A 576,716-nucleotide genomic window follows, 5' to 3' on the forward strand; every position below is an offset into this window, starting at 1 on the left:
ACTTTGGGAGGCCGAGGCGGGCGGATCACGAGGTCAGGAGATCGAGACCACGGTGAAACCCCGTCTCTACTAAAAATACAAAAAATTAGCCGGGCGTGGTGGCGGGCGCCTGTAGTCCCAGCTACTCGGAGAGGCTGAGGCAGGAGAATGGCGTGAACCCGGGAGGCGGAGCTTGCAGTGAGCCCAGATTGCGCCACTGCACTCCAGCCTGGGCGACAGAGACAGACTCCGTCTCAAAAAAAAAAAAAAAAAAAAAAAAAAAATCCAAAAATTAGCTGGGCATGGTGGTGAGTGCCTGTAGTCCCAGCGACTTGGAAGGCTGAGGCAGGAGAATTGCTTGAGCCTGGGAGGCAGAGGATGTAGCAAGTCAAGATCACACCATGGCACTCCAGCCTGGGCAACAGAGTGAGACTGTTTCAAAAAAATAATAATAAAAAATAAATAACCTTGAATTATTTTGCCACACTGTCCCAGAATTTGGAAAATTCTGCTTCTGGAAGAGGGACAAACTCCTATGATGATCTGCAAGGCCCTGCTTGATCTGGGGCCATCCCATCTCTGGATGAATCGTGCATCACCCTCTGGCCACATGGACCTGCTTTTTGTTCCTCATACTTCCACAGCCTTCACAGCCACATGGCCTTTGGATATGCCGTGACCTCCTGAAGATCTTTCAGCTTCCTTGCTCACCTAGTGAAGCCAGCTCAGCTCAAGGGGCAAATCCACAGGGATGTGTTCCCTGTCTAACCCTCTTTTGGCCTAAGGACCGCTTTATTTTATTTTTAATTTTTATTTTTTGAGATGGAGTCTCTCTGTCACCCAGGCTGGAGTGCAGTGGCACGATCTCAGCTCACTGCAACCTCCACCTCCCGGGTTCATTCTCCTGCCTCAGCCTCCCGAGTAGCTGGGATTACAGGCGCCAACCATCACACCTAGCTAGTTTTTGTATTTTTAGTAGAAATGGGGTTTCACCATGTTGTCCAGGATGGTCTCGATCTCCTGATCCACCCGCCTTGGCCTCCCAAAGTGCTGAGATTACAAGCATGAGCCACCGTACCTGGCCTATTTTATTTTAATTAATTTATTTTTGAGACAGGGTCTTGCTTTGTCACCCAGGCTGGAGTGTAGTGGCATGATCCAAGGCTCACTGCAGCCTCAAAGTCTAGTGCTTAAGGGATCCTCCCATCTCAGCTTCCAGCATAGCTAAGACCCCAGGCACACACCATGATGCCTGGCTAGTTTTTTAATTTTTTTGTAGAGATGGAATTTCCATGTTGCCCAGGCTGGTATTTTTTATTTGTTTATTTATTTAACCAGTCTCTGATGGGAGGCAAGACCCCTATATTTGACACTCAGATCAAGAGCTACTTTATTTAAAACATTTGGCCAGGCATGGTGGTTCACGCCTGTAATGCCAACACTTTGGGAGACCGAGGCAGGAGGATCACAAGGTCAGGAGTTCAAGACTAATTTGGCCAATAAGGTGAAACCCCATCTCTACTAAAAATACAAAAATTAGCCAGGCATGGTAACACACGCCTGTAGTCCCAGCTACTCCAGAGGCTGAGGCAGGAGAATTGCTGAAACCCTGGAGGAGAAGGTTTCAGTGAGCCGAGATGGTGCCACTGGCACTCCAGCTGGGCGACAGAGCAAGACTCCGTCTCAAGAAAAATAAAGAGACCAGGCACAGTGGCTCACACCTGTAATTCCAGCACTTTGGGAGGCCAAGGTGGGCGGATCACAAGTTCAGGAGTTCGAGACCAGCCTGGCCAATATGGTGAAACTTCGTCTCTACTAAAAATACAAAAATTAGCCGGGCGTGGTGGCAGGAGCCTGTATCTCACCTACTTGGGAGGCTGAGGCAGGAGAATCGCTTGAACCCGGGAGGCGGAGGTTGCAGTGAGCCGAGGTCACGCCACTTCACTTTAGCCTGGGCGACAGAGCAAGACTTCATTTCAAACAATTATAATAAATTTTTGGGGGGCTGGGAGTGGTGGTTCATGCCTGTAATACCAGCATTTTTGGAGGCTGAGGCGGGTGGATCACTTGAGGTCAGGAGTTTGAGACCAGCCTGGCCAACATAGTGAAACCCCATCTCTACTAAAAATACAAAAATTAGCCAGGCATGGTGGCGTGCACCTGTAGTTTCAGCTGCTCGGAAGGCTGCGATGGGAGAATCGTTTGAACCCGGGGCCGGGGGGCTGAGGTTGCAATGAGCTGAGATAGCGCCAATGCACTCCAGCTTGGGTGACAGAGCAAGACTCAGTCTCAAAAAAAAAAAATTTTTTTTTTTTTTGTTAATACTTATCACAAGTGCAATTTTACCTTTGTAGAATTAAACCGTTGTTTCTGAGTTCGTTTCCTCTTGAAGCCTACGGCCTCCAAGTCTAGCAGATGGTTAAGTGGTTTTTGTGAATGAATGATGCCTTTGCAACCTTCGTTTGAGATCTGTCCTCTTAAAGTCCACTGTGTACAGATGAGGAAACAGGCCCACAGAGTTTCGCTCTGCAAGATAGCAAGTAAAGGACAGCTCTAGTCGGGTCCTCTATCCCGAAGCCTCCTCCCCACTCTGCCCTGCCCTGCCGTGCAGGACCCAAGGGAAGGGCGCCCCAGTTCAGCCTCTGTAGATCTGGGAAAGGGCCGGGCCACAGGTCGGGACCAATCCAGAAGCAGCACCCAGACCGGTTTACCCGGTTCCAGGACCTTGGGCGAAGTCCACCCGCCCGAGGGCAGGGACGACGCAGGCCACGCCGCGGCCCAGTTGCTAGCCAGGCAGGGCGGGATTTGATCTTGCCAAGGAAATGTGAGCCGGAGGCCGAGCGTTGGAGGTGGGTAGGTCGTCACTACGCAGGGCGGAGCCATCCTATGTCTATCACGCCCAAGGGCGGTGCATGCAAATTGACTCCCGCCTTTGGCTTTTCCGCGGGCTCCGCCCCCGCGCGCTGCAACCCGCGACTTCCAAGAACTCCCCGCGTAGTCAGTTGCCCGGGCCACGCCCCCTTCCCGGACCCACCCTGCCCGCACCAGGGAGGCGGGGGCGGAGCTTGCGGCCCAGCGGGAAGGCGGAGGCGGGGGCCGCGCCCAAGTCCCGGGGGCGTCAGAGGCGTGGGGAAGTCGTGGTTTCTGCACCGCCCTCGGGGGTTCGGCTCCCAATCCGGGAAAAAGGGCCGAGAGAATGAAAGAGTAATGAGACTTGGGAGTTTGAGGCTCACACTACTCTCTTGGGTTGGGGGTTGCTGAAGCCTTCACGTGTATTCAGGGAGCCCCGAACCTCACATCTCCGTCCAGGGGAGCTCAGAACCCGCTGTGTTCAGGAAAGCCTACACTTTCCCCAGTTTTTTAGTGTCTAGGGGAGCCCACAACCCTCATAGCCGTGTCTAGTGGAGCTCAGATCCACACACCTGTGTTTGGGGGAGCCCAGATCTTCTCCACCTGTGTCCAGAGGAGTTCGGAGCCCCCACGTTTGTCCAGGGAAGCCCAGACCTCCTCCACCTGTCTCCAGAAGCGCTCTGACTAGGACCTTTCCTGTTTCCTGAGGCTCAGCCTAGGGGGTCATCCCACCCACGTCTGTGTTAAGGGGAGCTTGTGTCTCCCCAAACATGTCCAAGAGAGCTGAGGCCTCCCCTTGTCGTGCTCCCCGCCTGGCCCTTTGGTGAATCCCTTTCTCAGAAGAAACCCTCAGGGGCCCCAGCCCTGCTGCCCTTCCCTGCACTGTCTTCGAGCCTCCTGGCCCAATCGGCCCCTCCCCCAGTACATTGTTGAGTCTTAGTTAAAACATAATCCCAGCATTCACTGTTCCCCCATCCCCCAGCTCTCCCGCACCTCGGCGGCTGGCCGGGCCCCCGGGGGTGCCGTCATCCCAGCCGGCTGGCCAACCGACTGGCACCAATTAATTTCCTCCTCGGCCTGTCCACCCAGGGCCTCGGCCTGTCTGGTTGCCAGCTGCTCACCCTCAGCCAGCCCGCCCCCTCGGGCTCCCAGGGAATTGCCAGCAGTTCTCCTCCTTCCTGCAACCCCCCCACCCCCAATCCAGGCCACCCCACCCAGCACAGTTAATCAGAAAAAGCTGACAGTTAGGACCTGGAGGAGTGATCTGAAATTAGATGGAGGAGGGGTGGGATGTTAAACTTTCGGACCCGGGGATGCTTGGGGTGGGGTGGGGTGGGGTGGGGTGGGGTGGGGTGGGGCGGGGGCATGGCTGGAGGGAGGCAGGGGATCCAGTTTCACCTAAGAACCCCAAATCAAAGGCTTTTAGCTTCCAGATGGGGACTGCAGGGAGGGCTGACCGCCTCCTAGATACACCAGGCGGGCAAGGTGGAGCGCCCCTCCTCGGAAATTGCCCCCCGCCCAAGATGCGTCAGTGACAGCTGTGCCTCCCCAGCCCGCACCCAGCTGGTTTCCTTTTCCTGTGCACACTCTCCCGATGGGCTGGACTCCACGGCCCCTTGGAAGGGGCTCCCCAGAGGGTCTTCCTGGACGAGGGGGAGGGGACAGGCTGGAGAACAATGAGGCTTCTGTGGCTGCAGGACGCCAGGCACTTCCTGTTAACCCTTTCCTCGGGGTGCAGCTGCAGGGAGCACCTCCCAGGTCCAGCCTTAAGGGGAGGGGCAGAGGCAGCCCGAGGTGAAATCTTGTTGCGGGAATTAACTGTTGTGTTAATTGAGGCTTTTGTGAGTGTGATTAGGAGGGGTGAGGTGAATCACACCTTTTCTCACTTGATGGAGTTACACGGCTTTCTCCTCTATTGCTGAGGGCTGTGCAGTCAGGGACGGGGCAGGGCTAGCCTGGGAGAAGCCTGTGCACTGAGCTTAGAGACGTTCAAGGCTTTTCCCCAGATAGGTTACACCAGGATCTCCAGGGCATGGACAGAGATGGGGTGGGGGAACCCAGGCATCCTAGGGAAATCCAAGGAACAGCCATGTCTGCAAATCACTGTTCTAGCTGCCTTGCTGGGCTTACCTAGGGGCCACGATCCCTGAGTCAATTCCCTTGGCAGCCTAGGTCTCAGTTTCCCTTGGCTTGTAGAAGTTTTCCCAAGGGCCTACCAAGAGGACATGGCAGTCTAGGAACTCCCTAAGGGGCAGGAGTGGGCTGGGAGCCTTGGAAATGGTTTGTTCCTCCTGGGAGCCCTGAGAAGTCATGTTGGGGGAATTAACTGCTGTGTTAATTGAGGCTTCAAGCCAAGTCCCCTCTGTTTACACAGAGAGTCTGAGAAATGCCCTCGGAAGATTCCGAGAGCCTCCAAAGGCCCCAGAGACTTTGCTTCTGCCCTGGAGGCTTCCGGTTTTTTAGAGATAAGATAACCTCCCCCATAGTCAAGAGAGAGACTTACTGATGCTTACGGCAGCCCCAGGCCCTGAAGGTATGCTGCACTTGGTTACTTTCATGCATTCGCTTAATCCTCAACACAAGCCTGGGTCAGGATAAAAAGTAGGCACTCTTTTTTTTTTAGGGGTCTTGCTATGTTGCCCAGGATGGTCTTTAACTCCTGGGCTCAAGTGATCCTCCCGCCTTCGACCTTACAAAGTGCTGAGGTTACAGGAATGAGCCACCGTGCCCAGCCCAGCCCTAAAGTAGGCCTTTTCTTTTCCCCCGCGACGGAGTTTCACTCTTGTTGCCCAGGCTGGAGTGCAATGGCATGGTCTCAGCTCACCACAACCTCCGCCTCCGGGTTCAAGTGATTCTCCTGCCTCAGCCTCCTGAGTAGCTGGGATTACAGGCATGGGCACCACGCCCGGCTGATTTTATATTTTTAGTAGAGAGGGGGTTTCGCCACATTGGTCTCGAACTCCCAACCTCAGATGATCCGCCCACCTTGGCCTCCCAAAGTTCTGGGATTACAGGCGTGAGCCACTGCGCTCGGCCTTTTTTTTCTTCTGAAGTGGAGTCTTGTTCTGTTGCCCAGGCTGGAGTGCAGTGACGCAATATCAGCTCACTGAACCCTCTGCCTCCCGGGTTCAAGCAATTCTCCTGCCTCAGCCTCCCAAGTGGATGGAATTACAGGCATGCAGCGCCACACCCAGCTAATTTTTGTATTTTTAGCAGAGACGGGGTTTCGCCATGTTGGCCAGGCTGGTCTTGGAACTCCTGACCTCAGGTGATCTGCCTGCCTCAGCCTCCCAAAGTGCTGAGATTACAGGTGTGAGCCACTGTGCCCCGCCAGGTAGGCACTTTCATTAGCCCTATTTTACAGATGAGGGAACTGAGGCACAGAGTGGTTAAGCAAAGTGTCCAGGGTTACCCTGTCCAGTAAAGCAAAGCCCATTGACATTCTTCCTCTCCTGGATTTTTTTTTTTTTTTTTTTTTTGAGATGGAGTCTTGCTCTGCCGCCCAGGCGGGAGTGCAATGGCCCAATCTGGGCTCACTGAAAGCTCCGCCTCCCAGGTTCAAGCGATTCTCCTGCCTCAGCCTCCTGAGTAGCTGGGATTACAGGTGTGCACCACCATGCCCGGCTAATTTTTGTATTTTTTTTTTTTTTTTTTTTAGTAGTGACAGGGTTTCACCATGTTGGTCAGGCTGGTCTCCAACTCCTGACCTCGTGATCCGCCTGCCTCGGCCTCCCAAAGTGCTGGGATTACAGGTGTGAGCCACCACGCCCGGCTGGATTTCTTTTCTTTTCTTTTCTTTTCTTTTCTTTTGGGTGGGGAGGAGGAGAGTGTGAGGACCTTTGTCCTGGTTGGTGAACTTTTGCTTAAACCCAGCTTCTATCTCTGGTTCTCAGATAAGGAACCAGCTCCTTCTGGGAGCTGAGAGCCGCACCCCAGGTCTCCTTGCCACTCCTGGGCTACCTGTTTTCTCTTTCCTCATATCCAGGGCTGATCACTCACCAGGTTCCCTCTTAGAATCATTTGCCAGATCACTTCATTTTCCTCTCTTCTACCCTTTCTGCAGGATGAACACTCCCCCAGGGGTCAATCTGTGCATGCTTAGTCCAGGGGCTGGATAAAGACACAGTTGTTTGTTTGCTGTTGTTCACTTGTTGATTTAAATTTATTTATTTATTTATTTTGAGATGGAGTCTCGCTCTGTCACCCAGGCTGGAGTGCAAGGCGCGATCTCGGCTCACTGCAACCTCCGCCTCCCGGGTTCAAGCAATTCTCTGTCTCAGCCTCCTGAGGAGCTGGGATTACAGGCGTGCACCACCACGCCCGGCTAATTTTTGTATTTTTAGTAGAGATGTGGTTTCACCATCTTGGCCAGGCTGATCTTGAACTTCTGACCTCGTGATCCACCTGTCTCAGCCTCCTAAAGTGCTGGAATTACAGGTGTGAGCCACTGCGCCCCACACTCACTTGTTTATTTACTTGTTTTGTAAACATTATTTACTGAGCATGATCAAACTGCTAGACTGGAGAGGCTGCTGCAATCTCCTCCCTCTGCCCCCGCCATTCCCCCCTACCCGTCCTTGCTGGTGGTGTCTGGAATCAGCGGGGCCCTGGCTGAGTTCACAGGAAAGGAAATGGCTCATTGCTTTAGACTTTAGACCGGGGGGCAGGGAGGGCCTGTCGGGAGGCCGCCTAGTCAGGGGCGTGTCAGAGGTCAGAGGGGCCGGGGGGCCCAGCAGCTGGGGCTTGGTAAGCTCTGGAGCCTGGGCTCCAGGCCAGCTCACTGCCAACCTCCACCTGAGACCACCCCACCCCCAACCCCCTTCCTTCTCTCCCCTGCTGCCTAGGCGCGCCCTTCCGGAGTGAAACTTTGGTTTCTCACGACCCGGAAGGCTTGAAGCAAACCTGCAATTACTCACCGCCTGGTCTGTGCGGGCTGCAGCTCTCAGACTCAGGATGAGGTGGCGGTAAGTGGGGTGGGGCCCTTGGGACCCTTTTACCCCTTCGTGCTGCTGGCTGGGGGAGGCCGCTGAAGTCTGTGCGCTGCCTTCCACGCATTCTCCAGACACCTTCCAAATCCCTGCGTACACTACCTTATAAACATGTACTGGAATTTTCAAAGTGCTGTCATGCTGTTTGGGACCAGAAATTTCCACCCATGAGGGTTGGATATAAAGCCAGTTTGGAGGGGGAAGCTGAGGGTGCATGCCCCTGGGGCTGCCAAAGCCTTCTCTTCAGTCTGGGAGGTTTTTTTTTCTTTTTCTTTTTCTTTTTTGAGATGGAGTCTCACTCTGTCGCCCAGACTGGAGTGCAATGGCGCGATCTCAGCTCACTACAACCTCCACCTCCCAGGTTCGAATGATTCTCCTGCCTCAGCCTCCCAAGTAGCTGGGACGACAGGCGTGCGCCACCACACCTGGCTACTTTTTGTATTTTTAGTAGAGACGGGGTTTCACCATGGGTTTCAGAGGGTGCAGTGGCTCACGCCTGTAATCTCAACATTTTGGGAGGTCGAGGCAGGCGGATCACTTGAGGTCAGGAGTTTGAGACCAGCCTGGACAACATGGTGAAACCCTGTCTCTACTAGAAATACAAAAATTAGCTAGTGGTGGTGGCATGCACCTGTAGCCCCAGCTACTCAGGAGGCTGACTCAGGAGAATCACTGGAACCTGGGAGGAGGCTGTTTCAGTGAGCCAAGTTGCTCCAGACTTTGAGACTCCATCTGAAAAAAAAAAAAAAAAAGAAAATTAAGCCAGGCAAAGTGGCTGATGCCTGTAATTCCAAAGCTTTGAGTGGCTGAGGTGGGAGGATCACTTGAGGCTAGGAGTTTGAGACCAACCTATGCAACATGGCAAGACCACCACCCCACCATCTCTGCAAAAAATTAGCCAGGCGTGGTGGCGCACACCTGTAGTCCCACCTGCTCTAGAGGCTGAGGCGGGAGGGTGGCTTGAGCCCAGGAGGCTGCAGTGAGCTATGATCATGTCACTGCACTCCAGCCTGGGTAACAGAGCAAGGCCCTCTCTCAAGAAAATCAGTTATTTTTGCATGTATATGGTGTACATGAGAACATTTGTTACATGTCTGTAATGTAACCTCTCTGCTTTGCTTTGCAGCTCTGGCAGGAGCAGGGCGGCAGGTGCTGTAATGAGGCCACTTGTAATTGGGGGTGTTCATGGGAGGGCCTTTGTTCTCTGAGCACTGAGTGGGCACTGCTCTATCTCCACATGCAGCCTGGGATCCTCATTGGTTCCCCTCCTTTCTCCCAGGCTTGTGCCTCTTTCTTTTTCTTGACTTTTTTTTTTTTTTTTTCCCCACCTAGGCTGCTGTATAGTGGTGCCATCTCGGTTCACTGCAACCTCCACCTCCCGGGTTCAAGCAATTCTCCTGCCTCAGCCTCCCAGGCTTGTGCCTCTTTCTTTTTCTTGACTTTTTTTTTTTTTTTTTTTTCCCCACCTAGGCTGCTGTATAGTGGTGCCATCTCGGTTCACTGCAACCTCCACCTCCCGGGTTCAAGCAATTCTCCTGCCTCAGCCTCCCCAGTACCTGGGACTACAGGCATGTGCCACCACACCTGGCTGATTTTTGTATTTTTAGTAGAGACAGGGTTTCACCATGTTGGCCAGGCTGGTCTCAAACTCCTGGCCTCAAGTGATCCATTAGCCTCAGCCTCTGAAAATGCTAGGATTACAGGCGTGAGCCACTGTGCCCGGCCTTTCTTCTTTTTCTTTTTTCTTTTGTTTGTTTTTTAAGAGACAGGGTCTCACTCTGTCACCCAGGTTGCGGTGCAGTGGCGTGATCATAGCTTACTGCAGCCCTGAACTCCTGTGCTCAAGTGACCCTCCCACCTCAGCCTCCCAAGTACCTGGGACTATAGGTGCACATCACCATGCCTGGCTAATTTTTTAAAATTTTTTTGCAGATATGGGGTCTTGCTATGTTGCTGAGGCTGGTCTCCAATTCCTGATTTCAAGTGAGCCTCCTGCCTCTGCCTCCCAAAGTGCTGTGATGAGCTACCATGCCTAGTCATTGTCCCTCTTTCTCATGACTCTCTGGACATCCCTGGGGTGGAGGGTGGGGCAGGCACACACATACCTCAACCTCCCAGTGGTTCCACGATGACTAAGCCAGCCCTGTCCCTGAGGCTGGGAGGCTGGAGCTAGGATCCACCCCCATGGCCTCATATCCCAAGCTTGAGCCTGGGTTTCTGGTCAGACTGGACGGGCTAGCTCGGTCTCCTTAATGCTCAAAGCTGCCTTGTCCAGGCCCAGCGGGTCCCACACAGCCAGGTACACCCCACCCCACAGGGCTCCTGGGAAATTCTCTGCCCCACTCTCAGGCTGCCTCAGACAGACTGAGGTTACCTGTGATTGTCCCAGATAACCCAAGTGAGCCCATCCCCTGCTGTGGGTGACTCCCTCCCTGGCAGCTGACCTGTAAATTTTGAAAAGCTGGGGACAATCCTCAGCTAGGAGGGATGCTCCTGCTGTCTTCCCTGCTGGCCTGGCCACTCCCCAGACTGGACAGGCCCCTTGGCAGCTCTTCCCAGGAACCCAGGCAGCCCCAAGCCCCCTCTTGCTTGGTGTTCCAGGCCAGTGAGAATCTCACTTCTTCTCCAAAACTTTGTTTTCCAACTCCTGTTTTGTTTTGTTTTATTGAGACAGAGTCTCATTCTGTTACCCAAGCTGGAGCTCAGTGGCACGATCGTAGCTCACTGCAGCCTCAAACTCCTAGGCTCAAGCAATTCTTCCCACCTCACCCTCCTGAGTAACAGGGACTACAGATGTGTGCCACCATGGCCAGCTAATTTAAAAAGTTTTTTTCTTAGGCCGGGCATGGTGGCTCACGCTTCTAATCCCAGCACTTTGGGAAGCTGAGGCAGGCGCATCACCTGAGGTCAGGAGTTTGAGACCAGCCTGACCAACATGGTGAAACCCCGTCTCTACTAAAACTACAAAAATTAGCCAGATGTGATAGTTGTATGCCTGTAATCCTAGCTACTCAGGAGTCTGAGGCAGGAGAATTGCTGGAACCCAGGAGGCAGAGGTTGCAATGAGCTGAGATCCCACCACTGCACTCCACCCTGGGTGACAAGAGCGAAACTCTGTCTGGGAAAAAATAAAAATAAAAATTAAAAAAGTTTTTTTTGTAGAGACAGGGATCTCGATACGTTGCCAAGGCCGATCTAGAACTCCAGGCCTCAAGCAATCCACCCACCTCACCCTAAATGTATCCCTCTTTATCTAAAATGTATACAAGCGTCTTGGTTTGGCCAGTTCTTCAGATTTCACTCTGTTGTGAAGATCTAATGAACACATAAAACTAATAAAATTTATATGTTTTCCTCATGAATTTGTCTGGTGTCAATTTGGATTCTTGATCCTGGCAAAGGGCTCACTTAAGAGCTAAAAGGGGACTGGACGTGATCTCTGGAGCCCCTACAATAATAATAGCTGCTATTTATTTTCTTTTTTTCTTTCTTTTTTTGAGATGGAATCTTGCTCTGTCGCCCAGGCTGTTATTTTAGAGACAGGGTCTCTAAAAAGATCTCGGCGCGATCTCAGCTCACTGCAACCTCCGCCTCCCAGGTTCAAGGGTTTCTCCTGCCTCAGCCTCCTGGGTAGCTGGGATTACAGGTGCCCGCCACCACGCCTGGCTAATTTTTGTATTTTTAGTAGAGACAGGGTTTCACCATGTTGGTCAGACTGGTCTCGAACTCCTGACCTCAGGTGATCCACCCACCTTGGCCTCCCAAAGTGCTGGGATTACAAGTGTGAGCCATCACACCCAGCCTCTTTCTTTTTTTGAGACAGGGTTTCCCTCTGTTACCCAAGCTGGAGTGCAGTGGTGCCATCATAGCTCACCGTAGCCTTGAACTCCTGGTCTCAAGTGATCCTTTTGCCTCAGCCCCCACATAGCTGGGACTATAGGTGTGTACCACCACCCCCTGGCTAATTAAAAAAAAAAAAAAACAAAACCTGGGGGGGCGTCAAGCCTGGCCAACATGGTGAAACGCTTATCTCTACAAAAATATAAAAATTAAGCCGGGCGCAGTGGCACACGCTTGTAATCTCAGCACTTTGAGGGGCTGAGGCAGGTGGATAACGAGGTCAGGAGTACGAGACCAGCCTGGCCAACATGGTGAAACCCTTGTCTTTACTAAAAATACAAAAATTAGCCGGGTGTGGTGACAGGCACCTGTAGTCCCAGCTGCTCGGGAGGCTGAGGCAGAGAATTGCTTGAACCCGGGAGATGGAGGTTGCAGTGAGCCGAGATCACTCCACAGCACTCTAGCCTGGGCGACAGACCGAGACTCTGTCTCAAGAGAAAAAAAAATTACATATATATATAAATTAGTCACCGGGCGCAGTGGCTCACGGTTGTAATCCCAGCACTTTGGGAGGCCGAGGCGGGCGGATCACGAGGTCAGGAGATCGAGACCACGGTGGAACCCCGTCTCTACTAAAAATACAAAAAATTAGCCGGGCGTGCTGGCGGGCACCTGTAGTCCCAGCTACTCGGAGAGGCTGAGGCAGGAGAATGGCGTGAACCCGGGAGGCGGAGCTTGCAGTGAGCCGAGATTGCGCCACTGCACTCCAGCCTGGGCGACAGAGCGAGACTCCGTCTTGAAAAAAAAATAATAAAAATAAAATAAAATAAAATAAAATAAAATAAATTAGTCAGGCATGATGGTGAGTGCCTGTAATTCCAGCTCCTTGGGAGGCTGAGGTGGGAGAATCGCTTGAACCTGGGAGGCAGAGATTGCAGTGAGCCAAGATTGCTCCACTGCACACCAGCCTGGGTAACAGGGTGAAACTCTGTCTCAAAAAAAAAAAAAAATTTTTTTTTTTTTCAGAGATGGGGATCTCTCTGTGTTGCCCAGGCTGGCCTCAAGCAATCCTCCTGCCTCAGCCTCCCAAAGTGTTGGGATGACAGGCATGAGCCACTGCGCCCAGCCTATGGTGTCTCCAAATGGGTCCGGATCATTCTTTGTGTAGGGAGCTACCCTGTGTGTCTTAGATGTTGAGTAGTAGCCCTGGCCTCAACCCTGGGCCAATGAAAGATGTCTCCAGATGTTGCCAAATGTTGGGGTGGGGTGGGGCGCAGCCTTGCCACCTGCTTCACTTGTTCTACCTGTCCACACTCATGCCAATCTGCAAAGTAACTTGGACCGTGTGTTTTCTTTTTCTTTCTTTTTTTTTTCTGAGACAAGGTCTTGCTTTCTCCCAGGCTAAAGTGCAGTGGCGCGATCTCAGCTCACTACAACCTCTGCCTCCCAGGTTCAAGCGATTCTCCTGCCTCAGCCTCTCGAGTAGCTGGGATTACAGGCACCCACCACCATGCGCAGCTAATTTTTGTATTTTTAGTAGAGATGGGATTTCATCATGTTGGCCAGGCTGGTCTCAAACTCCTGACCTGACCTCAGGTGATCCACCTGTCTTGGCCTCCGAAAGTGCTGGGATTACAGGTGTGAGCCACCGCGCCTAGCCAGAGCACATGTTTTTGGTTTTTTTTTTTTTTTTTCTTTCTTTCTTTCGTTCTTTCTTTTTTTGAGACGGAGTCTTGCTCTGTCACCCAGGCTGGAGTGCAGTGGCGCGATCTCGGCTCACTGCAAGCTCCGCCTCCTCGGTTCATGCCATTCTCCTGCCTCAGCCTCCTGAGTAGCTGGGACTACAGGTACCCGCCACCACGCCTGGCTAATTTTTTTGTATTTTTAGTAGAGACAGGGTTTCACCATGTTAGCCAGGATGGTCTCGATCTCTTGACCTCTAGATCTGCCTGCCTCGGCCTCCCAAAATGCTGGGATTACAGGCATGAGCCACTGCGCCTGGCCAGGAGCATGTGTTTTCTCATCTTGGGCCTGGATCGAGTACTTACGGTGGAGGTGATCTGCGGGTTCCAGAATCTTGGGAAGGGATTGGTGAGACCATAGCATGGCCCATCGCACTGTGCCTCTACCTGGAGTGAGGGGTGCCAGCCTCCCATTTCCTGGCGGGTGGGCTTGCTGGACGGCAGCCTGAGGTGGGTGGAGTCGGGCTGCCTTGTTCTATTTCCTGGTTCCCAGGGGTAGGTGGTGGCAGTGGTGGCCCCGGAGCCAGAGGGCGTGGGGTACCCTGACCCTGCCTCCGGATTTACTGGGTGGGTGCTAGGGTGTGTGCTCCAAGACCGATGGCCTCTGTGGGTGTGGAGGAGAAACCAGAGACTCAAGCAGATCTCCCTGCCTGCCTTCTGCCCTCACGTCCCACTCCACCTTGGCTCTAAGCCAGGGGCTGCCGGAATGGTGACTCAGAGCAACTGAGAAGAGGAGAGAAACAGAATGGAGGTCCTCTTCATCCTCCAATCTCCGCCATCCCAGCATCCCCATAAAGTCAGGACCCTTGAGGCCACATCTCAAGACCGGCCACACTGCCCTTTCCTGCTTCCTCCTCCTCTACCCACCCTCTTTCAGTGGGATTTTTTTTTCCTGGTACCACGCTAGGGCAGGAAGGCGGAAGTAAGCATGGGGCGTGGCATGTCTCTGAGGTTGGAATATATTTAGGCCAGGAGGAGAGTGTGTGTGTGGTGCTGGCCAGGCCCTGGCGCCAGCCCGGCGGGCTTGAGGAGTGATGCTGGGGGGCCCTGAGCCAGTGTGGGGAGGCTCCTGCCTTCTCCCTTTTTTTTTTGTTTTGAGACATAGTCTCAGTCTGTTGCCCAGGCAGGAGTGCAGTGGCGCCGTCTCGGCTCCCTGCAACCTCTGCCTCTTTGGTTCAAATGATTCTCTTGCCTCAGCCTCTCAAGTAGCTGGGATTACAGGTATCTGCCACCACGCCCGGCTAATTTTTTCTATTTTTAGTAGAGACAGGGTTTCACCATGTTGGCCAGGCTGGTCTCAAACTTCTGACCTCATGATCCGCCTGCCTCGGCCTCCCGAAGTGCTGGGATTACAGGCGTGAGCCACCGTGCCTGGCCACCTTCTCCCTTTTAAAGACAGCCTCTCAGCTTTGGGGAGGAGGAGTGGGAATCTCTAGGCCCCCACCAAGGTTGAGGCAGGCCCTGTGCGGGCCAGATACATTTAGCGTCTTCAAAACAAACCAGCAAGACTAACATCAGGATCACCTACAGCTGTAAACACAAAGCCCAGAGAGGTTAAGCGGCTTTCCCAAGGCTGTTCAGGAAAGAGGTGATGATGGAAGGGTTCTCTTGCTGGCCTGGCTGGCTGCCACCATTCATGCACGCTGTGTTCATTCATGCAACACCTTTGTGGGCACAGCCTAGCATGTGCCAGCCCCCAACAACGTGCGGGAGAACAAGAAGCCAACTGGACCCAGGTCGGCAAACCGCAGCCCATAGGCGGCATTCGTCTGTTGTCTCTGCACAGCCCTTGGGCTAAGAATGGTTTCTACATTTTTAAGTGATTGAAAACAAAAGAAGAAGAGTATTCCATGATACATAACAATTATACGAAATTGCAATTTCAGCCTTCATGAATTCAGGGTACACAGGTCACACCCATTTGAGTCCACATTATCTGTGGTTGTCTTTTCGCTACTGTGGCAGAGTGGAGCTGTTTTGACAGAGACCCTGCAAAGCTGAACAGCTTTCCTATTTGTCTTCTCCTCTCCTGTCCCCCTCACACTTTTTTTGACAGAGTTTTGCTCTTGTTGCCCAGGCTGGAGTGCAATGGCGCAATCTTGGGTCACTGTAATCTCCGCCTCCTTGGTTCAAGCGATTCTCCTGCCTCAGCCTCCTGAGTAGCTGGGATTATAGGCGCCTGCAACTATGCCCGGCTAATTTTTATATTTTAAGTGGAGACAGGATTTCACCATGTTGGCCAGGCTGGACTGGAACTCCTGACCTGAGGTAATTCAGCTGCCTCGGCCTCCCAAAGTGCTAGGATTACAGGCGTGAGCCACCACGCTTGGTTTTTTTTTCTCTCTCTCTTTTTTGAGATGGTGTCTCACTCTGTCGCCCAGGCTGGAGTGCAGTGGCATGATTTCGGCTCACTGCAACCTCTGCCTCCCGGGTTCAAGCGATTCTCCTGCCTCAGCCTCCTGCAACTTCTGCCACCCGGGTTCAAGCGATTCTCCTGCCTCAGCCTCCTGAGTAGCTGGGATTACAGGCGCGTGCCACCATGTCCGGCTAATTTTTTGTATTTTTAGTAGAGATGAGGTTTCACCACGTTGGTCAGGCTGGTCTGGAACTCCCGACCTCAAGTGATCCGCCCGTTTTGGCCTCCCAAAATGCTGGCATTACAAGCCAGAGCCACCACACCTGGCCATGCCCAGCTAATTCTTTTGTTTGTTTGTTTGTTTGAGGTAGAGTTTCACTCTTGTTGCCAAGGCTGGAGTGCAGTGGCACAATCTCGACTCACTGCAACCTCCACCTCCCAGGTTCAAGTGATTCTCCTGCCTCAGTCTCCCTAGTAGCTGGGATTACAGGTGCCTGCCACCATGCCCGGCTAATTTTTTTGTATTTTTAGTAGAGACGGGGGTTCACTATATTGGCCAGGCTGGTCGCCAACTCCTGACTGCAGGTGATCCACCCACCTCGGCCTCCCAAAGTGCTGGGATTACAGGCATGAGCCACCGGGCCCGGCTGGAGCATGTGTTTTCTTTTCTTTTTCTTTTTTTTTTTTTTAAGAGACGGAGTCTCACTCTGTCGCCCAGGCTGGAGTGCAGTGGCGTGATCTTGGCTCACTGCAAGCTCCGCCTCCCGAGTTCATGCCATTCTCCTGCATCAGCCTCCTGACTACCTGGGACTACAAGCGCCCACCACCACGCCCAGCTAATTTTTTTGTATTTTTAGTAGAGACGGGGTTTCACCGTGTTAGCCAGCATGATCTCGATCTCCTGACCTCGTGATCCGCCTGTCTTGGCCTCCTAAAGTGCTGGGATTACAGGCGTGAGCTACCGTGCCCGGCCTTAATTTTTAAAGATAGGGGTCTCACTATGTTGCCCAGACTGGACTCAAACATCTGAGCTCAAGTGGTCCTCCAGTGTTAGCCTCCCAAGTAGCTGGACTCAGGTTTTCATTTTAACAATGTAAGAATATATTATCCTTATAAGAATACTTTTAAAAAAATGGATAATCCTCCCAGACTCCCTGATATGGGAGTTGAAGGGGCAGATGTGGGGCGGAGGGAGAGAGGAGCTGGTGTTGGAACCATCTAAACCAGGGCTTGCTAAATCCAGCCTGCCACCTGTTTCTGCACAGCCTGTGAGTTAAGAATGGCTTTTTCATTTTTAAATGGTTGGGGAAAAAAAATCAAAAGGGAAATTTCACGACATGGGGAAAAGTATATGCAATTCAAATTTTAGTGTCCATAAATAAAGTTTTATTGGCACGGAGTTGTGCTCATTCATTTACCCTGTATCCGTGGCTGCTTTTACGCTCCACCGCAGAATTGAGTCATTCAACAGACTGTCTGGCCCTCGAAGCTGAAAATATTTACTGTCTGGCCCATTGGAGAAAAAGCTTGTAGACCCCTCTTCTAAGGGGCCTGAGACCCTCACGTCAATCTGTCCCTGATTCAGGCTGTCCCAGGATCATTTCTTCATTGGCATGGAAAAGACGTTGGTGTGATTTGGAGGCAGGAGGACTCGCTGAGGACTGATCCTTAACACTGGATGCCCCCTGGAGAGGAGGGGCATTGGGGTCTTCAAGGTGAAGCAGGATTGAGGACTGAGGTGGGCAGGCTGGCTATGGGCACGGCAGGAGCAAAGGCCAGGAGGCCAGACCTCTGCCTCAACTCAAGCTGCCCCGCTCAGTTCGAGTCCAACTTCGGCAACATAGCAAAACCGCATCTGTACAAAAAAAATTAGCCGTAGGCCGGGCGCGGTGGCTCATGCCTGTAATCCCAGCACTTTGGGAGGCCGAGATGGGAGGATCATGAGGTCAGGAGATCGAGACCATCCTGGCTAACACGGTGAAACCCCGTCTCTACTAAAAATAGAAAAAAAATTAGCCGGGCGTGGTGGCAGGTGCCTGTAGTCCCAGCTACTCAGGAGGCTGAGGCAGGAGAATCACTTGAACCCAGGAGGTGGAGGCTGCAGTGAGCCAAGATCGCGCCACTGCACTCCAGCCTAGGCGACAGAACGGGACTGTCTCAAAAAAGAAAAAGAGAGAGAAAGAAAGAAAAAAAATAAGCAAGCAAGCTCCCCCCCATCCCATCTCCTGGTGGATGGGACAGATCTATTCCTATGGGTCACCTCCCCCTAACCAGTCCCCCAGGCCCATCTGCTGTCTCTGCATTTCTCTGCCCCCATCCACTATCACTGTTTGCACCAGGCTCCATCTCTTTTTTTTTTTTTTTTTTTTTTTTTTTTGAGACGGAGTCTTGCTCTCTCCCCCAGGCTGGAGTGCAGTGGCGCAATCTCGGCTCACTGCAAGCTCTGCCTCCCGGGTTCACGCCATTCTCCTGCCTCAGCCTCCCGAGTAGCTGGGACTACAGGCACCCGCCACCGCACCCGGCTAATTTTTTGTATTTTTTTTTAGTAGAGACGGGGTTTCACCGTGTTAGCCAGGATGGTCTCGATCTCCTGACCTTGTGATCCACCCGCCTCAGCCTCCCAAAGTGCTGGGATTACAGGCGTGAGCCACTTCGCCCGGCTGCCAGGCTCCATCTCTTTCATTGTCTTGGGTCTGGAGATGCGCCCTTAGCTCCCTTAGTTGGTTCCCCACCTCTCTTATCTCCTTTTCTGAGCACGACCAGTGCACTTTTCTTTCTGTTTTTTTTGTTGTTGTTGTTTATTTTTTGAGACGGAGTCTCGCTCTGTTGCCCAGGCTGGAGTGCAGTGGCGTGATCTCCACTCACTGCAAGCTCTGCCTCTGGGTTCAAGTGATTCTCCTGCCTCCTCAGCCTTCCGAGTAGCTGGGATACAGGCTCCTGCCACTACGCCCAGCTAACTTTTGTAGTTTTAGTAGAGACAAGGTTTCTCTGTATTGGCCATGCTGGTCTCAAACTCCTGACCTTGTGATCCACCCACTTCGGCCTTCCAAAGTGCTGGGATTTCAGGGGTGAGCCACCGCGCCTGGCCTTTTTTTTTTTTTTTTTTTGAGACAGAGTCTCACTCTGTCGCCAGGCTGGAGTTCAGTGGCACAATCTTGGCTCACTGCAAACTCTGACTCCCAGATTCGAGTGATTCTCCTGCCTCAGCCTACCAAGTAGCTGGAACTACAGGTGCCCACCACCATGCTCGGCTATTTTTTGGATTTTTAGTAGAGACCGGTTTTGCCATGTTGGCCAGGCCAGTCTCGAACTCCTGACTGCAGGTGATCCGCCTGCCTCGGCCTCCCAAAATGCTGGGATTACAGGCGTGAGCCACTGTGCTCGGCTTTTTTTTTTACTTAAAAAAAAAAAACTTTTTTCCTCATTCCATGCTTCATTTCAAAATTAACCATTTTAAAGAGAACATTTCGATGACATTTAGAACATTCATATTGTTGTGCAGCCGTCACCACCATCCATCTCCAGAACTCTTTTCATCTTGGAAAACTGAAACACTGTCCTCATTAAATACTCACTCCCCATTCCCCCTCCCAGCAGCCCCTGGCACCCAGCAATCTACTTCCTGTCTCTGTGGATTTGACTATTCTGAACATTTCATATCAATGGAATCATCTACTGTGTGGCCTTTTGTGTCTGGCGTCTTTCACTCAGCATGATTTTTTAAAAATTTTATTTTTAGAAACAGTCTCACTCGGTTGCCTGGGCTGGGGTGCAGTGGTGTGAAAATATCTCACTGCAGTCTCGACCTCCTGGGCTCAAGCTATCCTCCTGCCTCAGCCTCCTGAGCAGCTGGGACTATAGGTGTGTACCACAATGCCTGGCTAATAAATTTTTTTTTTTTTTTTTTTGGCTGGGCACTGTGGCTCACGCCTGTAATCCCAGCACTTTGGGAGGCCGAGGCGGGCAGATCACAAGGTCAGGATATCGAGACAATGCTGGCTAATACGGTGAAACCCCGTCTCTACTAAAAATACAAAAAAATTAGCCGGGCGTGGTGGCGGGCACCTGTAGTCCCAGCTACTCAGGAAGCTGACGCAGGAGAATGGCATGAACCGGGAGGCAGAGCTTGCAGTGAGCCGAGATTGTGCCACTGCACTCCAGCCTGGGTGACAGAGCAAGACTGTCTCAAAAAAAAAGACAGAGTCTTGCTTTGTTGCCCAGGCTGGTGTTGAACTGGCTTCAAGCCACGTTCCTACCTTGGCTTCTCAAAGTGCTGGGATTACAGGCATGAGCCACTGCATCCAGCCTAGCATCATGTTTTTTTTTTGTTGAGGGGGAGCGTTCATGCATGTTGCAGCATGGATCAGTGCTTTATTATTATTATTATTATTATTATTATTATATATTTTTATGAGACAGAGTTTTGCTCTATCTCCCAGGCTGGAGTGCAGTGATGCTATCTTGGCTCACTGCAACCTCTGCCTCCCGGGTTCAAGCGATGTTCGAGCCTCAGCCTCCCGAGTAGCTGGGTATGGAGGCACCTATCACCACGCCTGGCTAATTTTTGTATTTTTAGTAGAGATGGGGTTTCCCCATGTTGGCCAGGCTGGTCTCGAACTCCCAACCTCAGGTGATCTACCCGCCTTGGCATCCCAAAATGCCGGGATTACAGGAGTGAGCCACCATGCCTGGCCCAGAATACTTTCATCATCCCAAACTGAAACTCTATCTCTGTTAAACATCAGATCAATATTCTCTGCACCTCCAGCCCCTTCTACTGTTCTACTTCCTGTCTCTAAGCCAGTGAGCTTTCTCTTTTTTTTGGGGGGGGGACAGAGTCTCGCTGTGTCGTCCAGGCTGGAGTGCAGTGGTGTGATCTCGGCTCACTCCAGCCTCTGTTTCTCGGGTTCAAGCGAATGTCCTGCCTCAGCCTCCCGAGCAGCTGGGATTAAAGGCCCCTACCACCATGCCTGGCTCATTTTTGTATTTTTAGTAGAGATGGGGTTTCACCACGTTGGCCAGGCTGGTCTCAAACTCCTGACCTCAGGTGATCCGCCCGCCTTGGCCTCCCAAAGTGCTGGGATTACAGATGTGAGCCACCGCACCTGGTGTCTTTTTGGTTTGTTGATGTAGGCTGGGCTGATTGATCCTTCCCCAACTGATGGTGAGCCCTTGAGGGCTGGGACAGGATCCTTCTTCCTCAGCAGTGTGCACTCCCAGCTCCCAGGCCTGTGCTTGATCCTCAGCTGATGCTCAAAATATAGTTGAAGGAACGGCAGAAGATTCCAGATGGGTGGGCAAAGGATGCAGTCCGCTGCTGGGGAGGATAGATGGGCTGAGGCAGGAGATGAATGCCTTATGGCTCTGGGTGGGTGTAGGGAGCTCTCGGGCTACAGGTGGGGTTGGGTGCATGAGCCGAGATCTCAGGGGGCTGGCTGGGTAGGGGCTGCAGATACCGAGAGAGAAGAAGAAGGGTCTTTGGAGGCAGAGCGGTGGGCACAGAGAGATGTGCTCCCCAGGCAGAAGTGCAGCCATGTGGCCAGGTGAAGGTGGGACCGAGGGACGGGAGGTGTGGAGGCTCCATGGTCACATTCTTGGCCATCCTGCATGTGCGTTCAAAGCCTGGGAAGGGCCCGGTGCGGTGGCTCATGCCTGTAATCCCAGCACTTTTGGAGGCCAAGGCGGGCAGATCACCTGAGGTCAGGGGTTCAAGACAAGCCTGGCCAACATGGTGAAACCCTGTCTCTACTAAAAATACAAAAATTAGCTGGGCATGGTGGCAGGTGCCTGTAATCCCAGCTACTCAGGAGGCTGAGGCAGGAGAATCGCTTGAACCCAGAAGGCGGAGGTTGCAGTGAGCTGAGATGGTGCCACTGTCTGTCTGGGAGACAGAACGAGACTTAAAAAAATAATAATAATAAAAATAAAAAATAACAAAGCCTGGGAAGGCCTGGGGAAGGGGGCTCTCAATCCCAGCACTTTGGGAGGCCAAGGCAGGAGGATCGCTTGATCCCAGGAGGTCAAGGCTGCAGCTGCAGTGAGCTATGATCGTGCCACTGCTCTCCAGCCTGGATGACAGAGCAAGGCCCTGTCTGTTAAAAAAAAAAAAAAAGTCCAGAAAGGCCAGTCTTGGGCTGAGTCCTGCCAGGGCCTGGTAGCCAGGGCCTGACAGTGTCCTTGTGTCCTTGCTAGGAGGTGAATTCCTAGTGTAGGCTTGACCCACTTTAGCTGGGGAAGCCACAGGATTTACCATTTCCAGGGGCCAGCTCTGCCCGAGGAGAGAGGCCTTCCTCATAAAGTCAGGCTTGGCTTCCTCCCAGCTGGCTGGCCTCCTTCTCCCTGATTCTAAATGCGGGCTTGTCACCGTGTGTCTGCATGTAGGCGTACGAGCACACATCTGTGTGTGTGGAGGTGTTTGTGGTGGTGTGGGCAGTGTGGGGGTGGCATGTGTTAGCAAGCTGGGGGCCATTTCTACCCCACGGTTCTTTTTATATCTCACATTTACAGAAAGCCTGGACCTCTGAGCCTGGGCCTGTCAGTGGGCTGTTTGAGGCTTTGAAGGAAGGGACCAAGAGGCGGAGGCGTCTGAAACCCCGGCGTGGAGGGAGGATAGTTGGGTCAGGGGTGGCTGTTAGCTTCCTTCCATTGGCACTGACGGCACGCAGCCCGGGGCCACAGCCCTGCAGTGTCAGATGGTGCAAAGCTATATTTTAAGACACTGGCACCATGGTTCACACCTATAATCTCAGCACTGAGGTTGGGGGAGGCTGAGGTTGGAAGGCTGAGGTGGGAGGGTCACTGGAGCTCAGGGATTCAAGACCAGCCTAGGCAACATAGTGAGACCCCATTTTTACATATATATAGACAGCGAATTTATATATATATATAGCGATTGTGTATATATATATATATATATATATATAGCGATTGTATATATATATATATATATATATATATATTTTTTTTTTTTTTCTCTTGCTTCAGTCACCTGAGTAGCTGGGATTACAGGCTTGTGCCATCACACCCAGCTAATTTTGTATTTTTAGTAGAGATGAGGTTTCACCATGTTGGTCAGGCTAGTCTTGAACTCCTGACCTTAGGTCATACGCCGGCCTTGGCCTCCCAAGGTGCTGGGATTACAAGCGGGAGGCACTGTGCCTGGCCCTACAAATATATATATATACATATTTTTTTTTACTTAGCTGGGTGCAGTGGGTGATACCTGTAGTCCCACCTACTTGGGAGGCTGAGGCGGGAGGATTGCTTGAGCCCAGAAGATCGAAGTTGCAGTGAGCTATGCTTGTGCCACTGCACTCCAGCCTGGGTGACAGAGAGAGATCCTGACTAAAAAATAAGTAAATAGGCCGGGTGCGGTGGAGCACGCCTGTAATCTCAGCACTTTGGGAAGCGGAGGCGCACAGATCATGAGGTCAGGAGATTGAGACCGTCCTGGCTAACACGGTGAAACCCCATCTCTACTAAAAATACAAAAAATTAGCTGGGCGTGGTGGCCGGCGCCTGTAGTCCCAGCTACTCGGGAGGCTGAGGCAGGAGAATGGCATGAACCCGGGAGGCGGAGCTTGCAGTGAGCCGAGATCGCACCACTGCACTCCAGGCTGGGCGACCAAGCGAGACTCCAGCTCAAAAAATAAATAAATTAAATAAATAAATAAATAAATAAATAAATAAATAAAGCCGGGTGTGGTGGCTCACGCTTGTAATCTCAGCACTTTGGGAGGCTGAGGTGGGCAGATCAGTTGAGGTCAGGAGTTGGAGACCAGCCTGGCCAACATGGTGAAACCCTGTCTCTACTAAAAATACAAAAATTAGCCGGGCATGATGTTGGGGGGTCCCTGTAGTCCCAGCTACTCAGGAGGCTGAGGCAGGAGAATCGCTGGAACCTGGGAGGCAGAGGTTGCAGTGAGCCAAGATCCCACCACTACACTCCAGCCTGGGCAACAGAGCTAGACTCCATCTTAAAAAAATCAAAGTAAATATAATAAATAACGGGCATTCTCTCCGCCTCCACTGCTGGGTCCTCACCAGGATGAATGGTTCAGAGCAAGGCCTGAAGGGGTCCTCCCTGAGATGCTGGAAGCGTCTCCCTGAGAAGCCCTGTTGGGCTGGTCCCTGTGGACCCTGGGTGTCTCGCTGCCTAAGCTGTCCTCCCCCATCCCTGCCCAGCTCTGCACCCCATGAGAAGCCCTGTGGGTGGCCCCCAACTCAGGAGTTCCCACAGGGAGCTGAGGGCTGGTGATAGCCCCCCGGGCTTATGCAGTGACCTCTCTAACAGCTGGTAACTCCTGCAGGATTCTGAGGCACCCACCTCCTCCCAGAGGGACACATTCATGGCCTTTTCCTATTTATTTATTTATTAGAGATGGGGTCTTTCTCTGTCTCCCAGGCTGGAGTCCGGTGGCATGACTATCGCTCAATGCAGCCTCAAACTCCTGGGCTCAAGCAATCCTCCCACTTCAGCCTCCGGATCAGCTGGGACTACAGGCATGCACCATGCTGGGCTAATTTATTTTTATGTGTATTATTTTTTCTTTTCTTTTTTTCTTTTTTTTTTTGAGACGGAGTCTCGCTCTGTCGCCCAGGCTGGAGTGCAGTGGCGCAATCTCGGCTCACTGTAAGCTCCGCCTCCCGGGTTCACGCCATTCTCCTGCTTCAGCCTCTCCGAGTAGCTGGGACTACAGGCGTCCGCCACCACGCCCGGCTAACTTTTTTGTGTTTTGTAGTAGAGACGGGGTTTCACCGTGGTCTCGATCTCCTGACCTCGTGATCCGCCCGCCTCGGCCTCCCAAAGTGCTGGGATTACAAGCGTGAGCCACTGCGCCCGGCATCTTTTCTTTTTTTTCTATTTTTTTTTTTTTTAGACGGAGTCTTGCTCTGTCGCCCAGGCTGGAGTGCAGTGGCGCGATCTCGGCTCACTGCAAGCTCCGCCTCCCGGGTTCACGCCATTCTCCTGCCTCAGCCTCCGGAGTAGCTGGGACTACAGGCGCCCGCCACCGCGCCCGCCACCGCGCCCGCCACCACGCCCGGCTAATTTTTTTATATTTTTAGTAGAGACGGGGTTTCACCGTGTTAGCCAGGATGGTCTCGATCTCCTGACCTCGTGATCCACCCGCCTTGGCCTCCCAAAGTGCTGGGATTACAGGCGTGAGCCACCGCACCCAGCCTGTATTTTTAATAGAGACGGGGTTTCACCATCTTGGCCAGGCTGGTCTTGAACTCCTGACCTCAGATGATCTGCCCACCTTGGCCTCCCAAAATGCTGGAATTACAGTCGTGAGCCACTGCGCCCGGCTCTTTTTACTTTCTTTAATGTGACTACTAGAACATTTTTGTTTGTTTGTTTATTTATTTATTTATTGAGACAGTGTCTGGCTCTGTTACGCAGGCTAGAGTTCAGTGGCACCATCTCAGCTCACTGCAATCTCCACTTCCCACACTCAAGCGATCCTCCCACTTCAGCCTCCTGAGAAGCTGCGACTAAAAGCACACACCACTATGCCTGGCTAAATTTTGTATTTTTTATAGAGATGAGGTTTCTTTTTTTTTTTTGAGATGGAGTTTCGCTCGTCGCCCAGGCTGGAGTGCAATGGCGCAATCTCGGCTCACCGCAACTTCCACCTCCCGGGTTCAAACGATTCTCTTGCCTCAGCCTCCCAAGTAGCTGGGATTACAGGCATGTGCCACCACACGTGGCTAATTTTGTATTTTTAGTAGAGACGGGGTTTCTCCATGTTGGTCAGGCTGGTCTCGAACTCCCGACCTCGGGTGATCTGCCTGCCTCGGTATACCAAAGCGCTGGGATTACAGGCGTAATCCACTGTGCCCGGCAGAGTTGGGGGTTTCACTTTTTTGTCCAGGCTGGTCTCGAACTCCTGAGTTCAAGCAATCTGCTCACCTCGGCCTCTCAAAATGTTGGGATTACAGTTGTGACCCACCGCATCAGGCTAGAAATTTTAAATGTGGCATACATTGGATTTCTGTTGGGGGGCTCTGGTTTAACACTACTGTGCCTCCAGAGACAACACATCACACCTATTTCCTCTGCCCAGCAGGTGGAAACCCCCAGGGCCACTGCGGACCCACAGCAAGGCAGAGAGGAGTCTTAGAAGAGCCGAGGTGGGGAGGAGAGCTGTAGCTGTCCACCCACTAACTGGAATTTTCTTTTCTTTTTTTTTTTTTTTTGAGATAAGGGCTCGCTTTGTGGGCCAGCTGGAGTGCAGTGGTGCAATCTTGGCTCACTGCAACCTCTGCCTCCTGGGTTCAAGCGATTCTCCTACCTCAGCCTCCCTAGTAGCTTGGATTACAGGCACCTGCCACCACGCTCAGCTAATTTTTTTTGTTTTGTTTTGGTTTTTTTTTTTTTTTTTTTTTTTTGAGACAGAGTCTCGCTCTGTCGCCCGGGCTGGAGTGCAGTGGCGCAATCTCGGCTCACTGCAAGCTCCGCCTCCCGGGTTCACGCCATTCTCCTGCCTCAGCCTCCGAGTAGCTGGGACTACAGGCGCCCGCCACCGCGCCCGGCTAATTTTTTGTATATTTTAGTAGAGACGGGGTTTCACCGTGGTCTCGATCTCCTGACCTCGTGATCCGTCCGCCTCGGCCTCCCAAAGTGCTGGGATTACAAGCGTGAGCCACCGCGCCCGGCCTTGTTTTGTTTTTTTGAGAAGGAGTTTTGCTCTTGTTGCCCAGGCTGGAAAGTAATGGCGCGATCTCAGCTCACCGCAAACTCTGCCTCCCAGGTTCAAGCAATTCTCCTGCCTCAGCCTCCCGAGTAGCTGGGATTACAGGCATGCACTACGACGCCTGGCTAATTTTGTATTTTTAGTAGAGACGGGGTTTCTCCATGTTGAGGCTGGTCTCGAACTCCTGACCTCAGATGGTCCGCCCGCCTCGGCCTCCCAAAGTGCTGGGATTACAGGCATGAGCCACTGCGCCTGGCCAACGCTTGGCTAATTTTTGTATTTTTAGTAGAGACAGGGTTTCACCATGTTGGCCAGGCTGGTCAAGAACTCCTGTCCTCAAGAGAGCCGCCCGCCTCGGCCTCCCAGAATACTGAGATTGCAGGTGTGAGCCACTGTGCCTGGCCTGGACTTTTCTTTTTAATTAATTAATTATTTTTTCTTCTAAATTTAATTTAGTTTTTTTTTTTGCAATGGAGTTTCACTTTTGTTGTGCAGGCTGGAGTGCAGTGGTATGATCTTGGCTCACTGCAACCTCTACCTCCTGGGTTCAAGCAATTCTCCTGCCTCAGCTTCCTGAGTAGCTGGGACTACAGGTGCCTGCCACCACACTCAGCTAATTTTTGTATATTTAGTAGAGGCGGGGTTTCACCATGTTGGCCAGGCTGGTCTCGAACTCCCGACGTCAAATTATCTACGCACCTTGGCCTCCTAAAGTGTTGGGATTACAGGCGTGAGCCACCGTGCCTGGTCTAATTTTTTTTTTTTTTTTTTTTTGCCAGTCTTAACTCTGTCACACAGGCTGGAATGCAGTGGTGTGGTCATAGCTCACTGCAGTCTCCACCTCCTGGGTTCAAGTGATCCTCCTGCCTCAGCCTCCCAAGTAGCCGGGACTACAGGCATGAGGCACCATGCCTAGCTAATTTTTGTAAAGATGGGGTCTTGACATGTTGCCCAGGGTGGTCTTGAACTTCTGGCCTCAGGCGATCTGCCCCCCTCAGCCTCCGAAAGTGCTAGGATTACAAGAAGCATGGGCCACCGCACCCAGCCACTGACTGGACTTTGGATTCATGCTTTGGTTCCAGAGGTAGCAGGACCTAACTCTCCCTGGCTGGCTGGGAGGGGTAGGGGAAAGAGATGGTTTCAATACCTTGAACCACCCTGAACTTTGGACCTCCTGAAGTTCAAGGACCTGGAGATTGTTGTTCGGGATCACGATTTAGGAGGGGGCAGAGGCGGGGGTGGGGTGGATGTGGCAGAAGTTAACTAGGTCTCAACCAGCAGGGGCGTGTCCTCACCTCAGGGAAATGGCAAGTGTGACTGGACGGAAACCAGAAACCAACCGGTTACAGATTCAAGTCTCATCCTTTTTACAATTGTATGACATTGGACAAGTAATTGAGCCTTTTTGAGCCTTTCTGACTCTTTATTTTCTTTTCTTTTGAGACGGAGTCTTGCTCTGTCGCCCAGATTGGAGTGCCAGAGTGGGATCACGGCTCACTGCAACCTCTACCTTCTGGGTTCAAGCAATTCTCCTGTCTCAGCCTCCTGAGTAAGCTGGGATTACAAGTGCCCACCACCATGTCCAGCCAATTTTTGTATTTTTAATAGAGATAGGGTTTCACTATGTTGGCCAGGCTGATCTTGAACTCCTGACCGCAAGTGACCCACCTGCCTCGGCTTCCCAAAGTGCTGGGATTACAGGCATGAGCCACTGCGCCCAGCCTGACTCTTACTTTTCTGATGAGAAACTTTCTCCCTTGGATCCTTTGAGGCCAGGAGTTTAGACCAGGTTGGGCAACATAGCAAAACCCTGTCTCTTTTTTTCTGAGACAGAGTTTCACTTTTGTTGCCCAGGCTGGAGTGCAATGGCGTGATCTCGGCTCACCACAACCTCCGCCTCCTGGATTCAAGCGATTCTCCTGCCTCAGCCTCCCCAGTAGCTGGGATTACAGGCATGCACCACCACGCCCAGCTAATTTTGTATTTTTTAGTAGAGATGGAGTTTCTCCATGTTGGTCAGGCTGGTCTCAAACTCCCGACCACAGGTGATCCACCTGCTTTGGCCTCCCAAAGTGCTGGGATTACAGCTGTGAGCCACCACGCCTGGCTTTTCTTTCTTTTTTTTTTTTTTGAGCCAGAGTTTTGCTATTGTCACACAGGCTGGAGTACAATGGCGTGATCTTGGCTCACTGTAACCTCTGCCTCCCTGGTTCAAGCAATTCTCCTGCCTCAGCCCCACTGAGTAACTGGGATTACAGGTGCCCACCACTACCCCTGGCTATTTTTTTTTTTTTTTTGTATTTTTAGTAGAGACGGGGTTTCACCGTGGTCTGGATCTCCTGACCTTGTGATCCGCCCGCCTCGGCCTCCCAAAGTGCTGGGATTGCAAGCATGAGCCACCGCGCCCGGCCGACCCCCGGCTAATTTTTGTATTTTTAGTAGAGATGGGGGTCTCACCACATTGGCCAGGCTGGTCTCGAACTCCTGACTTCAGATGATCTACCTGCCTTGGCCTCCCAAAGTGTTGGGATTACAGGCATGAGCCACGGTGCCTGGCCAAAACCCTGTCTCTTAAACAAACAAAAAAGGTTAGGTGCGGTGGCTCACGCCTGTAATGCCAGCACTTTTGGAGGCCAAGGTGGGCGGATCACTTGAGGTCAGGAGTTTGAGACCAGTCTGGCCAACCTGGTGAGACCCCATCTCTACTAAAAACACAAAAATTAGTGAGGCATGGTGGCGGGCGCCTGTAGTCCCAGCTACTCGGGAGGCTGACACAAGAGAATTGCTTCAACCCGGGAGGCGGAGGTTGCAGTGAGGTGCGATTGTGCCACTGTACTCTAGCCTGGGTGACAGAGCAAGACTGTATCTCAAAAAAATAAATAAATAAAAAGTAAAAAATAAAAATTAGTTGGGTGCAGTGGCACCCACCTGTGGTCCTAGCTACTAAGTAGGCCCAGGTGGGAGAACTGCTTGAAGTCTGGACTTTAAGGCCAGCGTAGGCAACAGTGAGATCCATCTCTATTTTATTTACTTATTTATTTGAGAGAGGGTCTGGCTCTGTCACCCAGGCTGGAGTGCAGTGGTGTGTTCATAGCTCACTGCAGCCTCGACCTCCTGGGCTCAAGTGATCCTCCCATCCCAACCTCCCAAGTAGCTGGGACCACAGGAGTGTGGCAGGCCGGGCACGGTGGCTCACACCTATAATCCCAGCACTTTGGGAGGCCAAGGCAGGTGGATCATTTGAGGTCAGGAGTTTAAGACCAGCCTGACCAACATGGAGAAAGCCTGTCTCTGCTAAAAATACAAAATTAGCCAGGCGTGGTGGCACATGCCTATAATCTCAGCTACCCAGGAGGCTGAGGCAGGAGAATCGCTTGAATCCAGGAGGCGGAGGTTGCAGTGAGCCGAGATCACACCATTGCACAGAGCGAAACCCTGTCTCAAAAAAAAAAAAAAAAAAAAAAAAAGAAAAAGGAAAAAAAGAAGTGAGGTCTCACTATGTTGCCCAGCCTCGTCTCAAACTCCTGGACTCAAGTGATCCTCCCGTCTTGGCCTCCCAAAGTGCTGGGATTTAAAAAAAAAAAGTAGCCAGGTGTGGTGGCACTCACCTGTGGTCCCAGCTACTTGGGAGGCTGAGGTGGGAGGTTCAATTGAGCCTAGGAGGTCGAGGGTGCAGTGAGCTATAATGGGACCACTGTACACCAGCCTTGGAAACAGAGTGAGACACTGTCTCAACAACAACAACAACAGAAAAACAAAACAAAACAAAAAAGAAGAAAAAGAAAAAAGAGACTGCCTCTGTCTTTCCAGTTTCGGTTTTCTTTTTCTTTTTTTTTTTCTTGAGACAGTGTCTCGCTCTGTTGCCCAGGCTGGAGTGCAGTGGTGCAATCTTGGCTCACTGCAATCTCTGCCTCCCGGGTTCAAGCAATTCTCCTGCTTTAGCCTTCCGAGTAGCTGGGACTACAGACATGTGCCACCATGTCCGGCTAATTTTTGTATTTTTAGTAGAGGTGGGGTTTCACCATGTTGGCCAGGCTGGTCTCAAACCCCTGACCTCAAATGATCCACCTACCTTGGCTTCCCAAAATGCTGGGATTACAGGCGTGAGCCACCGTGCCTGGCCTGCTGCTTTCTCTACCTCTCCTAAGCAGCCACTCCTCTCACACAAGAGAATTGCTTCAACCCGGGAGGCAGAGGTTGCAGTGAGGTGAGATAGTGCCGCTGTACTCCAGCCTGGGCGACAGAGCAAGACCGTATCTCAAAAAAAATAATAATAATAAATAAATAAAAATTAAAAATTAGTTGGGCGCTGTGGCACCCACCTATAGTGGCCCACCGCGCCCAGCCACCCAGTTAGAATTAAGAGTGTTCTCTCCGGGCGTGGTGGCTCACGCCTATAATCCCAGCACTTTGGGAGGCTGGGGTGGGAGGATCACTTGCTGTCAGGAGTTCGAGACCAGCCTGACCAACATGGTGAAACCCCATCTCTACAAAATATACAAAATTAGGCGGGCATGGTGGCGCATGCCTGTAATCCCAGCTACTCGGGAGGCTGAGGCAGATGAATCGCTTGAATCTGGGAGGCGGAGGTTGCGGTGAGCCAAAATCGCACCACTGCACTCCTGCCTGGGCAACAAGAGCAAAACTCCGTAAAAAAAAAAAAAAAAAAAAAAAAAAAAGAGTGGTCTCATCTTTGGCTGTTTTCCATCTGACCTCCAGGTGGCGCTGTCGACGGACTCCTCAGCTTGTTCAGGCTGTGAAACCTCAGGTAAACCAAGGCTCCCCGGAGCCTGGAGCTTGGGACACTACCTTGAGCAAGCAAGGCCCTGGACCTAACCTAATTTTGTGGAGTTCCGAATCTAATTTGATTGTCCAATTGATTTACTTTTTTTTTTTTTTTTTGAGACAGGGTCTCACTCTGTCGCACAGGCTGGAGTGCAGTGGTGGTGCGATCTCGGCTCACTGCAACTTCTGCCTTCCCCGTTCAAGGAATTCTTATGCCTCAGCGTCCTGAGTAGCTGGGGTTACAGGCATGCACTACCACGTCTGGCTAACTTTTGTATTTTTCGTAGAGACAGGGTTTCACCATGTTGGCCAGGCTGGTCCCAAACTCCTGACCTCAAGTGATCCACCTGCCTTGGGCTCCCAAAGTGCTGGGATTACAGGTGTGAATCACGGCTCCTGGACTTTTTTCAAAAATTATTATTTTTTTGAGATAGAGTCTCACTCTGTTGCCCAGGCTGGAGTGCAGTGGGGTGGTCTCGGCTCACTGCAACCTCCGACCCGCGGGTTGAAGGGGTTCTCAAGCCTCTCAGGCTCCTGAGTAGCTGGGATTACAGGTGTGAGCCACTGCACCCGGACGAAGTTCTAGATTCTTTTTGTTTGTTTGTTTGTTTTGAGACGAAGTCTTTTTTTTTTTTTTTTTTGAGACGGAGTCTCGCTCTGTCGCCCAGGCTGGAGTGCAGTGGCACCATCTCGGCTCACTGCAAGCTCCGCCTCCCGGGTTCACGCCATTCTCCTGCCTCAGCCTCTCCGAGTAGCTGGGACTACAGGCGCCCGCCACCACGCCCGGCTAATTTTTTTTGTATTTTTAGTAGAGGCGGGGTTTCACCGTGGTCTCGATCTCCTGACCTCGTGATCCGCCCGCCTCGGCCTCCCAAAGTGCTGGGATTACAAGCGTGAGCCACCGCGCCCGGCCGAGACGAAGTCTTGCTCTGTCGAGATCTCGGCTCATTGCAACCTCCGCCTCCCAGGTTCAAGCAATCCTGCTGCCTCAGCCTCCTGAGTAGCCGGACTACAGGCACGCGCCACCACGCCCAATTTGTATTTTTAGTAGAGACAGGTTTTCACCATGTTGGCCAGGATGGTCTCGATCTCTTTGTGTTTTTTTTGAGACGGTATCTCGCTCTGTGGCTCACTGCAACCTCTGCCCAGGTTGAAGCGATTTTCCCAGTAGCTCAATTACTACAATGGTGGGGATTACAGAAAACAACCATTATGCCCAGCTAATTTTTGTATTTTTGTAGAGACTGCGTTTCACCATTTTGGCCAGGCTGGTCGTGAACTCCTGACACCTCAAGTGATCCCCCCGCCTCGGCCTCCCAAAGCGGTGGAATTACAGGCACGAGCCACCGCGCCCAGCCTCAAGTTCTAGGTTCGTTAATCAGTTACAGGTAAGTGTTCTCACCTTTGGCTGTTTGCCATCTGGCCTCCAGGTGACGCTGTCGACCTGCCTCCTCCTCGACTTGTACAGACTGCCACCTCAGGTCAACCAAGGGCCCCCAGGCCGTCCCTGGAGCCTGGAGCTTGGGACACCCCCTCGAACAAGGCCCGGGACTTAATCTTGTGGAGTTTTGAATCTAATTTGATTGTCCAATTGATTATTATACTGTGGTCTTTGATTGAACAAGGCGGTCCTTGAGACTCAGGAAACACTTTTTGGAGAAGGTACCTGGGCACCCTTAAAACATTTTTCCAAGCTGGGCATGGTGGCATGTGCTTGTAGTCCTGGCTACTTGGGAGTCTGAGGCAGGAGGATCCCTTGAGTCTACAAATTTCAGGCCAGCCTGGGTAATATAGCAATACCCTGACTTAAAAAAAAAAGTGCTTGATGTAATCCCATTTGTTGATTTTTCCTTTTGTTGCCTGTGCTTTTGGGGCCTCGCACAAAAAATCTTTGCCCAGACCAACATCTGAGCATTTTCCCAATGTTTTCTTATTTTCCTTCTTTCTTTTTTCTTTTTTTTGAAACAGAGTCTTGCTTTGTCACCAGGCTGGAGTGCAGTGGTACGATCTCGGCTCACTGCAGCCTCTGCCTCCCGGGTTCAAGCAATTCCACTGTCTCAGCCTCCAGAGTAGCTGGGACTACAGGCGCACGCCACCACGCTGGGCTAATTTTTTGTATTTTAGTAGAGATGGAGTTTTACCACGTTGGCCAGGATGGTCTTGAACTCCTGACCTCGTGATCCGCCCGCCTGGGCCTCCCAAGTGCTGGGATTACAGGCCTCTTTTTTGTTTGTTTGTTTCTTTTGTTTTTTTTTTTTGAGGCAGAGTCTCACTCTGTCACCCAGGCTGGAGTGCAATGGTGCAATCTCAGCACACTGCAGCCTCTGCCTCCCCGGCTCAAGTGATTCTCCTGCCTCAGCCTCCTCAGTAGCTGGAATTACAGGCACCCACTACTCTGCCTGGCTAATTTTTGTGTTCTTGGTAGAAAAGGGCTTTCGCCATGTTGGCCAGGCTGGTTTTTTTTTTTTTTTTTTGAGACGGAGTCTTGCCCTGTTGCCCAGGCTGGAGTGCAGTGGTGCAATCTCGGCTCACTGCAAGCTCTGCCTCCCGAGTTCATGCCATTCTCCTGCCTCAGCCTCCCGAGTAGCTGGGACTACAGGCGCCTGCCACCACGCCTGGCTAATTTTTTTTTTTGTATTTTTAGTAGAGACGGGGTTTCACCGTGTTAGCCAGGATGGTCTCCATCTCCTGACCTCGTGATCCGCCCGCCTTGGCCTCCTTTCAAAGTGCTGGGATTACAGGCGTGAGCCACTGTGCCCAGCCTCTTTGTTTTTGTTTGTTTGTTTGCTTGTTTGTTTGTGTTTTTGCGACAGGGTCTCGCTCTGTCATCCAGGCTGTAGTGCAGTGGCACAATCTGGGCTCACTGCAAGCTCTGCCTAGCAGGCTCAAGTGATTCTTGTGCCTCAGCCTCCCGAGTAGCTAGGACTACAGACACGAGCCACCACACCCAGCTAATTTTTGTATTTTTGTAGATATGGGGTTTTACCATGTTGCCTAGGCTAGTCTCAAATTCCTGGACTCAAATAGTCTGCCTGCCTCAACCTTCCAAAGTGCTGGGATTACAAGCATGAGCCATTGCGCCCGGCCTCCAAAGTTTCCTTCTAGGAGTTTCATAGTTTCAAATCTTAGATTTAGGTTTGTAATCCATTTTGATTTGATTTTTGTGTGTGGTGAGAGATAGGGGTCTAGTTTCATTCTTCTGCACATAGCCAGCCAGTTTTCCAAGCACCATTTTATTGAAGAAACTGTCCTTTCCCCAGTATATATTCTTTTTTTTTTTTTTTTTGAGAGACAGTCTTGCTCTATTGCCCAGGCTGGAGTGCAGTGGCACGGTCTCAGTGCAACCTCTGCCTCCCGGATTCAAGTGATTCTCCTGCCTCAGCCTCCCGAGTAGCTGGGATTACAGGTGCCCACCGCCACATCCAGCTAGTTTTTGTATTTTTAGTAGAGACCGGGTTTCACCATCTTGGCCAGGCTGGTCTTGAACTCCTGACCTCAGGTGATGAACCCGCCTCAGCCTCCCAAAGTGCTGGGATTACTGACGTGAGCCACGGCACCCAGCCTAAATATTTATATTTAAGATGATGCATATCCCAAGTACACTTGATTTGATCTTTACAAATTATATGAATGTATTAAATCATCACATGTACCCCCAAAACTATGTACATCTATGATGCATCAATAAAAAAACTATTGAGTGTAGTGGCTCATGCTTGTAATTCCAGCTACTCAAGAGGCTGGAGGATCATTTGAGGCCAGGAGTTGGAGACCAGCCTGGGCAACATAGCAAGATGCAGTTTGCACAAAAAATTGCTGGATGTGGTAGTGTGCACCTGTAGTCCCAGATACTTGGGAGACTGAGGAGGGAGGATTGGTTGAGCCCAGGAGCTCCAGGCTGCAGTGAACCATGATCGCGCCACTGCACTGCAGCTTTGGTGACAGAGCAAGACCCTGTTCATATATATATATATATATATACATATATGTCCAAATATATATATATCAGAGTGGGCAGGAGGGAGGTTGCCTTTTGCAGGGCTGCAGGGGCAGGTATGAGAGAACCAGGGGTGGGTGAGAGGGGCTGGGCCTGATGTAAAAGTGTGTAGGGCTCGTAGGGGCCTGGGGCTGGGGGAAGCTCACAGGCGGAAAGGCGGTAGGCGTGACGGGTGTGACAGGAGACCGCAGCGTGGGACCGGCCATCATTCCAGGCAGGGCAGGGGCGGCAGAGACAGGAACCCAGATGGAACGTAGGCACCCTGTATAGCGGACGCGGCTGTCATCAGCAATTCAGGACATGGGTGGGATGACATTGGTTTCCATGTCTGTCCCCTCTGCAGAGTCTCACCTCCGCGATGGCTGCCCTCGTCTGCTCATCCTCACCTGGCCTTCAGCAGGTGCTCAGCTGACATCGGTGAGGGAATAGGAGTGATTCGTCATCACAGTAACTGTGTACTTGAGATAAACGCTCAGGAGGAAACCAGTTCCCATAGGACTCACAGTGGGAGACAGAGCGGAGCATCCAGTGCTTCCTCGGCTAGCCGTGTCCCGCGATGCCCGGTCGTTTGCGGACACCGTCTGCACCTCCTTTATCACTTGTGTTACTGCTGTGGGTTGAATAGCATCTGCCTTAGTCTGCTTGGACTGCCATAACAAAATATTGTAGACTGGGGGATTCATAAATGACAGAGACATGTAGCTCACATTTCTGGAGGCAGGGAAGTCCAAGAATAGGACTTTTTTTTTTTTTTTTTGAGACAGAGTTTTGCTCTTATTGCCCAGGCTAGAGTGCAGTGGCGCAATCTTGGCTCACTGCAACCTCCACCTTCCGGTTTCAAGCAATTCTCCTGCCTCAGCCTCCCAAGTCGCTGGGATTACAGGCGCCCACCACCATGCTCAGGTATTTTTTTTTTTTGTATTTTTAGTAGAGACAGGGTTTCACCATGTTGGTCAGGCTGGTCTCAAACTGCTGACCTTGTGATCCACCTGCCTTGGCCTCCCAAAGTGCTGGGATTATAGGCGTGAGCCACCGCGCCCAGCCCGGACTTTTTTTTTTTTTTTTTTTTTTTTTTGAGACAGAGGTTCGCTCTTGTTGCCCAGGCTGCAGGGCAATGATGTGATCTTGGTTCACTGCAGCCTCCGTCTCTCAGGTTCAAGCGATTCTCTTGTCTCAGTCTCCTGAGTAGCTGGGACTACAGGTGTCTGCCACCATGCCTGGTTATTTATTTATTTATTTTTGTATTTTTAGTAGAGAAGGGGTTTCACCATGTTAGCCAGGCTGGTCTCGAACTCCTGACCTCAGGTGATCTGCCTGCCTTGGCCTCCCAGAGTGCTGGGATTACATGTGTAAGCCACTGTGCCCAGCCAAAATATCTGCTACTGTAAGCCACCCAGCCTGTGATAATTTATTACAGCAGCCATAGGAAGAGACTAATACAACTCCTATTTCTTTCATTTTTTATTTTATTTTATTTTTTTGAGACGGAGTTTCCCTCTCTCTCCCAGGCTGGAGTGCAGTGGCGCAATCTCGGCTCACTATGACCTCCGCTTCCCAGGTTCAAGCCAATTCTCCTGCCTCAGCCTCCTGAGTAGCTGGGACTACAGGTGCCCACTACCACACCTGCCTGATTTTTGTATTTTTAGTAGAGATGGGATTTCATCATGTTGTCCAGGCTGGTCTTGAACTCCTGACCTCAGGTGATGCACCCACCTCGGCCTCCCAAAGTGCTGGGATTACAGGCATGAACCACTGTGCCTGGTCCAACTCCTATTTCTTTAATTTTTTTTGAGATGGGGTCTTGCTAGGTTGCCCAGTCTGCTCTCAAACTCCTGGGCTCAAGTGATCCTCTTGCCTTAGCCTTAGCTGGGACTACAGGTGCATGCTACCGCACCTGACTTCTTTAATTTTTTTTTTTTTTTTTTTTTTTTTTGAGATGATGTCTTGCTCTGTCACCCAGGCTAGAGGCTCTGTCTCCCAGGCTGGAGTGCAGTGGTGCGATCTTGGCTCACTGCAACCTCTGCCTCCTGGGTTCAAGCGATTCTCCTGCCTCAGTCTCCTGAGTAGGTGGGATTATAGGCACCCACCACCACACCTGGCTAATTTTTGTATTTTTAGTAGAGATGGGGTTTCACCATGTTGGCTAGGCTGGTCTTGAACTCCTGACCTTGTAATCTACCTGCCTTGGCCTCCCAAAGTGCTGGGATTACAGGCATCAGCCACTGCGCCTGGCCACTTTTTTTTTTTTTTTTTTAACTTGAAACATTTTATCTTTTTTTTTTTTTTGAGGTAGGGTTTCACTCTGTCACCCAGGCTGGAGTACAGTGGTGTGATGACAGCTCACTGCAGCTTCAACCTCCTGGGCTCAGGCGATCCTCCCACCTCAGCCTCCCAAAATATTGGATTATAGGCATGAGCCACTGTACCTGGCCTGTTTTATCACTTTTTAAAAATTTTTTTTTTAGACAGAGCCTTGCTCTGTCACCCAGGCTGGAGTGCAGTGGTGCGATCTCGGTTCACCGCAACCTCCGCCTCCCGGTTTCAAGCGATTCTCCTGCCTCAGCCTCCCGAGTAGCTGGGATTACAGGCATGCACTACCACACCAGCTAACTTTGTGTTTTTAGTAAAGACCGGGTTTCTCCACGTTGGTCAGGCTGGTCTGGAACTCCCAACCTCAGGTGACCTGCCTGCCTTGGCCTTCCAAAGTGCTGGGATTATAGGTGCGAGCCTCTGCGCCTGGCCCAGTTTTTTTAATTTATTTTTTTTTGAGACAGAGCCTTTCTCCATCGCCCAGGCTGCAGTGCAGTGGTGTGATCTTGGCTCACTGCAACCTCCAAGGTTCAAGTGATTCTCCTGCCTTGGCCTCCTGAGTAGCTGGGACTACAGGTGCACGCCACCTCGCCTGGCTAATTTTTGTACAGTACAGATGGGGTTTCGCCATGTTGGCCAGGCTGTTCTCAAACTCCTGACCTCCATGATCTGCCTGCCTCAGGCTTCCAAAGTGCTGGGATTACAGGCGTGAGCCACCGTGCCCGGCCCTGTTTTATCACTTTAATCATTGGTATCTGTAAGAGACTGGCTTTGCTGGGCTGGTGAGGCTTTTTCCAATGCACAGTTAAATAAATGCAGCTTCCTGGCTGGGTGTCCTGACCCCATCCTCTCTGCTTCTGGGTATTTCCCTAAAGTTGAGCCTTCACCCCAGCGTTGCCCTGAGTTCCTGAGGAGCCAGCAGTCCTGGAAGCTGGGGTGCTCTGGCTGGGTCCCCTGCACAGTCCTGGCTCTCTCACTGTGATGTGACCCTTCCATGTCCCCACCCCAGTTCTCTGATGGCAGCTGAAGGGGATCAGGATATGTTACTCTTAAAAATATATCACTTAGAGCGCCAGGCGCGGTGGCTCACGCCTGTAATCCCAGCACTTTGGGAGGCCGAGGCGGGCGGATCACGAGTTCAGGAGATCGAGACCATCCTGGCTAACATGGTGAAACCCCGTCTCTACGAAAAATACAAAAAATTAGCCGGGCGCGGTGGCGGGCGCCTGTAGTCCCAGCTACTCAGGAGGCTGAGGCAGGAGAATGGCACAAACCCAGGAGGCGGAGCTTGCAGTGAGCCGAGACTGCGCCACTGCACTCCAGCCTGGGCGAAAGAGCAAGACTCCATCTCAAAAAAAAAAAAAAAAAAAAAAAAAAAATATATATATATATATATATATATATATATATATATCACTTAGAGGCCAGGCACAGTGGCTCACGCCTATAATCCAGCACTCTGGGAGGCCGAGGTGTGTGGATCGTTTGAGCTCGGGAGTTCAAGACCAGCGTGGGCAACATGGCAAAACTCCATCTCTACCAAAAATACAAAAAATTCACCAGGCATATGGTGGCATCCACCTGTGGTCCCAGCTACTTGGAAGGCTGAGGTGGGAGCATAGCTTGAGTCTGCGAGGCTAAGGTTGCAGTGAGCCGAGATTGCACCACTGCGCTCCAGCCTGGGTGACAGAGCAAGACCCTGTCTCAAAAAAAAAAAACAAAAAACCCCACAAAACTATATCTATCTACCTATCTATCTATCTATCTATCTATCTATCTATCTATCTATCTATCATCTATCTATCATCTATCTATCTAATCTATCTATCTATCTATCTATCTATCATCTATCATCTATCTATCTATCTAATCTATCTATCTATCTATCTATCATCTATCTATCTAATCTATCTATCTATTTATCTATCTATCACTTTAGCATAAGAATTATTCTGAGCTGAATGCAATAGAAAATCAGTAGATGGCCAGGCACAGTGGCTCACGCCTGTAATCCCAGCACTTTGAGAGGCCAAGGTGGGTGGATCACCTGAGGTCAGGAGTTGGAGACCATCCTGGCCAACACGGTGAAACCTCGTCTCTACTGAAAATATAAAAAATTAGCTGGGCATGGTGGTGGGAACATATAGTCCCAGCTACTCAGGAGGCTGAGGCACAAGAATCCCTTGAACTTGGGAGGTGGAGGTTGCAGTGAGTCGAGATCCTGACACTGCAATTCAGCCTGGGCAACAGAGCAAGACTCTGTCTCAAAAAAAAAAAAAAAAATCAGTAGAGGCAGAAAGAATTCTCTGCTCTCTCCTTTTCTGCCTCAAAGCCAGGCATAAACTTCTCTTTAAGAAGGTGACGTAAGGCCGGGCGTGGTGGCTCACTCCTGTAATCCCAGCACTTTGGGAGGCCGAGGCGGGTGAATCACGAGGTCAGGAGATCAAGACCATCCTGGCTAACATGGTGAAACCCCGTCTCTACTAAAAATACAAAAAAATTAGCTGGGCATGGTGGCAGGCACCTGTAGTTCCAGCTACTCAGGAGGCTGAGGCAGGAGAATGGCGTGATCCCAGGAGTCAGAGCTTGCAGCGAGCCGAAATTGCACCACTGCACTCCAGCCTGGGCAACAGAGCGAGACTCCGTCTCAGAAAAAAAAAAAAAAAAGAAAGTGACATAAATTTCCCTTTGTGGAGGTGTCCCCCCATCTCCTTACCAGGGAGAGCAGAATGACTCCTATCACTGCAGATAGTCAGTCCCAAGATGAGTCTACATAAACAAACTTTACTAAAATAACTCTCTGTCTCCCTCTCTTTTTTTTTTGGAATAGGGTTTTGCTCTGTCACCCAGGCTGAAGTGCAGTGGTGTGATCATAGGTCACTGCCGCCTTGACCTCCTGGGTTCAAGTGATCCTCCCACCTCAGCCTCCCAAATAGCTGAGACCACAGGCATGTACCACGATGCCAGGCTAACTTTTATATTATTTATTTATCAATTTATTTATTTATTTTTTGAGATGGAGTTTCACTTTTGTTGCCCAGGCTGGAGCGCAATGGCATGATCTCGGCTCACCAAAACCTCCACCTCCGGGGTTCAAGTGATTCTCCTGCCTCAGCCTCCCGAGTAGCTGGGATTATAGGCATGCGCCACTATGCCTGACTAATTTTGTATTTTTAGTAGAGACGGGGTTTTTCCATGTTGGCCAGGCTGTTCTTGAACTCCCGACCTCAGGTGATCCACCCACCTCAGGGTCCCAAAAGTGCTGGGATTACAGGTGTGAGCCACCATGCCAGGCCAATTTTTATATTTTTTGTAGGGATGGGGTTTCACCATGTTGCCCAGGCTGGTCTCGAACTCTTGGGCTCAAGTGATCCTCCTGCCTCAGCCTCTCGAGTAGCTGGGACCACAGGCATGTACCACTACACTCCACTGTTTTTTATTTTTAGTAGAGACAGGGTCTTGCCATGTTGCCCAGGCTGGTCTCGAACTCCTGAGCTCAAGCAGTCCACCCACCTCGGCCTCCTAAAGTGCTGGGGTTACAGGCATGAGACACTGCGCCCGGCCGATGCTTGGGCTTTTGCACCTCAGGGCATTTCTTTTTTTTTTTTTTTTCTTGAGACAGAGTCTCGCTCTGTTGCCCAGGCTGGAGTGCAGATCTCGCTGGAGTGCAGTGGCGCGATCTCGGCTCACTGCAGGCTCCGCCTCCTGGGTTCACGCCATTCTCCTGCCTCAGCCTCCTGAGTAGCTGGGACTACAGGCGTGTACCACCATGCCTGGCTATTTTTTGTATTTTTAGTAGAGACAGGGTTTCATAATGTTAGACAAGATGGTCTCAATCTCCTGACCTCGTGATCTGCCCACCTTGGCCTCCCAAAGTGCTGGGATTACAGGCGTGAGCCACCGCGCCCGGCCACCTCAGGGCATTTCTATGACAATCATGACCTTCCAGCCTTCCAGGTGATGACGCTCAAGCAGTGGCCTGAGAGGATGTGAGAGCGGGGACTAGGCCAAGCTCCGCCCCTCTTCCTCATCCCCTGATCTTCCCACCCTGTGTCTCCTGGGCAACTAACCCTCTAGCCTGATGATGTGGATTGTGGAGGCCTCAGGTCCACCTCTTGGCACTCGGGCATAGACTTGGCCTTTGAGTTCAGGGCTCATGGGGGGCTTCGGTAGTGAACTTCATTCCTGGGAGGACAGATGGCTGCAGCCTCATTGACAGCAGAGGGAATTGCACAAACCCCGGCTTACTCCAGTGGCTCCTGGACACACTCAACCCCAGCACCGCCGGGCGCGGTGGCTCACGCTTGTAATCCCAGCACTTTGGGAGGCCGAGGCGGGCGGATCACGAGGTCAGGAGATCGAGACCGCGGTGAAACCCCGTCTCTACTAAAAATACAAAAAATTAGCCGGGCGTGGTGGCGGGCGCCTGTAGTCCCAGCTACTCGGAGAGGCTGAGGCAGGAGAATGGCGTGAACCCGGGAGGCGGAGCTTGCAGTGAGCCGAGACTGCGCCACTGCACTCCAGCCTGGGTGACAGAGCGAGACTCCGTCTCAAAAAAAAAAAACCCCAGCACCATGGGAGGGGGACCAGAGGCCAGCTCTGCCGTGGATGGACAGCTTGTTTAGAAACCTGTGGTGGTTGCCAGACCGCCTGGTTAGAAAGTTAAACCCCTCCCTCTCTCCCTCCCTTCCATTCCATTTTTTTTTTTTTTTTTTTTTTTTTGAGACGTAGTCTCACTCTGTCACCCAGGCTGCAGTGCAGTGATGCAATCTCAGCTCACTGCAACCTCTGCCTCCCAGGTTCAAGCGATTTTCCTGCCTCAGCCTGCCAAGTATCTGGGAATATAGGCATGCACCACCACACCTAGCTAATTTTTGTATTTTTAGTAGAGACAGGGTTTCGCTATGTTGGCCAGGCTGGTCTCAAACTCCTGACTTGGTGATCCGCCCACCTTGGGCTCCCAAAGTGCTGGGATTACAGGCGTGAGCCTTTGTACCTGGCCTTAAAAAAAACATTTTTTTAGAGACAGGGTCTTGCTATGTTGCCCAGGCTGGTCTTGAACTACTGGCCTCAAGCGATTCTCCCAAAGTGTTGAGATTACAAGAGTCAGACACTGCACCCGACCTCAAAACTTTGACTTCTCGTTGGACTGATATTTTCCTAGATGCCATTATTTTATTTATTTATTTTTAATTTTAATTTTTTTAGAGATGGGATGTTTCTACGTCACCCAGGCTGGAATGCAATGGTTATTCACAGATGTGATCATAGCTGGTCTTGACCTCATGGGCTCAAGTGATCCTCCTGCCTCAGCCTCCTGAACAGCTGGGACTACAGGTGCTTGCCACCACGCTTGGCTTACCATTATTTTAGAAGAACTTACACCTGTCGTGCCATTATTTTAGAAGGACTTACACCTCTCTTGCCATTATTTTAGAAGGACTTACACCTCTCTTGCCATTATTTTAGAAGGACTTACACCTGTCTTGCCATTATTTTAGAAGGACTTACACCTCTCTTGCCATTATTTTAGAAGGACTTACACCTCTCTTGCCATTATTTTAGAAGGACTTACACCTCTCTTGCCATTATTTTAGAAGGACTTACACCTGTCTTGCCGTCTGGAGTCTGCAGATTTCTTGCCCGAGGTAAGCTCAAGCAGGGCCTGTTGTCTGGAACAAGACCTGTTCAAAATGTTTGCCTTAATGCTACAGTAGTAATGGTGATAGTCAATAGTAGCTTGCTATGGGTCAGGTACCGTTCTGAGAACAGAAGCTCTCAAAGGGGTATTGGACTCTGGGGATGGCTGAAACACTTCGTGGGGGCGGGGGTTGGTGTCCACAAGACCAAATTATTATTAATTATCTGAGATGGAGTCTTGCTCTGTCACCCAGATTGGAGTGCAGTGGCACGATCTTGGCTCACTGCAACCTCCGTCTCCTGGGTTCAAGCAATTCTCCTGCCTCAGCTTCCCGAGTAGCTGGGATTACAGGCACCCGCCACCATGCCTGGCTAATTTTCGTATTTTTAGTAAAGACAGGGTTTCACTATGTTGGCCAGGCTGGTTGTGAACTCCTGACCTCATGTGATCCACCCACCTTGGCCTCCCAACGTGCTGGGATTATAGGCATGAGCCACCGCGCCCGGCCTTTTTTTTTTTTTTTTTTTTTTTTGAGATAGAGTCTCATTCTGTCAGGCTGGAGTGCAGTGGTGGGATCTCGGCTCACTGCTAACCTCCGCCTCTCAGGCTCAGGTGATTCTCGTGCCTCAGCCTCCGGAGTAGCTGGGATTACAGGCATGTGCAACCACGCGTGGCTAATTTTTTTTGTATTTTTAGTAGAGATGGGGTTTTGCCATGTTGGTCGGGCTGGTCTCGAACTCCTGACCTCAAGTCCTCGAGTGATCCATCTGCCTCAGCCTCCCAAAGTGCTGGAATTACAGGCGTGCACAACGATGCCTGGCCTCCTTGTCGCTTTCAAACACTGCTTCTAGGAGCTAACAAAGTGCCTCTTTGTATGATTCCCCAAGAGAGACCCACCCAGGCAGCACCTAGCCAAGGGACAAAGACCACTCCCATCCAAAAGCCCTTTGATTCAACTTTTTTTTATTTTTTTTTTCTTTTTGAATGTCATGCAATAATTCACAGTCCCAAGCCCACGGTTTTCAAACAAGGTAGGAAAAAAGGAAAAAAGCAAAGGAATCGGTGGTGATGGTGGGTTTTTTTTCTTCTTTTGTTGTTTCAAGCAGGACCAAATGTCAGAAAAAAATGCCTCTTTTCTCAATCATTAATTTTTTTGTCCTTTTTAAAATTGTTTATTGTTATTTTTTTTTTAATTGATTTCTGCAGGCAGTAATAGTAGGGTTTGGTATAACCGGCAAGCACTCTTGTGTGTGTCTGAGAACGTGTGTGGATGTGAGTGTGTCTGGTGGTGGGTATAGGGCACTGGGGTTCTGGTTCCTTCTGGCTTCTTTGCCGCACTCGGCCACCAGCTCTCTTCATCAGGGAAAGGAAAGATTCAATTGAGATGATAAAACTCATCAATAGAAGCTATTTTTTTCTCCCCGTTTTTTCTTTTAAAAATGTTTTTTTTTTTTTTTCCGTGTTCCCCAAAGTTCTCCAAAAATGGCTGAGTTAATTCAAATCCCTTGGCTGTGTGGTTTGTCTGCCCCCTGCCTCCCACCCGAGAGCCCCTGTCGTGGGTGGGGGGATCGGGGCTGGGTGGGGGGCGCCGTGGCTGCCCAGGAGGGTCTCTTTTGGCTGAGGGTCTCTGCGGGACACCCTTGTGGCCCAGCCCCGGCCTCTCCAGAGTCTGGGGTCTCCCGGCTGGCCCTCTCCCGGGCCCTCTGTGCTGGGCCCCCGCGGCCTCTGCGCGGCTCCTCGGGTGGGGTGTGTGCGTGGGGTGCGTGGGGGGCCGGGCGGGCGCCACCTCGCCCGGGCTTAGCACCAATCATCGTCGCTCTCGCTGTAGGGTTCGTGCAGGCCCTTCCTGGAGCCCGGCCCCCGGGGCCTGGCCAGTCCGTGCGCCGGGTAGTAGCCGTTGGGGAGTCGCCGGCCGTGCCGAGAAGGCGAGGCGCAGGCCGGGCCCGAGGCCCGGGGAGTCCTGGGCGAGCGCCCGGTGGCGCCCGAGGACGCATGTCGTGCGGGGGGTGGCGCGTCGTAGGCCCCGGCCATGGCCTCCTCGCCGCCCCCGCTGCCCGGGCCATCAGCCTCGTCGTAGTCGGAGCCCCGGTAGTAGCCGTGGTGCCGGGGACCCGGGGGCCCCTCGGACGCGTGCGGGCCAGATGCCGGCCACCGGGCCCCGCTGTGGCGACAGGCCCTGGGGGACTCGCTCCGGGCCGGGCCTGGGACCCGCCGCTCCATCCTGGGCGAGCGGCCGCTGCTGTGGCCCCCCGTGGGCGGCCGATCTCCGGCCAGAGGCTCGGCCGTGGGGCCTGGGTACCTCCGAGGGCCGCTGGTGGCCGCCCGGCCCGGCCTGGCCACCGCCTGCTGCTGCTGCTGCTGCTGCTGCTGCTGCGGGGGCCCCGAGCCGCCGGCCTTACGGATCACAGGGGAATAGGACACGTGTGGCCGGGGGGTGGAGGGGGTCTGGGGGAGCTGGCGGCGGCCCCGCCGCGGAGTGCTGGTACCAGATGTTGAGGGGGCTGGGCTTCCACTTACGGAACTACTGCCCTACACGAAAATTGAAACAAAGGAAATCAAAAAAAAAGATACAACAAAATCAAAGGAGACACGGGATTGGGAGGAAGAGAGGGGAGCAAAGGGAGAGGGGCCAGGAGGAGAGGGAGGAGGAGAGAGAGGAGGAGGGGGAGGAGGAGGAAGAGAGGGGGGACACAGGACATTTTAATGGAAAAAAGCAACAGCCACAAGGAGGAGGGAGGGGAGGAGGGGGAGTGAGACAAGGAGGGAGGGGAGGAGTCGAAAACCAACACAACAAAGTGAAAAGAGAAATGAGAAATGGAGTTTTGTAAGTTTCGGGGTTAAAAATAGCAGAAGTTTCAAAAATTACTCACAGGCGTCCAGAGGACAGAAATCATAATTGAAACAAAAACAAGCCGGGTTAAAGGAAAGCGAAAGGTCGGGCTGCGCGGCCCAGAACTCAAATGTGATCCACAACCGAGGAGGAAGCAGCTGCGGGCGGCGAGGAGGGGGCGGCAGGTGGGCAGGGGAGCTGGGGGGACAGCATGGGCAGCTGGTGTGGTGGGGAGCCGTGTCCCCTCCGGCTGCCGGGCACCCCCGTGGCTTGGGGGCAGGACGGGAGGTGGTCACAGCCGGGATCGGGGGACCTTTGCCCAGAGTGGCTGTCGGATGGGGGATCCCCTTCTCTCCTCCCCACCTCTCGGCCCGTGAGCCCAGCCTGGGGTCACTTGCAGCCGCACCCACCTGCCGGTGCGCCATGTGCTCTCGGCCCTCGCTGGGCGAGCGGGACCAGCGCTGGTCCCGAGCCCGTGCCCGGCCGTGGTCCGGCCGTTCCTGGGCGTAGCGGTCCTTGTCGGGGGGCGGGGGGTGGTGGTGGTGGTGGTGGTGGTGGTGGTGCTGTCGATGCTTCCGATCCTTGGGCCGGCCCCGCTCCTGGTCCCTCTCCTTCGACGGCAGGTCCCCGGATTGGGTGGTCATGCTCAGGTCTGTCCCCAAGCCTGGGCCGGGCGAGGGTCAGACAGACAGACACGTGGTCGTGAGGGAGAGGTGGGGCAGATGCACACACAGGAGGCCACCCGGAAGGTGTGGGGGCCCTAGAGATCCCCTGGACTGAGGCAGGTCAGGGGGTTGGGGGGAGGGGGTAGTACCCAGGTTCCTGCAGCCGCTGCCTGGCCCCCTCTGTCCCCTCTCCATGGAGGCCTCTCCCTTTCTTCTTCCTCAGCGTCTCCACCCTGCCTTCTCCTCCCCTCTCCTCTCCTCTGTTCTGCTTGTCCCTGGGCACCACAGGGCTGCCCACCTGTGTCCACGTCGGTGTAGCGGCCCAGGGAGCGCTCAGAGGCGCGGTGGCTGCGGTCGCGGCGCCGCTGGTGGTGCCGCTGGTTCTCCTCCGGCGGGACCCGCTCCAGCGAGTAATCATCCAGGCGTCGGGCCTTGGGGCCCAGCACAGAGGCTGAACGCTTCATGGGGCTGGTGTCTGAGATGGTCTGGGAGGGGACAGGCCGGTGGGTTGGGGTCAGCACCTAGCACCAAGTGGTCCCGGTCCTTCCTGCCTCATTGTGGCAGCCTGGTGGTGGCCTTTGGTGACTGGGGTGTGACCATCCTGGGGCAGGGGCCAGGGGGTGCCATGGGGCCTTGGCTCCCCCGATCAATCAGGGCTCTGAGTGTGGCCAGGCCTCTGAGGGTGGAGCCTGAGGACTCCTCTGTCCCTCAGAGACAGGACTGCTCCTTTTGAGCCCATCCTGGGTTCTGACCAGAAAGATCTGATCCTCACTCTCCAGCCCTGGGGGCCCAGCCACGGTTGGGCAGGCTCAGACTGGCCAGAGGGAAGCCCTCCCCACATCCAGGGTGCAAACCTGGGAGCCCTGGACTGCCGCACTCATCCCTGCCCCAGCTTGCTCTCCTGGGAGGGTGAGAAGCCTCCGACTGTGGCTGGCTGACCTATGGGCTCAGGACCAGGTGCCCAGCATGGCAGCTTCGGGTCTTCCCCGCTAACAGGGCTGTGCTCGCTGCCCCCACAAGTCTGAGTCCTTCTGGTGAGGCCCAAGCTAGGGATCTCTGGGTGGGGGTGGGGGATACCCAGGCACCGGAGGCTCTGGGGGCCCACTCTTTTCCCCGGTGCTTCACCCCTGGGTCAAGCCCTGTCACAGAGGTTTCTCTGCAGCAGGCAGAGGACGGAAGGAGGGAGATGGGGCAGACACCCGCCTCCCAGGGTCCAGCCCAGCTGAGTGCTGGTGGCCCTGCTCCAGGTAGGAGCTGCAGGACCAGGGGTCGGTGGTGGTGTCAGGGGAAGAAGCCCCCCAGAAAGAGGTGCAGAGTGGGCCAGGCTCTTGGAGAGCCAGTGTCCTCCGGCATGGGGGGCCCTGAAGAAAAGGGGGTAGGGGTGAGGATGGGGATGGCCCCGCCTACCAGGGCTTATGGGTGAGGGGCACACACAGGACACCACACACAAGGATTGGGCTCCATGGAGGGGAGAGGGTGCGATCGGCAAAGAAAGGGTGGGGTCCGGGGACGGTGAGAGATGACAGGACTCCCTGGAGGGGGGGTGGGGAGGAAGAGGGGGCCGGATCCCTGCTGGGCGCTGGGCAGGCGCGGTACATACACTGAGGTTATTCCCACGTGGCCGGCCCCTTCTCCTCTGTCACAGCCCCATGGGATGGTGCACACAGAAAAAACAGAAAGAAGAAAATAAATATAAAAGGCAAGAGGGAGAGTGAGGAGGTGGTGCATGGAGAAGAAGCCGGGGAGGGGGGTGGCACTGGCATCAAGAGAAATCGGAGGGAGAAGGCAGGGAGGAAAAGAAAAGTTAAAGTCCTGGCAGGTGGGTGTCCCAGGCCCCTGGGGCTGGGCGTCCTCTATTCCCATGGGTACAGAGGAGACAGACAGGAGACGCAGACAAATGGCAGAGGCGTGGGACCGAAAGACAGGACGGCGCAGCCTCGAGCCCCTGGCCCTGGGCTCTGCCTCATGCGATGCACACCCCAACCCCTGGCTCCAGCCGATGCTCAAAGCTTCCAGGTGGTGGCCGTCAGCTGGGCTTGTCCCAACCCTCTCCTGGGGGCCCAGCAGCTTGGTCCTGAGGGGGCAGCAGCATGCAGGCTGGGTGCTCCCCAACCCACGTTCCCAGCAGCCAGAGGCCAGGCCCTCAGGTGACCCTGGTCCAGCCAGGCACAGCACAGCCTCCTGCCCCGTGCAGACACCACACACGGCACACGGAAAGCTCGCCACAGCCACACATGCCACGCACCCGAGCCAGGCTCTCACAGCCACGCCCTGTTCTCCTCCAGAGGCGGGCTGCGTGCATGGGCCCCCGCTGCCCAGGCCGGATGGGCAGCCAGCTATGCCTCTGGGCTCTCTATCCCGTGAGTCCAAGGCAACGGGATCACCTGCAGGTGGGCTTGGCAGCTGGGTGAAGCGGCCACACACAGACACACACCAAGCACACACCCCTGTCCCCCCCAATGACCCCCACAGAGACCAGACAGAAAATACGAACCCAGCTGCCCCCAGACCCACCCCAGACTCTGCTACTGCATCCTAGGACCTGCCAAGTTCCCATATGCAGACACGTGTGCACGTACATGTGTGCATGTGTGAGTACATGTGCAGTGTGTATATGCCCACGTGCACACACGTGTGTGTGTATGCAAGCATCTGAGTAGGCGTACAGCTGTACATGTGTGTGCATGTATGTTGAGCATGTGTGTGTGTGTGTGTGTGTGTGTGTGTAGGGGTGATCTTTGTGGCAGGTCTCACCTGGCCCTGTTGAACTCTGCTGTACCCACAAATCTTCCACAACCTCCCCTGTCTGCAACCTCCAACCAGGGCAGCCAGAGACCATTTTGCAGTGGCCACTGCCCTCTGCCCTGGGGGAGCACTTTCCTGTCTCTCCTCTCTGAGGGAGGAGGGTCTGCAGGTGCTCCAGGTATGACCAGGTAGTGGGTGGGGCCTGCAGACTGCTTCAGAGACCGAAGGAGTCCCTACCCAGGCCTGAGTCCGGCAGGGAGGGGATGCACTGGGCTGCTTGTGGGGGGGGTGCCCGGCCCCACCCAGTGCAGAGTGAGGGGTCCAGCCCCAGGGCAGTGGTGAAAGCCCTCACCTGGTTCTCTGCAGGGAGGCGGGGCATGGAGGCAGCCCGGCCCTGGCCTTCCATGGGGAGGTAGTGCTCGCTGTCGGAGTAGCCATCTCTGCCCATCTCTCGCATCTCCACGGACTGTGGAGCAGATGGCAAAGCCAGATGAGCTCTGGGGCCTGACCTCCAGATCCCTGGTGTCTGCAGAGGGAGGGAGCTGCAGGTGTGTGTGTGTGTGGGGGGGCCCAGATCCCTTCCACCTGAACCACCCGGGCCCTGGGAGCTGTTGGGGAATCGGGGGACAGAGGCACCTGAGAGTTAGGCTGGCTGTTGGGCATGTCGGTAGGGGGGCCTCGTTCCGGACTCCACGTGCCTGTCTTCTGGAACATCTCCTGGGCACGCTGGGTCACCCAGGAGGGGCTCTCCTTGAGGCCGCTTTCGTGAGCCATCCTGCATGGGGGACAGAGGCCGGGGTAGCAGTGGGCGCTTGGGCAGCTTCCAGAATGTGGGGACCACGGCACCCCCACACTCCACCTCCCTGGCAGGGGTGACACTCACAAGGCTCCTCCTGGGTCCAGCTGGGTGGAGGGGAGGGCGTTCTGGCCAGGTCCCCCTTCCTGCGTTGGGGACGGAGGCTCCATGCGCTGGAACATGAGGGGTGTCCGGTCCTGGGGAAGGGGGCAGAGAGAAGTGTGTGGACAAGGGTGGGGTGGTGGGATGGTGGTACCCAGAAGGCACTGCGACATCCCCAGTACACACACACACACACACACACACACGCACGCACACTCAGGTCTCATCCATCTAGACCCTTCCTTCCGATTCCACGCAGAACTGCACCACTTCTCACTCCTTTACCCAAGTCATAGCCCTAACCTGGTCCCGCCTCCTCATCTCCCACTGCAGACGCCTTCTCCCAGGTCTCCCGCTCCTACCTTCAACCCCACTGTTCCACAAGAGCCACCAGAGGGCGCCCGTGAGCACTTGAGTCAGGTCCTGTCCCTCCTTTGCTTAGAACCCTCCATGGCTCCCACTTCACTTGGGGTAAAAGCCAGAGTGCTTCTTGCAGCTCCCATGGCCCTGAAGGATCTGCCCTGTCACCTCCTTGCCCTTGTCTCCTCCCTGCACACTGGTCTCTTCGCTGTTCCCCAAACAACCCAGGCATGGTCCAGCCTCAGAACCTTTGCACTGGCTGTTCCCTCTGCCTGGTACACGCTTCCAGGTATTGCTTAGCTCACTCCCTCTCCCCTTTTCCTTCAAGCCTTTGCTCACATGTCACCTTCTCAGGGAGGCTCCCCAACTACCCATTTCCCATTGCACCCCTTCCTCCCCTGGATACTCCTATCTTCTGGATTCTTCTCCTCTTTCCCCCATGACACTTTCTTTCTCTTTGCTGGATGATGCAGGATTCAGCCATTTGCTACCATCGGCATTTCCCCACTTGGAATGTCTGCTCCTCGAGGGCAGGGATTCTGGCCTGTTTTCCCCATGGGTGGTGCATCCCCGAGGACTGAGAACAGCACCCTGCACACAGTAGCTACTCAGTAAGTGTTGGTGGAGCAGCTGAATGAAGAATGAATCCACATTATGTGTCCTTGGCAAGGACTTTTTTTTTTTTTTTGAGATAAGAGTCCTGCTCTGTCACCTGGGCTGGAGTGCAGTGGCTTGATCTTGGCTTGCTGCAACCTCCACCTCCCAGGTTCAAGTGATTCTCCTGCCTCAGCCTCCCAAGTAGCTGGGACCACAGGTGCATGGTGCTACATGCAGCTAATTTTTATTTTTGTAGAGATATGGGTCTTTCTATGTTGCCTAGACTGGTCTCCCACTCCTGGCCTCAAGTGATCCTCCCATCTTGGCCTCCTAAATAGCTGGGACTACAGGTGTGCACCACCATGCCTGGCTAATGTTTTATTTTGTAGAGATGGAGTCTCACTGTGTTGTCCAGGGTGGTCTCAAACTCCTGGTCTCAAACGATCCTTCTGCCCTGGCCTCTCAAAGCACTGAGATTACAGGTGTGAGCTGCTGTGCCCAGCCCCTACTTTTGAGGGACCTGCCCTGGGGCTCAGCCACCCTCATATTCCAGTTGGTTCCCATGGTGACATGCAAGCCACTGTCCCCAGCCCAGATATCCCCAGAGCGGCGAACTGCACACCTGCTCCTCGCGCATGGCCTGCAGCTTCTTGGCCTTGCTCTGCCGGTAGTACTCCATGATCATCATGGCTGCGTAGATCTTCCCCACGGTGAGGTCCGTGGCTGGGGGCACACACAGGGCGAGCTCACCAAGGGCAGGCCTCCTTGGGGCCCTTATCCTGGGTCCCTGTGTATACCAGCCCAGGCCAACACTCTCCGCAGGCCTCCTCTTTCCCTCCCCCTCCATCTGTTCTGGTGGATTGGATCCCAGGGCTGGGCTCGGCTCTTACACTTGTGAGGTGTGACCAGCAGGTCTAGCGTCTTCTGGGACAGGTTGGGCCAAATCGCCATCATCTCCTTCCGCAGCTCAGCGTCCATCTGCTGCTTGTCGGCTCCTCCTGCAATGGGAGTGCAGACAGAATCCTGACTGCCTGCCTGGGTGTCAGCTGGACTCTGGGTCAGCTGCAAAGCCAGAGGCTCCCCAGAATAAGACCCCAATCTTTCTGGTCCCCCTGGGGTCTCCAGTTCCCCAAGGGCCTGGCCCAGAGGAGGCCCTGGGCAGTGCTGCTGGAATGACCTTGTGGGCTCTGGTTCTTGGTGGGGCCAGGACCATAGAGCAGCTTTGCGGGAGACAGCCCAGCATGGAGAACAGCTGGGTGACCCGGGTCCCAATCTTGTCTCCCAGTTATCGGCTGCATGACTCAGGTTACTCAACCACTTAGTGCCTCAGTTTCTCCATTTGTGAAATGGAGATGATAGCAAGAGTACTTGCCTCACCTGGTTGTTATTGTTTTTTGTTTTTGGTTGGTTTTTTTTTTTTTTTTTGAGATGGAGTTTCACTCTTGTTGCCCAGGCTGGAGTGCAATGGCGCGATCTCAGCTCACTGCAACCTCTGCCTCCCGGGTTCAAGTGATTCTCCTGCCTCAGCCTCCCAATTAGCTGGGATTACAGGTGTGTGCCACCACGCCCGGCTAATTTTGTATTTTTAGTAGAGACGGGGTTTCACCATGTTGGCCAGGCTGGTCTCAAACTCCTGACCTCAGGTGATCCACCCTCCTCAGCCTCCCAAAGTGCTGGGATTACAGGTGTGAGCCACCGCGCCTGGCCTGGTGGTTTTTTTTTTTTTTTTTTTTTTTTTTTTGACAGAGTCTCTCTCTGTTCCCAGGCTGGAGTGCAGTGACGTGATCTCAGCTCTCTGCAACCTCCCACTCCCAGGTTCAAGAGATTCTCCCGCTTCAGCCTCCTGAGCAGCTGGGTCTGCAGGCATGCACCACCATGCCCGGCTATCACCTGGTTGTTTGATGATCAAAGTAACGTGCGTGCAGCCTTGGGACAGTGTCTGCCATAGGATTATTACTGCAGTGACCCATCTGTTCAAGGCTGGGACGCCCTGGAGCATCCCCAACAGAGGAGGTTTTGATTTTGGTTTTATTTTGATTTTTGAGACAGAGTTTTGCTCTGTCACCCAGGCTGGAGTGCCATGGCGCAAACATAGCTCACTGCAGTCTCGACCTCCTGGGTTCAAGCGATCCTCCCACCTCAGCCTCCCAAAGTGCTGGAATTACAGATGAGAGTCACCGTACGTGGCTCAGAGGAGGTCTTTTCCCCTTTCCCAAGTCTCCACTGCCATGGACATGCCCTTGGCCTGTGGCCAGTCCCTGGTCCCTCACCCCAGTCATGGTGGTCATTAAAGCTCTCTAATGGTGTTTCCTGGCCCTCCTACCTGAGTACATGGGGGGGTTCCTCCTGTGGTTGGCAGGGCCATGTGATGAGTTCTTGCTAAGGGAGTGTGTGCCATGTAATGTGCCACTTTTGGGCCAGAGAATTTATTATTGTTGTTGTTATTATTTTTGAGATGGAGTCTCGCTCTGTCACTCAGGCTGGAGTGCAATGGCACGATCTCGGCTCACTGCAACCTCCACCTTCAGGGTTCAAGTGATTCTCCCACCTCAGCCTCCCGAGTAGCTGGGATTACAGACATCTGCCATCATGCCTGGTTATTTTTATATTTTTGTAGAGACAGGGTTTCACCATGTTGGCCAGGCTGGTCTCGAACTCCTGACCTCAGGTGATCTGCCTGCCTTGGCCTCCCAAAGTGCTGGGATTACAGGCATGAGCCACTGTGCCTGGCCTATTATTTTAAAAAAATTTATCTATCTATCTATCTGTCTGTCTATCTATCTATCTATCTATCTATCTGTCTATCTATCTATCTATCTATCATCTATCTATCGATTGACAGGGTCTTACTCTGTTGCCCAGGCTGTGGCACGATCTTTGTTCACCGAAGCCTTGAGCTCCTGGGCTCAAGCAATCCACCCACCTCAGCCTCTTGAGTAGCTGGCTCTATGGGTACACACCACCACGCCTGGCTCATATTTTTTTGTTTTTGTTTTTGTAGAGACTGGGTCTCACTGTGTTACCCAGGGTGATCTCAAACTCCTGACCTCAAGTGATCCTCCTGCTTCAGCCTCCCAAAGCACTGGGATTACAGGTATGAGCCACTGCACCAGGGGCCAGGCTATTTAACTGTCACAGTGGGACCCTTCGAAGTTCTCTCTCTGTCACATGGCTGGTGATGTCATGGACAGTGACCCTCAGGCCTTTCTCTAAGTGACTCTGAAGAACTGAGCTCCGTGTCAGTCCATGAAGGACATCTAACAAGAGTGGATGAATCTTAAATTCATCTGAGAAAAAAAAAAAAGGAAATTAAAAAAAACCAAGAGTGGGAGAAGAACCTTTATTGGTTTGTGCCAGCGAGGTCTTGGGGCTGTTTGTTTCACAGCTCGGCCCCATCTGTCCTGACTGATACATCACACTGGCTCCCACTTCTACTAAGGTTTCAGGGCCCTGAATCTTGGGCACAGGGGTGCTGCTTGAGACATTGGTCAGTAGGTTTGGAAGGAACATTAACCCACAGCCACTGTGGGATACGTGCAGAGTGTGAAGACTTTTGGGGCCAAACATTAACCCTGTAGTTGCTGGATTGTGAGGGGAGGTCCAGGAGGTCTGCGGGAAGGGCAGGGGCTAGCTACCAGCTGCTAGAGAGGTAGTTCAATAGTATTCTATTTTATTATTATTTATTTATTTGAGACAGAGTCTCGCACTGTCACCCGGGCTGGAGTGCAATGGCGCGATCTTGGCTCACTGCAAGCTCCGCCTCCCGGGTTCGAGCAATTCTCTTGCCTTGGCCTCCGGAGTAGCTGGGATTACAGGCACCCGCCACCATGGCCAGCTAATTTTTTGTATTTTTATTAGAGACGGGGTTTCACTATGTTGGCCAGGCTGGTCTCGAACTCCTGACCTCGGGATCTGCCCGCCTTGGCCTCCCAAAGTGCTGGGATTACAGGTGTGAGCCACTGCACCCGGGCTATTTTCATTTTTTTTTTTTTTTTTTTTTTAGAGACAGGCTCTTGCTGTGTCGCCCAGGCTGGGGTGCAGTGATGGGATCCTAGCTCACTGCAGCTTTGAACTCCTGGGCTCCAGATATCTGGCCTCAGCCTCTTTCTTTCTCCTTTCTCCTTTCTCCTTTTTCCTTCCTTCCTTCCTTCCTTCCTTCCTTCCTTCCTTCCTTCCTTCCTTCCTTCCTTCCCTCCCTCCCTCCCTCCCTCCTTCGTTCCTTCCTTCCTGAGAGTCTCGCTCTGTCTCTCCCAGGATGGAGTGCAGTGGCACGATCTTGCCTCACTGCAGCCTCCGCCTCCTGGGTTCGAGCGATTCTCCTGTGTCAGCCTCCCGAGTAGCTGGGATTACACAGGCGTGTGCCACTACACCCAGCTAATTTTGTATTTTTAGTAGAGCTAGGGTTTCACCACATTGGCCAGGCTAGTCTCAAACTCCTGACCTCAGGTGTTCCACCTGCCTCGGCCTCCCAAAGTGCTGGGATTACAGGCGTGATCTACCACGCCTGGACTCCTCAGCCTCTTGTGTAGCTGAGACTACAAGAGTGTGCCAGCACATTTGGCTAATCTTAAAAAACTTTTTTTTTTTTTTGTCTTGCTATGTTGCCCAGGCTGGTCTTAAATTCCTGGCTTCAAATGATCCTCATGCCTTGGCCTCCCAAAGTTCTGGGATTACAGGCATGAGCCACTGAATCTCTGTAGCTGGGCTCTTGACATCAACCGATAACAGTTTTCCTTCCCTCATGGGGAGCAGCTGGAATTCGTGGCTATGTTTACTGTCTACTACAGCCAAGTGAGGTGCCCTCGGTCTCTGTGGCCCCTTATCAGAGACAGAGAAAGAAGAAAACATGACATTTCCTATTAAAAGTCACTTTCTCAGCCTGGGCAACATAGGGAGACCCTGTCTTTACCAAAAAAAAAAAAAAAAAAAATTAGCTGGGTGTGATGAGTGTGCACCTGTAGTCCTAGCTACTCGGGAGGCTGAAGTGGGAGGATCACTTAGCTTGGGAGGTGGAGGCTGTAGTGAGCTGTGATTCTGCCGTTGTACTCCAGTCTGCGCGACAGAGTGAGACCCTATCTCAAAAAAAAAAAAAAAAAAAAAAGCAAAGGAAAGAAGAGAAAGAACTTACTTTCTCCTTACGGCTTATATGTTTCCTGTTTCTTGTGGAGAAAAAGAAAATGCCTGCTATGATAACTGAATTGAGTCCCACCCCAAATTCACATGTTGAAGCCTTAACCTCCAGCGTAACTGTATTTGGAGATAGAGCCTTGAAGGAGATAATGAAGGTTAAATGAGGTCCCTAGGATCCTAATCCAATATGGCTGGTGTCTCCCCGTTTTTGAGAGACAGGGTTTGCTCTGTTGCCCAGGCTGGAGTGCAGTATGATCATAGCTCACTGCAGCCTCCAACTCCTGGGCTCGAGTGATCCTCCTGCCTCAGCCTCCTGAGTGGCTAGGACTACAGGCACATATACCATCATGCCTGGCTAATGAAAATTATTTATTAATTAATTTATTTATTTATTGGACAGAATCTCACTCTATTGCCCAGGCTGGAGTGCAGTGGCACGATCTCGGCTCATAGCAACCTCTGCCTCCCAGGTTCAAGTGATTTTCCTGCCTCAGCCTCCTGAGTAGCTGGGATTACAGGCACGTGGCACTGTGCCTGGCTAATTTTTTGCATTTTTAGTAGAGATGGGGTTTCACTATGTTGGCCAGGCTAGTCTCAAACTCCTGACCTCAAGTGATCTGCCCACCTCGACCTCCCAAAGTGCTGGGATTACAGGCGTGAGCCACTGTGCCCGGCCAAAAAATTTTTTTGTAGACCTGGGGTCTCATTATGTTTCCCAGGCTGATCTCAAACTCGTGGCCTCAAGCAATCCTCCTGCTTTGGCCTTCCAAAGCGCTAGGATTACAGGTGTGAGCCACTGCACCCAGCCTGAAGTGCAGAATTATATTAACACTGGGGGTGTCAGGAATAGGAGGTGTCTCTGCAAGTGGGCAATAGTCACCCACAAACTGTTCATGTTCCCGGGTGGGCTGCCCAAGGCTGTCTCACTCCCCGCTCTCATCCTTATCCCTTTGGTAAACATTCTCTGTGGCAGGGTCTGTCCTGTGCACTGTAGGGCAATTCAGCGCCATCCCCAGCCTCCACACATAATCTCTTCTCACCTTGCAATCCCGGAGTACACAGCTTAGCATGTGGGCAGCCTAGTGTATTTTTATTAGAGACGAGGTTTCACCGTGTTAGCCAGGATGGTCTCGATCACCTGACCTTGTGATCTGCCTGCCTCGGCCTCCCAAAGTGCTGGGATTACAGGCGTGAGCCACCACGCCCAGCCCACGGGCAGCCCAGTGTAGATTGCCCTTGCTGTGAGCTCTCGGCAGAAGTCAGAATGTCACTGTGGGCTGCTATTTGGATATGCTAACTAGGTTTATGTTTAATATGCTAATTGGTTCAGGCAGGTGGTTGGTTCTGCCCTCAATGCCTGGGGTAGGGGGCGTGAAAGAGCGTAGGGTCCAGCCTGGCCAAACATGGTGAAACCCGTCTCTAGTAAAAATGCGAAAATTAGCTAGGCGTGGTGGCGTGCGCCTGTAATCCCAACCACTCGGGAGGCTGAGGCATGAGAATCGCTTGAACCCGGGAGGTGGAGGCTGCAGTGGTGAGTTGAGACTGCGCCACTGCACTCCAGCCTGGGCGACAGAACGAGACTCCATCTCAAAACAAAACAAAACAAAACCAAAACCAAAACAGAGATTCTTCTGGGCAGAGAGAACAGAGGGGTGGGTGGGAGAAACAGATGGACAGGGAAGAGAGAGAGAGACAGAGACAGAGAGAATGAGATGGACTTGCCCCCTTTCTCCCAGTCTCCAGCAATGAATGGTGAAACCATTTTTGAGAATCTGAACAATGAGGTTAATCTGTACCCCCTTTGCGGCCCCTTAGCCTACTGGAAAGGAAGCTCAGTGTGCTTAGAAAGTGAACTGAGCTATGAAAAGGAAGCGTGTTATGCTCTCCTGAGACTCGCATCTGCTCAAAGGGCTGCCACTGTCATCACTCTTCCGTTGTTGTCCCCACACCCTCTTGACCTTCCTTAACCCCGAGAGCCTGGCTCAGCTGTGGAACTCCAGGATGAGGCCTGGCACCCACTGAGGACAAGAGATGGAGGGGCCCCTGGCTGAGAAATCTGGGGGATCACTTCTTCAGGGAACTGAGTGGCATCTGGGGTACAAGTAACAACTGTGACAGCCAAACGCAGAGACATCTCCAGGAGTCTTTGAAACCCTCAGGAAGGGAATCCAGTAGGTGTCATCAAGGCTGGGGTTCTAAGCAGTAAGGACTAGCTCAGCAGGCTGGTGTTGTCCAAACCCTGCACATTCCAACGAAAGGACTGGCCCATTGACTTGCTCCTGGGGGGTCATCTCTAAGCCTTTGAAATGTCCTGCCTGAAAAGAGTGTCCTCATTTAGCAGAGGGCCTTGGGCCACACTGTATAGTTCATTCTTTTTTTTTTTTTTTAAAAAAAAGAGAAATAGGGTCTCACTATGTTGCCTAGGCTGGTCTCGAACTCCTGGCCTCAAACGATCCTCCAGCCTCAGCCTCCCAAAGTGCTGGAATTATAGGCATGAGTCACTGTACCCGGCCAATACAGTTCATTCTATTTATTTATTTAGAGATGGTGTTTTTGCTCTATCGCCCAGGCTGGAGTGCAATGGCACGATCTTGGCTCACTGCAACCTCTGCCTCCTAGTTTCAAGTGATTCTCCTGCCTCAGCTTCCCGAGTAGCTGGGATTACAGGCGCCCGCCACCACACCTGGATAATTTTCCATACAGTTCATTCTAACAATGCGATTTATCGTTGGGGTCTTGGGCCACGTGGTATCAGTTTGACCTCTGGAGGGACTGGAGACTGAGTACGTCAACCCTGCCTATATGACAAACCCTCAATAAAAACCCTGGGGCACCAAGGCTCAGGTGAGCTTCCCTGGTTGGCAGTACACGGTGCGTGTTGTCACACACTGCAGGGAGAATTAAGCGTTGTCTGTGCAGCTCCACTGGAGGCAGACAACTGGAAGCTTGTGCCTGGTGTCTCCTGGACCCTTCCCCAGATGCCCTTCCTTTGTGCATTTTATGTTTTTGGATTTTGTTTGTTTGAGACAGTCTTGCTCTGTTGCCCAGGCTGGAGTGCAGTGGCATGATCTTGGCTTAATGTAGCTCCCTCTCCTGGGTTGAAGGGATTCTCGTGCCTCAGCCTCTGGAGTAGCTGGGACTACAGGCATATGCCACCACACCTGGCTAATTTTTTTTTTTTGGACAGAGTTTTGCTCTTGTCACCCAGGCTGGAGTGCGATGGTGCGGTCTCAGCTCACTGCAACCTCTGCCTCCCAGGTTCAAGCAATTCTCCTGCCTCAGCCTCCTGAGTAGCTAGGATTACAGGGGTCTGGCATCATGCCTAATTTTATATTTTTGGTAGAGATGGGGTTTCGCCATGTTGGCCAGGCTGGTCTCAAACTTGTGACCTCAAGTGATCTGCCCGCCTTGCCCTCCCAAAGTGCCAGGATTACAGGCATGAGCCACCATGCCTGGCCCTTTGCAGATTTTTTTTTTTTTTTTTCTAATAGAGTCTCACTCTGTCCAGCCTGGAGTGAAGTGGCGGGATTTCAGCTCACTGCAACCTCTGCCTCCTGGGTTCAAGTGATTCTCCTACCTTAGCCTTCCAAGTAGCTGGGATTACTGGCGCCAGCCACCACGCCTGGCTAATTTTTGTATTTTTAGTAGAGACGGGGTTTCACCATGTTGGTCAGGCTGGTCTCGAACTCGTGACCTCAAGTGATCTGCCTACCTCGCCCTCCCAAAGTGTTGGGATTACAGGCGTGAGCCACCGTGCCCGGCCCTTTGCAGATTTTAATCTATATTCTTTCACTGTAATAAACTGTGAGTATAAAAACTTTTCTCAGTTCTGAGTTCTCCCAGGGAATCACTGAACCTGTGGGTGGTTTTGGGACCCCTGAACACAGATTCCCAGAGTGCCACAGCAGCTGAGTTACGATGGCATTACACACGAAGAGTGGGGGTGTTGTTAGACCCGTTGTACAGACGAAGGAACTGTGGTAGGCAGAATTCAAAAGCTGCCCTTCCGCCAAGATTCTGTTTATTCAAACACTAATCTAGGGACCACTGCCCAGGCTATGAAGGGACTTTGCAGATATAATTAAAATACCAGAGGCCCGGCGCGGTGGCTCACGCCTGTAATCCCAGCACTTTGGGAGGCCGAGGTGGGCAGATCACGAGGTCGGGAGATTGAGACCATCCTGCTATCATGGTGAAACCCCGTTTCTACTAAAAAATACAAAAAATTAGCTGGGCGTGGTGGCACACATCTGTAGTCCCAGCTACTCGGGAGGCTGAGGCAGAAGAATCACTTGAACCCGGGAGGTGGAGGTTGCAGTGAGCCGAGATTGCGCCACTGCACTCCAGCCTGGGCGACAGAACAAGACTCCATTTCAAAAAAAAAAAAAAAAAAAAGAAAATGCTGGGCATGGTGGCTCACACCTGTAATCCCAGCACTTTGGGAGGCTGAGGCGGGTGGATCACCTGATCAGGAGTTCAAAACCAGCCTGGCCAACCTTGTGAAACCCCATCTCTACTAAAAATACAAAAAAATTTAGCTGGGCATGGTGGTGGGCACCTGTAATCTCAGCTACTCGGGAGGCTGAGGCAGGAGAATTGCTTGAACCTGGGAGGCGGAGATTGCAGTGAACTAAAATCACACCATTACACTCCAGCCTTGGCAACAAGAGTGAAATTCTGTCTCAAGAAAAAAAAAATTAAAATATCAAGTCAGCTGACCTCAAAATACAGAGATGATCAGGGTAGGCCTGCCCCAATCAGGTGAGCCCTTGAAAAGCACAATATTCTCTCTGCTTGGTGGCAGATGGGGAAGTCAGAGAGAATGGGAGCACATGGAGGATTACATGCACTTCCAGGAGCAAAAAGCTAAAAAGCCAGTGATAAAACAAGACCTCAGTCCTACAACCACAAGGACTTCAATTCTGCCAACACCTGAATGAACCTGGAAGTAGATTCTCCCCCAGATCCTCCAGAGAGGAGCACAGCTTGGCTGACACCTTGATTTCAGCCTCGTGAGACCCTCAGCAGACAGCCCAGTCCAGCTTCTTGGACTTCTGACCTACGGGACTGTGAGCCGACAAATAGGTGTGTCTTAAGCTGCTACGTCTGTGGTCATTATATAGCTCACTGCAGCCTTGACATCCCGGTCCCCAGTGATCCTCCCGCTCCAGCCTCCCAAGTAGCTGGGACTACAGGTGCACATCACCACACCTGGCTAATTTTAAAATTTTCTGTAGAGATGGGGTCTCTCTGTTTTGGCCAGGCTGATCTTGAACTCCTGGCCTCAAGTGATCCTCCTGCCTCGGCCTCCCACAGTGCTGGGATTACAGGTGTGAGCCACTGTGCCCAACTTCCTTGTGCTCTCTTTACCTTCACTTTGTTCCTGGCATTAACAATATCTGTCCTCCGACCCTCCAGTCCCCCACCTTCCCTGCCACTTCCTCCTTGAGTCTTGCCATGTGGCCTTGGCTCTTCCTCCCTTCTTTCCCTCAAGACCCTGGAAGGCACATGTGTCCCGAGGCTCAGTCTTCCCTCCTCCTGACTTCCTAGTGGTTTCAGCTGGGCTGAAACCTTCCCATCTGTCGGACTATCCACCTGCTCCTCTCCCACCCACTGCTTCTCTCTGGTCCCATTTGTTTTTTTTGGTTTTTTCTTCTCTTTCTTTCTTTCTTTCTCTTTCTTTCTTTCTTTCTTTCTTTCTTTCTTTCTTTCTTTCTTTCTTTCTTTCTTTCTTCTTTCTCTTTCTTTCCTTTCTTTCTTTCTTTCTTTCTCTTTCTTTCTTTTCTTTTTCTTTCTCTTTCTTTTCTCTTTCTTTTTTCTTTCTTTCTTTCTTTCTTTCTTTTTTTTTTTTTTTAGACGGAGTCTCGCTCTGTCACCCAGGCTGGAGTGCGGTGGCACGATCTTGGCTCACTGCAAGCTCCGCCTCCCAGGTTCACGCCATTCTCCTGCCTCAGCCTCTCCGAGTAGCTGGGACTACAGGCGCCCGCCACCACGCCCGGCTAATTTTTTGTATTTTTAGTAGAGACGGGGTTTCACCATGGTCTCGATCTCCTGACCTCGTGATCCGCCCGCCTCGGCCTCCCAAAGTGCTGGGATTACAAGCGTGAGCCACCACGCCCGGCCTTTCTTTCTTTCTTTCTTTCTTTCTTTCTTTCTTTCTTTCTTTCTTTCTTTCTTTCTTTCTTTCTTTCTCTTTCTTTCTTTCTTTCTTTCGTCTCTCTCTCTTTCTTTTCTTTCTTTCTTTTTTTTTTTTTTTTTTTTTTTTGAGGCAGACTCTTGCTCTGTCCCCCAGGCTGGAGTGCAATGGTTTGATCTCGGCTCACTGCAACCTCTGCCCCTGGTTTCAAGCAATTCTTGTCCTTAGCTTCCTGAGTTGCTGGGATTATAGGTGTGCACCACCACGCCTGGCTAATTTTTGTATTTTTAGTGGAGATGGGGTTTTGCCATGTTGGCCAGGCTGGTCTCAAACTCCTGGCCTCAAGTGATCCACCTTCCTCAGCATCCCAAAGTGCTGGGATTACAGGCGTGAGCCTCAGGTCCCCGTTTCTTCTGGTGATTGTGCGCCTCTCTCTCTGCCCTGATGTCCTTAATCAGCTGCCAAATCACATCACATCCCCTTTCAGGCCTCCGAAATGCACTCCAGACAGGGGACCCCTGACCCCTCTGCCAAAGCTGCCCTGGTCAAAGTGACCATGATGACCAGTCACTTGTGATCCTCGTCATCCTTGGTCTCTGGGCAGTGCCTGACGTGGTTGGTCCCCTTCCTCCTGAAGCCGCCGTTCTAAACATAGAAGCTGCCTCCAGGAGCCCACACTGCCCTGGTCTCTGCCCGCCTCCCCGGCCTCCTCTTCTTCTTTCCTCCTAATGATGGAGAGTGAGCCCTGAGCTAGGTCTTTCGGGGAATCTCTCTGTATTTTTTATTTTTATTTTTATTTTTGAGACGGAGTCTTGCTCTGTCACCCAGGCTAAAGCACAGTGATGTGATCTCAGCTCACTGCAACCTCTGCCTCCTGGGTTCAAGTGATTCTTCTGCCTCAGCCTCCCTAGTAACTGGGATTACAGGTGCCCACCACCACACCCGGCTAATTTTTGTATTTTTAGTAGAGACAGGGTTTTGCCATGTTGGCCAGGCTAGTCTTGAACTCCTGACCTCAAGAGATCCACCCACTTCAGCCTCCCAAAGTGCTGGGATTACAGGCATATGCCACGACACCCGGCTAATTTTTGTATTTTTAGTAGAGACAGGGTTTTGCCATGTTGGCCAGGCTGATCCTCGAACACCTGACCTTAAATGATCCACCCACCTCGGCCTCCCAACGTGCTCAGATTACAGGCGTGAACCACTGTGCCTGGCCTCAACAAAATGCTGAGATTACAGGTGTGAGCCACCATGTCCAGCCTTCTCAGCTTTTTTTTTTTTTTTTAGACGAAGTCTCACTCTGTCACCCAGGCTGGAGTGCAGTGGCACAATCTCGGCTTGCTGCAACTTCTGCCTCTCGGGTTCAAGCAATTCTCCTGCCTCAGCCTTCTGAGTAGCTGGGACTACAGGTGCGTGCCACCACACCCAGCTAATTTTTTGTATTTTTAGTAGAGACGGGGTTTCATCATATTAACCAGGATGGTCTCGATCTCTTGACCTCATGATCTGCCCGCCTCGGCCTCCTAAAGTGCTGGGATTACAGGCGTGAGCCAGGGCGCCCGGCCTCAGCTTTTTTTTTTTTTTTTTTTGAGACAGAGTCTTGCTCTGTCACCCAGGCTGGAGTTCAGTGGCGCGATCTTGGCTCACTGCAACCTCTGTCTCCCAGGTTCAAGTGATTCTCCTGCCTCAGCCTCTGGAGTAGCTGGGGTTACAGGCGCCCACCATGACACCCGGCTAATTTTTGTATTTTTGGTAGAGATGGGGGTTTCACCATGTTGGCCAGGCTGGTCTTGAACTCCTGACCTCGTGATCCACCCACCTTGGCCTCCCAAAGTGCTGGGATTACAGGCCTAAGCCACCACGCCCAGCCCCTTCTCAGCTTTAAAAAAAATTTTTTTTTTCTTTTTCTTTCTATTGTTTTGAGCTAGGATCTTGTTCTGTCGCCCAGGCTGGAGTGCAGTGGTACGATCATGACTCACTGCAGCCTCAGACTTCTGGCTTCAAGCAATCCTCTCATCTCTGCCTCCTGAGTAGCTGGGACCACAGGCATATGCCACCATGTCCAGTTAATTTAATTGAATTTAATTTTTGAGACAGTCTTGCTCTGTCTCCCAGGCTGTAGTGCAGTGGCGTGGTGATCTTGGCTCACTGCAACCTCCGCCTCCCAGGTTCAAGCGATTCTTCTGCCTCATCCTCCCAAGTAGCTGGGACTACAGCGCCCACCACCACGTCTGGCTAAATTTTGTATTTTTAGTAGAGACGGGGGTTTCACCATATTGGCCAGGCTGGTGATCCTGACCTCAATTGATCCACCCACCTTGGCCTCCCAAAGTGCTGAGATTACAGGTGTGAGCCACCACGCCGGGCCTACTCCTAGATCTAAGCTGCCGTCCTGTCTCCACTTGGATGATATCAGCAGCCCCCACACTGGCCTCCTTCCGGTCTCCCATCCCCTCAGTGGCCGGAGGGAACCTGTTCAAATGTGAGTTGGGTCAGGTTCCTCTTCTGTTCTGAACCTGTGTGGCGTGCCCTCACTCAGAAGGTGAGTCAGCTCAATGCCCCAGGTGCCCTGTGTTCACCCCTCTGTCAGGGCCTTTGTCAGTCCTTCTGCCTGGAGCACCTTCCCCCTAGGGATCCATGAGACACTGCCTTACCTCCTCAGTGGTGGCCTCCCCATCCACCTAAAGTGTAAGCTGCTGGGTCCTCCCCTGCTTGGACGAGTCTCTGGCACATTGAAGGGGTGCACTAAATATCTGCCAAATGGGCCGGGTGTGGTGGCTTATGCCTGTAATACCAGCATTTTGGGAGACCAAGGTGGGAGGACTGCTTGAGCCCAGGAGTTTGAGACCAGCCTGGGCAACCTGATGAAACCCCATCTCTATAAAAAATATAAAAAACTAGGCTGGGCATGGTGGCTCATGCCTGTAATCCAGCACTTTGGGAGGTTGAGGCAGGTGGATCACTTGAGGTCAGGAGTTTGAGACCAGAGGTCAGGAGTTCGAGACCAGCCTGGCCAACATGGTGAAACCCCGTCTCTACCCAAAATATAAAAAATTAGCTGGGTGTGGTGGTGGGCACCTATAATCCCAGCTACTTGGGAGGCTGAGGCAGGAGAATCGCTTGAACCCAGGAGGCAGAGGTAGCAACGAGCCAAGATTGCACCACTGCACTTCAGCCTGGGTGACAGAGGGAAACTGTCAAAAGAAAAAAAGCCGAGTGTGGTGGTGTGTGCCTGTAGTCCCAGCTACTGGGGAGGCTGAGGTGGAAGGATCACTTGAGCCTGGGAGGTCAAGGCTGTGGTGACTTGCGATCATGTCACTGTCACTGCACTGCAGCCTGGGCAACAGAGCAAGACTGTCTCAAAAAAAAAAAAAAAAAAAAGAAAAAACCCAAAACCCCAAAAAACCCTGTGGAACGAATGAATGGAAGAGTGAATGAAGATCTGGGCGGTGACAGCCGCTACTCTAGTTTGGGGTAGGGAGGGAGATTTCCGGTTCCACCCTGTCCCGCCTGTCTGCGCCCGCCCCTGTCCCTTCCTTACCCTTGGCAATCTTGATGTCCAGGGCTGTGCGGATCAGAGCCATGAGGGTGGAATTGAAGTGGACGGTGTTGTCATCTGCGACGGGCAGGTCCATCCGCAGAAGCCGCTACAGAAAACCCAAGGCAAGCGCAGTCATTCCCAGGCATCCCTCCTGGGTCTCCCGTGAGCCACGCCCGCCCCTACCCAGGGAGTCCCAGGAAGAACTCTGAAAGCTGTGGCGGCTGAGGTGTGCCTTACTTAGGTTACCTGTCCCAGTACTCGGTTTCTCTTGGTGGCCCGCAGGGAGGGCACAAAAGGCTCTCTTGTACTTCCGGTCCCCTGCCCTCTCCTTTTTTCCCCCACCTGCTTGACCTGAGAGCCGGCATTTCCAGGGTTAGCCTCAATCCTTGTCCCACCCCCGCCCTGCCCCAGAGTTCTTCTGGGCGGCCCCGTTTCGGTCTCACCCCAAAGAAAAAGAGCACAAGCTGGATTTGAGCAGTGCGTGCAACAGCCAAGGCTAAGGGGGCCAGGACCACAGCCGCTGGTGGGGGGCGCCGCCGGCTCCCCACACCCAACCCCCGGCTTGGCCCAGACCAGGACAGAGCAGATGGGCACAGACCACATCATTCCTCTGAGAAGCAGCAGGCAGGCAGCCCCCCACTGACGGGGCAGGCCCCTCGCAGGCATGCAGCGAGGCTGTGACACAGAACAGCACAGACAGGGGCACATGCAGACGGAATCTCGAGACTCATTCATAGCTCCGTGGGAAGTGTATCTCAGGGGCATGTCCGGATCTTGGCTCTCTGTGCAATGGCAGGGGGAAGGGGTGAGGGGCATTCCTTTCCAGCCCAGGGAAGAAAAGATTCCCCATGTCCCAGGCAGGGGCTCTGTCCACCATGCTTGGTGGCATGGGAGAGGATGCTGGGCTGGTGTGCACCAGCCCAGGCTGAGGTGGCACAGAGAAGGGGGGTGAGGGCGACTTGGGTGGGGATTCAGACACACGTGGGCAGGAAACAGAGTTGAAGATGGGGAGGGGTATGGTAAATCCAGAGCAGGACACTGGAGGGGACACTGGGGGCAGGGTGGGGAAGGAGGTGGGAAATACAGAAACACACATAGACTGGGCCACTGTGCACAGTTGTGCAGGTTGTACACTGCACAAAGGGCTCCCGTCTTGGAAATGATAGATTTATGTACTTATTTATTATTTAAAATATTTTTTCTTTTTGTAGAGATGGGGTCTTGCTATGTTGCCCAGGCTAGTCTTGAACTGGGCTCAAGTGATCCTCCCATCTCAGCCTCCCAAAGCACTAGGATTACAGGCATGAGCCACCACGCCCAGCCCCCGATTTGTGTATTAAATATAACAGCTTCCCAGCTGATCGAAAAAAAGTGTCTTGTTCTCACCACATTGGTGGGTTCCAACAATTTTCCAACAGACATGTTCTGTGGAAAGGGTGCCTTTTTCAAATTTGCACAAAGTTGTCTTATGGACCCATGGTGGTCCTGCACAAAGACCAGGAGAGGAAGGGCTCGCCCTCCCTCTCTTGCACATGCGCACACATTCATCTAAGCAGAGACTGAGAGAAGCAACTTGAGGAAAACTGTCGGGGGGGGGGCGGGGGGCGCAGAGCGACAGGTGCCAGGAGAGGCTCATTGTCTGAGATGCTAGTGGGACAACCTTGTCCCCGGCTTTGATTGAGAAATGAGGGGAGACATATAGGTTAGGTGAGGAGGGGTGCACAGAGGAAGGAAAGGAATGAGGTGGGGAGGCGGCAACACGGGGCGGGTACAAGTGGCGTTGATGGAATAGGGACGCAGGGAAGATCAAGGTGGATGGAGAATAGGATGATGGGGTAATATTTTTTGGGTGGGGAGAATCTTTAAAGGCCATCCCTGAACTTCTTGTGGATGAATGGAGGGAACAGAGCATCTGTCCTTGGGCACCAAGGGAGATTCCAGGACAGGGATCTGGAGGGGTGGCCCGGCCCAGCCGCTTGGCGGCAGGACGCTCGCTCTCTCAGCCAGCATGCACCACCCCCCGTCGGCCATGGTGCCTGCCCGCCCCAGGCCCCGCCAAGGCAGCGTGCATGGCCTGCATCAGTGTGCCACCGTCCAGGGGTCCAGCTGCGGCCGCCTGCCCACTCTGGAACAATGGAGAGGCATGTTGGGGTGTCTTGGGGGGATTAGGGACGGGAGCTGGGGACGAAACTCCAGGGGAGGGAAGGGAGGGGAAGAGAGGTTCCTGGTGCTCCTTGGAAGGTCTCGAATCCCCAAGGCCCTAGGTCAGAGATCAGCTTCAGGTGTGCGTGGCAGGGGCGGGGACCTGGGGACTTGAGGCACAAAAGATGGGACCGGGACCTCGCCTGCTTTTGGGGGCTAAAGCCCCTCTCTGCAAGGCGCCTGCCCCAGCCTGGGCATGGGGGCCGCTCTGGGTGGGCAGAAGTGGGAAGCGTGGGTTTTGACTCCCTGAAGAAGGGTGTTTGTTTCCAATTTGGTACCTGGGAGACCAGGTGCAAGGGGACCTGGGCGCTCCCCTCCCCCTCCCCCCGGCGTATCGGCCATAATGGAGTCTCAAAACACGAAGACACTCATCAGAAAGGACGGACACAGTGTGCTGCTTAGAATCAAGGGATGGTCATGATCAGTTTACTCGAGAAAAGAAAAAAAAGAATCAAAAACAAAAAAGGAGAGAAATGCTGGAAAAAGAGAGTCGGCCGGGTGTTTCTGGTCAGCACTAAAAAAAAAGAAGAAAAAAAAACCCCAGTGCCTGGACGTCGGTGGTCGGCAAGGGTAGTCTACCTTGTAAGCCACTCTGGCCGGACACTTCTTCCCCAGACCCAGGGGCGGAGACATGTGTCTCAGCATCTGATACATGTCCAGGTAAGGCATGCGGCCCCTGGCAGCACCGAAAATGAAAAAAACAAAAAGAAAAACAAAAAAACAAAACGGGAATGGGAACAGAGAACCAAAGGAAGAGGGGTGGGGAGGAACAGAAGAAAGAAAAAAGAAATCCACACGAGCCGAAAAAATAGAGAGAGAAAGATGCAGAGAATGATAAAATAGATATTTCAAATCAATGGAAAAGAGGAGGAAAAAAAATGGAAGAAAAGGTCATTAAAAAAAGATTACTTCACTGCTCGGGAGCAGGGAGAGAGAGAGAAAAGAGAAAAGTCAGATTCAGCGTGGGCTCTGAGCTATAGTTCTGGAGGGTTGCAGAGGGGAGGGGGGAATTCTCACTTTGGAAGACGTAGAGCCATGCTTTTGTTCATTGCCTTTTTTTTTTTTTTTTTTTTTTTTTTTTTTTTTTTTTTTTAAAGAGACAGGGTCTCTCTCTGTCGCCTGGGTTGGAGTGCAGTGGTGTGATCATAGCTCACTGCAGCCTCCACCTCCTGGGCTCAAGCAATCCTTCTGCCTCAGCCTCCCAAATAGCTGGGACTACAGGCATGCGCCACAATGCCTGGCTCATTTTTTATAGAGAAGGGGGTTCTTGCTATGTTGCCCAGGCTGGTGTCAAACTCCTGGGCACAAGCGATCCTCCTGCTTTGGCCTCCCAAAGTGCTGGGATTACAGGCATGAGCCGCTGCGCCCGGCCGTCACTGTCATTTCTACAGTTGGGTCACGTTCTCTGGTTTGGCTGAGGCTGGTCTCTGAGGGGGCCTAAGTGGGGAGCAGGGGCCAGTGCCAGGGAGGGGAGGAGGGCTAGGGGCTTTGGGAGGTGAGGGGTGGAGGGGGAGAGAGTGGAGGTGATGGTTGGGGGAGAAATGCAAAGTTACAATCCCCCAGGGGATGTGTCTGATTTGGGGTGCCGTGGAGACCCCAGGATGGGCAGCTTCAGCTAAGAGCAAGCAAAGATGGCTGAAGGCTGCAGGGAAGGAGGAAATAATGTTCCATGCTTTATCGAGTCTGCATGACTGCATTCTGTTGGCTAAGAGAGTTTTCTAGTTTAATGCAAGAAAGAGAGATGGCTCTGTTTTTTTAGAGAGAAAGATATATATATATATATGAAATATATATATTGAAGAACCCCAAGCCACACTCATTCCATGGATGCTAGCAGGTTTTAGTGGAAGTCAAACCTTGCAAGCAACCCTATGAGGACATTTCTTGCCTAAGCCGAGAGGGGGAGATATTACTCGTAATAAACTGTACATATCCTTATAATGAATCCGACCGCTGAAAGGAGAAGAAAGGGGGTTAGTGCAGGCAATGGGTTCACACAGGCTCCCTGGGCACACGGTGAGGTCATGATGCCCGAGGCTGGGGTCTCCCTGGCTTGAAGGAGTGGGAGAGACATGGGACAAGTGAAGGTCCCCAGTACATTCCCAGACACTGGGGAGACCCAGGGGTGTAGGATTTCAGTCGAGTTCTGGACTGCAGGGCACCTCCCCTGGGGCTCTCTCTGCATCTGCCTCCTCCACAGTCTACATGGGCTACAGGGGTAGGGGGGCTTGTGAAATAGAGGCCTTGGGGACAGCATCCAACTGCTGTGACCTAAAATCAAAAGAGGAAGAGTTAGGAACCAGCCAAAGCCCAGCCCCAGACCCACGGCTCTCCCCAGCCTCTCGGTCTCATGGAGGACTTGTTTGAGGCTATGAGAATAGCCAAGACCACCTCCTGCCCACCTTCCTCGTGGGGGCCTCCTCGCTGGTGCTGAGGCCAGAGGAAGATGGGGCTTAGGCTGCCGAGGGCCCCCCAGTAATGCTTCTTCAGGCCCCAAGCCCAGCCTGAACTAAATCCTCAGTTAGTGGCTGGTGGGCTCCAGGTATTCGGATAAAGCCTCTGAGTGTCCTTCAAGGCTTGGTGTTGGGTGGGCACTCAATACACGTGCACAAGGTGGAACCCACCCTCTGAGACCATTGCCCATCAGTGGAGAGGGACCCCTCTGGTGTCTACCCAGATGGGAGCACCCACTCCCTTTGTGGCCACAAAGATGCAAGGGCCCCTGAGGCTCTGCGTCCTCCCCTGGCCTGTATGTCCTCTCACTCCAAGGTTCACGGGTCCCAGTGGGAGCTGAGTTCTGCTACTCTGATGTTGCTGCCAATCCTGTCTGCCAAGGGTAGGCCAGCCCTCCTCCCCACACTCTCAAGAGAACTGAGGCTGGGATGCTGTTGGTTTTCTCCCTGGAGCCTGGCTAATGCATCCTCACCATCTGGAGACTTCACAGTGAGAGACAGGAGAGACTCGTAGGAGGAGAGGGCACTTCAGGACATCTCATGGTTGACGCCCTCCCTCATTTCCCAGAAAGTCCAGGGTTTGGGCAGGGTTGGCACCCTATGTGTTTAATCTGGGGTATGCAAGGGTGATGATTCTTATATCTTCTCTCCTGACTGAACTTGTGAGACCCCCGCTAGGACCCCAGGAGCTCAGTGCTCCAGAGTCTGGGGCCTGACCTAGCCCATGTTCCAGTTCCAGGGAGAGGTGAGTATTGTGGCTGGAGGATTCGGGGTGACTTCTTACCAAGCTGCGGGGTCATACTCGGCCCAGACACGCACGTACTCATCCAGGTGGTGGGGGCCCAGGATGGAGGAGTCTCGGGTGAGGTACTCAAAGTTGTCCATGATGACGGCGACAAAGAGATTCAGCATCTGTGGGGACCCCGGGGACCAAGAGAGAGTGGGGGCAGAGACCGAGGGAATGAACGAGTAAGTGAGAAGGATACAGACAGACAGACAGACCCAAAGACGTACACAGAGGCCCAGATGGAGAGAGGGATAGAGAGAAGATGGGGAAAGAAAATGAGACAGAGACAGAAAGAGATTGGGGAATGGAGAGGTGATGCTCACTCACACGAGGTCCAGTGAGAGAGAGATCAAGTGGAGCGATGGGGAAGAGGAAGAGACAGATGGAGAGAGAGAGATACAAAGAGACAAAGACTGGCTGGGCGCGGTGGATCACGCCTGTAATCCCAGCACTTTGGGAGGCCGAGGTGGGCGGATCACTTGAGGTCAGGAGTTTGAGACCAGCCTGGCCAACATAGTGAAACCCTGTCTCTACTAAAAATAAAAAAATTAGCTGGGTGTGGTGGCATGTGCACCTGTAATCCCAGCTACTTGGGAGGTTGCAGCTGAAGAATCGGTTGAACCTGGGAGGTGGAGGCTGCAGTGAGCTGAGATCTCGCCACTGCACTTTAGCCTGGGCAACAGAGCGAGACTCCATTTCAAAGAAAAAAAAAAGACAAAGACCAAGAATGATGGAAAGAAACAGAGTCAGTGAGAGGGAGGGGAGGCTTCTGAAACGGGGACCAACACCAAGAGAACCACCACGACCCCAAATCCTCCCACATCTGCCCCCAACAAGGCCAAAGTGGGGTATTTCTTCCCCCGCAATTTTTTTTTTTTTTTTTTTTGAGACAGGATCTCATTCTGTCACCCCGGCTGGAGTGCAGTGGTGTGATCATGGCTCACTGCAGCCTAGACCTCCAGGGCTCAAGTGACCCTCCCACCTCAGCCTCCCAAAGTGTTGGGATTACAGGCATCAGCCACTACGCCCAGCTGAAATATTCCATTGTGACTCAAATGGGGGAATTCTGTCCCCCAACTCCCAACCCCACCCCCACCCCCTGGGGGCACCTGGCAATGTCCGGAGACATTTTTGGTTGTCACAACAGAAGGAACAGGTGGCGTGTGCTGCTAGCATCTGGTGGGGGGAGGACAGGGATGCTGCCATACACTGCAGTGCACATCATGACCCCACCCCAAAGAATCAGCCACCCCCAAATGTCAACAGTGCTGAGTTTGAGACGCTCAGGGTCACCTGATCCCAGGCTGGTTCAGAGAAGCCTTGGAGGGAACAAGCCTTCGACACAGCCACATTCCAGAGAAACCCACTCCCCTGAAAGGAAGCCAGGCTTAGGGAGCCAAGAGGGCCCTCACGGTGTCCACAGACTCACCAGAAACGAGCAGAGGAAGATGAAGGAAACGAAGTAAAAATAAGCAAATTCATTGCCACACTCTCGAGTCAGGATGCCAGAGTTCTTATCACACGGTTTCCCGCTGAGGCAGGAAAGCATGATGTTGTGCCAAGCTTCCCCGGTGGCACTCCTGAGGACAGGGAGAAATCAGAGACTTGGGCACCCAGCCCTGACTGGGCACCAATGCCTCCCCAGGAGGTGGAGCACACACGTTAAGCACTTAGGCTCTGGAGCTGGCCAGGCAAGCCCCAGGTGGACCACCTCCTTTTACTGGGAGCTGAGAGAAGGGAATTCACGTTCTTGGCTGTGCACTGAAGTCCACAGAGAGCTTTGAAAAAATACCAGTGCCCGTGCCCCACCCCAGCAGACTTGGATGCAAATGGCCTAGGGTGTGATTCGAGGACACTGATATGTTTTCTTCTTTTCTTTTCCTTCTTTCTCTCTTTCTTTTCTTTTCCTTTCTTTTTTTCTCTCTCTTTCTTTTGACAGGGTCTTGCTCTGTTACCCAGGCTGGAGTGCAGTGGCACAATCACTGCTCACTGCAGCCTCAACTTCCCAGGCTCGGGTGATCCTCCCCCCTCAGCCTCCTGAGTAGCTGGGACTACAGGCACACGCCACCACTCCTGGCTAATTTTTAAACTTTTTTTTTGTAGAGATAGGGTTTCACTGCATTGCTCAGGCTGGTCACTGGTATGCTTTAAAAGCTCCCCTCTTGGCTGGGAGTGCTAGCTCACGCCTGGAATCCCAGCACTTTGGGAGGCCGACGTGGGTGGATCACGAGGTCAGGAGATTGAGACCATCCTGGCTAACATGGTGAAACCCCGTCTCTACTAAAAATACAAAAAATTTGCTCGGCGTGGTGGCGGGCGCCTGTAGTCTCAGCTACTTGGGAGGCTGAGGCAGGAGAATCACTTAAACCCAGGAGGTGGAGGTTGCAGTGAGCTGAGATCACGCCACTGCACTCCAGCCTGGGTGACAAAAAGGGAGATTCTGTCTCAAAAAAAAAAAAAAAGCTCCCTTCAGGCCGGGCGCAGTGGCTCATGCCTGTAATCCCAGCACTTTGGGAGGCTGAGGTGGGTGGATCACCTGAGGTCGGGAGTTCGAGAACGGCCTGACCAACATGGTGAAACCCCATCTCTACTAAAAATACAAAAATTAGCTGGACGTGGTGACGGGCACCTATAATCTCAGCTACTCGGGAGGCTGAGGCAGGAAAATCGCTTGAACCCGGGAGGCAGAGGTTGTGGTGAGCCGAGATCGCACCACTGCACTCCAGCCTGGGTAACAAGACCGAAACTCTGTCTCAGAGAAAAAAAAACAAAGCTCCCCTCTATGCAGGTGACAGTCATCTCATACTATATTCTCCCTAGATCACTCTGTTCTAGGTATGCTGGGCTCCTCACAGTCCTCAAACCTGCCAGCCATACTCTTGCCTCAGGGCCTTTACACAGGCAGTCCCCTCGGCTTGGACTGCCCTTCCCCATATACCCACTGACTCTGTCCCTTGCCAATTTCTCTCAAATGTCACACTTTCAGAGAGGCATAACCTGCCGGCCTTCTATTCTTTTTTTGTTGTTAGATTAAAAACATTATTATTATTTATTATTTTTTACTGTGGCAAAATACACACAGCATGAAGTTTATCAACTTAACCATTTTGAAGTGTACAATTCAGTAGCATTAAATAAACTCATATTATTATGCAACTGTCACCACTATCTGCCTCTATAACTTTTTTTAAAAATTAAAAATGTATTTTTCTTTTTAGAGACAGAGTCTTGCTCTGTTGCCCAGGCTGGAGTGCAGTGGCACAATCATAGCTTACTGTAGCGTGGAACTCCTGGGCTCAAGCAATCCTCCCACCTCAGCCTCCCAAGTAACTGGGACTACAGGTGTGTGGCACTATGCCCAGTTAAATAAAAACAATTTTTTTGTACAGACGGGGTCTCACTATGTTGCCCAGGCTGGTCTCAAACTCCTGGGCTAAAGTGATCCTCCCACCTCGGCCTCCCAAAATGCTAGGATTACAGGCAGGAGTCACTGCACCTGGTCCTATTCCCCTTTATTCTTGAATTTTATCTTTTTCCAGCATCCTCTATAATTTGTTTCCTGATTATTCGTCTTCCCCATGGGGATGTTAGCTTCCAAAGTGCGTAAAATGTCTCTTTTCTTTATTTCCTGGTGCATCCTCCTTTTCCAGCAGTGCCTGGCATGCTGTAGGTACTCAATAAACCTCCACTAGCGGAGCTTGCAGTGAGCCGAGATCGCGACACTGCACTCCAGCCTGGGCAACAGAGTGAGACTCCATCTAAAAAAAAAGGGCCGGGCACGGTGGCTCACGCCTGTAATCCCAGCACTTTGGGAGGCCGAGGCGGGTGGATCATGAGGTCAGGAGATCAAGACCATCCTGGCTAACATGGTGAAACCCCGTCTCTACTAAAAACACAAAAAAATTATCTGGGCATGGTGGTGGGCGCCTGTAGTCCCAGCTACTTGGGAGGCTGAGGCAGGAGAATGGCGTGAACCCGGGAGGTGGAGTTTGCAGTGAGCCAAGATCGCGCCACTGCACTCCAGCCTGGGCGACAGAGCGAGATTCTGTCTCAAAAAAAAAAAAAAACCAAAAAAAACCGCGACACTGAACGAGTGAAGGAACTTTTGTGTGCAGCCAAGATGACGAACCAAAGAATCAAGCCTCACAGTCTGTAAGCCTGTTTTCTCATTTGTCAGATAGGGCTGCCAAGAATCCCTTCCTCACAGGGTGGGCAGGAAGATTCAGAGATAATGCCTGGAAAATGACCTTCATGACTATGTCCCAGGGCCCTCTGCTTCTGCCTTGCTAGGCTTCCTGGGCCCCCAGACACCCATTTCCAGCCTCATGGGAAAAGAAGGATAAGAGCACATCCGGCCACCCCCACACCAGAAAAGAAGGAGGAGGGCACGCCCCCTACCGGAAAAGAAGGGTGAGGGCGTGCCCCTGCCAGAAGAGAAGGAGGAGGGCATATCTTCCATTGGAAGAGGAGGGTACATCTTCTATGGGAACAGAAGGATGAAGGCAGGCACCCCACCCCACGGAAACAGAATTATCAGAGCAGGCCCCCTTCTCACCGGAAGAGAAGCATGAGGGCCTGGAAGAAGGTCCGGAAGTTATTGTGCTCAGTGATTTGGAACTCATCTTCATCACTGTCCTCGTCCTCCACGTCGATGCCAATGTTACCAAAAACCTGCAGAATTGGAGGGTGATGACCAGGGGCTGCCATTCCTCCAGTGGCTTCTGGGAAACCCAGTTCAACCTCCATGGCTGCTTCTGTGGACCAGGCTCCTCTGACCCGCCCCTTTCTAAGGGTGGCTGCCCTCTTTGGGAGGCTCTGGGAACCTTAGGGGCACGGCACTCACCTGCATCCCAATGATGGCATAGATGAAGAAGAGCATGGCGATCAGCAGACAGACATAAGGCAGGGCCTGGTGGGAAAAAAGACAATGAAGAAGAGTGCTGGGGGTCCCTCAGCCGCACTGTCTTCCTCCCTTGTCCCAGTGCTCTGCCCCACTGGGTTGGGTGGCCACACGCCATGCCAGAGTCCTGCCGGGGCTGGTGGGCATCTCTGAGGGCTCTAGGATGAGGCCCTTACAGCTCTGAAGACACACCAGGGGCAGGAAGTTTGACAAGAGCCCTGGAGATAACAGATTCTCTGCACGACTACATCACAGAGGCACTTCCAATCTGACTTCCACATTCAGCCAGAGCATGGGGGTCACCTGTCTTCTCAGCCCTGGGACAGCAGCAGGGACGAGGACTCACCTTGAAGGACTGCACAAAGGTCCAGAGAAGAATGCGGATGGTGTAACCCTGACGGAGAAGTTTGATGAGCCGGGCAGCTCGGAAGAGGCGGAGAAAGCTCAGGTTGATGAAGTTATTCTGGGGAGATGGAGGAAGAGGGGTGACCATCCACCCACCCCAAAGGGCTCAGAGCTGTCACCACTCACAGAGGCCCCTACATGAAGCCAACCAACAGGAAAAAAGCAAGCCAGACCCCAAATAAGGAGGGAGAGAGAAAGCACTATTAATGCAATGATGCGGAGGAAAAACTCGAAAAAGGAATAATGTTGGGAGAGAGAGGGTGGGAGGGAGGAAAAGGCATCAACTCAAAAGCATAAGCCCTCCCTGCCAGCCCCACCCGCAATGGGGAAAAGGAAAGAAAAAGAAAGGAGGAAAAAGGGACGGGGATGGGGAAGAAATAACAAAAGAACAAGAAAAAGAAAATATATCCGAATCATCCAATCAGGAAAAAAATCGAGATGGTTTTTGTTTCTCCCAACAACCAAATGCACTGAGACGAAAGGACACAAGCCGGTCAAGTTGCAGAATCTATCACACGTGTACGATGCACAAACACCAGGGCGGGGGTGGGGGTGGAGGTCGCCAGCACGCTCAGGCCTGGTGGACATGTGCGGGTTCCGAGGGCATGTTACGCTCCGGGCCAGAAATGCATCTGTCACGGGACTCACTGGGCACCCTGCCCTGCCCTGCCCTGCCGAGCTGCCCACCCGCTCCTGCCCGCCCTGACCTCACCCCACGGCCAAGAGGAGCAGCGGCTCGAGCCAATTGGGAGAAGCGGAAGAGCATCTTTTCTTACCCCCTTGGCGAGCGGGAATGGGGAGGACGGGAGGGAGCTGGGACTGTTCGGCTGCAGGGTGAGTCCTCGCTGCCCGCTGAGTCGGAGAAGATGCATTTGGGGCCCTTTTCCCCCCTCTCAGGGATGGCTTCTCAGCTTCTGGGGCTGGGTGGAGTAGCACGGGACCAGGCCTGCAGGAAGCAGGAAGCACTCAGCTCCCATGGGTGGGTGAGCTCAGAAATCAGCCCGGGCCCACCAAGGGGCGGGTACTGGGGGCTGGGAGGTGGGGCCATCCCTGCCCCCAGGACCTCCCTGGGTGGCCACTGCCTCTGCTCAAAAACCCCCTGTCTAGTCACTGCTTCTGTCTCCTCCCACCCAAGCTAGAAGAACCAGGGGGCCAGAGAGTTGGAGAGTCAGGGAGGAGACCAGCTGGAGATGGTGGACATGGACTGCTGGTGTTAAGTGGCCATCATGGGGCTTCAAGGGACCTTGGTGGGGGGAGTGGGAGTCTCGAAGTCACGAGTGGGCCAAATCTAGCTAATAAAACTGTTTTGTTGGGCCCGAGCAGTGTTTTTTCATTTGTCCTTGTTTTTAATTAAAAATTATTGCCATTGTTTAAAAATCAAGAGATTTTGCCCACCAATCTGGCTTTCTGGAAACCCCAGGCCTGCTGCGATTGCTCCCTGGAAGCAGGCCACATGCTCTCCAGTTTTCCAGGGTCCTCAGGTTCTAGAAATGGCACTTGCTTTCCTGGTTGACTGGTGTCTGCCTGGCCTCCAGAGGCATTTGAGTTTGAGACCCCAGCCTCAGGCAGACATGGAAACCCTCCTTCACTGGCCAGTACCCAGCAGGGTGAAGGCAGGAGGAGTAGAGGGTCTCTCCACACTAAGGGAAGGGGCTTAATCAGACTTGTTCTATGGGATTTGTAGGATTTGCTACAGGCCACGTAGCAAGATTTAACTTGGTCTAACCTTCACCCCCCATGGCACAGGGTGACCATACAGTCACAGCCTCCCTCCCGTTTCAAAAGTGTCCTAGTTTGGGTGATGAATTATATGGGCATCCTACTTGGTGGCTTCCAGAGGGCTTTCTGGCTGCCAGATCTGTGTCTTGTGCTAGCTTTGGCCTGGGAGCTGAGAGGCAAGGACTGGAGTTCAAGGAATTTCTGAGGCCTCTGGGTTTGATGGCAATGTCTAGGATGCTCTCTGGGACACATCAGTGCGTCCTTAGGCCTCTAGGATGGGGAAGGGGGCTGGGGGATCCTACCCTGACCACACTGGGCTCAATTGCTGTGAGAATGTCTCCAGTGCCTCGAACAAGCCCCAAACCCAGCTTGGCTAACAGAGTCACTCTCTGTGCCCTGCTGCCCTGACCCCCATCCCTGCCTGGCCACCCAGCTCCACCTGGGGATGGGGCCGATGGCTCAGGTATCCCCAGCCCCCTCCCGTTCAACCCCAGAGTACAAGCCATCCCTTTCATGGGGCGGATCATAACATGTGGACTCGGCCAGGCATGCGAAGGCAGGCGGACCCTGGAAGCAGCCTCAGGAGGGGGGTCTGGGGAAGAGCAGGGGAAGCTTGCAACCATGCAAAAAAGCCAGGGATCTGGCAGGGAGATGCGTGCAGAAAACATGCTTCCCTTCTTGGAGCCAAGTGGGGGAGGAGACACATGAGGGAGGTAGGGGTGGAGACGGGAAGGGTTCGGGGCAGTGGGGGAAGGGTACTAGCCTGCCCTCATCCACCCTCCATCTCTTCCTGCATCAGTACCAATTCTTTCCACTGCCCCCAGAACTTCTGACAAGTTCCCTCTTCCTGCCTTCTGCATTTCAATCCATGGCTTGGGAGGTGCAGCTTCCTCTCCTCAACACCTCCCCTGAACTTCCTGGCTAGAATGCGATGGGGGTGGGACACAGCCCCTGGAAGGCATGAGGACAGCATCCTTGTGGTCTTTTCTTTTCCAGTGCTGTGCTCAGGTGTTCCTCAAGCGCTCAGAAGGATATGGAGACCACCCACCTAAGGGCTCCAGAAAAGTCCTACTACTTGTAGACCTCAGCTCCAAGCTCCAGCCCCCACAACACCTGCCTATCTGACTTATTTCAGGATGTCCTAAAGGCACCTCAAACTTGCTATGCCCACACCTATTCTCTTCCCCCAACCTGGTCCTTTCCTTGCACCCGCTCACCTCTATTGCCCAGTATTTTTTTTTTTAAGAGAGTCTCACTCTGTTGCCCAGGCTGGAGTGCAATGGCACGACCTCGGCTCACTGCAACCTCCACCTCCCAGGTTTAAGTGATTCTCCTGTCTCAGCCTCCCAAGGATCTGGGATTACAGGCGCCTGCCACCACGCCTGGCTAATTTTTGTATTTTTTAGTAGAGATGGGGTTTCACCATGTTGGTCAGGCTGGTCTTGAACTCCTGACCTCAGGTGATCCTCCTGCCTCGGCCTCCCAAAGTGCTGGGATTAGAGGCTTGAGTCACTGTGCCCAGCCTATCTCCCAGTTTTAAGCCAGACCCGCCTGCTCCCAGGCACTCCTCAGTTCAGACCTGATCTTTCCCTGGGTCCTGCAGAGATACGTCCGAGAGGGACAACCTTCCCACTGTTCTCTCTCCCCCACTGTCATCTCTTGCTGCGATTCCTGGTGCCCACCTCCAGCCCAGCCTCCTGTCAAGCTGTTCCCTGCCGTGCAACCAGAGTGAGCTTGTCTAGTCACACAACCAGTCATGCCTCCCCTGCTTCCTATCCTCCCAGGCCTTTCCTGGTGCTTAGGAGAAAGCCCAAATTCCACAATATAGCCCCGCCCTCCCCAGCCCCGAGTCCTGTCCCCTTCTGCCTTCTTCGGCTGTCTCCAGGCCAGCCTTTCTCTGCTGTCTTTGCATCAGCCACATTCCCTCACTAGCAGATCCTGACCCCTCACAGGCTCCGTCCCACCACAGGGCCTTTGCATGTGCTGTCCTGGGCCTGGAATGCTCTGTGCATCTCTCTCTGCCTTGTTAATGCTGCTCATCCTTCAGCTCATAGTGCAGGCATAATTTTAAGTGGAGTCAAGGGGTTATTTGACCAATGCCTGCCTCCCCCACCTGACTGTATGTGGCAAGAGGGGACAGTAATGCTGTATGCTTCTGCCCATAATTCCATCTGTGGCACCAAATAGGGGCTCATTAAATGGTGGGTGAATGCATGTGTATTGCCAGCAGGGAAGGGATGATCCCAGGGCAAAGATGCCATTGGGGCATCCCTCTAAGGGCCTCATTGGTGGGTAGGGGAGGGGCAGAGGCAGTTGAGATTTAACAGAACGAGGGGTGTGCAAGGGGCTGAGAAGTGGGGGAGGGAGAGAGATGTGTGCAGTATGTACTGGAATGGGGGTACAGGGTGGGTAGATGTAGCAGAGAGGGCCAGTGTGTGTGTGCATGTGTGCATGACTGTATGTGAGAGACAGAGAGGAACAGTGAATGAGGATTAGAGGCCAGGTGTAGCAGCTCACACCTGTAATCCCAACACTTTGGGAGGCTGAGGCGGGTGCATCACTTGAGGTCAGGAGTTCAAGACCAGCCTGGCCAACATGGTGAAACCCCGTCTCTACTAAAAATACAAAAAGTGGCCTGGCGTGGTGGCACATGCCTGTAATCCCAGCTACTCAGGAGGCTGAGGCACGATAATCGCTTGAAACTGGGAGGTGGAGGTTGCAGTTAGCTGAGATTGTGCCACTGCACGCCAGCCTGGGTGACAAGAGCAAGAATCTGTCTAAAAAAAAAAAAAAAAAAAGAGCGCGCGAGAGAGAATTAGAGAATGAGCGAGAAAAAGAAGAGGTCATGACTATGCGCAGTATCTGTACCTGCAGTGACTGTGTGTGCAGTGTATGGATGCATAGTGACTGTGTGTGCATAGACTGCACAGTGACTGTATGTGTGCATGGACTGTGTGTGCAGTGTCTGTGTGCGGTGACTGTGTGTGTGCATGGACTGTGTGTGCAGTGTCTGTGTGCGGTGACTGTGTGTGTGCATGGACTGTGTGTGCAGTGACTGTGTGCACGGTGACTGTGTGTGTGCATGGACTGTGTGTTCAGTATGTGAGTGCATAGACTGTGTGTGCAGTGTGTGGATGCATAGTGGCTCTGTGTGCAGTGACTGTGTGCAGTGACTGTGTGTGTGCATAGTGACTGTGTGTGCAGTGTCTGTGCAGTGACTGTGTTTGCATAGTGACAGTGCATGCAGTGTATGTGTGCATAGTGACTGTGTGTGCAGTGACTGTGTGTGTGTGCAGTGACTGTGTGTGTGTGCAGTGACTGTGTGTGCAGTGTCTGTGCAGTGACTGTGTGTGCAGTGTCTGTGCAGTGACTGTGTGGGCAGTGTGTGTGCATAGTGACTGTGTGTGCAGTGTGTGTGCACAGTGACTGTGTGTACAGTGTCTGTGTGTGGTGACTGTGTGTGCACAGTGACTGTGTGTGCAGTGTCTGTGTGGGCAGTGACTGTGTGTGTGCATAGTGACTGCGTAGTGACTGTGTGTGGTGACTGTGTGTGCAGTGACTGTGTGTGCAGTGTCTGTGTGGGGTGACTGTGTGTGCAGTGTCTGTGTGCAGTGACTGTGTGTGCATAGTGACTGTGTGCAGTGTCTGTGCAGTGACTGTGTGTGCACAGTGACTGTGTGCAGTGTCTGTGCAGTGACTGTGTGTGCATAGTGACTGTGTGCAGTGACTGTGTGTGCACAGTGACTGTGTGCAGTGTCTGTGCAGTGACTGTGTGTGCACAGTGACTGTGTGCAGTGTCTGTGCAGTGACTGTGTGTGCATAGTGACTGTGTGCAGTGACTGTGTGTGCGCAGTGACTGTGTGACTGTGTGTGCACGTGCAGTTCAAGGCTCCAGGCGAGGGCCTGAGTGGGCCGGCCCCACATGAAGCTACCAGATCCGAGTCTGACACTTCTGAGTTCCTCTGCCTGAGCGTCTTTGCCGGCACACGGCCTGGCCTTCAGGTCTCCTTTATCAGACTTGGAGAGTCAAGTCTCTGCTGGTCAAGGTCAAAGATCTCGTGGGCTTGAGATGGAGGACTGGGGACAGCAGGATGGAGAGAGCTGGAGGGGTGAGGAGACAGTTGGCAGCTTTCCTGGGGCCTGGGGTCCATGGAGCTGAATGGGGGACAGGAGTGGTGAGAGGTGGCTGGGAGTGGATTTGCCTCCATTGTTTCTGAGTGCAGGGGATGTGTGTGAGGGATGGGGCAAGAGAGAGGTGCTGCGCTGGGAAAACCCATCCCTTTCTCTGCAAAAGACGCAAACCACCCCAAACAGAAAACCCCCATTCAGAACCCGATAAAAACAGAGAGACAGAGTCTGCAGGAAATGGGAGGCACAGGGGCTGGGGGCGGGAGGACAGACAGACAGAGGGGAGCGGAGGGTTGAGGAGAGCGTCAGGCATCCCACGTTGGAGAGGCAGGGTGTGGCATGCAATGCCGATGCGAGGAGATGCGTTCACAGTTAATGTAAGGCATTTAGACTTCAGAAAGAAGTAAGACCAACCGGATTCTAGATGCAGATGTTGAAGATGAGGGGGAGCGGGCGGGCGGGGGCAGTTGGGGAGGCGTGTTCAGCATTTTTTAGGTTGATTTGTAACCAGTGCCAAAAAACCAATGGGTTTCGGTTCCCGGGCGGGGAGTGGGGGTGGTGGTGGCGGTGGGTTGGGAGATAAGTCATTGGTGTATGAACACACAGACCATGTCATGGATGAACAAATGAATTTCATAGTGCATTTTGATTGGATGAGTTTTTCAGACGGCGTTGCGCCAATATACAGTTTTAAGAGCAGGCATGAAAAGAGACAAGACAAGAAACACAGTCATTATCCATTGCACACAGGGCAAACCCACGTCACCCCGGCCACTTGGGGGCAGCAGCTGAGGCAGCATTGGTTAGTACTGCCGCATGCCCTCTGCCCCCTAAACCCCAGGGACCTGCCCTCCCAAGCATCTGGCATTTTCTGTCTCAGCCTGGCCAAGCCCTGGCCTCAGAACTAGTGGGCTTACCTGGGAGGCAGAAAGGGGCAACTGAGACCTCCTTGCCTGCCAGGACATGCCTCTCCCTACTCCAGGTTGGGAGTTAATTGTCCCAGAAGGACCCAAACACCCACCCACTATCTTTCCCTCAAATTGATTGTAACTCAGGGCTGGCTAACAAAGCTACACACCCGTTCACAATAATAATAACAATAGCAATAATAATAACAACCACCATTCTCAAACTCCTGGTTTCCTGGCAGGTTCTGTGCCAAGCACTTCACGTTTCTTTCTTTCTTTTTCTTCCCTCTTTTCTTTTCTTTTTGAGACAGAGTTTCACTCTGTCACCCAGGCTGGAGTGCAGTGGCACAATCTTGGCTCACTACAACCTCTCGCCTCCTGAGAATCAAGTGATTCTCCTGCCTCAGCCTCCTGAGTAGCTGGGATTACAGGCACCTGCCACCATGCCCGGCTAATTTTTGTATTTTTAGTAGAGACAGGGTTTCACCATGTTGGCCATGCTGGTCTCGAACTCCTGACCTCAAGTGATCCACCTGCCTTGGTCTCCCAAAGTGCTGAGATTACAGGCGTGAGCCACCACGCCTGGCCTGTTGATGCTTTTACTTGTAAAAAGTTCCCGTCTCTCTCCTTAGAATGTCAGTTCTATGGGAGCAGACATTCTGTATTCTTGGTCTGTTTTGTTTGGCATCCCTCCTTCTCGCTCTGTCTCCAGTACCTATAATCACACCTGGCACACATTAGGTGCTCAATGAATGAATGTCTTTTGAGTGCATGCATCACTGTGAATCTTGCAAGTGTCTGAGGTTGGATGCAATGGTTAGCCCCACTCTACATGAGAAGAGATAGCACAAGTTGTCCAAGATCAAACAGCTGGTAGGGAGAGCTGGGGACTGTTTGGCTACTGCAACAGTCCTGATGTCCCATGAACACCCCATGCCCCGTCTTCCTGTCAGCCAGGAGAACAGGCTGTTGGAGCCTGTCCCTACAGCTCTCTTACTGGTGACTGAAGGTTTCAACTAACTTCCTCCACCCCACCTGCCCTTCTGGGGAGCTGGACCATCCCTCCAACCTCTTGACCCAAAGGGACATTGGTTCAAGGCTGTCTTGTGTGTAGCTGGATAGCAGGATATTTTGATTGCCAGCTGGAGCTCCAGCCCTCTCTAGAAACTCAGGACAGGGGAGAATGGCCAGGTGGGGGCACCCCAGTGGAGAGAGCCCCCATGTGGGCAAGAACCCTCTAGAGGAAGGTTTCAGGGATAGGGTGAGGGGAAGGGGAAAATTCTGGCTCACTGAAGCTGAAGGCAAATAAGTGTGTATCACTTGGGTGCAGGTGCCGTGGGACACATCAAAGAATGGCCCCCTCTTTTACGTAGTTCCCCAGCCCCTCCTGGCCTTCTAGGATGGAAGAGCAGGCAAACGGATCCTTTTCTGTAGGGGGATCTGACTGAGACACCCCAGGAGCTGTCAGTGTACTCTCAGGAGTCACCCAGGCCTGGCTTTGTGACCTTGGGAGTGTCTCTCACTTCCCCAGGCTTTGAAGATCAGTTTTCTTTTCTTTTCTTTCTTTTTTTTTTTGAGATGGAGTTTTTGCTCTTGTCACCCAGGCTGGAGTGCAATGGTGTGATCTTGGCTCACTGCAACCTCCGCCTTCCGGGTCCAAGCAATTCTCCTGCCTCAGCCTCCCGAATAGCTGGGATTACAGGCATGCACCACCACACCTGGCTAATTTTTTTGTATTATCAGTAGAGACGGGGTTTCACCATGTTGGCCAGGCTGGTCTTGAACTCCTGGCCTCAGGTGATCCGCTGGCTTCGGCCTCCCAAAGTGCTGGGATTACAGGCGTGAGCCACCATGCCCGGCTGAGGGTCAGTTTTCCCATCTGTGAAATGAGGCAACACCCTCTTCCTCAGGCCCAACCACACCCAGATCTATTCTCCTGACTTCTCTGCCTGCTCTGAGCATCATATTCAGCTTGCTTCCGGTTTACCTTGGGCAATGGGAGGCTCTGGCAGGAGATAAGGGATGAGGGGAGAGAAAGGTTGGGGTGTTTCTCCCCCATTGCTCTCTGCCTGCTTTGGCCCTGGTCTCTGTCTCTACACATTGACAGGACAGCTCCCACTTGGTGGCTTCTCCTGGCCTCCTGCTCAGGTTCCCTCCCCACTTCAGCACCTGGGCAGGTAACGGCTCCCCATGGTGCCTGGTCGCTGGGCACCTTGTCACCCTTGTGGGTACCCTTCCCTTCCCCTCCACCAGTGATCTCCGCATTTGGGTGCCTTCAGTTGAACCCTCCGAGGGAATTCTCTTACAAGCCGAGACCGAGACCTCTACCCTGAGCCAATCCACGTAAACTACTTGGCACAGTTCCCTGGCACACAGCAAGGCTGCGATTCTTGTGAGCTATTGTTATTTTTATTGTTATTAAGACGACATTGATATCACCCTTGACCCTTGGCTTTGACGCCCTTTGACCATTGCTTCCCCCTGCAAGGATCTTCTACCCTCCCCCCAATCTCCTAAGGGACCCCGAGCCTGGGCTCACTGGCAGATGGCCAAGGAGAGGGTCTGGGACAGGAACTCTGGGGCCCTGAGTCTTCCAGAAAAGAAGAAGGGCAATGTGGCCTGCGGGGCCACCACAGAGAGGTCCAGAGACCCCCTCGGTTGACAGTCTCCCAGGCCTAGGGCTAGAGGAGGGAAGACACCCTGGGGACCCCTCTATGGCCCTGGGAGTGGTGTCCCCACACTGGCCTGAGGGCTGTCGCTCTCTCCTGCCCACGAACCAGGAGAGGGTTGGTTCAAACAGAATTGACTTGAAACTCATTCTTTCTGGGCTCCTGACATAGGGTGGTGTTTGGGAGCCAGTTCAGCTTTAGGAGCTTTTGAGTGTCTCAGTTCCCTCGATGTACTCATCTGCATTATTAATTCCTAGGCCAGGATGCAGGAAAGCCCACCCCTCAGTGCTGGCCCTACAGCCAAGCTTTGGTCACCCCCATCTCCCCACGATGCCCTCCTGAGGGGCTGCCCTTGTCCCCGGGGCCCCAGTTCTCCCTCTCTGGTCATGGCCAAGTGCTGGCTCAAGCAGCTATGGCTGTTGGGACACACTGCCTCTGGGACCGCTCCCCCGCCCCCTGCCACCTGCCTCATCCAGCCCAGAGTCACCCAGAGAGAAGCTGGCGGGAGACTTACCCCAAACTCAGTCACGAGGATATCGGTGATGCTGCCCAGAACAGTCACAAAGTCGAAGATGTTCCAGGCATCGCGGAAATAATTCTAGAATGGGGACCCACAAGACAGAGATGCCAACAGGGGGCTTGGTTCCTGGCCCCCTAGGCTGGCCAGGGGCATGTTAGAGGCACAGCTGCCAATCAGCAGAGTGCCCGGGACAGTTGTGGTTGTTTGAAGGGCTGCGGTAAAGACTGTTCAACATCATCTGCGCTGAGACTCCCTCCCTGGGAACCTCTGGGGGCCTTCCCATGATTGGCCTGGCTCCAGAGGGGGCCTCCAGACCCTGCTTCAGCTCCATGGGGCTTGGGCTACTCTTCAGAGCTGTGGCCTGTCTCTCCAGCACTTTTGAGGGCTCCCGAGACCCCAGGGGCTTTATAAATGACATCACTGAGATCCTAATGAAGATCCTGGGGGGAAGGGTTATTGCCCATTTTCTTTCTCTTTCTTTCTTTTTCTCTTTCTTTTTCTCTTTCTTTCTTTTTCTCTTTCTTTCTTTCTTTCTTTCATTTATTTATTTATTTTTGAGATGCAGTCTCGCTCAGTCGTCCAGGCTGGAGTGCAGTGGCGCGATCTCGGCTCACTGTAACCTCTGCCTCCTGGGTTCAAGCGATTCTCCTGCCTCAGCCTCCCAAGTAGCTGGGACCACAGGTGCATGCCACCACACCCAGCTAATTTTTGTATTTTTAGTAGAGACGGGGTTTAACCATGTTGGTCAGGCTGGTCTCGAACTCCTGACCTCAAGTGATCTGCTCACCTTGGCCTTCCAAAGTGTTGGGATTACAAGCGTGAGCCACCACTCCCGGCTATACCCATTTTCTAGGAGGTAACCGAGCCAGTCATCTGCCCGAGGCTAGCAGCACAGAGATGTACAGCCAGGATTTGAACCCAGGCCTCAGAGAGCCCACAGTCTGTGTTCAGGTCCCCACCAGGTTGGCAGCATACTCGCGAAGAAAGGAGACTCTGGGTTCAAATCCTAGCTCTGCTACCAGAGCTGTGTGGCTATGGGCAAGTGGCTTAACCTCTCTGGGCCTCCATTTCCTGATCTGGAGGAGGACAGTAACAGGGTGCAGAACAGGCACTGGACAGGGGGCTTTGGGGCCTTTCAGGCACACACACTTCCTGGTCCGCTTGTGTTTAGATGGGGCCATGTGTGTCTCGGTGCAGTGATGTGCTGTGAGTGGAAGCAGCGTGGTCACTTTCTGGTCAGCGTTGGATTCTCTAGCCTCTCAACCCTGGGCTTGGCGACCAGTAACATTTCGAATGGCAGCTACTCTGTGAGCCCGGGTCCCTGAGTAACTATGAGGCCAAACAGCTTCCCTGCTGAATGTAAAAAACCCTTCCCATCAATTTAAGTCACTGAGATGTGAGGGCTGTTTGTTACTGCAGCTTCACTTGATCTATCCTGACTGCTACATTCCTGGGCTGGGTGCTGGCTCAAGGGGAAACACAAGCATAGCCTGGCCTCTCTTTTGTTAAGATATGGAAATACTCCACATTGTTTGGAGAACAGTCACGGCCTCAAGTCCCACAAGGTCTCCTGCTATCTCTGACTCCTCTCAACCGGGTACTGACATGGTGATGGGTGGCACCCCAGTTTGGAACCAAGAGTCTGGGTCAAAGAGATGGCCCTACCCTCTGGGGTCAGTGGGACTCAAAACACAAAACATAGGGCCTTCTCAGCATCTTCGCAGAAGCAGACGCCAGGTCAGGGGTTGGGGTGGTCAGTGTGACCCTGAAGTAGCCCCTCTACCTTACAGAGAAGGAGCCTGACTTTAGAGCTGTGCTTCCCTCGTAGGTGAAGTGCCTGGGGCCTCTGCGCCCTTCTCTGGAAGGCAGCGGTAACACAGCAATCAGACAATGAATGTGGGTCGCTGAGCATGGAATATACAGTAGGTGCTCAACAGATGGGATGTTGGTGTTTCACAACTGCCCAAAAAAGGAATTCAGGGGGCCGGGTGTGGTGGCTCACACCTGTAATCCCAACACTTTGGGAGGCTGAGGCGGGTGGATCACGAGGTCAGGAGATCAAGACCATTCTGGCTAACATGGTGAATCCCCATCTCTACTAAAAATACACACACAAAAAAATTAGCTGGGCGTGGTGGCGGGCGCCTGCAGTCGCAGCTACTCCGGAGGCTGAGGCAGGAGAATGGCGTGAACCCGGGAGGCTGAGCTTGCAGTGAGCAGAGACCACACCACTGCATTCCAGCCTGGGCCACAGAGCGAGACTCCGTCAATAAATAAATAAATAAATAAATAGGAATTCAGGTCCCACTGGCACTTTTGGCATTTTGGCAGATGTTGCTGGGGCCCTGCCCATATCCCAACTGCACACCTACGGTACATTACTTTGCCCAGGGTCTCTCTCTGGCTGCACATGTGTTAGGGAATTACTAGCTCCCCTGGGAGTGGCCTTTGATTATGTCTGATGGGCACTGGAGGATAAATACTCCAACTCCCTCCCCGTGAGGTGGGATGACTCTGTGGTATGTGCTCTCTGTTGCCTCCTGGAAGTCCCCACTGAAACTGAGCCCCATTTGTTCACAGTAGGAACTGGCTTAATAATACACTCTTTCCTGGTTGCCTTTCTGTCCCTGTGTCACTTCCTGTCTCCCTTACTGCCCTGCATCCCAGATAAATTCCTTGCACTCAATCCTTGTATCAGGCTCTGCTTCTGGGGGAGTCCAAACAAAGACAACTTTATAGGCATTTGGTCACAGACCTCAACCCCTAGGCTAGAGAGCTCCCCTCTATCTCCCGAATGTTACACGGGGAACTTGTGGCTTCATTTAAAACTGAAAGGGGAGACCAGGCATGGTGGCTCATGCCTATAATTCCAGCACTTTGGGAGGCCAAGGAGGGAGAACTGCTTGAGGCCACGAGTTCAAGAACAGGCTGGGCAACAGAGTAAGACTCCATCTCAAAAAAAAAAAAAAAAAAAAAGAGAAAGCAGAGGGGAAGCTCAGTGCTGGCTCTTGCAGGATTGGCAGGGTGAGGGAGATGCAGCTTCAATCCCCAGTGGAAGAATCACTTCACCAGCAGAAGATCAACTCAGAATAAAATAACTGCAGGCTGGGTATGGTGGCTCATGCCTGTAATCCCAGCACTTTGGAAGGCCGAGGCAGGCGGATCACCTGAGGTCAGGAGTTGGAGACCAACCTGGCTGACGTGGTGAATCCCCATCTCTGCTGAAAATACAAAAATTAGCCGGGCGTGATGGTGGGCGCCTGTAATCCCAACTAGTTGGAAGGCTGAGGCAGGACAATTGCTTGAACCCGGGAGGCAGAGGTTGCAGTGAGCCAAGATTGCACCACTGCACTCCAGCCTGGATGACAGAGTGAGAATCCATCTCAAAAAAAAAAAAAAAAAAAATTACAGATTCAGTGATTCCCCCCCACCTCATCAAACCAAATGAATCAGAACATCTAGGGGTTTGCTCAGTGTATCACTTAATTTTAAGAAATTTCCCTAAGTGCTTCCCTTTTGATTTTTGGAGTCTGGGTCTTGTGTTGTTGCTCAGGCTGGAGGGCAGTGATGTGATCACAGTTCACTGCAACCTTGAACTCCTGAGCTCAAGTAATCCTCCTGCCTTAGCCTAAGTAGTTAGGACAACAGTCATGTGCCACAATGCTGGCTAATTTTTCAATTTTTTGTAGAGATGAGGTCTTGCTATGTTGCTCAGGCTGGTCTAAAACGCCTGGGTTCAAGCAATTCTTCTGCCTTGGCAGGAGTCCCAAAGTGCTGGGACTATAGGCATGAGCCACCACATCTGGCCTCAAGTGCTTCTAATAAGTAGCCTCTCCACCAAAGCCAAGCCACTGTTTTGGAGGAAAAAGGTCCATTATTAGGACCCCTTTCATAGCATTTATTTATTTATTTATTTATTTTGATTATTTATTTATTTTGATATTTTTTGATATTTGACTATTTATTTTGATATTTGACTATTTTGATATTTGACTATTTATTTATTTTGATACAAGGTCTTGCTCTGTCACCCAGGGTGGGGTGCAGTGGCTCAATCACGACTCACTGCAGCCTTGACATCCTGGGCTGAATCCATCCTCTCACCTCAGCCTCCTGAGTAGATGGGACTGCAGGTGCACGCCACCACACCAGGCTAATTTTGTACTTTTTGTAGAGACAGAATCTCACTATGTTGTCCAGGTTGGTCTCAGACTCCTGGGCTCAGGCGATCCACCTGCCTCAGCCTCCCAAAGTGCTGAGATTATAGGTGTCAGCCACTGTGCCTGGCCCCTAGCATTTATTGAGTGCCCACTCCAGGCCAGGCTTCATCCTCAACCCTCTAGATGCACATTAGTCCATTTGCTGTTTACCAAGGCTCTGCTGAGATGGAGGGGGAAGATGGCCCCTTTTAATGATGGGGAGGTGACAAAGCTTATATAGGATGAGGCAAGATCTGAACCTAGAACTCTGGTGCTAAAGCTGATGCCCCTAACCACCTCTGTGAGCCAAGGTGGGAACTTGGTTTCCTGAGACCCTGGCTGAGACCCAGGCTGTAGGTCATTCTCTTCAAAGGGATGGACTAAGCTGGTAGTCAAGAGAACAGATGCCCTAGTTCAAGTCCCAACTTGGCCATTCACTGGGGATCTTCAAGAATTCACTTCACTTCAAGTTCCAGCCCATTAGCATAAGCCTTCTTCACCTTAATCTTTTTTTTTTTTTTTTTTTTTTTTTAGACAGAGTCTCACTCTGTCACCCAGGCTGGAGTGCAATGGCGCCATCTTGGCTCACTGCAACCTCTGCCTCATGGGTTCAAGCGATGCTCGTGCCTCAGCCTCCTGAGTAGCTGGGATTACAGGCATGTGCCACAATGCCCGGCGAATTTTTATATTTTTAGTAGAGATGGGGTTTCACCATGTTGTCCAGGCTGGTCTTGAACTCCTGACCTCAAGGGATCTGCCTGCCTCAAGCTCCCAAAGTGCTGGGATTACAGGTGTGAGCCATCGCACTCAGCTCCCCAATTTAAAAAAAAAAATTTATTTTATTTTAATTAATTAATTAATTAATTTATTGAGATGAAGTCTCACTCTGTTGCCCAGGCTGGAGTGCAGTGGTACGATCTTGGTTCACTGCAACCTCTGCCTGCCGGGTTCAAGCGATTCTCCTGCCTCAGCCTCCTGAGTAGCTGGGACTACAGGCGCGTACCACCACACCTGGCTATTTTTTGTATTTTTAGTAGAGACGGGGTTTCATCATGTTAGACAAGATGGTCTCAATCTCTTGACCTCGTAATCCACCTGCCTCGGCCTCCCAAAGTGCTGGGATTACAGGCATGAGCCATCATGCTCAGCCTATTTTTATTCTTTTAGAGATGGGGTCTCACTCTGTCACTCAGGCTGAAACGTAATGGTGCAATTGTAGCTCATTGCAACTCTGACCAACTGGATTCGAGCAATCCTCTCACTTCAGCCTCCTGAGTAGCTAGGACTATCGATGTATGTACCATGCCTGTCTGATTTTTAATTTTTAATTTTTTTTTTTTTTTTTGAGACAGAGTCTTCCTTCATTGCCCAGGCTGGAGTGCAGTGGTGCAGTCCTGGCTCCCTCCACCTCTCGAGTTGAAACTATTGTCATGCCTCAGCCTCCCGAGTAGCTGGGATTATAGGCGTGTGCCACCATGCCCAGCTAATTTTTGTATTTTTAGTAGAGACAGGGTTTCACTATGTTGGCCAGGCTGGTCTCGAACTCCTGGCCTCAACAGATCCACCCACTTAGGCCTCCCAAAGTGCTGGGATTACAGGCATGAGCCACTGTGTCCAGCCTTTAATTTTTTTTTTTTTTTATAGAGATGGAGTCTTGCTATGTTGTCCAGCCTGGTCTTGAACTCCTGGCTTCAAGTGATCCTCCCACTTTAGCCACCCAAACTGCTGGGCTTACAGGTGTGAACTATAATACTTTTTTGTTTTTTTGAGACAGAGTCTCCCTCTGTTGCCAGGCTGGAGTGCAGTGGCGCGATCTCGGCTCACTGCAACCTCCGCCTCCTGCATTCAAATGATTCTCCTGCCTCAGCCTACCAAGTAGCTGAGACTACAGGCATGCACCACCACACCCTGCTAATTTTTGTATTTTTTAGTAGAGATGGGGTTTCACCATGTTGGCAAGGGTGGTCTGGGTCTCTTGACCTCGTGATCTACCCACCTCTGCTTCCCAAAGTGCTGAGATTACAGGTGTGAGCCACTGCGCCCAGCCAACTGTACTTTTGTGTGTGTGCTGTGAACCTTGGCCATGTGAGAATAGTGCTGGCTATTTTATTTTATGCATAAAGACTTGTAAATGCATAACAAAATAGCAAGGGCTGCAAGGTTACCTTTTGTAATAAAATAGCTATCAAAATATTTTTTAAGGCTAGGCACAGTGTCTCATGCCTGTAATCCCAGCATTTCGGGAGGCCGAGGCAGGCAGATTGCTTGATGCCAGGAGTTTGAGACCAGCTTGGCCAACATGGTGAAACCCCGTCTCTACTAAAAATACAAAAATTAGCCTGGCATGCTGGTGCTCATCTGTAGTCCCAGCTACTCAGAAGGCTAAGATGGGAGAATTGCTTGAACCCAGGAGGTGGAGGTTTCAGTGAGCCAAGATTGTGCCGCTGTACTCCAGCTTGGGCAACAGAGCAGGACTGTGTCTCAAAAAAAAAAAAAAAAAGTTTTAAAAATGGCGATCTAACAATGAATATACTTCTCCATTAACACACTGAGTAGGCAGGGTGTGGTGGCTCCCGCCTGTAATCCCAGCACTTCGGGAGGCCGAGGCAGGCGGATCACAAGGTCAGGAGATCAAGACCATCCTGGCCAACATGGTGAAACCCCATCTCTACTAAAAATACAAACAATTAGCCAGGCGTGGTGGCAGGCGCCTGTAGTCCCAGCTACTCGGGAGGCTGAGGCAGGAGAATAGCGTGAACCCGGGAGGTGGAGCTTTCAGTGAGCTGAGATTGCGCCACTGCACTCCAGCCTGGGTGACAGCGAGACTGTCTCAAACAAAACAAAACAAAACAAAACAAAAAAACCACTGAGCAACAAAGTCTAGCTGTAGGTTTAATCACAAGCAACATTTTAAAGCAATGATGAGTGCAAATTAAATGTTAAGGTATCTGCAGCCCTTATAATGCAGTATGAAAATATCTGATGTTTATAAGTGACACAGGTCATGTTGATAATATTAAGGGTTGATAATACTAATACTAAGGGTTTGTTGTCTCCCTTTAAGATGGAAGGAAATGTTAGTGGCTGGTGAAAAATAAAGACGTATTTATTTTTATTCTTATTATTTTTTTGAGACTCGCTCTGTTGCTCAGGCTGGAGTGCAGTGGTGTCATCTCAGCTCACTGCAACCTCCATTTCCCGGGTTCAAGCGATTCTCCTGCCTCAGCCTCCTGAGTAGCTGGGATTACAGGCACCCACAAGCATGCCAGGCTAATTTTTTGTAGTTTTAGTAGAGATGGGGTTTTGCCATGTTGGCCAGAGTGGTCTCGAACTCCTAGGCTCAAGTGATTTGCCTGCCTCTGCCTCCCACAGTGCTGGGATTACAGGTGTGAGTCACCGTGCCTGACCTCTGTGTTTCTTTTTTAAACATGGAGTCTTGCTGTTGCCCAGGTTGGGGTGCAGTGGCATCATCATAGTTTACTGCAACCTCCACCTCCTGGGCTCCAAATATCTTTCCACCTCAGCCTCCCTAGTAGCTGGGACTACAGGCATGAGTTACCATGCCTGGCTAATTTAAATTTTTTTTTTTTTTTTTTTTTTGTAGGGACAGGGGCTTGCTTTTCTGCCCAGGCTGGTTGAGAACTCCTTGCTTCAAGCGATCCTCCTGCCTTGGCCTCCTGAAGTGCTAGGATTACAGGCATGAGCCACTGTGCTCAGCCTGATTTCAGTTTTCTTTCTTTCTCCCTTCCTTCCTTCCTTCCTTCCTTCCTTCCTTCCTTCCTTCCTTCCTTCCTTCCTTTCTTTCTTTCTTTCTTTCTTTCTTTCTTTTTTGAGACAGAGTTTCACTCTTGTTGCCCAGGCTGGAGTGCACTGGCGTGATCTCGGCTCACCGCAACCTCTGCCTCCCAGATTCAAGCGATTCTCCTGCCTCAGCCTCCCGAGTAGCTGGGATTACAGGCATGCACCACTACACCCGGCTAATTTTATATTTTTAGTAGAGACAGAGTTTCTCCATGTTGGTCAGGATGGTCTCGAACTCCCGACCTCAGGTGATCCGCCCACCTTGGCCTCCAAAGCGTTGGAATTACAGCCATGAGCCACCTCGCCCAGCCTGATTTCAGTTCTCTTATCTCTAAAATGGATGCTAATGACTCCCAGCCATGATGACTCCCATCATTTTGAGGAATTGGACACATAAGCAGCCATATGGTAACACTCACAGGTTGGGTCTCCCTGGGACTCCTTGGCAAACACAAGAATGCCTAAGTAGGATCTGTGGCCACTGGCAGGATGCTGAAGCCACCCTTGGGGGTCTTGGGGCCACGTGGGGAGACCAGCATCCAGGACCCATTGTTCCCCCTTGGCCTTCTCCCAAGCCTATAGCTGTAGCCCCAAGGTGGTACTTACCAGAATCCCAAAAGCCATGACTTTCAGCACACATTCCAGAGAGAAGAGAGAGGTGAAGACGATGTTGAACACCCTCAGGGCGTTTTCATAAGCAACAGAAGCCCCATAGAACTAGGGGAAAGAAGCAGGAGTTAGCAGGGGTCAGCGAGCAGGGGTGGGAAGTGGGAAGTGGGGAGGCAGCTTCATGGCTGTTCTCCAGACAACACTCCATGTTAGCCAGGATGGTCTTGATCTCCTGATCTCTTGATCCGCCCGCCTCGGCCTCCCAAAGTTCTGGGATTACAGGCATGAGCCACCGTGCCCAGCCCCCTCATTTCATTAATCAAACATTTATAGAGAGCTTCTTGTTCTGTCCTAGCCAGATCCTTGTTGGACTCCAGGAATTCAGGGGTGAGGTCCTCACAAGTGGGTGGGGGACACCGTCATGCAACCTGATGCGGATTTTTGTGGCAGGTGACATAAAGATAGGATGCCTGCTAAGATGGGCACCTCAAGCAGTCTTGGGTGGTCAGGGAAGGCTTTCTGGAGGAAGAGGTCTGCAGGTACAGCTGGGAAGAAGAAGCTGGCCGGGTGAGTGGTGGGAACAGTGTGTCAGGTAGAGGGAACAGCAGGAACAAAATCTCAGAGGTGACCCAGAGTGTGGTCTGCCTGGGAAACTGCAGATGGTTTCATTCTACCAGGGTAGAGGCAGGCACAAGGTGGGGGTTAAGCAGTGCTGGGGGCTGGTGTGGGGCGCTTACCTTCATCATAAGCACGATGGTGTTGAGGGCGATCATGGCCATGATCGTGTACTCGAAAGGCGGAGACACCACGAACTGCCACATGCGGTACTGGAAGCTCTGCTTGTTCTGAGGCATGTGTCGGGTCAGCGGCTTGGCGCTGATGGCGAAATCGATGCAGGCCCTCTGCGGGAGAGAGGCCAGTGGTGAGAGCGGCAGAGGCAGGAGGAAGGGGGCTGCACACCGGGCACCCTCTGTCTAACTCGTCGCTGCTCTCAAGTGCTTCTGCTTGAGTCTCTGCCTCTCTTGCCCCCAGCCAGGATTCTTGGGCTCCCTCTTGCTTCTCACCATTGCTTTCTTATCCCAATAGCTACAGTTGCTTGAGATGTCACCATTTGCCAAAACTTACACTGACATTTCTCCATTATTGCATGGCTAATGCAAACATGGGAAGTGGGTACTATCAATGGCCTCACTTTGCAGATGACCAAAATAGAGGCTTAGAGAGGTTAAACCACTTGCCTGAGGTGACACAGCTACCAAGTGAGCCAAATCAAATTGAAGCCTAATCCTTCTTTCCCTCCCTCCCTTCCTCCCTTCCTTCCTTTTCTTCCTTCCCTCCCTCCCTCCTTCCTTCCTCCCTCCCTCCCTTTCCTTTTTCCTTCCTTTCCTTCATTCCTTCCTCCCTTTCCCCTTTCTCCTTTCCTTTCTCTCTTCTTCCTTCTTTCCCTCCCTCCCTTCCCTCCCTTTCTCCTTCCTTCCTTTTCTTCCCTCCCTTCCTATCTCCTTCCCTCCCTCCCCTTTCTCTCTCTCCTTCTTTCCTTCTTCCTTCCCTTCCCTTCCTTCCTTCTTTCCCTCCCTCCTTCCTTTTTTTTTTTTTTTTCTTTGACACGGGCTTGCTTTGTCACCCAGGCTGGAGTGCAATGCAATCACAGCTCACTGCAGCCTTGACCTCCTGGGCTCAAGTGATCCTCCCGCTTCAGCCTCCTGAGTAGCTGGGACTACAGGCGTGCACCACTACACCCAGCTAATTAAAACTTTTTTTTTTTTTAATAATAGAGATGGGGTCTCACTATGTTGCTCAGGCTGGTCTTGAACTTCTGGGCTCAAGCAATCCTCCTGCCTTGGCCTCCTAAAGTATTAAGATTACAGGCATGAGCCACTGCGCCCAGACCATTCTTTCTTACTGAGTACTTTGCTGCTGCTTCTCCTTCTCTTCGAGGGAGAGAGAAGGAGGAATAGTGGTTATTAAGTCTTAAGGGTCAAGAGAGCAGAGGATACATTCTAGGTCCTGTATTTAGCTTGGATGATGCAGAGAGGCAGAGAGTCATGTCTATACTCTCTGGTAGACTGGGGACTGGATTTTCTTTCCTTTTCTTTTTTTGAGACAGGGTCTTGCTCTGTTGCCCAGGCTGGAGTGCAGTGGCATAATGATAGCTCACTGCAGGCTTGAACTCCCAAGCTCAAGTGTCCTCCCACCTCAGCCTCCCATGTTACTGGGACTAACGGTGTGCACCATCATGCCTGGCTAATGTTTTTGATTTGTGGTAGAGATGGAGTCTTGCTATGTTGGCCAGGCTGGTCTCAAACTCCTGAGCTCAAGTAATCCTCCTGCCTCAGCTTCCCAAAATGTTGGGATTACAGGTGTGAGCCACCACACCTGGCTTGGCTTTTCATTCATAAATATTCACCACCCTTCACTAGCGGAGGTTGTATTTGCCCACTCCACTGACGTCAGAATGGATGTGTGACTTGCTTTGGCTGATGAAATGTGAACAGAAATGACGTGTCATTTTTGAGCCCAAGCCTGAAGAACTGAACCTCAGTCTGACATACTCTCTTTTTCACCTGGAGCATCTCAGAGGGAGGCTGCTCTGCTGCCCTGCCAGCCTGGGAACCAGAATAAAGATGGCAAGATCCACAACTGATGTCGACATGCAGTGTGAACAAAAAATAAGTCCTTTTGTGGATATTTGGCAATGAAATCTGGGGTTGCTTGTTACTGCGGCATAACCTAGTCTAAACTGACTGATACATACGCTATATGATGTGTTTCCTCTGGAAACTCCATGAAGGGCTGCCCTGAAGACTGGATTCGGTTTGGAGGATGCTTCTGTTCCCTCCCCCAGGTACCCCTAGAAACGGGTTCCTGGGTGTTGTGTGTGTGTTTTAAAGTTTGTGTGTGTCCCCAGTTTTTAAAGGACAGATGGAATTGGAAGTGGCACCTCATTTTTCTCCAGGCTGTATTCCTCCATCATCTTGTCCCCTTGCTCCTGGAAGGTGATGATGATCAAGGCCACAAAGATATTGACAAAGAAGAAGGGGAACACCACAAAGTAGACGACGTAGAAAATGGACATCTCCATGCGGTAGCCGGGGCTGGGGCCCTGGTTCTCGAAGGTGGCGTCCACTGAGTGCTTGAGGACCCTGCAAGGAATGGGGCAGGGAGAGGGAAGGGGCAGGAAGTAGAGAGACAGGGACCCAAGGGGTGATGAGGAAGGTGGAGAGAGGGTGGAAGTGAGATGGCGGAATAGGAACAGAGGGAAATGAAAAAGAAATTTAAGTAGTCACTGTTTTTTGAAAGGCTGACAACAATGTCAGTTATTTCTTAATTTTAATTTTAATTTTTTGAGATGGAGTTTCGCTCTCGTTGCCCAGGCTGGAGTGCAATGGCGCTATCTCAGGTCACTACAACCTCCGCCTCCTGGGTTCAAATGATTCTCCTGCCTCAGCCTCCCAAGTAGCTGGGATTACAGACATGCGCCACCAAGCCTGGCTAATTTTTTTTTTTTTTTTTTTTTTTTTTTTTTTTTGAGACGGAGTCTCGCTCTGTCGCCCAGGCTGGAGTGCAGTGGCGCAATCTCGGCTCACTGCAAGCTCCGCCTCCCGGGTTCACGCCATTCTCCTGCCTCAGCCTCTCCGAGTAGCTGGGACTACAGGCGCCCGCCACCACGCCCGGCTAATTTTTTTGTATTTTTTTTGTATTTTTAGTAGAGACGGGGTTTCACCATGTTGGCCAGGCTGGTCTTGAGCTCCTGACCTCAGGTGATCCACCTGCCTTGGCCTCCCAAACTGTTGAGATTACAGGTGCGAGCCACCATGCCTGGCCAATGTCAGTTATTTCTACTGCTGTGCATGAAGGGCTTGCTGTGTGCTGGAAACAATATTCAATGATTCATCCTCACCTGCTCAGCAACCCTCCCAGGGAGGTTATTACTGGCTGCAGTTTGCACGTGAGGAAATTGAGGTTCAGCAATTTAAAGGGACGTGCTGAAGATCACCCACTTATAAGTGGCCAAGTTGGGATTTAAAGACAGGTTGTGGCAATGGAGGGAGTAGAGGTGGGTGTATGCATGTAGAGTGGGTATTTGAGCACAGGTGGTGCTGGGTGCTCGGGAGGTACAATGGGGGATATGTATGAGAGTGGGTAAGTGCATAGCAGCTCTGTACAGTAGTGCAGGTTGTACACTGCTCAAAGGCTCTGTGTCTAAGTGATACCTTCACATGATAGGCATGATAGATTTGTGTATTCATGATGACAATTTTTTGGCAGGTGGCCCTCCAGTGCCTTGTTTGAACAAAATCATTTAAGTCTATTGCGATGATTTTCAGACAGATGGAAATGAAGCCTGTTGAGAAAAGGGTGTTTAAAAAAACTTTGCTCAAAGGTGCCTTGTGGGTTAGCACTATTCCCACGTGTGAGTACTGGATGTGTGTGAGAGTGGGTAGAAGGGCATGTTCAGGTTGGCATATTTGCTGAGAGAGGGAGGGAGGTGAGGATGCTGAGGGCACATGCTGGAATCTACCAAGCTTCCAGCCTGGCATTTCCAAGACCTCTGGGAGAAAGACCACGACTTGGACGAGGTGAGGGAGGGAGGCATTTGTTTTGGGTGCAAATTAAGGGGGTACTGAAAATCTCGGTAATCAAGATAATCTTTTGCTCCAATGTTTTTAAAAATCAAAATTAATGCAAAAAGTCCATGATGAACAAATATCAATTTCTTCTTTTTTTTTTTTTTTTTTCAGGGATGGGGGTCTCCTTCTGTTGTCTAGGCTGGAGTACAATGGCACAATCACAGCTCACTGCAGCCTTGAACTCCTGAGCTCAAGCGATCCTCCCACCTCAGCCTCCTGAGTAGCTGGGATAACAGGTATGAGCCACCACAAGTGGCTCAAAATTTTAAATAAAGACTGAGTCCATGATTCAGCGTCACCTATGTTTTTTTGAAGGTGGGGAGGCCATAGTCTTGCTCTGTCACTCAGGATGAAGTGCAGTGGCGCAATCTCGGCACACTGCAACCTCTGCCTCCTGGGTTCAAGTGATTCTCGTGTCTCAGCCTCCCGAGTAGCTGGGACCACAGGTGTGAGCCACCATGCCTGGCAGTTTTTTTTTTTTTTTTTGTATTTTTAGTAGAGATGGAGTTTTGCCATGTTGGCCAGGCTGATCTCAAACTCCTGGCCTCAAGTGATACACCTGCCTTGGCATCCTAAATTGTTGGGATTATAGGCGTGAGCCACCATGCCCAGCCTGCAAGACCTTTCTTTCTTTCTTTTTTTTTCTTTTTTTTTTTTTGAGACAGAGTCTGGCTCTGTCCCCCAGGCTGGAGTGCAGTGGCACTATCGCGGCTCACTGCAAGCTCCGCCTCCCGGGTTCACGCCATTCTCCTGCCTCAGCCTCCTGAGTAGCTGGGACTACAGGCGCCCGCCACCAAGCCCTGCTAATTTTTTTTTTTTTTGTATTTTTAGTAGAGACAGGGTTTCACTATGTTGGCCAGGATGGTCTCGAACTCCTGACCTCATGATCCGCCCACCTCGGCCTCCCAAAGTAGCTGGGACCACAGGCTTGAGCCACCGTGCCCGGCCAAGACCTTTCTTATCGCTAAACTCTCAGGCCCTTTATCCTCCTGCTCCCCGGGGCTCCTCCTGGGTAGATTTGCACTCGGGCCACTTACTGTGGCCAGCCTTCTCCTGTGGACACGGTGAAGAGGGTCAGCAGAGCCCACAGCACATTGTCGTAATGGAATTCATACTTCTTCCACTCCCGATCTCGCGCCTTCACCTCATTCTTCTCGTAGAGGAGGTATTTGCCTCTGCCACAGAGAGTGGGGACTGTTAGTAAACGGGAAAGAGGGGCTGTCTTGCATTTGTCTTTGGTTATCAGAGACGGGGGAGGGAAAGGAAGAGGGGTCCACCAGCCTAGACTGTCTGGGAAGCAGTGACTCCCCATCCTGCCACCATGTGTCCCTGTGCTTCATGGGGGATTACGTGTGCATCTACTTCGAGATAAATCCATGGGTGATGGCACAACCTTACTCCTGGTGGGAGAGCTGACCCAGGGTCCAGCACTCTCTTCCAACGTGATAACTTCTAGTCCTCAGGGTGAGAGCCTCAGGCTTGCTGGGGGTGGGGTGGAGGGAGTTTAGGAGGAGGCAGAGAGACATAGGGGACATTTACAGGTTCATCAGGCTAAGGGAGGTTGCTACTTGTTTTCAAGGCAGGAAACAAGGGTTAGTTCCAGACTCCTATCTAGACATCTGGCATCCTCCTAATTTCAATAAATAGCCATCAAGATAACAACAGGCTACCACGTGTTGCAAAATGCCACTTTACACTGGTAACAATATCACTATACACACACACACACACACACACATAGATAGATAGATAGATTTTTTTTTTTTTTTTTGAGACAGAGTCTGGCTCTGTTGCCCAGGTGGAAGTACAGTGGCCCAATCTGGGCTCACTGCAAGCTCCGCCTCCTGGGTTCACGCCATTCTCCTGCCTCAGCCTCCCAAGTAGCTGGGACTACAGGCATCTGCCACCATGCCCAGCTAGTTTTTTGTATTTTTAGTAGAGACAGGGTTTCGCCGTGTTAGCCAGGATGGTCTCGATCTCCTGACCTCGTGATCCGCCTGCCTCGGCCTCCCAAAGTGCTGAGATTACAAGCAGGAGCCACTGCACCCGGTCTATATGTATATATTTTTGAGAGGCAGGGTCTCACTCTGTCATGCAGGCTGGAGTGCAGTGGTACCATCATAATGCATTGCAGCCTTGGACTCCTGTGTTTAAACAATCCCCCTGCCTCAGCCTCCTGGGTAGCTGGGACTACAGGTGTGTGCTACCATGCCCTGCTAACTTTTAAAATTTATTTTGTAGGGATGAGCTCTCATTATGTTGCCCAACCTGGTCTCCAACTCCTGGCCTCAAGTGATCCTCCCACCTCAGCCTCCCAAAGTGTTGGAATTACAGGTGTGAGCCACTGCACCTGGCCTCTTACCTAACTTATTTGGTAATGAAACCTGATCTGATTGGACATGAAGCTCTTTATACTTGTTATTTACCCCATTTGATGTAAATAGTTACACATTTTATGGCAGAAATATTGTGTTTGATTAGAGGGCTGCCTTAGACCCAGCTGAGGGTGTCATGACCGACATGGGATGTACACAGTCCAACCTTTCTAAAATCTCAAAATATTCTCAACTTTGAAACACATCTGCCTGTAACGATTTCAAGTAAGGAACTGTGGATGTGTATTAATATCCCTCACATGACAAAGGTGGTGGCTGAAAGGTCAAGCAATTTGCTTATGACTCATTCTGTGGCTATGGGTGGTGACTCAAATTCTAAAACCGGTTTTCTTTCTACCCAAGATCCAAGCTGGTTGCAACTGAGTCACTCCCAAGGCTCATCACTTCTCCAGTCTCTGAGCCCAAGTGGCCAATGCCTCTAGCCACTTCCCCCCTGCCCACCTGCCAGTTTCAATGGGAATGTGCTGGAAAGTGGAGACCCACCGACAATCTTTCTCAAACTCCTTGGACTCGTCAGTGCAGTGGAAGAATTTCCCCTTGAAGAGCTGCACAGCCACCACGGCGAAGATGAACATGAATAGCATGTAGACGATGAGGATGTTGAAGACGTTTTTAAGCGAGTTCACCACACAGTCAAACACAGCCTGTGGGGTGGGGTTGACAGACAGCATGAGGGGCTGGGGACCTGCCCAACCTTCTGCCTCCAGTGGCCCATAATACCAAAATACTGCCATGATCATTCCCGTTTTACAGGCAAGGTCATAAGTCAAGTCACTAGGGTAAGGTCCCCCCAGCTTTCAGAAATAAGTGTTGGAGGAGTTGGGCTCAATGCTGGCATTCTATGGATCTAAAACTCCCAAATGGGATACCAGAGATGCTTTTAGGTGATACAGGAGCCCAACACAGAAAAACAACGTAACAAAGTTACTTCTTTCCCAACTCTCTCAATCGTTTTGAGTGAAGGAGAAATTTTTACTTAGTTGCTACTATGTTAACACTTACCATTGACACTTTCCCTCTTTAACCAAGAAAGAGCAGTTGTCAATGCGCAAAGCCCTGGGCAGGCAGCCATATTTGGTTAGATTTCCATAACAGTATCTGTTTTCTGTCTTTAATTTTTAGTAGAGACAGAGTCTAACTATGTTGCCCAGGCTGGTCTCATTCTCCTGGGCTCAAGCAACACTCCTGCCGCGGTCTTCCAAAATGCGGGGATTACAGGTGTGACTTGATTTAAAGAAATGTATTACATAAGAGATAATTCTGGGGACCCCCAGGTGAAGCATACACTGAAAGTGGGTGCTCTAATGACTGGATTTCCTTCAATTTTTTTTTTTGAATGACAGGCTTTTGGGAAATGCTGGTTCATGCTATTTTGGAATGGGAGATATTAGAGCCTAGAATAGGTAGATGAAAAGTCAAAATTTTATGGAACAAGAAATCTAGTTCCTGCTTCCCAGATCATGGTTATACCCTTTTAAATCCATATGATGCCTTCATGCGAATTAGGAAAAGGGATCTTAACCCTGAGACATTTCATCTAAAGAAAAATTGCCATAATACACAGATTATTTTAGGTCAACTCACTTTACTGCCATCTGCTGGGAAGTTGTAATAATACAAATACCCATATATGATGGCTAGGATGTTATCAGCACCTCCTTTAATGTGTTGTCCTTGAGCAGTGTGCAACGTGCTCAACTGTACATGATAACCCTGACAGTCCCCCCCACCCCACCCCACCATCTCCCAATCTCACCTTGAGCTTTGGCAGCCGCTTGATGGTTTTAAGAGGTCGTAGCACCCGGAGGACTCGGAGGGATTTAATCGTGTTGATGTCTTTTCCTTTGCTATTGCCACTGTGGAGGAATGTTAGGGTGGGGAGAAGGGAAGAGAGGAAGCAGAGGTCAGGTTGGGTAGGGGGCAGCCCACAGCTCCATGGGACCCTACCCTCCCAGGCCTGGAAGTCTGGGGTGAGCTTGGCACAGCTCTGCCCTTCCTGGTGAACAGTGGTCCATTTCACCTGTTAAGCTTGGGCTCAGGAGCCAGTAAGTAGGTAGCTTTTTGTGGTTCTGGTCCCAGGGTTGGTTGAGGGCCCTTTGCCATCTGGCTGGGCCTGAGCAGCTGTATTGGGTGTCCCTGAGACCCAGCACAAGGGGGTTGGCTGATTCCCCACCCCCATTTCTGCACAGCTTTTCTTTTCTTTTCTTTCTTTCTTTTTTTTTTTTTTGAGACAGGGTCTGGCTCTGTCACCAAGGCTGGAGTGCAGTGGCACGATCTCGGCTCACTGCAACCTCCGCCTCCTGGGCTAAAGCCATCCTCTCACCTCAGCCTCCCAAGTAGCTGGGACTACAGGCACACGCCACTGTGCCTGGCTAATTGTTTTGTCTTTTTTGTAGAGATGAGGTTTCACCATGTTGCCCAGGCTGGTTTCAAACTCCTGAGCTCAAGTGATCTGCCCTCCTCACCCTCCCAAAGTGCTGGGATTACAGGTGTGAACCACTGCACCTGGTCACAGCTATTTTCAAAAAAGCCCTTGGTCTAGAAGTTTAGTGGTCCCCTATGTATTCTTTTTTTTTTTTTTTTTTTTTGAGATGGAGTTTCACTCTTGTTGCCCAGGCTGGAGTGCAATGGCATGATCTTGGCTCACTGCAACCTCCACCTCCCAGGTTCAAGTGATTCTCTTGCCTCAGCCTCTCCAAGTAGCTGGGACTACAGGTGCACGCCACCATGCCCAGCTAACTTCTGTATTTTTAGTAGAGATGGGGCTTCACCACGTTGGCCAGGCTGGTCTTGAACTCCTGACCTCAGGTGACCCACCCACGTTGGCCTCCCAAAGTGTTGGGATTACAGGCCCACTGCACCTGGCCCCCTGTGTATTCTTTTTAAAGGTGGTATCAGTGGGCTCTTAAAAATATGGGATTTTCTCCCCCTTCCAATAAGATTCTGGAAGATGCTTAAAGTGGCCCTTATACCAAATCTCCCCTCCCCCACCACATTCCCTGAGCCTGCAGGAGGGAAAATAACCGGGTGCCGCTCCTTTCAGATGCTGATGTGGCTGCTGCCATGGTCTCTGCTGCATTGCTCCAAGGGTCTCTGAGCCCATCTTTGCCAGAGAGGATGCACAGAAGTTCAGTCCAAGGTCTGTTGGAACTGAGCTTAGCAATGCAGACCCCAGAGATGCCATGACACCCTTGGCCAACCATGACTCAGGCCCCACAAGAGGAGGGTATTGAGTGGGACCATGAATAGCTTGTGGTTCATGGCACTCATGACCCATCCAGTTGTCCACACCAGAAACCTGAGAGTCATGTTCAACTGCCTGCCCTCTATCCCCATCCCCAGTGGGTCATCTTCCTTAACATCCCGCCATCCGTTCCTGGGTGCCATCCCCCCTCACCTGTCTCCCAACTTGCTCCTCATTCCCTGCCTCTTCTTCCATGTTTTATGCACACAGTGGCCAAAGCCAATGACCATGTCACCCTTTCTCTTGCTCAGAATTCTTCCGGAGCACCTGAATTCTCAGAAGAGCAAGTGCAAACTTCTAGGCATGGCATTCAAGGCTCTTGAAAATCTAGTCCAACTTACCTTCATCTTTGCATTCCCATTTATGGCTACATAGCTCAAGCCCCAGCCACATTCTTTTGCCTCCATCCGCTTACGCATATACTGTTCCCACTGCTAGAAATGCCCTTCCTCCACTTCTCCAGTCACAGAACTACCCGGTCCTCAAAGCCCAAATTACATGTTGCTCCCTCTGACAGCACTTCCTGATTGCCTACGTGCTGTTTCAGAGTTAATCTTTGTTTGTTTCTTCGGTCTCTGGTTTTAGACAGAAAACTCTTCAAAGGCTTACAGTGTAATCTACTCTTCTCTGTGTTCATTTTCCCTTTAATCTTTTTTTTTTTTTTTTTTTTTTTTTGAGATGGAGTCTTGCTCTATTGCCCAGGCTGGAGTGCAGTGGCATGATCTCGGCTTACTGCAACCTCTGCCTCCCAGGTTCAAGCGACTCTCCTGCCTCAGCCTCCCGAATAGCTGGGACTACAGGCGTGAGTCACCACACCTGGCTAATTTTTGTATTTTCAGTAGAGACAGGGTTTCACCGTGTTGGCCAGGCTGGTCTCGAACTCCTGACCTCAAGTAATCCACCGGCCTTGACTCCCAAAGTGCTGGGATTACAGGCATGAGCCACCATGCCTGGTCATTTCCCCTTTAATCTTGATTCTTGTCCCAGCCCCTAGCCTGAGCCTGGCGTGTGGTCTCAGGACATGTGAATGCCTCCGGCTGAAGTCTTTGGGTGGGGAGGACACCTAGAAAACATCTCCCTACAGTGACCTCCCAGGTCACGAGCAGAGCTGCCCCAGAGACCCCCATCACGATGTGTCTCAGTATCCAATGCAAAAACATTCTTCACACCATTTGCTTTTTAAAGGACTCCATTTTTTCGTTTTTCAGGGAACAAAGAAGATAATTGTATTTTAGCCTGCTAGGCAGAGATAGACTCCAGGATTCAGCACTCTGAACATTTTTTTTCTTTTTAAAACCAACATCATCATTATCATCTCAAGGCTGTGCCCCCAAGTGTGAGACACACGTTGGACAGTCACTGAGATAATTTTAGGCAGAACAGGGGCACAGATTAAATAATTGGATCTCAGAGGGACATAATCATTCCTTTTTCTTTCTTTTTTTTTTTATTATACTTTAAGTTTCTTTTCCACGTATCTTTCAGACGTTCCGCTTTTGTGAGAAAGCCTCAGGTAGATGCTAATAGGCCCTTTAACACCTCCCTAACACTTAGTCATTTTCCTTTTAACAAAGAGCCCAGCTTGAAGGCAACAACATTGTCTGATTTCTGTTAGATTTACTTTTTTTTTTTTTTTTTGAGATGGCATTTCTCTCTTGTTGCCCAGGCTGGAGTGAATGGCGTGATCTCAGCTCACGGCAGCCTCTGCCTCCCGGGTTCAAGCGATTCTTTTGCCTCAGCCTCCCGAATAGCTGGGATTACAGGCATGCGCCATCATGTCCGGCTAATTTTGTATTTTTAGTAGAGACGGGGTTTCTCCATGTTGGTCAGGCCGGTCTCGAACTCCCGACCTCAAGTGATCCACCCGCCTCAGCCTTCCAAAGTGCTGGGATTATAGGTGTGAGCCACCACGTCTGGACTACATTTACTTTTGCAGTTGCAGATTTATCTTAGGTTAGCAATGCTGGTTGTAAGTGGATAATATAGTTTCCTTTTTTTTTTTTTTTTTTTAAATTAAAGAGATGGAGTCTCAGGGTGGAGTGCAGTGGTGCGATCATAGCTCACCGCAGCCTCCAACTCCTGGGCTCAAGTGATCCTTCAGTCTCAGCCTCCCAAATGGCTGGGACTGCAGGCATGCACCACTGCACCTGGCTAAAGTTTCCTTTTGAAATTGAAGTTTAGAATACATGTTGATAGAAACAAAATGTCAAGGAACTGTACATCCAGGTTGCACATGGAACTGGCTAAAATCTTGATGTCCCAAACAAGTGACATTTGGGAGCATGTCTCCATGGGCGTTCTGCATCTCCTCATCTGAAAACGATTCCATGGCCATTTTATTTTTTTATCATTTAATTTATTTTATATATTTTTTTGAGACAGAGTCTCACTCTGTCGCCCAGGCTGGAGTGCAGCAGTGCGATCTCAGCTCATTGCAACCTCCGCCTCCCAGTTTTAAGTGATTCTCCTGCCTCAGCTTCCTATGTAGCTGGGATTACAGGTGTGCACCACCATGCCCAGATAATTTTTTGTATTTTTAGTAGAGATGGGGTTTCACCATGTTGGACAGGCTGGTCTCAAACTCCTGACCTCAAGTGATCTACCCGCCTCGGCCTCCCAAAATGCTGGGATTAGAGGCGTGAGCCACCATGTCTGGCCCACTTTCATTGCTTCCGATAACTGCTCCACCCAGCTTGCCTATTGAAACTGAACCTCTGCCCCTTCTGTTCTCTGCAAGAACTGGTGGGGCATGGGCGGAGGCATTGGCAAGACCCTTTGGGATACTTCCTTCCCGGGGAGTGATTTCTGGTCATTTGAAGCGACAGGACAGCGGCGGCAAGGACACAAGGCCACAGAAACAGGCCCAGAACTAACGAGGCTGCACCAGGGGACAGATCACGAGAGACAGAATATGTGAGAGAGAGAGAGAGAGAGAGAGAGAGACTTTACCGTGTACTGCTCCTGGTGATGTGGCATCGGAGGGAGAGACAGATCGTAAGTGGCCTCAGAAAAAAGAACACAGAACACGCACGTACACATACGCACTCCTGAAAACCCCCGAGTCCCACCCAGGCACCAGTTGGGGGAGCCTCAGGCTCACGGTGCTGGTTAATGTCCATCCTTCCGTCGGGAAGCCGCCCCCACCTCCATTCAGTCCCCCGCCCTTGGCAGGTACCTGGCACTGCCCAAGAAAGCACCTAAGAAAGCCAAGTTTCCAGGTAGCAGGACAGCTGCAAAGCTGTCAGTTACCGAAGGTGAATTCACCACGGAAAGTCACTGCCAAGAGCCGGAGAAACCCCTCTTCTCCAGGCGTTGTGGAGCTGCAAGGATTTAGAATGTCTAACAGGTTGTGAGCTTTGAAGGTGAGGGGACCTGGGTTTGAATCCTGACTCTGCCTCTCGTTATCCTCATCTGCAAAACAGGCCCAGACTGGGTGCAGTGACTCACAGCTATAATCCCAGCACTTTGGGAGGACAAGTTGGGAAGATTGCTTGAGGCCAGAAGTTCGAGACCAGCCTGGGCAACATAGGGAGACCCTGTCTCTCTCTTTCTCTCCTTTTATTTTGAGGCAGGGTCTCCCTCTGTTGCCCAGGCTGGAGTGCAGTAGCGAGATCTTGGCTCACTGTAGCCTCAACCTCCGGGGCTCAGGTGATTCTCCCACCTTAGCCTCTCAAGTAGCTGGAAATACAGGCACATTTTTCCATTTTTTGTAGAGACGGGGGTCTCGTTATGTTGCCCAGGCTGGTCTCAAACTCCTGGGCTCAAGTGATCCTTCTGCCTAGGCCTCCCAGAGCGCTGGGATTACAAGTGTGAGCCACTACATCCTGGGCAAGACTCTGTCTCTTAAAACAAACAACCAACCAAGCAACCAACCAACCCACCAACCAACCAACCCAGGTCTGTGGAATTCTGATGTTTGATTAACAATAGCTATGGCCTTGGCTTTGCTCTTTATGAAGGAGGGGTCAGCAAAGAGTTCTGACTTGGGATGGAATTAGAAGCAACTCTGAAACCCTCTAAGCAAATGCGGGCCTGGAGAAAGCTATGAGCACCTAGCAGCTGGTCCTCTCATGATTCGCTGGAATCAGCCTTAGGGCTCATAGGAGCCTTCAACAATGACTGGAGATCCAGGTTAGAAAGACTTGACCACCATTAGAATGGCGGAAACCCTGTCGCCAAGCACTCTATGGAATTTTCATCCACGACCCCTTTGGAAGTTAGTGATTTTTTTTTTTTTTTTGAGACGGAGTCTCGCTCTATCGCCTAGGCTGGAGTGCAGTGGCAAGATCTCGGCTCACTGCAAGCTCCGCCTCCCAGGTTCATGCCATTCTCCTTCCTCAGCCTCCCGAGTGCTGGGACTACAGGCGCCCGCCACCACGCCCAGCTAATTTTTTTTGTATTTTTAGTAGAGATGGGGTTTCACCGTGTTAGCCAGGATGGTCTCTATCTCTTGACCTCGTGATCCGCCCACCTTGGCCTCCCAAAGTGCTGGGATTACAGGCGTGAGCCACCGTGCCCGGCCGTGATATTTTTTAAAACACAGAATGGTTTAAATGTCTACAAATATTCCCAGTGGATTCTCCTCTACACCCCCTCATCTCCTTTTCCTGTAGTCTGACTTGGGGTTCTCAAACTCAGTGTATCTAGGAATTATTGCATACGTAGAATCATATAGATTCTACTTTTTTTTTTTTTGATGGATTCTCACTTTGTTGCCAGGCTGGAGTTCAGTGGTGCAATCTCGGCTCACTGCAACCTCCGGCTCCCAGGTTCAAGTGATTCTCCTGCCTCAGCCTCCCAAGTAGCTGGGACTACAGGTGCGTGCCGCCATGCCCAGCTAATTTTTGTATTTTTAGTAAAGACGGGGTTTCACCGTGTTGGCCAGGATGGTCTCGGTCTCTTGACCTTGTGATCCACCTGCCTCAGCCTTCCAAGTGCTGGGATTACAGGTGTGAGCCACTGCACCCGGCCTTAAAAATAATTTTAGAGATGTGGTCTTGCTCTGTCGCCCAGGCTGGAGTGCAGTAGCACAATCATAGCTTACTGCACCCTTGAACTCCCTGGCTCAAGTGATTCTCCCACCTTAGCCTCCCAAGTAGCTGGGACTACAGGTGACAGCCACCACACCCAGCTTCTTTATGGATGATTGAGGGAGTTTTCAGTGACAGTGATTTTTGCCTAATCTGCTGACTTTAGGTTTAATATGGGAGTCTTCCGAACATCACTGCATTTGCCTATGGGAAGACAGCACCATTATGCCCATTTTCTGGATGAGGAAGCTGAGGCCTAGAGAAAAAGAGTGACCTGCCCAAGGGCAGGCACACAGCTGGGAAGACAGACTGAGATTCAAACCCAGGTGTGGGTATCTTGCACTCTAATCTTCTTTCCATTTCATCATACACAAGAAAAATAATGCCTTCAGGGGTGGGGGCTGTTTTGAAGATGAGGATCAAAAGATAGCAGCCTGAGGGCTCCATCTTTGGCTTCCTGACAGTTTGGCTCCTGGGTATGCAGGAGCAGCTTGATCAAGGTGCTCTGCCAGCTGCAGTCCTGCCTTTGGGGGAAGAACAGCCACGCCAGATGGACTCTTGGCAGTGAGGGCAGGATCATGATCCGCCAGCTGCTGAGAAATGTCAGTTGGCTGCCCCGATGCATGGGCACAGAGCGTGATACCATGTGTGATGGCTCATGAAATGGGGTGTTTATGGTGGACGCATGGATACAAGGGACACAGTCAGTGAATTCAGCAGGACACACACACACACACACACACACACAGATATTTGGGTGAGGTGCAGGAGGGGTGGACACCTTCAGGAGAGCTTCAACACATCCCTTGGTGGGACCACAGGGATAGTTTTTTCCCATATTGGAGACGGGGCCACAATCACAGCACTGGGGGAGGAATTCTTGCTTTGATCCCAACAGGCTAGAACAGCAAGGTTCCTTTCAACAAGGAAGGGAATAACCTTATGCTCCCTTCCCCTACTCCCTTCCCCTGGATCTTGCAGCCCTGCCAGGCCTCAAAGAACCCAGGTTGGCCAGGCTGCTGAGCATCATTCTGCTCACTGTGAGCCTCCGTATTCAGGGCTGGGAGATGGGCAGCATCTGACAGCCGAACCCAACCTCAGTGATCCCGTCGGACTTACTTCCCTCCACAGTCCCTGTGGGCTGCAGTTTCCTCATTTAGATGGGAAAAACTGAGGCACAGAGAGGCTAAAGGGCTTGCACATCTAAAGAGAAATCAAACAGACCCGGAGGGACAATTTCTTAAAACAATAAGGTCAATCTAATACTTGTGGGGCTCTCAGCCTTGTCTGTGAGGGGATATGCACACAGGACAGACAGAGCAAGTTAAAAGACCAGAAAGGAAAGAAGCAGAGGACTTGGGGCGGGGGTGGAGGTAGGGAGTTCAGCACTCAGGCTGAGAACCTCAGAGCATCCCATGCTCCTCCCAATGTGCCAACCATCCGATAACACGGAAAGACAATAATTAGCAAAGTCCTCATAGGGTGAGAGACCTTCTCAGGCAAAAGAGGCCAGAAACCTGTAACCGGGAGAAGATTCCAAAACCTTTTGGGGAAAAAAGCAGTAACTCGAGTAGCAGCTCCTATTCTGCTTTTCTAGCAGTTTGGCTCTTAGGTGTGCAGGAATGGCTTGATCAAGGCACCTGGCCAGCTGTGCTGGGCCTGCAGCCCTGCCCTGGGGGAGGAACGGCAGCACCAGATGGACTCTTGACAGTGGGGTGGGGAGGGTGTGGTAGGGGTGAGGTTTGAGGGTCTCCTCTCTCATCCCTCCGGCCATGATATAAAGATGCTCCCTGTTGGACTCATGTCCGTCGGCTCGTCCAAACCCTGGGAGAGTCCCAGGCACTTGCCAGGATCCCACTGGCAAAATCTCACACCTCCCAGTTCCTGCATGATCTACAAGCCTGCCAGGGTTGACAGGATGGCCTGAAATCCCTATCCAGATCCTTTTCTTTCATAAGAATTAAAACAACAACAACAACATTCAAAATGGATTTTCAAGAGTGAAGGGTGGCTTTATGCCTGTACCAATTTCATGAGAACAATGTAAAAGCTTGACTCTGCAAACAGGCTGCCAAATTCCTGTGAGTTGTAGGCCAATTTTGAATGCCCTTGTATAACTTGATATTTAAAAAGAAAACTCAGAAATTAAAAAAAAAATCAACTCCCCAAAAGAATCATTCTGCTATTTTTTTTTTTTTTTTTGGAGATGGAATCTCGCTCTGTCACCCAGGCTGGAGTGCAGTGGCACAATCTTGGCTCACTGCAACCTCCACCTCCTGGGTTCAAGCAATTCTCCTGCCTCACCCTCCCAAGTAGCTGGGACTACAAGCCCTCCCCATCACACTCAGCTAGTTTTTGTATTTTTAGTAGAGATGGGGTTTCACCATGTTGGCCACGCTGGTCTTGAACCCCTGACCTCAAGTGATCCACCTGCCTTGGCCTCCTTAAGTGCTGGGATTACAGGTGTGAGCCACTGCACCCGGCTCATTCTGCTAATTGATCTCTGGTGGAAAAGAATTTTTGGTTCGCTCTTGCAGATTAGCTTTGTTTAAAAGAGGAGGCTAATTGTACCTCCAGAGAACCTAGAAACAGCATGTTGTACCTTGAAAGGCTTGCCCCTGGGCCCCGTGTAGGTCATTCCCCTCCCTAAATTGTGACAGTCAACTTGGAGGATGGAGGTGGGACAGTCACCTCCTCAGCATTTTTTTTTTTTTTGAGACGGAATCTTGCTCTGTTGCCCCGGCTGGAGTGCAGTGGTGCAGTCTTGGCTCACTGCGACCTCCACTTCCCAGGTTCAAGCAATTCTTCTGCCTCAGCCAAACGAGTAGCGGGATTACAGGCACCTGCTATCACACTTGGCTAATTTTTGTATTTTTAGTAGAGATGGGGTTTCACCATGTTGCCCAGGCTAGTCTTGAATTCCTGATCCCAGGTGATCCATCTGCCTTGGCCCCCCCAAAGTGCTGGGATTACAGGCATGAACCACTGTGCCCGGCCCTCCTCAGCATTAAAGTATGTCAGCTACAACAGAGGTCTGAGAGGAAAGTGACATTGGAGACCTGAACAGCTTGGGCTTGGTACCATTTATCTGTGCCACACTCAGTGGTGGTCACTGGGAGGATTCACAGGATAAGACCCACTCCCCTGGGCACAGGTGGCCAAGGTAATCATTGTGTGTGGACAGGTGGATATGACTGACATATTCACCCCACTACCTGCCCTCGTCCCCTGAGCTACCTGCCACCTCTTGAGCCCTAGGAATCTTGGAGGCTGCTGGGCAGACCCTGCCCCAGAGGAAAGGGGCAGGGGTGCCTGCCTGAGCATGTCCTCCTGTGTCCTGGGATCGGCCCGTGTCTGAATACCATTCCTCATCAGAATGCAGGGGAGGGGGGCCAAGTCCCTGTTGCCAGACCGATGACAGAGGGTCAGCTTTCTCCAAGCTACATGGTCCAGGGGAGGCTCACATCACCCAAGGACATAGGCCAGGGTCATCAACAGTGCAGGGAGTGAGAGAGAAAGAGAGGATGAGAGAGAGAGCGAAAGAGGAAAATAAAAAGATAGAAACTGAGAGGGGGTAAAAGGAGAAAGCAAGCAGAGGGAAAAAGGAGAGAGACACACAGAAAGAGACAGAGAGAGGGAAGAAGAGAGAGGGAAGAGAGGGGAAAGGAGGAAGAGAAGGAGGGAGAAAGAAAAGCAGGGGAGAGGGAGGGAAGGGGGTGAGAGGCAGAGAGGGGTGGAGAAACCCTTAGGTTATTTCCATAGGAGAAGGATTCATTCCAGGCTGAGGGTGGTAAAACATTTTGGCTTTTCAGGATTTAAATTTTCTCATAGTTTGATGTCTACCTGATACCTTGAAGGACCTGCTTAAATAGGTGATGGAGGGGGAGAAAAGTATATTTTATTATAATACATTCCTGTTTTTTTGTTTTTTTTTTTTTTTTTTGAGACAAAATCTTGCTCTCTCACCCAGGCTGGAGTGCAGTGGCACGATCTCAGGTCACTGCAGTCTCTGTCTCCTGGGTCCAAGCAATTCTCCTGCCTTAGCCACCTGGGTAGCTGGGATTACAGGCGTCCATCACCATGCCTGGCTAATTTTTGTATTTTTAGTAGAGACAGGGTTTCGTCATGTTGGCCAGGCTGGTCTCGAACTCCTGACCTCAGATGATCCCCCTCCCTTGGCCTCCCAAAATGCTAGGGTTACAGGCATGAGCCACTGTGCCCAGCCTATTATAATACATTCTTATATATGCTGTTTATTAGCTAAAAAAATCATTTTTTGTGGAGGGGGGGCGGTGGCAGGAACAGTGATAGGGAACAAATTGTATCTGGTTTTTATTTTACATTTCTCTGAATTCCACGGGTTGATTTCCCTCCATTTTTACTAGTTGCCAGCATTCTATCAGATTTCTGTTTATGTCTTTTGCCCATTTATCTATTGAGGAGTAGTGTTTCTTATTGATTTGTAACTGCTTTTCATATTTTAAAGACATGGACTCCTTGTTTTATTTGTCACAATCTTTGTCCCCTCATTTGATGTGCATTGTATTTTGTTTTATTTATTTATTTATTTATTTATTTACTTTTTAACCTACAGAACAGCTTGCTAAACCTGTTTTTTTTGTACTCATCACTATTAAAATTATTCAGTAACCATATAAAGCATAATATTCTAAATAGCAAATTCATTGATTTTTAATTTTTTAAACTTTTTATTTTTTTGAGACAAGTTCTTCCTGTGTTCCCCAGACTGGGGTGCAGTGGTGTGATTTCGGCTCACTGCAGCCGTGAACCTCCTGGGCTCAAGCAATTCTCCCACCTCAGCCTCCCGTGTCGCTGCTACTACAGGCATACTACCATGCCTGGCTAATTGTTTTTTTTTTAGAGATGGGGTCTCCCTATGTTACCCAGGCTGGTCTTGGTCTCCTGGGCTCAAGCAATCTGCCTGTCTCAGCCTCCCAAAGTGCTGGGATTGCAGGTGTAAGCCACCGTGCATTGCTCTAGCAGTCAAATAGACACTGAAAAGCTTTGGGGAGAGGGAAGGAGGTGGGGAGGGAGAGGAGGAAAGAGAAAAAGAAAAGAAGAGTAAGTGAACAAAAAGAGAGAAGAAAGAAAGAGGAGGAAGGAGTGAAAGAGAAAGAGAAAGAAGTATAATCAGCCTCCCAACCTTCATGACACATCTCCAGCTCTGAGGCATCCAGAAACTCTGGAGATTTTTTGTTCTAACACGACTTGACCTCATTGTGTTCCCAGAGAAGAATCTAAGTGTGGCCTACTTTATAGCCCTTCAACTGGAAATGGGCCACCATTTTGGCCCTCCTGACAAACCAAGTCTTCATTGTTTGGTGAGGGAGACCATTCAAGGGCCCCTCCAGATCGGCTGAGGAAGGAGACTGGAGGCGGAGGCACAGGAGGAAGCCCCTGATTTTCTCACTATGGGAGTGAGTGGGTCAAGATCCTTTCAAAACCTTTCAGGGAATGATTCACCATGATGGGCACAGCCAGAGTCCCCAAGATTTGTTTCTAGATTAAAGACTGATTAGATATTTTTCATTCTGCTCCAAATGTCTACAACTTCAGGAATGTACTGCTAAGTCTGCTATCAGGGCCCTGAGGGCTAATGGCCACTCACCTGTTGGGTACCATCTTGAAATAGTCACCCAGAACTTGGGGGCCATTTTGAAATGGTTGCCCTAGAAATTGGATGCCATTTTGGAATGGTTACCCAGAACTAGGATGCCACCTTGAGATGGCTGCCCAGAACTTGGGGGTCATCTTGGAATAGCCATCTAGGACTTGGGGACCATCTTGGAATGGCTACCCAGAACTTGAAGGCCACCTTGGAACTCAGGGACCATGTAAGAATGGCCACCAAGAATCCAGAGGCCATCTTAGCATGGTAGCCCAGAACTCAGAGGCCATCTTGGAATAGTCACCCAGAACTTGGATGCCACCTGGGAATGGTTGCCCAGAACTTGGGGGCCACCCTGGAACTCAGGGGCCATTTTGCAATGGTTGCCTAGAACTTGGGGCCATCTTGGAATAGCCACCCAGAGCTTGGGGGCCATCCTGGAATGGCTACCCAGAACTTGAAGGTCACCTTGGAACTCAGGGACCATCTAAGAATGACCACCCCAAATTCAGAGGCCATCTTGGAATGATAGCTCAGAACTCAGGGGCCATCTTGGAATGGCCACCCAGAACTTGGATGCCATCTTGGGATGACTACTAAGTGCTTGGGTGCCACCCTGAGATGACTGCCTACAACTGGGGCGCCATCTTGGAGCTGCATGATGACATATGGCCTTTCAGAGGGCAGAGAATCCTAGGACTGCCAGGAAAAGTGAAAGACACACAAAGGAAGTCACCAGGTCTACAACTACGGGGCCTTCAGGCATAGGGAGGGGGTCAGAATTCTCATGCACATTCATTTCCTGATTGTCTCTTTAGGGACTTTCCAAAGAGACAACGGTTTGGGCGGCGCTTGTGGAGCAGTAGGGGGATGAGATGTTCCGGCGAGGCTAGTCTACGGGAAGCCACACAGCAAAGGGTCAGTGATGTGGCTGAGGCCCGTTGCTGTGTGAGGAGGTAGAAGGTTGGCAGGAGGGGGGTCCCTTCTCCTTCTTCCTCCATGGACATCATGCAAAAAGCCAATCAAAGCTCTTCCTGGTGGCATGCTGATATCTCCCACGTCCCCAGAGCCCACACACCCCATCCCTAGACCCTGAGAACACGTCCTGTAATCCGATGGGTGGCCCCAGGCTGGGGGTTGGGGGAAAAGAGGCAAGAGGAGGCCTCGCGAGGAGACTTACGTGAAGGCAAAGGCTACCAGGGCCCCACTGACCACTATGAAGTCAAGAATATTCCAGAGGTCACGGAAGTAGGCACCCTGATGCAGGACGAGCCCCAGGTCAATCATCTGTGGGGGAGAAGAGACGGTGCTCAGAACCCCCACCTGATCCCCACCCTGGGGTGCTGCCACCCACTCTCTAGCCTCTTGGGGAGAGGCAGGGAAGCCAATGAGGCCACCTCATCTTGCAGGGATGGGCAGTGGCCAGACGACTCCGGGGAGGAGTGGGGAGCCCCTGCCCCATGAGGCGGCCCCCCCTTTGCCTGATGGAAGCCAGCTCTGGCTTGACGGCTCTTAGATCCAAACTTTGGGATCCCCTTTGATGCCTCTTTGTCCCAAATCCCTCATTGGTGGCTCTATCAGCAAAACTCACTGGCTCTATTTCCAGAACCTTCCAAGAATCTGTCCACTTCTCACCTCTTCTTTGGTCACCAGCCTGATCCTGTCCCCATCATCGCCCATGGGGACCAGTGTGATCACCTGCTTACAGGTCCTCTGGCTTCCCACAGATGCCAGAGGGCACCTGTGAACACCTGGGTCAAGTCCCTCCTCTGCTCAGAACCCTCTCTGGCCCTCACCTCACTCAAAGTAAGAGCCGAAGAGCCCTCTCTGTGATCCCCTGCACCAGGTGCCCCCTCACCTCCCCACTCATCTCTCTGTCCTTCGTTTCCCCGCTCTTCTCTCACTCCACCCAGCCACACCAGCTTCCCTGCTGCTCTTCAGACACACCAGGCATTTCTAATCCTCTGGGAGACTCATCCTCTTGAGGGGGGCATTCTTGCAGGCTCAGGATCTCCTGGAACCCCGGCTCTTTTTTTTTTTTTGACAGAGTCTCACTGTGTCACCCAGGCTGGAATGCAGTGGCATGATCTCGGCTCACTGCAGCCTCCACATCGGCTCATTGCAGCCTAGGGTTCAAGTGATTCTCCTGCCTCAGCCTCCTGAGTAGCTGGGACTACAGGCGTGAGCCACAATGCCTGGCTAATTTTTGTATTTTTAGTAGAGATGGGGTTTCACTACGTTGGCCAGGCTGGCCTGAAACTCCTGATCTCAAGTAATCTGCCCGCCTTGGCCTCCCAAAGTGCTGGGATTACAGGCACAATCCACTGTGCCCAGCCCTGCACTTGCTTTAAAAAAAAAATTACCGTGTGTTCTCACTTATAATCTGCACGCACCTTGATCACCATCTCAAAGGTAAAGACGCCTGTAAAAACGTAGTCGAAATATCGCAGCACCTGTAGGGGATAAAAGCAAGAGAGCAGTGGATCACTGGCCTTTTCCAGCAGAGCCCCAGTAAAACTAACGATCGCCTCGCAGAGTCTCTACCCAGAAGAGGAAACACAGCTGCTATATACAGTTGGGCAGGGCGTGCACTGCACAAGGGCCCCTCCCATCTCTTTTCATACTGCAGATGTGTATGTTGTGAATAAAATTGTCCAGCAGATGGCAGCAAATCCTAACAAAAAAATCACTGTACTAGGCCGGTTCGCTAACCCACGGGACGGGTGCCTTTTAAAATTTGCCCCAAGCCCTATAGTGGATTAGAAGCGGCCCCAGAGAAGTTCAGGGCTGACTGTATCCCTCTTGGTGATGGATCTAATCCCCCAGTACCCTTGCTTTCCTGGGCATCCTGGGCGAGAAATAGTTGCTACACGGTTTTTTAAACACGGGCCAACCTCCTGCCACGGCATCTCTTCCTGTTTCAAGGCCAGGCCCCTGCCAGGGTAGGTTGATTCTTCCTGTCCCTCTCCCCAGGCCCAATGTTTCCACCTGGACGAGCAACGTCCTCTGGCCCAGCCCCTCTCCAGGACACACCATAGCACACCTCTGGTGTCACCCAGGCCTGAAGATGAAGGTGTGCTGGCACAGTGTCTGGCTGGTACTAGGTACAGGGGGTGGACACTGGCTGGGCATGGTGGCTCCAGCCTGTAATCCCAGCACTTTGGGAGGCTGAGGCAGGCAGATCACTTGAGATCAGGAGTTCGAGACCAGCCTAACTAAATGGCAGAACCCCGTGTCTACTAAAAATATAAATACTAAAAATATAAAAATACTAGAAATATAAAAAATTAGCTGGGCATGGTGGCATGTGCCTGTAATTCCAGCTACTTGGGAGGCCAAGGCGTGACAATCACTTGAACGTGGGAGGCGGAGGTTGCAGTGAGCCGAGATCGTGCCACTGCACTCCAGCCTGGGAGACAGAGACTGTCTAAAAAAAAAAAAAAAAAAAAAAAAATCAGATCCACCCAGAAGCTGCAAGGGCCGAGCATTACTGAACATGGCCACCAGAGGGCGCTGTGAACACCCAAGAAGTCAGGCACATCCTTCCTCTGCTTACAACCCTCCGTGGCTCCCACCTCATTCAGGGATAAAAGTCAAAGTCCTCCCCGAGGCCCTCAAGCCCCTGCACGATCTGACCATTCAGCTCCCTGCCCTCACTTCCTCTCATTCTCTCCCTTGCTCACTTGCTCTTGTCCCCCAAGATGCTCCCACCTCAGGGCCTTTGCATGGGCTGTTCTGTCTCTCTGGAATGCTTTTCCCCACATCCCATTTGATTCCCTCTTTCTCCTCCTTTATGACTTAGCTCAAATAACACTTTCCCAGTGAGGACTCCCCTGACCGGCTGTTTAAATTCCATCTCCTGGTGCTTGAGATCCCCTTTACGAAGTCTCTCTTTCCCTCTGCCCGCCACGCCTTCGGCCACTTATCACTCCCTGAACATTTGTTGTAGTTACTGATAATCTCATTGTCCATCTCTGCCACCCAAATGTCAGCCCCACAAGGACAGGGATGTCTGTCTGTCACCATGGCGTCTCCAGCTTATAATATAGGGTCAGGAATACAGTAGGTGCTCAAGAAATGTTTGTTGAATGAATGCATAAACAGTTGGGGCTGTACTGGGTCCTGGAGGAGCTGGGCTCTGTGATCTGTGTGGTTATAACTTATATTCCTGTTATATGTGGTGCTTGAAGAGGAATCAGAGACCAGAGTGCCCGGGGTCAGGGTGAGGTGACTTCCTGGAGGGAGGGGCTGGTGCAAGGGGATTGGCTTGAAAGACCTGGGTGGGCAGAGGGGATGGTGGTGGGAGAGCATTTCAGGTGCACGAGGCAGTGGGTACAGCCTGGTCAAAGGCCTGGTGGTTTGTGGGCTCTGGGAGTGCAGGGACTGTCTTGTACCCTGTAATCCTCCCTGGCTAGCTCAGTACCTGGCACATAGTAGTTGCTTATTAAATACTTACTAAAGGAATGAATGGAAGGAAAGAAGGAAGAGAGGGAGTTGGGAAAGGGCAAGCCATGGGGGTCAGGTGAATTTAATTCTAGAGCTCTTAATTAGGTGTGCAAGAGGAAATCAAAAGACCAATAAATTAGGTTCAAGTATTCCTAATATTTAGATCTTTTTCATCTATTTGCAAATGTTATTTCCTGTGGTTCAGTCTAATCCAAGAAAGTGCTTGATCTCATTCATTACAGGGAAATGCCAAGCACAACCCCAGTAAGATCTCACTCCACACCCAGCAGATCGGCCAAATGAAACAGTCAACAGTACCAAGTGTTGACAAGGATGTGGAAGAACAGGAGTTCCCACGAGCTACTGGTGCAAGGGCCACTGCGTTCATTTATTTTTTAATTTTTTTTTGAGATAGTGTCTCGCTCTGTCACCCAGGCTCGAGTGCAGTGGCACAATCTTGGCTTACTGGAACCTCTGCCTCCCGGGTTCAAGCAATTCTTCTGCCTCAGCCTCCCAAGTATCTGGGATTACAGGCGCATGCTACCATGCCCAGCTAATTTTTGTATTTTTAGTAGAGACCAGGTTTTACCATATTGGCCAGTCTGGTCTCGAACTCCTGACCTCACGTGATCTACCCACCTTGGCCTCCCAAAGTGCTGGGATTACAGGTGTGAGCCACGGTGCCCAGCCCACTATGTTTATTTTTATTTACTTATATATATTTTTGAGACAGGGTCTCGCTCTGTCACCAAGGCTGGAGTGCAGTGACGCCATCTTGGCTCACTGCAACCTCTACCTCCTGGGTTCAAGCGATTCTTGTGTCTCAGCCTCCCGAGTAGCTGGGATTACAGTTGTGTGTCACCACGCCCAGCTAATTTTTGTATTTTTGGTAGAGACGGGGTTTCACCATGTTGGCCAGGCTGGTCTCAAACTCCTGACCTCAGGTGATCCACCCGCCTTGGCCTCCCAAAGGGTCACTGTGTTTATTGTTCAATAAACATTCAAGCTGCATTTACTGAGGCCAACCACTTGCAAATTATATGCTCTAGAAACTTCGCTTTTGGTTTATACCCTGGAGGAATTCTTATTTATTGAGACAGGGTCTCGCTCTGTCACCCAGGTTGGAGTGCAGTGGTATGAACATGGATCACTACATCCTCGACCTTCCAGACCCAAGTGATCCTCCCACCTCAGCCTCCCAAGTGGCTTGGACCACAGGTGCGCACCACCATGCTCGGTTAATTAAAAAAAAAAATTATTTTTTTTTGGTAGAGGTGGGGGATCTCATTATGTTGCCCAAGCTGGTCTCGAACTCCTGGCCTCAAGCAATGCTCCCACCTTGGCCTCTCAAAATGCTGGGATTATAGGCGTGAGCTACTGCATCTGGCCTCCTGGAGAAATTCTTGTCCAGGTGACTCAGGAAACATGTTGAGGGGTGTGGCACGGGGACAGTATTCACACTTAGAAACAACCCAAACATCTGTCAACAGGGGATGGATAATACATCCCATTCCACACAGTAAATCTGAAAACAGCATCATAAAGAACTCCCATTGGCCGGGCGTGGTGGCTCATGCCTGTAATCCCAGCACTTTGGGAGGCCAAGGCGGGCGGATCACTTGAGGTCAGGAGTTTGAGACCAGCCTGGCCAACATGGTGAAACCCCGTCTCTACTAAAAATACAAAAATTAGCCAGGCGTGGTGGCACCTGCCTGTAGTCCCAGCTACTCCGGAGGCTGAGGCGGGAGAATTGCTTAAACCCGGGAGACGGAGGTTGTGGTGAGCCAAGATTGCACCACTGCACTCCGGCCTGGGTGACAGAGCAAGACTCCATCTCAAAAAAAAAAAAAAAAAAAAAAAAAAAAGCCGTCAATCCTGCAACACCAACATGTACTCATTTAGTGCAAATACAATGTTGGGTGACAAAGGGATGCATAGAAGTGTCTCATTTATTGAATGTTACAGAAGAGCAAACATAAATTCTAGTTTTTAAGAACTGGCCAGTGCGGTGGCTCATGCCTGTAATTCCAGAGCTCTGGGAATCTGAGGAGGGAGGACTGCTTGATGTCAAGAGTTTGAGACCAGCCTGGCAACATAGCGAGGCCCCGTTTCTACAAGAATTTAAAAATTAGCTGGGTATGGTGGTGCATGCCTGTGGTCCTAGCTACCTGGGGGGCTGAGGTGGGAGGATTGCTTGAGCCCGGGACGTTGAGGCTGCAGTGAGCCATGATCACGTTACTGCACTCCAACCTGGGCGACAGAGAGAGACACTGTCTCTTAAAAAAAATAAAAAATAAAAAAAAGCCTGTGCAGGTGGGAAAAAGAGAGAAGCCGAAAACGCTCATTCCAGAAGCTGGGGTCGTGGTTACCTGTAAGGCAGGGTTTCTCAAGCTGGGCTCTGTGGACATTTGGGGCTGGATCATTCTCTAGAGTGGGGCCCATCCTGTGCATCGGCGGGTGCTGAGCAGCATCCCTGGCCTCCACCCACCAGATGCCAGGAGCACCTCCCCCCTCCTGTCGTGACAACCAAAAATGTCTCCAGACAGTGTCCCCAGCAGCTCTAGAGGGAAAGAAGGCGGTGGGGGTGGGGGACCGAGGAGGCACATGCCGTGTGGGGCGTTTTTGTTCTATTTCTTGCCCTGGATGGTGGTTGCGTGGTGTGAACGTTATGGGGCCACAGTGTTCTTGTAGAGAAGTTTCGACTGCGAGATGGACGAGGGAGGGGGCCGGGGAGCTGAACGCTCTTTGCAAACACTCCCTGGGGCCTGGTCTGAGTGCTGCCTAGATTCCCTTCAGCCCTGGGAGCTGCCGTGCCCCCTGGATCATCCATGCCTGTGCCCTCCCTGCCAAAGGCAACGCCTTCTCCAGCCTCCTCGAGTCAGTAGGGGGTTTGTGGACCCCTCCTGGGACACCCACTCCCTACGCCTGGCTGCTGGAGGCCTCTGGGGAAAACCAGGCTGCGGGAAGCAACTAAGCGGACTCTGAGGAGGCTGGGCACTGGCTCTAGCTTCCTCCGGGAGCTGCGTTCTAATTATTTCCTTCCATCTCCCCCATCGGGTCCCCAGGGGGGCCTGCCAGGCCTGGGAAGGAAGGGAAAGTGCATGGTAAGCTGTGGGCGGGCTTGAGGGATGGGGCTCGCCAGCTTTGCCTGGGTCCTAACCTCCTTAGCCAGGGTAGCAGAGCCTTGGACCAGCAGAAAACACACTTTTTTGGCTCTGGGCTGGGAGATAAGGGATGAGGGAGGGAGCTGGGGAGGGAAACAGGAGCCACCATTCCACCATCTACCAGGCCCTGGGGTCAAGCCTCTGCCCGCAGCCCATGGCTGAGGCACGCCCTTGCCTGTTGGTGCCTCAGTTTCCCCATCTCAACCACAAGCATGCACTCATTCCTGCTTGTCAGGACTCAAAGGGGCTATGCACACCCATATGTGGCATACAGTAGGTGATTAGTAAATGCAGACAGTTGGGGCAAGCAGTGGGAGCTTAGGGGGATGCAGAGTTGGAATTCTGCTGTGTGACCCTGGACAGGCCACTTACCACTCTCTCATTCCCCTGAGCCTCAGTTTTCCCATCTGTCAAATGGGGATGCCTGGGCAGGGGGTTGTGGGGGCGCATTGTGAGGATTAAATGAGATACTGCATGCTGAATTTCTTCCTGGGACACAGCAAGTGCTCAATTAACAGGGGTTGTCAAGAGACCCACTATCCGCAAAGGGGCTTGCTTTCATAAAAACCAAAAGCTTAGGCTGTGTTTCTGAGCCAAACAGTTGTTTCTTTCAAAGCTTCGTGTCCAAAGGGAAACGTCTACTGCGGAGGGGACCACCTCTGAGCACCGCCCCTGCCCCAGTAACCCCCCTATTCCATGTAGAGAATGTGCAACATCCATATCCTGCTAGTCTCACGCCTCCATTAGAGAATCCAGCAATTTTCAGCCCTAGTCACTCTGGGTCACCTCCTCCCCACCAGGCTCACAGAGAAACTGCCTCAAGGAATGTCTTGCTCCCAAGAGCATCCGCAAGGAAACAGAGTTTCCCCTCTCAACCAGCAGCCATAAGGGCTATGCCTAGGGGTGATGCCAACATCCCACCCTACCTATGAGCATTTTGGATGCAGGAGAAAGTGGCCTGAGGCAGAACAGCCAGGCTAGGAAGGGGCGTGCTCTGTGGGACTCACGTTGTTCCGAGGTGCGTTGGGCTGCACAGGGTCCTCGGCGGCCAGGGCGATGCTGCTCATGGCAATGACCATGAGGATGCACATCTCAAAGTAGCGCAGGTTCAGGATGTAATGGCACAGGCGGCGAAGGCTGTTGGAGACAGGTGGGCGTGCAGAGGTCCACTCAGACCACATGCTCACAAACCCTTTTCTTCCATAATCTCATGTTACCTACCACTACCTGAGATCTCCAACCCCCAAGGCCTCATACACGACAAACTATTAAGCTCCTCCCGGTGGGGGCCCTCTCTGGGTCCTGGAACCCCAAGAAGGCAGAGGGGACCTCGGTGAGAGAAGACATTCACATGCCCTGTTTAGCAAAGTTCCTATCACTCCCAAACGACCCTCTTGAAGTATCTTGATCCCCAAGCTAGGTTGAAGAAATACGGTCCTTAATTCTGTAGGAGATAAAAAGGCTTTTCGATATTAAATGTCCCAGGGTCAAACAATATTGTGAATCTATGGGTTAAGTAGATTTCTTTCTTTCTTTTTAAAAATTAGCTGTGTGACCTTGGGCAAGTTACTTGTCCCCTCTGTGCCTTGGTGCCCTCATCTGTAAAATAGCCATAATACTAGTGCTTACTTCACAAAACTGTGAGACCCAAGAGTTAATTTATGCCAGGCTCATGATGGGGGCTCCAAAAAGTTAGTTATTGAAATTATGAATTGCAGGCCTTATCAGAGCCTTGAATGTGCCAATGGGATGTGCCAGTTAACCTCTTAATAAGTGAAGCCAATAATAAATAGTTCATAAGGTTGTGTGAAGGGCAGCAGAGCTGAGTGGTTAAGAACAAGGAGGCTAGAGCCAGTGTCTGGGCTCAAACTCCAGCTCTCCCACTGGCTTGCTGTGTGACCTTGGGCAGGTGAATTCACGTCTCTGGACCTCAGTTTTTTCATCTGTCTAATGGAGCTAAGCATAGTAACAACCTCAGAGAAATTAAAAAAACAAATTTAAGGCACTCAGAACAGTGCCTGGCACTGAGTAAATACCACATAAGTGTTTCCTTAGTAAAATCGATAAGTCAACTAAATAAAAAAGTATTTTAAAAGTACCTTTATTTATTACTACCCAGGCTGAGTTGCCAAGAGGCAGATTATAGAAAGCAGCTTCTCCCCCATCTTATCTGACATGATCCTTCATTGTCAAGAAGCATTTTGAGGGGTCAGGCTTTCAAGAAATATCCTTGGGAGACATTCAATTCTAAAACAACCTCCGAGCCACTACCACATTCACGGGATAAATTTCTCCCCTAAATAATCTATCCGTTTCAAAGATGCCCAAGACAGAAGGCCATGGAACTCAGAGGCTATCCGCCCAGAATCTAAACCCTTACAGAGTCTAGGTTAGGAACAGAGTTCAGGTCCTAGGGCTGCCATGTGCAGTTGTTCAGGCTGTGTACTGCACAAGGCAGCCATTTCTAAGGGGGTGCCTCTTACATCACAGACAGTGAAGATTTGTTTATTTATGACAATGATTTTCTAGTGGATGGCAGGACAGGGGTCTCTTCCAACAAAGTATATTGCGATAAATCATCTTACTTGACTTACGGAAGGAGCATCCGTTTTCAACTTGTTCAAGGGTATCCCTGGACTCATGGTGGTCAACACTCACTCACTGCCCTCTATCTGGCCTGACTTCCGCCACCCGGGTGGGAGCCCCAGGCCCCCCTGCCCTTGCTGGGGGCCATACTCACGGGTTGGTCGTGGACAGGATGAACATGGAGCTATAGGGAGGCATTGGCTTAGGGCCGTCTTCCCCACGGTCGTCTTCCTCCTCCTCCTTCTTCTCTTCCTCTTTTTTTGGCAGTGGGTCTGGGTTGGCGTTTTTGTTCACTGTTGGGACAAGAACCAACACAGGGCTCCCTCCACAACTTCCCACAAGTCTCTGGGAACTCCTGTGTACTCCCAGGGCAGGCAAGAAGCGGCTGACATTTATAAAGGGCCTGCTGTATATACCAGGCATCCTATGACATCACTGAACCCTTGTATGGCCCTGAGGTTGATATATTCTGATCCCCTGTTTACAGATGAGGACATTGAGGCACAGAGAAGTAAAGTGACTTGTCTAAGGTCACACAGCAGGAAGTGGCAGAGCTGGCATTTGGAACCCAGGCGGCCTGGCCCCCGAGAGCCTGCTCTCAACCACTCTATAGCCTTGAGTGCGGTGGGGCCCTCACGGGATATTAACACAGACCTGCCCCTATCCTTGTTGGACCTTCATACCCTCACTTGCAGGCAGGTAGGGAGAGTGCCAAGAGACCCATTGAATAGATAGAAATACTGGGACCTCCCATAAACTGCACGGCGTGCCCCCATTTGCACACCTCTCTTGACTCAGGGGGAGGAGCCATCAGCCTCTGGAGCTTCCATTCTGCAGCCCAGCCTGCTTATGTGCCCACGGGCAGGCTGAGCCTCTCTGAGCCTCAGTCCCTACATCTATAAAATGGGCACAGTGACAAGACCTTAGGATCTTAGGTCTCAGGACCATGGAAAGCCTTTATCCAGCAAACTCATGAAAATCTCTCACACAGAACTGACACTAGAGGAACTTAGCACATAATCCACTCAGCAGTTCACCTTTTTTTTTTTTTTTTGAGGCGGAGTCTCGCTTTGTCACCCAGGCTGCAGTGCAGAGGTGCCATCTTGGCTCACTCTACCTCGGCCTCCTGAAGTGCTGGGATTACAGGCATGAGCCAGTACATCTGGCCCCTTTTTTAATGTGGCGAGTTTAAACTAGAGAGTTTAAACTGACATTTGCATGTGGCCTGTGTTACATTTTTTTTGGACAGTGCTGGGCCGAGAGAATCAATCATCTGACCCCCTCAAGCTTCCATCAGAGGACCCTATTACTCCTCAAATGGGGTGGCTTCCTGGCTCCCCTTGGGAAGGAAGGACATAGGAGATATTGCAAACCTGACTGGACACATCCCCGTGCCAGGCACTGTGCACAAATTATCTCACTGAACGCTCCGCAGCCCTGTGGGGTAGGAAACTACGCCTATGCCCATTTTCCAGGGGAGGAAACTGAGGCCAGAGAGATGGGGTCACAGTCCAGGGTCACTCAGCAGAGCCTCTGGCTCCAGGGGCGCCAGGTCCCCTGCCCAGTGATGTGAGGGCAGAGGGTCTCACCTTGCACAACAGTGTGGTTGAGGGGGGGCGGGCAGGCTGGGGGGATGTCCACTGTGGTGTGGTCGGGTTTCCTGGCAGTCTTAGCTGAATTGGTCTGGGTGCCGCTGGGGTTGGTGACGATAAGGCTGTTCTCGGGGGTCTTAGGGGGGCCGGGATTGGACGGGTTCCCCGGGTTGTTGGGCGTCCGGCGGCTGGCGGCGTTCTGGGGGTTGGTGGCCATGGCAGGGATGGCCGGCGTGGGGCCGGGGTCGGTGCTGTTTCCCATCTTGGCTGGGCTCTGGGGCAGGCCGGCGTGGCCGAGGCTGTCGTGAGGACCGGCCGACTCCGCGGTGGCCAGCTTGTTGTTCTTCATGTTGTCAATGTCCTCTGCCAGGGGTGGGTCTTGGCGGCCCAGGTCCTGCTGGATTGGCCGGGTGGTTGACAGGTTGGGGCCCGACACAGGGACCCCGGAGCCCTGGTTCTCTCTGAGGAAGGCAAGTGAATGAAAAAATACCAACAACTGAGTTAGGATAAAAGGCAACAGTTCAGGATTCTAGCTAAGATTCCATCTTTCAAGAGTACAATTTGGGCTGGGTGCAGTGGCTCACACCTGTAATCCTAGCACTTTGAGAAGCTGAGGCAGGAGGATTGCTTAAGGCCAGGAGTTCAAGACCAGCTTGGGCAACACAGTGAGACCCCATTTCTACAAAAAATGTATAAATTGATAGGCGTGGTGCTGTGTGCCTGTAGTTCTAGCTACTTGGGAGGCTGAAGTGGGAGGATTGCTTGAGCCTGGGAGGTTGAGGCTGAGGCTGCAGTGAGCCGTGATCGTCCCACTGCACTCCAGTCTGGGTGACAGAGTGAGACCCTGTCACCAAAAAACCAAAAAAGAAAAGGAAAGGGTACAGTCTGGTCACGGAGAAGTCGTGTTCCAGATCCCTGCAGCGCCTGGAATTGAGAGGGGCCTGTTCAATTCTTGGTCAGAGGTCAAGACCTTCACATGCCCACTGACAGGTTTCCACAGCTCCCCATCATCTTATTTCTTTTCCTTCTTTCTTTCTTTTTTCTGAGATAGAGTCTCGCTCTGTCGTACAGTGGCATGATCTTGGCTCACTGCAACCTCTGGCTCCCAGGTTCAAGCGATTCTCTTGCCTCAGCCTCCTGAGTAGCTGGGATTACAGGTGCCCACCACTACGACTGGCTAATTTTTTGTTTTTCAGTAGAGACGGGGTTTCACCATTTTGGCCAGGCTGGTCTCGAATTCCTGACCTTAAGTGATCCACCCACCTCAGCCTCCCAGAGTGCTGAGATTACAGGTGTGAGCCACCGCACTTGGCCTCTTTTTTTTTTTTTTTTTTTCAGACAGGGTCTCACTCTGTTGCCCAGGCCGGAGTGCAGTGGCAGGATCATAGCTTACTGCAGCCTTGAACTTCTGGGCTCCAGTGATCCTCCCATCTCAGCCTCCAGGTAGCTGAGGCTACAGACTCACGCCACCATGCCTGGCTAATTTTAAAATTTTTGGTAGAGACTGGCATCTCACTATGTTGCCCAGGCTGGTCTCAAACTCCTGGGCTCAAGTGATTCTTCCTCCTTGGCCTCCTAAAATGTTGGGATTACAGGTGTAAATCACAATGCCCAGCTTGTTTTTAACTTTCTTATTCATAGCTGAGTTTTCACTGCCTAGTACAGGGCCTCTCACACAGTCAATGCTGGGTAACTTACAGTCAAATGATAAACAAATACCCCAATTTTCTTTTTCTTTCTTTCCTTTTCTTTTTCTTTTTTTTTTTAACTGAGACAGAGCCTCACTCTGTTGCCCGGGCTGGAGTGCAGTGGCGGGATCTTGGCTCACTGCAATCTCTGCCTCGTGAATTCAAGTGATCCTTGTGCCTCAGCCTCCCGAATAGCTGGGATTACTAGCGTGCACCACCACACCCAGCTAGTTTTTCTATTTTCAGTAGAGACAGGGCTTCACCATGTTGCCCAGGCTGCTTGAACTCCTGGCCTAAAGTGATCCACCCACCTCGGCCTCCCAAAGTGCTGGGATTATGGGCCTCCCAAAGTACTGGGATTATAGGCCTCCCAAAGTGCTGGATATATAGAGCCGCCGTGCATGGCCAGAATGTCCCCATTATCCAGATGAGGATACTGAGGCCACAGGAGAGATCCCACAGCCTCAGACCTCCCATCAACCCCTGCCTCTCCAAGTCATGGACATCTGGGCCCTGCCTCCTGCCATCTGCAGGTGGACAAAGACTCACTTAGTAGCCCATCTGATGCCTTCCGGACTACAGACCCCCGGACAACACAGCCCTGGTTTCCCACAAATCTATCTAGAAAGAATAAATAAATAAATAAGTAATAAATAAAAGGCTGGCTTTCCCCAGAGGGCTTCCCACTGGCTAAACTACCAGCACCATTCTCCTCATTTTATTTTTGCATTTTAACTTGCAAAAACCCCTGGTGTTTTTAGTAAGCAGAAGAGAGACAAGCTAATTTATTTTCAGACCAAAGTAGGTAAGTGGGATGCTTCTATGAATACTTCCCGGAAGGAGAAACCGAGGCAGTTCCACTGTTTCTCTGAGACTGCACAGGGGAAATGGGCAGGCCCAAGCAACTTTCTGCCTTCTCAGTTTCGTGAGTGGGTCATAGAGTGACATTTCAGAAGACAGGCTGACCTGGATTTGAATCTCGGCAATGTCTTTCTTTTTTTTTTTCTTTTTTTTCTTTGAGACAGGGTCTCTCTCACTCTGTTGCCCAGGTTGTAGTGCAGTGGCGCGATCTCAGCTCACTGTAATCTCCACCTCCCAGGCTCAGGCAATCCTCCCACCTCAGCCTTCCCAGTAGCTGGGACTACAGGTGCCTGCCACCACGACTGGCTAACTTTTTAATTTTTCTTTTTGTAGAGATGAGGTCTCACTATATTGCCCAGGCTGGTCTCAAACTCCTGGGCTCAAGTGATCCTCTTGCCTCAGCCTCCCAAAATGCTGGGATTATAGGCATGAGCCACTACACACGGGTAAATCTCGGCAACATCATTAGCTGTACAACCCTGTGTGATTTGCTTAACCTCTCTGAGCCTTAGTTCCCACATTTTAAAATTTGAGATAACAGGAGTAGAACCTTCCCCATATCCTGGAGACTGAAGCAATGATCCTGGACCTTCTTTACCACATAATCTCCAGTGAGTTACTTAGCCTCAGTTCCTGACCCATAACATGCAGGCCGTAACCTCATTGAGTCTGGCTCTGAGAACTAAGTATGTTAATGAGCTGAGAGTCACCGAGGATTATTCTCAGGCCTTGAAACCTAATGGGATTTGTCTTGCTGGATTTAGCACTTGCCTAGGACTGGTGACCTCTTTATCCCTTCCAATTTCTCCCTTTTGCAAAGGGAACGTCTATCCTATGCCTGTCCCACTGTTATATTTTGGAAACATACAAAGATCACTTGTTCTGTAGTTTCTATATTATATATACTACATATATATTGTATATATTTATCTTATCTATCTTATTTTTTGAGATGGAGTCTTGCTCTGTCACCCAGGCTGAAGTGTAATGCACGATCTCGGCTCACTGCAACCTCCGCCTCCCAGGTTCAAGTGATTCTCCTGCCTCAGCCTCCAGTGTGGCTGGGACTACAGGCGTGTGCCACCACACCCAGCTAATTTTTTTTTTTTTTCTGTAGTTTTAGTAGAGACAGGATTTTGCCATGTTGGCCAGGCTAAAACTCCTGGCTTCAAGAGATCCATTGGCCTTGGCCTCCCAAAGTGTTAGGATTACAGGTGTGAGCCACCATTTCTGGCCTAAGTGAGGTAAATTCTTTTTTTTTTTTTTTTTTTTTTTGAGACGGAGTCTCGCTCTGCCGCCCAGGCTGGAGTGCAGTGGCGCAATCTCGGCTCACTGCAAGCTCTGCCTCCCGGGTTCACGCCATTCTCCTGCCTCAGCCTCTCCGAGTAGCTGGGACTACAGGCGCCCGCCACCACGCCCGGCTAATTTTTTGTATTTTTAGTAGAGACGGGGTTTCACCGTGGTCTCGATCTCCTGACCTTGTGATCCGCCCGCCTCGGCCTCCCAAAGTGCTGGGATTACAAGCGTGAGGCACCGCGCCAGGCCTGTGAGGTAAATTCTAAACCAGTATTTCCTCAACATCTTGGACAGTCCACAAAGAAATCGCTAATTCTAACCTGCTTGTGATGCTTTTTGAGAAGTTGTGTATCATATGAAAACCTGGCTGAGAGTATGTTCTCATCATCTGTAATGTATGTGTGCGTGCGTGTGTGTGTGTGTGCGTGTGTGTGTATAATAATAATAATCTATTTTTAAGAGACAGGGTCTGGCTCTGTTGCCCAGGCTGAAGTGCAGTGGTGTGACCATAGCTCACTGCAACCTTTAACTCCTGGGCTCAAGCGATCCTCCCACCCCGGGTAGCTGGGATTGCAGGCACACACTGCCATGCCTGGTTATTTTTTATTAATTTTTGTAGAGACAGGGTCTCACTAGGTTGTTCAGGCTGGTATTGAACTCCTGGGGCTCAAGCGATCCACCTGCCTTGGCCTCCCAAAGTGCTGGGATTATAGGTGTGAGCCACCATGCCTGGCCCTGTATATATATACACACATTTAAGAGAGTGATATCCCTGCCATAAAGCAGGCCCAGTTAAGTTATAATTTCAAAGAGAACCTAAATCCTTTGGCCACCAGCTCAAGAGGCCCTGGAGAAACTCGTGGTGGCATTTTCTTAGAGGAATACCATCTACCAAGAGCGGATGGAAAAGGGTCTGCCAATGTTTGTTTTGTCTTGTTTTTGCTTCCTTGTAGAGCTTCTGTTGGCTCTGTTTGTTGGGAAATTTTAACAAGCTCAGCCTGCAGAGGCCTAATATCAGTTTCCAGGAGGTTTCATTCCCAAAGTGTCTCCAAGGAGAACAAAAAAAGGGGCAGAAAACTTTGAAGCTGTGCCCCTTCCCCCTTCCCCCTTCCCCCTGGGGATTTGGCATCCTCTGCCTGGAATAGGTGGCCAGTTGCATAACACCTGCTGTGCATGGCGTTCTTGTGCCAGCTAATCACTTGGGCATCCTTCTGCGGAGGGCTGCGGACACCTTGCCTGGGGCACACTCAGACCCCGGGATCAGATTATGTGGGGGTGATAATAACAGCAGTCCCTGTTTATTGCTCATCTCCTTGTGTCCCCACCCCCTGTCCTAAGGACCTCACGTATTAACTCATTTAATCCCTGCAACCACCACCATCCGAGGTGGGTATAGTGATCGGCCCCATTTCACAGAGGAGGAGACTGAGGTTCAGAGAGGCAAAGTCATTTGCCCGGTGTTACCCAGCTGGAAAACAGCTGAGCTGGGCTCTCTGGTGTTCGAAGCTTTAATGGGGCAGCTTGGTACAGTGGCTCACGCCTGTAATCCTAGCACTTTGGGAGGCTGAGGAAGGAAGATCGCTTGAGCCCAGGAGTTTGAGATCAGTCTGGGCAACATAGTGAGACCCTATCTCTTAAAAAAAAAAAATAGCTGGGCGTAGTTGCACGAGACTGTTGTTTCAGCTATTTGGGAGGCTGAGGTGGGAAGATCATTTGAGTCCAGGAGTTCGAGGCTACAGTGAGCTATGATTGTGCCACTGCACTCCAGCCTGGGTAACAGAGCAAGACTGTTTTTTTAAAAAAAAGCAACTTGGGCCCATTGGGGGTACCGTAAGAATTAGAGTGCTAAATAATCAACCACCCCCTGCCCCCATGCAGGATAAACTGTGGAGCTCAAAAGTCCAGCATCTCTCTTCCTGTTCCTTTTGGGGAGCAGGTTGTCATGGTGACAGATGCAGGTGGAATTAGGATGCGAACAGCAAAGATAAGAATTCTAGAGTGGAGCAGGTCTTGGCAAAAGTTCCCTTTGCACCCAGGCAGGCCTGGGAGGAGGCACTGCCTGGCTGCAAGAGAGAGGCAGAAGCTCTGTCCTCCATAGATTTTTACTGACAGTCTGGGAAAGTTCCACCCTCATTTTGTCCACCCTGCGGGGCCACTGGGCTCGGCCACCTGGTATGGGGGATCTGGGGCCAGCAGCCATTGAATTATATGAAATAGAATGTGCGTCAGTCCACTTTTCACTGGAGTGAGCCACTGAAAGACAGATGAAGGTAGGAATGAGGAGAAGACAAAGTGAATAAAAAGGAAAAACATATCATCAGCCTGGCAAGGTAGCTCACTCCTATAATCCCAGCACTTTGGGAGGCTGAAGTGGGAGGATTGCTTGAACCCAGGAGTTGGAGACCAGCCTTGGCAACGTGGCAAAACCCTGTGTCTACAAAAAATACAAAAGATTAGCCAGGTATGGTCGTGCACACCTGTAGTCCCTGCTACTCGGGAGGCTGAGGTGGGAGAATCACCTGAGCCCAGGAAGTTGAGGCTGCAGTGAGCCGTGATTGTACCACTGTACTCCGGGGCTTGGGTGACAAAGCGAGACCACGTCTCAAAAAAAAAAAAAAAAATTATCAATATGCTGAAGAATGAAAAACACAGGGTACATTTGCAAAAACCTCAAGGAATGACTGAAGAAGAGGAAAAATGCACAAGGCAGATCTCTGAAGGCCACTGGCTTTGTCACAACAGAGAACTAAAATGTCTTTTTATTATTTTATATTCTCAAATAAAGTTTTATCTTTGCCACTTTCTTTAAAGCAGATGAATGACTGATCTTGGATTTTTTTTTCTCTTAAAGTGCATGAATCTTCATGAAGTTTTATTTCCAAAGAGCCTTAGAACCTCTTTATCAGCCAAATGAATAATGTCTCTCCTGGCCAGGTTGTTTGACGTGTCTATTAATAATGGAATTAGCAGTACTCTCCTGGTTCAGAATGGGGGTCTGGCCAGCTGAGGCTATGGGGGTGAAAGTGGGAAGATATTTTCTTCCTCTGAAGAAGAGAGGGAGCAGGAACCATCTGTGGGATTTGGGCAAGCTGGGTCCTTATTGTTTTTTATGTTTATTGATGAGAGTATTAATAACAGCATTAGCTGACACTTACTGAGTGCTTACTATTACTGCTAAAAATAGCATTGAGTACTTAATAATATTCATATTAATAACAGCTAACATGGCCAGGCATGGTGTCTTATGTCTGTAAATCCAGCACTTTGGGATGCCAAAGTGGGAGAATTTCTTGAGGCCAGGAGTTTGACACCAGCCTGGGCAACATAGTGAGACCCCAAAACGCTACAAAAAAATTGCTAACATTTATTGAGCTCTTGTTATAAGCCAGGAACTACTCAAAGCATTTTACATGTACTAACTCAGTTAAATCTTTTTTTTTTTTTTTTTTTGAGAGGGAGTCTCACTCTGTCTCCCAGGCTGGAGTGCAGTGGAGCGATCTCGGCTCACTGCAAGCTCCGCCTCCCGGGTTTTATGCCATTCTCCTGCCTCAGCCTCCCGAGTAGCTGGGACTATAGGCGTGCACCACCTACACCCGGCTAATATTTTTTTTTGTATTTTTAGTAGAGATGGGGTTTCACCGTATTAGCCAGGATGGTCTCGAACTCCTGACCTTGTGATCCACCCGCCTCGGCCTCCCAAAGTGCTGGGATTACAAGCGTGAGCCACCACGCCCAGCTCAGTTAAATCTTATACCCAGAGTAGGAGGTAGCTACTATTCTTATCCCCATTTTATAGATGAGGAAATGGAGGCCCAGAGAGGAGGAGTGAAATTCTGAAAGTCACACAGCCTGGAAGTGATAGGGCAGGAATGTGACTGCCTGCCCCAAAGTCCTTGCCTTTCACACCTAGGCTTTGCTGCTCTTGTAATTTCCAATGTTTGCTGCTGTCTTTCAAAAACTCTTCCTGGCATATTGTTAGGGAGAGACATTCTGTCCCTGTCACTCTGCCTCCTTCAATAATAGCAAATCTGTTAATAAGGCTGATAATAGTAATATTAGTAATAATAGCAAGAGTAATTAATAATCATTGGTCTTTCTTTTTTTTTTAGAGATGAGGTCTTGCTCATCTCTAAAATGAGCAATGCCACTGCAATCCAACCTGGGCAACAGAGCAGGATCCTGCCTCAAAAAAAAAAAAAACCCTAAATAAACCAACAAACCAAAGGCATAGATAATTACAAGCAAGATTTTTCACCTGTGTGAGGAGCAATAGAAAGTCATGAAGAGAGGAAAGGATAATTCTTTTCCATATGAGACTGTCTTGTACATGGTAAGGTATTTAGTATACCGGCCTCCCATTCTCTAAATGCTCAGGCTGCTCTCGAACTCCTGTGCTCAAGCAGTCCTTTGCCTCAGCCTCTTGAATAGCTGGGATTACAGGTGCATACCACTGTACCAGGCTTTTTTTTTTTTTTTTTTTTTGAGACAGAGTCTTGTTCTGTTGCCCAGGCTGGAGTGCAGTGGTGTGATCTCAGCTCACTGTAACCTCTGCCTCCCGGGATGATTCTTGTGTCTCAGCCTCCTGAGTAGCTCGGATTACAGGCGTCCACCACCATGCCTGGCTAATTTTTTGTATTTTTAGTAGAGACAGGGTTTCGCCATGTTGGCCAGGCTGGTTCCGAACCCCTGACCTCAGGTGATCCACCTGCCTCTGCCTCCCAAAGTGCTGGGATTACAGCCGTGAACCATCACACTGGCCTGTACCTGGCTCTTCATTGGTCTTTACTATATAGAGAGTGCTGTGGTAAACACTTTATTCCACCTAAGTTCCCGTTTTGACCTCTCATTCCCCTGAGTGACTGACAGCCTCAGAGTCTCATCAATGCACCTTCAATTTCTTTGTCTGTCACTTTCTCGTCACTATTCATGTCCTGCAAACTGGCCTCCTTCTGGTCCACCCCAGGGCCTTTGCACATGCTGTTGTTAGACTGAAACACTCTACTCCCTTCTCAGATTGCTCCTCTGGAAACCTGCCCTGAGACCCTGGGAACAGTTTCTTGGTCGTATTTATTAGAATGCCTCAGACCACTTCACTTGTAGTTGTGTGACTGAACTCACAGCATGAGCTTAGAATATAGTAGGCACTTAGTAAATACTAACTGAATGAACGCATAAACCTATAGGAGAAGATTGAAGTGAAAGAATGACCTAGAACAATGGTTTTCAGGAAAGTGTTGTAGAACTATGTGGAAACCTAATAACGTAATGATTGAGGGGCACTGCAGGCACTTAGAGAATGGTAGGCAGTTATACTAAATACCCTACCATGTACACGACAGTCCCATATGGGAAAGACTTATCTTTTCCTCTTCATGACTTTGTAATGTCCCTTAAAGAGGTGAAAAATCTTGCTTGTAATTACCTGTGCTTTTAGTTTGTTTGTTTGGGTTTCTTTCTTTCTTTCTTTCTTTTTTTTTTTTTTTTTTTTTTTGAGACAAGGACTTGTTCTGTTGCCCAGGTTGGAATCCAATGGCATAATCATAGCTCACTGTAATCTTGAACTCCTGGGCTCAAGCAATCCTCCTGCTTCAGCCTTCCAAGTAGCTAGAACTACAGGCACCTGCCGCCACACCTGCCTAATTAAAAAAAAATTCTTTTGTAGAGATGGAGGTCTCCTTATGTTGCCCAGGTTGGTCTCGAACTCCTGGCCTCAAGCGATTCTCCTTCCTCAGCCTCCCAATGCAGTGGGATTACAGGTGGGAGCCACTGCACCTGATCCGGTGCCTTTAGTTTAAACCTAACTTTGTTTTACATAAGAACACAACATATTTTTTGTATGTTTTTAATATACATTGCATTTTCCTGCAATGCAACTATTAAATAAATGGAAGAAAGACTAGCCTCTTTTGTATATGAACTTTGCCAAGAGGTGTTCCACATTGTGGAACATCTTGACACTGCTGGCAACTCCCCTCATGTGGTTTGAATTGTCCACATAACCCAGAGTCAGCCATCATTTGTGCCTGTCACTTCATGGTGATTTTGTGTATGGGTGTACATATCAGAATTACTTCACTATGTCCTTCAGAGTCTCATTACTCAAAATGTGGTCCCTGGACCATTAGTATCAGCCTCATCTGGGAGCTCGTTGCAAATGCAGAATCTCAGGCTCCACTGAGTCCTTAGCCCTACCGAATTACAATTTGTGTTTTAACAAGATCCCTGGGGATTCACATACACATTAGATTTTGAGAAGTGCTGGCCTAGTTCATATGTCATACAACAGGATCACTTAAACCCATCATTAAAAAAATCAATATTGTGCCCTGATGGTAATATAAAAGAGGACTAAGAGCAGGTTAATTTGTAATAGGACAATGTCTACGATGTCTATTTTAATGGGTAAGTTGTTGAGTCTCTATATGCAGAATCACTACAGCACCTTCTAGAAAGTAATACAAAATATCATTATGAAAAAGAGGATGCTGGTTCTGAATGGATAAGGTGCTGGCCTGGAAGATGCCTCAAAAGCTTTCTAACATTTTTATTTATTTTTAAAAGGTGAGGTCTCACTATGTTGTGCAGGCTGGTCTAGAACTCCAGGGCTCAAGTGGATCCTCCCACCTTGGCCTCCCAAAGTGCTGGGACTACAGGCATGAGCCACTACATCCCGCTGCGTCCAAAGCTTTGAAATTCTGCTCTCCCTTTAATTCTTAGGGCCCAGAGTGGCTTTTCTTTTTCTTTATTTTTATTTTTTTGAGACAAAGCCTTGCTCTGTCGCCCAGGCTGGAGTGCAGTGGTGCGATCATAGCTCATCACAGCCTAGAAATCCTGGGCTCCAGTGACCCTCCTGCCTCAGCCTCCCAAGTAGTTGGGACTGCAGGTGCATGCCACCACATCTGTTTAATTTTTTATATTTTATAGAGATGGGGTCTGCCTCTATTGCCCAGACTGGTCTCCAACTCCTGGTATCAAGTGATCCTCCCACCTTGGCCTCCCAACAGAGTGGCTTTTCAAACTTCCAAAGAATAGCATTAGGTAAATAGAATTGGCTGAAAATGGCCAAAAATGCTCTAAATTTACCGAGCACTTATTATGTGTCAGCTGCTCTTCCAGGCCCTTTGCATACATTACCTCATTCAATCCTGGCAATGACTCAATTAGATCCCACTATTTCCATCGTGTGAGGCCCAGAGATATGAAGTCACTTTCCAAAAGTCACACAGCAAGAACACGGAAGACTATATAATTCTGGACGACAGTGGGGCTTCTCTTAATAGTTTCCCTGAAATGCTCAAGCCCTCTGGTGCCAGATAGCCTGGGTTCAAGGACACTGGTTAGATGCGTGACCTTGAGAAGCTCACTCAATCTCTCAGTTTCCCCATCTGTGAAGCCTCTAATCTGAACACTTTAGGAGACTGAGGTGGGATGATTGCTTGAGGCCAGGAGTTGGAGACCAGCCTGGGCAACAGAGCCAGACCTCATTTCTACTAAAGGTAAAAAAATTAGGCTGGGTGCGGTGGCTCAAACCTGTAGTCCCAGCACTTTAAGGAGGCTAAAGCAGGTGGAATATTTGAGTTCAGGAGTTTGAGACCAGCCTGGGAAACATTGTGAAACCCTGTCTCTACAAAACACTGTCTCTACAAAAATTAGCCAGGCATGTGGCACATGCCTGTGGTCCCAGCTACTTGTAAGGCTGAGGCGGATGGCTTGAGCCTGGGAGGTAGAGGCTGCAGTGAGCTATGACTGTGCCACTGCACTCCAGCCTGGGCAACAAGGTGAGACCCTGTGTCAAAAAAACAAAAACATACAGCGTTTTTTGTTTTTTTTTTGAGACAGGGTCTTGCTCTGTTGCCCAGGCTGGAGTGTGATGGCACGATCTCAGCTCACTGCAACCTACCTCCACCTCCCAGGTTCAAGCGATTCTCCCGCCTCAGCCTCCTGAGTAGTGGGAATACAGGTGGGAACCATCACTAATTTTTGTATTTTTAGTAGGGACGGGGTTTTACCATATTGGCCAGCCTGTTCTCCAACTCCTGACCTCAAGTGATCCGCCCGCCTCGGCCTCTCAAAGTGCTGGGATTACAGGCATGAGCCACTGCTCCTGGCCAAATACAGCATTTTTTTTTTTTTTCTGAGATGGAGTCTCACTCTGTCGCCCAGGCTGGAGTGCGGTGGTATGATCTCAGCTCGTTGCAACCTCCGCCCCCCGTTTTCAAGCAATTCTCATGCCTCAGCCTCCCCAGTGGCTGGGACTACAGGCGCCTGCCACCGTGCCCGGCTAATTTTTGTATTTTTATTAGAGATGGGGTTTCACCATCTTGGTCAGGCTGGTCTTGAACTCCTGACCTCGTGATCCACCCTCCTCGGCCTCCCAAAGTGCTGGGATTACAGGCGTGAGCCACTGCACCTGGCCAAATACAGCATTTTATAATATATTTTTATAAAAAAAATACACAGCACGTGCTACTTTGGCTGTTGTCATTATTGTTACTGTCATTTCTCCGGATTCGAGGTCACCTCCACTTACTTCCTCCTCCGATGCCTCCGCTCCTTGTCCTCCCTCCGCGCGTCCCCCTCGTAAGTGGCTGGAGCGCCGTGCCGGTGCCGCCTCCTGCGCTCGCAGCCGTCGGGAACCTCGCCCTCGCCCTCGCCGCCCCGGGCCGGCCGGCTGCCCTCGCGGTGCCGTGCCCTCCGCTCTGCCTTGTCCTCCGGGCCCTCCTCCCCGGGCCTGCGGTGCGCGCGATGACGTCGGGGCTCTCCGTCCGCGCCCGTGCGCGGGGACCCGCTGCGGCTCTCCCTGCTGCCTCCCTGCCGGTGCACGTGCCTCCGGTGGGGGTCCCCGGCCTTGCCTCTCTCGGCCTCGCCCTCCCAGAACCCGGGCTGCTCCAGGCTGCCCTCCCGGGCGTGGTGGTCCGACTCGCGGCCGTAGGGTCCCTCCCGGCTCAGCTCGGCCTCCTGGCTGCCCGCCCAGGGCCTCCGTGCGTCCAGGCCCGCCGAGCCGCTGGGGTCCCGGGCCCGATCGTGGTAGCGGGCCTGTTTCCTGAGGAAGTCCTCGGCGCGCTGCTGGCCGAGGCGCTGGTCCACGGTGGGCTCGGCCGCCCGGCTCTTGTTGGTGTTGTTGTTGCGGTTCTCCTGCGGGTCCACCACCAGCGGCCGGTCCAAGTGCGTCTTCATGTCTGGCCGCAGGTGCCGGGTGTAGGCAGCCTTCCAGCGCTCGTCCGGGTCCAATTCGTTATACAGGGCCTCCCGGCTGGCCAGCAAGTTCTGCTTTCGCATCTCACTGGTCCTCTGCTCCCACACGGACTTGGCTGGCTTTTGATTCTTCTGTTGCTCTTTCCTGCAGTGGCGTGGTCACAGGACTTAGAGCATTGCTAGGCACTGTAGCTTGGATGGATGACCCAGGCTAACCAACCCACATCTCAGCCTCCCACCCCTGCTCTCCACCCTCTACTCCCCACTGAATGCTAGAAGGAGTCTGTGAGCATCTGAGTCAGGTCCAAGCCTCCTCTGCTCAAGAACCCTCCATGGCTCCCACCTGGCTAGGGGCAAAAGCCCAAGTCCTCCCCCTGACCCAGAAGGCCCTGTGTAATCTGCTTGTCATCTCCTTGCCTTCACTTCCTCACACTTACTATTTGATTCCAGTCACACAGGCCTCCTTCACATCAGGCATGTTCCTGCCTCAGGGCCATTGCTTATGCTGTTCCCTCTGCCTGGGATGCTCTTCCCCAGGCCCCCCAATGGCTCCTCCCTCACCTCCTTCCGGCCATGTAACCTTCTAGATGAGCAGTCCCCAAGCTTTTTGGCACCAGGGGCCAGTTTTGTGGAAGACAGTTTTTCCACAGACCTAGGTGGGGGGGTGGTTTTGGGATGAAACTGTTTCACCTGAGATCATCAGGCATTAGATTCTTAAAAGGAGCACGCAACCTAGATCCCTCAGATGCACCGTTCACAATAGTGTTTGTGTTCCTATGAGAATCTAATGCCTGCTGATCTGACAGCAGGCGGAGCTCAGGCAGTAATGCTTGCTTGCCAACTGTTCACCTCCTGCTGTGCAGCCCCGTTCCTAATAGGCCTCGGACTGGTACCAGTCCACAGCCCAGGGACTGGGGACCCCTATCGTAGGTGATGTCTTCCCTGACAACTTTGTTTAAATCACTTCCAGCATTTTCTATTTCCCTCCCTTACTTTCTCTGTAGTTCCATCGCCTTCTAACACAATATATAATTTACTTATTTATCTAATTTATTGACTCCTTCCCTTGCTAGAATGGCTACACACAGGTGGGATTTTTTTTTCTCCTTGTTAATGCTGTATCCCCAGAAGTTAGAACAGTGCTGGGTACATAATAGCTGCTAACTAAATATTTATTGAGTGAAAGTGGGTGGAAGGACAGGAAGTGTCTCTTCCTAAAGCTCAATTCTGCCAAGGACCACCCCCACTGCTTCCCAAATCTGTGCCTGGGATAGTGTGGACGTTGAGGAGCCGGGGTAGCATCCCAGGGATTAGGGGCACTTACACAGCTATGGACATGTTGGCCGCGGACAGAGGACTCACTTCTGCCACCTCCTTGGCTTTCTGTAGGGCAAGTTTCTGGTTGGCTGCTTCTTCTTCCTCTTGCTCGTCCTAAAAGGCACATGGAATCTTTGTTCACAAAACATGAACTAGGCCTTGGGGACTCACTTCTGACCCTGTTGCTGACCAGAGGCAACATTTGAAATATTTCGACCAATCAGAACCAAGGCTCCCCAATTGGAATGGGTACCTGCTATTGGTTAAGTGTATTGCTATCCCCTCTGTGTATAAGTTTGACATCTAACTCATTATGAAGCCTATTTTAACACACAGCCAGATAACAAAAAATAAAAATGTTCCTTCTCTTCCTACAAGGAAGACTTTCCTGCAGCCTGGTTTTTTTCTTTTTTCTTTTGTTTGTTTTCAGAGACAGAGTCTCCCTTAGTTGCCCAGCCTGGAGTGCAGTGGCACAATCATAGCTTACTGTAACCTTGAACTCCTGGGCTCAAGCAATCCTCCCACCTCAGCCTCCCAAGCAACTGGGACTACAGGTGCATGCCACTATGCCTGTATACATTTAATTTTTTTTTTTTTTTGTAGAGACAGGGTCTATGTTGCCCACGCTGGTCTTGAACTTCTGGCCTCAAATGATCCTCCCGCTTCGGCCTCCCAAAGTGCTGGGATTACAGGCATGTGCCAACGTGCCTGGCCCCTGCATCCTGTCTTAATGAGCTGGAAAGCAATGCAAAGATTTTCCTCTCACTAGGCTTTCTGAGCCATGTGAACTCTCTGAACCAACTTTCAAAAAACACCAACTACCCTCACACGCAGAAGAGCCTGGCATCCGATGGCCCATGCCATGCACTGTCAACAGCCCCCAGAAGGAGAATCAGGAGAGGAATTTATAGTCCCAGCCCCCATGACAGGAAGGCGGTGGGGAGAGGAGAGCAGGGCACTTGGGCTACAGCCAACTGCCCAGGGTGCTGCTGCTCACTGGTGGTTAGGTTCAGAGAGGAGGAGAATGGGGGAAGAGGTTTTAAAAATACATACAGAAAAAGACGTTTTTGGACTTTAAATCCTTCTTCAGCCTTCATGCAGGGCCTCATTCGTAAAACAGAAAAGCCAACAAAGAAAAAGCAAAGAAAAGGCAACGAGAAAGAAATGGCCAGAAATGAACCCGCCCATAAGAAAAGTCATGCCATTGCAGGCAGCTCTCCCGCTGTGCTCTGAATCACTGGAACAGGGAGCAACCTTACCACCTCGGAAATGGTCAGATCAGGACACTGTCAGAGACAACATGGAGATGGGATCTGGCTGGCCACCCTGTTCTCATAGGGCCACCCCCACCCCTCCTGGCACCATTCCCAGCATTTTTCAGAGCCAGGTCTCTGGACCATCTGCCTCAGAAACACCTACAATGCAGATCCTCAGACTCCCCAAATAATCTATAGAACCAGTGTTGGGCCCTGGAATCTGCATTTCCCACAGGTTCCCAAGTGAGCATAAAACATGCTCAAATTCAAGCAACTGGTACACAGCAGTTAAGGGCACAAGCTGCAGACCCAGACGGCCTGCTTTCAAATCCCAGCTCCACAATTTACTGCTGTGTGGCCTTGGGCAAGTCTCTCAACCTCTCTGCATGACACATATCTCATTTAAAATTCCAACTCTCCCCGACTTTCCCTACTGAATTTTTCTCTGTCACATTTATCACCAACTGACAAGCTACGTATGTTTACAAATTTATCTTGTTTCTTGTCTGTCTCCCCTCTTGAATCCCTGCTCCACGAAGGCAGGGATTTTTGCCTTTTTTTTGTTCACTGCTTAATCCCTAAGTCCTCGACCAGGGCCTTGGTCACACAGTAGGTGCTCATTAAGTGCTTACTGAATGAGGAAATCTGTAAAATGGGGCTCAGAGAACTTGGCTCCTAAGGTTTCCATGAGGATTGAATAGGATTAAAAACACGTATTAAATGACCAAGAAATGCTTGTAGGATCAATGAAAGAAAGAATGTGGGTCTGGAGAGGCATGTCCACACCTCCCAGGAGATAAATGAACTGGCCTTTCTCCCTCCCCTTCTCCTACCCTCCTGCACCAGCCCCTGAGGATAGACTCTTGGAACTTGGATGAGCTCATGGCTGGATCAGCCCTCGGCTCAGCCATGCCAGCCAGCTCCACGGTGGCCAGGCTTGTGGCCGTGTGCTTGGGATGGCAGAGACTTCCGCTTCCCTCCAGTGGGAGCTGGGGCCGGGAAACTCTCTCTCCCTCCTGCCAGGGCCGGCAGATGGAGCGTTGGCAATGTCTGCTTAGTTCGGTTCAATTTCACAAACATGTCCTGAACACCTCGAGGCACTGGAGGTGGGGCTGCAATGCTGAGGGAGACCCCAGGGCTGAGAGGAAGACCCTGTACCTGTTACATGTAATCTTAACTTAATAGGGTCCTTGGGGAGAGGCTTGGGCTGGACCGAGGCTAGCTCTTAACACGCTGCGTTTGGCTAAGGGGAGGCTCCAGCAGGAAGCCAGAGGAAGGGAGAAGGTGGGGACATTTATTGGCCACTCCATCTGTGCCCTGCCATGGTTCTGGGTCCTCTAAGGTCCCAGGGCTGGTGGCAGCCGTTTTTCCTTGGCCCCAGCTCTGACTGGGTCCCCATAACAGCACTCCCTCTCCCATCCACTAGCCTGGGGGCTACACCATTCCTTGGAAACCCTGCTTACTCCCTGTAAACGGCCTTTTGGTTTAGTTTGCCATCTGTTTCCTGCAGCGACCTCACTGCCTTCCCCCTTCCCACCCTCTTGGCTGTTTAATTTGCTTGATGAGGGACAGTCTGTTTCTGGGAGTGGGGGGAGAGGTGCCTTCTCTTTGCACGGTGCATCCCCGGCAAAAGTTCTGACCCTGTTCCCATGCCCCCACCCCCACCCCCACCCCCACCCCCGTCCTGATCTGCCATGGGCAGGCGGTAACTTTGCCAGAGAAACATTCTCCCACCGCCTCCACCTTGGTGAGCTCCTGGGCGTTGGCCAGATTGTCCACAGCGATGGCCAAGAACACATTCAGGAGGGTGTCTGCAAATGTCTGAGTCAGGAAAAGCAACCATTGGTGGGACACCACTTGGGCCCTGGGTATCTGGGTCTCTCAGTACCCTCCCTTGAGCCCCTGCCACCTCTCCTCTGCCAGAGGTCCAGGCCTGTCCCCTTATCTCCTTCCATGAAGGATACAGTTCCCGAAGAGCGTCAGTACAATGAAATAGATGGAGAATACCATGCCGCCTTGCACGCCCCCCTGAGACTTGATCCCGTCGTACATGACCTCGTTCCAGTCTTCGCCGGTCAGGATCTGAAAGGGGAGGAAGAAACACACAGCCAACCCCCCTCTCAGCCACGGGCCCCTTGGAGACGCAGCTGTGGAGCCGGAATCCGCCTACCCCATCCCCAAGCCCAGGAGGTCTTTAACAATCCTGCCTGGTTTGCGGAGCCAGACTCTGTGTTGGCTTCTCCTTGGCTTTTCTCTTTGTTTGCGAGTAGAAAGGGCCGTTCCTGCGTCGAGGGGCTCTTAGCCTGGCTTCTAGGAAAATGGGACCCTGGAGGAGTCACAAACCCTCCTGTAACTCTGTCTTACTTGATGTGATTAAGGGGATTTGCTATGGATTAAATTGCGTCCGCCTCCAAATTCATGAGTTGAAGCCCTAACCTATAATGGGATGGTATTTGGAGATGGGGCCTTTAAGAGGTAACTAGGGTTAGATGAGGTCATGGGGGACTTCATGATGGTATTAGTGCCCTTATAAGAACAGGAAGAGACCCATGCCATGGCTCATGCCTGTAATCCCAGTACTTTGGGAGGCCGAGGTGGGAAGATCACTTGAGCCCAGGAGTTCAAGATTAGCCTGGGCAATATAGCACGACCCCATCTTTACAAAAAATTAAAAAAAAAATAGCTGATGCACATTTGTAGTCCCAGCTACTCAAGGGGCTGAGGTGGGAGGATCGTTTGAACCTAGGAGTTTGAGGCTGCAGTGAGCTATGATTGCGCCACTGTACTCCAGCCTGGGTGACAAAAAAATGTGATTTGCCTAAAAAAAATATTTTTTTTTGAGATTTTTGTCTCAAAAAAAAAAAAAAAAGAACAGGAGGAAACATCAGAACTCTCTCTCTCTGACATATGAGGACACAGAAAGAAGGTGGCTAATCTGCAAGCTAGGAAGAGAGCCCTCACCAGGAACAAACCCTGCTAACACTTTGCTCTTAGACTTCCCGGCTTCCAGAACTGTGAGAGAATAAATGTTTCCTGTATAAGCCACCCAGTCTGTGGTATTTTGTTATGGCTGCCTGAGCAGACTAAGACAGGATTTTAATATTTACCTGTGTTCCTCATGTGGTCATGGTGATGATTAAATAAGCTACTACGTGGATAGCACAAATGTAGCACAAGGACATGTTTGGGGTCCCCCTGCCTGAGGCAGACCCTGGAACAAGGGTTCGGGTGCAAGTGGTTTATCTGGGAGGTGATATCAGGAAGCACCAGTAGGGGAGAGGAGAAGTGAGAAAGGGAAAAGAGGGTGGAACGTAAACAGTATGTGATCAAGCAAGTTTCCACTGTAGGTAACCAGGGCTTGGTCTTGCTAGGGAGCTCTGGGGGTCATCCCACCTGAGGGTGAGGGAGCTGGGGTATTTATCCACCACCAGCTGCTCCTTTTAGGGTGTGGTGCAAAAAATTCACAGTACTACTGGACTGCAGTTCCTTGGGGGCAGAGCAGGGGACCAGAGAAAGACCAAGGCAAAGGATTAGGTGTTGACAGATAAAAGTTTTGCTGATGCATATTGAAAGAACCAAGGGGATAGTAAAACAGCACCTACATGCTCCTTTAAAAAAAATCCAACTTCCTTCCTTCTATCCATATTTCCATGAGGATAAAGTAAATGTTAAAGAACTCCAGAAACATTAATCTGCTAAAACAGGGTTTCTAAGCCTCAGCACTGCTGATATTTGGGGCCAGATTATTCTATTTGGGGCTGTCCTGTGCATTGTAGGATGTTGAGCAGCATTCCTAGTCTCCACCCACCAGATGCCAGTAGCACCCTCTCCCTAGGTGTGACAACCAACAATGCTTACAGACATTGCTACATGTCCTTGGAGGACAGACTTGTCCTTGGGTAAGAACCTCTGAGCTAAAGATACATGACTAGTGATCAGTGCTATTAATAATCGCTTATGGGCTGGGCACGGTGGCTCATGCTCGTAATCCCAGCACTTTGGGAGGCCGAGGCAGATGGATCACGAGGTCAGGAGTTCGAGACCAGCCTGGCCAACATAGTGAAACCTTGTCTCTACTAAAAATACAAAAATTAGCCAGGCTTGGTTGGGCGCACCTGTAGTCTCAGCTACTCGGGAGGCTGAGGCAGGAGAATCGCTTGAACCCAGGAGGCAGAGGTTGTGGTGAGCCAAGAATGCGCCATTGCACTCCAGCCTGGGCAACAGAGCGAGACTCCGTCTCAAAAAAAAAATCGCTTATGTGGGGGCTCAGAACTTCCCTTCATGGAAGGTTTCCTCTTCAACTCCCTGTCTAGGGGTCTCATTTAGAAACTACCTCCCCAGAAGAAGGAGAGAGTGAAGTCACATTTTCTATACACTCTCAGTCCCCCAAAGAGAAAGAATCCACCAGAGATGCTCTGAAGGTCCCGGCTGGGCCAGTCCCAAGCCTCAGGGAATGCACCCACATGGGTGCAGAAGTTGCTTTGGGTTGATCACCCTGGAATATGAGACCAAGGTATCTTCAGATTTGGTGGGTGTACTAGCCATTTTTTTTCTCTGCCTTTTTTTTTAAGAGACAGGGTCTTGCTCTGTGGCCCAGGCTGGAGCTCACTGCAGCCTCGAACTCCTGGGCTCAAGCAATCCTCCCGCCTTGGTCTCCCAAAGTGCTGAGATTACAGGCATGAACCACTTCATTGGCCTGGCCATGCATTTTATTTTCTTTATTCTGATGCATCTGGGGTCTTGCTGACTCTGGAGGGACTGCCCCGTCCAGCACTAGCCAGTCCCTAGAGGTAGTAAATAATTCAGCCCTGAGCAGGCTTTTCAAATGTAAACCAAACAATATCCCAACCAGCCCATATCCCAGCCACCTCCTTTATCTTCCCAACACTATCCACCTGCCCTAATCACCCCAAGGCCAGGTCCTAGACAAGTAGGAACAGCTCCTCTGCCTCAGAGCCCACTGAAATGATCCAAATTAGCCAGTCTCGAGCTGTTTACTCTGCCTCACCCATTCCGTCCCATGGAAACCACAATCAAGCCTCTTGCCCACATTTTCCTTCTCTGCCTGCTTGACCCTGTTGCTTCCCTGCTTGGTCCTGCATGGTGTGCCCCTTCTCTGAGGATCTGTGAGTATAACAAACTTTCTTTTCGTTTTTGAGACAGGGCTTTGCTCTCTCGCCCAGGCTGGAGTATAGTGGTGTGATTGTGGCTTACTGCAGCCTCCACCTCCTGGGCTCAAGCAATCCTTCCACTTCAGCTGCCCTAGTAGCTAGGGGGTATGCATCACCACGCCCAGCTAATTATTATTATTATTTTTTTTTTTTGTAGAGATGTCGTCTCACTATGTTGCCCAGACTCGTCGCAAACTCCTGGCCTCAAGTAGTCCTCCCATCTTGACCTCCCAAAGTGGTTTTTTTTTCTTTTTTTTTTTTGAGATGGAATCTCACTCTGTTGCCCAGGCTGGAGTGCAGCGGCATGATCTTGGCTCACCGCAACCTCTGCCTCCCAGGTTCAAGCAATTCTTGTGCTTCATCTCCCGAGTAGCTGGGATTACAGGCACGTGCCACCACATCCGGCTAATTTTTGTATTTTTAGTAGAGATGGGGTTTCACCATGTTGGCCAGGCTGGTCTCGAATTCCTGATCTCAAGCGATCTGCCCACCTGGGCTTCCCAAAGTGTTGGGATTACAGGGGTGAGCCACTGCACCTGGCCAAAGTGCTGGGATTATAGGCATGAGCCACCGTGCCCAGCCACAAACTATCTTTCCAATGACATTCATCTCCTGATCTGTTGGCCTCACCATATTTGAATAATGATAATCATAAAATCGGTATTTTAAGGTGGTATGAAAAGGCAAGGTAGAGAAGGAGGAGTTCAGGGAAGCCCCTTGGATGTGGAGCAGGCACTTTCATCTGTGACACTGAGAGGTATTGGCCCGTGGGGCCAGGTGGAGGCCGTACCTGAAACACCGTCATTATTGCTGCTGGAAAAGTATCGAAGTTGGTGGGAGGAGTCCCTTCATCAAAATTAAACCTGCAGGGAGGACACAGACATTTCACGTTGGCCCCACCCCAGGTGCTCTGAGGGTGTGGCTCAGTATCTCATCTCCAAGGAAACAAATGTCTCCATTATCTCTGTCCCCAGGAAACCCTGAGTGGTACCCAGGGCCCTGCCCATTTGGGTGACCGCAATGGGTGTCTGGGCTACGATGAAGGCAGCCTGCACGGTGGAGGGGAGTGTGGGCCTCTGGATGCCCTGAGACTGACCCCAGGGAACCAGGAGTTGGAATTCCTGTGAAGGACTTACTGGCCGCCGAAGAGTTGCATTCCCAAAAGGGCGAAGACGACAATGAACAGGAAAAGGAGAAACAACAGGCTGATGATGGACTTCATGGAGTTGAGGAGAGAGACGACCAGGTTTCTGAGAGATGCCCAGTACCTGCCGACAGAGGCCGGGCGAGGACTCAGGCCAGGCGGGGAGGCACGGCCCCGGAGTCAGCCCTCGAAGCACGAGGCTCACTTTCTTAACTTTCTGGAGGCGGCCCCGCCATGTCCCTCATCCCCACCCCCTGTACAAATGTCCAGGAACCCCAAAGACTTACTTTGTGACTTTGAAAATACGCAATAACCTGAGGGCTCGTAACACGCTGATTCCAAAGGATGTGCCAGGTTTTATGACGGCCCAGATAACCTCGAAGATGCTCCCAATGATAACCTAGGGCAGAGGACCTGGTCTCATGTCCAGGGACAGTGTCTGGGCTCCAGAACTGGCAAGCATTTCCTAGGTACCAACCTTGCAAGAGCCCAACCAAACTCCTCCCTCCTAATGGACGCCGGGTGAGGATCCTTGACCCCCTCATTCATCCATTCATTTATCTACAGAGACCAGGTCTCACTGTGTCACCCAGGCTGGAGTGCAGTGGCGCAATCATAGCTCACTGCAGCACTGTCCTCCTGGGCTCAAGTGATCCTCCCACCTCAGCCTCTTGAGTAGCTGGGATTACAGGTGTGCATCACCACATCTGGCTAATTTTAAAACATTTTTACACAGATAGTGTCTTGCTAGTATTGCCCAGGCTGGCCTCAAACTTCTGGGCTGAAGCCATCCTCCTGCTTTGGTCTCTCCAACTGTTGGCCTCCACTTTCCAAAGCATTGAGCCACTGCATCTGGCCTCTTATTTATTTATTAATTTATTTTTATTTATTCATTTATTTTGAGATGGAGTCTTGCTCTTGTCACCCGGGCTGGAGTACAGTGGCGCGATCTCGGCTTACTGCAACCTCCGCCTCCCAGGTTCAAGCGATTCTCCTGCCTCAGCCTCCCGAGTAGCTGGGATTACAGGCATCCGCCACCACACCCAGCTAATTTTTTGTATTTTTAGTAGAGACGGGGTTTCACTATGTTGGCCAGGCTAGTCTTGAACTCCTGACCTCATGATCCGCCTGCCTCGGCCTCCCAAAGTGCTGGGATTACAGGTGTGAGCCACCACATCCGGCCTCTTTTTTATTTATTAAGAGCTCACACAGGCCTGAGAATTCCTGAAACACATAATTACAAAGTGAATGTCATGCAACTACTACCTATGTCAACAATTAGGAGAAGGCTGGGGCAGTGGCTCATGCCTGTAATTCTGGAACTTTGGGAGGCCGAGGTGGGCAGATCACTTGAGCCCAGGAGTTCAAGACCAGCCTGGGTAACACAGGGAAACCCTGATTTTACAAAAAAAAAAAAAAAAAAAAAAAATAGTCAAGCATGGTGGCATGTGCCTGTAGTCCCAGCTACTTAGGAGGCTGAGGAGGGAGGATAGCTTGAGCCCAGGAATTTGAGACAGGAGACAGCCATGATCCTGCCACTGCACTCCAGCCTGGGCAACAGAGCAAGACCCTATCTCAAATAAAATAAAAAATAAAATAAAATAAGAAGGGACATGTGGATACCCTGGAAGTTTCCAGAGACACTGTGATATAACTACCATCCTGAATTTTGTAATAACCATTTTCTTATCTTAAAAAAAAATTGAGGTGAAATTCACATAACATAAAGTTTACACTTTGAATTACACAATTCAGTGCCTTTAGGTACATGCACAATATTCTGCAACTATCACCTCTATTAAGTTCCAAAACATTTTCATCACCCCCAAAGGAGGCACTGTCCCCATTAGCAGTCACTCCCCACTCTCCCTCACCCAGACGCTAGCAGCCACTAATCTACTTTCTGTCTCTATGGATTTGCCTGCTCTGGACATGTCATACAAATGGGATTATGCAATACTTGACCTTTTGTGTTTGGTTTCTTTTACTGAGCACTGTGTTTTTGAGGTCCTTGCCTTTTTAAAGTATTCAGGTATCATCCTTGAATAATACAGTTTATTTTTTTTTATTTTTTTTTATTTTTTTTTTTTTTGAGACGGAGTCTCGCTCTGTCGCCCAGGCTGGAGTGCAGTGGCGCAATCTCGGCTCACTGCAAGCTCCGCCTCCAGGGTTCACACCATTCTCCTGCCTCAGCCTCTCCGTGTAGCTGGGACTACAGGCGCCCGCCACCACGCCCGGCTAATTTTTTGTATTTTTGGTAGAGACAGGGTTTCACCGTGGTCTCCATCTCCTGACCTCGTGATCCGCCCACCTCGGCCTCCCAAAGTGCTGGGATTACAAGCGTGAGCCACCGCGCCCGGCCAATAATACAGTTTAAGGTGGGGCGTGGTGGCTCACGCCTGTAATCCCAGCACTTTGGGAGGCCAAGGCGGGTGGATCACCTGAGGTCAGGAGTTCGAGACCAGCCTGGGCAAATTGCTGAATCCCCGTCTCTACGAAAAATACAAAATTAGCCAGGGGTGGTGGTGCATGCCTGTAATCCCAGCTACTTGGGAGGCTGAGGCGGGAGAATGGCTTGAACCCGGGAGGTGGAGGTTGTGGTGAGTCAAGATTGTGCCACTGCACTCCAGCCTGGGCAATAGAGTGAGACTCTGACTCAAAAAAAAAAAAAAAAAAAAAATATATATATATATATATATAGAGAGAGAGAGAGAGAGAGAGTTTAATTTTGTCCACTTGAACTTTGCATGAACTGTATGGACTTATGTTGCTAGCTCCTGCCTCCTTCTGTGCCATGTTACATGGGTGAGATTCATTCCTGTTGTTGGGCATGTGGCTGTTGTTGGTGGACTTTCATTGTTGCAGAGTATTTCATTATATAGATATGTCACAAAATATTTATCTGTTCTACAGCAAAGAGATACATGGATATTGAGACTTGGAACTATTACAAACAACGTTGCCCAGGACATTTTTACATTTTTCTTTTCTTTTTTTTTTTTTTTGAGACGGAGTCTCATTCTGTCGCCCAGGCTGGAGTGCAATGGTGCAATCTCAGCTTACTGCAACCTCTGCCTCCCCGGTTCAAGTGATTCTCCTTCCTCAGCCTCCCAAGTAGCTGGGATTACAGGCATGTACCACGACACTTGGCTAATTTTTGTATTTTTTTAGTATAGATGGGGTTTTGCCATGTTGGCCAGGCTGGTCTCGAACTCCTGACTTCAGGTGATCCACCTGCCTCTGCCTCTCAAAGTGCTGGGATTATAGGTGTGAGCCACTGCACCTGGCCTACTTTTATTTCTTAGAGATGGGGTCTCACTGTCTTGTCCAGGCTGGAGTGCAGTAGTGTGATCCTAGCTCACTGCAGGCTCAAACTGCTGGGCTCAAGCAATCCTCCCACCTCAGCCTTCTGAGTAGCTGGGGCTACAGGTGTGCATCACCACACCTGGCTAATTATTATTATTATCATTATTTTTTGTAGAGACAGGGTCTTGCTATGTTGCCTGGGCTAGTTTTCAACTCCTGGGCTCAAGCAATTCTGCTGCTTCAGCCTCCTGAATAGCTGAGGCTACAGGCATGAGGCATCACACCCGGCTTTCTTTTCTTTTTAATGGAAAGAAATTGGTTTTATTCTTTAAATACTTGGATCGTTTATGTAGGGAAGGTTTGTTTGTTTGTACGTATTTTGTTTTCTCCAACAACATAATTTTCTATAATGGCAGAAAACAGTACAACATTCAGTTATTATAAATTATTAAGCCAGCTGGGTGTGGTGGCTCACACCTGTAATCCCAGCACTTTGGGAGGCCAAGGTGGGTGGATCATGAGGTCAGGAGATCGAGACCATCCTGGCTAACACGGTGAAACCCCGTCTCTACTAAAAATACACAAAATTAGCTGGGTATGGTGGCGGGCGCCTGTAGTCCCAGCTACTCGGGAGGCTGAGGCAGGAGAATGGCATGAACCCAGGAGGCGGAGCTTGCTGTGAACCAAGATTGTGCCACTGCACTCCAGCCTGGGCAACAGAGCAAGACTCCATCTCAAAAATAAATAAATAAATAAATAAAAATAAAAATAAATTATTAAGCCTTTCTGAAACCAACAGGACTGTGGTAAATGATTAGGGCTGCCCTGGGCCAGGCATTCTCCACTTATTTGTGAACAACCTTAATTTCACTTCCAGCTGCAGGGACATTCTGGCCTGTGTCTCCTAGGTATCTGGGTGAGATTTTCTAGGATGAATTTCTAGCAATGGAATGCTGGGTCATATCTTCATCTTGTAGTTTTTGCCCTGGTTCGATGAGAAGGATTAGATGTAGATTATTCTCAAGGACTTAGGTTTTGTGTTGACTAGTGGGTTCCTGGGTGTTCATCACATTTAAAAAATAAACTAATTAACTGAGTAATTCACAAAATAACAATGGACCATAATGGCTCCATAATGCCAGGGTGTTGTAATCTAACAATTATACTTCATCTACTTCCACATGACTGAGCTCCAAAGGAAAAAAAGAAATAGAAATCATAATGATGTCCTATTTGTAATCCTGAAGTTGGGTACTTAGTTGGAGTGACACAGGAAACCCACCTAAGGCATGGCTTTTCTCCCAACTTGGAAAACTTGTCTTATGTCCCCCACTTAGCTTTCCAAAGGGTGTCTATACATTTTCCTCCCACTGGCAGTGGTTGAGGGTTCTGGGTACCCTGTATCCTTGCCAGTGTTTGGGATTGTTTTCTCATTCCTTCTGCATCCATCTGAGTCTCTCATATTAAGGGGTGACTTAACCTTTCTGCCTTTAATGTTTCTAGGTATCTGTCATTCCAGGCAAGAGCTGGAGAAATGAACTTCTTAGAAATAAGAGCACTTACCCCACAGTCAAAGCAGTTGAAGGAAGAGTGGAAGTAAGGCCGCGTCCCAAGCCCGTACATTTTTATAAACATTTCGGACATAAAGAGTCCTAAGAAAATGAATTCTGCATAGTCTAGAAGGGAGAAGGAGGAAACAGAGAGGAGGTTAGGCTTGCTGAGGGTAGGGGGTCCAGGTGGCTCTGACTTTCCTTTTATTATCATTTTTTAACTTTTTATTTTTTGTAGAGACAAGGTCTTGCTATGCTGTTAGGCTGGTTTCAAACTCCTGGCCTCAAACAGTTTCCCCGATTTGGCCTCCAACATGCTAGAACTACAGGCATGTGTCACCACACCCAACTTCTGACTTATCTTTTTTCTTTTTAAAACTTTTATGTGGAGATGGGGGTCTCACTATGTTGCCCAGGCTGGTCTTGAACCCCTGGCCTCAAGTGATCCTCCCAGCACAGCCTCCCAAAGTGCTGAGATTATATACATGATCCACTGTGGCCATGCCCTGTCCAAGGTGTCCTTCCCATGAGCCTCAGTTTCCCCTCTGTTAAAAAGGAAGAGCTTGCTGGGCATGGTGGCTCACATCTGTAATCCTAGCACTTTGGGAGGCCTAGGCAGGCAGATCAACTGAGGTCAGGAGTTTGAGACCAGCCTGGCTAACATGGCAAACCCCGTCTCTACTAAAAATATAAAAATTAGCCAGTGTGGTGACACATGCCTGTAAACCCAGCTACTTGGGAGGCTGAGGCATGAGAATCACTTGAACCTGGGAGGTGGAGGTTGCAGTGAGCCAAGATTGGGCCACTGTACTGTAGTCTGGGTGACAGAGCAAGACTTTGTCTAAAAAAAAAAAAAAAAAAAAAAAAAAAGAAGAGCAATGCCCTACCCTCCAACCAACAAGCCAACCAACCTTAGGCCAATTTTAAAAGGAATGAAAAAAATATCAGTGGGTCTCCATCTTGTAGTTTTTGCCCTGGTTTGATGAGAAGGATTGGATGTAGATTATTGCCAAGGACTTAACTTTTGTGTTGACTGGTGGGTTCCTGGGCGTTTATCATATTTAAAAAATAAACTAATTAACTGAATAATTCACATAATAACAATGGACCATAACAGCCCCATAATGCCAGGGTGCTGTGATGTAACAATTATACTTAATCTACTTCTACGTGACTGAGCTCCAAAGGAAAAAAGGAAATAGAAATCATAATGATATCCTATTTGTAATCCTGAAGCTAAGTACTTAGTTGGAGCGACAGAGGCAACCCACCTAAGGCATGGCTTTTCTCCTAACTCGGAAAACTTGTCTTATGTCCCCTAGAAATCCTGTGTTGTGAGTGAGCTAAAAAGTCTTGAGTAAGACAAAGCCTTTTGTTCTTTGATGAGCAAGCATAAAAGTGCAAATGCCTCAGGGAGGGGTAAAACATGGATATGCATTTGCTCCAGCAAATAAATGGCTGACATCAGATCCTTTTCTGAGAGGGCTTTCTTGGTGGAGTAGGAAGATGAGGAGTTAGGAAGGGCATGGGTACTTACTTAATGGATAGAAAGGACAGACGAGAAGGGTTTCTGAGGAGCAGAAAGCATACAGAAAGGAAAGAGACAGAGCACTGAAACTAACTTCCATGAATTTCATATAGCTAATTAAGGCCACAAAGCTTATTGTGTTTGGTGGTTGTGATGGTTTAAATGTTTGTGTTCCCTCCAAAATTCACGCTGAAACTTAATTGCCAATGTAACAGTATTAAGATGCGGGGCCTTCAGGAGGTGATTAAGTCATGACGGTTGACGGTAGAGCTCTCATGAATGGGATTAGGTGCCCTTATAAAAGAGGTTGACAGAGGAAATTTGTCCCTCTTGCTCCTCCACCTTCTGCCATGTGAGGACCCAGTGTTCCTCCCTTCCAGAGGACACAGTGTTCAAGGTGCAATCTTGGAAGCAGAGAGCAGCTTTCACCAGACAAGGAAACCTGCCAATGCCTGGATCTTGGGCTTCCCAGCCTCCAGAACTGTGAGAAAATACATTTCTGTTCTTATCAAATTACCCAGTCTCAGGTAATTTGTTATAGCAGCACAAATGAACTAAGACATTTGTCAAGGGTGTTTGCTATGTCATGCTTTTAAAAGGTGTTTTGAACTGACTGTCAAAGTCCTTCACACTATTTATCACCAAAATTTCTCCTTATTTATAGGATGCTAAGGAGATCTTAGTGTCTCTAGGGTTCCTAAAACCAAAATATCAGCAAAGAAAGTCTGTTTGTAACATCTGATACATTCCAAGACCCACCAGAAGTAACTCTGGGAGGACTGAAGAGTTTCTGAGATATTGTTCCTCAGTTACCATGGAAACATGATAGCAAGTGATGCACAAGACTTGAAAGAATTACTTATCCTTAGCATTGTTGGATCTGGAAGAACTTTCAGGACCATCAAATCCAGTTTCCACCACATAGATGTGGAGTCTGAGACCCAGAGAAACAACTACACTTCATTGATACCAAGACATACATTTTTGTTTATATTTTGACATCTCTGAAATTAATGTGTATCTTTTTTTTTTGAGATGGTGTCTAGCTCTGTTGCCCAGGCTAGAGTGCAGTGGTGTGATCTCAGCTCACTGCAACCTCTGCCTCCCAGGTTCAAGCAATTCTCCTGCCTTAGCCTCCCAAGAAGCTGGGATTACAGGTGCCTGCCATCATGTCCAGCTGATGTGTGACCTTGGGCAATCTACTTAACCTCTCTGTGTCTCAGTTTTCTCAAATGGAAAGTGGGAATGAGTAAAGGACCTTTATAGACACTGAGGACCCAGGCAGGCAGTCTCAGTCCCTTGTTCCTGAACCAGGACAGACTGTACAAGATGATTAGTAGAGAGAATATAGGAGATTAAAAATAGAGTATTAGAGGAAGTTAAAACACGAAGTACAGTCCTCATTTATAAGAGACTCCAGAGGGACTAAAAACAATTACCAAGTTTGAAACTAGGTCAGGGCCCTGGGAAGGAGAACTGGTTCCTAAGGGGTGTCCTGGGGGGTCAGCCAACGTGACTGGGAACAAGGAGGGTTATAAGAAGACAATGGCCTGGTCTAGGCTCATGGGCCTTTCTAGGTCAAAGACTAGACTGTCTCTTCTTGCTGTCCTAAGTCAATTCTGAACCAGGTCAGAAGGGCAGTGAATAAATTAGACAGCCAGTAGGCAAAAGACATTTTGGGAAGTCCTTACTTGGGGACTGCAAGCCAAAGCCAGGACATCCACCTGCCCCCCTCACTGCCCAATCACTACTCATTGTATTGTATTGTATTGTATTGTATTGTATTGTATTGTATTGTATTGTATTGTATTGTATTTTTTGAGACAGAGTCTCTCTTTGTTGCTCAGGCTGTAGTGCAGTGGCATGATCTTGGCTCACCGCAACCTCCGCCTCCTGGGTTCAAGCAATTCTAGTGCCTCAGCCTCCCGAGTAGCTGGGATTATAGGTGTGCACCATCACACCTGGCTAATTTTTGTATTTTTTGTAAAGACAGGGTTTCACCATATTGGCCAGGCTAGTTTTGAACTCCTGGCCTCAAGTGATCCACCCACCTCAGCCTCCCAAAATGCTGGGATTATAGGTGTGAGCCACTGTGCCTGGCCCAAATCACTGGTCTTGTTGATTCCTCAGAGTTCTTTACTTTTAAAATCCTGCTCAGACATCTCCCCATCTTTTGCTGCTTTTCCTCACCCTCACTTGGCCCTCAATTTTGATACTATATCATGCTAACTCACATAGAATCTGGGAATAGGCCCAGAGGGCAAAGCCTTGGTGGTCCTTGTACTCTGAGGGTGCAAGATGCTCTCGCGGGTACTGGAGGGGATGTTCTATGAATGAATAAGGAAGCCAAAAAGGGCAGGGGAGGAAGCTAGGCTGGTGCAAAAGTAATTACGGTTAAAAAAATGGCAAAAAATGCTATTAATTTTGCACCAACCTAACAGGAAAGAAGCAGAAGGTTTGAAAGAAGAGAGAAGCGGAGTCAGAAATAAGTAGAGAAAATGAGGGCAACATATAAGCCACTCCTTATTTCTAAGGCATCCTCTATCTCTTAATCATAAGTTATGAACATTTCCAGAGATGTACATAAAAATTATTAATACATGTATGTTTCTGTTTCTATCTGTCTATCTTATGAGCTCCATCTTTCTCTGTCTCTCTTCCAACATCCCCTTCACCAGCACCCCTCTGTCTCTCTCTTAGAAAGGAATCACAGGAGCATTTGTCGGTCTGAATTCCAGCTTCCAGCTCTCAGGCCTAAGGGAGATGGGTTCCATTGTAATAGCAACAGCAACATTGGACCCAGTGACAGTTATAGAAATGGCTAAAGGAAAGGGCAGATTCAATGAGGACCAAAGAAGATACACATACTATCAGAGAAAGAGAAGTGGAAAAAGGGCGTGAGGGAGGGATCAGGCAGTTGGCAGGGGTGGGGCTGGGTGATACTCACAAAGGAAGTCGGAGAGCCACTCGGGCTGGTTGTAGTGAACAATAGCAACACACAGCGTGTTGAGAGCTACCAAACTGAGTACAGTCCAGTAGAAGGCCTGAGTTTTGACCATGCGGCGGATGTAGAAACGCATCCTCCTCTCCTTTTTGTGAAAAAAGGTTGAGTTCTCCAGCTTGGCACTTTTAATGCTGGCTCGGGCGAAGGGAGAACCTGCCAGGGAAAAGATGGAGAATGTCAGGCTCAGGCTGTTCCTGAGGAAGAAATTAACCAATGTGCAGCCGAAGCACGGATTTTAGCAAGGGGATCCATTAGTCTCTCCAGCAAGCCTCTGGCCTGAGGGAACCATCATGACCCATAGGCTTAGTTTTGCATAGATGGAGCTTATGAGAAGACAATGTCCCTGAAAATAACAGAATTAGAAGTAACCAATTAGAAAGCAGGATGTTGATGGGGAGGCTGATAGCTCTCTGTTGCAGGAGCCAATTTTCCATGTCTCCCACTCCCAGCCACATCTGATGCCTCTGGGAGTCACACCACAGGGCAGGATAAAGCAGAGCCTCCATTCCCTGATGCAGGGGGGGCAACAGAGCTGCATGGAGCATGCTTGGAAGGCCTCCAGAAAGAGATATGGATAAGACTCTAGTTTTCCGTGGACATTTCACTTTAGAAGTGATCACTGAGGAATGAGCTGGGTATGTCTGCATATAGTTTTGCTCCTATGCATTTATTGAGTACCTATTTTGTGCCAGGCTCTGTTCCAGGGGCTCAGGATACATTAGGCAACAAAGCCTGGACTTCTGGGGTCTGACCCTTTAAGGGGAGGAGACAGACAGTGGACATAATAAGTAAATTAACAGTGGGATGGAAAATGAAAAGCGCTATGGAAAAAAAAAAAGTTGGGCTGGGTGCAGTGGCACATACCTGTAAGCCCAGTACTTTGGGAAGCTGGAGTGGGAGGACTGTTTGAGGCCAGGAGTTTGACACCAGCCTGGGCAACATAGCGAGACAAGATTTTTTAAATAACAATTTTTTAAAAGATAAAAAGTAAAGCATCACAGAGGGACTGGGAGCCCTAGGAGAGTCCACAGGGTAGGCTGCAGCATTAAATTGCGTGGTCAATGTGAGTGTGTTGACTTGTCACTTTAGTATCTTAGGTAGAGGAAACAGCAAATTTAAGGTCCTGAAGCATGAATGTGCCTGCCTGACATTTTTGGGGAACAGCACAAGGAAGTCAGTGTGGCTGGAGTGGAGTGGTTGAGGGGAAAAGAGGAAGGAGGTGAAGGCAGGGAGGTGATTGGCAGATCATGCAGGGCCTGGTGGACCACAAGGAGGACTTTGGCTTTTACCCTGAGTGAGGTGGGAGCCGTGGAGGGTTCTGAGTAGAGGAGAGATAGAACCTGACTTGGGTGTTCACAGGCACCCTCTGGCTGCCGTGGGGGAGAGTAGACAGGGAGAGGTGAGGACAGGAGCTGGGAGACCAGGCTGGAGGTGACTGAACCCATCTAGGCAAGTGATGATGATGATGGATGGGGGCTGGAGTTGGGTGGTAGTTAAGCAGGGAGGATTTGGGATGAATCATTTAAGATAGATTCAACATTTGCTGATGGAACGGTGTGGATGTAAGAGAGAGGGATGAGCTGAATGATGTACACACAAAGGAATGGATGAATTGGTGAACCCCTTAAGGGATGGAGCTCTCATCCACTGAATAGGCAAAGGTTTAGGGGAAGGTCAGAGCTCAGTTTTGGACAGATTGAATTTGCCTTCTAAAATACATCTTTTTGTTTGTTTGGTTGTTTGTTTGTTTGGAGACAGGATCTTGCTTTGTTGCCCAGGCTGGAATGCAGTGGCTTGATCATAGCTCACTGCAGCCTTGAACTCCTGGGTTCAAGCGATCTTCCCACCTCAACCTCCCAAGTAGCTGTGACTACAGGCATGTACCACCATGCCCGCTTGATTAAAACAATTTTGTTTTTGGTAGCAATGAGGTCTCCCTATGTTGCCCAGGCTGGTTTTGAACTCCTGGGTTCAAGCGATCCTCCCGCCTCAGCCTCCCTAAGCATTGGGATTACAGCATGAACTACCATGCCCAGCCTTAAGATACCTTTTCTTATAAACACTCAGTTGCATTCATTTTTAAATGGTTCTTCATTGATTCATTAGTACATTCATTCATTCTCTCATCCATCCATTTGTTCATTTATTCATTCTTTCTTTCATCATTCTTAAATTCATTAGCACATTCATCATTTATCCATTCCTTTGTGTATACATCATTCATTTGCTCATCCATTCATGTATCCATTCATTATTCATTTGCTCATTTGTTTCTCCGTTCATTTCTCCATTTATCCATTCACTCATTCATCTGTCCAGCATGTTTATCAAAACCACCCCACTTGCCAGACACAGGACACAGCAAACACCTCCAAGGAGGCCACTTCCTATCAGCAAAATTCTCAACAGAGATTTTGAGTTGGCACCCTAGGGGCCATACCGACTCATACTGGGTTTGTGAAAGCTGAAATTATTGGTCCACATTTAAAAACTGGGAGATTTTCCATGAAAATATGGATTTCAGCTTCCCCTGAATGAAAATAACAGCTGACGTTTATGGAACATTTAGCAGGCACTAGGCACTGCAGGGAACATGTTTTACACGACAAGCTACTTACTCCTCCTCAGAGCCCTAGGAAGTAGGGACCAGCGTTATTCCCATTTTACAGCCAAGGAAACAGGCTGAGAGGGGTCTAGTAACCGGTGAAGATGTGTCAAGATGGTTCAGAGTGTGTGCTCTGGGCCACCACATTGCACACCTGGGGCATATGGTCATGGGGCAGGGGCACATTCCACTCAGCTGCAGTTGGCCAGGCCCGGTGGCTGTGACCTCCTTACAGGGACGCCTCTCCTTTCTGCAAAGACCCTTCCCCTCATGTCCATCACCTTCTCGACCCCAGGGGCAGCTCCTCATGACCCTGCCCAGCATTTCTGGCCCTAGTCCCTGAAACTCTCAAAGATGTGTCCAGATATGCAGGTCTCCAAAGGGCTTGGCCAAAAGAAATAAGACCCTTGGGACCTTGGGGTCAGGGGGGATGTACCACAGATTGAGAGAGAGAGAGAGAGAGAGAGAAACCACAGCAGGCAGAAGGTCCCCAGCCCCCACTCCTGCTGGAGCCACACTGAAAACCTGGCTTAATCACCAACCAGCAGATGACCTTGGGCAAGCCACCTTGGTAAACTGGAGACAACCACACTTCCTACCTCAAAGGGCCATCCAAAGGCATAAATGAATTAATACAATTTAGCATGATGCTAAGTGGTACCTTATGATTATTGGATATAAATCTTCTAGTACAACCTCAAGAGCTGAAATCATGACTAGGTTCACGTGCCAGCCATTGAGAAAGTCTTTCCTGATCACCCAGCCTGGAGACACATCCCCACAACAGGGATACCCTTCACTGGGAAGGGAGAGGGAAATGAATATTAATTGAACACCTACGAAGTGCTGGACCCCATGCTAGGTACTGTCACTTCTATTAGTTGAATTTCATACACACTTTGACCCACTTTCTGTTTTTCTATACATTCCTGTCTCCCGTTTTTCTCTGTGGTCTGGAATTATAATTGCAGACAATTTCTAGATTTTTAAAAATCATTTTCATGAGATGTTTTATTCAACCCAATACATCCAAAATATTACCATTTCAACATGGAATCAATATCAAGATGGATTCAAAAGATATTTTATACTCTTTCTTTTGTACTAAGTATTCCCAGCCTGACGTGTTATTATGAAGTACATCCTAGTTCAGGGTCAGCTACATTCAAGGGATCAAGAGCCAGTGTAACTGGTACCAGTCTGAAATGTTCTTTTCCTTTTTTTTTTTTTTTCTTTTTTTTTTTTTGAGATAGAGTCTCATTCTGTCACCCAGGCTGGAGTGCAGTGGCACGATCTTGGCTCATTGCAACTTCCGCCTCCCGAGTTCAAGTGACTCTCCTGCCTCAGCCTCCCAAGTAGCTGGAACTACAGGTGCCCACCACCACGCCCGACTAAGTTTTGTATTTTTAGTAAAGATGGTGTTTTGCCATGTTGGCCAGGCTGGTCTTGAACTCCTAACCTCAAGTGATCTGCCCGCTGCAGCTTCCCAAAGTGCTGGCATTACAGGCATGAGATACTGGGCTTCCGGGCCAGTCTGCAATGTTCTATGGTGGGGGAAGGGGTATGTCACCGCCAAGGATTCATCTGGTGATTTCTGGCAATTTATATATCCTTAAAATTATATATAAATTGTAATACAGCCATGTGTGGCTTAATGAGGGAGACATGTTCTGAGAAAAGCATTGTTAGGCAATTTTGTCCTTGTGTGAGCATCTTAAAGTGAACTTACATACACCTAGATGTTGTAGCCTACTCCACACCCAGGCTACATGGTTTGTAGCTCCTCAGCTACAAACCTGCCCAGCATGTTACTGTACTTAATACTGTAGGCAACTGTAACATCATAGTATTTGTGTGTCTGAACATATCTGAACATAGAAAAGGTACAGTAAAAACACAGTATAAAAGAGAAAAGGTGGTTCAGCTGCATAAGGTACTTAGAATGAATGGAGCTTGCAGGACTGGAAGTTCCTCTTGGTGAGGGAGTGAGTGAGTGGTGAGTGAATGTGAAGGCCTAGGATATTATTGTACACTCCTGTATATATTATAAACACTGTACACTCAGGCTACATGAAATTTACAAAAAAAATTTACAAAAAAATAAAGTAATTAGGGCCAGGTGCGGTGGGCTAATGCCTGTAATCCCAGCACTTTCGGAGGCCAAGATGGGTGGATCATGAGGTCAGGAGCTCGAGACCAGCCTGGCCAACATGGTGAAACCCCGTATCTACTAAAAATACAAAAATTAGCCGGGTGTGGTGGCGCACGCCTGTAATCCCAGCTACTCGGGAGGCTGAGGTGGGAGGACTGCATGAGCCCGTGAGGTTGAAGTTGTAGTGAGCTGTGATCGTGCCATTGCACTCCAGCCTGGGTGATGGAGTGAGACTTGTCTCAGAAAAAAAAAAAAAAGAAATGGCATAAAAAACACAGAAAGAAGACCATATGACAACAGAGGCAGAGACTGGAATTATACATCTATGAACTGAGGAATACCAAGGATTGCTGGCAGCACCAGAAACTAAGAAAATACCATGGAACAGATTCTCCCCTAAAACTTTCTCAGGGAAAGTGGTGGCTCTGCTGACACCTTGATTTCAGTTTGGACTTCTGGCCTCCAGAACTGTGAGAGAAGAAATTTCTGTTGTTTTAAGCCACTGGGTTTGTAACACTTTGTAATGGCAACTCTAGGAACTCAATACCACCTATATAGAGCCTGTATTATTAAAACCACATAAATGGATCCCCTTTTCCCCACATCCTTGCCAGCACTTGTTATGATTTTTCTTTTTCTTTTTTTTTTTTTTTGTGAGATGGAGTCTCACTCTGTCACCCAGGCTGGAGTGCAATGGCATGACGTCTGCTCACTGCAACCTCCACCTCCTGGGTTTAAGTGATTCTCCTGCCTCAGCCTCCTGAGTAGCTGGGACTACAGGTGTGCACTACTGCACCCAGCTAATTTTTGTATTTTTAGTAGAGACGGGGTTTCACCATGTTGGTCAGCCTGCTTCTCCTCTTATAAAGACAGCAGTCGTTGGATTTAGGACCCACTCTAATTAAGTTTGATCTCATCTTAACTTGATTACCACCTGCAAAGACCCTATTTTCATGTAAGGCCACATTTGCAGGTACCAGGGGTTAGAACTTCAACAAACCTCATTTGTCTTTTTGATAATAGCTACTCTAGGCTGGGCACAGTATCTCACACCTGTAATCCCAGCACTTTGGGAGGCCAAGGAGGGCAGATCATTTGAGGTCAGGAACTCAAGACCAGCCTGACCAACATAGTGAAACTCCGTCTCCACTAAAATACAAAAGTTAGCTGGGCATGGTGGCGTGTGCCTGTAATTTCAGTTACTCAGGAGGCTGAGACAGGAGAATCCCTTGAACCCAGGAGGCAGAGGTTGCAGTGAGCTGAGATCATGCCACTGCGCTCCAGCTTGGGCGACAGAGTGAGACTCCCTCTCAAAAACAAAACAAAAAACAAAAAACAAACAAACAAACAAAAAGATAATAGCTACTCTAACAGGTGTGAGGTGATACCTGATGGTGGTTTTGATTTGCATTTCCCTGATGACGAGTGATGTTCAGCATTTATTCATATACCTGTTGGCCACTTGTATGTCTTTTCTTTTGGGATATGTATGTTCAGATCCTTTGCACATTTTTATTTTTTATTTCGAGACAGGGTCTTGGTCTCATTCTGTCACCCAGGGTGGAGTGCAGTGATGCAATGTCAGCTCACTGCAACCTCCTCCTCCCGGGCCCAAGGGATCCTCACATCTTAGCCTCCCGAGTAGCTGTCTTTGCCCATTTTTAATTGGGTTATTTGTTTTCTTGCTGTTGAGTTGTTTGAGTTCCTTACATATTTTGGATATTAGCTCCTTATCAGACGTATTGTTTGCAAACATTTTCTCACATTCCTTAGGTTGTCTCTTTCCTCTGCTGAATGCTTCCTTTGCTGTGCACAAACTTTTTAGTTTGATATGATCCTATTCGTCCACTTTTGCTTCTGTTGCCTGTGCTTTTGAGGTCCTGTCCAAAAAATCATTCCTGAGACCAATGCCATGGAGCTTTCTCCTTATGTTTTCTTAGAGCATCTTTACCATTTCAGGTCTGACATTTAAGTCTTTTCAGAACATCTGCACTCCCACGTTCACTTCAGCATTATTCACAATAGCCAAAATATGGAAGCAAACTAAGTGTCCCACAATGGATGAATGGATAAAGAAAATGTGGTATATATACAAATAGAATATTATACAGCCCTAAAAGAAGGAAATTCTGTAATGTGTGACAACATGGATAGAACTGGAGGACATTATACTGAGTAAAATAAGCTGGCACAGAAAGACAGTTACAGTATGATCTCACATGTGGGAGCTTAAAACTAAAAAAAATTGATCTCATAGAAAGAGCAGGAAGGTGGTTCCTGGAGGCTGCAGGGGAGGAGGAGGGATTGAGAAAGAGAAGATGTTGATCAAAGGGTTTAAGTTGCAGTTAGACTGGAGGAGTAAGTTTTAGTGATCTATTGCATTGCATTGCATCGCATTTAGTGATGCATTAATACATTATTGTGTATTTATATTGCATTACTAATAAATAGTAATGTGTTGTGTATTTCAAAATTGCTAAGAGATTTTTAATGCCTTCCCCCCACACAAAAAATGGTGAGGTGGTGAGGCGATGGATGTGTTAATTAGCATGATTGAATCATTCTATGATGTATACATAGATTAAAACATCACACTATACCCCATAAACATACACAATTACCATTTGTCAGCTGCAAATAAATTAATAAAAAATCATGCCTGTAATCCCAGCACTTTGGGAAGCCAGGGCAGGAGGATCACTTGAGGCCAGGAGTTTGAGACCAGCCTGGGCAACATAGCCAGACCCCATCTCAACAACGACATCAACAACAACAACAAATTAGCGGGGTGTGGTGGTGCCTGTAGCCCCAGCTACTTGGGAGGCTAAGTTGGGAGGATCGCTTGAGCCCAGGAGCTCCAGGCTGCAGAGAGCTATGATCATATCACTGCACTCCAGCTTCAGTGACAGAGCAAGAACCTGCCTCTAAAAACAAATAAACAAAATCATCTAAATGGGATCTGGTTTTCCTAAAAAAGCAGTTACAATGGCAGCTTCCATTCATAATGGATCAACTTTTTTTTGTTTTGTTTTCACATGCTCCACATTTTACTTATTTATCATTGTGCTTCTTCTCCTTCTTCTTCTTCTTCTTCTTCTTCTTCTTCTTCTTCTTCTTCTTCCTCTTCCCCTTCCCCTTCCTCCTCTTCCTCCTCTTCTTCTTCCCCTTCCCCTTCCTCCTCCTCCTCCTCTTCTTCTTCTTTCTTTCTTTCTTCTTCTTTTTTTTTTTTTAATACAGGCCAGGTACAGTGGCTCACACCTGTAATCATAACACTCCGGGGGACCAAGGTGGGAGGCTTGTTTGAAGCCAGGGGTTTGAGACCAGCCTGGGCAACATAGCGAGACCCTGTCTCTATCAAGTATTAGCTGGGCACTGTGGCATGCGCCTGTTGCCTCAAATGATCCTCTCACCTTGGCCTTCCAAAACGTTGGGATTACAGGCATGAGCCACCACACCAGGCTTGTATTATTGCATTCTTTACAGAGATAAATAAAGGCTCACTCTATCACCCAGACTGGAGTGCAGATCTTGGCTCACTGCAACCTCCATCTCCCAGGTTAAGTGATGCCTCTGCCTCCCAAGTAGCTGGGATTACAGGCTCCCGCCTTCACGCCCAGCCGATTTTTGTATATTTATTAGAGACAAAGTTTTGCCATGTTGGCCAGGCTGGTCTTGAACTCCTGGCCTCAAGCCCGTCTTGGCATCCCAAAGTGCTGGCATTACAGGCGTGAGCCACTGTGCCCAGCCATACTGTTATTTTTCTTTTTAAAGTTATTATTCATTTATTTTAAATTGACAGATACAGGCTGTATCTATTTATAGTGCATAACATGCTATTTTGACCATATGTGTACACTATGGAATGGCTCAGTTGAGCTAGTTAACATATGCATTATCACATGTGCTTATCACTTTTCTCATGGTGAGAATGCTTAAAATCTACTCTCTGAGCAATTTTCAAGTATATAATACATTGTTATTAATACAGTCGCCAGGCTGTACAAAATAGATCTCTTGAACGTATTCCTGCAGTCTAAATGAAATTTGATATCATGTCAGGCGCGGTGACTCACACCTGTAATCCCAGCACTTTTGGAGGCTGAGGTGGGCAGATCACTTGAGGTCAGGAGTTTGAGACCAGCCTGGCCAACATGGTGAAACCCCTTCTCTACTAACAATACAAAAATTGGCCGGGCGTGGTGGTGTGCACCTGTAGTCCCAGCTACTTGGAGGCTGAAGTGGGAGAATCACTTGAACCTGGAAGGCGGAGGTTGCAGTGAGCCGAGACTGCACCACTGCACTCCCACCTGGGCGACAGAGTAAGACTCCATCTCAAAAAAAAAGAAAAAAAATTGATATCCTTTCAGCAACATGGCTCAACTTTTCATGTAAATGATTCAAGTTCCTTATTTCAGCAGGAAGTTCATCAATTAGAAATGAACCTGCTTTATAGTGCGTTTATCAACTGATTCAACAGCACAGTAGAATCACCAATTATATAAGACTGCATGTGGGCCAGGTGTGGTGGCTCACACCTGTAATCCCACTGCTTTGGGAGGTGGAGGTAGGAGGATTGTTTGAGGCCAGTAGTTTGAGACCAGCCTAGGCAACATATTGAGATCCCATTTCTATTAAAAAATATAAAAAACTTAGCTGAGTGTAGCAGTGTACACCTGTAGTCCCAGCTACTTGGGAGGCTGAGGTGGGAGGATCACGTGAGTCCAGGGGTTTGAGGCTGCAGTGAGCTATGACTGCGCCACTGCACTCCAGCCTGAACAACAGGGAAAGACACTGTCTCAAAAAAAAAAAAAAAAAAAAAAAAAAAGGACTGTGCATACTGTGGTAGAATGTGAATGTGAATGCAAACACCACATAGCTCCCACCTTACTTTGAAATATGCATTACTGTGTTATTACTTTTTTTTGTTTTTTTTTTTGAGATGAATGCTGGAGTGCAGGGGCATGCTGCGGCTCACTGCAGCCTTGACCTCCTGGGCTCAGCTGATCCACCTCAGCCTCATGAGTAGCTGGGACTACAGGCGTGTGCCACAATGCCCAGCTAATATTTGATAGAGACAGGGTCTCACTATGTTGCCCAGGCTGGTCTGAAACTCCTGACCTCAAACGATCCTCCCACCTTGGCTTCCCAAAATATTGGGATTACAGGCGTGAGCCACCACACCCAGCCTGTATTGTTGCATTCTTTACATAAATAAATAAAGGTAAATGTGATTCCTTGCCAGAATCCTGGAATTCCAGAGATCTCTTTTGGGGTGGTCTAGAAAACCACTGACTAGATTGGGGGCTCCTTTCTTTGTCTTTTTGAGTAATCAGGCTGATGAGGTGGGTTTTGGTGGATTTGCCTGTAGCAAACATGGCTATGAAAGAACAAGCCACAAAAAAAAAAAAAAAAAAAAAGAACAAGCCACTGGCCTGGGTTTTGGGTCTGTTTAGAAAGCTGCAATGTCACCTGCTTTGTTAACAGAGGCGGAGGCTGCAGTGAGCCGAGATGGCACCATTGCTCTCCAGCCTGGGTGCTAGAGCAAGACTCCATCTCAAAAAAAAAAAAAAATTAAAAAAATATATATACATATATATATGTTTATGAAGATTTTTTATTTTTTTGATGGAGTTTCACTCTTGTTGCCCAGGCTGGAGGGCAATGGCACCATCTCGGCTCACTGCAGCCATCGCCTCCTGGGTTCAAGCGATTTTGTGCCTCAGCCTCCTGAGTAGCTGGGATTACAGGCTCACGCCATCACACCCAGCCAGTTGTTGAATTTTTAGTACAGGCACGGTTTCACCATGTTGGCCAGGCTGGTCTCCTACTCCTGACCTTAAGCGATCTACCCGCCTCAGCCTCCCAAAGTGCTGGGATTACAGGCGTGAGCCACCACGCCCGGCCAACAAAGCAGATTTTTAAGAATTTATGTTATTTTATTTTTTTGAGACAGGTTCTCACTCTGTTGCCCAGGTTGCAGTGCAGTGGCACAATCATAGCTCACCGCAACCTTGAATTCCTGGGTTCAAGAAATCCTCCTGCCTTAGCTTCCCAAATAGGTGGGACTATAGGTGTGTGCCATAATGCCTGGCTAAGTTTTTAAACATTTTGTTTTTCAGAGATGGAGCCTTGTTATGTTGCCCAGGCTGGTCTTGAACTCCTGGTCTTAAGAGATCCTCCTGCACTGGCCTCCCAAAACAGTGGGATTACAGGTGTGAGCCACTGTGCCTGGTCATAAAACAGATTTTAAACAATGGAGGTAATGCAACACGTGAGACAGACATAATTGATCAAATACGCAAGACACCGACTAAGCGCTCCAATTCCTGACATTTGCTTACAGGAGATTAAACAGATGCACACACAAATGGAAGTAGAATGAATTCTCCATTACAAAGAAAAGCGTGTTTTGGCTGGAAATTAAAAATGCAAATGAAAACAAGCTTTAAGGTTTCATTACAAACCCACTTAACTGGGAAAGGAAATTAAACTGGTAATATTCGATGGCCTGGGTGGGGAATCCATGAATATATGCATACTTGGCAGGTTTATAAATGGGTTCCATGTTTTTGAAACTCAGAATGGCTCTTTGAATAATGAGTTGAAAAGCTGTTAATATCTTTGATCCTATAATTATCCCCAAGGAAATACGCCCAAAGGGTGGGGGGAGTCATTATACGTAAATGTGCACAGCAGTGCTCTTCGTAAGAGAAATTATTGGAAACAACTCAGACACCTATAAAAGAGCTGTGGCTAAACAAACCATAGTGTATCCACGCTACGAGATATGTGATCGCAATGGAAATTATGCCTAAACTCAGCAATAAGGTTATAAACTAGCGGCAAGCGATAAAAGGGGAACATGAAATAGTGGATCAGAAACTATGGATCAGAAACACATGGATGTACTAACTTCTCTCCTTCCTTCACTTCTCTCCCTCCCTGTCTTCCTCCCTTCCTCTTTCTCTTGCCATCCTTTCTTCCTCTAAACTGCGGCCACACAGTTTCCCAAGCAGACTAAATTCCTTCTCCCCTCAATCTTATTCCAGTCTTATTTCCTCTGCCTGGATGCTCTTCCTTCCATTAAAAACAAAAACCCATTAAAGAACAACAACAACAACAACAACAACAACAACGATACATCCTCACTTTAGAAGGTCAAGATCAACATAGTCACAGTCAATGAATCAATAGGACAGAGGAGTGAGAAGGGAAAGAATAAATGTTCCCTCCTCCCTCAAACTCTGGCCTTTGTGGTGGCAAAGGTCTGGGCCCTGCCTCTCACACTGTTTGTTCTGCTATCACCATCATGGTGATCTACCCATCCTTCAGTTCCCAGCTTAAACATCACTTCCTCCAGGTAGCCTTCCCTGACTGCTCCCCATCCTCCTAGAGCAAGCTAAGCCCAGAGCCTCTCCCTGAAGTGCCATTACCATTAGAGGTTTATTTGTGTAATTCTCTGTTTAATTTCTATTTCCTGCACTGGACTGCGAGCTCCATGTAGGTAGGGATTTGGTTTGTGTCTTTTTTTTTTTTTTTTTTTAAGACAAGAACTTGCTCTATTGCCCAGGCTGGAGTGCAGTGATGAGATCTCAGCTCACTGCAACCTCTGCTTCCCAGGTTCAAGTGATGCTCCTGCCTCAGCCTCCTGAGTGGCTGGGACTGCAGGCTAATTTTTTGTATTTTTAGTAGAGCCAGGGTTTCACCATGTTGGCCAGGCTGGTCTTGAACTCCTGACATCAGGTGATCCGCTCATCTCAGCTTCCCAAAGTGTTGGGATTACAGGTGTGAGCCACCGCGCCTGGCCCAGTTTGTGTCTTTTCTTTTTTTTTTTCTGTGGCCAGGCTGGAGGGCAGTAACACAATAATGGCTCATTGCAGCCTCCACTTCCCAGGCTCAAGCGATCCTCCCAGCTCAGCCTCGCGACTGCCTGTGTCTTATCTGCAACCAGGCACCTAATATAAGCAGGTCCCCCATGAATACTTCCCGAGTGAGTCACAAACATTCACCAACTTGCCTGGGAGCTTCGTGCCTGCCAGGTGCTGGTTCGCCATGCTTCATGGGGATCGTTTAGTTGAATTCCCACAAAATAATGAGAAGCTAGGCATGGATGTCATTCCCATAATGATATAATCTGCCCAGGACACACGCCCAGGTGGGAAGGGATGGAGCTGAGACCCAAATCCAGGCAGCACAGTTTGCAAGCCCTCTGCCCCCACCCCACCCTGTCTCTTGGGTGACAGATGATGAACAACTGATTGGTGGCAGATGAAGGGACTCACCCACAGAGGCTATATCAGCCAGCTGATCCTCAGCCTCTTCGGGGTTGAGCAAATCTGTCTTGCTTTTCTTTATGGTGGTTCTCCGCAGAGCTCCAACAATGGAAACATGGCAAGAGAAAAAGACGTTACCCTTTTTGCAGCACAGACCATATGGACACAGTGTGTCCTTGGATTTAACTCTCACGGCAACTGTTCTCACGGGAACTAATAGCATACTCATTTTTCAGATGTGTAAACTGAGGTTCAAAGTGGCACTATCACTTTGCTTAAAGGGGTAAAGACAAGAATCAAGTCGGGTTCAGTCTGACTCCAGGTCTGGGCCCTCAGCCACTATTTTCCCGCTGGTTTGTTTATTTATTTATTTATTTATTTTGAGACAGAATCTTGCTCTGTCACCCAGACAGTGGTGTGATCTTGGCTCACTGCAACCTCTGCCTCCTGAGTTCAAGCGATTCTCCTGCCTCAGCCTCCTGAGTAGCTGAGACTACAGGCGTGCACCACCATGCCCAGCTAATTTTTGTATTATTAGTAGAGATGGGGTTTTGTCATGTTGGCCAGGCTGGTCAAACTCTTGACCTCAAGTGATTTGCCTGCCTTGGCCTCTGAAAGTGCTAGGATTACAGGCGTGAGCCACCGCACTCAGCCTCTATTTTTAAATTCTAAGAAACCTCACTTTCTTATGAAAACAGTCTACCCCTTGACCTGTAGCATACTTGCTAGGCAGGCTGCAATTTTGGGATTCTGCCCCAGTATTCAAGCTATACACCCCAGGGGCTCCACAGCAGACAATAAGTTCAGGTGTAGACTTCCAATAAAAAGATTTAGGTACCCTAAATGAGTTAGATTAACTAACTCATTTAGGGGAGTTAGGTAATCTCCCCTCCCCAACTAAAATAATAAAATTCATTTTATAACCTTCTGGGACGCAGTGCCAGTTCTTTTATTTCCCTCAAATCTCTCAGATTTTTAATCAAAAGTCATCACCCTGTCTAACCAGCTTTCTTTGTTTTTTTTTGAGACACAGTCTTGCTCTGTCGCGTAGGCTGGAGTGCAGTGGTGTGATCTTGGCTCACTGCAACTTCTGTCTCCCAGGTTCAAGCAATTCTCGTAGTTTAGCCTACCGAGTAGCTGGGATTACAGGCATGTGCCATGACACCTAGCTAATTTTTGTATTTTTAATAGAGATGGGGTTTCATCATGATGGCCAGGCTGGTCTTGAACTCCTGGCCTCAAGTAATCCAGCCGCCTTGGCCTCCCAAAGTGCTGAGATTACAGGTGTGAGCCACCACGCCCAGCTCCTGTCTAACCAGCTTTCTAAAGTGTGAGAAGATAAATCTCGAGCAAGAAGTTGCATTTTTCAGGGAGTACTATTATTTTTCTTATTGCTGTTACTATCATATTGCAGACATATTCTTCTGGCCTATCTCTAAATTCTTTTTTTTTTCTTTTGAAACAGGGTCTCAGTCTGTCACCCAGGCTGGAGTGGAGTGGTGCCCACTGCAACCTTGACCTCTTGGGCTCAAGTGATCCTCCCGCTTCAGCCTCCTGAGTAACTGGGACCATAGGTGGGTGTGCCACCACATCTGGTTAAGTTTTTATTTTCTGTAGAGACGGAACCTCACTATGTTGTCCAGGCTGGTCTTGAACTCCCAGGCTCAAGTGTTCCTCCTGTCTTGGCCTCCCAAAGTGTTGGGATTACAGATGGGAGCCATGGACAGATCGCATCCGGCCCTATCTCTAAATTCTAGGAAACTTTACTTCCACGAAGCCTCAGGTTGGATACACAGTGACTCTTACAGTCTGTCCCCTGACTCCGAGCTCTGCTGGGGAGGTTGGGCTTTTGGACACCTTTTTAATGGTCCCTCCTTTCACATTCAGGTTTCCAGGGGACTATGAATTGACGTCTACACTCCCAGCACTTTGGGAGGCCGAAGTGGGCAGATCATTTGAGGCAAGGAGTTCAAGACCAGCCTGGCCAACATGGCGAAACCCCATCTCTATCAACAATATAAAAATTAGCCAGGCATGGTGGCTCATGCTTGTAATCTCAGCTACTCATGAGGCTGAGGCAGAGAATTGCTTGAACCTGGGAGGCAGAGGTTGCAGTGAGGTGAGATCGTGTGACTGCACCCCAGCCTGGGTGACAGAGCAAGACTCTGTCACAATTAAAAAAAAAGTCATGGTTCTGTCTGGTTAAGTTTCTAACATGGGAGACAGCAGCCCTTCACAGTAAACTGGATTATTTGTGGAATTATTACTTATTTAGCAAACAGAAACATGCTGACCCCATGCCAGGCACTATCCCAGGTGTTCTATTTGCCATAATGAATATCATTCTGAGAAACAATCTCATAAGCTAGGGTATTGTTTATATCATACCCATTTTGCAGATGAGAAAAACCAGGCCACAAGGCAGAAAAAACCAGGTTCGTGGTTAAAACAAAAAAGCGGAGGCCAGAATAGGGAAACTCTACATGGAAGTCCTAAAATTCCTCCAAGAGGAACGTCCACCCTCTGGAGGATCCTTAGAGCCAAGTCACCTGCTCTCCCCCCACCCCCCACCACAGCTTCTCCCTTGTCCCCTGGGACCCACCCCCCGAGGTGGGTTCAGAGCAGTTACCATCAAAGGGATGCCTCTGCTCCCCGTCAGTTTCATCCTCCGCGAGGATCACCTCTTCTGAAGAGGAAGAGCACAGAGTTAAGCTCCTACATTTGGAGGATGAGTTCTCTCTTGGACCGGGAAGGAGAAAGGTCTGCCCAGCCAGCCCCATTCTCCCCTGGCTGATGGTGACAGCTCAACCGGCCAAAAAACATGCTGCTGGGTGGTTTCTGACTTCAAGCCCCACCTCCGCAACAGTAGCAATAGCCAACATTCTCCCCACCTCGCGCAAAATAAAAACCAACATCCACACCACAGCCTATAAGCCCCTGCTTGATCTGATCTTCATCACCTTCCTGTCTTCCTCTCCTCCAACTCTCCCCACCTCTCACTCTGTTTCAGCTGCACTGGCTTCCTTGCTGTGTCTCAAATACGTTCCCAGCTCAGGGCCTTTGCACTTGCTGTCTCTGCCTGGAATGTCCCTTCCCTTGACATCCCCACGGCTTCCTTCTTCACGTCCTTCAGGTCTCTCTGCTCAGAGGGTACTTCCTTAGAGAAGCCTTCCCTGATCACCCTGCCTCTAACTTCCTACTCTTTTTTTTCTCTGACACGGAGTCTCACTCTGTCGCCCAGGCTGGAGTGCAGTGGTGCGATCTCGGCTCACTGTAACCTCTGCCTCCTGGGTTCAAGCAATTCTCCTGCCTCAGCCTCCCGAGTAGCTGGGATTACAGGCATGCACCACCATGCCCGGCTAATTTTTGTATTTTTAGTAGAGACGGGGTTTCACCATGTTGGCCAGGCTGGTCTCGAATGCCTGACCTCAGGAAATCTGCCTGCCTTAGCCTCCCAAAGTGCTGGGATTACAGGCGTGAGCCACCGCGCCCGGCCAACTTCCTACTCTGTTTTATCTTCCTAGTCTGTTTTATCTTCCTTCTCTGAATTTGGGAGTTCCCCACATGACATGTATTTGTTTGCTTTATCTCTCTCACTAGAATATCAGAGCTCTGAGGGCAGGGATTTGGTGTGTATTGTTTACTCCCATATCCTCAGTGCTTAGATCAGTGCCTGGCACACAGCAGGTGCTCCCTAAATGTTTGTTAAATGGCTGAACAAATAAATATGTGCCTACTGTGTATCAGGCACTGCTCTCCCCAAGTGACTTAGCTGAGATTATTTTACTAAATACTCCAATAGTACTATGACGTAGGCACTATCATTGCCTCCATGTAACAGCCGAGGAAACGGAGGTACAGGGAATGTGTGGTGCATGGGTAAAAAGTGGCAGGGCGGGGATGTAAACCAGCGTCTGATTTCAGAATTCAAGTTATATGATGTCAGATCCTGGCTTCATCCTAGACTTTTTCATATCAGACTCTGGATTCTTGTTGATAAAATTTGGGACTACCAATTCAGGTTCTCTTTCTCCTCCCATCATGGCCCTCCCAGCTTAGCCTTCTCCAAACTGCATGACTCTCTTTGTGCTCCGTGGCCTGGGATCTCCATCCCTGGGCCCCAGGATGAAAGGGCCTCACCTGCTTTTGAGATCCACTCCATGTACCCATTGAGCTCACGTTCAATCTGTTGTTGCCGCCTCAGCTTCAGAAAAGCCCGCCGGTTCTCCACCCGTTCCCTTTCTTTGGCAAACTCCCTGGAGAAGCATAGAAAAGCCAGAGTATGGCTGTTTTGAAAATGTTAGGAAACGTTTGTGTTTGTGTGTGTGTGTGTGTGTGTGTGTGTGTGTTTGGGGATTCAGAAGTCCCTGGAGGTCAGGAGTTTTCAACAGGAGGAGTCAGGTCTTCTGGGAAAAGATGGATATTATAGTGATGGGTGCTTCTGCCAGCTTCACACATTTCCCAACAACTGTGCCTAGGTAAAGAAAAAGGCCAGGCACAGTGGCTCATGTCTGTAATCCCAGCACTTTGTGAGGCTGAGATGGGAGTATCATTTAAGGCCAGGAATTTGAGACCAGCCTGGACAACACAGTGGGCCCCATCTCTATGAAAAATAAAAATTTTAGCTGGGCATGGTGGCATACACCTGTTGCCCTAGCTACTCAGGAGGCTGAGGCAGGAGGATCGCTTGTGCCTAGGAGTTCTAGGTTACAGTGAGCTATGATCACCCCACTACACTCCAGTCTGGGTAATAAAGCTAGACACCATCTCAAAAAAAACAATAAAAAAGAAAAAAAAAGGATAGGGTAAGGATAAAACCATGCCATGCCAACCACCACTGGCTGCATACCTCATTCTCATTCTCTTCATACTTTTGGCTAATAATTATTTCAGCCCTCTTTTAAGTTAGACCAATGAGCCATAAACGAAAGATTTCTGCAGCAGGTTGGCTTCTCTGCCATAGGTCCCACCTCTTCCTGTTTCCCTTCTTCCTTTTCCTGTTTGGAACATGAAGTGGCCATCTGGAGGGCGTGAGGCAGCCATCTTAAGACCATGAGGTATCCACGAGATTGGAAGCCTCTGGTAAAGATGTCAGAATGGAAAGCTGGAAGAATCTGGGGTTGCTGATGGTGCCATAGAGCCACCATACAAGTGCCCAGACTTCTTATGGTAAGAAAAATGAAGCCCATTTATGATTAAGCCAAAAAAATCTTGGGGATAGAGGACAATATGGGTCAGGAAAATACACTGTTAGAGCATATGCTATGATTTTATATTTGGAAAATGGGGGAGAAGTAAACCCAAACTATTGGTTTTTTAAAAAAATGTAAAGAAAGTAAAGCCCATATGAGCCCCCTCACTGGGTACCCCTAGCAGTACACAACCTCTGCACCTCTACGTGGCTTGCTAATAACAGTCTGGTAGCCCAAACAAGGGAAGAAGCCTCTTCTCTGTCTAGTGAATGAAAACAAAGCTTCAACGGCCTCTACTTGGGAAGAAGTTGGCAAAGAGGAGTGAGTGGGATGGGGTGGGGAGTAGCAGAGACTTACCCTGACAGCACACCCAGCACAAGGTTCAGCATAAAAAAGGAGCCGATGATGATGAGGGGGATGAAGTACAACCAGTTCCAAGTGTTCCCTGAGGCATCGTTGCTCTGTAGGGTGTGAGGAGGGAAAGCAGGTGAGAGTTGACTGGGACTCAGAGAGAACCTGACAGGTGAGGGAAGGGGAAGCTCGGTTCTCTTGTGGCTCTGTCTTAAATGTTCTTGGCTTGTGGAGTTCTTGGTCTCTGGCATCCCAGAGGGGGAAATGGAGGAAGGTTTTCTGAAGAAAACATCCAAAGGGAAAAGCTCTCTCTTAATTATGTTATCCTCACATAACATAATTGACCTGGGAACGAGTAAGAAACACAAGAGGACTTCCCAGACCAGAGTCCAGAAGGAGAAGGAAAAAGTAAACCAAACAAAACACACAACCTACTAAAATGGCTTAATTAATCCCTGGTTCCTTCCCTTCTCCCAACACAGTCACAGACTCCCCTTAGAGGAGATGCATGACCACAGAGTCTGATGGCCTGGTGAAATCACCAAGCCAGACAGATGGGCCATGAGCCCTTTCCTCAAGTGTCTCCCTGCTCCATTCCCTGCAGTCTTAATGCCAATCACAAAAAATTCTCAGAAGTTTCAGCTCAATTTTCAAGAGGAAAAAAGTCCACAAACAGAATACTCTCTGAAATAGAAAATAGAACACTATAGCAAGAAGGAAGTAAGATGAGGGGAAGAAAATCAAGGAGAGGAGGTGGTGGGGGGCAGAGAGACAGAGAGGGAGAGAGAGAAAAGAATGATAAAAGCCAGCACTTACAGAGTATTTATGGTATGCTGGAACCTTCCTAAGCACATTATGTATGTTAGCTCACTTAATCATTTAATCCTCACAATGCCTCTATTTTATAATGCCCATGTTACTACTGAGGAAACTGAGGCTCAGAATGACAAAATCATCATCAGCCCGAGGTCACAGAGTTATTCACTAGTGGACATGGCATTTGCAGTAACCACCTGGGCCCCAGAGTCCATGGGCTTAACCTCTGTGCTGGGAAGCCTTTCCTCCAGCTGTCAGGGCAGGGGTAGCCTTTCAATGGTTGATCACCCTGTGACACCTGCAGAATGCAGGGCTCTCAAGCGTGGCTTTAAAAGCCCACCTTTGAAAGCATGTATGACACTGCTGCTGCCTAGAAGAAAGGCTAAAATGAGACAGAAGTTAAGATGAGGTCATTACTACCAGGTGTCTGTGAAGCTGTGGAGCAACTGGAACCCTCATAATCTGCCAATGGGAGGGTACCATGCTGTATTCATCTCCTGTGGCTGCTGTAACAAGGAACCACAGTCTAGGTGGCTTAAACAACAAAGATTTATTGTCTTACAGTTATAGAGGCCAGAAATCCAAGATCAAGGTGTCAAAAGGGCTGGTTCCTTCTGAGGGCTGTGAGAGAGAATCTGCTTTATCCCTCTCTCTTAGCTTCTGGTGGTTTGCTGGCAATCTTTGCTGATTCTTGGCTTGTAGAGGCATCATCCTGAGCTCTGCCTTTGTTTAAACATGGCATTCTTCCTCTGTGTGTGCCTGTCTCTGTGCCAAAATCTCCCCTTTTTATATGGACACCAACGTATTGGATTAGGACCCACCCTAATGATCTCACCTTAGCTGCTATGGTTGGTGCAAAAGTAACTGCAGTTTTGCCAATGGCAAAACCTTTACATGTGCAATGAATCTATTTCCAAATAAGGTCACATTCTGAGGTACTGGGGGTTAGGACTTCAACATATGAATTTTGGGGTGAGACAATAAAACCCATAACACATGGTACAACTACTTGAAAAATTGGTTGAGAGTTTCTATACTAAAATTAATTAAGTCATGCTTAACAATGGGCATACATTTTGAGAAATGTGTCACTAGGTATTTTGTTGTACAAACATCATGGAGTGTATTACACAAACCTAGATGGTATAGCCCACTACACACCTAGGCTGCATGGTCTAGCCTATTGCTCCTAGGCTATAAACATGTACAGCATGTTACTCTATGGAATACTGTAGGCAATTGTTACTCAATAGTGTATCTAAAAATATCTAAAAGCAGGTCGGGTGCGGTGGCTCACGCCTGTAATCCCAGCACTTTGGGAGGCTGAGGCGGGTGGATCATGAGGTCAGGAGATTGAGACCATCCTGGCTAACACGGTGAGACCCCGTCTCTACTAAAAATACAAAAAAAATTAGCCGGGCGTGGTGGCGGGCGCCTGTAGTCCCAGCTACTTGGGAGGCTGAGGCAGGAGAATGGCGTGAATCCAGGAGGCAGAGCTTGCAGTGAGCAGAGATCGCGCCACTGCACTCCAGCCTGGGCAACAGAGTGAGACTCTGTCTCAAAAAAAAAAAAATCTAAAAACAGAAAAGCTATAGTAAAAATACTGTGTGATAACCACTGTTATATATTCGGTCCATTATGGGACCACTGTTACATATTTGATCTGTTGTTGACCAAAATGCCATTATGCAGTATATGACTGTATGTACCTTTACCAAGACCCAGTAATTCTTGGATAGTTACCTATCCAAGATCACTACAATTAGATAGTAATTCTGAGATAGTAATTCTGAATAGTTACACAACAGAAAGCACACACAAGAACATTCATAGCAGTGGTATTCATCATAGCTCCAAACTGCAAACAGTCCACATTGTTATCAATGGGAGAGAGAGGATACATGCAATGAACAATGCCACAGGTCACATGAGATCTTAAAAAGTTAATGTCAAGCAAAAGAAGCCAGACAGAAAACAGCATACATGTAAGATTTCATTTATGCAAAATACAAAACAGGCTAAACTAGTGAATGATGCTCAAAGTCCTGGTAGGGGTACCCTTGTGGGGAGGTAGTGACTAGGAACAGGATATGAGGGGGGCTTCTGGGGCTGAGAAGGTTCTGTATCCTCATTTGTGTGCTGGTTACATGGGCGTGTTTAGTTTGTGACAATTAATCAAGCTCTTCACTTATAATCCGCAGATTTTTCTGTTTGATTATTCTACTTCAATTCTTCAAAAGTTGTTTTTCTTTTTGAGACGGAGTCTCACTCTGTCGCCCAGGCTGGAGTGCAGTGGCATGATCTCAGCTCCCTGAAACCTCTGCCTCCCAGGTTCAAGCAATTCTCCTGCCTCAGCCTCCTGAGTAGTTAGGATTACAGGCGCCTGCCACCACGCCTGGCTAATTTTTTTATTTTTAATAGAGATGAGGTTTCACCACGTTGGTCAGGCTTGTCTTGAACTCCTGACCTCCTGATCCACCTGCCTTGGCCTCCCAAAGTGCTGGGATTACAGGCGTGAGCCACTGATCCCGGCAAAAGTTTTTTTTTAATAGTCAACTTTACCTTAAAAAGAAAGAAAATGCTGATACATGCTGCAACATGGGTGAACCTTGAGGGCATTATGCTATGTGAAATAAACCAGTCATAAAAGGGAAAATCCTGTATGATTCCATTTATAGGAGGTCCCTAGAGTCGTCAGATTCATAAAAACAGAAAGTAGCATGGTGGGTGCCAAGGGCTGGGGGAGGGGGAACAGGGAGTTCGTGTTTAGTGGGGACAGAGTTACATTTGCAGGATGGAAAAGTTTGGGAGATGGATGGTGGTGACAGTTGCACAACAATGTGAATGTATTATACTTAATGTCACAAAATTGTATCCTTAAAAGTGGTTAGGATGGCAACAATATATTAATGGTTTCAAATAGCTTCGAAGGAGGAGCTTGAATATTCCTAACAGGAAGAAACAATAAAGGTCTGAGAAGATGGATATGCTAATTGCCCTGATCTGAGCACTATGCATTATATGCATTGAAACATCACTATGTACGCCATGAATAAGTACAATTATTACTTGTCAATTAAAAAATATTACAAAGTTAAAAAATAATTAGGATGGTAAATTTTATGTCATGTGTGTTTTGCCATGGATAAAAAAAAAAAAAAAGCACTGAAAAAACTAACAAAGTCAGCTTTAATCATGGACACAGACAGGTTCTGGGGACAATGAACGTGCCAGCCACCAGCCCACATCCTTGTTTTAACAAGCCCAGAAATGCCAATGCTTTGCTTCTGGAAGGTTCTGGAAGAAAGAACCGAGTCAGTGGAACATTGCTGGACAGAAGGCAGCACTGGCTTTGTGCTCCTCTCTCCATCACTTTGGCGGCTGCGGGTTCTCGTTCCCATTTCTCAGGGCTAAATATAGCCCAGGGAACGAAACTCTACACTGGCCGCCAGTAGGGAGACTCTGAGCCATCACGAGGAGCAGGCTCAGATGACAGGGACAGGGTGGAGGATGGGGGAGAGGGACAGGACTGAACAGGGAAAAACAGCCAAGGCCCTTCCATGCCAAGGCAGCCCGTCCATCTCAGATGCTGCCAACAAGACCTGAATCTGCCTTTGCCCAGGTCCCCCACAGGCTTGGGGACCTCTGGCCACAGCACATGCTACACAGCACCACAACAGACACACATGGAGGCTTGGACAGTTTGAGCTCATTTAATCCTCTCATGAACCCCAGGAGTGGGTACATAATTATCCCCATCCTCCCGGGTGAGAAAACTGAGGCACAGAGAGGTCTATTTGTTTTTTTTTTTTTTTTTTTTTTTGAGATGGAGTCTCACTCTGTCACCCAGGCTGGAGTGCAATGGCACTATCTTGGCTCACTGCAACCTCCACATCCTGGGTTCAAGCAATTCTCCTGCCTCACCCTCCCAAGTAGCTGGGATTACAGGTGCTTGCCACCATGCCCAGCTAATTTTTCTATTTTTAGTAGAGGCGGGGTTTCACCATGTTGGCCAGGCTGGTCTCGAACTCCCGACCTCAGGCGATCCGCTCACCTCGACCTCCCAAAGTGCTGGGATTACAGGTGTGAGCCATCGTGCCTGGCTGAGAGGTCAAGTTACATGCCCACAGTTCTGTTGTGGGTTGCAATGGGTCCCCCCAAAAAGGTGCATTGAAGAAGTCCTAACCCCTGGTACCTATGAATCGGAAATAGGGTCTTTGCAGATGGAATCAAGTTAAGATCAGGTCATTAGGGTGGACCCTCATCCTACATGATGGGTTTCTTTATAAAAAGGGGACATCTGGGCAGAGTGCAGTGGCTCACATCTGCAGTCCCAGCTCCTCGAGAGGCTGAGGTAGGAGGATTGCTTGAGGCCAGGAGTTTGAGGCTGCAGTGAACTATGATCATGCCACTGCACTCCAGCCTGGGAGACAGAGCAAGACCCTGTCTCTAAAATAAAGAAACAAACAAATAAATAATAAGAAAAGGAGAAACCTGGGCACAGAGACAGCCTTGCACAAACCGAGAAGGCCATGTGAAATGGAGATGAAGGCAGGATCAGGGCGATGTGTCTACAAGGCAAGGACCACCAAGCATTGTTGGCAAACCACCAGAAGCTAGGAAGGAGGCAAGAAGGGATTTCAGACCAAGTCTCAAGAGGCACCATGGCCCAGCTGACATCTTGATGTCTGTGGCCCAGCTGACCTTGATGGTCTGTGGACTCCTGGCCTCCTGAACTGGGAGAGAATAAATAAATTTCTGTTGTTTTCAGCTACTCTATTTGTGGTTCTTTGTTATGTAAGCTACAGGAAATAAATGAAGTTACTCAGCTACTAAATGGCAAAGGGGGCCTCCAACCCTCCCACCTCCCTGCTTTTATCTCCTCCCCTTTTCCCTCGCTCATTCGGTTCCAGCCACCTGGCTCACTTGCAGTTCCTCAACCATGCCAAGCACAGTCCTACCTCGGCTCTTGCACAGGCTGTCCCTGCCTGCCTGGAATGCTCTTCCCTGAAATTGCTACATGGTTCCCCCTCACCTCCTTCAGGTTTTTTACTCAAATGCCACCTTTTGAGGGAGGTCTCCCTGATGGCCCTTTACAATTGCATCCCTCATTTCTGGTCCCCACTTTCTGTTTCTTTTTTCCCTTTTGCATTTCACTGCCTATATATTTCACTTATTTCTCTTGTTCTCTCATCTTCCTGGCTGGAATGTCCATTCAACAAGGGGGAGGGGCTTTGTCCTTTTTGTTCCCTGCTGTATTCTCGTATTCCCAGCCCCCTAGAACAACATCTGGCACACAGTTGGTGCTCAATAAGTGGTGTCTGTTGAATGACTGATTGAGAGGTGTGTCCAAGTTCCCCACATAGCTCAGATCGTTAACCCCAAGCCAAGCTCCCTCCTGAACTCTCATCTGCACCATCCTCTCTGGGGAGTGGGCTTCTGCTGCCTGATTTTAGAGACACTTTCTCTCTTCCAGACTCATTCAATTATTCAGTTCCATACTCTGGAATCAATAATTCCCAGGGAAGAAGGTTGTGGAAGCTTGGGTGCAGTTTTGGATTAGGAGATGGGTTTTCCCTGGTTTGGGGGTGGGGGTGGGTGGATTTTGTTCAGGAGCAAAATGAAAAGTACATTTTACAAGCACAAAGACTGGAGATGCCATGGCTGTTCTGTGGTAGTTCATCAGCAAAGATGGGGTCACAGGTCTCTTCTCCTGGTTCTTATCTCTTCTTTGGCAGTTCAAGTTAAGGGAGGGATATGCACAAGTCTGGATTCGGGAAAGAGAGTAGGGGAGGATGGCTTGCTCATTTGTTAAATTCATTAATAATACCAGGAAGGATGTGCTCTAGAGATCGCCTTGTCTTTCTTCCAAGGGCTCAAAGACTTCCACTGCCGGGAACACTATTCCCCATTAATGCCACCATCAAATATTTCCAGCAATATGGTGGGATGGTCCTTCCTGGTCCCTTTGGGGTTGGCTGAGGGCCACATGCTAAGTGCTGGCCAATGAGGAGTGAGTGGAAATAGCTGTCATTTTGGAGCCAGAGCATTGAACTTTCAGTGTGGGACCTTCTAGCATTCCTTTTTTCCTTCTGGAATAGCAAGTGGCAATGTTCTAGGTGATTAGCTAGGTCTCAAGTGACTACACTGGACAGAGCCGCCTTCTTCCCCACTGCCAACCTGCACTGGACATGTAGCATGAGCAGGAAACACATCTGTTGTTAAAAGTCATGGAGGCTTTGGGGATGTTTGCTACTGCAGCATAACTTGGCTGCCCTGACCAATACATCTTTTTAATTAAATTTTTATATTTTGTAGAGAGGGGGGTCTCTATGTTACCCAGGCTGGTCTTGAACTCCTGGGCTCAAGTGATCCTCCTGCTTCAGCCTCCCAAAGTGCTGGGATTACAGGCATGAGCCACCACACCCAGCCAGATTGATACAGTTTGATATCTCTATAGCTTGCTCCTTCACCTCTTTCTGGTCTTTCTTTTTTTTCTTTATTTTTTTTTCAGATGGAGTCTTGCTCTGTTGCCCAGGCTGGAGTGCAATGGTGTGATCTCAGCTCACTGCAACCTCCACCTCCTGGGTCCAAGTGACTCTCTGCCTCAGCCTCCAGAGTAGCTGGGATTACAGGTGCCCGCCACCACACCTAGTTAATTTTTGTATTTTTTAAAATAGAGACAAGATTTCACCATGTTGGTCAGGCTGCTCTTGAACTCCTGACCTCAGGTGATCCACCCGCTTCAGCCTCCCAAAGTGCTGGGATTACAGGCATGAGCCACTGCACCCGGCCTCCTTCTGGTCTTTCTTAAATGCCAACTTCTGATTGACTCTTTCATGGATCCCATGAGGCAGGTGAGAAAGTGTCTGTCTCCTGCATGTCTGATGGAGAACATACATTCTTCTCATCAGCACATGGACATTCTCCAAGACAGACCACATGTTAGGCCACAAAACAAGTCTCAACAAATTTTAAAATATTGGAATTCTGTCAAGCATCTTCTCAGACTACCGTGGGATAAAACTAGAAATCAATACCAAGAAGAATTTCAGAAATGATGCAAATATATGGATATTAAACAACATGCTCCTGTACAACCATTGGGTCAACGAAGAAATTAAGATGGAAATTTAAAAAATTTTTGGAATGAATGAAAATAGAGACACAACACACCAACACCTGTGAGATGCAGCAGAAGCAGTGCTGAGGGAAACCTTAGCTAAAGGACCAAGAAGCAATTAAGAGGGAAGTTTATAGCATCAAATACCCACATCACAAAAAATAGAGGCCAGATATGGTGGCTCACTCCTCTCATCCCAGCAGTTTGGGGGGCTGAGGCAGGAGGATCACTTGAGCTAGGGGTTTGAGACCAGCCTGGGCAACACAGTGAGACCCCATCTCTAAAAAATAAAAATAAAAAAATTAGCTGGGTGTGGTGCTGTGCACCAGTAGTCGCAGCTACTGGGGATGCTGAAGTGGGAGGTTCACTTGAGCCCAGGAGGCAGAGGTTGCAGTGAGCCAAGATCATGCTGCTGTACTCCAACCTGGGCACCACAGTGAGACTCTGTCTCAAAAAAGTAAAAAAAAAAAAAAAAAAAAAGATTACAAATTAAGAACCAAACACGTACCTCAAGGAGCCAGAAAAGCAAGAACAAACCAAACCCAAAGTTAGCAGAAGAAAAGAAAGGTCAAGTTCAAGATCACAATTAGTCAATTATTTCCATTCTCTGAACATCTGCCTGGAGCAACTCTGCCTTTAGGTCTTTGCTTGGCCAATTTCTTCTTATCACTCAACCTTAGATCCACTGTGCCCCCATCAGAGAAGCCTTCTTGGACCTCTCAATCAAAAGGACTTGCCCCTTCCTGCACCTCAGCCAGACATCTCATTCTCTTCCCAGCACGTTCCACTGTCTGAATCATCTTGTCAACTTACGCATTTCAAGACTGTCATCTTCATCATCAGCTCCTCGAGGGTAGAGATTTTTCCTGTCTAAATCCCAGTGTCCAGATCAGCACCAGGGACATAGTAGGTGCTCACTAAGCATTAGTCGCATAGCCAATACAAATGTACCTGGGGTTCCTGCTGGGGGATCATTTTATTTATTTATTTATTTATTTATTTATTTATTTATTTATTTATTTTGAGACAGAGTCTCACTCTGTCACCCAGACTGGAGTGTGGTGGTGCAATCTAGGCTCACTGCAACCTCCATCTCCCGGGTTCAAGTGATGCTCGTGCCTCGGCCTCCCAAGTAGTTGGGATTACAGGCACGCACCACCACGCCCAGCTAATTTTTTTGTATTTTTAAAGTAAAGATGGGGCTTCGCCACGTTGGCCAGGCTGGTCTCGAACTCCTGGGCTCAAGCGATCTGCCCTCCTCAGCCTCCCAAAGTGTTGGGATTACAGGGGTGAGCCACCATGCCCAGCTTGGTGGATCATTTAAATAATAAACACAGACAGGAAATGTGTTTATCCCAAATCCAAATGATTAAGCTATTTTTCTGGGAAAGGAGAGGCAGAAGGCAGAATTATGGTCACATTAGCCAAGTCTTTTTGGGCTGATGAAATACTCCCCACATCTTCCTCGATTCCCGCCATCTCTGTGCCTGGTGGATGGAGAAACTGAGGCTGAGAGAGGCAACATGATGTGCCTGGATCACACAGGGTGCAGACTGCATGGGTGGGACTAGACCTGTCATTCTGGCTTACAACCGACTGATTTTTTCCCACTTCACCCCTTCTCCGTACTTGCATAGTATTTTAAGTATATAACAATGGGCCCAAGAGAGCTTCAAGGGTGAGGGATGTTACTGATTCATCCCAGTATTGCTGGTGGCGCCTGGTGCTTAGAAAGCGCTCCATAAATACTCATCAAACAAACTAATGGCTGGGTCCCAGCAAAATCCTTAAGTGCCTTCTGTTTTATGGTTTATTTTCCTGTAATTTTTTTGAGCATGGTTCATGGAGAAAAAGTATACAGGATGTTAAAAAAACAAAAACAAAACAAAACAAAACAAAACGAAAAAACCCAAAAACTCAGCTCAGGAGAACACCCGATTCTCCAGTATATGGGATAAACATGGGGGTGGATTTGACCGTGAAAAAGCTGAAGTCTGATAGTGACCGTGAGAGAGGCTGTGTGTCCCACTTTACACCCGTTATAGATCATGCCAGGCCTGTTAATTATTTTTTCAGCGCTCTTTTTCCCCTTTCACTCTCAAAACTGTCCTGGTTTGGATCATAAATTATATAGGCTGTCTGTTCATGAAGTCTTATTTTTATTTTTTATTTTTTTGAGACGGAGTCTCGCTCTGTCACCCAGGCTGGAGTGCAGTGGGGTGATCTCGACTCACTGCAACCTCCACCTCATGGGTTCAAGCAATTCTCGAGTGTCAGTCTCCCAAGTAGCTGAGATTACAGGCATGCACGACCACGCCTGGCCAACTCTTTTGTATTTTTTAGTAGAGACAGGGTTTCACCATGTTGGCCAGGCTGGTCTGGAACTCCTGACCTCGTGATCCACCCGCCTTGGCCTCCCAAAGTGATGGGATTACAGGCGGGAGCCACCATGCCTGACTGATCCATGAAGTATTTTATCATCTTCCTTCATCAGCTCCCTCCTTCATCCCCACTCACTCCCCTCTGGACACCTGGGCAGCCACATGTCCTCACAAATGCCAGGAACATCCTGCCTCAGGACCTTTGTGCTGCCTGTTCCATCTACCTGGGCTGCTCTTCCCTGAGATATCTCCATGGCTCCCTTCATCTCCTTCATGTCTTTCAAAAAGCCCCAAGCAATTGCTGGCCTCAAACTATCCTCTCCGGCCTCAGCCTCCCAAAGTGCTGGGATTACAAGTGTGAGCCATCGCACCCAGCCAGGGACTTGCATTTATGATCACTAACTAAACATAGTTTTGCTGCTTTATTAATTGACATTCACCAAGGGAGAGAAGGAGAGAAATGTTTATTTATTAAGGAAAATTTTAAATTGATTATATATATATATATATATACACACGCATATATATACACACACACACATATATATATACACATACATATATATACAAAAATACACATATATGTATGTGTGTATATATATATATATATATATATATATATATATTTTTTTTTTTTTTTTTTTTTTGAGACAGAGTCTTGCTCTGTTGTCCAGACTGAAATGCAGTGGTACAATCTCGGCTCACTGCAACCTCTGTCTCCTGGGTTCAAGCAATTCTCGTGCCTCAGCCTCCCAAGTAGCTGGGACTACAGGTGCCTGCCACCATGCCCAGCTAATTTTTTTGTATTTTAGTAGAAACGGGGTTTCACCATGTTAGCCAGGGTGGTCTCGAACTCCTGAGCTCAGGCAATCTGCCTGCCTTGGCCTCCTGAAGTGCTAGGATTACAGGCATGAGCCACCGTGCCAGGCTGATGGATGTGTATATTTTTTGGATACATGTGATACTTTAATGCATTCATATGATTTGTTCCTTCAGGTCTGGTTTTTTTGTTTTGTTTTGTTTTTTTGAGACAGTTCTTGCTCTGTCGTCCAGGCTGGAGTGCAGTGGCATGATTGGCTCACTGCAGCCCCAACCTCCCAGGCTCCAGCAGTCCTCCCATCTCATCCTCCCAAGTAGCTGGGCCTACAGGCATGCTCCACCATGTCCAGGTAATGTTTAAATTTTTTTTGTAGAGATGGGGTCTCCCTATGTGCCTAGGCTGGTCTTAAACTCTTGGGCGGGCTCGAGGGATCCTCCTGCCTCAGCCTCCCAAAGTGTTGGAATTATAGATCGTAATGGCCACAGTGCCCGGCCATTCAGGGTGTATAAGAAGAATTGCAACCTCTCATCTTGACAACGCACAAACTCTCTACTGTTTTATTCCATTCCTGACCTCTCATCACCCTCTAACACTATCTCTAAGGCAGCGATCCACAAACTAGAGCCCACGGGCCAGCCACCTGTTTTTACAGGTTAAAGTTTAATTGGCCAACAGCCACGCTCATTCACTTACGTGTTTTATCTGTGGTTACTTCTACGCTACAGAAGCAGATTGAGTCATTGCAATGGAGATTGTCTGGCCCACAAAGCCTAAACTATTTAATGTCTGCTATCTGCCCTTTTTATCTCAATTGATCACTGGCTTTCCCCACTAACACGTCAACTCCTCTGTGTCCAGAAGAGTGTCGGCATACAGTAGGCATTCAATGATGGTTGTTGAATGAACCAGTGATTTACAGCCCAAAGTTTAATGCTTTGATTTTGGTCAAGACAAACTTCTATGAATGAAAAAGGGCATGGGTCAAAGGTCATTCCAAATATTAGCAACCACTTGCCAAGGGACATGCATTTATTTTTTCTTTTTCTTTGTCTTTTTTTTTTTTTTTGAGATGGAGTCTCGCTCTGTCGCCCAGGCTGGAGTGCAGTGGCGCGATCTTGGGTCACTGCAACCTCCGCCTCCTGGGTTCAAGCGATTCTTGTGTCTCAGCCTCCTGAGTAGCTGGGATTACAGGCGTGTGCCACCTAACCCAGCTTATTTTTGTATTTTGGTAGAGATGGGGTTTCACCAGGTTGGCCAGGATTGTCTCAAACTCCTGACCTCGTGATCCGCCCGCCTCGGCTTTCCAAAGTGCTGGGATTACAGGCATGAGCCACCACGTCCGGCCTTAGGCATGCATTTATTTATTTATTTTTAATTATTAGTTTTTTTTTGAGACAGGGTCTGGTTCTGTCACCCAGGCTGGAGTACAGTGGTGCAATCACAGCTCGCTGCAGCTTCAAACCCTTGGGCTCAGGCAATCCTCCCGCCTCAGCCTCCCGAGTAGCTGGGACTACAGGTACACATCACCATGCCCAGCTAATGAACTTTTTTTCTTTTTTAAAGACAGGGTCTTGCTTTTTGACCAGGCTGGGTTTGAACTCCTGGTCTCAAGCAATCTTCCTACCTCAGCCTCTCAAAATGCTGGGATTCCAAGCGTGAGCCACCATGCCTGGCCAGAGACATGCATTTATAATCACAAATTGAACACAGTTTTTCTGCTTTTCTAATTGACATTCACCAAGGGAGACAAATAGAGAAGAAGAGAAACTTACAGAGAAAAGCACAAAGAAGGGTGAAGAAAAGGGAGAGAAGGAGAAGGAGGTGGAGAAAGAGAAGAAAGGGAAGAGAGAGAGAGAGAGAGAGAGAGAACACAAGAATAAAAGAGACAAAGGCTGGGCACAGTGGCTCATGCCTGTAATCCCAGCACTTTGGGAGGCCAAGGCAGGCAGATCACTTGAGGTCAGGAGCTCAAGACCAGCCTGGCCAACATGGCGAAACTCCGTCTCTGTTAAAAATACAAAAAATTGGCTGGCACGGTGGCTCACGCCTGTAATCCCGGCACTTTGGGAGGCCAAGGTATGCGAATCAAGAGCTCAGGAGATTGAGACCATCCTGGCCAACATGGTGAAACCTTGTCTTTACCAAAATACAAAAAATTAGCTGGGTGTGGTGGTACGCACCTGTAGTCCCAGCTACTCAGGAGGCTGAGGCAGGGGAATCACTTGAACCTGGGAGTCAGAGGCTGCAGTGAGCCAAGATCGCGCCGCTGTACTCCAGCCTGGTGACAGAGCAAGACTCCATCTCAAAACAAAACAAAACAAAACCCCCCAAAATTACTTGGGTGTGGTGGCACGCGCCTGTAATCCCAGCTACTTGGGAGGTTGCGGCACAAGAATCGCTTGAACCCAGGAGGTGAAGGTTGTAGTGAGCCGAGATTGTGCCACCGCACTCTAGCCTGGGTAACAGAGTGAGACTCTGTCTTAAAAAAAAAAAAAAAGAGAGAGAGAGACGAAGAGAGACACAGGCAAAAAGAAAGAGTCAGAGAGAGACGGATGAGGGGTAATGAATTGTGTCCAGAGCTGTGTGTGAACCCTGGCTTTGTCACTCTTGGCTAGGGAACCTTGGCAGGTTACATCACCCCTGTGGGCCTCCGTTTCCTCATCTGGAAGATGGGGTTAAAAATATCTTTCCTCACAGGGCTGTTTTACCGATCAAGACACAATAAAAAGCTGATGCCAGGTACACAGAAGCCCTCAGCTAAAGGCAGCCCCAAATTAACTCAAGACACCCTGGTCCTGCCAGGTCCCCAGCCCCTCCACATCCCCTCCTTGGGGAACCAAGAGAGGGTAGGTCCTGTTCCCCATGAAGTGACCCCAATTTGCCTTGGCCCAGCTGGCAAAGAGGGGGTCGGGGACCTTCCCCGGTAAGGGTGGAGACAATTTCTGGCTTTTCTGAGCCACATGGGGCACATATGGTGAGGGGGTCCCTGTGAAATGAGGCCACCTGTTGCTAGAGCAACACAGAGCCACCAGCTCTTGCCTTTAGCAAACAGTTTTGTTGCGGTACTCATGGGGTTTCCCATTCCATCCCCTTGAGCTCAGAGAAGCAGCCCTCAATCCTGTTTGCTGTGGGAGGCTATAAATGGCAGAATCTGAGGATGTTGACACTGAGTGAGATAGAGCTGAATTCTGACTCTCAATCGCTGTGCACAGCTCTGGGACTCAGTTTCTTCACCTGTAAAATGGGGATATTAAAGGCCCTAGCTCAGAGGGTTTTATATTTTTACCATCAAGGAATCCCAGGCTGATGCCTAGGGAAGTAGCCAGAACAGGGTGGCACAGAGGAAGTGGCCAATCACCCATCTTGATTCCACAAGGCTACCCAGAGGCTGCTCTGGCCCAGGAAGGTCCAGGGAAGAGGCCTGTCTAGTGCGCATGGGAGCCATGTGGATACCTTGGAGCCTCCAGGTCAAGAGCAGAGATGGGCTGTGTTGATGGAGGTTTGTTTTGTAGCAGTTATAAGTGAGTTGGACCTCACTTTTGGCACAGAATTTCCAGTAAACCTGCATTTGTAGTCCTTGGGTATGGACAGAAACTCACATCCAAAGCTCTTAGGGGGTAGGTTCACCTTGATGCCCAGCCAGTACCCCAATCATCCTTCCTCTGAGAGGCTTGGCCTCCTAGAGCAGAGCCTCTCAACCTCAGTACTACTGACATTTTGAGCTGGGTAACTGGTTGTGATGGGGGCTGAGCCAGACTCGGATGGTGAGAACTTCAGTTACCTGCTAAACTATCACCTCTTCTGAGGGGTTTTCTAGCCACAGTGACTGCAGAAGCCACTGGCAAGATTCTCTGAGTCTCAGCTTGGGGAGGAAATGCTTGGGGGTCTGTGGATAGAATTCAAGGAGTCTGTGAATTTAGATAGAAAATAATTACCCCTTTACTTCCTCTCACTTTCACTGGAAGTGGAACATTTTCTTCCATGATGATTGGAGGTGGCAAACCACAGAATCAGTGACCCCCATCACCAACAGAAATCACATATAGTTCACAGATATCATGCAAAGTCTTTTAAGCTTAATACTCCCATGAAATCACAAGACTTACCCAACCCATCGCTGGGACTTGTTGTTGATGTGTTATAAAGAACCCCATCTCTTAAATGACATCACAACTCCTTAAAAAAAAATTCTGGGCTGGTCACAGTGGCTCATGCCTGTAATCCCAGTGACTTTGGAGGCTGAGGTGGGAGGATCACTAGAGGCCAGAAGCTCGAGGCCAGCCTGGGCAACGTAGTGAGACCACGTCTCTACCAAAAAAATACAATTAGCTGGGCATGATGGTGTGTGCCTATAGCCCTAGCTATTCAGGAGGTTGAGGTGGGAGGATCGCTGAGACCAGGAGTTTGAGGCTGCAGTGAGCTATGATTGCATCATTGCACTCCAGCTTAGGAGACAAAGCAAAACCCCAAAAAACTGGGATTATGAGTTTTTGGGAAGAACACTATATAGGCATAAAATCAAAGGTTACATAATATCCACATCCCCAGGGGATACTAATCTTCATCATTTGGTTAAAGCGGTATCTATCTGTTCCTCCAGTATAAAACTTCTATTTTCCCCTTTACCTACTCTATTCTTCGGAAATGAGTCACTAAGTCCAGCCCACTCTCAAAGTAGAGGAGATTAGTCTCCACCTCCTGGGGCAGTGGAGAGTGAAGTTTACATACTTTAAATGGAATTCTTTTGTAAGAAAGATTTGCCTGTTTTTCATTTATCTTGTGTATTTAATAATAAAATAACAACGATCACTTATTTACTTATGTGTTTATTTAAGAGATGGGGTCTTGCTGTTGCCCAGGCTGGAGTGCAGTGGTGGGATCATAGCTCACTGCAGCCTTGAACTGCTGGGCTCAAGCATCCCCCTGCCTCAGCCTCCCAAGTAGCTGGAACTACAGACATGTGCCACCACACCTGGCTAATTAAAAAACTTTTTTTTTTGAGATGTAATTTTGCTCTTGTTGCCCAGGCTGGAGTGCAATGGCGTGATCCCAGCTCACTGCAACCTCCGTTTCCCAGGTTCATGTGATTCTTCTGCCTCAGCCTCCTGAGTAGCTGGGACTACAGGCGCGTGCCACCACGCCTGGCTAATTTTAGTATTTTTAGTAGAGACGGGGTTTCACCATGTTGGCCAGGCTGGTCTCGAACTCCTGACCTCGTGATCCACCCGCCTTGGCCTCCCAAAGTGCTGGGATTACAGGCGTGAACCACCACATCCGGCTAATTAAAAACAAAAAATTTTTTTAAGACGAGTCTTGCTGTTTCCCAAGCTGGTCTCGAACTCCTTGTCTCAAATAATCCTCCCATCTCAGCTTCCTAAGTAGCTGGGATTACAGATGTGAGCCACCAAGCCTGGCTATTTATTACTGATGTATCAATCAATCAATTATTTATTTATTTTAGTGTGACTCTCTGGACAGATTATGTAAGATAAGGACACCTAGGACAATGTTTGCCCAAGAAAGATTCATTCTCCTCCCTTTTTTCCTGCCTCCCGGTCTAGGAATGACCTGAGACCTTCTTTTTTCTCCCCCCTAACCATTTAGCAAGACAAGTTTAATTGGCTCACTCCAATTTGGGAGGCTGAGGTTGGTGGATCACTTGAGCCTATGAGTTCGAGACCAGCCTGGCCAACATGATGAAACCCCGTTTTTACTAAAAATACAAAAAATTAGCTGGCCATGGTGGTGCATGCCTGTAGTCCCAGCTACTTGGGAGGATGAAGCAGGAGAATTGCTTGAACTCGAGAGGTGAGCCGAGTGGGCCGAGGTCGCGCCACTGCACTCTAGCCTGGGCAACACAGAGAGACTCTATCTCAAAAAAAAAAAAAAAAAAAAAAGAAACTGTGATCATCATAGAGAAATCTAAAGATACAAAGAAGTATTGAGAAAATCAAGATTCCCAAATCCCACCACCCGAAGGTCAGCTTGGTACAGTGTCTTCCAGTTTTTCTTTACTTACATTTTCATATTTGTACCTTTGAGATCATAAGGTTTACCTCCCCTTGATTCCTTTCTAAAAACTCATTTTCCCCTCTCGTCATTTTTTCTTTTCTAGACGGGGTGAGCTGCCACTGCTCTCCATGCTGGGAATGCTCTTTCCAAAACATCTGCCTGGCTTCCTCCTTCTCTGCTCAAACATCACCTCCTCTGAGGAGCCCTCCCTGATTGCCTGACCTAGACTAGGGAACCATGCCACTTATTCTCTTGTGCAGCTTCCGCTCTGTTGCCCAGGCTGGAGTGCAGTGGCATGATCACAGCTCACTGCAACCTCCACCTCCTGGGCTCAATCGATTTTCCTGCCTCAGCCCCCCAAGTAGCCGGGATTATAGGCGCCCGCCACCATGCCTGGCTAATTTTTGTATTTTTAGTAGAGATGAGGTTTCGCCATGTTGGCCAGGCTGGTCTCAAACTCCTGACCTCAGGTGATCTGCCTACCTCGGCCTCCCAAAGTGCTGGGATTATAAGTGTGAGCCACCATGCCTGGCCTCCTTGATCCCTGTTTAAAAACTCGTTTCTCCCACTCATCATTTTTTTTTGTGTTTTTTGGCAGGGTCTCACTCTGTTGCCCAGGCTGGAGTGCAGTGGCGTGATCACAGCTTATTGCCACCTCTGATTCCAGGGCTCAAGTGATCCTATCCTCCTGTCTCAGCCTCCTGAGTAGCTGGACTACAGATGTACGCCACTATGATTGGGTTTCACTGTGTTGCCCAGGCTGGCCTCAAACTCTTGGGCTCAAGTGATCCACCCATCTCGGACTCCCAAATTGCTGGGATTACAGGCATGAACCACTGCGCCCAGCACCCCCCACTCATCATTATATGGTGAGCCTTTTCCCTGTATCCTTAATATTCTCCCAGCAGACGATTTTTAATGATGACATAATATGCCATCATACGGAAGGACCATACGGTATTTAACCGATCTCCTATTGTCAGGCTTTCAATTGCTTCCAGTTTTGTTCTAATTTTGTAAATAACTCTGGGATGCATATCCTGATATAAACCTTCAACAGCATCGCTGATTAGTTGAGCTTAGATTTCTTCAAAAGGCATTTAAACCAGGAAGCCAAGGGAGAAAAACAAGAAACGAATACAAAATCTGGAAGGGAATCAAACACGTCCTGTAGGTGAGCTGCCACTGTTCTCCATGCTGGGAATGCTCTTTCCAAAACATCTGCCTGGCTCCCTCCTTCTCTGCTCAAACATCACCTCCTCTGAGGAGCCCTCCCTGATTGCCTGACCTAGACTAGGGAACCACCCATCACTTGTTCTCTTGTGTAGCTTTCGTTCCTATTGGGCTTCCCATAGTACATACACATTTGCTTGGTGTCTCCTGTTTTCTGGGTGATTGATTATTTATCATGTTTACCATTTGCATCTGTCTCTCCTACCAGGGTGGAGATTTTAGTCTGTCTTCTTCCTTGCAGTGTCTCCAATTACCTAGTCATTGCTCAGCACACAGTAGGTGCTCAATAAATAATTACTGGATAACTGAAAGGACGTTAAGAGAATAAATATGGTACTAGAATCTCACAAAGGGCTGCCTGCCCAGGTGGGCAGCCTCTGCGGTACATCCGTGTCCACAGATTCCAAGATGCTTGGAGTGACTGTGTCTGGACTCTCCATCGATCTCAACTACTAGCTTGTTCAGAGCTGGGTAAATGGAGTTGGCTGGCAAGGCCACACCCACTGGCTTCGGCTCCAGCACCAGTCATGGAGGACAAAGATTTCCAGACACTATGTTTGCCTATGGCCAAACAGATCGAGGCGAAATTCTAGGACAGACCCAGGGCAGGGCTAGCCCAAGGGAGACGGCTGGGCACGAAGGCAGAACCCAAGAGTGCTCCAACGCAGCAGCTGTGTCCTCCTCAGCAGAAACTCAAAGATGGGCACCTTAGCCCCTGCACCCTGGCATTGACAGACGCTACTGGTTGTTTTAGGGGTGGAGAGAGGGGTTATCTCACTTTGGGAAGCCCCAGACAAGAGTTCACATGCAAGTCGTTTTATTTAGGAGGAGTTATAAATGGAATTGTGTCCTCCTGCTACACACACAAAAATGTTTAAGTCCTAACCCCCTGGTACCTCAGAATGTGATCTTATTTGGAAATAGGGTAATTGCAGACGTAATTAGTTAAAATTAGGTTGGACTGGAGTAGGGTAGGTTCTGATCCAATACAACTGATGTCCTTCTAAGAAGAGGAGAAGACACACAGGCACACCAAGGGAGGATGCTAGTTTTTTTTTTTTTTTTTTTTTTTTTTTTTTTTTTTTGAGACGGAGTCTTGCTCTGTCGCCCAGGCTGGAGTGCAGTGGCGCAATCTCGGCTCACTGCAAGCTCCGCCTCCCGGGTTCACGCCATTCTCCTGCCTCAGCCTCTCCGAGTAGCTGGGACTACAGGCGCCCGCCACCACGCCCGGCTAATTTTTTGTATTTTTAGTAGAGACGGGGTTTCACCGTGGTCTCGATCTCCTGACCTCGTGATCCGCCCGCCTCGGCCTCTCATTCTGTCGCCCAGGCTGGAGTGCAGTGGCATGATCTTGGCTCACTGCAACCTCCACCTCCCGGGTTCAAGTGATTCTCCTGCCTCAACCTCCCAAGTGGCTGGGATTACAGGCACCCGCCCACCATGCCTGGTTAATTTTTGTATATTTAGTAGAGATGGGGTTTCACCATGTTGGCCAGGCTGGTCCCAAACTCTTGACCTCAAGTGACCTGCCTGCCTTGGCCTCCCAAAGTGCTAGGATTACAGTTGTGAGCCATTGTGCCCAGGCTGGGAGGACGCTATTAGATGACAGAAGACTGGAATGGAGAATGAAGGCTCTAAGAGAAGCCAAGGAATCCCAAAGATTGTGGGAAACCAGCAAAAGCCAGGAAGAAGCAAAGAAGGATCCTCCCCCGGAGGCTTTTGAGGGGCGTGTTGTCAGCGCTGCTAACATCTTGAGGTTGGACTTCTGGCTTCCAAAACTGTCAGACCATAAATTCCTGTTGTTTTAAGCTACCCAGTCTGTGGTGCTTCATTATAGCAGCCCCAGGAAATAAATCTAAAAGTTCATCCCAGGAAATACCAGACGGGGAAGGGAAGGTGGCAAGTGGAGGGTGTGTATGTGACCAGGTGAACCCTGTGGGCAACCAGAGCCTGATCCCACTGGAGAGATGCAGGGCAGAGCAAAACACCTGACGGGGAGGGAGCTGGGGTATTTATCCACTGAATTCTCCAGGCACTGGCTGGGGGCTGCTCCTAGGGGTTGTGCGTGCAGGCCAGGTGATCACAGCAGCCCCAGAGAGAGGCAGAGAGTGATAGGTGATTGCAATATAAGGCATCCCCATCCTCAAGGAACCTTGGTCTTCTGGCCCAGGGTTTCCTGACAGAAACCTTACTGACATTTGGGCCTGGATCATTCTCTATGGTGGGGTGGAGGTGGGGGATGCTGTGCCTTGTAGAATGTTGAGTAGCATCCATGGCCTTCACCCACTTGAGGCCAATAGCATCCTCCTTCTTCCCATCCAGTTGTGACAACCAAAAATGTCTGCAGCCACTGCCAAGTGTCCCCTGGGGGCAGAAATCATCCCTGGGAGAGAAGCGGTGTTCTAGGTTCACATTAGGGCCAAATCATTGCATGGGCTGCTAACCAAAGGATGGGGGTGGGATATAAATGTGTGGAAAGTGCCAGAAAGCTACTCCGAGTTAGTGGTTAATAGCAGGGCCAGGGAGGGGAATAAAGTAAGACCTCTCACACCTCACTCCACTTCCTCAGGTGCTGCTGGAGCTGTTAAGATGAAAAATTCATGCACATTTCTAAAAGGAACACCATTCAGGGTAGAGAATTTGACTTACACGGAGGTCACCCAGGGCCAGGATCAGTTCTAAATACTTCATGCGAATCCACCTTACTTAGTCCTCACGCCTTGTGAAGTGGGACTAAGATTCTCTTCGTTTTGCACATGTGGAAATAGGGGCACAGAGAGGCCAAGCACCTCGCCGAAGGCTGCACAGCAAGGAAGTGGAAGAGTCGGAAGGAACCCAGACAGGCTGACACCTGAGTCTCTGCTCTTAACCACTCAGTTTGTCCCCAGAGGTGGCTTAGCTCTAAGCTTAGAGGCTTCCAGGGCAAACACCCGTTGGACACTGATGTTTATAACCGAGCCCTCTGGAAATTCACTCTTCCTGTCCCACCACTGGGCACGCCCCCAGCGTCTTAATCTGAACCCCTACATGCTTTCTCTGGTCATCCAACCCTGTGACATATCCCTTTTTTATGCTCACAATTTTTTTCAGCTCCCATTCCCCACTCCCATTCTCTCCCTGAGTTCCCTAGCCTTCTCCATTTCCCAGTCTCTTTCCCTCTCAGGAGGGTTCATTTCCTGCTGGAACCTCTTCTCACACCAGCCTTGCAAAGTAAAAACCTAGAACCCACAGAAATTCCCCAGCGAGTTTTGGCCAATTGGTTCTGACCCTTTGTCCAAGCTGTTTGCAGGTGAGGGCCAAGAGAGGGCCTGAACTCGGATCTGCCTCCTGTTCCCAGATATGCTACACTCAGATGAGGTTTTCATGCAAATTGGAACACCATGTCCCTTCCCCACATCCTTTTTTCTGTCAATAAATTATCATGGTAACAGTAGAAATCGTATGTTGTCTATGATATGAATGACATTCTTGTGCAGTGCGTGACAGGCGCAACTGTTCATGTGGCTCCTTTTGCTGCCTACTCCCAACTAAAACGGGCCTTTGTTGATCAGGATTACAAGGATGAGTTTTTGCAAATCTCCCTCCACCCACAAGTGGGGAAATTCCTTAACCCATTTATGCCGGAGGTTGCGATTTTTGTGTGTGTGAAAAATCAGACCTTAGCAATGACCTTGAGCAGCAGGATGTAAATAACTCCCACAGGATTAGCATTCCAATAATGGAACGCTAGGCATAAATGGGTTGTTAAGGAACATACACTAGGACCAAGAGGAAAGTTCAGCTTCTCTGTGTGCAGGAGGAAGCCAGGTATTGCTCCCTGGGCAGGCCAACCCCTGGCCTAACCTTAAATGGTAATTTCAGCTCTTAGGGCAGGTGAAGAGGAGACCTCCATTGGTCAACAGAGCTGTGTGTATGGAGCAGCCCCAGGGTGCTCTATGGGGTCACTACACTTGTGGCATCCTTGTGTTTGATCCTGAATCCTTGGCTCTGCCCCACTCCAGCTGCTGACAGGTGGCCTGCCTGGGGACTGCTTACCCGCATAGTAGGTGAGGGAAGGTGAACTGTGGTGAGGACAGAGCGGGGTTTAAAACTTGCACACCTAAATATCTATCAAAATTATAAATGCATTTACGCTGGGTGTGGTGGCTCACACCTGTAATCCTAGCACTTCGGGAGGCTGAGGCAGGAGGATTGCTTGAGGCCAGGAGTCTGAGAGCAGCCTGGGAAACATAGTGAGACCCCATCTCTAGAAAATTTTTTTAAAAAATTAGCTAGCCATGATGGTGTGTGCCTGTGGTCCCAGCTACTCAGCAGGCTGGGGTGGGAGGATCCCCTGAGCCCAAGAGTTCAAGGCTGCAGTGAGCTATGATTACACCACTGCACTCCAGCCTGGGCGACAGAGGGAGACCTTATCTCTAAAAAAACCAAACAAAAATCTTCCCCCAAAATAAAATTATAAATGCATTTAGTCTTTGATCCTGCAATCCCACTTCTGGGAATGGAGACCCTCCAACCCCCTAGCTATATCTGCAAAAGTATGAAGAGGTAAGTGCAACATCGCTCCTGGCAGAGCAGCATCATGATCGATGTCAGTGGACAGGAAGCCAGTCAAGCATTTCTCTTAATGGCAAACAAATAAACTATGGGCAGCCACACAATAGAATGCTATGCAGCTGTGCAAAAGAATAAAGAAGGCCAGGCGTGGTGGTGGCTCATGCCTGTAATCCCAGCACTTTGGGAGGCGGAGGCGGGAGGATCGCTTGAGCCCAGGAGTTCCAGACCAGCCTGGGCAACATGGAAGAACACCGTCTCTACAAAAATTAGCTGGGCATCCTAGTGTGCACCTGTGAAGAGACTGTCCATGTCCTGCAATGGAAAGATCTCTAGAACGTGTGGTTATGAGGAAAAAAATCACAGAATCGAACAGCATGTATAGAATGCTACTCCTTGGGATAAGAAAGAGGGGGGAGGATATAGATTTGATTATGCTTGTAATTATAATTGCATAAATAAACATTGGAAGGATATTCTGAGGAACTAAAGGGGTTGCATATTGTGGGGAGAGGAAATAGCATGCAAGTGGGGGCAGGGATATATCTTTCCAGAAACATCTCTAACATTTTTAAGATCTAGGGCAAGAGTACAAAAGCAGACCACATACTACGGGGAAATATTTAAAAGGTAACTAAATAAAACATGCTGTGTGCTTCTACTTTGCAAATATACCTTCCTTTACACTGGAAGGTCAGGGTGGAATTTAGAATCCAGATATCTGCACTGGGTCAGGGTGTGGGGAGAGCCAGCCCTGTCCCGTTCTCTTCCTAGTCACGGCTCTGTCCTGCCAAAGGGGCTGCACACATGTGTGTGGGCATTCTAGCTTGTATATCCGAGCTCTGGCCACATTTGTGTCAACAGCCACCCCTTGGATGTCCTTGGCCCTCAGGTGGGTTACGAACAGATCCATATGAGAATCTCATGCAAGTTCTCGGAATCTGGGCATGAGCAGGAATTCCGGAATCCTGGTAACTCAATACATGGTCTAGAAAGTGGGGCACAAGCTCTTGGTAGACACGTCCCCTTGGCTCCGGGAACTTCTCACCCCACGGGGAGTGGTATGGCTGGAGGAGGGCTGGGTGAGCCTCAGGGCAGGGCCTCCTTGCCTACGTCCAAAGATATTACTCTATCTTTTATCTGAGTTGGTCTTTGGATCACATAACCTTTCCATATTCAAAAATCTAAAATTATATCTAAACACTTGCGCAATGAAAAATGATGTTGCATCTGGGGGCCCTCCAGACTTCTACGCCCTATAGTTAGAGTTCTGCTCATGAGTCCCTGTAATCTTTAAAAGCCTGAGCCTCAGACCAGCTTCACTGGGGCTGTGTTGTCCTTGGGCTGCCTTCCCCAGCTCAGGGTCCCTCCATTGCAGCCTCGGAGTCTCACTGGTCCCAGGAGGCCACCTCCCTGAGACTCTGACTGTCCACACACACCGTCCCAGCATCACTTACATTGTAGAGGAGATCAGTCCACCCTTCCATGGTTATGCACTGGAAAACGGTCAGCACTGCAAACAGGATGTTGTCGAACTGAGTGATCCCATTGTTGGGCCCTTCCCAGTAGGGCTGACATTTGGTCCCATTGGGGCAGGTGCGGGCGGGCTCTTCTGTCCCACATGGAGCCGGAGACTCACCCTGAATGTCATCTACAAAAGGGAAGGGGAGAAAAGTCAGGCGAAGGAGCAGGGAAAACCAGCTCTGAGAAATAGGGACCAGTGACTCTACAATGCTGTTGGAACGAATAACGATTGGGACAAACGTGGTCAGTCTTCAAAGAGATCAATGTTTGGCTTTGTGGGTCTATTATTTGTTTTCTATTGATTAATTTCTTCTCTGAGCTTTACTACTTCTCTCTTTCTGTTTTCCATGAGTTTTTTTTTTTTTCTATTCTTTTCCTAAACTTTTGAGATGGATGGATTAACTGCCTTTAAGGCTATAAACTGCCTTTAAGTGTGGCTTTACCTGCATCTCAAAATTTTGTCATGCATTATCATTATTGTTCAAGTAAAATATTTTCTAATTTCCATTATTATTTCTTCTTTGACCTATGGGTAATTCAGATGTATTCGTTTTTTGAAAAAACTTATTAGGTGTATATATATATATATATATATATATATACACATATATACACACACACACACATATATATACACACACACACACACACACACACACACATATATATATGAAGACAGAGGGGAGAGGGAGACAGGGAGAGAAGGGGGGGAGAGAGAGAGCGAGAGAGAAGTACAGAACAGTATGATTCACCATGTACCTATCACCAATTTAGACACTTACCTACTTACTTCTGGCCAATTTTGTTTCATCTATTCATCTGTATCCCCTCCAAACACTTTGCCTTGCCACTAGAATTTTTTTTTTTTTTTTGAGATGGAGTCTCATTCTGTCACCCAGGCTGGAGTGCAATGGCATGATCTCGGCTCACTACAATCTCCGACTCCCAGGTTCAAGGGATTTTCCTGCCTCAGGCTCCCAAGTAGCTGGGATTACAGGTGGCCACCACCACACCTGGATAATTTTTGTATTTTTAGTGGAGATGGGGTTTCACCATGGTGGCCAGGCTGGTCTCGAACTCCTGACCTCAAGTGATCCGCCCGCCTCGGCCTCCCAAAGTGCTGGGATTACAGGCGTGAGCCACCGCGCCCGGCCTAGAATATTTTTAAAGCAAAGCTCAGACATCATATCATTTCATCCGTAAATGAGAGGCATGTCTCTTAATCTGCAAACACTTTTAGAGTTCTCTTTTTGTTACTGATTTCCAGCTTAATTGCATTACGATCAGAAAATATGTTTTGTATTTGTATTTTTTTTCAGCTTTTTGACCTCTGTTGAGACAAACTTTATGGTCCATAATATAGTCAGTTTTAGTAAATGTGCCATGTGCATGCTGCAGCTGGTAAGTGCAGCCTTCTTCCAACATCCATTAGGACACATTTGTCAAGCGCGTTGTGTTACTCTCCTATAAGCCTTGCTGATTTTCTTCTTCTTGGGATGTACTGGGCTCAGGGAGCTGTTCCGGGGGTGAGGGACACCAGTACACACAGTTCCTACCCTTGCCTAAGGGTAAGGAACAGGAGCTGAGCTTTCTCCTCAAATAGCAGGAGGCAGGCTGTGAAAATGCCACAAGGAGAGAGAAACGTGCCAATAGACGCCCCTTTTGTTGGAAACCAAAGACAGCTTCCTGGGGAGGTGGCAGTCAGGCTGAACGCTAAAGGTCAGTCCAAATCTTAAGGTATTGATGGGGTAGGGAGGCAGGAAAGCTCACATCCTGGGAGTGTCCTCATTTTACCAGCATAGAGGGTCTGAGAGGACCTTATTCTGTGAGCGATGCTTTTGAAGATTTTCAAAGATGACCGTGGCATTGTTGGACAAGAAAACAAACAGCTGAGTGTGTGTAAACTCAAGCTTCCTACTCAACAAAAATATCTCTCAATGTATGTGCTACAGACTTTGCGGCACCAATTCTCTGCTCCCTTGACTGAGCACACAGCAGAGGGAAATAAACCACTGCTGAATGAATGAATCTTGTTGGCCTTTCAAGCTCTGGCTGAATAGAAACTCCAAGTCTAGCCTCGCCATGAACTCAAGTTGTTGGAAACGCCTTCCTCACTTATGCTGGACTTGATTCATGAACTATTATTCGATAAATACAGGTTGGAAGGCAAAAATCTTTTAAACATAAGGCTCAGGGCAGAGAACAAAATAAATCCATGGGTTCCTATAATAAATGAGAACTATCGTTTGGCATGGCACCTGTGCCTGGAATCTTCTCTGTCTCTACCCCATGTCCAAGTCTGGCTCAATTCCCACACTCCATGTAGCCTCTTTGTGTAGCCCAGTTTAACACAGCCCCAGTCCCTCCCTCCCTCCCTCCCTCCCTCCCTCCCTCCCTCCCTCCCTTCTTTCCTCTCTCTTTCTCTCTTTTTTTTTTTTTTTTGAGACAGGGTCTCACTTTGTCACCCAGGCTGGAGTGCAGGCACCATCATAGCTTACTGCAGCCTCGCAGCCTCCAATTCCTGGGCTCAAGTGATCCTTCTTCCTCAGCCTCCTGAGTAGCTAGGACTACAGGCATGTACCACCACTCATGGCTAATTTTTAAATTTTTTTATTTTGAGATGAAATCTCACTCTGTTGCCCAAGCTGGAGTGCAGTAGCGTGATCTCGGCTCACTGTAACCTCTACCTCCCAGGTTCAAGTGATTCTCCTGCCTCAGCCTCTCAAGTATGTGGGACTACAGGCACACGCCACCATGCCTGGCTAATTTTTTTTTTTTTTTTTTTTTTTTAGTAGAGACGTGGTTTCACTATGTTGGCCAGGCTGGCCTTGAACTCCTGACCTCGTGATCCGCCTGCCTCAGCCTCTCAAAGTGCTGGGATTACAGGCGTGAGCCACTGTGCCCAGCCAATTTTTAGATTTTTATTTTAGTGGAGACAGGGTCTTGCTATGTTGCCTAGGCTGGTCTCAAACTAACGGCCTCAAGGGATACTCCCACCTCAGCCTCTCAAAGTGCTGGGATTACAGGTGTGAGCCACCGCACCTGGCCCCTTTGAGGCATACAATAGCTACTGAATTTTCATATTTAGGGGGGCGTGGGTATAATCACACGTTAGCCTTCACTGTTAAAAATGGCTGCAAATGAGGGGTCTTGTTTCCTCTAACTATTTTAGAAGCTCTTAGAAAGCAGGAAGCCTTCCACTTTATCTTTGCTTCCTTCTAAGCGATTGGCACGGTGCTGGGCGCACAGGAACTGGGCTCCCGACACTGAGGAATGCTACTGAAAACGGGTCTATCTTTAGCAGCTTTGCAATCCCCCTCAACCCCCCAACCACCGACACGAAACACTCTGAGCGTTGCTTCTAGAAAAACAAGCGTCCAGAGTGTCTGAGGAATTCGGTTATAAATACATTTTAAAATTAACCCACTGCCTGGGTGTCTGTATATATCTGTCTCTTACTCACACGTCTTATATTTTTAATCGTGAGCTAGCTTTTCAGTCTTTCTCCTAAATCGAGGCTTCCTCCCCTCTGGTGGCACCACCCACATCTGTCCCCTCAAAACCCCACTCGGACCCAAGCCAACCCCGTGGCCTCTTCTCCTTTAGCTAGTCTAGGGTAGAAAAAAATAAAATAAAACCTCACAGAAACCTAGGATCCAGGAGTCCTGGTTTCTCTGCTCACGGCTGATTTTTCCAAGAGGCCCTGCCCCATATTCATTCTCTCTCTCTTTCTCTGTTTCTCTCTCTCTCTCTCTCTCTCTCTCTCTCTCTCTCTCGCATTTCCGCCTGGGTGACGAGGCCAGGAGCAGAAATAGCTCTGCCTCAATTAACACCTTCTTCATCGGGGAAAGAAATAATTAGGACATTCCATATTGAGCAAACTTCACAAGCCCAGGAGAGAAGGAGACAGGAGGAGCAAGAGAAAAAGAGGAAAAAAAAAAAAACCCACAAAAAAACCAAAACCTCCAACCACTGCAAATAAACCTTCCCCAATGGGTTTTCCCTCCCCCTGGGGAGGAATGGGGAGGGAGGGCTCAGGGGCTGCCTCTGCAGATCCACTTGGGGGTCACTGGGTGGAGAGGGTGGGTGGAAATCCACTCCTGGACAGAATCTTCTGTGGCTGCCTTTCCCAAATAAGGGGCCTGAAACCTTTCTCTGCCCACCTGGGTTCCCCTTTGGGCTTCTTGATTCCTTCTATCCACTCCTTCAATTCACAGCTCCCTTGACCCAAATCATCAGAACCAGCACTGCCATTCAGTCTGTTTGCACCCAGACGGCCAGTGGTCCAAATATTGAAATACTGAAGGCATCCCTTCCTACTTGATTCCATTTCATTCTGCAGCTTTAGAGAGCAAGCAGCTAGAGTTTGGACGGGCAAAGATTTAACTGAAAACGTATCCAAGGGCTGTTTGGTTCCTGAGTGTGGATCACGGCGGACACACTGCTTCCACACTGCTTCCACACTGCTGGTTCAGAGCTGAGACCTGGGAGAGTGTCTCTGGGCTGCCTGGCTTTTCCGGGGCTCACCCCACCCCCAGACCCAGCCACTGAAGGGTTAATGTGGGCATAGTCAGGGAGGGGCAGAACGCTGCTGAGTGCAAGGTTCTGATTGGTTTGTGCCAGGACTCCCAATTGGGGTATCTCTGGCACATCCTGGGGGTTGGGGGAGACCAGGAGGACTCATCCAGTACTCTCACCTTCTACAAGGTACCACTCACAATGCATTTAGGCAGTAACCCTTTTCTGGCCCAACTCTCCCCACTTCTTGCTTGCTTTAGAAGTCAGGACTGGTTGAGGTCTGAAAGCACCCAGAATATCTGTTTCACTCAGCCAGATGTGCCAGGCATTAATTCCCACTCTAGAAGCAGTCCTCACCAATGTCAGAAAGAAGCCAGTGTATAAATACCCCAGATACCTTGCCCCTTGGCTGGGACAGCTCTGAGGTGTGTATTCTTTTTTTATTTATATTTTTATTTATTTATTTGAGATGGAGTCTCGCTCTTTTGCCAGGCTGGAGCGCAGTGGTGTGATCTTGGCTCACTGCAACCTCTGCCTCCCGGGTTCAAGTGATTCTCCTGCCTCAGCCTCCTGAGTAACTGGGACTACAGGTGCCTGCCACCACATCCAGCTAATTTTTTTATTTTTAGTACAGATGGTGTTTCACCATGTTGGCCAGGATGGTCTCTGACTCCTGATCTCAGGTGATCCACCCGCCTTGGCCCCCCAAAGTGCTAGGATTACAGGCATGAGCCACCGTGCCCAGCTGAGTTGTGTGTTCTTTGCTGTCTCCCAGAGGTGCCCAGGGGGATCCAGTCCTAGTTGTAAGTGATAACTCGCTTGATAGCACACCCTTTAACAGATCCCTTCCTTTCTCTGCTCACTTCCTCATTCTCCTGATGGTGCTTCCTGGGATCATTCCCAAATAAACTCTTTCTCTGCTGCGTCACCTTCTGTGGAACCCCAACCCTTTCAACAGCTAAGATCTCAGAGGCTATTTCACCTGCTGCCTCTCCTGCAGTGCTCTCTGAAGGAGACAGTCCTCCCAGCTGCCAGGAGAAAGAAGCACACCCCTGCCTAATCCTCTCAACAGCTTGTCCCTGAAGGAGAAAACTGGAAAGACGCATCATGCTCCGTGGACCTACCTGTCCCCTCTTCAAAGCAGGTGGTATGAAATTTTCCCATATAAAATTCTAACCCTATGATTGCAAAAATAAGGATTGCAAAAAATAGGAGGAGGCCGATCTGCAGCAAAGGGATCATCGCCTTCATGATCGACTTCAGGACGACTTGTAAACCTGGGGGGACACAGAGAGAGGCCCCATAAGCCCATGAGCAAGTACCCCCAAACCCCGCCACCAAGACGCCAAGGTCTCTCCCAAACAAAGCAGGTGTGTTCCTGAGGGAACCTCAAGCACCCAGGAGCCTGGGGATTGGGCAGTGGTGAAGGAAGCACCGCACGGAGGCTGATCCTTATCATAGGAACAACCCTTCCTAGGTTTTTTTTTTTTTTTCTTTGAGACAGGGTCTTGCTCTGCTGCTCAGGCTGGAGTGCAGTGGCACAATCATAGCTCACTGCAGCCTCACCCTCCTGGGCTCAGGCGATCCTCCTGCCTCAGTCCCTGGAATAGCTAGGACTACAGGCGTGCACCACCATGCCTGGCTAAGTTTTAAAACTTGTTTGTAGAGATAGGGTCTTGCTATGTTGCCCAGGCTGGCCTGAAACCCCTGGCCTCCAAGCACTCAAACTCCTCAGCCTCCTAAAGTGCTAGGATTATAGGTGTGAGCCACCATACCTGGCCCCTATTATTAAGTTTTTGTTTTTTATTTTTATTTATTTATTTTTTGAGACAGAGTCTCGTTCTGTCACCCAGGCTGGAGTGCGGTGGTGCCATTTCAGCTCACTGCAAGCTCCGCCTCCCAGGTTCACACCATTCTCCTGCCTCTCCCGCCACCACGCCCAGCTAATTTTTCGTATTTTTAGTGGAGACAGGGTTTCACCGTGTTAGCCAGGATGGTCTCGATCTCCTGACCTCGTGATCTGCCCACCTCGGTCTTCCAAAGTGCTGGGATTACAGGCGTGAGCCACCACGCCTGGCCTTATTATTTTTTAAAAAGCACTTTTAACTTTAAAGTATTTATTTATTTATTTAAATTAGCCAGGCATGATGGTGCATGCCTGTAGTCCTAGCTACTCTGGGGACTGAGGCAGGAGGATCACTTGAGCCCAGGAGGTTAAGGCTGCAGTGAGCTATGATTGTGCCACTGCACTCCAGCCTGAGCAGCAGGGCAAGACGCTGTCTCAAATATATATATATATTTTATAGAGACAGGGTCTCACTATGTTATCCAGGCTGGTCTCAAACTCCTGACCTCAAGCAATCTTCCCACCTCTGCCTCCCAAAGTTCTGGGATTATAGGCGTGAGCCACCGAGCCCAGCCAACTTTAAAGTATTTAATAAAGGTATTTGACATGCTGTTCCATTTGATGATCTTTTGGGCAAGAAAGGGGTGGGAGTCCATTGCTTTTGGAGCCATATTCGTGGGTGTTGGGCAACTTGCACCCAGAAGAGGGAGCCATTTTCTTAATTTTTTTTTCTGCCAAGAGGCGGCGTCTTTTCCTCATTCATAAAAGGCCGCCATATAGTCTGGTTGCTGCTCTGGGTAGGAAAGCGGTTGGCGGTCCCAATTTCAACCCCAAGGAACCAGACTCAACATTATTTCACTGGCTTCTAGCGACAAACCCCTGAGGTGGCCATATATATAAAGTCACTCCCATTTTACAGAAGTGGGAAGCAAGGCTAACAGAGATGCTGTGATTCACCCAGAGAATGCATGAGAAATGGCAGAACTAGGCAGGGCGCGGTGGCTCACGCCTGTAATCCCAGCACTTTGGGAAGCTGAAGCCAGTGGATTACGTGAGGTCAGGAGTTCAAGACCAGCCTGGCCAACAAGATGAAACCCCATCTCTACTAAAAATACAAAAAATTATCTGGGCATGGTGGCCAACGCCTGTAATCCCAGCTACTTGGGAGGCTGGGGAAGGAGAATTGCTTGAACTTGGGAGGCAGAGGTTGCAGTGAGCCAAGATCACGCCACTGTACTCCAATCTGGGTGACACAGTGAGACTCTGTCTCAAAAAAAAAAAAAAAAAGGCAGAACTAGGATTTGAACCCAGGTCCATCTGACACGAAGCCCCATGTTCACCCATGTGCTGATGTTGCTTTCTCTGTTCTGAGCACCCCAATTCAGAGAGATGGTGGTGAATAAGAAGGCAGGGGGCCGGGCGCGGTGGCTCATGCCTGTAATCCCAGCACTTTGGGAGGCCGAGGCGGGCGGATCACAAGGTCAGGAGATTGAGACCGTCCTAGCTAATATGGTGAAACCCCGTCTCTACTAAAAATACAAAAAAATTAGCTGAGCTATAGTCCCAGCTACTTGGGAGGCTGAGGCAGGAGAATGGCGTGAACCCGGGAGGCGGAGCTTGCAGTGAGCCGAGATCGCGCCACTGCACTCCAGCCTGGGTGACAGTGCGAGACTCCAGCTCAAAAAAAAAAAGAAGGCAAGGAACAGTTCCCGAAGGGACACAGTGGAACAGAAGACACACCCAACTGGACATCTGAAGACCTGAATCTGGGGGTATTGTCATCAATCAGGGACCCCATGCAAGCTCTTATCCTACCAAGCTTAGCCTCCAGTAGCCTCTCAATGGTTCATTCATGGTGGTTGCATGACTCTGGGCTTCAAATCCTTTTGGGAGAGGAAGGGGTTAATACTGAAATTTGTATCCTACACTAAAAGTTCCACTGTTGTAAGACTCAAAGAATGTTCATAATAATAATAGCTGGCAAGGCGTGGTGGTTCACACCTGTAATCCCAGCACTTTGGGAGGCTGAGGCGGGTGGATCACGAGCCCAGGAGTTTGAGACCACTCTGAGCAGCATGGTGAAACCCTGTCTCTACAAAATACAAAAAAGTTAACTGGGCATGGTGCTGTGTGCCTGGAGTCCCAGCTATCTGGGAGGCTGAGATGGTAGAATTGCTTGAGCCTGGGGAGGTTGAAGCTGTACTGAGCTGTGATTGTGCAACTGCACTCCAGCCTGGCGACAGAGCAAGAGCCTTAGTTAGTATTTCTTTGCCCATCATTGGCTTTTTTTTTTTGAGATGAGCTTGCTCTGTCACCCAGGCTGGAGTACAGTGGCATGATCACGGCTCACTGCAGCCTCGACCTCCTGGGCACAAGCAAGCCTCCTGCCTCAGCCTCCCAAGTAGGTGGGACTACAGGCACACTTCACCATGCCTGGTTCCACTACCATTTTTTTTTGAGGCTATTAACTCAGGTCTGAACGATGACAACATCCTATGTTTGTAACCACTGTGGTATCTACTAGGAAAGTCTGTGGTCAAAATGAAGGTTCAAACCTATAGCTTGAGACTTTGCTTCTTGATTGGAGGAACTTCCCATAGCTCTTGATGGGTGGAGACCACAGTAAGAGAGGGAAACTGTCAGGATAGCTCGAGGGCCATGCCACTTCCAAGGGCTTAAAAATGTAATGTGGGTGCTAACAGATGCAGTGTGGTGCAGTGGTTAAGGTGCTAGATACTCTTGGTGTCCTGCCAAGATCCCATTTTCTTTCTGGTGTACCTGCCCTCCAGCTGCTATGGATGTTGGTTGCTAATGCCTCCCAGCTGCCCCTCTTCTTAGTAGAATTGCCCTTGGTGATCAAAAGCTATCTCACCTGGGAGCTACTGCGTCTCTACCTCCCATCCGCAGTGACTGACCACAGAAGTACAAAAGGCCAGCATCCTTGCCACGCGTTGGAGGACAACTCTGGTGTCACACACACTCCAGCTGAAATTGCATCCCTGCTCTATCCATTCCACAGCCCCACCCTGCTGACCTCGTGCTGTGTCTCCCAAGAGCCATCCCCCAATAAAGCAGGTGCGTCTGAACACCCACCTAAGTATCCACTTCAAGGGAACCTGACCTAGTCATCCACTTACTAGTGAATTCCAAACCTCAGCTTCTCCATCTGTAAATGGGGACTGGAATACTACCTCCCTCACACGATTAAATGAGAGAGTTCACACACAGTGAAGTACCTGGTAAGTCATAGGTGGTCATTAAACAGAGACTCTTGTTACTATTGCTATTATAATATATATATATATTTTTGAGACAGGGTCTCACTTTATTGCCCAGGCTGAGTGCAGTGGCACCGTCATATCTCACTGCAGCTTCAAACTCCCAAGCTCAAGCGATCCTCCCATCTCAGTCTCCCTCTGTAGCTGAGACTACTGGTACACACCACCACACCTGGCTAGTTTTTGTATATTTTTTTTAGAGACAGGATCTCGCTTTGTTGCCCAGGCTGGTCTTGAACTCCTGGCCTCAGGCAATCGTCCCGCCTTGGCCTCCCAAAGTGCTGGGATTACAGGTGTGAGCCACTGCACCTGGCTCTTTTGACTATTAGATTTGGGATGGCCCTTAATTTAATATGATGCAGGCATCTGCTGGGATCTTGCAGAGACCTTGGATAGAAGTGTCTTCTTTCTACAAAAAGACCCTGCTGGTGATCCTCTGGGAAATCTTACTCTTTAAACCTGGGTAGCAATGAGCCTGAAGAACGGAGCCAATAAAATATAAATGGTGATAATAACAGAGACTGCTTCACAGGCTTGTTGGGAGGATAAAGGACTTTAAAAAAATGGAAATACTTAGAATAATGTCTGGCACATAGTAAGTGCTTTTTAATTTTTTTTTTTTTTAGACGGAGTTTCACTCATTCATCCAGGCTGGAGTGCAGTGGCGTGATCTCAGCTCACTGTAACCTCTGCCCACCAGGTTCAAGTGATTCTCCTGCCTCAGCCTCCCGAGTAGCTGGGATTATAGATGCCCGCAACCATGCCCGGCTAATTTTTGTATTTTTAGTAGAGACGGGGTTTCGCCATTTTGGCCAGGCAGGTCTCTAACTCCTGACCTCAGGTGATCCACCCACCCGCCTTGGCCTCCCAAAGTGCTAGGATTACAGGCGTGAGCCACTGCACCCAGCCTATAAATTGTTTGTTTTTAAACTTTTTGTCGTCTATTTTTTTGAGACAAGTTTTCACTCTGTTGCCCAGGCTGGAGTGCAGCGGTGCTATCACAGCTCACTGCAGCCTTGACCTCCTGGGCTCAGATCCTCCTGCCTCAGCCTTTTAAGTAGCTAGTACTACAGGTGTGAACCATCATGCCTGCTAATTTTTTTGTTTTTTTTGAGATGGGGTTTTGCCATGTTGCCCAGGCTGGTCTTAAACTCCTGAGCTCAAGCTATCTGCCCGCTTCAGTCTCCCAAAGTGCTGGGATTCCGGGTGTGAGCCACTGTTCCCAGCCAACCTGGCTAATTTCTATTAAAAAAAAAATTGTAGATATAGGGTCTTACAATGTTGCCCAGGCTAGTCTTGAACTTGTGGCCTCAAGTGATCCTCCCAAAGTGCTGAAATTACAGGCATGAGCCACCATGCCTGGCTAAATTATTATTATTAACCAAGGCAAGAAGATAGAAAAAGGACAGCCCTGTTTTATTTTTGCTTTTTACATTTTTTTTGGCTCAACCTATACTTAATCTTGACCCTGCATATGGCAGCCACCCTTAAATGGGGACTAGATGTATCTGTGGAGAATGAGAAAGCAGCAAGGAATGAGTATGAATTTTAGAGCTTGTTACTGTCCACTCTAAGAATTCAGGTGAGTAATTTAACCTCCTTGAGCCTCGACCTTCTCATCTGTAAAATGGGTGTTCGCTGGGTGGCTGTGAGGATGAAGTAAGGTAATTCATGTAAAGTCCTTCTGTAGTGCCCTGTAAGCAGCAGGCACGCAGTAAATGGGATTGGTCATTGCCACCAGTGGTACAGCCCAGGCTTGGAGTCACACTTGCTCACTCCTAGTTCTGCCACTTCTCAGCCACAAAACCCTGCTCCAATGTTTCAGCCACTCTGAGCCTCAGTTTCCCCCTCCATAAAATAGAGACATCAGTCCTATCGACTTCATAGGGCTGTGAGTACTGAATGAGATCACATGTGGTGCTTAGCATGGCTCCCAATAGTAGGTGCTCAATAAATGGGTGTGGCTCCTAGTTTGCTTTCAGGAGCTCATGGGGAGCTACAGTCATATTCCTAGGGGGTCCCCTACAGGGAGTCCCAAAGAAGAGACTGCCCTCACACAGGCTGGTGGCGGTATGTCGCCTCCTGAGATGCTCTGCATAGGGGAAACTGAGGGCTCCTGGGGGTCCCTGAGCAAACCCCTTGTCATGGTCGGAAACTCACGCACTTGGGATTCCAGACACCAGCTTGAGCGGTCGCAGCACTCGAACTGCCCTCAGCGTCCGTAGGTCAAACTCCGTCCCAACTGTCGCCAAGATGCTGAAAGAAAGCCAGAATGGAGAACAGAGGGTGGGTTTTGGGGGGTCAGGCAGCAGGGCGGGGGAGCTTGGGATTCCAAGCCATCCTGTATTGGCTGGGTGACCACAGGGAGGGGACTTGACACCACTGGCCTCAATTTTGTCACCTGTAAAATGGTCTTAACAGTACCTGCCTCACGGGATAAAAGGTGATTTACGAAGACCCCCAACAGATGGTCCATGTCGCACAAATGTTGCAATGAGAGAAATGGAATCTTCCCCATGGCTAATGGTTGGGGTGACATTCAGTATATTTCACAACCTACAATGACAATAGATTGTGGGATGGCCTGGGACCCTGGGGGAATGGCAGACCTTTCGGGGTTTGTGGCTCTTTGTTTTATTTTATTTTATTTTTTTGAGACAGAGTCTCACTCTGTTGCCCAGGCTGGCGTGCTATCTCCAATGGCACGATCTCAGCTCACTGCAACCTCTGCCTCCCGGATTCAAGGGATTCTCCTGCCTCAGCCTCCTGAGTAGCTGGGATTACTAGGCACCCGCCATCATGCCCGGATACTTTTTTTTGTATTTTTGTAGAGACAGGGTTTCACTGTGGTGGCCAGGCTGGTCTTGAACTCCTGACCTCAGGTGATCCACCCGCCTTGGCCTCCCAAAGTGCTGGGATTACAGGCGTGAGCCATGGTGCCTGGCCTGGTTTGTGGCTCTTTAACAAATGGCAGGAAAGTAGTTCAGTGTTGAGAGCCCAGCCTGCATGGGTTCAAATCCCAGATCTGCCACTTTCCAGTTGGGTGACCTTGGGCAAGGGACTTCCCTGCTCTGTGCCTCAGTTTCCCCCTTTTGTATAACTTGGATAACAATAGTATAAATACCTCCAAGGGTTGTGAGGATTCAGTAAGTTGACAAAAAGTGGTCAGCACAATGCCAGGCACACAGGCGGTATGCTAAGCTATTCAGAAATAAATAAGAAAACAAAAAAATGGGTGTGATCCCACCTGTGTGGATCAGCCGGCATCAGCTGGCTAGAAGGCAGCTACAGACTCCAAGCCTCTGGTCAAAAAGAGTCCCTTTTGTAAATGCAAGTTGCTAAGGATGATAGCAGTAGGTGGCATGAGGCTTCCACAGAAACCCTCCAAGCAAGACCCTGTCATGAGACCTCATTTGTAAAAGTATTGCTGTTGAAACACAGGGTCCCTCCTGGCCCTGTGTCCTGAACATTTCCATTTCAGAGCTAAGTGCATGGTCAAGGCACAATACAATAAAAGAGACTGTCATCAGAACTTCATATAATGGACAAGAAATGCCGAATACCAGAGGGTCTGTGGTTAACAGAAGGTTGGCTACAGCAAATAACTTCGGGATTTTTCAGTTTATTTTTATTTTTATAGAAGAGCAAAGAAAGTGATTTCTTGAGATGGATTCTACTCCTGGTGAAAATTCTGTGAACACCGTTAAAATGACAACATGAGATTTAGAATATGACATAAACTTAGTTGACAAAGCAGTGGCAGGGTTTGAGAGAACTGACTCCAATTCTGAAAGAAGTTCTACTGTGGGTAAAATGCTGTCAACAAGCATCTCATGCTAGAGAAATCTTTCGTGAAAGGAAGAGTTGATGGATGCAGAAAACTTTCTTATTTTAAGAAAATGTCACAGGCACTCCAATCTTCAGCAACCACCCCCACGATCAGTCAGCACCCATCAACATTGAGCCAGTGACCCTTCACCAGCAAGATGAGGACTCACTGAAGGCCCAGATGATTAACTTTTTTAGTAATAAAACTTATTTATTTATTTATTTATTTATTTATTTATTTATTTTTTGAGACAGAGTCTCAGTCTGTCACCCAGGCTGGAGTGCAGTGCTGCAATCTTGGCTCACGGCAACCTCCCTCCACCTCCCAGGTTCAAGCAATTCTCGTGCCTCAGCCTCCCGAGTAGCTGGGCTTATAGGTGTGCACCACCACACCCGGCTATTTTTTGTATTTTTCATAGAGACGGGGTTTCACCATGTTGGCTGGGCTGGTTTTGAATTCCTGACCTCAAGTGGTCCACCCACCTTGGCCTCACAAACTGTTGGGATTACAGGCATGTGCCACTGTGCCCAGCCTTTTTTAAATTTTATTTTTTATTTTTGTTGAGAGATATGGTCTCACTCTGTCCCCCAGGCTAGAGTGCAGTGGCGTGATCATAGCTCACTGCAGTCTCAATCTCTCGGGCTCAAGTGAACCTCCCACCTCAGCCTCTCATGTAGCTGGGACCACAGGCATGCGTCCCCATACCCAGCTATTTTTAAAAAGAATTTTTGTGTAGAAACGGGATCTCACTTTGTTGCCTGGTTTCAAATCCCTGGGCTCAAGCAATCCTCCTGCCTTGGCCTCCCAAAGTGTTGGGATTACAAGCGTGAGCCACTGTGCCCAGCCTTGATGCATTTTAAAATTAAGGTATGTACATTTTTTTTTTAGACATAATGTTATCATGCACTTAATAGACTATAGTGTAAGCATAACTTTTATGTGCACTGGGAAACCAAAAAGGCACATGACTCACTTTATTGCAATATTCACTTTATTATGGTGACCTGGAACCAAACCAGCAGTGTCTCTGAGGTATACCTGTATGACAGATGTTAGGGTGATGAGTGCTTAGGAGAAAGTTACCATAGAGCAAGGGGAAAGGATGCGTCAGTGACATGGGGCTGGGGGGATGAGGGGAGTGGTGACATTTCTATCAGTAAAGGCACCTGCTCTTTACCACCTGGAAGGCAAACAGTTCAGTGTTAAAAGTGTTACAAGGCCGGGCACGGTAGCTCACGCCTGTAATCCCAACACTTTGGGAGGCCGAGGCTGGCAGATTACAAGGTAAGGAGTTTGAGACCAGCCTGGCCAATATGGTGAAACCCTGTCTCTACTAAAAATACAAAAATTAGCTGGGCATGGTGGTGGGCGTCTGTAGTCCCAGCCACTTGGGAGGCTAAGGCAGGAGAATCGCTTGAACTTGGGTGACAGAGGATGCAGTGAGCCGAGATCGCGCCACTGCACTCCAGCCTGGGTGACAGAGCAAGACACCGTCTCAAAAAAAAAAAAAAAAAAAAAAAAAAAGTATTCAGACCAGCACTGCCCAGGAGAAATCTATTAAGAGCTATTTATGAAATTTTATAGCCAGGCGTGGTGGCTCATGCCTGTAATCCCAGCACTTTGGGAGGCCGAGGCAGGCAGATCACTTGAGGCCAGGAGTTCGAGACCAGCCTGGCCAACATGGCGAAACTCCATGCCTACTAAAAATGCAAAAAAATTAGCCGGGCATGGTGGTGGGCATCTGTAATCCCAGGTACTCAGAGGCAGAGGCGGGCGAACTGCTTGAACCCGTGAGGTGGAGGTTGCAGTGAGCCAAGATCACATCACTGCACTCCAGCCTGGGTGACAGAGCATGATTCCATCTCAAAAAAAAAAAAAAAAAAAAATTAAAATTTGCTAGTAGCCACATTAAAAAAGTAAAAAGAAACAGGTAAAATTGGTTTATTGGTTTCTTTATTTATTTACTTATTTATATATTTATTTTTTGAGACAGGGTCTCCCTGTTGTCTAGGTTTGATCTTGGCTCACTGCAACCTCCGCCTCCTGGGCTCAGGTGATCTTCCTGCCTCAGCCTCCTAAGTAGCTGGGACTACAGGTGGCAGCCCCCAGGCCCAGCTAATTTTTGCATTTTTTTTTGGAGAGACAGGGTTTTACCATATTGCCTAGGCTGGTCTCGAACTCCTGAGCTCAAGCAATCTGCCTGCTTTGGCCTCCCAAAGTGCTGGTATTTGAGGCATGAGCCACTATGCCCAGCCTGAAGCATTCTAACAAGATGCTTCTAGACCTGCTGGGAACAAAAGCTCCTGCCTGTAATCTCAGCTACTTGGGAGGCTGAGGCAGGAGGATCGCTTGAGGCCAGGAGTTCCAGACCAGCCTGAGCAACATGGCAAGACCTTGTCGCTATTAAAAAAAATAATAACAATTAAAAAAATTGGCAGGGCGTCGTGGTGTGTGCCTGTAATCCCAGCTACTCGGGAGGCTGTTGGTGGGAGGATCACTTGAGTTTGGGAGTTTGAGGCTGCAGTGAGCTGTGATCGTGCCACTGCATTCTAGGCTGGGAGACAGCGCGAGACGCTGTATCTTAAGAAATAAAAGACATTTTGCACATGGTTTTCCTTGGAATCTGGTCAATATTCTACACTTTAATGTGTTTCAATTGAAGTACTCAAAGGCCACATGTGGCCGGCAGTGACTGTATCAAACAGCACAAATGCAGAGAAATAGACATTTGAATAAAGACTGGGAGAAAGCAAAGGAGGCAAGAGAGTGAGCCATATGAATATGTCAGGGAAAACTCTAGGCAAAGTGAACAGCCGGTGCAAAGGTCCAGCTGGTGCAAAGGTCCTCCTCCTGCTCTTCCCCTCACTCACTCTGTTCCAGCCACACCAATTCATCTGTGTTCTTCAAATGCACCAGGCTGGACCATGCGTTTAATAGCTAGACCATGCCTGGTGTATTTGAGAAACAGTGATGAGTTGGTGTGGCTGCAGCAGAGCGAGCGAAGGGGAGGGTGCGAGGGGACGAAGGCAGGGAGGTGATGGATGGTGCAGGGCTTTGTGGGTGGTAGAGAGGACTTTGGCTTTTTCTCTGAGTAAGGTGTGAGCCATGGAGGGTTCTGAGGCTAGTTGGGATGTAATCTGACTTGTATTAAAATACGATCCCTCTGGGGGGCAAGGCCGGAAGCTGGGAGATTGAGGAGGAGGCAACTGCATTGATGCAGGTGAACACTGATGAGCCTGGACCAGGGAGGTTGCGCTGGATGCAGTGATAACTCTAAGACGAACTACACCCTGCTTTAGAGAGAGACCACACCAATGAGTGAGTGAGAGATTCAACTACAAGTCCCTCTGGCCCCAGGGATAGAGGAGGCAGGGATGAAGAGGAAATGATTACAGCCTGGAGACAGCATTATCACAGAGCTCATGTCTGGGGAGGCAGCATAGCACAGTCAGAACATCTCAGACGGGTTAAATCCTGGCCCTGCATTTTCTCATTGTGTGACCTTTCCCATTGCCTTAACTTGTTCAAGCCTCGGAAATGCAGATAATCTCACCTCCCTGTGCAATCCCAGCTGGCTCCCAAGATGCATTACCTCACAGCCTCCTCCCTGGAAGGATAAGAAGGAATTAGGAGGAGAACAGGCAGATAAGGGAGGCTTCTCTGGCTAAGAAAGCCCTCAGGGTATGTGGTAGGGGAGAGGCTGGGTGAGCTGGACAGTGGAGGCTGTCAACTAGAGGCTGGGTCTTGTCCTGTGGACAGTGAGAGTCATGTAAGGTTTTGGAGCAGGAAGGGATGTGATTAGGGTTGGCGTTCGGAAGACAAGCCTGACAGCTGAAAGGACAGATTGGTGGTGATGGAGCAGAAGTTAGGAGGGAGCCGCAAGAGCAGGCTGGTGTAATGAGGGCTGGAACTAGGACAAAGGCAGTGGGAGTACAAAAGAGGCCCCGGTTTATATATAGCTGCCATTGATTGCTGTGCTCCAGGGAGCCTGCCTGGGCTCATCAAATCCTCCCTGCATCCCAGCGGTTGGCAGTTTGAGGCCCATTTTACAGAGGAGGAAACTAAAGCCCAGATAAGTTAATCCCACATTGAAGTTCCTACCACTGAGTAAGAACTCGAACCCCAGACCAGCCACAGGACTCCAGAATCCCAGTTCTCTACTGTGTCATCCTTCAACTCCTGTGACTAGTTGGGTGGGATGAGGGGCAACGGTGGTGAAGAAAGAGAAGAATGGCTCTGGTTCTGAAAGGACCACGGAGTGATGTTCATTCATTTATTCAACAAGGATTTAGTGAGCACGTACTATGTGCCAGATATTCAGAGAGTGCCTAAAGATGCTACCAAGAACAAAGCAATAATGGGAAAATATATAGTATGTCAGACGGCGTGAAGTGCTACGGAGAACAATATGGCAGCCCCTAGGGCTTCCAATGGAAAGACTGAGTGTGCAGCAGGAGAGAGAAGTGTCAAGGGTGACTCCAGGATTTTGGTCTGAGCTACCTGAAGGATGAAGTTGCTGTCAGTGGAGATGGGGAAGATGGAGGAAGAAGGTTTGGAGGAAGATCAGGAACTGGGTTGTAGACATGTTGAGTCTGAGATGCCAGTTTTCTGTCACTCCTTAGTTAAAATCTTCCAATGGCTTCCATCAGGCTTGGAGTAAAATTTAAACTCTACCATGACCACATGACCTTGCGTGATGTGACTCCTGCTGACCACCTTGTCCCACAACGCCCTGGCCACTCCGACTTCCTTTCTGTTCTGCCAGCAGGAAAAGCTCATTTTCTGCTTTATTGAGAATTACTATATTGGCTATCTCCTCTGCCATCCCCATGCCTTCAATTCTCATCTTTTGCCTAGCTGGCCTCTTCGAATTCTTCAGGTTGAAACTCAGATTCTGTCTTCTCAGAGAGAACATCCCTCAACTTCCTAGCTAAAGAGATCCTGCCTCCTCACTCCCTGGCATTATATTGTTTGTTTGTTTATTTATTTATTTTTAAGACAGGATCTCACTCTGTCACCCAGGCTGGCATGCAGTGGCAGAGTCACAGCTCACTGTGGCCTTGACCTCTCAGGCTCAAGCAATCCTTCCACCTTGTCCTCCCAAGTGGCTGGAACTACAGGCATGCATCACCCTATCCAGCTAATTTTTTATATATTTTTTTGTAGAGACAGGGTCCCACTACGTTGCCCAAGCTGGTCTCAAACTCCTGGATTCAAGTGATCCTCTCATCTTGGCCTCCCAGTGTTTGGATTATAGGTGTGAGCCTCTATGCCTGGCCGTACTGTTTATTAAATCGTATTCATTATTCATGCCCTCTTCTAGAATGTCAGCTCCATGAGGACAGGGGCTTTTTTTTTTAATAGCATCTTTCATGGCCTAGTGGGTACTCAATAAATATTGGGCTGGGTGAGTAAGTGAGGTGTGGCAGAGGACAGGATTATGGTAGACCAGATAACCCAGGGTAGCTGAGTGAAGTGGAAAAAGCCAAGGGTCCCCAGTGGAGCATTTCAGGAGAGCAACATTTTAAGAGACAAGTAGAGGAAAGAGATTCGTGAGAAAGGGGGAGAAGACACAGACATGGGAGAAGACTCGGTAGAGAACGGCATACCTGACAATCAAGTTCAAAAGCATTTTGAGGCTGGGCGCAGTGGCTCATGCCTGTAATCCCAGCACTTTGAAAGGCCGAGGCAGGTGGATCACCTGAGGTTAGGAGCTCGAGATCAACCTGGCCAACATGGCAAAACTCCGTCTCTACCAAAAATACAAACAATCAGCCAGCTGTGGTGGTGGGAGCCTGTAATCCCAGCTACTTGGGAGGCTGAGGCAGGAGAATCGCTTGAACCTGGGAGGCAGAGGTTGCAGTAAGCCGAGATCGCACCATTGCACTCCAGCCTGGGTGACGAGAGCGAAACTCCATCTCAAAAAAAAAAAAAAAAAAAAAACCCAAAAAACAATAGCAGCAACAAAAACACACAAAAATAGAAAAGTATTTTGAGAAAGGAGAGGTCACTGGTCTCCAGGGCCGCACAGAGATGAGTAAGAGTAAAGGATGAAGAATGCATTTCATGTGGCATCAGGGTCATATCAGTTTTGCCGGGGTTGATGGTTGAGGGAGAACAAGAGGAGAAGAATTAGAAATGTGAGCCTGGGTAGGAGAGGAGATTTTCAGGGTGGGAGAGAACTGAATATGGGTCAAGGGAGAGAAGTTGATGATATATCTCTTGGCCTTTAGAGAGCTGCACTGCCCAATAAAGTAACCACTAGCCACACATAGCTATTTAAATATAGATTTAAATTCATTTAAATTAAATGAAAAATTCACTTGTACCAGTCACGTTTTAAGTGCTCCCAGGCCACATGTGGACGGTGCATACATACATACTTCATCACTGCAGAAAGTTCCACTGGACTCTGATGTTCTAGCATGTCCATCCCCGTAGGGCAGGTATTTTCTTTTCTTTTCTTTTTCTCTTTTTTTTTTTCTTTTTTTTGAGACAGGGTCTCACTCTGTTGCCCAGGCTGGAGTGCAGTGGCACGATCTTGGCTCACTGCAGCCTCCGCCTCCCAGGTTCAAGTGATTCTCCTGCCTCAGCCTCCCAAGTAGCTGGGATTACAGGCACTCACCACCATGCCTCGTTAATTTTTACATTTTTAGTAGAGACGGGGTTTCACCATGTTGGTCAGGCTGATCTCGAACTCCTGACCTTGTGATTCATCCACCTCGGCCTCCCAAAGTGCTGGGATTACAGGTGTGAGCTACTGCGACTGGCCTTTTGTCTTTTTAGAGGCAGGGTCCTACTATGTCGCCCAGGCTGGACTCAAACTCCCAATCTCATGAGATCCTACTGCTGCGGCCTCCTGAGTAGCTGGAACTATAGGCATAAGCCACTGTGCCTGGCTTTGCAAAATTTATTTTTATTTTTTGTTTTATTTTTTAGAAATTTTCATCTGTTTTGTTCATAGCATCTCCAGCACCTAAAGCTGTGCCTGGCATACAGTAGGCACTCAATAAATGTTTACTGAATGAATAATGAAGCAAAAATGTAGAAAAGTGTGGTTGATAACTAACAGAGTATATTCTAGAAGAGGTGGAAGGCTCAGTATTTAAAGAAGAGAGTCCAGGTGTGGTGGCTCAGGCCTGTAATCCCAGCACTTTGGGAGGCTGAGGCAGGAGGATTGTTTGAGCTCAGGAGTTCAAGACCAGCCTGGGCAACATAAGGAGACCCTATCTCTACAAAAAATATAAAAATTAGCCGGCCATGGTGGTACACTCCTCCAGCTGCTCATGAGGCTAAGGTGAGAGGATCACCTGAGCCTGGCAGGTTGAGGCAGCAGTGAGCTGTGATTGTGCCACTGCACTTCTGCCTGGGCAACAGAGTGAGACCTTGTCTCTTAAAAAAAAAAAAAGAATAATGGAATACACAGTTGTCCATCCAAGAGCCACCACCACTGCCCCCCTTGCTGGCAGAGCCCACCTACCATCAAAGAGGCAGAAAATGCCTAATAGTCTCTTCTTCCCAAGATTCCTTGCAATGAGAGCACTTGTCACATGACCCATTCGTAGACCTAACAGGATCTGGGTGAAAAATCTGCTGAGTGCTTCTGGAAAAGGATTTTTACCCCTTGAGATGAGTCACATGGTAAGAGACAGCCCTTCCTCTCCCTCTTCTTTGGCCGGATGCTTTTGTGTCTGTCTATGTGGATGGCTGGGTAAATATCTTAGAACTGAGGCAGTCATCAGCTGGGCGCGGTGGCTCACGCCTGTAATCCCAGCCCTTTGGGAGGCGGAGGCAGGTGGATCACCTGAGGTCAGGAGTTTGAGACCAGCTTGACCAATATGGTGAAACCCCGTCTCTACTAAAAAAAAATACAAAAATTAGTCAGGTGTGGTGGTGGGCGCCTGTAGTCCCAGCTACTCGGGAGGCTGAGACAGGAGAATCACTTGAACCCAGGAGGCAGAGGTTGCAGTGAGCCGAGATCGTGCCACTGTGCTCCAGTCTGGGCGACAGAGCGGGACTCCATCTGAAGGAAAAAAAAAAAAGAACTGAGGCAGTCGTCTTGGGGCTGTGAGTGGTAAATGTTAAAGAAAGTCCTTCCAGTGACGATGTTAGAGTGGAAAGATGGAAAGGACTCTTTGGAGACGTTGAGCCATGGAACCAACCCTGCAACCAACCTCTTGGCCTCCAGACTTCTTTTGTTTTTGAGACGAATCTCGCTTTGTCGCCCAGGCTGGAGTGCAGTGGCGCAATCTCAGCTCACTGCAACTTCCACCTCCTGGGTTCAAGTGATTCTCCTGCCTCAGCCTCCAGAGTAGCTGGGACTACAGGCATACACCAACATGCCTGGCTAATTTTTTGTATTTTTAGTAGAGACGGGGTTCATCACGTTGGCCAGCCTGTTCTCGAACTCCTGACCTCAAGTGATCCACCCGTCTTGGCCTCCCAAAGTGCTGGGATTACAGGCACGAGTCACCACGCCCAGCCTCCATTTTTATTTTCTTAAATTGTAGCTAAGTTATATCAGAACCTGCTGATTGAAGGAGCCAATATTCATTAAATTTATTCTCTGCCAGGTTGTGTGCTTGTTACTTTACATTCTGAGATCTCATTTTATGCTGCTTACCAGGGACTTGTTCTATTCTCCCTTTCATTGATAGGGAAATTGAGACCCATGGGGTTGTACTACTTGTCCAGCTAACATGTGGTGCTTGCGTGCTACGTCTGGTTTTAGCCATTCCACCATGCTGCTCCTGGTTAACTCTGCCACCCTACTCACCTTCCCCACTGGGACCTCAGCCAAGCTCATGCCTTCACTAGCCTGAGCATGGGAAGGAGCTCAATTCTTCTCTGCTGGTTGGAAGTCAGGATGTCAATAAATATTTATAGAGGAGCAACTACCATGTGCCACTCAGAAGAGAGGGGAACATGTGCAAAGGCCCTGGGGCTGGAGAGACCTCATGGAGAGAAGCGAGGTCACCAGTTGAGAAGTAGAGGCAGAGGACAAGAGTTTGAGCCCAAGAGTTTGAGGCTGCAGGAAGCTATGTGACTACAGCCAGTGCAACAGAATAACATCCTGTCTCTAAAAATTAAAACAAAATTAAAAAGACGACACAGAGGAATGTCTGCAAATCAGTGAGAATAACACAGCAACCCCAATAGGAAAACAGCAACCCCCAAATGTGAATAGGCAGATTAGGGGAGTGAGAAGGAGAGGAGACAGGAGAGTGAGAAGGAGATGTTAGCATGGTTAGAAAGCAGGGGAGGAGATGGGGATGTAGTAGCCCCCTAACCTCAGGTTAGATAAAGTACCTGCCTCTTACAGACTCAGGCCAAATATTTCTAAGATGGTACCAAGGAGCAGAACCACTTCCCAAACAGTCTATATTCTTGCCACTCCTAGGTTGAGGACTGAGTGATCCTCTTCAAGTCCATTCTTAAATCACCCAGCTTTCCCCTTCTTGAGAAAACTATTTCTTCTTCTTCTTCTTCTTCTTCTTCTTCTTCTTTTTTCTGAGATGGAGTCTTGCTCTGTCACCCAGGCTGGAGTGCAATGGTGTGATCTCAGCTCAATGCAACCTCTGCCTCCCGGGTTCAAGTGATTTTCCTGCCTCAGCCTCCTGAGTAGCTGGGATTACAGGCACATGCCACCATGCCTGGCTAATTTTTGTATTTTTAGTAGAGACAGGGTTTCACCATGTTGGCCAGGCTGGTCTCGAACTCCTGACCTTAAGTGATCCACCTGCCTCGCCCTCCCAAAGTGTTGGGATTACAGGCATGAGCCACCCCCTGGCGAGAAAACTATTTCTGAAATTCATTTTCTGAATCTTCAAATGCAGAGTCAAGTTCTTTGCTCTCCTCAGGTTACAGGATATCTTTACCTTTGGTCTGTACAACACCTGTCTCTTGTTTATACCTTCATTCATTCATGCATTAATTCCCCTTTATCTCTACACCCTACTTTCATTCTTCTCCCTCCCAGAGACAACTGAGAGAATGTTTAATTTGGCCTTATAGGCGTGCATTCTCACAAAAACACGTGCGATATTTTGAGTGTGTCTATTTTTAACTGACGTAAGCAGGATGAAGTTAGACACATTCTGTTGTTTCCTGTTTTCACCCAGAACCATATTTTTATTTTTTGTTTTTTAAATTTTTTGAGACAGAGTTTTGCTCTTGTCACCCAGGCTGGAGTGCAGTAGCACGATCTCGGCTCACTGCAACCTCCGCCTCCTGGGTTCAAGCGATTCTCTTGCCTCAGCCTCCCGAGTAGTTGGGATTACAGGCGCTTGCCACCACATCCAGCTAATTTTTGTATCTTTAGTAGAGACAGGGTTTCGCCATCTTGGCCAGGCTGGTCTTGAAATCCTGACCTCAGGTGATCCACCCACCTTGGCCTCCCAAAGTGCTGGGATTACAGGCATTAGCCACTGTGCCCTGCAACAACCGTATTTTAAAACGCCCCATCCCATAGTATCTGTTGGATATGCGGTCTGGAGCTCTCACTCATTCTGGTGCTCCATGGGTGCTTCTGTCACATGCTGCCTCCTGGTCCCCAGGAGGGATACCAGGTGGCCTTCAGCTCCCCCTATATAGATGGTGCTGGAGTAAGCATTCTAGTACCTGCCCCTAACAGACCTGGTAAGAATGTCCCTGGGATGGATGCCTGGGGACATAACCGCTGATGGTGCTGGACCTCACTGGACTGAGTACTACTGATATGTCTCCAGAGTGGCCTCCTTGGGCCACACCCCTTGGAGTGGTGCAAGACTTTCCTCTGTGCCCGCATCACTGGAAACCCTTGGCTTATTCACCTATTTTTTCCCCAAATATTAAAGGCGTACAGAGATACTGCTTTCATTTCCATCTTTCTGGTTACAAATGACTTTGAGTACCATGTCATAGGCTGATTAGCTTTTCAGACTTCACTTCCCTGATCTGCCTGTTCACATTTTCGGCCTGTTTTCCTATTGGGGTTGCTGTGTTATTCTGGTTGAGTTGCAGAAATTCCCTCAGGTAGTCTTTGCATTTTTATTTTTACTTTATTTATTTATTTATTTATTTATTTATTTATTTATTTTGAGATAGAGTCTCGCTCTGTCGCCCAGGCCGGAGTGCAGTGGCGCAATCTCAGCTCACTGCAACCTCTGCCTCCTGGGTTCAAGCAATTCTCCTGCCTCAGCCTCTCGAGCAGCTGGGACTACAGGCATGTGCCACCATGCCTGGCTAATTTTTTTGTATTTTTAGTAGAGACGCGGTTTTACCATGTTAGCCAGGGTGGTCTCGATCTCCTGACCTCATGATCTGCCCACCTCGGCTTCCCAAAGTGCTGGGATTACAGGCGGGAGCCACTACGCCCCACCTAAATTTTTATTTTTTATGTTTAGAGACACTTCTCACTCTGTCACCCAGACTGGAGTGCAGCAGTGTGATCATAGCTCACTGCAGCCTCAAATTCCTGGGCTCAAGCAATCCTCCTGTCTCAGCCTCCTGAGTAGCTGGGACTACAAGCATGCAACACTTTGCCTGGCTAATTCTTAAAATGTTGGTAGAGATGAGGTCTCTCTGTTTCCCAGGCTGGTCTCAAACCCCTGGCCTCCAGTGATCCTCCCACCTTGGCCTTCCAAAGCACTGGGATTACAGGTGTGAGCCACTGCACCCAGACCCTCATGTAGCCTTGATCAACACTGTCCGACAGAACTTTCTGGATGATAAATCTGTTCTCAATCTGTGCTGCCAAATATGGTAGCCACTAGTCACCTGTGGGTTTTGAGCACTTAAAATGTGGCTAGTGTGAATGAAGAACTTAGTTTTAAATTTCATTTAATTCTAAATCATTTAAATTTAGAATGACCACACAGTGCTAGGGACCTCTATAACAAACAGCAGTTAGAAATTAACCCCTGATCAGTTTTTTTTATGATTCTATCTACTATTTACCATGTGCTAGTTCCTATTCTAAATGATTTATAAATATTAACTCATTCAAAACTCACAACAATTCCATAGGTAGATACTATATTCTCCATTTTATTGATGAGGAAACTGAGGCCCAGAGAAGTTGATAACTCACCCAAGGATTCACAGGAAATGGGACAACCAGCATCTGGATGTAAGGTTTGGTTCTCGAACCACCGCCTATCGCATCTTTTTTTTTTTTTTTTGAGATGGAGTCTTGTTTTATTGCTAGACTGGAGTGCAGTGGCGCAATCTCAGCTCACTGCAACCTCCACCTCCCTGGTTCAAGCAATTCCCCTGCCTAAGCCTCCCAAGTAGCTGGGATTACAGGCACGTGACACCATTCCTGGCTAATTTTTTGTATTTTAGTAGAGACAGGGTTTCACCATGTTGACCAAGATGGTCTCGATCTCCTGACCTTGTGATTTGCCTGCCTCAGCCTCCCAAAGTGCTGAGATTACAGGCATGAGCCACCGCACTTGGCCCCAATTGCATCTTTATTTGAACAAATATCTTAGTTTTCATGTAATCGAGTCTTTTTTTGCCTTAGAGTTTGTGCTTTAAAAGTTCAGTGGAGGAAGTCCTTCTCCCTTCCTGGGTTCACAGCTATTCTCCAGCATTTTTTTTCCTTTAATGTAAAGTTCTCCCCACTCACAGAAGGTCCTCCCAAGCTCCTTAACCTTCTACATGGAGAGCAATTCTTCATTTTATTTGTCTTTTAAAGTAAAGGATTGAACAAAAGGACATGTTTCTATTTCGGGTGGTTTCTGAAGCCCTCTTAAAGTGCAGTGTTTTCTTAAATAAAGAGGAGTAGGAACTGAGGCAAAAACCCCATAAGGTGGTGAGGTAAGTGATTCTAGAAGAGACAGGAGCTCAAGAGGGATGAGTGCTCTGGGGAATTCAAGAAGGGGAAATCGCCGGGTGCAGTGGCTCACATCTGTAGTCCTAGCACTTTGGGAGGCTGAGGCAGGAGGATCGCTTGAGTCCAGGAGTTCAAGACCAGCCTAGGCAACAAAGTGAGACCCTGTCTTTACAAAAAATGAAGAAATTAGCCATGGCCGGGTGTGGTGGCTCACACCTGTAACCCCAGCACTTTGGGAGGCTGAGGCAGGAGGACTGCTTGAGTCCAAGAGTTCAAGACCAGCCTGGGCAACATGGTGAAACCTGGTCTGTACAAGAAGTACAAAAATTAGCCAGGCATGGTGACTTGCACCTGTAGCCCCAGCTACTGGGGAGGCTGAGGTGGGAGAATCGCATGAGCCTGGGAGGTCAAGGCTGCAGTGAGCTGTGATCATGCCACTGCACTTGGTTGACAAGGTGAGACCATGTCTCAAAAAAAAAAAAAAAAAAGAAAACAAGCTGGGTACAATGTTGCATGTCTGTAGTCCCAGCTACTAAGGAGGCTAAGGCAGGAGGCCCTTGAGCTCAGGATGTTGAGGCTACAGTGAGCTGTGTTTGGGCCACTGCACTCCAGCTTGGTCAACAAGAGTGAAACTCCATTCAAAAAAAAAAGAAAAAAGAAAGAAAGAGAAGAATGGGAAACTTAGTGAAGGCCAGTGGATTCACAGTCATGAGTGTTTTGAAGGGTACTGCTGCATGACCTTGCCAATCACCAGGGCTAGAGGAGGTGGTGAAAGAGAAACCTCTCCTTGAGAGGCTGGAATGAGAAGATAATGTGACTTGGGCAGGTGGAGGCAGGATGTCTTCCAAATAGAGGCGAGAACATAGTGTCAGTGGAGATGGGAGAGCCAATGGATGAATCCAACTGATGGAGTGAAGCTCTTGAGGAAATGAACAAGTGCATTTGCATTTGAATTCCCAGACATTCAGTGGGAGATGCACTCCGCGAGCAAAATAAAAACAAACTCTCATTCACAGGTGGTGGGAGTTTTAACTGGTCCAACCACTTGGGAAAACTGTTAGGCAGTTTACTTTCCTTCCTTCCTTCCTTCCTTCCTTCCTTCCTTCCTTCCTTCCTTCCCAACCACTTGGGAAAACTGTTGGGCAGTTTCCTTTCCTTCCTTCCCTTCCTTCCTTCGTTTCTTTTTTTTTTTTGAGATGGAGTTTCACGTATTCTGCCGTCCAGGCTGGAGTACAGTGGTGCAATCTCTGCTCACTGCAACCTCTGCCTCCCAGGTTCAAGCAATTCTCCTGCCTCAGTTTCCTGAGTAGCTGAGATTACAGGCACACGCCACCATGCTCGGCTAATCTTTGTATTTTTTTGTGGAGACGGGGTTTTGCCATGTTGGCCAGGGGTTTCGCCATGTTGGCCAGGCTGGTCTCGAACTCCTGAGCTCAAGTGATTTGCCCACCTCAGCTTCCCAAAGTGCTGGGATTACAGGCGTGAGCCACTGTGCCTGGCCAATTGTTAGGCAGTTCCTACCAAAGCTAAACCAATTCCTCCCTCCGACTTAGATGTTCCGGTCCTAGGAATATCTCCCATAGAAATATGAAGAGTGGTCACCCACAGACATATCTGAGTGTGTTCAAAGTAGCTTTCTCTAGAATAGCCCCAAAGTAGAAAGCACCCAACTGCCCACCATTAGTAGAGTAAATGAACAGGTGGTTCGGCACACACAGTGATGAGAACAAATGAACAGCAACGGCACAGACGAATCTCACACATATCACATCAAGGGAAAGAAGTCAATGCATGCATGCTGTATGACCTCATGTGCTTAAAGTTCAAAAACAAGCAAAACTAATCTAGAGTGTTTGAAGTCAGGATGAAGTTACTGGTGACCTCAGAGGCACAAGGGGGTTTCTAAAGGTTGGTGCTGTTTTGTTTTTTTTCCTTCCTTCCTTTCCTTCCTTTTCCTTCCTTTCTTCCTTCCTTTCTTTCCTTCCTTCCTTCCTTCCTTCCTTCCTTCCTTCCCTCCCTCCATCCTTCCTTCCCTCCCTCCTTCCTTCCTCAAAGCTGCAGCTGTTCCCACCCTCCCCCCTCCTTCTTTTTCTTCCTCCTCCTCTTCCCTCCCTCTTTTCCTTCCTTCTTTCTTTCTTTCTTTCTTTCTTTCTTTCTTTCTTTCTTTCTTTTTCTTTCTTTTTCTCTTTCTTTCTTTCTTTCTTTTTCTTCTTTCTCTCTCTGTCTTCCTTTCTCTTTCTTTCTACTTTATCTTTCTTTCTCTCTTTCTTCCTCTTTTCTTTCCTTCTTTTTCTCTCTCTCCCTCCCTTCCTTCCCTTCCTTCCTTCCTTCCTTCCTTCCTTCCTTCCTTCCTTCCTTCCCTCCTTCCTTCCTTCCTTCCCTCCTTCCTCTCTCTCTCTCTCTCTTCCCCTCCACCCCCATTGCCCACGCTGGGGAGTGGTGGCATGATCTCTGCTCACTGCAACCTCTGCCTCCCAGATTCAAGTGATTCTCCTGCCTCAGCCTCACTCAGCTATGTTCTGTTTCTTGAACTAGGCGCTGGTTACATGACTGGGTTCAGTTTTTGAAAATCACTCAAGCTCTACTTGTATGATACGTGTGCTTTTCTGTATGTATGTTATATTCAATAAAAGGTTAAAAATATATTTAGGAAGTAGCTAACATTTCTTGAGTGCTTGCTGTGGGCCAAGTTCTTATGCCTTATTTTATTCAATCCCCATGATGACCCTACAAGTGTGGTGGGTCCTATCATTCCCTCTACTTTCCAGGTCAGAGAGGTGGGGTCACTGCTTCGAGTTCACACAGCTAGCACATGGCTGAGCTGGGTCTTAAGCCCATGTCCTGCTCACTTCTAACTTCTCTGCAATGCTTTCAGGTTTGGAAAAGTAAAAGGACAAGGATTTCTCAAAGTCAGAGGGTAAAAAGAAAAAAAACAAAACAAAACATGAGATGATGATCCCGCCATACGATTGCCTGCTAACTTCAACAGAGGCAGTTGGCAAGATCCCGAGGACCAGGTGAAGGTTTGAAGCAGGGTTGGGGTGAATTTAATAAAGTGCTGATTAGCGATGAAGAAAATGTTGTCAGGGGATCCTGAAGACTCAGCTTAAGAGGATACCTGCAGGAAAGAAAGGAACTCTTCCTCCTTCTTCTCTTGAACGATTTTGGCTTTAACGACCATTTCTCCACATGGCAACAATGAATATTTCGTAGTTCTACTCTTCCAAAGCCCTGTTCACAGCATCGTCACTGTGGGAGGTGGGCACCTATACCCACTTCACTGATAAGCAAACTGTTGGGGCTCAGAAAACAATACCCCAAAATGAAGTTCTCTGAAGCAGCCACAGAAGCAAAAGTTTTTCTCTGACTTTCTCCTGCCCTCCCATCTCTCAGTCCCATTCTCCCCTGGGGCTAGCCACAAAAACTAGAATCCCTCTTCCCTAAGGCAGGTCATAGAAACCAGAACCTCTTTTCCCCAATGTCAACCCTAACACCTAAAAATATTACTCTAACTTTCCCTCCACCTTTCTTTGTAAAAACTAGCTATAAAGAAATTATCTGGCCGGATGCAGTGGCTCATGCTGGGAATACAAATCCCAGGACTTCTGGAGGCCGAGGTGGGTGGATCACTTGAGATCAGGAGTTTGAGACCAGCCTGGCCAGCATGGCAAAACACTGTCTCTACTAAAAATACAAAAATTAGCTGGGCGCGGTGGCGTGCACCTGTAGTCCTAGCTACTTGGGAGGCTGAGGCAGGAGAATTGCTTGAACCCAGGAGGCAGAGGCTGCAGTGAGCTGAGTTTGCACCACGGCACTCCAGCCTGTGCAACAGAGTGAGACTCCATCTCAAAAAACAACAACAACAACAACAAAAAAAAAACAGAAAGAAATTATCTGGCTGGGCAAGGTGGCTCATGCTGGGATTACAAATCCCAGGACTTTGGGAGGCCCAGGTGGTGGATCACTTGAGGTCAGCAGTTTGAGACCAGCCTGGCCAACATAGCAAAACCCTGTCTCTACTAAAAAACACAAAAATTAGCTGGGCATGGTGGCACGTATCTGTAGTCCCAGCTATTCAGGAGGCTGAGGCAGGAGAATCATTTGAACCCAGAAGGTAGAGGCTGCAGTGAGCCGAGATTATGCCACTGTACACTAGCATAAGCAACAGAATGAGACTCTGTCTCAAAAAAAAGAAAAAAAGAAAAAAAGAAAAAGAAATTATCTAACTTACGTTATTTGACCATAGGTTATAAGACTCCCATTCCAGAGAGGGTCCTGCCCCATACCCGGAAGAAATGCATGCTTAGAGAGACCAAGGAGAATCAAGACAGCCCTTTTTGGGTTTCCCCACTCAGTCTATTAGCATTTACATTGTACACTTTTTGTTCAATCATATTTCTACACCGCTGTCCATACTTTGTTGAACCTAAGCTTAAAAATGGACAATTTCCCCTGCAGCTTTGGGTCTTCATTCGGAAGGCTGTCGTGCATACACATTAAATAAATTTGCATGCCTTTTCTGCAATTAATCTGCCTTCTGAGTTGATTTTTTTCAGTGAACCTTCAGAGGGTCAAGCCCTTGGCCACTACAAAACCAAGGTTCCGGGAGGCCAGGTGTCTTGTCTGAGAACACTCATTGGTTCATTTCAGAGCTGAACTTGAACTAAAGCTTTCTGACTCTACTCTTCCCCGTGAGGGAAGCCTCCATCCCAGCAAAGCAGCTCACTCAACTTTCTTGCTTCTCATCTGCTCCTTTACCTACAGAGTCTCCTCCCTACTGACCCACAGCTCTCTGTCTCCCTTCAAAACTGCCTCTTGTGCTGTTTTATCTCTCCTCCATTCCACAACCTGTATGGGCTCAGGTTACACCACAGCTGCACCGGCCCCTAGAACTTTCTAGGATGATGGAAATGTTCTATTCTGATCTGTCCAATATGGTAGCCAAGAGCCACGTGTGGCTAATGAGCATTTGAAATGGGGCTCAGCGGCTAAAATTTTCATTTGGTTAAATTTTAATGAATGTACATTTATAGTTAAATAGCCTCGTGTGGCTAGTGGCTATCCTTCTGTACCATGCAGCTCTGCAGTTGAATTATAAAGTAGATTACATAATCGAGGAAGTGCAGTCCGTCACATGCTGGTGCAAACTAGTCATTCCCTGTGTGCCCTCTAGGTCAAAGCTCCAACGGGCTCTGTGCCCTCGAGGCGGACCCTTGAAGACTACAACTCCCAGAATACTTTGCTCCGTTTCCGGTTTGGTTTGGCTGAGGGGAAGCGCTGGCAGAAGATGAGGGGAGGGAAAGAGATTGGAATATTGCTTCCCTGCTCCCTGCCTGGTTCTGACAGTAGTCACTTCTGCACAGCTCTGCCTCCACTGGGTTCCAGGAAATGTAGGGCTCGCGATGGCTTCTCTCTGAGGACCTCAAACAGCCGTTATCTACTTCTCTCACCTGCTCCCTTCTCTTTAAGGAGTCTCTTCCTGGCATGGTCTTCATTTGAACCATCTAGAGGTTAATTCTTTTTCCTGTTAGGACCCTGATTGGTACCAGGTGGGAGGAATGAATGGTCCATGAAAGCTGCCCACCTGAAGACCTTGAAGTCCCCCCAGTTTCTGAGGTCAAAGTCTGGAGAAGTAGGATTTGATTCTAGGTTTCCCCACCTCAAGAGGCAGGGATGCTCTACTGCTTTTTTTCAAATAAGACTTCAAATTGTGGGGAGAGACATTCTTCCAGATTCTTGCTTCACCCCATTGTAAGGCAAAGGCAAATCCTGAGAGCTGGAAGCCCAAGAAATAGAGGAGGTGGGTGGAAGAACTCAGGAGTGTCCCTTAAAACCGTCCTAAGGCTGGAAGAAGATAGGAATGTCCCTTAAAATTGTCCTAAGGTAGGGCTTGCAAGGAGGTGACATAGATCAAAATGTGAAGCTTGATTCTCAGTGAAGACCCACGCAGAGACTGATGTCTGTCTCTCCTTCCTGGATGCTCAGTTAGACTCCGTTTCCCAGCTCTGCAAGTGGGCGCCGCCATGTAAGCTCTGGTGACATCGATCAAAATGTGGAGCTTGATTCTCAGTGAGGACCCACGCAGAGACTGATGTCTGTCTCTCCTTCCTGGATGCTCAGTTAGACTCCATTTCCCAGCTCTGCAAGTGGGTGCCGCCATGTAAGCTCTAGCCAGTGGGAGGTAGATGGAAGTCATATGGACTACTTCTGGGTCTGTCCCAGAAATATTTCTCCTGTGACCTTCTCATGCTCTTTTCCCTTCTGTGGCTTGATATCAAGAAACATGGAGACTTTGGAAGCCATGGGTTGAAGATGAGGAGCTACAATATGGAACAAGCCCGGGCTCCTGACTTAATGCTTAGAGGAGAGGTGCCTGCTGTTTAAGAATACATTTTTTGTTTGGTCAGGCACGGTGGCTCACACCTGTAATCCCAGCACTTTGGGAGGCCGAGGCAGGTGGGTCACCTGAAGTCAGGAGTTTAAGACCAGCCTGACCAACATGGTGAAACCCCATCTCTACTAAAAATACAAAAAATTAGCCAGGTGTGGTGGCGGGCGCCTGTAATTCCAGCTACTGGGGAGGCGGAGGCAGAAGAACTGCTTGAACCCAGAAGGTGGAGGTTGCAGTGAGCCGAGATTGCACCACTGCACTCCAGCCTGGAGGACAAGAGCAAAACTCCATCGCAAAAGAAAGAAAAAAAAAAAGAATGCACCTTTTGAACTTTATCTGTGCAAGAACTAAATTTTTATTGTTTTGAGCCCTTATGCATGTTGGGATTCTTTGTTACAGCTGCAAGCATATCTAATACACTTAATAGGAACTTATAAACAGTAACTAATACACTTGGGCAGCTAAAATGTCAGTTTCATGAGACCATGGATTTGTCTCTTTGGTTCACTGATGGATCTCTGGTGCCTAGAACAGGGCTGAGCAGGTGGAAGGGCTCAATAAGTGTTTGTTGAATGAGCTATCAGCTTCTAATTTTTCTTTGCAGCTGATTGGAAAGCAGAGAAGTATAGTAGATGCAAGCTCTGGCTTCCAGGTGGGAAAGGGTTGGGTTTATATCCTGCCCGATTATTTACTAATTGTCTACATTGGGCAATTGCCAAGCCTCAGTTTCCCCATAGGGAGGATGAATTATATAAAAGCTCTTTCTTTTTGTGGACAGAGTGAGGATTCAATGTGATCATTCATGAAAAGTGCTCAGCACACCACCTGATGCATAGTAAGTGCTCAGGAAGTAGCGGTCATGATGATCTGGACTTTTCTCATTCTCTGAGCAAACAAAAAGCACAGAAGCTGCCCCTGCAATCGGCTCTGACAAATTTCAGGCCCCGAGGGGAGGGAGGCCAGTCTTAAGCCTGGGATTATAGCCAAAGACCAACTCAGGAAACGATATCACATTCCCATGATCCTCCTGCGATCCCAGGAGGACTTGAGCCTCTGTTTCTTGTCCTGACCTCAGACTAACTCTGCAGAAATGCTGCTCGGGGCTTGGACTAGCTGCTCTGGTTCAGGGAGCCTCACCGGAGACCTGGAACTTAGAGGGCCTGGTGGAGTCCTCAAGACTAACGTGGGGAATGAGCCATAGTTTAATTCAGGACACCCCACTTTTTTCAAGTATTATTATTATCACCAGCCTGGAGTTATGCGTGATTGGGCAGATGCCTTAGGACTGATCAGGATTTTCTCCTCCATTAATTAAAATGTGAATCACAGCTGAGTCACTAAAGAAAGAAAACGGTCAATGAGCAATTCTGACTTCCTCCCTCCTTCCTTGCTCAGAAAGATGAGTCAGCAGAAGTCCAGATCCAAAAATGAGAAGAAGAAGAAGGAGAGAGAAAAAAAAAAAGCCCAGAAGAGATGTAGGGCTTGGGAAAGCAGGAGCAAAATGAACCTGAACCATATTATTCTTTGTCTTAGCAGAAAAAAGTTCCCAAATTGCTATCCTAAGGCCTAACGGTCAAATCCTCTAATGAGCACGACAATTTCTCATTTTTACAGACAGACCCACAGGCACCCAGAGATGGATCCAAGCCCCAGCAATCTCCTTTCTTGCTTTCTTCAAGCAATGACAGGCTCCTCACCATGCCAAAAACCACCACCAATCTCCACCTTTCTTTTTCTGCTTGTTTTCCCCACAAAGCTCAGGCTCTCCTTTGGAATTCAGACATCATGGTCATGTTTCATAAGATAATGGACGAGTGAGGAGCTGGGGTGCCTCCGGTCAATAGGAAAGGACCATGGGGAGTAAGAGTAGAAGATTTCAGAAGTGGGGGGTCCCTCAGAATCAGGGAAGCTACGTAACTCAAAGCATGATTCCTGGAGCTAGGCTGAGCCTGAATCCTGGCTTCGAGTAGAGCTAATCAATCTTTCTGAGCCTCAGTTTTCTCATCTGTAAAATGGGTAGAGTAAAAATACCTATTCACAGTGTTGCAAAGATGAAAAAGTCAGCACCCATCAGAAGTGAGCAATTATGATATTCATTAGAAAAGTATGATCCAAGAATTTCTGCCTCACCCATAGGGTCACCCCAAAGGAAGATGATCAGATAGGTTGGGGAGATGGTCCTCACTGAGCACTGGCACACACACTTGAACAGATGTGTGTGTGTGTGTGTGTGTGTGTGCAAGCTCTCATGTGTGCATATGCAATTTCCCCTCCCAAATTGACTGGTCACATATAACACTGCACATTTGACTTTTGACTTTTCCAAGATGAATTTTCATGATGCCTATTTATATTTTCAAATTATGAGCAGGGGCTTTCACCAGTTTTACCCCTGTCTTGACCCCTTGTTATTCAAATGATTCTCTTTTGAAGAGCTTGCAGTGTCGCAGTCCTTGTCAATTTTTAACTAGATGAATACTGTCCAGATCCCATCTGTTAATGTCTGGGGGTGTGATTTCAGCAGCTTGCCACCATCATGCTCAGTGACTTTAAGAAATCTTCTATTTTTTGCAAGGTTGGTAATTTCTAAGTCAGTTTGCCTTGGACTTGTGCTAGAGTGTAAGATAATATTTAACAATCTAGAACAGTGACTCTCAACCAGGGGTGATTTCACCTCCCAGGGGACATTTGGCAATGTGTGGAGACATATTTGGTTCTCACAACTGGGGCGCGGGCGCTACTGGCATCAAGTGAGTTGAGGCGGTGCACAGGACAGCTCCCACTTTGGAGCTGAGAATAATGAAGCCCCCAAAGCCATCAGTGCTGTGGCAGAGAAACTCTGACCTAGAACCCAGGGGGCCATGGTGGTCCTGAGGCAGAATCTCGCTGTGTCATTCAAGTTGGAGTAAAGCTGCAACCTCCACCTCCCAGGTTCAAACGATTCTCCTGCCTCAGCCTCCTGAGTAGCTGGAATTACAGGCGCCCACCACCACACTCAGCTAATTTTTGTATTTTTGTAGAGATGGGGTTTTGCCATGTTGGCCAGGCTGGTCTTGAAATCCTGACCTCAGGTGATCTGCCTGTCTCAGCCTCCCAAAGTCTTGGAATTACAGACCTGAGCCACTGTTGCCTGTCCAGGACTCACTTTTACAAGTAGTCAATTTAGTCAGTTCCTTAGGGACCAAAAAATGGATTCTGCCAACTTTTAGGGCCCTTCTGCCTCTTTCTAAACTACAATCAATTTATACTAAGCGTGGGACTCTGCAGCCAGATTTCCTGGATTCAAATTCCAACTCTGCCACTTCCTAGCTGTGTGACCTTGGGCAAGATATTTAACGGCTCTGGGTTTCCATTTTCTCACTAATACATGTGACCAATAAAGCACCCACTGAGTAGTTGTTTGCATTAGGTAGGCTGATATGTAAAGTACTTACGACAGTGCCTGATACATAGTTGAGGCATGAGTGGGAGGTAGACTGAATCCCTGGTGCAAACATGGTGAGCTTCCCACTAAAGATTCACAAGTGGGACTGGGAAATGGCAGTCTAATCAGAGACTACATTTCCCAGCCTCCCGTGCAGCTAGCCTGGGCACATGACTAAGTTCCACCCAATAGAATGCAGGCAGAAGTGCTGTTCACTACTTCCAGGCACCCTCATAAGTACCTCCTACTCCACTTTCCCTTTCCCCCAACTGCTGTCTCAATGTAGGCTCTTAGAACAACCTTGGAAGCCACATGTTTAAGCAGGGAGAGCCTCCAACAGCCTGGATCCCTGAGTGACTGCATGGAGTCGAGCCATATTTGAGTCACCCACCACTCCACCTCATTGCACCCCTCACCAGTTTCACTTTATTATTTTTTTAGTAGAGATGGTGTCTCACTGTGTTGCCCAGGTTGGTGTTGAACTACTGGGCTTAAGCGACCCTCCCACCACAGCCTCCCAAAGTGCTAGAATTACAGGCATAAGCCACCATGTCCGGCTACCAGTTGTACTTTAGAAGTTGATTTCTCACTCATGTATACTCTTAAGCCAGAGATCTTTGGTTTTATTGGTTACTGCAGCTGGTGTTAACACAGCCTATTCTTCCAGCATTGCTTTGTCTCTCTCGATCAGCAAATATTATCATCTCTTCAACATCTGACCAGCTTCAAGACGACTACAATTCTTTCCTTCATACCTTTCCTATGAGTTGGCAAATAAGCTGAGGGGGAAGCCCCTTCTCCCATTGGGGATGGGGAAAAGGAATGGGTTCCCTAGGCCAGGATCTTAGTAAAGATCTTTGATACAGAAACAAGAAGGGATCTGGGAGTCATGACCACTCAGCATCTCAGGCCAAAGAACGTGGGTGAGTAAAATAATGGTACAATGGACTTTAGAGACTTGGGGGGAAGAGTAGGAGGTGAGCATTGGATAAGAGACAACAAATATGGTGCAGTGTATACTGCCCGGGTGATGGGTGCACCGGGTTCTCACAAATCTTCACTGAAGAACTTACTCATGCAACCAAATACCACCTGTACCCCAATAACTTATGGAAAAATGAAATTAAAAAAAGAAAAAAGAAAATTAAGCAAAAAAAAAAATAATCAAAATCTAAAGAAAATCCCAAAACCTAACAATTCCGGAAAAAACAGTATGTGGGTGTCCATTTATTAATAAAACATTCAATTATAACATCAATTAATTTATCAGCATAAATAAATGGACCAAGTTTCATATATATATATCTATATATATATATATATATATATATATATATATATACTTGCAAATGAACTCAAACTCATATTAGTACCATCAAACAGTAGCAATATGTGCTGACATCTAGATCGTCTGCTCAAATATCACTTTCCCAATAAGGCCTACCCTGACCACCCTATTCAATGCTGTATCTTGCACCCCAGAAAGTGGCAGGGCCAGGACTTGAGCGCAGCACTCCCAAACTCCCTTTACCCGACGTTACTGGTTTTCTCATCTGCTAACACACCATCATTAATGTTTAGGGTTCTCACCCTCCCCCACCTCACTACCTCATAAGAACCAGAGGGTCTTCTCATCACCTAGAATAGTCATGGGTACACAACAGATGCTAAATAAATGTTGATCTGAGTGAAGTGCTTGTTCTTTGCCTGGGACTTTCTAAGAGGTTTATATATATGAACTCATTTGCATGCTCAAAACAGTTTGACCAAGTGATGAGTTTAAAAAAATTATCTCCATTTTATAGATAAAGAAAGACAGGTTTGGCCGGGCACGGTGGCTCACGCTTGTAATCCCAGCATTTTGGGAAGCCGAGGCGGGCGGATCACGAGGTCAGGAGATGGAGACCATCCTGGCTAACACGGTGAAACCCCGTCTCTACTGAAAATACAAAAAATTAGCCGAGTGTAGTGGCGGGCGCCTGTAGTCCCAGCTACTTGGAGAGGCTGAGGCAGGAGAATGGCGTGAACCTGGGAGGCAGAGCTTGCAGTGAGCCAAGATCGCGCCACTGCACTCCAGCCTGGGCGACAGAGCGATACCCCATCTCAAAAAAAAGAAAGACAGGTTCAGAGAGAGCACTCAGGCAGAAGGGGAAGAGCCAGGATTTGAACACAGACTGTCTGGTCCCTGGGTCTAGGAGATCCAGACGTTGCTTTGTCTAGGCCCACAACATAGAGTCAACAAACCCGGGACAAGTGCGAGGGGAACCCAAACCAGAGGTGTTCATTCAGTTTTTGTTTGAAAAATATACACCTTGTTGCATATGGGTGTGGATAGGGCCAGGCTCACAAGATTGTGCTTGGGTGACCTTTATAAGGAGGGAGGACCTGGGTGCAGTGGCTCATGCCTGTAATCCCAGCATGTTTGAAGGCCGAGGTGGGGGGATTGCTTGAACCTAGGAGTTCTAGACCGGCCTGGGTAACATAAGGAGACCCCATCTCTGCAAAAAAAAAAAAAAAAAAATTAAAAAAATTAGTGGGGTATGGTGGTGTGCACCTGTGATCCTAGCTACTTGGGAAGCTGAGGTGGGAGGATAGCTTGCACCTGGAGGTTGAGGTTGTAGTGAGCTGTGATCAAGCCACTGCACTCCAGCCTGGATGACAGAGCAAGGATATATCCCAAAAAGAAAAAAAAAAGTTGGCAGGCTGGGCGCGGTGGCTCATGCCTGTAATCCCAGCACTTGGGAGGCCGGAGCGGGAGGATCACAAGGTCAGGAGATTGAGACCATCCTGGCTAACACGGTGAAACCCCGTCTCTACTAAAAGAATACAAAAAATTAGCCAGGCGTGATGGTGGGCGCCTGCAGTCCCAGCTACTCAGGAGGCTGAGGCAGGAGAATGGCGTGAACCTGGGAGGCAGAGCTTGCGGTGAGCCAAGATCGCACCACTGCCCACCAGCCTGGGGGACAGAGCCAGACTCCGTCTCAAAAAAAAAAAAAAAAAAAAAAAAAGGAGAAAAGAAAAAAAGTTGGCACATATGGTACAAAGGTACATATGTTCAAATCTTGGCCTCACCACTCTCCAGCTGTGTGATCTTGGGGCAGTAACTTAACCTCTCTGTGCCTCAGTCTTATCTATAAAATGGGTTGTTGGGAGAATAAAATACATTGATATTTGTAAAGTGCTCAGAACAGGTTCATAGGCACACGTATGCACATACACGTACATACAAATGTGCATATATATACACACACACACAGTAATAACGCTCATAGTTAATGCTGCTATATATGTGTCTGTTAAGGAAATAATGATCACAGCTTCCACCTGGAGCTCAGGAGCGTGCAGCAGGCCACCTGAGAGCAGAGCCAATCCCTGCACTGTATTCAGCCGCATGCCACCTGGGGAACAGTGTGTTCCAGTCAAAAGAGCTAACAGCGACCTTCCAACAGCTCCTGCTAATTTTAAGGACAAGCCTCTCAGTGCTGGCGCTGTAGTCAATTGTTGCCTTTTCAATAACAGCACCAGGTGTGTGTTAAGAGGCGTGCCATCAGGAGGCCATCCTCTCCCGAGAAAGCTGGAAGTGGCAAGTGGCCCAGGCTGCCCTGAACAGGACAGAAAATGGTTCAGAGCAAAGCTGAGGTACGCAGGGAGAAAAGATACCAGGGCCGTATCCTCTGTGTCCTCCCCCTGCCAGGCAGAAGAATCTGGCATTGCTTAAATATGGTACAAGTCCTGTGATGTTTCCAGCCTGCAAAGCTCCTACAGCTCCAAAGTGCTTTCCAGAAATGAGCTAACTAATCCCCAGGGATGGGTCATGATGCTAAACGTGACCATCCCTGAGGGGAAAGGTGTGGAAGAGTGTTATTCCAAGAAAACAGGCAAAACTGCAGGGCAAGAAGTAAGAGGGCGTTAGTAAGAATGATGATAAAAATGATATTATTATTATTATAATATTATTATTTCAGATGGAGTGTTACTCTGTCGCCCAGGCTGGAGTGCAGTGGTATGATCTTAGCTCACTGCAGCTTCCGCCCCCCGGGTTCAAGCTATTCTCCTGCATCAGCCTCCTGAGTAGCTGGGATTACAGGCACCCCGCCACCACACCCAGCTAATTTGTGTGTTTTTAGTAGATGGGGTTTCACCATGTTGGCCAGGCTGGTCTCAAACTCCTGACCTCAAGTGATCTGCCCGCCTTGGCCTCCCAAAGTGCTGGGATTACAGGTATGAACCACCACGCCCGGCCATTATTATTATTTTTGAGATAGGATCTCACTCTGTTGCCCTGGCTGGAGTGCAGTGGTGTGATCACAGCTCACTGTGGCCTCGACTTCCTGGGTTCAAGCAATCCTCCCACCTTAGCCTCCCAAGTAGCTGGAACTACAGGTGTGAACCACCATACCTGGCTAATTATTTGTATTATTATTATTATTTTTTTTTGTAAAGACAGAGTCTCCCTATGTTACCCAGGGGGGCCTCGAACTCCTGGGCTCAAGCAATCAGCCTGCCTCTGCCTCCTAAAGTGCTGGGATTACAGGTGTGAGCCATTGCTCCTGGCCATATTATTGGCAGTAGTACTGCGTTATTATCAACAGTCTCTTAATATTTCTTGAGCGCTTACAAGGAGCCAGGTACTGTTCTAAGAGCTGTATGTCAATTATTTCAATAAATCCTCCATAACTGTATGAAGTAAGAGTGTTATTATCCCCACTGAACAGATGAAACAAATGAGGCCCAGAGAGGTTTGGGCATCAGCCCCAAGTCACACAGCTTGCAAGAAGGGGAGCTGGTTCAAGCCCAGGTGTTCTGGTAACATAGCATCTTCATCATCCTCACCATTATAATGATGTTCTGTATATTTCACAGTATTTGCTGTGGTTGGCTACTGTTGACACCATTTTACAGATGAGGAAACTGAGCTATAGAGGGACTTGCTGACGGGCCCAGGATCATGTAGCTGAGAGGTGGCAGAGTCAGAATGCATCCATTCATGTGGTCTCAGCACCCACATCAGCACCAATGGGACTTCAATATTGCCTGGATGGTCTTCCCTCTTTCCACCTGCCAGCTTTATGGAGAACAGAGTCTGGACAGATGCAGTGGCTCACGCCTGTAATCCTAGCATTTTGGGAGGCTGAAGAGGGAGGATCGCTTGAGGCCAGGAGTTTAAGACCTGCCTGGGCAACATAGTGAAACCACACCTCTATAAAAAAAGGTAATATAAAAAGGACAGGCATGGCAGCTCATGCCTGTAATACTAGCACTTTGGGAGGCTGAGGCAGACTGATCACTTGAGCCCAGGAGTTCAAGACCAGCGTGGCCAACATAGGTGAAACCCTGTCTCTACTAAAAATACAGAATTAGCCAGGTGTGGTGGCGGGTGCCTGTAATCCCAGCTACTTCGGAGTCTGAGGAACAAGAGTTGCTTGAACCTGGGAGGTGGAGGTTGCAGTGAGCCAAGATCGCGACAATGGGCTTCAGCCTGGGTGACAGAGGGAAACTCTGTCTCAAAAAAAAAAATTATATATATATATATATGTATATATATATGTATGTATATATACATGTGTGTATATATATATGTGTATATATATATGTGTATATATATATATGAAGGGAATCAGATCCCTAACATTAGTGGAACAGCTTCAATTCAGGGATTGAGCAGGAGGAGAGGCTGGTGCACTCAGTGTCCACTCCCCAGCGTCAGAGTGGATTCTGCCCAGCTTGGTGAGAATTCTCTGTACCCAATCTGCCCTTTGATACTGCGTTGGGCAGAGAGGGTGGGTGGGCATCCTCCTACTAGGGCAGGAGGAGTCCTTCACATATACCTGTATTCTGGGCCATCACTCTTCAGCCAGAGTCATCCTTCTAAATAAAAAGCTAAGCACAACCACCCCCTGTCTAAATCTTTCTATGGCTCCCTTGTGCCTTCAAGATAAAGTCCAAACTCCTCAAAACATGGGTTGGTTCCTGCTGACCTTCTGTAGGTTTTTCTCTTGCCATTTCCCTCTCTCAACACACAAGCACATTCACGCACATGCAAACATACACACACATGCACACGCATGCACACACACACGCACATGCACACATGCACGCACACATGTAAGCATGTGTACACACATACCTATGCACACGCACAGCTCTGTTTACCTGTTTCCTGTATAAATCCTATGATGTGGAATCCCAGCTCTGCCACCTGGGCAAGTCACTTAACTTCTCCATGCCTCCTTTTTCTCGTCAGTAAAATATTTTGCTCTCCTGTGCTTCTCTAGGTTAGAAGAATGCCTGGCACGCAAAATGCACCAAGTGGCCATTTTCTGTTTGGTTTTGTGGAAGACAAAATGCGTAGACAGTACAAAATTCAGAAAAACACAGGAAAGTAAGTTTCTTTTCCACACCTACCTCCAAATCTTTCAGGGTGCCGCTACAGAGGCAAACACAATTATTAATTTCTTATGGAATCTTCCAGATTTGCTCTTACAAGAAAATGGCGGCACCATTCAAAAATTGCTTTTGTCGGGAGCCAAGATGGCCGAATAGGAACGCTCCGGTCTCCAGCTCCCAGCCCCAGCGACACAGAAGACGGGTGATTTCTGCATTTCTGCTTGAGGTACCGGTTTCATCTCACTAGGGAGTGCCTAACAGTGGGTTCAGGACAGTCGGTGAAGCGCACTGTGCGCGAGCCGAAGCAGGGCGAGGCATTGCCTCACTCGGGAAGCGCAAGGGGTCAGGGAGTTCCCTTTCCTAGTCAAAGAAAGGGAAAACAGACGGCACCTGGAATATTGGGTCAGTCCCATCCTAATACTGCGCTTTTCCAACGGGCCTGGAAAACGGCACACTAGGAGATTGTGTCCCTCACCTGGCTCGGAGGGTCCTATGCCCACGGAGTCTCGCTGATTGCTAGCACAGCAGTCTGAGATCACGCTGCAAGGCGGCAACGAGGCTGGGGGAGGAGCGCCCGCCATTGCCCAGGCTTGCTTAGGTAAACAAAGCAGCCAGGAAGCTCGAACTGGGTGGAGCCCACCACAGCTCAAGGAGGCCCGCCTGCCTCTGTAGGCTCCACCTCTGGGGGCAGGGCACAGACAACCAAAAACTCAGCAAGAACCTCCACAGCCTTAAATGTCCCTGTCTGACTGACAGCTTTGAAGAGAGTAGTGGTTCTCCCAGCACGCAGCTGGAGATCTGAGAACGGACAGACTGCCTCCTAAAGTGGGTCCCTCACCCCTGAGCAGCCTAACTGGGAGGCACCCCCCCAGTGGGACAGACTGACACCTCATTCAACTGGGTACTCCTCTGAGACAAAACTTTCAGAGGAACTATCAGACAGCTGAATTTGTGGTCTCACGAAAATCCGCTGTTCTGCAGCCACCGGTGCTGACACCCAGCCAAACAGGGTCTGGAGTGGACCTCTAGTAAACTCCAACAGACCTGCAGCTGAGGGTCTTGTCTGGTAGAAGGAAAATTAACAAACAGAAAGGACATCCACACCAAAAACCCATCTGTACATCACCATCATCGAAGACAAAAAGTAGACAAAACCACAAAGATGGGGAAAAAACAGACCAAAAAAACTGGAAACTCTAAAAAACAGAGCACCTCTCCTCCTCCAAAGGAACGCAGTTCCTCACCAGCAACGGAACAAAGCTGGATGGAGGATGACTTTGATGAGTTGAGAGAAGAAGGCTTCAGACGATCAAACTACTCTGAGCTACGAGAGGAAATTCAAAACAATAGCAAAGAAGTTAAAAACTTTGAAAAAAAATTAGAAGAATGGATAACTAGAATAACCAATGGAGAGAAGGGCTTAAAGGAGATGATGGAGCTGAAAGCCAAGTTTCGAGAACTACGCGAAGAATGCAGAAGCCTCAGTAGCAGATGCGATCAACTGGAAGAAAGGGTATCGCTGATAGAAGATGAAATGAATGAAATGAAGAGAGAAGGGAAGTTTAGAGAAAAAAGAATAAAAAGAAATGAACAAAGCCTCCAAGAAATTTGGGACTATGTGAAAAGACCAAACCTACGTCTGATTGGTGTACCTGAAAATGATGGGGAGAATGGAACCAAGTTGGAAAACACTCTGCAAGATATTATCCAGGAGAACTTCCCCAATCTAGCAAGGCAGGCCAGCATTCAGATTCAAGAAATACAGAGAACGCCACAAAGATACTCCTCGAGAAGGGCAACTCCAAGACACATAATTGTCAGATTCACCAAAGTTGAAATGAAGGAAAAAATGTTAAGGGCAGCCAGAGAGAAAGGTCGGGTTACCCACAAAGGGAAGCCCATCAGACTAACAGCTGATCTCTCAGCAGAAACTCTACAAGCCAGAAGAGAGTGGGGGGCCGATATTCAACATTCTTAAAGAAAAGAATTTTCAACCCAGAATTTCCTATCCCGCCAAACTAAGCTTCATAAGTGAAGGAGAAATAAAATACTTTACAGACAAGCAAACGCTGAGTGATTTTGTCACCACCAGGCCTGCCCTAAAAGAGCTCCTGAAGGAAGAACTAAACATGGAAAGGAACAACCGGTACCAGCCCCTGCAAAAACATGCCAAATTGTAAAGACCATCGAGGCTAGGAAGAAACTATAGCAACTAACGAGCAAAATAACCAACTAACATCATAATGACAGGATCAGATTCACACATAACAATATTCACGTTAAATGTAAATGGGCTAAATGCTCCAATCAAAAGACACAGACTGGCAAACTGGATAAGGAGTCAGGACCCATCAGTGTGCTGTATTCAGGAAACCCATCTCACGTGCAGAGACACACATAGACTCAAAATAAAGGGATGGAGGAAGATCTATCAAGCAACTGGAAAACAAAAAAAGGCAGGGGTTGCAATCCTAGTCTCTGATAAAATAGACTTTAAACCAACAAAGATCAAAAGAGACAAAGAAGGCCATTACATAATGGTAAAGGGATCAATTCAACAAGAAGAGCTAACTATCCTAAATATATATGCACCCAACACAGGAGCACCCAGATTCATAAAGCAAGTCCTCAGTGACCTACAAAGGGACTTAAACTCCCACACAATAATAATGGGAGATTTTAACACCCCACTGTCAGCATTAGACAGATCAACGAGACAGAAAGTTAACAAGGATATCCAGGAATTGAACTCAGCTCTACATAAAGTGGACCTAATAGACATCTACAGAACTCTCCACCCCAAATCAACAGAATATACATTTTTTTCAGCACCACACCACACCTACTCCAAAATTGACCACATAGTTGGAAGTAAAGCTCTTCTCAGCAAATGTAAAAGAACAGAGATTATAACAAACTGTCTCTCAGACCACAGTGCAATCAAACTAGAACTCAGGATTAAGAAACTCAGTCAAAACCGCTCAACTACATGGAAACTGAACAACCTGCTCCTGAATGACTATTGGGTACATAATGAAATGAAGGCAGAAATAAAGATGTTCTTTGAAACCAACGAGAACAAAGACACAACATACCAGAATCTCTGGGACACGTTCAAAGCAGCGTGTAGAGGGAAATTTATAGCACTAAATGCCCACAAGAGAAAGCAGGAAAGATCCAAAATTGACACCCTAACATCACAATTAAAAGAACTAGAAAAGCAAGAGCAAACACATTCAAAAGCTAGCAGAAGGCTAGAAATAACTAAAATCAGAGCAGAACTGAAGGAAATAGAGACACAAAAAACCCTTCAAAAAATTAATGAATCTAGGAGCTGGTTTTTTGAAAAGATCAACAAAATTGATGGACCGCTAGCAAGACTAATAAAGAAGAAAAGAGAGAAGAATCAAATAGATGCAATAAAAAACGAAAAAGGGGATATCACCACCGATCCCACAGAAATACAATCTACCATCAGAGAATACTACAAACACCTCTATGCAAATAAACTAGAAAATCTGGAAGAAATGGATAAATTCCTCGACAAATACACCCTCCCAAGACTAAACCAGGAAGAAGTTGAATCTCTGAATAGACCAATAACAGGTTCTCAAATTGTGGCAATAATCAATAGCTTACCAACCAAAAAGAGTCCAGGACCTGATGGATTCACAGCTGAATTCTACCAGAGGTACAAGGAGGAACTGGTACCATTCCTTCTGAAACTATTCCAATCGATAGAAAAAGAGGGAATCCTCCCTAACACATTTTACGAAGCCAGCATCGTCCTGATACCAAAACCTGGCAGAGACATAACCAAAAAAGAGAATTTCAGACCAATATCCTTGATGAACATTGATGCAAAAATCCTCAATAAAATACTGGCAAACCGAATCCAGCAGCACATCAAAAAGCTTATCCACCATGATCAAGTGGGCTTCATCCCTGGGATGCAAGGCTGGTTCAACATACGCAAATCAATAAATGTAATCCAGCATATAAACAGAACCAAAGACAAAAACCACATGATTATCTCAATAGATGCAGAAAAGGCCTTTGACAAAATTCAACAACCCTTCATACTAAAAACTCTCAATAAATTAGGTATTGATGGGACGTATCTCAAAATAATAAGAGCTATCTACAACAAACCCACAGCCAATATCATACTGAATGGGCAAAAACTGGAAGCATTCCCTCTGAAAACTGGCACAAGACAGGGATGCCCTCTCTCACCGCTACTATTCAACATAGTGCTGGAAGTTCTGGCCAGAGCAATCAGGCAGGAGAAGGAAATAAAGGGTATTCAATTAGGAAAAGAGGAAGTCAAATTGTCCCTGTTTGCAGATGACATGATTGTATATCTAGAAAACCCCATTGTCTCAGCCCAAAATCTCCTTAAGCTGATTAGCAACTTCAGCAAAGTCTCAGGATACAAAATTAATGTACAAAAATCACAAGCATTCTTGTACACCAATAACAGACAAACAGAGAGCCAAATCATGAGTGAACTCCCATTCACAATTGCTTCAAAGAGAATAAAATACCTAGGAATCCAACTTACCAGGGATGTGAAGGAACTCTTCAAGGAGAACTACAAACCACTGCTCAATGAAATAAAAGAGGATACAAACAAATGGAAGAACATTCCATGCTCATGGGTTGGAAGAATCAATATCGTGAAAATGGCCATACTGCCCAAGGTAATTTATAGATTCAATGCCATCCCCATCAAGCTACCAATGACTTTCTTCACAGAATTGGAAAAAACTACTTTAAAGTTCATATGGAACCAAAAAAGAGCCCGCATCGCCAAGTCAATCCTAAGCCAAAAGAACAAAGCTGGAGGCATCACGCTACCTGACTTTAAACTATACTACAAGGCTACAGTAACCAAAACAGCATGGTACTGGTACCACAACAGAGACATAGATCAATGGAACAGAACAGAGCCCTCAGAAATGATGCCGCATAGCTACAACTATCTGATCTTTGACAAACCTGACAAAAACAAGAAATGGGGAAAGGATTCCCTATTTAATAAATGGTGCTAGGAAAACTGGCTAGCCATATGTAGAAAGCTGCAACTGGATCCCTTCCTTACACCTTATACAAAAATTAATTCAAGATGGATTAAAGACTTATATGTTAGACCTAAAACCATTAAAATCCTACAAGAAAACCTAGGCAATACCATTCAGGACATAGGCGTGGGCAAGGACTTCATGTCTAAAACACCAAAAGCAATGGCAACAAAAGCCAAAATCGACAAATGGGATCTCATTAAACTAAAGAGCTTCTGCACAGCAAAAGAAACTATCATCAGAGTGAACAGGCAACCTACACAATGGGAGAAAATTTTTGCAACCTACTCATCTGACAAAGGGCTAATATCCAGAATCTACAATGAACTCAAACAAATTTACAAGAAAAAAACAAACAACCCCATCAAAAAGTGGGCAGAGGACATGAACAGACACTTCTCAAAAGAAGACATTTATGCAGCCAAAAAACACATGAAGAAATGCTCCTCATCACTGGCCATCAGAGAAATGCAAATCAAAACCACAGTGAGATACCATCTCACACCAGTTAGAATGGTCATCATTAAAAAATCAGGAAACAACAGGTGCTGGAGAGGATGTGGAGAAATAGGAACACTTTTACACTGTTGGTGGGACTGAAAACTAGTTCAACCATTGTGGAAGTCAGTGTGGCGATTCCTCAGGGATCTTGAACTAGAAATACCATTTGACCCAGCCATCCCATTACTGGGTATATACCCAAAGGACTATAAATCATGCTGCTATAAAGACACATGCACACGTATGTTTATTGCGGCACTATTCACAATAGCAAAGAGTTGGAACCAACCCAAATGTCCAACAACGATAGACTGGATTAAGAAAATGTGGCACATATACACCATGGAATACTACGCAGCCATAAAAAATGATGAGTTCGTGTCCTTTGTAGGGACATGGATGAAACTGGAAAACATCATTCTCAGTAAACTATCGCAAGGACAAAAAACCAAACACCGCATGTTCTCACTCATAGGTGGGAATTGAACAATGAGAACTCATGGACACAGGAAGGGGAACATCACGCTCCGGGGACTGTTGTGGGGTGGGGGGAGGGGGGAGGGACAGCATTAGGAGATACACCTAATGCTAAATGACGAGTTAATGGGTGCAGGAAATCAACATGGCACATGGATACATATGTAACAAACCTGCACATTGTGCACATGTACCCTAAAACCCTAAAGTATAATAAAAAAAAAAAAAATTGCTTTTGTCACCTGATAACATATCTTGGATATAGAGATTCCTATTTCCTTTTCTGTAAAATGGGGATATGAAAGAATCTACCTCACAAGCTTGTTACAAGAATTAAATGAGTTAATACTCACTTTTTAACAGTACTTGTATACAGTAGACATCCTATAAGTACTAGCTCTTATTGACACTCAGAGATCTGCTTCTTCTTTTTGTAATGACTTCATAACACACCAAGGGATGGGTGTACCATAGTTTATCCGACAGTTCTTGTTGATGGAGACTTCCATCAATGGAGTCTTCCAATTGTTATGCTGCAACAACGCTTCTCTTTGCTGTAACAATGCTTAATAAATATGGTTCACGTCTGTAATCCTAGCACTTTGGGAGGCCAAGGCAGGCAGATTGCTTGAGCTCAGGAGTTAGAGACCAGCCTGGATGATATGGTTCGGCTCTGTGTCCCCACCCAGATCTCATGTTGAATTGTAATCCCCAGTGTTGGGGGAGGGACCTGTTGGGAGGTGATTGGATCCTGGGAGCAGATTTCCCCCTTGTTTTTCTCATGACAGTGAGTGAGTTCTCATGAGACCTGGTTTTGTAGCACTTCCCCATTCACTCTCTGTCTCCTGCCACCAAGTGAAGATGTGCTTGTTTCCCCTTTGTTTTCCGCCATGATTGCAAGTTTCCTGAAGCCTCCCCAGCCATGCCTTTCGCACAGCTTGTGGAGCTGTGAGTCAATTAAACCTCTTTTCCTTATAAACTATTCAGTCTCAGGTAGTTCTTTATAGCAATGTGGGAACAAACTAATACACTGGGCAACATGGTGAAACCCTGTCTCTACAAAAATTACAAGAATTAGCCTGGTGTGGTGGCTTGTGCCTGTGGTCCCAGCTACTCAGGAAGCTGAGGTGGGAGGATTACTTGAGATGGGGAGGTTGAGGCTGCAGTGAGCCATGGTTGTACCACTGCACTCTGGGCAACAGAGTGAGACCCTGTTTCAAAAATATATATATGGTGAAACAAAAGAACTAATGAATGAAGAAATAAATGGAGGAATACTTTGAGCAGGGTATAAGGAACCTGGGTAAGTTTCAGACATTCCAAGATCTTCAAAGGTATCTTTCTAGGCACTAAGTCCTTTTACAAATTCCTTTCATGTGGCACTAACATTATATGTTCAATACACCAGCATGATCAGATTATACCACTGTGTGTGGGGTGCTATGGCCATTCTTTGATGGAGAACTGGTCTACCCATTGCGATCATTCTCACAGGTGAAAGCTGAGCTGGTCCACAGGTGAGCAACAGTTCTTGCCCCAAAGAATGTAGTTAATGTTCCTCCCATAAGCTCATGGCTTTTGAGAATACTGTTGGTCCCAAAGGGGAGACAGTAGTTGGTCAAAGGAATACCACCTCAGCCCAGGAAGGGGACTGTGTACTGAAGGAACAGTCCCCAAGCTGTCCTTGAGGGGTTTGAAGGATTCCTGGTAAGGCTTGATTGTGTTGTAGGATGAAGGCTGAAGAGTGGGGTGGGAGGCAGGGACGAGGAAGGAGATGGGTCATGAGCTCTATTAAAATGTATTTTTGTAATTCCGAGTTGAAAATAGACATACCGACTTCATGCTGACTGTTTCAGCTTCCTGACGTAGCCCAGCTCGTGGGGGCCTTCCCATTCGGCACGTCTCCGTGGCAACAGGCCACTTTCTCATTCACGCCATCTCCAGGGTTACCTTGCTTGGCTCATTCATGACTGTTGCCATAGAGACAGGTCCATTGATACAATCTTGACTCTTTGGAACTTTGCTTTCCTAAATGATGGAGTATTGGCCGTGGGGTAGGGATGACATTGTGATAGGGTGTGAAGCGAAGAGAGTTCTGGGAGTTGAGGTATAAAGACTTAAAATCTGGCAAGAGGAAGATGAGGTCATGGTAGGAGACATGGTAAGGCAGTAGACCAATATTATTCCTGATCTTGACATGTGAAATGGTTGATCCTTTAACAAACCTGTGTGTGTGTGTGTGTGTTGTGTGCCTGTGTGATGTCTTTTATTAGACTCAAAGTACAAATACACCAGGCACTTAGCCTTGTCATTGTTGATGTCTGTATCTCCAGCATCTAGCACAGTGCCTGGTACAAAGTAAATGTCTCCTCAAATAAGAATAAGAATAAGAAGAATAAGAAGAACAAGAAGAAGAATAATTTTTTTTTTTTGAGGCAGGGTTTCATTCTGTCACCCAGGCTGGAGTGCAGTGGCTCGATCTTGGCTCACTGCAACCTCTACCTTCGGGGCTCAAATGATCCTCCCATTTTGGCCTCCCGAATAGCTGGGACTACCTGCATGCCACTATGCCTGGCTAGTTTTTGTATTTTGTGTAGAGACAGTGTTTTGCCATGTTGCTCAGGCTGATCTCGAACTCCTGATTCAAGCTCAGAAGTGAATCAGGAGTTCAAGTGATCCTCCCACCTTGGCTTCCCAAAGTGCTAGGATTATAGGTGTGTGCCACTACACCTGGGTCACCCACAAATAATTATTGAATAAATTAGAACCTGTTGTTTTTGGCAAACTGTACAAATATAAATTGTCCTTGATAAACCATAAAAATATAAAAACATTAAAGGAGAATTTCCACAAGCATCCACCATTATTATTTACTCTCTGCCTCCCAGCATGTATGCCCATATAGTGCATTTTCTCCTGTTGCCACAGACAACTGTGTATGCTGTCATCTAAAGTGAAACCTACTTGTACACCAAATGCCATCCCCTCTCGTCCACCAAGAGATGTCCTCCTGACACTCTTCTTCCTCCAGCATCCTCATGTTTTTCTCCCCTATTAGGTTATTCCTATCAGCATAAAATCTGCTGTTAGCTCCCTATCTTTTTTTTTTTTTTTTTTGAGATGGAGTCTCGCTCTGTCGCCCAGGCTGGAGTGCGGTGGCACAATATCGGCTCACTGCAAGCTCCGCCTCCCGGGTTCATGCCATTCTCCTGCCTCAGCCTCCAGAGTAGCTGGGACTACAGGCGCCCGCCACCGCATCCAGCTAATTTTTTTGTATTTTTAGTAGAGACGGGGTTTCACCGTGGTCTCGATCTCCTGACCTAGTGATCCACCCGCCTCGGCCTCCCAAAGTGCTGGGATTACAGGCGTGAGCCACCACGCCCGGCCCTTTTTTTTTTTTTTGGAGACAGGGTCTTGCTCTGTTGTCCAGCCTGGAGTGCAGTGGCATGATCATAGCTCGCTGTAGCCTCGACCTCCCAGGCTCAAGAGATCTTCCCACCTCAGCCTCCCAAGTAGCTGGGACCACAGGCACGCACCACTATGCCCAGCTAATTAAAAAAAAATTTTTTTTGTAGAGATGGGGTCTCACTATGTTGTCCAGGCTAGTCTCAAACTCCTGACTTCAGCCTCCCAAAATGCTGGGATTACAAGTGTGAGTCGTTGTGCCTGGCCTTTTTTTTTTTTCTTTATTCTTTTTTCTTTTTTTTTTTTTTAGGGAAACACATCTCTGAAATTCACTTCCCCCACCAGCTAACACATGCCCCATCTCTCTTCCTCTACCCTTCACAGCAGAACTCTTTAAAAGAGCTGGTAGTAATCCTTCCAGTAGCCTCTTGTCTTCACCTCTTCACCTAAGCAGCTCTGGCTTGGGTCGTGAAAGATCTCCATGCCACTACATCCAATGGTCGATTCTCATTTTTCATTTGAGTCAACACGTCGGCATCAGTGGACATCATCGATCATTCCCTCATACTTGAAATGGCTTAGCACTTTCCTTGCACGGCAGGCAGCATCCGCATTCTCCTGATTTGCTCCAATCCAGTCTTCTCTGCTGGCTCCTCCTCACCTTCCTCAACCTCTTTAATGATAGAGAGTAAGCCCTGGGCTCAGTCCTGGGTGCTCTTCTGCATCCAAACCTTTATTCAGTTCCTTAAATAGCCTCCACAGGAGGCTGACTCCTGCCTTCGGATCTCCAGCTCTGACTTACCTTTTCTGAATTTTAGATTCCGATTCCTATTAGGTTGGTGCAAAAGTTATTTCCTTTGCCATTACTTTTAATGGCAAAACCGCGATTACTTTTGCACCAACCTAATAGATGGCCAACACAATACCTCTATCCATTAGTAGGCACTTCATAGAAAGCTGAGTTCCTAATCTGCCCAACTAGTCAGTCTCCTTCCCCATTCTATTTGATGGCAAACCCATCCTTTCAGTTGCCCATGTGATAGGGTTTGGCTGTGTTCCCACCCAAATCTCAACTTGAATTGTAATAATCCCCAAGTGTCAAGGGCAGTGCCAGGTAGAGATAACTGAATCATGGGGGCAGTTTCCCCCGTACTGTTCTTGTGGTAGTGAATAAGTCTCATGAGATCTGATGGTTTTATAAATGGCACAAGCTCTCTTGCCTGCCGCTGTGTAAGACATGCCTTTGCTTCTCCTTTGCCTTCTTGCCTTCTGCCTTGGTTGTGAGGCCTCCCCAGCCATGTGGAACTGTGAGTCCATTAAACCTCTTTCCTTTATAAATTACCCAGTCTCAGGTACGTCTTTATTAGCAGTGTGAGAAGAGACTAATACACCATGTCAAAAAAAGTGAGATCCTCCTTGACTTCTCACTCCTCTCTCTCTCTCTCTCTCTCTCTCTCTCTCTCTCTCTCTCTCTCTCCCTTCTCCTTTTTGAGACAGGGTCTCACTTTGTCTCCCAGGCTGGAGCACAATGGCACAACCACAGCTCACTACAGCCTCAACTTTCTGGGCTCAAGTGATCCTCCTGCTTCACTGTCCTGAGTAGCTGGGATTACAGGCACACATCACCCTGCCTGGCTAATTTAAAATTTTTTTTTTGTAGAGACAGGGGTCTCACTACGTTGCCCAGGCCGGTGTCAAACTCCTGGGCTCAAGCAGCCTTCCCCTCTTGGCCTCCTAAAGTTCTGGGATTACAGGTGTGACCCACCGTGCCTGGCCTCTCTCTTTCTCTATAAGTTCATACTCAGTTGAGTCTGCAAATCTAAAATTAAGTCAACACAGATAGTGAAACCAATCACCCCTCCCCACCTCCATGACCACAGCCCTGACTTGAGGCCTCCATCACTGCTTGCTCAGAACATTGCAGACACCTCCTAAATGAGGTCCTTGTTTCCACGCTGCCTCCAGTGCATTCTTTTTTAAATGTTTTCTTTCTTTTGCAGAAAAGGGGTCTCACTGTGTTGCCCAGGCTGGACTTGAACTCCTGGGCTCAAGCAATATCCTCCTGCCTCGGCCTCCTGAGTAGCTGGGACTGCAGCCATGTGCCACTCTGCACCCAGCAATTCCTTAGCATTGACAAGTATATGGTGATAATATAAGATACAAACCACAGGAGAAACTGGGTGAAGGGTATGTGGGAACTCTTTGTACTATCTTTACAACCTTTCTTTTTTATTTTCTTTCTTTCTTTTTTTTTTTTTTTTTTAAGATGGAGTCTCACTCTGTCACCCAGGATGGAGTGCAGTGGTTCGATCTCAGCTCACTGCAACCTCCGCCTCCTGGGTTCAAGCAATTCTCCTGCCTCAGCCTCCCGAGTAGCTGGGACTACAGGTGCATGCCACCATGCCCGGCTAATTTTGTATTTTTAGTAGAGACGGGGTTTTGCCATGTTGCCCAGGCTGGTCTTGAATGCCTGACCTCAGGTGATCCACCTGCCTTGGCCTCCCAAAGTGCTGGGATTACAGGCGTGAGCCACTGTGCCTAGCTACAACCTTTCTAAAAGTCTAAATTACTCTAAAATAAATATTAAAAAAATAACATTTGTTTGGTAGAAAGGGTCCACTGATTTAAAAAGATTTGAAGACTACTTTGGTAGGCATTTCTGAAGTGGGATATGTCATGGTGTAACTTAAATATTAGTCAGGAGAAAATGGTGTGGTTGGAAGTTCAGAAAGTGGGTTAGGACCAGGTGTGGGGGCTCACGCCTGTAATCCCAGGGCTTTGGGAGGCACAGGCAAGAGGACTGCTTGAGCCTAGAAGCTTGAGACTAGCCTGGGCAACCTAGCAAGATTCCATCTCTACAAAAAGCTTTTTTTTTTTTTTTTTTGAGATGGAGTCTCATTGTGTTGCCCAGGCTGGAGGGCAGTGGCACAATCTCGGCTCACTGCAAGCTCCGCCTCCCAGGTTCACACCATTCTCCTGCCTCAGCCTCCCAAGTAGCTGGGACTACAGGCGTCCGCCACCACACCCGGCTATTTTTTGTATTTTTAGTAGAGATGGGGTTTCACTGTGTTAGCCAGGATGATCTCGATCTCCTGACCTCGTGATCCACCTGCCTCAGCCTCCCAAAGTGCTGAGATTACAGGCGTGAGCCACCATGCCCGGCCTACAAAAAGTTTTAAAAATTAGCCAGTGTGGTGGCACATGCTTGTAGTCCCAGCTACTAGGGAGGCCAAGGCAAGAGGATCCCCTGAGCCCAGGAGGTCAAGGCTGCAGAAAGTGATTATGGTGCTACTGCACTCCGGCCTGAGTGATGGAGCAAGGTCCTGTCTTAAAAAAAAAAAAAAAAAAAAAAAGGCTGGGCACAGTGGCTCACACCTGTAATCCCAACACTTTGGGAGGCTGAAGTGGGAGGATCACCTGAGGTCAAGAGTTTGAGACCAGTCCGGCCAACATGGTGAAACCCTGTCTCTACTAAAAAAAAAAAAAAAAAAATTTGCCAGGCATGGTGGCAGGCACCTGTAATCTCAGCTACTCAGGACGCTGAGGCAGGAGAACTGCTTGAACCCATGAGGCAGAGGTTGCAATGAGCTGAGATCTTGCGATTGCACTCCAGCCTGGGTAACAGGGCCAGACTCCATCTTGAGAGAAAGAGAGAGAGAGAGAGAGAGAGAGAGAGAGAGAGAGAGAGAGAGAGGGAAGGGAAGGGAAGGGAAGGAAAGGGAAGGGAAAGGAAACAAAAGAAAGGAAAGGAAGGATGGATGAGTGGAAGGTGAGATAAAAGCAGATAGAAGCCTGGGCAACATAGTGGGACCCCATCTCTACAAAAAATACAAAAATTAGCTAGGTGTGGTGGTGCACGTCTGTAGTCCCAGCTACTCGGGAGGCTGAGGTGGGAGGATCCTTGAGCCAGGGAAATAGTTGAAACTGCAATGAACTTTGAGTCCGGGAGTTTGAGACCAGCCTGGGCAACATAGGGAGACTCCTTCTCTATAAAAATAAATAAAAATAAATTAGCCAAGCATGATGGTGCATGTCTGTGGTCCCAGCTACTCAGAAGGCTGAGGCAGGAGGATTGCTTGAGCCCAAGAAGTCGAGGCTGCAGTAAGCTGTGATTGCACCACCGCACTCCAGCCTAGGCAATAGAGCGAGACTCTGTCTCAAAAACAAAACAAAACAAAACAACAACAACAAAAAAAACCAGGCAGATAGCAGCGAAGGACAATGTGCCACATTAAGGAGTTTGGATAGTATCTTGAAAGCAATAAGGGTTTAAAAACCAGGGAATGTCGGAGACATGTGGCACAAGAAAGGTATCATCTAGATGGACAGAAGAACCTCATGATCCCATGACAGCGACTGGGAAGGGGTAATTAAAAACAAAGAAACACAAGCCAAAAGCATCATCAGGCTGAGAAGAGAAAATGTCTTAGCATGGCTGAGAACACACTCAAGAAATAGAAGCTCTGCCGGGTGCGGTGGCTCATGTCTGTAGTCCCAGCACTTTGAGAGACCAAGGTGGGCGGATCGCTTGAGCCCAGGAGTTAGAGACCAGCCTGGGCAACACGGCGAAACTCCATTTCTACCAAAAGTCCTAAAAAAATTTAGCCAGGTGTGGTGGCGTGTGTCTGTAGTCCCAGCTACTCCAGAAGCTGAGGTGGAAGGATCGCCTGAGCCTGGGAGGTCAAGGCTACAGTGAGCTGAGATCACACCGCTGCACTCCAGCCTGGGCGAAAAAGAGAGATCTTGTCTCAAAACAAAAGCAAAACAAACAAACAACAACAACAACAGAAGAGAAGTTCTGAGATGCCCATGTAGGGCAGCTGGTTCCTCATTGGGGGACTCCCAAAGCGATTTTGGGGAACGTGGAAACTACTGGGATGAGAAGGGCATAGGAGATGGGCTGCATTCCCAGGGAGCTTAAAGGAGTCAGGGCAGAGGCTTCAGAGTAGGAATCAGGGCAGGATTTGGGGGATGGAAGATCCTGTCTTCCTCCGAGACAGAGAGAAGGCGGGTGTGTGTGTGGCGCGGAATAGAGGCAGGTGGTGCCGACAAGGAAACGTGTGGAAGGAAGGGAGATAGACGCAATCCCTGCATATTTTTCTCAGCCCATTCTGTGCTCTTCACAACATGCCTGCCTTTATGACCTGGGGGATAGGGTGAGAGGCTCCTGCTTGTCAGAGCTGGACTGAGAGGGTGCTCCTCGCTTGTCTTCAGAGCTGAGTGGGTCATAATATTTAGAACTAGATGGGGCCAGGCGTGGTGGCTCATGCCTGTAATCCCAGCACTTTGGGAGGCCGAGGCGGGAGGATCACTCAAGGTTGGGAGTTTGAGACCAGCCTGGCCAACATGGCAAAACCCCGTCTCTACTAAAAACACAAAAATTACCCAGGCATGGTGGTGCACGCCTGTAGTCCCAGCTACTGGGGAGGCTGAGGCAGAGAATTGCTTGAACCTGGGAGGCAGAGGTTACAGTGAGCCAAGATCATGCCACTGCACTCCAGCCTGGTCAACAGAGTGAGACTCTGTGTCAAAAAAAAAAAAAAAAAAAAAAAAAAGTAGATGGGGCCTCAGAATTCATTGAGGCCAATTTCCTGATTTTACAATGAAAACTCCAGAGGGACTGAGGGAGCTGTCCAAGGTCACCCAGCAAGTGAGGGACAGATCCGGGATCAGAAGACCAGTCTCTCACCAGGTGGCCTGTGTCTTCTACCGCACTGTGCTGGTCCGCACAGGCCTCTGTGTGGTCCTCTCTGATGAAGCTTCCTACGCTGATAAAAATATTCTCTATCCGTGCTGTCCGATATGATAGCCACCACCCACAAGGGATGATTAAGCACTTGAAGTGCAGCCTGTGTGAATGAGAAACAGAATTTTAAATTTGGCTTCTTTAATTTTTTTTGAGACAAGGTCTTGCTCTTTCATGCAGGCTGGAGTGCAGTGACACAATCACAGCTCACTGCAGCCTTGACCTCTTGGGCTCAAGCGATCCTCCTGCCTCATCCTCCCGAGTAGCTGGGACCACAGGCCTGCACCACCACGCCTGGCTAATTTATTTTTATTTTTTATAGAGATGGGGTCTCCCTATGTTGCCCAGGCTGGTCTCAAACTCCTGGGCTCAAGCAATCCTCTGGCCTCAGCTTACCGAAGTGTTGGGATTACAGGCGTGAGCCACAGCATTTAGGCTGTGTGCGGTGGCTCATGCCTATAATCCTAGCACTTTGGGAGGCTGAGGCAGTGGATCACCTGAGATCAGGAAGTCGGGACCAGCCTAGGCAACATGGTGAAACCCTGTCTCTACTAAAACTACAAAAATTGGCCGGGTGTGGTGGCTCACACCTGTAATCCCAGCACTTTGGGAGGCCGAGGTGGGTGGATCACAAGGTCAAGAGTTCGAGACAAGCCAGGCCAACATGGTAAAACCTCGTCTCTACTAAAAATGCAAAAAATTACCTGGGCATGTTGGCAGGCACCTGTAATCCCAGGTACTCAGGAGGCTGAGGCAAGAGAATCGCTTGAATCTGGGAGGCGGAGGTTGCAGTGAGCTGAGATTGCGCCACTGCACTCCAGCCCAGGCAACAGTGCTACACTCCATCTCAAAAAACAAAAACAAACAAACAAATTTTAAAAAATCCAAAAATTGGCCGGGCGCGGTGGCTCACGCTTGTAATCCCAGCACTTTGGGAGGCCGAGGCGGGCGGATCACGAGGTCAGGAGATCGAGACCACGGTGAAACCCCGTCTCTACTAAAAATACAAAAAATTAGCCGGGCGTGGTGGCGGGCGCCTGTAGTCCCAGCTACTCGGAGAGGCTGAGGCAGGAGAATGGCGTGAACCCGGGAGGCGGAGCTTGCAGTGAGCCGAGATTGCGCCACTGCACTCCAGCCTGGGCGACAGAGCGAGACTCCGTCTCAAAAAAAAAAAAAAAAAAAAAAAAAAAAATCCAAAAATTAGCCGGGAATGGTGGTGCATGCTTGTAGCTACTTGGGAGGCTGAGGCAGGAAGATTGTTGTGTATATTTTGCCACAATCAAAACAAAACAAAACAAAACCCAAAACCAATTTAATATCCACATACGGATATTATGGTGACCAAATTGCACGGTACAGCTCAAAGAATGTTTCCAAGAATGGCTTTTGATGACCACCTCAAAGCTCACAGTCTTTCCAGAGAGACCATCACCCTCTCCCCAAGGGGGCAGCCTGATGTTCCAGGAGATGGCAGCCACTTGTCCAGGTCAGAAAGCAACTGCCAAGAACTCACTGGACCTTGGAAGTCAGCCAGCTGCCAATCTGTCAGTTCGCATCCGGAGGGCTGGAGAAGAAGCACTGTGTTAACTATGCGGCTCTGTGCTGCTGTGCACGCTCGGTATGCGGGTCCCGAGGGGTTTCCACTCCGCTGGGCAGGAACAGGGAGGGAAGGCTGTCATGTTTCGGTTTCTGAATGTCCAGCTGCTGTGACAGCAGGAAAGAGTCGCCAAGGGCTGAGACTGGTGGGTGGGCTGGCTCCCCAAATAGAACAATCCACCCAGAGCCCGTTCTGTAGGCAGCGAGGCAGCCTCCATCAAACCAGTTGTGGATCCTCTGCTCCTGTATAGCTCTGCATGTTTATGCCTCACTTTCTGGGGATGAACTGGCCTGGGCTTCTGCAATAATTCCAGCATGAGGAGTTAAAAGAGAACCATAGTTGCCGGGAGTGGTGTCTCATGCCTGTAATCCCAGCACTTTGGGAGACCGAGGCAGACGGATCATGAGGTCAGGAGTTTGAGACCAGCCTGGCCCACATGGTGAAACCCTATCTCTACTAAAAATACAAAAATTAGCTGGGCGTGGTGGCATGTGCCTGTAATCCCAGATGCTTGGGAGGCTCAGGCAGGAGAATCGCTTGAACCTGGGAGGGGGAGGTTGCTGTGAGCCGAGATCGCGCTACTGCACTGCAGCCTGGGTGACAGAGTGAGACTTCGTCTCAAAAAAAAAAAAAAAGAGAACCATAGCATCTTCCACCAAGGCGCAGATCCCCGTGGCCAGCCCTGTCCCCTTTCACGAGCTCTCCTGGCCCCATGTCCTTTTCCTTCCTGGCGGTTAGCACAGTAGATGCTCAAAAAGATCTGTGACAATATTTGTGTTGCAAATGATGTCAAACCGTGCAAAACCACGTTGGGTTGAATCCTGGCTCTGCCACTTACTGTTCCTCCTCAGGTGAGTTACTTAATCCCACTCTGTCTTGATTTCTCTGTGGTTTTCCCCGTAGAGAGAAGATATTTGTTAATGTATGAAAAGTCCTTAGAACAATGGAATGAAGCTTCCATGAAGTCAGCTTTCTCAGGTCCACGGCAAATATTTGGGAGAGTGGAGGTGGGGGCAGAACCCTTCAGGCATTCAGTACAAGGTAGTGGTGTGTGTATGTGGGAGGCAGTCCCGGATGTCAGAACCTGAATTCAAAGCCCATTCTGGCTGTAGTGGGTTGAACAGTGAACCCTCCAGAAGTTATGTTGATGTCCTAATCCCTAGAATGCAACCTTATTTAGAAAAAATAAGGTATGCAGGTATGATCTGCAGATATGATTTAGTTAAGAATATGAGGGCAAGAGTTTATTCCCGGATTTTCTGAGTGGGGCCTAAATGCAGTCATATGTATCCTTATGACAGAGGGGAAGGGTGAACTTTGAGAGGGAAGAGGAGAAGGCCCTGTGACCACAGAGGCAGAGACTGGAGTGAAGCAACTCCAAATCCAATGGAAGGATCCTCCCCTGGATCCTTTGGAGGGACCCTGGTGACACCTCGATTCAGACCTATGGCCTCCAAAACAGTGAGAGAATACATTTCCCTTGTTTGAAGCCGTGCAGTTTATGGTACAGTCATGTACTACATAACGATGTTTTGATCAACAGCGGACTGCCTATACAATGGTGGTCCCATACAGTTATAACTGTATTTTTACTGTACCTTTTCTGTTTAGATATGTTTTTTATTTTTACTTTTTTTTGAGATGGAGTCTCGCTCTGTCACCCAGGCTGGAGTACAGTGGCATGATCTCAGCTCACTGCAACCTCTACCTCCCAGGTTCAAGTGATTCTCCTGCCTCAGCCTCCCGAATAGCTGGGATTACAGGTGCCTGCCACCACACCTGGCTAATTTTTGTATTTTTCAGTAAAGAAGGAGTTTCGCCATGTTGGCCAGGCTAGGCTCAAACTCCTGACCTCAGGTGATCTGGAATTACAGGCGTGAGCCACCATGCCTGGCCTAGATATGTTTAGATACACAAATACTTACCATTGTGTTACAACTGCCTACAGTATTCAGGACAGTAACCTGCTGTGCAGGTTTGCAGCCTAGGTGCAACAGGGTATACCCTATAACTGAGGTGTGCAGTAGTTTATACCATCTAGGTTTGTGTTAAGTTCTCTACATGATGTCCACACAATGATAAAATTGCCTATTGACTCAGTTCTTAGACTATATTCCCAAGGCTGGAAACAGTGGCTCTTATCTGTAATCCCAGCACTTTGGGAGGTCAAGGTGGGAGGCTCTTTTGAGCCCTGGAGTTTGAGATCAGCCTTTAGTAAGATAGGGAGACCCCATCTCTACAAGAAATTTAAAAATTAGCCGGGTGTGGTGGCATGCATCTGTGGTCCCAGCTACTCTGGAGGCTGAGGTGGGAGGATTGCTTGAACCCAGGAGGTCGAGACTGCAGTGAGCTGTTAACAGGCCACTGCACTCCAGTCTGGGTAACAGAGTGAGACCTTGTCTCAAAAGATAAAAAGTATCCCCTAGGACAATGTCAGTTAAACAAGACCTGTAGATTTTGTTATCTAACTAGACCCAGGATGGAATGGATGTGGGACAAGTAAGAATGCTGTTAAAATGAAGAAAATCCTGGCCAGGCATGGTGGCTCATGCCTGTAATCCCAGCACTTTGGGAGGCCAAGGCAGGTGGACCACTTGAGGTCAGGAGTTCGAGACCAGCCTGGCCAACATGGTGAAACCGTGTTTCTATTAAAAATACAAAAATTAGCTGGGTATGGTGGCACACACCTGTAGTCCTAGCCACTCAGGAGGCTGAGGCAGGAGAATCACTTGTATCTGGAAGGTAGAGGTTGCAGCGAGCCGAGACCACTACACTCCAGCCTGGGCGACAGAGCGGGATTCTGTCTCAACATAAAAATAAAAATAAATTAAAAAATAGAAAAAAGATAAAAAAAAAAAAAAAGACTGCTGTTGACTTTGGAATTTTTGGGCAAGGGTCAGCAAACCCCATGGGCTGGCCATCTATTTTTATAAAGTTATGTGGAATTCAGCCGCATCCATTCATTGACTTATTGCACAGAAAGGCTCTCTCTCTCTCTCAAGCAGAAGGAGGCTCACTTCATAGTCTCTTTTCATAAGTAAGGCAGTGAATTGAGTTGAATACTATCTCCCCCAAATTCGTGTTTACCAAAACCTCAGAATGCAATCTTGTTTTGAAATAAGCTCTTTGCAGATGTAATTAATTAAGGATCTTGAGGTGAGATCATCCTGGATTTAGAGTAAGCCCTAAATTCAATGACTGGTATCCTTCTAAGCAGAGGAAAGGACATAGACACACAGAGAAAAAAGGCAAATGAAGATGGAGGCAGAGATTGAAGTGGATGCCAGACAAAGAATACCAAGGGTTGCCAGGAGCCACCAGAAGAGGCAAGGAAGAATTCTTCCCTAGAGCAGTTGTCAAGGTGGCTCTGCTGACACCTTGATTTTAGGCTTCTAGCCTCCAGAACTGTGAGAAAATAAGTTTCTGTTGTTTTAAGCCACCAAGTTCATGCTACTCTGTTATAGCAGCCCTAGAAAGCCAATATAAGCAGAGAAAGATAAGGTGACATGCCTTTGCCCCTGATTTAATCATTCAATTAATTCTGGAAAAGAACCCCTTATCAGATAGGTCCTGTTTGACAATTTGATTCAATAAATATGGTAGCAACCACTGGATGTCCACCACTCCCCCATCCCCCACCATCTTCTACAGTAATGGAATTTTAGCCAAGTCATGGACTTCCCAACAAAACTACATTTCCCAGCATCCCTAGCAGTTTGGTATGATCACATGATTAAGTTTCCATCAATGATATGTCAGTGGAAGTGACTGCTGCCACTTTTGGGTCTGACACTTAAGAAATTGGGGGAGACCCCCCTCTTCTGCCTATTCAAGACCAGTTAAATTTTGATTGTGCAAATGATGCTGAAGATCATTTGGTGGTAGAGAATGGAGAGGGCAACAGGAGCCTGAATCCCTGAGTGACTTTGTGGAAGTGAGCTTCCCTGCCAACCTGCATGGCTAACCTTGCAGCTATTATAGGAGAGAAATTATTTTTTTTCTTTAAGGTTTTAATCCCGTGGCCTTTTGGGTCTCTTAGTACGGCAGTATACCTTTGCTACATAATATAATAAATATTAATTATGTACCCAGGAAGTTGTAGTCATGGGGGATAGGACAATGACTGGATGGATAGGGCCCTGCTCTCATGGAGCTTACAATCTAAGGGAAGGAAAGCAGAAAATTTAAACCTCAATTATAATACAGTGGGATAAAAAACCTGGTGGAAGAGCACTGCCATGGTCTGAATGTCTGTGTCTTTCTCAAATTCATATGTTGAAACCTAGTCACCAATGTGAAGATATCAGGAAGTGGGGCCTTTGGGAGGTGATTAGATCATGAAGACAGAGGGATTCATGCTCTCATGAAAGAGGTTTCAGAGAGCTGCCTCAACTCTTTTCACCAAGTAAGGATGCAGTAGGAAGACACCTTCTATGAAACAAGAAATGGCCCCTCATCAGACACCAAATCTGTCAGTGCCTTGACCTTCCCCGCCTCCAGAACTGTGGAAAATAAATTTCTGAGGTGTATACACCACCCAGTTTAAGGTATTTTATTATAGCCACCTGAGAGGATTAAAACAGGCACTCTCTGGGCAAAGGAAGTGCTTGGATCAGATGACCTCTGATCCAAGGTCATCCAGACTTGGAGGGTCAGGAGAGGGTTTTTGGAGGAAATAATGCCTATTCTGAGACTTGACAGCAAAGGGAGGAAAAATAAGAGTATTTCAAAAAGAAGGAAAAATAATTCCAAAGCTATCCAGTGACAGAAAGTATAGGAAGCTAGGAGATCCTTAAAAAGTTCAATGGGCTGGATGTGGTGGCTCACCCCGTAATGCCAATACTTTTTGAGGCCAAGATGGGAGGACTGCTTGAGCCCAGGAGTTTGAGACCAACCTGGGAAACATAGTGAGACCCCATCTTTACTAAAAATAAAAATATTAGCTGGGTGTAATAGCATGCACCTGTGGTCTCAGCTACTCAGGAGGCTGAGGTGGGAGGATCACTTGAGCCCAGGAGTTTGAGGCTGCAGCGAGCTGTGACTGTACCACTGCACTTCAGCCTGGGTGACGGAGTGAGACCGCATCTCAAAAAAGAAAAGTTCAATGTAGCTAGAGTGGAGAGATAACACAGGGGGTATGGTCAAGGCCAGATGATTCAGGGTCTCAAAGACACTGTTAAGCAATGGGTCACCTTGAGAGGACTTGACAAGAAGAAACACTTGGTGAGATTTATATTCTGTGTAGTAAAGAGTTAACTCCTTGGGGTTGGGGAGCTCAAACTCTGCATATTCCAAAGGAAGGACTGGCCCTTGGCTGGCTCCTGGAAGGAATATCTGTATATCTAGGGCTTTGGGCCATGCCTGGTAGTTTATGCTCACAATAGGATCTATGGTGACTGCCTGTTTGTGTTCAGCTGGGGCCCTGGGACACACTATATCAGTTTGATCTTGGAGTGTGCTGGAGACCCAGCAGTTAAAATCAGTCACATGGGTGCTCCATGTCAATGTAACTGAGCCCCAATAAAAACCCTGGACACCAAGGCTCAGGTGAGCTTCTCAGGTGGTACACTGTGCATTGTCACACACCATTGCTGGGAGAATTGAGCACAGTTTGCATAACTCCACTGGGAGTGGACAGCTGGAAGCTCATGCCTGATCTCCCCTGGACATTGCCTTGTGCATCTTTTGCTTTGCAGATTTTAATCTGTATTATCTGTATTCTTCCGCTGTAATAAACCACAACTGAATTTCACAGCTTTTCTGGGTCCCGTGAGCCCTTTTAGCAAACCTTCAAACCTGAGAGTGGTCTTGGAGAACCCTCACACATACTCTTCCAACCTTGAAGCTACTCCAGGTCAATAAGATTCTTGTTCTAGTTGCATCTCAAGAGAAAAGCAATTCCCTCTCTGACGAACTTTCAGATGTCCTACCTGCTTGCTGGCCACAGGACTTTAGGGGATTTGGAGATGGACAAAACTGGTCTCTGTCTCCAAGCAGTTCAGAGTCTAGAGGGCAAGGCAGAAAGGAGATCAAAGACAGCAATCAGCACGCGGTGTGCTTTTATGGCAGAGTGCGTGATGGAGAGCTAGTGGGTTCATCCCTACCTTAAATTCTGGCCAGGAATGGGGACAAGTCACAGCACCCAGATCAGAGATTAAGTTGATGAAGCTTGGGGGAATGGTGCTGTGTATCTCAGGGGAGAAGGAGGTGAAGTGAAGCCAATGCTGTGTGGGCCAGGGTTGAATCCCAGAGAGAATTTTCTTTTCTTTTCTTTTTTTTTTGTTTGAGATAAAGTCTTGCTCTGTCACTCAAATGGGAGTGCAGTGGCACAATCTTGGCTCACTACCACCTCCACCTCCCCAGGCTCAAGCAATCCTCCCACCTCAGCCTCCCGAGTAGCTGGGATATAGGCATGCACCACCACACTCGGCTTATTTTTGTATATTTTTTTTGTAGAGATGAGATTTTGCCACGTTGCCCAGTCTGGTCTCAAACTCTTGAGCTCAAGTGATCCACCTGCCTCAGCCTCCCAAAGTGTTGGGATTACAGGTGTGAGTTGTGAGTCACCGCACCTGGCCAAGAGTTTTCTTCTAGAAAGTCCGCCGAAGTTGTGCAGCATTTCTAGTAGCCAGAGCTACTCTGAGAGATAAATGAGGCTCTTTGCCAATGTTGGCTAAAATCTAAAACATCACCCAAGGCAACCTGTATCATACTCTCTGACTTCTCCCCTCCACAGCCCCCTTGCCCTGCCCTCCAGGGAGTGTCCCTTGCAAATGTCACTGTTCTTCCTTCCCTTTCATACCATCTTCATTTAACAATCAAAACAGCTGGCCAGGCGTGGTGGCTTACGCCTGTAATCCCAGCACTTTGGGAGGCCGAGGCTGGCAGATCACCTGAGGTCAGGAGTTCGAGACCAGCCTGACCAACTTGGAGAAACCCCATCTCTACTAAAAATGCAAGAAAAAAAAAAAACAACAACAACAACAGCTGGGAGTGGTGGCGCATGCCTGTAATCCCAGCTACTCGGGAGGCTGAAGTAGGAGAATCACCTAAACCTGGGAGGTGGAAGTTATGGTGAGCCAAGATCATGCCACTGCACTCCAGCCTGGGCAACAAGAGCGAGACTCCATCACAAACAAACAAACAAACAACAGTCAATGCATGCCAAGAACTGTGCTGGATGTTCTATTACTTATTTTATTTTTTAACTTAATTTGTATTTATTTTTATGTTTTAGAGGGAGGGTCTTGATCTGTCACCCAGGCTGGAGTGCAGTGGCATGATCATAGATCACTGTAGCCTCAAACTCCTAGGCTCAAGTGATCCTCCTGCCTCAGCCTCCTGAGTAGCTAGGACTAGAGGCATGCCTGCACCATCATGCCACACTAACTTATTTTATTTTAGTTTTGCAGAGATGGGGGTCTTGCTATGTTTCCCAGGCTGGTCTCTAACTCATGGACTCAAGTGATCCCTCCACCTTAGCCTCTCAAAGTGCTGAGATGACAGGCATAAGTCATAGTTCTTGGCCATCTGCTCTTTTAAATAATCCACACACATGATGGTGGGCGCCTGTAGTCCCAGCTGCTCGGAGAGGCTGAGGTGGGAGAATGGCGTGAACCCGGGAGGCGGAGCTTGCAGTGAGCCTCCCGGGACACAGTCTCGTCCTGTCACCCAGGCTGGAGTGCAGTGGCCCGATCTTGGCTCACTGCAACCTCCGCCTCCTGGGTCCAAGCAATTCTCCTGCCTCAGCCTCCCAAGTAGCTGAGATTACAGGCACGCACCACCACACCCAGCTAATTTTTTCTATCTTTAGTATAGATGGGGTTTCACCATGTTGACCAGGCTGGTCTCGAACTCCTGATGTCATGATCCACCCACCTTAGCCTCCCCAACAGCTGGGATTACAGGTGTGAGCCACTGCGCCTGGCCCAGACATCTATTTCTAATGCAGTAACCTGGGTAATAAGACTGACTCTCTTGCTGAAAACAGTGACAAATCCTGCATAAAATCTGAAGGCCATGTTGTTGAAACAAGAAAGGCCTGACAATTAGTAGTTATCAGCCCCAAATAAATAAGCGAAGTCAAGAATTTCCCAGAGGTAACCTGAGCCTCTCCCAGAGCATTAAAACCACTTTTGCCCCAAGGGCATCTGTCTAACCCACGGAACTGCTGCTTCAAGTTTTATGGCTTCCTGGGGAGCAGGGGTGGGGCAAAGTCCAGGGTACACACGTGTTAGAAGGTCTCAAAGGAGATACACCACTCCCCAAGTAGAATGGGGCCCCAATACGCTATCATTTTCAGGTAAGAAACCTGAAGTTAATTTACTCCCGTCTTTCCATTCCCAGAGATTTTTGAGGAAGTTACTCTGGCACTTTGCAGAAAAGGAGAAAAACAAGTCTTTGAGAAATTATAACCACAAGCTGGCTTTTGCAGACACTGGTGACCTAAATTCTCAACACATTGTTGGTCTAAAAGTCTAAGATGGTTCTAGACTGGGAGTTTCCCAGACACCTGGAAAAAATAAATGCAAATTGTCCATGGAGGGTACACCTTCATTGTAGGCCTCAATGAACTCCCTTCAACAGTGTCCCATGGAGGCCAGGCACGGTGGCTCACACCTGTAATCCCAGCACTTTGGGAAGCCAAGGCAGGTTGATCACTTGAGGTCAGGAGTTCAAAACCAGCCTGGCCAACGTGGTGAAACCCTGTCTCAACTAAAAATACAAAAAAATTAGCTGGGTGTGGTGGCACATGCCTGTAATCCCAGCTACTCAGGAGGCTGAGGCAGGAGAATTATTTGGGCCTGGGAGGCTGAGGTTGTAATGAACTGATATCGCACCACTGCACTCCAGCCTGGGCGACCAAGCGAGACTGTCTCAAAACAAAACAAAACAAAACAAAACAAAACAAAACAAAACAAAACAAAAATGTGTCCCATGGAAAATGAGCTTCACACAACCAAAGATAACAAGACATTCAAGAAAACAAGGCACCGGAATGAGGAATCACGGGAAACAAGAGAGAGCAGAAAAAAAACCATAACAATTTTAGATACTTAAGTTATTGGACACTGATTATAAAAATTCTTCGCATATTATGGGCTTTTTTTAGATTTCACCTTTTCTTTTGCATATTCTACTTAAGGAAATGTAAGACATGCTCGAAAATACCTATAGAACAATTCTCAGGTGGGGGTGTTTCTACCCTCCATGGGACATTTCATTTGGCAATGTCTGAGCCATTTTTGGCTGTCACACCTGGGGAAAGGCTGCTACTGGCATTTAGTGGGGTGAGAGGCCAGGGATGCTCTAAGTATCTTAGAGTGCACAGGGTGGTAGCTCACGACAAAGAATTATCTAGCCCAAAATGTCAACTGTGCCAAGGTTGAGAAATCCTGCTGTAGGGAAACAATACTACAAAAGATGAAGCAGGATTAAAAAAGATCAGACAGCTTGTAGGAAGAAAACAATTCTAATACTTGGAATTAACAACATAGTGGGCGTGGTTAATAGCAGATTACACATAGCTAGAGAGGCAACTGGTAAGCTGGTGAGAGACAGGTACCATTATTCTCCTCATTTGACAAATAAGTAAACTGAGGCACACAGCGAGCCAGCATCTTGCTTGCTGGGTAATAAATCACAAATTGGCATCCACCTAACTCAAGATCTGTGCTGTTAACCACTCTGCCATTCTGTTTAAACCCAAGAGAATGGTTTCCTCTCTCTGTCTGAGTCTCTGAATGTCTTTCCCTCTTGCTATTTTCTTTGGCAAAATATTTTAGGGAAAATAGAATTTGCCTAAAAATGCCTGACAGAAGAAAGGCACATTGTGTTGCATTAGCATGCAGGCAACAATGCCTAGGGGGAAAAAAAAAGCACAGCAATTTCCATCTCTAAAACATTTACCTTCCATTAACTAATTATGGCCCACAGTTCATAGCCAAGGGGCTTGGGGATGTTTATCTTTACACAGACACAGGGAAAATGGAAGAAATGCATTGATAAAAGTGGTCCCCCCAGGCCACGCGCAGTGGCTCACGCCTGTATTCCCAGCACTTTGGGAGGCCGAGATGGGAGGATCACCTGAGGTCGGGAGTTTGAGACCAGCCTGACCAACATGGAGAAACCCCGTCTCTACTAAAAAATATAAAATTAGCCAGGCGTGGTGGTGCATGCCTGTAATCTCAGCTACTCAGGAGGCTGAGGCAGGAGAATCGCTTGAACCCAGGAGGCGGAGGTTGCAGTGAGCCAAGATCATGCCATTGCACTCCAGCTTGGGCAAGAAGAGTGAAACTCCATCTCAAAAAAATAAAAAATAAATAAATAAATAAATAAAAATAAAGCATTCCCCCTATGAGCTGCTAGAAGCTGGAATGCAGGGTCCAGGGCCATCCCAAATTTGCAACCCCAAAGTCTTCAGCTGCAGGATCTTGGGCAAGTTACTTCCTTTCTCTATGCTTTGCTCTCTCTCTCCATAAAATGTGGATCATGAACAACAACCCTTTTAGGGTTCTTTCCAAAGATCCAAGGAGATGTGTGTTAAGGGCATGGCACGTAACAACTGCTCAGTGTGACTGGTGATTACTTCTATTGGAGAGGCAGGAAAGCACAGTGGTTAAAACACACACACACACACACACACACACACACACACACTCTGGGACCACACTCCTGGGTCTGAATCCCAGCTCTACCACTCAGTAGCTGGGTGACCTCTGGACAGTTACTGAACCTCTCTGAGCATCGGTTTCCTCATAGGTAAAATGTGGATAATAACAGCTCTTATCTTTTTCTTTTTTTTTTTTTTTTTGAGACAGAGTTTCTCTCTTGTCCCCCAGGTTGGAGTGCAGTGGAGCGATCTCGGTTCACTGTAACCTCCGCCTCCTGGGTTCAAGCGATTCTCCTGCCTCAGCCAAGTAGCTGGGATTACAGGCACCTGCCACCACGCCTGGCTAATTTTTGTATTTTTAGCAGAGAAAGGGTTTCACCCTGTTGGTCAGGCTGTTCTTGAACTCCTGACCTCAGGTGATCCACCTGCCTTGGCCTCGTGAAGTGCTGGGATTACAGGCATGAGCCACTGTGCCCGGCAAGAGCTCTTATCTTATAGGCTCATTAGAAGATTAAATGGGTTAATATTTGTAAAGGGCTCATGGTAAATGCTCGTTGTTATTCTCATCACAATTTACCTGGATTATTAGGCTGAGGACTGCAATGCAGTTGAACTGAAGTTTTACGAGGGCAGAAAGCAGGCCTGTCTTGTTGACCACTATGTCATCAGGGCCTAGCACATAGCAGAAACTCAGTGAGCAATTTTGGAATGAATGAAGTATTTCCTTTTTACCTGCCAATATCCCCAAATGTAACAAAAACCACAACTACCATTTGCTGAGAATCTACCCTGGAGCAGGCCCCCTAGTGGGCATATTACACGGATCATCTCCTCGCATCCTTTAACGCTGAGACAGGTGGCATCGTTCCATTTCACAGATAAGGAAACCGCAGGTCAGAGTGGCCCCGCAGCCTGTGAAGGGAAAAGCCAGAATTTTCGCCACGTCCACCGGGATTCCCAAATCCAAATGTTCAGCTACTTTCTGCCACCAGTCTTTCCTTCAACCTGCGATCTGCTCTCATGGATGTCACAGCCAATCACGTAGACCCTGACAGCCTTCATGTTTGTATTTCTTTGCTTCTACAGTATGTTCTCCCTGCTTCTTACTGAAGAATGGATGCAGTTCAATGCCTCAGTTTCCCTACTCATAAAAGGAGGACAACAACAGTGGTGTTCTCAGAATGGCCTTGAGGACGGCACAGGTGAATCATGTCTCAAATAGAGCAAGCTTCTGCAAATGGAATAGCCTCTCTACCACTTGCCTACGAATCCCCCCACCACCTTGACCCTCGGGCACACATCTTTAGATTTGCTGACCACCTTCTGAGCTGGGTCTCACTCCTCTGCCCATTAGCTTTACTTTGCCCAAGCTGATTTATCTGTCATTTCTCCCCCTCCAGCCTCTATCACTGTGCGTACACACACACACACACACACACACACACACACACCCCTCTTTCTCTTCTTGCAGCCTCTTCAGCCACTAAAATTAGCTCCATCTCTAGTCCACATCCCCAGCACGCCTGTCCTGGTTTCTCTGGGCTCCCAGCCACTTGCGATATTGTGTCTCAGATGCCACACGCTGCCTGCCTGATGTCACAGCCGCTTCCTAAAACAAGGGGTATTTTGAGATCCTGGAGGGGGTGGGAGAGGGGGGAAGGGAGGGATTTCACACATCTTCCTCCTGGGGCGTTTTTTAAAAACGCTGACACGAGAGATGTGTGCCCCCCTCACTGTGCCCCTCACTCCTATTTTTAGTTTCAAAGTGTCCAAAACAAAAAAAAAGCTTCAGAGCCAATGAGACCTCTAAGGGCCCCAGTGGGTCAAATCTTGATTTTAAAAAAATTCCACTTCTGGGTCTATATCCAAAAGAATTGAAAGCCGAGACTCAGCTATTTGTACACACAGGTTTACAGCAGCATTATTTACAATAGCCAAAAGGTGGAAGCCAAGTGCCCATCTGGATGAACGGATAAGCAAAGTGTGGTCCATCCACACAATGGAATACGATTCGGCCTGGAAAAGAAGGAAATTCTGACTCATGCTACAACATGGATGAGACTGGAGGACATTATGCTCCACGAAACAAACCAGTCACAAAAAGACAAATACTGTATGATTCTACTCACAGGGGAGGCCCAAAGTAGCCAAATTCACAGAGACAGAAAGTAGAATGGCGGGTGCCAGGGGCTGGGGGAGTGAGGAGTGGGGAGAGGGGAGTGGGGAGGGGGGAGTGGGGAGTCAGGGAGGGGGGAGTGGGGAGTCAGGGAGGGGGGAAGGGGGAGGAGGGAGTGAGAGTTTCCTGGGGGCAGAGCTTCAGTTTTGCAAGATGCAAAAGTTCTGGAGATGGATAGCGGGCTGGTTGCACAACAATGTGAATGTACTTAACGCCACTGAACTATACACTTAAAAATGGTACATTTTATGTTATGCATATATTACCACAATGAAATATATATATATATTTTTTGAGACAGAGTTTCGCTCTTGCGGCCCAGGCTGGAGTGCAGTGGCACGATCTCAGCTCACTGCAACCTCCACCTCCCGGGTTCAAGCGATTCTCCTGCCTCAGCCTCCAGAGTTGCTGGGACTACAGGCATGTACCACCACGCCCAGCTAATTTTTGTATTTTTAGTAGAGACAGGGTTTCATCATGTTGGCCAGGCTGGTCTCAAACTCCTGAACTCGGGTGATCTGCCCGCCTCGGCCTCCCCAGGTGCTGGGATTACAGGCGTGAGCCACCATTAGAACAATGAGACAAGCAGGTCACGAGGAGACAGCACATGGACGGGGGTGAGGATGTTACCACCTAGTCACGGCAGGGGCTTGATGCCCCTGGAAGATTTTACTGGGACAATTCATACTACAAATTATTTAGTGAACACCTACTATGTGCCAGGCTGTGTTCTACGCTCTGGGGGAATAGCAGTGAACAAAACAGACAGAAGTCCCTGCCCTCATGGAGCTGGCATTCTAGTGGGGCGGGGGATTGGCAATAACCAATAAACAAGTAAATATAGCTTGGCAGATGCTCTTCAGGGGTGTAGAGGGAAATTAAGCCTAGAGGTGGGGAGTAGGGTGGCACAGTGCAGGTGAGGCAGTTACATGTTAGAAGGACATTTGAGTAAAGACCTAAAGGAAGTGAGAGGGGGGAGCCAAGCAGATATCTGGGGGAAGAGTGTTCCAGGCAGAGGGAACAGCCTGTGCAAAGGCCCTGAGGCTGGGGAGTGCTTGGTGTGTAAGGGACAGCAGGGAACCTGTGTAGCTGAAGCCGAGTGAGTGGAGAGGAGAGTGGGAATAGAGGGGGACAGGGGGGGTCACAGGGGCAGAGTTTGTGGGTTCCTGTGAGGAGAATTTGGGCTTTTTTCTCCAAGTGAGGTTGTGAGCAAAGAGGAGCCAGGTCCTGACTCAGTTGCTCACAGGCGCCCTCTGGCTGCTGTGTGGGGAACAGTCCTGGGGGTGGGGCAAGGACAGAAGTTAAGAGACCAGATGGGGGTGGAGGGACAACTGGTTTAGTCCAGGCCTGCAAAGATGGGGGCCGGACCAGGGTGGGGCTGTGAAGGTGGTGAGAGGTGGGTGGTGGATTCTGGGTAGATTCTGAAGGTAGAGCCAATAAGATGTGCTAACAGATTGGATGCAGGGGGTGGAGAAAAAGAGGCATAGAGGAAGATCTGGAGGTCTGAGGCCAGAGTACTGCGGGGAGGGGGGTTGAAGCCACCTTTACCTAAATAGAAAATACGGCAGGAGGAGCAGCTTTGGGTGACAGTGGTCTTTTGGAGGAGCTGTAATCCATCTAACACCTCAGAGTCAGCTGCACACCCATGTTCATGACAGCAGTCTTCACAACAGCCAAGATATGGGTACAACCTAAATGTCCATCAGTAAAGGAATGGATAAAGAAAATGTGGTGTGTGTATGTACACAATGAAATACTATTCAGTCTTTAAAAAGGAGGAAATTCCATCTTTTGCAACAACGCGCGTGAACCTGGAGGACATTACATTAAGTGAAACAAGCCAGACACAGAAACACAAATAGTGCACAATCTCACTTATATGTGAGATCTAAAAAATTTGACTCCAGGCGAGGTGGCTCACGCCTGTAATCCCAGCACTTTGGGAGGCCAAGGCGGGCAGATCACGAGGTCAAGAGATCGAGACCATCCTGGCCAACATGGTGAAACCCCATCTCTACTAAAAATACAAAAATTAGCTGGGTGTGGTGGTGCACGCCTGTAGTCCCAGCTACTTGGGAGGCTGAGGCAGGAGAATTGCTTGAAACTGGGAGGCAGAGGTTGCAATGAGCCGAGATCACGCCACTGCACTCCAGTCTAGCGACAGAGTGAGACTTCGTCTCAAAAAAAAAAAAAAAAAAAAATTTGAGGCCAAGTGCAGTGGCTCAACGCCTGTAATCTCAGCACTTTGGGAGGCCAAGGTGGGTGGATCACTTGAGGTCAGGTCAGGAGTTTGAGACCAGCCTGGCCAACATGGTGAAACCCCGTCTCTACTAAAAATACTAAAAATTAGCCAGGCCTGGTGGCGAGCACCTGCAATCCCAGCTACTCGGGAGGCTGAGGCTGGAGAATCGCTTGAACCCAGGTGGTGGAGGTTGCAGTGAACTGAGATGGCACCACTGCACTCCAGACTGGGTGACAGAGCGAGACTTCATCTCAAAAATAAATAAATAAATAAATGAAATAAAAAAATAAAAATAAAAAATTTTAAAAAATAAAAAATTTGAACCTATGGAAGCAGAGAGAATGGTGGTTACCAGGGACTGATGGTGGAGGGATTGGGGAGATATTAGGTAAAGGATACAAAGTTTCAGTCAGATAGGAGGAATAAGTTTTAGAAATCTTTTGCACAGCATGGTGACCACAATTAATGATAATGTATAGTAGTGTATGTTTCGACATACTATGTCGAAACGTACTGTAATAATAATTATAATTATAATATTATATAATATTATATAATAATTAAAATTATAATAATAATAACGTACTGTAATAATAAACGTAATGTAATATACAACATAAGGTATCGTATATTTCAAAATTGCTAAAAGAGTAGATTTTAAGTGTTCTCACCACAAAAAATAAGTATGTGATGTAGTGGATATGTTAATTGGCTTGATTTAATCATTCAAAAATATAAACATATATATCAAAACATCACATTGTACCCCATGAATATACACAATTAGTTTTTCAGTTAGAAAAAAAGTCAGGCTGGGTGCAGTGGCTCATGTCTGTAAGCCCAGCACTTTGAGAGGCTGAGGCAGGAAGACTGCTTGAGGCCAGGAGTTTGAGACCAGCTTGGGCAACATAGCAAGATCCCACCTCTATAAAAAAATTTAAAAATTAGCCAGGCATCTGGCTCAGGCCTGTAATCCCAGCACTTTGGGAGGCTGAGGTGGGCGGATCATGAAGTCAGGAGATAGAGACCATCCTGGCTAACACGGTGAAACCCCGTCTCTACTAAAAATACAAAAAATTAGCCAGGCGAGGTGGTGGGCACCTGTAATCCCAGCTACTCGAGAGGCTGAGGCAGGAGAATGGCATGAACCTGGGAGGCGGGGCTTGCAGTGAGCCAAGATTGCGCCACTGCACTCCAGCCTGGGTGACAGTGTGAGACTCCGTCTCAAAAAACAAAAAAATTACCCAGGCATCATGACGTGCCCGTAGTCCTAGCTACTCAGGAGGCTGATGTGGGAGGATCACTTGAGCCTGGGAGGTCAAGGCTGCAATAAGCCATGATCACACCACTGCACTCCAGCCTCGGCAACAAAGCAAGACACTGTCTCAAAAAAAAAAAAAAAAAAAAAAAAAAAAAAAAAAAAAAGTCAGCTGAAGAAGATGGACCCCCAGAGACATGGAAACTGGTTTGTACCCAGAGGCTTGGATCAGGGCCTCCGTTGTGGGGAAGTGACCTTGGTCCGGCTGGTAGGCGGGGGATGCAGGTCAGATTATTGACCTGGGCTTTGGTGTCTCATCTGCTAATAAGGGATGCAAAAAGCCCCAACCTCAGAATCACTGGGAGGCAACAATGGGAGATTTCTTGCAAAGGGTTCAGACAGCCCTTCGCTGCATAGCACCCAGCAGAACAAGAGCAAGTGTAAGTATTAGCAATGGAATGGTTGCAGTGTGTCTAGCTAACCTCTCCTGGGCAACACTGCGTCCTCCAGTGGCCATCCCCTGGGAACCAAGTCAAGCAGCAGACGTCTGGAAACAGTCTTTACTTTCCTGAATCAGATAATCACAGAATCAGCAACCTCTACTCCATGTATTGAGAGTGGCAGTTAAGAGCTTCGACACTGAAGTCAAGCTTCCTCATTTAAACCCCAATTCCACCACTTCCTAGCCGTGTGGCTTGGGGGAAGTCCTCTAGCTTTTCTGAACGTCAGTTTTCTCATCTGTAAAATGGGGAGATTGGGACTGAATGAAATAATCCCTGCAAAGCCCTTAGGGCACAGCCTGGCCAGACACGTTATATCTGTGTTCACTATTGTTGTTATTATTATTATTTTTAGAGATAAGGTTTTGCCCTGTCACTCAGGGTGCAGTGCAGTGGCGTGATCATAGCTCACTGCAGCCTCGATCTCCTGGGTTAAAGTGATCCTCCTGTCTCGGCCTCCTGAATAGCTGGGACTACAGGATACTGTTATTACTGATACCTTTATTTGCCCTGTGAAATAGGTACAATGAGCCCTGAGATATTAGGTTGGTGCAAAAGTAACTGTGGTTTTTGCCATTACTTTTAATATACACAGATCCAAAGATCTGTGTCTGTCCCTACCCAAATCTTATGGCGAATTGTAATCCCCAATGTTGGAGGCGGGGCCTGGTGGAAGGTAATTGGATCATGGGGGCAGATTTCCACCTTGGTGCTATTCTTGAGATCCTGAGTGAGTTCTTGTGAGATCTGGCCATTTAAAGGTGTGTAGCATCTCCCCACTCTCTCTCTTCCTCCTGTTCTGGCCATGTGAGGACGCCTGCTCCAGCTTTACCTTCTGCCATGATTGTAAGTTTCCTGAGGCCTTCCCAGAAGCTGAGCAGATGCTGCCATGCTTTCTGCAGAGCCTGCAGAATCGTGAGTCAATTAAACCTCTTTTCTTTATAAATTACCCCAGTCTCAGGGTTTTTATTTATTTATTATTTATTATTTTTTTTACAAGGTCTCACTCTGTCGCCCAGGCTGGAGTGCAGTGGCACAATCATTGCTCACTGCAGCCTTGACCCCCCAGGCTTAAGCAATCCTCCCACCTCACCCTCCTGAGTAGCTGGGACCACAGGCATGTGCCACCACATCTGGCTAATTTTTGTACTTTTAGTAGAGACAGGATTTCACTGTGTTGCCCAGGCTGGTCTGGAACTCCTGGGCTCAAGCAGTCCTTCCACCTTGGCCTCCCAAAGTGCTGGGATTATGAGTGTGAGCCACTGTGCCCAGCCAGGCATTTCTTTTTATTTTTTTAAGTTTTTTAAAAATAATTATTTTTTGAGATGGAGTCTCACTCTGTCTCCCAGGCTGGAGTGCAGTGGCACAATCTCGGCTCACTGCAACCTCTGCCTCCTGGGTTCAAGTGATTCTCCTGCCTCAGCCTCCCGAGTAGCTGGAATTACACGTGCAAATCACCATGCCTGGCTAATTTTTTTTTTTTTTTTGTATTTTTAGAAGAGAAGAGGTCTTGCTATATTGCCCAAGCTGGTCTCACACTCCTGATCTGCCCACCTCAGCCTCCCAAAGTGCTGGGATTACAAGCATGAGCCATCACGCCCGGCCCCAGCCAAGCATCTCTTTATAGCAATGTGAGAACGGACTAATATAAGCGCCAATTTTCACATGGGGAAACTGAGGCTCAGAGAGACAACAGGCTTGCCAGAGGTCAGCAGAGCAGCAGAGGTGAGCAGGAAGGGTGCTCTGCCAGCCTGTCCTCGTTTTCCCAGATGTACACTGGGGACAATGACAGCGCCTACCAATAAAGATGTGCCTGGAGGATTAAGTGAGATAATTTACTCAAGATGTTGAGAATAGCACTAGGTACAAATTGTGGATGAATGTTGGTGTTTATCATAACTCCCTGGGGTCATGCAGCTGGGCACTGGGGAAGCCCATGACTGTCTGACTGCAGGGTCCAGCTCCTTATTACAGAGCTTTGCTGTTGAACCTACAATTTAAAAACATACAAGGCTTTACCTGTTTTTGTTTTGTTTTGTTTTAAGATGGAGTCTCACTCTGTCATCCAGGCTGGAGTGCAGTGGCGCGGACTTGGCTCACTGCAACCTCCACCTCCCCAGTTCAAGTGATTCTCGTGCCTCAGCCTCCCGAGTAGCTGAGATTATAGGCATGCACCACCACACCCCCAAAAAATACTAATTTTTGTATTTTTAGTAGAGACGGGGTTTTGTCATGTTGGCCAGGCTGGTCTCGAACTCCTGACCTCAAGTGATCTACCTGCCTTGGCCTCCTAAAGTGTTGGGATTACAGGCGTGAGCCACCGTGCCCGGCCTGCCTTTGCCTGTTTCTTCAGAAGGGACAAGGGAATGAAAAATCAGGGATTGTTCCCTGAGCCTTCTGCTTTTTTGAAGCACTCAGCATTCCTGGTGCCCAAGGCTTCCCACATTGTCCCCTTGGCTGGCATAGCTGCTGGGGCGAGTGTGATTCTGAGGTTGGGGCTTTTTGAATTCCCTGTTTGCAAATAAGAGAGGAACCTCAGCTGCTCCTGAATCCACCAGAGCAGGCTCGGCAGTCCCTGTTTTTCTCCTCCTGCTACAGAACAACAGGACTGGAATTAAGCATAGCTCTTCTTCCTTCTGTCCGTCCCCTAGCAATGTCTGGGCAAGCCTAACAAAAGCCATGAAGCCTATACTACCAGCTATGAATTCATTCATTCATTCATTCATTCACTCACTCACTCATTCATTCATTCACTCACTCATTCATTCATTCACTCACTCATTCATTCATTCACTCACTCATTCACTCATTCATTCACTCACTCATTCATTCATTCACTCATTCATTCACTCATTCATTCATTCACTCATTCGTTCATTCACTCACTCACCCATTTATGCATTCAACAGATTTTTACTGAACCCCATTCTCAAGTTCTGCATGAGGCTCTGTGGTTCCATCTTTACCCACCAGAGGAAGGAGATAGATGATTAACCAAATAGACAACATTAAGAGGATTCACACTGATGCCACAGATGGCCATAAAGAGGGGACCTAAACTGGTATCATAGTGGGCATGCCGTGGGGAGATCAGGGAAGGCATCCTTCCTGGAGGAAGAGACAGTATCATATCAGTAAACATGTACTTCCTCGAGGCCTGAGAGTGCCCCTTTGGCACCTTGGTCCCTCTTCAAGGCCCCTGGACTGCCCCACAATGCAGCAAACAATGAGTACACATGTGGCACAATAGGGGAACCTCCTTTCAGGTTGGCTGATGCCCTCGCCACCTGGATGTTAAATACTTTAAGTATCATGTCTGAGTAAGAATTAAGCAGATACAGAGGAGGGAGCATATCTCAGACACAGGCACACAGCATGTGCAAAGTCCCTGGGGTGAGTGGGCAGAAGCTGCTGGTGAAGAAGGTTGCTGTCCCTTTCCCTATTTTCTCCCTCGAAAATTTGACAGTGGACAGAAGGAAGCTTGGTTCTGCAGTGGGGCAGAGCTGTGTCCAAATCCTGGCTCTAGCCACACAGAACTGTGAGGAGGCTTCAAGATGATAAGCTATGTAAAGGATCTAAGACCCAGCAGATGCTCAGTTCATGCTCTCTGAAGTTGATCTCTATGCTGGCCTCGGTTTCCATAAACCTGGCACTGCAGAAGGGAAGAGAGGTGGAGGCAGCTAAGAAAAGAAAAGGGCCGGGTGTGGTGGCTCACGCCTCTAATCCCAGCATTTTGGGAGGCTGAGGAGGGTTGATCACCTGAGGTCAGGAGTTCAAGACCAGCCTGGCCAACATGGCGAAACCCTGTCTCTACTAAAAATACAAAAATTAGCCAGGTATGGTGGCATGCTCCTGTAATCCCAGCTACTCAGGAGGCTGAGGCGGGAGAATTGCTTGAACCCAGGAGGCAGAAGTTGCAGTGAGCCGAGATCACGCCACTGCACTCCAGCCTGGGTGACAAGAGTGAAACCTCATCTCAAAAAAAAAAAAAAAAAAGACAGAAACAAAGAGTTGGGGTGGGAGGGAGAAGTTAAGGTCTCCACATAGATACCCAACCAGCCTGGTCTCTGCCCCCACCTGAGCCACTGAGCCAATGGAATCAGAGCCAGGTTTCCATCCAGCTGTGATCAGGAGTGGGTGACATTTCAACAAACAAAATCCAAAGCCCCAGTGGACAGAGGGAGCCAGGTTGCATGTCTGTGCATGTCAGCACGGCAGACAAGAAATCTCTTCCCTTGCAGTCCAACCACCTGTGAAGGTTCAGAACTCAGATATCACAGTGAGATTTGATAAAAGCTGGAAGCATCTGAGGAGGCTGTGTAATCATTCCCACTTTTCATTCCAGCTTGCTGTATGATGGGCCCTATGCTCTCAGCAGAGTTTTTGCTGACATTTTTTCCTCTTTTTCTCTGTGCAAGTGACACAGTAATGACACGTCACCTACACTGATTGCTGAGGGTCAGGGATGGAAAGGAATAGGAAAATGTGCTCTGAGGGCCCACAGAAGTCAGGGCAGTAGGCCCCAGGGAACAGGAATGGGGTCTCAGCGGTCCCAGGTAAATACCAGATGGGGTCTGTTGCCCCATTCCTTGAATCTGGACCAGCCTCATTGCTTGCTTTGGACAACGGTGGCCAACATGATGTTGTGCCATTCCTGGGACTAGCCCTTAAGAAGGCTGAACACTTCCTCTTTCTCTTAGAATCCCACTGCTGCCACGTGAACTAGCTCAGGCTAGCCTGCTGGAGGATGAAAAACTGCCATGTGAACTAGCTCAGGCTACCCTGCTGGAGGGTGAAAGACCACAGGGAGTGGAGCACAATCATTCCAGCTGAGGTCATCATGCTCTCTGAAGTTGGACCAGTCTGCAGCCAGCCAACAGCCAAACAGAAGAGCCACCCAGCTGACCCGCAGCTGACCAAAGATGCATGAATGAGCTCAACTGAGACCAGATAAAGGACCCAACTGGGCCCAGCCTAAACTGCCACACTTCGGAATCAAGAGCTAAATAAATGCTTGTCATTATAAGCCACTGGGTCTTGGGGATTGTTTGTTACACAGCAGTATTATGGCAATATATAACTGATGCAAAGGAGCATACAGAAGAGGTAAATATGAGGTACGCTAAGACAGTTTTAAAATAAAATGTCCTGGCCGGGCGCGGTGGCTCACGCCTGTAATCCCAGCACTTTGGGAGGCCGAGGCGGGCGGATCACGAGGTCAGGAGATTGAGACCATCCAGGCTAACACGGTGAAACCCCGTCTCTACTAAAAATACAAAAAATTAGCCGGGTGAGGTGGCAGGCGCCTGTAGTCCCAGCTACGCGGGAGGCTGAGGCAGCAGAATGGCATGAACCCCGGGGGGCAGAGCCTGCAGTGAGTTGAGATCGCGCCACTGCACTCCAGCCTGGGTGAAAGAGCAAGACTCCTTCTCAAAAAAATAAATAAATAAATAAAAATAAAATAAAATAAATAAATAAAATAAAATGTCCTGATTTTATTTTATTTTGATTACAGGTGCATGCCACCACGCCTGACTAATTTTTATATCTTTAGTAGAGACGGGGTTTCACCATGTTGGCCAGGCTGGTCTCGAACTCCTGACCTCGTGATCCGCCCGCCTCGGCCTCCCAAAGTGCTGAGATTACAGGAGTGAGCCATTATGCTTGGCTTTCTCTTTCCTTTCTTACTATCTTGTTCTCCTGTTTCCTGGTATTGCCAAACAAACCACTTGCCCTCAAATTTTTTTTTTTTTTTTTTGAGATGGAGTCTTGCTGTGTCGCCCAGGCTGGAGTGCAGTGGTGCGATCTCGGCTCACTGCAAGCTCTGCCTCCCTGGTTCATGCCATTCTCCTGCCTCAGCCTCCCGAGTAGCTGGGACTACAGGCGCCCACCACCAGGCCCAGCTAATTTTTTGTATTTTTAATAGAGACAGGGTTTCACCGTGTTAGCCAGGATGGTCTCGATCTCCTGACCTCGTGATCCGTTGCCCTCAAATCTTTGTCTCAGGATCAGTCTGGGTTCTTTTTTTTTTTCTTTCCTTTTTTTGATGGAGTCTCGTTCTGTCACCCAGGCTGGTGTGCAGTGGTGCAATCTCAGCTCACTGCAAGCTCCGCCTCCCGGGTTCATGCCCTTCTCCTGCCTCAGCCTCCCAAGTAGCTGGGACTACAGGTGACCACCATCATGCCCAGCTAATTTTTTTTCATATTTTTAATAGAGACGGGGTTTCACCATGTTAGCCAGGACGGTCTCGATCTCCTGATCTCGTGATCTGCCCGCCTCGGCCTCCCAAAGTGCTGGGATTACAGGCGTGAGCCACCGCACCCGGCCCTGTCTGGGTTCTTAATTGCAAAACCAAACACTGACCAGCTACCTTAGGCATGAAAGGGATTTTTCGGAAACTCAGATAATCAACAGGGGGCCAGAAGAGGGGATTTGGGAAATGAGCAGGAACAGTGTAGCCAGCCTGACCTCCTCCTGCAGCAAGCATCCATGAAAGAATCCGAACCATCATGTTTGGGTCACTTGGTCCATTTTCAAATTTCTGGGTAGGAAAACGTGCCTGGTTGGGTTTTTTGTTAGCTTGTTTTTTGAGATAGGGTCTTGCCCTGTTGCCCAGGCTGGGCTGGAGTGTAGCGGCACTATCATGGCTCACTGCAGCCTTGACCTCCTGGGCTCAAGCAATCCTCCTGCCTCAGCCTCCTGAGTAGCGGGGACTACAAGCCTGTGCTACCACCCCCAGCTAATTAAACAAAAACTTAAGAGATAGGGGTCTCACTATGTTGCCCAGGCTGGTCTCAAACTCCTGGGCTTGGCTCAAGCTATCCTCCTGCCTTGGCATCCCAAAGTGCTGGGATTACAGGTGTGAGCCACTGCACCTGGCCCCGGTTGTTTAAATCACATGCCCTGACTACCAGGTGATGGGGAGAGAATGAATCCCTTTCACCTTCAACTTACAAGTGAAGGTGGGGTCCCATGGACCAGCAGTACTATATACAAAGGGGAGGATTCTCCCTAAATTGGAAAGGGAGGTCAGATATTGGAAAAGAAACTAATAATAGCAAACGTTCCCTATAGTTAACTAACTGGTCCAGGAACTGGGCCTGGAGAAGTAGTAATAATTATTATCATCATTATAATGGTAGTTATTAGTCTTACAATAGCTGATATAATTGAGCACTTATTCTGTGCCAGTTTTTGTTCTAAATGCCTTATATGTATCTCACTGACTTTTACCTTTTGAGGTTAAGTGCAATTACTATTCCCATTCCACAGATGAGGAAGCTGAGGCCCAATGGACTATATCACTTTCTCTTTCTTCAGACTGTCCCTGGGCAAATAACATCCATAAAACCAGCGCAGCATGGGTCAGACATTAACTCATTGAACCTTGAAAACAACTCCATAAGGTGGTAGTATTTTGTTGTTGTTTTGTTTTGTTTGTTTGAGACAAGGTCTCGCTCTGTTGGACTGCAGTGGTGCAAGCACGGCTCACTGCAGACTTGACCTCCTGGGCTCAAGTCTTTCTCCCACCTCAGCCTCCTGAGTAGCTGGAATTACAGGCACACACTATCACACCCAGATAATTTTTGCTTTGTTTTGTTTTTGTAGAGACGGAGTTTCACCATGTTGCCCAGAATGGCCTCAAACTCCCAAGTTTAAGCGATTCACCCACCTTGGCTTCCCAAAGTGTTTGGATTACAAGCGTGAGCCACCATGCCCCACCAAGTCGGGGAATGCTACTACTCTCATTTTCCAGATGAAGAAATTGAAGATTCAGAGAGGTACAGTAACTTGCCCAAGGTCACACAGCTTGGAAACAGTGGAGTCAGGTTTGGAATCCACTCTAACCCCAAAGATCAGGTCTTAACCACTATGCTTCCTTACATGTCTGTGTAGACTGGCTGTCCTCATTTAGAGATGCCTGCACAAGAAGCAGCTGGGTTGCAAAGCAACGTTTAAAAAAATTATTTTTTGAGACAGAGTCCTATTCTGTTGGCCAGGCATGGTGGCTCACAGCTGCAATCCCAGCACTTTGAGAGGCCAAGGCGAGTGGATCACCTGAGGTCAGGAGTTCGAGATCAGCCTGGCCAACATGGTGAAACCCCCTCTCTACTAAAAATGCAAAAATTAGCCAGGCATGGTGGTGTGCGCCTGTAATCCCAGCTACTTGGGAGGCTGAGATGGGAGTGCTTGAACCGGGAGGCGGAGGCTGCAGTCAGCCAAGATCGCGCCACTGCACTCCAGCCTGGGCGACAGAGCAAGACCCTGTCTCGAGGAAGAAAAAAAAAAAAAAGAGTCTCGGTTTGTTGCGAGTCCAGTGGCATGATCTTGGCCTCCCGGCTTCAAGCGGCCCACCAGGCAGCCGCTTCCCTGCCCTGGTGAGACGAGAGGAGTCATTAGGCATGCAAACTGTAGAGGCAGTGGGACAGATGCCCCTTGGAGGCAGGCTGGCATTTGTCACAGCAATTCGAGAGAACAAGACCTCAGTCGGCCCCCAAACCTGCAGAGAGATGGATGGCAAGGTCTTCTCCAGCCCCACAGGGAAAATGGCCAAGAAGCTCAGTATGGAACAAGGTCACCTGGCCATCTGGCCTTCACTCAGTCCCTCTCCACCCCAGCTGGAGGCAGAGGGAGGGAAGAGAACATTTTAGCACAATACGGTGTGCTGGGAGCTGTCCAGGGTGCTGAAACCTGTAACCCACTAAGCTTCCAATTTCCGCTCCTTGAGTTAGTGCCGGGTAGACCCCAAGGCAAAAACTAGGGTCCAGTGGTTAATTTGGGAGGTAATCCAAGGAATTACAAGTGAGGAATGAGAAAGAGAGAGATTGGTAAAGGGTACACTAGTGAATGGGTTTTATGGTGAACAACTAGGATTCAATTTTACTGAGGAGCCTCTATGATGCTGTATAACATATTTCAATGTTTTCCCACTGAGCAATGGGGAAGCCAGGGTATTTATACACCGACTCCCTAGCTCACTGGTTGAGGGATGCTACCGAGGTTGTTAAGCATCTGGCATGGGGGCTCAGCAAACTCTGTGATGCCAGAGACTGCCCTCCAACAGAGATGTAGAGAGATGCGAGTGTACCAAGAGGAAGCTGCGGGTGAACTCAGAGGTAAACTAGGTAAATAAGGCATGGAGAATTTGTAGCATCTACCACATGTCCCCCCACAAGAATTTAAGTTTTTTTTCCTTCAGTTTACCAACTTTCATGTGTGATGCAAACCCTAGGAGCTAGACACTAGTTTTATTTTACTCTCTTTTTCCAGGTGAGAAAACTGAGGTTCAGTGAGTTCAACCCACATTCTCACTGTCATAGAGGGAGGAGCTTCCTCTGACTCTGAAATCCAAGTCTTAACCACGGTGCTAGGCCAATCTCTCATTTCTTGAAATCTCTTCTGCTCCTGTTTTCCCCCAGACATAGTGGAACCCAAGATCAGGGAGGGAAAGGAAGGATCACCCTGACTTCCCATGCCAGAGAGCTCTATTCAAATTCTCAAGTTTATTTTCCTTGGCAAACTTGACCTTAGGGAACTAGCATAGGATTCAAGAAAGTGGGTTCTAGATCAAGATCTGCCTTGGTTCAAATCCTGGGTCCACCACTTATGAGACAGATGCTCTAGCTTGACTATTTCAAACCTTCCAAAACTCATGTTGAAATTTGTTTTATTTATTTTATATTATTATTTATTGACACAGGGTCTCACTCTGTCACCCAGCCTGGAGTGCAGTAGTGTGTGTGCATTATAGCTCATGCAGCCTTGACCTTAAACTTTCCAGTCTCCATAACTGTAAGAAATAAATTGCTTTTTCTTTATAAATTACTCAGTTTCAGGTGTTCTGCTATAAGAAACAGAAAACAGACTAAGACAGTAAGCATTTAATGTCTTTGAGCCTCAGTTGCTCCATCTGTAAATGGGGAGAATAATAGTATTTATTTAACCTTGAGAGTTGAAATAATTTTATTTTTATTTTTATTTTTAGAGACAGTCTTGCTCTGTCACCCAGGCTGGAGTGCAGTGGTGTGATCATAGTTCACTGCAGCCTCAAATTCCTGGGCTCAAGCAATCCTCCTGCCTCAGCCTCCTCATTAGCTGGGACTATAGGCATGTACCAACATACCTGGCCAACTTAAAAAATAAACTTTTTACAGAGACAGGATCTTGCTATGCTGCTCAGGCTGGTCTCGAACTCCTGGGCTCAAGTGATCCTCCTGACTTGGCCTCCTAAAGTGCTGAGATTATAGGTGGGTGCCTATGTATGTATATAATATATAGTATATCATATTGTAAGCACCTCATAAGTTTCAGCTTATCAATGTTGCCACTGTTGTTAATAATAGGCATTACATTCCTAAGGACACTGGGTTGAATATAGCACTTTGCTGAATTTAACATAGGCCCAGTGGTATTCTAGGTTTAGAGAAGTGTCCTAGCAGAGAGGCTGAAATCCTGATCCACCCCTTACCAGCTGTGTGACTCCCTTGTGAGCAGCTTAACCTCTCTGAGCCTCAGATTCATCTGTACAAAGGCTAGCGAGGCTAAATGTGATAATGCACATAAAACTCTTATTGTAGTCCCTGACACATAGTAAGTACTCAATAAACATCATTATTATCACTGTCCCTGCTGGTGTTGTTAGAAGATGGAAGGAAATAGCTCCTGCTGCTAGGAAGTGATGTGGTTCCTGGTGAAACATGGTCCAGCAAATATCATGACAACCAAAAGCTTTGAACAATAAAAAGATCGATGCTCTCTCAATGGTATAACTCACTGAGAATGACAAAAAGCATTTGTGTCACAGTGGGGAATCCTTTTGGTACCAAGGATGACTGATCCATGGAGGGGAGAAACTACTGCAGAGAGACATTAAAATAAAATGCTGCTGGTATTTATAGGAACTGTTGCTGGTCTCATGAGTTAGAATGCTGGTTGTGTTTTGTTGTTGTTGTTGGAATGCTGTTTACATGTGAAGGCAACTCAGAGCAGTTGCATGGGGCAGGGGTGAAGAAAGAAAGGAGGTAAGAAGCAACTACATGTATTTATTCAATTAACTGAAAAGGAGAGAGGACATGAGAGGTGTATGGTCAAGACACTGACCCCTCTGAGATTTGGTTTCCTCAACTATATAATAAAAAGTGAGAGAACTGGGATTATTCTCTGAGGATCCCTTTCTTATTCTCTGGAAAGAGGCCACAGGCTAGTCAGGGGGCAAGAGGAAGGAAGAGAGAGCTGGGCTCTAGTGGCAGAAACTGAGGGGTGATAGTAAACATTTATACCACTTCCATTGCCCAAAATGCCAGAGTTCCTGGCTCCATGACATGAAGACACCTTCTTATTCTAGATCTCTTGCCACCATCCCCGTGTGACTTTGGACAAACCACTTCTTTGTGAGTAAAATAGAAGGGCTGGACCTGCCAGAGTCCATGGAGCCTTAAAATTCAATGATGCGGCCCGGCGTGGTGGCTCACGGTTGTAATCTCAGCACTTTGGGAGACAGAGGTGGGCGGATCACCTGAGGTCAGGAGTTCGAGACCAGCCTGACCAACATGGAGAAACCCCGTCTCTACTAAAAATACAAAAAAATTAGCCGGGCTTGGTGGAACATGCCTGTAATCCCAGCTACTCGGAAGGCTGAGGCAGGAGAATTGCTTGAACCTGGGAGGCGGAGGTTGCAGTGAGCCGAGATCATGCCATTGCACTCTAGCCTGGGCAACAAGAGCAAAACTCTACCTCAAAAAGAAAAAAAAATCAATGATGCTACAAGACCAAAAACAACATCTTTCCCTGCTGGTTCCTGTGTAGTTGTGTCTTTTCCTTGCCTCTTATCTTCAACAAAACGGCCCAAAGCCTGAGACAGTTTATAGACCCTTCTAAAAAGGAATCTTCGTTTTCATAGAGTCACAAAATGTCAGAGCTGGCAAAGACCCAGAGCTTCTCTGCCTTATATCTTATCTGATGTTCAGGGCATCTGCCATAGACTTCTGGACTATCTGACTGTCTCTATCAGTGTGTTGGTCCCATCTTCTAAACAGCTTAGTACACTTCCCAGAACACTCATTATCAGAAGTGTTACCCTTTTCCAGCTTAACAGCCATTTATTTTACTGAGCATTTATTATGTGCCAGGTACAGTGCTAACCCTGTGAATAAAAAAAGAAAAAAAAAATTGTGCTCATCCCTCTCTGGTGAGGTTCACAGTCTCTTTTCTTAACATGCACAATTTGTGTTATTTGATCTCTTCAATATTTATATATATTTGAGAATGACAGTAAAATAACTGTCATCTCAGACATACAGCCAAGCTTCTGAAATCTTCCTCTTACACATTTTCAGTTTCATTATCAGAACACAAATACAATAAAAACACGCCTTACAAGGGTTTGACAAAATTATAAAGTTAGGATTTCTCTGAGGCTCTGAGGTACAAAGAACAAACAGATATCTGGGGTAAGATCTTCTCTACCAAACTTCACCCAAGAAGAAGGCAAACACCGTGGTGGTCCACAAAAAATGAATCATGTTTTAACGCTGTGGTTTGCTTCAGGAATCTGAGAGGGCAACAGGTTAATCAGAAAGTATTCATTAGGCCGGGCATGGTGGCTCATGCCTGTAATCCCAGCACTTTGGGAGGCCAAGGTGGGCAGATCACCTGAGGTCCGGAGTTCGAGACCAGTCTGGCTGATAGTGTGAAACCCCGTCTCTACTAAAAATACAAAAATTAGCTAGGCACGGCAGCGCGTGCCTGTGGTCCCAGCTACTCAGGAGGCTGAGGCAGGAGAACTGCTGGAACCCAGGAGGCGGAGGCTACAGTGAGCCGAAATCCCACCACTGCACTCTGTCTCAAAAAAAAAAAAAAAAAAAAAAAAAAGGGGGAAAGAAAGTACTCATTAAAGTCATCACTGTCTCAATGTCAAATTAATATATTTGAGTCCCCTCCTCTCTGAAACATAGAATTAAGTGTCTACTGTGTTTCTCTACCATTGACATTGGCAGAAGGCTAGGTCTGCATGATGTATGTGTGTGTGTGTGTGTGTGTGTGTGTGTGTGTGTATGTGTGTGTGTGTGTTTGTGTATTTTTTCTTTCTTTTCTTTTTTCTTTTTTTTTTTTTTTGAGACAGAGTTTCAGTCTGTCGCCCAGGATGGAGTGCAGTGGCACAATCCCTGGATTCAAGTGATTCTGTTGCCTCAGCCTCCCGAATAACTGGGATTACCAGTGCGCACCGCACCACCACGCCAGGCTAATTTTTTTCTTTCTTTTATCTTTTTGTATTTTTAGTACAGGTGGGGTTTCACCATGTTGGCCAGGCTGCTCTCGAACTCCTGACTTCAAGCGATCTGCCCGCCTCTGCCTCCCAAAGTGCTGGGATTACAAGCATGAGCCACAGTTCCCAGCTGGGATTTTTTTGTTTTTAAGACAAAATCTCACTTTGTTGCCCAGGCTGGCCTTAAACCCTTGGGTTCAGGGAATCCTCCAACCTCAGCTTCCAGTAGGTGGAATTCCAGGTGCTTGCCGCTGCACCCAGCTCATGCAGAATGTTTTACTGTCCCCTCCCTGTTCCTAGCTTACAACCCAACAAGACACTAAACAGCACCTTGGAATCTGGAGTAATAAAATTTGAGCAATGTGCCTGATTTGAAGGAGACAGAACCACCAGACAATAACGATAACTGACTACCAGAGAAATAAGAGCAAGAAAAGCAAGTGAAAGAAATGCATGATGAATTCAAAAAGAAAGGAGAAGGGGATGTGAAAAGAACCCAATCTAGAATAGAAGCTCTTCATGATAGGGTCAGGATTTCCTGAGAATCTAATAAAAACTACAGATCAGAAAAAAATATATACATATACACAATTTTTTTCTTGCATAAAATTTCAGCGGGTTCATTCATCCCAACAATGAGCTCTCACCCTTAGGACCTATCTGTTCTAGATGAAGAATTTCTCTTCTAGAGGAATGAATCTAGAATCTCTTCCATCAGATGACAGGAAACTAGAAGAAAGGCCACCTTGTTAAAAGCAGGGAGATACGAACACTTACAAGTGACAAACTGACCTATTGAATGACTGCCTTCAGTTTAATGATCACTTATTGGGACCCACTAAGTGCCTGTATTAGTCAGGGTTCTTTAGAGGGACAAAACTAACAGGATAGATGTATATATGAAAGGGACTTTATTAAGGAGAATTGACTCACACAATCACAAGGTAAAGTCCCACGATAGCCCATCTGAAGGATGAAGAGCAAGGAAGCCAGTGGTGGATCCGTCAGAGTCCTCAAACCTCAAAAGTAGGGAAGCCGACAGTGCAGCCTTCAGTCTGTGGCCAAAGGCCTGAGAGCTCCTGGCTAACCACTGGTGTAAGTCCATGAGTCCAAAAGCTGAAGAACTTGGAGTCTGATTTTAGAGGGCAGGAAGCATCCAGCACAGGATAAAGATGAAGGCCAGAAGACTCAGCAAGTCTGCTCTTTCCAACTTCTTCTGCCTGCTTTTATTCTGGCCACACTGGCAGCTGATTAGATGATGCCCACACAGATTGGGGGTGGATCTGCCTCTCCCAGTTCACCAGCTCAAATGTTAATCTCCTTTGGCCACACCTTCACAGACACACCCAGGAACAAGACTTTGCATCCTTCAAGCTGATCAAGTTGACACTCAATATTAACCATCACACTGCTCAATAGTATATGAGCTTCCCTAAGTGTTCCCATTACCATGTTATTACGAAAAAAAAAAAAAAAAAAACAGGGCTGCAAAAGCCCATTAATGATAGACTGGATACAGAAAATGTGGTACATATACACCATGGAATATATGCAACCATAAAAAAGAACAAGATCATGTCCTTTATAGGGACATGGATGGACCTGGAGGCCATTATCCTTAGCAAACTAATGCAGGAACAGAAAACCAAATGCTGCGTGTTCTAAGTGGGAGCTAAATGATGATAACACGTGGACATACAGAGGCAAACAACACGCACTGGGGCCTTTTGGAGGGTGGAGGGTGGGAGGAGGGAGATGATCAAGAAAAATAACTAATGGGTACTAGGCTTAATACCTGGGTAATGAAATAACCTGTACAACAAACACCGAAGACACAAGTTTACCCATGTAATAGATCTGCACTTGTACCCCTAAAGTAAAAGTAAAACAAAAAAAGCCACACAGGGATTTTTAAGGCTCCTTCCTGCCAGCAAGGTCAAGCCAGCCCCAGCCAGCAGAAGCCAGCCCCCAGGGAGCATGAATTGGCACAACCACTTTGCAGAGCAATTTGGCAATACCTAGTGGGGCTGAGGATGCACACAGTGTGCAACTCAGCAGTTCCACTCCTGGGTATGTGCCCTAGAGAAACTCACTCGGGAGAAAGCAGGGACACTTTGCGTCAAAATAGCCCAAAGCTGGAAACAATCCAAACAGATAAATACACGGCAGCATACTCCTACCACAGAATACTATGCAGTCGTGAAAATGGATGCATGAAAACTATTTTTATTAATCAGATTTATCTCATGCTGAATACAAAACTCAGGTTAGAGAAATGTGAAGTTGGAAAAACAGTACCACATATCTTTTTTTTTCTTTTTCTTTTTTTTTATTTTTTATTTTTTTGAGACAAGGTTTTACTTTGTTACCCAGGCTGGAGTGCAGTGGTGCAATCATGGTTCACTGTAGCCTTGACCTCCTGGGCTCACGTGATCCTCCCACTTCAGCCTCCTGAGTAGCTGGGACTACAGGCATGCGTCATCATGCCTGGCTAAATTTTTGCATTTTTTTGTATAGATGGGGTTTCACCATGTTGCCCAGGCTAGTCTTAAACTCCTGGACTCAAGTGATCTTCCCGCCTTGGCCTCTCAAAGTGCTAGGATTACAAGTGTGAGCCACCACACTTGGCCTTTATTTAAAAAACAAACAAACAAACAAAAAAACAATTTTTAGGGACAGGGTCTTGTCTGTAGCCCAAGCTGGAGTTCAGTTATAGCTCACTACAGCATCGACCTTCTGGGCTTAAGTGATCCTCCCACCTTGGCCTCCTGAGTAGCTGGGATTACAGGAGCACACCACCATGCCCATGTGATTATTTTATTATATTTTATTTCATTTTGTAGAGATGGGGTTTCACTACATTGGCCAGGCTGGTCTCAAACTTCTGGCCTAAAGTAATCCTTCCATCTTTGCCTCCAAAATTGCTAGGATTACAGGTGTGAGCCACCATTCCCAGCCCATATATTTCTTATCTACACATATAGTCAAAGTGTAAACTATTCTCACTCTGATGCTATTTAAAAAACATTTTGAAGTGTAAAAATAGGTAGCATATATTTCTTATATACTTAGGCAGCCAAAGTGTGAATACATAAATGGAAATAATAAACATAAAATTCAGGAAAGTGCCCCTGGATGAGGGACAGAAAGGAATGGGTCTAGGGAGGGAGAAAACAGGGATTAGAAAGGTTAGAAAGGTTTTGCTTTTCTGGGTACAGTGGCTTACGCCTGTAATCCCAGCACTTTGGGAGGCCGAGCCAGGTGGATCACTTGAGGTCAGGAGTTCGAGACCAGTCTGGCCAACATGGCATAAACCCGTCTCTACTAACAATTCAAAAATTAGCTAGGTGTTGTGGTGCACACCTGTAATCCAAGCTATTTGGGAGGCTGAGGCAGGAGAATCACTTGAACCTGGGAGGCAGAGGCTGCAGTGAGCTGAGATTGCACCGCTGCACTCCAGCCTGGGTGACAGAGGGAGACCCTTGTCAAAAAAAAAAAAAAGAGAGAAAGGTTTTGTTTTGATGGCAGGTTACTCCATTACTTCTCTATCCTCAATTCTCCCCATTCTTCTGGTCACCTTCTCTAGCCACATGGGCCTTCTTACTGTTGACTAAACACGTCAGATACAGTCCAGCCTCAGAGCCTTTGCACTGGCTGTTCCCTTTGCCTGACACTCTGTTCCAGCTCTCCTCATGGCTCACTCACTCACCTCCCTTAGATTTTCATTCAGATGTCACATTCCCAGTGAAGTCTTCCCTGGCTTCCAGCACCCCTCATCCCTGCCTGCCACACATCCCATCCCTCCCCTGTTTTATTTTTCCTCTGTACCCCTCACCGCCATCTGACACACTAGATTCATTCATCAATTGTGTCCATCTCCATCAGTAGACTCTCAGCTCCATGAGAACACGGGATTTTTCTATTTTTGTTTACTGCTGTGTCCCACAGCCTAGAACAAGACCTGGCACATAGAAGTGTTCAATAAATAGTCATTGAATAAATGAATGTATACATAGGTATTTGCTCTATTATTCTCTACTTAGTTTTGCATGGGATCTTGCTAGGTTACCCAAGCTGGTCTCAAACTAGTTAGGCTCAAGCAATCCTCCCTCTTCAGCCTTCTGAGTAATTGGGGTTACAGGCATGTGCCACTGTACCCAGCTTTATACACTTTTAATTTTTATTTTGTGGAGATGTGGTCTTGCTATGTTGCCCAGGCTGGTCTCAAACTCCTGGGCTCAAGCAATCCTCCTACCTTGGCCTCCCAATGTGCTAGGATACAGGCATGAGCCACCCTGCCCAGCTTTACATTTTTTAAACAATAAAAAAGTTAGCCACTAGGCTGTTTCCAGATGAGTTTCCTAGTAGGGTAAGAGAAAGGTGCCCAGCACCATAATATGTCCTTGGAACCCACCAAGGTCCCGAGCCACCGAACTGTGAGCACAGCCAACAAAGATCCCTCCGTGAACACCCAAGCCCATGAGAACTAGCCCAGAGTCCTTAAAACAGACCACTGACATCTGAAGGCCTCTACAGAAACAGCCCAATAGGCCACAGCTCCTTCTGTGAGAGGCAACATTGCTCTGAAACAAATCTGCATCGTGAGAGTCCAGCCAGCACAGCATGGGTGCTGCAACCCATCACATCCGCCAAAAGAGACAGAACCTGGAGCAGCAACAAAACATGGAAAGCTATGATCCTGTAAATGATTACTATGAAAAAGGTGTCCCAGTGAAGAAGGGTCTTAGAATAGAAGAGCCCAGACTTAGTTCAGAGGAGAGCAGAGAGTGGGAAGAGGAGAAACCAGCCATTGGTACTAGATAGTAATGTCACTATTGGAATCTAATAAAAGTCTTTAAGGTCCCTGACAGACTAGTGGGTCATTCTCCAAATCCAAATCCCTTTTCTTCTAAGCACAGTCTGATACTTCCCAGCTTCCCTTGCAGTGATGTGTGCTCATGTGACTGAGTTCTAGCCAATAGGATATGAATGGAACAGGTATGGGTCACACCCCTTCCAAACTCAAAATCTTTCCAAGTATCACCTTCTACGCTCATTTCTCCTTCCTGGTTTGATACAGACAAGCATAGTTATTGGATGCTGTGGGCTGACAATGAAGAGCCACAATATGGCAAGGGTCAGGGTCTGTCAGTCATTGGAGGAGATAGGAACAATTATTTTGGACTTCTTTTCTTGAGATGGGGCCTTGCTCTGTTGCCCAGGCTGGAGTGCGGTGGTATGATCATAGCTCGCTGTGTCCTCCAACTCCTGGGCTCAAGCAATTCTCCCAGGCATGTATCACCATGCCTGGTTAATTTTTATTTTATTTTATGTTTTAGAGATGGGGGGGGGTCTCACTATGTTGCCCAGGCTGGTCTTGAACTCCTGAGCTCAAGTGATCCTCCCACCTCAGCCTCCCAAAGTGCTGAGATTACAGGCATGCACGATCACACCCAGCTCACTTTTGAATTTTCTATGAGTGACAAATAAACTTCTGCTGTGTTTAAGTCATTTCCTAGCTTTGGATCTTTTGTTATATCAGCAAGTGCTACCTCATACAGGGTGCTTAGAGGAAAGCATATACACATTTCAACCATGGTTCATCATATATGGATCTGAAAACTCCTTGAAGACAGTGACGGTACCTTATTTAGCTTGCTTTTCTCCTTTGTCATAATCACAATCCCTTGCACCCAGACATTCTCAAAAAACATTCACCAAGTTGAAATAAAAGCAAGATATCTTCAAGCAAATCAAGAGACCCATGCATGTACAACACTTAAAACTTTGAGTTCTAGAATGCATAATCTTCTGTTCATATCCCAGTTCCATCACTTACTTGCTGGGTGGCCTTAAGCAAGTTACACTCTGAGTTTCTGATTCCTCAGTGGTCAGATGGGAATATTAATATTTCCTAATTCAGTGGGTTGTTGCAAGGATTAAATTAGAGAATGCGCATAAAGCACTCTGGAAGCAGCCAACAATAATGAGCTATTATTTTAATTGTAACAGAAAGCATCTGCTGTAACATACAGCTGAGACATGGAGGTAGGGTGTTGGCAGAAAGGAGGCAGGCGCATAATGAGGGGAGGGAGAACACAAGGGCTCAGCCTTTCTGAGCCCAGCACAGACCACACCAACCAAAAGCCTTGTAATCCTTCAGCTAGTTAAATCCAAAGAGTATAGCACGCGCCACTTACCCCGTTAGCACCACCACAAAGTCCATAACGTTCCAGCCATTCCTCAAGTAGGAGCCTTTGTGGAAGGCAAACCCAAGGGCAATGATTTTAATTCCAGCCTCGAAACAAAAAATTCCAATGAAGTATGGTTCTGTGTCATCCTGGAAGGGAGAGAAGGCAAGGTCAGCGTCTTGGGCTGGGCAGATGTTGACAAGATCAGGGAACCAGCCCACCTAGAAATCAGTACCCACCACCCTCTCGCTTCCCCTGACCCTCCTGCACTCACCACCCCTTGCTGCCTCTTGTAGAGTTCTCTTGTCCAAAGCCTTTTGCAAGCAAAGCCAATGTTCAGAGAAGGCACCTTCCTCCTTCATTCCTTTTGGGCCAACCTCACATATCACTTCGCCAAACAGAATTACTTGTTTGCACCTGCCTTATTCAACACGACAGTCACAGGCCACGTGTGGCTATTTCAATTAAAATTAATTTAAATGCAATAAAATAAAAAAACACAGTTCTGCAGTCACACTGGCTACATTTCAAGTGACAATCCTATTGGACAGGGCAGATGGAGATCATTTCTGTGACTGCAGAAAGTTCTAATGGAAAGCATTGGTTTAGAGGATTTACTTGTCACATGCAGCGTTCAAGGCATTTGAGGCTAGAGCTTGTGCATTGACCTCACTCCTAAATCTGACCCCTTAGGATGGTTCTCAGCTGGCATGTAGATTGTTAAAGGTTTGGAATAGGACTTCTATACTGGCTGATAAGTGGCCAGTATCCTCACCTCCAGTTTCTCTGCAGAACCTCTGGCTGGTTCTGGCTTCCAGCTGATAATCTATCATATTTGAAATTAAGCTATAAGTCTTCTCCATCAGAGCCCCAAAGTGCATGTTTTCCCATCTGTTACAGCAATGTTTCTCGAGCTACAATCATTTCATTCTGCCTGAATGATTTTTTTTTTCCATATCAGCTTGCCACTGGTACTTCTATTTGCTTGCCAGTCTTTCAATGGACTCTTTTTATTTAGCTTTATTTTAAGTGAAAATGCAAAGGTCTAGAAATCGTAGTTTGCTAGGCTAGTTATAGTTTTTAGAAGACTGTGACATTGTGAAATGTATGTTTGGTCTTTGACACTGTTTCCTGGCGTACAGCTCCTAAAATCCTTGGGATCTCCAAAGGGATGTCTTTTTGTAGGCTAAGGATTGACTGATGGCTGGCAGTTTCTAGGTAGCTTCAGGATGGGGGCTGGTCACCGGGAAAACCAAGGCATGATTAGAGGGTTGGATTTAAATCATTGACCATTGGTGATCAACTTGATTTTCAGCCCCTCTGCCCTCCCAGAGGTTGGGGGGTGGGGCTGAAAGTCCCAACCCTCGAATCATGCCTTGGTCTTTCTGGTGACCAGTCCCCCTCCTGAAGCTACCTAGAAACTGCCAGCCACACCCTTCTCCTATATCTCACCCTATGCATCTCTTCATCTGTATCCTTTTTTCTTTTTTTCGCACCCCCCCGGCCCCGCAAGACGGAGTTTCACTCCTGTTGCCCAGACTGGAGTGCAATGGTGCGATCTTGGCTCACTGTAACCTCTGCCTCCCGGGTTCAAGCGATTCTCCTGCCTCAGCCTCCCAAGTAGCTGGGGTTACAGGTGTGCACCACCATATCCAGCTAATTTCGTATTTTTTTAGTAGAAACGGGCTTTCACCATGTTGGTCAGGCTGGTCTCGAACTCTTGACCTCAAGTGATCTACCTGCCTTGGCCTCCCAAACTGCTGGGATTACAGGCATGAGCTACTGTGCCTGGCCAAGACATAATTATTAACATTAACAATGTTCATTTGAGTATACTGCCTGAAATTATGTCAGATGCCAAAGTGGGCAGTTTGAGACCAGCCTAAGCAACCTAGTGAGATCCCCATCTCTACGAAAAAGATAAAAATAAGAAAATTAGCTGGGCATGGTGGCACCTGTAGTCCCTGCTACTCAGGAGGCTGCAGTGGGAGGATGGCTTGAGCCCAGGAGGTGGAGGCTGCAGTGAGCTATGACTGAACCACTGCACTCCAGCCTGGGTGACAGAGCGAGACTCTGTTTCAAGAAAAAATAAAAAAGAAATTTAGGCTTCCCATGATCTGGCTCTGGGCTCCAGGACTGAGAGTCTCCTCTGTACCCTGCTGCACTCCCCCAAAAATCAATGTCCTGCTAAAGCCAAGGAGAAGCCCCCAGGAAGAGACATCACTCACCAGCCGTTCAGACATCGGAGTCTTGTCATCATCAGGCAGATGCTGCTCCAGTGCGAGGACGATGCAATTCGCTATGATGGTGGCTAAAATCATATATTCAAAGGGAGTATTGGGGAATTAAGGAAAAATCTTGTTCAAAGAAAAGAAGGGTGTTTAGAGGTGCACCCACCCCCACTGACCCCAGTGGAAAGATCTCAAGCCCTCTAGATCCTCCCAACTCATCAGCACAGGTGGAATTATTCGTTCTCCTGTCTGGAGTAGATCCCTGCAGATCTCAAACCCAGAGCAGGTGACTTCTAAAGGGAAATGCGGATATTCACCTTCTATCTCACCCGCAATATTCGTTGAACACATATTCATTCAGTACCTGCTGTGTGCCAGACTCTGTTCTGGGCTAGGGACACAGCTGAGAGCAAAGCAGACAAGAGGAGAATCTTCCTCCTGCTTCCTAGAGGAGAAGCAAATAAATGAGATAACTACATCACGTATACTACGTTATATGGTACACTGCATATACCATGTTATACAGTACATCATATATTCTATGTTATGTAGTAAGATGGTGAAGGCTATAGACAGTGGAAGGGGTCAGGGCTGCAATTTCAAATATGGTGGCAGAGCCCAGCATGATGGCAGGCACCTGTGGTCCCAGGTGCTTGGGAGGCTGAGGCAAGAGAATTGCTTGAGCTGAGGAGGTGGAGGCTGCAGTGTACAATGCCTATACCACTGCACTCCAGCCTGGGTGACAGAAGGAGGCTCTGTCTCAAAAACAAAACAAAACAAAACAAAAAAAAGATAAATTAAAAATAGATAGAGGTCAAGTTGGGTGGATCACTTGCGGTCAGGACTTCGAAACCAGCCTGGCCAACAGGGTGAAACCCTGTCTCTACTAAAAATACAAAAATTAGCCAGGCGTGGTAGTGCACACCTGTAATCCCAGCTACTTGGGAGGCCGGGGCAGGAGAATTGTTTGAACCTGGGAGGTGGAGGTTGCAGTGAGCTGAGATCATGCCACTGCTCTCTAGCCTGGGCAACAGAGCGAGACTCCATCTCAAAAATAAATAAAATAATAAATAAATAAGTAAATAAATAAATAAATAAATAAATAAAACATTGTGATCAGATTTGACACCTAATGCATGATCCACAGAAGAAAAAACAGATACACTGGGCTTCATCAAAATTTAAACCTTTTGTGCATCAAAGGACATTATCAAGAAAGTTAAAAGACAAGTAACAGAATGGGAGAAGCTATTTGCAAATCATGTATCTGATAAGGGTCTAGTACCATATAAAGAACACTTATGGCTGGGCGTGGTGGCCCACGCCTGTAATCCCAGCACTTTGGGAGGCCGAGGCGGGTGGATCACGAGGTCAGGAGATCGAGATCATCCTGGCTAATATGGTGAAACCCCGTCTCTACTAAAAAATACAAAAAATTAGCCGAGCGTGGTAGCGGATGTCTGTAGTCCCAGCTACTAGGGAGGCTGAGGCAGGAGAATGGCGTGAACCCAGGAGGTGGAGCTTGCAGTGAGCCGAGATTGTGCCACTGCACTCCAGCCTGGGCGACAGAGCAAGACTGTCTCAAAAAAATAAAAAATAAAAAGAGAACATTTACAACACAACAACAAAAAATCCAACTGAAAAATGGACAGGAGGCTGGAATAGACATTTCTCCAAAGAAGACAGTCAAATGGCCAATAAGTGCACGAGGGTATTAGTGAACAGGGAAGTGCAAATCAAACCCCAATGGGATACTGCTTCACATCCACAAGGATAGCTAAAATTAAAAACAAACAAACAAACAGAAAACAAGTGTTCATGAAGATGTGAAGAAATTGAAACCCTTCTGCTGGTGGGAATATAAAATGGTGTAGCTGGCCAGGTGCGGTGGCTCATGCCTGTAATCCCAGCATTTTGGGAGACCGAGGTAGGAGGATTACTTGAGCACAGGAGTCCGAGACCAGCCTAGGCAACCAAGTGAGACTCTATCTCTACAAAAAATATAAAAAATTAGCTGGGCATGGTGGTGCAGGTCTGTAGTGCCAGCTACTTGGGAGGCTGAGGAGAGAGGATTGCTTGAGCCCCAGGAGGTTGAGGCTGCAGTGAACCATGACTGCACCACTGCACTCCAGCCTGGGCAATGGGAGTGAGACCCTGTCTCAAAACAACAACAACAACAAAAACAACAACAAAAAACACCAGTGCAACTGCCGTAGAAAACCATTCGCTGGTTCCTCAAAAAGTTAATCACAGAGTTACCATGTGACACACAGTAACTCCACTCCAAGGTATAAACACAAAAGGATCGTAAGACAGGTACTCCAACAAACACTCATACACAAATATTCACAGCAGCACTATTCACAACAGCCGAAAGATGGAAACAACCTAAATTTCACCAGTGGGTGAATGGATAAACAAAATGTGGTCTACTCATAGAATGGAATAGTATTCAGCCATAAGAAGGAATGAAGTAGGCCGGGCGCAGTGGCTCACACCTGTAATCCCAGCACTTTAGGAGGCCGAGGCGGGTGGATCACCTGAGGTTGGGAGTTCAAGACCAGCCTGACCAACATGGAGAAATCCATCTCTACTAAAAAAAAAACAAAATTAGCTGGGTGTGGTGGTGCATGCCTGTAATCCCAGCTACTCAGGAGGCTGAGGCAGGAAGATCGCTTGAACCTGGGAGGCGGAGGTTGAGGTGAGCCGAGATTGTGCCATTGCACTCCAGCCTGGGCAACAAAAGCAAAACTCCGTTTCAAAAAAAAAAAAAAAAAAAAAAAAGGAATGAAGTACTGATACATGATAGAACAGGAATGAACCTTGAAAACATTATACCAAGCAAAAGAAGCAGACATAAAATACCCCATATTGTATGATTCCATGTATATGAAATATCCCGAATAGGCAAATCCAGCGACAGACAGCAGATTTGTTGTTCCTGGGGAATGGGAAGGGAAATGGGAGTGACTGCTTAATGTTTTAGAACTAGATGAAGGTGATAGTTACACAACATTGTGAATGTACTAAATGCCTCTCCCCTCCCCTCTCCTTTCTTTTTTTATTTATTTTTACTTTTATTTTTTTAAAGAAACACGATTTTGCTCTGTCACCCAGGCTGGAGTGCAGTGGTGTGATCATAGCTCACTGCAGCCTTGAATTCCTAGGCTCAAACGATCCTCCTGCCTCAGCCTCCTGAGTAGCTGGGACTACAGGTGCACACCACCATGTGTGCCTAATTTTTTTTTTTTTGTAAGAGATGGAGTCTTACTTTGTTGCCCAGGGTGGTCTTGAACTCCTGGGCGACCTTCCTTCCTCAGCCTCCCAAAGTGCTGGGATTACAGGCATGAGCCACTGTGCCCAGCCCTAAACGCCACTTTAAAATGGTTAATTGTGTTATATTAATTTTACCTCAATAAAAAAAAAATACAGTGATCAGGGCAGACCTCTGAGAATCTGCTCTTCCAAGACCCAAGGCAGGGGAGGGGTCATCCAGTGCGTGTCTCTAGATGCCCCATTTGCATTCTCTCCAGTTTGCATAGGTAAACTCCTCCCTGCATCCTGGGAACTGTCATTTGGGTTGAGGAGGCCTCCCTCCCTAGTGTCCCACCAGTGGATCTGCAGGGCAGGTGGGGAGGGTCTATCTTGTTCATTTCTTTTCAGAGTGTGTGTGGAGCTTGCCTTCAGCTGCTTTCAGCTGAATTAGCTCCTGACCTGCTGATCAGCTGGTAAATGGGAATGTCTGCTGTCTCCCTGCCACACCCCTCAGAAGTGTCCCACGCCAACAGGCTCTGCATATGGATCTGGCAGTCTCTGAGAAGGAGGTGTAGGCACTGGAGAAGCGGCTGCTTGAGTGAAAAAGCCACAGGGTGTTGGTCACTCCAGAGCAGGATTTCCCAACCTCAGCACTAGCTTTAGGGGTGGATCATTCTCCTTGGTGGGGCTGTCTGGGCACTGCAGCATGTTCAACAGTATCCCTGGCCTCTGTGTGCTAGATGCCAGTAGCAACCCCTCCTGTCCAGTGATGACAACCTCAAGTGGTCTCTAAACATTGCTGAGTGTCCCCTGGGGGCACTGAAATCCCCTGTTCTGTAGAGAGATCAATGAGTGCGTCTTGGGGAACTTGACCATGCGAAACCTCTCCCCCTTCCTAGCCCTACCCTTTGGAAAATTAATTGGTATCGGTCTCCTCTTCTGCCCTGGAGTTAGGCTGGGCATTTTGGAAGCACCATAAAACCATCCCTTCCAGGCCAGAGGGAGAGTGGAACCCGCTTTGCAGGTGGGAAAACGGAGTCTGAAACAGAAACCCCCTCAGTAAAAGTCTCGGGAAGCCAGGAAAACCAGGCTTCCTTTTGCCACCAGCTTCAGCTTTTGCCTCCAGCTGAAAGCAGCTGAAGGCAAGCTCCATACACACTCTGAAAAGCAAAATCTGAGACTCAGGGCAATTTGGGGAGCCAACAAAAGCCGGCCTTGCCGATGATCATCTCTGATTGGCTTTCTGCCTCCGAGCTGACAGGCATTAGGAGCCCGGAGAACAAAGCTGGGTTGTGTTGCACAAATACTCCACTCTGCCTCACCCTGCAGCCTGGAAAATAAGAGACAATATTTGTACACACAGCAGCAACGCCAAGCCCTTCCCTGGTCTCCTCTCGCTATGATTTGAAGCTGACTTCGCTTCCTCTCCCTGCCAACTCAGCCTCCTTACACGCGCTTCTGCCATCACACTCCGGTTCCCTGGCCTCCTGCCCCTCAGTGGCAGGGATGTGACTTCCTTTGGATCAGCTCCGGCACTGAAGGTTCCAGGAAGAGTCCCAGAAGGCCACCATGCAGCATGCAGCACTTTTATGGGCTGCAATATCAGGGTTTCAATTGGCCAGTGTCACCTGGATTTTAGACCCAGGGCTCTCTGGGTACGGCAACGAAACCTTAGCATGGCAATGAAACCTTAGCACGTAGGCAAAAATAAAGAGGTTCTACTCTCCTACCTTGCTTCATTTTCTTACTTCTTATCAAACATAGACACTCACACTGCTTCTCCAACATCATCCCCTCTCCCTCGGCTCACCCACACCCCTGCAAGTGTCCACAGACATGCCCCAGATGGACATCTGCAACAATGACCTCAGACCCTTGCTACTCAAAGTGTGGTCCCAGAACCAGTACCTGTTAGGAATGCAGCCTCAGGCCCCGCATCCACCCGCTGAGTCAGAATCTGCATTTAAAAAGATCGCCAGGGGATTTGTGTGCACCGGGAAGTTTAGGAAGTGCTAAGTGCCTCTATTTCAGGGGTAGGAGGAGGAGCTCAGGTAATTGCGGTTTTGAGTCATCCAGAAAGAGGTGGGGGTTCCTCTTTCTCCTCCAAGCTTTCTCCTCCATGTTCTGACCCCAGGGAGAGAACTGAACAGCCCTGGGTACCAGCCTTCTGCTCCCACTTGGGTAAAGAGCCTGAGAAGAAACTGAAGATTTTGATGAAATAAGAGCAATGTTGGAATGAGACAAAAGCAGAAAAGAAAATTTCAGCCTAATGCATGTGGAAGTATTCAAAGCCTTCCCATGGATCCCATCTCACTCAAAAGCAAAAACAAAGTCCTCCCAGCACCAGCAAGGTGTATGACCTGCTCCCCTTACCTCCCTCCCCTCATCTCCTCTATTCTCTCCCTTAGTCACTCAGCTCCAGCAACGCCGGCCTCCCCTTTATTCCCCAAACTCCCCAGGCACATTTGTACCCAGGGGCCTTTGCACCTGCTGTTCATTCTCCTGGAATAGTCTTTCCCCAGACATCCACATGACTCCCTCCCTCACTTCCTTTAGGCCTTTACTCAAAGGTCACATTCATCAACCCCCTTTGCCTGCTTATTTTTTTCTTTAGTCCCAGTCCCCAGTCAAGCATCTGTTATTTTTTTCCTTCTTTATCTTGTTCCCTGTCTCTCCCACAAGACTGCACGCCCTATGCATGTGGGGATTTTTTGTCTACTTTGTTCACTGCTTCATCCTCTGTGCCCAGGAGAGCATTCTCTATATAGTAGATGCTCAAAAAAACACTGGTGGAAGGGCCTGGTGTGGTGTCTCACGCCTGTAATCCCAGCATTTTGGGAGGCCGAGGCGGGCGGATCACCTGAGTTCAGGAGTTCGAGACCAGCCTGGCCAACATGGTGAAACCCCGTCTCTACTAAAAATACAAAAATTAGCTGGGCATAGTGGCAGACACCTGTAATCTCAGCTACTTGGGAGGCTGAAGCAGGAGAATCACTTGAACCCGAGAAGCAGAGTTTGCAGTGAGCCGAGATCATGCTGCTGCACTCCAGCCTGGACAACAGAATGAGACTCTGTCTCAAAAATAAAACAAAACAAAAATCACCGGTGGAGGAAATGAAGGAAGAGGACATGGGTCCTGCTGCCTATAAACCCTGACTTCATCTCAAGCCAAGTCTCCATGAGCATGTTAAGGACACAGTGAAATCCCCTGAAATATGCAACGATGTACTTGGTGCCCAGATGAAAGAAAGATGGGCTGCTGAGTTCTTGGCATGGTAAGAGATGCCTCGCCCGAGGCGGAAGTCAAAGGTTGCACTGGGTAGTCGAGCTGGGGGGAGGCGAGGCTTTCTCAGCCTGACCTCAAGTCATGCCTGATCCTCCCAATTTAGAAAGCCTGAGTTCTAACTCACAGCTGCGGTGAGCAATGCCTCTGTTAGCTGAGCTGAGTCTTTCTGCTCCCTGATTGGCTCGGAGAGAAAGCACCTGTGTCAGCGGGATCCAGAAAAATCAGCCATCCTAGGAGGCCAAAGGGGGGCGGGGGCTGAAAGAAGAGAAGCATCCCTGATGGGAGGAAAAGCTGGCTCCCGAAATGGCTCTCGGAAGTCAGGATAGCAGATAGCCCTGCAGGCAGGTGAGGAGACACAGAGCTCTATACACAACGAAATTGATCAGGACCTGCAGAGGCCCCAGAGAGAGGCTGTATGTGACCCTGGAAAAGACCAAGTGATTCTGCGTAGGGAAGAAGGAGGACTTGCATCTGCCAACAGGACCTTGCTCTTGGGATTCAGAACGTCAAGGAAAATTCTCAAAGTGGGCATGGCTGATGGTTCCCGTCCCTTAGCAAGACCTTGCAGTGTCCAAGTAATCCTTGCATCCCTCTGTGGTGCCCTTCACCCTCATCTCATTTCAAACCTCCTGTGGTTGGTGTGAAAATCAAATCAGGTTTGTCAACTCTTCGTGACCTTGTCTCCACTATGGGGGCTGCTGATGGGTGGGTTCTAAGGAAACAGATACTTGTAGCAGTTAGCCAGGTCATTGAGCTTGTGGGAAGAAGCCAAACAGACCTTATTTTCATGTAAGTTCCATGCTCATCACAATCACCAGGAAAAGAGTAGAGGGTACCAGGACCCTAAATATATGGGTTTAAGACATATTCCTTGGTCCACTAAACACATGCCCCAATTTCACTCTGCAATATGATCAACTATTATGGGGCCACTAACAAGCACAGCAACCATAATTACAGCTGCCTTGTTTCCAGCTGCTTCTTTGGGCAGATACCGTGGAAAGCACTTTGTTTTAGTTAATTCCTTGCAACATTTCTACAAGGTGGGTTCTATGGTAAGCCCCATTTTCCACATAAGAAAATCCAGGCTCAGAGAGATTAAACAAATTTTCAAGGTCACATAGGAGGTACTGGCAGAGCTGGGGCTCACACCCAGGTCTGCCCAACTCCACAGTCTATGCCTTTTTTTTTTTTTGAGTTAGGGTCTTGCTCTGTTGCCCAGGGTGAAATGCAGTGGCATGATCACAGCTCACTGTAGCCTTGACCTCCCAGGCTCAAGCGATCCACCCACTTCAGCCTCCTGAGTAGCTGGGACTACAGGTGCATGCCAACACACCTGGCTAATTTGTAACATTTTTGTAGAGATGAGGGTCTCACCATGTTGCCTAGGCTGGTCTTGAACTCCTGGGCTCAAGCGATTCTCTCACCTTGGCCTTTCAAAGTGCTGGGATTACAGGTATGAGCCACTGTGCCCAGCCCACAGTCTATGCTTTTAAGCTGGTGGTCCCCAAAGACCACTCAGGAGCTATCCTGGTTAGAAGATGGATGGTTTTGCCTTTATTAAAAGAAAAAAAAAAAAAGAATGCAGGTGCGCTTGGGGCCCTAACCATATGGATTAGACCAAATGGGTTACACCTCACCCAAGCCCCAACCAATGGCCACAGTTTATTAAAGGCCAACCATTGCATGCTAGTCCACACCCTCATAAGCCCATCTCAAGTAGGAATTATTAATGACTATTTCAACTTCAAATAATCCAAACAGCCTCCAGTTCCCAGACGTGGGCTTTAAAATCTTGAACACACAGTTCTAACCAAAATGAAGCCTGGAAAAGATCTCTCCACTCGCTGATCAGCCCAAGACTCTTAGCAGGGACGGCGTGCTAACAAGGGCAACCCTAGCGCTGCCCGGGATGTTTTCAGCACCACGGCCAGCGGCAAAGAGGCACAAGTTTAATTTCACTTGCACCCAGGGATGGGAAGCCCCGGGGAGAGAAAACAAAACCAGTAGCAACTATTAACACTCTCTGAGACATCTGCAAAGACCTACATTTCACATACAGGGTAGAGGCGAAAAAGATTAATCATGTCATCAGGAAAATCAAATGAAGAGAAAATTAAAAACTGAGTATCAAATAGGTTTGTGTGTCATTTGTTTTTCATATTATCCAACAATGTCCAACACTTTGGTTCTGAAATTAGAAGTCTACTCAGGGCTGCTAAATCATGCTTCTGCTTAGAAAACTGGCAATATCTGCACTGAAACATAGTAGTGCAGAGGAGTTGAAAGGATTTGGGGATCAGACGTGGCTTTGACCTTGGGCAAGGCAGTTTCCTTCTCTGGCCTCAGTTTCCTCATATATAAAAGGTAGAAAATAGCACCAACCTCATAGGTTGTGTGAGAATGGAATGAGTTGATACACACAATAATCTATTACAGGGCCCTGCATATAGTAAGTGCTCAATGAATGTGAGTGTTTTATATTGTTTACTTTGGTTCCCATGATGACTAGAAAATTTAATGTGGGCCAAATGCAGAGGTAGATGCCTATCATCTCAGCCCTTTGGGAGGCCAAGGCAGAGGATTGCTTGAGGCCAGGAGTTTGAGGCCAGCCTGGGCGACACAACAAGATCCTGTCTCTACAAAAACACATTTAAAAATAAGAAAACTAGCCAGGCATGTTGGCACATGCCTGTAGTCCTAGCTACTCAAGAGACTGAGGCAGGAAGATTGCTTGAACCCAGGAATTTGAGGCTGCATTGAGCTATGATCATACCATGGCACTCCAGTCTGGGCAACAGAGCAAGACCCTATCTCTTAAAATAAAGAAATAAATATTTTTTTAAAAAAGAAAACAATATGCTTATAAAAACAGGATACAATTCATCTCATTGTAATCATGCAATAAATGTTCATTACTTTATGACAATTGCTGCTAATAGTAAATAACTTTTCCAATTTTTTTTTTTTTTTTAGAGATGGAGTCTTGCTCTTTCGCCCAGGCCGGACTGCAGTGGCGCCATCTCAGCTCACTGCAAGCTCCGCCTCCCGGGTTCATGCCATTCTCCTGCCTCAGCCTCCTGAGTAGCTGGGACTACAGGCGCCCGCCACCGCGCCTGGCTAATTTTTTGTATTTTTAGTAGAGACAGGATTTCACCGTGTTAGCCAAGATGGTCTCGATCTCCTGACCTCGTGATCTGCCCGCCTTGGCCACCCAAAGTGCTGGGATTACAGGCGTGAGCCACCGTGCCTGGCCAACTTTTCCTATTTTTGCCCTTCTAGATCTTGGTTCCTTTTCTTTTCGTTTCTTTTCTCTTCTCTTTTCAAGACGGAGTCTTGCTCTGCCGCCCAGGCTGGAGTGCAATGGTGCGATCTCGGTTGACTGCAGTCTCCACCTCCTGGGTGGAGCAATTCTCCTGCCTCAGCCTCCCAAGTAATTGGGATTACAGGCGTGCGGCACCACACCTGGCTAATTTTTTGTATTTTTTAGTAGAGACAGGGTTTCACCATGTTGGCCAGGCTAGTCTTGAACTCCTGACCTCAAGTGATCCGCCCACCTCAGCCTCTCAAAGTATTGGGATTACAGGCATGAGCCACCGCACCCAGCCTTAGTTCCTTTTCTTCAAGGAGGGAGGGAAGGGACAACACCTACCGTCATCAAAGCTGAATAGACCTTCTCTCAAATCTGAAATGTTTCCAAGAACATACTGCAGTGCATGCATATGTGTGGTCCACTCACTGAATATTAGACTCAAAATAAATGTTGCCAAAAAAAAACCGTCATTGGACATTTCATGTAAATGGAATTAAACACGATGTTGCCTTTTGTGTCTGGCTCCTTTCACTCAGCATCAACTTTTTTGTTTTGTTTTGTTTTGTTTTTTGAGATAGGGTCTCACTCTGTTGCCTAGGCTGGAGTGCAGTGGCATGATCATGGCTCACTGCAGCCTCGGCCTCCTGGGCTCAATCGATCCTCTCGCCTCAGTCTCCTGAATAGCTGGGACTACAGGCACATGTCACCACACCTGGCTAGTTTTTTGTAAATTTTTTTGTAGAGATGGAGTTTTGCTATGTTACCCAGGGTGGTCTTGAACACCTGGGCTCAAGCGATCCGCCCACCTCAACCTCCCCAAGTTCTGGGATTACAGGTATAAGCCACTGTGTCCAGCCACATCATATTTTTGAGGTTCATCTATGTTGTAGCAAAGATTAGTATTTCATTCCTTTTTAAGGCAGACTAATATCTGAGGAAGATATACCACACTTGGTTTATCTGTTCATCCGTGGATGGACTTTTGGGCAATCTCATCCTGTTGACTACCTAGAATAGGTAAATCCATAGAGACAGAATGCAGATGGGTGGTTGCCAGAGGCTAGAGGAAGGTGGCGGGGAGGGGAGAAGGGGAGAGACTGCTTAATGGGTACAAGGTCTCCTTTAGGGGTGGTGAAAATGTTCTGGAGCTAGACAGAGGTGGTAGTTACGTAACAGTTGGAGTGCAGTAAATGCCACAGAGCCGTTCACTGTAAAATGGTTAATTTTATGTTATGTGAATTGCACCTGGTTTTTTTTAAATTGCATTTTGGTTTTGCTTTTTTTTTCTTTCCCCTTGACTCTCTCCTCAGGGTTCCCATCATGGGCCTTTACTCATTGCACTTTACCCTGGGTGACAGAGTGAGGCTCTGTCCTTTTTTTTCTTTTCTTTTCTTTTTTTTTAAGACGGATTCTTGCACCTAACCTGGATCAGCACCCAGGGTGGAGTACATGGAGTGCAGTGGCACGATCTCGGCTTACTGCAGCCTCTATTTCCTCGGTTCAAGCTATTCTCATGCCTCAGTCTCCCTGGTAGCTGGGACTACAGGCACCCACCACCATACCTGGCTGATTTTTGCATTTTTAGTAGAGTTGGGGTTTCACCATGTTGGCCAGACTGGTCTCGAACTCCTGAACTCAAGTGATCTGCCCACCTCAACCTCCCAAAGTGCTGGGATTACAGGTGTGAGCCACCGCGCCCGGCCGAGACTCTGTCTTTTAAAATACTGCTGCTGCTACTACTACTACTACTTTCATCAATAATAATAATCATCATCATCATCATCATCATCATCTGACCACACATCCTTATGCACTTGTGAGAATTTTTCTGCAGAATAAATTCCATGATGTGAAATTGTTGATTTTTTTTCCTCTGAGCCCTCAACCATTTAGAGAAGCATGATATGGACAGTTTTCAAGAGTCCTTCCCTCTCTCTTTTAAATTTCCATTATTTATTTATTTATTTACTTACTTACTTACTTAAGGTCTCGCTATGTTGCCCAGGCTAGTCTCAAACTCCTGGGCTCAAGCTATCCTCCTGCCTCCCCACCTCCCAAAACACTGGGATTACAGACGTGAACCACTGCATCCAGCTAGAGGGAAGATAATGTTTTAATAAAAGCTGGAGGAGGCAAGGGAATGAGCCCTGTTTCTATCTGGGAGAAGAGTAACCCAGGAGGGGAAGCAGCCAGTACAAAGAATGTGTGTGGGAAAAAATTTGAAAGACAAACACAAAATGCTAGCAGAGGTTATCTCTGGGAGGTGGGATGGGGTAAGGGCTTTTCACCTTCTAAATGACACACTACACATTTTTTAAACTTTTAAAAAACCACACAAAACAACGAGCCCATATTCTTTTCATAATTAAAACCTTTTTTTTTTTTTTTTTTTTTTTTTTTTTAAAAGGGGGATGCCAGGCATGGTGGCTCACACCTGTAATCCCAGCTACTGGGGAGGCTGAGGCGGGAGGATCACTAGAGCCCAGGAGGTCGAGGCTGCAGTGAGCTGTGATCACTTCACTGCACTCCAGCCTGGGTGACACAGTGAGACCCTACCTTTTAAAATGATAATAACAATAATCTCACCATACATCCTTGTGCACTTGTGATAATTTTCCTGCAGCATAAATTCCAAGATGTGAAGTTGCTGGGTGTCGGAGGGGATGCACACTGACTTTTTTTTTTTTTTTTTGTGAGACAGAGTCTCAGTCTGTCGCCCAGGCCGGGGTGCAGTGGGGTGATCTCGGCTCACTGCAGCCTCTGCCTCCTGGGTTCAAGTGATTCTCCTGTCTCAGCCTCCTGAGTAGCTGGGATCACAGGCACCTGCCACCACCCCTGGCTAATTTTTTTATTTTTAGTGAGGATAGGGTTTCACCACGTTGGCCAGGCTAGTTTCGAACTCCTGACCTCAGGTGATCCACCCGCCTCGGCCTCCCAAAGTGCTGAGATTACAGGCGTGAGCCACCATACCTGCCTCACATTAGATATTTTCTGGAGATTTACAGGGCTATATTTTACAGTTTTTAAAAAGTGAGATGAGTGAGTGAGTGTGTGTGTGTGTGCGTGTGTGTGTGTGTGTGTGTGTACCTTCTGAAATTAAATCCATAATTTAAATGTATAAATTCCTCTGGGCCAAAAAGTTTAAACATGGAAGAATTAACATGACTCACAGAAAACACACCAATACACAAAAGTAAAATAAAGATCCCTTGATGAAAACAAAAAGAAAAAACAAAACAACAAGCCAAGTTTTAAACAAAAAGTATTCTTCAATTTCAGACTCTCAGGGTTGGGAAGAGAGTGAGGAGTGAGGATGCTTCGGAGTCAGATTCCAAACAAGAACTGAAGACCTTCTCCCTGTTTATCTTTTTTTCTAGGTCAGTAAAGTTCTCTAGGGACCTCTGAGTGGTGTGAGGTCTCTGTTTCCTGATTCAGTTTTCATCCACTTTCCCTTATATGTTCATTCTACCAAGGGGGAGTCCTTTTCCTCTCTGGCAATAGCGACATCCCTGTTCAGTGGTCAGCAAAATCCTCCATTTCCCTGGTCTCTCTCTACACAGTCCATCTACTTCATGGTTTAAACTTAAACCTGGAGGTCAGGCGCAGTGGCTCACACCTATAATCCCAGCACTTTGGGAGGCCAAGGTGGCCGGATCACTTCAGCTCAGGAGTTTGAGACCAGCTTGGTCAACATGGTGAAACCCTGTCTCTACTAAAAATACAAAAGTTAGCTGGGCATGGTGGTGCATGCTTGTGATCCCAGCTACTTAGGAGGCTGAAGCAGGAAAATTGCTTGAACCCAGGAGGCGGAGGCTGCAGTGAGCCAAGATCGTGCCACTGCACTCCAGCCTGGGTGACAGAGCAAGACTCCGTCTCAAAATTAAACAAACAAACAAAAAACCTTTAACCTGGAAATTCCCTGCAGACCATCAACTCTAAGACCAAGGTGGGGCCACTGGTAGCCTCAAATTAGTTCCTAAGAACAAAAGGAAAACTCAGCTCTGGAAGATGTCCACCATCATGGTCCCCAGAAAAACCAGTGAGAAGGGCCCCAAGAAACCAAGAGAATCAAAGAAAGACCTTTCCAACTCAGATAAGGTGGAAAAGGTGCCCCCAAGAAGTCAGGTGAGGTGAGGAGGGCTCCCTCAAAAGCAGGTGTAGCTAAGAAGGCTCCCAAGAAAGTCAGCAAAGCCAAGAAGGTCTTCCTTAAACCAGCCAATGCCATGAAGGTCCCTCCCAGTGCTGCTGGGCTCAATGGGAATTCCAAAGTCAGAGGTAGCACCAGCAGCCAAGATCCTGAGATCCACAAGAAAACAGAAGCTGGAAGCTAAGACTCTGACAGAACCTGTTAACATTTGATGACCTCCAATTTCCCTGTGGAGAGACCATTGTCCATGCTGGTCCCTTGCTTCCTTGATCACTGGAGGATGTCCCTACCTCTTCATCAATAACCAATGTCTCCTCCAAGCCACTCCAGCTATGCATGCTCAGAAGCTACACCAGCCACCTCCAAAACACCTGTTTCCAGCATCCTTGTCTTGAACCACCTCCTCTTTTTTTTTTTTTTTTTTTTTTTTGAGATGGAGTCTCACTCTGTCGCCCAGGCTGGAGTACAGTAGCTCCGCCTCCCAGGTTCACGCCATTCTTCTGCCTCAGCCTCCCGAGTAGCTGGGACTACAGGCACCCGCCACCACGCCTGGCTAATTTTTTTTTTTTTTTTGTATTTTTAGTAGAGACAGGGTTTCACCATGTTAGCCAGGATGGTCTCGATCTCCTGACCTTGTGATCCGCCTGCCTTGGCCCCCCAAGGTGCTGGGATTACAGGTGTGAGCCACCGTGCCCGGCCAAACCACCTCCCCTTTAACCACCTCCCAGCTCACTAACTGCTTTAAATGCAAACCAACGTCCATCCCATCGAGCCCTGCAACCTACTGACCCCGCCATTTCTCAGGACCCTCTCCTGCCTTGTCAACCTTATGTAGGTTGATTATATCACACTTTCTTGCCTCTGTTTCTCTCCTGGAAAAAAATCCATCCCTGCATGAACTCAACTAGTTGCCTTCCCCATACCTGGGCGGTGGAGCATTCCTGAATGAGATCAACTGTCTGGGCTGGTGACATTAAATTCACGATGCTAAACCTCAAATGGGCATTTGAGAATCCCAGCATCCTATATGAGAGAAGACACCCATGCATATTGGTATAATGGATGGGAATGACCCAATTTACAGAAATCAATATTCTTCCATCATTAAAACCTCCACCCTTGACTCAAAATTTTCCTTCAGCCACCAACCAATTTTTCTACTCCCTTTCATAAAGAGTTGCCTTCACGTGTTCCTGCCACTTCCTCACTGCACATTCTTCTCCTACCCTCCCCAGGCTGGTTTCTAGCCCCCATCGCTCAGCCAAAATTCTTCCAAAGAGGATCACCAAAGACCCCCAGGCTGCCAAATCCCAGGGCCATTTTTCTGTGCCCAGATTACTTGACCATGCCCTTCTTAATGTTGTTCTAGTTTTCCTCCTATCCTCCTGGTCTCTACTTCTCAATCTTCCCTTTTTGCTCCTCTTTTTCTATCCAATCTCTAAATATTGGTCTTCCCTGGGGCTTAATCCTAGGTAATCATCCTTTCTCTATCTCTACCCTCTTTCTAGAGCTTGCATGCATTTCGATGTATTTTGCCATTCTCTTGTTGCCCTTTCTCCCTAAAATATCCACTCATTGCCCTGTTTGGTATCCTAGTAGAGGCAGGGCTGACTTCTGTGACTGCATCATCCAAGCCCTGCAACGCTGCCCTCCACCACATCTTCTGCCTTCTGGGTTGGCTTGGCCAATGGGAGGCACCAGCAAGAGACCAGAGAGGAGGGAGAGTTGGGGCATTTCTCCATTTGATTTCCTCCCTGCTACAGTGTGTGGTCTTAGCAATAGCTATATCACTCTGTGTCTTCTTAGAGCATCTCATAGGAGGATCTATATTAGTCTCCTAGGGCAGTCATGACAAATTGCTGCAGATTGGGTGGCTTAAAACAACAGAAATTTATTCTCTCATCATCCTGGAGGCAAGGGTCTGAAATTAGGGGATTTCCCTTCAAAGGCTGTAGGGGAGGATCCTTCCTTGCCTCTTCCCGCTTTTGGTGGCTCTACGTGTCTTTTGGCTTGTGGCTGCAGCACTCCATTCTCTGCTTCTATTGCCACATGACTTTCTCCCCTGTACCTTCTCATATAAAAGCACTTACCATGGAATCTCGAGTCCACTGTAATCCAGGATGACCTCATCTCAATCCCTGACTCAATGACATCTGCAAAGATCCTGCTTTCAAATGAGGTCTCAGGTTCTGAAGTCCCAAATGCATCTGAATTTTTGGTGGACAGGATTCAAACTACTACAGTGTCCAAGGCCCAAACTCTTCCATTCCCTCCCTAATCCCATGTCTCTTCCTCTCTTAACCTTTGTCATGAATTGTACCACCAGCTGCCTAGTAAGGAGCTCAATCAGGTAAGGTTACCCTAAGAGACCTTCCCAATTCCTACATCTTCCTCCCCCTACAGCTGATGTATCATCAGACCCCACCAATTCTACTTCCAAAATTAGACTTTGAATCCTCCTGCTCAGCATCGCCTCTTCAGCACCACCCAAGGTCAAGCCACTGTCCCTTCCCACAGAAATATCTACAATCTCAGTAGACTCCAAAGTGGTCTATTGCCTGTCTTTCTGACCTCTATTTCATTCTCCAGACAGAAGCCAGGGCATTATGCGAAGTGAAAGAAGCCAGACACAAAAGGTCACATAATGCCTGAATTCATTTATATGAAAGAGCCAGTATAGGTAAATCCACAGAAACAGAAAACAAATTTGTAGTTACCAGGAGTGGTGGGGATTGGCGGGATACAGGGAGGGGAGGATGAGGAGCAACTGCCTCATGGATACAGGGTTTTCTGGAGGGGTGGTGATGAAAATATTTTGGCACTAGAAAGAGGTGGAGGTTGTATAATATTGCGAATGTACTGAATGCCACTGAATTGCTCATTTTAAAATGGTTAACTTATGTTGCATGAATTTCACCTCAATACAAAAATTATTTTATTGAGACAGGATCTCACTCTGTTGCTCAGGCTAGAGTGCAGGGGCACAATCACAGCTTACTGGAGCCTCAACCTTTGGGGCTCCAGCAATCCTCCTACCTCAGCCTCTCGAGTAGCTGGGACTACAGGTGCACACTACCACACTCAGCTAATTTTTAATTTTAATTTTTATTTGTAGAGATGGGGTCTCCCTATGTTGCCCAGGCTGGTCTTGAACTCCTGGGCTCAAGTGATCCTCCCACCTCAGCCTCCCAAAGTGCTAGGATCACAGGTGTGAGCCACCATGCCCAGCTAAAAAATATATAGGCAGGTAGATATGTATATATGTATACATATATATGTTTTATATATAATATTATATGTATGTATATATGTATATATATTTAAAGTAAAGCAGTTCTGTCCCATCCCATTTAAGCTTCTCTGAGGACTTCCCATTGCATGTAGAATAAGGTTCACCTCCGGAACTTGACCTAGAAGGTCTTGTGTGACCTGTCTCTGCCAACTTCTTGGGTGTCTTCCCACCTGTGAGTCCCTTTGCTCATCAGACTCTAGCTACACTGGCTCATTTTTAACATGATGAACTTGTTCCTTCCCCAGGGCCTTTGCACATGCTGTTCCCTCTGCCTAGGATTCTCTTCCTCCCTCTGTCTCATTCTGTTCACACTCTGCTCTGTCCTTAACAACCTTCAGGTCTTCACTTACATGCTACCCCTGTACTTCTAATTATCCTCTACGCAAAGGACCTGTAGTAGGTTTCTTATTTTATTTTATGTTTCAGAGATGGGGCCTTGCTCTGTTACCCAGCCTAAAGTGCAGTGGTGCAATCATACCCATGCTTTAGCCTCTGGAGCCTGTGGCCATGACCTTATTTAGTAAAACGGCCTCTGCAAGTATAATTAAATTAGAGATCTCAAGATGAGATTGTCCTGGATTATCTGATGGGCTCAAAATCCAGCGACAAAGATCCTTATAAGAGACAGGTGCAGTGGCTCACACCTGCAAGTATAATTAAATTAGAGATCTCAAGATGAGATTGTCCTGGATTATCTGATGGGCTCAAAATCCAGCGACAAAGATCCTTATAAGGCCAGGTGCAGTGGCTCACATCTGTAATCCCGGCACTTTGGGAGGCTGAGGAGGGAGGATCACTTGAGCCCAGAAGTTCAAGACCAGTCTGGGCAATATAGTGAGATCCCATCTCTATCAAAAATTTAAAAATTAGCTGAGTATGGTGGTGCACGCCTGTAAGTCCCAGCTGCTCAGGAGGCTGAGGTGGGAGGATTGTTTGATGCTGGGAAGCAGCAGTTGCAGTCAGCTATGATTGCACTGCTGTACTCTTGCCTGGGTGACAGAGTGAGGCCCTGTCAAAAAAAAAAAAAAAGAGAGAGAGAGAGAAGAGGAAGAGAAGACACTGACATGGAGGAGAAGGCCACGTGAAGGCAGAGGCAGAGATTGCAGTGATGCAGCCACAAGCCAATCAAGCCAATGTATGCCAACAACTACCAGAAACTGGAAGAATCAAGGAAGTATTCTTCTCTAGAGCCGTCCAAGGGAGCTCAGCACTGCTGATGCCTTGACTTTGGTTTTCCCGCCTTCAGAGCTGGGCGACAATATATTTATGTTGTTTTAAGCCATATAGTTCATGGCAGTTTGTCCTGGCAGCCCTAGGAAACAAACACAGGACCCTGCTGGTTTTCTCCCAAACACTTACCACAATTAGTAATTATGTCTGCATTTGCCTATTCCTTATTTTATGCCTTCTTTTCCTATTACAAGTTCCAGGAGGGCCAGGAGGAACCACATCTGTCTTGCCCACTGTCACGTCCCCACCATGTACATCCCAGTGCCAGGCACATGGCAGGCCCCCCCCAACCCCCTGCTGCCCAAAATGTTTATTGAATGAGCAAATGGATCCACCTCTCCTTCATTTCTCTTTACATCTCAGCGGCAGTCCTTCTTGCATCTTCCATCTTCCCTTCTAACTCTGAGCTGTTGCATTAGCAACTCCAGTTAAACAGATTTTCTGGAAAGCCCTGGCCTCCCAATGAAACCTCCCTCACTTGCTCCCCACTGCACTTCCCCAAATATTTGGGTCTGCCTCGCCTTTTCCATCACTTGTTCTGCCATCCATGAAGATTCTCCTTGAAGCTTTATCATTAAAAAATAAACCCACATATTCTGTGTCTCCAAAAGAAGCTTTTACTTTTGCAAACTCTATTGATTTAATCCTAGAGGCTGCTGGCAGCAGTCCCAGGAGCTTAATCAATATGACAACACCCAGCGCAGCCAGAACATCAAGGAGCCTCGGCCAAGACTCCTGCTCGGGTCTTCACTGACCCCGACTGAATCTCTTACAACCATGAAGACAGATTTACAGTAGGGGGCAGGATATTTGCAACAGCTCCAGGATCTTGCTTAGGTGAGCAAAAGGAAATGCCTCCAAGCTTGAGGCACTTCAGAGCTATTTGTTAATTTGTGACTACGGCCGATTCCCATAAGACTCAAGGAAGATGGAAGACAACAACAGAAAAACATTGCAGGTTCTAGAACCTGATTATAAACTCCCTGGTGGGGTGAACGGGGGAGGAACAGGCAAAGGGGAGGTGGGAAAAAGAAGATGAAGATGTCAAGAGTTAAAAATGCAATGAGTTGGCCAGGTGTGGTGGCTCACGCCTGTAATCCCAGCACTTTGGGAGTCCAAGGTGAGCGGATCACAAGGTCAGGGGTTTGAGACCAGCCTGGCCAATATGGTGAAACCCCATCTCTACCAAAAATACAAAAATTAGGCGGGAGTGGTGGCAGGCACCTGTAGTCCCAGCTACTTGGGATGCTGAACAGGAGAATCACTTGAACCCGGGAGGCGGAGGTTGCAGTGAGCCAACATCACACCACTGCACTCCAGCCTGGGCAACAGAGGGAGACTTCGTCTTAAAAAAAAAAAAATGCAATGAGTTAAAACAGAGATTCCTTCACCCCTTAGCAGACACTAAGTGACCAGAGAAAGAGAAAAAAAGGTCATAGAAACAAGGAGGTTGAGAATGACTAAATCAATGCCCCAGGCTTTAGAAACCATTAATCTCCTCGAAGGAAAAGTCAAACACTTCTTTCTCACATTTTATTCAAGATTGAAAAACAGGAAAATTAGAAGCACTATAGGAAGAAATTGGAGAGGAAGAAATATTTGTTAATCAGAAGTTTACATGCATGTGACATTTCTGAACCTATTGAGCCCTTATAGGAAAATATGAATATCCATCCCTAAAACATACAACTACATAATCCTCCTGGAGACACTGTGATTAGGTATCAGCCCCAAAATGCAGATAATGAGGTATACAGTCAGCCTAGTCTATGTCCTGCTGCAGTAACAAACAATCCCTAGATCTCAGTGGTTGAACACACCCCAGGTCTATTTTTCTACTCATGCTATGAAGTGGGATGGGGACTGATCTATGTCATCCTCTCTCCAGCACTTACTTTGAGAGAGGGTCCATCTTTGTACATCCATGACAGTGGAGGCAAGAAAAAGGAAACATGGTGAATCCCATGCTCACCCTTAAGGCTTCTGTCCAGAAGGACTCATGTCACTTCCCCTCACATTTCATTGATGAAACCAAATCACACAGCCATACCTAACTTCAGGGAGGTGGGGAAAATGACGGTCTACTCTGTGCCCAGAGAAAAACAAGAAATGTTAGCTGAACAAGGTAAAGGATACCCCCTCAGGAAGATCATATGACTTGCCCAAAGTAAAGCAGCTTTGAAGGTGTCAGAAGTGGGACCTGAATTCAAGACTAAATGGTCCATGTCTTTTTGCTCTACCACCCTGAACTTGGCAGGAGTTGAGAATAAAATCTAGATAGCAGTGAAGAGAAACATCAATGGAGGCAGGGGGCAGAAGGAACAAGGGAAAATAATACGTCAAGTAAGGGAGAAATAAAAGGAGCCAGAAAATTACAACCAGAACATAATTAAAGGAGTTTCATCTTTAGAAACCAAAACACATTGTGAACAGTAGGGAAAAAGTGGGGGAGTTTTATACTCTTTTCAGGGAGAGGCAAACAGTAACAGGATAGTGCAGGGGTTTATATGAGGCTATATAAGGAGGTGGGGACACAACCACGAAAGAAACTTGTACACTTCTTGTTCTTCCTCTGAAGCTGCCATCTTGGCTCAGACTGAAGGTCCAACAAATGCTAGTTGGTGCAACAGCAGCTCAGGAAGCTGGGGCCAGGGCTTGCCAGGACTTCCATCAGCTGCACTGTTCCTCCCTGGACATTTTCCTGCTCAGTTCTGGGAAATCTGGACAAGAGTTGGATGATGTTCCAGAACGGATGGTGCTGGCTTGGTTCTTCTGATCATTCCTCCCCCATCCCTAACCCAGGCCAGACTGGAAGTAAGAACAGATCCTGGTTCTGCCACCCTCCCGGCCAGCAGGTGAGAATTCTACACAGCTAGGTAGGTCAGTTTAGCACTAGAGCAGGGATTCTGGAAGGACTCACCATCATTGCCAACTCATCATCATCATTTCAGTTTTGAGCACCTATTATATGCCACCTGAGTACTTTCCGTGCATGAATGCATTGAGACCTCACCACCTGTCTGCCTAGAAATCCTACTGGTCAACTTTCAACTTATATCCAGAATTAGTAGTTTCCAGAAGCTGGGGGAAGGGAGAAACTGGAAGTAACTAATAACGGGTGCAGGGTTTCCTTTAGGGGGGGTGAAATGTTCTGAGACTCAATAGAGGTGACTGTTGCACAACATGGTGACTATAGTAAGTGCTGTGGAACTGCACACCTCAAAGTGGTAAATTTCATTTTATCACAATAAAAAAATTTAAAAACTATAACCAGAATCCAGCCACTCATTATTATCTCCATAGCCAACAACCTGGTCCCACCCCCACTATTACCTGCCTGGACCAATACTGTCACCTCCTCCCTAATTCCCCAGCTTATGCCCTGCCCGTGCCCAACCTTCAAAGTCTGTTCTTTTCACAGCAGCCAGAGGAGCCTACGAATATCTGAGTCAGGTCATGTCCCTCCTCTGCTCAAAAGCCCTCCATGGCGCCCACCTCCCTCAGAGCAAAAGCCAAAGTCCTCCCCGCAGCCCATAAGGCCCTCCACAACCTGTCCCGTCATCTCTCTGTCCTCACCCTTGCACCTTCCCTCTCTCTTGTTCACTGCCTTCAGCCACACCTGCCTCCTCACTGTCACACATGTCACACATGTCACACATACCCCTACCTCAGGGCCTTTGCATCAGCTATTCCTTCTTTCCCCAGACATCCTCACAGCTTCCTCAAGTCTTGGCTCCAATGCCACCGCCTTGATAAAGCTCTATCTAATACAGCAACTGGCCTCCCCAGCCCTTTGCTGCCCTCTTCCCATTACCCTTATAATCTTCTAAGTACTATGCAATTTACCTATTCTTTTTGTTTCTTATCATACATCTCTCCCAATGAGCATGTAACCTCCCAGAGGGCAGGGACTTTTGTCTGCTTCCTGTGTCTTGAACAGTGCCTTGGCCACCACGTATACTCCTTCATGTAACCTCCTTCATGTAACCTTCAGTGTTTTCTAAACAAATGCACAGCCCTATGAGGCAAGGACTCTTTTCTGCCCATTTTATGGAGGAGGAAAACTGAGACTCATAATCAGGTATGCAGCTAGTAGTGGCTGCGCAGCAACCAAACTCAGTCTGAATTCACAGCCCAAACTCAACACAGCGATTGTTCCTTATTATTATTCACACAGCAAAGATGGACCAGGCAGTGTTCTAAGGGCTGGGGATGCAACAGAAGACAAAATAGATAAGGCTGAGCCCTGATAGAGGTGATGTTGTACCTGGTTCAGTTGTTTCCTGCCCAAACCCTCATCCACTCTCACTTTTGGCTCTGACAGTGGCCACTGGGTAACACAGTGTGACATGCCTTCAACTATGATCTGAATGTTCTATAGAAGCCGCCTTTCCATTATGCAACTGTGGTGGCTTTTCTTTTCTTATACGATGATTATTTGTCAACTCCACTATCTTTGCACTCAACCATGGGCCCCCTGGGCTCAGAGACCTCGTGACAGTCATCTCCTCATCACCACATCTGCAAATGTGTGGGTGGATGGGGCACCAACAGTCCACCTCCTCCAAGAAGCAGTCCCTGATTTTTCCTCTCCAGACAAATCTTCATCTCTCTGTTCTTGGGAACTCAGAGAACTAAGCACCTCCCTTGAGCTGTTGTGCAAATGTGTGTGTTGTGTTTTATTTGGTTCTTCCATATTTTCACTCTGGAAGTCGACAGTTCTGGCCAGAATGCCACTCGCCCCCACAAAATAAACATGTCATTGTGATAAATGTTATGAAAGAAATGGGGTGAAGTCTAATTCAGACTTGGGGTGAGTTGCTGGGTCAGGAAAAGCTCTAAGGATGTACCTTTTAAGAGGAAACCTAAAGGCTTTATTATTGTTGTTGTTGCTGTCATTTTTAGAGACAGGGTCTCACTCTGTCGCCCAGGCTGGAGTGCAGGATGCAATCACTCACTGCAGTCTTGAACTCCTGGGCTCAGGCACTCTTCCCACCTCAACCTCCTAAGTAGCTGGAACTACAGGCATGCATTGCCACGTCCGGCCAATTTTTTATTTTTTGTAGAGATGGGTCTTGCTATGTTACCCAGGCTGGTTTTGAACTCCTGGCCTCTAGCGATCCTCCCACCTCGGCTTCCCAAAGTGCTGGAGTTACAAGCGTGAGCTACCACACCTGGCCTAAAGGATTTATAAGGATTCACCAAGTGAAGAATTGGGCAAAGGTACAAGTATTTCACAGCAGCTTTGTTCATAATGGCCCAAACGAGAATCAACAGAAATGCCAATCAACAGGTAAATGGATAAACAAACTGTGGTTATTTCCAGATGAATGCTATTCAGCAACAGAATGACAGGAGCCACGGTGCTCACTCATCCAACACATATTTATCAACTGCTTACTGCATGCCACCTGCTGATCTAGGCTGTTCTAGTCCACATTGGTGGGTAAAACCAAAAGGTCAGGTGCGGTGGCTCACGGTAATCCCAGCACTTTGGAAGGCTGAGGTGGGTGGATCACCTGAGGTCGGGAGTTCGAGACCAGCCTGGCCAACATGGTGAAACCCCATCTGTACTAAAAATACAAAAATTAGCCAGGCATGCTGGTGGGTGCCTGTAATCCCAGGTACTCAGGAGGCTGAGGCAGGAGAATCGCTTGAATCTGGGAGGCGGAGGTTGCAGTGAGCCCAGATCGTGCCACCGCACTCCAGCCTGGGTAACAAGAGCGAAATCTCATCCCAAACAAAACAGAACAAAAAACTAATAAAATCACCTTCCCTTGTGGAGATCATAGTGATGTAGGGTGACAGATAGCAGACAGATAAATAAGAAAGTGAAAAGTTCCAAAGGGGAAAATAAGGCAGAAGGGTGGGAGGCAAACGCTGAGAAGGTGGCCTTTGAGTGAAGTCCTGAAGGAGAGGAGGGAGAAGCCATGTCACCTGAGAGAAGAACAATGCAGACAGAGGAAACAGCCAGTGCAAAGGCCCTGAGGTACGACTGTGCCTGGTGTGTCTGAGGAAGAGTAAAGAGAATGGCAGGAGCTGGGTGAGTGAGGCCAGAGATGCTCGTGGGCTTCCCCAAGTGATCTTCTCGGGCTTTCTCCCAAGGCAGAGAAAATCAGCAATGGGAAAGGAAAATGGCAACTTCTGGAGCTTGGGAAGAAAAGAGGAAAGAGGAAAGAAAAAAGGAAGAGAGGAAAGAGGAGGAGGACAGGCCTGAGCTCAGAGTCCTGCCACCCTCACTCCTCATGTCTTATCAGACAAACAAGCCTGGAGTCAGGAGAGCCCATATCCCAGTGGCCTGCCATGCTGTCCTAAAAGACAGACCAACAGAGGGAAAGAAAGGCTGGCCTTTAAGAAAGGAAGGGCAAAGAAGAACATTAACAAAGCAACAGAAAAAGTAAAGCTAATATATAATAACATATACTATACCAGCCATTGACAAACTCTGGCCCACGGCTTGCTTGTGTAAATAAAGTTTTATTGGCAAACGGCCATCCCCATTCATTTACATATTGCCTGTAGCTGCCTTTGCTATAATGGCAGAGCAGAGTGGTCCCAAAGAGACAGTATTTACTAGACATTTTCTAGCTAATCCTTTGCAGAAAACATTTTCTGACCTCTGTACTATAACAATAACATACAACTATATTAGCATATTACGTACTTGTAGCATATATAGTTGACCCCTGAACAACTCAGGTTTGAATTTTATGGGTCCACTTACATAGATTTGTTTTCAATAACAGTTACACCAAGCATGCTTGTCTTTCTGGCCTCCCCTTCCACCTCCACCTCTGCCACCCCTGAGACAACAAGACCAACTCCTCCTCTTCCTCAGCCTACTTAATGTGAGGACAATGAGGATGAAGACCTTTATAATGATCCCTTTCCAATTAATGAATAGTAAATATATTTTCTCTTCCTTATGATTTTCTTAATACTTTTTCCTCCCTAGCTTACTTTATTGTAAGAATACAGTATATAATGCATATAACATATAAAATCTGTCTTCATCGACTGTTTATGTTATTGGTAAGGCTTCTGGTCAAGAGTAGACTGTTAGTAGTTAAGCTTTGGGGGAGTCAGAAGTTATACACAGGCTGGGTGCGGGGGCTCACACCTGTAATCCTAGCACTCTGAGAGGCTGAGGCAGGAGGATCACTTGAGCCCAGGAGTTCGAGATCAACCTGAGCAACAAAAGCGAGACCTTGTCTCTGATTTTAAAATTTCTAAAAAATAGAGAAAAAAAGTTATACACACATTTTTGACTGCACAGGAGGTCACTGCCCCAACCCCTATGTTGTTCAAGAGTCAACTATATTTATCTATGAATATATAGTTACATAACATAAAATGGTTTATTACTATCATAAATAACATGTTGAGTTCTTACCATGTGCTGGGCACTGGGCTAAGCTTTTCTGCCTATGCTTTTGTATCGAATCTGATCAAAAACTCATTGGATTAGGACATTATTATTGTTGTTGTTATTATTGATTGAGAGCACAGACTCTGAATCTAGATAGCCTAGGTTGAAATCCCACTTTTGTTGTGCGAGGGGTGCAAGACCTCAGATAATGAGGCTCTCTCTGTTTCGGTTTTCTCTTTTTGTTACACGGGATGATAACAGTACCCACCCCTCAGGGCACTGAAAGGATGAGCTAAATTGATGCAAGCGAGGTGCTTGGCATATTGACCAGAACTCTCATTACCATGGTTGTCCTTATTTTACAGACGAGGAAACTGAGGCACGGGAAGGTGAAGTCATGGGCAGCCATCGCTGCCAGAAGTGCAGAGTTGGCAAAGTTGGGGAGAGGATGATAAAAACTAGGAATCATGGCTCTCATGATAGGTGGACCTAGAAGACAGCGCTGGGGAACTTGGTCCTGTCTACCTCTCACCTCATTGTCCTGGACCTGGGAGTGGGCAGAAGGCAGGGACCTGCTGGTCAGCTGCCAGAGGCAGTGAGGGGTTGCTCTTCCGTTCTCCATGGAGGGGAAGAAGGCCTGTTAAGTTTGAATGGTGGAAGCTGAAACAGTGACAGCCCTATCATCACAGATCCCTGGAGGAGTTCAAAGAAGTGGGTGGGGTGGGGAGGGGACAGACCATTGTTACAGCTGCTGGGCTGACCTTAGGGGCTGGAGACGAGGATGCATGGCCAGTACAGCTGGATCAGATTGGAGCCAGGCGGGCTCACACCATTGTTAACATGCCCAGCTTCAATGTCACTTGTATACCTACTTCTGGTTGCCAAGATAGGCTACAAAGAGGTAGGAGCAGGTGAGCGGCAGGTTGCTTCCTGCCCCTGGGACCCAAGTCCACCTCCCTGGACCCAGCCTGAGGGACCTTTTCTAGGTTTCACCTCTAGGAAAGTGACTGCTTGGTTCAGGCAGCGATCACTTGCTTTCTATTCTGACTCCATCAAGGCACCTTTCCCCACCCAGCCTCAGGTTAAGGTGAGGGGCTTGCCAGGGGCAGACTGCCTGCAGAGACCCCCACTATCTCAGTTCCACCTTGATTATCTCCTGGAGAAGACAGTTATCCAAGCAGAGGACTCCATACTCAAGCTTGGCATAGAATTTACCTCCCTTGGAGAACACAGAAAGATTTTCACTTAAAGGGAAAGAATTTGCAGAAGAAAGAAAGAAGTAAGGGAGAAAAAAGAAGAGAGCAGATACTGGCATGTAGAGGGAACCAAGAACCAATAACCATCACCACCACTGCTACCACCAATAATAAGAATAGCAGTAAGGAGGCCAGGTGCAGTGGCTCACGCCTGTAATCCCAGCACTTTGGGAGGCTGGGCGGGCGGATCAGGAGGTCAGGAGATCGAGACCATCCTGGCTAACAGTGAAACCCCGTCTCTACTAAAATACAAAAAAATTAGCCGGGCGTGGTGGTGGGCGCCTGTAGTCCCAGCTACTCGGGAGGCTGAGGCAGGAGAATGGCGTGAACCCAGGAGGCGGAGCTTCCAGTGAGCTGAGATTGTACCACTTCACTCCAGCTAGGGTGACAGAGTGAGACTCTGTCTCAAAAAAAAAAAAAAAAAAAAAAAAAGAATAGCAGCAAGGCAAACCTTCTTTTTCTTTTTTCCACCTGAGAACCTAATTTCACTTTGTGAAAAAGACAAAGTGACGTGTCCACTAAACCTTCTTCTCCATGGACTGAATTTCTCAGTTCCCCCTGCAGTCAGATGGACCACGGGTATTGCCTGTCTTCCATTACCCCAAATCCACTCTCCTTCCTTCTTTACGCTTCTAGGACTGTCACATGGGGGGGCTGTGTGGATGGGCTCATTGGGCTCCCAACCCTCTGGCTTTGGACAATAGGGAACATTTATTCTGCCAGCTTCCTGTTAGGAAATGCTCCCTCTCTCTCTTTCTCTCCCCCCTTCTTTCTCTCAACTTGTGTGTGTGTGTGTGTGTGTGTGTGTGTGTGTCTTTGTGAGTCTGTCTCTCTCTCTCTCTCTCTGCCTCCTTCCTCTCTTCCTCCCTCTCTGTTTCAGTAAGGGCCCACACCTTTGTAAGCTATCTCTTAATTTGATTCTTAAGCTATCTCTTAATTTGATTCTTGGTGTAATCTTCCGTTTCCTACTGGGACCCTCTCTCATACACCATGGGATGAAATTCCAGTCCACAGAATGCAGGTAGAAGTGAGGTTCACTACTTCTATATGTGGCCTCCCAAAACTTCCTGTGTGAGCCTTCATACTCTTTTCCTACAGGCCAGAAGTGAAGGACTTTCTGTTCTTAGGGGATGGTGGAGCCACACATGGAAAGAGCCTGGGTCCTGAAATCACCACATGGAATGCCACTTGCTGATTATCTGATTGGATTTAGGGTGAGTGAGAAGTACATTGGTATTGCCTTAAGCTACTGCAGACTCGGGGGTTGCTTGTTACAGCAGCAAGCATATGGTAATACACCTTTAAGAAGACTGTTCTTCCCCACTTGGAGAAGTTGGCTCCACCCCAACTCCATAAAGTCATGTGACCCACGCCTAAGCCAATCAGAGCACCCCTTTCTCCACCTCCCATTTCCCCACAGTGATTGGTTCTGGCCTGAGCACATGACCTAAGCAACAGCCAATCAAAAGCAAGAAAGCATTTGCTGAGAATTCCGGGAAGATGGCTGAAAAAGAGAGAAGACTCTCTCTCTGAATATGATCTTGGGCAGACTGGAGGGCTGGAAGTGCAGCTAAGTCATGGATAATGGAGCCAGCTGCAAAAAGTAGAGTCAAGAAACAGAAACAGAGGCCTAATGGTGTTATCTGATCCCTAGATCCAAAATCCAAATCCCTAGGTCCAAAAGCCTGAAGCTGGATACTCCTGAGACTCTTCAGTCCCATGAGTCAATACAATCCCCACTTCTTGTTTAAGCCCCTTTGAGTTTTCTACCTCTTGCAAGTAAAGGGAACTAAGGGATTCACATAGGTAAACATAATGAGTCCACGCCATGTGTCAGGCCCGCTGACCTCACAGCAAGTCAACAGGTAGATACTTTTACTTTAATTCCTATTTTATAGGCAAGGAAATGGGGACCTTTTAAATTGGCCAGGAGCACCTCAGTAGGGAAATTATTTGCAAAAGAGTATGTTTGGAGATTGGGTGTGTGAGCTTGAGTAATTGGGATTGGGCTGAAAGTCCAGAAACCAATCCCGAAAGCAACATCTTTTATGTGATTTCAAGAGTGCCAATTAACTTCCCCCATTCTATAAAAAATGGAGATAAAAACCCTTCGACTTCTTCTCCACCAATTTCATAATGTTTGTCTGGGTAACAAAGTAACGTAACAGTTAAAAGGTGCTCTGAAGGAAAGGCTAGCAACTCATCCTTGCTGTTGTTAATAAACAGTCATTGTTGAATTGGTTCCAGAAACCCTGGGGGCCAGGGGCTGTCCAGTGACTCTCTTGGCCAGAATTCCAAAGACCATCTGTGGCAAATACATCCTCCAGAGCACATACCCTTGGCAGGATCACAAACTGCTTTTCTCACCCAGAAAACACAACCAGAAAAGAAACAGAGAGAGAGGGGAGAGAGGGGAAAAATCATGCCAGCTCAAAATATCTTTCAATCTGATCAATGATTTCCATCTCCACAGCCACCATGCCAGCCCAAGGCACACTTCCCTGAATGACTGAAATCATTTCCTAATTGGTCTCATGGCTTTTTATTCTTGCTCTGTTCCAATACATTCTCCATGCAGCAACCAGTGGAACCATTCACAGACATAAAATCATTGTATTACTGCTTCAGTAGCGTGACAGTGCCTTTAGGATAAATATCAAATTCCTAAGCACCTTCCACAGGACCTTTGCACTTGCTGTTCCCTGTGGCCAAAACATCTTTTCCACCATTCCCACCCCTACAATAGCAGAAGCCCACTAAAGACTCAGTTTATCAGCACTTCCCTGGAAGATGTTGTTTTACATGTTTCTTTTAGAGCAAGTCAGACTTGTCCCTTTTTGCAAGGCCTATAACATTTTAAATTATAAGTAGTAATAGCTATTTACATGTCATCCTTGCCAGACTGTAAATCCCATGAAAGCCATGATTGCATCTGTCATGTCCGTCACTGTAACTCAGTGCCTGGCACATAGTTGGCACTCAGTAAATATTTGTGGCTTCAAAGGTTGAGTATGAAAACAGACCAGATGAAAGAAGGTAAAAGTTAAACAGTCAAGAGGTTGTCTTGCAGATCACTGGGGCAAGAATGGGCTTTTTAATAAATGATGCTGGGACAATTCTTATGGAATAAAAAGGAAGTTGGACCCCTACCTAACACCACACATAAAAATCAATCCCAAGCTGATTAAAGACATACAGTGAACACAACTGTAAAACTTTCAGAAATAACATAAAATATATCCATGGCCTCAGGGTAGAAATGATTTTCTTAAATAAGATACAAAGCCCACAAACTATAAAGGAAAAGATTTCTAAAATCAACCACATCAAAATTAAGAACTGTTGGTGATCAAAAGACATTATAAAAAAGAAATCAAAAGCCAAGCCAAGAGAAAATATTGCATAACATATAATGATGAAGAATCAGTTTCCAGGCTATGTAAGGATCACCTACAAATCAATATTTTTTTTAAAGTGACCTAATCAAAAATGGACAGAGTATGTAGAGGCACTTCACAAAAAAGCAAGCTTGAATAGTCAATAAATATTTTAAACTATGTTCACTCTAATTTGTAATCAGGGGATGCAAACTAAAATCACAATGAGAAATCACCATGAGAAAGGCTATAACTTAAAAATCTGACAACACCAAGTGTTGGCAAGGTTGTGAAGCATCTTGAATGCTCACCCACCACTGGCAGGAGTGTAAATTAGCACAAGCACTTTGGAAAATTGTTTGGCAGTGTTTAGTCAAGGTGAAAATGTACAAATCTTAGTATCCAACAATTTCACACAGAGCAGTGTGCTCCAGAGAGACTCCTGCACGCGAACAGCAGAATCCATAAACAACCAACAAAGCTGCTTATGCCAGTGTCAAAAGAGAACAAAGTCACAGGCTCATCATCAATGAATAAACATGATCATGAAAGAGCTGCAGTGACCACAATGAGGATGAAATCTCACAAAGGTAACTGCAAACCAATGAAGCGAAATACAAAACAACTCCTCTCACATGATTTTATTCACATAAAACTCAAAACCACATAATATCTGACTATATTGCTTCAGGATGCGTACTTAGGTGGTACAACCACAAAGGAAAGCAAGTGAATGGTTCCCATACAATCTCCAATAGTGGTTCCTCCAAGAGGGAAGGAGTGGCTGTGATTGAGGATGAGCCTGAGGGAGAATCTGATGGTGGCCCTGTGGCTCTTGACCTGGGTAAAATGGGTGTATGCTTCATGGTTTGGTCTTTAAAATGTTCATCTATGTTCCTACACTCTTCTCTAGGTTTCTTCTCTCTCTCTGTCTCTCTCTCTCACACACACACACACACACACACACACGCGCACGTCAGCTGAAGACTAAAAAAAAAAGACACATACACCAAGCGACAGTTTATGCTGAGAAAGAGAAAAGGGGAAAATACCCAGACAGAAAATTAAAAGATAACATAGACACAGGAAATGAAAAGAGATGACGAGTTGGCAAGACAGCGAGGGTAAGGAAATGAGAACTGGAGAGACAGAAAAAAGAAAAAATAATAAGATGGTCAAGGATAACAGGAGAAGGGGAACATACAAGAAGCAATATTGTCTCTCTTCTTTCTGTCTCTCTTTCTCTGTATTTCCTCTCTTCCTCCATCGCTCTCCCTCTCCTTCATCCCTTCCATCTTTTGTCTCTGTTTTCCCTCACCACTGCCTTCCTTGCACTTCCTCCATCCAGGTCCTTTTCTCCCCTTCTATCTCTGTCTCTTTCTCACCTTCCACTTTTCTTTCTCTCTCATCTCTCTTTTTCTCTGTGTGTCTCTTCTTTGTCTCCTCTGTCTCTTCCTTCTTCCCTACACACGCAGTCTCTCTTTCTTTTAACACATATTTATCAAGTGGCTGCCCTGTGCTGGACACACTGCTAAAAAAGAGGCCCTGGCTGGGGGAAATGGGATGGCATGGCCCACCGTGGTTCCCAAGCATCAGTGGCATGGACGCCTGCCCAGGGCGCCTCATCCCAGCTCCAGCATGGACCTGTGGGCTGCCTGCCACTCTCTCCCCATCATTAATTTCACTATCAAACACTCCCAGCATCACAAGTTGTAGGTCTTATTTATTAAATATTTAACTAGGAGAAACCCAGCTGAGATGAAACCTCTCATTTGTGGCAGCCACAGGAGAGCAGAACATGGACCTGCTGCTGGGATTAAGCCAGGCTGATGAGTAGAACCAGGGTGCCCAGAGGGGGAAACAGGTGGGGGCAGCCCCCAGTGGGGAGAGGAAGACCCAGAAATGCAGGGAGCTGGGCTTTCACACAGTCTCACCTGGATGGCGAGAGGTTGTCAGCCAGGGAAGGTGAGTTCAAAAACCCCCAAAACCAGAATAGGTCAATCTATACAGACAGAAGATTAGTAGTTGCCAGGGGCTGGGGGAGCGGGGAGAGACGGGGAGTGAGCACTTAGTGAGTACAGGGTCTCCTTTTTGGTCTTGGAACTAGAGAGAGGTGATGGTTGCACAACACTGAGTGTATTAAATGCCACCAAACTGTACACTTTAAAATGGTTAATGGTCAATTTTATGTTATGGGAATTTTATCTCAATGTTTTAAAAATTAAAAAAAAAATCCCACACCCAAACCCATTAACCATTAGCTCTAAGGCTGCTGACCTCATTTTTTAAAATTCATGCTTATTACACAGGCACTGCTTACTATCAATCCGAGGCACCTGCTCAGCATTTTGGGTTTCTTTCTTTCTTTTTTAGAAACAGGGTCTCACTCTTGTCCCCCAGGCTGCAGTGCAGTGGCACCATCATTGTTCACTGCAGCCTTGAACTCCTGGACTCAAGGGATCCCCCCACCTCTGCCTCCCAAGCAGCTAGGACTACAGGCATGCACCACTACACCTGGGTAATGTTTAAATGTTGCCCAGGCTGGTCTCAAACTCCTGGCTTCAAGCAATCCTCCCACTTCAGCCTCCCAAAGTGCTAGGATTATAGGTGTGAGCCACTGCATCTGACCCTACTCAGCGCTTTGAATCATCCCATCATTTACTTCTCACAGCCCTGGGAGGGAGGTGCCAGCAGGTCTCTAGTTTTAGAGAGAAGGGAGCTTGTGGTTCAGAGAGGGTAAGTGGCTTGCCCTCACACAGCTCCAACTTCAGTCTACCTGCTTAGCCCCCTGATGGGCTCTCTGCTAACTCTGGCTGAACTTTAGAAACCTTGGGGAGTTTTCAAACATTCCCCACTCCAGGGGAAACCCCGGACAAATCTCTCCAGCATCTGTGGGGCTGGAGCTTGGGGCATCAGCATTTTCTTTTTTCTTTTCTTTTCTTTTTTTTTTTTTGAGACAGAGTCCCACTCTGTCACCCAGGCTGGAGTGCAGCAGTGCCATCTCAGCTTACTGCAACCTCCACCTCCCAGGTTCAAGCAATTCTCCTGCCTCAGCCTCCCAAGTAGCTGGGACTACAGGTGTGTGCCACTACACCTGGGTAATTTTTATAATTTTTAGTAGAGATGGAGTTTCACCATGTTGGCCAGGCTGGTCTTGAACTCCTGACCTCAGGTGATCCACCCGCCTTGGCCTCCTAAAGTGCTGGGATTACACACGTGAGCCACTGTGCCCAGCCCCAGCATTTTTAAAGCTTCCAAGTGATTAGAAGGTGCAGCCAAGATCACCTGAGGAATGTCGTTGAAGAGCAGATTGGGATTGAGTAGGTCTGGGGTAGGGGATGAGATTCTGCATTTCCAACAAGCTGCCAGGAGATGCTGATTCTGTTGGTTCAGGGACCCTGGCAACATGTCCGGTAGGATGTTCTAGATCTGCACTATTCAGCACAGTGGTCACTAAGCCACACAGGGTCATCGGGCACTTCAAATGTGGCCAGTGAAACTCAGGGGCTGTTTTTATTGTAATTAATTTCTTTTTTTTTTTTTTTTTTTTTTTGAGACGGAGTCTTTCTCTGTTGCCCAGGCTGGAGTGCAGTGGCGCAATCTCAGCTCACTGCAACCTCTGCCTCCTGGGTTCAAGCAATTCTCCTGCCTCAGCCTCCTGAGTAGCTGGGACTATGGGTGTACACCACCATGCCCAGCTAATTTTTATATTTTTAGTACAGATGGGGTTTCACCATGTTGGCCAGGATGGTCTCCATCTCCTGACCTTGTGATCTGCCCGCCTCGGCCTCTCAAAGTGTTGGGATTATAGCTGTGAGCCACCACACGTGGCCTGTAATTAATTTCTAAAATTGCAATAGCCATGTGTGGCTACTGGCTACCTTATTTGGCAGCATAGGTCTCCCGGGCTCAAGAGATCCTCCTACCTCAGCCTCCCGAGTAGCTGGGACTACAGGCATACGCCAACACCCTTGGCCAATTTTTGTATTTTTTTATAGAGATGGGGTTTCACCATGTTGCCCAGGCTGGTCTCAAACTCCTGGGTTCAGCCTCCCAAAGTGCTGGGATTACAGGCACAAGCCACTGAGCCTAGCCTGGTCTGCATCTGTAAGTGATCCAAGACCTAAGGCCAAGGGTGAGACAAACACCTTAGGGGAGCAACGAAGAAATTAGGAACTCACTTGGGTCCTCCACCTTTCCTTTCTCAGCACTGGCCACCTGCTCAGGGGCCTTCACCTGTCCCCTTGGGTCTCCCCAACCAATCCCTGCTTCACTCCCCAGACAGAACCATCAGAGCCTCCCCACAGCAGCCCCTGACTTCTCCTACTCCTCAGATCACCCTAAATCAAGCCCACATCTCCCCTTGGGTTTCCTCTTATCTCAGTTTCTCAGTTGTATCTCCTGTCACCTCCAAATGCAGCTAAGATCACCCGGGAGATCTTTATTTTTGAGCCTTAGTACTTATCACACTCAAACTGTCCTTTACCTGTTTATCTGGTCCTTGGACTCTCTCTCTCTCCCCACCCAGAACATCAGCCACACCAGGGCAGGGATTTTTGTCCGTGTGTTTATTTCTCTCTGCGTTTTGTCCATCTACTTCCCAGTGCCCATGCCAAGGAGGAAATTAAGAGCTTGCTGGTCATTAGAGAAAAGTAAATGACCAGCAATGACTACCTGCTGAGAATTTACTATGTGCCACACATGATGTTTTATAGTCACTATCCATTTAATCCTTGCAACATTCCTGGAAGAAAATGCTACACTGCTTATCTTATAGATGACGAAACAGAGTGGTTAAGGTTAGGTAGCTTCCCAAAGGCCACACCACCAATAGAAACCTAGTCCTAGCCCAGGCATGGTAGCTCACGCCTGTAATGCCAGCACTTTGGGAAGCTGAGGCAGGAGGATCACCAGGTCAAGAGATCGAGACCAGCCTGGCCAACATGGTGAAACCCCGTCTCTACGAAAAATGCAAAAATTAGCCGGACATGGTGGCGTGTGCCTGTAGTCCCAGCCACTTGGGAGGCTGAGGCAGGAAAATCACTTGAACCGGGAGGCAGAGGTTGCAGTGAGCTGAGATTGCGCCATTGCACTCCAGCCTGGGCAACAGAGCAAGACTCCATCTCAAAAAAGAAAAGAAAAGAAAGGAAAAGAAAAGAAAAGGAGGAAGGAAGGAAGGAACGAGAGAGGAAGGAAGGAAGGAGAAAAAGAAAGAAAGAAAGAGAAAGAAAGGAAGGAAGGAAGCAAGGAAGGAAGGGAGAGAGAGAGAGGAAGGAAGGGAAAGAAAGGAAAGAGAAAGGAAGGAAGGAAGAAAGAAGGAAGGGAGGGATGGAGGGAGGGAGGGAAAGACAAAGAAAAGGAAGGAAAGGAAGAAAAGGAAGGAAGGAAGAAAGAAAGAAAAAGAAAGAAAGAAAGAAAGAAAGAAAGAAAGAAAGAAAGAAAGAAAGAAAGAAAGAAAGAAAGAAAAAGAAGGAAGGAAGGAAAGAAAGGGAGGGAGGGAAAGGAAGGAAGGAAGGGGAAGGAAGGAAGGAAAGGAAAGGAAAGGAAAGGAAAGGAAAGGAAAGGAAAGGAAGAAACCTAATCCTAGTTGAGCTCAGACTCTGTCCCTTAACCATTGTCCCGTGACATCTCTTGCCCACTGGCACACCAACCTCTCTGGAATGCAAATGGTTTCCCAGAGAAAACTTGAGTATTTTTCCCTCTGGGTTTTTATCCCTGCTGTGCCTTCACCTGTCGCATAAAGTTTCTCCATTTGCTAGATGTGTGACCTTGGCAAGCAGTGTTAGCTCTCTGAGTCTCAGTGTGCACATCTGGAAACTGGGGGCAAAAATAAGTGCCATGAGCTCTGGGGGCTGGGATGAAGTTCTCATAAACTGCCAGGGCAGTTCTCATAAAGCTTAGGGGCTCATAAGCTCCCCACAGAGAGGAGCTACTGTTACTATAACTATTCACCACAAAGCAGAGAGTTTCCATGTCCTCCTGGGACATGGTGCTTCCTCTTTATCAGGGATGGAGTGAAATCTTGACATGAGCAAGGGCAGGGGCCAAGAGAAGGGCCTTTCCGTCATGAATGTGGAAAATGGTCTGCTTGCTTTTCATCAGGTTTTGGCGGTTGGGGACATGGGGAATCCTGTTTGGTCAGTTAGAGGAGTCGCAGCTGGTCCTAAAGCTTGGAGAGCTTGCACTAAATCATGTGGCTGCCATTTCGCTTTGAAATAAAGGGGCTGTCAAAGGGCCAGATGTGGTGGTACACCTGTAGTCCCAGCTACTCAGGAGGCTAAGCTGGGAGGATTGCTTGAGCCCGGGTGGTCGAGGCTGCAGTGAGCCATGATCGCACCACTGTGCTCCAGCCTAGAGGACAGAGTGAGACCTCACCTCTAAAAGTAAATTTTAAAAAGGGCTTGTCAGCACCAACAGAGGTACACAGAGGCGCACACACACGATTGCACTGGGGAGGGAGGAGGCCGATACCTATAACAGTAATACATCAGACTCTTATTTGGCACCCACTGTGTGTCAGGTACTGTTTTGAGTGCCGCTTGAATCCTCACAACCACCCCACAAGGCAGGCACTAATGTTATACCACTTTTACTGATGAGGAAAGGGAGGCCCAGGGGGCTAAGCAATTTGCCTAAAATGATATGAATGGAAATAAGCAGAGTTGGTATTTGAACCTAGGGAGCCAGCCTCCACAGCCTCCCTCCCTCCACTACACTGGACTGCCTCAAGCCCCACACACAGCCATGACATGCCTCAATTTCGACAGAAACTTGCTCAATCCCCCAAAGACATCGGTAAAGAATGTCCCTGAGAAAACAAAGGAAAGGGTATCCAAATAGCCCACAGAGATCTGGAAAATGCTCTATGTCTTAAGTCACCAAAGAAATGCACATGATACCACAACAGGATTCCACTTTCACTTATTTGATTGGTGAAGACGTAAAATCAAGGGAGGGCAAGCCTGATTGGGCCACGTGAAGGTCCCAGGGAAAGGGGACCTTGGAATTTGAAAGGGCACAGACTTCCTGTTTCTTGCAACCTGGCCCCAAAGCCTGACATACGACCTTGCCATACCATTTCCAGGAATCTGTCCTAGGGAAACAGTGACAGAAGTGTGCAAAGACTTCTCTACCAGGACGCTCACTACAGTGTGATCAGTATTGGTGGAAAAACGGCTGGTCTCAAAACAAATATACAAAAGGAAGCCCATTTTTGTTATGAAAAGCAAAATTTTAGGTATATCGGGTGGGGGGGGAAAGGAGCGGTTATTCCATTTCCTTTGGAAAAAAACAAAATCCCCACCATAGTTCACAAAGCCTAGAACAAGCCAACCTTGTCACCTCCGTGCCCTCACCTCCTCCCATTCACCTGGCATACAGTAGGTGCTCAGTCAACATTTATGAATGAATGAACGCACTCCTCCCCATTCCCCTCCATCTCTAAGCTGATATGATCCAGGGTCTCTCTCCTGTACATTCCTAAGGGTGTGGGGACCAAGGAATATAGAAACACAGTCCATACCAGCAGCATTCACCATGCCAGGAGACCAAAGAAAATAAGGCACGATTTTCAAACTGGGCAACAGAAGGAGAAGGAGAGAGAAGGGGAGGCCGCCGCAGTTTTCATTCCAACATTTTCCAACTCTGGGTGAGATTTCCTTCTATATACTCATCTATATTTACATCAACGAATCTGTCGGTAGCAAGCCTGTTGCTTCTTGTGTGGGATCTAAAGTTCACAGAAAGCTGGCTTAGACACCCAGCTAGGAAGACAAACTGTAAATTAAATTTAAGTCACCCAAAAACCCTAAATCCACCCACTCCCCTTGAAGAAACCCATGACATCTATTACATCAAGATTTCTCAACCTTGGTATTACTGGCATTTGGAGCTGGATAATTCTTTACTGAGAAAGGCTGTCCTGTGCATTTTAAGATGCTGAACTGCATCCCTGGTTTCTACCAGCCAGATGCCATTAGCATCTTGCCCCCTCCCCCTACATTCGTGACAACCAAAAATGTCTCCAGACATTGCCAAAAGTCCCCTCGGGGGAAAAATTGCTCCCAGTTCAAAAGCACTGCTTTACATGCAGCCCAGGAAAAATTCCAAACCATTTAACTGTTCTTTCTCTGTTCCTTGTCATCAACATCCTGAATATACCAGTCACCTGTTCTCAAAATTCCTTCTACAGATTCAAAGAAAGTGGTAACAACAGAGTTTCAATTATGGGCTTGGAGTGCCATATATAGACAAGAATTTCATTCTAAAAACTATCAGAACCTTGGACAGAGATTCACACACAAAGATGTTTACTGCACTGTTATTTATAATGGCAAAACAAACAGCTAGAGATGGTTACATGAATATAATACATGTATAAAGTGGAACATTATCAGATACTAACAACAGTCTTTTCTGGGGTTGCCACCAACCCATACAGCACCACTGTATGAATTTAAACAAGACACCCCTTTCTCTGGTTGTGAAATTAAACAAGACACCCATTTCTCTGATTGTGAACTTAAACAAAACACCCCTTTCTCTGTCAAAAACTGTCATAATAGCTTCATCTTGCTAGAACAAGATACTTAAGCTTTTATCAGCTGGGGTACTGAAATAATAGACATACAAGCTCCATGATACTTATGATACGTGACATGCTATCTTTGTGCAGTGCACAACCTGTGCAACTGAACATGGTGGCCCTTATTTTTTCAAGGATACCTAGTGGCATGGAAATGTGTTCCTAAAAGTTTACATCCATAAAAAGGTATGGGATGAAATACATTAAAATGTCTTCAGAGATTTTTTGTGGATGACAGAGTATACATATATTTTATATTCTTTTTTGTACATTAGATGTTCAGTAAATGAAGAGGATAGGCCTCTTGGAGGAGGTAACTTTTGGGCTGAGACCTAAATGAAGAGAAGGAGTTAGCCATGGGGAGACCTGGAGAAACAGTGATGCAGGCAGAGGAAATAGCTTATGCTGAACAGAAGGAATGTCACGTAATGCAAATGACGTGGGTATAAGTAAAAATGGTCAGCAGGGCTGAGACAGAGTAGACAATGAAAGGAAGGTAGACAATGAAAGAGATGAGATCAAAGACAAAACAGGGACCAGATCACATGGGACCTTAAAGGACCCTGCTACATCAATGTGTTAGTCCAGTTTCACACTGCTATAAAAGTAATTTATAAAGAAAAGAGGTTCAATTGACTCACAGTTCTGCATGGCTGGGGAGGCCTCAGGAAACTTACAAATCATGGTAGAAGGCAAAGGGAAAGCAAGGCACGTCTTACATGGCAGCAGGAGAGGAGAGAGAGGAAAGAGGCCCACACAGCTTAAAACCATCAGATCTCATGAGAACTCACTATCACAAGAACAGCATGGGGGAAATCACCCCCATGATCCAATCACCTCCACCAGGTCCCTCCCATGACATGTGGGTGAGATTTGGGTGAGGACACAGAGAAAAACTGTATCAATCAGTAATCTGTAATCTCTGGCTAGTGGGTAAGAATCTGGGGCATTTACCCAATCGGCTTGGAAGAGAAATAGTCTACCAGTCCATCACTACATACTATCCTATCTACCAATGGAGCAAAATCCAAGGAATTCCACTTTCAGTCCCAGTACTGAAACAAAACCAGGTGTTACCAGAATTTTAATAATCTTTGTTCAATAACACTGTTTACTTTCCTCACCATTACTCAATTAAATACTTATGCATGATATAGTGCAGGAACTTTGGGGGGATGTGAGGAAGGCAAATCACTGTCCCCTACCCTCAAGGAGCTTTCTAATTACATAGGTAAAACCTAAACATACAATATTTATTTTTATTTTTATTTTTTTGAGATGGAGTCTCGCTCGGTCGCCCAAGCTGGAGTGCAGTGGCGCGATCTCAGCTCACTGCAAGCTCTGCCTCCCAGGTTCACACCGTTCTCCTGCCTCAGCCTCCCAAGTAGCTGGGACTACAGGTGCCCACCACCACGCCTGGCTAATTTTTTGTATTTCTAGTAGAGATGGGGTTTCACCCTGTTAGCCAGGATGGTCTCGATCTCCTGACCTTGTGATCTGCCCGCTTTGGCCTCCCAAAGTCCTAAGCATACAATCTTATTGATTTTTGCAAAAGTGTACAAAATTCACTTGATACTGGAAAAGGTACAAATAAGGTGGTAAGCGGAGAGACTTGGCCATTCCCAAGTCGAACAGAACACTAACTATCAGAGAGACCCACATATAGACAACTACCCTTCCATACACCCTTATATCCAACATCCACCCATCCACCCACCCATTCAACCATCTATCATCCACTCATCTACCCATCCAGTCATCCATATTTTCACCCCTCAATCCAGTCTAGTCATCTGCCTATTTTTTCATCCAGCCATATATTCACTCATACACCAATCCATCCAGTCATCCATCCACCCAGTCATCCATTCACCCATCCATTTGTCCACCCACCCATGGAGTCATCTGCCAATCTACTTATCCACCCACCTACCCATCCAATCACCCATGCTTCCTTCCTTCCTTCATCCCATCTATCCATCCACTCATCCATGCATCTGTTCAACCATCCATCCATCCATCCACCCAGCCATCCAACACTAACTGCAGGGGATGCCTCCATCCCACCTAAACCACAAACATCCAGCTATGATCCATAATTTAAAAGACTGCATTGTGATCAGAAACAGGCCACAAGTCAAAAATTTGCATTCTGACAACTCTTTCAAAGACAACTCAAGTCTCTAAACATTTCTGACCATTCCAATTTGTGTAAGACCCAAACACTCCACGTCCTTGTAAGACCCTCACAGATGCTAACCTATGTTTGCTGCTCTGAAGTATTTGATGTCTTCAAAGATGGTGCCCTTGGGGAGAAGGCAAGACTACAGACAGTATATTTAGAGGAAGGGGAAGCTGTGGGGAGATTGGAGAGTCTGGCAATGGGGCACAGCAAATGAGAGAAAAAGATTAGAAACATGGAAGAAGGATTGCTGAGACGTGGGGAAAATCCTGCGTGGGCCTAGGAACCATGGAATTCTAGTGTGGACAATCAATGAGACCTTGTGATTGTGTTCTCCTTGGCTTATATACTGGAGCAACAGTGATGGAGCTGATCATTCAGAAGAATGGGTTAACAACGTAGACACCAAAAATAACAGAGATCAAGGGAGTTGAGACACTTGGCAAGAAAGAGCAGAATATTAACACTTATGCAGCACCTACTGTGTGCCACACACTATTCTCAGCACTGGGTCAGAGAAGCCCAAATATGGCCACCCACATAAGTCCATCCATCTACCCACTCTTCCATGTATAAACACATATAGTGCTTACTAAGTGTCAGGCACCATTCTAAACATCAGATGTATTAACTCATTTAATCCTCCCGGATAGGAGCTATTAGGATCCCCATTGGAGCTATTAGAATCCCCACTGGGACAGACTGGGAAACTGAAGCACAGAACACTTAAGTGACTTGCCCAAGATCACGCAGCCAGTGACTAGCAGAGCTGGGATCTGAGCCCCAGCCACCTAGCTCCAGAATCCATGCTCTCAATCAACCATGCTGCTTCTCTACAACCATATCAATTGCCAGTGTCTAAACCACAGGTTCTGACTTTCAGAATACAAGCAGGACCAAGCGCTAACTGGTTGACCCAGCCTCTTAGAGAAAATGATGAGTAAACTGTGAAATGGCTTAGCTCCTGTCATAAATGCTGATGAATCTCAGCTGATTCTAGGTGAAGCTGGATTTCCAAGTACACAGACTAAAATTAACACCTCGAATTCATTCATTCAAAATTATTGATTCCTTACAGCAGCATTGTTCATAACAGCAAACAAAGAAACAATCCCCCACCCCAAACTAGAAACATCCCAAATACCCATTGCCCAGGAAAATGAATGAATTGTTTGTATCATCACAGAATGAAATATTATATAGCACAGAAAAGTAAAAGACCAGCAGTTACACTCAACAACAGAGATGAATCTTAAACATATACAGTCGAGGATTGGACGCAGTGGCTCACGCCTGTAATCCCAGCACTTTGAAAGGCCGAGGCGGGCAGATCACCTGAGGTCAGGAGTTCAAAACCAGCCTGGCCAACGTGATGAAACCCCCATCTCTACTAAAAACACAACAATTAGCTGGGCATGGTGGCAGGCGCCTGTAATCCCAGCTACTGGGGAGGCTGAGGCAGGAGAATCACTTGAACCCGGGAGGTGGAGGTTGCAGTGAGCCGAGATTGCGCCATTGCACTCCAGCCTGGGCAACAAGAGTGAAACTCCATCTCAAAAAAAAAAAAAATATATATATATATATATACACACACACATAGTTGAGTGGGGAAAAAAAAGTGCAAGTCCCAAAAGATGAAAAAGCTCAGAAACAAGGAAGGTTAAATTTATATTGTTAAAGCTGGGTAAGGTGGTGCATGCCTATAGCCCCAGCTTCTCAGGAGGCTAATGCAGGAGGATTGCTTGAGCCTAGGAGGTCGAGGCTGTAGTGAGCCATGATCATGCCACTGCACTCCAGCCTGGGTGACAGAGTGAGACTCTGACTCAAAATAAATAAATAAATAAAATTCATTGAGTTCGCTACTTCACAGGATGATTACATATGCCATGTGCTTTCTGGGTACGGTATCTTTTAACCTTGTTACAATTCCTTGGACATAGGACTACTGTCCCCGTTTTACAGAGGAGAAGACTGAGGCTCCACAACTGTGAGCTGGAGCTGAGATTTGCAGCCAGGGTGGCCTGTTCCCAAGCTCTATATGCTTCCCCTCCATCCAATATCACCTTCCCTCCTCTCTTCCTCCTTACAGCCTCCACTCCTTGTGCTATTAATCAAACAGACACATTCCTATGCAGACGCCACAACACGCCACGAACACATTTCACTGCAGTGATGGTCAGCATAGCCCTCCCACCCACACACACCATGCCCGTCATTCTCAATAAAGAAGATAATAAAGATCACGGAGATAAAAGAACATGACAGACTCTGGAAGATCAGAATCCATGTAACACCACTGCGGGCCAAGTTTTAAGTCTGCCCGAGAGTCTCACTGAAGACAAATCCATCCATTTTTACAAAAAGGTAACATCCAGACTTCGCCCTCCTGCAAATGCTGCTCGTATGAAAATACTTTAAAAATCAGTTTAAAATTACATATACTTTTTACACATAGGCCTAAAATGAGAAAGGAACTTAACAGCGTGAATATTATTTACTGGCAAGTGGGTGACTAAGTTGGGTTTCCCTCATGGCTCCAGAGAGGGGACTCTTGAATACTGTTATTTGGGGGCTGGGAGGCTGCTAATTTCTAACTGCAGGTGCAGCCTGAGCAACAGGCACCTTTAAGGAAGACTCACGGCTGCTCCCAGCCTGAACGGCAGATAAAGCCAAGTCTGACCGAAGCAAGATGTCAAAACTTGATCCGGACTTAACTCAGGCATTTCCCTTCATAGCTGGAATCTCTCTTGTATTAGCTGCCTTAAAGACGGCTTCTAAAAGCTGCATTCATTCCAATAAAAAGTCTTGGCTTTTCAGAGGGAATAAGTAACTGACTCTCCCCCTTTCTTGGTCAACGGCATCATCTCTTGCACCATTCTTCTCTCTCAGGTGTTAAGAATTCACCATTAGGGTGACCAGCGCCCCAGTTTGCCCAGGACTGTGAGTTTCCAGAGATGCTAAATCCAGGATAGTCCCAGGCAACCCTGGCTGAAGGGTCACCCTACTCAGGTAAGAACTAAGGCCCAGTGGTTTTTGAAACCCAAGTTGCTGTGCCCACCCATCTGGTTCCCTCGCCAGGAATGTTCCTTGTTTTTCTTATTTTTTTAGGGAGTGAGGAGAAGGAAGACCAAAGTTTGGAAGGGGAGGGAGGTACGTAATTCTAAACCAAAAGTTGAGCAAAGTTATTCTGTTGAGTTTGCAGTGGACACCTGGGGTGGCCATCCTGGGCTGCACTCTGGACCGGCCCCAAAGGAAGAGACAGGGCGTGGAAGAGGGGAAGAGGGAAGCTAATTATATACTTTAAAACTCCCTCACCTTGTCACCCACAGAGGGAGGGAGGGACCAAAGGAGGAAAGAGAATTAATTTTATCTTAGACCCAAGGGAATAGAAAAATGGGTCAAGTGGCCATGAATTTGTTTTCTCCTGAAAGCTTCCACAGAGAACGGAGAATGCAAAATGTCCAAAGGTGGCTTTAAAGAGTGCCACGCTCAGGTTAATCAATCCACACTGACCAGTCGTGGGGGGCAGAGGGGGGTTGGGGGGGGCGCTTCGCTCCCATTCCTACCCAGAAAGCCTCGTTTCTAGCCTGTTTCCAAAAAAAGAACACTGGAACCAAAATGATTCCTTGATATTACGGCTCTTGCGTTTTGGGGTTTTTCTCTGTGCTGGAGACTGTGCTGGCCATTTTTCACACACGACCCCATTTAATCTCCTGAGAGCCCTCCAAGGGAGATGCTACTAGAAGGAATATCCCCATCATGCATGTCAAGAAACAGGCTCTGGTGCCCAAGATAACATGGCTGGTGAATAATGTGAACCTGGGCCAGTCTGACCCAGAGTCCGGAGTGTTTTCCCTCTCCTCTCTGCCCTCTTTCAGAGCAGGCACCATCCCATCCGGCCCTTTTCTCAGGAGCTGAGCTGGCATTCTCAGAAATGCGTTACTGCACGGCTCTTAGGCTCTGATCATTTCTGGATGGAGTCCACCTTCCCAGCGGTGCTTTTTATTGCTGAGAAAGTGTATATGTGTGCTTGCTACTGGCGGAGGGGGAGGACAGGGAGGGGGAAACATAAGCCCTACGCACCCAACAGATGCCTCCCACTCCAAGTCCCTGAAGAAAGGCTTCATTCTCAAGGGGCCACTGCATCCAATCTACTCAAGCACTAACGTTTCAGAAACCTTCACTGGTCTGATAATCTCATGAACAGTCTCTCAACCCCCTGCACCTAAAACCCACCAAAATCCTAAAACGTTGGCACAAGGGTAGATCAGATGTTATACAATTTAGTTAATGGGTGAAGACAGGCACTTTTTCTCATTTGCTCAGCAAACGTTTATGGGGCGCCTGCTTTGACCCGCACACTGGGGTTGCAGTGGTGAAGAACAGGGTAAAGATCATGGGTCTCACAGACTCAGAGCTTGACTTTTTCCTGGGGAATGGTAGAACTACCAGGGAGGGGTGGAATCCCACCCAAGAGAACCCCTTCTTTCTCTCTCTGTAGTGCAGGCACATAGCTTTGAATGACATCCTTAATCTTTCTTATTTCTCTGACTGGGATTTAACACTATTACTTCCACTCCTTTCCATAGATCCACATCCCTAATCCTAAGCCATTGAGGCCAGACGTGCCTTTGGAATTCAGAATCCAGGGCTTTTAGAGGCATCACAAAGACGGGAATGTAAAATGGTACAACCACTTAGGAAAACAGTTTGAGAGCCTCTTATAAAATTAAACATACACCTACCACACAACTCAGCAATCTCACTCCTGGGTTAATTTACCCAAGAGAAATGAAATGTATGAAATGAAATGTTCCCACTAAAACCTGTACGCCAATGTTTATAGCAGCTCTATTCATAATCATCAAAACTGGAAGCATCCCAATGTCCTTCGGCTGGGAAGCAAACTCTGGTCCATCCATATCATGGAATCCTGCTCAACACCAAAAAGGAAGGCGCTACTGTCACAGGCAACAGCATGAATGAATCTCAAAGTCTGAGTAAAATAATCCACATTCAAAAGGCTACATACTGTGAAATTATATTTATATGACCTTCGGCAAAAGGCAAAGCTGTAGGGATGGAGAACAGATCAGTGGTTGAACAGGCTGGGGAAGTGGGGTGCTGATTCAAGGGGGCACTGTGGGGGTATTTTAGGGTTGATGAAACTGTCCCATATCTTGATTTGGGTGGTGGCCACAACTACATCCATTTGTCAAAACTTGCAGACCAGTATGTCAAAAGGGTGAATTTTGCTACAAATAAATTATACCTCAATAAACCTATTTTTTTTTTTTTTTGAGACAGAGTCTCAAAAAAAAGTACAATGGTGCAATCTCGGCTCACTGCAACCTCCGCCTCCCAGGTTCAAATGATTCTCCTGCCTCAGCCTCCCGAGTAGCTGGGATTATAGACGCACAACATCACGCTTGGCTAATTTTTGTATTTTTAGTAGAGACAGGGTTTTACCATGTTGGCCAGGCTGGTCTCGAACTCCTGACCTCATGATCCACTGGCCTCAGCCTCCCAAAGTGCTGGGATTATAGGTATGAACCACCATACCTGGCCCCTATAAACCTGATTTTTAAGGAAAAGAAAAATGATAACAAGATGTCTCTATGATCTAACCTGAATACTCCAACCCTAGCCCATGAACTTACCACATGGGGAATCCCTAGAAGCTAGCTAGAAAAGCAGAATCCCAGACCCCACCCAAATCCTGCTGGACCAGAACCATCCTGTTAACAAGACAACTTCCATGCACCTGAAAGTTTGACAGGACTACAACGCAGACCTAACAGTCAGGAGCTGAAGCAGCCAGCACCTCACCATCAAGCACATCTAACATTTCTGCTGCAAAACATACTCAGATGCACACCAAGTAGAATGAATGAAAACTGTAAATTAAGACTTCAAACTGAAGTCAGTTCAGGTTAGGTTTTATCTCTGTATGAGCTCATCTTTTGGTTTTTGGAGCTTTTTGGATTGGGGAATTGTGGATAAGAAATTGCACCCTTTTTGAAAATACTCCCATTGGAAAAGCCGTGCTAAATTTTACTTTGCAGAATTTTGCTCCTCTGGAAATGCCAGCCATGCCGGTCTAGTACAAGGATCATGTAAGCGACACCATCCTGCCCTCTACGGCAGTACCTTCTAGAACATTCTATCTCTCAGGACAGGCCAAGAGTCTGATAACCTGCTGCCATGTCTCCCAGCACTTCTCATGCAGAAAGTTTCTCTTTAGAGAGCTTTTCTTTAAAAAAAAAAAAAAAAAAAAAAATGAGAGGAGTGCCAATCAGCCAATGTCCACAGATGTCAAAGCGATGTGACCTGCTGTCAATGTGACTTTAGGTGTCTTGTTAAGACTTCTGCAAACCGGATGAAAAGCTGGAATTCTATGTGTAATTCAGGAGACTGTGCATGATAATACACAGACCTGTTTCCAGTGTTCCTCCAATGGCCTGAGTTTCTACATCATGTTCAGTGGGAGACCTGGTAGCGCAGGGAGGGCTGGAAAGATGACATTCACCTTGGCACTTGGTAGAAGGAGTGAGTGGCATTAAGTGGGGAGGGAACTCTAGGAAGGTTGACAGATGCTCCTTTTTGAGCTGACAGATCTGAGCTCTTCGGCAATCATCAGAGACCCTCATGGCCCTATTTGAATCACAATTCCAATCTATGAAAACATGAAACCAAGGTGTGTGGCCAAGACGGCTTGCTGCCTGGCATGAGAAAAACACGGCAATGTAAATTTGAACATCAAAGACTTCCATTTGGGTTTTCTCACTTAGGAAGAGGGGAAAAAATGAAATAAATGAGGATTCTTAATTCTCATTGATGGCTTCAAGTTTGACCCACTGAGAGATGAAAGAGGAAGAAATCATAGTGACAAACTGCCCTGAGTGTGGAGAAAGCAAGACTGCATCCTTCACCGGTGTACCATGCCGGAATTTACATTTGGAAGTAGCACTCTTAGGCCCTGTGAGCATACAGACAAGTTCATGGATCATTCACTCACTTCTCTTCCACAAGACAGGGAGGAACCTGCTTTCCATATCGACCTGCAACCCTTAGTCAACACCATTTCCAAATACACATCCCACGACACACGCATCAAAAAGTAGCAGGGGCGATTCCACTTCTATCTAAGAGAACTGTGGGAAAAAAATAATAAAAGACACAAGAATGTTCCCAATGGCACAAACAGAAATGACACAAATGCCTATCAACAGTAGAATGGATAGATTGTGGCAGAGTCACATACACAGACGTGAGCAAAAGAAGCCAGTGGCAAAACAACGTACTGTGTGACTCCATTTACATGATGTTTAAAAGAGGCAAAATGAACCTTAGAAGTCAGGTGAGTGGTACCCTTGTTGGGGGAGCAACTAGGAGGCGGTATGGGGAGGGGGACTTCCAGGGGACTGATCGGGACCTGGGTGCTGGATACGTGGGTGTGTTCATTTTGTAAAACTCTATGAATCTGAATATATGTACTTGCCTGTACATATATTAGACTTTATTCTAAAAGTTCAGAATAAGTACCTACACACATTTTTTTCACTCTCAGGATATGCTTAAACATTTTTTTTTAATGGCAGAAATATTTGGATAAAAAAGTAAAATGTTCTGCCCTGGTATCGTGACTCTGACATTCCACGTGGTCTTTCTCTTTACACTGGCCTGAATTCTTTTATTCACTACCTCCCTCCCCAGGTCTCTGTCCATCCCCTCTCATCTCCAACCCTCCCACCCACCCCGCCACAGCCCTCCGCTCCATCCAGGACAGAGAAAGCTCAGTCCTGGATGACCCAGCTCGATGACAGATTGTGGGGTGGGGAGTTTTCCCTTCCAGAGTAGGGCTGTATAATGTGTTTGTTACCTCGGGCCAAAGAGAACAAAAACAGTCTGCAGAGAGCAAAATGCACAAACTCATCATAAGAGCAAGAAAGCCCTGGGCGAGCTGGCCAGAGAATAGATGAAGTGGCAAGCAACACTCGCAATTCACCTGCCTCCCTCTCCCACGATTCCCCCTTCCGAGGGGCCGCTGCAATCCCCCTCTCCCCCAACAGCCCTCCAATCTGCAGGATTCAGGCTGGACAGAGGTAAGCTAAGGACACAGCAGAAGGGCTCCCCACCTCCTTCCTTTCCCCTTAGAAGTCTCCAAATCCAGGCTCCAGAAGGCGATCTAAAGCCATTTTCAATGAGGAAACCTGTCAGCCGAGCAAAGCCCTCTCACTCCTGGAGCTAACTGGGTGTGCACCCATGAATACCTTGTCCTCCTGCAAGGCACTCCCACCCCTCGCTCTGTTGATGGGCAGAGTAATCACACCAGCCCTGAGCACTTCAATGGGCCTAGGATGGGGAGGAATTGCTAACCTTAAGAACCAGCCTCTTCAAGAGGCTGAAACTTAGGAAGCAAAGACCTGGCACCTGCTTTGGGCACCAACGGAGATGGCATCGTAGTTAGAGGTATGCTCCCCTCAAAAGCACCTCTGATGAACTTCTTAATTTTCCCTACTCTCAAAGTAGACCACTCACACACTCCAAAACCTCAGTGCCCTCTGTTGCAATCCCAGCACCCAGGATCCAAGAGCCAGGCTCGATTTTGAACCCCCCGAAGTGAGTCCCTCTACCACCCGCCATGCTCCTCAAACAGCAACCCCTGGGGACCACACAGGGCCCAGCCCCGTTTAGTCTATAACTGCAAAAACACACACAAAAGGGATAGGGGACTCATCGTTGAGCCCCAGGGACCCATCCAGCCCGTTCATTTTTACACAGAGGGCAGCTGGCTGGAACCGTGCGGAGAAGCGGCACATCTGGGCATGGCACGGTGGCCAGCCAGCCTGGGCAGCAGGGTGTGTCCCCCCTCCTGGAATCTGGGTCATGCTTAGATAACTGCTAGAAAGCCCGACTAATTACCCACCCTTGCCTGCCTACATCTCGATAGATGTTAAGCCCTCCTCAAGGTTTATTTCAAGCAGGCAGGGATTTAAAGAAACACAGAAGATCTGCATTTTGATAGCATCTCCACAGATGAAAATGTGGGCTTCACCTTTTTCCTCTGGATCTTTGATAAAAAAAAAAAAAAATTTAAAAGGCATTTACCTACCTAAAATGTCCACATGGGTGCTGATTCTCCTGGTGTTCCCTCTCGGCTACTTGGGGTAGGAAAAGCTGGACCTGGTGCTCTAGAATGGACCCACCACCTCATTTGCTCTTGCCCTGTCTTTCTTACTGAAAGTGTCCAGATCAGGTCTTCCCAGGCCAGGGGCCCAGATAAAGCAAATGGGATCTCTTTCTCTACACCCTCAAAGATGATGAGGTTCCCCAATCAGCGGTTAAAGGCAATGGGACCTACACACATGAGGGAGACATAAGCGCCCCCCAGCCCATCACTACCCTCTTCAGATCGGACCAGAGGCCCACCCTGGGGTATTCACTCCGGCTAGTGCTGGCTTCTCAGTGTGAAGGCCACATGGACTCCCTCTTGCTCTTGGCCCTGGAAGCTCCCAAGCGCCCTGCCCTAAAAGTGCGGCGGCCCCCCACCTTGGGGAAAGCAGTAGTGGGGAGGCTGTCCAGCTTCCCCTGCGTGGACTCCAGTGAGCGACGGCCAAGAAAACCCAACCAAGGCCCCCATAGTTCCCCTGCCCTGGCCAGAAGCGCCCAGGCCCGAGCCCTCTCTAAGCTCACTCCGTAGAACTCCAAACCCTCCGCACCTGGCTCGAAACCCCCACCAAGGCCCCTGGCGACCCCAGGCCCCAGATCTCATTCTAGAGTCGGTCCTTGGGAAGGATCCACTCTCCGCTGCCCACCCTCAGCCCCCCACAAACCCATTCCCAAGCCTCCAGGGTAGCTCAACCCAGCTCGGGGTGGAGAGATTCTTTCACACTCCTCCCGGTGCCCCCTCTCCCAGCCCCTGGAAGACCCCCCTCCTCCCCACCTCCCATCAACCCCCGGGTCTCTCTCCCAGCCTGGAAGAGGGGAGGCGGAGGGAGGAGGGGGAGGCGCAGCTGCTGCTGGGGTTCGGGCAAAAGGATATGGCCATTCGGTGATCTTTTTGGCGTATTTTCTCACCACGTTGTCTTCGCTGAAGAGGAAGAGAGACCGGTTAACCGTGAGGCAGTTCTGTCGGACGGGGATGGGGTTGTAGAGTGCCATGGTCCGCGCTCTCTGCGCCATTGACTGCTTGTACATCCTTTGCGCCCCGGGCTGCCCGCCCTGCCGGCTGCCCCCGGCTCCTCGCCCGCCTCCGGCGCCCACGACCACCCCGGCGGCTGCCCCGGAGCCTCCTCCCCCGTAGCGGGCCGGCATCTCGTCTCCGAAGCGGGCCATTCTGCAAAGAGCAAAGGGCTCCGGGTTACGCTGCGGCGAACGATGCGGAAGACGCCGCCGCCGCCGCCGCCGCTGATGCTGAGGCTGCCGGGGCTGGGAGCGCGGCGGCTGGAGCTACGACTGCGGAGACGCTCCACGGCCCAGCCCATCGGGCGGCGGCGGCTCGGCGCCTCGGGTCGGGGGCTCAGAAGGCGGCTGCCCGGGCCGAGCCGGGGATAGCAGCTCGGGACATCTTCCTGGCTGACCCCGGAGAAGGAGGGGCGGGAGGAGGGTGCGGGGGCGGGGCGCGGGGGCCCGGGGAGGAGGGGGGAGGGGAGAGAGAAGCGAGGCAAAAAATAACCGAGGAAGGAATCCAGGCAATCCCCAGTCCACCCACTCCGGAAAAAAAAAAAAAAAAAAAAAAGACAGTTAAAAAAAAAAAAAAAACACCACCCAACGCACACCCCCTTTAAGACGCGAACGGTTTGCAAAGGACGCCCCCCCCGGGACGCAGTGGAAGCTTCAAATTCCTCCGAGGTCCGGGTCAGGCTGGCATCTTGCAAAAGGAGTGCGCTCGGCCCATTTAAAAAAAAAAAAAAAAAATATATATATATATATATATATATATGTATTCAAAAATAAAGAAAGACAAAACCCAGGTCTTTGCTGGGTGGGGAGGGCAGCAAAAAAAAAAAAATTAACTGCCCTTCTGTTTTGCTGGAGTTCCTAGACCTTAAAAATGCTGAAAGATCTGTAGCTCAAAAAATAAAATAAAAATAAAGAAGATGAAAGGGAAGAGAAAGAGGGGGGAGGGGGAGTGAGACGCTCCAGAGGGTTCCTAAGGAGTCTTCACACCGCAGGGTCCAAGTTTAAAAAAAAAAGAAAAAAAAATTTTTTTTCTTCCTGAATCACCAGCGGCTGCCTCTTCTGCTCCCGGAGGAAGTGTGAGTGTGTGTGTGCGCACAGCGTTTCGCTCAGTGGTGCCTCATCTTGGGGTTAAATTGCAGCAGTGAAATCCTGAAAATTCCCAACAGGGGGAAAAGAGAGAGAGAGGTATGAGCCCTCCGCTTAGCCACTCAGTAGCTGCCCCTGCATGCTGCAATGCCCCTCCACCCTCCAAATCCCTCCACCTCCTCCTTCTCTAGGTTTTGCTAAAATAAGACTGGTGTGGAGGGTTGCGGGTAGAAGAAGGTAAAGAGGAAAAAAAATGGGCGCAAAGGTCTGAACCACTGGCCAGCAAGCGGAAAAGGGGAGCAATTGATGAGTTTAACAGCAGAAGGACCCACCCAGAGTGTCGACACATGAGGGCCCGCGACCAATCGTGGAGGCGCGGGGGGACCGGGCTCAGCGGAGTTTGTGGGGGAGAGAGGGGAGCGCCGCATGGTTGGGAGGCAGGGAGGGGGGAATTGGGGTGCTTCCTCCTCCCCTGGGAGGAAAGCCTGTTTTCCACCCGGTTCCACTTCGGTTGCAGACAACCGGACGCTCCCCAGCATCTTGCAATGAGAAGGCAGGATGGAGGCAGGAAAAAAACTTAAAAGACAGAAGAGAGAAGGGGATTTGTGTCTAGAGGTGCGATTCGTCAGTCTCTAAACAAATTTGCTGTTTAGCAAAAGACCATTTTTGAAAGCGGAGAGAGTGGTTTGGGGTTACTTCTGTGAATGTTTCAAATCACAGGGACTCCTGCAAGTTGGAATTAAAGGTTTATTCTACCTTGGAGACCCCAGAGGTGACAATCTGAACTCCCAGGAGGAAATAATTAACCAGGTCCTAGTTGGCTGGATAGGGGTTCTGGGTGGTATAGTTTGCTTGGTACTCACGTCTCTCTAGAACCACTTTGATTACTTCCCATTCTGCTTTTTTTATGTGGTGAAATTCAATAAGCACACAGAAAAATGCATAAAACATTAAGGTACGGAGTTAAGAAATTGATCTGAAATGAACACTCATGAAACCAAGTCTAGGGCTAGAAATGGAACATCACCACCTCTGCAGAACCCCCTTTGCCAACACGCTTACACAGCCCCTTATTCCAGCAATAATCGCTACCTGACTTCATGGTATTCATATCTTGCTTTTTTAAAAAAAAAGTTTGACTACCTTATTATGCATTCCTAACCAATACAATTTTACTTTGCTTCTTTTGAGCTTTTATATAAATGGAATAATCATATAGTATATATTCTACAGTTTCTTGTTTCTTCGGTTCAACATTATGTCTTTAAGATTCATCTGGCAAGACACAGTGTCTGCGCCTGTAATCCCAGCACTTTGGGAGGCAGAGCATGAGGATTGCTTGAGGCCAGGGGTTTGAGACAAGCCTGGGCAATATAGCAAGACCCTGTCTCTCCAAAAACCTTTTTTAAAATAAAAATTAACCAGGCATGGTGATGTGAACCTGTAGTCCCAGCTACCTAGGAGGCTGAGATGGGAAGCTCCCCGAGTCCAGGAGTCTGAGGTTACAGTGAGCCAAGATCAAACCACTGCCCTCCAGCCTGGGCAACAAAGTGAGACTCTGTCAAAAAACAAAACAAAACAAAAAACAAACAAACAAAAACAAGATTCATACATCCTAATCTGGTTCGAATTTTAGAAAAATTCACCTGTTTGTTGTCACACGTGGCTGGGATTCATTACTTTCACTGCTGTATAGTATTTCATCAAGAGAATATGCCACAATTTGTTTATCCATCATCTTGTTGATGGGTATCTGGTTTTTTTCCAGTTGGGGCTATTCAACATTACTGCCTCAGGTACCTTTGGTGCAGATAAGAATGCATGTCTCTAGGAATAGCCTTAGGTGTGGAATTTCTGGGTCCACAGGGTATTCGTATCTTCAAGCTTATAAAATGTCATCGAACTGTCTTGCAAATTGAACGTACCAAGAAACCATTGAATTTTCATGGAGCTTGTATAGGCAGAAAGGCCAAATGGAGAGGAAGGGGAAAAGGATGAAAAAGGCAAATATTCTTTCAAGCCTTAGCTAGTTAAATCCTAGTTAATTCCCTTCCCCCCTCGCCCTCTCTCACACACATATCAGTATTCGGGTTCTTTTGGAACACTCTGGAAAGGTGGTATGTCTTTATATAAAGTCCCTGTTCTGTGCCAATGCACCAACTATTACACATTGCCCCATAGCACTTTCAAGATTTTCTAACTTGTCACGATGTGGATGAAATGATTAAACCAAGAGTGATTGGACTTGCAAGGAGATGGAATTGTGTGGGATTCAGGGAGAAGGAGGGGCTTTTAAGGCGCTCACCAAATATCAGTGATTTTTGTACTTGACATTGTTTCAGATATCAAAGGTGAACAGCAACTAATATGAAACAAGATGCAAGCCCATGTGCTCAGATGGGAAGAACCAATCATATGAGAGGGCTGCGCTCTCTGAGTTGAACTTAAAATTTGTTCTGATGGACCTCTCTGAGAAGATTATTCAGTTTTAGAGCAAGAGCATTACCTGCATAGATCTGTGAAGACCCCAGAGTTTTTCAGGAAAGAGTGACATCTCACTGATGGAGTTCCTGCCAGGGTAAATCTTCCACTGAGTCTTCGCAACAGCCCCATGGGACAGATGCAAACACTGAGGGTGAGGGAGACTTAAAAACTTTCCCGAGGTCACTAACGTGGATCTGAAACCATTTCTGACTCTTGTATTCTGTCGGACAGAGGGGAATTTGGTACAACCACTTTGGAAAACTGTTGGCTGGGTGCAGTGGCTCACATCTGTAATCCTAGTATTTTGGTGGGCAGAGGCAGGAGGATTGCCTGAGCCCAGGAGTTCGAGAGCAGCCTGGGCAACATAGTGAGACCCTGCCTCTACAAAAGGAAGGAAGGTAGGAAGGAAGGAAGGAAGCAAGGAAGGAAGGAAGGGAGGGAGGGAGGGAGGGGAGGGAAAGAGAGAAAGAAAAGAAAGAGAAAGAAAAGAAAAGAAAAAAGAAAAGAAAAGAAAAAAAACAAAAAAGAAAAAGTCAGGAAAGAAATAAATCAGTTGAGCCTGGTGGTGCATGCCTATAGTCCCAGCTACTGGGGAGGCCAAAGTGAGAGGATTGTGTGAGCCCAGGAGTTTGAGGCTGCAATGAGCCAAGATCATGCACTCCAGTGTGGGAGACAGTCACGTCTCAAAAAACAAACAACAACAACAAACACATAAAAAGAAAAACTTTTTGGTCATTTATATTAACATGGCCATTTGAATATCCCATGACCCAACAATGTCACTCCTGGGTATATATCCAGGAGGAATGAAGATATATGCCATAGAATGTGCAGCACTATTCATACTTGCTAAAAGTTGGAAATTTCCCAAATACCATAATGGATAAATACACTGTAGAACATGGAATTTTACGCAGCAACGAGAAAGGACAATATGTAGCTACACACAGGTGCATGGATGAATTTTACAAACTCCATGCTGAACCAAAGAAGACACACACAGAATAGAACATGGTGTATAATTCCTGTTATATAAAGTTTAAAAACAAATGGTGCACACCTGTAGTCCCAGGTATTCTGATTCCCAGCTACTCTAGAAGCCAAGAGGGGAGAATGGCTTGAGCCCAGGAATTCGAGGCTTGCAGTGAGCTATGTGATCTGTGTTCCAGCCTGGGTGACAGAGCGAGACCAAATCTCTGCTTTTAAAAAATTAAATAAGTAAATAATAACATTAAAAAACGAGCAACACTGATCGCCTTTAGAAGTGAAAGGAGTAGTCGCTTTGAGGGTAAAGGGATGCGTTCTGGAAGCATCTCCATCTGGGTGAGTGGCATGGGTGTGCTCACTTTTTAAGTTTTGTTCATTTTGTACCTTTTCACTGAGCTGCACGTGACTGATTTGTGCAGTTTTGTGTGTGATGCATACTTAAAAAAAAATATTTGTAGGCTGGGCATGGTGGCTCAAGACTATAATCCCAGCACTTTGGAAGGCCGAGGTGGGCAGATTACCTGAGGCCAGGAGTTCAAGACCAGCCTGGCCAACGTGGTAAAACCCTGTCTCTACTTAAAATACAAAAATTAGCCGGGCATGGTGGTGCATGCCTGTAATCCCAGCTACTCGGGAGGCTGAGGCAAGAGAATCGCTTGCATCCGGGAGGCGGAGGTTGCAGTCAGCTGAGATCACGCCACTGCACTCCAGCCTGGGTGACAGAGCGAGATTCTGTCTCAAAAAAAAAAAAAAAAAAAAAATTCATGGTGCTCCTGAAGTACAGCCCAGGCAGCACCACTTGTCATGGTGATGTGTGATCATTCTCTTTGCACACTTTGACCATGAAGCCCCTATACAACAAAATCAGACATCTTTACTGGAGGACAAAGAACAGTCCTCCAGGATGCCCCAAACCGTGCCTAGGCAGCAGAGAAGCTGGCTGTGTACAGAACCGCCTGCAAAGTGTTGTAAACATTCAGATTCCTGAGCCATCCCACACTCTCTCTTATTTATTCAGCATGTCCCTGGGGTATAGCCAGTTTTGGCAACCACGGCTCTGGGAGGGGGCAAACTCACCATCTCTTTCTTGGCATTCTCCAGGGTTATCAAAGGAGGTGCTGTTGGCATTTTCAGTGCAACACTTGTTGCTCTTCAGGGCTGTCCTGTGCATTGCGGATTGTTTAGCCTTCTTGGCAAATGCCCACTAAATGTCAGTAGCATCCCTAGTCATGTGATAACCAGACATACCCATATACATTTGCAAACGCCTCCTCTCACCTGCCATCAAGGTAACAGAAGAGTCTACACTTTACTGTCACCAAATGGCATTTCCAAAGTTTGCCTGACTACAAAGTTTGGTATGCTGGGGTTCCCCTCTCCTTCCTAGGAATCTTCTCAAGTCCTTCAACCCCTAATTGCTCAATACCTCTTTTCCAGAAAGAACTTAACTCATTTACTATAAAGTGTGGCAGGTCTCCATGTGCATTATCTTTATAGATTCACTTTGCAGAGATAACATTTCTGTAGCCAAAGGAATGAATCTCTAATACCAGAATCTTACCTATCACCTAGCAAATAGGAATGGATGGGCAAGAAGTCATCGTAGCCTCCTCAAATGACTGCAGTAGGTAGTTCCTGGACCCCCACTAATACAAATTACTAATGTTGACCAGGTAGAAAGATTTAGAATGTTATTTGCATTGCAGACAGAAGCAGTTTAACAGCATGCAGCCAGAAACCAGCCCCAACCATTGGTTCTAATCTTTAACACATCTGTTAGCTAGAGGTTTAATTTATCAATCAGCAGCAGCATTACTATACTGGCTTTAAGAATGTTATTCAATTGAACAGGGCTAGCATCTTTGAAATAAATGCCCCAAATAAATAACTGCAAATCGCATTCATTTGACTGCTAAAGCAATTATCAGCAAATCTAGTCATGTTGAGTTGCAAAAATGGATCCGCCAAAAGACATTTGGTCTCTGCCTTCTGGTCTGGATACCCGTGGGGAATGAGTATCAAGATCTTTGGGAGGTGGAGGATAAAAATGGCAAAGCCAAATTTGATCATCCAGACATCTGCGGGTCATGATGTAGGCACCCAAGAGTGAATTCAGAGACGGAATGTGGCTGCGACTTTGGGCATTACGTTGCATAGCAGCATGTGCACTGCAAGCTTCCAAAAACGAATGAGGCAAAGCCTAATTCTGGACACAGACCTGGGTTCAAATCCTAGCTCTCGAAATTCCTAGTAGTGTGCATTTGGAAGGGTGCTTCCCCTCTCTCAACTTCAGCTTCCTCAATAAAATGAAGACAAGACTCCTTACCCTACAGGTTGCTGTAAGGATGAATTAAGATCAAGCAGAGGCCAGGTGTGATGGCTCATGACCATAATCCGAGCACTTTGGGAGGCTGAGGTGGGTGCATCGCTTGAGCCTAGGAGTTCGAGACCAGTCTGGGCAACATGGTGAAACCCCATATCTACTAAAAATACAAAAATTATCCGGGCATGGTAGCACGTGCCTGTAGTCCCAGCTACTCAGCTACTCAGGAGGCTGAGGTGGGAGGATCACCTGAGCCTGGAAGGTTGAGGCTGCAGTGAGCTGTGATCATGTCACTGCATTCTAGCCTAGGTGATGGGGTGCGACCCTGTCTCAAAAAGAAAACAGACAAACAAACAAATAAATAAAAATCAAGCAGATAAGCCCTCAGCATAATGACTAGCATATGTATTATATAAGCAGTCAAGAATTCATGGTAAGTAGATTTTTTAAAAATCACCATAGTCGGCCGGGCACAGTGGCTCATGCCTGTAATCCCAGCTCTTAGGGAGGCCGAGGCGGGCAGATCACGAGGTCAGGAGATCGAGACCATCCTGGCTAACACAGTGAAACCCTGTCTCTACTAAAAATACAAAAAATTAGCCAGGCGAGGTGGTGGGTGCCTGTAGTCCCAGCTACTCAGGAGGCTGAGGCAGGAGAATGGCATGAACCCGGGAGATAGAGCTTGCAGTGAGCCAAGACCATGCCACTGCACTCCAGCCTGGGTGACAGAGCAAGACCCCATCTCAAAAAAAAAAAAAAAAAAAAAAAAAATCACCATAGTCAATCTTCCAGACCTGAAATCTGTGAATATCACTGACTAAGACTGATTAAATATTACATTATTTTTAATTTCTTAAACATTTTATTTTGGCATAATTTTAGATTTACAGAAAGTTTGAAAACATAGTACAAGAGCGTTATCATTATACCCTTCACCCAGCTTCCTCTAATATTAACTTTTTTTTTTCAGACAGGCTCTCACTCTGTTGTACAGGCTGGAGTGCAGTGGCACAATCACGGCTCACTGCAGCCTCGACCTCCTGGGTTCAAGCGATCCTCCCACTTCAGCCTCCTGAGTAGCTGAGTAGCTAAGACTACAGGAGTGTGCTACCATGCCCCAATAATTTTTGTATTTTTAGTAGCTGTGGGGTTTCACCATATTGCCTAGGCTGGTCTCTAACTTCTGGGCTCAAGTGATGCACCCACCTCGGACTCCCAAAGTGCCGGAATTATGGTCATGAACCATCACACCTGGCCTCTGCTTGATCTTAATTCATCCCTACAGCAACCTGCAGGGTAAGAAGTCTTGTCTTCATCCCTAGTAGTTGAGACCACAGGCACAAAACACCATTGCAAATTAATTTTTAATTTTTTGTAGAGATAGGGTCTCGCTCTGTTGTCCAGGCTGGTCTCAAACTCCTGGGCTCAAGCAATCTTCCCACCTTGGCCTCCCAAAGTGTTGGGATTACAGGTGGAAGCCACTGTGCCCAGCCTCATTTTGTCTCCTTAGTCTCCTCTGATCTGTTTCTTTGTTTCTCACAACCTTAATAATGTCTAGGAGTACTGATCAAGTACTTTGTAGAACGTCCCTCACCTTGGGTTTGTCTGTTTTCATGACTAAACTGGAATAATGGATTTGAGAGAAGACCATTGCACAGAGGTGCAATGCCGTTCTCTTTGCATCAGATCAGGGTGTATGATAGTTACATGACTTATCATTAGTGATGTTAACCTCGATCCCTTGGTTAAGGTGATGTCTGCCAGGTTTCTCCACCATCAAGCTACTATTTTTCCCATTCCCTACTCTACCCTCTGAACAGTCACTAAGACCTACCCACATGAACTGGAGGAAGAGGGATAAGTATCCCCTTCTGGATTGGGGAGTATCTATCCGTATTCTTTAGAATTCTTTCATAAGGAGGCCGGGCACAGTAGCTCATGCCTATAATTCCAGAACTTTGGGAGGCTGAAGCAGGCAGATCACTTGAGCTGAGGAGTTCGAGACCAGCCTGAGCAACATAGTAAAATCCCATCTCTACAAAAAATAACAAAAATTAGCGGGGCATGGTGGCACTCGCCTGTAGTCCCAGCTACTCTGGAGGCTGAGATAGGAGGATTCCTTGAGCCCAGGAGTTCAAGGCTGTAATGAGCTATGATCTTGCCACTGTACTCCAGCCTCAGTGACAGAATAAGACCTTATTTCTGAAAAAAAAAAAAAAAAAAAAGGTATATATATGTAGGCAATTTGGCAACTACCATAAAAACATACAAGAACTATCAGGGGATAATGAAATTCACAGGTGAAAGTTTGAGGGATAACAGATCATTTACATAGTGTCAGAGTATCTTCCCAAAGACAATTGTTAATTTTAATGGTCAAAACAGTAACTTAATAGTGGAGCACCCTGGCAGATAAGCAAGTGACGGGCAAATCACGTGCCTCCTAGAATGACATACCAAGAAGGCTGCAACATCGCTTCTAGGAACTTCTGCCAAAAATGCAGGATTTGAATAATTGGTAAACAACCATGTTCAGATTGAGGGGCACTTTATAAAATAAGTATTCTTTGGAAGTATTAATGTCGTGAAGCCCAAATAAAGACAGAACAACTGGTCCAGATGAAAGGAAATGTGACTGACCAAATTCAACAAGTGAGCCAGGACTTCCTTTTGCTACAAAGGACGCTATTGGAACAATTGGTGACATCTGAATAAGATCTGTAGATTACATAATAACAGTGTGCCCATGCTAATTTCCTAATTTTGGTCATTGTGCTGTGCTTATGTAAGAGGATGCCCTGTTTTGGGAAACACACTGAATTATATAGGGTTAAAGGGCCATGATATCTACAAATTACTCTCAGTGGTCAACGGTCGGGGTGGGGAAAGAGAGAGAGAGAGAGGATAAAGTAAAGTGTAAGTGGTAAAATGTTAACATTTGAGAAACCTGGAGAAGAGATATAGGCGATTTCTTTGTACCAGTCTTACAACTTTTTGGTAGATGTGAAATTTCAACAAAATAAAAAGTTAAAATAAATGAGTGGCTACAAAAATTGCAGAGGCACAAGGTTCATTCATTCTCCTGACTGTATGGAACATCTGCCATGTGCCCAGTAATTTTGCCAGCACAGAACAAGGCAGACAGAATTTCCCGTTGTCGTGGAGTTGAATGGAGATGAGGAATAAATAGAGTAAATAATAAGGAAAATACATAGTATGTCAGATGGGGCTAAGTGCTAAGGAGAAAAACAAAGCAGGAAAGGGAATAGACGGGGCTGCCATTGGGAATTAGAGTCAAATGCGTCTCTGAAACAGGTTTTGTTATGCAAAATAGCAGCCCCCTGCCTCCCTCCATGTTTCATATCCCCCTCCTGAAAGATACTCACTATCAACCCTTTTCGCTGATTTTTTTTTTTTTTCTTTTTTGAGAGGGAGTCTTGCTCTGTCACCCAGGCTGCAGCGCAGTGGCATGATCTTGGCTCACTGCAACCTCCACCTCCCAGGTTCAAGTGATTCTCCTGCCTCAGCCTCCTGAGTAGCTGGGATTATAGGCACCCACCACCACACCCGGCTAATTTTTTGTATTTTTGGTAGAGATGGGGTTTTGCCATGCTGGCCAGGCTGGTCCCAAATTCCTGACCTCAAGTGATCTGCCCTCCTCGGCCTCCCAAAGTGCTGGGGTTACAGGCATGAGCCCCTGCACCTGGCCACCTTTTGGCTGATTTTAAAAATCATTATGGATATATAATAGTTGTGCCTATCTATGGGGTATATGTGACATTTTGATACAAGCATACAACGTGTAATGATCAAATTAGGGTGACTGGGATATCCACCACCTCAAGCATTTACCATTTCTTAGCTATTATTAAAAAGTCAAAAAATAACAGATGCTGATGAGCTTGTGGAGAAAAAGGAATGCTTACACACTTGTTGGGAGTGTAAATTAGTTCAACCATTGTGGAAGACAGTGTGGTGATTCCTCAAGACCTAAAAACGAAAATATCATTACACTCAGCAATCCCATTACTGGGTATATACCCAAAGGAATATAAATTGTTTTATTACAAAGACACACGCATGTGTATTCATTGCAGTGCTATTCACAATAGCAAAGACATGGAATCAACCTAAATGCCCATCAATGGTAGACTGAATAAAGAAAACGTGGTACATAAATACCCTGGAATACTATGCAACCATAAAAGAACAAGATCGTGTGTTTTGCAGGGACATGAATGGAGCTGGAGGCCATGATCCTTAGCAAACTAATGCGGGAAAGAGAAAACCAAATACCGCATGTTCTCACTTATAAGTGGGAGCTAAATGATGAGAACACATGGACACATAGAGGGGAACAACACACACTGGGGCCTAATTGGAGGGTGGAGGGTGGGAGGAGGGAGAAGATCAAAAATATAACTAATGGGTACTAGGTCTTAAGCCTAGTACCCAGATTACAGGTGTAATCTGTTACGCCTATAATCACAGCACTTTGGGAGGCCAAGAAGGGCAGATCACCTGAGGTCAGGAGTTTGAGACCAGCCTGGCCAACATGGTGAAACTCCGTCTCTACTAAAAACACAAAAACTAGCTGGGTGTGGTGATAGCGCCTGTAATCCCAGCTACTCAGGAGGCCGAGGCAGGAGAATCGCTTGAACCCAGGAGGCAGAGGTTGTAGTGAGCTGACACGGTGCCACTGCACTCCAGCCTGGGCAACAGAGTGAGACTCCGCCTCAAAAAATAATAATGATAATCTATACAATAAACTCCAGGACACAAGGTAACCTATATAACAATCTTACACATATACCCCCTGAACTTAAAAGTATTTTTTAAGAAAGGATTTACCATTTCTTTGTGATGGGAACATAAATTATTGTTAACTATAGTCACCCTATTGTGCTGCCAAGCACTAGATTTTATTCCTCCTATCTAACTCTATTTTTGTACCCATTAATCATTTCCTGTTTATTCCACCCTCCCCACTACCCTTCCCAGCTTTTGGTAACTATCACTCTACCTCCATGACTTCTTTTTTTTTTTTTTTTTAAGCTCCCACATATGAATGACAGCATGCGATATTTGTCTTTCTGTGCCTGGTTCCCTTTAGCTGATTATTTTGCTATTTACTATCATATTATTTATATTGGGTTTTTGTTTGTTTCAGAGATGGGGGTCTCACTCTGTTACCCAGGCTGGGGTGCAGTGGTGCAATGTCAGCTCACTGCAGCCTCAAACTCCTGGGCTCAAGTAATCCTCCCACCTTATCTTCCTGAGTAGCTAGGACTACTGATGCACACCTCCACACCTGGCTAATTTTATTATTTGTTTTTGTAGAGATAGTGTCTTGCTGTGTTGCCCAGGCTGGTCTTGATCTCCTAGTCTAAGCAATCCTCCTGCCTCAGCCTCCCAAAGCACTGGGATTACAAGTATGAGCCACCACACCAAGCCCCACGTTGTTCATTCACTTACTTCTTTCTACTTTTAAATTTTTCAGTTTTAGTCATTATTTATTTGTTCCAACATTATTATTTTATTCAACTAATATTTCTCAAACTGACCACATACTATGTGTAGCATACTATGCCAGCCACTACGGATAATATAGAGAAGCATTAACGATCAAAGAGCTTACAGTTAGGTTGGGAAAACAAGTCGTACACTTGTGAATATTTAAGTAGTATTAAGAAATAGCCAACAGCAATACCCAAGGATATTATAATGAAAGCAACAAAGGAGTATCCTGTCTGGGTGTTGTAGCACTTTATAGGTATTAGCTATAGAAAAAGAGGATTTTGCTAATTTCTCCCTCAATCCCCCTACCCATGGAACCTTCCAAAACCTGCGCATTTGCCCAATATTGTTCTTTCACAAAGTGAGGAAGATTCGGTGTTTATATTATCATGTACAAGGCAAGTTACAGTTATGTCATGAACAAACTATAGCTACTTTTTCTTTACAACATACTGTTTCCCTTGGGACTTATCATTTTTTAATTCTCCTTTTTTGGTACTTATTGCAAATTTGACCCCCCAAGTCTCTTAACAGGTATTCAGTTCATTTTATCATCCAGAAGCAGTCTTTCCTGAAGACTTGTCACATGGTCTAATCAGGACTTTCCCTGGCATACAGCTTTCATCCTGGGCTCTCTCTTTATCATCATGGAGGAGATTCCCTTTGCTTCTCATTTTTGGATTTCTTACGTCCAGTGTTCTATGTTTCCCTCTTTCTTGATTTACTCCCTTGTTTGGGTGATGCACATCCTCTAGTAGCTTCCTGAGAAAGGATGCATGAGAGGTTTTCCAGTTACCTATTGCTGCATAAAAACTAGCCCAAACTTAGTAGCATAAAACAGCAACATTTATTTATATTATTACATTTTGTGATTTGGGTGGTCAACTGGGATCAGCTGAGTGGTTTTCACTTGGATTCGCTCATGCAAATACAGTCAGATGGCGAGAGGGACTAGAGTCATCTCAAAGGCTTCCTCAGTCACAGGGCTATCACTTAGGCTGGAAAGACTCAAACAACTGAGGCTTCTCAAACATCTATCTTCATCTCTATGTGGTATCTCCACATGGTGTCTCCAGTATGGCAACTTCAGGGTAGCTGAACTTCTCTTATGCCAGCTCAGGACTCCAAAGGCACATGTCTCAAGGGAGAGAGCCAGGCAGAAGCTGCATCTCCTTTTATGACCTAACCTTGGAAGTCACAAAGCATCACTCCTTCCCTACTGTATTAGTTGAATCAGCCACAAAGATTCACCCAGGTTCAAGGGGAGAGAATATAGATTCCAATCCTTTATGGGGAAGTGATAAAATTCTAAGCAAATGTAAAATGGGAGCCATTGTGTAGCCATTTTTGAACAGTCTAATCTGTCTCAGGAAGTAAATATTGGAGGCTTCTATGTATGAAATGCCATTGTTTCAGCTTTATACCTCATTGGTAGTTTGGCTGGGTATAGAATTCTGGTTTGGAGATAATTTTACTTCAAAAATGTGAAGTATTGCTCCAACATATCCTCAATTCCAGTATTGCCATTGGGAAGTTTGAAGTATTCTTACTCCTGATTTCTTGTCTATGACCTCATATTTTTCTCTAGTAGCTTTTAGAATCTTTTTCCATTGTGTTCTAAAATTTTATTATGATGTAAGGTAGTTTAGGTCTATTTTCAGTCATTGTACTGGGCACTTAGTATGATGATTCTTACCCCCTCCCCCTTTTTTAGAGACAAGGTCTTACTTTATCACATAGGCTGGAGTGCAGTGGTGTGATCATAGCCTATTACAGCCTCGAACTCTTGGGCTCAAAGCAATCCTCCTACTGCAGCCTCCTGAGGACTATAGGAGTGTGCCACCACACCCAGCTAAGATTCCCACCCTTTTTTCGTGATTCTCTTTTAAAGTTATTATTCAGATGCTGGACTTTCTGGACTGATTCTCTTCTTATCTGTTCCCTTCCTTCTATTTTGTATTTCCATTGTGTCTTAATTTTCTTTTTGAGAGATTTCTCTAATTTTATCTTTCCACCTTTTATTCAGTTTTTTATTTATGCTTTTATGTTTTTTAATTTCAAGAGGCTTTTGGTATTGCTGTAATTGTTCTCTGAGTGTTCCTTTTCCATAGTATTCTTCCAAGAGCCACATGTTTAAGATTGAAATCACATCTTCCCCCAGTCAAGCCTTAAGATGAGAATGAAGCCCCAGTTGATACTTTGATTGCAGCCTCAAGAGAGACCCTGAAACCGCTGCACCCTAGTTCCTGACTCACATAAACTGTGAAATAACTGTTGCTTAAAGCTGCTAAGGCTTTGGTAAATTGTTACACAGCAATAGATAAATAATACATTAAGTCTCCATATTTCTTCTCTTCTCTTCCTGAAATAAAATAGCCAATTTTTCTCCTTTCTGGATCTCAGAAAGAGTTATTCTCTGAGACAGGCATTAAAGCTGTTCACCAAATATTTCCACTTCTCCATATACAGGCATGTGTAAGATGTAAGCTGGCATTTCCTGGCCCCCTTGTGGTCTGCTGGGGTCATGTGACTAATTCTGACCAATGAGTTCCCAGTGGAAATGAAACGTGTCACTCCCAGGTTGAAGCATTTCATAACCAATACAAATCTTTCTAATGTTGCAGTGTCCAAGGCAGTAGCCACGTGTGGCTATCAAAATTAAACAACATTTAAAATCCTGTTGCTCAGTGGTACAAGCCATATTTCTAGTCCTCAAAAGCTACATGTATCTAGTAGCTACTTTATTAAACATAAAGAGATAGGGAACATTTTTGTAAAGTTCTATTGAACTTTTGAAAGTGGTCCGCAGCAGCGCTCTAGACCACTTTTTTCTTCTGCACAGGAACTGGCAAAGCTCCAGGTGGCAAACGCTCCTTAAGACTAGCTCCAGAGTGAGGACAACATGCAACATAAGTGACTCTTTAGCTTTTTATTTTATTGGCTCGTGCCTGTAATCCCAGGACTTTGGGAGGCCAAGGTGGGCAGATCACCTGAAATCAGGAGTTCGAGACCAGCATGGCCAACATGGTGAAATCCCGTTTCTACTAAAAATACAAAAAATTAGCTGGGAGTGGTGGCGGGCACCTGTAAGCCCAGCTACTGGGGAGGCTGAGGCAGAAGAATCACTCGAACCAGGGAGGTGGAGGTTGCAGTGAGCCAAGATTGCTCCATTGCACTCCAGCCTGGGCAATAAAAGCGAAACTCTGTCTCAAAAAATATATATGCATAATAAAAACTTGATCTTTTTAACCATTTTTAAGGTGTACATTTCAGTGGCATTAAGTACATTCACATAGATATGTAACCATCACCATGATTCGCATCCAGAATTTTTTCATCTTCCCAAACTGAAACTCTGCCCATTCCATCTCCCCCAGCCCCTGGCAACCACTATTCTACTTTCTGTCCCTATGAATTTGACCACTCTAGGGACCCCATATAAACAGAATCATACAGTATTTGTCTTCCTGTGACTGGCCGATTTCACTTAGCATTATGTCAAGGTTCATTCATGTTGTAGCATGTGTCATAATTTCATTCATTTTTTGAGGCTGAATAATATTCCTTCGTATGGATATACAACATGATGTTTATCCATTCACCTGTTGACACACACTTGTGTTGCTTCCACCTTTTGGTTATTGTGAATACTGCTGCTATGAAATGGATGTACAAAGGAACATCTGTTTGAGTCCCTGCTTTCATTTCATTACCTCAAAGAAGTAAAATTGCTGGATTATACATTAACTTTATATTTGAGTTTTTGAGGAATCACCATACCATTTTCCACAGCGGCTGCAGAGTCCTTAGCTTTGAGAAGTATATATTAAAATATTTACAGATGAAATCATACGATGTCTGAGATCTCCTTTAAGAGGGTTAAACACAACCCAGGGTTATGTTAGAGCAAATTAAGGGTTTGCTTCAATTTGCAAATTAAGGTTATACTTAAGTTTGGGCTACAGAAACACAAGATGTATTATGAGTTGATAATTATTGAAGACGGGTTATAGGAATCGGGTGGGATATCATTCTATTTTCTCTTCTTTCATATGTTTGAACTTTTCCAAAAGAAAATAAATTTACTTTTCATATAAAGTGCTTGAAGTACTCTTAATTCACATTGAGACAAGGGCCTCACACTTAATTATGGAAACAAAAGTACTCAAGCTTACTATATTCTTAGGCAATTACAAATTATATTCAGCATCTAACCCCTCTGGTAAGTCAGGACCTTGACTAAATGCTTAGTTATATATTCATGTGTATCCTAAGAAGTTAGCAAGGGAAATTTAATCAAATGAGCTACACCTGCTTACGGAAATGCAGATCTTGGTTTTTCTTTTATCTTTTTTTTTTTTTTTTTTGAGACAGAGTCTCGCTCTGTTGCCCAGGCAGGAGTGCAGCGGCACGGTCTCGGCTCACTGCAAGCTCCACCTCCTGGGTTCAAGCAATTCTCCTGCCTCAGCCTCCTGAATAGCTGAGATTACAGGTGCCCACCACCACGCCCGGCTAGTTTTTGTGTTTTTAGTAGAAACGGGGTTTCACCATGTTGCTCAGGCTGGTCTTGAACTCCTGACCTTGTGATCCTCCCACCTCAGCCTCCCAAAGTACTGGGATTACAGGCATGAGCCACCATGCCGGGCTGGTTTTTCTTGAGTAAGAAGCGAGCAAGGTGTCCCCAAGTTGCAAAATAACAAGTTTTAACACACCTGGAGATAAAGCTACCAACGATAGGATCAAGTGCACTATTTCACCTAGAAAGCTTGAGAAAAATTATCAGCTTCATTTGTTCATACATTCATTTGACATATGTTGATTATGCATTTATTCTATACCAGATCCTGTCCCAGGAACATCCATTAATAGAGCAAATAATTTCCTGTTCTTAGGAAACTCACTGTTTAGGGCAGAGAAATCAGACAAATAAACTCAGGCAGATTTATCATCTGTCAGGTAAAGATAGTTTTTATAAGAAAAATGGAGGCCAGGTGTGGTGGTTCGTGCCTGTAATCCCAGCACTTTGGGAGGCCACGGCAGGTGGATCACTTGAGGCCAGGAGTTAGAAATCAGCCTGGCCAACGTGGAGAAACTCTGTCTTTACTAAAAATACAAAAATTAGCTGGCGATGGTGGTGCATGCCTGTAATCCCAGCTACTTGGGTGGCTGAGGCATGAGAATTGCTTGAACCCAGGAGGCAGAGGTTGTAGTGAGCCAAGATCGCACCATTGCACTCCAGCCTGAGCGACAGAGCAAGACTCTGTTGAAGGAAGGAAGGAAGGAAGGAAGGAAGGAAGGAAGGAAGGAAGGAAGGAAGGAAGGAAGGGAGGGAGGGAGGGAGGGGAGAGAGGGAAGGAAGGAAGGAAGGAGAAAGAGAGAGAGAGAAAGAGAAGAAAGGAAGGAAGGGAGGAAGGGAGGGAGGGAGGAAGGGAGGGAGGGAGGGAAGAAGGAGAGAGAGAGAAAGAAAGAAGAGAGAGAGAGAGAAAGAAAGAAGAAAGAAAGAAAGAAAGAAGAAAGAAAGAAAGAAAGAAAGAAAGAAAGAAAGAAAGAAAGAAAGAAAGAAAGAAAAGAAAGAAAGAAAGAAAGGGAAAGAAAGGGAAAGAAAGAAAGAAAAAGAAGCAGCAGGTAAGAGTCAGATAGAGTGGGAGCTATTTTGCAAAAGACTGCTCTAAGAAGGTGATATTTGAGCAGAGACATGAAGGCAGGAAAAGACGTGCTGATATCTGGAGGAAGAGCATCACAGGCACAGGGAACAGCACAGGCAGAGGCCTATGTGGAAGATGCCTGGCATGCTTGAAGAACATCAAGGAGGCTTGTGTGGCTGAAGTGGAGAGAACAGAGGGACATGAAGGCAGGGAGGTGATGAGGATGATGGGGCTGGCATCCCATGTTGGGCCTTTATTGTTTTATAATGTAGGTTTTATTATTATTGTTATCTTTTTGAGACAGGTTTTTGCTCTGTTGCCCAGGCTGGATGCCATGGCATGATCATGGGGGAGATTCACTGCAGCCTCAACCCCCTGGGCTCAAGCAAACCTCGCACTTCAGCCTCCTGAGTTGGTGGGACTACAGGCGTGTGCCACCATGCCTGGCTAATTTTTCTGGGTTTCTTTTGTAGAAATAGGGATCTTGTTATGTTGCCAGGGCTGGTCTTGAACTCCTGGTCTCAAGCAATCTTCCCACTTCAGCCTCCCAAATTGCTGGGATTACAGGCATGAGCCACTGCACCCAGCCCAGTTTTATTATTATTCAGGTGTGGCAAGGCCACTAGATCGAGTGACAACTGCCATTGAAAAGATAGTTTGTTACTCACAGGTCCCAAGAAGAAGGGGCACACCTATGCTATGCAGGGCCACACAGGGAAGCACCAAGGCTGGGCCTGGGGCTGAGAGAGTAAAGAAAACGTGTGGGCAAGAGCCTTTATTGTGGTTTCCATGGGAAGGAATGAGCCAGGCAGGGTAAGGGCTTCGGGGCAGAGGAGTTGCCCCTCGTTGTTTGGTACCTGGCTCTGAGATCATTAGAGCAGGGGGATAGTGTCCCAGCATGTGAGAGCCCAAGAAAGGAGATGGTTGGGGGTGTAGATCTGGATTGGTTGGTTTGCATATAAAAGGACCTTTACTATCTAGAAATTGGCTAGCTCTGGGAGGGGCCATCCTCGTAGGGTCAGCAAAGCCCCACATATCAGAGAATCAGAAATACATGGTTAAGACCGGGTGCAGTGGCTCATGCCTGTAATTCCAGCACTTTGGGAGGTGGAGCGGGATGGATCACTCAAGGTCAGGAGTTCGAGACCAGCCTGGCCAACATGGTGAAAGTCTGTCTCTACAAAAAAATACAAAAATTAGCCCGGCATGGTGGCGGGTGCCTGTGGCCCCAGCTACTTGAGAGGCTGAGGCAGGAGAATCTCTTGAACCTGGGAGGCAGAGGTTGCAGTGAGCTGAGATCATGCCACTGCACTCCGGCCTGGGTGAGAGCGAGACTCCATCTCAAAAAACAAACAAATGAGGAAAAAAACATGGTTAATATGTTGATTTTATGAAACTTGCCTCAAAGATGTTCCCTCTTGTAAAGTCACATTGGGGCTCTTAAAACGTTTCCAGTTATAGAACCTCAAAGCTCCTGTCTGTCCTGTTCACTGCCTCAGCCTCAGCCATGAAGAGAGGTCAAAATAGAAACCCAACACCTCCAGAAGTGAAAAGGGCAAGTTGCAGAGAAGCGCAGGTGTTGAGCTATCTTTATGAAAGAAAGAGACAGAAATACATGAAAAAAAGAAAAAGCATTTTGCTCATATTCTCAAGAAGAAACAAAACATTAGCCAGAAACCAATACAAATTATTTTCCAATGGGGAGAGAGAGAGAATGAAGCTGGGGACACAGGTAGGGGACATCTGATTCTGATGCTTCCTTAGAACGAGAACAGCATCATTTTCCCAGAAAATGGAGACTTGGTCCTTTTACTTTCTTCTGTTTTGCCCAATGACTAAAAAAGAGCTTGTATGTATATGGGGAAGACAACAGAGAATGTGGTAAGAGAAATAGGCTTGGTGACAACAAGAATGGGAGCACACGCACATGTTTGCAAGGTTACACATAAATATATGCATACATCTGTGATCTCCTTCCATAGCTGTTCTGCCTTTTCCGTCACTGAAATGACAACTAAATCATCTCATGTTCCATATGGCAGCCAGACTGTCACAAAGTTAATGGACATAAAGTTCACAAGGGCTTGTGGTACAAAAAGTAAACTTTTTGAATTATAAGGAAGTAGGTGCTACACTGGTGCAGCAAACACTGTCCAGCCACGCCCTGACCACTTGAGTGCATGCAGGTCTGACTTCCCCCTGCCAGCCCCCAGGGCATTTTCTCTGGCTATCAAAGTGTCCACTCAGCAGTCTGTGGTGTTAGAGAATTAATACTCGCAAGGAGCATCCTTTAACTTACGATAGATGGGAGTTGATGGATCAATACCCCAGCTCCCTCACCACTAGCATGCAATAACGCTGAGGAATGTGCTCTCTTCTGCCTCCCAGAGGTCCCCACTGGTAATTGAGACCCAGTTGCTCATGGTGGTAACTTGCCTGATGACTCACTTATTACTGGGTCTTCCCTTTCCTACTTTTCTGCCAGTGTGTTTTGGGATCTCCTCCAGAAGCATTCAAATCTCTACTTCTGGATCTGCTTCTTGAGAGTTGGGGGGCGGGATTCAAACTAAGACAATGGAGTTGGACAGATTCTGTTAGCTACTTCAAAATATTTAGGCAGAAGGAAGGAACTTCAGGGCATTCAGGGCAGTTTTCCTGGATCCTCCACTTAACTAACTAACTTCTTCCTTCCTTCCTTCCTTCCCTCCTTCCTTCCATTTCTTCCTCCTATTTCTTCCTCTCATTCTCCTTTCTCTCTCTCTTTCAGTGAGCTGAGATCATGAAGGAAGTTTCCTTCCAGGTCAAGACATGGGGCTGCTTCTGCTGGGGCGATGCTTAATGGTGTTACATAAAAAGGTTTTTTTTTTTTTTTTCCATATTGAGGGAAATATTTTTAGGAAGGACTTCCTTCCTTCCTTCCTTCTGTCCTTCCTTCCTCCTTCCTTCCTTCCTTCATCAAAAAAGAGTATGAAAGGTGTCTTAGTCCATTAGTGTTGCTATAAAGGAATACCTGAGGCTGGGCAATTTATAAAGAAAAGAGGTTTGTTTGGCCGACAGTCCTGCAGGCTGGACAAGAAGCATGGTACTGGCATCTGCCTCTGGTGAGGGCCTCAGGCTGCTTCCAGTCATGGTAGAAGGTGAAAGGGAGCTGGCATGTACAGAGACCACATGATGACAGAGGAAGCAAGAGAGAGCAGAGGGAAGTGCCAGAGTCTTTTGAACAACCAGCTCTTGGGGGAATTAATAGAGCAAGAACTTACTCATTACTGAGAGGACAATACCAAGCCCTTCATGAGTGATCTGGCCCCATGACCCAAACACTTCCCACTAGACCCCATCTCCAACATTGAGAATCAAATTTCAACATGAGATTTGGAGGGGTCAAATATCCAGACCAAAAGCAAGGGGTCTTGTATGACAAAACAAGCATATATCAGGTACCCCCGATATGTTTACTACCTGAGCCTTATTGTGTCACCAAAAAATACCAGAAATACTTGTCAAAGATTTAGACCCACACATACTATCCAAAATGTAGCCATAAGCCACATGTGGCCACTGAGCACTTGAAATGTGACTCATCTGAATTGAGATCAGTAAAGCATAAAATACACACCAGATATTGAAGATTTTTCTGTCTATTTGTTTGTTTGTTGAGACAGGGTCTCACTCTGTTGCCCAGGCTGGAGTGCAGTGGCATGATCATGGCACACTGCAGCCTTGACCTCCCGGATTTAGGGGATCCTCCTGCCTCAGCCTCCCTAGTAGCTGGGACTACAGGTACATGCCACTATGCCCAGCTAACTTTTTGTAGAGATGGGGTTTTGTCATGTTGCCCAGGCTGGTCTGGAACTCCTGAACTCAAGCAATCTGCCTGTCTTGGCCTCCCAAAGTGCTAGGATTACAGACATGAGCCACTGTGCCCAACCTGAAGACTTAATATGATTAAAAGTGTGAAATATCTCAATAATTTATATGTTCATCTCATGTGGAAGTAAAATTTTCAATATATTGAGTTAAAAAATATATTATTAAAACTAGCTTCACCGTTTCTTATTACCATTTCTAATGAGACTACTTGAAAATTTTAAATTACATATGTGATCCTTGTATTTCTTTTCTTTTTTTTTTCTTTTCTTTCTTGTTTATTTTTAGAGACAGGGTCTCACTCTGTTGCCCAGGCTGGAACACAATGGCACAATCATAGCTCACTGCAGCTTTGAATTCCTGGCCTCAAGAAATCCTCCCACCTCAGCCTCCCAAAGAGTTGGGATTACAGGGATGAACCACAGCATACTGACCCCTTGTTGTATTTCTGTTGGACAGTGCTTATTGGGATGACTACCAAGCCCTGCACTTCTTTTTGTTTGTTTGAGATGGAGTCTTGCTCTGTCACCCAGGCTGGAGCGCAGCGGTATACTCTCTGCTCACTGCAACCACTGTCTCGCAGGTTCAAGCAATTCTCCTGCCTCAGCCTCCCGAGTAGCTGGGATTACAGGCACCTGCCACCACACCCAGCTAATTTTTGTATTTTTAGTAGAGTTGGGGTTTCACCATGTTGGCCAGGCTGGTCTTGAACTCCTGGCCTCAAGTGGTCCACCCCCCACCTCGGCCTACCAAAGTGCTGGGATTACAGGCATGAGCCACTGTGCCTGGCCTCTTTTTTCTTTTTTCTTTAGAGACAGGGTTTCACTGTTGCTCAGGCTGGAACACAGTGGCACAATCACAGCTCACTGCAGCCTCGAATTCCTGGCCTCAAGCAATCCTCCCATCTCAGCCTCCCAAAGAGCTGGGATTATAGGCATGAGCCACAGCACCCTGATCCCTTGTTGTATTTCTGTTGGACAGTGTTTGTCTGGATGGCTACCCCAGCCCTGCACTTCTGAGCTCCATGACCCCTTAGAAATGGTTTCCTCATCTAGAAACAATGCAACAGCAACAAAGAATAATAATACCGTGCTAACATCCATGCTGGGTTCTACTTATGTGAGTTTGAACTATCATTTCATCTCTTCGAGCCTCAGTTTCCCCATCTGCAAAATGAGGATGAGGGCAGGACACACCCCATGGGATCACGAAGGGATGGAACCATGCCCTCCCTCTATATGTGACAGGCCAAGCACAGGGTAGTGGAAAATAAACACTGACTTCATTGGCAATCCTCTTTACTGAGTGCAGTTGAAATTGCCTCTTAAAATGCAAATCAAAACCACAGTGAGATAGCATCTCACACCAGCCAGAATGGCAATTATTAAAAAATCAGGAAACAAAAGATGCTGGCGAGGCTGTGGAGAAATAGAAACGCTTTTACACCGTTGATGGGAGTATAAATTAGCTCAACCATTGTGGAAGACAGTGTGACGATTCCTCAAGGATCCAGAACCAGAACTATCATTTGACGCAGCAATCCCATTACTGGCTATATACTCAAAGGATTATAAATCATTTTACTATAAAGACACATGCACACATATGTTTTTTGCAGCACTATTTACAATAGCAAAGACTTGGAACCAACCCAAATGCTCATCAATGATAGACTAGATAAATAAAATGTGGCACATATACACCATGGAATACTATACAGCCATAAAAAAAGAATGAGATCATGTCCTTTGCAGGGACATGGATGAAACTGGGAGCCATCATTCTCAGCAAACTAACACAGGAATAGAAAACTAAACATTGCATGTTCTTACTCATAAGTGGGAGTTGAATAATGAGAACACATGGACACAAGGAAGGCAACATCACACACCAGGGCCTGTCGGGCAGTGGTGGGGAAGGGGAGGGAGAGCATTAGGACAAATACCTAGCGCATGCGGGGCTTAAAACCTAGATGACGGGCTGATAGTTGCAGCAAACCACCATGGCACATGTATACCCATGTAACAAACCTGCACATTCTGCACATGTATCCTGGAACTTACGGTAAAATTAAAAATAATAATAATACAATTAAAAGTTAAAAAAAAAAAAAGAAATTGCTTCTCATGTCCAGGAAGGCCCCTGGTGCTCCAGAAACAGAGAAGGCAAAAACAGAAAAAGACCCACTGGAGGGCAGGTGTGGTGGCTCACGCCTGTAATCCCAGCACTTTGAGAGGCCAAGGCGGGTGGATCATGAGGTCAGGAGTTCGAGACCAGCCTGGCCAACATAGTGAAACCCCGTCTATACTAAAAATACAAAAATTACAGCTAGATGTAGTGGCACGCACCTGTAGTCCCAGCTACTCAGGAGACTGAGGCAAGAGAATCATTTGAATCCAGGAGGTGAAGGTTGCGATGAGCCAAGACCTTGCCATTGCACTCCAGCCTGGACGACAGAGTGCGACTCTGTCTCAAAAAAAAAAAAAAAAAAGACCCACTAGAGACACAATGAGATAAAGGAGGTAATAGAAAAAGAGACCCCAGCATCACTTATTGGTGGGAGTAAAAATTTCATCTAAGAATTACATGTGGAGAAAAACATGAACGCATTTGTGTTCAGACTGTTCAAATGCATGTTGTCCCACAGAAAGAGCTTAATAGGTTGACTTGACAGACCATTAAATCTTGCTTCTGTGTCTCTTGCCTTCCCTTCCTTGGCATTGTCTGTGTCTTTTGTTGTGGAAAAGGCTTTCATCCCATGCCGACAGAAATCACTCAACTCTCACCTGAGGCACTCATTTAAGAGCATGCCTCAGAGGATTGTGTGTTCCTTGGACACGTGTCAAAATATCACATGCATCCCATAAATATGTACAATTATTATGTATCCATAGAAAAAAGGAAATTAAGAGGAACAAATATAGAGATTAATACTATTTGCAGATTAAATTATGATCTAATTATAAAACATAGGAAGTTAAATAAAAATACTAGAAACAATGAGATAATTCCATAAGGTGGATAGTTATAAAATTAATATAAAAATTGGATCGGGCACAGTGGCTCATCCTTGTAATCCCAGTGCTTTGGGAGGCCAAGGTGGGAGAACTGCCTGAGACCAGGAGTTCAAGACCAGCCTAGACAACACAGCAGAGACCCTGTTTCTAAAAAAAAAAAAAAAAAAAAAATCATATTACAAGGGCATAGCGGTGCACACCTGTAGTCCCAGCTACGCAGGAGGCTGAGGCAGGAGGATGAGGCTGCAGTGAGCTACGATCACGACACTACATTCCAGCCTGGCCAACAGGGCAAGACCTTGTCTCAAAAACAAACAAACAATTATAAAAATTAATGCTGCCCAGGAACGGTGGCTCATGCCTGTAATCCCAGCACTTTGGGAGGCCAAGGCGGGAGGATCACCTGAGGTCAGGAGTTCGAGACAGGCCTGACCAATATGGCAAAATCCCGTCTCTACTAAAAATACAAAAATTAGCCGGGTGTGGTGGTGCATGCCTATAATCCCAGCTACTCGGGAGGGTGAGGCAGGAGAACAGCTTGAACCCAAGAGGTGGAGGTTGCAGTGAGCCGAGATCGCACCATTGCACTCCAGCCTGGGTGACAGAGTGAGACTTTGTCTCAAAAATAATAATAATAATAATAATAATAACTATATATGATGGCCACTTACTGAATAAAATGGGGAAAAAAGTCTCATTTACAAAAGCAAACCAAGATAAAGTATTGTATTGAAAATAAACTTGGCCGGGCAGTGGCTCACACCTGTAGTCCCAGCACTTTGGGAGGCCGAGGTGGGCAGATCACCTGAGGTCAGGAGTTCAGGACCAGCCTGGCCAACATGGTGGAACCCCATCTCTACTAAAAATACAAAAAAATTAGCCAGTTGTGGTTGTGCGTGCCTGTAATCCTAGCTACTCTGGAGGCAGAGGCTGGAGAATTGCTTGAACCCGGGAGATGGAGGTTGCAGTGAGCCGAGATTGCGCCACTGCACTCCAGCCTGGGCCACAGAGTGAGACTCCATCTCAAAAATAATAAAATAATAATAATGCTAACTATATATGATGACCACTCAGTGAATAAAATGGGGGGAAAATCTCACTTACAAAAGCAAACCAGGATAAAGTACTGTATTGAAAATAAACTTATGGAATGGGAAGAACCCTTGTGAAAAGAACTTTAAAATTCTACTGAAGAATGTGGTATAATCCTCCAATACATGAAAATAAACGCAGTGATTGAGAGGAAAACAATACTGCATAAAAATAAATTCTGTCCAAGTTACTCTACGAATAAAAGTGTTATTTGTTCCCAAATCAAGAAAAAACCAAGTCACCTTGGGGGACCAAAATCAGGGGAAAGAGATTTAACTGGGCTTAAAGATGTGTTACAAGGCGGCACGGCATATGTTGGAGTTGTATGACCTTGGGCAAGCTGCTCAACCTCTCTGGCCTCAGCATGCTCCTTAGTAAAACAGGGGAAGTGCAGTGTTCGTGTGACTGGCGATTGTGTGGATTAAAGTCATGTTAGATAGGCTCAGAGCCTGGGTGGCGGTGTTGGTAATTTTCACTGCCTCCAACTTACAGTCATGTATTATCACCAAAGTGACTCCCCTCCTCCCACATGAGTCTGAGAGGGCTCCTGGTATATCAAAACCATGTGAAAAGCAATCGTGTGTCCTTTGGACATTTTAGTGCATTAGCTCCCACTGAATGTAACAATTGTGGCCAGTGTGGTGGCTCTCATGTGTAAACTCAGAGATCTGGGAGGCCAAGGCAGGAGGATTGCTTGTGCCTAGGAGTTCAAAACCAGCCTGGGCAACATAGCAAGACCCCACCCGAAAAAAATATAGCCAGGCATGGTGGCACATGCCTGTGGCCTCAGCTACTTTGGAGGCTGAGGTGGGAGGATTGCTTGAGCCCAGTAGGTTGAGGTTGCAGTGAGTTATGATTGCACCACTGTACTTCAGCCTGGGTGACAGAGCAAGACCCTGTCTCAAACAAACAAACAAACAGTGAGTCTGAGAGTTTTCTTTAAATGTCCTTCTTTTTATTTTTTTTAAGAGGGTCTCACTTTGTCACCCAGGCTGGAGTGCAGTGGTACGATCGTAGCTCACTGCAGCCTTGAATTCCTGGGTTCAAGCCTCAGCTTCCAAAAGCACTAGGACTAAGGTGTGAGCCACTGCATCCAGCCATAAATCAAATTTCTTTCATTTGTTTTAAAAATTTTTGCAAAAGTAAAGTAATTTTTATTTTAAAACATTTTAGGCTGGGCACGGTGGCTCATGCCCATAATTCCAGCACTTTGGGAGGCTGAGGCGGGCAGATCACCTAAGTCAGGAGTTCGAGACCAGCCTGGCCAACATAGTAAAACCTTGTCTCTACTAAAAATACAAAAAATAGCCGGCATGGTGGCGCACACCTGTAATCCCAGCTACTTGGGAGACTGAGGCATGAGAATCACTTGAACTCAAGAGGTGGAGGTTGCAGTGAGCCGAGATCGCGCCCCTCCAGCCTGGGCGACAGAGTGAGACAGTCTCAAAAAAAGAAAAAAGCACAACATTTTAAAGCCACTCTCCCATGACTTCTCCAATACAAACACTGTGTATTTTATTGTATTTCTGTCTGGTTCTCCCCCTCTAGGTTTTTATTTCTCATACAGATGTAATTATAATTTAAAGATTTTATATACAATAGTTTTTCATCATCTGAGTATTCACTATAAGGCTCATTATCCAAGTATTTACACCGTTATGTGTTTAGGGAAGCAAAAGTCATCCTAACATAAAAATTGTCACTAATGAACTGACAATTTGACAATTATCCCCCTCAACCATCCATTTCGGAGTAACACAAATATTGCTTTGGAATCCATCAGATCAGTGTGTTTGTCACTGTTTATCTCTGATTGTTGATGGTTGCTTGAAATTCAATGACACAATTCAAAACCATGTGAAACAACTGCAGAGTGAACATTGAAAATCTTTGCAAGGGGCAGCAGGATTTCATGAAGTCAATGAAAGTGATGTTGGAGAGCTACTTGCAATGCAGAGAATGCCACTGTTAAGTAAGGAACTTGGAGTGAGACTGGTTAACAACTGAGAAGGAGATGACAGGTAGATGATAGTGATGAACGCTTTGAAATAAAATGAATGGGATGGGAGCGGTGGCTCACCCCTCTAATCCTAGCACTTTGGGAGGCTGAGGTGGGCAGATCACCTGAGGTCAGGAGTTCGAGACCAGCCTGGCCAACATGGTGAAACCCCGTCTCTATTAAAAATGCAAGAAAAGTAGCCAGGCATGGTGGCAGGTGCCTGTAATCCCAGCTACTCGGGAGGCTGAGGCAGGAGAATCGCTGGAACCTGGGAGGCAGAGGTTGCAGTGAGCTGAGATCATGCCACTGCACTCCAGCCTGGGCGGCGGAGCGAGACTCTGTCTTAAATAAATAAATAAATAAATAAATAAATAAATGGAATGAATGGATGATCAAATGGTTTAAAAGGCCCTCTGAGGCACCTTGTTTTGGCCCACAAAATGGTTCCCACCAAAGTCCAAGATTACATAACTGCCTCTAGGTTTTTGAGGAATCGCCACACTGTCTTCCACAATAGTTGAACTAATTTACATTCCCACCAAAAGTGTAAAAGCATTCCTTTTTCTCCCATTACCAGGTACATGCCCAAAGGAATATAAATTATTCTATTATAAAGACACATGCATGTGTATGTTTATTGCAGCACTATTCACAGTTGAAAAGACATGGAACCAACCTAAATGCCCATCAATGATAGACTGGATAAAGAAAATGTGGTACATATATACCATGGAATACTATGCAACCATAGAAAGGAATGAGATCATGTCCTTTGCAGGGACGTGGATGGAGCTGGAAGCCGTTATCCTCAGCAAACTAACACAGGAACAGAAAACCAAATACCGCATGTTCTCACTTATAAGTGGGAGCTGAATGATGAGAACACATGGACACATAGAGGGGAACAACACACACTGGGGCCTTTTTGAAGGTGGGGGGTGGGAGGGAGAGCATCAGGAAGAAGAGCTAATGGATGCTGGGCTTAATATCTAGGTGATGGTATGATCTGTGCAGCAAACCACCATGGCACATGTTTACCTATGTAACAAACCTGCACATGCACCCTGGAACTTAAAAGTTGGGGAAAAAAGTTACACCACTGAAGTCAAAGATGAAATGAAAGGGGTTCTGTTGTTCTACCATACAATTTTGTTGGGAAATAAGGCACACTTGAATATAGTTATCCCTAAGTATCCATGAGGGATTGGTTCTAGGAACCCCCGACGGATACCAAAATCTACAGATGCTCAAGTCCCTGATAGAAGATGGCACCGTGTTTGCATATAGCCTGTGACATCCTCCAGCACACTTTAATTAATTAATTATTCATTTATTTTTTGAGACAGGGTCTCACTCTGTCGCCCAGGCTGGAATGCAGTGGCACCATCTCGGCTCACTGCAGCCTCGACCTCCCAGGCTCAAGTGATCCTCCCACCTCAGCCTTCCCAGTAGCTAGGACTAAAGGTGTACACTACCACACTCAGCTAATTAAAAAAAAAATATATATATATATATATAGTAGAGATAATCTTACTATGTTGCCCAGGCAAGTCTTAAACTCCTGGCCTCAAGCAATCATCCTGTCTCAGCCTCCCAAAGTGCTAGGATTAAAGGCATGAGCCACTGTGCCTATCCCAGTATGCTTTAAGTCATCTCTAGATTAATTATAATACCCAAGATCATGTAACTGCTAGGTAAACAGTTATTGTATTGCTTAGGGAATAATGACAAGAAAAAAGTCTGTACATGTTCAGTACAGGCGCAACCATTGCAGGCCTAATTACATTTTACATCTGCAACTTGTTGAACCCATGGTTGGTTGAACCTGTGGATTCAGTGTGTAGGGCTGACTGTACAACTTTTGATTCTTTGTTAATTCTAAGAAGCTGATCATGTTTGGAATTACTATTTAAACTTTGTTGAACACAACTTAAAAAATTAACTGAGGCTTAGAAAGTGTGGCTTCATTTCACAGGACAAAGTCCCAATTGCATCTCTCTCCTCACCCCCACACCTGGTGCTCCCTGTGAAATTTGGATTCCTGTATTCAGTGGATGCAGTTTAAGCAGCTTTTTCCGGTACTTAGTACTCTGAAATGAATAGGTTTCCTCTAGCACTTTCTTACTTAAAATCGTATTATAACCACCATTATCTTTGATGTCTACATTCATTTAATTTACTTATTCCTTTTTTATGACTTTTAATAATGTTTCTGATGAGATGCATTTAAAAGCAATAAGGAAATGAGTAATGATATGTCTTTGTGTGTTTAGCTATGAGGATTTTATTCCACATGTGGAATTACTGGATTAGATGCGAAATTGCAACATTTGTATGGCTCTTGATACATATTTCTCAGTGTCTTTTCAAACTGGCTGTACAAAGGTACCCTGCCATCAGAAACATTTGGAGAGATATTTCTACTCCTCACAGATTACTTACATTTGTTAAACACCACTGTGGGCCAGGCGCTGTTCTAGGCACCTGGGATACAGCCCAGAATGAGATGACCTCCACTAGCTGCCCTCATGGAACTGACGGTCAAATTCAGAAAAACAGAAAACAAACAAATAATTGTTCAATATGGTAGACATGATATATTATAGAAATGTAGGGTGGTGATACAGGAGCTAAGAAGAAATTATTTAGGCAGATAGTGAGGGTACAGGGGTCCTCAGTAAGGTTTTCCTTTTCATGAAAAGCAGCCCCCAAATTATTTCTTTTCTAACAAAGAGCAGCCTGTAAAATCGAGCTGCAGACAAAGACAAGGAGGCTGGAAATTTGCCAGGTGAATGCTGGCAGCTGTGCCAATAGGAAAAGGCTACCTGGGACTAGGCATGTTCAAAATGGCGGCCTCGTTTTCCCCGCTCTTTGTCAGCCACGTGTACAGTAAGGAGCAGGTAACATGGCACCAGCGAGGCAAAGATCCCATTTGCATAAGATTAGGGCGAGCCAGCCAGCTTCCCCATGTGCTATGTAAACGTCACACCTGGTCCAACCAATCTTTGGGCCCTATGCAAATCAGACACCGCCCCCTCAAGCCTGTCTATAAACTGGTGCACTCTGCCATGGGTGGGAAGTCCCATTCGGAAGCCCCTCTCACACAAGAGAGAGAGTTATTCTCCTTTTTCTCTTTCTTTTGCCTATTAAACTTCTACTCCTAAACCCACTTCTTGCATCCGTGTCCTCGATTTCCTTGGTGTGAGAGGACGAACTTCACATATTTACCCCAGACAACAAAGCCGCTTCAGTGGGATCCAGAGAGGATGATCAGGGAAGCTTCCCTGGTAAGATAAAATTCAAGCAGACACTCGAAGGCGGCGAGGAAGAATACCATCAAAAATCCGCGGGAAGAGCATTCTAGGACGAGGGAACAGCTATGCGAAGGCTCTGGGGCAGGAATGTGCCTTGTGTGTACCGAGAAGTAGGTGGGTGCAGATCATGCAGGGTCTTATGGACCACAGGGGGACTTTGGCTCCTATCGTGAGTGAGGGAGGAGCTATGGAGGATTCTGAGCAGAGGAGGGCCGTTACCTGGCTCAGGTGTTCACAGGTGCCCTCTGGCCAGGAGAGCAGATGGGAAAGAAAGCAGAAGCTGGGAGGGGAGGAAGAGGAAACCACACTGGGTTAGATGGGGGGCCGTGACCAGGTGGGTACCACGGTGAGCTAATTCTGGATATATTGAGATGGTAAAGCAGACAGGTGTTGCTTATGGATTGGAAGTGGAGGATGCCTGGAAGAGAGGAGTCAAGAATGTCTCAGGGATTTTGACATGAGCAGTCTAAGGACACAGCTCTGCTATCAGCTGAGGGGAAGAAAACTGGGGCGGGGAAGTGGGAGGGTGGGGGTAGTGTTGGGGGAAGATAACAATTCACTCACCACTTCCCCCTTGAATTATAGAATCACCCCACAGCAGTATTCATAAAGAATGAAAATGCAAACATCTATTAATAATTATTCGCAAATGCTGCATATTAGCCAGTTTAGATAAACTCTGCTCTCTGGGAATTTTGCCAGAAAAAAATCCCCAAATAAGCTTCTACAGCTATCAAAGCCAATAAAATGCCATCAGGGAGTAGAAGGAGAATTGCAAAGTCTCTTCCTCATGTGAGAATCTGTTTAATCTAACATTACCATGCCTTCATCTACCCTTCTGTAAGACCCAGGATTGTCTGAACACAAAGATAAACATAACAGAGCTAAAGAAAGACGTGAAGTGAGAAAACAAAATAATCGTGGGGGATAGGATGTTTGGCAAGACTAGATGAGGACTTCTCAAGCTAGGAGACGATTACACCTAACTAGCTCCCACTACGGGCAGTTCCACTCTTCTTTCTCTCTTTGCTGCTTACCCCTCACCAATGCCGGATGGATTAGAATCTGTGTCTCTGCTTCCACTGTCGTTTGCGGCCACCTTGAACATACAAACTGCCCTGCTGTAGTCTATTGTTTATTTACTCATGCAACAAACAATTATTAAGCTTCTACTATGTTATAGGCACTGTACTAGATGCCTGAGATAGAGTGTTTCAGAGACCACCAGTTACCCACCCAGCCATTATCCCCTCATAACTTCCCTAGCTTTCAGAACCCAGTAACAAAACAGAACTACATTTCCTGGGCACTTTTGCAGAGAGATGTGGCCACGTGAACAATTCTGGCCAATCAAACATAAGGATGCTGATCTCAACTGACCTTTGTCCTTTGATCTTCTTCCTCCTTTCTGTCTGAAGCACTGATGTGATGATGGCTGGGGCAGCAGCAGCCATCTTGAGACTGACCATGAGGAAAAGACCAAGCCAACCTTGGTCTTGGCTGAACATCCTTGGGCCACTGCAGTATTTTTATTTTATATACAACCAAATACAATTTTCGACTGATGCACATGTATGTTCTGAAAAAGTTGTCTTTTTATTAGGCTGTTTCTCCACATAAGACTTCTTGAGGCTGGGTGCGGTGGCTCACACCTGGAATCTCAGCACTTTGGGAGGCCAAGGCAGGAGGAACACTTGAGCCCAGGAATTCGAGACCAGCCTGGGCAACACGGCGAAACCCTGCCTCTACTAAAAATACAAAAATTAGCTGGGTTTGGTGGCACACGCCTGTAGTCCCAGCTTCTCAGGAGGCTGAGGTGGGAGGATCAATTGAGCCCAGGAGGTTGAAGCTGCAGTGAGCTATGATCATGTCACGGCACTTTATCCTGGGCAACAGCACAAGACCCTGTCTCAAGGGATAAACAAATAATAAAAGTAACATTAAAAAGGAAGACTTCATGAGTGCAGAAACCAATTTTATTTAGCTTCATAAGCCCTCAAGAAATGTCAGATGAATTCATGAATGAGTAAGGTAGCATGACTTTTATAATTTAAAACGCAGCAGGCCCAGGAAGGGTATCTTGCCCTATTCACTCTCTGCTTGGGTTCCACATCTCTGGCAGTGGCTGATCCCTTCCGTGATGACAGCTACTGCCAGCAGCTCCTCCCTCATCATTCCAGCTCCCACTGGCTCCAACGTTGCAATTTCTTCAATCCAAGGATTGTAGGGGCTTCCTGCTATTGCTAGCCTCTGGGCGCCCAACATCCCACATGGGTTAACTCTGTCCACACCTCTGTAAGGAAGTCCTTCCTTTTCTTTTCTTATTTATTTATTTATTTATTTGCGACAGGGTCTCTCTCTGTTGCCCAGGCTAGAGTGCATTGACATGATCACAGCACACTACATCCTCAACCTCCCAGGCTCAGGTGATCCTCCTGCCTCAGCCCCGCCGAGTAGCTGGGACTACAGGCATATGCCACCATGCCTGGCTAATTTTTGAATTTTTTGTAGAGATGGGGTCTCACTATGTTGCCCAGGCTGGTCTCAAACTCTTGGGCTCAAGTGATCCACCCACCTCAGCCTCCCAAAGTGCTGGGATCACAGGCATTAGCCACCACACCCAGCAAAGCTCCTCCTTAATACCTCTTCCTTTGAAATATCTGGGGGCTGGAGAGTGAACTCTGTTTCCTCTGTGGACTCTGAGAGACACTCCCCACCAGGTGGTAAGTTCAAGGGCACAGAACACATATCCACTTTACTCACTAGTACCCCGGACCCAGCACAAGTTCTGCCATGGAGAAGTTGCTCAATGAATATTTATAGAATAACTAACCTCACTTCCCATTAAATTAACCAGAATAAAAATAATAAGGTGATGCCATTTTTGTCTATTAAATTAACAAATATATATATATATATATTTTGAGACAGGGTCTTGCGCTATTGCCCAGGGTGGAGTGCAGTGGTGCACTCATGGCTAACTGCAGCCTCAACTTTCCAGGCTCAAGCAATCATCCCATCTCAGCCTCCATAGAAGCCGGGGCTACAGGCGTGTGCCACCACGTCTGGCTAATTTTTGTATTTTTAGTAGATACGGAGTTTCCCCACGTTGCCCAGGCTGGTCTTCAACTCCTGGGCTCAGGCAATTTTCCCACCTTGGCCTCCCAAAGTGTGGGACCACAGGCATGAGCCACTGTGCCTGGCCCAAAAAAATGTTTTTAAAACAATAAAACCCAATGCTGGTCTGTGTGCATTGAAATGAATAGACTTAAGCATTGCTGTTAAATGTGTAAATTGATACAACCCTTTGGAAAAACCATATGTATAAGAAACCATTAAAATAGTACTCATTTTTGACTCAGTAAAACTACTCCTGGAAATCTAATATAAAGAAATGAATCCCAATGAAGGGAAAATGTAAAGATTTGATTGTAGCATTATGTTTAATGTCAAAATATACCCAACAGTAGGTTATAAGGAAAAGACTTCTACAGGCATTAAAATGACAGTATGGGAGGGAGGGAGGGAGGGAGGGAAGAAGGAAAGAATGAAAGAAGGGAGGGAGGGAGGAAGAGAAGGAGGAAGGGAGAGAGGGAAGGAAAAGAAGAAAGAAAAGGAAGGAAGAGAAGGAAAGAAAGAAAAACTAAGGGAGGAGGGAGGGAGAAAAGGAGGGGAGAAAGGGAAGGAAAAGAAAGAGAAAAAAGAAAAAGAAACAAGGAAGGAAGGAAAGAGAGAGGTGAAAGGATGGAAGGAGGGGAGGAAAGAAGAAAAAAATGAACAAAGGAAGGAAAGAAGGAACAGGGGCAGGAAAAAGTTAATGGGGGTGCAGTAGTTTCAATTTTATATAGTTGAGGTCGAGAAGGTGACTGTGAGCAGAGACCTGAAGGAGGTGAGGCAGAAATTAATCACAAGAATAAGAAAAAAAATGTAAGAAAGAGATATTAACAGTTAGGTATTAACAACTGTGTGTGGACTCATTAATAAATATCTTTGAGCCCCTGATCCATGCTAAGGATGCATTAGAGGCAAAACTGGACATAGTCTTTATCTTTTTTTTTTTTTTTTTGAGACAGCGTCTTGCTCTGTTGCCCAGGCTGGAGTGCAGTGTCACTATCTCAGTTCACTGCAACCTCCGCCTCCTGGGTTCAAGTGATCCTCATGCCTCAGCCTCCCAAGTAGCTTGGACTACAGCTGTGTACTATCATGCCCTGCTAATTTTTGTATTTTTTGTAGAGACAAGAGTTTCACCATGTTAGCCAGGCTGGTCTCGAACTCCTGACCTCAGGTGATCCACTCGCCTCGGCCTCCCAAAGTTCTGGGATTACAGGCATGCACCACCATGCCTGGCTAATTTTTGTAGAGACGGGGGTCTCACTGTGTTGCCCAGGTGGGTCTCGAACTCCTGAGATCAAGCGATCTGCTGGCCTCGGCCTCCCAAAGTGCTGGGATTACAGGCATGAGCCACCGTGAGCAGCCAGTCCTTATCTTTATACTAACTAAATGAGAAAATCAATAAGAGCGAATTAGAATGTTGATGTGGGTAATGAAAGAAACGCATATGATGCTAGAAAAATATATACTCAGAGGTATTGGGGAGACAGACAGATGCATGAAGAGAGGTAGAGTGATATAGAGAAAGAAAAAGAAACAAACAGATGGAGAGAGAGGGAAAGAGAGAATGTGGGGAGGAGGGGACAGAAACAAGGAGAGACAGAGACAGAGAGAGATGTCAATGAGGTGAATTATATTTGGGACTCTCTGAATTCTCTTTTCCACAGCTGAATAATAACAGTAATAGTCCAGTAATTAGTATACAACTGCTCAACCTCTCTCTCTTGCCTGGGGCTGGCAAGAAAAATAACCAATCATACTGAAGATAGGACCAAGGACTTAGGGAGACATTGAAAGAAAAATCAGCCTAGAAATCATGCACTGGAGAAAAACAGAGAAAGCGAAGGGACCCTGAGGTTAGGAGGGAAAGTGGATATGCTTTTTCTTAAAAAAAGATATTTCTAAAGGAGTTTCTGATGTTCAATGGGATCTTGGCAGAATGAAATAACAAGGCTCTTAACTCCGAAGCCCTATCCCTCTTCCCAGAGAATGTTCCTGACCCTTCGGCACCAAAAGCAAACCCTTTGTACCTGTGCTTTTCCCTCCAGTTTTGGTACATCGTGGACGTAGGTGTTTGTTTATTCAACCACCCTCTCTGACTGGTCCCATTTGTAGCAGAGATAATGCTATGGATCCGGCAAATCCCATTTTCTTTTCCTTCCGGGGATACGTACAGCAAAGGGACATATTCCAGCTCTCACTGAAGTTAGTTGGGCCCTGGGACTACATTCTGGCTAAAGGCCTTTAGGTAAAAGTGATGTTAACCACTTCTAAGCCTAACCCATACAAAATGTCCAGCATAATTCTCCGTGTACAAATTCAGAAGCAACTGGGGGAATGCAGAGGCCCTTCCTAGACAATGGCAAAGCCACAAGATGGGAGGACCCTGGATCCCTGCATCACTGCCTGGAGAAAAGTCTCCCAGGAAGTACAACCATTATGGAGAACGGTTTGGAGGTTCCTCAAAAAACTAAAAATAGAGCCACCATATGATCCAGCAATCCCGCCACTGGGTATATACCCAAAAGAAAGAAAATAGTATATCAAAGAGATATCTGCACTCCCATGTTTATTGCAGCGCTATTCACAATAGCCAAAATTTGGAAACAACTCAAGTGTCCATCAACAGATGAACAGATAAAGAAAATGTGGCACATATACACAGTGGAGTACTGCTCAGCCATAAAAAAAGAATGAGATCCTGTCATTAGCAACAACATGGATGGAACTGGAAGCCATTATGTTAAGGAAAATAAGCCAGGGACAGAAAGACAAACTTCGCATGTTCTGACTTACTTGTGGGAGTTAGAAATTAAAACAATTGCACTCATGGAGATAGAGAGTAGAATGATGGTTACCAGAAGCTAAGAAGGGGAGTGGATGGGGGTGGAGGGGGAATGTTAATAAGTACAAAAAAATAGAAAGAATGAATAAGATGTAGAATTTGATAGTACAACAGGGTGACTGTAGTCAATGATAATTTAATTGTATATTTAAAAATAACTAAAATAGCATAATTGGATTGTAACACGAAGGATAAATGCTTGAGGTGATAGATACCTCATTTTTCCATATGTAATTATTACACATTGCATGCCTGTATCAAAGTATCCCATATACCATATGTATATATACTATGTACCTACAAAATTTTTTTTTTTTTTAAAAAGAAAAGCCTACTAGGAGAAAACATCTATCTCGGATAGTTGAGTGAACAAGAAGGACACTTTCACCATGTTCAACCTCTGAGAATTCAGGGTTTATTTGTTATAGCAGCTAATATCCCTTATCCTATCTAATACACCATCCATCTTGGACAGTAGAGTGAGCAAGAAGGAAATGCTCACTGTGTTCAGCCACTGAGAATTCAGGGCTTAGCTGTCACAGCAGCTAACATCCCTTGTCCTATATAATACACCCTTTCCATAACAGTGTGTGTAGATTTTGAGAAGAGTTTACATTCCCTCCAATTCTACTTCCAAACCTTTATTTTCCTGCCTTTGAGAAAGAATTCATACTCCTTCAAGGCTCAGACCATCCATCCAGCATCTTCACCACCTCCCAGGCATCCCACCTCTGCCATTGTCCTCTCCAAGCTGTTTCTTGCCTCTGTCTCTTTGCCCTTGCACTCATCTCCACCTGGAATGCCAAGGGGGCACTGCAGACAATGTGTGTTTCAACCAAAATGGACAGAGATGCTGTTTGCTGCTGCAGGACAGATTAAAAACTCTTTGGAAGCCTCTAACCCATGACTTTGGCCTTGGAGATACTGCTCTCCAGCCACTAGGCAAACCAAGCACACAAGCTGTTAAAACAATCCAGTTACTAAGGCAGAGAGCTGGGAGTTACTTCTGATTCCTCCCTCTCCCTCATCTCACTATTCTATTAGTCACCAAGATGCATTGATTCTGCATCCAGATACCTCTCAAATCTATCCATTTTCATCACCATTGCTTCCATTAAATTCCAGGCCACCATCATCTCTTAGGATAAATTCCAATTCCTTCCTTCCTTCCTTCCTTCCTTCCTTCCTTCCTTCCTTCCTTCCTTCCTTCCTTCCCTCCCTCCCTCCCTCCTTCCTTCCTTCCTGCTTTCTTCTATCTTTTCTTCCCTCTGTGGCCCAGGCTGGAGTACACTCGGCTCTCTGCAGACTCCCTGCGTCCGGCTCCCGTGATTCTCCTACCCTGGCCTGCGAGCTGCCTGGGATTGCCGGCGCGCGCCATCACCCCTCCCTGGTTTTTCTTCTTTGGCTGGCGGCGCGGTTTCGCCATGTCGGCCAGGCTGGTCTCCAGCTCCTGACCTCGACTGCTCTGCCCGCCTCGGCCTCCCGAGGTGCTGGGACTGCAGACGGAGGCTTGCTCACTCGGTGCTCGGTGTTGCCCGGGCTGGAGTGCGGTGGCGTGGTCTTGGCTCGCTGCAGCCTCCGCCTCCCAGCCGCCTGCCTTGGCCTCCCAGGGTGCTGGGATTGCAGCCTCTGCCCGGCCACCGCCCGTCTGGGAGGTGGGGAGTGTTTCTGCCTGGCCGCCCATCGTCTGGGTTATGAGGAGCTCCTCTGCCCGGCCGCCCCGTCTGGGAAGTGAGGAGCGCCTCTGCCCGGCCGCCCCGTCTGGGAAGTGAGGAGCGCCTCTGCCCGGCCGCCCCGTCTGGGATGTGAGGAGCGCCTCTGCCCGGCCGCCCCGTCTGGGAAGTGAGGAGCGCCTCTGCCCGGCCGCCCCGTCTGGGATGTGAGGAGCGCCTCTGCCCGGCCGCCCTGGCCGGGAAGTGAGGAGCCCCTCTGCCCGGCCGCCACCCCGTCTAGGAAGTGAGGAGCGTCTCTGCCCTGCCGCCCCACCTGGGAAGTGAGGAGCACCTCTACCCGGCCGCCCCGTCTGGGAGGTCTACCACAGAGGCCAGAAGCAATGTGAGGGCTGGACGTGGTGGCTCACGCCTGTAGTCCCAGTACTCTGGGAGGCTGAGGCGGGTTGATCACTTGAGGCTAGGAGTTCGAGACCAGCCTGGCCAACATGGCGAAACATATGAAAAATACAACTGACAAACCAACCAACCAACCAAGCGACAACAAAACAGGTCTACCCTGGAGTCATACTCTAATTTTTTCTATTTTCCTCCCTTTCTGATCCTTTATCCCACTTCATTTTCTTCCTCTTCCTTCTCCTTCTTCTTTGTCAAATAGAGGGTTGAGTTATTATCATTGATCCATTAAAAAAAAAAAGAGTTTTGTATGTGAAATGATGCAAACAGAAGCATTTTCTACTTCTTCTAAATTAAGTATATTCTGTCTTAACTGTATATTTAAAAACAAAATACAAATTTCATGTCAATGAAGGTAAGATCTTAGAAAGGAAAGCTTAGAAATAAACATCAATAAACGGAAAAAAAAAATTCCAATTCTGTTAATGTGGCCCAGAGGTCCTGCATGATCTGGCCCCTGCCCCAACCCCAGCCTCTTCCCTCTCAGACTCTACATTCTAACTGATTTGGACTCCTTTCAATGCTTTAAATGCACCATATTCTTTTCCTGCCTTTGGACCTTTGAGATACTGCTCCCATAGCCAAAAGCACTCCTCTTCTTCTTCCCCAGCTAAACTTCTACTCATTCTCTAGGTTTCAGCTTAAATGCTCCTTCATCCAAGAAGCCTTCTTTGAGTTTGTTAAATGGCATTCGACTCTGTAATTATAAACCATGTCCTGTATTTAGAGCACTGCATTTACCTGCTAGACTGGTAAGCTGACCAGCAGCGCCAACATCTGCATTGTTCATTATTGTGATTTCAGGGTCAAGCATGGGGCACGACATATAGTAGGTGCTTACTAAAATATTGTTGAATAAATTTTAAAAATGGATGGATGCACAGATGATTTGATGGATGGATGGATGATTTGATGGATGGATGGATGATTTGATGGATGGATGGATGATTTGATGGATGGATGGATGAGTGAATGGATGATTTAATGGATGAATGAATGATTGGGATAGATGATTTGATGAATGGATGGATGGATAAATGAGTGAATGGATGAATGAATGGATGGATAAATGAGTGAATGATTGATGGAAGGATGAATGGAAGAACGGATGGCTGAATAAATTTCTCCTTCAAGATGCTGAGTGTGAATCTGTGACTCCAAAGGAAACCAAAGATAACTGTCATCTGGACGACCCTAAAACCAGAAGTTCCATGAGACTACATTCTTGCTTATCTTTGCTTTTGTAGACCTTGAATTCTCTTTGGGAGGGAGTAGATAATGGCAAGGAAGCAAAGACAATAGAAAACACACAAATAAACCAGGTGGCACCAGAAGATGACACACATCACATGCTCTAAAGGGGTGGCATTTGATCCAAGACCCCAGGCACTTAAAATTAAACAAGTGAGAATGCCAATTCCATGCCAAAAATCAAGCCAAATGATCCTCGGAATGTGTTGACTAGCAATGATAGCTGGGATTTAAAAACAGACCCATCAACCTATTATGCATGTCCCCTGCCTTTTGCTTCAGTAATCACTTTCCCCAGGTCCCAAGGAAATACAAATGGCCCATAAACAGGTGACAAGGGGCCCATTTTCACTCATAATAAGAGAAGACCAATTAAAATTGTATGGAGATGCCATTTTTCACCTACCTTATGGGCAAAAGCGTGATAACACATGCTGTTGGCAGGGCTGAGGGGCACCAGACAATCACATCTATCACTGATGGGAGTAGAAACTAGTACAATCTCCGTGGAGGGTCATTTGGCAAAATTCACCAAGATTACCCATGTCTTTACTGTTTGACCCAGCAATCCAGTTTCTCCAAATTTATCCCATTGTCTATGATACGCTGATATGTTTTTATCTATTTTTTTAAAATTCATTTTTGAGGCAGCCTTGCTTTGTCGCCCAGGCTGGAGTGCAGTGGCACGATCATGGCTCACTGCAGCCTTGAACCCCTGGGCTCAAGGTGATCTGCCCACCTTAGCCTCCTGAGGAGCTAGGACTACAGGTGCCTGCCAGCTAATTTAAAAAGAATTTTTTTTAGAGACGGAGTCTTGCTATTGCTCAGCCTCCTGAGTAGCTGGGATTATGGGCATGAGCCACCACACCCAGCAACTGAAATGTTTTAAAAAGTGACATATGTGTGGCCCATACCTGTGATTTCAGCGCTTTGGAAGGCTGAGGTGGGAGGATTTCTTGAGACCCGGAGTTTGAGACCAGCTTGGGCAACATAGCAAGACCCCATCACTACGAAAAACAAATTTTGCAATGGTAGTCCCAGCCACTTGGGAGGCTGAGGCAGCAGGATTACCTGAGCCCAGGAGGCCAGGGTTTTAGTAAGCTATGATTGCATCACTGCACTCCCGCCTAGGTGACAGAGTGAGATCCTGTCTGGAAAGGAAAAGAAAGGAAAGGAAGGGGAGGGGAGGGGAGGGGGCAGGGGGTAGGGGGTAGGGGGAGGGGGCAGGGGGCAGGGGGTAGGGGGTAGGGGGCAGGGGGCAGGGGATAGGGGGGAGGGGGTAGGGGAGGGGGAGGAGGCAGGGGGGAGGTGGAGGGGGCAGGGGGAGGGGGAGGGAAGGGAAGGGAAGGGAAGGGAAGGGAAGGGAAGGGGGACATATGTACAATGTATGTAATGGCAGGATATTGCAATCAACCCATGAATCTATCAATAGAGGCTGGTTTAATAAATTATGGACCACTACATTAAAATAATAATCATAGCCTAGACACATCACTTACTTCATTCATGCCTAGCATGATTCTAAATGTGTTATATGTAATAATTCATAATAACCACAGCAGGTGCACTCTAACCACTTTTCTGTTATAGGTGAAGAAACTGAAGTGCAGAGAGGATCAGTGACTTGCCCAAGATCACACAGCCTGGAAGCAGCAAATCAGGTCAGTGAGGGGAGCTGGTCACTTGAGGGGGTGGAAGCAGGCACAATGATGTAGCTGTAAAAGAAAGAAGCCCAAGAGGGCTGTTTGGGCCAGGCGTGGTGACTCACACCTGTAATCTCAGCACTTTGGGAGGCCAAGGCAGGCAAATTGCTTGGGGTCAGGAGTTCGAGACCAGCCTGACCAACATGGTGAAACCTTGTCTCTACCAAAAATACAAAAATTAGCTGGGGAGCGGGGTGTGGTGTGCGCCTGTAGTCCCAGCTACTCGGGAGGCTGAGGCAGGAGAATCGTTTGAACTCAGGAGGTGGAGGTTGCAGTGAGCCGAGATGGCACCACTGCATTCCAGCCTGGGCGACAGAGGGAGACTCTGTCTCCAAAAAAGAAAAGAAAAAAAAAGCTGTTTGATGCACAAGGATGATAACTGACAGTGGGCAGGGCCACAGGATGCTGTAGGGTCACCTTCTGCTCACACCCAGGTTCCCAGGAAGATACTGGTGGGTGGGATGGAAGAGGGAGCCTCAGTTTCTCTGTCTTCCTCAGCTGTCTCTGCACTCTCAACCACACAGTTGTAATACTGCCTCTCTGAAAATAAGGAAGCTTCTGCCAAACTAATCTGGAACGATCTCCAAGAACATATTGTTAGGTGAAAAAAAGCAAGACGCTGAACTGCATGTAGAGTATACGCTCCCTTATGTAAGAAGAGAGGGGAAAGTAAAATAAATATTTTACATTTGCACACATTTCATGTGTTTGCATGAAGTAACTCTGGGAAGACATACAAGAAAGCAATAAATGTTTCAGGGGAAGGAGATGAAAGTGGGGAGGGGGATGGGGCAGATTGGGGAACGGTAGGAGATGTAAACAGATTAACTATTGAAACATTAGCATTTAATTTTGAAATTGCCAGAGAAGCTTATGGGTACTTGAGAAAAGCATCATTCGTCTTTTTTTTTCTCACTCTTGTCGCCTTGGCTGGAGTGCAGTGGCATGATCTCGGCTCACTGCAACCTTCGTCTCCCAGGTTCAAGCGATTCTCCTCCTGCCTCAGCCTCCCAAGCAGCTGGAACTACAGGCGCGTGCCACCACGCCCAGCTAATTTTTGTATTTTTAGTAGAGATGAGGTTTCACCATGTTGGCCAGGCTGGTCTCGAACTCCTGACCTCAAATGATCCACCTGCCTCAGCCTCCCAAAGTGCTGGGATTACAGGTGTGAGCTACCATACCCAGCCGCTCATCTAATTATTGACAGGGCACGTGCTTTGCAGTTTTCTTGAGTCCCCACCACTCCCTATTATCTGCCTGATGTTGCATTCTCATCTCATCTAAAGCTGAATTACTCTCAGCTCCAGCTCCTTATTGCTACCCTTGAATGTGGGTCCAAAGTGGCTAGCTTCTCTTATTTTTCAAGAGGAGTGGAAAACCATATTTTATAAGAAACTTTCCAGATTTTAAATGTTGGCAAGGAATTAATTTTTTAGAAAATGAGAATTTATGTGGCCTATGTACAACCTCTGATCCAGATGAATCCAGAATCTGTGTGTCCTCAGGAAATCCCCTGGAGGTTGTTTTTCTTGACTGAGGGGCAGAGTTTGTAGCACTCTAAGGACCTGTAGGGCAACTGTTCTATAAACTGTTTGAAAACAGAGAAGTCAACAGCCAATAAAAAACGCTGGGGAGGGGACTCCATGTATGGTTGCTCAAGGCGTGCACTGCACAAGTGCTCCTGGCCACGAGAGAAAGGAGAGCTGAAATACAACTCACTGATGGAGTGCTTCATGATGGATGGATCAAGCTGGTGACATCTGAACCCTTGTCAAATTCAACATCACTAAAGGAGAGGCAGCCAGACATGATGTGCCACCCAATGAAGCAAGATGTACCAGTCATCATCAAAGAATTATCCTTGCAAAAACAACCAAGCATAAAACAAAAACATTGAAACTGAATCTGATTCATCCTCTAGATCAGGGATCATCAAACTATGACCCCCTAGTCAAATCCAGCCTACTGCCTGATCTTGTAAATAAAGTTTCACTGGGACACAGCCACACTCATTTATTTAAGTATTGTCTGTGGCTTGCTTTCACACTGCAAAGGCAGAGTTGAAACCATATGAACTGCAATACCTAGAAGATGTGTTATCCAGATTTTTACATAAAAGTTCACCAACCCCAGGTCTAGATCTAGCCCCCCGTTCACAGGAAATACAGGGGAGAGAGGAGCACACTAAGTCAGTACCATGAGGCATGCAATCAGCAGAATCCAAAGTGTGGAACAGCCTCCAGGACAAATGATCCAGTTTCTTCCACAAATAAGTGGCAAGCAAACAAAAGAAGGAGGCAAAACTGTTCAAGATTCCAAGAGTCTTGCAAGATACATCAGCCAATCAGGGAAATGGGTATAACGACTGGCTGTTCAGTGAGTCTTAAGGAAATAACAGCCATTTTGGGTAGATGTGAAAATGACATAGTGCTAAATGCAATATAATATTTGGGGTTGGATCGTGGAACAGCAAAAATGGCATTAATGGAAAAAAAGGGTAAAATCTGAATAGAGTGTGATTTAGTGAATGGTGACAAATCTTGGTAATGTAAGATGGTAACAACAGGAGGGGCTAGATGAAGTGTATGTAGAAACTCTCTATTATCTTGGCAGTTTTTCTATAAATCTAAAATTATTCCAAAATGTAAAGTTTGTTTTAAGACAATAGTATTGTGATTGTAGTTTTGTTTTGTCTTTGTTGTTTGAGACAGGATCTTGCTCTGTCGCCAGGCTGGAGTGCAGTGGCACGATCGTAGCTTACTGCAGCCTCCAACTCCTGGCCTCAAGCAGTCATCTCGCTTCAGCTTCCTGAGTAGCTAGGACTACAGGTGCACACCACCACTCCTGGTAAATTAAAAATAATAATAACTGTAGTGATGGGATCTTTCTATGTTGCCTAGGCTGGTCTCAAACTCCTGGCCTCAAGTGATCCACCCACCTCAGCCTCCGAAAGCACCAAGATTACAGGATAATCCGCTGCACCTGGCTAGACTGTACTTTATAATAGACAGTGTCTCTTAGAGTCTATTAGATTAGACTCTAATCATCTGTAACATTAACAGATACAATGATGCAATGACTAGACTTTGCTTTAAAATAATCCAGCAAAGTGCAGATAATAGGTGAGAGCATAAAGAAACCAGATTTGCCAAATATTGATATTTTTTGAAGTCAGGAAATAGATTCCTGAAGGTTGTCTTTATGTTTCTCTCCATTTTTGGGTGAGTTTGAAAATGTTCTTAATAAAAAGTGGTTTTGAAAATTGTTTTAAATTAAGCCTACATGCATTTAAACATGTGCCCTAGGATGGGCTGTGGCTGCTTGGAAGAAGAGGCAACTTTATCTTATCAGAAGGCACTTACCACCAATCAGGCAATGTGTCCTGGCTTGTAGATTCCCTCTGCATGTCCATCAGGGTGCCGGGTGCTGGCATCCCTCTTTGTGGAATGATGGGATGATGGGGGTGTCTCATCCCGGAGCTCCTATGTTTACCCCCAACCTAACTCAACCAACTCCATGTGACATTGTAGAATCTGCCTCAAGTCCTGTTGCATCCTCAAGTCCTTTTGCATGGCTGGCTGTGACCACAAAGGGACCCAACTTTCAAACACACTTTAATTTGTGTAATAAACAGCCCACAAAGAAATTACTGAAGACATCTGCAAAGAATTCTTATCTTTCACAAAGGTCATGGGAAACTACCCTTTTCAACCATTCCACTGGGTATAAAGAGGAAAACAGGTAGCTTCGGCTGCAGTGGCAGCTATCTTAAGATTTTGGCTCCTTGAGAGGTGAAAATAGTGCTGGATCAACCCCATCCTGAAGCCCACACCACCACTGGACTTACAGTCATGAAAACCAGTACCTGCCCTTGCTGTTCAATCTGCTTGAGTGTGCTGTGACTTGCAGCCCGACACCCTTTCTGGTGGGACCACATAAAACCGTATCAGTTCATGCAAATCTGTATAGATTTGCCAAGTGAGCCCAACAATGCATTTGAGATGGTCAAACCGAGAGTCCCAGTTTAGGTCCTGCTGGGAGCCCTAGTCCAAGTAATACAGGTTTTAAAAAGCATTAATAACCAGGTCTAAACAGATTCAAAGCCCTTTTCACAATCCCTATTCAATTAAGCAGCCAGCCACTTGTCAAATACTTCTGTAACCCATTCCCTCCTCTCTGCCCCTGTGACCACTCAATTCTGGCCTCCATCATCATTTGCTTGGACTGTAGCAGTATCTTCCCTCCTGGTTCTCCTCCTCTAGTATCATTTTTCTCCAACCATCCCTTACACTGGCCCCAGATGGCCTTTTCTAACTTACACATCTGATCAAGGAGATGGTAAAACTTTTTTTTTTTTTTTTAAAGAGACGAGGTCCTTCTTTTTTGCCCAGGCTGGAGTGCAGTGGCATAATCATAGCTCACTATAGCCTCCAACTCCTGGTCTCAAGTGATCCTCCTGTCACAGCCTCCTGAGTAGTTAGGATTACAGGTGAGTGTCATCTCAGGCACCTAATTTTTATTTTTTAAATTTGTTTGGTAGAGACGAGGTCTTGCTATGTTGCCCAGGCTGGTCTCAAATTCCTGGCCTCAAGCGATTCTCCTGCCTTTGGCCTCCCAAAGTGCTGGGATCACAGACATGAGCCACCACACTGGCAAAACTCTTTAATAATTCTCTCTTTCTAACTGTGGCAAAATTCTTACAACAAAAACTTTGTCATCTTAACCCTTTTGAAGTGCACAGTTCAGTAGATTAAGTGAAGTCATGTGGTTGTACAAGCCTCAGCATCATCGATCTGCAAAACTTTCTCATCTTCCCAAACTGCAACTCTGTCACCATTAAACTATAACTCCCCATTCCCTCTTCCCTACCTGCTGGCACCCAGCATTCTACTTTCTGTCTCTATGAATTTGACTACTCTAGGGACCTTATATAAGTGGAATCATATAGTATTTGTTCTTTTATGTCAGGTTTATTTCACTGAGCACAATGTCCTCTGGGTTCATCCATGTTATGGCATATATCAGAGTTCCCTCACTGAGAATCTCATTGTTTAGGAATTTTTACAGAAGCTTTATTTTGTAGGCATGATTCATTAAATCACTGACCATTGGTGATTAAAGAGATGAAAGAGCTCAATCTCCAGCTTCTCTCCACTCCCTGGAAGCTGAAGGGTGGGACTGAAAATCCCAACCCTGGCTGGGCACGGTGGCTCACGCCTGTAATCCCAGCACTTTGGGAGGCCAAGGCAGGTGGATCACTGGAGGTCAGGAGTTCGAGACCAGCCTGATCAACATGGCGAAACCCCGTCTCTACTAAAAATACAATATTAGCCAAGCATGATGGAACATGACTGTAATCTCAGCTACTTGGAAGGCTGAGGGAGGAGAATTGCTTGAACCTGGGAGGTGGAAGTTGCAGTGAGCCGAGATTGTGCCGTTGCACTCCAGTCTGGGGAACAAGAGCGAAACTCCACCTCAAAAAAAAAAAAGAAAAGAAAAGAAAAGAAAATATCAACCCTTTAATCATATCTTGGTTTTTCTGGTGACCAGGCCCCATCCTGAAACCATCTAGGCACCCCTGAACCAATCATTAGCATACCCAAGAGACTCTTATCATTCAGGAGATTCTAAGGGTCTTAGAAGCTTTTGTATTAGGAACCCTAGACTAAGACTGAACATAACAAAAGATGCTCCTATCATCTTTATTACTCAGGAAATTACAAGAGTTTTAAGAGCGCTGTACCAGGAATCAGGGATGAAGATCAAATATGTATTTCTTATTATATCATAATAACACCAGAGGACACTATTGAACCTACTGAAGTAATACAAGCAGTAAAGTAGGTGTGGAAAAACTGAAATGGTGTCTGGAATCAACAAAGTGTGGGACACAACCAAACAAGAAATCATTTGACCCCTAACTCTGTCACCCACTGTGTGTCCTACAAGAGCTGGCTTCACCTTGAGCATGTCACAGGAACTGGGGACAGAGACCAAATATTTTTTATTATACCACAGGTTGATGACTTCATTCCAGCCCCTGAATAGGCCATTTCTGAAACTGGACATTACTTCAGCCCCTGGACACAGCCATTCCTGAAACCTGACGGTAGTTCACCCCCGGATACAACCATTCCTGAAACCCGACATTATTTCAGCACCTGGATACAGCCATTCCTGAAACTGGCAATAGTTCACCCCCTGGATACAACCATTCCTGAAAGCTGACCTTATTTCAGCCCCTGGTTACAGCCATTCCTGAAAACTGACATTATTTCAGCCCCTGGATACAATCATTCCTGAAAGCTGCTGACATTTATCCAGCCCCTGGATACAACCATTCCTGAAAGCTGAAATAAGGTCAGCTACCTTATTTCAGCCTCTAGATACAGCCATTCCTGAAGCCTACATTTAAATGACTTGAGTCAATAAATCCCCCTAACCCCAGTTTTTAATCTAAGTCTGTTTGCATTGTGTCTCTTGCAATTTAAAGAATTCTGATGGATACCCCTGGGCTATCCCGTCCATCTGGAATGGCCTCCCCAGCCCGCCACATTCATCAGCCTGACACACTCTGGCTCACCTCCCACCTTGACCCAATGCTTCCTCCTCTGGGAAGGCTTCCGTGATTCCATAGAGCAAACCTAAGGGTGCCTACTTCAGTCCGAATGTTCCTCCCTGCAGCATTCATCTGGCACCGTGATGATTGTTGATTTGTGTGTTGTCTGCCCTAGATTGTTCGTTCCTGAGGGGTGAGCACTGTGGTCTCTTCGTGTTTGTGTTCCCAGCCCTGACCCCAGCAGCATCCAGTAAATAGCTGTTGTGTTGAATGAACCAGTAAGTGAATGATTAAATAGTAAAAAGTGTCGCCTTCCTCTGACAATGGATTTATTTTTAAAAAGGGTAAGAAAAACAAAAGGCTGTACCACTGATGGTGGCTGCAGAGCTCATGCATGCATTCTCTCCTCTGATTAAATAGCAGGCAAGGTGTGTGGGAAGGGAACAGAGGGACCTCAGAGACAGGCAGATAAACGAGTGGGTGGCTCTTGCCAGCAGTAAGCCTTTCTTTCATCTGCTGTATGGCCAACCCCTGCCCCCAGTGCCCACTGGCCAGGCTAATCTCCTCTGGATCCCCAGAAACAATAAGAAATAATTTGTCTGAGGGGGGAATCGGATGGGAAAGGGGGAGGAAGATACGTCCATTCCATTCCAGCTGGCTCCGGCTCTCCCCCACTGCTCCCTGAGCTATAGCCAAATGCATCTTCTAATTTAGTTCATTCTTCTCTTCCTAGCCATTGGTAATAGGCCCACACAGAACACTTGGAATTTAACCATCCTTCCTCCCCATAAGAGAAAGGGAGAGTGAGAAGATACGCAAAAGAGAAATAGAAAGGGGAAAGAAAAGAAGGGAAAAGATAAAAGAAGAATGATCACAGTAATGGCTAAGAAATATCATTCTTACTATGTGCCAGGCACTTAGCTGACAACCTGACATGTATTAACTCAATTCATTCTCCTTGAAACTGTATGGGATAGGTTCCAGTATTATCCTTCTTTTACAAATGAGAAAGAGGAGGAAAAATAAAGTAGAGGACAAGGTAGGGATTTTTTTTTTTTTTTTCAGAGACAGGGTCTTGCTCTGTTGCTCTGACAGGCGTGCAGTGGCACGATCATAGCTTGCTGCAGTCTCCATCTCCTGGCAAGTGATCCTTCTGCTTCAGACTCCCCAGGCATGCACCGCCATGCCAGTCTGAGTTTTGTTTGTTTGTTTGTTTGTTTGGTAGAGATAGGGTCTGCCTTTGTTGCCCAGGCTGGTCTCGAACTCCTGGCTTCAAGAAATCATCCCACCTCAGCATCCCAAAGTGCTGGGATCATAGGTATGAGCCACTGAGCCCAGCCAATGAGGCAGGAATTTTTAAAAATCTTTCTTTTTTTTTTTTTTGAGACGGAGTCTCGCTCTTTCACCCAGGCTGGAGTGCAGTGGCACCATCTCGGCTCACTGCAGGCTTCGCCCCCCGGGGTTCACGCCATTCTCCTGCCTCAGCCGCCCACGTAGCTGGGACTACAGGCGCCCGCCACCACGCCCGGCTAATTTTTGTATTTTTAGTAGAGACGGGGTTTCACCGTGTTAGCCAGGATGGTCTCGATCTCCTGACCTCGTGATCCGCCCGCCTCGGCCTCCCAAAGTGCTGGGATTACAGGTGTGAGCCACCGTGCCCGGCAAAAATCTTTCTAAATGAAGGCACTGGTAGATCCCCAGCTCTGGAACACAACACAGAGTAGGTGCTCACTGAACAATACTGAATGAAGGTTTGAAAGAAATCCTGGCCCATACTGTAAAGACATCATCGTCAACATCATCACCCATTATTAAGTGGAAAAGAACATGTTATAAAGCAACAGATAGGTAGGAGATGAATTTTGCTTATCTTTATACATGGATGGGAAAAATTCTGCATGACCATTCACCAATAGTGGGGATCATCTTGCGGGGGAAATCAGAGATCAACTCAAACACGTCAAAAACATTGATTTAGGCCTGGCTTGGTGGCTCACACCTGCAATACCAGCACTTTGGGAAGCCGATGTTTTTATTCACACTTAAAACTAGGAAAATGTCAATTGTCCATGGCTAAGAATTGTGCGGTGGGGTGGGGAGGCAGGAGAGTTCCATTTATTGGAAGTTCAAAAATAAGTTAGACATCAGAACAATGGGGTATAGACTCAGAAGGGGTGCCAAGGCACCTTGCTGGGGGATCAGGGTTGTTCTCCATCCAGATGTGGGTGATGTTCACTAGTTGTATATATCTGTAAAAATTTGTGGTGCTCTGAACTTAAAGTATATGCATTTTTATACATCTTGTCAAATGTATCTTGACATCCCAATTTTTAAAAACTTTTAAAATGCAAAATATTTTTGAATTATCGACGAGCACAATGGCTTGGCTGGTAGAAGGCTGCTGCTGGAGACTGTAAAAGGCTAACGCCCCAGGTTGTACCGTGGGCCCAGGTTGCTTGTCGCCCCTGAGGAGGAAGGAGTTAGCTCATCCGTGCCAGCTCCCTTCCCATGACAACAGGAGAGCGCAGCACTTAGAGACACTGGTCTCAGCACTTTTTAATCTGAGAGCTTTGGAAAAGCCTCCGAGTCGGGGGAGGAAAAGGAGAGCTCTCAGAAGAACTGGCTGGCAAGATGCTGGGGTGGTGGAAAAAAAGATGCTTCCAAGGCAAAAAAAAAAAAAAAAAAAAGGATTAAGAACCAGCTCTGATGGGATCTGAATACACTGCCTTGGAGGCTGGAGAGATTTCCACCCATTCCTGCCTCCTCTAGAGAAAAGGCAAAAAAAAAAAAAAAAAAACTCTCCAGAAATGCAACATTTAAGCTTCACTAACAAACCCCGCCCCCCCACCACCACCACCAAAATGAAAATAGAGCTCACTTTAAAAAATTACTTTTTGGCTGGGGGCGGTGGCTCACCCCTGTAATCCTAGCACTTTGGGAGGCCGAGGTGGGTGGATCGCTTGAGGCCAGGAGTTTGAGACCAGGTTGGGCAACAGTGTGAGACCCCGTCTCTACTAAAAATACAAAAATTAGCCAGGTGTGGTGGCACATGCCTGTAATCCCCACTCCTCGGGCGTGCTGAGGCGGGAGAATCACTTGAACCTGGGGAAGAGATTGCAGTGAGCCAAGATCGTACCACTGTACTCCAGCCTGGGTGACAGAGTGAGACTGTCTCAAAAAAAAAAAAAAAAAATTAATCCTCTAAAGAATATTTATCCAGAAAGTGTTCCCAAGAAAACCGGGTACAAATACTAGATCAGCCTCACAAAGGAAACACACATACATTTTTGTGTTCCATGACTGTCTAGTTGGCTGGCTTGGGTGCGGGCAGGTATCCCAGGGTCCAGACACTACACCTATAGAAGTGTCATCTAACCGGAAACACAAAAATAGAGGCAGATTTCTCTGTTCTTCAGCACTCCAGTGCTACACCACTAAGATTTCAAGACTAGGAACTGGCTTTGCTCCTGGAAATGAACAGAAAAGGAACTTTTAGGTTAACCCAGGGAGAAAGACAGTTATGATGTGAGTGTGAAGTTATCTGCAAGTGAATTATGCACTTTATGAGTAAAGGTTGTTAAGTTTTTGTCTTTGATCAGTCACCTTTGCTACTCCTGGATGTAGAAGAGAAGGTGGTGTCTACCAGCGTCCTGGGCACGGGATGGACTACATTTCCCAGATGCCCTTGCAATTCTGTGTGGTCGTGTGACCAGGGAAATGGGAGAGGTTGCAGGTGCCTGTCTCAGATCTGGATTAGATAGATACTTACCACAATGGAAAGTATTTGTGTATCTAAACATATCTAACCATAGAAAAAAAATAGTAAAGACACGATATAAAAGATAAAAAATGGTACATCTATATAGGACATTCATCAGAAATGGAGCTTACAGGACTACAAGTTAATTCAGTGAAGGGTGAGTGAGTGTGAAGGTATAGGACATTACCGTACACTACTATAGAATTTACAAACACACCGGTCGCCCCATCTGGGAAGTGAGGAGCGCCTCTGCCTGGCTGCTGTGCAACCTTCCAAGTGTGAAGTGATAGCCCTTGTGTGTGATCTTTTCTGTCTTCCCCCAAGTTTGCATTTTTGACATTAAAGTTTACTTTTTAATTAAAAATTTAAAAAAGAATTTACAAACACTCCACATTTAGGCCACACTACATTTATAAAAAACAACATTTTCTTTCTTCAATAATAAATTACCCTAGTTTACTATAACTATTTTTACTTTATGAACTTTTTAATTTAAAAAAGTTTTTTGTTTGTTTGTTTTTTGTTTATGGAGTGTTGCTCTTGTCGCCCAGGCTGGAGTGCAGTGGCACAATCTCGGCTCACTGCAACTTCCACCTCCCGGGTTCAAGTGATTCTCCTGCCTCATCCTCCTGAGTAGCTGGGATTACAGGCATGCACCACCATGCCCAGCTAGTTTTTATATTTTTAGTAGAAACGAGGTTTCACCATGTTGGCCAGGCTGATCTTGAATGCCTGATCTCAAGTGATCCACCCACCTCAGCCTCCCAAAGTTCTGGGATTACAGGCGTGAGCTACTGCACCGGCCTTAAAAACTTTTTGTAATAACACTTTAGTAATCGAAGATTACTAAATCTAGATGCTGGTGTTTTTTGCAATAACTCTGGAATAACACTGATAAACTTTAGTAATAACACTTAGCATAAAACACAAACACATTGTACATCTGTAAAAAATATTTTCTTTCTTTATATCCTTATTCTATATACTTTTTTCTATAGTTAATTAAAAAATAGTTTTATTTTAAAAATATTTTTGTTAAAGTTTAACACAAACACACACATTAGCCTAGTACTACACAGGGTCAGGATCATTAAGACATCACTAGACAATATAAATGTTTTAGCTCCATTAGATTTTTTTTTTTTTAAATGAGACAGAGTCTCTGTTGCCCAGGCTGGAGTGCAGTGGCACGATCTCGGCTCACTATAACCTCTGCCTCTTGGGTTCAAGCGATTCTGCTTCAGCCTTCTGAGTAGTTGGGATTACAGGCACACACCACCACACCTGGCTAATTTTTTTTCTATTTTTAGAAGAGACGGGGTTTCACCATGTTAGCCAGGCTGGTCTTGAACTCCTGACCTCAAGTGTTCGCCCACCTCAGCCTACCAAAGTGCTGAGATTACAGGCATGAGCCACTGTGCCCAACCTTCCATTATAATCTTATGGGGCCACTTTCACACATGTGGTCTGTCATTGACCAAGACATCATTATGAGGCACATGACTGCATTTTTTTATGAAATGACCTGAGAAAACACCAGTAGGACAGAAAGGAAGTGAGACAGGGAATCAAAGGCAGCCAGTGAGTGGTGTGTTGTTGAACTAGGTACCACTGTGGGCACCTGGGACTGAATAGCACTGGGGAGTTCTGGGAAGCAAAGTGGAACATAGACCTTGGAGGCATCCACCCAAGTGGGAGGGAGCTGGAGTATTTATACACCAACCCTCAGTAGTCATTGTTGGGCCTGCTCCGCAGCACTTCAGGCTTGCCTTGGTTGCACACATAGAGAACTTTGGCTGCCAGGACATAAAGATGCAGTTGCTGTCAGCCAAGAGTTGGGCTGGAAGGTATAGATATGGGAAGTGCCAGAAGGATGGCACTTGGAACATCTATAGTATCAGCAATGGCAGAACCACACAACGGAAAGAACCTGGGCTCCTGAATGACTGCCTGGAGCAGAGCCACTCTCATCAACCTAGACCGTAATGACTTGAACTGTAACAATTGAGAGGAAAATACTCCCACCCTCTTTAAGGCATTGAAATATTAATAGTATTGGGGTTCTTTGTTAACAGCAGCCTAGCCTTATCCTAACAGATATATCAGCCTTTTACCTACTGAGCCTGAGAGCTGCAATTTCAGAGAGAACAGCACCCAACATTGAGGATTTGCAGTTTTGATGCATTATTTCACTGAGCATTCGTGAGAAGCCTATGCCAACTGATTTGGTAGCCCACCAATAACAACCCCTCAGCAAATTTTGAGGGAGGGAGTACACCCAAAAATGCTGGAAGTTAACACCCCTGGAAACAATTAATGTCCTCAACCCGTGAATAATGAGAATTGGTGGATAAATACCCCAGCTCCCTCACCTCTAAGGTAGGATGCCTGAGGTCTATGCTATCCTCCAGTGCTTCCTGATGGGGCTGAGCCCCAGTTGCCCACAGTGATGACTTAATAACATACCATTCACTAGCTACCTTCCCTTCCCTCTTTCACTTCCCCTCTCGCCTATGGGTGTTTGCTGGAATAACCTCCCAAATGACTATTTGCACTTGAATTCTTTTCTCAGAGTCTGCCTCAGGAGACCCCAAATGAAGCCTGGGGATAAATTATTATCACCTTTAATGCACACACCAGGACACATAGAAAGACCAAAGTCATCCCAGGTTATGCAGCAAGGAGCTAACATAGCTGAGACCCAAATTCCCATCTTGACTCCAGGATTCAACCTCTTAACTCCATTGCTGTCCAGCAAGCTGGACTTCTCCACAAGGGAATCCTCCCCGCTCAAGCACATTTATGGGTAAAGCCACCCTGATCATCTCTTTCCCACAGGCTTGTGACTGTTCAGGCTTTAAATATAAATTTGGCAAACATTTATTAAGCACCCACAGTATACCAAGTACTAACACCACATTGATTCATTGGCCCTGCTCTCAAATAGCTGAAGGTTGAAGTACGGAGCAAATATTTAAAGGGAGGAACACCAAACCAACTGGGAGATTGTAATCATGGCTGCTGCTCACTGCTCAGGCTGTTACAATGGTGAAATATTATATATAAGTTCATAGATAGCCACTGTCCTGAGTTATGATGGTTAATTTTGTATGTGAATGTGACTGGGCTATGGGATGCCCAGATATTTGCTTAAACATGATTTCTGGGTGTGTCTGTGAGGGTGGGTATTAGCCCATTTTCATGTTGCTGATAAAGACATACCAGAGACCGAGTAATTTATAAAGAAAAAGAGGTTTAATGGACTCACAGTTCCACATGGCTGGGGAGGCCTCACAATCAAGGTAGAAGGCAAAAGGTACATCTTACTTGACAGCAGACAAGAGAGAAGAACCAAGTGAGAGGGGTTTCCCCTTATAAAACCATCAGATCTCATGAGACTTATTCACTACCATGAGAACAGTATGGGGGAACCACCCCCATGATTCAATTATCTCCCACCGGGTTCCTCCCACAGCATGTGGGAATTATGGGAGCTACAAATTCAAGATGAGATTTGAGTGGGGACACAGCCAAATCATATCAGGGTGTTTCTGAAAGAGATTAGCGTTTGCACTGGGGGACTCAGTAAAGCAGATGGCCCTCCCCAGTGTAGGTGGGCATTGTCCCATCTGTTGAGGGCCTGAATAGAACAAAAAAGTGGAGGAAGGTTGAATTAACTCTGCTGGACTGCGGAGCTGGGACATCAGTTTTCTCCTGCCCTTGGTGCTCCTGGTTCTCAGGCCTTCAGACCTGGACTGGAATCAGCCCTCTGGTTCTCAGGCCTTCAAAATACAACACCAGCTTTCTTGGGTCTCCAGCTTGCGAATGGCAAATCAGGGGACTTCTTAGTCTCTATAAGTACATGAACCAATACCTTGTATACCCTCTCCTACATATACACATGTAGAGCCAACAGGATAAATATAGACATAGACATGGATATACATGTGGATATGAATAGACATAGATGAGGATGGACATATGCATAGATGGAGATGGAGTTAGAGATTTAGGCTTCATCCTATTGTTTCTGCTTCTCTGGAGAACTTTGATTAATATATGAGTCTCCCTGAGGGCCCCCCACCTGCTCTCTGGGTCCTTCCTCCAAGCCACCCTAGACCTCCTTTTGACCCATCAAATAAAGGGATAGGGCCAGGCGTGGTGGCTCACACCTGTAATCCCAGCACTTTGGGAGGCTGAGGCGGGTGGATCACCTGAGGTCAGGAGTTCAAGACCAGCCTGGCCAACGTGGCGAAACCCCGTCTCTACTAAAAATACAAAAATTAGCACGGCGTGGTGGCTCATGCCTGTAATCCCAGCTAGTAGGGAGGTTGAGGCAGGAGAATCGCTTGAACCTGGGAGGTGGGGGTTGCAGTGAGCTGAGACTTCTGGAATTCTAGAATTCAGTTCTGGAATATGGAATTCCTAGATCAAGGTTTCAACATGCCACTCAACCTACACAATGGGAGAAAATTTTTGCAACCTACTCATCTGACAAAGGGCTAATATCCAGAATCTACAATGAACTCAAACAAATTTACAAGAAAAAAACAAACAACCCCATCAAAAAGTGGGCAGAGGACATGAACAGACACTTCTCAAAAGAAGACATTTATGCAGCCAAAAAACACATGAAGAAATGCTCCTCATCACTGGCCATCAGAGAAATGCAAATCAAAACCACAGTGAGATACCATCTCACACCAGTTAGAATGGCCATCATTAAAAAATCAGGAAACAACAGGTGCTGGAGAGGATGTGGAGAAATAGGAACACTTTTACACTGTTGGTGGGACTGTAAACTAGTTCAACCATTGTGGAAGTCAGTGTGGCGATTCCTCAGGGATCTAGAACTAGAAATACCATTTGACCCAGCCATCCCATTACTGGGTATATACCCAAAGGACTATAAATCATGCTGCTATAAAGACACATGCACACGTATGTTTATTGCGGCACTATTCACAATAGCAAAGAGTTGGAACCAACCCAAATGTCCAACAACGATAGACTGGATTAAGAAAATGTGGCACATATACACCATGGAATACTATGCAGCCATAAAAAATGATGAGTTCGTGTCCTTTGTAGGGACATGGATGAAACTGGAAAACATCATTCTCAGTAAACTATCGCAAGGACAAAAAACCAAACACCGCATGTTCTCACTCATAGGTGGGAATTGAACAATGAGAACTCATGGACACAGGAAGGGGAACATCACGCTCCGGGGACTGTTGTGGGGTGGGGGGAGGGGGGAGGGACAGCATTAGGAGATACACCTAATGCTAAATGACGAGTTAATGGGTGCAGGAAATCAACATGGCACATGGATACATATGTAACAAACCTGCACATTGTGCACATGTACCCTAAAACCCTAAAGTATAATAAAATAAATAAATAAATAAATAAAATTAAAAAAAAAAAAAAAAAGGTTTCAACATGCCACTGCACTCCAGCCTGGGCAACAGAGCAAGACTCCATCTCAAAAAAAATGATAATAAAATAAAATAAATAAATAAAGGGATAGTTCGGGCACTCAGGGAAACCCTAGGCTCCCAGTCCCTGCCTGTGCCAGATCTGATTATCATAGAGATGCGTCCTCAGTGGGGAGGACAAGGAAGGTGTCATCTGCTTTACCTGAGCTGGTCAGGTAAGGCCCAGACGAGGTTGTTTTTTTATTAACCAAGAAAATAGCAGCCTATGGTGGGTATAAGGTTCTTTGGGGGGTGATAAAAATGTTATGAAATTAGATGGTGTTGTTGATTATACAACCTATGAACGTGCTAAAAACCACTGAACTGTACACTTTAAAGGGGCGAATTTTAAGGCATGTGAGTTATAGCCCAATAAAGCTGTTAATTAATTAATTAATTAATTTTTGAGGCAGGATCTCACTCTGTTGCCCAGGCTGGGAAGCAGTGGCACAATCACAGCACTCTGTAGCCTGGAACTCCTGGGCTCAAGCCATCCTCCTGCCTCAGCTCCCTGAGTAGCTGGGACTACAGGTGCACCACCATACCTGGATAATTTTCAATTTTGTTTTTTTTGGTAGAAACAAGGTCTTGCTATGTTGCCCAGGCTGGTCTCGAACTCCTGGCTTCAAGAGATCCTCCTGTGTCAGCCTCTCAAAGCACTGGAATTACAGGCATAAGCCACTGTGCCTCGCCAAAGCTCTTGTTTTATTTAAAGGAAAGAAAACAACAGCCTAAACCCCATTTCCTGACACCTCTGTGCATCGAGATTGGGACCAGAGTGAGGAGAATGAGCACTGGCTTGGAGCACAAAATTAAACACTTACATGCTGGGCTATTTGAGTTTGCTATGGCTGCCGTGACAAGGCACCATACTGAGTGGCTTCAACAACAAAAACAGACTGTCTCTCAGTTCTGGAATCTAGAATTCATAGATCAAGGTGTCAATGGGGCTATCCTCCCTCTGAAGGTGCTGAGGAAGGATTTGTTCCAGGTCTCTCTCCTGGCTTCTGGTAGTCTCTCAGCATATGGCAGCACAACTCCAATCTTTTTATTTTATTTTATTTTATTTTATTTTATTTTATTTTATTTTATTTTATTTTATTTTATTTATTTGAGATGTAGTCTGACTCTGTCGCCAGGCTGGAGTGCAGTGGTGTGATCTTGGCTGACTGCAACCTCTACTTCCCGGGTTCAAGCGATTCTCCTGCCTCAGCCTCCCGAGTAGCTGGGATTACAGGCGTGCGCCACTATGCTCAGCTAATTTTTGTATTTTTAGTAGAGATGGGGTTTCACTATGTTGGCGAGGATGGTCTCCATCTCTTGACCTCGTGTTCCGCCCCCCTTGGCCTCCCAAAGTGCTGATATTACAGGCATGAGCCACCGCGCTCAGCCCCACAACTCCAGTCTTTACACAACATTCTCCCTAGTGCACATGGCTGTGTCGTTTTCCCCTTTCTATATGGACGACCCACTCACATTGGATTAGGGGCCCACCTCATCTTAACTATGTCTGCAACTACATCTGCAATTTCCAAAAAAGTTCACATTCTAGGGTACTCAAGATGCTATGGTCTTAATGTTGTCTCTCCAAAATTTGTATGTTTTTTTGTTGTCATTTTTGTTTTTTTGGTTTGTTTTTGTTTTGAGATGAAGTCTTGCTCTGTTGTCCAGGCTGGAGTGCAGTGGTGCAATCTCAGCTCACTGCAACCTCTGCTTCCTGTGTTCAAGTGATTCTCCCACCTCAGCCTCCTGAGTAGTTGGGATTATAGGCGCCCGCCACCACGCCCAGCAAATTTTTGTATTTTTAGTAGAGACAAGGTTTCACCATGTTGGCCAAGCTGGTCTTGAACTCCTGACCTCGAGTGATCCGCCCTCCTCGGCCTCCCAAAGTGCTGGGATTACAGGCATGAGCCACTGCCCCAGCCCACTATTTGTATGTTGATACTTAGTCCACAGTGCAATAGTATTAAGAGGGAGGACTTTGAGAGGTGATTAGGTCATGAGTACTGCACCTTCACGAACAGGAATAGTGCCTTTATAAAAGAGGCTCAAGGGTGGTTCATGCCTGTAATCTCAGCACATTGCAAAGCCAAGACAAAAGGATTGCTCGAGCCCAGGAGTTTGAGACCAGTCTGAGCAACATAGGAAGATCCCATCTCTACAAAACAATTTTTAAAATTAGCCAAGTGCGGTGGTGTGCCCTTGTGGTCTCAGCTACTCAGGAGGCTGAGGCAGGAGGATTGCTTGAGCCTGGGAGGTCGAGGCTGCAGTGAGCCATGATTGCACCACTGCAATCCAGCCTGGGCAGCCTATCTCAAAAAACAAAACAAAACAAAACAACAAGAACAACAACAAAAAACAGAGAGAGAGAGAGAGATTCCAAGGAGTCTGTTTGCCACGTGCACTATTTGAAGACACATAGAATGTTCTGTCTATGAGGAATGGCTCTCACCAAACACCAAATCTACTGGTGCCTTGATCTTGGACTTCCCAGCCTCCAGAACTGTGAGCAATAAATTTCCATTGCTTATAAATTACACAGTCTAGGACATTTTGTTATAGCAGCCAAAACAGATTAAGGCAGGGTGTTAGGACCTTAACATATAAGCGTGAGGGGTAGGAGAGGGAAACATTTCAACTCGTCACACATGCCAAGCCATATTGCATCCCGAGGCCAAAGGAAAAATCTGAAATACTGATCTTGCTTTTATTGAGAAAGTTGATATTTTTGCTGATCATGAATTTTTGCATTGATTTTTATTTCTTTTTTTTTTTTGAGACGGAGTCTCGCTCTGTCGCCCAGGCTGGAGTGCAGTGGCGCAATCTCGGCTCACTGCAAGCTCCACCTCCCGGGTTCACGCCATTCTCCTGCCTCAGCCTCTCCGTGTAGCTGGGACTACAGGCGCCCACCACCACGCCTGGCTAATTTTTTTTTTTTTTGTATTTTTAGTAGAGACGGGGTTTCACCGTGGTCTCGATCTCCTGACCTCGTGATCCGCCCGCCTCGGCCTCCCAAAGTGCTGGGATTACAAGCGTGAGCCACCGCACCCGGCCTTATTTCTTAAATTATTGTACTAAAATGTTATTTACCTTGATCCCTGTATTTGTTGGTACTTTTAGAGTTTGTGCCTAACGTAAGCACCAACCCTACCTCACCCTAGTCCTGGCCCAGTCTGGCTTGCTTCATGATTTTCAAAGTCTGTAACAAGTGGCTTCCCGACCACATGTGCAAATTCTCCCTCCACTCTTGGATGGGATTTGTTTAGGCCCAGAAAGTTCAAAGGAGCTGGGGTGTTTTTTTTTTTTAATCTGCCTCTGCCTACATCACTGACTTCATTTCCTCCTTCACTGAGGCTGTTCTTCCTGCCCTCTTTGAAGACTTTTGCTTTTTTCTCCAGCTTTGAGATACAATTGACAAATAAAAAATGGTGTACATTTGCTATAGGTTGGATGGTTGTGTTCTTAAACCTCATGTTAAAATTTTTATTATTATCATTATTATTTTACAGACAGGGTTTTGCTCTGTTCCCCAGGCCAGAGTGCAGTGGTGCAGTCATAGCTCACTACAGCCTCAAACTCCTGGTTATAAGTGATGCTCCTGCTTCAGCCTACTGAATAGCTGGGACTACTGACATGCACTACCATACCTGGCTAGTTGTTTGTTTGTGTGTGTGTGTGTGTGTGTGTGTGTGTTTTGTTTGTTTTTGTATAAACAAGGTCTCGCTCTGTTGCCCAGGCTGGTCTTGAACTCCTGGCCCCAAGTGATCCTCCCACCTCACTTTCAAAAGTGCGGGGATTCCGAGCATGAGCCACCACACCTGGCCTCATGTTGAAATGTTATCCCCAATATTGGAGGTGGGGCCTGATGGGAGGTGTTTTGGTCATGGGAGCAGAGTGGATCCCTCGTGAATGGCTTGGTGGCTTTCTCATAGTAACGAGTGAGTGAGTTCTCTATTAGCTCCAGCAAGAGCTGATTACTAAAAAGAGCCCTGGCCGAGTGCAGTGGCTCACACCTGTAATCCCAGCACTTTGGGAGGCCAAGGCAGGTGGATCACCTGAGGTCTGGAGTTCGAGACCAGCCTGACCAATATGGTGAAACCCCGTCTCTACTAAAAATACAAAAATTAGCCGGGCATGGTGGTGGGTGCCTGTTATCCCAGCTACTAGAGAGGCTGAGGCAGGAGAATCGCTTGAACCGGGGAGGCAGAGGTTGCAGCGAGCTGAGATCGCACCACTGCACTCCAGCCTGGGAGACAGAACGAGACTCCGTCTCAGACAAAAAAAAAAAAAAAAAAGCGCTGCACGTCTCGCCACCCTCTCTTGCTTCCTCTCTCACCATGGATCTCCACACACTGGGTCCCCCTTTCCCTTCCATTAAGAGTAGAAGCAGCCTGAGTTTCTCATCAGAAGAAGATGCTGGTGCCATGCTTCTGGTACAGGTTGCAGAACTGTGACCAATAAACCTGTTTTCCATTTGTGTAGCCAAGGAGTACCGGAGGCTGGGTACTCTTTTATAGCAACACAAATGGACTAAGATAATATTTCAGGTGTACAACATGATCTTTGATAATGTGTGTACATCGAAAAATGATTACCATAATCAAGCGAATTAATACATCCATCACCTCATCTGGTTACCATTAAGTCTGTGTGTGGTGAGAACATTTAAGATATATCCTTTTAGCAAATTTCAAGTAGACAGGCTGGGTGTGGCAGCTCACGTCTGTAATCCCAGCACTCTGGGAGGCTGAGGCAGGTGGATTACTTGAGGCCGGGAGTTTGAAACCAGCCTGGCCAACATGGTGAAACTCCGTTTCTACTAAAAATACAAAAAAAAAGAAGAGCCAGGCGTGGTGGCAGGCACCTGTAATCCCAGCTACTCAGGAGGCTGAGTCAGGAGAATTGTTTGAACACAGGAGGCGGAGGTTGCAGTGAGCCAAGATCATACCATGGCACTCCAGCCTGGGTGACACAGCAAGACTCCATCTCAAAACAAAACAAAACAAAACCAAATCAAGTAGACAATACAGTATTGTTAACTATAGTCATCATGCTGTACATTAACTCCCCAGAACTTATCTTGCCTAACTCAAAGCTTGCACTGCTTGACTGACATTTCTGCATTTTTTCCCTGCCCCCAGTCCCTAGTAACCATCATTCTACTCTCTGCCTCTGTGAGTTTGACTTTTTTAAATTCCGCATGTAAGTGAGGTCATGCAGTATTTGTCTTTCTATGTCTGGTTTATTTCACTTAACATAATGTCCTTCAGGTTCATTCATGTTGTTACAAATTACAGGATTTCCTTCTTCTTTTTTTTTGAAATAGGATCTCGCCCTGTCACCCAGGCTGGAGTGCAGTGGCGCAATCATAGCTCACTATATGAATTCCTGGGCTCAAGCACTCAAGCAATCCTTCTGCCTCCAACTTCTGAGTAGCCGGAATTACAGGTGGGAGCCATCATTCCCAACTATTCTGTGATTCTATTTGAATGATTCAGGCTAGGTGCAATGGTACACACCTGTAATACTATCACTTTGGGTGGCCGAGGCAGGAGGATCACTTGAGGCCAGGAGTTTGAGACCATCCTGGGCAACATAGTGAGGCCCTGTCTCTACAAAAAAATTTAAAAATAGCCAGGCATGGTGGTGTGCATCTGTAGTCCCAGCTACCTGGAAGGCTGAGGCTGGAGGATCACTTGAGCGGAAGTTTGAAGTAAGCTATGATCACACCACTGCACTCCAGCCTAGATGACAGAGTGGGACCCTGTCTCTAAATGATAATAATAATAATGGTCCGGGCGCGGTGGCTCACACCTGTAATCCCAGCACTTTGGGAAGCTGAGACAGGTGGATCACCTGAGGCCAGGAGTTGGAGACCAGTATGGTCAACATGATGAATCCCCATCTCTATTAAAAATACAAAAATTAGCTGGGTGTAGTGACGCATGCCTGTAATCCCAGCTACTCAGGAGGCTGAGGCAGGAGAATCACTAGAGCCCGGGAAGCTAAGGTTGCAGTGAGCCAAGATCGTGCCACTGCACTCCAGCCTGGGCAACAGAATGAGACTCTGCCTCAAAAAAATAAAAATAAATAACAATAAAAGAAAAGAGGCTGGGCGCGGTGGCTCACACCTGTAATCCCAGCACTTTGGGAGGCCAAGGTGGGCGGATCACAAGGTCAGGAGATTGAGACCATCCTGGCTAACACGGTGAAACGCTGTCTCTACTAAAAATACAAAAAATTAGCTGGGTGTGGTGGCGGGCACCTGTAGTCTCAGCTACTCGGGAGGCTGAGGCAGGAGAATGGCGTGAACCCGGAAGGCGGAGCTGGCAGTGAGCTGAGATTGCGCCACTGCACTCCAGCCTGGGTGACAGAGTGAGACTGTGCCTCAAAAAAAAAAAAAGAAAAGAAAAGAATGATTCATTCCTGCCTGGATCTATTCTGCTCACCTTCCATGGGCTTCCTATCCCACGTAGATGGCCACCATCTTGCTAGGTAAGGTAGAGGGAGAGCTGGAGAAGAGGGAAGCGATTCAGTATTAGAAGAACCATCCAATGAGGTTATTTTGGAAAGAGCTATTTTAACCTGCTACCCACTTTGATACACATGGAAAATATCTCAAACTACAGGAAAGATTTGAACGTGACAGATCTCATAATCAGTGAGAGGGATAAATAGGAAGTACTTTCATAGCATTCACTATATACCTGACACATCACATTTATTAGCTAACCTTATGGGATAGATATGACTGCGATCCCTTTTTATTTTTCTTTTTTGTTTGAGATGGAGTCTTGCTCTATTGCCCAGGCTGGAGTACGGTAATGTGATCTTGGCTCACTGCAACCTCCGCCTCCTAGGTTCAAGTGATTCTTCTGCCTCAACCTCCCAAGTAGCTGGGACTACAGGTGCGTGCCACCACACCCAGCTAATTTTTGTATTTTTAGTAGAGACGGGGTTTCACCATATTGGCCAGGCTGGTCTCAGACTCCTGTCCTCCTGATCCACCTGCCTCAGCCTCCCAAAGTGCTAGGATTACAGGTGTCAGCCACTGCACCCGGCCGATTGCTCTCCCATTTTACAGGTGAGGAAACTGAGGCCCAGAGAGGTGAAGTGACTCTTCCAAGACCACACAGCTAGTGAGTGTGGCAAAGCCAGGATTTGAACCCAGGCCATTTGGACCCTCTCTCCCTTCTTTGACCTGCTCTGCTATAGCTGCCTCTATTACTAATATTGCTATAATAATATTATTATTCTAATAATCGTGATAATATTAACCACAATGGATACTGAACACAAATCATTATTTGATTGTAGCAGCTATCCAACCCTGCATAATCTGGAGAGACTTTATTTACTGTGCATCAGACACTGGTCTGATTTCCATCTGGGGTGATGAAACTGGGGTGATGAAACAGTTGTGCACCATGAGGTGATGGTTGCACAACATCATAAATATACTAAATGCCACTGAATTGTTTGCGTTAATACAGTTAACTGCGTGTTATGTGAATTTCACATCTTTTAAAAAATTCTAAATCAATAGCCAGGCATGGGGGTGAGGGCCTATAAATCCCAGCTACTTGGGAGGCTGAGGTGGGAGGATCACTTGAGCCCAGGGTTTTGAGGCTGCAGTGAGCTATGATTGCACCACTGCACTCCAGCCTGGGTGACACAGAGAGACTCCGTCTCTACAAAAAAAAAAATTTTCTTTTTTTTTTTTTTGAGACAGAGTCTCGCTCTGTCGCCCAGGCTGGGGTGCAGTGGCACGATCTCGACTCACTGCAAGCTCCACCTCCCAGGTTCACGCCATTCTCCTGCCTCAGCCTCCAGAGTAGCTGGGACCACAGGTGCCCGCCACCACGCCCGGCTAATTTTTTTGTATTTTTAGTAGAGACGGGGTTTCACCGTGCTAGCCAGGATGGTCTTGATCTCCTGACCTCATGATCTGCCCCCCTCAGCCCCTCAGAGTGCTGGGATTACAGGTGTGAGCCACCGCACCCAGCCAAAATTTTTTTTAAATTAGCTAGGCATGGTGTTATACACCTGTATTCCCAGCTACTTGGAAGGCTGAGGCAGGAGGATTCCTTGAGCCCAGGAGTTCAAGGCTGCTGTGAGCTATAATGGCACCACTGCACTCCAACCTGGGTGTCAAAGCGAGACCATCTCTAAAAAAAAAAAATAAAAAAAAAATAAAATTGAAATCAAATCATGTTACTCCCTTGCTTCAAACCTCCTATGGCTCCCCATTGCACTTAGAAAAAACAAGCACACGTATGTTCATTGCAGCAGTATTCACGATAGCAAAGATATAGAATCAACCCAAATGTTCATCAATGACAGACTGGATAAAGAAAATGTGGTACATACACACCACAGAATACCATGCAGCCATAAAAAGGAATGAGATCATGTCCTTTGCAGGGACATGGATGGAGCTGGAAGCCATTATCATTATCCTCAGCAGACTAAAACAGGAACAGAAAACCAAACACCACATATTCTCACTTATAAGTGGGAGCTGAACAATGAGAACACATGGACACAGAGAGGGGAACAGCACACGCTGGAGCCTGTCGTCGGGGGGAGGAGGAGAGAGAGCATCAGGATAAATAGCTAATGCATGCTGGGCTTATACCTAGGTGATGGGTTGAGAGGCGCAGCAAACCACCGTGGCACACGTTTACCTATGTAACAAACCTGCATGTCCTGCACATGTATCCCAGAACTTAAAATAAATTTAAAAGAAAAAGAAAAAATGACCCAGCCTCTCCATGCTGGTCTACAGGAGTCTACATAATCTGACTCCTACCAACATCATCTTCTACTTCTCTCCCCCAAGTCATCCCACTCCATCTTCACCAGCCTCCCTTCTGCTCCTAAAACATACCAGGCTCATCGCTGCCTCAGGGCCTTTGCACTTTCTGTTCCTTCAGCCTGCAACACCTATCCTTGCATCCTCAGTGGCTGCCTCCTTCTCCCCATTCAGGCATCATTGCCATCTCTTGAGAGGCCTTCTCTACCCAACTGCTCACCCCTCCTTAGCCCATCTCATAATGACCCCTGAAAACATAGCTCTTCAAAATAATCTGAAATGACGTGCTTACTTTTGGGCTTAATCGTTTATTATCTGTCTTTCCTGTGAAAATGTAAATTCCAGCCAGGGGTGTTGGCTCACACCTGTAATCCCAGCACTTTGGGAAGCTGATGTGGGCAGATTGCTTGAACTCAGAAGTTCGAGACCAGTCCAGGCAACATGGTGAAACCCCATCTCTACTAAAAATACAAAAATTAGCCCGGTGCATTGGCACGTGCCTGTAGTCCCAGCTACTTGGAAGGGTGAGGCGGGAGGATCGCTTGAGGCTGGGAGGTCAAGGCTGCAGTGAGCTGTGATTGCACCACTGCACTCCAGCCTGGGTGACAGAGCAAGACCCTGTCTCAAAAGAAAAAGAAATAGAAAAAAAAAAAAGCAAATGTCAATTCCACATTGATATTATCCACCACCAGACTCCAGGCCTTAGCATGTTGTAGGAATTCAATAAATGCATCAACTCCACCTCATTAGCACCTTCAGTTTCTCTTGGTTCAATGGCCAGTGGCTCCCAGGAGTAAAGGCATGGGATTCCAAAAAGAAATGTAAACATGTTAATATTATGGGTCCTGAATTATCCAGCCATTTCTACATCCTGATGGGAAGCTACTGGTCCCCCAGCCAGATCCCTCTGACCCAGCTGGGGGTCTGTCCCAGGCTACTGTGAGTTGGGCTTTTTGGTTTTGGGGTTTTGTTTTGTTTTTGTTTTTAAGACATAGGATCTTGCTCTGTTGCCCAGGCTGGAGTGCAATGGCGCAAACATGGCCTACTCTGCCTTGACCTCCTGGACTCGAGTGATCCTCCTGCCTCAGCCTCCCGATTAGCTGGGATTACAGGTGCATGCCACCACACCTGGCTAATTTTTTTTTATTTAATTTTTTGAAGAAATCAGGGGTCTTGCTATGTTGCCCAGGCTGGTCTCAAACTCCTGGCATCAGATGATCCTCCCACCTTGGCCTCCCAAACTGCTGGGATTGTAGGCATGAGCCACAGTGCCCAGTTGAGTTCTTAGTGGCTCCCAAACATCCCCTCAGCTGATGGGAGTTGCCTCACCATGAGATGCCTGGGTTAGACCCATGCCCCCTCTTCCAGGGGGCAGCCACTGCCCGTAGCTGGCTGAGGCTGGGGTTTAAGAGCCCAGACCCAGACAGGTGTGGTGGCTCACACCTGTAATCCCAGCAGTTTGGGAGGTCAAGGCGGGCGGATCACCAGGTCAAGAGATCGAGACCAACCTGGCCAGCGTGGTGAAACCCCGTCTCTACTGGAAATACAAAAATTGCGTGGGCATGGTGGCGCGTGCCTGTAGTTCCAGCTACTCTGGAGGCTGAGGCAGGAGAAACACTTGAACCTGGGAGGCGGAGGTTGCATTGAGCCAAGATCACTCCATTGCATTCCAGCCTGGGCGACAGAGCGAGACTCCGTCTCAAAAAAAAAAAAAAAAAAAAAAAAAAAGAGAGCTCAGACCCCTTGCTCATATACCCTGGTGAGTAGATCGCCCTGAGGGGAATCAATGAGCTCTTCACCATCTGGAACCTCCCCCAGGATCAGGTGGAAGCTGAACTTGGGCTGAACCGCATCCTCGATCAGCTTCTTCCTCTGCCCTGTGCTGCTTTTCTGATTCTCCTCAGACCACCGGTTCTCAAACTGGAAACACTCCCAGAGGTCCTGACTTAATTGGTAAGGCATGAGGCCCAGCCACACGGATTTTAAAAAATCTTCCCAGGTGATTATAAAGTGCAGCCAACTTAGAGAAGCACTGCCTCAGAGGTCTCTCCTGAGAACACCCCCTTTGTAAGCTCCTTACCCAAGAATCGCCAGCGTGGGCTCCTCTTCCAGGAAATCTGACCTAATGCACTTGCTGTCCACCGAAAGCGCCTACTAGCAGCTAGGACCCAATGCCGGGGGTGCAGGAATTCCTCTTCCAGGCCCAGAGCCCAGCCCACAGCCAGGGTAGCCTTCTGGTCATGCAGATGGAGCAGCAAGAACGGGGGTGGGCGAAAGGGGGCGATGAGAGAAAGCATGTGTGAGAGAGAAAGGCGGGGGCAGGAGGGAGAGAGAGACAGGGGGACAGAGAGAGACCCAAAGACATAGAGACACGCAGAGAGAGACCCGAAGAGAGAGACAGAGAGAGATGCAGAGACAGAGAGACCCAAAGCCATATGGAGAGATAGAGAGAGAGAAATGGCTGGGTGCAGTGGCTCATGTAATCACTGCATTTTGGGAGGCCGAGGCGGGCAGATCACTTGAGGTCAGGGGTTCGAGAGCAGCCTGTCCAACATGACGAAACCACGTCTCTACTAAAAATTCAAAAATTATCCAGGCATGGTGGTGCATGCCATGCCTATAATCCCAGCTACTCGGGAGGCTGAGGCGGGAGAATTGCTCGAACCCAGGAGGTAGAGGTTGCAGTGAGCAGAGATCATGCCACTGCACTCCAGCCTGGCTGACAAAGCGAGACCCTGTCTCAAAAAGAAAAGAAAAAGAAAGATACAGAGAGAGAGATTCCAAAGAGAGACAGACAGAGAGACCCAGAGACAGACAGAGACAGAGAAAATAAGAGAAAGAGAGAGAGATCCAGAGACAGAGAAAGAGCAACACACACACACACACACACACACACACACACACACAGACTGGTGCAGGGAGGCTGTTGGAGGAAGAGAGAACAAAAAAGAGAGAGGGTGATGCAAAGACAGAGATAGACAGAGATCCAAAGAGAGAGAGAGAGAAAAGGGCAGAAATAAAAAGAAAAAGACAGAGACCCAAAGAAAGAGAAAGAGAGAGAGAGACCCAAAGAGAAAGACAGACCGAGGGAAAACAGAATTCAGATAGAGAGAAATAGAGACAGACAAGAGAGGAATAGGAAGCCCCTTCTCTCTCTCAATTTCTCTCTCTCTCTCTCTCTCTCAGACGGAGTCTCACTCTGTCGCCTAGGCTGGAGTGCGGTGACTTGATCTGTAGTTCCAGCTACATGGAAGGATCAATCTTGGCTCACTGCAACCTCTACCTCCCAGGTTCAAGTGATTCTCATGCCTCAGCCTTCTGAGTAGCCGGGATTACAGGTGCCTGCCCCTATGCCTGGCTAATTTTTCATATTTTAGTAGAGACAGGGTTTCACCAAGCTGCCCAGGCTGGTCTTGAACTCCTGACCTCAAATGATCCACCCGCCTTGGCCTCCCAAAGTGCTGGGATTACAGGCCTGAGCCACCGCTCCCAGTCCTGGGCAGCCCTTTCTATTCAGTCCTTCGCCCTCGGTTGGCATGGCATCTCTGCTCCTCGCCCCACTTGGAATACCCAGAGAACACTGGCCGGGGAGAGGGAGAAGAGCATCCAGAAAGGCTCTTGGCCACCTTATCTGACACTGCCAAGGTAGCTCCTCCCCAGGGCTCCTTGAGCCGCTCACCAGCTTCAGTTTGTTAAATTTAGCTCAGATTCCTTTGCTCTGAGTAAATTGCCTCTTTGCAAAGGAGCGGAAGAGGACTAAACCTGTTTACAGTGTTTGAAACCCACTCACTAAAATATTTTGCAACGACACAATAATGACTCTGATTTCCATGCCGGCCACCTCTCAGAAGCTGGGGTTGGTGCAGGGACCAAGGGTGCCGCCTGGCGTGGCATGTGAACAGCTGCACGCTGAGCTCAGGCAGACCTGGGTTCAATCCCAGGTCTCCAACTGACCTGCCGGAGGGCCTTTACACGTGGTTTTTAATGCATCCCAGAAATGGTATATCGGTGATTCCCCATCTCACTGGCTTTCTGTAAAAAGATTAAATGAAATGCCGGAGGCTGAGCCACTACAACTGGCAAAATTCAAGAGGACAATAGGTTGGTGGTTACAGGGCACAAGATCCAGAGTCAAGCTGCCTGGGTTCAAATGTCACTTGTACCCCATATGACCTAGGACAAGTTACCTAGTCCCTCTGTGCCTGAGTTTCCTCATCTGCTAAATGGGGATAATGCTAATGCCTAACTCACAGGCTTCTCGTTCCATTCTTGATTGTTTTCCTACTTATCTTTTGGTGTCAGCTCATGAGTCCCTTAGAAAGCTACTGTTAGGCTGGGCACGGTGGCTCACGCCTGTGATCCCAGCACTGTGGGAGGCCAAGGTGGACAGATCACTTGAGGTAAGGAGTTCGAGACCAGCCTGGCCAACATGGTGAGAACCCATCTCTACCAAAAACACAAAAATTAGCTGGGCATGGTGGCGCACACCTATAATCCCAGCTACTCGAGAGGCTGAGGCAGGAGAATCGCTTGAACCCAGGAGGTGGAGGTTGCAGTGAGCCGAATTTGCTCCACTGCTGTCCAGCCCGGGCAACAGAATGAGACTCCATCTCAAGAAAGGAAAGAGAGGAGAGGAGAGGAGAGGAGAGGAAAAGGGAGGGGAGGGGAGGGGAGGGGAGGGGAGAGAGGAGGGGAGGGGAGGGGAGAGAGGAGGGGAGGGGAGGGGAGAGAGGAGGGGAGGGGAGGTGAGAGGGGAGGGGAGGTGAGAGGGGAGGGGAGGGGAGAAGGGAGGGGAGGGGAGGGGAGGTGAGAGGGGAGGGGAGGGGAGAGGGGAGGGGAGAGGGGAGGGGAGGGGAGAGAGGAGGGGAGGGGAGGGGAGAGAGGAGGGGAGGGGAGGGGAGAGGGGAGGGGAGGTGAGAGGGGAGGGGAGGGGAGAAGGGAGGGGAGGGGAGGGGAGGTGAGAGGGGAGGGGAGGGGAGAGGGGAGGGGAGAGGGGAGGGGAGGGGAGAGGGGAGGGGAGAGGGGAGGGGAGGGGAGAGGGGAGGGGAGAGGGGAGGGGAGAGGGGAGGGGAGGGGAGAGGGGAGGGGAGGGGAGAGGGGAGGGGAGAGGGGAGGGGAGGGGAGAGGGGAGGGGAGAGGGGAGGGGAGGGGAGAGGGGAGGGGAGGGGAGAGGGGAGGGGAGGGGAGAGGGGGGGAGGGGAGGGGAGGGGAGAGGGGGGGAGGGGAGGGGAGGGGGGAGGGGAGGGGAGGGGAGGGTGTTGCTAATCCATCAGTTATACCTCTCTTAAAGCATTTACCTCATTGGGACAGTCTATGGCAATGATTCTGAATTCATTGAGGGCACTGACTATAATGTATCCATCCATACATGCCTGATGGATAACACAGGAGCTGATCCACATCAACCCCTCTGACTTCATTTCCCATCACTCCCACCTCACTCACCTTGTCCCAACCAACACCAGCTGTCTTGCTGATACTCAAAACACACCAGGCACATTCCTGCCTCGGGGCCTTTGCACTTGCTGTTCTCGCTGCTTGGAACTTCCTTTCCCAAGAACTTTGCGTGGCTGGCTCATCCTCTTCATTAAGTACTCAATTCAAATATCAGTTCACCAGATGAACCACCCCTAACCACCTTTTCTTAGGTTCTCCTGTTTCAGTCACGTTTTACCCCATCACTGTGTTATTGTCACTCTCACTGCCTCAAATTATTTTATTATCTATTTACTAGTATATTATCTGTTTTCCCTTATAAAATTTAAACTCCATGAGAGTAAAGTCCTTGTCTGATTTGTTCTCTGCCTCCAAAGTGTTCAGTGATAAGTTGGTGAGGTGATGGATATGTTAATTAGCTTGATTGAATCTTTCCATAATGTACACATAGGTTGAAACATCACGTTGTACCCCATAAATATATACAATTGTTATCTGTCAATTAAAATCATTTTTAAAACTGCTTGATGAATCTCTGTTGAATGAATGATTAATGAATGAACCTCATCCACTTCAATCCCTTCTATAACTATGTCTATGTAGCACTTACTGTGTGCCAAGCACTGTTCTAAGTAATTTGCATGTATTAATTAATTTGATGATAATCTCTCCGAGAGGTAGGTGATGCAAGTATCATCCCCATTTCATAGCTGAAAAAACTGAGGCACAGGATGTTGGTCCAGTAACTAGTATACAAGCCAATGAAATCTGGATTTGGTATCAGAAGTGGGGTGCTGTTACATGCACTAAGATTACAAAGCTGGTAAGAAGTTGGGCCAGGATTTGAAGCCAGACACTCTGGCTCCTGAGCCTACAGGCTTAGCCACTCTGTTCAATTTCTCACAGTTCCCCAAACACTATTTCTACCCACTTTTAGTCTCTTCTGCTCTATTCCCCAATTTCTTATAGCCTCCTAGGCAACTCCACTTTGACCCTCCCCAAACTAGAAATCTCAGATTTCCCTTTGAACTCACCTGTTCTTTCACTTCCTAGATGAAGTGGTACTTAACTTGTTTATAATTCAGGGAGCCTGTAAATTTGGTTGGGAAAATTTGCATATTCATTACAGCCTCTAGCTGTAATTATGCATGGAGGCAACAAATTGCAGCAATATTAGCAGTGTTCATGCCACCTGTGACTTTGTCATCAACAGAAACCACATCTCAGCTGGGGGCAGTAGCTCACGCCTGTAATCCCAGCATTTTGGAAGGCCAAGGCAGGTGGATCACTTGAGCTCAGGAGTTCGAGACTAGCGTGGGGAACGTGGTGAAACCCCCCCCGCCATCTCTACAAAAAATACAAAAATTAGCTGGGCATGGTGGTGCACACCTGTAGACCCAGCTACTCAGGGGGCTGAGGTTGGAGGATCACTTGCACCTGGGAGGTAGAGGCTGCCATGAGCTGTGATCTCACCACCGCACTCCAGCCTGGGCAACAGAGTGACTCTGTCTCAAAACAACCAACCAACCAACCAAAAAGGCAACAGGGTGACTCTGTCTCAAAACAAACAACCAACCAAAAACAGAAACCACATTTTTATTAAGTCACACTGTAATTATTGCAGATATCTTGAAATTCACTTACTCTCACGACTACCTTGAAGTTGTTAGGTCTGCCACTAGCTCTTGTTATTTACGTGTTATGAAAGAAACACATTAGTGATGGTATGACAAATCTGTTCTTTCAAATATTTTTTGTAATTGGTTTCCTCTGCCTTTGATATTATGCATTTAAAAAGCACAATTCTGAGAAGAGATCCCTTGGCTTTTGTCGAACTGAAGAGGGCTCCATGGCTCAGAAAATGTTAAGAATCTTCACCCCAGCCAATTAGCAAGTGAATCCTATTGATTCTCCTTCTAAAGTGTTTGAGATCCTCTCCCCACCTTTATTCCCAACACGGTTTTCCTAGTTCAGCTATCTCCTGACTCACTGGCATTGCCTCCCTCCACATCTCCCTCTTGCTCATCTTCCCTTCCCAGTTTTAAAAATCTATGACAAAATTAATAACTAGTATTTACATTGAGTTTTAGGGTTTACAGCAGATGTTACAAACTCAGAGCTCACAAATTACTTCCTTGATCTATCCACATCTTAAGATAAAAATATGTTCAGAACAAGTCAGGAGATTACATATAAAAGTGAAATCTTTGCTTTTTCTCAAAAACTCAGACGATTTACCCGAGCTGAGCCTACATTCCTGCACGACAGCAATCAGCTTCTATTGAATAATGGTCATATCCTTCAGATGAGCCTGGAGCTATCCAGTTTGCCAAAGACCTCACCACTCCCTAATGTCTCCCTGACATGGAAGCTGCCCCAGTCACCATTACCCTCTTGGCCCCTGTAGACAATTGAGTTTAGCAACCCTGGATTTCAAAGTACCTTATTTGATCCTTATAAAAGCCCTGCAGAGTGTGTATGGTACAGATTCTTATCCTGTTTTACAGACGATGCAACTGAAAACTCATGAAAGTTAAATAAAACACAGGGTCACATAAGAGTAGAAAGATCTGGCATTTTTCTCTCCAGACTCTATACTTCCCACTGACCTGGACTCTTATCTGAAATTACTTTGTAAAACACCACTATGATGTGTTGAAGTGCACGGTCTCCCATCAAAAGACCTCCAATGCTACTCAGGAGGCTGAGGTGGGAGGATCTCTTGAGTCTAGGAGTTCAAGACCAGCCTGGGCAACATGGTGAGACCCCATCACTCAAAAAATAAAATAAAATAATTAGCCAGGCATAGTGGCATGCACCTGTAGTCCCAGCTACTTGGGAGGCTGAGGTGGGAGGATTACTTGAGCCCAGGAGTTCCAAGCTGCAATGAGCCATACACGATTGCACCACTGCACTCCAGCCAATGGTGGACAGAGTGAGACCCTATCTCTAAGAAGAAAAAAAGACCTCCAATAGCCTGGTCAATGATAATGGGATAAATCCCAAGCTTCCCAAGGTGATATCTGAGCTCTTTCAAACCTGGCAGCCTCCCTTGTAGCTTCTGCTTTCAAGTTTGACATGACCCTTCTTGAAAGTCAGACTCTTGAATGTTCAATTGTCCAAAGCCACCATGCTATAAGGAAGCTCAAGCTAGCCACATGGAGAGAAAGAACATACTGAAAAAGCTCATGTTTGGTGCAAACATGTGAGTGAAATCTCATGGACTGTCCAGCCCTGCCAGCCATCAACGTAATGCAGCTAAATGAGAGACTGCATTATGTTGAGATTACAACAGAACCACGCTCCTGAGTTTGCAAACCGACCTTCTTATCTATTTGAGATACTCACGTACTCAGACACAAAAACTAAAGACAAAGACGTAAGTAAGTAGATCAAACACACTGTGGGGAAGGTTAAAATATGTAGCTACCAGTAGGAGGCACTATCCCTGGAGCACTGATTGTCAGGAGGCATGGGAGGACCCAGGAAGGGACTTGGGTGGGTGGGTGAGCTCACTAGGGGCCACCAGGCAACAGCTATTTACTAACTGGCATGGAAATATGTTAATATTTTAACAATCAGCTGTACCAATGTGTCTCAGCTGAATATCTGCCCTGAATACACAGAAAGGAGATTATTGGAGCCAAAAGAATAAGAATCCAAGCCGTGAATCATACCGCAATCATTCCGCCTTGGCTTAGAAATGGATTAGACACCATCATTTTTTTTTGTTCCCCAGTGGATTTTAAATTTCCAAGTTGGGTATAAACCTGGGGGCCTCTGCTGAGTGTACCATAAGTAAAGTGGAACATGATGACTCGCACACTGGCTAGAATCACCTGGGAACTTTATTTTTATTTTATTTTTATAGCAGCAGAGTCTTGCTCTGTTGCCCAGGCTGGAGGGCAGTGGCATGATTATAATTCACTGCAGTCTTGACCTCCTGGGCTCAAGCGATCCTCTTGCCTCAACCTCCCGAGTAAGTGGGACTACAGGTGCATGCCACCATGCCTGGCTAAATTAAAAAAAAAAAATTTTGTAGAGATGGGATCTTGCTACATTGCCCAGGCTGGTCTCAAACTCCTGGCCTAAAGCCAGGAGCCAGGTCCCCCAAAAGCGTTAGGATTACAGGCATGAGCTACCATGCCCAGCCCACCAGGCAACTTGAAAAGTGCTAATGCCAGGATCCTACATCCAGAGTTGGATTTAATGGAGTAGGGCCTGGACATCACAATTTTTAAAACAGCCCAGGTGATTGTGCAGCCGAGGTTGGGAACCACTGATGTAAAGACATGCTTCTTAAAATGTGGTCCACAAACCAGCAGCAGCAGCATCACCTAGGAGCTTGGAGAAATGCAGATTCTCAGGCTCTGCTGGGACCTACTGAATCAGCAACACCAAGGTGATCCCAGAAATATCTGTGTTTTCACAAGCCCTCCAAGGGGGGTGCTGATGTGTGCTCAAGGACCACAGAGCTGGCAGAATGAAAGATCCACTACCTGTTTCTCTTGCAAGACCGTCATGCCATGTGGACGCAACATCAATGAAAACCCTCCAAAACTCCACCGTGCCATGAACATCCTGGGGTCTCCAAGTCCAGCACACAGGCTAATCTGGGGCTGGAGACTTTGCTTTTTGTTTTTGTTTTGAGATGGGGATCTCACTCCGTCACGCAGGCTGGAGTGCAGTGCTATGATCACAGCTCACTGCAGCCTTGAACTCACAGGCTCAAGCGATCCTCCCACCTTCCCACCTTAGCCTCCCGAGTAGCTAGGACCACAGGCATGCACCACCACGACTGGCTAATTTTTTTTTTTTTATTTTCTGTACAGATGGCGGTCTCACTGTGTTGCCCAGGCTGGTCTCAAACTCCTGGCCTCAAGCAGTCCTCCCACCTCGGCCTCCCAAAGTGCTAAGATTACAGGCGTGAGCCACTGTGCCTGGCCATGGGCTGGAGATTTTGGACACAGATCTCAGGAGGCTGAACCAGACTCTGGAAAATTGGCTGTGCTTGTGGGAGCTGACCAAGGGAACATTTAAGGTAAGCCTGAGAGGTCCCACCAAAGGGAGAAAGAAAATGGGTGAAAAAGAGTCCTACCCTCCACAATTGAGAAGCCCAAGGAGCTCTCCAACGGGCTTCACATGCTCCTGCATTAGGGAGCCTCTTTTTTTTTTTTTTTTTTCTTGCTCTGTTGCCCAGGCTGGGGTGCAATGGCACGATCTCGGCTCACTGCAATCTCCACCTGCCGGGTTCAAGCAATTCTCCTGCCTCAGCCTCCCAAGTAGCTGGGATTATAGGTGCCCGCCACCACGCCCAGCCAATTTTTTGTATTTTTAGTAGAGAAAAGGTTTCATCCTGTTAGCCAGGATGGTCTCGATCTCCTGACCTTGTGATCCTCCCACCTAAGTGTTGGGATTACAGGCGTGAGCCACCGCGCCCTGCCAAGCGAGCCTCTTTTTAAATAGGGACATCCTCATTCTAAGGCAAGCACTGAAGAGTTCCAGAATGTTCCCGCAGGCCCACCCACAGGACCAATGCACGGACCCCATGCCACTTTGTGATGGATTGTGGTCATGTGTGTCTACTGGAAAGCCTCATACGTTGTGCCTTCGATGCTGCCCTGTGTTCAGAAGCTTGCTTCTAGGGCCTGTGCACTCAGCCATGAACACTTAAATGGCAGCTTTGAGACAAGGCCTTAGCTGTTCTCTGGTCTGGACAGAAGAGGCCAGAGCTTTGAAAATGGACCCAGTTCGGCCAGGTGCGGTGGCTCACACCTATAATCTCAGCACTTTGGGAGGCCGAGGCAGGCAGATCACCTGAGGGCAGGAGTTTGAGACCAGCCTGGCCAACATGGTGAAACCTCACCTCTACTAAAAAATAAAAATTAAAAAATTAGCCAGGCGTGGTGGCTGGTACCTGTAATCCCAGCTACTCAGGAGGCTGAGGCATGGGAATCACTTGAACCCAGAGGTTGCAGTGAGCCGAGAACTGCACCACCACACTTCAGCCTGGGGGATACAGCGAGAATCTGTCTCCAAAAAAAAAGAAAAAAAGAAAGAAACAAAGAAAATGGACCCAGTTAAACTTGTATGAATTTCAGAGTTTTTTTTATCACTCTGGGCCCTAGTTTCCTAATTTAAAAAAGGGAAGAGGTGAGCCAGACACTGTGGCTCATTCCTATAATCCTAGCTACTTAGAAGGCTGAGGCAGGAGGATTGCTAAAGGCCAGGAGTTTGAGGCCAGCCTGGACAACATAGCAAGACCCCTGTCTCTACGAAGAAAAAATTTAATTAGCTAGGTGTGGTGGCGTCCACCTGTAGTCTCAGCTACTCAGAAGGCTGAGGCAGGAGGATCACCTGAGCCCAGGAGTTCAAGGCTGCAGTGAGCTATGATTGCACCACTGCACTCCAGCCTGGGCAACAGAACGAGACCCTGTCTCTTTATTTATTTGGGGTTTTTTTTTTTTTGAGACAGAGTCTCGCTCTGTTGCCCAGGCTGGAGTGCAGTGGTGCAGTCTTGACTCACTGCGACCTCTGCCTCCTGGGTTCAAGGGATTCTCCTGCTTTAGCCTCCCGAGTAGCTGGGATTACAGGTGTGTACCACCATGCCCAGCTAATTTTTTTGTTATTTTTAGTAGAGATGGGGTTTCATCATGTTGGCTGGTCTGGTCTCAAACTCCTGACCCACCTGCCTCGGCCTCCCAAAGTGCTGGGATTACAGGTGTGAGCCACCACGCCCGGCCCCGTGTCTATTTAAGAAAAAAAAAAAGAAGAAAAAGGAATTTGCACATATATCCTATATATTTGTACAAATGAAAAAATAAAAATTAAAAGGAGGGAGGAGTAATTAAAGATATGATTTTCCAAGATTGTCCTAAAGATAAAAAAGAGAGTATGAGTGCCTATCGCACTGATTGGCATGTAGACAGGATAACGTGCTTCATAACTGTTAATAAGTAACAAAAATAAATAGGCCTTCCTATTTGAGACTTAAGGGCCTTTGATATCACCATCTCTCCAGAAAGCACCATCTGAAACATCCTCTCTTCGTTCCCATTAACCTCTCACTGTGATTTATAGCAGAAGTTAGCAGTTAACATCCTGCAGGCCATATACAGCCCACTATCTGGCTCTTTACAGAAGTTTGCAAATCCCAGATTTAGAGGTCAGATTTTCATCTCTCAGCCACAAACACATTCCAACCTCATGTCTTGCTTTCACCCAGCCTTTTACTAACCACCTGCTATAGGCTAGGCTCTGGTGAAACATAACCAATAAGATAAAGTCCGTGCCCTTTTGGGGGTCACACCTCGGGGTATGAGTGGGAATGTGTTTATTTCACTTAATTTAACAGGCCTGACCGGGCGCAGTGGCTCATGCCTGTAATCTCAGCACTTTGGGGGGCCAAAGGCGGACAGATTGCTTGAGGTCAGGAGTTTGAGACCAACCTGGCCAATATGGTGAAACCCTGTCTCTACTAAAAATACAAAAATTAGCCAGGCATATTGGTGGATGCTTGTAATCCTAGCTACTCTGGAGGCTGAGGCAGGAGAATGGCTTGAACCCAGGAGTGGAGGCTGCAGTGAGCCAGAATCGCACCACTGCACTCCAGCCTGGGCAATAGAGTGAGACTCCTCTCAAAATAATAATAATAATTATTATTATTATTATTATTATTTAATCGGCCATTCCTGCTTATAATGTGAGATGCACTGTCCTAAGCATTTTTCAAATGCTTAATTCTTGTAATACCCCTATGAAGTGACTGCTATTTTTTTTCTGCATTTTGTAGGCAAGGAAACAGAGGCTCAGAGAGGTGAAGTCACTTGTCCAAGGTCACACAGCAAATAGAACCAGGGTGTGAATCCAGCCAGACTAGCTCTGGAGCCAATAAGCTCCACAGTCTCCTTATTCAGAAGCCCTTGACCTAGCATACAGATGGAGGCACTACACATAAATATTGACCAGGCGGTGCCCAGACCACAGGAGGAAAAAAAACGAAAGTGACTTATCCTTCAAGACACTGTTATTTGAACCTGGCCTTGTCAGTGCTCTCTCCCAGACTTTCTTCACTAGGAACTGTTATCTTCCTTCAGTGCTCAGAGAGGCTGTGGCAGTTGCCCAGGGTCGCCCAGCTCTAACAGGATGAGCTGGGATTTTCAAGGTGGCTCCTTTTGTCCCCAGATCTGTCTTTTGCAACATATGTGGGGCCCTCCAGAGGAATTTCACCAGGCAAGAATGCCCCTCTTGGATGGCAAAGGAATACATTTGATTTGCAACATGGCATTTCAGAGAGATAGTGGGATTGGGGTTTTGTTGTTGTTGTCGTTGTTGTTCTTTGTTTTTTGGTGTTTTTTGAGAAGGAATCTCGCTCTGTCGCCCAGGCTGGAGTGCAGTGGTGTGACCTTGGCTCACTGCAACCTCTGCCTTCTGGGTTCAAGCAATTCTCCTGCCTCAGCCTCCCGAGTAGCTGGTACTACAGATGTGTGCCACCACCACGCCTGGCTAATTTTTGTTTATTTGTTTTCTGTTTTTTGTTTGTTTTTGTTTTTGTTTGTATTTTTTAGTAAAGACGACGTTTCACCAAATTGGCCAGGCTGGTCTCGAACTCCTGACCTCAGATGATCTGCCCTCCTCGGCCTCCCAAAATGCTGGGGATAATGGGATTGTTTTTTAAGTTCATCGTCACCATTAGATTTTGACCCAGCGCTCATCTCTATGTGTACTTGGTCTTCATTTCTTCAATTGTGATCTGGGGATTACAAGACCTGCCCTCACAAATGTCGTTTTCATGGTTGCAAGAGACAGAGGAGGCGAAAGGACTGTGAGAATTTGGAAATATCAGAAGGTGAGGTCTTATTTTATTTTAATCCCAGTTCGGTCTCTTTCAAGCTGGTTCTAGTGGCCAGGACTTAGAGAATGAGTTGTATGTGCCATGCTGGCCTTCAGGATTGTGTAGATTTCATCCTAAGTTTGTTTGAGACTTCACACAACCAAGTTTGACAGACATCGTGTGCTTTCTACCTGCAACGCTCTGTGCAGTGCGCTCCCATAGCTTCAAGGGTCAAATAAGAAAAGGGACTTGCCTTTGCAGAGTTTAGTACTTGAAGGGCAGGGAAAAGGTTAATGATCACAATTTCCTTCATTCACCCTTTCATTCTTTCACTCGTCCATTCATTCATTCAACTCTATGCCAGGCATTTCCAAGTTCAAGACCTTGAAAAGACAAGAGTTAAGAACATGGGCTCTGGATTCAGACAGACCTGGGTTCCAAAGCTGGTTCTAACTTATAGGCTTCATTATTTAACCTCTCTGTGCCTCAGTTGCCTCCTCTGTAAAATGGGTACTGGGGTGAGCAACCCATGAGCTCATACCCAAAGCCCCTTGGCCTAGGGCTGGGCCCATGGTGGGTGTGGAATAAATGGGAACTGGTCTCTGTGTAGTTTACAGACATTGTGCAGCTGCTGTTTGCATGTCTGCCTCCTCCTCCAGGCAGGCCCTCTTGAGTACAGTGCATAAATGTGGAACCAGAAGATCCCCTGGGCAGAGAATGGAAGAGAAAATAGGGTTCACTTCCTCTAAGAGGCTTGCAGGTCTCAAAGCCAGAGCCATAAAGAGGTGATCCCCATAGATGTTCAAGTTCACAGAGGTCCATCAGTTATTCACTCAACAAACATTGGTATCTATTATGTAGGTACTTTTCTAAGCACTAGAGACACGGTAGCAGAAAAGACAGACCAGGAACAAACAGACAAACCTGCCCTCATGGAGCTGACAATCCAATTTAGAAAGAAACACGTAATTTTATATAATGAGCAGAATGGCTCTGCAAAATGAACAGTCGCCCCAGGAGAGGGGCTCTGCAGGAGAAGGTGACATTTGTGCTGAGACCACAGTGTGTCAAGGAGCCAGCCATGGCAAAAACATTCCAGGCAGGAGGAACAGCAAGTGCAAAGGCCTTGAAAATGCATGGGACAGAAGGAAGGCCACCAGGACTCGACCAAAGTGAGGGCAATAACGATGGAATCATGGGCAGAGAGTCATGGGCAGAGCCCTGCACCAAGTCTCAAGCAGTTAAGGGAGCCTGGAGTGTGGACAGACGCCATCAAAAGAACCCTGAGGGCCGGGCATGGTGGCTCACGCCTGTAATCCCAGCACTTTGAGAGGCCAAGGCAGGTGGATCATTTGAGGTCAGGAGTTCGAGACCAGCCTGGCCAACATGGTGAAACCTCGTCTCTACCAAAAATATAAAAATTAGCCAGGCGTGATGACGTGTGCCTGTAATCCCAGCTACCTGGGAGGCCGAGGCAGGAGAATCACTTGAACCTGGGAGGCAGAGGTTGCAGTGAGCCAAGATCGCCCCACTACACTCCAGCTTAGGTGACTGAGTGAGACTCTGTCTTAACAACAACAACAAAAATAACCCTGAGGTGTTGAAAGGATAGGATTTTGGAGTGACAGTGGCAGAATAAAAGACAAGGATCAGTTTGGGCACAGTGGCTCGTGCCTGTAATTCCAGGGACACTAAAAGCTGAAGGAGGGGCATCACTTGAGCTTAGGAGTTTGAGACCAGCCTGGGCAACATAGCAAGATTCAATCTCTACAAAAAATAAAGTAAAATAAAATAGCCAGGTGTGGTGCCACGTGCCTGTAATCTTAGTTACTTGGGAGACTGAGTTGGGAGGACTGCTTGAACCTGAGAGTTTAAGAGTACAGTGAGCTATGATTGTACCACTGCACTCTTGTGTGGGTGACAGAGCAAGACCCTGTCAAAGAAGAAGAGGAAGAGAAAGAGGTAGAAGAAGAGGAGGAAGTGGAAGAGGAGGAAAGACAGGGATCAGCAGTAGGCAAGCAGAAGCACGCAGACCCCACAAGAAGAAAAGATGGCCAGGCGTGGTGGCTCAGGCCTGTAATCCCAGCACTTTGGGAGGCTGAGGCAGGCGGATCACCTGAGGTCAGGAGTTCAAGACCAGCCTGACCAACATGGAGAAACCCCGTCTCTACTAAAAATACAAAATTAGCCAGGCGTGGTGGCACATGCCTATAATCCCAGCTACTGGAGGTTGAGGCAGGAGAATCGCTTGAACCTGGGAGGCAGAGGTTGCGGTGAGCCAAGATCACACCATTGCCCTCCAGCCTGGGCAACAAGAGCGAAACTCCACCTCAGAAAAAAAAAGAAGAGGAGAAGAGGCCGGCCCAGCACTTTGGGAGGCCGAGGTGGGTGGATCACCTGAGGTCAGGAGTTCAAGATCAGCCTGGCCAACATGATGAAACCCCATGTCTACTAAAAATACAAAAATTAGCCGGGCATGTTGGCACGCACCTGTAATCCCAGCTACTCGGGAGGCTGAGGCAGGAGATGCGTTTGAACCTGGGAGGTGGAGGTTGCAGTGAGCTGAGATCACGCCACCGCACTCCAGCCTGGGTGACAGAGTGAAACTCTGTCTCAAAAATAAATACATACATACATACATACATACATACATACGGCATAGTTGTTCCCAGGATTAGAAACCCAAGGTACAGATAAATTCTAGATGGAAAAGTCACATTGAACAGAGGATAATTTGGCAGTGGGGGTGGTGGGGGATATTTGTTCATAAGCTGCTTGGGTTTCAAGGACCAGCATGGAGAATCTGATAGACCAAAAGATATAGGGGAGCCCCATCTCTGGGGGGCGCTACCCAGACCCTCCATGGCTGCCAAAGCTGCTAATTCAAAGAACAAAAGAAGGGTCTCTCTGCGCCAAAAGTCAGCCAGCTGCACTGAAAAAGAAGCTCCCTGGGACCAGACCTATTTTTTTTAAATATCAGCTAGGCTAGAATTGGCCAGCCTGCCTCCCTTAAGAAAAGAAAGAAAGAGGCCGGGCGCAGTGGCTCACGCCTATAATCCCAGCACTTTGGGAGGCCGAGGCAGGTGTATCATTTGAGGTCAGGAGTTTGAGACAAGCCTGGCCAACATGCTAAAGCCCCATCTCTACTAAAAATACAAAAATTAGCCAGGCATGGCAGCTAATCATAGTAGGTCCCTGTAATCCCAGCTACTTGGGAGGCTGAGGTGAGAATCACTTGAACCTGGGAGGCAGAGGTTGCAGTGAGTTGAGATCATGCCACTGCACCCCAGCCTGGGCAACAGAGCAAGACTCCTAAAAAAAAAAAAAGTAAATGAAGAAGAAGAAGAGAAAAAAAAAGAAGAGAAAGAGAGCTCTGATTTCTAAGTAGGTTCTTTTTAAAAGGTTAGGTTGCAGTTTAGTTGTGATGTCTAAACAAAACAACCTGCTTTTCTTTCTTTTTTTTTTTTTTCAAGACAGGGTCTCACTCTGTCACCCAGGCTGGAGTGCAGTAGTGTGATCATCACTCACTGCAGCCTTGAACTCCTGGGCTCAATTGATCCTCCCATCTCACCCTCCTGAGTAGCTGGGACTACAGTTGTTCACCACCACACCTGGCTAATTTTTTTTTTAATTACTTGAGCATTTTTCGTAGAGACAAGGTCTCCTTATGTTGCCCAGGCTGATCTTGAATTCCTGGGCTCAATCGATCCTCCCACCTCAGCCTCCCAAAGTGCTGGGATTACAGGCATGAGCCACCCTGCCCAGCCTCTTTTTTTTTTTTAACTGTGTAAACTGAGGCCTCAAATGCTTAATGGCATACCCACTGCAGAAACAGAAAATTATTACCAAGTACTTACTATGTGGCTGCACTGTTCTAAATGCTTTCTATGTAATAACACAGTGAACTTAATCTTTGTAAGAGCCCCAGAGACGGGTGCTATTGTTTTCCCCATTTGACAGATAGGGAAACTGAGGCACCGAAAGGGAAAGGAACCCTCCTCCCCAGAATCAGTCAGCAAGTGGCAGAGTTGGGATTTGAACCCTGGCCGGGGCACTCAACCACACCCCAGACTGAAGCCAGGCAAGCCCCACACTTGACCTCAGGACCTGCTTGTAACCCATCAGACCTCAGGGAGCCCTGCAAAGCCCCGAGTCCGCCCCTGCTGCCCCAGTTGGTCTTTACCAAGCCCTTTGTGCATGAAAAAGCAAGAGCCATATATGTAATGATTAGTTATCACATGATGGAAATTCAATTATTGATTTGGGGCTGCCTTCCATTTCTCGGAATAAGCAGGAAGGAAGCGGCAGGGAGGTGGGTACTCAGGAGGGCGAGCTGAGCGCTCTGCTGCCCGGCGCCTGCCAGGCTGGGGAGCCATGGCGCCACCTGGTGGCCAGTCGTAGCAGCGGCGGGCGACAGGGGGTGAACGCAGGGGAGACCCGAGCAGGCTGCTTTTTGAGCACAGTGTGTGTCAGGCGCTGTTCCAGCTCAGGGGTCCAAAAACCTCTTCGATAAAGGACCTCAGATGAAATGCTTTCAGCTCTGAGGGCTAAACAGTCTCTGTCCCAGAGACAGCTCTGCTGTTGTAACACAAAAGGAGCCACAGACAACATCAGCACAAATAGAAAAGGCTGTGTTCCAATAAAACTTTATGGATACCGAATTTTGAACGTCATAGAACTTTCACCTATCAAGAATTATCCTTCTTTTTATTATACGACAACAAAAATTAATGAACGGGCCAGGCACGGTAGCTCACGCCTGTAATCCCAGCACTTTGGGAGGCCGAGGTGGGTGGATCACCTGAGGTCAGGAGTTAGAGACCAACCTGGCCAACATGGTAAATGAAACCCCGTCTCTACCAAAAAATACAAAAATTAGCTGGGCGTGGTGGCGCACACCTGTAGCCCCAGCTACTCCGGAGGCTGAGGCAGGAGAATCGCTTGAACCTGGGAGGCGGAGGTTGCAGTGAGCCGAGATCTCACCCCTGCACACCAGCCTGGGCGACAGGGCAAGACTCTGTCTCAAAAAAAATTAAAAAAAAAATAAATAAATCCGGCCCAAGTGGAGCTCACAGAGCGAATATGACAATTAACAAGGGAGAAAGCCGATGCATAACACACATGAGCTGGTCGTGAGTGCTAGTGGGGAAAATTAAGCGGGACAGGGAACCAACATAGGTAGGAGTTGCATTTTATTTTCTTTCAATTCTATTTATTTATTTGGAGATAGGATCTCACTCTATTGCCCAGGCTGGAGCGCAGTGGTGCAATCATAGCTCATTGCAACCTTCAACTTCAACTCCTAGGCTCAAGCAATCCTCCCACCTCAGCCTCCTGAGTAGCTGGGACTACAGGTATGCATCACCACGCCTAGCTAATTTTTGTAAAGATGGGGTCTTGCCATGTTGCCCAGGCTGGTCTCAAACTCCTGGCCTCAAGTGATCTTCCCGCCTTGGCCTCCCAATGTGCTAGGATTATAGGCATGAGCCACTGCACCCAGCCAGGGCTGCATTTTAAATAGGGTGATGATGAAAAGTTTGATGAGGAGGAAACCTTTAATCAAAGGCTGGAAGGAGGCAAGGAAGGAGCCGTGAGGGTGCCAAGGAGAAGAGCATTCCTAGCAGATGGAACAGCCTGTGCAAAGGCCCTGAAGCTGAACCACCCTGGTGCATTGGAGGAACAGTGATAAGGTTGGTACAGCTGCAGCAGAGTGCACGAGGGGGAGAGAGGGAGGAGGTGAGGGCAGGGAGGTGACAGGGTAGATGGGGCAGGGCCTTATGGGTCTTGGTGAGGACTTTGGCTTTTGCTATGAGTCAGGTGGGACCCATGGAGGGTTCTGAGCAGAGGAGGGATATAATCTGACTTGTGTTAAAATATGATCTCTCTGGGGGCTGAGCATCGTGGCTCACACCTATGATCTCAATGCTTTGGGAGGCTGAGGCAGGAGGATCACTTGAGGCCAGGAGTGTGAGAGCAGCCTGGGCAACATAGCAAGACCCCGCCTCTACAAAAAAATTTTAAAATTTTCCAGGAGTGGTGGCACGCACCTGTGGTCCTGGCTGCTCAGGTGGCCGAGGTGGGAGGATCACTTGAGCCCAGGAGGTCAAGGCTGCAATCAGCCATCATTGCACCACTGCACTCCAGCCTGGGTGACAGAGTGAGACCCTGTCTCTAAAAATAAAATAAAAGTCTCACTTTGTGTGTCTCATTCTCTCAGCTCAGACCTCGGGGACCAGGACAATTCAGGCCACCCATCCGATCCCTAGCTGGGAAAGTCACCCAGTCCTAGCTGGTGACCTGCAGTTTGGCTGAGCCTGGGTCCCCATATCCTATAAGTGGCCAGTTCTAGCCTGGAATTCAAGGTCACACTATCTCTCTCTTGGCTTGGCTCTCAAATGCCTCAGTAACCTGGAATTCACCTCTCAGGGTCTGTTCACCCATCTGCATAAGGGGCAAAATAATAAGGGTACTACTGGTCATAATAAGTAATCACGGCCGGGCGTGGTGGCTCACTCCCATAATCCCAGCACTTTGGGAGGCTGAGGTGGGTGGATCACCTGAGGTCAGGAGTTCGAGACCAGCCTAGCCAACAGGGTGAAACCCCGTCTCTACTAAAAACACAAAAAAATTAGCTAGGGCCGGGCGCGGTGGCTCACGCTTGTAATCCCAGCACTTTGGGAGGCCGAGGGGGGTGGATCACGAGGTCAGGAGATCGAGACCACGGTGAAACCCCGTCTCTACTAAAAATACAAAAAATTAGCCGGGCGTGGTGGCGGGCGCCTGTAGTCCCAGCTACTTGGAGAGGCTGAGGCAGGAAAATGGCGTGAACCCGGGAGGCGGAGCTTGCAGTGAGCCGAGATTGCGCCACTGCACTCCAGCCTGGGCGACAGAGCGAGACTCCGTCTCAAAAAAAAAAAAAAAAAAAAAATTAGCTAGGCGTGGTGGTGCATGCCTGTCATCCCAGCTACTCAGGAGGCTGAGGCAGGAGAATCGCTTGAACCCGGGAGGTGGAGGTTGCAGTGAGCCGAGATCACGCCACTGCACTCCAGCCTGGATGAAAGAGTGAGACTCTGCCTCAAAAAAAAAAAAAAAAAGTAATCATAATAAGATACTAAGTAACCACAAAAGCAACAACAGCTGCCCTAGCTGTTTCAGGAGATGGTTGTGTGCATTTGATAAGATGTGCTGCACAGAAACACTTTGGAAAACAATAACATGCGCCACAATCTATTTATAACAATGGTGATGAGGATGAAACGAGTTAATGCATGTAAAGGTCTTGGAGCTGTGCCCCCACAGACAGTCAGTGCTCCATCAACACTGGGTTTTTGTTTTGTTTTTGAGACAGAGTCTCACTTTGTCGCCCACGCCGGAGTACAGTGGTGCGATCTCGGCTCATGGCAACCTCCCCGTCCCGGGTTCAAGCGATTCTCCTGCCTCACCCTCCGGAGTAGCTGGACTACAGGCATGCGCCGCCACACCTGGCTGATTTTTTTGTATTTTTAGTAGAGATAGGGTTTCACCATGTTGGCCAGCCTAGTCTCTAACTCTTGACCTCAAGCGATCCACAAGCCTTGGCCTCCCAAAGTGCTTGGATTACAGGCATGAGCCACCATGCCCAGTCAATACTGGTTATTGCCGGGCACAGTGGCTCGTGCCTATAATCCCAGATAGTCCAGAGGCTGAAGCGGAAGGATCGCTTGAGCCTGGGAGTTTGTGATCAGCCTGGGCAACATAGTGAGACCCCATCTCAAAAAAAAAAAATAACACCTGGTTGGGCTGGGAGCCTGTGGAATTACAAGCCTGTAATCCTAGCACTTTGGGAGGCTGAGGCGGGCGGATCACGAGGTCAGGAGATCGAGACCATCTTGGCTAACATGGTGAAACCCCGTCTCTACTAAAAATACAAAAAATTAGCCAGGCGTGGTGGTGGGCGCCTGTAGTCCCAGCTACTCGGGAGGCTGAAGCAAGAGAATGGCGTGAACCCAGGAGGCGGAGCTTGCAGTGAGTTGAGATCACGCCACTGCACTCCAGCGAGGGTGACAGGGTGAGATTCCGTCTCAAAACAAAAACAAACAAACAAAAAACCTGGTTGTTATTATTATTATTATGGCCTAAGTATTATTAATGATACTCATGGTAGTTCCCTTGACTCTCCTCTCTCTGCTCCCCATTCACACTAATGTTCTCTCTATTCTCTGATGAAGATGACGGTTTAGCAGCTCGCTGCTTACACCCAGGCAGCGTCAGCCTCACCCGGCAGCCTGTTAGAAAGAAATGCAGAATCCCAAGTCTTAGCCTAGACCTGTTGAAACAGAATCTGCATTTAACAAGACCCCATAGGCCAGGTGCAGTGGCTCACACCTGTAATCCCAAGATTTTGGGAGGCTGAGGCAGGAGGATTGCTTGAGCCCAGGAGGTTGAGGCTGCAGTGAGCTATGATCGAGCCATTGCACTCCAGCCTGAGTGACAGAAGGTGACTCTGTCTCAAAAATAAAAATAAGAAAAGTGTTGTTTTATTAGTCCTTAACTGATGGTTGACCCAAATCCACTTGACTGGCTGGCACTGGCTCTCATTCATTGTCAGTAAATGCTTTTACTCAAGAGATATTTTATGAGCACCTACTGGGTGCTGGCCTCAGTCTCTGGGGACACAGCTGTGAACAGGACAGACAAGCAACCCCACTGGAGATATTCCAGCGGGCAAGACAGACCACTAAAAATGAGATAAATAACAATTCCAATGAATGGCAATGTATTGCAGTCTGCTTAGACCTGCATGAGTGATTGATGGACTGGGATGTTGGCTGATAAAGTGGACACATGGCTTTAAAAGATTCCTGCCTAGAAAGCAAATATTGAGACCGGACGCAGTGGCTCACGCCTGTAATCCCAGCACTTTGGGAGGCCAAGGTGGGCAGATCAGTTGAGGCCAGGAGTTCAAGACCAGCCTAGCCAACACGGTGAAACCCCATCTCTACTAAAAATACAAAATTAGCTGGGCGTGGTGGCAGGTGCCTGTAATCCCAGCTACTTGGGAGGCTGAGGCAGAAGGATCGCTTGAACCTGGGAGGCAGAGGTTGCAGTGAGCTGAGATCACGCCACTGTACTCCAGTCTGGGTGACAAAGCAAGACTCTGTCTCAAAAAAAAAAAAAAAAAAAAAGAAAAGAGAGAAAAAAGAAGATTGAAGAAGATAGTAACGCAAGCAGAAAGGAGCAAACAGACCAAAGTCTGTCAGTCATGAGAAGTAATCACGGTGGTGATCTAATTCAATTGCTATCAGAAGGTGGCCAGAACACATTCAGAATTCTCATGAAGACAATCGGCGAGGTGAAATCATGTGAGCTTCACTGTGGCATGTACTGTGCCTGGGCGGGGTTCCTACTGGTGGACAAAATCACCACAGGTATAAAAATAAAGCTTCCAACAGCAATGAAGAATGGAAGACGCTTAGGAGATGCAGTAGCTTACATCTATAATCCCAGTGATTTGGGAGGCTGAGACAGGAGGATCACTTGAGGCCAGGAGTTTGAGACCAGCCTGGGCAACATAGTGAGATGTTGTCTCTACAAAAATAAAAAAATAGCCAGGTGTGGTGGTGCACACCTGTAATCCTAGCTACTGCAGAGGCTAAGAAGGGAGGATCACATGAGCCCAAGAGTTCAAGGCTTCACTGAACTATGATTGCCCCCATTGGACTCCAGCCTGGGTAACAGAGGAAGATCTTGTCTCTAAATAATAATAATAATAACAACAATAATAATAATGGGAGACATTCTACAGGATGATTTATCTGGTTTCTTTTCAAGTCAATAGGATAGAAAATAGGGGATCAGGAAGAGACTGCTATAGACTAAGTAAGACGTAGAAGACATGACTACCAGAGAATTAAATATAGAATTACCATATGATGCAGCAATCCCGCTTCTAGGAATATATCTCCAAGAATGGAAAGCAGGGTCTCCAAGAGTTATTTGTACACCTATGTTCATAGTAGCATTATTCTAAATAGCCCGAAAATAGAAGCAACCCAAGTGTTCACGTATGGATGGATGGATGGGTGGATGTTGGGATAGGTGGATGGATGGATGGATGGATGGATGGATAGATGGGTGGATGGATGGGTGAGTGGGTGGGTGGATGGATGGATGGATGGATTGGGTGAGTGGGTGGATGGATGGATGGATGGATGGATGGATGGATGGACAAAATGTGGTCTATTCATACAATGGAATATTATTCAGCCTTAAAAAGTAAGAAAATTCTGACACATGCTACAACACGGATAAACCTGGAGGACATTATGCTTAGTGAAATAAGCTAGACACAAAAGGACAAATGCTGTATGTTTCTACTTATATGAGGTCCCTAGAGTCATCAGATTCATAGAGACATAAAGTGGAATGGTGGGTGCCAGGGACTGGGGAGTGAGTGTTTCATGGAGACAGAGTTTCAGTTTGGAGTGATGAAAAAGTTCTGGAGATCGGCCGGGTATGGTGGCTCATGCCTGTAATCTTGGCACTTTGGGAGCTAAGCAAGGCTGACAACTTGAGGTCAGGAGTTCGATACCAGCCTGTCCAAGATGGCAAAATCCCATCTCCACTAAAAATACAAAAATTAGCTGGGCGTGGTGGCAGGCGTCTGTAATCCCAGCTACTCGGGAGGCTGAGGCAGGAGAATCCCTTGAATCCGTGAGATGGAGGTTGCAGTGAGCCAAGATCATGCCACTGCACTCCAGCCTGGACGACAGAGCGAGACTCTGTCTCAAAACAAACAAAACGTTCTGGAGATGGATGGTGGTGATGGTTGCACAACAATGCGAATATACTTAATGCCACTGAACTGTACGCTTAAAAATGGTTAAAATGGTCAATTTTATGTTGTGTATATTTTACCACAATAAAAAGAGAGAGAAATGATGAAATGCAACACACAGGCCTTCTTGATTCAAAAAACTCAACTGTAAAAAGATGAGCAAGGAAATCTGAATGTGGGCCGGAAATTAGATATGAAAATCATGATTAATATTGTCAGTGTGATATGACTAAGATGTGTCTGTGTGCTTTAGAGATGTAGTCTGCAGTTTGCAAAAATCACATAAGGTCAGGGATTTACTTTTAAATATCTCAGAAAGAGGATATGGATTTACGATGTGAGTCTGGCACAATCCTGATAATTATTAAATTTTGATGGATATGAAAGTTTCACTGAGCTCTTTTTCCTACTTTTAGCGTATTGGAACATTTTCAGAATAAAACGCTCTTACAGAACACGGTATTCAAAAAGCGAAGGCAAACTTCTAAAACATAAGGGCAAAGGGGTGTTGTACTATTAAATCAAACTATTAAGCCATTTGGAAATATATATATCTCGTTGATGTCTCATCCTTTTCACATTTTTATTTTTATGTGTATTTTACAGTGCAATAACACATTTAGCAAAATATTTTTATAAATTATATATAAATAAAAATGCATGGGCTGTGGCTATGCATTTCAGCTATGAGTGTGCAGAAAAATTGTTTTGCTGGCTGGGGTGGAGTTCAGAAGTTTGGAGATCATGGCTATAAGGACGCTTTGAGCCAGGCATGGTGACTCATGCCTGTAATCCCAGCAATTTGGGAGGCCAAGGCAAGAGGGTCGCTTGAGCCCACGAGTTCGAGACCAACCTGAGCAACATAGCAAGATCCCATCTTTACAAAAAAAAAATTTTTTTAATTAGCTGGGCATGGTGTCATGCACCTGTAGTGCCAGCTACTTGCAAGGCTGAGGTGGGAGGATCGTTTGAACCCAGGAGGCAGAGGTTGCCGTGAGCCATGATAGGGCCACTGCACTCCAGCCTGGGTGACAGAGCAAGACCCTGCCTCTAAAATTAATTAATTAATTAAAATTTGTAAAAATGAAAATAAATTAAAGCAACTTTTATGGGTTCTAGAAACCAAGGCCGACGTTAAACGGAATGGGTGCATTTCCTGGTTATTTATGGAATGATGAAAGGGTGGATGGATAGATTGGTATATAAGATGATAGGTGGGTGGATGGATGGAAGAATGAATGGAAGAATGGATGGAAGAATGGATGGATGAATGAGTGAATGGAAGAATGGATGAGTGGGTGGGTGGGTTGGGTGGATGGATAGATGTGTGGACAGGTGGGTGAATGGGAAGGTGGTTAGATGGCTGGAAAATGGATGGATGGGAGAAAGAACAGGGAGATGGATGAATGGATTGATGGGTAGAAAGATGGATGGGTGATGGACGGATAGATGGATGGATGCATGCACAATTAGAAGTTTAAATGGGTGGGTGGTGGGTGGGTGAGTGGACGGATGAGTGGATGGAGGGGAGGTTAAGAGGAACCCAGTTTTGTGGCAGGTGGCGGGGAAGTCACAACATGCCTTCCTAAACAATGCTCAAACATGCCAGTAGATGTCAGACTAACCTCAGGAAACCACCTTGGGGCCAAGCTTGCACCACCTTGAGCCCCATCCTGAAGTTCTTTGATTCAAAATGAGCAATGGCTCATTTTAATAAAACAGTTTGCATTGCACCCTGTATTTACACACTCCCTCACCAGCACCCTCCCAACCCAAATGGCATTTATAACCCCACTTCCCCTCCTGCAAATGGAAAAATAGGGCCGGCGTGGGTGTCTGGTGAAATGTGCTTCCCACAGGGAAGCATCAAGAGGGATGGAACATTCCTTGATGTCTGGAGCATCAAGAGGGTAAGAGAGTAAATTTTGGGGTCCCCTAAATTGATTAGTGTCCATATCAGCCTCAGCTCAAATCAAAATAGTATTTATATTCTCATCCCATACTCTTGATGTCTGCTCAGGAATCCACCCTAGGCCTGTGCCTTCGCAAAAAAAAAAAAAAAAACTCTTGAGGAAAAGGAAAGTAAAGGAGAAGGGGAAAGAGAAAGAGAAAAGGAGAGAGGGAAGGGAAGGGAAGGGACCCTGTCTCAAAAGGAAAGAAAGAAAAGAGAAAAAGAAAGAGAAAGAAAGAAAGAGAAAGAAAGAAAGAAAGAGAAAGAAAGAAAGAAAGAAAGAAAGAAAGAAAGAAAGAAAGAAAGAAAGAGAGAGAGAGAGAAAGAAAGAGGAAGGAAGGAAGGAAAAAAGAAAAGAAGGAAGGAAGGAGAGACCCTGTCAAAAAGAAAGGAAGGAAGGAAGGAAAAAGGAAGGAAGAAAGGAAAGAAGGAAAAAAGGAAGGAAGGAGGAGAGAGAGAGAAGAGAGACCCTGTCTTAAAAGGAAATAAAAGAAAGAAAAGAGGGAAAGGAGAGAGGGAGGGAAAGAAAGAAGAAGGAAGGAAGGAAGGAAGGAAGGAAGGAAGGAAGGAAGGAAGGAAGGAAAGAAAACGGAAGGAGGGAGGGAGGGAGGAAGGAAGGAAGGAGAAAAAACCCACTAGCTCCCCCACTGTGTGGAAAAGGATGCGTAGGGGCTGGCCTGAGACTGAACCTTCACACAAACCACCTTCAACCCTCGAACAGCCAAGACCCCAGCTTAGGAAAGCCATTCATCCAACATTGCCCAGCAGCAACTACATGACAGAGCCAGTTCCGCCCCCAGTGTCTCCCACCAGAAGACCCACTTTTGGGGTCACTGACAAAGAGAAAGGGGGACCCAGAACCAGACTCAACTGAAGCCACCATGTACTCCCAGCCCTATCTAGGTCCCTCTCTGCCTTCACACACTTCTGTCTCCAGCCCTCAAACCCGCAGATTTCAACTCAACACTGGAAATAGAAATGGGATTCCACATTTTTCCCCAGAAAGCAGCATTTCTCAGCCATCTCAACAGAAATATTTGCTGGCTGAGCGCAGTGGCTCACGCCTGTAATTCTAGCACTTTGGGAGGCCAAGGTGGGTGGATCATTTGAGGTCAGGAGTTTGAGACCAGCCTGACCAATATGGTGAAACCCCGTCTCTACTAAAAATACAAAAATTAGCCAGGCGTGGTGGCATGTGTCTGTGGTCCCAGCTACTTGGGGGGCTGAGGCAGAAGAATCTCTTGAACCCAGGAGGCAGACGTTGCAGTGAGCTGAGATCGGGCCACTGCACTCCAGCCTGGGTGACAGGGCAAGATTCAGTCTCAAAAAAAAACAGAAATAAATAAATAAATAAATAAATATTTGCCAACCCATCGGAGTGGACACTCACAATCCTGGGAGCCAGGTCCTGGCTGCCCCATCCATGGTTAATCTCTTTGTTGCCGCAGCCTGGGGCAGCTCAGGGATTCACAGAGCCGGAAGAGGGTGTCCAGGGGGCTTAAAGCAACCAATATTGATCAATTAGCAGGGAAGGATTTTGAGATTTCAGAAGCCAGCACAGCCTTATCAATATGTTCCAGTCGCATGAATTTGCTTCCCTAATATCCTAACCCCCAAGGGATCCCCAGTACAGCCGCACCACCCCCCGACCACCACCACCGGGGCATACTCACTCCCATTCTTTCCTCCTGGCCTGGGGGGTGCTGTGGATTTTGTGGGCCTGGTGGGCCAAGATGACATCTCGGTGATCCACCACGCCGCCACGCCGCCTCAGAGGGGGCCCCTCGAAGCAGATGCTGAGCCGGGGAGGCCGAGTGTCCTGCAGGGCGCTGGGCGTGCCCCGAGCTGCGGTTGTGCAGGGCGTCATAGTAACTGGGGCACGAGAGCATGGAGTCGGGGACCCAGGAGGACTTCAACATCCATGGGCCTCGCTCAGAAATCCCAGGGTCTTCTCCCTCCAGCACAGTGAGGGGGAAACTAGAGGAAGAAAGAGGAGACAGAGAGGGCCAGTGTGAGGGAGAGGCAGACAGAGCTCACAGAGGGCAAGGAGAAGGGAACTCAGAAGACAGGAGAGGCCGCTCCACCCTTCTTCGCAGAAAGTCAAAATACACCCCAGCCCCCGCTGGCCGGGATTTAGTAGTTCCTTGGCAACTCAGGGCCCAGAAAGCCAGTTCTTAGGAGCTGCCCGGCAACAGATGTGCCCCATGGAGCAAAAGACTGTGAGGCTGTGCCGCGGGCACTCGCTCCACCTCCCAGGTGCCGGCCACAGAGGGCGGGATGCCGGATTTCTCAGTATCTCTATGTCTCCTTCTGCAACATGAGCCACCATGGGCCTGGGGGTTCGCTCTCCCTCAGTCCCTGGGTCCTGTGAGCTCTGGAAAGCTGAAAGGGTGAGTTCAAGAGGCAGTTTTAAATGCACATGGAAGGCCGGATGCAGTGGCTCATGCAGGTAATCCTAGCACTTTGGGAGGCAGAGGCAGGCAGATCACCTGAGGTCAGGGGTTCGAGACCAGCCTGGCCAACATGGTGAAACCCTGGCTCTACTAAAAATACAAAAATTTAGCCGAGCATGATGGCCCATGCTCGCTTGAACCCAGGAGGCAGAGGTTGCAGTGAGCCGAGGTCCCACCACTGCACTCCAGCCTGGGTGACAGTGAGACTCTGTCTCCAATAAATAAATAAATAAATAAATAAATAAATAAATCCGCATGGGAGTGGCCACCTGTCCAGCCACACTGCTTCTCACCAGGTTCTCTGTTTTTTTAATTTCATTTTTATTTTTTTTAAGAGATGGGGTCTTGCTATATTGCCCAGGCTGGTATGGAACTGCTGGGCTCTAGCAATCCTCCTGACTCGGCCTCTCTCCTGAGTAGCTGGGATGACAGATGAATGCCACCACACCAGGTTACAGCTGTTTTTTGGTTTGTTTGTTTGTTTGAGATGGAGTCTTACTCTGTTGCCCAGGCTAGAGTGGTGGTGCGATCTTGGCTCACTGCAACCTCCGCCTCCCGGGTTCAAGCGATTCTCCTGAGTAGCTGGGATTACAGGCGTGTGCCACCACACCCAGCTAACTTTTGAATTTTTAGTAAAGACGGGGTTTCACCATGTTTCATGTTTCACCATGTTGGCCAGGCTGGTCTCGAACTCCTGATCTCAAGTGACCGGCCACCTCTGCCTCCCAAAGTGCTGGGATTACAGGCATGAGCCACTGTGCCTGGCCAACAGCTGGTTTTTGAAAAGAGAAAAGAGACAGAGTTTCCTCCACTCACACATTTATCAGGTGGACACTCAACACACCAAAGGACCTTGAAGCCCCAAGATATTTATCTCCAATCACTTAATCATTCAACAATGAGCGACCACCCAATTTGTGCCTGGCCCTGTGCTAGTTCCTGGGGATGCAGCCATGAATAAGAATGGCAAATGTCCCCACCCTCATGGAGAAGGCATTCTAGGAGGGAGACAGGCAAGGAACAAAATAAGTGGGTACATTATATAGAGATTAGGAGTTGAAAAGTGCTGGGAAGGGCCAAAGGACCAGGTGTGGTGGCTCATGCCTGTAATCCTAGCACTTTGGCAGGCAGATTGCCTGAGCCTAGGAGTTTGAGACCAGCCTGGGCAACATAGTGAGACCCCATCTCTACTAAAAATACAAAAATTAGCCAGGCATGGTGGCGCATGCCTGTAGTTCTAGCTACTTGGGAGGCTGAGGTGGGAGGATCACTTGAACCTGGGAGGCAGAGGTTGCAGTGAGCCAAGATTGTGCCACTGCTCTCTAGCCTGGGTGACAAAGCCAGACCATGTCTAAAAAAACAAAACAAAAAAAAAGTTTTTAAACTGACAAATAAAAGTTATATATATATATATATATATATATAAATATGCCGGACGTGGTGGCTCACGTCTGTAATCCCAGCACTTTGGGAGGCCGAGGCGAGCGGATCACAAGGTCAGGAGATCGAGACCATCCTGGCTAACACGGTGAAACCCTGTCTCTACTAAAAGTACAAAAAATTAGCTGGGCGTGGTGGCGGGTGCCTGTAGTCCCAGCTACTCGGGAGGCTGAGGCAGGAGAATGGCGTGAACCTGGTGGCTCACGTCTGTAATCCCAGCACTTTGGGAGGCCGAGGCGGGCGGATCACAAGGTCAGGAGATCGAGACCATCCTGGCTAACACGGTGAACCTTGTCTCTACTAAAAGTACAAAAAATTAGCTGGGCGTGGTGGCGGGTGCCTGTAGTCCCAGCTACTCGGGAGGCTGAGGCAGGAGAATGGCGTGAACCTGGGAGGCAGAGTTTGCAGCGAGCTGAGATCACGCCACTGCACTCCAGCCTGAGTGACAGAGCGAGACTCCATCTCAAAAAAAAAAAAAAAAGGATTGTATATATATATATACACACACACACACACACATACATACACACATACACACACACACACACATATATATTATTTGAGACAAAGTTTCACTCTTGTTGCCCAGGCTGGAGTTCAGTGGCACGATCCCAGCTCACTGCACCCTGTACCTCTTAGTTTCAAGCAACTCTCCCGCCTCAGCCTCCCAAATACCTGGGATTACAAAATTGTATATATTTATGATGTCCAACATGATGTTCTCGAACACGTACGCATTGTGGAATGGTTAACTTGAGCTAATTAACATATGCATTACCTCACACACTTACTGAGTTCTTTTTGTGGCTAATCTCTTCTTATAAGAACACCAGTAATATTGAATTAGGGCCACTCATCTGACCTCCTTTTACCTTAATTACCTTTGTAAAGATCCTGTCTCCATATACAGCCCCATTCTGAGATACTGGAGTTTAGACTTCAACATATGAATTTGGGAAGACACCATTCAGTCCTTAACAAGGAGGGGTAAGGTGTGTAGGCTGGCTGCCTACGCCAGCTCATGCCTGTAACCCCAGCACTTGGGAGGCCAAGGCAGGAGGATCACTTGAGGCCAGGAATTCAAGACCAGCCTGGGCAACATAACAAGACCCTGTCTCTACAAATAATTTTTTAAAAATTATCCAGGCATGGTGGCACGTGCCTGTGGTCCCAGCTACTCAGGAGGCTGAGGCAGGAGGATTGTCTGAGCCTGAGATGTTGAGGTTGCAGTGAGCCGTGATTGTCCCACTGAACTCCTGCCTGAGCAATGGAGTGAGACCCTGTGTCAGAAGAAGAAGAAGAAGAAGAAGAGGAAGAGGAAGAAGGAGAAGAAGAAGAGTTGGGTAGACTGGTGACTTTATTTTATTTATTTATTTATTTATTTATTTTTGAGACGGAGTCTCGCTCTGTCGCCCAGGCTGGAGTGCAGTGGTGTGATCTCAGCTCACTGCAAGCTCCGCCTCCCGGGTTCACGCCATTCTCCTACCTCAGCCTCCCAAGTAGCTGGGACTACAGGCGCACGCCCCCACGCCTGGCTAATTTTTTTGTATTTTTAATAGAGACGGGGTTTCACTGCGTTAGCCAGGATGGTCTCGATCTCCTGACCTCGTGATCCGCCTGCCTCAGCCTCCCAAAGTGCTGGGATTACAGGCATAAGCCACCGCGCCCGGCCCAACTGGTGACTTTATTAAATAGGGGCGCAGAGACAGCCTTGCTGAGGAGGTGACATCTGAGAGAGGCCTGAGGGAGGTGAGGAGCCACGTGGGTATCTGAAAGAAGAGCTTTCCAGGCAGAAGGAACAGCACATGCAAGGGTCTTGAGGCAGGACTGTGTGTCTCAAGAACAAAGAAGAGGCCCGTGTGGCTGTGGGTGACATGGTCCATGGCTTTTGGAATCTACACCTCACCCAAAAGCATATTTCCAGTCCCAGACTGATTTTTCCCACCTGAGTCAGCCCCTACGACTAGCCTCTCAGTATCTGTCCAAGAAAAGCATATCTATTGGGAGGCTGGCATGAATGAAATAGAATTAGGCCATGCACGGTGGCTCACGCCTGTAATCACAACAGTTTGGGAGGCCGAGGGAGGAGGATTGCTTCAGCCCAGAAGTTTGAGACCAGCCTGAGCAACATAGCAAGACCCTGTCTCTAAAAACAAAAACAACAAAATAAACTTTGTTTAAAAAAATTAGCCAGGTGGCATGTACCTGTAGTCCTAGACACTCGAAAGGCATAGATGGGAGGAAACCTTGAGCCCATGAGTTCGAGGCTGCGGTGAACTATTATTGTACCACTGCATTCCAGCCTGAGCTACAGATAGGCTACCTTGTTAGAAAGAAAGAGAAGGAAGGAAGGAAGGAAGGAAGGAAGGAAGGAAGGAAGGAGAGAGAGGAAAGGAAAGAAAGAAAGAAAGAAAGAAAGAAAGAAAGAAAGAAAGAAAGAAAGAAAGAAAGAAAGAGAGAGAGAAAGGAGAGGACAGAAAGAAAAGAGAGAGAAAGAGGAGAGAAAGAAAGAGAGAAAGAGAAAGAGTCCGGGCGCAGTGGCTCATGCCTGTAATCCCAGAACTTTGGGAGGCCGAGGCAAGAGGATCACTTGAGGTCAGGAGTTCAAGACCAGCCTGGCCAAAATGGTGAAACTCCATCTCTACTAAAAATATAAAAATTAGCTGGGCATGGTGGCGGGCACTTATAATCCCAGCTACTTGGGAGGCTGAGGCACGAGAATCGCTTGAACCCAGGAGGCAGAGGTTGCAGTGAGCCGAGATTGCGCCATTGCACTCCAGTTTGGGTGACAGAGTGAGACTCCATCAAGAAAGAAAGAAAGAGAGAGAAGGGAAGGAAGAAGGGGAAGGGAAGGGAGACCCTGTCTCAAAAGGAGAGAGAAAGAAAGAGAGAGAGAGACAGAAAAGGAGGAAGGGGAAGGGGAAGGGGAAGGGAAGGGAGACCCTGTCTCAAAAGGAGAGAGGGAGAGAGAGAGAGAAAGAGAAAGAAAGAAAGACCCTGTCAAAAAGGAAGGAAGGAAAGAAGGAAGGAAGGAAGGAGGGAGGAAGGAAGGAAGGAGGAAGGAAGGAAGGAGGAAGGAAGGAAGGAGAAAGAAGAGAGAGAAAGAGAAGGAAGAAAGAAAAGAGAAAGAGAAGAGAAAGAAATGAGAGAGAAAAAAGAAAAGAGAGAGGAGAGAAAGAAGAGAGACAGGAGAGAGAATAAGAAAAACAAAGAAGAGAGAAAGAGAAAGAAAAGAAAGGAGTGAGAAGGAGAAAAAGAAAGGGAAAAGAGAGGAAGAAAAGAGAGGAAGAAGAGAGAGAAAAAGAAAAGAGAAAGGAGAAAGAGAAAGAAAGGAGAGAGAGAGAAAGAGAAAGAAAGGAGAGAGAGAGAAAGAGAAGGAAAGGAGAGAGAGAGAAAGAGAAAGAGAGAAGAGAGAAAGAAGAGAGACAAAGAGAAGAGAAAAAGAAGAGAGAAAGAGAAGAGAAAAAGGAAGAAAGGAGAGAGAGAAAGGAGAAAGAAAAGAGAGGAGCGAGAAAGAGAAAGAAAAGAGAGAGAAAAAGGAAAAAGAAAGAAAATTAAGCTCAACCCCATACAGAAACATTTCATAAGTCACTTCAACACCCACAGGTATAAGTAGGTGGTGCACAGAATGAGGCTCCCCCAGATTGCAGAGAACCAATTGAAGGAAGGAAGGAAGGAAGAATTATCTCCATTCCATTTCCTCTCACCCTGCTTTAAGCATGCAAAGAAATGAGAACTCTCCCAGCCTCTCCTAAGCAGATCAACTCAGTATCAGCTTAACAAATGCAGTTACCTTCCGGTTTCTTTCGAAATCCTATAACTAATGGAGTTTAATAGAGCTATCCTTCATGACGCTTTTAAGCTTCAATTTACTCCCGTGAAACCTCACTCTTAATTGCCCACGATTGTGCATTTATAAAGTCTTTTGTGTTTTGCCAAATACTTCCCCACTGTGCTGAAAAAGAAATCTGCTTTCCTTTTATAACCACTTCTGCACGGATGCCATTTTTCTTCCCATTTCACAGAAATAAAACTGAAAACAAGAGGTAGATTCAAGTGTGTTCCAGCTACAAGGTTTTATTTCACCCCTCCCCAAAAATATTCTTCCTGCACATATATATATATTTTTTCTTTTTTTTTTTTTTTTTTAAGAGGCAGGGTCTTGCTCTGTCGCCCAGATTGGAGCACAGTGGCACCATCATAACTCATAGCACCCTTGAATTCCTGGGCTCAAGTGATCCTCCCAAGTAGCTGGGAGCACAGGCCCGTGCCACCACAGCAGGCTAATTTTTAAAATTTTTAAATTTTTCATAGAGACGGGATCTCCCTATGCAGCCCAGGCTGGTCTCAAACTCCTGGCCTCAAGTCATCCTCCTGTCTCGGTCTCCCAAAGCTCCGGGATGATAAGTGTAAGCCACCGCGCCCGGCCACAACGATATTAAAGAAAGAAAACATCGGCCGGGTGCAGTGGCTCACGCCTGTTATCCAGCACTTTGGGAGGCCGAGGCGGGTGGGTCACTTGAGGTCAGCAGTTTGAGACCGGTCTGACCAACATGATGAAAACCCATCTCTACTAAAAATACAAAAATTAGCCGGGTGTAGTGGTGCACATCTGTAGTCCCAGCTACACGGGAGGCTGAGTAAGGAGAATCGCTTGAACGTGGGAGGCGGAGGTTGCAGTAAGCGGAGATAGCACCACTGCACTTCAGCCTGGGCGACAAAAAAAAGAGAAAGAATCCAGTTTACAGGTTGGGTGATCTGTGTACATTAACTAAAATCCCAGAAACCAGACACAGTGTAAGCACTTTGATGGCAAAAATTCTGAACAAGCCAGGCTCTGTGGCTCTCACTTGTGGTCCCAGCTACTCAGGAGGCTGAGACGGGAGGATCAGCCCAGGAGGTCGAGGTTGTAGTGAGCAATGGTCACGCTATTGTACTCCAGCCTGGGTGACAGAGTGAGGCCCCATCTCTGAAAATTAATTAATTCATTAAGTTCTGAAAGCAGAAGGAGTGTTTCTACCTGGGAAGGTAGGAAGAGGAGCAGGAAGTCAAAACCTAAAGCTCATATCCCAGGTGACATCTTTGGGGACGTGCACCTGCTTATCCCACAGCCTGACATGGGATGCTCAATTTCCCTCTCTAGTGCTATAGCACATAGCTCCCATTCTCCTCCATCTCATTATAGGCTTCCAAATTCACCCTGATACCCAAGCCAGAAATTGAGTTGTCAATCATGGTTTCTCGCTTCCCTTAACTCCAGGCATCAAATCCATTCGCAGGTACCATGTACTCACCTCCAAAATATATCCTGAGGGCTGGACATGGGGGCTCATGCCTATAATCTCAACACTTTGGGAGGCTAAGGCAGGAGCATCTTTTAAGCCCAGGAGTTCAACTGAACAACATAGCGAACAACATAGTGAGACCCTGTCTGCAAAAAATAATTTTTTTTAAATTAGCCAAGCATGGTGGCATGCAATGGCAACGGTAATCCCAGCTACTCAGAAGGCTGAGGCAGGGGGATCACCCGAGCCCAGGAAGTTGAGGCTGCAGTGAGCTGTGATCATGCCACTGCACGCCAGCCTGGATGACAAAGTGAAACCCTGTCTCAAAAATAAAAACAAGCCAGGCATGGTGGCTCATGCCTTGTAATCCCAGCACTTTGGGAGGTCAAGGCGGGAGGATCACTTGAGGTCAGGAGTTCGAGACCACCCTGGACAACATGATGAAACCCTGTCTCTACTAAAAATACAAAAATTAGCCAGGTGTGATGGTGGGCACCATAATTTCAGCTACTCAGGAGGCTGAGGCAGGAGAATCACTTTCACCCAGGAGGAGGAGGTTGCAGTAAGCCAAGATTGCATCACTGCACTCCAGCCTGGGTGACAGAGCGAGACTCTGTCTCAAAAAAATAAAAAATAAAAATAAAAACAAGGCTGGTGCGGTGGCTCACGCCTGTAATCCCAGCACTTTGGGAGGCCGAGGCGGGCAGATCACCTGAGGTCGGGAGTTCGAAACCAGCCTGACCAATATGGAGAAACCCCATCTCTACTAAAAATACAAAATTAGCTGGCGTGGTGGCGCATGCCTGTAATCCCAGCTACTTGGGAGGCTGAGGCAGGAGAATCGCTTGAACCCAGGAGGCGGAGGTTGTGGTGAGCTGAGATCACGCCATTGCTCTCCAGCCTGGGCAACAAGAGCAAAACTCCATCTCAATAAATAAATAAATAAATAAATACAAAATATATCCTGAATCCAACCACTTCCTGCACTGCATGGCTGCCACCCTCAATCATTTGGACTGGGGCTGCCTTCTTCCCTACTCCCACTCCCAATCCATTCTCTCCTCTGCAGTCAGTGGGGTCTTTCTAAAATGTCAATCAGGCCAGGTACAGTTGCTCACATCTGTAATCCTAGCACTTTGGAAGGCCCAGGTGGGCAGATCACCTGAGGTCAGGGGTTCAAGACCAGCCTGGCCAACATGGCGGAACCCTGTCTCTACTAAAAACACAAAAATTAGCCGGGCTTGGTGGCACGTGCCCGTAATCCCAGCGAGAGGCTGAGGCAGAATTGCTTGAACCCAGGAGGCAGAGATTGCAGTGAGCTGAGATCATGCCACTACACTCCAGCCTGAGCAACAGAGTGAGACTCCATCTCAAATAATAATAATAATAAAAAATAAAAATAAAAACAAAAAATGTCAATCAGCACATTTGCTTTTGCTGGAATAAAAGCCACATTCTCCCAGGCTGCCTCATCCCTGTGACTTTGTCCCCTCTCCTCCCTGTTGCACTTTTAGCCCCAGAATCACTGGCCTCGTCCCTGTTTCTGGGCTGTGCCAAGCTCATTCCACCTTCACACCTGCTGTTCCCTCTTCCTGGAATGCTTTTCCCCTAGTCTCGGACAAGCCAGCTTCCTGTCGTCATGCAAGGCTGTGATCAGATGCCGGCTTGCAGAATCATCCACCCAAAGCACCACCCCCAGCAGGCGCTCTCATCACGCTCGCCTGTGAGGTCTTCCTTAAGGTGTTTGTTGCTCCCTGAGGCCAGTACATACACGCAGGCTTCTATAACATCCACCTCCCTGATAGGATCTCAGCTGAATTTGAACAAGGATCTTGGCCTGTCTCATTTGCCACTGAGTCTCCAATACCTTCACTATTTCTTGCCTGAATGAATGAATAAATAAATGAATGAATATTCTTAGGAATGAGTCTACCCAGGAAAATGTCATTAAGCCCCTTCCAAACCACCACCAGGGGTCTGTGACTTTTCAATTTTATGTATTTTTTTTTTAATTTTATTATTATTATTATTATTTTGAGACAGAGTCTCACTCTGTCGCCCAGGCTGCAGTGCAGTGGCGTGATCTCGGCTCACTGCAACCTCTGCCTCCTGGATTCAAGTGATTCTCCTACCTCCGCCTCCTGAGTAGCTGGGATTACAGGCGCCCACCACCATGCCCAGCTAATTTTTGTATTTTTAGTACAGATGAGGTTTCACCATGTTGGCCAGACTGGTCTCGATCTCCTGACCTCAGGTGATCCTCCCACCTCAGCTTCCCAAAGTGCTGGGATTACAGGCGTGAGCTACCATGCCCCGCCGTTTTATTATTATTTTTGAGATGGGGTCTCACTCTGTCACCCAGGCTGGAGTACAGAGGCATGATCCTACCTCACTGCAGCCTCGAACTCCTGGGCTCAATCGATCATCCCACCTCAGCCTCTGGAGTAGCTGGGACTACAGGTGCACACCACTATGCCCAGCTAATTATTTTATTTTATTTTTTGAGAGACGGGGTCTCACTGTGTTGCCCAGGCTGATCCCTAATTCTTGGCCTCAAATGGTCCTCCCGCCCTCAGCCTCCCAAAGTGCTGGGATTACAGGTGTGAGCCACTGTGGGATGTTTTTCTAAGTAGGGAAGGGATAAATTATGCCAGGAAATAAGGCATATTCTGGAGCAAGTTCCAACCTCTTCACACAACAATGAACTGTGGGGTCCCAGGAGAATCGCCTAAGCCTCTGAGTCTCTGCTTTCTCCTCCACAACGTGGGGATCATGGCGAGTACTTCAGAAAGCTGTTGTCGTGAAGGGTTATTAGGCTCCTCCATGACAAGTCAATGCAATGAGCACAGCGCTGGGCCACGGAAAGTGCTAGGTCCACACCTGGTCTAGTGTTAACCTGGGGCAGGTGGGCAGAGCGAGGCATCTGCAGGAAAGGGGGACATCCACTCCAGCTACATCACCAAGGACGCTTTGCAGAGCACTCGTGAGCGGTTCCAACGGAGCCCCAGCTGTCCTGTGTGTACACACGAGAAACAAACACATTTCCAGCCAGCGGTCGCTCCCTCCCCAGCCGGGTGTCTGCACCTGGCACCTGCAGGGGCCCCATGACCAAATGTGCTGTCCTCTCTCTCTCTCTCTCTGTTTGCCCGACCTCAGTACAGAGGAAGTGGCAAAGTACATGGACTTGGCTTCACCGAGAATCAGCAGGGTTCCAGCAACAGACAGCACCAAAGAGAAGACAATGGGAAAAGTAAATAGAAGAAAATAAACAACACGAAGCCTGAGGCTACAGAAAGCCTCATTGTTAATGGAATAACAATCATAGCACCTGTCCGATACGCCAGGTATCAGTGGTACCCACCACTTTCCCACACCTGAAATGGGAGCTGACCCCTCCACCGCCAAGCCTGGACTGGCCTGAATTGCCATGGCAACCGGATGGCACCTGGAGATGCTCCTGATTCACACAGCCTGGTCCCTGAGCTCTAGGGGAAGGGACAGAGAGGGAGAGACCACAGGGAAGTCTGGGGGTGCTTTCTGTGACCCTCCCATGTGGACAGAGACATTTACATGGCTGTGACAGACACCAGGCTTCACCACTCACAAATGAAAGAAGTGGTCACAACTGGTAAAAATGAGTAGAAGATACACCACATTTTTTTTTTTTTTTTTTTTTTGAGACGGAGTCTCACTCTGTCGCCCAGGCTGAAGTGCAGTGGCTCACTGCAACCTCCACCCATCCAGGTTTAAGCAATTCTCTGCCTCAGCACCTGGAGTAGCTGGGATTACAGGCGTGTGCCACCATGCCCAGCTAATTTTTTTGTATTTTTAGTAGAGACGGGGTTTCACCATCTTGGCCAGGGTGGTCTTAAACTCCTGACCTCGTGATCCACACACCTCGGCCTCCCAAAGTGCTGGGATTACAGGCGTGAACCACCGCGCCTGGCCCCTTAATTTTTTAAAAGTACAGGAAAAACATTCTCTGAAACTTTGCAGGTTCATCATACACATTGGAAAAGCACGTGATGCTAGAGCCAGGTATCACGGTGTGTGCCTGTAGTCCTAGCTACTTGGGAGGCTGAGGCCAGAGGACCACTTGAGCCCAGGAGGTCAAGGCTGCAGTGAGCTATGATTGCACCACTGCGCTTTTGCTGGGGTGACAGAGTGAGACCCTGACTCTTTAAAAAAGGAAAAAAAGGAAGGGGAAACATGCTCCTTGAAAGGGGATGGGAGCTTAGGAAGCCCCAATATGTCTTTTATCTAAGGAATTCAACATAGAGCCAGGCAGGGGCTGGACTGTAACCTGACAAACTCTCCTTTTATTCTCTGGCGTGGGAAAATGTCTTTTTCCACTCATCTTGGAGGAAAATTTAAAAAGTAAAAATGAGTAGGCCAAGGTGGGAGAATCACTTGAGCCGGGGAAGTTGAGGCTGCAGTGAGCTGTGACCTCACCACTGCACTCCAGCCTAGGTGACAGAGCAAGGCCCTGTCTCTTAAAATAAAGTACAAGAGATAGACTCGAAACACTGTTGCTGGCTGTGAGATGAAGGAGGCCACGAGCCAGGGAATGCAGGCCACCCCTGGAAGCTGAGAATGACCCCCTGCTGACAGCAAGCAAGGAAACAGGATTCCAGTCCTACACAGCATGAAACTGGATTCTGCCAACAACGTAAATGAACAAGAAAACAGATTCTTCCCTAGAGCTTCTGGAAGGAAGCACAGCCAAGCAACACTTTGATTTCAGCCCAGCCAGGCCTATTGGATTTCTGACCTATAGAAACTGTGAGATAATAAGTGAGTGGTTTTGTTGTTTTGTTTTGTTTGAGGTGGAATCTCACTCTGTCGTCCAGGCTGGAGTGCAGTGGTGCGATCTCAGCTCACTACAACCTCCACTTCCTGGGTTCAAGCAATTCTCATGCCTTAGCCTCCAGAGTAGCTGGAAGTACAGGTACCTGCCACCATGCCCTGTTAATTTTTGTATTTTTAGTAGAGACGGGGTTTCACTACGCTGGCCAGGCCGGTCTTGAACTCCTGACGTCAGGTGATCCACCCACCTTGGCCTCCCAAAGTGCTGGGATTACAGGTGTGAGCCACCACCCCCGGCCCACTGAGTGTGGTTAAGGCATTTATTTTGTGGTAATTTGGTATGGCAGCAATACAAAAATTAATAGGCAGTTACATACATGTAGAATAACTTTTTACAAACATGGAATTTGTGAGATTATGTATGTGCATATACATACATACATATATATTAAAAGTCTACAACTTTTTTATACTTAGTAATATATCTTAGATAACATTCCACATCAGTTCCTATGGGAATGTTTCTTACAAATATTCCATATCAGTTCCTATAGTTTATTTTTATGTTGTTGTTTTCTGAGACGGGGTCTTGCTATGTCACCCAGGCTGGGGTACAGTGGCATGATCATAGCTCACTGCAGCCTCAACCTCCTAGGCTCAAGCAATCCTCCTGCCTCAGCCTCCCAAGTAGCTGAGATTACAGGCACACACCACCATACCCAGCTTCTGATAGTATTTTTCAATGACTCCATCAAATTTATCTGGTCTGGACCTCTGGGTCTTTCTGATTTCTTGCTATTTCCCAGAATGTTGCAGCCAATGTCCTGTATTGTAGATCTTCAGGTTTTCTACAAGTATCTCTGCAGAATAAATCCCCAGAGGTGGAATTGCTCTGTCAAAGAGTGTAAGGCTGGGCGAGGTGGTTCACACCTGTAATCCCAGCACTTCAGGGGGTTTGCCTTCGAGTGGAATGTACACAGGTGTGGAGTCCTGGTTGACAGCACAGAAGTGTTCCTTTAAAAGCAGCTCAAACACTTTGGGAGGCCGAGGCAGGCGGATCACTTGGGGCCAGGATTTCAAGACCAGCCTGGCCAAAATGGTGAAACTCTGTCTCTACTGAAAATACAAAATACAAAAATTAGCCAGGTGTGGTGGCGGGCACCTATAATCCCAGCTACTTGAGAGGCCGAAGCACAAGAACTGCTTGAGCCTGGGAGGCAGAGGTTACAGTGAGTCAAGATTGCGCCCCTGCATTGCAGCCTGGGCAACAGAGTAAGACTGCCTAAAAAAAAATTTAAATAAATAAATTTTTAAAAAACAGCTTGAAAACAACATCTAAGTTTGAAATCACATCTCCTCCCCTCCTCTCTCTTGTTCTCTCTCTCTCTCTCTCTCTCTCTCTGGCCTTGATCCTCTTTCTTTCACTTGTCATCTGATCCTGGCTTTCTCTGTGTGCTAAGAGCTCCATCAATAAAACATTTTAATGCAGCCCTGAACAAAACCGAGGTTGCTAAGACCCAGGGAAATGTTCTTGCCTCCCAAGTTCTAGGCTGGAGAGTGTGAAATTCAGCAGACCGTGGATTCTAACAGCTCCTAAGGAGGCTCCAGGATGAAGATCATCTAAATGTCATTTGTAATCGACCTTCAGATGCATTTGTCACCTTCCGGATGATGTTTTATTTGGCTGATAGTAAAAGCAATTTCCAGGCTCTGAACAAACACTGTCCATGGTAGGGAGCCAGGTGTGGAGCAACTGCTAAGGATCTTCCTAGAATTGAAAACTCAGAACTAGGAAACAACCCAAATATGCGTCGATGGATATTTTTTGGGATGGATGGATAAACAAAAAGATGTGGCACGGTGGCTCACGCCTGCAATCCCAGCACGTTAGGAGACCGAGGTGGGTGGATCACCCGAGGTCAGGAGTTCGAGACTAGCCTGGCCAAAATGGTGAAACCCCATCTCTACTAAAAATACAAAAATTAGCTGGGCATGGTAGTGCATGCCCGTAACCCCAGCTACTCGGGAGGCTGAGGCAGGAGAATCACTTGAACCCGGGAGGCGGAGGTTGCAGTGAGCCGAGATCGCACCATTGCACTCCAGCCTGGGGGACAAGAGCGAGACTTCATCTCAAAAAAAAAAAAAAAAAGATGTGGGTGGTACACACTCACAATGAGAAGTTATTCAGGCTTAGAGAGGGAGGAAATTCTGGCCGGGCGTGGTGGCTCATGCCTGTAATCCCAGCATGTTGGGAGACCAAGGCGGACGGATCACTTGAGGTCAGGAGTTCGAGACTAGCCTGGCCAATGTGGTAAAACCCCGTCTCTACTAAAAATACAAAAATTAGTCAGGCATGGTGGTGCGTAGCCTGTAATCTCAGCTACTCAGGAGGCTGAGCCAGAAGAATCACTGGAACCCGGGAGGCGGAGGTTGAAGTGAGCCGAGATCATGCCATTGCATGCCAGCCTGGGTGACGGAGTGAGACTCTGTCTCAAAAAAAAAAAAAGAATTAATAAGTGAATACAAGTATCAATAAGTGGATATAGGCACCAATAAGTGAATATAAATACCAGTAAGTAGATACAGGCATCAATAAGTGGACATAGGCATCAATAAGTGGGTATAAGCACCAATAAGTGAATAGAGGCGTGAATCAATAGATGTAGGCATGGCCAGGCACGGTAGCTTATACCTGTAATCCTAGCACTTTAGGAGGCCGAGGCAGGCGGATTGTCTGAGCTCAGGAGTTTGAGACCAGCTCGGGCAATATGGTGGAACCCCATCTCTACTAAAAATGCAAACAAAAAAAGTTAGCCAAGCGTGGTGGCACACACCTGTAGTCCCAGCTACTTGGGAGGCTGAGGCAGGAGAATCACTTGAACTCAGGAGGTGGAGGTTGCAGTGAGCAGTGATCAAACCACTGCACTCCAGCCTGGGTGAGACAGCGAGACTGTGTCTCAAAAAAAAAAAAAGATGTAGGCCCCAATAAGTAGATATAGACACCAATAAGTGGATATAGGCACCAATAAATGGACATAGGCACCAATAAGTAGATATAGACACCAATAAGTAGGCATAAGCATCAACAAGTAGCTACAGACACCAATAAGTGGATATAGGCATCAGTAAATAGATACAGGCATCAATAAGTGAATATAGGCACCAACAAGTGGTTATAGCCATCAATAAGTAGCTACAGACACCAATAAGAGGATATAAACACCAATAAATAGATATAGGCACCAACACATGGATACAGGAACCAATAAGTAGACATAGGTACCAATAGGTAGATACAGGCCTCAATAAATAAACATAGGTACCAGTAACCAGATATAGGCATGAATAAGTGGATGCAGGCCTCAGTAAGTAGGCATAAGCACCAATAAGTAGCCACAGGCACCAATAAGTAGATACAGGTATCAATAAATGGATATAGGAATCAATAAGTGGATATAGGATCAATAAGTAGATATAGGCATCAATAAGTGGATATAGACATCAATAAGTGGATATAGGCATCGATAAGTAGATATAGGTATCAATAAGTGGATATAGGCATCAATAAGTGAATATAGGCATCAATAAGTAGATATAGGCATCAATAAGTGGATATAGGCACCAATAAGTAGATATAGCCCTCAATAAATAGACATAGGCACCAGTAACTAGATATAGGCAGGAATAAGTGGATATAGGGCTCAATAAGTAAGCATAAGCATCAATAAGTAGCCACAGGCACCAATAAGTAGATATAGGCATTAATAAGTAGGTGTAGGCATCAATAAGTAGATGTAGGCATCAGTAACTGAATATAGGCACCAATAGGTGGATATAGGTATCAATAAGTAGCTACAGGCCCAATAAGAGGATATAGATATCAATAAATGGATATAGGCACCAAGAAGTGGATATAGGCATCAATAGGTAGATATAGGCATCAATAAATGGATATAGGCACCAACAAGTAGAGATAGCATCAATAGTTAGATATGGGCATATACAAGGGTTTTTATGCTCATTCTGGCCACAACCCAAAGCTTCCCCATCTCGGGCAGGGTGGAGCCCTCCCGCCCCATCTTTGCATAGACAAGCAACCAGTAAGATGAAAGAAAAAGTAAAAAGTAAAGGCCAAGAAGAGCTCTCATTACTTGGGGCAAAACTCCAGAACTGCCCCACATACATGAGAACAAAGCTAAATAAAACGCCAGGCCAGATGGCCAAGGTTGAATGGAAGCTGAGACCAGCAAGCCAGCATAGCCCCGAGTGTGGCTGGAAGTGTTCATCCCCTGGTGAGAATAAACCATGTCACAGCTGGTCTCGTGTTCCACCCACTTTCTTCTTCACCAGCTGGACGGTGTGATCATGGTGCGGTGAGACAAACGCGCACCCTCCCACCAAGATGAACAGATCTCCTGGGATTGCTGGATGGTTGGGCAGCCCCAGAACACTGAGTGAGGCTGCAGGACGGGGGAAGGAGGGGAGGAGACCCCCAGGGGTGCAGGCTGTTGGGCTGAATCTCTTTCCTCCCAGGCTGAATTCTTCCTCCCAGCTTCACTTCGTGGCTCTGTTATCCTCCCCATCACTCATGCATCCATTCATCATTCATTCATCCATCCAGCAATATTTATTGAGCACCTACTGTATTCCAGGCACTGTTCTCAACACTGGGGACTAAGACATGAATAACAGACACAAAAGTCCCTCTTCTGGCCTTCTAATGAAGGAGATGTTCAAGAAACAGGAAAAACTCGTGAAATAGACAGAATGTCAGATAGAGAAAAGAAAACAGTAGAGGAGGAGGGGGAAGGGGAAGCTGACTGTCATTTAGGTAAAGTGGCCAGAGTGGCCTCACTGAGAAAGAAATATTTGAGTAAAGACCCGAAGGGAGATGAGGATGAGGGAGGATGCATAAGGGTGTCTGTGGGAAGAGCATTCCAAGGCAGAGGAAAAGGCCCCTGCAAAGGCGCTATGGCTGGCCGTGTGGCTGATGTGTCCAAGGAACGGCGCAGAGGCCAGTGTGGCTGGAGCAGAGTGAGTGAGGGGGCCAGGAGGTGAGGGCAGAGAGATAAGGGGGACAGAAGGTACAGGGTCTTGTGGGCCATAGGGAGAATTTTGGCTTTTGCGCTGAATGAGGTGGGAGCCATGAAAGGGTCTAAGGAGATGAGGGATGTGGCCTGACTCAGGTATTCACGGGAGCCCTCTGGAGGTCACATTTGCAAGAAACCCCAAATGCAGGGGAATCGATCACCCCAGACATTGTGGGGTTCCTTCCTTCTCTCTTTCCTTCATTTCCACATTCTACTCATAATCAGAGCTGGTGACTCCCCCTTGTCTTTCCCCTCCCACTTGCAGTAGGCCACACTCATCCTTCCCTGAATCTCATCTCCTCCAAGTCACCATAAACAATCAGCTCATCCATTAGCCAGTCCCCTAAAGACTCCCCACAGCCAGGTGAATAAAGTGTGAGTCTTGGCCAGGCACGGTGGCTCATGCCTGTAAACCCAGCACTTTGGGAGGCCAAGGCAGGTGGATCATTTGAGGTCAAGAGTTCGAGACCAGCCTGACCAACATGGTGAAACCCCATCTCTACTAAAAATACAAAATTAACTAGGCATGGTGGCGCATGCCTGTAATCCCAGCTACTTGGGAGGCTGAGGCAAGAGAATCACTTGAACCCGGGAGGCAGAGGTTGCAGTGAGCCGAGATTGTACCACTGCACTCCAGCCTGGGCAACAAGAGTGAAACTCCATCTCAAAAAACAAAAACAAATAAAAAAAAGCCAACAACAACAACAACAAAAAAGCAATCAGCTCATCCATTAGCCAATCCCGTAGAGACTCTCTCCACAACCAGCTGAATAAAGTCTGAGTCCTTTCGCCAGCCCCATATATGTGCCACGATGTGGCCCCAGAATTCCTTCCATCCTCACTTCTCACTACATGAAGCTGATGCTCTGAGACAATCTTGACCACACCCCTGACTTTCACCACCCTGAATACCCTTCCCTTTCCCCATCCCCAAGGTCCAGCTCAAAAGACATTTCTGCTTCACAAGCCTCTTCTAGAAAATCCTACCAGTGCCCACACCTCCTGTCTGCCCATGGCTCCCTGCCCCTAGCACCTGCCGCTCCCGACCTGGAGCTCCTCTGGTCACAGGAGTGAGGCCCATCTGCAGGGGACAGGTCACATGTGCTACCCCTGGAATATTCCTCAACCAATGGCTGCTGCCAGGAGTTGGCAGAGAAATATCCCCATCTTTGCAACCAGCCTGCTTGGGCTTGGATTCAGGATCAGCCGCCTCCTGCTATGTGACCTTGGGTAAATCACTTCACCTCTCTGGGCCAGTTTCCTCATCTGTAAAATGGGGATAATAAAAACACATCCTTCACAGTGTCATTGTGAGGATGAAATAACTTAATTCTATGCAGCACGCCCAGGACAGTGTCCCACACATGGTAAGCCCCAATATGAGTGTTTGCTACTGTTATTACTGTGTTTACAATGACAGTTTCATTCTCTGTTGAATCCTCAAAGCCTAGCACAGTGCCTGGCCAACAGGAAGAACTCAATAAATAATTGCTGAAAGGCAGACTGCCAGGTGCGGTGGCTTACCTCTATAATCCCAGCAATCTGGGAGGCTGAAGCCAGAGGATTGCTTGAGGCCAGGAGTTTAAGACCAGCCTGGGCGACATAGGGAGACCCCCCATCTCAACAACAACAAAAAAATGATAAATTAGCCAGGTGCAGTGGTGCACACCTGTAGTCCCAGCTACGAGGGAGACCGAACTAGAAGGTTCACTTGAGCCCTGGAGGTTGAGGCTGCAGTGAGCTATGATCAAGCCATTGCATTCCAGCCTGGGTGACAGAGCCAGACAAAGAAAGAGTGAGAGAGAGAAGGAAGGAGGGAAGAAGAAAGAAAGATGGAAGAAAGAGAGAGAGAGGAAGGAAGGAGGGAAGGATGAAAGAAAGAAAAAGGAAGGAAGGAAGGAAGGAAGGAAGGAAGGAAGGAAGGAAGGAAGGAAGGAAGGGAGGGAGGAAGGAAAAGGGAGGGAGGGAAGGAAGGGAGGGAGGGATGGAAGGAAGGAAGGAAGGAAGGAAGGAAGGAAGGAAGGAAGGAAGAAAGAAAGAAGATGGATCAATTATTCCTCTTGTCCAAGCAAGGCAAAACCAGTGGCATCAGGTCAATACTGAAACTGAACCAAATACCTGGACACTTAGCACCAAGTGTCATCCCCTGTCCATCCTCTCTCTCTCTCTCTCTCTCTCTCTCTCTGCCTCTCTCTCTGTCTCTCTCACAAACTTGCTTAGCTTCATCAGCATTGGAGAGCTAAAAGGAAACAGTACAGAGTACCAGGAAAAAAATAAAACTTCTCCCACAGGGACTGTATTTCTCTAATGTTTCTCCCACAAACTAAACCATGCATCTGTTCTCTTAAGTCATTCTTGGGCAGGAGTGGGTGGGTAATGTTGTTTTTATTCTATCTCCTTGAATTTTTTTCCTGATTAGGTATTCTTGACTCCTCAATATTGAGCAACTGGTAGGTGTTTCACCATCTCCCTCATTTATCCCGCCTCTTTGGCCAGACAGTGTGTGTGTGTGTCATCAACATATTAACATGTTATAGCAATAATTCATTATGGAGGTCATTTTCTGGCTTTTTTTTTTTTTTTAGATACAGGGTCTTGCTCTGTTGCCCAGTCTGGGGTGCAATGACACGATCAGAACTCCCTGCAACCTCTAACTCTTGGGCTCAAGCGATCCTCCCACCTCAGCCTCCCAAGAGCTGGGACCACAGGCATTGGCCACCGCGCCTGGCTAATTTTAAAATTTTTTATAGAAACGAGATCTTGCTGTGTTGCCCAGGCTGGTTTTAAACTCCCAAACTCAAGCAATCCTCCCACCTTGGCCTCCCAAAGCTCTGGGGTTCCAGGCATGAGCCACCGCACCCAGCCCTCAGTGGTCATTTTGAATTCTGATGTGCTTTATTTGTTCAACAAATATTTATTAACTACCAACTGTGTATCACTATGATCCGATTATCATTCACCTTGGGATCTTAAGACTCTAGAGAAATCACCTAAAAACTGCCTCCCGGCCGGGCACTATAACTCACGCCTATAATCCCAGCACTTTGAGAGGCCAAGGCAGGCAGATCACCTGAGGTCAGGAGTCTGAGACCATCCTGGCCAACGTGATGAAACCCTGTCTCTACCAAAAATATAAAAAATTAGATGGGTGTGGTAGTATGCACCTGTAATCCCAGCTACTCGGGAGGCTGAGGCAGGAGAATCACTTGAACTCAGGAGGCAGAGGTTGCAGTGAGCTGAGATCCCACCATTGTACTCCAGCCTGGGCAACAGAGCGAGACTCCATCTCAAAAACAAAACGAAACAAAACAAAAACAAAACCTGCCTCCCCTTGGGGGGTCGAAAGAAAATATAGTGACGGTTTTGCTGGAGAGAAAAATAACTGTACACCAAAAGTTGTAGTCCCTTTGGGGGAAAAAAAGTGAGTAGCCCTTGAGTTGAGTCCTGAAAAAAGATGTTTGAAGATGGTGTCTGCCTACCATTGTCAGGATTTTGGTGTTGGTCACTAAGAATTAATGTATGAGTTAGTAGGGTCCATACTAACTAGTAGGGTTCTGTTACTCATGTCTGACCAGGACGATTTCATGGAGGGTAAGACAAGTGGTAGAGGAAGAAGAAAGAAATGTGAACTAAGAAAGAAATCAGAGGCTAGGCGTGGTGGCTCACACCTGTAATCCCAGCACTTTGGGAGGCTGAGGCGGGTGGATCACCTGAGGTCAGGAGTTCGAGACCAGCTGGCCAACATAGTGAATCCCCATCTCTACTAAAAATACAAAAATTGGCCAGGTGTGATGGCGTGTGCCTGTAGTCCCAGCTACTCGGGAGGCTGAGGCAGGAGAATCGCTTGAACCCAGGAAGCAGAGGTTGCAGTAAGCCGAGACTGCACCACTGAACTCCAGCCTGGGCAACAGAGCAAGACTCCATCTCAAAAATAAAATAAAATAATGGAAATCAGAAGTGAAAGAAGCCAGACACACAGGCCACCTATTGTATGATTCATTTACATGAAACATGAAGAGCAGAAAAAAGTGTATAGAGACAGAAAGTAGATTAGTGGTCACTGGGGGGCTGCAGAAGACGGAAACACAGAGTGACTTCGAATGGGGACAGGGTTTCCCTTTGGGGTGATGAAAAATCTCTGGAACTAGATAGAGGTGGTGGTACAACATTGTGAACGAAGTACATTGCCATTTAATTGTTTGCTTTAAAATGGTTAAAATGAAGGCCAGGCACAGTGGCTCACTCTTATAATCCCAGCACTTTGGGAGGCTGAGGTGGGTGGATTGCTTGAGCCCAGGAGTTCAAGACCAGCCTGGGCAACATGGCGAAATCTCATCTCTACAAAAATATATTAAAAATTAGCTGAGTGTGGTGGCACACACCTGTGGTACCAGCTACTCGGGAGGCTGATGTGGGAGGATCACCTGAGCCCTGGAGGTTGAGGCTGTAGTGAGCTGAGATTGGGCCACTGCACTCCAGCCTGGGCGTTGAGTGAGACCCTGTCTCAATCAATCAGTCAATCAATCAAATGGTTAAAATGGTATGCTTTATGTGTATTTTACCATAATTTAAAAAGAAATTGGCTAGGTGTGTTAGCTCACACCTGTAATCCCAGCACTTTGGGAGGCCAAGGTGGGTGGATCACCTGAGGTCAGGAGTTTGAGACCAGCCTGGCCAACATGGTGAAACCCTGTCTCTGCTAAAAATACAAAAATTAGCCGGGCATGGTGGCGGGTGCCTGTAATCCCAGCTACTTGGAAAGCTGAGGCAGAAGAATGGCTTGAACCTAGGAGACAGTGGTTGCAGTGAGTCAAGATTATACCACTGCACTCCAGCCTAGGTGACAGAATAAGACTCTGTCTCAAAAATAAATAAATAAAAAATAAAAAGAAATCAAACACATGCTCTGGAGAGTAAACTGAATGTAGCCGGCCAGGTGCAGTGGCTCACACCTGTAATCCCAGCACTTTGGGAGGCCGAGGCAGGCGGATCACAAGGTCAAGAGATCGAGACCATCCTGGCCAACATGGTGAAACCCCATCTCTATTAAAAGTATAAAAATTAACTGGGCGTGGTGGCGGGCGCCTGTAGTCCCAGCTACTCGGGAGGCTGAGGCAGGAGAATCGCTTGAACCTGGGAGGCAGAGGTTGCAGTGAGCCGAGATCACGCCATTGCACTCCAGCCTGGGCGACAGAGCGAAACGCCATCTCAAAAAATAAATAAATAAATAAATAAATAAATAAATAAATAGAAAGTAGCCAACATTTAGTGAGCACGTACTAGGTGCCTGGCACTGGGTCCATCACCTGTGGCTGGGCTTCCCAGCAATGCTAAGACATAAACACCATCGTCATCCTTGCTGTCAGCAGGGGGCACTGAGGCACAGAGGGCTGAGTGACTCCCCTGGGTCACACGCCAATGAGTGTGTGGCCTCCAGGGCTTCTCAGATGCTGACTGGCTCATGACTCACCCAGCCTCAAGCTCAAATGCAGATTCTAACTCAGCAGGGCTGAGTAGAGCCTGGGACTGGCCAAGACCTGCACTTTGAGGGGGGAGGATCTCTTCCCCGGAGGCTGTCAGTCCTCCCTCGTCCATTGGACAAACTTGGCCTATAAGGAGGTTGGAAAATGCTTACCTAGAGCTCTCGTCTGTCTGTCACTGTGGAGACAGCTAGGGTTGAGAGATCCTGGAATAGAACTCTCTCATTTGCCCTGGGCCCAGAGGGCCCTCTGGTTCTATACACTACCATTTAAAATAATGATAATAACAAATGAAACCCTCTGCCAGAGCTTTTGATGTCCACGAGTTTTACAGGTCATTTGCTCAGTAATTTCACTCAGTGTCAAATCCACCCTTTCCCTCCTGACCCCTGTAATGATCTTCTGTTTTCTTTTGGGGGAGGCTGCATTGAATTGAACCCATCTTACGTGGAGGGAGAGTGGCATTTGCACCGAGTGACTTTTTTTTTTTTTTTTGAGACGGAATCTCGCTCTGTCGCCCAGGCTGGAGTGTGATGGCATGATCTCAGCTCACTGCCACCACCACCTCCGGGGTTCAAGCAATTCTCCTGCCTCAGTCTCCTGAGTAGCTGGGACTACATGCACCTGCCACCACGCCCGGAAAATGTTTTGTATTTTTAGTAGAGATGGGGTTTCACCATGTTAGCCAGGATGGTCTCGATCTCCTGACCTCAGGTGATCCGCCCGCCTCGGCCTCCCAAAGTGCTGGGATTATAGGCATGAGTCACCGCACCCGGCCACTGAGTGACATCTTGATACATCTCCTGAGATCTCTGTGTCTTGGAGGAAAACGGAGTATCCACACAGGGATAAACTTAGCCTCTTAGACTTCTGTAGTTGGGGAGCCTTCCTGCAGCCTGGTATTGGGGTGTTGAGGATGGACTAGGGGTCACATGGGTAAGGCGAGGTCCGTGTCAGCTGTAGGCACCTGAGATCCCTGCAAGCAACCAAAGGCTATCCCTGAAAGAGCAGGTGCGGGACATGGCAAGGCTGCCCTAGAGTCACTGTCTCTGAACAGGACAGGAGCCCTGAGCCGGGGATACCTAGAGAATATTCCTCCATAGCACCTAGGGCTTTGAGGAGAAGGAGGAGAGATAGAAGCTTCCCTCTTGTTGGTTCAGCCTCTGGGAAGGTGCTCTGAACTCCTGTTGACATTCTAAATTGGCTCCTTCTCCTGTGTCAGTCTCTCAGGAGCCTCTGAGGAAGGAGCCTGGAGCAATCAATGTGATCCCCATGCCCCGCCGTCCCCAGCAGCATCTGTTGTAAGAAGCTGTTAGCTTCAAAGGAAGGAGAGGGGAGAAGAGGAATTCTGCTGCCAGTTTTTCCCACTTCTTGAGAAACAAAAGGCACCCAGAGAGACAACTCCGTCCAAAATTAAAGAAAAAGGGGGGAGGGGCAAGGGGGGATGGCTTAGAGGGGGTGTCCAGCTCTTTCTCTGCTTTTCCTTCAAGTGGGGCAAGGGAGGGAAGAATATTAAATATTAAAAGGAAGAAGTGGTTTCCTAAGACGATGTAATTATTCTCAACAGCCTAAACTCCATCTGCCATTTATCTCTCTTTTCCCAACACATTCACGCTGCGTTGATCACAGCAAACAAGGCCCAGGCACACAGGCCTCGGGAACTTTTGTTCGGGGTCCCCAAAGCCATGGGCAATTGGGGGGTGGGGGGCGGTGAGGGGATATTGCATAATTCTAAATGTTGTCACTTGTTCAAAGCAGCACGAGACTTAAAATGTGGACTTGAATGGGGGGGTGGGGAAGATATACAAAAGTATAATTTGACTTAGGTCAGAAATTCTCACTCTTGGGAAAACGTCACATGTTCAGGGCAGATGGCAAAGACATTGGTTGCTGGGAGGGGGGTTGCCAAGGGCAATTGAATGAAAATGGATTTTTAAGAAAGAAACAGGAATATGCTGGAAATGAAGAGTCTGCCCCCCTTCTTCCCAGCAAGAGAAACTGTTCAGAAAAGGGAAGAGGTTCTTTAGGCAGAAGCAAGTGAAATCTGGAAATAAGCTGCCCGCCCGCAAAGACAAACTCTTCATAGAGGGAGCAGGGGAAGATCTTTGTATTTCTACCTTTGCAGATGGAGGTAATTTGCAGCAAGGAAAGAAAGATTAAACTCCCTGCAGGACTTTGCCTCCAGCATCCCCCGCGCTCAGAAGCCCACTCACCTGTATCGCATCAGCGCTGGGGCTCAGGAGACGTGGCTAGTGGTCAGCACTGAGAGTCCTCCAGGGGTCCCGAGGGTCCCACCTCGTCAGCACCCAGGGGTCCGAGCTATCTGAAGTCCATGCATCCATGGTCCACCCAGTGGAAAGAAGAAGGGTGGCCCAGAGAGAGGAGGGAGAAAAGTGGGTGCCAAGAAGAGCGGTTGTCTGAGCAGAGGGCTCCCCACAAAAGCAGACACTGAATGGGGATGCTGTATCAGCTGCCAAGGGGAAAAAAAAAAAAAAAAAAAAAAAGGAGGAGGAGGTTTCCCTGATGCTGGGAGGAGGGAAAGGAGGACCGATCGTTCTCAGCTCCTGATCATCTTTAGCAAAGTGCTACACGGGGACCCAGCCTGGGGAGATCAATCCAGGCAGAAGCTGAGAACAAACCAGCCCACTGCTCCTCAGGGGGAAAAATAATTTACGATTTCTTGCTCTCTTCTCTACGCCCCTTAACACCGCACCGTGACCTCCCCAGCACAGGGCAGAACTGTTGTCTCAAAAAGGAGACTTTTTCCCCACCCCCGTTCGGGCTTCCCTTAAAGAGCAGAGGAAGGGTGGTAAGAAGAGAATTCTCCCTCTTCCACTGGTTCCTGTCGGGGGTCCGGGGAGGGGGCGTGTGGAACAGGCATCAGGCAGCAGGGATATGGAATCGTGTTATAATTTAACCATCTCCACTCCGCCACATTGCAACTTAAATTATTTATGCTCCTAGAAAAATGATAATTAGAGGACAGCTGCTAGCCTCCTCTCTGAGTCTGTCGTGTTCATTCTGGAAACAGCTTCCCCGTACCCTGATCTCCTCCCTTAGGCAGAGGGGTTGTATTATTAAAAAAGAAAGGCAGGGAAAAGGAAAGTCGAGTCCTTTCATGCAAAACACCAATTGATTGCAACTTGGTAAGTTTGTTTACAATCTGTGTAGACTTATGCTCCCAAAACTAGGGTAATCCCATGTCTCTTTTCAAAGGGGCCTCCTGTTAAAAATGGGGGTTGTGTTTTTCCTATAAGAAGCATCAAGGGGCTGGTGCCGTGGCTCACTCCTGTAATCCCAGCACTTTGGGAGGCCAAGGCGGGTGGATCACCTGAGGTCAGGAGTTTGAGACCAGCCTGGCGAACATGGCGAAACCCTGTCTCTACTAAAAATACAAAAATTAGCCAGGTGCCTGTAATCCCAGCTACTCAGGAGGCTGAGGCAGGAGAATCGCTTGAACCCGGGAGGCGGAGGTTGCAGTAAGCCGAGATTGTGCCATGGCACTCCAGCCTGGGCAACAAGAGAGAAACTCTGTCTCATTAAAAAAAAAAAAAAAAAAAAAAAAAAGCATCAAGGGCACAGAGAGCCTCCGTATTTTTCCCAAGGCTGAGCCAAAATGGCGAGAATCTACCTCATTAAGAACAAAGCAGCATTTAGACAGGTGAGGAAAATCGAACTCGGCTGGGTGTTAGGGGATTTTAAGGAATTCATGTGAGTTTTGTAAGGACCGTTGGTGGTATTTGGTTATGGTGTTCTTTAAAAGTGTTTGTCTGTTAGAGATGCATATGGAAGTATTTATGGATAAGGTGATATGATACCTGGATTTGCCTTTTTAAAAACTCCAGGAAACACCACTGGATAAATAAAATATGGTATAGCTATGCAATGGAATATTATTCAGCCATGAAAAGGAATGAAGCACTGATCCGTGCTGCAAAGTGCATGAACTCAAAAACATGACGTTGAGTGAAAGAAGGCAGACACAAAAGACCACATGGTGTAGGATTCCATTTATGCAAAATGTCCAGAATAGGCAGATCCATAGAGACGGAAAGCAGGTGAGTGATTGTCAGGGGCAGGGGGAGAGGGAATGTGGAGTGATTGCTGTCAGGGATGGGGTTTCCTTTTGGGGTCATGAAAATGTTCTGGAACTAGATAAAGGTGGTGGTTTTCACAACATCGTGAATGTACTATGGAATTGCATTTTATTTTATTATTTATTTATTTATTATTTATTTATTTATTTATTTTTGAGACAGTCTCACTCTGTCGCCCACGCTGGGGCGCAGTGGTATGATCATGGCTCACTGCAACCTTCACCTCCTGGTTCAAGCAATTCTCCTGCCTCAGCCTCCCGAGTAGCTGGGATTACAGGCGCCCGCCACCATGCCCGGCTAATTTTTGTATTTTTAGTAGAGACGAGGTTTCACCATGTTGGCCAGGCTGGTCTCAAGCTCCTGACCTCAAGTAATTACCTGCCTCGGCCTCCCAAAGTACTGGGATTACAGGAGTGAGCCACCGCACCTGGCCAGAATAGCATTTTAGAATAGTTAAGTTTATGTTATGTGAATTTCACCTCTATTTAAAAAAAATCCCACCAGAAAAGAAGGGAAAAGATACACCTGAAGAGCAGAAAACTGCTAATTGGCCATGCACGAGGGTGGCTCACGCCTGTAATCCCAGCACTTTGGGAGGCTGAGGCAAGAGAATCGCTTGAGCCCAGAAGTTAGAGACTAGCCTTGGCAACATGGCAAAAACCTGTCTTTACAAAAAAATACAAAAATGCATGCCTGAGGTCCCAGCTACCTGAGAGGCTGAGGTGAGAGAATCACCTGAGCCTGGGAAGTTGAGGCTGCGGTGAGCTATGATCATGCCATGGCACTCCAGCCTGGGCGACAGAGCAAGACCTTGTGGAAGGGAAGGGAAAGGAAGGAGAAGGGAAGGGGGAAGGGAAAGGGGAAGGAGAAGGGAAGGGGGAAGGAATGGGAAAGGAAGGGAAGGGAGGGGAGGGGAGAGGAAGGGTGGAGGGGAGGGGAGAGGAAGGGGGAGGGGCGAGGAAGGGGGAGGGGCGAGGAAGGGGGAGGGGAGAGGAAGGGGGAGGGGAGGGGGGAGGGGAGGGAAGGGAAGGGAACAAGAAAATAATATTTGCTTCTAAAACTGTTATGGTTTGGCTGTTTGTCTCCGGTAAAATTCATGTTGAAATTGAATCCCCAATATGGCAGTACTGGGAGGTGGGAAGCGGGGAGGGAGGGGAGGGAAGGGGAAGGGAGGGAAGGGAATTGCTAACTTGGAGAAGCTGGGCGATAGGGCCTTGGGGATTTGCTGTATTTTTCATTGTATTCTTCTCTCTACTTCTCTACTTTGTGTTATTTTTGCAATTTTGTTTTTGTTTTTGAGACAAGATCTCATTCTGATGCCCGGGATGGAGTGCAGTGGTACAATCATGGCTCACTGCAGCCCAAACCTCCTGGGCTCAAGCAATCCTCCCGCCTCAGCCTTCTGAGTGGCTGGTACTATAACTCATGACACCATGCCCAGCTATTTTTTTGATTTTTTGTAGAGATGGGGTCTCGCTATATTGCCCAGGCTAGAAATTTTCTGTATTTTTTTTGTTTTGTTTCCTTTTCTTTTTTATTATTTTATTTTATTTTATTGAAATTTTCTATTTTAAAGAGACGTCTGGGAAGTGTGGATTAAGAAGGATGCAGCCCACGTCAGTGGGTTTGGACCAACAGACAATTTTGGCTGGGCGCAGTGGCTCATGCCTGTAATCCCAGCACTTTGGGAGGCCGAGGCGGGTGGATCACCTGAGGTCAGGAGTTTGAGACCAGCCTGACCAACATGGTGAAACCCGGTCCCTACTAAAACAAAAAATTAGCCAGGCATGGTGGTGCATGCCTGTAATCCCAGCTACTTGGGAAGCTGAAGCAAGAGAATCACTTGAACCCAGGAAGTGGAGGTTGCAGTGAGCCAAGATTGCACCATTGCACTCCAGCCTGGGCAAGAAGAGCGAAACTCCATCTCAAAAAAAAAAAAAAAAAAAAAAAACACACACGAGATTGGGGGATTTCTATGTGGGTGAGTCCAGCCCCTAGTTCAGCAGCTGGGGAGCCACTAGGATGTGAAGCAACTCAAAGCAAAGCTGGTGGGATTTTCCCCAGGCCAGGAGGCCTCCAGGTCCGTCACCTACACTGGAGTGTGGAGAAGAAGCCAGCGCTGGGGTCCCTGGGCCTGGAGAACAAAAGGACCCAATCCAGCCTGCCAGCCTGGGACCCTGCCCAAGCTTCATTTCCACATCAGTAAAACCAGGCTAATCCTTCATACCTGGTGGGGATTTTGTGAGCATTAAATGAGATCGTGTTAAAAAGGAACAGCAAGAAAATAGTATTTGCTTCTAAAACTGCAATGGTTTGGCTGTTTGTCCCTGCAAAAATTCATGTTGAAATTGAATCCCCAGTGTGGCAGTACTGGGAGGTGGGACCTTTACAAGGTGACTGGGTCATGACAGCCCTCGTGAATGGACTGATTCACTTATGGATTAATGAATTAATGGGCTAATGGATTAAGGGGTTGTTATGGGAGCGGGACTGGTGGCCTTATAAAAAGAGAAAGATGAGCCGAGGGCGGTGACTCATGCTTGTAATCCCAGCACTTTTGGAAGCCAAGGCAGGAGGATTACTTGAGGACAGAAGTTTGAGACCAGCCTGGGCAACATAGTGAGACCCCTGTCTCTATTTTAAAAAGAGGCGAGGTGAGGCGAAGAGGGAAAGGGAAGAGGAAGAGAGACCTGAGCTTGCACACTCAGCTCCTCACCATGCCATCCCCCGCACCGACTTGGGACTCTGCAGAATCCCCACCAGCAAGGAGGTCCTCCTCAGATTTGGCCTCTTGACCTTGAACTTCTCAGCCTCCATAACTGGAAGAAATTAACTCCTTTTCTTTATAAATTACCCAGTTTCAGGTATACTTTTTTTTTTTTTTTTTTTTAATGAGACAGAGTCTTGCTCTGTCCACCCAGGCTGGAGTGCAGTGGCGCAATCATAGCTCACTGCAGCCTCGACATCTCTGGCTCAAGTGATCCTCCCACTTCAGCCTCCCGAGTAGCTGGGACTACAGGCGTGCGCCACCCTGCCCAGCTAAATTTTTAAATATTTTATAGAGATAGGGTTTTGCCATGTTGCCCAGGCTGGTCTCAAACTCCTAGGCTCAAGCAGTCCTCCCACCTTGGCCTCCCAAAGTGCTGGGATTACAGGAGTCAACCACCATGCCCAGCCCAGTTTCAGGTATTCTGTTATAAGCAACAGAAAAAGGGCTAAGACAAAAACCATCTCTGAAAGACACACGAAAATCAATCATAGGGGTTCGCTGTGGAGGTGGAGGGGACTTTTCTCTGCTTTTTTTTTTTTATATTTAGGGAATTTTAAACCATGTGAGTACAATATGGATGATATGAGTTAATGCATATGTTAAATAGCTTGATTTAGCCATTCTACAATGTATGTATGTATATCAAAACATCCATAAGTATATATACAATTTTTACTTGTCAATTTAAAAATTTATTTAACTAAAACGTGAGATCATGCATGTCAAGAGAGAGCATATTTTTTTTTCTCTTCTTTTCTTTTTTTGTAAAAGGCCAGATAATAAAAATCCTAGGCTTGGCCAGGTCCATTGGCTCACGCCTGTAATCCCAGCATTTTTGGAGGCCAAGGCAGGTGGATCACCTAAGGTCAGGAGTTCGAGACCAGCCTGGCCAACGTGGTGAAACTCTGTCTTTACTAAAACTACACAAAATTAGCCAGGCATGGTGGCGCGCACCTGTAATCTCAGCTATTCTGGAGGCTGAGACAGGAGAATCTCTTGAACCTGGGAGGCGGAGGTTGCAGTGAGCCAAGATCACACCACTACACTCCAGCCTGGGCGACAGGGTGAGACTCCATTTCAAAAAAAAAAAAAAAGGAGAAAGGTTGTTTCTAGTATAACATAAGACATATTTATTAAGGTGCCTCGTGAACTCAAAAATGCTGTCGTATAAGCTGTCATTATTATGCAGGGAGTCATAAGTCTATGCAATTAGCATTGAGTTTTCCTGTTTTTAAATCACATGACTTGTATGAGTCACTTCGTGATCAACATAAATAGTCACCCTGGTTTCCTTAGAAGTCCTTTGAAAATGTCAAAAAGTTCTACTTTTCCTCTTACGCAAATGAAACCATCCTGAGTCAATCATCTTTTAAACTCTTGTGTTTTTTGCCAGAGTTGGTGACCGTGAATAGATTGAACGATTGGCCCTGATGAGTCACTCTGTCCTGTGTGCCTGTCTTTGCGATGGTCTCACCGTGGGTGGTGGGTACTTCTCCAAGGCTAGGCCTTAGGCTTGGCCACGTGGCTTGCTTCAGTCAATGGCAGGTGGGCAGAAATGGCAAGGAGTGAGTTCCAAACCAGGATTCAGAAGCCACATGTGTTTCTGCCTGCCCTCTTGCACCTCTGCTCTCACCATGGAAACAACTGTCCCAGGAGGAAGAGGGGGGACACGTGGAGCAGAGGAGTCACCCAGCTGAGCCCCAGCCAGATCAGCCAAACCCAGCTGGTACACATGTGCATGGGGAATAAATGACTATTGCTTTAAGCCACTAAGTTTTGGGGTCATGTATAATGCAGCTGTGATGGTTAATTTGGGGTCAACTTGACTGGGCTAAGAGATACCTAGATAGCTAGTTACACCTTATTTCTGGATGTGTCCGTGTTTTTAGAAGAGATTCACGTTTGAATCTGTAGACTGAGTAAAGAAGATTCAGCCTCCTCGATGCAGCGGGCATCTTCCAATCCACTGAGGGCAAGGATAGAACAAAAAAGCAGAAGAAGGGGAAATATCTCCGTTTCATGCCTCAGCCTCCTGAGTAGCTGGAATTACAGGCTAGTGCCACCATGCCCGGCTCGTTACTTTTTGTATTTTTAGTGGAGACAGGGTTTCACCATCTTCATTCATGCCTGTAATCCCAGCACTTGGGAGGTCAGGAGCTAGAGACCAGCCTGGCCAACATGGTGAAACCCCATCTCTACTAAAAACACAAAAAATTGGCCAAGTGTGGTGGCACACGCCTGTAATCCAGCTACTTGGGAGGCTGAGGCTGGAGAATTGCTTGAACCCGGGAGGCAGAGGTTGCAGTGAGCTGAGATTGCCCCACTGCACTCCAGACTGGATGACAGAGGGAGACCCTGTCTTTAAAAAAAAAAAAAAAGAGGAATTTCTGTCCAGTAGCTAAAGTCTGGGCACCTTCCCTATGATTCCAATTGGTTTTTCAACTCTGTCTTCAAAAAAAAAAAAAAAGGCCAGGCACAGTGGCTCATGCCTGTAATCCCAGCACTTTGGGAGGCCGAGGCGGGCAGATCACGAGGTCAGGAGATCGAGACCATCCTGGCTAACACGGTGAAACCCTGTCTCTACTAAAAAATACAAAAAATTAGTCGGGCGTGGTGGCAGGTGCCTGTAGTCCCAGCTACTTGGGAGGCTGAGGCAGGAGAATGGCATGAACCCAGGAGGCGGAGCTTGCAGTGAGCAGAGATCGCACCACTGCACTCCAGCCTGGGCAACAGGGTGAGACTCTGTCTCAAAAAAAAAAAAAAAAAAAAAAAAAAAAAAAAAAAAAAATGAAGTAAAAGAAAGAAAGAAAAGAAAAGATGCTGGAAGCAAAACCATTTAGAAAGCAATGTCATGTGTTGATCCAGTTAGAAAACTGGGAAGGCCTTGGTCAGCCAGTCCAGGAATGAGGCAGAGAATACTACCTCATTTACCCCTAAGGGCCCATGCAAAAAACAGAGGGCACATTCAAACTGGGTAATCTGAGAAGCATTTAATAAAATATATTTACAGCAAAGGCTGGATCGGTTGGACAATGCAACAGCAACTGCAGGAAGCTGTTACCACCCAAACCTGAAGGGGTGAAGAGGAGAAGGTTCTAAGCTCCACAGACACAGGGAGAATTGTGCAAAGAAGGCAGCCTGAAAGAGGGATGCACACAACCCATACCAACCTGAAACAGAGGGAGCCAAGGAAATAAATTTAAATTCCCTTAACTGGTCAGGCGCAGTGGCTCACGCCTGTAATCCCAACGCTTTGGGAGACCAGGGTGTGTGGATGTCTTGAGGTCAGGAGTTCGAGACCGGCCTGGCCACCATGGTGAAACCCTATCTCTACAAAAAATACAAAAATTATCCGGGTGTGGTGTCAGGTGCCTGTAATCCCAGCTACTCGGGAGGCTGAGACAGGGAGAATCACTTGAACCCAGGAGGTGGAGGTTGCAGTGAGCCGAGATTGTGCCACTGCACTCCAGCCTGGGTGACAGAGCGAGGCTCCGTCTCAAAAATAAAATAAAACATAAATAAAATAAATAAATAAGATAAATAAAATAAAATAAATTCCCTCACTCAACCTCACTCTTCTCCCACCTTTTTTTTTTTTTTTTTTTTTTTTTTGCTCTGTCACCCAGGCTGGAGTGCAGTGATGGGATCATAGCTCACTACAGCCTCGACCTCCTGGGCTCAAGTAATCCTCCTGTCTCAGCCTCCCAAGTAACTGGCACTACAACTATGTGCCACCACACTCAACTAATTCCTTCCTCCCTCCCTCCCTCTCTCTCTCTCCTTCCTTCCTTCCTTCTTTTTTTCTTTTTCTTTTTCTTTCTTTCTTTCTTTCTTTTTCTTCTGTCTCTTTTCTTTTTCTTTCTTTGGAGAGATGGAGTCTCCCTATGCTGCCCAGGCTGGTCATGAACTCCCAGCCTCAAGCAATGCTCCCCGCTCAGCCTCCCAAAGTGCTGGGATTACAGGCATGAGCCATCACACCTGGCCCCTTTTCCCCACTTTTCATGTGTAACTCCCATTGGCTGAGCCAACCAAAAACCAGTGGGAAACAGAGCCCAGTGATGTCGTCTTTTGGGGTCAGCCTTGGGAACAGAGGAGGGTAGAAGGTGAGGAAGAGTAGAGCTGGAAGGGAAAATGGACTTTAGCCACTTTCTCTTAACCAATTCTCAGCTGACAAAGCATCTTCAGCACTTTCTGCATCCCTGCAATTCAGGTCATCTTTCTCAGCAGCCCACTTGGCTGATCTGATTCTTTTTTCCTTCTCTGGCTACCAAAGGAAACAGATACAAAAGGAAAAACTGATTCTCCAGGGAAGCCTCCAGTAAGCCTCAAGGACAATCCCATTTATGCATTTATGTTCCTCGTGACATCTGGTTTTGAGCCAGCCCCACTGTGGGTGGAGTGCTGTTACTATACTGTTTATGTTCTGATCGTATTTCTCTTGGCCCAGGGAGCAGGCAGCTGGCCAAACATATAATGCCCTCCACGGGGGCAGAGGTCTCTCTCTGAGCCCAACAGCTGAGCTCCGCACACAGAGCGCTACTGGGAAATTTGACACCATTCACCATCAGCAGAATGAATGCCTTTGCCATTGGCCCAGGCGAGAAAATCGCTGCTTGCATATCCTGGGCAAAGTCTGGTTATGCATTAACAGTGAGGGAAGGACAATTAGGATACAGGCAACCAAGAAATAATATGTGAGATAAAGTGTACACTCTCCTTGCCTGTGTGAGCCAATTGTTTAAACTGCAAGAAGACACACAGGCTCTGAAATTGAATCCTTCTGTGCTCAGACCCCGACTTTATCACTTCCTGGTGCCATGGTTTCTCTTCCTTTCCTTCGTTCCTTCTTTCCTTCCTTCCTTCCTCTGTCTCTCTATCTTCCTTCCTTCCTTCCTCTGTCTCTCTCTTTTCCTTCCTTCTTCTTTCCTTCCTTCCTCTCTTTTCCTTCCTTCCTTCCTTCCTCTCTCTCTTTTCCTTCCTTCTTTCCTTCTTTCCTTCCTTCCTTCCTTCTTTCCTTCCTGTCCCTGTTTTCCTTCCTTCTTTCCTTCCTTCCTCTCTCTCTCTCTTCCTTCCTTCCTCTCTCTCTTCCTTCCTTCCTCTCTCTCTCTCTTCCTTCCTTCCTTCCTTCCTCTGTGTGTGTGTCCACCGCCTACATTCGAAATTTTCCTCCTTCTACGAGGATACCAGTCATATTGGATTAGGGATTGCCAGGGTTTGAATGTATGTGTGCACCCAAATTGAAATGTTGGACCCTGAGACTCATGCAATAGTGTTAAGCAGTGGGGCCTTTAGAGGTGATTAAGTCCGGAGGACTCTGCCCCTCTGAATGGGATTAGTACCTTAAAAAAGGGCCTGAGGGAACTAGCTAGGGCCTTTGCCCATCTGTTCTTTTTTTTTTTTCCTTTTGAGACGGAGTCTCGCTCTGTTGCCAGGCTAGAGTGCTGTGGCACGATCTCGGCTCACTGCAACCTCCAACTCCCTGGTTCAAGGGATTCTCCTGCCTCCGCCTCCCGAGTAGCTGGGATTACAGGCATGCGCCACCATGCCCGGCTAATTTTTGTATTTTTAGTAGAGATGGGGTTTCACTATGTTGGCCAGGATGGTCTTGATCTCCTGACCTTGTGATCCTCCCACCTCGGCCTCCCAAAGTGCTGGGATTACAGGCATGAGCCACCATGCCCAGCCGCCCATCTGTTCTTTAAAAAAAAAGAAAAAAAAAAAACAAAAAACTTTTTTTGAGACAGGGTATTGCCATGTTGTCCGAGCTGGCCTTGAACTCCTGGGCTCAAGTGATCCTCCTGCCTCAGTCTCCCAAAGAGCTAGGATTAAAGGCACCAGCTACCATGCCTGGCTGCCCATTTGTTCTTCTGCCACGTAAAAACACAGCAGCAAGATACCATCTCGAAGGCAGAGGACAAGCCCTCACCAGACATTGAATCTGCTGGTGCCTTGATCTTGGACTTCCCAGCCTCTAGGACCATAAGCAATAAATATCTGTTGTTTACAAATTACCCATTCTCTGGTATTTTGTTATAGCAGCAGGAACGAACTAAGACTAGGCCCACCCCAATGACCTCATCTTAATGAATTATGTCTCTAATGACTCAAGTTCCAAATAAAGTCACATTCTAGGGTACTAGAAGTTAGGACTTCAACTTAAGAACTCTTTTTTAAGACATGAGGCCTGGCTCTGTCACCCAGGCTGGAGTGCAGTGGTGCGGTCATAGCTCACTGCAGCCTCAAACTCCTGAACTCAAGCAGTCCTCCCACCTCAGCCTCCCGAGTAGCTGGGATTACAAGTGCATGCTACCATGCCCAGCTCAATTTATGAGCTTTCAAAGATATAATTCAACCCATAATGGTAACTTAATCTGATTCTCAGTCTCCCTGTAAAACAGCCTAAGAACTTTGAATGGACAAATAATCTTGATGAAATGATTGTGAAAAAGGGAGGCATTTACAACAGTATCTGGCACAGAGTGGGTCCTCAAAAAACCGTCGGGCTAGCAAAAGATGTGCTAAAGACTTCCAGGGGGAGTCCAGGGGTGTAGGAAACACAGAGAAAAGCCTGCAGATAAATCAGTGAGTGACACTAGGTATCATGTAACACTGTCATCAATTTTGCTAAGATATAAATTACAAACCGGGCATGGTGACTCATGCCAGTAATCCCAGCACTTTGGGAGGCCAAGGCAGGCGGATCACTTGAGGTCAGGAGTTCAAGACCAGCCTGGCCAACATGGCAAAACCCCATTTCTACCAAAAATACAAAAATTAGACAGGAGTGGTGGTGTTATCCTGTAATACCAGCTACTCAGGAGGCTGAGGCAGGAGAATCACTTGAACCCAGGAGACAGAGGTTGCAGTGAGCTGAGATCGCATGATTGCACTCTAGCCTGGGCGACACAGCAAGACTCCATCTCAAAAAAAAAAAAAAAAGATATAAATTACTACAATAAAATGTACCTGAGCTGGGTGCAGTGGCTCACATCTGTAATCCCAAGGACTCAGGAGGCTGAGGCGGGAGGACTGCTTAAGCCCAAAAGTTGAAGACTGCAGTAAGCTGCAATCCTGCCACTGCACTCCAGCCTGGGTGACAGAGTAAGACCCTGTCTCTTAAAAAATGTCTGAGCACGGTGGCTCATGCCTGTAATCCCAGCACTTTGGGAGGCTGAGGCAGGTGGATCACTTGAAGTCAGGAGTTCGAGACCAGCCTGGCCCACATGGTGAAACCCTGTCTCTACTAAAAACACAAAAATTAGCCGGCCATGGTGATGTGCACCTGTAATCCCAGCTATTTGGGAGGCTGAGGCATGAGGATCGCTTGAACCCGGGAGGCGAAGATTGCAGTGAGCTGAGATTGTGCCACTGCACTCCAGCCTGGGTGATAGAGGGAGGCTTTGTCTCAAAAAAAAAAAAAAAAAAAAAAAAAAAGTTCACCCATCTTCAGTGTACAGTTTGTAGGTTTTGACTAATGTGTACACCACATAACCGCCAAAGATTTAGAACATTTCCATCACTCCCAACATTCCCCTATGCCCCTTTGTGGCCAATGCCTCCATTCCCGTCCCCCAGGCGACCACTGATCCATCTGTCACTTTAGATTCAACTTGCCTATTCTATAATTGTTCAGAAACAGAATCACACCGGGGCAGTGGTTCACGCCTGTAACCTCAGCACTTTGGGAGGCCCAGGCAGTAGGATTGCTTGAGCTCAGGAGTTCAAGTCCAGCCTGAACAACATAGCAAGACATTGTCTCTACCAAAAATTAAAAAAACTAGCTGGGGGTGGTGGTATGCAACTGTAGTCCCAGCTACTTGAGAGGCTGAGGAGAGAGGATCACTTGAGCACAGGAGATTAAGGCTGCAGTGAGTTATGATCGCACCACTGCACTCCAGCCTGGGTGACAGAGCAAGACCCTCTCTCCAAAGAAAAAGAAAAGAAATGGGCTGGGCACGGTGTCTCACACCTGTAATCCCAGCATGTTGGGAGGCCGAGGCACAAGGTCAGGAGCTCAAGACCAGCCTGGCCAACACGGTGAAACCCCATCTCTACTAAAAATACAAAAATTAGCCAGGCATGGTGGCAGGCGCCTGTAGTCCCAGCTACTCAGGAGACTGAGGCAGGAGAATCACTTGAACCTGGGAGGCGGAGGTTGCAGTGAACCGAGATCACGCCACTGCACTCTAGCCTGGGTGACAGAGCAAGACCTTGTCTCAAACAAAAAAAAAAAAAAAAAGAAAGAAAGAAAGAAAAAAAAAAAAAGAAATGGAATCCTACAATCATATAGTCTGTCCTCTTTTGTGATTGGCTTCTTTCACTCAACTTAACACTTGTGAGATGCATCCTTCTGATCTTTTTATCAGAATCTGTTCCTTTCTATTATACTCCAATGTATGGGTGGACCACTGTTTGTCCTCTCTCGTGAATGGGCATATGGTTTGTTTCCAGTGTTTGGCTAGCATGAATAAAGCTGCTATGAATATCCACGTATAAAAGTCTTTGTGGGGGCCAAGCTCAGGGGCTCACGCCTGTAATCCCAGCACTTTGGGAGGCCGAGGTGGGAGGATCACCAGAGGTCAGGAGTTCAAGACCAGCCAGCCCAACATGGTGAAACCCCATCTCTACAAAAAATACAAAAATGAGCCAGGCATGGTGATGCATGCCTGTAATCTCAGCCACTCAGGAAACTGAGGTGGGAGAATGGCTTGAACCCGGGAGGTGGAGGTTGAAGTGTGCTGAGATTGCACCACTGCACTCCAGCCTGGGCAACAGAGCAAGGCTCTGTCTCAGAAAACAAACAAACAAAAATGTCTTTGTGGGGATCCTGGGTAAATACCAGAGAGCGGAATTGTTGAGTCACCTGGTGAGTGTCCATTTAACCCCATAAGAAGCTACCAGGGTGTCATCCACCAACAGTGTGTGCATCACTCTACATCCTGGCCAGCACTTGGTATCATCCGTCTTTTTTATTATAACTATTCTAGTGGATGCGTGGTGACATCTGCCTGGAGTTTTAATTTGCATTTCCCTAATGACTAATGATGTCGTATGCATACTCATGCATGAGCAAGCTTTAAAGACATGAAGGGAAAGCCCGGGGGTCAGAGAAGACATTGCTGAGAGTCAGGAGGTGGGAATGCAAGATGGCACTGCAGAGGTTTTTAGGGCGTGGGAGTGAGGGGGTGGATGGAGGGGCATACTGAGCATACCACAGTGTGGGAGATGAGGCCTCAGGTCTTTGCAAGACGGTGAGTAGGAATTAAGGCTCCCTGTATAAAGTAGGGATCCTGGTAGGACCACACCTAGGGACAGGGTACCAGGAAGACTCTCTCCACTAGCCCAAGGTGAGCACAGGGGAGCTCATCTTTTTTGCTTTTTTTTTTTTTTTTTGGAGACAGAGTCTCGCTCTGTCGCCCAGGCTGGAGTGCAGTGGCGCAATCTGGGCTCACTGCAACCTCTGACTCCCGGATTCAAGCGATTCTCCTGCCTCAACCTCCTGAGTAGCTGGGACTACAGGCATGTGCCACCACGCCTGGCTCATATTTTTGTATTTTTAGTAGAGATGGGGTTTCACCATGTTGGCCAGGATGGTCTCAAACTCCAGACCTCGTGATCTGCCTGCCTCAGTCTCCCAAAGTGCTGGGATTACAGGCGTGTACCACCGCGCCCAGCCATATCTTTTCTGAACATTGAAAACACATACATATAGGTAATAACCAGTGTGCTCTAGGACGTGGGAGACAGATATTAATTTGCACTGTTGGGCCAGGTGCAGTGGCTCATGCCTATAATCCCAACACTTTGAGAGGCCAAGGCAGGCAGATCACTTGAGCCCAGCAGTTCAAGACCAGCCTGGGCAACATGGCAAAACCCCATTTCGGCCTGGCATGGTGACTCACTCCTGTAATCCCAGCATTTTGGGAGGTCGAGGCAGGTGGATCACTTGAGGTCAGGAGTTCGAGACCAGCCTGGGCAACATGGTGAAGCCCTGCCTCTGCTAAAAATACAAAAATTAGCCGGGGGGCTGAGGCAGGAGAATCGCTTGAACCTGAGAGGCAGAGGTTGCAGTGAGCCAAGATCATGCCACTGCACTCCAGCCTGAGCGACAGAGCTTCTTCCTGACTCTGCGTTCTTGTACATGGTCTTTATTTATTATTAATTATTATTATTATTATTATTTGATACAAGGTCTTGCCTGCTGCCCAGCCTGGAGTGCAGTGGCATGATCACAGCTCACTGCAGCCTCAAACTCTTGGGTTCAAGTAGTCCCCCTATGTCAACCCCTGCAAGTAGCTGGGAGTATAGGCATGCGCTGCCATGCCTGACTAATGTTTAAAATTTTCTGGCCAGGTACAGTGGCTCACGCCTGTAATCCCAGCACTTTGGGAGGCCGAGGCGGGTGGATCACCTGAGGTCAGGAGTTTGAGAGCAGCCTGGCCAACATGGTGAAACCCCCGTCTCTACTAAAAACACAAAAAATTAGCCAGGCGTGGTGGCGCATGCCTGTAATCCCAGCTACTCGGGAGGCTGAGGCAGGAGAATTGCTTGAACCCAGGAGGCGGAGGTTGCAGTGAGCCGAGATCGCACCACTGCACTTCCTGGGTGACACAGTGAGACTCCATCTCAAAAAAAAAAAAAAATTGTTAGTTATGGCGTCTCACTCCATTGCCGAGGCTGGAGTTCAGTGACATGATCAGAGCTCACATGCAGCTGGGGTCAAGTGATCCTCCCACCTCAGCCTCCCGAGTAGCTGGGACTATAGAAGCATGCCACCGCACCTGGCCCTGCACAAGGTCTTTAACCTCTCTGAACCCCAGTTTTCTTATCTGTAGAATAAGGTTAATCATGAGACTTGAATTCTAGGGCTGGTTTAAGGAAATTAGATAATACATGCCTAGTGCCTGGAACAGCTAAGCACTCAATATGTTTGTTATTATTTTCTTGAACAGTGCTGGGCACTCAGTATGTTGGGAATAAAATAAAAACAATCCCTCCCATGGTGCTTTCAATCAAGAAACCAATCTGGGATAAACCAAAGAAACTTTTAGCGCCAATTCCAAAAGAAAGTAAAGGTTCTGAAATAGCTGGTTTGTGTGAGATGCCCTCCCCAGTCCAATCAATTCTGCTGGGAGGAGGGTGAGAGGAGGGGAGGAGTGATGGCGTTGTACCAACGTAGCTTCAAGAAACCTTCCTTTGGATGGAGAATAATTCCCAAAGAGAGGGGTGAAGGTCATTGTGAGTTAGGTTAGATAGGGTGGTCATATCCTCCCTTAAAGGGAAACAAACTTGCTAAATACAGAAAGAGCAAACTACCCGACGGTGCACAAAACTCATCCTGGGCTCGTGGTTAGAGCATCCTGCAACAAGGAGATGGAAAAGCAGAAGGGGCCGGGTGTTGTGGTTCTCACCTGTAATCCCAGCACTCTGGGAGGCCGAGGTGGTCAGATCACCTGAGGTCAGGAGTTCGAGACCAGCCTGGCCAACATGGCGAAACCCTGTCTGTAACAAAGATCCAAAAATTAGCTGGGCGTGGTGGTGCACACCTGTAATCCCAGCTACTTGGGAGGGTGAGGTGAGAGAATGGCTTGAACCCAGGAGGCAGAAGTTGTAGTGAGCTGAGAATGTGCCACTGCACTCCAGCCTGGGCAACAGCAAGACTCCCTCAGGGAAGGGAAGAGAAGGGGAGGGGAGGGGAAGGGAGGGGAGAGGACGGGAGGGGAGGGGAGGGGAGGGAAAAGAGTTTCCAAATTTGCACAAGCTCAGAAACCCATAATTAGTATCCTTGGGCTGACCTATGCTCATTATGATAATAAAAGAAAATCACCCCTGGGTAGAGATTTAAGATGCTAATGAGACACGCAATATACACATTAGTGTGTATGACAATAGTGCATGCACATCTGGGGGACCACCCAAAACACACTTAACATCAACACCCCTTCCCACTCTTTCATGAATGATTATGTAAGTTTCCCATAAAGGGAGGTTCCCCAGTGTCAGTCAGCGCTGTCTCACTTTTGAGCAGCCCACTCTAATCAGCTGTCAGAGTGTACGTTCACGCTGCAATAAACTTTCTTGCTAACATTTCTTTTTCAAGATGGGGTCTCACCCTATCATCCAGGCTGGAGTGCAGTGGCACGATCTCAGCTCACTGCAGCTCAGACCTCTCCAGGCTCAGATGATGCTCTCACCTCAGCTTCCTGAGTAGCTGAGACCACAGGTGCACACCACCACACCTGACTAATTTTTGTATTTTTTTGTAGAGACAGGGATCTCGCTATGTTGTCCAGGCTGTTCTCAAATTCCTGGGCTAAAGTGATCTACCTGACTCAGCTTCCCAAAGTGCTGGCATTACAGGCATGAGCCACCATGCCTGGCCTCTTGCTTACGTCCTACTTTGGACTTGCTCTCAGATTCTTTTGTGTGGCAAAGTATAAAACTTGGACTGGCTCACCAGCAACAATTGGATTTTAGACAAGTAGACACTCCAAAAGATGTTCACTACAATAACCATTATCTCAGCACTTCATTTCTAACCTTAACTCTAACCTAGAGAGACAATTGCACAAATGTTCAGAACAGCCTGTATCAGTTACCTAATGCCATGGTAATGCCGCGTAACAAACGGGTACGAAAACGTCAGTGACATGCAACTTAAGTTTATTGCTCATATATCTGGGGCACCCTCACTAATGGGGTGGAAAGGAGGTGATCAAAACATCCACCCAGAACATCTGCTTCTCTTCCTCCTGCTTCCCTTTCCCTTCTTCCTTTATCAACTCTAGCATTTACTGAACAATTCTTATGTTCTGGACACTGCTCAAAAAGCTTCACAGGTAATAAGTAAGTTCATCTTCACCATGAGATAAGCATCACTAACATATCCACTTTGCAAATGAGAAAACTGAGTCACAAAGAAGTTAAATAACTGGCCTGAAAGCCCATAGCTAGTGAGGGGTAGAATCAAAGAGTCCTTGCTTCTAAACCCTAAGTCCAGAGGGCAACAAACTTTTTATATAAAGGACCAGGAAATAAATATTTTATGCTTTGTGGGCCATGTGGATTTGGCCCATGGGCCATAGTTTGCTGATCCTTGCCCTAATCCAACAGCCTAAGAACTTTCAAAGTAAAGCTGACCAGAGCTTTACCTTTCCACGAGATTTCCAACAAACCCCTAAATCCAGTAAATTAGAAGAATGGTGTAATTCACCATGAATGAATTAGGCTGATTGCGGCATAATTCATGATTATCAAAATGATGTTTTAATGTCAGTCATCTTCTTAAGATATTTTTTAAGACTTCTAGGCACTGTCCTATTGCAGGGGAAAAATTTTTTTATACCTTTTTTTTTTTTTTTTGAAACAAGGTCTCCCTCTGTCACCCAGGCTGCAGTGCAGTGGCACAATCACAGTTCACTGCAGCCTCAACCTCCCAAGCTCATGCAATCCTCCCACCTCAGCCTCCCTAGTAGCTGGGACTACAGGAGTGCACCACTGTGCCTGGCTAATTTTTTATTTATTTTTTGTAGAGATGGGGTCTCACTACGTTGCTCAGGCAGGTTTTGTACGTCTAGGCTAAAGTGATCCTCCTGCCTTGGCCTCCCAAAGTGCCGGGATCAGAGGCATGAGCCACCACACCTGGCCACAGGAAAAAATTCTGCTTCAGTGGAAAATTAAGACACTGTCTAGAGCAGGGATTGGCAAACTGCAGCCCAGAAACCAAATCCAACCACTCCTATTTGTTTATATTTTTTACAGCTGTTTTCATGCTTCAACGGAAGTGAAGTAGTTGCCACGTAGACCATATGTCTAGCAAAGTCTAAGATATTTACTACCTGGCCCTTTACAGAAAAAACCTGGCAACCCATAGGGTAAAGAACATTCTTCTGAGTTATCTGATTCTAGCCTTTCCTTTCCTTTGACCTATTTTACTATTCTGCAAGTTCTTGATAATTGATAGCAATGCAAAATAATCCTTTTTTTGTAGACAAGAAAAAGCTGTAATGTCCACCAGAAGTTCAACCTACTTCCCTCCACCACTATGGAAGAGTTCAATTTGCACAGTCATTTCAGTGTTTCTGACCCATAACTGTGTCTTTTATTTGAATGCTCCTTTGAATGAGTTGTAACATTGGTTCCGTCATTCATGAGGAAGATAAAATCTTTAACACATATTCACTTCACATATGTATGAAAGTCATGATTTTTCTTCTTTCTTTAATTATTCTTGAACATTATTTATGGTTTCATAAGAGTTTAGAGAGCTGCTCTCCAATGGACATTACAAAATATCTACATCATTCTACAAGATCTTGTAATAGTAGCCCTGTGCTACAGATTTTGTCCCAGAAACTTTAGAAAAAGTTTGCCTGACTTAATGGCATTTTGGGAGGCTGAAAAATCAACTACTGAGTATTAAACTGGAAATCCAAAACCAGGTGTGGTGGCTCACACCTGTAATCCCAGTGTTTTGGGAGACCAAGGCAGGTGGATCTCTTGAGGCCAGGAATTCAAGACCAGCCTGAGCAACATAGCAAGATCCCATCTCTACAAAAACAAATCAAAAATTAGTCAGTCATGGTGGTGTACACTTGTAGTCCTAGCTACTTGGGAGGATCTCTTGAACCCAGTAATTCGATGCTGCAGTGAGTAATGATCGTGCCTCTTCACTTTAGCCTGGGTGACAGGGTCACACCCTCTCTCCAAAAAATAAAATAAACTGGAAATCCAAGTAACTAGATAATGAGGAGATAAAACATAAAACACTCTTAGAAGTTATGAGTATATGATATGGCTTGAATGTGTCCCCAGATTTTATGTATTTGAAACTTACTCCCCAAATTTATATGTTAATTCAAAACAGGGCTTTGGAAAGGTATTTAGGATCAGATAAGGTCAAAAGAGTTAAACGCTCATGATGGGACTGGTGGCTTTATAAAAAAAAGGAAGAGAGACCTGAGCTTACATGCACATTCTTGCCCCCTCACTGCAGGATGCCCTCTGCCATGTTATGACACAGCAAGAAGGTCCTCACCAGATGTTGGTTCTTCAGTCTTGGCCTTCCCAGCCTCCAGAAGTGTAAGAAGTACACTTTTTTCTCTTTTTTCTTTTCTTTTCTTTTCTTTTTTTTTTGGCAGAGTCTGGCTCTGTTGCCCAGGCTGGAGTGCAATGGCACGATCTCAACTCACTGCAGCTTCCACTTCCTGAGTTTAAGTGATTCTCATGTCTCAGCCTCACAAGTAGCTGGACTTAACAAGCATGTGCCAACATGTCCAGTTTTTTTTTTTATTATTTTTAATAGAGACAGGTTTTTGCCATGTTGGCCAGGCTGGTCTCAAACTCCTGGCCTCAAGTGATTCACCTGCCTCAGCCTCCCGAAGTGCTGGGATTACAGGCATGAGCCACTGCACCCGACATTTATTTTCTTTATAAACTACCCAGTTTGTGATATTTTCTTATAGTAATGCAAAATATACTAAGTATATAAGTGATTGTTGATGCCAAAAGGATGGTTGAGATCCCCCAGGGAGTGTGGGGGGAAATATGAGAAGAGGAAAAGGCAGATAAATGGGGAGGGACAAGGTAGAGGAGCAACTGAGGACAGCTAAAGTTGGACTGGACAGAGCAGCATTGTGGGCTGCAACAGCCTGGGCCAAAGGAGCTCCAAAGCAGATGCATCAACACCATCAAGTTGTGCATAAAGGTCAAGGAAGGGCTGCAAAGTGGCCATTGGCTTGAGCAAATAACAGGTCATTAGTGGCCTTGGCAAGAACAATTTGATAGGAATGGTGGACTGAAAGGCAACAATGGGTTTGGAGTGAATGGAGAGAAGGAAGTGGAATTACAGTTGGCTGAATAAATGAAGAATAATGCCTGATTGCTGCAGGGTTGTTATGACAACCAAATAAGATAATGATGGTGAATACTCTTTAAGGAATTTTTTATTGAGGTATCATTTATATACAGTAAAATCCACCCCTTATTAGTATACAGTTCTATAGGTTTGGACAAACATACAGTCTTGTAGCCTCTACAAAAATCAAGAAATAGTACAGTTCCCTCACCCATAGACAGTTCTCTTTTGATCCTTTGTAATTAATCCCTTCCTGCAGCCTTAGCCCATAGAAATCATTGATCTATTTTCTGTCCCTACAGTCTTGCCTTCTCTAGAAGGTCACACAAATCAAAGTGTACACTACATAGACACTTGAGTCTGGCTTCTTTCACTCAGAATAATGCACTTGATATTCACCTATCAGTATTTTATTTTTTTAATTGCTGAATAATATTCCATTGTATGTGAATATTCCATCACTTTTTTTTCATAAAATTGAAACGCTGTATAAAATTGTAAGGACTTATTATTCTTGGAAAATATATATACATGCAGGAAGGAAAGTCTGCCTTTGTTTGGGCTCTCTCAGAAGCTGACCTTGAGACATGATTCAAGTGAAAGTTGTTTATTTTAGAGTCAGTTCCAGGAGACCCAGTATGGGAAGATAAAGTGACACAGGGAAGGAAAACAACAAGCGTCAAGCAAGTTACCACTGTGGGCAACTGGCGCTCAATCTGCTGGGACCTCTAGGAGACAACATAGAATACAGATCTCAGAATTGGCCAGCTGAGGAGTGAGGGAGCTGGGATATTTATCCTCCACCTTCCTTCCAGTCACTGATTGACAGCCACTCATGGAGGACATTAAATCCCTAGCATTTCTGGCCCAACTGTGTAGATCATAATGTGTACCCCAAAGACCAGAGACAGTCCTCAAACAAATGAATGCAGGTGCTGGCCACTGGAAATTAGGCCAGAGTGTGCTGACCGAGGATGAGGTGGGGGAAGGCCAGGCATTGACCGTTCCTCCTATAAAGTGGATACATAATCAGATCATAAACTATCTCCTCTTAATTTTCATCTCTTTCTTAAGCTGTAAACATCAAGTATTTTTATAGCTCTTCAAGATGCACTGCATGGAGACCTTCAAAATCATCTCTATGTCCTCTAATTGGCCTTGTCACTCACAGCTAATATTGCTGTATTTATAGTTAATCTCTCCATATAGCGTCTTATGACTTATTTTTGGATTTGTGAGTCAGGCATGCATACTCCAATATGCATGCTCATGCTGCTGTTTATCTGTCTCTATGAGAAAACAGGATGTTGTGTTCCTTTTTTCCCTGCCTCACCGTACCTACTCCTGACCCTTGTCTGACAGACTTTGGCTTATATTAATTTTCATAAATACCTTCTGTTTACTTTATAGTTTTCCAAATATTCGAAAATACTTTATTTCACTTAATCTGCAGGATAACACTAGGAGGCAAGCAGAGACCTCTTGCCTCTAATGCATTTTACACATGAGAAAACTGAGGCTCATGTCAATTAAAAATTAATTTAAGCTATTTCATTTAAGTTAAAAATTAGTTTCCACTGCATCATATGGGATGCTTCTAGTTGTGAATAACTAAAATCCCAAACTGAATTAAACATTAAATAAAATTATCAGCTCACATGAAAAATATAATAAATAAAAAGTAGGATGTGCTTTCAAAAGAAGTTTGATGTGTTGGCTCACAAGATGGCTGCCAGGAGGATCTCCTGCAACTTCATGCCCCATGTTCACAAACGGAGACGGATATAGACTACCTTCATACTGAGGTTCACTCTGATTGGCCCAGTCCATATCACATGACCACCTCTGAGCCAATGACTATAGCCAGGTAGATGGGGTATGCTGATTGGCCTAAACTGGGTCACATGGTCTACCCAGAAGCTAAGGAAAAACTCACTTCTCTAGAAATAGATGGAGTCCCAAGTGAAAAACAGCAAGAAAGGGAAAATATTGGAAGACATTCATGGAAAGTGGGTTAATTAGGAATGTTGTCGTCTGTAGGTTACCAATAACCTGAGTAAGAGTGGCTTAAATAGGACTTCAGTTTTCTCACAAAGCAAAGAGGATGGAGGTAGATAACCATTTTTTTTAAAAGCCGTTCTCAGGCACGGGCAGTGGTTTGTCTGTAATCCCAGCACTTTGGGAGGCCAAGGCGGGTGGATCACTTGAGATCAGGAGTTCGAGGCCAGCCTGGCCAACATGGTGAAACCCTGTCTCCACCAAAAATACACAAATTAGCCAGGCGTGGTGGCGGGTGCCTGTAATCCCAGCTACTCAGGAGGCTGAGGCAGGAGAATCACTTGAACCTGGGAGGCAGAGGTTGCAGTTAGCCAAGATCATGCCACTGCACTCCAGCCTGGGCAACAGAGCCAGACTCTGTCAAAAAAATAAATAAATGAATTAAAAAGCCATTCTTCTCTCCTTCTTTCACCCACCATCCTCACTATATTGCTTTTCCTCCTTAAATTTAATCACTTCATAGTCTCAAAGGTGGCTGCTACAGCTGGAAAGGAGGAGTAAGTGCTAGTGTTCTAAACCACTGTAGGATGACTATAGCTAACAATTAGGTATAGTTTCCAATAGCTAGAAGGAGGATAGTGACTGTTCCCAACACAAAGAAATGACAAATATTTGAAATGATTAATATACTGATTATCTCTGATCTAATCACTATACATCGTATGTATCATGTACAATTATTTGTCAATTAAAAATAAAATTTTAAAAAAATTTTATTTTATGTTTACTTTTATTTTTCGAGACACAGTCTCGCTTTGTCACCCAGGCTGGAGTGCAGTGGTGCGATCTCGGCTCACTGCAACCTCCGCCTCCCGGGTTCACGTGATCCTCCTGCCTCAGACTCCTGAGTAGCTGGGATTACAGGTGCACACCACCACATCCAGCTAATTTTTTGTATTTTTAGTAGAGACAGGGTTTCACCATGTTGGCCAGACTGGTCTCGAGCTCCTGACCTCAGGTGATCTGCCCGCCTCAGCCTCCCAAAGTGCTGGGATTACAGGCTGGCTGCCTGGCCAATTTTGTATTATTTATTTACCCATATATATATATATATATATATATATATATATATATATATATATGAGACAGGGTCTCACTCCGTCACCTAGGCTGGAGTGAAGTGGCGTGATCTCAGCTCACTGCAGCCTCGACCTCCTCAGCTCAGGTGATTCTCCCACCTCAGGCTCCTGAGTAGCTGGCTAAAAGTGCCCACCACCAGGCCTGGTTAATTTTTGTAATTTTTTGTAGAGATGGGGGTTTCACCACGTTGACCAGGCTGGTACCGAACTCCTGGGCTCAAGCAATCCACCTGCCTTGGCATCCCAAAGTGCTGGGATTACGGGCCTGTGCCACTGCATCCAGCCTGCTCTTGCCTTTTAACAAGGAATAAATCTGCATCTTCAAGAGCCCTCCAGCAGACTTCTTTATCATGGGTCAAGTTCTCCCAATGTAGAGTCTAAAATAAGCATCCTGATGCAAAGGGTTTATTGAGAAGGCTTGTTCCAGGAGAAACCATGAAGGGAATAAAGGAAGCAGAACAAGGAAAGAGAAGAAGACAAGACACGGAGAGGCAGTCCAAGCCTAACCCCTCCCCCACAGAGAGCTCCACAGCTTAAATTCCATCTTGGAGACTGTCCTATTGTGTCTCTCAATCAGAGAAGCAGAACCACTATGAGTGATCTAGAACAGGGAATTTATTATGGGATTTGACCTTGTGCAATAGTGAGTTAGTGGAGCAGACTGTGGCCCTTTGTCTGGTACTGGGTCTGCAATCACTCTAGGTCAGCCAGCCCATCCGTTAGGAGGGAACACTAGCTGTGCACAAGAGCAGGGAGGAGCAGAACCCATGAGGGACTTGCGTCTGTCTCGCACCACCTGCAACCTCAATGTCGTGAGTGACCTGCAGGTGAAGCTGTCATCCTTCACCTTGGAGCTGCGTGTTCACTTGGCCTAGTTCTCAGGGAAGATGAAAGAGGTGTGGCAAGAGCTGGAGAAGAGCCAACAGATCTGCAGCAATGTGTGTGTCTGCAGCAATGTGTGTGTCTGCAGCAATGTGTGTGTCTGCAGCAATGTGTGTGTCTGCAGCAATGTGTGTGTCTGCAGCAATGTGTGTGTGTGCTGCCGCCATGCCTGACACCTCCAGGGAGATTAAAAACTAGGGTCATTGCTTTACATCCATCTTCCAAATCTTGTGCAGATTATTCTTCTAGCCAACTCTAACCCAGAACTTTACAGGGAAGAGAGTAGGGAGAAATGTTCTTCCAGCTTAGCTAAATTGACATTATCCGAAGCCAAATGTCCCACCTGGAGAAAAAGGAGTTAGCTACTGGCTACAGGTGCCCCCAGGGAAGATGCAAATACACAGGCATTCCCCAGTCTCCATGCAGGCAAGGAGGTCCCCGTGTCCAAAGGCAACCCTGGGATGGCCACAGAGGCTGGACATCAGCAGCAAAACACACAGAACTGGTAAAGGGATCAGAGGGGATCTGGGCAGGGCATGACAATGGCCGCTACATTTACTCTACATCTCAATGGCCAGAGTCAATGTCACATCCCTGCCCTGACTCATACAGGTCAAGGTTCCAGTCTACCCCAGAGGGTAACCAACCCACATCCACCACATCCACCATTAGCATGAGAGCCAAGGCAAAGACAAAGTCATGTAATCCCCTTCCAGTGTCCTTGCCACTCTGTTTTCAGTATTGACTGTTTTCAGAACGTAATTAATCAAGATTAGATGTCTAGAAAACCTTGTTTAAAATGTGTTGGCTGGGCACGGTGGCTCACGCCTGTAATCCCAGCACTTTGGGAGGCCAAGGCGGGCCGATCACCTGAGGTTGGGAGTTCGAGACCAGCCTGGCCAACATGGTGAAACCCTGTCTCTACTAAAAACACAAAAATTAGCCAGGTGTGGTGTTGCTCACCTGTAATCTGAGCTACTCGGGAGGCTGAGGTGGGAGAATTGCTTGAACCTGGGAGGCGGAGGTTGCAGTGAGCCAAGATGGCGCCATTGCACTCCAGCTTGGGCAACAAGAGTGAAGGAGGGGCAGGGAGGAAGGGAAGGAGGGGGAAGGAGGGGGAGGGAGGGAGGGAGGGAGGGAGAGACAACTTCACTTAAAGTTGCGGTGGTCCACACATGTAGTCTCAGCTACTCAAGGTGAGAGGATTCCTTGAATCCAGGAGTTCCAGGTTGTAGCACACTATGATTGTGCTTGTGAAGACTGCACTTCAGCATGGGCAATGTGGCCAGACCCCCTCTTAAAAAGTCTTCAATTAGGCTGGATGCTGTGGCTCATGCCTGTAATCCCAGCACTTCGGGAGGCCGAGGCGGGAGGATTACTTGAGGTCAGGAGTTCGAGACCAGCCTGACCAACGTGGTGAAACCCCATCTCTACTAAAAATACAAAAATTAGCTGGGCATGGTGGCGGGCACCTGTAATCCCAGCTACTCAGGAGTCTGAGACAGGAGAATCGCTTGAACCTGAGAGGCAGAAGTTGCAGTGAGCTGAGATCGTGCCACTGCACTCTAGCCTGGGTGACAGACCAAGACTCCATCTCAAACAGACAAAGTACAAGGTAAACCAGTGGATTTTAATGAAACAGAACTGATTAAAATGGATTCAGATTCCTCAGAGCAACTGATCTTTAAGAAACTTCCAGTTTTTGAGTTTTGGTGTAGTATCAAAGAGTAATTCCTGAATTTTCTGAAATATTGAAATAATTTCCTCCCTTCATCAACTACATGTCTGTAGATTTTCTTGAGTCTTCAAACAAAACAATGTATCACAACAGAGTGTGTGTAGCAGCTATGAGAATAAAGCAGTCTTCTATTAAACCAGACAGTAAAGAAATTCGTAAATATGTAAAGCAATGCCACTCTTCTCACTAAATTTTTTTTGGGAAATATAATAAAATATATTCATTGTGTTAGGCCGGGCATGGTGGCTCACGTCTGTAATCCCACTATTTTGGGAGGCTGAAGCAGGTGGATCACCTGAGATCAGGGGTTCGAGACCAGCCTGGCCAACATGGTGAAACCCCTTCTCTACTAAAATACAAAAATTAGCCAGGCGTGGTGGTGCACGCCTGTGGTCCCAGCTACTCGGGAGGCAATTCAGGGAAGGGGAATCACTTGAACCCGGGTGGCAGAGGTAGCAGTGAGCGGAGATTGCACCACTGCACTCCAGCCTGGTGACAGAGCAAGACTCCATCTCAAAAAAAAAAAAAAATATATATATATATATATATATATATAGAGAGAGAGAGAGAGAGACATTCATTGTGTTAACATGCAATGGATTTTCATTGTTATTTTAAGTGAATTAAACATAAATATTTTAAATTCTCTCAAATTTAATTTTTTTATTGTTTTTTAGAGACAGAGTCTTGCCCTGGCACCCAGGCTGGAGTGCAGTGATGCCATGATAGCTCACTGGGGCCTCGAACTCCCAGGCTCAAGCAATCCTCCTGCCTCTGCCTCCTGAGTAGCTGGGACTACAGGCGAGCACCACCACATGGCAGCTTTTTTTTATTTTTTGTAGAGATGGGGCCTTGCTGCTGCCCAGGCTGGTCCCAAACTCCTGACCTCAAGCAATCTTCCTTGCCTCAGCCTCCCAAAGTGCTGGGATGACGGGTATGAGCCATTGCACTTGGCCATGTGTTAATTTTTAAAACAAGAAATAAAACCCACATAAACAGAAGCTCTTTAGGGTCCTCAATAATTTTAAGAGTGCAAAGGGGTTCTGAGACCAAAGAGCTCGAGAACCACTGCTGTAAATAATTATGGTGTTTTGTTTTGTTTTGAGACAGAGTCTCACTCTGTCGGCCAGGCTGGAGTGCAGTGGCGTCATCTCAGCTCACTGCAACCTCCATCTTCCTGGCTCAAGCAATTCTCCTGCCTTAGCCTCCAGAGTAGCTAGAATTACAGGTGTGCGCCACCACGCCTGGCTGATTTTTGAGTTTTAGTAGAGATCTGGTTTCACCATGTTGGCCAGGCTGGTCTCAAACTCCTGACCTCAGATGATCCGCCTGCCTTGGCCTCCCAAAGTGCTGGGATTAGCTTGACTTTTTCTCTTCAAAGACCTAACGAGAACAAAGCCATATTTTGACTTGTCTGTGTATGCTACCCAGGATCATTCATAGCTCAAATCCCCCTCAAACACAATACAAATTCATGAGTTGGGGCTGGGCACGGTGGCTCTCACCTGTAATCCTAGCACTTTGGGAGGCCAAGGTGGGCGGATCACTTGAAATCAGGAGTTCGAAACCAGCCTGGCCAATATGGTGAAACCTTGTCTCTACTAAAAATATATTTTAAAAAATTATCTGGGTGTGGTGGTAGGTGCCTGTAATCCCAGCTACTCGGGAGGCTGAGGCAGGAGAATCACTTGAACCCAGGAGGTGGAGGTTGCAGTGAGCTGAGATTGCACCATTGCACTCCAGCCTAGGCAGCAAGAGCAAAACTCCGTCTCAAAAAATAATAATGATAATAATGAGCTGAATACAAACCACAGAGTGGCTTTGTCAGCAAGGCAAGTTGTTAAGAACTATCCAGCTGTTACTTGCATAATTGATTGTTATAAGCAACTGAACCTATGAGAGGTCCTATCTTAGCCAGAACAGCTGGCTTGGTCTCTACTCTTTCAAAAATACTTACTACTGGGGAAGTTGGACCCTGTTATCTCACTGTAGTATATCCTGCTTGAAATTCTTGCTGGGTCAAAATAATAGCTTTGCTGTGTAAACTGGGCCCATCCAAGTTTCCTGTTGACTAACACCATAAGCCATGACCTTCAGCCAATGGTTGGTAATGTCGGGAAGTTAAAACACAGTCCAATGAGTTCAAGAGATCTTTGTGTAGACCCAAAATTTCATTCATATAAACTCATGAGTTCTTCTTCTAGGAGGAACAGAAAGGATACTAAATGAATTTAGGCTCCAAAGATCTGGTCTCCAGTTCCAAGTATCATCAACTAGCAGCAGGACAGAATCATGTAATCTCATAAAAAAAGGGGTCCCTATGGTTCCCTGAAACTGGGAATTCATTGAATGTACGATTCTAGGACCTGTGACCCATATGTATTCATTGTACTGGGGCCTCCATCACCAAATACCATAGATTGGGTGGCTAACACAACAAGAATTTATTTTCCCACAGTGTTGGATGCTGGAAGTTCAAGATCAACGTATCAGCAAGATTGGTTCCTTCTCAGACCTCTCTCTTTGAATTGCATAAATAATTTGTTTTGTTTTATTTAAGTTTTAAAACTTGACTTTTTTCCCTTCAAGGGCTAGAAAACACATAGGCATATTGTGACTTGTGTGTGTGTGTGTGTGCTAGCTAGGATCATTCATACTCCAAATCTCTGTCACATTACAGATTAATATGTTGGATGCAAATGGTATGTATTGACCAACAGCCCCAGCTGAGGTCCAGTTGACAGTCAGCATCAACCACCAGACATGGGAATGAGCAATCTTCAGATGATTTCAGTTGTTGAAAGAAGCCTCCAGTTGTTGAGTCGCCTCAACCTTGAATATTCCCAGTAGAGACCCAGGCATTATGCAGCAAAATCAAGGCATCTTTTTCTGCATCCATTCTGAATTCCTGACCCACAGAATCTGATAGCATATAAACTGGTTTCTATTTTATGCCCCTAACTTGGGGCATGGTTGGGTTTTGTTTTTTGGGGTTGGGGTTGGTTTTTGCTTTGTTTTGTTTTGTTTCGTTTCGTTTCGTTTGAGATAGGGTATTGCTCTGTCAACCAGGCTAGAGTGCGGCGGCATGATCATAGCTCAATGCAGCCTCAAACTCCTGGGCTCAAACAATCCTCCCACCTCAGCCTCCCGAGTAGCTGAGACCACAAGTGCACACCACCATGCCTGCCCCCAAAAATGTTCTCATATCATTGCCCTTCCCTGTATCCCCACCTTTGGCTATATAACTTTGCAATACTCTTATTATGAGCAGAACATAGGTCTCACCTCTTGACTTTGGATTTCATTATAGGACTTGCTTTGGACAATAATTTTAAAAACCACAAAACTGACGGTGTGTCATTTTTGAGCCTAGGTATATTAGTCAGAGAAACAGAACCAGTAGTATAGTAAAGACATACAAGACAGAGACAGGGAAGAGCCAGAGGGGAAGATAGATTTATTAGGAGGTATTGGCTCACATGATTACAGAGGCTGAGCAGTCGTACAATCTGCCATCTCCAAGCTGGAGATCCAGAAAAGTCAGTGGTGTCATTCAGTTTGACTCCCAAAGGCCTGAGAACCAGTGTAGCCAATGATATAAATCCTAGTCTAGGGGCCAGAGAAGATAAGATGATATGTCCCAGCTCAAGCAATAAAGCAGTAAAAGAGGCAAAATTCTTCTTCCTCCATCTTTTGTTCTACTCAGGCCCTCAACAGATTGGATGATATCCACCCAATTGGGGATGATGGCAGCCTGCTTTACTGAGTCCAGTGATTCAAAGGCTAATGATACAGGAGCTAAAAAGAAATTATTTAGGCAGACAGTGAGGGTAAGAGAGTCTTCAGCAGAATTTCCCTTTTAACAAAAAGCAGCCCCCAAATAATTTCTTTTCTAACAAAGAGCAGCCTGAAAAATTGAGCTGCAAACATAGATAAGCAAGCTGGAAGCTTGCACAGGTGAATGCCAGCAGCTGTGCCAATGGAAAAGGGCTACCTGGCATGTTCAACATGGAGGCTCCATCTTCCCTTTTCTTTGTCACCACATGTGCAGTAGAAAAGCAGGCAACATGGTACTGGCCAGGTAGAGAACCCATCTGCATAATAAAAGATTAGGGTGGTGAGGCCAGCTTCTTTGTGCACTATGCAAACGGCACCCCTAATCCTAACCGGTTCTTCACGTGCTATGCAAATGTCATACCTGGTCTGACCAATCCTTCATGCCCTGTGTAAATCAGACATCACTTCCTCAAGCTCATCTATTAAACGTCCTGTACTTTGCTGCAAACAGGAAGCCTGCTTGGGAGCCCCTCTCTCTCTGCAGGAGAGAGAGCTTTTCTCTTTCTTTCGCCTATTAAACCTCTACTCTTCACCTCACTCCTTGTGTGTCCACATCCTTGATTTCCTTGGTGCGAGGCAGTGAACCTTGGGTATTACCCCAGACAAACAATACCACTTCACTAATACTGTCAATCAGGCCAGGCATAGTGGCCCATGCCTGTAATCTCAACACTTTAGGAGGCTGGGGCATGAGGATCACTTGAACCAAGGAGTTTGAGACCAGACTGGGCAACATAGCAAGACCCCGTCTCTACAAAAAATAAACACAAATTAGCCGGGCATGGTAGCACACACCTGTGGTCCCAGCTATTTGGGAGGCTGAGGTGGGAGGATCGTTTGAACCCAGAAGGTCAAGGCTATAGTGAGCTATGATTATACCATTGCACTCCAGCTTGGGCAACAGAGTGAGACCCTGTCTCAAAAGAAAACAAAGGCTAATGGTATTTTTTTTTTATTGAGACAGAGTTTCTCTCTTATTGCCCAGGATGGAGTGCAATGGTGCGATCTCAGCTCACCGCAGCCTCCACCTCCCGGGTTCAAGCAATTCTCCCACCTCAGCCTCCCGTAGAGCTGGGAGTACAGGCATGCACAACCATAACCATCTAATTTTGTATTTTTAGTAGAGATGGGGTTTCTCCATCTTGGTCAGGCTGGTCTTGAACTCCCGACCTCAGGTGATCCACCCGCCTCAGCCTCCCAGAGTGCTGGTACTATAGGCGTGAACCACCATGCCTGGCAGGCTAATGCTATTAATCAGAAGCATTGTCACAGACACACTCAGAAATAATGTTTAATCTGGGCACCCCTTTGCCCAGTCAAGTTGACATAAAATTAACCATCACACTGGGATTCAAGAAGCCTTGAATGTCGCCACTTGCCCTTGCCATCATCATGAGGAGGACATGCCCAGACTAGCCCACTGGTCCTAGGAGGAGAATGAGACACATGTGGAACAAAACTCAGTTGCCCCAGTTGAGATCAGACAACACATAGAAGTAAATGAAAATAGATGATTGTTGTTTTAAGCCCCTGAGTTTTGGGATGGTTTGTTACACAGCGTTTTTGTGGCAATAACTAACTGATACGGCAAGTAAGGCAGTGTTGGGACTCACAAACAATACCCCAAAATGAGAGCCTCAGAAGGAGACGTTCTTCTCTGATCTTCTCCTGACCACCTGTCTCTCAGTCCCATGCTCCCCTGAGGCTAGCCATAGAAACTAGAATCCCTCTTCCCCAAGGTGGATCATAGAACCACAACCCCTTTTTCCCCAAAGCCAGCCATAAGACCTAAAAATATGACTCTTTTTCTCTGCCTTTTTGTATAAAAACCGGCCATAAAGAAATTATCTGACCGAGCCTGTTTGACTGTAGGTCATAAGACCTCCATTCCAGAGAGGGTCTTAGCCCATAGCCAGGATGCTGGGCAGTTGAGCCCCAATATTGGGGCTTAGTCTGGGAGGGTTCTTGGCTTCAGCCTGGAAAGGATACAAGGATGAGCCAGAGGTGTTAGTCACTTTTACTGAAGCAGCAGTGCATGGCAGCTGTGGAGGTATTGCTCCTTGTGGAACGGGGCCGCCCCATAGGCAGTGTACCCAAAGTAGCAGCTCAGAGGCAGTGCTGCAGGCATATTTATAACCCACTTTTAATTATGTGCAAATCAAGGAGTGGATTATACAAAAATGTCTAGAAAAGTGATGGTAACTTCCAGGTCATCAGATCATTGCTAAGGAAAGAGATGGTAACTTCTAGGTGTTACCATGGCAATGGTAAGTTGACATGGCTTACTAGTGGGCATGTCTTGTGGAGAGGTGCTTTTTGCCTCTTCCCTGTTTTAGCTAGTTTTCAAACTGGTCCAGTGTCCAAGTCCCACCTCCAGAGTTGAGTCCTGCCTCCTACCTTACCCAGAAGGACGTGATGCTTCACAGAAAAGCCAAGAAGAATCTAGATACAGATTGCCAGATTTCTCCACTCAGTCTATTACCATTAGATCAAACCCTGTATGTCCAATCATATTTCTACACAACTGTCCATACTCTGTGGAACCTAAGCATAAAAACAGTTTCTACCGGGCGCAGTGGCTCATGCCTGTAATCCCAGCACTTTGGGAGGCCGAGATGGGTGGATCACAAGGTCAGGAGATTGAGACAATCCTGGCTAACACATTGAAACCCTGTCTCTACGAAAAATACAAAAAAATAGCCGGGCGTGGTGGTGGGCACCTGTAGTCCCAGCTACTCGGGAGGCTGAGGCAGGAAAATGGCATGAACCCAGGAGGCAGAGCTTGCAGTGAGCTGAGATCACACCACTACACTCCAGCCTGGGCGACAGAGCGAGACTCTGTCTCAAAAAAAAAAAAAAAAAATAGTTTCCATTGTATATCTGGGTCTTCATTCTGAAGGCATCCGTGTCATGGAAAACTATGATCAAAGAAATGTGTATGCCTTTTCTCCAATTAATCCGCCTTCAGTGACTTGATTTTTCAGTGAAACTTCAAAGGGTGACAGGGAAATTTCTCCTTGGCCCCTGCAGCAGGCATCGCATGCATTGCTTCTGAACACATTCCAGTGGTGATAATCGTGGAATCACACCTTGTAACCATAATAGGCCCATTGCCTCATACCCACAGCAAGTGAATATGCCAAGACACTGGGTTGCAGCATGGAGAGACGTTTAATTGTAGGGCAGCTGAATGAGGAGTTGGGAGGGTACCTCAAATCCATCTCCCCAAGGAGTTTGGGGCTAGGGGTTGTTTTTGTTGTTTTTTGGTTTTTGGTTTTTTTTGAGATGGAGTCTTGCTCTGTCACCCAGGCTGGAGTGCAGTGGCAGGATCTCGGCTCACTACATCCTTCGCCACCCGGGTTCAAGTGATTCTCCTGCCTCAGCCTCCCGAGTAGCTGGGATTACAGGCACCCACCACCACGCCTGACTAATTTGTGTATTTTTGGTGCAGGCAGGGTTTCACCATGTTGGCCAGGCTGGTCTCGAACTCCTGACCTCAGGTGATCCACCTACCTCGGCCGCCCAAAGTGCTGGGATTACGAGTGTGAGCCACTGCGCCCAGCCGGGGCTAGGGTTTTTAAGGGTGTTGGAGGTGCTAAAGTGTGGAAATCATTCATTGGTTGAAGAATGAAGGATGAAGTCATGTGACTGGAAGATGAAGACACTGTCGTCTTCTGCTGATCCTGTTCCTCTATGGGGATCTTCAAACGGGTTGGCATCAGCTGTTCGCTGGAAATCAGAGTCTGAATGTTTAAGGAATCATAAAACAAAAGCCTTATGATTCTAACGTTAGAAATTCTATTTAAAGGAACAATGGAAGTGGGGCGTGGTGGTTCACACCTGTAATCCCAGCACTTTGGGAGGCTGAGGCAGGTGGATCACTTGAGGTCAGGAGTTCAAGGCTAGCATGGCCAACATGGTGAAACCCCATCACTACCAAAAATACAAAAATTAGTCAGGTGTGGTGGCGGATGCCTCTAATCCCAGCTACTCGGGAGGCTGAGGCAGGAGAATCACTTGAACCCGGGAGGTGGAGGTGCAATGAGCCGAGATTGCGCCACTGCACTCCAGCCTGGGCGACAGAGTGAGACTCCATCTCAATAAATACATAAATAAATAAATAAATAAATAAAGGAACAATGGAGACGCAAATGGTCAGTGTCTAGTTTAGCAACAAGGAAGTGGGCCAAAATGCAGCCTGATTCATATTTTATTATAACTATATTTCCGTCCAGAACCTGGCATGCAATCCTTATCAGCCCTGGGGAGGGAGGCATGGTTTCATTCTGGCACCAAAAGGCTGGGAAATATAGTTGAGTAACCAGATGCCCGGTTTAACTATATTCTAGGGGAAAGGAAGATGGCATTTTGGAAGACAGCAATTGGTGCCAAGGGTAACTACAATACTTTTTTTTTTTTTGAGACGGAGTCTCACTCTGTCGTCCAGGCTGGAGTGCAGTGGCACAATCTCGGCTCACTGCAAGCTCTGCCTCCTGGGTTCACGCCATTCTCCTGCCTCAGCCTCCCGAGTAGCTGGGACTACAGTCGCCCGCCACCACGCCCGGCTAATTTTTTGTATTTTTAGTAGAGACAGGGTTTCACCATGTTAGCCAGGATGGTCTCGATCTCCTGACCTCCTGATCCTCCCACCTTGGCCTCCCAAAGTGCTGAGATTACAGGCATGAACCACTGCGCCCGGCTACAATACTTTTAACAGTGCATGATTCCCTCAAAAACAAAACATCTTAGACATTGTGTCAACTAATAGTTTTTGTTGCAAGTAGCAACTCTGGTCGCAAAAGTGGAATTTATTGGAAGGATATTGGAGGTCGAAGAATTGACAAGAGTGGAAAACCAGCCTGGGGATGCAAGCAGGAGTGAAAAGTACCCCCACAATGCCAACAAGGAGACACACAACCGTCTTTTTTAAATTTTGTATAAATTGGCCGGACATAGTGGCTCATGCCTGTAATCCCAGCACTTTAGGAGGCCGAGGCAGGCGGATCATGAGGTCAGGAGTTCGAGACCAGCCTAGCCAATATGGTGAAACCCTGTCTCTACTAAAAATACAAAAATTAGCTGAGCGTAGTGGCAGGCGCCTATAATCACAGCTACTCAGGAGGCTGAGGCAGGAGAATTGCTTGAACCCGGGAGGCAGAGGTTGCAGTGAGCCAAGATTGCAGCACTGCACTCCAGCCTGGGAGGTAGAGTGAGATTCCATCTCAAAATAATAATAATAAATAAATAAATAAATAAATAAATAAATCAGCCGGGCACAGTGGCTCATGCCTGTAATCCCAGCACTTTGGGAGGCCAAGGTGGGTGGATCATGAGGTCAGGAGATCGGGACCATCCTGGCTAACATGGTGAAACCCTGTCTCTACTAAAAATACAAAAATTAGCCAGGCATGGTGGTGCGCACCTGTAGTCCCAGCTACTCGGGAGGCTGAGGCAGGAGAATCACTTGAACCTGGGAGGCAGAGGTTGCAGTGAGCTGAGATCACGCCATTGCACTCCAGCCTGGGCAACAAGAGTGAAACTCCATCTCAAAAAAAAAATAAAATCAAATCAAAATAAATAAATTTATGGGACACAAGTGCAATTTTGTTACATGCATAGATTGCATAGCAGTGCAGTCAGAGCTTTTAGGGTAACCATCACCTCAATAACATACTTTCCAGACATTTATTTTTCAAAACCCACCACCTTCCCACCCCTTCTGAGTCTCCCTTGCCCATCATTCCACTCTCTAAGTCCATATGTTGGCATGATTTAGCTCCTACTTATGAGTGAGAACATGTGGTATTTGTGTTTCTGTGTCTAACTTGTTTCACTTAACATAATGGCCTCTGGTTCCATCTATGTTGCTGCAAAAGACATGATTCCATTATTTTTTATCATCGAATAATACTGTTCTATGGTGTATATGTACCACATTTTCACTCTCCAGTTATCCATGGGTGGACATCTAGGTTGATTCTTCATCTTTGCTATTGTGAATAGTGCTTCAATAAATATACGGGTGCAGGTACCCTTTTAATATAATGATTTATTTTCCTTTGGGTAGATATTCAGTAGTGAGATTGCTGGATCAAATGGTATTTCTATTTTTAGTTCTTTGAGAAATCTCCATACTGTTTTCCATATGGATCTATCTAGATGTGCCTTTAATTTTGTTATTTATTTAAAAGGAACTGTCAATCTGAAATAAGCAACAGAGAGATCAACTCTCTTTAAGAAAGAATTTTTTTTTTTCTGAGATGGAGTCTTGCTCTGTTGCCCAGGCTACAGTTCAGTGGCATGATCTCAGCTCACTGCAATCTCTGCCTCCCGGGTTCAAGTGATTCACCTGCCTTAGTCTCCCAAGTAGCTGGGACTACAGGCGTGTGCCACCATGCCCGGCTAATTTTTGTATTTTTAGTAGAGACAGGGTTTCACCATGTTGGCCAGGATGGTCTCAAACTCCTGACCTCGTGATCTACCCGTCTCAGCCTCCCAAAGTGCTGGGATTATAGGCGTGAGCCACTGCTACCGGACAACAAAGAATTTATTCAGGAATAGCAGGGGATTACAATCTGAGATCCACATGCTATGGCCCACTGTAGGAGCATCCAAAGAGGTTAGAGCAGGGGAAACTTTCGAAAGAAAAAAAAGAGCCAGGCGTGGTAGCTCAGGCCTTCAGTCGCAATGACTAGGGATGATTGCTTAAGCCCAGGAGGTCGAGGCTGCAGAGAGCTATAATCATGCCATGCACTCCAGCCAAGGTGACGGAAACTCTGTCTCTTTAAAAAAATAAAATTTAAGGCCGGGCACAGTGGCTCACACCTGTAATCCCAGCACTTTGGGAGGTCGAGGTGGGTGGATCAATAGGTCAGGAGTTCGAGACCAGCCTGGCCAACATGGTGAAACCCGTCTCTACTAAAAATACAAAAATTAGCCAGGCATAGTAGCGCGAGCCTGTAGTCCCAGCTATGCAGAAGGCTGAGGCAGGAGAATTGCTTGAACCGGGGAGACAGAGGTTGCAGTCAGCCAAGATCATGCCATTGCACTCCAGCCTGGGTGACAGAGCAAGATTCTGTCTCAGAAAAAAAAATTTTTTTAATAAAAAATAATAATAAATAAAATTTAATTGAATTGAATTTTTTTAAAAAAGAAAAATAGGAAAAGCTCACATAAGCTGTTTTGAAACAAAGACCATTGGTTACAGGAGCTTGTTGCAGGAGTTTGTTAGTTCATTGGTGGACACGGAAACACTTGTCACGCAGGCAGGTGTCCTTGCACAAGTAGCTTATCTGGGCCGGGCGCAGTGGCTCACGCCTGTAATCCCAGCATTTTGGGAAGTCGAGGTGGGTAGATCACGAGGTCAGGAGTTCAAGACCAGCCTAGCCAATATGGTGAAACTCCGTCTCTACTAAAAATACAAAAATTAGTCGGGCATGGTGGCGGGCACCTGTAGTCCCTGCTACTCGGGAGGTTGAGGCAGGAGAATCGCTTGAACCCAGGAGGCGGAGGTTGCAGTGAGCTGAAATTGTACCTCTGCCCTCCAGCCTGGGTGACAGAGTGAGACTCCATCTCAAAAATAAATAAATAAATAAATTTATTTATAAAAGCAAGCAGCTTATCTGGAATACCACAGCTCTGAAAAATTCTTTGGATAGTCCTTAGCGTGGGCATACATGCTCCAGGGCTGCCTCTTCATGGCCTCCTGGGTCCATTGTGTTAGGATTTGATGTAAGTGACTCCATTTTGATGCTAATAACTTCTGCAAAACCACACTCAGCCAATGGTTCTGCAACTTGCACATTTTCACATAGTAATATATATAGTGGAGATCTTTCCAAAATATTACACTCTACCCAGGTCTACGTCTTCCTTCTTAATAACTGCATTAGTATTGTAATACTAACACTATGCATTAATTTGTTCAAATCAATCCCCGAATGAGGGACACTTTCCAGTTTTTGGCTGTTTCAAATAAGGCTACAGAAAATATCTTCAACCCGACCGGGTGTGGTGGTTCACGCCTATAATCCCAGCACTTTGGGAGGCCGGAGCAGATGGATCACCTGAGGTCAGGAGTTGGAGACCAGCCTTGCCAACATAATGAAAACCTGTCTCTACTAAAAAGACAAAAATTAGCCGGGCATGTTGGCACACGCCAGTAATCCCAGCTACTCAGGAGGCTGAGGCAGGAAGACCGCTTGAACCCAGGAGGTGGAGGTTGCAGTGAGCCAAGATCGTGCCAGTGCACTCCAGCCTGGGTGACAGAGCAAGACTCCGTCTCAAAAATAAAAGAAAATATCTTCAACCCTTTACCTTGGCAAACTCTATCTGGAGAGTAAATATCTAGCAATAAGATTTCCAGGCCAAAGCCTATTAGTAGCTATCTCCAATTTTTCTCCAGGAAGATTGCATTAATTTATACTACCATGAATAATGTAGGAGCATGTACATTTCTATATATGCTCACTGAAGTAAGTCACAAAAAGACAAATGTTATATTATTCTATGAGGTCTTAGAGTAGTCAAATTCGTAGAGACAGAAAGTGGGATGGTGGTTGCCAGGGGCTGGGAATAAGAGAGGGATGCACCAGGAGTATTTAATAGGGACAGAATTTCAGTTTTACAAGAAGAAATTAGTTGTTTCAGTTTGTTGTTTGTTTGTTTCTTTTTTTCTTTTTGAGATGGAGTCTCGCTCGTCACCAAGCTGGAGTGCAGTGGCGCTATCTCAGCTCACTGCAACCTCCACCTCCCGGGTTCAAGCAATTCTCCTGCCTCAGCCTCCTGAATAGCTGGGACTACAGGCACCCCACCATCATGCCCAGCTGACTTTTGTATTTTTAGTAGAGATGGGGTTTCACCATACTGGCCAGGCTGGTCTCAAACTCCTGACCTCAGATGATCCGCTCACCTCAGCCTCCCAAAGTGCTGGGATTACAGGCGTGAGCCACCGCGCCTGGTGAGTTGTTTCAGTTTTACAAGAAGAAAACAGCTCTGGAGACAGATGGTGTTGATGATTACACAACAATGAGAATGTACTTAATGCCACTGAACTGTCCACTTTAAAATGGTGAAGGTGGTAAATTTTATTTATGTGTATTTTTACCATAGTTTTTTTGGTTTGTTTTTTTGTTTTTTTTTCTAAGTGGGAAGGCTGGGCATGGTGGCTTGCACCTGTAGTCTCAGGCTACTCAGGAGGATGAGGCCAGGAGGCGAAGACCAGCCTGGGCAACACAGTGAGACACTATCTTTATAAATAAATTTAAAAACAAAAATTAGCCAGGCGTGGTGGCTTGTGTCTGTAGTCTCAGCTACTTGGGAAGCTGTGGCAGGAACATCCCTTGAGACCAGGGGTTTGAGGCTGCAGTGAGCTGTGACCGCACCACTGCAACTAGCCTGGATGAAAGAGCAAGACCCTGTCTCTAAAAAAGTATTAAACAAAATAAAAAAATTTTTTTAACTGGGCAAAAAAGGCTGGTCGCCTGTAATCCCATCACTTTGGGAGGCCGAGGCAGGTGGATCACCTAAGGTCAGGAGCTGAAGACCAGCCTGGCCAACAGGGTGAAACCCCATTTCTACAACAATACAAAAATTAGCCAGCATGGGGGCAGATGCCTGTAATCTCAGCTACTCAGGAGGCTGAGGCAGGAGAATCGCTTCAACCCGGGAGACAGAGGTTGCAGTGAGCCAAGATCGCGCCACTGCACTCCAGCCTAGGCAACAGAGCAAGACTCCATCTCAAAAAATAATAATAATAAAATAAATAAATAGGGCTTAAAAAAGCATCTCTAACAACTACCTCTGTAGAGCTCTTTGCCCTAAACACATTGCTTTCTTAATGCTTCTTGGGTAATTTCAGCATTGGGTTAGCCATTTGGAAAGTTATTAATAGACTCCATCCTGATGCCCTACACTCCCTCCTAACTCTTATCAGGACAATCGTCTCCTAATTCTAGGGCCTAGTTGGCTTTTCTGCCTGGAGAGCTCCCACAGCACCCACAGGGCATCACTAAGAATCATAGGGTTAGGTATCCTTCCAGCAGCAGATCACCACAGAATTTTGGCATCACACATATTAAGAAATTAAAGAGCACAAGTGCCTGGTTTAGAAACCAGTGATCTACACAGAAACGCCTGGTTCCTCTAAAGGGCCTTTAATTCAGCCAGGCACAGTGGCTCACACCTGTAATCCCAGCACTTTGGGAGGCCGAGGTGGGTGGATCACCTGAGGTCAGGAGTTCGAGACCAGCCTGGCCAACATGGTGAAATCCCGTCTCTATTAAAAATACAAAAATTAGGCCGGGCGCAGTGGCTCACGCTTGTAATCCTGGCACTTTGGGAGGCCGAGGCGGGCAGATCATGAGGTCAGGAGATTGAGACCACGGTGAAACCCCGTCTCTACTAAAAATACAAAAAATTAGCTGGGTGTGGTGGCGGGCGCCTGTAGTCCCAGCTACTCGGAGAGGCTGAGGCAGGAGAATGGCGTGAACCCGGGAGGCAGAGCTTGCAGTGAGCTGAGATTGCACCACTGCCCTCCAGCCTGGGCGACAGAGTGAGACTCCGTCTCAAAAAAAAAAAAAACAAAACAAAAATTAGCCGGGCGTGGTGGCACGTGCCTGTTATCCTAGCTACTCAGGAGGGTGAGGCAGGAGGATTGCTTGAACCTGGGAAGCAGAGGTTGCAGTGAGCTGAGATGGTGCCACTGTACTCCAGCCTGGGCAAAAGAGTGAGACTATGTCTCCAAAAACAAAAACAGTAAAAGGTCCACAATTCAAACATCTGGTGTCCATTTAGGAAGCCAATTGGTCATCGCTGGGGAGGTTTTCTCCCATTCAATCGTAGGGTCTCTCCAAGTGCACATCCCCTACAAGGACACAGCCATAAAGAATACACGAGCAAAGTAAAAGAGAATCCTGGGAAAATCTTTTGTTTTTAACAATATTTATTTCATTATAGAAGTAACATATACTCATCAGTTAAAAACTTGAAGATGGGCAAGGCTTGGTGGCTCATGCCTGTAATCCCAGCACTTTGGGAGGCCAAGGCAGGTGGAACACATGAGGTCAGGAGTTCAAGACCAGCCTAGCAAACAGTGAAACCCCGTCTCTACTAAAAATACAAAAATTGGCCAGGTGTGGTGGCACACACCTGTAGTCCCAGCTACTTGGTAGGCTGAGGTGGGAGAATCGCTTGAACCTGGCAGGCAGAGGCTGCAGTGAGCCGAGATCAGGTCATTGCACTCCAACCTGGGCAACAGAGAGACTCCATCTCAAAAAAAGAACAACTTGAAGACATAGACAAATAAAATCACCCACTGTGGTAAATAGATAGTTTCGGGGGTTTTTGGTTTTGTTGCTGTTGTTTCGGAGACAGGGTCTCGCTCTGTCACCCAGGCTGGAGTGCAATGGCGCAATCTTGGCTCACTGCAACCCCCACCTCCCGGGCTCAAGCAATCGTCCCACCTCAGCCCCCTAAGTAGCTGGGATTACAGGTGTACACCATCATGCCTGGCTAATTTTTATATTTTTAGTAGAAATGAAGTTTCGCCACACTGCCCGGGCTGGTCTTGAACTCGAGACTGCTCAAGCAATCTTCTTGACTCAGCTTCCCAAAGTGCTGGGATTACAGACATGAGTGAGCCACTGCGTCCGGCCTAGATAGTGTTTTTCAATTGTGCAGCATCCATATTTCCTTTTTTTCCTGAAAGCAATGGCCTGATTCTCCCTTGGAAAACCACCCACCCCCTTGACTTTACCTTCCTCCTTCCATGTGGCTGGACAAGGCTGATTGCATCTCTAGCTCCTGGGGTAGGCTTTCCCCTTGGAAGAGTCCCATCCCCTGGCCTCTGAGATTGGTTGAAGGGTAAACGACCCACACTGAGCCAATCAGATAGTGCCAGGATTTTGAATGAAGCTGGCAGGAAAGAGATGAGCTTTTTCCATCGGTGTGGATACACTTGAAAAAAGTAAGCCTGGAATGATTGGGGTCTATGATGCCACAATGAGGGGAGAGCCCGCCTGAGAATGAAATCTGAGTGGAGAGATATAGACAGTGTCCTGACAATGTCCTTCAGTCATCCGAATCCAACTATGCTCGAAGCTAAATCTATCCCTGAACTTTTCAGCAATGGGAGCCCATTGATTCCACTGTTGTTATTTTTGTTGAAGGCAATATGATTTCTATTTCTGATCTGGGCAACCAACCCATCCATCTTCCAAACCCAACCAAGGCATTTTTCTCTGAAGTCTTTTTTTTTTCTTTGCACTGGTATTTGAACTTTTTATATATTTGAGACCACAGTATTTCTATATCTATGTATAGCTATAGATTATATTAGTTGGTCTTTGCAACAAAAATTCTACATAATGGACTATCTCAAAACTTCTTTTTCTTGTTTCTTGTTTACAGGTCTGGGAGTCAGCAGGTTTTATAGCAGGTTCAGATTTGCCATCAGCACTACCATGTCCTGTGATCAAAGTCAATGGAAAAAGAACCCAATTCTGGCAGGACTACCAATGTATTCGGTTGGTGGAAAAGTAATCGTGGTTTTTGCCATTGAAAGTAACACCCCAGACTCTTCAGGAGTGAGGGTTTGGGTCACCCTGTTACCGGAAAGCGGTCCCAATCCAGACCCCAAGAGAGAGTTCTTGGATCTCACACAAGAGAATTCAGGGTGAGTCCACAGAGCCAAGTGAAAGCAAGTTTATTAAGAAAGTAGAGGAATAGGCTGGACGAGGTGGCTCATGCCTGTAATCCTAGCACTTTGGGAGGCCAAGGCGGGCAGATTACCTGAGGTTGGGAGTTCAAGACCAGCCTGACCAACATGGAGAAACCCCATCTCTACTAAAAATACAAAAATTAGAGACAGGAGTTTCACTGTGTTGCCCAGGATGGTCTTGAACTCCTGGCCTCAAGCAATCCTCCCACCTTGGCCTCCAAAGGCACCATGCCCAGCCTCTGGGGAGCTTTAAAATCCCACACACACAGAGATGCTCCATCCTGCATGGGACTGCCCTGATTCCTGTTAAAACGACTAGCCTACAGATACAGTGTTTCTTTTCTTATTTTATTTATTTATTTATTGAGATGGAGTCTTACTCTGTCACCCAGGCTGGAGTGCAATGGCACTATCTCAGCTCACTGCAACCTCTACCTCCCAGGGTTCAAGCCATTCTCATGCCTCAGCCTGCTGAGTAGCTGGGACTACAGGCGTGCGCCACCACACCCGGCAAATTTTTGTATTTTTAGCAGAGATGGGATTTTGCCATGTTGGCCAGTCTGGTCTCGAACTGCTGACCTCAAGTGATCCGCCTGACTCGGCCTCCCAAAGTGCTGGGATTACAGGCATGAGCCACAGTGCCCGGCCCAAATACAGTGTTTCTAACAGGGTGTCTCATCACCCTTAGATATGCTGGGTGGTGGGAAGGCAGAGAAGGAAGGACAAAAGCCACTGCTTATTTCAGTTGCCTACCTTTCACCCCATTGGTGAGGGGGGGATTCTTGCTCTAGTGTTATGCAGATGGCCAAACACACACCTGACACGGGACAGATGAGACTGACAGCCATTTATTAGTCATTTACACTCACAGCCTGGAGAAAGGAGGACACTGTTGAAACCGCCTTTGCAAAATTATGACTAAGACAGTGAAAGAAATCTAACTTAATAGACTCCATCTTGCTTCTAACCTCCAAGCTGTCCTTGTTCATTCCTTGGCGTAGGCTGGACTAACTTTGGGAGAAACTCAGTTTATAGTTTATAGTTTAAAACAAAGATGACAGACTGGGCATGGTGGCTCACGCCTGTAATCCCAGCACGTTGGGAGGCCCAGGCAGGCAGATCACCTGAGGTCAGGAGTTCGAGACCAGCCTCGCCAACATGGTGAAACCCTGTCTCTACTAAAAATTAAAAAAATAAAAAAATTAGCTGGGCATGGTGGTGGATGCCTGTAGTCCCAGCTACTCAGGAGGCTGAGGCAGGAGAATTGCTTGAACCTGGAAGGCGGAGGTTGCAGTGAGCTGAGATTGCGCCACTGCACTCCAGCCTGGCAACAGAGCAAGACTCTTCCTCAAAAAAATAAATAAAATAAAATAAAATAAACTCTGCTCCCTCACTGCACTCCAGCCTGGATGACAGAGGGAGACTCCATCTCTGAAAAAAGAAAAAAAAAAAAAAAAAAAAAAAAACTCTGCTCCTTGAATATTTGGGGAGACTGATTTTAGTCATAATAAAACTCTGGTCTGCTGCACAGCCAGCTCTGTGTGAATTACTCTTTATTGCAATTCCCCTGTCTTGATAAATCAGATGGCAGGGAACTGAAACCCTCTGCTCAGAGATAAACAGGAACCGTACCTGGTCCATTTAATAAAGAGAGTTGCTTAGCTTTAAAGTAGGGGTGGTACCTTCTCCATCAGGGCAGAGTAGGGAGGGGACTTTGGGATCAGTCATTTGAAGCCCTCCTGGTTTCACCAGGTGTCAAGGCAGCACATAACATTGAGGCTTAATTTTAGGCTTTGCACCACATTGCTTCTGGGCATTATTTTTTAGCAAGTATTATGGAGTGACAGAAACGAAAGATAAAATATTCTCCCAGAGGGATGTTATTCATAATCGCTGTGAGTCGTACGGAAATCAGTATACGGTGTCTTTTTTTTTTTTTTTTCTTGTCCTAGGGAACTAAACTCTAAACGAAGTGAAATAAAGTTGGAGAGAACTTTAACCTCGCTGCCATGGAAACCACATTTCTCACTCATGGGGCAAGGAGGGTTTATGTGAGGATTTCCTGAGTTGATAAGGTATCTGGACATTGGCAATTCCAGGTATTTGATTGACAAGCAGGAAATCGTAAGGATTTCCTAAGATTGACTAGCCGAGGAAGGGAAGCTTGGGATTAAAAAAAAATGCTTCTTTCAGGAGAGGCATTTCCTACCCCTTCATTCTAAACCAGGGCTCCTGGCTGGGCCCAGTGGCTCACGCCTATAATCCCAGCACCAGAGGTCAGGAGTTCAAGACCAGCCTGACCAACATTGCAAAACCCCTTCTCTACTAAAAATACAAAAAATTAGCCAGGTATGGTGGCAGATGCCTGTAATTTCAGCTACTTGGGAGGCTGAGGCAGGAGAATCACTTGAACCCAGGAAGCAGAGGTTGCAGTGAGCCGAGATCGCGCCGTTGCACTCCAGCCTGGGCGACAGAGCGAGACTCCATCTCAAAAAACGAAGAAACAAACAAACAAAAAAAGATTCTCATAAGGATCACGCATCCTAGATCCCTCACATGTGCAGTTCAAAATAGGATTCGTGCTCCTATGAGAATCTAATGCCGCCACTGATCTGACAGGAGGCAGAGCTCAGGGGTGATGTGAGCAATGGGGAGCAGCTGTAAATACAGATGAAGCTTCGCTCATTCGGCTGCCCCTCACCTCCTGCTGTGTGGCCCGGTTTCTAACAGGCCTCTGGTACTGGTCCATGGCCTGGGGATTGGGAACCCCTGGTGTACAGGTGGCAGTGACCACCTCTCAGCCACAGTGTTACCCCACAGAATTTGTGCTGTTTCCTCTAAACACGACAATTAGAACTCCTCAAGGGAAATGTTCTTGGGTAATGCCCTCAACCCCAATAAGGGCCTTGGCCTCCAGGTCCCCCGCCTCACAATTCCCCCACCTTCTGGTTGATCTTGCATGTCCCAAATGGCTCCCCTCCCTCTTCCTATCGCCCTGCAAGGCACTCTGTCCTCCTCTCTCTGGGATTTGTGAGTAACTGCTTCTGTTATCTGTTATTTCATGTGTTTTGTTGAGTTGCCTTTTTTTTTTTTTTTTTTTTGAGACTGAGTCTCACTCCATCACCCAGGCTGGAGTACAATGGCACGATCTCGGCTCACCGCAACCTCCGCCTCCTGGGTTTAAGCGATTCTCGTGCCTCAGCCTCCCGAGTAGCTGGGATTACAGGTGCACACCATGACACCTGGGGGACAAGATCATTCAAGAAGCTTTACATCTTGTAGGACTGGCCCTCACTCCAGGAGGGTTTCCTTCTGCCAGTTTAGTTATGCAGCAGGAGGTGCTTGGCGTGTCTTCCCAGTGTAGTCTTACCCTATGTCATCTGAGCCCCAAAGTAATGTGTCCTGGGCCTTTAGTCTCTCAAAGTCTTAGGAAAGCAGCTTTCTCTTCATCTCTGTGTAGTCTCCAAACCAGTTCAAAAATGCTGCTGGGTTACTCGGGAGGCTGAGGCAGGAGAATCGCTTGAACCCAGGAGGCGGAGGTTGCAGTGAGCTGAGATGGCACCATTGCACTCCAGCCTAGGCGACAGAGCGAGACTCCATCTCAAAAAAAAAAAATTGCTGCTGGGACAAGCATCCAAACCAACCCTCCCTTTTCTCCATAGCCTACAAGATACATGTACAAAATAACATCTCCCTCCACCTTCAAACGAAACCCAAAAGCCCTCGTGGGAAGATGCACAGCACGCGGGATTCCCACCACCAGGTGCCTAGCATCTGTTCGATGAATGCTAAGGACAGGAATCACACTCATGTCAGGAGGCACCAACACGTCTTGACGCAGCCTTTAGTAAAACTTGGAGACGAGAACTTTCACTTTGTGAGCTGTCCTTTTTTATGTGGATTGCATTGTCTCTACTGCCTTGCTTTCTCTCTACATCCCTGTGAAGCGAAGTTCCTTTGGAAAAATTCCAGCTGGCCGGGCATGGTGGTTCAAGCCTGTAATCCCAGAACTTTGGGAGACCGAGGCGGGTGGATCATTTGAGGTCAGGAGTTTGAGACCACCCTGGCCAACATGGTGAAACCTATCTCAATAAAAATACAAAAATTAGCAGGCATGGTAATCCCAGCTACTTGGGAGGCTGAGATATGAGGATCGCTTGAGTCTGGGAGGCTGAGGCTGCCGTGAGCCAGATCACGCCACTGCACTCCAGCCTGGGAAACAGAGGGAGACACTGTTCAAGGCCTACCTTTTTTATTTTATTTTATTTTATTTTGAGATGGAGTCTTGCTCTGTCACGCAGGCTGGAGTGCGGTGGCAATCTCTGCCTCCCGGGTTCAAGCCATCCTCCCTCCTCAGTCTCCCAAGTAGCTAGGACTATAGGTGACACCACCACGCCCCACTAATTTTTTTTTATTTGTAGAGACAAGGTCTCCCTATGTTACCCAGGCTGGTATCAAACTCCTGGACTCAAGTGATCCAGCCTGCTTTGGCCTCCCTAAGTGCTGGGATTGCAGGTGTGAGCCAGCACACCCTCCCCTGCTTTAGTTCTTAAAAGAGACTCTCGCACATTGGCTTCAGGCTCAGCTAGATCCAGGTCCTTGAACAGTCTCAGGAATCTGGAACCTGTCTCTTTCATTTATATATTTATTTGAGACAGGGTCTCACTCTGTCGTCCGGGCTGGAGTGCAGTGGCACGATCATGGCTCACTGCAACCTCAGTCTCCTGGGCTCAAGTGATCCTCCTACTTCAGCCTCCCAAGTAGCTGGGACCACAGGTGTGTGCCACCATGCCTGGCTTAATTTTTTATTTACTTACTTATTTATTTATTTATTTATTTATTTATTTTTTGTGAGACAGAGTCTCGCTCTGTTGTTGCCCAGGCTGGAATGCAGTGGAATGATCTCAGCTCACTGCAACCTCCACCTCCCAGATTCAAGCGATTGTCCTGCCTCAGGCTCCCAAGTAGCTGCAACTACAGGCATGTGCCACCATGCCCAGCTAAATTTTTCATATTTTTAGTAGAGACGGGGTTTCACCATGTTGATTAGGCTGGCCTCGCACACCTAACCTCCAATGATCCATCCACCTCAGCCTCCCAAAGTGCTGGGATTACAGGCATGAGCCACTGTGCCTGGCCAATTTTTTTAATTTTTTGTAGAGACACAGTCTCACTATGTTGCCCAGGCTGGTCTTGAACTCCTGGCCTCAGGTGATCCTCCCGCCTTGGCTTCCCAAAGTGCTGGGATTACAGGCATAAAACACTCCGCCCAGTCCCTGGTCTCCTTTGTGTCGGCTTCATCAGCTGTCAGTTCCATTCTCCAAGGTTAGCAATTCTAACAGAAGTCCTGGGATGGCGTCTCATTGGCTTGTCTTGAGATATGTGCTTATGATTGAACTATGAGCAGAGGGATGAGATTGGCCAGTCTGGGTCATGTGCCCCATTTTCTTTTTTTTCTTTTTTCTTTTTGAGACGGAGTCTTCCTCTGTTGCCCAGGCTGGTGTACAATGGCATGATCTCGGCTCACTGCAATCTCTGCCTCCTGGGTTCAAGAGATTCTCCAGCCTCAGCCTCCTGAGTAGCTGGGATTACAGGTACATGCCACCACGCCTGGCTAGTTTTTTTGTTTTTTTGTTTTTGAGACAGAGTCTCACTCTGTCGCCCAGGCTGAAGTGCAGTGGTGCAACCTCAGCTCACTGCAACCTTCACTTCCCTGGTTCAAGCGATTCTCCCACCTCAGCCTCCCCAGTAGCTGGGACTACAGGCACGCACCACCACACCTAGCTAATTTTTGTATTTTTAGTAAAGACAGGGTTTCACCATGATGGCCAGGATGGTCTCAATCTCTTAACATCATGATCCGCCTGCCTCGGCCTCCCAAAATGCTGGGATTACAGGCTTGAGCCACTGCGCCTGGCCCATGCCCAGCTAATTTTTGTATTTTTAGTAGAGACGGGGTTTCACCACGTTGCCCAGGCTGGTCTCAGACTCCCAACCTCAGGTGATCTGCCCACCTCAGCCTCCCAAATTGCTGGGATTACAGGCGTGAGCCACCACGCCCGGCCCTACATGCCCCATTCTAAAGCTGGCCCCTTTCCAAGCACATGGATGCAAATGGGACAATGGCTCCCCCAGGGAAAATCAGAAGAAAGAGGCATGGATGCTGCACCCGCAAATGCAGCTGGTACCCAGTCCACCTACACTAAGCAAGTCATTAAGGCTTACTAAAACATAGTGTTCATACATTAAGAATAGAAAGTTACTGTAATTTATTGAGCACTCTATTTTGGTATTCCACCTAGAAGCCTGGCAGACACACAATACCTCCCAGCATTGCACACAAGTGTACACTGATAGTATAAATTTCCATAATTTCCTGGAGGAACATTTTGTCTTTGTGTTGTCTTGAATTGGCCACAGTTTTCAACCGCTGTTCTTTTTGCTTAGCTAATGATAAATCACTGTTTAGCTTGTTATTAGCAATTTAATTTGTTGTGGGTTGTTTGGCAAATTCTACAGTGTTTAATAATACTCATTTGCATCAGCAGTATTTTTGGCCTATAATTGTTCAATAAATAGACTTTAAGTCATGTATGCATTGAGCAAAAATAGAAATCATCTGTACTCTTATTGCTTAAGCAGATGTACCCACAATTCCCCAACTTTTAGAAAGCTTTTAGGATGACATTCCATTTTTATCACCTACTTGTTTTTCTGCTGGAAAGTGGGAATGGGGGTGAAGCCTTAATTCCCTCCTAATTGGGCTGGGGGGAAAAATTTAGAGCTGATAACTTAAGAGAACTTTGCATATACTGGTTTTAGCACCTTGGAAAGTTTATGTGGTAGAGTGGCAGAGTGTATGTTTTAAAAACTGGTCTTAGGCCAGGCGTGGTGGCTCATGCCTGGCACTTTGGGAGGCCGAGGCAGGTGAGTCACGAGGCCAGGAATTTGAGACCAGCCTGGCCAACATGGTGAAACCCCGTTTCTACTAAAAATATAAAAAATTAGCCGGATGTAGTGGTGTGTACCTGCAGTCCCAGCTACGCACGAGGCTGAGGCAGGAGAATTGCTTGAACCCGAGAGGTGGAGGTTGCAGTGAGCCGAGATCATGCCATTGCACTCCAGCCTGGGCAACAAGAGCAAGACTTCGTCTCAAAAAAAAGAAAAAAAAAAGGTCTTGAAAACTTGATCTAGGACAAAGGTTGGCAAATTTCTTCTAAAATAGATCAGATAATAAATCTTTTTGGTTTTGCAGGCTCTAGTGTCTCTGTCACAATAACTCAACCCTGATGCTGCAGTACAAAAATAGCCAGAGGCAATACATACACAAATGGGCATGGCAGTATTCCAAAAACTCTTTAATAACAAAAACAGGCAGCCAACCAAATTTGGCCCATGGGCCATAATTTGTCAAACCCTGGTCAAGGAGTTTGGACTTCCTTCCATTGGATCATTAAAGATGTTGCAGGTGTGAATTTCATTTCCCAATTTAGAGACTTAAGAGATGTAATCTTATTTTTGTTTTTTGTGGGTTTTTTTTGTTTGTTTGTTTGTTTGTTTTGAGAGCCTCGCACTGTCGCCCAGCCTGGAGTGCAATGGCGCGATCTCGGCTCACTGCAACCTCTGCCTCCCAGGAAGCGATTTTCCTGCCTCAGCCTCCAGAGCAGCTGGGGTTACAGGTGCCCGCCACCTTGCCCAGCTAATTTTTTGTATTTTTAGTAGAGACGAGGTTTCACCATGTTGGCCAGGCTAGTCTCAAATTCCTGACCTCGTGATCCGCCCATCTTGGCCTCCCAAAGTGCTGGGAGTACAGGCGTGAGCCACCTCACCTGGCCACCTTATTTTCCTAAAACTGAAAGTGATCACTAGTTCAAGTCCTCATTCTTCAAGGGTGGTGAAAAGTTCATCTCAGGTCCACTCGGAGTGCTTCTACCCTTTTCCTTGGTACCTTGGTGCTGCATCTTATTTCCCTGGGGTTTGGATGGTACCTAGATGTGGGAGACAGAAGGGTCAGATAAATTGCCAAGTCATTGCCTCCTTGCAATGGCCTCATGGAGGGGTTCCTCAGAATTGTGATGCTTGATTATTGGCTGCCATGAGTTGAACTGTGTCCCCCAAAAAGATATGTTTAAGTCTTAACCCCTAGTACTTCAGAATATGACCTGATTAGGGTTGTTACAGATGAAGTTAGTTAAGATGAGGTTATATCGTAGTATGGCAGGCCCTTAATCCAATATAACTAATGTACTTTTAAGAAAAGGAGGCTGGGCGTGGTGGCTCACACCTGTAATCCCAGCACTTTGGGAGGCCGAGGTGGGTGGATCACCTGAGGTCAGGAGTTCGAGACCAGCCTGGCCAACATAGTGAAACCCTGTCTCTACTAAAAATAAAAACATTAGCCAGGCTCAGTGGCATGCACCTGTAGTCCCAGCTACTAGGGGCTAAGGCAGGAGAACCACTTGAACTGGGGAGGCGGAGGTTGCAGTAAGCCGAGATCACACCATTACACTCCAGCCTGGGTGACAGCACGAGACCCTGTCTCAGAAAAAAGAAAAAGAGAAGAGACATAGAGACACAAGGGAGGAACACCATGTGACAAGGCAGAGATCCATGTGCTGCAGCTGAAAGGCAACGAATGCCAAGGTGAACCGGCAGCAAACCACCAGAAGCCAGGAAGTAGCAAAGAAGCTCTCTCCCCTACAGGTTTTAGGGAACGTAGCCCTACAAGATCTTGATGTCAGACTCTAGCCTCCAGAAGTGTGAGGTGATATATTTTGTTATTTTAAGCCCCAGTTTGTGATATTTAGTTACAGCAGTCCTTGGAAATTAACACATTGCCCAATGGTATTCACTGCTAGATCAACTCTTGTTCTTACCACTTCAGATCTCCTAGATGTCTGAGCCACATCCCTCGTCTTAAGTCCATTTTCTTCTTTCAAAGTAATAGAATAGTGGCCAGGAACTTGGCTGCCTACATTGACATTTCCCAGCCTTCTTTGCAGTCAGATGGAGTCACATGACTGAGTTCTCACCAATGGGGTGTGAGAGGAAGTGACATGTTCCACTTCCTGGTTTGAGTCTTATGACATCATAAGCACTTTTTTTTTTTCTTTTGAGACGGAATTTTGCTCTCTCCCCCAGGCTGGAGTGCAATGGTGCAATCTCGGCTGACTGCAAACTCCACCTCCCAGGTTCAAGTGACTCTCCTGCCTCAGCCTCCCTAGTAGCTGGGATCATGCCCAGCTAATTCTGTATTTTTAGTAGAGATAGGTTTTCTCCATGTTGGTCAGGCTGGTCTCGAACTCCCAACCTCAGGTGATCTGCCAACTTCAGCCTCCCAAAGTGCTGGGATTACAGGCATGAGCCACTGCGCCCAGCCAGCACTTTCTTCATAGTCTCTTCCTCCTTCCCATTGGTTGGAATTAAGACTTAGTGGGGATCCAGCATTGACCAGGCAGACGAAGCAATGCCGCACAACAGGGGATTGTAAACATGGCTGCACATTAGAATCTCTTGGGAACTTTAAAAAAAAAAAAAAAGAAAAGAAAAGAAAAAAGATAAAAACCATGTCCAGGCCCTACCCCAGACAAAATAAATCAAAATCTCTGAAGACAGGGCCCAGGTATCAGTGTTTTTTTTACAGCTTCCAGAGTGATTCCAAAATGTAGCTACATTGAAGACAATTGCCTTAGAGAAGGGTAAATTGAGAACAGGAGACTGGAAACCTGAGTGACTTCCAGCAGCTGACTTGCTAACGGGGACCATTTATACCAGGTTACCAGGTGAGGGACTCTGACTTCCCCAGAAAACAGATCACTCACATTTATAACATTAACTTCCAAAACAAAAGCAACTTTGATAAACTCAAAAACTGCATATTAGTTTATCTACAACTGAGATGGGGAAGATTTCTTTTTTTTGAAACAGAGTCTCGCTCTGTGATACAGGCCAGAGTGCAGTGGCACAATCTCGGCTCACTGCAACCTGCATCTCCCGGATTCAGGTGATTCTCCTGTCTCAGCCTCCTGAGTAGCTGGGATTACAGGCACACACCACCACGCCCAGTTAATTTTTGCATTTTTAGTAGAGACGGGGTTTCACCATATTGCCAGGGTGGTCTCAAACTCCTGACCTCAGGTGATCTGCCTGCCTCGGCCTCTCAAAGTGCTGAGATGGGGAAGATTTCTGATGGAGCAGGGTTTTATTTCAGGGACTTGGAAGAACTTTTTTTTTTTTTGAGACAGTTTCGCTCTTGTTGCCCAGGCTGGAGTATAGTGGCGCGATCTCGAATCACTGCAACCTCCGCCTTCCGGGTTCAAGTGATTCTCCTGCTTCCACCTCCTGAGTGACTGAGATTACAGGCATCGGCCACCACGCCCGCCTAATTTTTTGTATTTTTAGTAGAAACGGGGTTTCACCAGGTTGGCCAGGCTGGTCTCCAACTGCTGACCTTAGGTGATTCACCTGCCTCAGCCTCCCAAAGTGCTGGGATTACAGGCATGAGCCACCATGCCCAGCCTCAATTTTCATTATTTCAAATAACATTTATTGAGTGCTTACTGTGTACCAGGCATTGTACTGAGCATTTTCCTTGTAAAAGTGGATTTAATCCTCACATACTGCAGTGCAGTGGGCATTGTCATTAGTACATTCTACAGATAAGAAACTGTGGTTCAGAGGTACAATTTACCAAGTTCTATCTAGGTCACGGTCTATGCTTTTTAATTAAGTGTATTGTCCTATATTCCTTCTGAATGTTATTAACAAATTTTGTTAATAAAATGTCACGTTTTTTCCTTAGAGTCAAGTTTTGATCTGTCACCCAGGCTGGAGTGCAGTGGTGTGATCATAGCTCACTGCCACCTCAAACTCCCAGGCTCAAGTGATCCTCCCACCTCAGCCTCACAAGTAACTGAGGTTACAGGCATGCACCACTATGCCAAGCTAATTTTCAAATTTTTTGTAGAGATGGGGTCTCACTGTCTTGCCCAGGCTGGTCTTAAACTCCTGGGCTCAAGCGATCCTCCAGCCTCAGCCTCCCAAAGTGCTGGGATTACTGGCATGAACCACCGCACCCAGCCAAAATGTCACATTTTATATGCCCAATATGCTTTCAGAAATATTAGGTGCAGTACACATTAAGTATGGAAGTCAATGAATTTAAGACTTTAAAGGACTGTATAGATAATTTTTAATTTGGCTCCTTTTTTTTTCTTTTTGAGACAGAGTCTTGCTCTGTCATCCAGGCTGGAGTACAGTGGCATGATCTCAACTCTGTGCAACCTCTGCCTTCTGGGTTCAAGCAATTCTCTCGCCTCAGCCTCCCAGGTAGCTGGGATTACAGACATGTGCCACCATGCCTGGCTAATTTTTAGTACAGATGGGGTTTTACTATGTTGGCCAGGCTGGTCTCGAACTCCTGACCTCATGATCAGCACTTGGCCTCCCAAAGTGCTGGAGTTTCAGGCGTGAGCTACTGCACCTGGCCAATTTGGCTCCTTTCTTAAAGGTGAGAAAACTGAGACTGCATTCACCTATTTGTCATTCATTCCACAAATGCGTACTGGATATTGACAAGGGCTCGCTGTTATTGAGAGCTAACTATATGTCAGGCACTGTTTGGACCGTTTTCAGATACTTACTCTTGAAACCCTCAAACACCCTTGTGATGTAGCCAACTAATGGGTAACATCACTCGTTACCCTATTTCATGGATGAGGAATCTAAGATACAGAAAAGTAAAGTCCACACTAATAGTGGGTGGTGGAGAAAGAATTCAAACACAGGAATCTGATACCACAGGCGCAATGCTAGATTAGCTCATAACTTCGAAGTCACCAAACACATGAGAAGCTGCTTTGACTCAAAGACAGAAGAAATAATCAAAAGGAGATGTAAATCCCCTTCCAGTGTCTGCAGATACTGGGGTTGTCAGATACAGGAGAGTAGTCATGAGAGAAATGACTGGAGAAATGAAAGACGGCTGGGCATGGTGCCTCAGGCCTGTAATCCCAGCAGGTGAGTCACCTGAGGTCAAGAGTTCGAGACCAGACTGGCCAATATGATGAAATCCTGTCTCTACTAAAATTACAAAAATTAGCTGGGTGTGGTGGTGCACGCCTGTAATCCCAACTACTCGAGAAGCTGAGGCGGAGAATTGCTTGAACCCAGGAGGCAGAGGTTGCAGTGAGCCAAGATCATGCCACTGCACTTCAGCCTGGGCAACAGAGTGAGACTCTGTCCAAAGAAAGTGAGGGAGGGAGGGAGGGAGGGAGGAAGGAAGGAAGGAAGGAAGGAAGGAAGGAAGGAAGGAAGGAAGGAAGGAAGGGAGGGAAAGGAGAGAGAGAAAGAAAGGAAGGAAAGATGCAGTCATAAAGGTGATCAAAGAACAAGAAACTTTGGGGAACAAATAGATGCTTTTCAATATAACTTATAAAAATGAAAAATATAATCGCTGAAATAAAAACTCAACTGACAAAAATCAGCTTAAACACAACCCAGGAGGAAATGAATGAACTCGAAGATGTAGCTGAAGAAATAACCTTGAATGTAACACAAAGAGGCAAGAGATATAAAATATGAAACAGGCTGGGTGCAGTGGCGCATGCCTGTAATCTCAGCACTTTGGGAGGCTGAGGCAGAAGGATTGCTTGAGCCCAGGAGTTTGAGACCAGCCTAGGCAACAAAGTAAGACCTCATTTCTATAAAAACTAAAAGAAAAAAAAAAAGGTTGGGCATGGTTGCATGCACCTATGGTCTCAGCTACACAGGAGGCTGAGGCAGGAGGATTGCTTGAGCCCAGGAGGTCAAGGCTGCAGTGGGCCATGATCTCACCATTGCACTCCAGCCTGAGTGACAGCATGAGACCCTGTCTCAAAAAAAAATAAGTAAATAAAAATAAAAAATAAAATAAAATATGAAACAATAAGAGAGATGAAGGATAGGAGTATTAAATTTGGCTGGGTGTGGTGGCTCACACCTGTAATCCCAGCACTCTGGGAGGCAGGCCAAGGTGGGTGGATCACATGAGGCCAGGAGTTAGAGACCAGCCTGGCCAACATGGCGAAACCCCTGGGCGTAGTGGCACACGCCCGTAATCTCAGCTACTGGAGAGGCTGAAGCAGGAGAATTACTTGAACCCAGACGGCAGAGGTTGCAGTGAGCCTAGAGCATGCCACTGCACTCCAGCCTGGGTAACAGAGCGAGACTCTGTCTCGAGAAAAAAAAAATTAAATTCTAGATACACCTAATCAAACATCCCAAAGGATCAAATACAGAAAATGGAGGCGAGGCAAGATTTAAAGAGATAAGACCTGCAAATTTTCTAAAATTGATGACAAACCGAAGTCCACAGACTAAAGATGCACAGATTGAAGATCCAACCAGGATAAATAAAAAGAAATATATGCCTAGGCCCAACTTGGTGAAACAAAACACCAAAGATAGACAGAAGATCTTAACAGCAGCCAGGAAGAAAGTAGACATCATCTACAAAGGCCTGGCCATTTCAACCCAGCTGACTTTCCATCAGTAATAGTGGAAGACGGAAGGCTTTCGAATGATACCTTGACATAATTGGAGCAAATGCCCTTCTCCCTTCAAGACCCTTGACAGTTTTGGTGCCGTGAGGGATGAGGAAGGTCACTATTGAGGACCACTGGGCCCTGGCATCCGAAAAAGCAGGTCACTCATGGAAAGCACTAGAAGCAGAGACGGTGGTAGCAAGGAGACTGCCATTGGGACTTTATTTTTTATTTTTATTTATTTATTTTTTGAGACAAGATCTCACTGCGTCACCCAGGCTGGAGTGCAGTGGCGCAATCTTGGCTCACCGCAATCTCCGCCTCCCAGGTTCAAGCGATTCTCCTGCCTCAGCCTCCCCAGTAGCTGGAATTACAGGTGCCCACCACCACGCCGGGGTTTGGTTTTGTTTTGTTTCGTTTTGTTTTTTGAGACAGAGTCTTGCTTTGTCACCCAGGCTGGACTATAATGGCACTAATGGCACAATCTCAGTTCACTGTAACATCCGCCTCCCAGGTTCAACTGATTCTCCCCCCTCAGCCTCTCCAGTAGCTGGGATTACAGGCACCTGCGATCATGCCCGGCTAATTTTTGTATTTTTATTAGAGACGAGGTTTCACTATGTTGATCAGGCTGGTCTCAAACTCCTGACCTCAGGTGATCCACCCGCCTCGGCCTCCCAAAGTGCTGGGATTACAGGCGTGAGCCACCGTGCCCAGCCTTGCCATTGGAACTTTAACAGCAGCAAATCTGTTATGAGCAAAGTTTTTCCTGGACACAAATGAAACATCCTCCCCCAACAGAATCCTGCAACGTAGTGTGGGAAGCTTGTAGAGAGGAGATGTTGAGGTCCTCCATGTGGAAAATAATGAGTTATTGAAATTCAGGCATTAATGTTAATGGGGCCCCATTTGTATTCAGTCTTATTGGGACTGGACTTTTTTGCTTTTAGGGTCGACTAACTGACCAACAAATTCTAAATTTTGTTTACAAACTTTGACTCAGGTTAAGCACTGAATCCATTTGTCTCAGATACACTCTATTGCCCAGATAGTAAGTGAACGTATTAGCATGTAAATGAGATTCTGAAACAAAGACGTCAAGATATTGAAGAAGCTGCGTGCGGTGGTGCATTCCTGTAGTTCCAGCTACTCAGAAGGCTGAGGTGGGAGGATCACTTGAGCCCAAGAGGTGGACGCTGCAGTGGGCCGTGACTGCACCACTGCACTTCAGCCTGGGCAACAGAGCCAGACCCTGTCTCAAAAAAAAAAAAAAACTGAACAAAGAGATTCAAGAAAACAATGGCTCAAATAAGAAACAGGTTTAACTCCCTCACCTAAGAATCCAGAAGGAGGCAGATGGTCTGACACAAGCAGGGGGCTCCACTGCACAGTCACCCAGAAACCCAGCTCTTTCGATCTTGCTGATTCATTATATCCAGGATATGTCTTCTTCCACATGCCACCCTGGCTCACCACAGTGTCCTTACTTGAGTCATCATGAAAGGAGTAAAGAGAAAAAGTAGAGAGCAAGCATTTCATTTTATGGAAGCAACACAGAAGTTACATTGTTTTTCCACTCATATTCTATTGCTGGGACCTTGTTCACATGGCCTTATATAGCTGCAAGAGAAGCTGGGAAATGTAGTCTCTAACTGGGCAACCATGTGCCCTGCTGATACTCAAGGGAGTTCTATTCCCAAAAGTAGGAAGAGGAGAGGGATTTCTGGGACAGATGACAATGTCTGCCATGAGGGGACAGGAGATCAAAAAGAGGATGCTACAGTTAACTCACAATTATTTTTAAGAAATACTAATAATAGCTACCACTTATGTACAATGTACTGGGCACTGTTCTAAGCATTTGTATCAACTCCTTTAATCCTCAACTCTCTGAGGTAGTTACTATTATTAATCCCATTTTGTAAACGAGAAAAAGACATAGACTAAATAACGTGACACATGTCTAGTAAGTGGTACAACTAGAGTGTTAAAACTCTTTAGTCAAAGCCTTAAGAAAATTCATTTTCAAACAGTGACTTTGGTCAGTGCAGTAGCTTGCACCTGTAATCCCAGCTGCTCAGGAGGCTGAGGTGGGAGGATCACTTGAGGCCAGGAATTTAAAACCATCCTGGGCAACACAGCTAGACCCCATCTCTAAAAATAATCTTAAAAATTAGTTGGGCATAGTGGCTTGCACCTGTTAGTCCTAGCTACTCAGTAGGCTGAGGCAGAAGGATTACTTTAGTGCAGGAGTTTGATGCTGCAATGAGTTATGATCATGTCACTGCACTCCAGCCTGGGCAATGGACCAAGACCTCATCTCTTAAAAAAAAAAAAAAAGTGAATTTGCATTCACCTATAAAGTAACTATTTGAGGGAATGCAAAGAACATTTCTAGGACTATGAAAAAGAAAGCTAGCAAAGCAACTGATTTCTAGTTTAGTGCAAGGAAGGCAAACTGTTTACTGAATAGAGAAAAAAAATTCTCTCTAGTTTATCTCTAAAAGTTTATCTCTAAAAGTAAATGCTTTGAGAACATAATCTATTTGCCCTTAGGATGAAGTCAGAGCAATTTCAATCTCAGGATCCAATCTTTCTGCCAAATATGGTCTCTATTACTAACCCCCTTGACTAGAAATCTTTGGGAGCCAAAGAATATTCTTTTCCTTTCCCTAATATACAGATGCTGAGAGCAAACATCTGTCTCCTGGGAATCTTGGCAGGAAGAAAATCTAAGATTTTTTTTTTTTTTTTTTTGCCACCAAGCTACTTTGGGAATTAAGATCATTAAAGACTAATAGCAGCTGCTACGTACTTAGCAAATGGAGCTAATCAGCCTTCCACACATGGGGAAGTATCTAAATACACCACTGCTGCTAAATCCCAGTCTTGACTGCGGTGATATCCATTCCCCTCCTGACCAGGTAATTAGAAAGAACTGGATAATCACTTTAGCAAAATAGCAGATGCAGTGATATATCACACCTGTCCACAAGCTGTGTGGCAGGATAAGAGGTGAAAAGTGCCTCTGAGCTGAGAAATATCACAGTAAAAATGATGCATCATAGAAGCTGAAATTCACAGAGCCAGCCCCTGTAAGAAGTACCTGACACAGGAGCAGTGGAGACTCACACAGTGGGTATGTTACAGACCCACCAGGTTTGTATGCCTGCTGTGCAGTAACATACCAATCCACCACGACAGCAGGGTTTGCAGCAGAGAAAGAGTTTAGTGCTCACAGGGCATCTGAGTGAGGAGAAAAGAGGAACCCCCAAATCTGTCTCCCCAAGGAGTTCTGAGCTGGGGTTTTAAGAGGATCATGGAGGGCAAGGACTGGAAAATTGGAGTCTGATTGGTTGGGGTAAGGAGGACGAAATCATCAAGATATGGAAACTGCATTCTTTGGTAAGTCAGCTCTTTGTAAGGTCCTTCAGACCAGCTGACATTGGTAGTTTCACCGGCCAGGCACGGTGGCTCACACCTGTAATCCCAGCACTTTGGGAGGCCAAGGCAGGCAGATCACCTGAGGTCAGGAGTTCGAGACCAGCCTGACCAACATGAAGAAACCCCACCTCTACTAAAAATACAAAATTATCCAGGTGTGGTGGTGAATACCTGTAGTCCCAGCTACTCAGGAGGCTGAGGCAGGAGAATCGCTTGAACCCGGGAGGCGGAGGTTGAGGTGAGCCGAGATCATGCCATTGCACTCCAGCCAGGGCAACAAGAGCAAAACTCCATCTCAAAAAAAAAGAGGTAGTAGTTTCACTGATATGCAGGGTCTGAAAGAACATCTCAGATAGAAAACTTAATGCCTCACAATGCTTAGGATGACATCTATAGAGCAGTTAAGGGAAACTGTAAACTTGTAACAGGGTCTACCTGATTCTGATGCAATAGGAAGCAAACAGCTATAAGGAAGCAGGCCAGAGAGCAAGCTGACTTAATGATTAACGCTGAATGTGCTACAAGCTTGGCTTATTTTCACTTCTCCCCGCTCCCTTTCTCCCTGATTAATTTTATAAAGTTTATAGGACGATTTCAGGCACAGGGATGCCTGGCTGGAAACTACGTCTCCCAGCCTCTCTTGGGGCTGGGTGTAGCCAGATGAGTAAGGTCTTGCTGATGCAGGGCAGGTTCTTGGCTTTGCTCAAGAAGGAATTCAAGAGTGAGCCGGTGGTTGGAGAAAGCAGCTTTACTGAGGTAGCAGCAGTGTTACAGCTCTGTGACTACTCCTGCTCCCCATAGGCATTGCACCAAGAGTAGTAGTGATTTGTGGTCATATTTATACCCACTTTTAATACATGCTAGTTAAGAGCCAGATTATTCAGAAATAGCTAGAAAATGGGCAGTAACTTTGGGTGTTGCCATGGCAAGGGGTGGTAGTTTGGGGAGTTGCCATGGCAATGGTAAACTCTCATGGTGCTGGTGGGGGTGTCTCATGGTGAGGGGCAACGAAGAGGTGCTTTTGGTGCCTTTAATCTGGTCCAGAGATGAGTCCTGCCTGCCTCCTTTCTTATTGCCAATGGAATGTGAGCCAAAGTGATGAGTTGCTTGCCCAAGTACTGGAACATAGATGTGCCTGAGACCCAGTGTCGATCTATTAGATGAGGACAATGCCCTAAGTAATGACCTAGCAACAAGATGAGAGGAAGCAGGATCCCAAATGACTGTGTGTAAAACAGCTCCTCCCTGCCAACCTGGACTGCTCATGGCCAAATATTGCGTGAAAGAGAGAAAGGGAGGTAATCATCTGTCCTCCATAAGCCACTGTGTCTGGGAGTCCTTTTGGGGTTTTTTTGTTTCTTTGCTTGTTTTTTTTGTTGTTGCTGTTGTTGTTTTGAGACAGTCTCTCTCTGTTGCCCAGGCTGGAGTGCAGGGGCACAATCTCAGCTCACTGCAACCTCTGCTTCCCAGGCTCAAGCGATTCTCCTGCCTCAGCCTCCCGAGTAGCTGAGATTACAGGCCTGCGCCACCACGCCCAGCTAATTTTTGTATTTTTGGTAGAGACAAGGTTTCACCACGTTGGCCAGGCTGGTCTCGAAATCCTGACCTCAAGTGATCCACCCACCTTGGCCTCCCAAAATACAGGATTACAGGCGTAAACCACCGCTCCCAGGCTTGTTATAGCTTCTTAACCTTTGCCCTAACACAGTAGACTAGTTCATTTAATCTTCACAACAACCCAGTGAACTGGTTATTATTATTATTCTCATTTCACAAATAAGGTAACTGAGACTCAGAGAAAGTTAAATATTTCACCCACCATCCCAAAATCAACAAATGATGCAAACAGAATTGGAAGCCAAGTTTCAAGCCCATGGAGAAGGTTCTGATTCAGTAGGTCCTAGACAGAGGCTGAAATTCTGCATTTCTAGAAAGCTCCCAGCTGAGGCTGACACTATTGGTCCATGGATTATAATTTGAGGAGCAAGGATTTAAACCACTCTACTCCCTTGTCTCCCCTAAGAGTTAGAAACTGACTGTCCAAGGCCTGAGCAATATAGTGAGACCTCATCTCAACAAATTTTTTTAATTAGCTGGGCATGATGGTGCACTCCTGTAATCTCAGCTACTTAGGAGGCTGAGGTGGGAGGATCACTTGAGCCCAGGAGGTCGAGGCTGCAGTGAGCCATGATTGTACCACTGCACTCCAGCCTAGCTAACAGAGTGAGACCCTACCTCAAAACAAAAAATAAAGAAAAAGAAAGAAACTGGCTGGGCGCGGTAGCTCACGCCTGTAATCCCAGCACTTTGGGAGACCGAGGCGGGTGGACCATCTGAGGTCAGGAGTCCGAGACCAGCCTGGGCAACATGGCAAAACCCTGTCTCTACTAAAAATACAAAAATTAGCTGAGCATGGTGGTGCATGCCTGTAGTCCTAGCTACTCGGGAGGCTGAGGCAGGAGTACTGCTTGAACCTGGGAGGCGGCAGTTGCAGTGAGTGAAGATCGTGCCATTGCACTCCAGCCTGGGTGGCAGAGTGAGACTCCATCTCAGAAAAAAAAGAAACTATCCAGATTCCCAAGTTCTAGTCTCAGATATCTAAATGACAACCAATAATAGCTTCCTAAAAATGTTTTGCCCTTTCTGTACTGTTCCCTTCTCCTGGAAATTAGTTGGATTCATATATTCAGTTTTCTTAATAGCCAAATTCTCTTTCAAGCTTTGAATTTCTCCTAGGCAGGTGTCATGCTTCCAAGGAGCAGTTACCATGAAATTGTGAAATATGATGCCACTTTCTGTAGATCTTGTGACAGCTGTCTCACCCTCTGTCTTTTCTTACTCTGGCTCTGTAACCCAAAATAACACTCAATGAGGCTTCTTGGGAAAGGTGACATGTCATTCTGTGCTGTTTCAACAGGAAACATCGACTACAATAAGACAGAAACACCCTCAGCCTGGAGAGATATTATAATCAACAGCAAAAAACCATTTCAGCACCCAAAACACTTGGGAAATGTATCTTTGTTGCAAACCCAACTTCAGCCTCAAAAATCATCACATTCTAAAAGTAAACCAAAGGCTGGTTCCGGTGGCTCATGCCTGTAATCCCAGCACTTTGAGAGGCCAAGGCAGGAAGATCACTTGAGGCCAGGAGTTTGAGACAACCCTAGGCAACACAGGAAGATCCCATCTCTGAAAAAAAAAAAAAAAAGAAAGAAAGAAAAATTAAGGCTGGGCACGGTGGCCCATGCCTGTAATCTCAGCACTTGGGAGGCCGAGGCAGGCAGATCACTTGAGGCCAGGAATTCGAGACCAGCCTGGCCAACATGGGGAAACCCTGTCTCTACTAAAAATACAAAAATTAGCTGGCATGGTGGTGTGCACCTGTAGCCTCAGCTACTCCGGAGGTTGAGGAGGAATCACTTGAGCCTGAGAAGCAGAGGTTGCAGTGAGTTGAGATTGTGCCACTGCACTCCAGCCTGGGTGACAGAGTAAGACTGTCTCAAAAAAAAAAAAAAAAATTAAAACAATTAGCCTGGCATGGTGACATGTGCCTGTAGTCCTAACTATTCAAGACAAGAGGATTGCTGGAGCCCAGGAGTTCAAAGTTACAGTGGGCTACGATTAAGCCACTGCACTCCAGTCTGGGCTGCAGAACAAGACCCTGTCTCAAAAAAAAAAAAAAAAAAAAAAAAAAAAGGAAGGTGCCAGGGGAGCTTATTGGTGACTCTGAGATGTCCAAGGATAAATCTGGCTTCAAACATGGCTAGATCCAGGGCTGCCAAAGATAATATTAGGACTCACGCTCTCTCTCCATCTGTCAGTTCTGCCACCCACAGGATCTCCCCCTCTCCCATAACCACCATGAGATCTATGGTGGATAGGATTGCATTTTTATTTATTTATTTATGACACAGAGTCTCGCTCTGTCGCCCAGGCCGGAGTGCAGTGGTGCTATCTCGGCTCACTGCAACCTCCGCCTCCCGGATTTAAGCGATTCTCCTGCCTCAGCCTCCCGGGTAGCTGGGATTACAGGCACCTGCGATCATGCCCAGCTAATTTTTGTATTTTTATTAGAGACGAGGTTTCACCATGTTGGCCAGTCTGGTCTTGAACTCCTGACCTCAGGTGATCCACCCGCCTTGGCCTCCCAAAGTGCTGGGATTACAGGTGTGAGCCACCACGCCTGGCCGAATTGCATTTTCAGAAATGCAGTACCTCTGCACTCTGCATGTGACTGTGCCCTCCCACCATGGGTAGAGTATATTTCCCCACCACACAGATACTGGGCTTGGTCATGTGACTTCCTCTGGCATATGGGATGTCAGCAGATGTGAACAACAGATGTAAATGTGCCCACAGGACTTAGCTGAGCTCTTTCACTCAAGTATTCTGCCTGAAGAAGAGCATGCCCCAGGGAATTGCTTACCCTTATCCTGAGAATTATCAAATGTGGAGCAGAGTAAACCCAACCTTGGATTTGGCATTGACAGAACCCAACCAATCCAACAGCCTGAAGCAGAGTCATTTATCCAAGTCTTGAATGGAGGATCAGCTAAACCAAACTGGACCTTTAGACCCATGAGCATAAGAATAAAGGCTTATTGTGAGTAAGCAAGCCTCTGAGTTTTGGGTGGTTTGTTACATGGCATTATTATAGTAACAGCTGTAATCCCAGCATTTTGGGAGGCCAAGGCAGGAAGATTACTTGAGGCCAGGAGTTTGAGACAACCCTAGGCAACACAAGAAGACTCTATCTCTGCAAAAAAAAAAAAAAAAAAAAAAAAAAATTAAGACCGGGTGGCCCATGCCTGTAATCCCAGCACTTGGGAGGCTGAGGCAGGCAGGTCACTTGAGGCCAGGAATTCCAGACCAGCCTGGCCAACACGGGGAAACCCTGTCTCTACTAAAAATACAAAAATTAGCCGGCATGGTGGTGTGCATCTGCAGTCTCAGCTACTCCGGAGGCTGAGGCAGAAGAATTGAGATTGTGCCACTGCACTCCAGCCTGGGTGACAGAGCGAAACTGTCTCAAAAAAAAAAAAAATTAAAACAATTAGCCTGGCATGGTGGCATGTGCCCGTAGTCCTGAGTCATTATCCACACACCACTCAACATTCACTCGCAAGAGCGTCATTCATCACTTGCACCCAGAACCAACACCAGCAAAAGAAATAAAAACTCATACAAAAATGCACCTAAAGGGCCAGGCACGGTGGCTCATGTCTGTAATCCCAGCACTTTGGGAGGCCGAGGCAGATGGATCACCTGAGGTTGGGAGTTCGAGACCAGCCTGACCAACATGGAGAAACCCTGTCTCTACTAAAAATACAAAATTAGCCGGGTGCGGTGGCAGATGCCTGTCATCCCAGCTACTTGTGAGGCTGAGGCAGGAGAATTGCTTGAGCTCAGGAGGCAGAGGTTGTGGTGAGCCGAGATGGTGCCATTGCACCCCAGCCTGGGCAACAAGAGTGAAACTCTGTCTCAAAAAAAAAAAAAAAGAAAAGAAAAGAAAATGCACCTAAAAGCCAGGTGTGGTAGCACATGCCTGTAGTCCCAGCTACTCGGGAGGCTGAGGCAGGAGGATTGCTTGAGCCCAGGTGGTTGAGGCTGCAGTGAGCCATGTTCATGCCACTGCACTCCAGCCTGGGGAACAGAATGAGACCCTGTCTCCAAAAAAAATTATTATCCTACTATTGATAGATATTTGAGTTTCAAGTTATGGCTAAAAAGCCTGCTGTGAACATTCTTCGACATGTGTTTTGGTGCATATAACCACCTATTTCTATTGACATATACCCAGCTGTAGAATTGCTAGATTATATGACAAATGTATATTCAGCTTTAGTGGATCCTTCCAGTTTTCCAAAGTGGCTGTACTAATTTGCACTCCTATCAGTAATGTATAAGCATTCCTTCCCGTCACTCCACATCTTCACCCACACTTAGTATTTGTTGTCAGTCCATTTATTTATTTATTTATTTGTTTATTTGTTTATTTTGAGACAGAGTTTCACTCTTGTCACCCATGCTGGAGTACAATGGTGCGATCTCAGCTCACTGCAACCTCCACTTCCTGGGTTCAAGCAATTCTCATGCCTCAGCCTCCACAGTAGCTGGGATTACAGGTGCGCATCACCACGGCTGGCTAATTTTTGTATTTTTGTATTTTCAGTAGAGACAAGGTTTCACCATGTTGGCCGGGTGGATCTCGAACTCCTGACCTCAGGTGATCCTCCCATCTCGGCCTCCCAAAGTGCTGGGATTACAAGCGTGAGCCACTGGGCCTGGCCTGGTCAGTCCTTTTAATATTAGCCATTCTGATGGAGATATAGTTAATTTGTATTTCTCTACTCTGCAAGGGCGTTAAGTACCTTATTGTATATTGGTCACTTTTTCTTCTTTGCTTTTTTTTTTTTTTTTGAGATGGACTCTTGCTTTGTCATCCAGGCTGGAGTGCAGTGGTGCGATCTCAGCTCACTGAAACCTCCGTCTCCCAGGTTCACCCAACTCTTGTGCCTCAGCCTCCCAAGTAGCTGGGATTACAGGCATGCGCCACCACGCCCAGCTAAATTTTGTGTTTTTCACAGAGACAGAGTTTTGCCATGTTGGCCACGCTGGTCTAGAATTCCTGACCTCAAGTGATCCGCCTGCCTTGACCTCCCAAAGTGCTGGGATTACAGGCGTGAGCCTCACTTTTTCATCTTTGTTTTGTGAAATGCCTGTTTAAGTCTTCACCCACTTTCTTATTCACTCACCTGGCTTATTGATTTGTGGGAGTTCTTTATATATTCCAAATATGAGTCATTTGAGACAAGACATAATGCAAATGTCTTCTCCCAGTTTGTGGCTTGACTTTTCACTCTCTTCATGGGATCTCTGATGAATAAAAGTTCTTAATTTTAATAAAGTCTAATTAATCAGTATTTTACTTTATGATTAGTGCTTCTTGGGATCTGATTCGGCTTATCCAAGCCAAATAATATGCCTTCTCCTTGAAATTCACAAAAGTCCACCCAAATGTTAGGTGTTTTTATTAGCAAAATTTCAAAAAAGTTGATTTATTACTTTTTACTCAAAAAAAGCGGAAGACATTTTTCTGTTATTATTTCTCTGTAATAAAAGACTATATAAGAGTCTACAATTCTTATTGTCTGTCTGTTTGTTTGTTTGTTTTTGAGACAGTTTTGCTCTATTACCTAGGCTGCAGTGCAGTGGCATGATCTCAGCTCACTGCAACCTCCGCCTCCTGGGTTCAAGCGATTCTCCTGCCTCAGCCTCCTGAGTAGCTGGGATTACAGGTACATGCCACCACATCCAGCTAATTTTTTTATATTTTTAGTAGAGACAGGGTTTCACCATGTTGGCCAGGCTGGTCTCGAACTCCTGACCTCAAGTGATCCACCCGCCTGAGCCTCACAAAGTGCTAGGATTACAGGTGTGAGCCACCATGCCCCGCCTGTTTGTTTTTTTTGAAATGATCTCACTCTGTCACCAAGGCTGGAGGGGAGTGGTGCCATCATAGCTCACTGCAGCCTCAACCTCCCAGGCTCAAGCACTCTTCCCAACTCAGCCTCCTCAGCAGCTGGGACTACAGGCAGACACTACTATGCCTGGCTAATTTTTTTTATTTTTTGTACATACAGGGTCTCACTATGTTGCCTAGGCTGGCCCTGAACTTCTGGGCTCATGCAATTCTCCCACCTCAGCCTCCCAAAGTGTTAGAATTACAGGCCTGAGCCACTGCACCCAGCCTATAACTCTTATATCAATGTTGCCTTCAAAGGCAGTTTGAGCCGTGTGCAATTTTTGCCTCTGTCCCTGCCTTCCTAACCTACACCCTGTAGAAGGTGCAACTGCACTGTAAGAACAACTGCAGCTCCTTAAATATCCCATGTGCTGCCTACATTTCCCAGTATCCCTTGCACTTTGATTAGCATCATGTGATTAGTTTTGGCCAATGGGCTGTGAGCATAAATGATGCATGCTATTTCCAGACTGAGGCCATGAAAAACTGGCATTCCTCCTCTCTTCCTCTTCCCCCTGCCCAATAACCTTGGAAACCATATGTTCTAGATGGGAGAAAAGGGCTGGTCAACCTATCTCAGACTGTGTATGAGTGAGAAATGAGCCTTTGTTTTATTAAGCCACTAGATTTCAGGACTTAACTATTGCAGCAGCTGGCATTCCTTAGTCTAATACTCAAGGAGAATCAGAACAGCCATTAATAGGAACTACCAAAGCTCTGCAAGTTGAATGCATGTCCTGACAGTTCCTTTGTCCTCAGCTCAGTACTGAGGTTATCTTTGGCAAAGTTCTCCATCACTGATTTTCTTAGGTCAGATTCTCCCAAAAGCAGTCCCTGAGACAAGGATCTAGGTGCAAATAATTTATCAAGAAGTGTTCCCGACCGGGCGCAGTGGCCCACGCCTGTAATCCTAGCACTTTGGGAGGCTGAGGCGGGCAGATCACCTGAGGTCAGGATTTGAGACCAGCCTGGCCATCATGGCGAAACCTCGTCTCTACTAAAAATACAAAAATTAGCTGGGGCCGGGCGCGGTGGCTCACGCTTGTAATCCCAGCACTTTGGGAGGCCGAGGCGGGCGGATCACGAGGTCAGGAGATCGAGACCACGGTGAAACCCCGTCTCTACTAAAAATACAAAAAAATTAGCCGGGCGTGGTGGCGGGCGCCTGTAGTCCCAGCTACTCGGAGAGGCTGAGGCAGGAGAATGGCGTGAACCCGGGAGGCGGAGCTTGCAGTGAGCCGAGATCGCGCCACTGCACTCCAGCCTGGGCGACAGAGCGAGACTCCGTCTCAAAAAAAAAAAAAAAAAAAAAAAAAAAAAAATTAGCTGGATGTGGTGGCACACACCTGTAATCCCAGCTACTTGGGAGGCTGAGGCAGGAGAACCACTTGAACCCATAAGGCAGAGGTTGCGGTGAGCCAAGATCATGCCACTGCACTCCAGCCTGGGTGACAGAGTGAGACGTGGTCTCAAAAACAAAAAAAGAAAAAAGAAGTGTTCCCAGGGTAATCAATAAGGGGTTGGTGGGGAAAGCAAGACAGGGAAAACAAAGAAGCAAAACAAACATTCAATGCCAGGTGAAGTCTCACACCCAGACTGTTCCAGCCAGGGACCCCTGGAGCACAAGTTATACCCCAAAGCTGGTCCCACCTAGAGACAAAGGAGAAGGGCTTTGGACTCTGTATTCATCAGCTTGGGCTGCTATAACAAAATGCCACAGACTTAGTGACTTAAGAGAAATTTATCTTCTCACAGTTTTGGAGGCTGAGAAGTTCAAGTTCAAGGTGCCAGCAAAGTCAATGTCTGCAGAGGGCTCTCCCCTTGGGCTATAGACAACTATCTTCTCATGTGTCCCCACATGGCCTTTCTCTCACGCATGAAGAGAGAGACAGAAACAGAAAGAACTCTCTAGTGTCTCTCTCTCTCTCTATTTTTGTTTGTTTGTTTGTTGTTTGTCTGTTTTGAGACAGAGTCTCACTCTGTCGCCCAGGCTGGAGTGCAATGGCACAATCTTGGCTCACTGCAACCTCTGCCTCCCAAGTTCAAGTGATTCTCCTGCCTCAGCCTCCCAAGTAGCTGAGATTACAAGCATGCATCACCGCGCCAGGCTAATTTTTGTATTTTTAGTGGAGATGGGGTCTCACCATCTTGGCCAGGCTGGTCTCAAACTCCTGACCTCAAGTGATCCACCCGCCTTGGCCCCTCAAAGTGCTAGGATTACAGTCATGAGCCACTGTACCCGGCCTCTCTCTCTCTTTTTAAGAGACAGGGTCTTGCTCTATTGCCCAAGCTGGAGTGCAGTGGCAGAATCATAGCTCGCTGCAGCCTTTAATTCCTGGGCTCAAAGAATTCTCCCACCTCAGCGTCTCCAGTAGCTATGATTACAGATGTACACTACCACACCTGGCTAATTATTTTTTCATGTATTTTTGTAGAGATGGTCTCACTATGTTGCCCAGGCTGGTCTCAAACTCCTGGGCTCAAGCAATCCTTCCACCTCAGTCTCCCAAAGCACTGGGATTACATGTGCCAGCCACTGCACCTTGGCCTGCTGCCTCTTTTTATAAGGATGCCAATCCTATTGGATCAGGGCCCCACCCTGAATACTTCATTTAACCTTAATTGCCTCCTAAAGGTCTTATCTCCAAATACAGTCACATTGTGGGGCACAGGGATTTGGAGGGCACACAAATATTTAGTCCATAACTGACCCCTAAACCTATGGATGATTGGCTGCCCGGGAAGGTTGAGCGAGGTAGGCTCCAAGGCACTCTTGCCCTCCATATGGGCAGGGCAACTCCAGGGCCCAAGAACAACCTCTGAAGGTCACAGGCGCGAGCAGGTAGCATGTAAGCATTAAGAAACCAGGGGATGGACGCACCGAGGTGGGGTGAGGTCCAGGTGTGGCTGCCCACACTGCCTGCTACTCTGCTGCTGTACCAGCAAGAAACAGCTTATACATTTCTGTTGTAATGGGGGAAGCAAACTTTAATCATACATCTGCAGATTTCTCTCACTCTACGCCAGCCTGCAGATGTCTTCTGCTAGAGTTAAAAATTTCCACGGAACTATCTCCAATCTCCTCTCACAGCCTGGTAATTTGGCCAAAAGAAATCCCAGATGTTTCAAAAAATTCCTAATAGTGACTGTAGGGCTTTGATTTCTCCTCATCCAGTTGGTCCCGGGGCACTGCCAAGCCCTGGTTGGTGTCCTTGTCAAATTGCTCCGAGAGTGAGCAAAAAAACGGAGAAACTTGTGCCCAAAACCCAATCAAGCATTTGTCTTAAAAGCACACTCGCCTTGAAAGCCAGCCAACTTTGTGAAATAGAAAAGAATCCATTTTCTGCTTCTATTTCTTGGCCCTTGAACAGGCAGTGACTCAAGACCCAAGTCAGTGGTTGGTGCAGCTGCAATGAGACATCCGTCAGTGAGCTGGCATCTCTGACAATGGTGTGTGCCCACAGAGAGGCTGTGACTCAGGAGGGCAGGTGGCACTCCATGATCCCCCAAAGCAGCCAAGCCAGGTGGGGTGCCAAGCATCCCAGGTGCTCCTGAGCTGGAAGACTGACAGTTTTCTACCAGTTGAAGTCATGTTTGGCAAAGAAACCGTTCAGCCCTTTAACAGATATTGACAGCCTGCTAGTTTCCAAAATGGGGTCAAAAGATGGAGATTCTCCTTTGATGGTGTCAGCGGGTGCATAATGGATGTGTGGATGTTCTTCGTGCTCAGAAACGTCTGCAGTTCAATCCAGTTGCATGCTGAAGGGAGGTGGGGAGCTGCCAACTCCTCCACGACCCATTTCAAAATATTAAAAGAATTGTTAGCAATTCCAGGTTGCTGGCAAAAACATCTCCTTGGTTTTCTTTCCCCCACTTCAAATCACAAACCAACCCAACCATTTCTAGAATACACAGCTCTACTGGGGTCCCATTCCATGTGCTATAGGAGACTGCAAAACAAAGTCTTCTTTTTTCTTTTTTTTTGAGATAGGTTCTCACTCTGTCCCCTACACGGGAGTGTGATGGTGCAAACATGGCTTACTGCAGCCTTGACCTCCTGGGCTCAAGCAATCCTCCTACCTCAGCCTCCTGAGCAAGACAAAATTTTACTGGGGCAATTTCAACTCTTTGTAAGGTTTTACCTTTTGAACTTGTGCTTTCTTTCTTTTTTTTTCTTTTTAAGACAGAGTTTCACTCTTGTGTTGCCCAGGCTGGAGTGCAGTGGCACAATCTCGGCTCACTGGAACCTCCGCCTCCCTGCTTCAAGTGATTCTCCTGCCTCAGCCTCCTGAGTAGCTGGGATTACAGGCGGCTGCCACCACAGCAGGCTAATTTTCGTATTTTTAGTAGAGATGGGGTTTCACCATGTTGGCCAGGCTGGTCTCCAACTCCTGACCTCAGACAATCCACCCGCCTCGACCTCCCAAAGTGCTGGGATACAAGCATGAGCCACCATGCCCAGCCTTAAGCCACTGCGCCCAGCCTGCTGTCTTTGTTGTTGTTATTATTAGTATTAGTATTAGTATTAGTATTTTAGAGACAAGGTCCCACTCTGTTGCTCAGGCTAGAGTGCAGTGGCACAATCATAGCTCACTGTAACCTCGAACTCCTGGGCTCAAGTGATCCTCCCACCTCAGCCTCCAGAGGAGCTGGGACTACAAGCACACGCTACCTCACTGGGCTAAATTATTTTTTATTTTTTAGAGATAGGGTCTTGCTATGTTGCCCAGGCTGGTCTTGGACTCCTGACCTCAAGCAATCCTCCTGCATTGGCCTCTAAAACTGCTGGGATTACAGGCATGAGCCACTGCACCCGGCTTAAATTATACTTTCTACACACACACACACACACACAAATAATCATGTTCGAGTTGCATAGACTTAAGATGCTCAATCTACTTATCTGCTTTGAGAATGTCTTAATTTGAATTCCCCCAGGAGCCAAGCCTGAACCAAGGATTTGAGGATAAGTAGACTATTTATGAAATAGCCCCCAGGAAGCATTGGTAGAGAATAAGTAAGAGGGGAAGAGAAGGCAGCTAGCAAAGGATACATCCTTAGTGAGTTACTGCTGTGGGCAATAAGGGCTTAATCACCTGGGAAATAGGAGGTGGAAATCCACCTGACAGTTATCCCACTGGAAGGGCAAGGGAGCTGGGGGATGGATCCGTGACTTCTGTCAGTCATTAGCAGGAAGACGGTACCTGGGGGACTTAGATTCCCCAGCACTTCCGGCTGCCACAGTGAAGACAAAACAGACCCTGGCTGCAAGAGAAAGCCCCCAGGGAAAGAAAGGCAGGTGCTCAGAGCAGGTCTTGGGAGCTGGAAATGAAGCTAATGTTTGCTAAAGTGATGAGGGTGAGGGGATAGGTGTGACCTTGAGTTGCTGGGGATGAGAATCTTGCTACATAAGCAGTACTAGGCTTTTGTGACCCAACAATAGAGAAATAGAAACCAAAAGACTCCATGGATCAGATAGAGTTAACTTACAGAGAAAAAAAAAGCCTTTTTTTTTTTTTTTGAGACAGAGTTTTGCTCTTGTTGCCCAGGCTGGAGTGCAGTGGCGCAATCTCGGCTCACTGCAACCTCCACATCCCGGGTTCAAGCGATTCTCCTGCCTCAGCCTCCTAAGCAGCTGGGATTACAGGTGCCCGCCACCACGCCCGGTAATTTTTTGTATTTTTAGTAGAGATGAGGTTTCACCATGTTGGCCAGGCTGGTCTCAAACTCCTGACCTCAGGTCATCCACCCGCCTCAGCCTCCCAAAGTGCTGGGATTACAGGTGTAAGCCACCGTGCCTGGCCTAAAAAAGCCTGTTTAAAAATGTTTTAGGCTGGGCACGGTGGCTCAGGCCTGTAATCCCAGCATTTTGGGAGGCTGAGGTGGGTGGATCACCTGAGGTCAGGAGTTTGAGACCAGCCTGGCCAACATGGTGAAACCCAGTTTCTACTAAAAATACAATAATTAGCCGGGTGTGGTGGCGTGTGCCTGTAGTCCCAGCTACTCAGGAGGCTGAGGCAGGAGAATCGCTTGAACCTGGGACAGCAGAGGTTGCAGTGAGCCGAGATCGCACCATTGCACTCCAGCCTGGGCAACAAGAGTGAAACTCTGTCTCAAAAAAAATAAAATAAAATAAAAACCCTCCCATAGATGCTCCATACGCTCTAATTGTGTGTCTCCATCCACTGAAAGCAAAATTCCAAGGCCTTGGCTATGGTGGAACCTCAAGATGGAAAGACCTTGGATTTCTGAAATCATGGGCTGATGATCATGAAAATGCACCTCTGGGATCTGCAAGAAGTGTGATTGAACAAGCACCCCAGCTGCTGGGCTCTGAAGTCCAGCACATCATGGGAACCGAGGCCATGTTTCCCAAGGGCTGCTCCTCACCCGGGCCTGAGCAGAGCAGGGACACTGTGGCAAGCCAGGTCCTGAGAGACTCAGAAATCTTCTGGGACAAGCAACTTTGGCTCAATGGCCTGGCCAAAGTCTCTCAGAAATGTCCTGCGGTCTAAGATGCTTCCACCCCACCAGAACTTCACATGAGCAAAATCTTCCTTCTATTGTCTCTTTTTTGTCAATTTCTGGTAAATAACTTCTATTGTCTTAAAACACACTGGAGTTAAGGGATTTAGGCGTTACAGCAGCAGTTGTTGCCTTAATTCATTAATACAGGAGGAAATTGAGGGGCCATTGCCCAAAAGGTTAAGTTCAAAACCACAACTCCAGGACTGCAATTCAGGGATCAGGAAGCTGATGCTGGCCGGCGCCTGTAATCCCAGCACTTTGGGAGGCCAAGGCGGGCAGATCACTTGAGGTCAAGGAGTTTGAGACCAGTCTGGTCAACATGGTGAAGTCCCGTCTCTACTAAAAATACAAATAACTAGCTGGGCTTGGTGGCGCACGCCTGTAATCCCATCTACTCAGGAGGCTGAGGCGGAGGTTGCAGTGAACTGAGATTGTGCCACTGCACTCCAGCCTGGGAGACAGAGCGAGACTCTGTCTCAAAAAAAAAAAAAAAAAAAAAAAAGACAGGAAAAGGAAGCCAATAAAAGGTGTGATAATGAGCACTGTATTAGTTAGCTATTGCTGCATAACAAATTACCTCAAAACTTAAGTGACATTAAATAACACGTATCTATTATCTAATAGTTTCTGAGGGTCAGGAATCTGGGAACATCTTAGGTGGGTCCTCAGCTCTTGGGCCTGTCATAGGCTGCAATGTAAATGCAAAAAAGAAATCATGAAAGTGACAAGCCCTCCTTCTCCTTGGGTAGATGACATTGGCTATATTTCTGGCTACACCACACCTTCCCATTAGCACTCAGACTTCCCTTTTTGGGTGGAATTGTCCAGCTGAAAGTTGTCTTAACACAAGGAGTGTTCCCAACACTAGCCTCCTAGGGCAAGCCTGTGACGCACACCTGGTCAACCCAAAGCTCATTGCTTTGGCTCCTAGGTGAGTGTCCCGGTGTCATTTGAGAATGTTTGTAGAACAATGGCAGAGATGGCACGTAGCCAGAGCTGTTTGCCATGTGACCTTGGCTCTGAACTCTCTAGCTGGGCTCCAAGGAGGAAGGTTTATCTAATACAGACATGCCAAGGATGAACTTCCCATGAACTTTTTATCCAGTGTGAATGTGCATGGATGTTTGGCGATAACACACAAGTGACCAGGAGAAGGGATGTGCTGAACTCTGCTAAAGGCTTTTCTCCCACAATATCAAGGAAGGAAACTGAACAGAGCTGGCTTTCAGACCTAGAGACCTCCACCCTACCTGGCTCCTATCTTGGGGGAATACTGTCCCCAAGTGACTGGGAGAATTCCAAGGAACTTCTAGGTGCTAATATTGACACCTAAATTCATGGGTCTGTGGGCTTCTGCCATGGAATGCAATTGTCTTCGTTTAGGTTCTCCTAGAAGTAGACAATGACCCAAGGACTCATGGGCAAGTAGTTCAAGAGAGGCGTCAGGAGATACCAGTAGGGGAATAGGGGTGTGACACAGAGAAAGGAGGGCAGTCCATAAAGGTGCATGATGAGCAAGTTACCTCTGTGGGCAACAGGGGTTCAGTCATGCTGGAAAATGCTGGTGACTGAGTGGAACACATACTTTAGAGTCATCCACTTGAGGGTAGAGGGAGCTGGGGTATTTATCCACCAGCTCCAAGAGAAGAGATGGCAGTCCATAAAGGTGTATGATGAGCAAGTTACCTCTGTGAACAACAGGGGTTCAGTCCTGCTGGAAAATGCTGGGGACTGAGTGGAACACACACCTTAGAGTCATCCCACTTGAGGGAAGAGGGAGCTGGGGTATTTATTCACCAGCTCCCATTGGTCACTGATTAGGGGGGCTTATTAGGGAATGAAGAATGTGGCTGTTAATTCTCAGATACTTCCAGTCTGCTATTCAGTCTTTGGCAGCTTTAAAGAAAGCCTTTAGGGGCCACGCACAGTGACTCACACCTGTAATCCCAGCACTTTGAGAGACTGAGGCAGGAGGATCGCTTGAGCCCAGCAGTTTGAGACCAGTCTGGGCAACATAGCAAGATCCCATCTCTACTAAAAATGAAAAAAAAAAATTAGCCAGGCATAGCCCAGGCATGGTGGCTCACGCCTATAATCCCAGCACTTTGGGAGGCCGAGGTAGGCAGATCACCTGAGGTCAGGAGTTCGAGACCAGCCTGACCATCATGGTGAAACGCCATTTCTACTAAACATACAAAAATTAGCTGGGTGTAGTGGCATGCGCCTGTAATCCCAGCTACTTGGGAGGCTGAGGCAGAAGAATCGCTTGAGCCCAGGAGGCAGAGATTGCAGTGAGCCGAGATCATGCCATTGCACTTCAGCCTGGGCAACAGAGCAAGACTCCACCTCAAAAAAAAAAAAAAAATAGCCAGGCGTGGTAGCACACAGCTGCAGTCTCAGCTACTCAGGAAGCTGAGGCGGATGGATCACTTAAGCCTACGAGCTCAAGGTTGCAGTGAGCTATGACTGTGCCACTGCACTTCGGCCTGGGTGACAGAGCAAGACCCTGTCACAAAAAAAAAGAAGAAAAAAGAAAGCAAGCTGTTGGGGGCCAAGTAGAGTGGCTCATACCTATAATCCCAGCACTTTGCGAGGCTGAGGTGGGAGGATCGCTTGAGCCCAGGTCGAGGCTGCGATGAGCTATGATCACACCACTGTATGGAGCCTGGATGACAGAGCAAGACCCTGTCTCAAAAAAAAAAAAAAAAAAAAAAAGCCCTTGGGCAAGAAGATACAAATACTGGTAGCTGGTAGTATCTTCCCAGGGTTAGGGCAATTCAACATTGGTATCAGCTACACCAATTTATAACCTTCATGGTATTCACTAGACCCCCAGAGCTCCCAGAATTTATGCCCTTCCTCCAAGCCTGTTTTTGCACCTTCTTGTCTATTCTGTGAACATCTGCACTTGTTTCCATAAAACCCATTCCTTAAATTGAAGATCCACAGAACTCACTCCTGTTGCAAACAAAAACCTTTTTTTTTTTTTTTTTGAGACGGAGTCTCGCTCTGTTGCCCAGGCTGGAGTGCAGTGGCGCGATCTCGGCTCACTGCAAGCTCCACCTCCCGGGTTCACGCCATTCTCCTGCCTCAGCCTCTCCGAGTAGCTGGGACTACAGGAGCCCGCCACCACGCCCGGCTAATTTTTTTGTATTTTTAGTAGAGACGGGGTTTCACCGTGGTCTCGATCTCCTGACCTCGTGATCCGCCCGCCTCAGCCTCCCAAAGTGCTGGGATTACAAGCGTGAGCCACCGCGCCCGGCTGCAAACAAAAACCTTGACTGAATACCCTGCCATCTGAAATTTGCAGTGAAATAATCTGTAAATAACATAACTGGGCGTTAACAAGGCTTTTCCAGAAGACAATTTTCAAGGTAACCATAAGGAATGTGTTTATTTATTTATTATTTTATTTACTGAGACAGAGTCTTGATCTGTCACCCAAGCTGGAGTGCAGTGGTGCGATCTCAGCTCACTGTAATCTCCGCCTCCTGGGTTCAAGCGATTCTCCTGCCTCAGCCTCCTGAGTAGCTGGGACTACAGGCGCTCGCCACTATACCTAGCTAATTGCACTTGGAGATAGCACCATTGCACTCCAGCCTGGGCAACAAGAGCAAAACTCCATCTCAAAAAATAAAATAAAACATACGTTTTTTGAGGGCCAGGAGTCGTGGCTCACACCTGTAATCCCAGCACTTTGGGAGGCCAAGGCAGGTGTATAGCTTGAGCTCAGGAGTTCAAGATCAGCCTGGGCAACATGGCAAAACCTTGTCTCTACCAAAAAAATACAAAAAATTAGCCAGGCATTGGTGGCGCAGCACCTGTGGTCTCAGCTACTCTGGAGGCTGAGGTGGGAGGATCACTTGAGACCAGGAGGTGGAGGATTCAGTGAGCAAAAATCGCACGACTGCACTCTGGCCTGGGTGACAGTGAGACTCCGCCTCAAAAAAAAATAAAAATAAAAAATATGTTTTATTATTATTCATGTATGGTGAGGCCAACAGATCAGGATATGACTGCCACTAGAAAACACAAAAGTTTGTTATTCACACTTCCCAAGAGGACGGGGCACCCCATGCCGTACAGGGCCACATGGGGAAGCACCAGGGTTGGTCAGGAGGCAGAGGTAGCGGGGAAAACATAGGCAACGGTCTTTATTGTGATTTCCAAAGAAAGAAGCAGGCAAGGGCCGGGCACGGTGGCTCCCGCCTGTAATCCCAGCACTTTGTGAGGCCAAGGCGGGCGGATCATGAGGTCAGGAGTTCGAGATCAGCCTGGCTAACATGGTGAAACCCCATCTCTACTAAAAATACAAAAATTAGCCGGGCGTGGTGGCGGGTGCCTGTAGTCCCAGCTACTCAGGAGGCTGAGGCAGGAGAATTGCTTGAGCCCAGGAGGCAGAGGTTGCAGTGAGCCGAGATCGAGCCACTGCACTCCAGCCTGGGTGACAGAGGGACACTCCATCTCAATAAAATAAAATAAAAATAAAGTATACAGACGGAGTCCAGGCACCTGGCTCATGCCTGCAATCCCAGCACTTTGGGAGGCCGAAGTGAGTGGATCACCTGAGGTCAGGAGTTCAAGACCAGCCTAGCCAACATGGTGAAACCCTGTATCTAATAAAAATACACAAAAAATTAGCTGGACATGGTGGCGGGCGCCTGTAATCCCAGCTACTCAGGAGGCTGAGGCAGGAGAATCACTTGTACCCGGGAGGCAGAGGTTGCAGTGAGCCGAGATCGCACCATTGCACTCCAGCCTGGGCAACAAGAGCAAAACTCCATCTCAAAAAAAAAAAAAGTATATAGATGGATATGCATAGGTTATATGCAAATACTATGCTGTTTTATGACTTGAGCATCCACAGATTTTGGTATCTGCAGGGGTCCTGGAACTAATCCTCCTTGGACACTAAGGGACAATTGTATTCCTTGAGTTATCCAATAACTACTGCTCTGCAGTTGGTAATAGAAGTTCAGAGTCTGCATAGAATCTTCGCGGCTTCTCTGATTTGACTCTGCAACACTGTTTGCTTTCATCTCCAGGAGAGCATGCCAGCTGCCCGGCAGGCATTCAAAACCCAGAATTGAAGGAAACCATATCGTGTGATCATCTACTTCTTGGATTTGAGTCTTTCCCAGATGTGGCCATTTCTGGATGGTAGAAGGAGATGTTCCTCCCTGGCGGTGACCCTCAGTCACATTTATCCCTCATCCTTTCCTCTATCCTCAAAATAGCCAGGATGCTGGGAGCTGTTAAGGCTGCACTGAGGTATTTTTAGCCTTAGGATCCTGGAGTTGGGGCCCAGCTGGGCTGAGCTGCAATGAAGGGGCGTCGGGGGGCAGGTGGCACCTCAGAGAGCCTTTGGAGTGGCCCAGTAACGTCCAAGTTCTGATTTCTGACTTAGTCAATGGTGAAAATTGAGTTATGGGGGAAGAAGCAGAGGAAGGAGTGAAATGCAAAAATTCATTCATTCATTCAGTCAGTCAGTCAGTCAGTCAGTGTCAGGCTCTGTTCTCAGCCCTGAGACTACAAGAACTACAAGAAGACAAAAATCTGTGCCCTGGAAATGAACAGGCAGAGTTCAGAATATCTACTTGTATCAGAAAACAAGGAAAATGCCTTTAAAGACTAAAGGAGTATTTTTGTCAGATGAACATGGGAACGAACTGAAAGAGGCTCCCCCTGGTCAAAATGGGGACAATAACATTCTCCTCTGTTAGTCAAAAGCCTGTGTCATAAAAACCTTGCTTACAGATGTTCAACGCAATTTCTTACAGCTCCAGTCAGGGCAATTAAATAAGCAGACCGTCTAGGGGTTTCACATAACAAGAATAAATAGCCAAATGCCAGGGATGTTTGAAAAGCAAAATATGGTTCATTATTTCCCCTGGGAGAGTCACACTGAGCCACGGATTAATCAAAATACAGAGCATAGTGCACTGAAAAGTATTCCATTACCAGGAAGTGTAATTTCTGACTTATTCTATTTTAGAATAGTAACAACTGCTAATTTCTGGGTCCCTTCTAGGTGCTAGGAATTATTTCATGGGCCCCAAGACCATTGTCTAACCTGACCCTAGCCACAACCCAGCAAGGAGTATCCAGACCCTTTTTGTTTGTTTGTTTTTTGTTTTGTTTTGTTTTTTTTGAGACAAAATTTCACTGTTGTCGCCCAGGCTGGAGTGCATTGGCTCATCTCGGCTCATTGCAACCTCTGCCTCCCGGGTTCAAGCAATTCTCTTGCCTCAGCCTCTCAAGCAGCTGGGATTACAAGATTACAAGCATGTGCCACCACGCCTGGCTAATTTTTTGTATTTTCAGCAGAGATGGGGTTTCACCACGTGGGCCAGGCTGGTCTCGAACTCCTGGCCTCAAGTGATCCGCCCGCCTCAGCCTCCCAAAGTGCTGGGATTACAGGCATGAGCCGCCATGCCCGGCCAGAATATCCAGACCCTTTAAGCACATTTTAGCAAAGAAGAAAGAGGAGGAGGAAAAGAATAGAAGGAGGAAGAGGGAAAAGAATAGAAGGAGGAAGAGGGAAAAGAATAGAAGGAGGAAGAGGGAAAAGAATAGAAGGAGGAGGAGAGAAAAGGAGGGAAGAGGAAGTATTTTAGTAATAGTCATTTTTTTTCCCTTTCAGCATGTGAATACAAGTATCAGAATTCAATTCTGCTGCATAGAAGATAAAGACGATAGTGGCTTAAACAGGGCAGAGGTATATTTTTCTGCCATGTAGGTGTACCACGGTAGTCAGTTCATGGCTGGCAAGGCAGCTCCACAATTATCAAGGACCTTAAGGCCTTCTAACTTTCTGCTCTGTCATCCTTGGCTTCCATCTTCAAGGTTGCCTCATGACCACAAAATAGCTGCGAGAGCACCAGCCATCGTATCCATGTTCCAGACAATATTAAGAGGAAAGGGGCTAGGGCTAAAGGGTACACTTCTCAACTGAGCCATCATCATTAAAGAGTTTACTAAAAGCCTCATTCAATAACTTCCACTTACAGCTCATTGGGCCACTGCTATATGCATTAAATTAGGAAATGTAGTCTTTTAGCTGAGCACATTGTTACCCCCAATAAACATGAAGGTAGAGGTTCTGTTAAAAAGAATAGAGCCAGGCACAGTGGCTCACACCTGTAATCCCAACACTTTGGGAGGCTGAGGCAGAACAATCACTTAAGCCCAGGAGTTTGAGACCAGCCTGGGCAACATAGTAAGACCCCTTCTCTACAAAAAATAAAAACCAACAGAGCGTAGTGGTGCATACCTGTGATCCCAGCTACTCGGGAGGCTCAGGTGGGAGGATCACTGGAGCTGGGGAGATGAAAGCTGCAGTGAGCCAAGATCACACCACTGCACTCCAGCCTGGGTAACAGAGTGAGGCCCTGTCTCAAAAAGGAAGGAAGGAAGGAAGGAAGGAAGGAAGGAAGGAAGGAAGGAAGGAAGGAAGGAAGGAAGGAAAGAAGGAAGGAAGGAAGGGAAGGAAGGAGGGAGGGAAAGAAAAATGAAGATGAATACTGAGACTGCAATTAGCAGTCTCTGCCACAATAACCACGCTGCATTTTCCATCTGGTTTTTACTAATTGCATGGGAATTCTAGCCATGTCCCCTTGCCCTTACCTCTTCACAGTCTGCAAACCAGACTGCTTCCCAAGTGCCAAAACTGGGGCCTTTTGTTTACTGTTGAGACCTGCTTTGCCACCTGTAGGCCACAGAAGGAATGCCCCTGAGAGCAGCTCTCAACTAGTAACTGACAAAAGTTGGTGGATAAATACCCCAGCTCTCTCACCTTCCAATGAGGGACTTCAGCCTACACCACATGGAACAGAAGAACTGCCCAGCTGAGCTCAGCCAAGCACAGAGTCATGAGAAATCATCATCATTGTTCTCAGTCTCTGAGTTCTAGGACAGTTTGTTACTCAGCAATAGATAACTGAAATGGGTGGAATGGGATAGAAATAAATTTTTGTTGTTTTAACGCCCCTAAAATTTAGCCTATCCTGACTGACTCACCCTCATTGTATTCACCCTCTGCTGAAAGCCAGGGGTTTAAATCTCTGAGCAGGACAACACCCTCAAACAAATGTGGTTTACTTGGTCTTGCGGAAGACACAGGATTTGCCAGCTACATATGGTCAAGATCAATAGCAAGTCTAAATGGCTGTGTGTAAAGGGAAACATGTTCTGTGGCTGGGTTTGGTGGCTCAAGCCTGTAATATCAACACTTTGGGAGGCCAAGGCAAGAGGATCGCTTGAACCCAGAAGTTCCAGACCAGCCTGAGTAACATGGTAAAACCCCGTCTGTACAAAAAAAAAAAATTATTAGCCGGAGTGGTGGAGCCCATCTGTAATGCCAATTCCTCAGGAGGCTGAGGTGGGAGGATTGCTTGAGCCCAGGAGTTTAAGGCTGCAGTGAGCCAGGATTGTGCCACTACATTCCAACCTAGGTGACAGAGCGAGACCCTGCTCAAAGGAAAAAAAGAAAAGAAAAAGTGTTCTACCCTTTTATTCTGCTGGTGATATCCAAACATAATTATCTTGCCATATTCAAGGTCCTAAAAGGCAAGTCTCTCTCTACTTTCCAGTAGAAATAATAAGCCATGTGTTGGTGCTCACCTATATGTTCCCCTACATTTCCCAGAATCCCTTGCAGATGAGACAGACCCATGTGACTCATTCTAGCCAATGGATTATCGCCACTGGGATGAGGCAGTTAAGAGCTGATACATTCCTCTGTCCTTCTCTTTCCACCCTGAGGTGACTTTGGAAGCCTTGTGAGAGATGGTGCTGTCGCAAAATGGAGGAAGACTGGATCTCTGCATCACCGCTTGGAGGCGAGCCCTGCTAATTAGCTTACAGGAATAAGAAACAAACTTGTGCTGTATAAAGCTACTGAAGTTTCTGATTTGTTTGTTATTGCTACTGAATATAGCCTTATGCTGTCTAGCAAGCATCATTTCTGGAAAAAGGATGAATTCTCAGGGAATCTTGCAAACATTACATGTCATTATCCCCAGCTACAATTTGCATAATTCATTTTCTGAGAGGAACTCACAGAACTTAGCAAAGAACTACCAAAGATAGGTAGGCAGCACTTTGCTGATCCCATTTCTTTGAGAAGAAAAAAATTTTTGAGACAGAGTCTCACTCTGTTGCCCAGGCTGGAGTGTGATGGTGCAATCACAGCTCACTGCAGCCCCAATCTCCAGGTCTCAAGCAATCCTCCTGCTTCAGCCTCCTGAGTAGTTGGGACTACAGGCACACACAACCACACCCAGCTAATTTTTTTGTATTTTTGTAGAGACAGGGTTTCACCATGTTGCCCAGGCTGGTCTTGAACTCCTGGGCTCAAGTGATCCACTCACTTCAGCATCCCAAAATGCTGAGATTACAGGAGTGAGCCACCTTGCCTTGTGGAAAATTTATTTATTATGTGATGAATATCAAGCTTCTTTGTAAAGAGGATATAGCTAAGAGCCTCTCCTAGCAGTGATGTATATAAGTCACTTCGCCCATGTGAGACGCAGTTTCCCCATTTGGAAGGCTGTTTGGAAAAGTCTCTGCAATCTATCCCCTCATCAAAAAAGATTTTTGGCCAGGCAAGGTGGCTCATGACTATAATCCCAGCACTTTGGGAGGCCAAGGCGAGAGGATTGCTTGGGGCCCGGAGTTAAAGACCAGCCTAGGTAACATAGTGAGACACCCATCTCTACAAAAAAGAATGTTTTTCATTAGCCCAGTGTGGCAGCGCATGCCTGTAGTCCCAGCTACTCAGGAGTCTGAGGCAGGAGGATCCCGTGAGTGCAGGAGTTCAAGGCTGCAGTGAGCTATGATCACACCACTGCACTCTAGCATGGGCAACACAGTGAGACCCTCTCTTTAAAAAAAAAAAAAAAAGGGCCAGGCACAGTGACTCATGCCTGTAATTCCCAGCACATTGGGAGGCTGAGGCAGGCGGATCACCTGAGGTCAGGAGTTTGAGACCAGCCTGGACAACATGGTGAAACCCCATCTCTACTAAAAATACAAAAATTAGCCGGGCACGGTGGCAGACACCTGTAATCCCAGCTACTTGGGAGGCTGAGGCAGGAGAATCGCTTGAACCCGGGAAGCCGAGGTTGCAGTGAGCCGAGATCACGCCACTGCACTCCAGCCTGGGTGACAGAGCGAGACTCTGTCTCAAAAATAAATAAATAAATAATTCTTTTAAAAAACACGCTAATTCTAGTTTCAGTCTGGATGATAATTTGGGGAAGAGAAGCAGAGAGGGAAATTTGGAATTAATTCCCTCCATGTGGCAACCCCTGAAGATCACAAAAAAGTTACAGTGAGAATGGGAGCAAGGATTCTAAAACTTCCCCACTCCTGGGGAACCTGCTGTCCTAAATTTAAACTTGGAAGAGATTTTGGCAACACCCTTCTGCCTCTTTCTGCCAACAAACTCACTGAAATTAACAAATGGCCTGTTTGCTTATGTTTGGTCTGTCCTTAGCGCGGAAACGGTTCTCTGCGCCCACAACTGATTATATCCAAATTTACTTCCAGTTTTTCCTCTCCTCTCCCCTGTTGTGTTGTGTCCTCAGTTTGAAAGGTCACATTCATCAAATTAGAACATGAAAGGTTGGCACACAGACTTTTCGTGTGAATGCCTAAATGCCTGGAGCAGGATAAGAAGTTAAAAGAAAAAAAAAAAACTTTTGCAAAAGAAAAATAATTATCATAACAGCTCAGGCACAGTCCTAGAGGTTTACATATATTAAATTTAGCAACACTGGACTTTTTTAACAGCCTGATTTTCTCTGCCGTTCATGATTTCCTTTGCCCAATCAAACCATTGCAACAAATTTGTAATGCATAGAAATGCAGCTATCGGCCGGGCACAGTGGCTCATGCCTATAATCCCAGCACTTTAGGAGGCCAAGGCGGGCAGATCACCTGAGGTCAGGAGTTCAAGACTAGCCTGGCCAGCACAGCGAAACCCCATCTCTACTAAAAATACAAAAAATTAGCCGGGCATGGTGGCAGACGCCTGTAATCCCAGCTACTCGGGAGGCTGAGGCAAGAGAATTGCTTGAACCAGGGAGGTGAAGGTTGCAGTGAGCGGAGATTTCGCCATTGCACTCCAGCCTGGGTGACAAGAGCAAAAACCCATCTCATAAAAATAATAATAATAATAAATTTTTAAAAAATAAAATAAAAATGCAGCTATCATCCTAAAATGTAAAATGTGAGAAGTGGTGATCGAAAATAACAAAAACAAGCCAGATGCAGTGGTTCATACCTGTAATCCTGGCACTTTGGGAGGCCGAGGTGAGAGGATCACTTGAGCTCAGGAGTTCAAGACCACCCTGGGCAGCATAGAGAGGCCTCATCTCTACAAAAAATTTAAAAATTAGCCAGGCATGATGGCACACACCTGTGGTCCCAGCTACTTGGGAGACTGAGGTGGGAGGATCATTTGAGCCCCAGGGGGTCGAGGCTGCAGTGAGCCATGATTGTACCATTGCACTGCTGCCCAGGCAACAGAGCAAGACCCCCGCCTTTAAAAGTAAATAAATAAAAGACTTGTTTTGGAATATCAAACTTTTAGAACTTTTGGAGGATCTGACTTTGAAACATCTCAGTTTGACTTTGGGGTAGGTTTTCATTTCTTTCTTCCTTTCTTTCTGTGATATCCTATTTGGGTTCAAATTCCATTCCTCAGCCTCTAGAATTCTGTCCATCCACAGATCTTACAATCTGCATGCCCCAGTCTTCTGGATTTTGACATCAGCTTCATGGAACGCACCAGTCTCCCCACCACCACCTTATCTGTGGTTTCACTTTTTGTAGCTTCAGCTACCTGCGGTTAACTGTAGTCTGAAAATATGTGAATACTGTACAATAAGATATTTTGAGAGAGAGAGAGAGAGAGACCACATTCACATAACTGTAATTATTTGCTACAATTGTTCTATTGTATTTTCAATCATTGCTGTAATTTTCTTTCTGTTTTTTTGTTTTGTTTTGTTTTGTTTTTTGAGACGGAGTCTCGCTCTGTCTCCCAGGCTGGAGGGCAGTGGCGCATCTCCGTTTACTGCAAGCTCTGCCTCCTGGGTTCACGCCATTCTCCTGCCTCAGCCTCCCGTGTAGCTGGGACTACAGGCGCCCGCCACCACACCTGGCTTATTTTTTGTATTTTTAAAGTAGAGACGGGGTTTCATGGTGTTAGCCAGGATGGTCTTGATCTCCTGACCTTGTGATCCGCCCGCCTCAGCCTCCCAAAGTGCTGGGATTACAGGCATGAGCCACCGCACCTGGCCTGTTAATTTTCTTACAGTGCCTAATTTATAAGTTAAACTTTATCCTAGGCATGTATGCATAGGAAAGCACACAGTATATATAGGGTCTGGTACTATCTGTGGTTTCAGGCACCCACTAGGACTCTTGGAATAAATATATTGTCCCTCAGATAATGGGGAGCCGCTATAGTCCTAATACCAGGGCTTTGCTGAGGGGCTGTGTAGGTTTGGTTTTTTGGGGTTTTTTTTGTTTTTGTTTTTTTGAGACAGAGCCTTACTCTGTCACCCAGACTACAGTGCAGTGGTGTGATCTTGGCTCACTGCAACCTCTGCCTTCCAGGTTCAAGCAATTCTCCCACCTCAGCCTCCCAAGTAGCTGGGATTACAGGCACGTGCAACCGTGCCCAGCTAATTTTTTAAATTTTCGTAGAGTCAGAGTTTCACCATGTCGGCCAGGCTGGTCTCGAACTCCTAACTCAAGTGATCCACCCACCTCGGCCTCCCAAAGTGCTGGGATTACAAGCATGAGCCACCGCGACTGGTCGCCTTCAAATCTTTAAAAGCATCAAGGTCACAGAAGATGAGGAGAGGCAGGAGAATGATCCCATGCTGAAAGAAGCTGAAGGGACCTCACAACTAAATACAGCTCATGACTCTGAATTGGACCTTTATGCCCTAAAGGACAATATTGGGGCTATTGGCAAATTATGAACAAGGTCTGGGCATTAGATGGTTGTATTGGAGCAAATTTCTTCCCTGGTTTTGACAGTTGTTTAATGGCTTTGCAAAAGAATGCTCTTGGGTTTAGAAAACAAACTCTGAAGTACTGAGGGAAAAACTGAAGTACTGAGGGACAAACTCTGACATATTGAGGGATAACAGGCATTGTGTCTTCTGCAACTAATTTTCTTCTTCTTTTTTTTTTTTTTTTTTTTTTGAGATGGAGTCTTGCTCTGTCACTCAGGCTGGAGTGCAGTGGCCTGATCTCAGCTCACTGCAACCTCTGCCTCCTGGTTTCCAGCCATTCTCCTGCCTCAGCCTCCCGAGTAGCTGGGATTACAGGCACACCCCACCACACTCGGCTAATTTTTGTATTTTTAGTAGAGACAGGGTTTCGCCATGTTGGCCAGGCTGGTCTCAAACTCCGGACCTCAGGTGATCCACCCGCCTCAGCCTCCCAAAGTTCTGGGATTACAGGAGTAAGCCACCGCACCCAGCCTCAACGTTCAATTCCTTGAGATTAATTATTTTGTAATCATGTCAGAGAATGTTTGCATTCTTTTTTGTTTTTGAGACAGAGTCTCGTTCTGTAGCCCAGGCTAGAGTGCAATGGTGCAATCTCAGCTCACTGCAACCTCCGCCTCCTAGGTTCAAATAATTCTCCTACCTCAGCCTCCCAAGTAGCTGAGATTACAGGCGCCCACCACCGCAGTTGGCTAATTTTTGTATTTTTAGTAGAGATGGGGTTTCACCACGTTGGCCAGGCTGGTCTCAAACTCTTGACCCCAGGTGATCCACCCACCTCGGCCTCCCAAAGTGCTGGGATTACAGGCGTGAGCCACCGCACCCAGCCAGAGAATGTTCTGATTCTTAAGAGATGCACACTAAAGTATTTGAGAGTGAGGGATCAGTATGTCTGCAACTAACTCTCAAAATATCTAATAATGTATGTGTATGTGTATACATGCATATCTGTGTGTATATCTGTAGAGAGAGACAGACAGAAACAGATGAACCTATGTAGGAAACGTTACCGACTAAGGAGTGTAGGTGAAGGGTTTATAGGTGTTCATTGTACTGTAATTTTTCTACAGGTTTGAACATCTTCAAAATAAAATATTGAAAAAATAAGTCACGGCCGGGCATGGTGGCTCATGCCTGTAATCCCATCACCTTGGGAGGCCGAGGCGGGTGGATCACCTGAGGTCAGGAGGTTGAGACCAGCCTGGCCAACATGGCAAAACCCTGTCTCTACTAAAAATACAAAAATTAGCTGGGCATGGTGGCAGGCGCCTGTAATCCCAGCTACTCAGGAGGCTGAGGCAGGAGAATTGCTTGAACCCAGGAGGCGTAGGTTGCAGTGATCTGAGATCGCACCACTGCACACCAGACTAGGTGACAGAGCAAGACCCTGTCTGAAAAAAAAAAAAAAAAAAGGGCCAGGCATGGTGGCTTACACATGTAATCCCAGCACTTTGGGAGGCCGAGGTGGGTGGATCACCTGAGGTCAGGAGTTCAAGACCAGCCCAACCAACCTAGTGAAACCCCGTCTCTACAAAATACAAAAAATTAGCCGGACATGGTGGCCCATGCCTGTAATCCCAGCTACTTGGAGGCTGAGGCAGGAGAATTGCTTGAACCATGGAGGCAGAGGTTGCAGTGAGCCAAGATCGCGCCAGTGTACTCCAGCCTGGGTGACAGAACGAGACCCTGTCTCGAAAAAAAGAAAAGAAAAGAAGCCACCTAGTCTATCGCCAGTGTTTTGATTATTTCAAGCACGGACTCAGTATCAAAACATCCTCCTCGTGAGAGCCTAATGAAGGAAACAGAGGAAGATTTGAGAATCTCAGAAACAACTTGGTTGCCACTTAGACATTAACCCCGGGTGTTCCCCATTTCCAACGATACCTGCAAGCGTGTTTTCAGCAACATTCTGGAGTCCAGATTAAAGAGCCGTTTTCCTCCTCAGAAAGTAGAGACTCCTTCAAGATTTGCATAAGCCATTTAGGAGCCAGGGAACCTTGGGATAGATGCGAATCTTGGAATGTGGGTTGTTAGAATATTTTAAAGCTGGTGAGAAAAAAATTGAAGTAAAACAAGGATGTCCAGGCAGAGGCATCTGCAAGACAAATTAGCACCATCGCCACCACCCCACCCCCCTCCCCAACCCAGTCAACAAACAGGACAAGTAACACTTCTCTGCCCTCGTGGGAACAGATTGAGTGGAAGGAGTTGATGGGTGGGGAGGTGACGTTGCCAAAATCCCGAAATAGAGCTGTTCAAAACACCCTTTCACAGCATGTCAGACAAATGCCGGAGTGATTAAATGTTGAGTGGAGACTTTGAGAAGCTGAAAGAGGAGGGCAGAAACTAGGCATGAAAACATACTCCTTTCATCTCCTTCCAAATCTGGGTCAGCACTCAACTGCGGCATCAGGACACTTTCTCAGCATCTGAGAAGCAACATCACCTAATCCAAGTCTGTCAGGGCGCCAAAATACTCTGGCTTCTGGTGATTAACTGATTTGTGCAGTATGCATTCATGGAGTGCTTATGTTCCAAGCTCTGGAAAACACAGTAGCTTCTCCCAGTTCCTGCAATTGGGAGCTTGTAGTCCAGCGAGGGAAACGGAGAAGTAGTGATAATATGCTTGATTGAATTTTTTTTTTGAGACAAGGTCTTGCTGTGTTGCCCAGGCTGGAGTGCAGTGGTGCAATCGCCGCTCACGGCAGCCTCAAACTCCTGGGCTCAAGAGGTCCTCCCACCTCAGCCTTCCGAGTAGCTGGGGTTACAGGCACTGCTTGAATTATTGTTCCAGTTTTTTCAACCCTCTGTAGATCCACACTCTGTGTGCCGTGGGACTTTGCTGTTATTCTCACCAAAGGCAGAACTCTTGCCTCTTGACTTTGGGCTGTTTGGGCTGTGGGACCAGCTTTGCTCAACAAGTAACCAGTTCCAAGCATCCCTCAAGAAGTCTCCTACGTCTCCACTTGGCTTCTTATCTCTGTCATCATCATGAGGCAAGCTTCCTCCCAAGAATGATTATTCCTTTGGCCAAGGCCTCAGAATGAATACATGCCAGCCAGGCACGGTGGCTCGTGCCTGTAATCCCAGCACTTTGGGAGGCCAAGGCAGGCGGATCGCCTGAGGTCAGGAGTGTCAGACCAGCCTGGCCAACATGGAGAAACCCCATCTCTACAGAAAAAAAAAAAAAAAAGTCTGGCATGGTGGCAAGTGCCTATAATCCCAGCTACTCAGGAGGCTGAGGCAGGAGAATCACTTGAATCCAGGAGGCAGAGGTTGCAGTCAGCCGAGATCACACCACTGCACTCTAGCCTGGGCAGCAGAGTGAGATTATGTCTCAAAAAAAAAAAGAATGAATACATGCAGAATTGATCTAAACCCAACCTGCAGAGATAGGCCAAAGCATGCATCAAAGCTGTCCAGCTGGTCCCCACCCACATCAGCCAAGTCCTCAGACATGTGGGAAAAAATAAATGATTGCTACTTTTGGAATAGCCATCACAATAGCCCATATGCTGGGCTGTCAAGCAAGTCTCAACAAATTTTGAAGAACTGAGATCCTACAAAGTATGAGCACAGCGGAATTAAACTAGAAGTCAACAACAAAAAAAGATAACTAGAAATTTACAATTGTTGGGAAATTTAACCACACATCTCTAAATAACTCCTAGGTCAGAGAAAAAAAATCACAGTGTAAATAAGAAAATATTTTGAACTGAATGCTAATGAACATACCTGAAAAAATGCTGTGGGATGCAGCTAAAGCAGTGCTGAGAGGGAAAGGCATAGCTTTGAATGCCTGTATGAAAAATGAAAAAAAGCTTAAGGTATTGTTATTTCAAGATACTGAGTTTTGGGGTCTCTTTTCTTTTGCAGCAATAGCTGACTGCTATGATAAGTAGCATTTATATTGCATTCATTATGTGGCAGACCCAAGTAAACAGAACCACACAGGTTATGTGAATGGCCAGTAAGGAGTACAGTCAGAATTCAAATCCAGATTGACTCCGGAGTTAGGCTCTCAGCACCATGCTATACTTCTCCTAGAGGAGAAACCTAACAATCACGACATTGTGATAAATGCTATTAATTCACAGAAGTGGGTGGACCTAACTCTGAGGATTGGAAAACACTTCCAGAAAGAAGTGTCAGATGCTTGACCTGACAGTTAAGAGAAAGTGAAGGCTGTTGAAAAGGTTATGCAGAGGCCAATGGGCATGAATGACATAGCCCATAGTTCAGTGTGGCTGGCCCATACAGTGAGCATGAGTTGTGTCAAAAAATGAGAATGAAGACATAGTCCAGATCTGATTCAAGCCTGTCTAAAGAGGGAGATGATCTGATTAGATTTGCACCACAGGAAGATCCATCTGTAGTATGTGGAGGATCGGAAGGGAGATAGGATGCAAAAATTCCAGTTAAGAGGCCATGAAAGGGCCAGGCACTGTGGCTCACACCTATAATACCAGCACTTTCGAGGGCTGAGGAAGGTGGATCACTTGAGGTTAGGAGTTTGAGACCAGCCTGGCCAACATGGTGAAACCCCATCTCTACTAAAAATACAAAAAAAAATTAGCCGGGCATGGTGGTGGGTGCCTGTAATCCCAGCACTTTGGGAGGCCAAGGCAGGTGGATCACGAGGTCAGGAGATCAAGACCATCCTGGCTAACACGGTGAAACCCTATCTCTACTAAAAATACAAAAAAAATTAGCTGGGCGTGGTAGTGGGCGCCTGTAGTCCCAGCTACTCAGGAGGCTGAGGCAGGAGAATGGCGTGAACCCGGGAGGCAGAGCTTGCAGTGAGCCGAGATTGCACCGCTGCACTCCAGCCTGAGCAACAGAGCGAGACTCTGTCTCAAAAAAAAAAAAAAAAAAAAATTATCTGGGTGTGGTAGTGCACACCTGTAATCCCAGCTACTTGGGAGGCTGAGGCAGGAGAATTGCTTGAACCTGAGAGGCAGAGGTTGCAGTGAGGTGAGATCGTGCCACTGCACTCCAGCCTGAGCAACTTAGTGAGAACTTGTCTCAAAAAAAAAAAAAAAACGAGGCCATGAAAGCATTGATAAAGACTCTCTTTTTTTCCCTTTCTCTTTTTTTTTTTTTTTTTAAACAAGGTCTCGCTCTGTCACCCAGGCTAGAGTGCAGCAGTGATCACAGTGCTCACTGTAACCTCAGCCACCAGAGCTGAAGTGATCTCTTGGCTCAGCCTCTTGAATAGCTGGGACCATAGGCGTGCACTACTATGCCTGCCTAATTTTTTTATTTTTATTTTTATTTTTTGGTTTTTTTGGTAGAGATGGGGTCTCTCTATTTTGCCCAGGCTGGTCTTGAACTCCTAGGGCTCAAGCAAGCTTCACACTAGCCTCCCCAAGTGCTAGGACTGCAGGCATGAGCCACCGCGCCTGACTCCTCTTTTCAACTAGGCATCATTCTTGGATCCTGTCCTTAGCCTGCTTCTGTCAGTCTTGGCAAAGAATCCTGCTAAATTATACCCCACCCTTAATATTTTATCACCCTGGCCAGACTTCAGCAAGAATCCTTAAGTTAGCATCTTAATCCATTTGGGCTACTCTAACAAAATAACATAGATTGAATGGCTTAAAAGCAACAGAAATTCATTTCCCACAATTCTAGTGGCTGGGAAGTCCAAGAGCAAGGCACCAGCACATTCAGTGCCTGCTGAGAATCTGGTTCATAGATGGCCATTTTTTCACTGTGTCCTCACATGGTGGAAGGGTTGAGGGACCTCTCTGGGATCTCTTTGATAGAGGCACTAATCCCATTCCTAAGGGCTCCAGTCTCATAACTTTATCACCTCCCAAAGGCCCTGCCTCCAACACCATCACATTGGGGATTAGGTTTCAACACATGAATTTGGGCCTGGCGCAGTGGCTCACGCCTGTAATCTCAGCATTTTGGGATGCCAAGGCAGGTGGATCACCTGAGGTCAAGAGTCCGAGACCAGCCTGGCCAACGTGGCAAAACCCTGTCTCTACTAAAAATACAAAAATTAGCCAGGCGTAGGCCGGGCGCCATGGCTCATGCTTGTAATCCCAGCACTTTGGGAGGCCAAGGTGGGCGGATCACGAGGTCAGGAGATTGAGACCACGGTGAAACCCCGTCTCTACTAAAAATACAAAAAATTAGCCGGGCATGGTGGCGGGTGCCTGTAGTCCCAGCTACTCGGAGAGGCTGAGGCAGGAGAATAGCGTGAACCCGGGAGGCAGAGCTTGCAGTGAGCCGAGATTGCGCCACTGCACTCCAGCCTAGGCGACAGAGCGAGACTCCATCTCAAAAAAAAAAAAAAAATTAGCCAGGTGTGGTGACATGTGCCGTAATTCCAGCTACTTGGCAGGCTGAGGCAGGAGAATCATTTGAACCCGGAAGGTGGAGATTGCAGTAAGCCGAGAATCATGCCACTGCACTCCAGCCTGGGCAACAGAGCGAGACTCCATAAAATTAAAAAAAAAAAAAAAAAAAACATGAATTTGAAGGAGACACAAACATTGTCTACAGCAATGATTTGGCAAGTATCCTCCTATCTGCCGAGTGCAGTGGCTCATGCCTGTAATCCCAGCACTTTGAGAGGGAAAAGCAGGAAGATTGCTGGAGGTCAGGAGTTCAAGACCAGCCTGGGCAACATAGTAAGACCCTGTCTCTATTAAAAATAAAAAAGAATCCCCCATATGCTTGATGTTTCCTCTTAGTCATTTTTCATCCACTAAACCCTTCACTCTGCTCATCGGCTGTAAATGCCAATCTGTCTTTGCTGTTTTGGAAATTGAGCTCATTTCTCTGCTGAAGTCTCTTTTCCCCTATTACAATAGTACTGAATAAAACTGTCTTTACCACTTTTAACCGGTGTCCAGCTCTGTCTCTTCGACAGCATCCAGATGAGTCACAAAGACCTGAACTAAAGCATTAGCAGTTAGGATCCATCAAGCGCTTCTTTAGGATTTATTATTTTAACTCCTCAGATTTTGTCTAAGGCAATGGGAATGTGGCAGTAAATACAACAGGCAAAAATCCCTGCCCTGGGCCGGGTGAGGCAGCTCACGCCTGTAGAAGTGGCAGAAGTTCCATGCACCCAGACTGCCTCCCACCTCAAGTGTCAGCCACAGTAACTCATTTTTCTGCCTCAGAGCTTTTTTGCAGCTATTGAAGTCTGTCTGCGTGCAGATGCTGCCAGAAGTTAGGAAGAGATAAAGCCCCCAGGAGGTAACGCTCAACCAGTGCAGAATGAGAGTCAATAAATGAATGTGTCACTCCCCACCCTCATCCACTAGGGGGACCGTTCTGACTTTTTTTCTGCACCATTTACTTGCAGGAGTAGCTCAATAATACAGTCTTCATTGGTTTTCCTCCTAACCTGTCTGCCTCTCCCAATGTCCTTGTTACTGCTTCCTGAAACCATTTTCCAAATAAACTATCAAAAAAACAAAGTGAAGACGCAGTCGAAGAGAACACTTGGGGCTGGGCGCAGTGGCTCATGCCCGTAATCCCAGCACTTTGGGAGGCCGAGGCAGGCAGATCACAAGGTCAGGAGTTCAAGACCAGCCTGGCCAACATGGTGAAACCCCATCTCTACTAAAAATACAAAAATTAGCCAGGCATGGTGGCGCACGCTTGTAACCCTAGCTACTCGGGAGGCTGAGGCAGGAGAATTGCTTGAACCCTGGAGGCAGAGGTTGCAGTGAGCCAAGATCACACCACTGCACTCCAGCCTGGGGGACAGGGCGAAACTCCATCTCAGAAAAAGAAAAAAAAAAAAAGAGAACACTTGGAAAGACCACCAGTGGACATGATGTCAAATAAAAGCAGGCAGCCCATGAATAACAGAGTGAGACAGAGGCAGGGGAAAAAAAGAATTGAGATTTGGGGGAAAGCCATTTCCCGTCATTAACTACTTTCAGGGCAAAAGGAGAAGTAATTGGAGAAGTGATTGGCTTAGTGATTTTTCTAAAAATAGTTTCTGTGCTAATTAAAATTTACAGAGAAAGCAAATCAATGTGTTCCCCTTTATCTCTGCCTAATTTCTGTCCTCCCAACTCATGAGTGGGGCTATTGAAGATATTAAAGAGAACAACGTTGCTAAGGACATGAAAACCCATGGGAAACCATTCTTATATGAGTGAATGCCTAGAGAGCCAGCCAGTCTCACCTGTACCCATTCTAAGGCAAAGACTAAACATACAATTTATCCTCTAAAATCCAAGTGGGATCAGGTGTGGTGGCTCACGCCTGTAATCCCAACACTTTGGGAGACCAAGGTGGGGAGGATTACTTGAGGCCAGGAGTTCAAGGCCAGCCTGGGCAGCATAGCAAGACCTCATCTCCACAAAAAATAAAAGTAATTAGCCAGACGTGGTGGTACACACCTGAAGTCCCGGCTGTTGGGGAGGCTGAGGCAGAAGAATCGCTTGAACCCGGGAGGTGGAGGTTGCAGTGAGCCAAGATTGTGCCACTGCACTCCAGCCTGGGCAACAGAGCGAGACTCCGTCTCAAAAAAAAAATAAATAAAAGGCTCCTCTTGAGGCAACGCCTAAAACCTAGATGTAATGACGGAGCTCTTGTGCCCTCCTGTGGGCATCATGCCTCAGATCGGGAGAGCAGCTCTAAGCGCTCTCTGGGGAGAAGCTTGTCAGACACAAGCATGCATCTGTCAGTGGAATTCCAGGCACCGAGGCCATCATTAGCATGCAAGCAAAATGCTGAGGGATGTTATGCTAAATGCAAAAGCCAGGCACAGAAAGACCAATTCCACATGATCTCACTCCTCTATGAGATCTAAAAAAGTTGAACTCAAAGATGCAGAGAGAAGAATGATGATTACCAGGGGCTGAACGGGGAGTGGTGGGAAGTGGAGAGATTTTTGTCTAAGAGTATAAGTTGCAGTTAGACAAGAGGAATACTTTTTTTATTTGTGCAAGTTATGGTGTACATGACAAATGTTTTACACGTATATAATGCATAGTGATTAAATCAGGGTATTTGGGGTACCCATCACCTAAGTCTCTCGCTGTCATGCAGGCTGGAGTGCAGTGGTGCGATCTCGGCTCACTGCAACCTCTGCCTCCCAGGTTCAAGCAATTCTCATGCCTCAGCCTCCCAAGTAGCTGGGACTACAAGCACGTGCCACCACACCTGGCTAATTCTTGTATTTTTAGTAGTGACAGGTATTTTTAGTAGTGACAGGGTTTCACCATGTTGGCCAGGTTGGTTTCAAACTCCTGACCTCAAGTGATCCGCCCCTCCAACCTCCCAAAGTGCTGGGGTTACAGGCATGAGCCACCGCGTCTGGCCAAGAAGGAATACTTTTTTTATTTGTGCAAATTATTGTGTACATGAGAAATTTTTTTTTTTTTTTTTTTTTGAGACGGAGTCTCGCTCTGTCACCCAGGTTGGAGTGCAGTGGCGCAATCTCGGCTCACTGTAAGCTCCACCTCCCAGGTTCATGCCATTCTCCTGCCTCAGCCTCTCCGAGTAGCTGGGACTACAGGCGCCCACCACCACGCCCAGCTAATTTTTTGCATTTTTAGTAGAGATGGGGTTTCACCGTGGTCTCAATCTCCTGACCTCGTGATTCGCCCGCCTCGGCCTCCCAAAGTGCTGGGATTACAAGCGTGAGCCACCGCGCCCGGCCAGAGAAATTTTTTACGTGTATATAATGCACAGTGATTAAATCAGGGTATTTAGGGTATCCAGGGTATCCATCACCTAAGTACAATACATTTTTTTAAGTATAGTCATTCTACTCTGCTATCAAACATGGAATATGGCCGGGCACCGTGGATCGTGCCTGTAACCATAGCAGGCAAGGATTACTTTGCCTCTCACCTTTGGGAAGCCAAAGCATAAAAATCACTTGAGCCCAGGAGTTCGAGACCAGCCTGGACAACACAGCCAACAACCTTTTTTATTTTTTTGAGACGGAGTCTCACTCTGTCGCCCAGGCTGGAGTGTGGTGGCACTATCTCAGCTCACTGCAGCCTCTGCCTTCCAGGTTCAAGCAATTCTCCAGCCTCAGCCTCCCGAGTAGTTGAGATTACAGGCATGCACTACCACACCCAGCTAATTTTTGTATTTTTAGTAGAGATGGGGTTTCACCATGTTGGCCAGGCTGGTCTGGAACTCCTGACCTCAGGTGATCCACCCGCCTCGGCCTCCCAAAGTGCTGGGATTACAGGCGTGAGCCACCATGCCCAGCCTTCTTTTTCCCTCTTCTATCAAATGAAACTACCTTGAGTGCAAGGGCAAGTGATTCCATCCTGGTAGCCTTACCATCTGGTCTAATGCCTGACACAAAATAAATGACCATTCATGAACAAATCAATGAGTGATTTAATTAATTGTTTACCCAGCCCAGACCTAAAAAATAATTGCAATAATATACATGGGTGGGATACCAGGTGATGTTTTGATAGATGTATACATTGTGGAATAATTCAACCAAGCTAGTTAACATATCCGTCACCTCACATACTCTTTTGTGTGTGTGTGTGGTAAGAACATTTGAAATTTACTTTCTTAGCAATTTTGAAATATATGTTATTATTAACTGTGGTCACCATGCCGTGAGATCTCAAAAATGTATTCCCTGGAAAAATTGATAACAGAAACTGGCAAGGGTGGGCGGAGGATGAAGGGAAGTGGGTTAAAGGGTACAAATATACAGTAAGATAGCAAGAATACATTCAATTTTTTTAAATTTATTTGTATTTTTTATTTAAAAAATAGAGATGGTGGCTGGGCGTGGTGGCTCACGCCTGTAATTCTAGCACTTTGGGAGGCCAAATCGGGCTGATCACCTGAGGTCAGGAGTTCGAAACCAGCCTGACCAACATGGTGAAACCGTGCCTCTACTAAAAATACAAAAATGAGCTGGGCGTGGTGGCAGGCACCTGTAATCCCAGCTACTCGGGAGGCTGAGGCAGGAGAATCGCTTGAACCCAGGAGACAGAGGTTGCAGTGAGCTGAGATTGCACCACTGCACTCCAGCCTGGGTGACAGAGCAAGACTCTGTTTCAAAAAAAAAAGAAAACGAAAAAGGTAGGATGTAGCACTCAATTTACAGCACAGTGTGCTTTAAACAAATGATTCTGAGAGCCTTCTAGGGCTGAAAATGTCCTATCTCATTTTATTTATTTATTTTTTTTTTATTTTTTATTTTTTTTTCTTTTTGAGACAGAGTCTCACTCTGTCACCCAGTCTGGAGTGCAGTGGCACGACCATGGCTCACTGCAGCCTCAACCTCCCGGGCTCAAGCAATCCTCCCCGCTCAGCCACCCAGGTAGCTGGGACTACAAGCACACATCACCACAACCAGCTAATTTTCTTTTTTCTTTTTTTTTTTTTGCTAGGGACTGGACCCCACTGTGTTGCCCAGGCTGGTCTCTATCTCCTGGGCCTCAAGTGATCCTCCTGCCTCAACTTCCCAAAGTGCTGGGATTATAAGCATGGGCCACCTCACCTGGCCAAAATGTCCTATCTCTTGATACTGGTGGTGGTTACATGGTATATACATATGCAAAAAACTCATCAAGCCATATGCTTAAGGTTTATGCATTTATTTACCTAAGTTTTAGAACCAGCAACCCTTTTCTACCCTTGCAACCTTCCCCAACCCCAGCTATTAATGGACTCTCTCAGTCTCCAAGGCTTTCCATTCACTTTAAATTTGCCCTAATTAGGCTGGGCACAGTGGCTCACGCCTGTAATCCCAGCACTTTGGGAGGCCAAGGTGGGTGGATCACGAGGTCAGGAGTTCGAGACCAGCCTGACCAACATGGTGAAGCCCAGTCTCTACTGAAAATACGAAAATTAGCCAGGCATGGTGGCGCACCTGTAATCCCAGCTACTCAGGAGGCTGAGGCAGGAGAATCACTTGAACCCAGGAAGCGGAGGTTGCGGTGAGCTGAGATGGCGCCACTGCACTCCAGCCTGGGTGACAGAGTGAGAATCTGTCTCAAAAAAAAAAAAATTAAAATTTGCCCTAATTATATATACCAGGGGTTAGCAAACCTTTTTCCTTAAAGGGCCAGGTAGTAAATATTTTTAGTTTTGAAGGCCAGATGGTCTCTTCCCCAGCGACTCAACTCTGCCATAGCATCATGAAAGCAGCCATACACAACACATAAACAAATGCTCAGGGCTCTGTTACCGGAAAGGGGTCCAGATCCAGACCCCCCAGAGAGGGTTCTTGGATCTCGTGCAAGAAAGAATTCAGGGCTAGTCCATAAAGTGAAAGCAAGTTTATTAGGAAAGAGAAGGAATAAAAAAATGGCTACTCCATAGACAGAGCAGCCCTGAGGGCTGCTGGTTGCCCATTTTTATGGTTATTTCTTGATTATATGCTAAACAAAGGGTGCATTATTCATACTTCTCCTTTTTTTTGAGATGGAGTTTTGCTTTTGTTACTCAGGCTGGAGTGCAATGGCACGATCTCGGCTCACTGCAACCTCCGCCATCCAGATTCAAGTGATTCTCCTGCCTCAGCCTCCCGAGTAGCTGGGATTACAGGCATGCACCACCACGCCCGGCTAATTTTGTATTTTTAGTAGAAACGAGGTTTCTCCACGTTGGCCAGGCTGGTCTCAAACTCTTGACCCCAGGTGATCCACCCGCCTCGGCCTCCCAAAGTGCTGGGATTACAGGCATGAGCCACTGCGCCCAGCCCATACCTCTCCTTTTTAGACCATATAGGGTAACTTCCTGACATTGCCATGGCATTTGTAAACTGTCAGGGTGCCGGTGAGAGTGTAGCAGTGAGGACGACTAGAGGTCACTCTTGTCGCCCTCTTGGTTTTGGTGGATTTTGGCCAGTTTCTTTACTGCAACTTGTTTTATCAGCAAGGTCTTTATGACCTTTATTTGTGCCAACCTCCTATCTCATCATGTGACTAAGAATGCCTTAACCTCCTGGGAATGCTGCCCAGTAGGTCTCAGCCTTATTTTACCCAGCCCCTATTCAAGATGCAGTTGCTCTGGTTCAAACACCTCTGACAGCTCTGTGCCAATAAAACTTTATTTACAAGGAAACACAGGGGGCCAGATTTGGCCCTCAGGCAATACTTTGCTGGCCTCTAATATATACCACATTTTTTTTTTGAGACAAGATCTTGCTCTGTCGCCCAGGCTGGAGTGCAGTGGCATGATCATAGCTCACTGCAGCCCCAACTTCCTGGGCTCAAGGGATCCTCCTACCTCAGCCTCCCTAGTAGCTGGGACTATAGGCACATACCACCATACCCAGCTAGTTTTTATTTTTTATTTTTTTTTTTGTAGAGACAGGGGTCTCACTATATTGCCCAGGCTGGTGTCAAATTCCTGGCTTTAGCAATCTTCCAACCTGAGGCTCCCAAGCATTGGGATTACAGGCGTGGGCCACCATGCCTGGCCTATACCACATATAATAGCACGTTGTTGCATCTGTCACTTCTATCAAATGAAACTACCTTGAGTGCAAGGGCAAGTGATTCCATCCTGGTAGCCTTACCATCTGGTCTAATGCCTGACACAAAATAAATGACCATCCATGAATAAATCGATGGGTGATTCAATTAATTGTTTACCCAGCTCAGACCTAAATGGGAAGAGGGGGAAAGCAAAGTGGAATAATATGAGGGCACAGCAAAGGATGCCCCTACAAAACCGTGCATAGAACACCTCCCCAGAAACCCCCATACTATAGGGGTTCTGGCTATGGCCTTCAACACAAGTTTACTGACAACAGGTTTCCTTTGGGGATAATGAAAATATTCTGAAACTAAATAGAGGTAGTTAGCTGCCTGTGATCTCAGCTACTTGGGAGGCCAAGGCGGGAGGATCACTGGAGCCCAGGAATTTGAGATCAGTCTTGGCACCATAGTGAGAACTTGTCTCATTTTGTGTGTGTGTGTGGCTTTTTGTTTTTAAATGTTGTGGCAGTTGCATAACGTTGCAAATGTACTGCCACTGAACTGTTCTTTTTAAATTTTTTTTTTTTTGAGATGGAGTTTCACTCTTCTTGCCCAGTCCTGCCTCAGCCTCCCGAGTGGCTGGGATTACAGGTACCCGCCACTATGCCCAGCTAATTTTTTGTATTTTTAGTAGAGACAGGGTTTCACCATGTTGGCCAGGCTGGTCTCGAACTCCTGACCTCAGGTGATCCGCCCACCTCAGCCTCCCATAGTACCTGGATTACAGGCGTGAGCCACCGTGCCCAGCCTAAAACTTAATTTTATGTTTTGTGAATTTCAGTTCAACTTTGTTTGTTTATTGAGACAGGGTCTTTCTCTGTCACGCAGGCTGGAGTGCAGTAGCGTGATCTCGGCTCACTACAGCCTCGAACTCTTGGGCACAAGTCATCCTCCCACCTCAGCCTCCTGAGCAGCCAGGATTACAGGCACACACCTCCACTCCCAGCTAATATTTTGTATTTTTTGTAGAGATGAGGTCTCACTGTGTTTTCCAGGCTGGTATCGAACCCCTAGTCTCAAGTGATCCTACCGCCTTGGCCTCCCAAAGTGTTGAAATTACAGAAAACAGCCACCCTGCCTGGCTCAATTTAAAAAAGAAAAAAACTGATATACAAATTTGAAAAGTTTTGTTAAAAAGGAAAAACAAAGGCTCCCTCTGGCTGCAGTGTGGAGAATAGACTACACCATGAAGCAGAAATGGATTGTGATGGTCATGAGGAAGCTGGAGGGTATACCTCAGTTCTTGAACTTCAGTTATTATACTTTCCTTAGTTCTATGACTTATGAAATATTTCTCAGCCGGGCGTGGTGGCTCAAGCCTGTAATCCCAGCACTTTGGGAGGCCGAGGCAGGTGGATCATGAGGTCAGGAGTTCAAGACTATCCTGGCCAACATGGTGAAACCCCATCTCTACTAAAAATACAAAAATTAGCTGGGCATGGTGGCACACACCTATAGTCCCAGCTACTCGGGAGGCTGAGGCAGGAGAATCGCTTGAACCCGGGAGGCAGAGGTTGCAGTGAGCCGAGATCACGCCACTGCACCCCAGCCTAGCAACAGAGCTAGACTCTGTCTCAAAAAAAAAAAAAAAGAAATATTTCTCCCTTTTTTTTTGAGAAAAGGTCTCATTCTGCCACCCAGGCTGGAGTGCAGTGGTGCAATCATAGTTCACTGCAGCCTCTACCTCCCAGGCTCAAGTGATCCTCCCACCTCAGCCTCCCAAGTTGCTGGGACCACAGTTGTGTGCCCTCATGCCTGGCTAATTTTTTTTTTTTTTTCAGAGACAGGGTTTCGCTATGTTACCCAGGCTGGTCTCATACTCCTGGGCTCAAGCAATCCTCCCACCTTGGCCTCCCAAAGTGTTGAGATTACAGGCATGAGCCACCCTGCCCTGTCCTATTTATGAAATATTTCTTGAGGGACACAGAATATTTGGTCTCAGTGCCAGCAGGGCTGCTGAATTTCTCGAGTCTTGGGAAATGCCAAGAAATAAAGGTACTATCACCAGGCAAGCTGGAGTGGTGAGCAACTTGATAGTCTCAGAATGATATCGCCAGCTGTTGGAAATCTTGTAGAACTGGCTAACAGCCGCTGAACACTTGCTATGTACCAAGCACTGCATTAATGTACTTAATCCTGACAATAGCCCTGTGGGCTGGTGGGCTGGGGTTTTGTCGTTGTTCTTGTTGTTTTGAGATGGAGTCTCGCTCTCTCACCCAGGCTGGAGTCTCCCTCTCTCACCCACGCTGGAGTCTCGCTCTCTCACCCAGGCTGGAGTGCAGTGGCGCGATCTCGGCTCATCGCAGCCTCTACCTCCCAGGTTCAACCAATTCTCATTCTTCAGCCTCCAGAGTAGCTGGGATTACAGGCATGCGCTACCATGCCCGGCTAATTTTTGTATTTTTAGTAGAAATGGGGTTTCACCATGTTGACCAGGCTGATCTCGAACTCCTGACCTCAGGTGATCCGCCCGCCTCGGCCTCCCAAAGTGCTGGGATGACAGGCATGAGTCACTGTGCCTGGCCTGACGGACTGTTTTATCACCGCCTCTGCAGCAGTCTCTCTGGTGCCTCAAGTCCCCTCCCTGCATCTGCAGGAGACAGTTGCCTGCAAGACCTGACTTACCTGTCCCACCTCAAGCCTGGACCACACATCTTTTGGCTTTCTTCAGCCTTCTCCAACCTCTCAAGGCAGCCCAAAAGTTTGGGGCTAAAGACCCCAGGGTGAGCTGGACATGGTAGCTCATGACTGTAATCCCAGCAATTTAGGAGGCTGAGGCTGGAGGATCACTTGAGCCGAAGAGTACAAGATCAGCCTAGGTAACATACGGAGACCTTGTCTCTACTAAAAATAAAAATTTTTAAAAAGTCAGGCGTGGTAGCATGCACCTGTAGTCCCAGTTACTCAGGGGCCAAGGTGGAAGATCAAGGCTGGAGTGAGCTATGATCACACGACTGCATTTCACCCTGGACAACATAGTGAGACCCTGTCTCTTAAAAAAAAAAAAAAAAGACCTCAGGCTGTAATTGATCACGTTAACATCGGCACATCGTATCACATGTCCCCTAATAGGCTACACTCAAAAGGACGCATCATTTCTGTGGAATTCCTGCCAGAAATGCATAACATCATATGTAGAGTGGTCAAATTCACAGTGACAAAAAGGTAGACTAGTGCTTTCCGGGGACTGCGAGGAAGCAGGGAATAGGAAATTATTGCTCAATGGGTACAGAGTTTCAGCTTGGAAAGATGAAAACATCCTGAAGAAGGCTCGCGGTGCTGGTCGCACAAGGTGATGTACTTAATGTCACTGAACTGTTCACTTACAAATTGTTAAGATGGGCTGGAGGCGATGGTTCATGCCTGTAATCCCAGCGCTCTAGGAGGCCAAGACTTTTTGAGGCCAGGAGTTTGAGACCGCCACGGGCAACCCCATCTCCCAATAGCGAGACCCCATCTCAAAAAAAAAAAAATTAAGATGGTACATTTTATATTGTGTATATTTTGCCACAGTTAGAAACAGAAAGAATTGTTTGGCCAGGCGTGGTGGCTCATGCCTGTAATCCCAGCACTTTGGGAGGCCAAGGCAGGCAGATCACCTGAGGTCAAGAGATCGAGACCATCCTGGCTAACACGGTGAAATCCCGTCTCTACTAAAAATACAAAAAATTAGTTGGGTGTGGTGCCATGTGCCTGTTGTCCCAGCTACTCAGGAGGCTGAGGCAGGAGAATCACTTGAACCCGAGAGGCGGAGGTTGCAGTGAGCTGAGATCGTGCCACTGCACTCCAGCCTGGGCAACAGAGTGAGACTCTGCCTCAAGAAAAAAAAAAATTAGCCAGGCATGGTGGCATATGCCTGTAATCCCAGCTACTCCGGAGGCTGAGGCATGAG

The 576,716-nt window shown here is 47.6% G+C and overlaps 1 protein-coding gene and 3 long non-coding RNA genes across 9 annotated transcripts; 1 reads left to right on the plus strand and 3 right to left on the minus strand.

Annotated features, from left to right (window-relative positions):
• Positions 1–44,131: 44,131 nt before the first annotated feature.
• CACNA1A (calcium voltage-gated channel subunit alpha1 A) lies at positions 44,132–353,105 on the minus strand. 4 transcript variants are annotated; one of them, XM_055235695.2, is made up of 48 exons: positions 351,568–353,105; positions 300,229–300,334; positions 298,010–298,149; positions 214,264–214,355; positions 208,100–208,252; positions 202,391–202,584; positions 178,004–178,107; positions 176,595–176,710; positions 175,084–175,140; positions 172,464–172,553; positions 159,368–159,577; positions 154,906–155,018; positions 150,324–150,436; positions 150,029–150,160; positions 149,683–149,755; positions 145,686–145,803; positions 145,456–145,532; positions 142,473–142,579; positions 140,484–141,293; positions 128,106–128,569; positions 126,671–126,809; positions 124,938–125,067; positions 118,714–118,773; positions 117,501–117,607; positions 104,174–104,273; positions 102,901–103,061; positions 101,059–101,196; positions 98,332–98,533; positions 96,128–96,292; positions 95,388–95,498; positions 86,776–86,859; positions 83,099–83,104; positions 76,779–76,895; positions 76,376–76,441; positions 76,088–76,203; positions 72,962–73,112; positions 71,530–71,657; positions 68,872–68,968; positions 66,091–66,196; positions 52,171–52,278; positions 51,903–52,003; positions 50,309–50,418; positions 50,062–50,200; positions 49,778–49,891; positions 48,281–48,316; positions 46,979–47,165; positions 46,426–46,679; positions 44,132–45,714 (listed from the first exon to the last, which is right to left on the minus strand). In XM_055235695.2, the coding sequence occupies exons 1-48, from the start codon at positions 351,858–351,860 to the stop codon at positions 44,983–44,985; spliced, it is 7,527 nt and encodes a 2,508-aa protein (XP_055091670.1). In that variant the 5' UTR covers positions 351,861–353,105; the 3' UTR covers positions 44,132–44,982. The 4 variants fall into 4 exon arrangements, with proteins under 4 accessions (XP_055091670.1, XP_055091671.1, XP_055091669.1 ...); XM_055235696.2 differs by lacking the exon at positions 83,099–83,104 and having other exon boundaries at positions 145,465–145,532; positions 351,568–353,104; XM_055235694.2 differs by lacking the exons at positions 68,872–68,968; positions 83,099–83,104 and adding an exon at positions 70,149–70,245 and having other exon boundaries at positions 145,465–145,532; positions 351,568–353,104.
• A 161,569-nt stretch (positions 353,106–514,674) lies between these two features.
• Positions 514,675–519,011, plus strand: LOC129460057 (uncharacterized). 2 transcript variants are annotated; one of them, XR_010115342.1, is made up of 3 exons: positions 514,675–514,862; positions 515,004–515,268; positions 518,976–519,011. It is a non-coding gene; the product is annotated as an uncharacterized lncRNA (long non-coding RNA). The 2 variants fall into 2 exon arrangements; XR_008650143.2 differs by lacking the exon at positions 518,976–519,011 and adding an exon at positions 517,266–517,466.
• A 204-nt stretch (positions 519,012–519,215) lies between these two features.
• LOC129460474 (uncharacterized) lies at positions 519,216–524,338 on the minus strand. Of its 2 annotated transcripts, XR_010115330.1 has the most exons (3): positions 524,190–524,338; positions 523,143–523,301; positions 519,216–519,395 (listed from the first exon to the last, which is right to left on the minus strand). It is a non-coding gene; the product is annotated as an uncharacterized lncRNA (long non-coding RNA). The 2 variants fall into 2 exon arrangements; XR_008650232.2 differs by lacking the exon at positions 519,216–519,395 and having other exon boundaries at positions 522,655–523,301.
• A 36,933-nt stretch (positions 524,339–561,271) lies between these two features.
• LOC134732313 (uncharacterized) lies at positions 561,272–566,265 on the minus strand. Its single transcript, XR_010115347.1, has 3 exons — positions 566,217–566,265; positions 563,103–563,166; positions 561,272–561,413 (listed from the first exon to the last, which is right to left on the minus strand). It is a non-coding gene; the product is annotated as an uncharacterized lncRNA (long non-coding RNA).
• Between the last annotated feature and the right edge of the window lie 10,451 nt (positions 566,266–576,716).

The sequence above is a fragment of the Symphalangus syndactylus genome, chromosome 13 (assembly GCF_028878055.3).
Source record: "Symphalangus syndactylus isolate Jambi chromosome 13, NHGRI_mSymSyn1-v2.1_pri, whole genome shotgun sequence".
NCBI lineage: Eukaryota > Metazoa > Chordata > Mammalia > Primates > Hylobatidae > Symphalangus > Symphalangus syndactylus.

What these genes read in the sequence shown, in the direction of transcription:
- CACNA1A (XM_055235695.2), bottom strand. Translation starts at nt 351,860, where the DNA reads ATGGCCCGCTTCGGAGACGAGATGCCGGCCCGCTACGGGGGAGGAGGC. An exon ending in ATGCCATCATTGGGATGCAG is followed by an intron (nt 76,204 to 76,375) that starts GTGAGTGCCGTG and finishes CCAATTCTGCAG; the next exon opens with GTTTTTGGTAACATTGGCAT. An exon ending in GCCTCCCTGCAGAGAACCAG is followed by an intron (nt 48,317 to 49,777) that starts GTGAGGGCTTTC and finishes GGGCTGTGACAG; the next exon opens with AGGAGAAGGGGCCGGCCACG.